Genomic DNA, 576716 nt, shown 5'->3' with positions numbered 1-576716 from the left:
TTGCTCCTCTGGCCATTTAGCCGCCAGACCCCTACTGAGGCCAGACGTTGCACGTACTTCGCCCTGTGGAGGCAGACCAGGTACACGAGTAATTAACATAGTCACTCTGGTAGGTCCTGCCACTTACTTTCCTGGGATTTCAGTGGCTAGAACCTAAAAAAAAAAAAAAGTGCTGCTCGCGGTTAGTTATTAGCGTTTGTTAGAATAATTTAGAAGCTTGGTAGGGGCTATACGCTGAAATAATATTTTCTATATGCCTAAATGGGTCGGGCAAGAAATTTTTATGTAATTTGGACGCGTAGGGTTGAAAACACTGTGAAAGTCAACAGTAAAGGGGGTGTGAAGACAGAAGACTGGAGGGAAGAAAAGGAAATAAGGGGCCGATAGAGAGGATGGCCCCGTGATTGCAGTGGAGGAGGCCCGTGCTCCAACAGAGGGAAGAGATTTAGGGAAGGGGAGGAGTGGAGGGCAAAGCCCCATCTCCCCACGGGAGGGGAAAAGAAAGCACCGTTCAAGAGAGAAACAGTGTATGTTGAGTCATATGACCACCTTGGGTGTCTTTTAGTCCAGGTGCCCAACAGGGCAAGATGAGGTTCTTCTGGTCTTCTGTGGTGTCTTTGACCGAGTTGAGTCAGAGTCTTAGTTGTGCTTCCATTACTCTGGGCCATTGAGGGATGACTGTTGTCTCGTGACTGATATTGTCTTGTTTATGGATTTGTGAAATTTTGGGATACCTCCACTCAAGGGGAGGGGAGGGTCCGTTGTCTTGTGAACAGATTTTGCGCAAAAAGTGTGAATGCTTTGTAGGTCTCTTCCTCTTGCAGGACGATGTCCTCCTGGTTTCGAAGAAGCGAGTGAATCTTGGTGTATAGTTGACATCTGAGGTCCTCGTAGAGGTCACACTCGTAGACCAGGTGCTCCCAGGACTCCTCCTGTCCACAGGAGCACCGCGGAGTAGCTGAGATTCCAAAGTCATATAGCCTCTTTCTAAATGAGCCAGGTCCGGTCAATAGGTAGGTGTTTCGGAGTCTGGGCGAAAACCAGGCTGGGGAGAGTGGATAAACTTGTCCGACATCCGGTATAAACTTCTTAGTAATGGAGTCTTTCTTAGTGAGGTTCCAGCGATTTTGCCATAATGATTTCACGTGTTGTAAAATCCGTCTGTTCTCCACGGTTTTGGAATTTGCTGGATCTATGGCGAATCCTATATGGGAGACTATTTTTCCTTTGGAATGTTGGTACAGCAACCCCCAGCACACAATCTCCAAGTCCAGTAGAAGGCATCCCGCCGGGACCTGGAGCGCGTGGGTGCTCACAGTGCAGCAAGCTCTTGTCGTTATGAGTAATATCGATCGGTGTGTCATCTCCAGTTTTTCTTGTTGACAGTTGTGCTAGTCTTTGTTTACCAGGCCCCAGCTGCATGGGCTAGTGCTGGGATAAAGAGTGCCTTATAGAGGACGCCAAGGGCTCTCTTCTTCAGGCCCCAGTCTTTCCTAGTGACTCTGGCCAGTAGGCTTGCATATCTTCTTATTTTTGTTCTCAGGTAGCAGAGATGTGGCGTGAAGCTAAGGTTTCTGTCAAGTATCACTCCGAGGTATTTTATTTCTGTTAGCAACTTAATGTTTTCCCGTTTATCTTAATCTGCGGAGGTCTTCTAGAGTCAAGGAATTGTTTGAACTTGTTTTGTCTGAGGAGATAGTAAGGAGATTTGCGATGTGGTAGACATCAGAGTGCCCGGCACATGGATGACTTGACCCAGGGTATCCCAGCAGAACATCGCCCAAAGCATTACACCGCCGCCACCGGTTTGTTTTTGTCCCACTGTGCATCCAGGCACCATCACTTCCCCAGGTAAACGATGCACACGTGATGCAACAGGAAACGTGATTCATCGGACCAGACGACCTTCTTCCAATCACTCAAGGTCCAGTTTCGATGCTCGCGTGCCCACTGCATGCGCTGTCGTCGGTGAACCGTGGTTAGCATGGGCACTCGGAGCGGCCTGCGGCTACGCAGCCCCATTTTCAGCTGGGTTCGATGTACTGTCTGTTGTGACACATTACTCCCGTCACCAGCATTCCAATTACCGGCGAGTTGCGCCAGAGTCGCCCTTCTGTTGCCACGTACCATCCGGCAGAGCCTTCGCTAACCTGGAGCATCGATAAGCCGTGGTCGTCCAACACCTCGTTAGTGGTTCGTGGATTTCCCCTCCTCGGACCACTTTCGGTAGGTACTAACCACGGCTGACTGTGAGCATCCCACCAGCTGTGCCGTTTGGGATATGCTCTAACTCAGTCGTTCAGCCATTACAATTTGGTCTTTGTCAAACTCGCTTAAGTCTGCTGTCTTTCCAATATGAAGAACAAGAGTAACACTGATTAATGGAGCTCAGTACCTGGTGTTTTCTATACGTGTCCCGAAACGCGCAGACACCGTAGTTCACCTGCAGTTGCTTCGATTTGCATAACGTCTCGCTGGACATAATGTTTTGGCTCATCGGTGTATAAACATCAATAAGGTTTTGATAGAGTGCACATCAACACTTTTGGGAATAATGCACCATTTTGTGAGAAGGTGCTACAATGAGTGATGCCCACAGGATCATTTATTGTTTCAAATATCAATTTTCAACCGTTAAAAGGCATATCAAGTTTGGTGGCATATTTAGTTGATGATACATAGGTTGGAAGGATGCTAAATGGCAGGGACCAAGGTAAGCTGCCTCAACATATATGTGAGATTCTGTATTTGGGTAATAGTAGCTACAGATTATCTTATTACGGTGGAAGCAATAAACTTAAAGTTAGTTAATAATGAAAAGGAAACGTTGCAGGAAATACTCTCAACAGTGCACAGACCAGCAAGAAAGCACGGAGTAATTTGAAGTACTCGGTGCATCAAAACACTGATGATGAATTGGTTGGCCACTCCTTGAATACTGTGCGGCACGGCCATTTTTTCCCCTTAGGCACGGTCTCGTAGGCCTATAAGTATTTAGAAGCCACAAAAAGCTGGAATAAGTACTGCGTACCTTCAATATAAAATTTTACAGCAACGTTTTCGAATATCATTAAAAGCGAAAAACAGATTTAACGCAGGGGCATTTCCTTGATAATCTAAAGTCTCAGAATGAGGAGTACATGGAGGAGGAGGACGACGAGCCTAGGAACACCAAAACACCACCCTGCTGTCCATAAAATCCATTTTAGGAAGGCTGCGGATCTGCCCGAAAAGTTTAGAGAAGGGAAGTCTCACGCAGAGAGAGAGATTTCAATTTTATGAGCTGAAAAGTCTGCGTAATCGAGGTATTTAAATCTTTGAATGGTTTAAAGAAATGAAATAATGAGCATATACTTTTCTTCTTTCCCAAGCAGCGTGCACTATATTTAAATCAAAAAACGATAGTTGCAGCCTTCACATAATAAAATATTCTTTGATCCAAAGTGCTTGGAACAATTGGATATCTAATCTTGTCAAAATCGTGGGTTCATCAATACTTAAGGAAAGATTGAACAGACACTCGGATTAAAGTAGGTGAATTATGACTGTTTCTAAAGCTGATGTTAAAAATTTTGCGTTTACTGCACCAATCTGCCTTTATATTTATAGTAATAACTCAAAATTACCTAAACTGTTGCTGGGCTTTTAAATGTAAATATAAATGGTGGACGCATGATACTATTCCCCCACCCCCTGACAAAACATGTAAAATAAACGCAGTATACCCTGCGTTTATTTTACATGTTTTGTACTTTGTTATATACTTCTCAAGTTATTTTGTGAAACGGCAACAAACTCATCATAATGACATGTCATGCCATGTTCTTTACCCATCTTATAGCATATCATCTTTCATGTTGTAATGCTATTTTCAAAAATCAATCAGCTAACATCTTAGGGATAATAGCTGCAGAAGAAATACGAACGTTCGGAGGTGATGATATTGTATATATTACGGTAATCCCAGCGTGATCACTCCCAGTTCAAATCAGCCGTAGAGCCGAGAGGCAGAGATGAAATATGAGCACCAAGGGTCTCCCAAACTGCCTGCAATGATGTTGAAATTATTGTTATGCACCCGGTCTGATGTGTCCAGCACTAAGAGCGCAGTAACTCACTGCTGACACGCCAGAATCGACGAAGCTATGGTAACAACGGAAATGGTCAATGAATTCTCGCTGCCTCCGAGCATGGTTTCATAGCTCCAGAGAGAACCTATTGATTGGCTAAGGCTTAATGGCGTGCAAACAGTATGCACGCGGTCATGCAACTAGATTTCACGATGATTATAACGTTGCTATCGCCGTGCGACCATTTTGCGACAATTGGACTTAGCAATCCCCCTCTGATTGATAATATCTTATAATGAGCACAGACTCGACTAGAAACGGATTTTAATAGTTTCTTATGCAGCGAAACATAAGGAAAATGTAATGTTTTCATTTTATTTAGCTTTTGGGCACGACTGAAAGAGAAAAGAAGAAAATATATATAAAAAATAAACTCCTTTGCTTGGCATCAGCGAACATTATATTTACCAACTTGTCTTGTTCACAGTTTTTTTCTGAATAATGTAAATTTAATTTTTTTAATTATTTTTATTTTTTATTTTAATTTCTGTAATTTTGTTTTCTGTAATTTTATCAATTGAATTCTTACACTTTTTTTATACTAATTCTTCTAGTTTGTTTTCTTTGTGGTAAAGTTTGGATTATGTTTCCGTAGTAGAGTAATTTTGACATGCTTCATTTCTGTAACATTCTGTAAAGTAAACTTTACCTTAATAATGGCTGCTACAAGATCCACTTCGTATGCTTCTTCAGAAGATACCACAAGTCAAGAGGAATGGTCGAAGTCGAATTCCTCTCTTGGTCATTTACGGTTATTCCTCCTGAACCTGACCTGAACTGATCCTTGAATACGTCACATTCTGCACAATGTTTTCAAAGGCCAATCTTGCGGATAATCCTAATTAAACTGATGAGTGTCTTCTGTGTTACCATCCACCTACCAGTTTAAAACTTGCCGAACGGTTCGTTTTAAGTGAATTACTAAAGAGAGGAGTGAATCCCATAGAGGTTGTTGGCTAAGAAACCTTAGAGACAAATAAATTTGGGACTCGTTAAGGTTTGAAGTATATAGGGAACTTCCAGGTGAAGCACTACCGATGAAATGCAAACTACTCTGATTCAAAAGTTCGGTGACAAGTCCCCCCCCCCCCAATATTGGGGTGTATTGTCATAGAACGAAAAACATTTGGGTAATAAAGATAGGCGGACTAGGATAAAAGAATGTTTGTTGGAGCTAAAATTGATGTACAACAGCTGATAATTTTTCAGAGGGGTCAAGAGAGGATTTTGATTCATGTGGGAAATAATTTCAAAGGAATGATTTGTTGGTGACATATCACAAGATGCCGAAAAAAATGCCTCTAGTTAGGTGAGAATATAAGGGTATCTGCAATGCTGTCGAGGCATGATAGGATCAACTATATGACGACAGTATTATGGGTTAACTGAAGCATTGTGGAACCCTGCACAAGGATTCTGATGGAAGTTTTTATCAGCGTGGCCTGCACTTGTATGTAAAAGAAATCTGTTTTGTAGAGACAGAATGTGCTTATACACAGGTGCAAGGGTATTTGCCCATATCATTCAGGAGCCCTTAAGGATTCAGGGAATTACTAGATAACGGATGGAGTTAGGGTAACAAAGTAACGTTTGCACGCACACCCAAAGAATCGTGTACGAGGCTTCAAAAGCCAAACAGCCTTCCGATATTCGAAAGATGGGCCGAAAGCAAAGATTTTATTATGAACGAGAAGATAAAAAAGTCAAAAAACGTATATGACTTCAAAAGCTGTTTTAGAGTATTAAACAACACAAGAGCATTTAGGCTAAGTTGTGTTTACAGTAATTCAAGAGTGTTATCAATAAAATGAGTGAAGTTTCACTCCTGGTTGGGACACAACTAACACTGACATAATAAGGCTCTCAGAAACTTGGTGGCACCCCAAAACAGAGCACAATGAATTTCGCCATGGCATGTATAATTTACTCAATGAAGAAAAGACGTGAAAGGAAGGAGCGTGGAAGATGTTTCTTATCAAGCGTAGTCTTCGAGTGACAAAAGAATTCCCAGATTCGGATTTGACGCATACAATCTAATGTGAAGTGAGACTGTTAGAAGTAAAGGTAAACTGAAAGTGAGGATGTCCTACAGATCAGTCCAGAAAACTACGAAGGTTATGGCGAGAGCCTCTGTATGCAGATAGGTAATTCTCGTTAGTGATTTCCATTGGCCATTCAATTATTGGAGCAACTGGGAGGGCAATTTCCAATGGTTAGAAAATGTTTTAAATCGAGTGGATCAGGATAGGCAAACTTAAAGTACGTTTAGGTCAAATGACCTAAACGTACTTTAAGTTTACGTTTGCGTACTTACGTTTGCCTATCCTGATCCACTCGATTGTTAAGTTCCTCCATGACGTAGAAAAAACAAAAAAAAAAAAAAAAAAGCATGGATGGACAAAACAGTTTTGTCCATCCATGCTTTTACAAAACAGAGTTTTGTAATGGCTGCATCACGTATATATGAGCAAGCAAGGATTTTTTTTTTTCTTTTTTTCATAAAGGTAGTATTCATGAATGAAAGTCTGTAAATCTATTTGTTAATTTAGGGGTGATACAAAAAAAGTACATGAAAAAAATTTACCTGTCTGATGTGGTATTCAGACTGTTTCAGCAGTGACTTCTAATTTACTTAATGAATCCAGAGCAACTTTATTGAAAATGATGTTTGCATGCACGAAGGATGGAAGAAATAAAATCTAATAGGATGAATTGTGGCAGAAAATTGAAGCCAACAGAAGGAGACCGCCGGACACTGAAAACGATTATAGTCCGAAAACAAAACTACTACCTCAAAAATAACTGCAAAACTTAATGCGAGTCTCAGCAATTCAGTTTCTAGCTAAACAGTTCGGCGAGAACGTCATAAAACTCATATTTATCGTTCAACCGCTATAGCCAAATTACTCGTTACTGATGGCAATGCAAGAAAGACGGTGTAATTGTGTAAAGAGCACAAAAATTGGACATTTGTTTACTGCAAACATCATAATTTAGGTGAGTCATCATTCACACTTTTAACAAAATTCACATCATTCACACTTTTAACAAAATCAAGAAGGGCGCAATGTCCTGTCAATGTGCCAACCGTGAAAAACGGTGAAGGATCAACGATGGTTTGGTCGGCAAAATCTGGGCATTCTTTATGTCTTATCATCAACCTGAAAAAGCAAATTACTGCCACTGATTACCTTCATATTTTGAGTCTCTAAGTTCGTCCCATAATGTGAACATTGCTAACCCCGTACGATGTCATCTTTCTAGATGATAATGCGTAAATACACATAGCTTGATGTGTTCACTTTTGGTTTGAGGAGTATGAAACTGAAACTGTGCCTCTTCCATGGGCTGCATATTGAGCAGATAAACGTTATTGAGCCACTTTGGACATATTTGAAGCATTCGTTTGTTTTGAACTCCAAACTGGTTGAAGGCAATTTCCATCCATCACTCAAACAACTTGAAACGTTCCTGTATGAAGAAGGCCCAATAATGTCATTTCAAAATTTATCTGAATCTATTCCAGATGGAATAAAAGCCATTTTAAAAGTAAATAACAGTCTAACACCGTATTAGTGCATACCTACATCTCTTTAGCAAGTCGTTCCATTATTTTGTCCATAGTCTGTATATATATAATTTTCTGAAGGGCACCAGTACTAGAAACCTCATTAATTAATAGTCTAATTTAGTTTAGGTTTAATTCAAATTTTATATACCTAACTCATTAATTTTTATAAGAAAAAAATTAAGTAATTATACAATTAGCATACTTTATTTAGGATACAGGTAGACGTGTAAAACGTTTTGATTGGTCGAACTCAACACGTTGTTCATTTTTAAAGTACAGATATTGTACGGTCCTTCTGAGACATAACGCTTGATACAGCAGAGGATTTAAAAAAGGAGAAGGCAAATACGGAGCTATAACCCACACCTGCTTCCCAAAAAAGTATGAATTCAGCAAACTCTCAGACTAAATGGTTTGTTCCTATCCTCCAGGTTATATTCTTTCTTATAATGCATGGTTCCTTCAATGCAAAACTCAATGAACTTGGAGCAACTGATGAGTGCTTGTCATTGTGGCGAAATTTAAAACTGGGAACATACTCCGTATCATTACAAATGCTTCCAGGACCATAGGGATGATCTCATATTGAGGGCTCCGTCTTTGACTAATAAGGAAGTGGGAGGTGAACCTCGACTACTGTATTTGGATCAAACGAAGATTTCATTGCATCCAGGGAAATTTCTGATGCAGTTTTGGTAGAATACAAATATTAATAAATATCGATTTCTTAAATTAATAAGTTTCTCTGAGGATGCCCTGCTGTGGACTGTTTTGCAGTGATATGTAGTCCAGTTTTCTCGAGGGAAATTTAGGTGCCATAGTAGTGTTGTAGAATGAAGCAGAAAACTGAACTGCTGTGACCCGTCGTAAGTCTTTGGGGAGGGTGGTGGAGTGGAGTGTTTTCGCGAATGGATGGAAATGGCCTTCGACCAGTTGAGCGAGTGGCAATATAATTTTGAAGGACAGAGTTTCTACAATTTCTGACTGCATAGGGGATTAAATGGGACAGTTCGTTTTTCTGCTCGAATAAATCATGGTTCCATATGCTTACGTTGCCTCTGATATCTCTGCAAAGACTCTGGTTCATTGTGCTGAGTCATGTGATCTGTATGAATATTTCGTTCGCTGTGCTGAGTCATGTGATCTATAGGAAGACTTGGTTCAAGGTGTCACGCCATCTGGTATTGGTATTGGTATTAGCGTTTTTGGGCACAAGGGCAACTGTGGCCAAAATGTGCCTATTCCTATGACATGTTTTTATATAAAAATTCTGTCCAATTCGGTCCATCATAGAAAATCATATATTCGTATCTGCTTAAGAAAGGTAAATAGTTCATTTAAATTCGCATTGTTTCCAATAATATGGGCGAGTGACAGAGACTCTTTCAGTTGTGACAGCGAAAGGAAAATATTTTTTAGGAAATATGAATAGTGCTTACAATCTAAGAGTATATGCTTGACGGTAAGTGGTAATGTACCATGCGTGCATCGAGGTGGGACATCCTCCTTGATTAGATATATATGGGTTGGATGTGTATGCCCTATGTGTAATCTTGCTAGAACAACCTCGTACTCCTCCTGTCTGTTTTGCCTGAAGCTAGATTTCCATAGTGCTGGTTCCTCTTTGATTTCGAGAGTTTGTTGTTTTGTGACCTCCAGATTTCAGACCACTGAAATGTATAGATTTTTTTAATGCGCTTTCAAATAATCTATATATGGTACTTGTTAATGTGATGGTATTGTACTGATTGGTTGTTTGGCCTACTCTCTCATGACCTACGATACCAGAATGCCCTGGGGTCCAACAAAATATCACTGCATGATTCTTACTTCGTAGGTTTTACTACAAAGTAAGAATCATGCAGTGTTATTTTGAAAAGAAAAAAAAAAGAAGGAAAAAATTGTTTTATGATGGGATGCGATATTGAAAATTTATTGTCTAATGCAGACACTGCACTCATGGAATCTATTCCACAATACTAGCAGTATGTATATCATACTGCTAGTATTGTGGAAAGTGTTTATTTTCTCTAGGGCTAATTTTATTGCGTATAATTCTGCAGTGTAACTGCTACATTCAATTGGTAGTGATATAGAAAGTGAAAAAGAGAGCCGCCGCCCCAACAGCAGAGTCTGTTTTCGAACCATTTGTATATATTATACAGCGTTGAACTCTGTTGAGGGCATGGCCTTTGTGTAGTGGTTTAATACTTTCATCTGCCAGGGATTTTTTTCCGCATTGCTGAAAATAGGTATCACAGTGAGGGAGAGTTACAGACCAGGGTGGATCAGCTACATCATTCACTTGAAGCATATTGTCAAAATTTATGTTCCGGGCGTGTATCAATTCTTTTAATCGAATACCAGTGGGTCTATGTTCAGTAACTTTGCTGTTGTAGAACGTGATCCAATCAGGGTTGAGAAGCAATGGTCCAACAGGATGGGCTGGAAGGCTTTGAATTTTGGCAGCATAATTAAGGAGTAGCATTTTCCTTCTAAGGTGAATTGGAAGTTAATATGCCTCTACATACAGACCCTGCACAGGGGATGTTCTAAAAGCTCCTAGCGCAGTACGAAGGGCACTGTGTTGGATGGTGTTCAATGCGGTTAGTAGACAACAGTTTCATAGCCGAGTCGTAGACAACAGTTTCATATTCTAAGCGAGACCTGATAAAAGAACCATACAGATGTAGAAGAGAGTATCCATCGGCACCCCATTTCATGGCAGAAATGGACCGAAGAATATTTAGTTTCTTTAAACAAACAGTTCGGAGATATGTTATGTGAGAAACAAAGTTAAGTTTGGTGTCCAACATTAAATCTAGGAAATGGAAATTACTGGTGAGAGGTATCAATTGATTCTTTAGCCGAAGTTCCGGTTCTGGATGCAACTTGGGTTTTTTGCAGGAGTGAATTGCAACTGTTTTTTTTTCTGACATACGATATCCATTCTGCTGTGTCCATATTTCTAGCTTATTTATGGAGAGTTGTAGCTGTCTTTCAATAGTATGAATATTTTTTGAACTGCAAGATAGAGTGAGATCATCGGCGTACATGTATAATTCGACAGTATTGGGAACGTTGTTGGGTTATAGTGTTCATCCTAAGTGGGAAAAAAAAGGAAAAAGAAAAAAAAAAAGATTAGCCCCTTCTGGGACACCCTCTTCTTGGGTATAGATACGAGAAAGTACTGTTTGATAACGGACCTGAAAAGTTCTGTTAAAGTTTTGAATAAATTTCAGTAAATGTCCTCGCAATCTTAGAGAATAAAGTTCTCGCAATATGCCATACCTCCAGGTTGTGTCAAAAGCCTTTTCAATATCCAAACTTACCATTACAAGATGTTCATTTTTTCACATAAGCATTATAAATGCTAGTCTCTGCTTTCACCATGAGATCCAAAGTGGCTCTATTTTGTTGGAATCCAAACTGATTGTTGTTTAGAAGCTTTTGAGTTTTAAGAACCCAGGTGAGTCGTCTGTGTATCATCCTTTCTAGAGTTTTACCTAGACAACTGGGGAGGGAAATTGGTCGGTAATTTTGTGGGAGTTATTGATCCTTTCCTGGTTTGGGAAAGGCTAAAATAACGGAGTGATGCCAGGTAGAGAGATATGGACCTTCAAGAAAGATCCGATTAAAGAATGTTATTAAAAAATTGAAAGCTTTATTGTTTAGATGTTTCAGCATTACATAAAAGATTCCATCAGCTCCAGCAGCGCTATTAGGTGATCTGTTTAATGCTGTTTAGAGTTCAAAAAGACGAAAAGGTTGATTGTAGGCTAGAGACTGGGTATTTTGGAAGTTTATCTTATATTTTACTGCTATGGCTTTGATTTGTAGAACGGAAGCATCATAAGCTGTAGTGGCGGACGATTCAGAGAAAGTTTCTGCAAGCGCGTTAGCTATTTCTTGTGGTGAAGATATTTCTTGTCCGTTCTTTGTTAAAATTGGAGCAGAAACCGGTGAACATTTGCCATTTAGTTATCTAATTTTTTTCCAAATAATTTTACTGCTAATGTCTTTTGTGATAGAAGGAGGTAAAATGTATCCATGATTCTTTTTTGGCTTGTCTTCTCATTTGTCGTGCTTTTGCCTTAAGCCTTTTAAACTGAATTAGGTTGTCGGTGGGTGGAAACTTACGGAACAGATTCCAGGCTTTATTTTTTTTCTTTTTCGCTATGGTACAAGCGTCATTCCACCAGTGCTTAAGGTTTCTGTGTTTGAAAGCAGAAGATTGTTGTATTGCTTCGGAAGCTGCTGCTTTTATTTGTATAGTAATGTGCTCAGTGATATCATCAATGAACTCTAGTCGTATCAATAGGCTATCAAAGGAGATGGAGGCAAAATACTTTTCCTAATCTGCTTTGGAGAATTTCCATAATACCTGATGATCAGGGCAAGGTGTCTGCATTGTTTGAATTCTGCATATAATTGGGAAATGATCACTGTTGTGCAGATCATTTAAAATTGTCCAATCTATAATAGGAAGTAACTAAGGGGAGCAAATAGATAAGTCAATTGCTGACATAGATCCCGTGGAGAGATGAGTGTAAGTGTTATGACCAGTGCTCAGCAATGTTAGGTTCAGTTGGTCTATGAGCTTTTCTATAAATTACCCTCTATTATCCATGTGAGCAAATCTCGTAGTGGATGATGTGCATTTAAGTCACCAAGAAGACAAATAGGAGATGGTATTTGGTTTACCAGATCTTCTAATTCTTTTAACGTGTAAATATTGTTAGATAGAAGGTATAATGAGACTAGAGTTATTCTTTGTCCCATTGCTACACGAACTGCAACAGCTTCAAAGTGGGTCTGAAGCAAAATGTTTCTTGCTGGAAATTTACAAACCACTAGAATTGCAACGCCTCCGTGTGCATGGCTTGAAGAAATTCTATCTTTTCTATAGGCTGTATAATGTTTAATGAATAAGTTACCTGTGGATTTAAGTAAGTCTCTTGCAAGCAAATAGCTACATCATTATATCGTGAGATAAAATCGTAGATATCATCAGTATCACTGCGTAAACCTCTGCAATTCCATTGCACAATGTGCTTCATTATTTGATTTTAGAGAGAGAAGATGATTCTGTCTGTTTCTTGTAAGACGGAGCAGTTTGCTTTTGACGATCATGTTTAGTCTTATTTTTCTGAGAAAAAAAGAGCGTCCATATTCTGTACTCCCTTCTACATCATCGGGTCCAGTAAGTGAACATTCAATCTCCATGTCATCTTCTGGGAAGGTCAAGGACTGTTTCTTCTTGTGCATTTCCAGCTTTGCTGTCCATGCTGCTTGAATTTGGTTGTTGCAATTCAGTGGCAGTGGCATGTTGCCTTTGTGGTTTCCTTTGTACTTTATCGATTGACGTAATTTTAGATGGAACTGAGAACGGGGTATTGTTTATTTCGTCGATTGAAACAGGTTTGTTAGCTGGCTTATTTGTCAATAGTACGATCGTGCTCATTCTGAAATGGATGTGTTAGGTGGGATTGACACTACTGTTTGGGTCGCAACAGCTTGACAGTTTTGGGTAGCAGTAGCATAGCTGCGTTTTGGCATAGTTACCTTGACTTGTCTTCTTGATACTTTGTTTTCGATCTTAAACTTCTGTACCTTTTTTTTTCCATTTTCCACAGATCACATGATTTTGAATAAAGTGGGTTGATTTGGGCCTCTTACAATTTGGGCACTCTGGAGATTTTGCAGTACAATCTGTTTGAGAATTATTTTTCGAACCACAATTAGGACACCTAATTTCACCTCTGCATGTTTTTTGAGAATGACCGAATTTTTGGCATTTGAAACATCTTAAGGGATTTGGAAGGCATGCACGGACTCGGCAGTGCAAATTACCTGCTTTCACTGAGTTTGGTAAATTTGGTGTACTGAAAGTCAATATGATATTTCGTGTTAGAACTAGTTTATCGTCCTTCCGGATCATAATTCGCCTTGCTTGTATTACTTTTTGTTCTTGTAATTCCGTAACTATCTCCTCTTTGGTGACGTTCAATAAATCCCACTCATTTATCACTCCTTTTGTGGAACTCAGTTTATTATGCGGCGTGACTTTGATTGGGATTCCGCTTATAGTTGATAGTTTCAATAACAATTCCGAGTGTCTTGCCTGCGTGGTATCAATTAATAGATCTCCTGACTGGAGTCAATTTACCATTTTTGGTGTTCCTACCGAATTTTCAAGACATCTTTGAGTGACAAAGGGAGACAATTTGCTTACTGGTTGAGTCGAAAAGAAAAGACTGAAAAGCTGGTGGTTCTGATTTGCTAGAATCTATTCTCATTCTTTTCGGGACACTGAGATCATGTTCCCTTCTACGGGTGTCAGTATGTTGACAGCCTGTTGGCTCTAGTAGTGGATATTCGTCGCAATCCATTGTTGCTCCTTTTTAGCCATGGGAGTGGGGCTAACTTCTCCGGGTTACCGGCCCCGCCACGTGGAGGCAGGAGCGGTGCCAACCAGTGACCAAGCGATCAGAAAATAAGAAAGCAGTCACGTTGCTGGCGAGGGAGGCAGTAACGTTGCGAGTGGAGGAGGGTTTATGAAAAAAGCTAGTATTCGCCCTAGAGAAACACTAGAAAATCGCACTATAAATCGCTTGGCATTCGGGGCCCGCCACCTGGTGTCCTTGCTTGGCGTTTCTTTGGTTCGGCAGCATGAGCCAAGTCAGCAAGACTTGGCTCATGCTGCCAAGTCATCAGGGAGTCTCTTCATTAACTTAGTTCATGGTGCCAGATCATCTGATATACCATAATGGCATTTCTGTAACGACTTGGTTCGAAGTGCCGGGTCAAATTGAATGCTTCACCTAAGTCTTTAAATAGATAAATAAATAAATCTTTAATGATGAAGATATTACCTATAACAGTGAAGTATAAGGCGTGAGTAGCCTGGTGGTCGTGCCGGAGTATAAACAAGAACATTTACATATATGAAGGCAAAGTACCCTCCACGGCCAGTAAAATAGCAAGGAGATGGGAAGTTGTAAAGAATATCTAATAATTCTGAGACAATGGATTGTGGGCTAGATAGTGCGATTCTTTGTGCTCCCTGTGTGTAATCTGGTGCGTATCCCTGTATTATGCTCCTGCACATAGGGCACCTGCGTGTAGCAATTGCGCCACTAGTTCTATCTCTGTACGGATTTCCTGATTCAAGAAGGTTCTACTTAGAATGGTCTTCATGAAGGTTCAGCTCAGATTGCTCTTCAAGAAGGAACTGCCCAGATGTATTATAGTTGCTCAGTTTATTCATCTGATTTCAAGAATCTATGACTTGACATTAGATTTGGATTTGAGACCTGATTGTGTCAATTTTTTGCCCCTTATAAATATGCATGTCCATAATACTTTCTGCATGTTTTTGTAAATATACGGCTGGGTTGTCAACGTTTGACCAGGACTGTCTGATACAATAAACAATTAAATAAAAAGTCACCAAAAACACATACTTGAGAAGTGTACACAAAAGATTGGTTTTATGATAGTTTTATTTTTATTTTATTTTGACAGTAAATGAATTTTCTACTGTACTTAGCTTTAAGATTATAGCAGCCACACAGCGAACAAGGATTACGTTTTTAGTACACGCACACAAACAAATACTTAACATCATCTTTCGGTAATTAAGTCGTAAACTTAACCACTAAGTCTTTCATAAAAGACATTGCCGAGTGAATACATATTACATTTATATAGCTGAAAGTCATGTTAAATTAGATGTTTTAACGGAACCATGCGAAATGACTTCAACCTTCACTTGCACTCACTGGAAAATGTCGCTGCACATTTCGGCATTCTATCATCCGAACATGAAGGGAAAAGAAAATGAGGGTGGCACATGATCAAAGGGAGGGGAAAGAAAAGGATACAAGTGGATTGAATTATTATTCTAATATCTATTATCGTGTCAAAGACCAATTTACTGCAACATTTGAAACAAATTTATGTTAGAAGAATCTAAGAAGACAGGATTATTTGGTGAACCTGATGTAACTAGGGTCAGAATGTGTTAGTGTACTGAGTACACTGCCATCATAATCAGCTACCTGTTTTACTGCTGTAATCTAGCACAATGGGTCGCGGCAATTCAACACCACTTCCGAAGGCCTTCGTTTAAATCCTCTCGACGGGAGGAATTTTTATGAGATCTTTTGACAACGAAGGCAAATTATCTGGACAGCCTGTTTGGCTAGTCCATCTCCGGCGAAGGTTGCACAGATTTCCTTTCAGAAAATACGAGTTTTCCATGCAGCAAACAGGCAGGCACATTTGGCACAGAATATAAGAAATTTACAGAGATAATACATTGATACCACATGGCCTCAGTCCGATTGTGTGTTTTTTCTAGAACGTTCGAAGCATTTCCAACAAGCTTCCCGCGCTACAAACCTGCATGATGATGGCTGACTTTGATTACATTTGCCTTGTTGAAACGTGGTTACGCAATAACAGACAACTAAACATTCTTGCTGATCCGCTTTGGTATAAATGTGTTGGCACTGGAAGAACTGAAAAACGGGTTGGAGGAACCATGATCCTGTATAAAGATGAATATTGCTACAAAGGAACACCTCTCCAAATCAGATAATTTTGAAGCCACCTGTGCTACCTTTTTCAATGGGAAATGAAATTACAAATCTGTCTTATATATCTGCCTACTGAGCATACCAGGGATTCGAGAAATGAGCTCTTTGCATGGCTTACCATTAATATCAATCCAGCCGTATATACAATTCTGTTAGGAGACTTCAACATGCCAATTCCAAAACATACTGACTCAAAAAGAAATCATTACTCTCTTCTTTCACAACTTAATCTGAAACAGCTGGTTGCTACTGGAACTAGAGGGATCGACGGCTGGATGTTGTCTATTGCAATACACTTAGGATTACATTAGCAGACCACATAGCTGTAGAAACCACACTCAATGTTGCTAGAGCCAATAAGAGGGATGGCGACAATTTAAACGGCATACACAGAACGACCTTTTCTTTAAAATATATCAAACCAAACATCATCCTCAAAGAACTTTGAGAATACAAATTACAAGAATTAAACACGAATCCCGCAGAGGAAGCTTTCCAGCTACTGGCCCTAAAGCTCACAAAAATTGCCTATGAAGGGACATCGAGGGTCATAAAGGATAACTAGGAAATCCAAAAACTAGTTTAAACCATAGCTAAAAAATGTTTTCGTAAAAAGCAAAGACCCTGCAGGAAGTGATTGAAGACAGGTCATCCTAATGACCACATTCAGTACAAAAAAATAGAGTGCTCATTTCATAAAGCGGAAAAGATTACACCGCTGTATTTTCAAAGCTCGAATGGGGGAAAAGGATCGTTGGTGATAAGAGAAAAGAGGGTTTTCATAACTGCCAAGGTCTTTAGTGAATGGTCCAAGAAGACATTTGGATAACCTCCCGCGCCCAACCAATTAGCACCGAAGAAAACAGGAAGAGATTAACTGACCTCCTTTACCGAATCGCAGAAAAAGAAGAACCCATCTCAAACTTACTAAGAAAGACACCTCTAACAATCATCACAATTACCAAAGAAAACTTCATGAAAGCCATAAATGAACTAAGTAATAAAGCAACTGTTGGTCCTGATAACCTCCCACTTTTCATGGCAAATATCAGCAGCCCTTACAGGGCTGCTGATTTTTGAGGTGTTGCATCACACCTTCAATGGAATCCTTCAAAAAGGTACTTTCTCCTGTATATGGAACAGCTACATAGTCAGTCCCGTTCCCAAAATAAAGAAAAAAAAAAAAAAAAAAAAAAACACCAAAGACTACAGACCGAAGCCTTAACAAATCTTGAAAGGTTTCTTTCAAGATCTTGTTAAAAAAGTATATCTTGAAATGCCTACTTTCCATCCCCACTGTATGCTTCACAGATTTGGCCCTCTACTCCACCGATCAACCTGAAAGCTTTTCTCAGTATTGAATGCTCGCTCTTGAGATGGCTAAACAGGATCTGGAATCACCCATTTACTATCTCTACAGCTGTCCTACTTCCAATCTCAGTATTCCTCCCTGGAAACACACAATTAACACAAGAAACATTTTCACATTAGCCCAACTGCTAACAGGCAGATTAGACGCACCCAGCATTGGCAGTTTATTTTGTTCGCATTGAGAAGCCCTCAGGAACGCTGAAACAAGACACCCTTTGAAAGCAACTTAAAAAAATTTGGACTGCCTCAGTCGCTTTTTCCAGCAAAAGCGATAGAACTTTTCAATCAACTAAGAATTGAACCGGAAAAGCTCTGTAATGACAACGCCTACAGGTTGAAGGTCTTTGCAGATTCCTATCGTCTTGTGGAACTTTAGCGCGAGCCACTCGGCTGAAAACTGAATTTAATTTTGATCCTTCCCTACTATATCTTCTCATTATTCTAAATGTCAAAATTTTAAATATTCTAATATAAAATCATAATTACACGTGAATTTCAAAATTTGTATTCAACCTTTCGGGGTGAACGTCCCATGGACTTTGTAACCATCTGCTTCACACCTTAGAATGTAACCCTTCTAGCCAATGGCTGCCCCAGTGGTGTCTCCTCAACAGAGAAATAAATTGATAATAATAATAATTACTAAATCGCAGTAGCCTGTTTTCTGGATGAAAATACATCCTAAATTTTGGAGAAGGAAAAACCATGCAAGCCTCGTGTATAAAAACCCACGAAGTCAACAGTTCCGAGATTTAGAACAAGCAACCATTATGCTTCTTTGGTATAAACCCCACATAACTGGGCCGATTTGTTCACAATCTCTTTTCAGGATCGACTGCCCTCAGTATGTCACAAAGCCTATCAAGGAGAAATCGTCCATATGCTTGAAAATATTGTAGTAGTAACGCCCACAGAACCAAATAATACCCGAAACGAAAAGGAAATGATCACTGGATCCCAAAAGCCGACAGCAATTTCTTGAGACTCCTCAAGTCATGTCATCCATAAGATTGATTATAACTTATGAAAGCAGAATTAAATTATTATTATTATTATTATTATTATCATATTTTTAATTTAAATATTGTTTCGTACAAGGCTATGTAGAAAAACGTGTTTTCGGAAGAAGATGAAGATTGTATTTCTTGACATTTTGTTAAGCGTACCTATTTTATAAGGTGTACACCAGACCTCTGAGAAGATTTGCGTAGTAAGAGCTACTTCCGTTTTTGTTAGACAGACCGGTGATTATTTATTCTCAATTCATTTAATATGTGTAGGCCAGGTCGCATGCTTTCGAATATGCGCTTATTTTTTAATGTGGTGTTTAAGTGAATCTTTTTCAAAGTTTCTGTGGGGTGAAAAATGGTATGTACCCTGCATCGCATCCAGGTATATGACGACAAGTTTTGGAGTGGTGTTTTTTTTTTTTTTTTTTAAGACCTAGGAACACTTATACGCTTGGTTAAGGTAGGCATATCCCCCTCTTCTCCTCCCCCGAATACGCCCCTGTACCAGTTAACTAATCGAAATGGGCGACTCATTCACACTGACCAACGTTGATCTTTGGTACGACAAAATAGAGTTTTTATTCTTTTTTTTTAAATATCAAATCAAAATAAAAATCTAATATTTGTATATTAGATTTTCAGTAGTTTCGTTTTCGATCCGGCACTTAACACAAACTTAAAACAAAAAAAGCCTTTTACAGTCGAATAAAATACAACGGCCTTATTAAAAATTAAATGTCTGAAAGTCATTGTTTTCTTAGCGAATTTGCAATTAAAAAAAAGTCAATTGTCTTGTAGTCATTGAAAAATACATCGGATTTTCTTTATTATTTCAACAGTTCAAACGTCAAATTACATTTCTTATCCCGCCATAAAAAGAATATTTTTGCTCGGATCTGTTCCGTTATTTCTGGAAAAACCTAAAATGTATTTATGCTAATGCATTTCACCTGTCTGTTATTACTAATTCCCTCCGTGCTTATCTCGCACACACAAACACACATACATTCGAAAAAAGAAAAGAAAAAAAAGAGACACGGGAAAGTAGCGAACGCAATTTAATTATAATTCTCTTCGCCAACTTTGTTAAAATTATTAAAACTTCATATTCCCGGTTGTCATTCCAATATTCGATACTTCTGTTGTCTCCGCCTTAAAAGCTTGCTTAAAAGGTTCTTATTCGTAATTTTATTACCGAAACAAGATCTTTAATCACCTTTCGTTTTTGTTGGTGCTTCTCCCACAATATTTTCTCTCTCTCTCTCTCTCTCTCTCTCTCTCGTTGCCTAATTATGTATGCAAGTTTCCCTTATGGTTGGATAAGAACTGCGTAGTTGTGAAATTAAATTTTTACAGATATTGTTAAAATATGCAGCGAGTCCTTTGAAAACGAGCACGGTTTAATAACCATTATGACCATTACTGCAAGGACAGCAATCTAATTTATGGGGTAGAAAAAACTAATTTTTTACGACTTCTTGAAACGGTAACGCTAGAGATGAAAGGAAACCGTTTACCTTATCGTATACTCCGTATTTACGTGGACAGAAATATCGCTAAATCCTAAAGAACTTCAATGCCATGTGTGTGTGTATATATATAATCCAATTAAATCAACAATTAAATAGAGAGATAAATATAAATATATATATATAAATACATAGTAACCGTTTACCTTATCGTATACTCCATATTTACGTGGTAATCCGTTGAGATGGGACAAAATGGTCAGTCTATTTTATTTTATTAATTATTATTGAGATTTCACATAATTCGGAAACGGGTGCCTACTAGGGGGCGCCGCTAAATTTCTTTTAATTTTAATTTTAATTGAATTTCTTTTAATTCAACTTTCCTAAAATAATTTTCTAAATTATTTTAGGAAAGTTGCTTCAACACTACCCTCTTCTTTATCCCCACCCCCTATTTTTCTGTTATTTTATTTGGTTAAGTTCATTATCACTCTACTGGTTTGCCATCCTGCTGGCAAATATCCTATTTTAGCTTATATATATAAAGCAAGGGTAAGCATTATTCACTTTGTTTTATTTCTTAAAAATTATATAAGAAATATATGTATATAAAAATGTTCTTGTTTATATTCCGGCACGACCACCAGGTCAGTGGAGTTTACAATAAATAAATCAATGCAAATGTTAATCGTATTTAGCAGTCACGGGCTTGAACCCCGGTCCACTCAAAGAGCGTGTGCTACTGCACTCGCGCCCCTGACCACTCGGCTATATTCACATACCGTGGCGGACAAAAAAACTGCATCACGTGTGAATTTTGCGACTAATGTGCTTTGCGCTGCATTGTCGGTTGCAGAAATGTTCAAAATGCATTTGTTAGATGGGATATATATCTCTGTGAATGAAATACAATAAAAAGACCACCTGATAATTGCCATAAATATCTTCCCAAAGGCAAAATGCGTAATTAATGGAAATATGAAAAATCATGCAAATAGCAATCATGACAACGAAACATACATTTTATTGCATTTACGTGTAATAGTATTATGTACTGTAAATCAGCAAAATAAATTCTAACTATTTTGTTGTTCCTCCTCGAATTGCAATTGCAGCCTTGCAACGATCTGGCATAGAGTTAATCAACTTCTGGATATACGGTTGCCCAATTTTGTGGTACCACACCCTTACAATGCTCTCCTGCAGCTGAATCTAACTTGTTGGCTTCTTCTGAGCAATTTTAGACGACATTATGTACCAGCAATTTTCAATAGGATTCAAATGTGCACTGACTGTTTCCGAGCCAGTCCAACAGTGTAATGCCAGCATTTCTGAGGTATGACTGCACCTTAAGGGGGAAAAACGAGGGAAAACATTTGCGTATGTTTTAAGCCTCGTGAGACAAGAAGACAAACTCATCATCAAATCTAAATAGCATAAAACTTACCAATTTTGCTGTGTGGCAAAGTGCTGAGTCCTGTTCAAAAATGCAGTTTTGGACGTCTATGTGCTGATCCCTAATAACTGGTTTCAAACACTCCTTCAAGCCAGCAGTGTAGGTTTCTGCATTCACCGTTCCGTTAATAAACTTAATTCACCCCAACCCTCTGCTTGTTTTGCATCCCCAGACCATCTGGCCGGCAGGGAACTTTACAGTCGGTGTTATGCAGTCAGGATGGTATGACTCCGATTTTCGTCTTCTGACATATCGTTTCCTTCCCATCCGAGCCACGCACGTTGAATTTCGATTCGTCAGGAAAGATGACGGTGTCCCATTGCTCTTTTGTCCATGAAACATGCGTTTTAGCCCAAGCAAGTCGCTTCTTCCTCATTTGTTGGGTCAACAAAGGCTTCTTCTTGGGCCGATAGGCGTGCAGACCACATTCCGAAAGCCGTCTTTGGATAGTTCGTGCACTTGTTTCAACATCATCTCAAAGTCCAGTTTTAGATCAGGAGCACTAGCATGACGATTACAAAGGCATAGCCGTTTGAAATATCGATCTTGGGAAGGCGTAGTCACTCTCTTACGGTCTGATCCAGGTCTTCTCTTCACATCACATCACATCACCGGTTTCACGCTTTAATTTCAGCACCCGGGATACTGTTGACTGGTGGCAGCCTATTTTATCAGCGATATCACGCATAGAAAGCCCTTCCTGGGACAGACCAACAGCTACACTATTTTTTCTTGGCCGCAAAACAGGATACTAATGAGTGTGTATACCCTTCCAACGCCGTATTTATAGAAACGGCTAATGCAATACCTTGCAATTCTGTCTGATGCAATACCTTTGCTTTGCGATAAACCAAATGACTGATTTCCTATAAACCAAACAAAACAATATCTTATACGTTTCACTACAAATGTTACTTTTTTTTTAAAGTGACGCAGTTTTTTTGCCCACCACCATATATATGACGACTTTCCCTTCATGAATATTTCTGAACCGATTTTGTTGAACACAAAAATCGTATCTAGGATGTATGGGGAGGATCATAAACCTCCCAAAATCAACCGTGACTAAATGAAACCTTATCACTCAAATGGTGTTACAGAACTCACTGTAACACGCCTTCCTCCTCCAGAAACATTTATCGTAGTAGCAGTATTCACCGCATTGGCTACGCTGCGCGCGTGAATATTTGCCATAATCCTTTAATCGTCCAGGCATTGTCCTCCGTGACAGTATTTTGGAGAAGTTTGGGTTCGATTCCCGTCTACACCTGGAGGAATTTATAAAGTCCTCTTCAGCCGAGGTTGTAGCTAGCCGATCTCAGGCGGAGAAAGTAAGTCTTATCCCCAACGTGAGATATTCCGGTTCTTTCAGCACGCAGACATGCACATCGGTCGTTGAACAGACCAACAGTTGAATTTGGTCTAACGCGCCTAAAATCGAACAACAAAAACAACAATCCGGAATTTCCCTGCCAGGTAAAACGTCATACCACTTGTTATCGGAATATCGTTGGCCACAACAAGTTCTGAAGTCCTCCAGAGAATAATTTATTTGTAAATAGTAACAGACCTTTAGCTGTTAGATACCTTTTAGCTGTTTGTACTTTAATAAATACCGATTTCTTCTGATCTAGCATCTCGCCTACATAAAATATTTACTGTTAAACACCGAAATAACTGCTTGCTCTCAAGGGGGGGGAGGGTCAACGGGTCGTCACTTATTTTATTTATTTTTATTTGGTAAATAAAACTGGCTCAGAAAAGTGATATCAATAATAACCATATTTTTTTGATCCGTGTAATAATAAAGTTTAAATTCAATAGAAAGAAAGGTGGTTTAAGTTCAAAGTTATCAGACAACGCGGTTCTCTGAAAACCTTGAATTCATGAAATCATCACTAGATATTTCTGTATTAACTAAAAACTTAACATTCAACTGCTCATATCTATTACTCAGCGAGCCCAAATGAATACATAACTAATAGACTTTTTTATAACATTAAATATGCTTTTGAAAACTATAGGAAAGGGAATAGCACATAAACAACCCAGAATTTCTGTCGCTGGATAGGAACAAAAGTCGTGTGCTTATTTTATGCCAATAATAACAAGGAACAATCTGTCTGGATAAGAATCTAAAAATCATAACAGAGGAAATCCGATCCGCAGATAGCATCAATTATTTCTTATCAGTTAATGTACATTAACCCCTGGCTTGTAGCCGTGAAGGGTATTGTGTATGGTGTGTGCTTCTGTATGCAATAAAGAGTTCTTCTTCTTCTTATAATGGTATGAATGACACACGTTATATATGTAAAAATATAACGTATAGTGATCCACCCCCTCTCATATTTAAAGTGTTATAATGCAATCTCTTCTCCATTTTACATATCGTCCTAACTTAGGTCATGAGTTCGTCATTTGTATAGCCTGTGGCATGTAGGTTAAGATTGGTCTAGTGGATAAACCTAACTCAACTCACGATTCTCGTCGTTGCACCCGATACAAGGAGTGTACCGATCTCAAATTAGAACTTATTGCGTTACGAGAAAAATTTGAATCACTGAAGAAACTAGTGCGTACCCTAAAAAAAAATGTAACAGGGAGTGCGTCAGGAAATCAAGTATCTCGTGACCTGTCAAGTGGTGGACCCTAAATAAGAACAGTAAAGTGCATACCGCTCTGGTTGAAGGTGATCTAGTTTTATTGGGAGGCTCTCCTGTCAGGGAAACTGGTAATTTTTTTTGTAATAAAGATGGGTGTTTGCCGGGAGCAACAACTGATGATGTTACCAACGAATGTCGGATTTTAAGTGGGGGGGGGGGACTAACGAGAGTAAACGAACACGAATTGACCATATATTGGATAAATAGAGGACCACCTGAAAAAATGCCGAGTTGGTCAGAATATGTATGTGTCTCCAATTCTGCCCACACGCAATAGGAGGGATTATATGCTGAAAGCCTTGTAAACTAAATCGAGACTTGAGGGAATCTGCAAGGCTCTGTGGGGGAAGGATTTTTATCAGCGTGGCCCGCATTTGTAGGTAGAAGGAATCTATTTTATACAGATGGTATTCATTTGAACAAAGGTGGTGCAAGGATTTTTGTCAGTATCCTCAAGGATGGCCGCAGCCCACAACCCACTACTATTATAACCAAAGAACATCTATTCTTCAGCTCGCTTGGACTGCTGGGTCTATGTGAACAAGACACACTCCTGAGAACCGGAAGGCTTAGGAAATAAACCACACTAAGGTAAAGGACTAACAAGGACGGGACCTAGGTCACAAGGATGACAACTCGGACATGGCACCAGATTGGACACCACCAAAAGGGTCATTGTATAGTTTTTCTGTAGGCGCTTGTTGGCGATCGCACCGGGCTCCCTTGCCTGGTGCCTTTACACCCCCTCCGGTGGGACAGTCCCGCCCGGCGCCCCCCTACTTTCTCCTGGTGAGGCATGGGCCTGCCTAACTGACTTTTGGGGTTGCCTACTCTATCATCCCCATATTTCTGCCTTAACCCCTCCCCCAGCCTTCAGTCTCCCACCCACTCTATCTTTATGCTAGCGAATGTCCCACACACAAACTTAATTATGTCAAAATTCCCATTCGCCCATTTTTTTCGGCCTTTATTATACAAGCATTAATCCCCCTCACCTAACGATCATCAAACCGACGATGATGGATATATGTATCGCATGTATATAGATCTGTCTGTACGTACGTGTATATAAAAGAGCGCGCGCGTTTTTTTATATTTTTTTTATAGGTCCTAGCCACTGAAATCTCAGGAAATTAGGTGGCAGGACCTGCCAGAGTGAAACTAAAACTACTGGGTTCCTGGTCTGCCTCCACAGGGCGAAGGTGGGGCAACGTTGGGCCTCAGCAGGGGTCCAGCGGCTAAACGACCAGATGAACAACGGTACATGACACTACACATATACAATATCTATACACTTTTAAACCTCTGGCATTTCCAGCAAACTGGTACACCCACAATGAAAGCAACGCGGAGATGGGGGAAACCTCTGGTGCCATCTGACATTAAATACACCTTATCCTCAAGGATGCCGTACATGGATACCCACTGAACTACAAAATCGTCCAGGTGGAAGATGAAATGCCCTTGACGGCCGTGGTCGTTCGCAATCCCAACCTGACCGTTACGAAGACAGAACTTGGGGGCATATATTAAAATTACAGGGAAAGAGGTTGAGACTTAATTGTAGGAAGTTTTCTTTTAGCCAGCGAGTCGTTGATTGTTGCACAGGTTGCCTTTGCAGGTCCTTCAGATTGATAGTTTGAATAAATTAAGAGGTCATCTGGATAGTTACCTATATGAGGAGGGAAGCAAATAATCTGTATTTTCTTATGTACTCGGGGTTACCCCCCCCCCTCGGCCAGTGCAGCAAAACCTGAGGCTTCCTTCCACTGCGTGACTATTACTTATACACCCTTCTATACAAGCGGCTGAACTGGGTGAAGGGAGTCATCCTAAAAGCACTGATTACAAAAAAAAAAATAATAATAAAATAATAATAATAAATAAATTAACACTTGGAAGTCATAGTAAGTCTTAAAGTACTGTTTTATTGGACTAAATTCAAAAAATAGCAAGGGCTTAATTTTTCAGTACTCACCTTGATCGATCTGCAATTGTTATGGTTTGAATGGCAAGAGGTGACTAGCTTTAAGGTGATTGGTTAAATTAAGGGGTGGGTAAATAGTAATAATTTATTAAATAAATAAATTATTTATTAAATAAATAATATGTATATATACACAGTATATACAAGCACAAAATAAATCGATTCCTCTGTTTAATGAAATAATAATACCTCGATAACTTCAAGGAGCCTTGGAAGTACAAGATTAAGAAAGACTGTATTAGAGAGACATAAACACAAATCCCAACACCATGTACTATTGCAACTACATCATAATCATATCATAATGATATCAGAAAAGAATTCATCTAAACGGCTATTGAGGCTGAAAAAATGTAAAGCTCCAGTGTGCATTCAGTTAAACTGAAAAAGGCAGTAAATAAGTGCACCCAATCATTTGGAATTAATGAGTCCAACATTAAATTCAGGGATTTTTCTTGGAGTGAAGAAGTACGGACGTCACCATGTTCCATAGGAAAGGAACTAAAGAAGTGATGGGTAATTATAGACAAATCAGTTTAACGAAAGATAATAGGATCTATAGTTAAAGACGCAATGCACAACCAACTCGACAACAATGATATCTTAAATGGGCATAGTTTCGTGAATAGCGCTTTTGTATATTACATTAACACCATGATAATTAACCACATCTGGTTAATTATCACGACGACATTAAACAGCAACCGGATGCAAGAAAACACTGATATTATTTACCAAGATTTTAGTAAGATCAAGCTACCCCTGTATGAGTTTCCGATAATCACCAACTTCGGTCACCCCTATGCTACGGTTCACGTTACGAAGAACTTGGTCCTAAATGCCACACGACTTCGATGGACATTTGTTTATTTATTTATTATTATTAGCTATGTGGTGCAAGGAAGCCTGAGGCTTAGGGGTCTTACCCCCTTTCTTACCCTCTTGAGTTTGCTGGACCAACCGAAAAAAAAAAAAAAAATGAGTTACCCTGAGAGAGAGAGAGAGAGAGAGAGAGAGAGAGAGAGAGAGAGAGAACAAGAGTCAGAAGTGGAAGGGATTCACCCTTCACCAAGAAAGAGAAGAATGATGATATCTATCCAGCTCAGGACCCTGGGTGTGCCAAACCCATACTCACCAGATGCGAGCCCCTGGGATATAATATACATCTACGAAAAAATCGAGAACAGTCACGTATATCGTGTCCGTAGTCTAACCATAATCCTGTACGCAAGCTGAAATCTGAGCATCAGCTGTCCCTACCACAATAAAACTCATCTTCGCACCAGAATTGACTCTAAAAAAGACGCATCCCCCCCCTTCCTCTTCAAATCAGAACAACTGCCATGGCTCACTTCTGTTTATACAAAGGCTGCCTTGCTATCATAGTCAAACTCCTGACTGGCATTATTTCTGTACAGGTAGGACTTCGCCCATTGCTCTCAAAGCAGCTCATAAACCGTGTCATAGCGGAATTCATATCCAGACTTCAAAGAAGAGGTTTCATTCTTGTGTTGAGAACAGTATCACTGAACATGATTGTATGCTTGTCTTAAAATATTTCAGTACATGCTTGTCTTACGACATCTCAGTAAATGCTTGCCTTTGAATTTTGAATCGGCCAAACGGACTTTGGAAATGTTTTGCGTACTTTTGAATGGATGTATCAATATTGCAAATCTGTATCTGTGATGCTGTATATATTATATTCTAAATATACGGCAGGGTTTCTAGGGGCCGCATATTACAATAAATAAAAAAGATGACAGGTTTTCTACAACAACGATTGCTCCAAAGTATGCAAGCAATCAATATTGACCTAATAAAATCTGCCAGTGACCAGGATTACAGAGGAGAATTCTGCGACAACTTTTCCTGAATTAACGCCTCCCTTCGCACGCACTGTCTGTAATCCACAATACACTCTAATCTGGACTGAGCTTGCGATGTATCTGTTCCGAGAACTCCACGGGAAATATGCATAAGACTTATAATCAGTTGATTCCGCGGTACATAAATTAATAATGATTAAGCAAAATTCTGTCTCAAGTGATGTGAGTGGAACCAGTATTATCTGCTCGCCAGTTTTATCAATTACATGGTTTTGATATACTGTATATGCCTCATTATGTATAGAACAATGCATGCTGAGGCAAGGGATTTAAAAGAAAGGTTTCAAGAGATAATCTTGAAACCTTCTGTTTAACCCCCCTTGCCCTAAAGCCAAGAAGAGGGGCAACGTAAGAGTAAAATTCCTATATGTATACTAGCAACAAAGATTCTCTCTCGCTTTTGATGAGGTTTCCCATGAAAGTAATCTGTAATTTAGAGCTGGTCAAGATAACAGGTAAGATCCATCAGTAGATTAGGGAGTGAATGAAGGACAGGAGACAGAGGATGGTCATAAATGGGTGTTCTTCAGAGTGGACTGGAGTAGCAGGTGGCGTCTTACAGTGATCAGTGCTGGGACCTTGTTTCTTACCCCCTTAAGTTTGCTGAACATTTGGACTGATTGTATATGAAGTCAAATAACCACCCATGGGTGGTTTATAGACTGTACATGCGACATCTCTTACTTAGTAATTACAGGATATACCAGATGAGAAAAACTTGTGGATTTTATACAGAAAGCCAAAGTTCAATGTGTAGTTTAAACATGCGGCAAGAGAAGCCCACGGTGTTCTATCTGGGAATTACCAGAATTTCGAAACAGAAAGGAGTCTCTCTTTACAACACGATGGCGAGACTGCACTCAGAATATTGTATTTATGTCGGAAGGTAGTGTCTGAAGAAAGATATAGAGCTCCTAGAAGAAGGTTAAAAAAAGGCAACTATATTGGCAGAGCGCTGAGCATTATCGCTATGAGGAAAGGCTTAGAAGATAAAACTGCGAAGGTCAGCAACCAGACACCGTGGGGATGGGGAAGCGTACGATGTCAGTAAGTTTGCTAACCAAATCAACACCACATTCTATTGATCTTATTTCTAATTATTAATCGCTTTTTAGACTTAGCAATGTTTAATCTGCGAATGTGCAATTCTTAACTAATAATTTGGGGATTCATCCCTGAAAGGTAATGAGCAATAAATGAAAACGGCAAAGATTACAAATGTTACTAATTTATTTAGTATGATTTTTAGTACGATATTTAGTTTTCACATTTTATCACCGTATGCGTATTTCGATAGTGATTTCCGTACGCGTGATTCTGGTTTATTTCCGCTTATGAAAACGTTGGATTAAAAACGGACTGAAGGTGTTTACCAAAGATCGAAAGCAAAAAGAGAAAAGGTCTGCAGCAGCAGCAAGCACTTGAGTCTCAACAAGAAATTTTTGTTCGTCATTTGGCGCAATAGGATCATTAAGTAGTTCGGAAGACAAACTCATCCTTTAAGTCCAGACCTGAGAAGAAAGCTAACAACGTTTTCGACAGTTGGCATAGCGATACCATTAGTCCTAATAACTTCGTTACAGAGAAGAAATGTTATCGTTCTTCGCAGGCAAATTAAATTGCTTTTTCAAGGAATTCATTAATTTCGCTGGCATTTTTATATAATAAAACGAATAGGCTCTTCTTTTTCTGCAAGTGCTAATTGCATTAAAAGGATGCCATCGTTATCGAAAGGTATCTAATTTATTTCAGTTAGAAAACATATGTTAAGGGACGAGCTAAGTGAAGGAAACGACTCGGGTTTATTTATAACACCTTCTACTTACAACCTCTGCGGGCGATCCTCAGAATACGATACAAAGAGTTCTTCTGTACTCAAATTTGGGCTATCAGACAGTTTTCGAATTAGTATTGTTGTTATAATCGTCTCTAGATTTCCTAAAGATTTTTCGGTTTCTTTGTTTGGCTATCTGCTTAGTTACATTCCCGTTCACGTATGTAAAGCAGACATTGCTCTCTGTCCAATGAACCGTCTAATTCGGTATTAGAGAGAAACAAGATTTTAAATGAATCGACTGAAATTTTTGGATGGTTTCTCATACTCACCTTCAACATAACTTTGCTACTGAATGAATGAGAGGGACCTGGTTAATCTTGATACAAACTTTTTTCTTAAAATTCTCTTCTCGTTGTTTGTCCCTTCTTGGCATCATTATAACTTATCCTTCTGTGATAACCTAACTGACTGATTTCAGAAATATTAGTAGAATCAAACAGAAGCTGCAAAGGACAATCAGTCCTTGGCTACGCTTAGATGCTTCTTCTAATAAATAAAATTTAGTGCCCTCGAAGTTAGCGAAGTGGTTACAACGCTACCATTTCACCCTAAATTTAAATCCTTTCTCAACTGGAGGAAATTTGTAGGATCCGCCCCCCCCCCCCCTACTTGGCATAAAAGCCACCACACTCCCATGTAAAACTCCGGCACTCGATTTCGCTGTACGCTTTCATCTGAAAAATTAAGGAACGACATTAAAAAAAACAAAAAAAACTAAAGTACCATTAATCTTTCTTGCTGTCGACAGATTATTATACTGCTCGAGCTAATTTTGGAAAATTTTGAAGAAAGTCTCGATGATTATATGCTTACACTACAGAAAAGTCGATATACTGAATGCTGATCTGAGGGTTCAACGACGATCCCTTTAAGGCAATCCCTCAGTTCTGGAAAAAGATAAATACTTCTACCTTCCTTTCGCAAATGATGTATCTAGTAGCTGATTTTTGGTGTCCACTCTTTCTATTATGTGGAGAATGGATGCCCTCTATGTGTCAACTTATAATCTCACCTCAATGTGAAGGGATCGAAGTCTTTTTCTCATTCCCATTCTCTTCTAGCTACATATCATTGACTACGACTACTTTTCACATGTCCTGCCACCTACATCTCGATGGCCTATAGAATTAACTATTACTTCCCAAGGTAGAGTTGTCTCAATATATGTTGGAAGATAGCGTATAACCAACAATGTTTATATCCAATACGGTTATACACTGGTGTGCAAAACTTAAGGACCAACACTATTTCTAAAGGTTACAACCACAAAATCAAACTAAACAGCCTGTGGCGATTTACAAAACTGTGGTCGTTCAGTAGAAAGCTGATGCACATGCAAAAATTTGAATCGTGATGAGAGGGCTCACATAAACAGATAAAAGCAGCAGTTCAGCAGTTCCCCCAGCTCTCAGATCAACGCAGTTAGCAGAAGCTCTTCAACTACGCAGGCTCCGGTCCTACATCGGAGAAAGAAGGCTGCTGTTCACCATCAAGATGGCCACCAGTAAAATTACAGAGTCGAACTTCTGGGATCACTGCTCTTGGCGCATTCCTCCCCCTTATCTCCGGTCTTCAGCACAGCTGCTAGCAAACCGTAACCGGCTAGTACTAACCGACAGATTTCTGCCAAAGCAAATGCTGCCCTCACTGCAAGACATCGACGGGGACCTCCAAGAAGTGGTCAATAATAAAAAAATACAGGAAGGGTATCCTCGTCGAATTGAAAATGTAAAACTGTGCTTTGTTAATAATCTGATGTAACTTATGTTTTTCTCATGTATCTTTTGTAAATATGTTTTGTAAACCCCTGGCACCACCATGCCGTGACTGGACTAATTGTATGTCTATCATTGCTTCAATTAAAGATTCTATTCTATTCTATTCTATTATGTGCAAATTACCGAATGGTGGGTGAGCACGATTGTTACAGATGTTCGATTGGTTTCATACATTGCTACAGACAATGAAATTGCCAGTAGACAACATCTGGATGACTTTACCCGGGGTGGGTCGAATAATTGGGAAGCTCGAGGAAGGTCGAACTGCGAGGAGTGTGGCTGCAGAGTTCGGTATCGCCCATAGCATCGTCTCACGTGCGTGGTCGGCCTTCAGAACGACAGGTATAGCTATTCGAAGGACCATTGGTGGTCGTCCACGAAAAACAACGCCCAGTGATGACCGCTATATACTCCAACAGGCCAAGAGAGACCGACACTAGACAGCGGGATCCATTGCAAACCAGCTGCACAGGACGCATGATATCGCGGTTTACTGTGGCCAGGCAACTCCACAAAGGTGGACTGTTTGCCAGACGGCCAGTAAGCCGTGTCCCTTTAACACCTGCCATCGGAGACACCGTTTACATTGGTGCATCGAACAGAAGGACTGGACAGCAACGCAATGGGGTAAGGTACTCTTTACTGATGAGTGTAGATTCAGTCTCAGCAGCGATTCTGGACGTCAGCTAATCTGGCGATTAGTTGACGGTTGGCACACGGTATCATCCGCAAGCATCACTGAAAGGAACCGATATGGCGGACGAGGTGTTCTCGTCTGGAGAGGCGCTATCTTGGATGGACGTACACAACTCCAGATACTGGAAGGCGATATTGTAACCGGTGCACGCTACTGTACTGAGGTAATCCTTCCCCATGTGCGTCTGTTCCGAGGTGTCATTGGCCCCGAGTTCATGTTTATGGATGATAACGCCACACCCCATCGCACTGCAGCTGTTGATATGCTTTTGGAAAGTGAGGACATTGTTCGCATGGATTGGCCTGCCCGTTCTAGCGATCTAAATCCCATCGAACACATATAGGAGGCTCTGGGGAGACGCCTAGCTGCACGTCCACAGCCACCAGAAAATGTTCACCAGCTAAAGATGGCGCTGACAGAGGAAAGGACGATGTTACCGCAAGAACTTATCAACAACATTGTTCTAAGTATAGACAGGCGGTGCAAACCCTGCATCGACATTAGGGGTGGCATGAAGACCCCCCTCTTCCCTTTGTTCCATCTTTGGCAGTGATGCATCTGTATCATGGCAGCCAGTGCTATGTTGCCATTTTTTAATAAAGTCCCTCTGTACCTTTTGTTTCCTTCATTTTGTACCTCACAAGGTTCCTTTGGTATGCTTTTCCCATATCCAGTACACTCCGATACAGGTGAAAACCTGATTGGTCCTTAAGTTTTGTACACCAGTGTATATCGGTAATTCAGTCTTGGAACTTAAGACACATCTCGACAAAACTGTCAATCTTGAGAACTGATTTCCAAGGAGGTGGATACCTACGCTTCCATCGTATTTACTGCGTGTTGACGATAGTTTATTACAAGTAGTATGGACGCAAATGATCTCCCGTTAACATCAGTCGTTCACCTAAATTAAATTTATTTTATAACTTAGTTATTTTCCTTTTATTAGTTTTATTTATATTGGGGGGGATTTCAAACGCTTAGGATAAAATTCATTTACGAACATAGCAAAAAGACGCGTATCAGTGTGGAGGAGGGGATTGTTGATTCTTTTAAGACCAGACCCCAAAGTTTTATGGAATTTTTTAAAACTTTTTTTTATAGAAAAGTGGCATTGGAATTATAAAAATGTAGTCTGCTGAAGGTCTCGCGCTCTCTCTCTTCTTCCAAATTCGATTTGCCTTGGGTAGCTTCTGGATCCACCCCTACGTAAGTAACATGTTCAGGAAATTATTTCCGCCACTTGTACATAAACTTGGAAATCGTCTCCTGGACACAACAAACTGTCGCCAAGAACATTCTCACCTAAGATCGCATTTTAACTGGACGTCTGGATGACCTCCAAGTTTCGCTGGGAAGGAGTACTATAACAATCCGTAGAAACCACAGATTCTTACCTTTCTCGTAAACGAGTTCCAGAGAACCCAAAACTCTTCAACTGCGTGTTTCCAATATTACAAATGGTTTTATCAACAACGTTGGAATCGAATTAGGAAACATATTTCGCTACTTCTCTAGCCACGGCGCAGCACAACGAACCACAGCAGAAAAGAAGTTGTTTGCGATGTCCCTATGAAGATTCTGAGTTGTAATTGAAACACTAGCGTTCTGCCGAACGATACTACTAGACAAGACACAAGACATTTTTTATTTTTAAATTACGGATATCCGTCGACTGGCTAACTATGATATCTTTTCAAGTTGATAAACCCCCTGTGCGTTAAAAACAAAGAAACATATCTGTTTCTAATATTTTCTACACAACTCTTCTGTTAATAACAATCCCTCATTTACTGCACTCGGACTGGAGAAAGAATATAACTTTTATTGAGTTCACATCATTCTAGACGGTTGGGGTTTCCAAAGTTAACTGAACGATTTTTATTCCAATAACGGCAATAATAATAATTGCATATTTTAAAATAAAGTAAATAATAAACGGCGAATTAATTTTCTTCATTTTAAAAATTGCGATTTAAAAAACAATCCCTTTATCGAAAAAATAGAAAGTTTTTTGTTTAATGGGGAGGTAATTTATGTTTTGAACAAATAGCAATAATTTTGTTTTATATTTTTTGAAAGCTGCTCACTGATAGTACGAACATCGCAATGTTAAGTCTTACACTGTGCTATTGAGGATATTTAGAGTTCTGTGCACAGAACTAATGCCGATCATGCATTTTTTTTCTCAGAGAACCTAATCTACATTTCGAAAATAGTTTTCCCTTTAAATTTCGTTGTGAAGCATATTAAAACACAAAGTTGTTTTTACTGTAGATGGAAATGTAACTGATACAAGCCCCGTTCCCTTATCTCGCAACCAGATATGTAGTAGTGCACATTAAGTTTCTTATCATTTGAAATAATTAACGTGTGTGATGTTCGTGACATTACCACATCAATACCGAGATAGGGGACATAAATCAATTAAAGTTTCCAGCAAACTTGATTGGGTTTTCTGCTCATCACACACGTATTGGCAGTTATCCCGTTAATACTAAAGCGATCGCGATGTGACAGTACTTATAGAATGCTGAAATTTGATTAGCAACGCGATTCAAAACTTTCATTCGAAATACCTTTTGATTTAACTTCAAAACGTTGCTTAAATTGTGTACAGCGTCTTGAAGAAGTAGTTCAACAGAACTACTTCGTTTCCTCGGTATTTTGTGCGTGTAAGAAAAGATTCAATTAAATTTGAAAGGCGTTTTATAAAAGCTTGGCAGTATTTAAATCATTTATGATGTGCTTATATAGGAACTACTTCTAAGTTTAATGTGTTCCTGTTGTGGCATTATTCGCAGATTAAAAATTACAGCTAAACTCAAATTTAAATGGGGGGTTTGCTCCTACGAAAGCAACTTAAACCCCACATTTGGAGGGAAACAACATGATCTATTGTGCAACATGCCTCCCCTTTCTATGCCTGGGTTATCTTTATCAAGAAAGACCATTCCCTTCTAGATAAAAACCTAAAAGCTTCAGACGTCCTTTTGTTAAGATGATTCAGTTGTACGCTGATCTCTGCCTCGTTTTTTCAATTCGAACAAATCCTGGTTGGTCATTTTAGCACCTTACAATTCCAGTGTGTCCGGTTCATCCAAGCCACTATCATTTAACAATTACACACACACTTAAATGGGATTTAGGTGACACAGGTAAGATCCTCAAACACCATAATTTTTTTTTTTTTTTTTTATGAAAACCCCAAACACGAAAGGTATCGAAACCTATAGTACTTAGTGCCGTGCATGGGTTGAAGGATAAGTATGGGGGGAGAGGGATGCCGGAAACTTTGCTCTAGAGACTAAACATGGGTTTCACCACTTCAAGCCTCCAATAAGCAAAGTGGTGGTATTTCACCGGTTGATGAAAGTCATCTACCACCTACATGCACCCATATATTCACAAGCCCAACTGAAAGTTTGGAATTTCTTAATTTTCAAATGTTTATTAAAACAGAACGAACCTGTTTACCACTTTTTATTAAATTTTTTTTATTATATATAAAAATCAAAAAACTTTGACCAAAAAACAAATAAAAACTCGATAAAAACAAATAAAAACAAAGAGTGGCAGACATTTTCAATACCCTCCCCTCTCCCACTAATAACACCAAAACGACCGTACCACTAGAAACACGACAAGATGGTAAAGCTTAATCACCGAAAGCTCTTTGTAACAGGTTAAGTGACTTTGTGGCACTTCCGCTACGTTTGAAATAAAATTTAAAGTTCACTCGTTGCTCGTCCATCTCCGAAGAACCCCCGGCCTAATACTAAACAAACAAGCTGGAGAGAAGATGTCAACGGGTAAGCGTGCTGCTCGTGCAGTAGCAGGAATAAAAGAAATTATACGAATAGGTACCGATTAAATGTGGAACATTCATAATGTACATCGTCTGATTTACCAGACAAAGTAATATAGTACATGAACAGACCATTCAAAAGAAGAGTATCTCTGAAGTTTATTTTGGAGGAAGAATCACCTGGTTGATCAGCCCCCCCCCCCCCCTCTCTCTCTCTCTCTCTCTCTCTCTCTCTCTCTCTCTCTCTCTCTCTCGTTAACTTGACATTTTGCTGATCTCCTTCAGGCCCAGGTATGTCTTAACCAGATTCCCTTCCCCCGATCGAGGTTATCACATTGGTAAGCTTGCAGCCAATTCGCAGCCATTATTCATATGGACATAGGTTAGTGTGTTCAAAAAAGGTCGTCTTTCTTTTAAACTTCCGGAGAAGCTCCGTCCTTTTTTTCTTAGACACCACATAACGTTTTAGCTGCTTCTTTACACTGCATGGTAATTTAATATTTGACTGTGTCATATAGGTAAAAAGAAATCCAAAGAAGCAAAAATTAGTCAAGAAACACTTATCATGATGAACCAAAACGACAAATGAAGAGCAAGGTAAACACTGACGAGGATAAAATTGAGTATACTGAGTTATGCAAAGCCATTAGAAAGAGACTCAGAGAAGACATAAGAAAATTTAACATAAGAAAAGTAGAACAAGCATTAAGGAAAAACGAAGGACTTAAATCAGCAGTCATGAGCAGTAATACAGAAAGACAAATGACACTGCATCTCAAGAATAGTGATGGTGTACTAATAAATAGCAGAGAAGGCGTAATTCAAATAGCTGAAGACTACGAAAAATATTAAATAAGGAGCGAGGGATGATACCAGCAGTGGAGAAGATGGATCACAAATGAGCAACACATACGACATACCCGATATCCTTCCTGATGAGGTGGAACGTCCATTGAAGAAAATGAAGAATCAAAAAGCACCAGATGAAGTTACTGTAGAGTTGTTAACATTAGGAGGTTGAGATATGACACAGGAACTGGCAAGACTCGTCACAAAATACATTAGGAAAAGTGTGTCGCCTAAGGAGTGGAATGATGCAATCACAATTTTGCTGCATAACAAAGGAGATAAATTAGAATTTGGAAATTATAGACCAATTACCTTGTTCCACATCGACAAATTATTCACAAGGGTCATTACTAAGAGATTAGAAAGAATACTTGACGTGAATCTACCGAAAGAACAAGCTGGCTTTAGGAGAGGATTCTCAACTATGGATCACGTAATATCACAGGTAATGGAGAATGCAAATAATATAAAACGCCTACATGCCTGGCATTTGTGGATTATGAAAGGGCATTTGACTCCATAAGTCAATGTTTCAGGCACTGGAAAGACAATCATAGACATTCCATACATTACGATTTTCAAAAAAATATATGGGAACGCTACCTCCTTTATTAGACTAGACAAAGACAGTAGCAAATTTAAAATTAAAAATGGAGTTCGACAAGGAGACACAATATCTCTGAAGTTGTTTACTGCTGCCCTTGAAGAAGTTTTCAGAAGATTAGATTGGTCGCAGACAGGCGTCAGTGTGAATAGAGAGTACCTAAATTATTTACGATTTGCAGTTGGCATTGTAATCATAAGCCATGATCCTGAAGAATTAGAGGAAAATCTTAATCAGTTATGCAGAGTTAGTAAGGATTTTGGACTAAAGATGAATATGGCTAAAAAAAAGTAATGATGAACAAGTATGCCACAGGAAGGGATATAATCATTGAAGGAGCAGAAATTGAAAAGGTCGATTCGTATACTTATCTTGGACAAGTCATTAGCCGTAATAATGATAAATGGCTGGAAATATAGAAAATTCAGGAAATATAGTCACTTACTGAGAAGCAATACCCCAATTTGTCTGAAAAGTAAAATAATGAACCAATGTATACTCCCACCATGACTTATGGAAATGAAACTTGTGCACTCACCGAAAGAATGTAAGAGAAGCCGAGAACGCCACAGCGAAGAATGGAACGAATTATATTGGGAATCAGACTGTTAGATAAGAAGAGAAACACATGGATTAGGCAGCAAACTCAAGTAAAGGACATCGTTATCAAAACTAAAGAACTGAAATGGACTTGGACAGGACATATAGCTCGAAGATATGATGACAGATGGACTAAGAAAATAGCAGAATGGTATTGAAGAGGAGCTAAAAGAAAACCTGGAAGACAACAAACGTACATGTAATTCAAGAGATCATGACCATTGCACAAAACAGAAAGAACTGGAAAGTTGCTGGAGAGGACTTCGTCCTGTAGTGGATTGAAAATTAATAAAGAATTTTATTATTATTATTATTATTATAAAATGGCGTTTTGATTATGATGTGTCATAATCCCGAAGTCCTTGTCATCCTGAAGCACTTTCAGCTTCTTTTCTCATAGGTCTACAAGCAATTCCGGGATTTCTGTTCAAGTCTAAAAACTTACATTTATTGCATCAAATGGGGTAGAAAGATGGAAGTGCATATGGATCAGTGCAGACAGAGCATGTGCAGTCTCAGGAAAAATATACAAAGCTTACTGAACACATTCGGACTATTGTACCTTCCGCTACTTGGAACAATCAGTAATGTAATAGTATCCAAAGGGTCAGCTGCATGGTTAGTTTTAGGTACTCGTACGTTTTCTTATAACAAACAGTGTAAGGAAACCTTTAAGTGAAATTTAACAAACGGTTTCGGGGAACCTTCTTCATCATAGATGCTTCATCACTATCACTACGTACATGGCAAATCATTGCATAACAAAAACCAAATGAACTCAAAGCAATATTAGATGAAATAGTAAAAGTGGTAATCTGCATTAAAGCACAACCACTTAACTCATGAATATCCGAAGTCTTTCTCTCGAGTGAAAAAAAAAAAAAAAAAAAAAACCTGTTAGATCTGCTCACGCATACCCGAAGTAGTAAGAGCGCACATGAAACACTTTTATCCATTACAGTATTAGTTAGTGATGCGAAAAATGAAGCTTAAACGGCAAGACCCCTCCTTGAAAAAAAATTCACTTTCCACATCACCTACTCAACCACTTTAATAGTTTGGCTACTTCTTCCTTAAACTTATTCCAGCTACCGACTTCCACCACGCCTTATAGAAGGTGATGGTAAGAAAAATTCTTCCTGGCTCTCTTGTTATTGTAAAAATATTTTAACTGATGATAAAAATAGCACCAGACTGTGGTGGTTACGTCTCCCTGGTCCCGTGCGCACATTCGTCATTATTTAGGAAGTCTGCTGAATTGAGGGTTTACTGAATTTAATTTTATTTTCATTTGAACCACACTTTAATCGAGTTTGTACCGTTGATTACATTCTTGTTAATTTTTTGAAATTTAAAGTGTAACCGATAAGCAATGCATCCTGAAAAGTAAGTTATTTGTAAAATATATATTGGCCTAACAAAATATTAGAAATCGCATTCACGAATGAACGGTTTTAGATACTGAACCATGGGATTTTAGAAACGAGACAATATTGAGCTATCCAGCCAATAACAACATGGGAAGGGGGGCAGGTGGACATACTTTTCTTTCTTAGTTTAATGTAAGCCACGGAAGGACCATTTATAATATCCTATAAATCATTTAAAAGCTATCGAAACTTTTCGGATGTGATGAACAACACAGGATTATGTACCGCGAGATGAAATAATACCTTCGGGAAATCACATGACCTTTCGATAATTATTAAACACAAAGAAAAACGTAAAGTAGGAATAGAAAACATTTGTAATAATACTCCAGAAGTTTGGACGGCACCCAACTTTTTATACTTGCATCGGTATGCTCATCAAATTCAGAGGTTCAACGAATTCTTTCTTTTTTTCTTTTTTTTTTAATGATCGACGCCTTTTTTCTAAATCGGAATTAACATGAATATACAGTATAATTACAGTAAAGTGTGTTCATCTTCCTCTGTACGGTTGAAAATGTGAACAACGAATTTCTCTTCTCTTTCTTTGGTATTTTTCCGGATACCCTTTCGATATCTCCTAAGTTCTAATTGGCAGATCTCAATTTACCAAAACCTGGTAGTTTTTTGGTAAATTGTGTACTGTTCCCACTTTATTAAATTTTTCACAACTTTCTTTATACTCTTTATTGTGAGTGGTTTATGTCCAAATACCCTCTTGAAATGCCGTATAAATTCTGCATCATTTTCAAATTTCAATCCGCTCTTTCTTTGTAAGGCTCGTGGCATTTTCCTATGTTCAAGTTATTCTGAAACAATAACAAAATATTATAACCTATTTTTCTACATAGTTAACGTACACGTAATTAAACAGCTATTATGTACATAATATACAAAATATTATATCTGCAATCTTGAAGCAGTATAAGCAGCATATCAATAAATCACACTCATTTGAAGTGTATCGATGAAATCGCTCAACAAAACTGAACCCTTAATTATAATAATAATTGTGCTGTTTTAGTACATTATCAGCGATGTGCAACAACGTGAGTGTTAATCGCTTTATAGATTTTAAAATGCAACCAGTAAATGACAACAACAGCAAAAAAAAAAAAAAAAAAAAATCAGGTAGCTGTTATTACACATCACAAATGAGTAGTTTCCGTCCAGCATTTTCAAATTGCCAAAGGGTCGTTCAAATGAGACTTTTTGAATAAACAGTTCAGAGAAGAACTAATTTAGAACATGTGTGTGCGACAATAAAGAGGGCATTCCTTAACATCAGCATTTCAGAGCACACACCCTCAGCATGAATCCACGTGGATGCTGGCGAAATCAGTGCGATCCTTCTTCATCTCGTCGTGTGAATGAAAAACCTGTAAGGACCTTCTTCAGAGAGCCGAAGGTAGCTGCAACCCGACGGGTCAGGGATAAAGGTAAGTGCTGCAGCACCTCCCACTCGTGCCATTGAAGCTAAGTCGAGATTTCTGGACTGTTAAGATTCACACCGTCTTCGATCAATACTATGATACTAATTAAGTTGCCGGACTGCACTGTCTTATTACGTCTGAACCGCCATAGCCGCACCATAGCTTTTCCCTCGCAACGAGCAATGGCTGTGAATCATAGGGAAACCTGGATAAGCAGTAATGGTCCCAGTTGATCAATATGGATTTTTTTTTTTTTTCTTTTTCCAAGGATATTGTCCTGGGATATGGGGACACACATTTCGATATAAAGCCAAAACACTGCCAAAACGTGCATAAGCATGTGTAAATGGTTATGTTATTATTATTATTATTTTTTTTTTTTTATTAACAACAAGATACACAACAGGTAACCATTAACAGCGTATCTGAGAGCAGAACAAAGAACACAATTGATAACAATTATAAGAAATCCAATAGACAGATAAGCCATTGATACAGATTCAAACATAAAAATTATATGTACAAAAGAGGCATGCATTAAGTTAGGTTATTAGCTGTAATAATGAATTAAAGAAGAAAAAAATAATTTAAGAAAGTAATAAACTACATAAATAAATGAGAGTAGTCACGCTGCAGTTCAAGAGAAGAGGCATATTTGTGGATGGAGTTCATCCGTGATTGGGAAAAGTCAATGAGAGAGTCATTTGTGGATTGAAGTGCTAAGTGGACTGAACTTCATAAGGTCCGTGGTGGCAGACTCAAGGCGAAATATAGTATTAGATTCCTGACTTGTCTACGAGGATATCAGATGCTTCATAAGTTCCAATGATTACTTCGGCTAGAAGGGTGATGTGAGCAATAAATAAATGTAGTTCTAGTGCACAGAGGCCTCAGATGAAAGTAGTCACACAGCGATTCATAGTAGACTGAGTGATAAAATAGTTTTAGAGAACGTAAGGTTTCGGACAAACTTTTTTTGGAATTAATGACTCATCTAACAGAGTCTCTCCATTCTGTCTCATAGACGTTCTGTTTCTGTTGCATACTTTTCTATAGATGCTTCCACGGGCACTATGTGAGACCAGGGAAGTAGCAATAGAAAATTCTTCTGAATTGGCTTCTATAATTCCCGCTCTCTCTTTCAAACCAATCAGAGCACGTTCCGCAACCAGTCAACAACCTTTTACTGTCCAAATTCAAACTCACAGAGCCAACATTCTTCTTCCTCATTTATTTGTTCAACTTACGTTTCCTGGAACAGCCTCTCTTACATATTTCCTGAAAATTCGAGTTAAATGTCAACAAGCATCTTCTTTCATCTTCTCAACCTTGAACCCATACACGGTACTAAGTACTATACGTTCTACTATCTACCTCTCGTGCTTGAAGTTCTCACTTAAAAAAAAAAGAAAAAACGTTGCTCCGATATATCAGCATAAAATTCCTCCGAGTGCGGTGTACATACTAAGTATACATGGAAAATTGTTGTATCCCCTATTTCTTTTGTTGATTTTTTGTGCGAATTTTTTGTTGGGGGAGAGAGAGCCCTAGATTGTGTCCACGGCTGAATAATATGTTTGTTACTCGGTCAGAGTGGTGTAATCATGATCCATCACCTGTGAAGATTCGATCCAGGAAATGCGCTACTCCTCGCGAGAGTGCGGTAAGACGCCCCCGGTGCATAAACACGTGCATGGCGTGCACTGCTCCCCACTCTAACGTTTTGCTCTACGCACTACTGTTCTCAGCATGCAAATATCAACACCGTATCCGCCTCCCGTTAATTTAATAGAAGTTCTGATTACGAGAGAGACAGAAGAAAAATACCAATCTTCACATTTCCACCTTTTGTTCATTTATGGATGTGTTTCTTCCCACCCCCTCTCCCGTTGCCAACATTTTAAATGAGATATTAATCCAGTTCAATGAAATCAAGACTGTACGCCACAGTCTAATACGATTAATGAGAATAAAATGCAGAGGAAAAAGGCGCGATCAACAAATAACAGAATTTATTATTTCTTCGCGAGTGTACAAATAGAGAAACGACTGCTGATCGGAGGTTTGTAATTACAATCTCCTCTTCACTCACCCCACCTTACGATTCCGTTCGTACTTGGTGAACGCAAATTAACTATTTCAAACGTTCCTAGGGCTAGTTTAGCGGTTGTACGTTGTAGCTGACACCTGCGTACTGCACTAACGATGTTCTCTGTCACACGTACCACATCGCCTGATGAGTTCGTACGGTGTGTTAGCTGCACAGACGATAAACCGACGTGGAGCGACCACTCACTTCAATGGCCCCAATGCATAATTCAGCCCCAGCCAAAGCTGACTCATATGACTCGCCGTTTGGTGGCTAACACGCTTCCTGCTCCCTCTCGTCCCCACACTGTTCTACACGATGCCTGGCAGACTTGCGGCCGAGCGAAGATGAATTATGCACGAATTTACCGTAAGCTCTCACCGCGCGCGAAGTAAACGCAGGCATGCAAGTAGCGTATCCAGGAAACCGGCCTTAATTCACGAGGAAGGCCTCAGTCATCAGCAGGGGTCGTTTATGATCCCTGAATTCTACCGTTCCAGTTATGCCAATGAAGGTCCGGAAAGAATATAGACATGATAAATGCTATTTACTGCTGGTCTCTGTAAGGGATTTTTCTGTTCTGGGGGATTAGAGCTTTCACGCGATAAACATCCCTAAACCAGCCAATAGCAAATCCAAAATACGTTGACGCCCAGCCAGCGATACACTTTCAAAGACGTGATACATGTCTCGTGTGTGATAAGTATGCGAGGGGGTTATGAGGAGAGTCATTTAATACGGATTATTATTATTATTATTTATTTATTTTCCATACAATTTGTGCGCAAAAAAGAAATTCGCAGATTAAATGAAGTTCTAATGCAATAGTCTCAGACAGTCCGTGCACGCTTCGCTGGGGTTTTGTTATGTAAGGGGCACGGGTGTGGCGTCCATTGCGAAAAGATACACGCATACAGAGAGAAAAAGGACTTAAAAGTACATGGGAAAGAGCAACAAATATTATACAGTTGTAATTAAAGCGAACGGCTAAGTGTCGAAAAAAAAAAAATAAAAAAACTTTTGAAAGTGTTCTATAAAGTAATAATCTTACTAATTAGTTGACAAGGAGATATCGATTTACTAATTTATATTTACTTTATCAATTTAATATTTACTTTTTATTTCTATTAATCACAGAAAATGAACAAAAAATAATAAATTAATTAATTTAATATAAAAAAACCCAACTCGACTGAAATGTAACGCACTGCGTATGTTACTTGTTTTCGTTGCTGTGGGCGGCAAGAAATCTAAATTTGAAATATTTGTTTTTACACTCTTTAAAAGCAACTTCTAAGCCAGCTTGGTCGAAAGGTTAATACATTAGGGGCTTTTATTGTTGACACCTGTGTCTTGAGGAAGAATACCGGAAGAGATCTTTTGTTTACTTCATTTTAAATGAAAGTTGAAAAGAGCAGCCAGAGCTTGATGTACGCTCAAATATGCCGCTGTAATGGCCGCGGGCACGTCCTTCCTGGTTGCGTGAGGTTGAAATTAAGCATTTTGCATATTAAAAATAAACAAAATAAGAAACAAAAACAGCAGAGCGGAAGCAGTAACTCAAAGCATGGATGGTCTTACGTATCGAAGACTTGCGCATTCAACAGTAGTCTTGAATTATTCTTCGTTAGTCTTGAATGTTATATATAAATAAGTAAAATACAGTACAGTATATAATTTAAATGTGATGTCTCGATGATTTTAAATATATTGCTGAAGTAAGCTAAGAATAATTTCTACAACGTTAACATAACATATATTGCCATATATAGTTCAAAAAAGCCGACATCATTTCGGGATGATGTTGGCTTGTACGATCCTTTGCGTCACCATCCGTGCATTTTTTCGTTGCCACTTAAGGCTACATACTTATTTTTTAAAATTTTATGAATAGCGCCACATTTTTATTATTATTCATTTATTTATTAGGATAGACAGAGCGAAATTGCATACTCTATAAGTAAGCATCTAACACAGTAGCCAACTCTGATTGATTCCTTTAAACATTTTTCTCCCAAGCATTCATTATCTTCGATGGGTTACGCAACGAGACTGAATTTAGTCTATTATTCAATGCGCTAGTCAATACTATCAACTTCATAAGATATGCTATAAAATAAATTATATCCGCTTATGATGGTGAGTCATTTGAATCGAACAAGCCAAGAAACACCAGCCACCGACACAAAATCAGAACACTAGAGCGGTGCTAGCGAAGAGTAACCACTAGACTTTTCCGGACCCATCTTGCCAAGCTCTTCCTATCATATCAATATATTCCTGTTTTCTCTGACCAAACATTCACAAGATAGGGTGAATACAAGAAACAGCACCGCATTTAGCAGTCACGGGCTTGAATCCCGGTCACTGAAGGCATGTTCACTTATACATCCTCTCCTGACTACTCGGCTACGGCTCCCAACTTAGGATCAAGAAGAGCCATCATTTTTTTCTTCCATCAAAATCGGTTGCGCCGTCTACTAATCACATAGCATTTTTTGTGGCATAAGTACAACAGGGCCACACTTTTTTTTTTTTTAATAACTGGTCACTTATACCTTCAAGGCTTTACAGCACCTCTTTCTATATATTTCTTTCTTTCTATTGAGCATTACAGCTCTGATTCATACTATATATATTGAATTCTACTGATTTATTTTTTTAACGTTTAAAAAATTAATAACCGTATTAATTTTTTAAACGTTTTTAAACTTTATGGAATTCGATTAGCCATATTGCACATCTGTCCCGTTATACATTTTTATTTATATATTATTATTATTTTTTTTTAAATCGCTAAACCTTAAAAACTATATACTTAAAAAATTATATACTTCTCCATATTTTCTAATATCACAACCTGATGTAATGTTTGATCATTGGTTTCGATGGTATTAAATCAATTTTGTTCTAATTACTTTAGAAAATATTATTCTACATTTCCATACCTTTGCTTCACTCGTATGTGGGAACTTTATTTATACGTTCGATTATTAAGTTACCATATAATCCATTATATGCAAATTAAATTATAATAATTAAGGTAACCTAATACTGTAATCGATTATCTCGATTATAGCCATCACTTATTCACAACACGTTTAACCTATAAATAGGTTGGATGTATCTAGCGAATTACCCAGCTGTGTGTGTCCTGAATATCCTCTAACTGAGCTTCCAAAATACTTAAAATTACCTGGTTTATTTCGTGTATAAATCGTGCTTTTCAAAGATGAATTTTAAAGCATATTTTTCTAGACAAAAAGAAATGAATATTTACATAGAACTTTACACTGTGTTATTTATCTGGCTGTTCCCCCCCCCCCTCACTACGTGACAGATTTTTCAATTCATGAACGATAATTTGAAGCCATTTATACAATAAAAAAAAATAATAATAATAAAAAGGAAAGAAAAACGCTTTAAGCACTTTCATGGCCAAAACTCGAAAAGAAAGTTGTCTTTAAATAACAATAGCTCATACATGAGACCATTTTTAGAATTAAAGGGGAGACAAATGCCTTGTCATTTCCATTCACTCCGGCTGTGTGTAAGGCAGGTTTGCTCCCTTTTATAACATAGGTGATTAATATTTCAGGAGCTGAAGCAGAAAATTCGTAGTTCAGTGAATACAGTAATGTAGACCGTTACACACTACGCATCTTTACTTTTGTTAGCTGCGGTCGTCGTGGTGGCATTTCGGGTATTTTTGTCTCTTCTATTTTTATTAGTTCTTCCACGTTAAGTACGCGCTGAAGCATCCATTGCGGTTAAATCTAGTTTCTGTTCTCACATGAACTACTCGAACGTTCTGAACCTTGGTTTCCGGAGTTCCCTGCGAGTTAAAAAGGTGCTGCCGCTTTTGTTTTTGCTTTCTGTTCAATCGCTGTGATAAAATTCGGTTCCTCGATCGCATATGAAACACGCGTAAAACCAAAATTCCCCCATCAGAACAAACGAAAATGCAAACCGTGTGCATTTAATCACTGTGACAAAGTCTTGAGTGATGAAGACCACCGTTTATCATTCGCAGTGGGTTTAAATTTGCTTATTTATTCCTAAAGCGAATCATTACTGCATTCGCGATTTATGATATACGAAAAAGGAATTAGGTCGAATTAAATGAAATGCGAATACATTGAATGTGCCGATGTAGAAAGATATAGACTTTTCTAGAAAACATTTTATTCCGTACAGAAACTGTAAAATGGTCTATAACTTTGTTCCGCAGTGCCTACCTCACCACTTTCTGTGTTAACCGATTTCTCTGTTACCCATTTTGCTCATGATTAAGAGACGAGAAGAAACCCTTCTTAAAACGTACAGCGGTCCCTACAACTAAACGTAGAATAAAGTGTTCTCGTATATCATCCTTCTGGAAGGGAATTCTAATAATTCCCAGACTAACCAAAACAATTAATCAAAAATTAAATACTAACAGGTCAGATTAATATAACTTCACCAAAAACAGGGTTTCGTAAAGTTAGAGAACTTAAAGGGTTTCATCATTAGTTTTCTAGACTGTTAATAATACAACCCAAATTCTATAAATAATAAAGAACCCTAATAAACCACGTTTGCAAACATAAACGCATATTATTATTATTTTCCTTCGACCGCGAGTGCACGGATCAACATCAAATTTTGTGTTTGGCCATTTTAAAAATATTTGTCGAGCCACCATTCCAAATTTCATTAAACTCGGAAAAATAGAAATCAGGCAATTTCTGCCTTTATTATTGCCTTTTTTCCTTACAATTTGTATAAATTGTGGGAAAAAGAACGGCCCGTGCACGCTTCAGGAGTATTGTTTTGTAAGACTCTTGAACATGATGTCACTTGTGGACAGATGCAGCGAGAAAAGAGATTTAAAAGTATATGGTACAGAGTAGTAAGATACGGAGTGGTCACTTGCTCAATTACTCCCATCGCCACCAGTTCAAGAACATGAAACTAATGCGGCCATCAAAACCCGCAGAGTAGTGACGACATGCACAATGCTAATAAAGTTGTTACTATATTTGGAGTAAGTTAGTGTTCGTTTTACATTGCATATTTTGTAATCTCTCTAAACATTAAAAAAGGTTTCCTCCTAGTGATAAAATTAATTCAGCCAATGAAAGAAGAGGGCGAGGCAATTACGTCATTACAAATGCAATTAGTTATTGGTAACTGCCTCCATCAACCTCGTGCACGTGCTTCACTGTCTGATATTTCATATTCCATTGTAACGTTTTTGTATATTAATGAATATTGCATTATCATTAGTTGAGGCATATGATCCACGAAAGCAAGCTTATAGAGCATCAGCCAAAAAAATAAAAATAATAAAATAAAATAAAAAGCCTTCCCATTTCACCCATCCGGTCAGTCCAAATGTTTGTCTGGTTCAGCCTTAAATTTATTTAAGCTATCAACTTCCACAACGACAGATGGAAGTGTGTTCCAGCAATCAACTACCCAGTGGCTAAAGGCAAATTTCAGCACATCTATTCTACAACTGACTTTTCTCAATTTGAATCACTGCCACCTCACGTCCGTAATCTGAGCAAGCGGAAGTATCCCATCAGCATTGACTTTGCTCAAACCATTCAAGGCCTTATACACCTCAATCAGATCACCTAGCAGGTGCCTAGTCTCAAGATGCTGTAACTTACAGAATTTAATCCTCTCCTGGTATGAGAACCTCTCACCAATCTTATGCCCGTCTCTGTACTCGTTCCAACTCTACATCCTTCCTAAAATGAGGCCTCCAGACTAGTAAGCAGTACTCAAGGTGTAGTCTGACCATTGCTTTATACAAAGGTATAATCACCTCCTTGTCTCTGCTAGCAAAATTCCTATATAACATTGACAAAACTCCATGACCTGCTCTGGCAGCCCGACTACACTGCTCAGAGAACTTCATATCCGTCTGCACAATTACTCCCCCCCAGGTCTTTTTCATTCTCCACCTCCTTCAGTGTAGTACTACACAGTTGGTACTTTTCTCTTGGGTTACTGCTACCCATGTGCAGTACTTTGCATTTGTCAATATTAAACTTCAGTTGCCACTTCACAGCCCATCTGCCTAACTTTTCTAGATCCTGTTGCAGTAGAATACTGTAATCAACAACCCTGTCAACTTTTGTTTCATCTGCAAACTTCGATATTAAGCCTGATATATATTATCGATATCATTGACAAATACGCAAAACAACAATGAGCCCAGCACCAAACCCTGCGGACCCCACTAAAATCATTAGTCCACATAGAACAATGTCCATTTATTACCACTCTCTGCCGTTTCCCACTCAACCATCCCTTTATCCATAGCAGCAACTTGCCCTTAATGCCATAACGCTCCAATTTGAGCAGTAGTCTTCCATGTGCAACAGTATCAAAAGCTTTCCTGAAATCCAAGTATATGATGTTATTTTTTGCATCCAGTTCCTTTGTAACTACATCATAGTATCCAATCAAATTTGTCAGACCAGACTTGCCCTTAACAAATCCATGCTGTGGGTGAACTATTACTGCAGACTTGTTGTTGTTGTTGTTGTTGTTATTTGGTTTTTAGGAGCATTAGCAACTAAGGCCATATTGCTCCGGGATATGCGGTGGTCATTCCCTGACCTTTCCGCATCCTCCGTATTTGGTGGTGACGAGCTCTAACCCCGGTCTAATCAAGAAGCGTGCGCTACGCACTGCTGCTTCTTCCCACCTGGTTACGGAGTCGCCCTGCAGACTTGTCTAGGTGATCCTGTATCACCTCTTTAACTAGTGACTCCATTATTTTCCCCGGAACAGAAATTAAAACTAACAGGTCTATAATTATTTGCGTCACCCTTTGTTACCACCTTTGTGAATTGGGGATACGGTTGCACATCTTCAGTCCATGGAGACCTCCACTGAATCTAAGGATGCTGCTCTCATAATTAAGGAAATCCTTAATTATGAGAATCGTGTCTGTTAAATTGGCATTTCAGATACTTTTCATTTCAGAAAGACCGGCAGCCATTCTGTGGCTGCCGGTCTTTGTGTTTATTCCTGCAACGGTGGCTTAACTGCAGATGCTGCATTTACAGCAGACTGTGGAAGACATTAGCATTAGTAGAAGCATATGATGCAAGAAAACAAGCTTATGCAGCATCAGCAAAAAAAAAAAAACGCTCCCATTTCACCCCTCCGTTCGTATCAAATACCTCTCCAGCTCAGCCTTAAATTTATTTAGGCTATCAACTTCCACAACAAAGGATGGAAGTCTGTTCCACCAACCAACTACCCACTGGTTAAGGCAAACTTCCGCACATCTATCCTACATCTGTCTTTCCTCAATTTGAATTTATGCCCTCTCAGGTGATTATTCTGAGCAAGAGGAAGAATTCCATCAGTATTGAGCATGCTCAAACCATTCAAGGCTTTATGCACCTCAATCAGATCATCTCGCAGGTGGCTAGTCTCCAGACACTGTAATTTGCAAAACTTAAGCCTTTCTTCGTAAGAGCAACCCTTTGTTCCATTCACTAATCTTGTTGCCCTTCTCTGTACTCGTTCCCACAGCTCTACATCCTTCTTAAAATGACGCCTCCAGACCTGTATACAGTATTCAAGTTGTGGCCTGATAATCATCTTCTTGTGCCTGCTAGAAAAATTCCTCTATATAATTGACAAGACTCCATGAGCTACTCTTGCAGACCGTCTGCACTGCTCGGAAAACTTCATATCTGCCTGCACAATTACCCCAGGTCCTTTTCGTTATCTACCACTGTCAGTGTAGTACCACTGAGTTGATACGTTACTCTGGAGTTACTGCTTCCCATATGTAGTACTTTACATTTGTCAATGTTAAAATTCATTTGCCACATCTCAGCCCATCTGCTCAACTTTTCTAGATCCTGTTGCAGCAGTGTACTGTCATTAGTGTCCTTAACCATCCTGCCAAGCTTCGTATCGTCTGCAAATTTGGACATTAAGCTTTATATACCATCATCAATATCATTTATAAATACAGAAAACAACAATGGACCCAACACTGAACTCGGAGGGCCTCCACTAATAACATTAGTCCACGATGAGTAGTGTCCATTGATTACGACTCTCTGTCTTCTCCCACTGAACCATCCCTTTATCCAGATTAGAAATTTGCCTCAAATGCCACACAGCTCCAATTTGTTCAACCGTCTTCCGTGTGCAACAATATCAAAAGCCTTTCTAAGATCCAAATATATGATATCAAAGTTATTCCCTGCATTCAGTTCCTTTGTGACCACATCATAGTATTCAATCCAAGGTCAGGCAAGACTTTCCCTTAACAAAACTATGTTGTGTCCGAGCTATAACTGAAGTCTTATCTAGATGATCCTGCAGTGCTTCTTTAAGCAGTGCCTCTATTAATTTTCCTGGAACAGAAGTGAAACTAACAGGTCTATAATTACTTGTGTCGCCCTTTGATCCGCCTTTATGAATTGGGGTCACATTTGTACATCTCCAGTCCATGGGTACCTCCCCTGAGTCCAAAGAAGCTCTCATATGGCTAACGGTTTTCTTACTTCCTTTGCTGCCTCCTTTAATATAACTGGATAGATCCCGTCCACTCCGGGCAGCTTTTTTATGTTTATCTTCAAAAATTTCTCCTCTACTTTCCTCTCAGTTAGTACAAAATTATCTAGCTCACTGCCAGAGTTTAATTCACCTCTGGAATTCCCCTCCCTGAATAACTCCTCATGTGTGAATCTAGATGCAAAATACTCATTTAGTTTGTTACCCACCTGAGCAGAATCATCAACAGTTGAACCATCAATATCCAGTGGACCAATATGATTTATCCCTTTCCTTCTAGAGTTTACATAGTAAAGAACTCTTTGCTCCTTTGCCAAAGATTACTCATAATCTGCCTTTCTCTGCCTAATTTCCTTTGTAACTTGGTTACAGACCAGCTTATATCTATCATAGGCCTCCATGTCACCCATTAATTTTTTTTATCCCATGAATTTTTTTTCTCTGCCATATATCTCATTAGTTCATCCGACATCCATTTAGGCCTAAACCTTGAACAATATTTCTTAGTTGGTATGTAAAGCCTAGTAGCTTTCAAGATAAATTCTTTGAATGCTTTCCATTTTGAATTTGCTGTTGGTAACATCATCAGTTGGTCCCACCCACCGTATAGAATTTAAATACTATCTCAGCCCATCATAGTCACCTTTACGAGAGCAAAACCCTTCTCTTTACCCTTGATGATAGTTACCTCTTTGAGTAAATCCCACTTCAGCACACTGTGATCACTGCCACCTAGTGGTTCCTTTATTTGCAGATTCTTAATGCATGAAGAATCACTACTGATAATCAAATCAAGAGTATTACTCCCTCTAGTTGCCTCCCGAACCTGATGATGTAGAAAACAATCATCCAATAAATCCAGAAATACCTTGCTAGTGTGTGAGTGACCAACCCACAAATTCCAGTCAATATCCGGGAAATTAAAATCCCCCATTATAAGACTCTCTGATTTACTTTCCCACTCTGTTTCCCTGTACAGTTTCATATTATACTCATCAGAGTCAATAGGCCTATAGCACACTCCTACTCTCAATTTTGATCTCCTAATGCTTATGTCGCACCCAACTGACTCGACACTGCACTGTCCACCGATATCGACTCGCTTTAGTTCCTTGGATTTTGTGTATTTCTTAACTAACAGCATAACCCCTCCTCCCTTCCTATCCTTCCTGTACATATTGTACTCCCCAAATTCCATTTCTGCCTTCCTTATATCTGTGTGACACCACATCTCTGAAATCCCAACAATATCTGCCTTTGATGTTTTGAGCAATACCTCAAATTCATCAAATTTATTTACCAAACTCCTAGCATTGGTGTACACGCAAGTATACATGCACCTGTTCCTATTCTTAGTTACCCTAACATAACCCATGTGTTTACTTGTACCGCAATGACTCCAGCAATCTCTGAAATATCCTGCATCTTGTTTTATAGGCTTCTGCTCATTCCAATAGAAGCAGTGCAAGAATCACTTTCACCTCTGCCAGTGGCTACTGTTAATCTATTCGTCTTTGTATCCCCCCAAGCTAGCAGTTTTCCGACCCACCTAACACTGCCTCGATAGCATCAGCAAATATTCTTGCACCCTTTCTATTTAAGTGTATCCCATCCCTGTAGAAGCAATCTCTCCTGTTAACAAGTACAGACCAGGCTGAAAAAAATTCTACCCCTTGAGCCTTGCACAATCTTTCCAGGGCCGAATTGATCGACAAGGCTCTCATCATATACTCCCTCCTATCGTGTCTGGGCAGAATTGCAGACACTTTCAAATTTTGTTCAGTGAATAAATTTTGAAAACTTTCAAAATTGTTTCATTGAACAATAGGACTTTATATAGCAGTAAAGAATATGGTGGAGCTCTAACTTCACAATCCACATAGTTAAACATGTGGAAAGAAAAGATTGAGTTTATTAAATAATGGCACATTGTCAATGAAAAACATGGGAAGGTGTAAATACCTCTATGCCAGAAGGGATAGAGCTGAACAATTAACAGTAGCATGCAAATATGGGATAACATTTCAACTGTTCCCTTTTTATTAATAAACAGATTCAACCAGGACTGTTTAGAAAATAAATTCTCCACCCTTCGAAGAAGAGGTGGATTTCGGGATAATCCAAACTCATACCATTTCCGGAATGCATAAGGTTCACAGATAGTGCATACGATGAATAAACGAAGTGCATGATCTAATTGTGGGGATGATGATGCTGTTCGTCTTTATCTCTCAATCTGATACTCCTGATACTTTTTCTTCAATTGGTTCATGAGCATGCTAGTGATCATAAAGTCTCACTGACAAAGTGAAAGGGTCAGAATCGACTAGTTAGAGTGAGGATATGGATATTTATGATGAAAGTGTATAGGCATATGGCTCAGCCAGTAATATTTTAAAGAGCAACAATTGTGAAACATGTAAATATTTACTATTAGGCCCAAAATATCTTGACATTGTTGTTGTGTTTTAAATATTTTAATGTGAGTGAGTATGGATTGAAATAGCCATAAAAGGAATTGTTGAATACAATGATATGTGTATCAAATATCTTATTTTCTGAAGTTGATTTGATATTTCATAAGGAAAATGTTCTAAAAAATTATAAAACATGTTTTATTGGTTTGAGAACCACAAGTACAAAGATGATAGGCAAAAAGTGTTTATTCAGTCTTAAAAATTATGTTAAAACAAAAAGTGTAAAACATGAATTTGGCCTACCTGATGCCTGACTAGATATCTAGTCAGGCATCAAAATCCCTTCAAACAAAATTGAAAAACATGTTAAACCATGTAACTAGGAAATGTTAAGCATGTACTGTGAAAGCCAGTACATGCTTATTGTGTCATGATTTTGTGTCACAGAAAATTGTGTCATGATTTTGTGTCACAGAAAATTGTGTCATGATTTTTTTTTATTAGAGATCACTTGTCATCAAATCAGTATTAACTGATTAACAGAGTAACTGACCATTCTGAACTACATGAAACATAATGACAAATCCACGAATAAGATACAACTGCATGATCATGATTCGGATGGAACTGTATTGTCCGATGAACTCCAAATCGCTTAAATGTCTTCTTCTGGCTTTCAGAGGCATTCTGAAGATTACTGTAAATATGAAAAATACAGTACTGTTTCCTTTATATATATATATATATATATATATGGTTCAGAATTGGCATCATAGTTTAAAAACAGGTTCTTGTAGAAGATGACAGCTCCTACTTGTTTTAGTCCACTGAACTGTCCACAAGAAAGTCATAAGTATGTTTCAGAGTCTTATCTGCATCAGTATCTTTTCAACTCCATCATCAAAATTGAGATACCTTTGGTGCTGGAGTTGTAAGAACGATACTGATTAGTATTAGCAAAGCTTATCTCTTAGTAACAGCTGGAAATATATGTCATAGCATCTTTACAGTTTATGAAATCAATGATGGTATTAAAGACTGTGACAGTGCTTTATTATTATTATTATTATTAAGTTTTGTGTATCGTACTGAGCATACAAGTCTAGCTTTTAATTTTATGACATTGTTTTTTTTTATGTGTATTACAGGAGATTGATACTATTTCAATTTACAATTTACTTTTTCATGTAATTCAAATATCTTTCAAATGTAATGAGAAACTTCGTAAATTAAAAGAATTTGAATTATAAAGTGTGAAGTTTGTCCCTTTTTTGTTGTAATGCTAACTCAAATAAATAGTAAACACAGCAATAAAAGAGTCAAAATTTAGTCACGGATTTTCAGTACAGTGAGACCGTTGCATTGGTCTCACTGTACTGAAATCTGCACTGAAACAATAAAATTATTTATTAATGTTTATTGCAGCTGGCAACACAGGACTGTCATCTTAATCTCCTTCTAGGCTGCATTTTAGCCAATATCTGGCCATTGTATTTAATTAATCCTATTACGTATTAAAAACAAAAAATGTGTGTCTGTGTGTGAAAACATAATTAAATTACCATAACTACTTGAGAAATAAATCATATACTGTACATCAAACTAGTTAACTTTATTAAGTTCATTAAACAGAAGAAATAGATTTATTTATCTTGAGAGTTATCTCATTGAGTCAGCCGGACACCGATGAGCTTCCTTGTAATTGTAGCTGGTTGGTGTGAGTTTTGTTTATTACTGGGAAGGTCAGAGGTATTTTTTTCCCTTCTAGGGGGGGAATTGTTTCTCGGGTGTGGTCCAATTTTCAATAGTGACACTTCATTGGGTGGTTAGAAGCGAAAATGAGCACGAAATCAATTTCCGGTTTTCAATAATAAGGTGGCGGTTCAAGTACCACCTCTTGTTATAAATGAACACCACAGCCTTCAGTCTGTCTCTAATAAAAGGATGTCAGCACGTAAGATAGCTTCCTCCTACCTTCCTTATACATAACCATAGATTTTCTTGTTTCCTTTATACGGACGTATCGACAGCTTCTTTAGTAATAAAAGGTATGGGAATGATAGCTCGTGACACCAGTTAACATGTTCTTTGAAACACTGAGCTTTTTTTGAAGTGATAATCCAACGTTATCTGGCAATTTCTCTTAAGTCTCTGCTTAGAGAACTTTTAGTGTCGTTCAGATACGAACAGAACATTAATCCACCGCATCGGTGGAAAAAACAACAGAAGACCCAAACGTCAGATTTGAATAAATGAAAAAAATGAGTGTATTTTACAGCCATGCGTTGTACATTGCTTTTTTTTACAAATAATTTATGCAGTTTATTAAAAAAAAATTAAATGTATTCAGAATCCATGGACCACATCCTTTTAGTTTCAAAAACTTATTTATTTTTATTAAAATTCTTCCACAAAATCGTCCAAAATGATTTGAATTAAATAAAAGAAATACTGACTGATTCAAAATATACTCTCATCCGTAATGTCCTTACACGATAATTCATAACTCAGGATTAATTAATTTAGCAAGTTAATTAGAAAGCGAAGTAGAAATAAAATCTCGTTAATCCCATATCAGCTAATTTGAACTTTCCCTAATTCAGAGTAATTACTGCTTTCCACAAGAACCGAAATTCCTGTGGTACTGAGGTTGGGTAATCCAAACATTTCATAATCGAAGAGTTAATTGATTTTGAATAACTTGAAGGGATCGCTCGAATCCCTTACTCCTTTTTAGCAGAAGTCTAACACGTACCATATGTCATACACTGCATTTCGGTTTTTTTTTTTTTTTTTTCTAAATTTATGTGATCATGGAGTAAACGAGATATTACCCGAAATGACATAGTATTTTAAAGGAAACTGAATTGTTTCGAGAGGACTTGTTCATTTTTATTTATTCGTTTTATTCAAAGGTAGAAATCTTTTCTTATATTTATAGATACAAAGGTGGATGTCCGATAAACAGCTAAATCCACTGTGAAAAGACATCAAAAAACCAGTAGGCTTAGACATCGATAAGGTTTAGGCACATGAACGACTTAGATCATACAGGACGTATATATGATGTCTATAAACTGCGGGTATTTAGTGGTCTGTCTTTGCCGGAGGAAAAACCCAGGAGGCGGGTTGCGAGAGGGAACACGTGAAAGCTTCGCTTGAGAGAGACCAACTCAACAATTTTAAAAGAGGCCAATAAAAATTCCTTCCGTAAGTGACGGAATTCGAACCCGGGCTTTGTCCATCCGGTAGGGGAGAGAGTATGTTGCTTATATTCACTACGGTATTCGCGATGGATGGAATGCCATGATATGTATATATCTCGCTTACATTTCATATCATGGAATGCCATGATATGAAATGTAAGCGAGATATATACATTTAAACCACACTTCAAGGGAAGCTCTAAGCACGGGAAGGCTTTCACCATTTGATACCTGCCTGGCCTCTGCAAATTATCTTTCATACTGGAACGAGGCAGAATTGAACTTTATTAAGAGCGTGGTAACACAAGAACTGCTAAACAATTTAAAATAATAACATAGCTTCCACCCCCAACACAAAATAAAGTAGCACTGGGCAGGACGTAGAATTCATTTGTGCTGAGAGAATGCGGAAGCATACATGGCCTTCCGGATACCTACTGGTGTCAGTGATTTTAAGGCACATCGAATTCTTAGGCCATATCTCGAAGTCAATTTCATATTATACAGGATTAAAAAAAAAAAAAAAAACTGAAAGAACATCCAGGGACATCCACACTACCCCTGAGATTAGCTAACTGCAGCTTAAATTGAAGAAATCTTTAAAAGTTGCTACAATCTTCGAAGGAATCTCTCGGTCACGGACAACTTTGAATAATTAATTGAATCAATGCTTGCCGTTTCAGTACACTTGCATTTGTGTCCACCTATTTAGAGAGGAAAGTAAGAGTTGCTCTAATTACAACTGGTTCGGTAAGAGGATCAAACTGTTAAGTAGTTTCACTCGTATGGATATATCCATGACAGATTATAGGCCTGACGTAGCCAGGCCAGGAGCGAGAGTGCATAGCACGCGTTCCTTGAGTAAATCGGGGTTCAAGCCCGTGACTACTAAATACGATAAATATTTGTATTGAGGATTTATTGTAAACTCTACTGACTTGGCTGTTCTGCCGGAGTATAAACAGAATTTATTTTTTATTATTATAGTTGTCGTTCGCTATTCATTCGAAAAGGTCTCTTCTCACATTAAGCATATTGGACTGTGGCATGGTGTTTGGGTTGGGGGGCTACCAGTGGTTTCCCACATCTGCGCCATTGTTTCTCTTGTGCGGTAAGACAGAACCCCGTGAAAGCCAGAAGTGTGAGTTGTGTGTGTTTTTTGTGTAAGTGTAGTCAAGGTCAAAGAGTGTTTGTTTTAATTGCGGTATCCAAGGTTTCTTCTATATGCCGCTATAGTAGCATCTTAAAAGGCAAAGACCATGTATGTAGGGTCAAGTACGTGTGTTGTTATGTTGAGTGCCGGCACCTGGCGAGTTCACAGCCATGGGGCAGGGGACATCTGTTCCCCTGCTCCCCAACCGTGGCCACGAGAAGGCGCGGCAGGGACTACCCTTTAGCTGAAACTCATACTGGGCTATCAGGCAAGCCTGGAAGCTCCAAGGTATTTAGGGAAAGGAAGCGGAGATAAGAATGAATAGTATGGGGATTGGAAGGGAAAGTTGGATAGAAGATAAGGGGAAGAAGAAATAGTCATCCCTTGAAATAGAAGAGAAAAGTTTACAAAAGTTTATAGAAAAAAGTCTATATTCTATTTACGTTTGTTGAAATCTAATCTTATGATTTTTAGGCAAATTTGATAATAAAACGTAATGAAACACGGTTTTGAAAAGAAAATGTTAACAAGTTTTTGCTATCAATCTATCAATAGCTACTAACTATTCAAATACCAAAACCCCAACAATCTAACCATTCAAATACCAAAACCTCAACAATCTAACCATTCAATTCTTCCGATCAAACCGATAATGGATTTCAGCCATCTTTTCATAATGTACAGATTATAATCACAAAAGGCAGCCACACCAAAAGGTCTGTTCATCTATGAGAACTAAACAATCATGTAAAACACATAGTAATAACTAAGTCAACCAGTAAAAATTTCCTTTCCTATAGCGTGAGTGTGGCTCAAGTACATGACAAGTACATTTACACCCAATGAGCAACGCAATCGTAAACCGCAATCGTACTTGGTATTAGGAGCTTGAACCTGAGATCCTTTAAGAACATATCCTGAGGAATGTCCAATTAAAGTTTATGGTGATGCATTGTGACTTACATATATCAAATTGGCACCCAATGAAGAGCAGAAAGCCAGACGCATTCAGTTCATTTATATTCAATGTCCATCAACACCAATCGGTGTCAGTGTACAGTACTGTATATCTTAGTATGATATCTTAGTATTTATCTCTTCACCAAAACTTATGGTAGCCACATCAATCTAATACTTCTTAACATACTGCGTCCACAACATTGCCTGTTAAAAGGCAACTCTTTTCAAAAGAGGTAAACGAATCATGTTAACTTTAAAACAAATCCAAAGTTAGCATTCCGCCTTTCATTAATACACCTTTAAACAAACTATTAACATCAAATCTCAGCACCGATTCAACCATTTTCGTTTAATGCATAACTATAAATACGTTTCCTTCATATGAATAATTTATCTGCAAAAGTTAGAAAAAAAATTAAAATTTTCCCTAGAGACTAAAACTTGAGGTATTTCATCCTCGTTATATACATTTGTAAGTAACTGGTAGTTGAACCTAAGGTCTGGATACAAATAACAATGAAAGGTAAGATGTTCAGCTGTCTCCTGGGGCCCACATTTACATAATTGGGTAGACAGCCCAAGAATATATAACTTATAGTTAAGGCTACCATGTCCAGAAATGACGCATTTAACCCAGGATTCAGCCATGTTATCTGTTTAGCAATTCCCGAGACATTTGGAATGAATTTTTAAGTTGTTCTACCTAGTTCTGCCTGTGACCGGACAGTTTGCCAGTCGTTGATTAGTTAAGCTCTAATTTCTTGCAATATTCTCCTTTAACGACAAATTCAGATCCATTGCGAAGTTTTCAACTCTTCCTGGTAAAGCAATCCTTCTGGAATATTGAAGGTAGTGAAACATTACTTCGTAATTAACAGATAATTTTCCGTTTAACACCTGCAGTGCTAGAGTAGAGACTGTTCTACAATTTCTATATATGTCTAAAAGTAAAAATTTTTGAGCCCGTATAACATATTTTTAACTAGGCAATTTGAAACATGTAAACCCCAGGCTCCTGCCGCATAGCACACTATCGGGATAAAGATACATCTGTAATGTAATTTTATTGTTGTTGGTTTGACATCCCAAACGTTTTTCTAGAAATCCTGATTAATTTTCCTGTAAGAGTTTTCATTTTCTGAAGCACATACACGTATTTAGTGTGCTATAAAATTAAGATGGCCATCCATCATGATTCCTAAATATATATGCGTTCTTAAAATTTGGATTGCATTATCATTCAATCTAACAGTGGGTGGTCTATTCAGGCTTAAATACCATTTAATTAATATTTGTTTAGTCTTTGGTGTAGAAATTTCTAATTTGTCGGCCAGACACCAACAGTTTAGGTTATTTAATATTTCATTAGCTCTCTCCTGTAACTGTAATCTGGATTCTCTTATACTAATACCACTAGCTCATCTGCATAAGCAATTTTAGCACTTTCTCATGTCTAACAGCAAGCCACCCATCAAGGACCATAGTCCAACAAATTGGACCAAGTACATATCCTTGAGGATAGCCCTTGGTAACTGGCCTAGAGAGTGAACAAAAGCCTGAAGACACTGTTATATTTCAAACATTGAAGTAATCAGTAATAAGACTATATAAAGGGGCGGAAACCCCGACCTCCCAGAACTTCGCTCTCTGGACACACTCTGTCACCATAAGGTGTCAAAGGCCTGTCTGTGGACTTCAAAGTCCATGAACAGGCCCAGGACATATTTTGAGTTGGTAGATAGCACAGAATTCATAACATGTCTGATGGCATCAACAGTGCATTTTCCCTATTGAGTTTCCATCTGTAGGTTTTTTTGCATGATAATACAATAAGAACCTGCTAACTATTAATTTCTTAACACTTTACCTTGAAGAGGGAAAAGGGTAAGTTACCGGTGAGACGCTGGTTCATTAGTTGGCATCTCTGGAAGTTTTAGTAAAATCTTGAAACTGGCTCGTTTCCAAAGACTATTCAAAGAGCCATCCATAAGACATCAATTTAGTACATTTGAAATAAGCCGTGGGGACGCGAGCCAGATTCTTTTTAATACAATGACTTCAAGCAGAGCTAATCCTGGACATTTTCCGTCATTCATCGAGTCAATTGTCTGAGCTATTTCTTCATGTGTAAATGTCTCTTCATAGACATTTACACATGAAACATGTGTAAATGTCTATGAAGACATTTCTATGTCTAAGAATGGCAAATATGCCATTCTTAAATCAATCCGTTTGCTCTGTACTTTCTTGTATGGTATTATCCTGGTTGATGATGCCATCCAAGATTGAATTAATCGAATCAGCCTAGGAAAGAGTTTCTTGTTTATCAACTGTCAAAGTTGAAGAACATATCTCGCTAGGGTGAATATTTTCAGCCACAAGTTTGTATGCCAAGCCCGAGAGTTCTTTATTTAATGGCTGATTAACAATACGCTACCAAGCCAGTGTTTTTTCCTTATAAACTGTGTTGAAATAAAGGCGCCTGGAAGATTTATACAGTTCTACCAGCTGGTTAACTTCATCCCTTGATCTATTGGCACACTTAGCCCTCTGGAAGTTTCTCCTAGCAGTCTTAAGATCCCGTTTCAAATTCATGATCACCTCTCATGGTGATTTTGGACCACCATGGCACATAGTTTTTGTTCCTTTTCTTCTTCTTCTTCGAAGAAGCACTGCATACAGTTTTAATAAGGTGTTGAACTTTTTCCGCCTGGGCCTGTGCTGATAATTGTGCCAATCTATCCAACGTCTCAGGTGTTATAGCCTCCATCAATTTTCCATCAAAAACTTCCCAGTTTGCTCCCAGGGTTTTGTACCTTAGGAAATCAAATGATGTAATATAAGAATGAACAGGATCATTGGTCACTTCGAATGTGATAACGTTATGGTCGCTAGACGACCATGCTGTATGAACCTTCCAATTATTAATATATCTGCCAAAGGTGCTAATTGAGAGTGTAAGATCGATGAACTACTGTCCGTTAGCAGTCATAAAGGCAGGAGGGGTCCTACAGAGTTCCATAACGTTAAGTTTTAATTCTCAATAAATTCTAGCAAATCCCCTTTAATGTGAGTCACAGGGTTGTTCCACAATGTGAAAGTGTAGTGTTAGGTTGTGTTGTGTTGTTCATCTGGCTTTCTGTCACGGAGCCCCTAGTGGGATCCCCGCATTGCCCGCCGCTACCTCTGTGGGATAAGCCAGGCAGTAACATGTTCTCTGGCTGGTCTCTGTCAAGGTCGCCTGAGCTTCTGGATAATACTATTAAAAAAAAGTATAGTTAGTCGGGTAATGTATCAGAAGGGGAGGGTACAGAGAGAAGTATGGGGCGAAGAGGAAGGCACCCCTCCCCAGTGCAATGGAGATTACTCCATCAGGCGAAAGAAGGGGATGGGAGTGGGATTAAAAGTGGCTGCACACGAGTGTGCAGCGAAGATCGCCATTTGGCGCCATAATCTTCATCGTTTCTTTTTGTGATACGGTGTTATCCATGGTGTCGTCAGGTTCCACGGCAGAGTCAAGTCCAGTCAGATGAGGGTTTGAAATCAGGTGTTGGTTTCTAAAAGCCGTTTACTTTGATGATTAATGCTAAGTTGGAGTGGGATTTCTATGTTGCAGAAAAAGTTCTTGAGCATAATTGGTAAAAGCTTTATAGTCGTCTTCTGATTCAAGGAAGAATCGTTCCTGGTTTCTTAGGAGATATAGGATTTTTGTCATGAGGTTACATCTGAGGTCTTCAATACTTTTGACATTGATGCATAAGGTGGTATAAGGTTTCTGGTAATGACATAATGGGTCTTTTATTATTCCAAAGTCGGCGAACTATGGAGCCGTGGCCAGTCAGTAGAAACATGGTAGCATGGAGGCCTGAGGAAAACCATGATGATGACTTCGGGTAAACTTTGTTTATGTTCGGTATGAACTTACGAGTGATGTTGAATTTGTCCATTGGTTGCAAAACCTGCTGCAGTTAGGTGGGTGGTAAGACGTCATTTTTCCGCATTTATGTGATTTGCTAGGTCAGTGGAGTAGCCTAGTGCGGAAATGGATCTCCCTCTGGAAAGGTTGTAAAGGATCTCGTATCTAACGACCTCGAGGTCCAGTGGTAGCACGCCAGCACGGACCTACAAGGTGTGTGTGCTAACAGTGCAGCAGGCTTGTGTTATGGCGAGGAAGATGGCTCGTTGAATGGTTTCACACTTTCTTCGATTAACCGCCGCTGATTCCTTGTGAAGCCAGATTCCAGAAGAATATGTGATTATAGGGAGAAATATAGCCTTATAAAATAGGGCTAGGCTTCATCTTCAGGTCTCTAGACACTCTTTATAGGATTTTCATCCTCTAACCAGGTATCTGAGATCACTCATTCTGCATGCATACACGTGGTCGTCATCATCATTAGCCATTTTCAATCCACTGCAGCATGAAGGCCTCTACAGCAACTACCCAGTTCCTTCTGTTTGTGCAATTGCCATCCACGAACACTTCTTGAATTTCATCTGTTCATCTCCGTTGTTGCCTTCCAGGTTTTCTTTTAGCTCGTCTTGGGTATTATTCTGTTATTTTCTTAATCCATCTGTCATCATGTCTTCGAACTATGTGTCCAGCCAAAGTCCATTTCAGTTCTTTAGTTTTGTTAATAATGTCCTTTACTTGAGTGTGTTGCCTAATCCATGTTTCTCTTCTTATCCAACAGTTTGATCCCTTATATAATTCGTTCTGTTCTTCGCTGTGCAGTTTTCAGCTTCTCGTCCATTCTTTTGGTAAGTGCCTTAGTTTCACTTCCATAAATCACTGTGGGGCATACATTGGTTGATTATTTTTCGTTTTAGATAAATTAAGATACTGCTCCTCAGTATGCGACTATATTTCCTGAATGTGATCCATCCGAAATTTATTCTTCTCTTGATTTCCAGCAATTTATCATTATTACAGCTTCCAGCTATTTATCATTGTTACTTGTCCAAGATAAGTATAGGAATCCTTATCTATACAACTTAAGATATGATTACTCCAGTACATACTGCTTTTTCTCCTCTTCTGTTATCAATGACTGTCGTATTATTTACTTGAGTAAGTTTTTTTCCTTTCTTTTCTTACATCTGAATCAAGTGTGCATCTTATCATTCTGTATTCACTTCCAACGTTTACCTTGTTAAGGACAGTAACATCATTCACAATATATCTTCTGTTAGTGAGGATGAAGTCAATTTCATTAGTTATGAATCCATTTGGGCTCTTCCATGTTCACTTTCTGTTCACCCTTTTCTTGAAAAAAGTGTTCATTACTGACATTCCTCAAGTCTTTCACCTCTTCCAAAGTTTCCTGTTTATATGCTATTTTGTCTCTTTCTAATCTTAGCAATCAAGTCCCCATAATGATTATGTAGTGAGTTTTCTGTTCATCTAGAAGTCTCTCAATTTCGGAGTACATTTCTTCAACCTCTTCAGCATCATGGCTCGATGTTGGTGCATATATCATTATAACGTACCTCTTAGAAATCTTGAGTAGTCGTGCTGACATCCTTACTGATGTACTTTTGAATTCCAAAATGTTATTTTTAATAACTTCATGGAACAGAAAGCCAATTCCACCTTCACTCTTTTCACCGTTTCCATTGGTGTACAGCAGATTTCCACTTGATAAACTTGTAAGTGATTCATTTCTTCTTCTCGTTTCAGCCAAGCCGATGAAATTCCAATTCGCATTTTCTAATTCCTTCTCCAGCTCTAATATCCCATCTTTACCGATGAGCAATCGATGAGAAATAGAACAATTTTCTGAAATGCACAAGCGATGAGGAACATAACCATAACTTTCTGAAAGTGAATACACGTGGTAGGCAACTTTGTATTATTATTAGAGGAGAGTTTATCAGGAATCTGCGTCTTCCCAACGACACAGCAAAGGCAATGTGATACATTTCAGACAATGGCGGTAATACATAATCTCCAAGCAAGTCACAGACCGACATGGTATAGTTGTTAACTTAAAACCATGCCGGAACCTTTGGAAATCTCCAAGGAAGAGGGCGGTAGGGAAGAATTCAGTGTTTTCCCTCTACTGTGAGACCATAATAATATGACATTATTATGTACAAGCAATGTGTGCATCGTATGCCTCTACTAATGATAATGCTTACAGTTTGCTGTGAAATCAGAACATTCATACTTTCTCTTTCGGTAGAGCGTCATGTTAGAGTTATATGTCTGTTGAGCATCGAAGCAATTAAGCCATGAGATTTGGTTTAAGTATCGCGGCGGTTTCAAACTTATATTTGTAATGTAATTGCAATTAAAATATTCTAGTCAATTTGACGTGATTATATTCATGTCACCTAACTATTAATTTCGTTCTCAGTGAAACACGTTATGATCCCCTCTCTTGGCACAATTTGATATCGATTATTGGCGGACACTGTACCACACTCAAAGAACGAAAATTTACAATAATCTAAGATTATGGTGTTACACCAGGCTATTGGTAAAAAATCTCTTAAGAAGTATAAATGCTCATTTTATTATCTACAAATGACATCAAAGTTACATCATAGTCTTCAGGGTTCGTCGGATCTTGAAGAGTATCTCCAGTAGGATTAGGATAATTTACCTTCACGGGATGATTGATTTATTGTGCAGAGTATCAGATAATTCAGGCATCACACAGCGAAACGTAATATGTCTTTCTTTTTCATTGCTTACATTGGTGGAACAGGCCATAAATAAATTTAAGGCTGAGCTGAACAGGCATTTGGAACGAATGGAGGGGTGAAATAGGAGGGTTTTTTTTTTTTGGCTGATGTTGCTTAAGGTTGCTTTCTTGCATCGGATGCCTCTACTAATGATAATTCTTACAGTTTGCTGTGAAATCAGAACATTCATACTTTCTCTTTCGGTAGAGCGTCATGTTAGAGTTATATGTCTGTTGAGCATCGAAGCATTTAAGCCATGAGGCGCGTAAAGTATACTGTCTGTAACAGCGTGTACTCTCGTCATTTTGCCTGTTTGCTGGAGGAAATCTTCAGTTTCCGGGAGAAAAAACCAGGCCACCCGAGACTAACAAACTGAACCATGTTGTGGGGGAAAAAAATCGATGACAGTTACTCCTGTCAATACGAGATTCTGATCTAAACCTTTTCCACGGGATTGAGTGCAAGGGGCATTGAACGTAACCATTGTGTTAACGGCGAACGCCCGAAACCAGGTTAGTCCAAGCAAAATTCAGCAGATAATTGCATCGCGAACGTGTACCCATTACTGAAAGTTGCATCAAGAGATTTCTACCTAAGCGCTAGGAAAAAATATTTTTTACTAAAAATAAAACATCTGTCAATGCCATCACGAGACTTATCGCCAGTCCTAGGAGGTCTTCCTTGGACTGACGATAAGAGACTGGCGTGGCGAAAAGCAGCGCTTCGAAAAGCAATGTGTACATAAATCGGGCTGCAGGTCATGACATGTAGATGATAATAATGAGTTAATGGGAAAGAATGACTGGCTGTAAAGCTATGCAACTCCAATATTACTTGGATATATTCAGATGAGAACGGTCAATTGGGGAAAACGAGAATACGTCGAGTCGGAAAGGCAAACGCACTCCGCTGAACTCAATACTCATTTATGTTGCTCTCAATTTCAAACTAAATACTGAAATTCGGAAGAGCCCATGAAAGTATCTACAGAAAACTCATGCAGCAGAAACGGAACGTCTATGAGACAGGGAATGGAGAAACTTTGTTGTTATAGATAGGTCATCAATTAACTTAACTGCCCTCCTTTCAATGGAATATGGAAGCCTGAAAGAGGCTTCGGTGGGAACAATATTCCATAGCAGGACGGATTCGCGATTTGTATCGACTGAGCATCTGTTTGGAAGAAAAGTATCACCAAGAGCAAAACAGAAAACACAGATATTTAGATGAAGAGGAAGAAAAATCTGAGATCTTTATTAAAACTGTATCCATTTGTATAAAAACGAGATCTCCAAAAATGTCTTTGAACAGGTTGTTTAGTAACGAAAGAAATTAAAGTGCGCTGCGGAATGGAATAAATTTACAATCGAGTCAGAATGAAATCCAGGAATAATTGCACGAGTTGTAGAATGAATGTTTATGCGTCATTCAGTTAACCACCGTAGGTCTCTTGCTGCTACTGTTCACTTGGAATTCTCTTCTGTGAGATCGACTAATGTTTACTCTTTCGGTGTTAAGTTCACTTAACACAATCATCCGTTGTTAATAATTTACGGTTTGGCGTCCGAGACTAATGTAATCACGTTAAATATTGAATGTAAGTGATTAAATATTTACTTACTGATAGACGCTCGTCATGTCACGAGCCACAGAAACAGCCGATTGAAATTACACCTATTTATGCACGCATATGCAAATCGGAGACTCTTATGGAGAGGTCTGTCAGTTATCTCGTTTATCAGTATCTCAGTATAATTATTTTTGGGAGCGCATTATCTTTCTCTGCACGGACCCTCGTTCACTGTTATGGGCAAATATATCTGCAGCCAATACTCACGTGAGTTTTCAACATTGCCTTCGTGATTTTGGTGTTTTCTGTCAGCGGACTCCGAAGATGCGAATTTATTAAAAAATAAACGGTGTCGAGACTACGGAATTCAAAGTTATCGAAATCTTTTCTGCTAACCATTCATTATTATAATTATTAACTTATATTTTTATCCTTGAATTTCTTGTAACTGTGTGCAATTCTTCTAACACGAAATTGAAGTTTTACTAATATAATGAAAATTTAAAAATACGCATTCATGATTCATTAAGTTATGCCAGAAAATCACCCATAAATATTACCGAGGATAATTTTATGGCAACTTCACTACAGAACCGCGTGCAATTTATAGACATATTATATAGGGCTCAATAAGTCGCTGATGCAGCTGAAACCCAACAACATGACATCGCTTTTATGCTACTGTAATGCAATAATTTTGTTTTGTTTAGAAATTCTTTGCTTTGTAGAAGTTAAAATATAATTTTGATAATGTGCTATATGTTGGTAAGGAAATGTCTACAAAGAGGAGTGCGTATTCATGCAGAAGTATTAATTTTGGCAGCCAACGATTCGAAATATAACCAGAAGGAAGACAGTTGACATAATTTTTATTTGATTTGATTTTTTGTTTAATGGCACATTGGCAGCGCAGGCCATAATGCGCGAAGTCAAAATAAAAACAGAATTAAATATGCGTTGTAGCCTATAAAGAGGATACCAGTCAAGATGTTAAATATGAGGTCAAAGGTATATAAAGTAATATGGTAAAAGTAACAGAATATAAAAGTAATATGGTAAAAGTAACAGAATATAAAAGTAATATGGTAAAAGTAACAGAATATAAAAGTAATATGGTAAAAGTAACAGAATATAAAAGTAATATGGTAAAAGTAACAGAATATAAAAGTAATATATAATAAAATTTAAATCTGTGTACATAAATTATATCAAATGTAAAAAGTAGAAAACGTCAGACATATCTCTGTCATCTAAAATCTGAGTAGTATCGGGATACCGTTTGAACGAAATACGCGGGGACGGATCCCCAGGGGGATGCGGCTCCAGACATATGAACCGAATTTGCGGGAACGGAGGTGGGTCCCGATTTGGCGGAAAATAAAAAGGTTTGTTTTTCTCTCGATTTCTGCCTGTCCGTTCCGAGAACGGACCGCCTTGATTATACCGCTGTCAAATCAGTTAGATTTGGCAGCGGTATTAGCTAATTAATTTTTCCTGATCCCAATTTAGCTTGGGATCCAGCAGAAGCCGATATCAGATTCTGACTCAACGAGGTAAAAAGCATGTGCCGAATCCGGGACAGGACTCGGTGAGGGTTATATCTCACCATTAATAAACCATGTAACACGCTTGTCGAACCCGTATATAGCATATATATCATATACCTTTAGTAATCGTGATCTTTAAAGTGATCAAGGGCTATTTCTCTTGCATACAACTACGAAGTATATATGCGTTTCTTGTGGAACCTTGTTTGATTTGGTAAGACAAAAAGGTGATCCCACATACAATTCTGACTTCGAGCCATCTTTTTCTGTCCTAGGAAGAACGAAACCCACACCCACGGGAGGTAGTGCTATACCAATGGGTGTTATCTAATCCTGTATCCACAGCTGCCCAAACTGGGGTACCAGCTTAAAAAACAAAAAACAAAAAGTAGATGGCAGGCGATATCAGTTTTAAGAGATATCGATAGACATTGCAGGTGTTGGGTTGGTTCCTTGTTGTTGATATGTTGATAAACTTGAGAAGCATTGCTTTCTTTTGGTGAAAACAGCAGAGCAGAATTGTTGTAGAGATGAGAACGATTCAGAATTTTCAGTTAGCGCCACTTCATTTCCTTCAGAGAAGTTGCTGACAGCAGCTTGTAGTGTAGATCTGTCATCGTGATACAGGATGCAGCGATACAGAATGTGTGTCCAGGTTTCCTCAACACCACACAAGCAGAGATTGACTTCGAGCAATCTGTGTATACTGGCAGGAAGTCAAAATACTGTGCACGAGGTGATGCAAAGAGTTGCTGGTTGACAGCTAGTGATGTGGCAGCCTTCGCCAGGATCTTGAGCGAGAACTCATAAGTTGGAACTCGGGCACGCCAGGGAGGAATAAATTGCCTTTGTGACTCAGCAACGTTATCTACCGTCATGTTTAGTTCAGTTAGTAGTCCTTAGAATTGAATACCAAAAGGTCAGTAACGACTGATATATACATAGATTTATCCAGCGTGGCTCAAAAGCTGACGCCCACGTGGGGTTCTCGGGCAGGAATTTCAATTTAAAAGCATACTGTAAAGACAAATGTTTACGTCTAAGAGACAGAGATGGTTCATTTGCTTCGATGTAAAAGCTTTGGACAGGAGATGTTCGAAATGCTCTAGTAGCAATCCTGATGGCATTGTGACGGACTGGATCTACCCACCGAAGTACACTTATCTCCAGCAGAAAGCATAGACAAGATAACAAAAAATGGCAACATAAACAAGTTTGTAACAGACAAGAGCTCGGTAGAGACGAAGAAGAGTAGAGCAATCTGCACCTCACGAAGTTGACGAAAGGGCACAAAGGATGTTAAGCTCTTTCATACACCTAGTCGTTAGCTGACGAATCTATTCTAAAAATTCTTATCGAAATAAGTCAGCTTCTTATCGAAAATTACTCCTAGGAATTTCACTTCTGCTACAACTGGGATGCTGTTTTGTCCAAGCCTTAATTGTGAGTCAGGATGAAGGGTACGTTTTCGAAAAAAGTGTACAAAAACTGTTTTCTGTGACGAAAATCTGAACTCATTAGCCAAAGACCAAGAGATAAGGTGATCACCTGTTTTTTTGCAGTTGCCTTTTCAACGACACTCATATTCCAAGAATTAAAAAAGGTGTGTCGCCAGTCACCTGCAGCGTGTATGGCAGGAGTCCTGGAATGCAATAAATAAAGGAGAAGTAACTAAGAAGTTCTTCCCCACAATCGAATCGCCCTTACCTATCCCAAAGCCTCCTCCCAGGTATTCACCTGGATTGCAGGCAATCTTTCTGCTCACTGGGCACGGCCCATTCCAGCAAAAGCTAACAGCGCTTGGTATCGAAAACAATCCTTACTGCCACTGTGGAGATGAGGAGTCCTGGGCCCACGTCATGTAAGAATGCCCCTCATATGATGATTACCGCCTACGACTCTTCACCGAGATGCAATCCAACCCCTGCCAACAGGAGCGCATCCTCATAAACGATGAAACATCTTATGCAGCCTTCACACGATTTGCACAGGCAGTTGTTAACGCCAGACGGGTTTATTACACCCATAACAGGCCTAACCGGAACAATCCACCACCACCCACATTTTACTCTAATTCCTAGTGTGCAGGAAATTACAGCAACCAAGCTATCATGCAAACCCCACTCTGGGGTAGGATTATGCTGGTACCCTCTTGTGGGCGCGGAACCTATGCCGCTGGCACTCTGCTGAGTGCGGAATATCCCTTCAGAGCGCAAGGCCAATCGCGCTCATACGGGGGCACCTGCCCCTGTGACTTTAATTCCCTATACCCTCTCCCCACTTCGCCTTAAATCACCGGGTGGGTCCTTCACCTTGGTCCACCTCTGTTCCTTACCATACATTCTGGCCCATTCTACTCTTAGTGTGCTCTCTTCAACAAAAAAGTATTTTTTATTTTTTTACTTGGTCTCTGTCAGAAAGCTCAGGCGACCCTGGCAGAGACCAGCCAGAGTATAAAGGGTAGCCTGGCTCACCTCCCAGTGGTGGTGGCGGGCAACGTAGGATCAGGCTAGGCGTCCTGCTGCTAAGCAGCCAGAGACACAGCAACAGAACAAAACACAGTACTTCATAAACCAGACATTGCACTTTTTTCTGGCCTTTGCAGTTGTTCTGCATTCCATCACAGAGGACATACAGCGCAGATGTGAGAAACCACCGGTGACGCCTGACCCGAAATACTATTCCATGAATTACGGAATTTAGTAAAATTATCTACGTAGAGGGTATTGTTTAACATTGGTGGAAGTTGCTCTGGTTGTTGTAGTAGGGTTTTAGAAGCATCAGCAACTAATGGCATATTGCTCCGCGTATACTGTCTGTAACTTGCGTGCGTCCTGTGTTCGATTTTCTGTTTGCTGGACGAAAAACGCGAGTTTCCGGAAGAAAAACCATGCTACCCTCGCCAGAGACAGACTAATTCAGCCACGGGACTCGAACTCAGGTCTTTTCCACTCAGTGTTGGGAGGACGGCGATCCTACAAACTATGCTACCAACGAGAGCTACTAAATATTAAAAAATGGATCTGTTGACCTTATTCTATTTACAAAATCGTTTAATCTGCCAACATATTTGGACTCCATTTTTTCTGGTATCTTTTTTTCCATTTGAGAAATATCTTTGTGAAACCTTTCACCGTGTACATCGGAGACCGCTCCCAGGTTTTCAGGAAAAAACTCTAAATAAATTAAATAAATTTTCTTTTATACTCCGGGTCAGAGACGTTCACAAGATAGAAAAATAAAAGGAACAGCACCGTATTTAGCAGTGACGGGCTTCACCCTCGTCATTCAAGGTACGTATACTTATGCACCCTCGTGCCTGACCACTCGGCTACACAAATGAAGCTTTCACGACATGTTGCACCCCAACTCTCTGTGCGCTAAAATTAGCTCATCCACGATTTCATTGTAGATGAGCACTTTTTTTTTTTTTTATGTAAACTCCAAACAGGAGAGGTATTAGAACCTATAGTACTTAGTACCGTGCTTGAGTTGGAGATTGAGAAGACGAAAGAAGATGGGAGAGTGGAGAGACTCTGTTAGAGAAGAATCGTTAATTATTTGTTAGATATCGTTAGATATTTGTTGACATTGGACTTGAACTTCTGTAGACTGTAATTTTCAGGAAATACGTAAGAAGGAATGTTGTTCCAGAAAACAGCAGCTGAATGAATAAACGAGGAAGATGAAAAGTTGGTTCTGTGGGTTTGAAGTTGGACAGTAAATGGATGTTGGCTGGTGCCGGCACGCATTCGGACTGTTTTGAAAGAGAGAGAGAGAGCGGGAATAATAGAAGGCAATTCAGAAGAACAGTGCCCATGGAAATATCTGTAAAAGAGGCAAGCAGCAGATACAGTACGTCTATGAGACAGAGAGTGGAGAGACTGTTAGAGAAGAATCGTTAATTAACCTAACTGCCCTCTTCTGAACGGAATCAAGAAGCCTGAGAGAGGGGTTTTGGGGGCACCACCCCAGATGTTGGAAAAATATTCCATGGTAGGGCGATTTGTATAGAGTGAACAGCTGTTTGGAAGAAAAGTACCGCCGAGAGCGAAAGAGAAAACCAAGTTTCTTAGATGCAGAGAAAGCGATGTAATGTGCTTGTGCCAAGAGAGATTAGAAGTCAGGGTAATCCCCTAAAAGAGATATATCATTTTGTCTAGAAATCGGAGTGTCACTAAAGATAAGCACAGGATCAGAAGAATCCTTTTTGCGAGATATAAGACAAGACTGAGTTTTAGAAGGGTTGAAATCAACTAAGTTGTCTTTGCCCCACTGGAGAATTACTTGGAGATCGGCATTTAAGGAATTGGTAGCAGATTTTCGAGAAGTTGAAGCTGATTGAGCAGGACAAGGTTTCTCAAAATGGAAAGTGGAATACATCGGCAAAATTATGGATAGGATTTCCTGTTAATGGAAGAAGGTCATTAATATACAAGAGGAAAAAAGTGGGGAAAAAACTGAACCTTGTGGGACACCGGCATTAGTGGAGAAGTTAGAAGACAGAGAGCCATCAACCATCACCCTCTGTGAGGGATCAGAGAGAAAACTGGATAACCAAATTACAAAAAAACAGTTGTCAAACCATAATATGGAAGCTTGTTTAGAAGACCGTTATGCGAAACACGGTCGAAAGCCTTTGAGGTGTCAAGAACAACTGCTTTTGTTTCACCGAACTTTTCCATTGAATCAGTACCTAAATGGGTAACATACGCCAGAATATCACCAGTGGATCGACACTGACGGAATATATACTGGCGATCGTTGATCAGACGGAAGGTTTCTAGGTAGTTTAAGATTTGGCGGTTAACTGATTTCTCCATTACTTTAGAAAGAGTAGACGTAATTGCAATGGGACGATCATTGCATGGGAGGGATTTCTCACCCCTTTTAGGAACTGGCTGGATATGAGCAAAGTTTCAAGCAGAAGGAAAAACACCTTTGGAATACGAAAGTGAAAAGAGGTAGCAAAGAACAGGAGTAAGTTCAGGAGCACAGGTTTTGAGAACAAGTGGAGAAATACCATCGGGACCTGGAGCTTTAAGATCCATCAAAATCCTTCTGACATCCTTTTGACGGAAGACCACAGGAGGCATTGAATTGAACATGTTTGGAATGGTGGGAGGTGTATTACCAAGATCATTAATAAATGAGTTGGAAGAAAAATGGGATGTTAGCAGGTCAGCTTTATCCTTGGCAGAAGTGACAACAGAACCATCTGATTTGGACAGAGGTGGGAGCAGAGTTGGGCAAAAGTTGCTGCCACTAGCTTTGGCAAGAGACCAGAATGCTCGGCTAGCATTAGGGTAAGAAGCAAGTTTTCTATTCTTAGCCTGTTCAAACTCTAGTTTGGACTGATTAATACCTGCTTTACCTGCTTAATTGTTGAAAATGAAGAATTAGAAACAAGCCGATTACAATATGCATCATTCTTCTCTTGAACAGCCTTAGCACATTTATTGGAATACCAAGGTTTAGATAAAGGACGAGATTTTAAAGTGGAGTGTGGGATAAAGGATTCCATTCTGCAAGAATAATTTCACTGACACGATCTGAGGAAATGGTGACATCAGAACTTTTGAAACAGTAATCCAACCAAGGAAAAGAAGAAAAGTAATCTCGCAGGTCATTCCATTTTGCATTCTTGTAATGCCAAACAACACGAGGTTGGGAATAGCCATGAGATAAAGGCTCCATTGGAGAAGAGACATTCACTAAGTTGTGATCTGAGGTGCCTAATGGACCTCTCACTTCGACCGTGTACTTAGAAGGGTTGTTTGTGCAATAAAGATCAAGCGTGTTACATGTATAGTTAGGATTGTCCGGTATTCTTGTAGGTAAATGAACAAACTGTGCAAGGTCATTAGTGATTGCAAAAGCCTCAGCATCTCGACCAGCTGGGTCGGTGTGACTAGAACTCGGAAGCCAGCTAGAGTTGTGAACATTAAAATCACCAAGGAAAATTACCTCACTGTTAGGAAAGTTGGACTGGAGAAAGTCAAGTTGCAAAGAGAGGAAGTCAAAGAGTTCCAAGTGATTAGTGGAGGTGGGAGAACGGTAGAGACAACAGATGAATTTGACACAATGAGGTAGAGAGATTTTAAGCCAGAGAAGATTGAAAAGAGGAGATTCCAAATTACCAAGTCTCTGACAGGGAATATCGGAACGGACATATGTACAAGTACCACCTTTGAGGCGAAAGAAATCATAGACCGAATAATTTGGGCAACTAAGATGAGCAGTAGTTGAATGATAATTTGATAATGATAATTTATTTATCCCTATTTTGTGTTACAATTGTTGGGAGATAACAGCAAGAAGGGAGGGAGAACACATAAGCCAGACGCTTTTTAGGGGGTGTTCCCTTTGAAAAAGATAACAATAAAACCAGATACACCATGAATCGTACATATTTCTACATTCCATTACAGAGACTTCGTAAACCAACCACACATGTCGCATAGTTAACAACAGTACTTATAATTACATTGTGAGTACTTTTACAATAACAAGTATGAAAGAAAAAAATTATGAAACAATTGCGTAGAGTGTTACAAGCTTTTTGACAGCTATTCCTTCAACTTGTTTACATAATTTCCAAACTGGTATGCATTTTGGAAAGTTCAGGAGTTGAGTGGAAGGTGATTTAGATCAGACATCCCTGGTGATGTGTTCAGTCAGGAGCTTCTTGAACTTGTTTAGTGAAATGGCATTTTTGATATTTTCAGGAAGATTATTTCAGGTTTTTGCACCTCTGTATTTTATATTTTTCTGACCTATGGCTTTTCTAAAAAGCGGAACCTTCAGTTTCGCTTCATTTCTTAAATTATATGTTATTCCTTCTTCTTCTATTGTTATAAAAAAGGATCTGAAGAGAGGGGGAAAGTTTGGTGTTTTCAAAGCACTGTAGACAAAGACCGCCTCAGCTTTTTGTATCAGTTGGTAGATGCTTAAGAGTCTCGCTTCCTTATATCTCGAAGTCAGGGATGCATTCCAGGGAAGGCCCAAAATTGAACGAACACATCGATTGACAATTGAATTGATTCTCGTAAGGTTATCTTGAGTGGTCGTACCCTATGAGATGATTCCATATGTGAAGTGAGGCTGTATTAAGGAAAGGAATACTAGTCTGAGAAGGAAAGGAGGCACCCAGACAGAGGCTCGGGCGAGTATTCCTGCTAGTGACGAAGTCTTCTTTCGTAAAGTGATCATTTGTTTATCCCAACTCAGCTTGTCATCTAGCCAGATTCCTAGAAACTTGGTATCATTCACCCTTTCGAGTTGTTTTCCTTTGTATGTTATTTCGAAATCAATATTTAATGGTTTATTTTTCGTCCTAAACACCATATATTTGGATTTTTCTGGGTTTAGTATTAGCTGATTCTTTTGAAGCCAACTATGCATTTCAGAGAGCAGGGCATAGATCTTGCATTGAAGTTGGTTAGGGTCTTTATCAGTGATTAAAATGGAAATGTCATCGGCATACGCTACTAGGTGGGAAGATGGAAGATGAGAAAGAAATTCATTAATGTAAAGAACAAATAGGATAGGTCCGAGAAGTGAGCCTTGGGGTACTCCCCTGGAGAAATAAGAAATGTCTGAAAAAGACTGGTTTGTTTTAACGACAACTGGCCTATCAGTAAGGTAGTCTTCAAGGAGAAGGTTAATTTTTTCTCTCAAGCCAAGATTGTTGAGCTTGTTGAATATGATATTATGATTTATGCAGTCAAAAGCTTTTGATAGGTCTAGAAACAGTGCTATAGCATAGTGACCCTTTTCAAGACAGTCCGTGATCCTAGAGCAGGAGTCAACAGTTGCCAGGTCAGTGGATCTTTTTGAACGATAAGCGTACTGTTGTTAATGGATAAGCTGATTGACTTCCAGGAAGCCCATGAGTCTGCCGTGAAGAATTTTTTCGAATAATTTTGCAAAAACTGAGAGTAGAGCTATTGGACGAAAATCGTTGATAGAGTTAAAATTTTTCCCCTTAGGAACAGGAACGATGACTGCTTTTTTGAATTGAGACGGGAATTTACCAGATTGAAAGGAAAGATTGTAAATATACTTCAGTGGTGTTAAAATTGAGTTAAGGAGAGCAGGAGATATTTCATCAAAGCCAGTGGCTCCCTTTTCTTTTAATTGATGTCCTGCTTCTAAAATCTCTTGATCTGAAAGCGGAGCGAGATAAAAAGAGCTCCTCACTGAGTGCTTGACAGATTCTCTCGTTGCATTATCTCTAGAGATAACTTCGTCTTTAAAAAGGTTATTCACACTTGAGATAAAGTGATTACGGAAGACTGCGGCTTTTTCCTGGTCATCCGAAATGAGTATCTCGTTCTCAACTACATCTCCAACGTAGCTCTGTGATTTCGTTTTTCTTCCAGGTAGTAGCTTGTCCAAGACTGTCCGCTTTTCCTTGCTTGTAATGACGCCTTTAAGTTGGGAACTATAATATTTCCTTTTCTCCGACCTAATACTGTCGGTGACTTTGTTTCTGTGTGCTGTGTATTTGTTTTTATCCGCCTCCTTTCCTATTTCTCTACCAGTTATTGCAAGTTTGTCCCTTTTCTTTAGCATGTTACAAATTTTGTTTGACATAAATGAGCATAATTTCCGTCTTGGCCTAGTGGTCTTTTTATTCCCTGGGATCCTGATGTATGACGCGCTTTTTTCGTAGCTATTTAGGATGTGCTCAAAGAAGAAGTTCGTCTTTCAGGATCATCTGTAGCAATCACCCCATCTCACGAAGACTGCTGGAGATCATAACAGAACTGATTGAAAGAGCCTGGAGTCACAGATCTGTAAGTGTGCATGATCTCTTCCACAATTTCTTCATTTTCAATTACCATTAAGATGGGACGATGATCAGAAATGATTGCATCCAGTACTGCATAGGTTAGTGAGCATTCCCCAATTGCGAAGTCAAGAAGGGAATTGTGCGACTCTCCCATTCTAGTCGGGATAATTGCGACAGTCAGAAGAGAAAAACAATTGGAAGAAATGACATCTAGGAGGTCTTGCACTTGAGAGGAAGAGCTTTGAAGTATGTTAATATTAAAGTCTCCCATCAGCAGAAGACTAAGGGATTTGCTTGTGAAGTGAGGCAGAATATTGTCAAGAGTTACAAAGAAACTGTTGACTGAAGCAGGAAAGTCGGTATAGACACCCAATCACCAGAGAAGCAATGCGGATAAAAGTGATTTCACAAGCTTGATCAGGCAGATTTGTGATAGGAAAGGCAGAGCATCGCAGATGATTGTGAACGTAAATAGCAACTCCATCCCCTTTAGAATCACATCTGCAACTGTGAAATAGAGCATAGTCTTGAAATCGGATTGAAACTTCAGGAGAGAACCAGGTCTCAGTAAAAACCATCAGGTCTGGATGGAGGTTCCATGATGTCAGTTGAGCGAGGATTTCATCATTATGTTTTACAAGACTGCGTGCGTTCATATAGAATACAGTAATTGCATCTTTATTGCATAGAATACAGTAATTGAAGCAAACGATAACTGAGATTCGGTCAGAAAAAGTACATGGGGTTTGACAGATTGCAAGTAGACATGGACATCGTTGAGATTAGAATTGAGCCTACATATATTTGTGAAATGAATTAGGAAATGTTTGGACGGTTTCGATCTTTTCAGAGATAAGCTTACTCTATTAGTTTGACAATTCATGGTGCATTCAATAGTAAGAAAAAGTGAGTGGGACATGCTATATAAAGTAATGAAATTTTTGTATATGGGGTACACATGGTAATAATATACTCAGATCCTTGACATAACGTGGCCTCGACCATGCCCCCCCCCCGCATACACACTACTCGGACTCCCTCCAGTCACTATCTGGTAGAGTAGAGGTAGCAAGATTATACACTAGCTGATCGGGAAGCCTCCTAGAGAGGTACCAATAGGTTCGGTCTGGTGTACTAACTAGCGGCCGGCCTGCGAACACCGTTTTAGAGCTGTACCCTCGAAATGTAATGATGTTCATCATAACCTCAAAAGTCATCAATCATACTGAATAATGGAAGAGATAGGGAAGGGTTGACCGGAACTTAGCTCTGGAGACCAAATGTGGGTTCCACCACTTCAAGCCTCAAATAAGCAAAGTGGTGGTATTGCACCACTTGATGAGTGACATCTACCACCTAGTACTGCCTGGTAACACAGAGGGGGGGGCATTCCTCCATGTGGTATGGGTGCCACACCTCGACTCCTGCTTATGTTGGTTCACACCTGGGTGGTCACCCACCGTGTGCTTGTGCATGGAGGTTAGGGCGCTTTCGACACCCTCTGGTGGGAGAGTGCAATCAGGTCTGGCTAAATGTGATAATTATGTGTACAGGGTACTGAGATCATACTTTAATAAGAGATACATCATGGTCAAGGCAAAGCATCTGTCTTATAATGCCCAGGTTTGGAGAGGATGCCCCCAGGGGTCGGTGTTGGGACCTCTCCTCTGGAATGCCATATTAGATCAGTGGCTCACAACACGAGGATTCTCTAAAGGTGGCCTACGCCGATGACCTCGTGATTGCTATAGAAAGAAGGTCACGTAAGGTATTAGTGGACAAAATTCAGCCCATCTTAGATGATTTGGTGGCATGGGCTGAAATCAACAAGCTCAAGATATCTCTGAGTAAAACAAATTTCATGACATTTAAAAACCACTTTAATTATGGAAGACCACCAAGAATTCAACTGAATGGTTCACAGATACCTTATGTTCCTCAAACAAATATCTTGGCGTAATCCTCGATAATAAATTAACCTTTCTCGCTCATATCACCAAACTTAAGGAAAAAATTAGAAATTTTACTGCTTCGGTCATAAGGATCTCCAAAAGAGACTGGGGTTTGAATAAAAAGACCATGAAACTATATTACATTGTCCATAAAGCAATATTTCTGCCTATAGTTTCGTACGGAGCAGGTATTTGGCACCAGAACATCGTTAAGGTGAAAATCAAAAATAAGCTACTATCAATTCAAAGAACAGTGCTTCTGGCACTAAATAATGCCCCTCGTACAGTATCAAACAATTCCCTCCAAATCCTTGGAGGAGAGCTGCCTTTAGATTTATTTATCTTATACCGTGGCATGATTTATAAACATAAGAAAGGACTGCAGGCATCTATTATGGGAATTACAACAGACCCAGTTAGTAACTTGAAGACAGAACGGAAAAGATTATGGAGTGAAGTGGTTAGTATTTGGCAAAGTAGATGGAATGAGTCCGTGCATGGTGAAGTCACAAAGAAGTATATTAAAAATGTTGAGTTTGCTTCTACTCAACCTTCTGTTTCATGGTTTGCACCAAGCATGTTTACGAGGTATTTATTAACAGGCCATGGATCTTTGAGGGCCAAACTTTTCGACAGAGGTTTGGAGCCGGATCCTTTTTGCACCTGTGGTCAAATGGAGGATGGGATCCATGTTTTACTATTTTGGCCGCAATATACAGACCATCGAGTATTGCTGCTTAATCAGGTTCCAAGTCTAGCTGAGGACAATGTAAAAATACTAGTTGAGAACAAAAACTTTGAGACTTTCCAGACGTTTGCAGAATCGGTCTTTAAGAAAAGACCGATTCTGCAAAGTTAAAGTTAAAAACTTTAACTAAGAACTCAAATCCAAAATCGAATAGAAATCTGGCAGCTGAGAAGTTAATATACATGTTTGTATCCCATTAAATATAAATAGAATGACTCGTTGTAAGATATGTAAATTTAATTGTATTGCTAGGATTTAGAGTTAAAAGTCTATCATCTTGTACAAATGCAAATATTTACTTCGCTAAGTTTATTGGAGTTTTCGAAATTGGCTTGTTTCTGCTGAGGCTTGGATATTTTTTTTTTTTTTTTTTTTGCTGGTTTACAGGTTTGGGCAACCTGGGGACGGGATTGCTGCCACCCACCGGTATTGCACTATCTCCGGTGGGTGCGGGATTTGTGTACAGGGCACTAAAGGTGATAGTAGATCCAGGCTCGGCTGCTTGTGCCTGGGGGCTGGCAGCGGCTGTCTAGGTATTGGCTGCTTCCTGGTGGCAAGGTGGACGTACACAAGCGATAAAAAGCTTTGCAGAGTTTCTGCACCAACACAGACGTGCAAGGTGGAGATGGGCTAAGGCCTAGGAGCCACCCTCGATACAGTTAACACACACACACACACACACACACACACACACACACACACACACACACACACACACACACACACACACACACACACACGTGTTCATATATAATATAGTATTTTATATATGTATAATGAGAATGCTAATGTATATAAAATTGTATATATATCTAATTTGTAAGTTTTGTTTATAATTTGTAAATAATTGTGTGTACAAATAAATGGAAATGGAAAATGCATGGAGGTTATACCCAGGATTACTAACAGTCCCACCATCCTGAAGGCGCAGGCAGAGAATTTGGCTGTCCCTGACCGTCCGGACTTCGCCGAAATTGACTTGAATGACACCCGAATATCAGTTCCATCAGCGCTTTAGACTCCCAGGTAGCAAATATAGCTTGTCTGGCATATCTGAGAGAATGTCTGTGACAACCTCAAGGACCATCTTTTTTGTAGTATTTGTAGTTTCTGTAGAATTTAAGTTTTTAGTGAATTCCTCATCGTAGAATACCAGTTTGACTTGAGGACCCACTAAAATTTCATCTTTTCTCTTGGCCTCACTGATTCCAGGAAACATTTACCTCAAACAGGAAAATCATTCTCCTTTTTTGTCCATCGCTTTCACAAATATTTTTATCACTTTATGTAAAATGGAGGTAAATAGATTTTTTTTACTTATCCACGAAAGGACGATGTGCTACATTTTTCTGGCTTCGTGTAGTTTTTTTTTTTTTTTTTTTATCCTGTAGTGGCAATCTTTCGCTCGGCTGTCCCACTCACATAAAAAGCAACAACATTTAGTGTATCTACCTTGCAACCCAGTCAGCAAAGCTATCACTTATAATTCAGAACAGATATTCAATTTGTTTTCTTATTAGCATATTTTTTGCAAGAGAACCTGTAGGTTCTCGTGCGTTCCTTCATGTGAACTTCATGGGCCAATGGATAAATGGATACTTCTTTCCATTATGGAGTAAAACTGCTTTTCAAACTGACCTTGAATGAATTAATGAAAAGTCTCCACTGCTCGGGGACGTGCTCCAGATGCAACTCTTTCATCATTAATTCCTGGACCATTGTCACAATCAGCATCCATGGAATATAGGTCGTTATGTTAGATAGCTTCTTCTAATAAAAAAAAAAAAAAAAAAAATCCCTTGACACCCGTTTCAAGATTCCACTGCGGAAGCCGTGATCCTAGTAATTGAGCCTTGGTTTTGGAGAAGTCCAAATCTCTGACCAAATCGTTCAATTCCGACCTTACATCCAAAATAAAGTTCATAGGTTTTTCTCACAAATCGTGACAGAGGCTTCCGCTGCGATTTTAATACCACTTCTCTGAAAAGGTAGCGAAAGCTATCAGGCTTATTTCGGCAAGAACGGGTTAAGGTACGCGCACAACAATTTTTACAGACACTAATTTACTTTTTTCACTATTAGCCCTCAGAAACGCGAAAATGCATCCTTGGTATGGGACCCACTCGTATATATACCGCTAGAGAAGTTTATAGAAAGCTCACAATGTTTCTAAAGATTTTCGAATGTTGTAGAAAGCTCCCGAATGTTCTAGAAAAAAACAAAAAAATAAATAATAAATAAAATAAAAAAAGTAATAGATGGTAAAGATGATTACACCAACTACTGATTCTTGGTTGTTTTCACTCATTAGCCTACGATATTTGAAAACTAAGGTTGATGAGAACTTTCTAAGCACATATCTGAGTTTTTGAACATATTTCCTCCGTGAATCTGTCGAAATTATTTCGGGGAGGAAATTGAAGATCGTTTCTATTAGAGAATGGTGTTCATACAATACTAAAACGTTCATTATTCCGCAGTTCTGCCAGGTGGGAGTTTGTTCAGCGGCGTCTACTTGTGAGGCGTGACACACGGCACTATCTACCGAGCTTTTCTAAATAAATAAATAATCATTTACTGTTAAACTGGTAATTAGGAAACACCTGTAACAGCGGTTTTGGGTACACGATTAATGTTTGTGAATAAGTGGGTTTTACGCCTTCGACGTTATTTAATTCGGGCATGAGAGTAGCTTAAAATATGAATGACGATTTTTATTAGGCTTATTATGAAAATGGCATAATGATGTAAGCAGCGAATTTATTCATTTTGTTTGGCAGAAAAAAATCACCCTCGCTCGTTAATCCATAATAAAGAAGTGCTTATCCAATGCTTTAATTTTGTCAAATTCTCCGCCTCGGCCATATTTGCAGGCGACTTCTTTCGATATTCCATAAGATATATCGAAGAATTTACTTCATTAGGTATTAAGAAACATTTAAGAAAATTAAAACGGAACCCGTACCTGTTCTTCACATTGCAGAAGAAGAGCATAACCATATTTGCTAGCAGGGAGGTCAATTTTATCAGTACTCATCATCGTGCCTGGAAAGGAATTATCAAGATCTCTCACGCGATCTTGATAATTTTTTAATATATATATTAAAAAAATAAATAAATTAAACCGGGAAATTTTTACAACACGCAGAACTGAATAATGAAATAAATGTTTAGGCTCAAATGTGAAAGTGGTGTGAAGCCTTCGGTTCAATTCAAGGCTTTGTACAATCTGTCTGACAAACAAGTCTTGAAATTAGAACAAATGAACCCCTTTGCTCGAAAACCGAGAACGTCTATCGATTATGGAATGAAAAATGTGCATCTTCATTCATGTTCTTGCTGTTAATTGGAATATTATTAACGCGGATTACTACTTCAAGTGAGTGCAAGTGTACTGAAACAGTTTTGCACTTTATGAGTACACTTGCCCAAATAAAAAAAAATAAATCAGAGTAAAAACGGCAGATTCCATATGGAAATTGGTCCGCTGATTCCGAAAAAAATACCAAAACTATCTCTATTCACGTCTCTATTGAAAGGTATACTGAAACTTTAGTAACTTAATGACCAATTCCAAATATCATTTAGTAATATATACGCTAACTTAAAATTAAGACGGATATTTAAAATATTTTAAAGAAACATAAAATGTACTACATACATTCAATTTCCTTAGAAACGTTAGCTACTCAGTGTTTTCCTTAAGATCCATTCTGCTTTCCCTTTTAAAAACCAACAGTAATCTCCCATTATGTGAGTATCCTAGAGACCTAGGTATCGCTATTCTACGGTAAATATGTCCCGATATGTCGGGGTAAATGTTGTCATTGCTCACCACGTACATCTCCCAAATTTTGAGGGAAAAAACTAATATGGGAATGAAAAATAAAATTTCAAAAATATCGGAAGTTCATATCTTTATAACACAGCACTAAAGTTGATACCCAAGATTCATAGTTGTCTTCTTTCCTTCTTCCAAAAAAAGAAAAGAAAAAAATCGCCAAACTACTAATCAACAGAATATATATAGATATTCTTTATTCTAAAAAAAATATGTATATATATATATATATATTTTTTTTTTATAGAAAATATTTAATCAACAGCTTTTACAACTTATAACTGAATAAAGAATTTAGTCTGATTTAAATTTTTATTTAGAACCGATAAGTAAACGGGTGAGTTAAAATTAGGCCAATTAAATTCATAGTCTTTTCAGATAGGGGAAAAAAAAAACAAAACGCCTACTCTCCTAAAACTAAATTTTTAATTCGGACATCTTGTAATTAAATAGAAACGTGACGGTGAGATTGCTATTTGGGGAGGGGGGGGGGGAGTTTGAAAATTACTATTTTCAGTTTTGCGTCAGCGAATTATCAAAACAATCTTTATACAGTGAAACAGAAATGGCCTATTCAAGAAACTATCATTTATACAAAACAGTTCAGTAAAAGAAATGTGAAATGAAACTCCGTTTCTCAAAATCAGAAATGTATTTTGAACCAATCGGAAATAATAAAAAAATAATAATAATACAAATAGTAACCGTCGTTTTCACTCTTTATCAGGTTGTCCGAATCAAATTGAAACTTGTGACAACCTGACACCATTTAGCAGTATAAACCCTAATTATATATGGGTTTATACTCGTACTTATTACATAAGCTCTTTAAACTGCTGCAGCTATGAAAACAGCATAGTGGTAACCAGTTTCAGAGATAACCAGCTTACTCGAAAATACTCTTAACAACGAAATAAAGAAGGACTTCTGCTTTAATGAGTAATCAACTTCGTCTCAAAATATAAGCTACTTTGAAACCAAACAAATATAATAGCTTCAGTGGGGAAGGATATTATTTTCAGCAACCGAAACTCGATATTAGAAAATGCCAGGCAATGAGCACAAAATCAAGAGAGAACTCAATGAATACAGGTGTAATCGCAGCAGCCCAAATTAGCCAGTTTTCCTGTTTATCCGAAGATGGAGACGGGCAGCATTCCGCTTTAGAAATTTATATCTGAAAGCTTTGGTTCGATTATCCCCATAAGTCACTCCGCGAAATCTGATCCATCGCGAGACCGAGAGATCAAAAAAAAAAAAAAAAAAAAAAAAAAAAAAAAAAAGGGTGTTTTCAGATGAGGTGTAAACACAACTCTACATTAAAATGCCCAACTTCAGTCACTCTCCTTCCCTCCCTCCCTCCCTCCTACTCGTCTCCCCCCCTTCTCTCGACAATTCTTTATCTAGTCTTCCTTACTCTAAAAATCCTTTTGCATCATAATCTAGCGAGAACAAGAGAAGCACGCTCCTCTCCCAACGAACCGTACATTTAAAACAAAAGGGAAAGCTTCCGAGCTAAGCCCACTACAACCATATATTATGACAACGCTTTAATTACTATGCTAAGGCGTTTGCCTCGGATCGTAGCAGTGAACCCAGAGAGTACCGTACCTCAATTTAGCGCCCGTTCGTTGCGTTAATTAATCTCCTCTTCTATGCTAATAACGAGGCCTTTGAAACGTTAGAGGCAGGCACAGAGTTCGCCGTAACAAACTTCGCCAGCGGCGGATTCACCATTCTGCGCTCACGTCAAAACCAGTGTCGACAAGCAAGTGTCGGGGAAAGCGACGACCGACATCCTCCCCGGCTGGCACTAGTCCCAGGACTCAGAGGGTATGTCGTAGTCATCTCCAAGGTTTGCGCCTGTGATGTTTCCTCGCAATCAGAACAAATAAAAGCACGGCGTAGAAAATGGCGACAAAAATCGTTCTGTCGGAATGAGCCGATGCGGGAACGCAAAGGGCCGTCATGTGGAAAACTACAGTGCTGATTTAATTACTGGAAGCTCGAGCCTGGGCCGCGACACGTCACTTCACGCACAGAGTGATTCCCACAACGCCACCTTGATGCTGCTCTCCCCGTTTAAGCTACAAGCTAATTATTAGCCTCTGAAAAGTTTATGAGCTCTCTCTGGAAGCGTATCCACAAAAAGATGAACTGGCGCTAATAAGCGAAGCTCTTGTAGCCATCTCGCTCTTTCTCAACCACCCTCTCTCGCTGTCCCCCCTCCCTAGCAGCACCTAGATCCCGACACGATCATTGGGTCTGAAAGAAAGCGGGATACAAGTTTCAAGATTAAGTTGCTTAATGGTTTAATGACACCTTCTCTCTGCTGTCTGTCTTGGCGATTTTTCGGGCTGTTAGCTGCCTATTATCTGTCATTAGTTTTGGTTGGTATTCCAGACTTTCTTTCAAGCATGTCATAGCACGCCAGTAGCTAAAAGTGATCGCTCCTACTTCGACATTAGCGCGGAAAAAGAAAAGCATCTCTCGCATCATTCCTGTTTCATCAACGAACCATTTAACTTGCTGGCATATTAAATGAAATTGATATGTCAATTTCGATTTACTCCTGAGGTGTCCCTTCGCTGCGCGAAGACGGGTGTTTTTAATCTCCTCTAAAGTCAGCTAGATGACTTCTTGGATTCCATATGTTTGATGTTTTCAATAATGAACAAGCTTAAAATTACCGTTTGCTATTCTTAGTTCTAATTTAAGCCGTCGGTGTTTTGGACGAACTTTCAGCTATTCATCTTTTCAATTTGTACTGATTAAGGAAAAATTAGGGGCCGTCTAAATATTTAAATTGGAAATTCACTTCATTCACTTGTAAAGCACGCGTCATTAACTCCCTCGTTCTTAAAAGCGGCGTCATATCTCCAGGATGCATTCAGAACTTCCTTTAATTCCTTTTTTTTAATCATTGGACAACAGTAAACAGAAATGATTTTAAAGCAAGAAATCAAGAATGGACGCAAATGAATCTAGTTCCAATGAGATATATTGCTAATCTGCTTATTATAAAAGGCACAAAATTTTCCTACCCATTATATGAAAGCGTTTTCGCCAGTTAAGATAAAAGAAAAAAAAAAAAAATATATATATATATATATAAATTTCAGTGATATCATATACAACATCACCAAAACCCTAAGTACCCGTCATCAAATCGATGTTAATCGAAAACATCAGTGTAAAATGTGTTGGCTGTCCGTGCTTTATAAGATGACACAATGAGTGAGAGATTCTTGAGGTCAGTTCACAGGGCGTCAAAGTGTTGCAGTTTTCGAATGACAACTTCATAGCGAGGATTCTTGTTCGGATACACCTGGTTCCGTAATTTAAATTACAATCTTGTTTTTATTTATTTATATATATATTTTTTTTTTTTTTTTGTAGCGTAACTCTACTTTTTACAAGAAATTTGATGTCCTGATGAAAATAAACATTAAAAATCAGAATCGAAGGCCCATTACGATTAAAAAGCTATTCACAAATCTAACATGGTACAAGCGTTACTGGTTATTACAAATTTACTCTACACATTGTGGTAAAGCGAGCTGTCCAAAATTCTCATTATGGATATTACAACTTATTAAATACGGATGTGAAAATTTTCGAAGAAGATTCATAAAATGCTTATATTATAACAGTGGATACAGAAATGCCTCGAATGACATCACGCAGGACACTTTGGATTTCTCAAAACTGTTTGGTTGATTTCTGTTTTCCTGGGACAAAAGCGACTAAGACTAGGTATGTGACACGACCATGACATTAAAAGCGTAGAAGAAAAATGATTTTGAGTAACCTTTTAGAAAAGTTATGCGTCAAAAATATATATACAAATATAAAATACAGAAAAATACAGTAACGTACTAAAAATAAATGCTCGATATTTGTAAAATTTAATAATAAATTTAAAAACAAACATCTGACACGTGTTCATTGTCTGATAATATCTGACTGACTTTATAAGGCCCAGTCAGGTGGGGAAAAGCAGTAAAACATATATTTCATGCAAAATTATCATAGTCAATTAAAATATGTTTTATAGTTAGAATGGTATCACAAGTTTCAATTACATATCGGACGGACATCAGCCATCAGCAGGAAAGAGTGCGTAAGATGACTGTGTTCTATGTGGAGTCGATCAAGAACAACTTCCAATTTATAATTTTTGCACAGACTTGAAGGCATGTTTCAATTACATGCTTTCTTTGATAAAATTTATGAGTTGCCAGTCAGTTCTGTGAATCTTTCCTTTGCCTGTATTAAGGGAACGGATTGGCCAAGATTGGAATTGCCAATTTGGCTATGATGACAGCCAAATCACTTCTCATAATCCCAATATATGGCTAGTGATTCAGCAGAAGAGGACGTCAAATTCGCATATACAGAGAGAAAATTCATCATCTGTTGAACTTGAAGACAGGACTGGATCTCAGCATTAACAAAGCCTGTAATACGTTCAAAGAATCGTTATATAATAGTGTCCCGAAATGCATCAGCACATCTTATGTATGATTTCTACTTCGAGCCATGTAAACTGGATCGAAGTTGAAATCAAGCGAGAAGTTACAACATTCAGCTCGGTGTGCTGAATAGAGCTGCAGGTAGACAAAAGATGAAGATCAGACTTCCCCCAGTTCAAGGAGAAGTGTCGCTTGCTGGAACATGAGCACCAAGGTGGAAGGATTTGCTTTGGAGTTTCAGCAACCTCGTATACCGTGATATAAAAAAGTTTACCACAACGAGTCGGCAGAAATGAGAAAAATGAAAAACATGTCACAGAAAAAAAAAATCACATGTTACATCCAAGTACTTTTAATATGAACATGTGATTTTTTTTTTTTTTCACATGCACCTGATATTGTTCAATGATCCAATGTTAAATAATTAAAGAGGATACATGTTGTGAAGGGGGAGGGTATTCTGTACTGCAAGACGACTTTCCAGGATGACTACCAAATTAATACCTAAAATAATATTGTAAGCTTTTAATCACTCGTTTTCTTTTATGGCTCAGTTCGGAAACTGTTCAATCTATTCATATATAATCTGCATAACTTTTTATCAGAATTTGGTAGTTAGAATTCCGATAACTCATACACACCAGTTTCGTTACAACATTGATTAAAAAAAAAAAAAAAACTATTTAGATTTTTTCAGATCCGTCATCTGTGAAGATATACGCATGCGTGTAAATTCAAACATTTTAATATCGAATATGACATCACTCTTCGGGAAACGTTCTACACGTTTGTAGCATCTGGAGACTGAAGTCTTTCTCCACTCCTGCCATGAGGCTACAACTAGTTCTACGCTTCAACTAGGATCTTGCAATGGCTTTCAACTGTTGTTCCAAACCATCGGAGAAGTACTGGATGATTCAGATCTAAGCTGGAATTGATCTTAAAAATTAACTGCAATCAAACAGACATTTATTTTCTGCTGAATATGTATTTCCATGGACAGCTTTCTTCTGAATTAGTAACCGTACGCCAATCCATTTATGGTTCAACTCCAAACTGTTGTACTGAACTCACCCCTCCCCTTTTCCACACGACCATTACCATATCAACACAAATACAGCTTCTCTACAAAGAACTGCCACAATGCAGGTTGCCATTTGTCGACATTTACAGATGCACTTGTGAGTTTATCCATGACAATTTCCAAACATAATGCACATGGGTAATGAGGTAATCCTCGGATTAAGAGGGTTGAGATATTGCACAATCATACAATCCTGTAGATTCATAAGACTAACCTCAGATTAATTTCTCCTGTGAGATTGCACTGACAGCTGTTTCAATATTAAGGGAAAGAAAGCACCACACAAACGTTCGTCAGCAGTCATCAAAATTTTAATGAGGCTTCATTTAAGAAATTATTTAAGTCAGTATCGTATTGTGTTTAAGGCGCTGTATTTCTCTACGTGAAAATGGACTACCAAGAATCGCATTTTCTTCCACTGCTACTATTGCAGCCACATTTAGATATTTTTACTCATCACCAGAACTCTACATTCTGAGTGGTTTAAAGTCGCGTGGAACGATTAGAGTGACCTCGCAGGATTTTATGTGGATCCTAATTTGTTTCCTACAGCTAGTAATTAGGCTTGCCGCTTTTATTTCAGTACGACATTTCAGACTGCGAGATTATTTGACGAAGTGCCCGGCGGCAACAAACACAACTTGGAGTAATCTGAACAAGGCGAAAGTAGACAAATAGCACTAATTAAAGCAACGGAGAATAATAACAGAAACATCTTGGAGCAGTAATAATTTATTTCTGTCTCCTTTTGATAACCAGCACTAATAGGATAAGGACCGTCTTCGGGTCTAGAAAATAACTTAAACCTACCATGCAGATTAAGTTATTGCTCAACGCTCAGAATCCCCCGGTTCATTAATACCGATTAACATTCACAGAAAGCCATGTTGCGAAGGAAGTATATGAGTGTGCAAAATCCAGTCGCAGTGCAGCACGAGAATATTGGTCGTCCCAAGCCATCGGCAAGGTAGAAGGTCCCAAGCCATCGGCAAGGTAGAAGGTCCCAAGCCATCGGCAAGGTAGAAAGATTCACGCAGTTTAAGTTAGTAATCCAAAAAATTTGAGAGTCTACTGCCGTCCAAACAGGATAATCTGGAGGTAATCGTCTCTTACACGTGTTTCTTCATTGCACACAAACAAAAACACAAACGAAACACAAGCACAAACGAAAAGTTCACATCTTGAAAATTATGGGTTCACTTCTGGACGAACAGGCTTTTTTCATGTAGTTTCCTGCGTAAACTTCACATGAGGTGAAGTTTATAGAGTGTGGTGGAGGTAAGATTCTAATCTGTCAAAGGGATGCACATCTGCCATGATGGCTGCTTCTATTGGAAGTTGTAAATGACGTCCTTGACAACAATGAATGAAGTTAACTAGGTACAGTAATTATCGTGGATAGGCATATTTTTACAGGTGAGCTTTGCGGGAATCCAAAACACATCTGATCATTTTACTCTTCACAGGGCAGACCACGTAAGTGTGTTATACGGTCCGGGATTGGCAAAAAAAAAGAGATCTGAGACGAACGTTGCATCCTTGTACTGCCTAAGATTTGAATGGATTGTTCAGTAAAAGTTATCGCCTTGGTGTAGAGAAGAGCGTATGAAAATCTTTATGGGTGATTGAGAGGAGCATTATGAAGCAAATGACATGTCGTAGGTTGCTGTATATATATTTCTTTTTCTTATAGTGCGTAGGCAGCGGAAGTCCTGTGGTTTCTGGCGATGTGATTCAAAAGGTCGGCATGTTTTTAACTACTAGACATGACTGCAGAAACTTCTTTCTGTTAGTGGCTCATTCGGCAGTATACATATGATTCTCAATTTTTGACCATATTCTGGTTACAGATTAATCGTATTTTACAAGGAATGGAATTCTCAGCTCTTGCATACACGTAATGTTTATTGGAACTTTTTATTTCTTATTTTTAGCTTTAGAATAAATTACTATATTTGTTCTGTGCAATTTTGGAACACCTTTATTTCTGTGTATTTGGAACACCTTTATATCTGTGTATTTGTAACAACCTATATTATTGAATTCCGCAGTAACATCACATCTTGCGAAACCAGGCCATTCTACAGTCGAAGATCTAGACCTGGGCCAAACTCAGAAGTTAGACACCAGTTTTAAGATCGTCGCATACAGAAATAAACTCCATCAGTCAGAGAAATCTCTGCATTTAAGCGAAAGCGAGTACATGGAGAAAAATCGCAGATGAAAAACTAAACGGATTACGTTAAGAAGAGCAGATTATGAAAATAATTCATTTTATCTTCTTACTATAATTTCCATCAAAGAAAATAACCAAGATTACATAACTCATACGTTATAAGTGTGACTGGAATATCTTCGAAATGTATATTTTTGTGTTAAATGAAAATAGGCTTGACAAAAAACAAAAAAAAAGTTTAAAATCCTGCAAGTTGGATGAAAATTATGCGAAATTTTGAAGATATGTAACGCCCTCCTAGGCTGCCCGAGGGGCGACACCAGTAATGGTGGATAAACGGATTTTCACTCAGGCATTCTATTCCTCTGTCAGTCATGTTATGCTTACTTTTCATAGTTGAAACCTAATTTCCTTTAAATGAAGATTAAATTAAAAAATATATCAAAACAGAGCACCGATAAAAGAAAAAATCTTCATTGCAACAGAATGAAAATACACAGTGATGTTGCACGACAGACCTAAGACCAGAGTTTGTTGCGTTCAAAAATGTCCCATTTCGAATTTAAGCATAAATTACTAAAAGAATACAACATACTGAAGAAAACTAAAATTAGTTTTACTGAGGTCTGTTGAACTAGTTCTATAAACTGTAAACACAATATCACTACTTACATAATCAGTATTAGAATGGCTAAAGGATTTAAGGAATCATGCCCTCTGATCTTGCATTCTCAGCCCGAGTGTGCTGTAACGACATCTACAACATGTCCTTATTTCTATCCTGTTCCAGTAAAACCGGATGGACCCTAGTCTTGCAAGGGCAAGTAATGATCTTATTATAAAACAATTACTCCAAGGCAGTATGTGATATTCAATCAAGTGGGATGGAGTTCCACCCTCTTCCATCGCTGCAAACCCTTTAAACAGAAGGAGCAACACCGTGTCCATTTTTAGTATTGTGCTGCTGGCTGGTTGTTAAAGTATCCATGTAGCTCATTCATGGTAACAGAATATGCCTTTTTCATCTGTGGTGTATTTATAAGGAAAATAATGCAGCCCAATGTAACTTTTGTCTATCTTCAAGGAGACTAGTCGCTGTGCACCCTTACAGTCCCCATCTATCTTTCTTCCTTTCAAGTCTACTCCCACCAACATTTCTATATCGCCCAGTAGCAACCACTCCAAGAACGGTACTGGTGTTTCGCGTATCATATATCGTAATTTTTATATCTGCAGGCATCTAAACAAAAATTAGGTTAAGGAGATGCTCATTTCAGCCGAAATAACAGATCCTCTAGAAGGAGGGTGTGAATAAACTGGAGGACCGAGGCAAAAATCGGTTTTACAAACAGGACTATTATTATCCACTTGACAAGAATATTAGGAAATGGTATTTTGTGATCAGATTCGAACTGCGGTCAACTTGAAACGCCTCTGCTGAATTACTTCCTGATGGACCACTTTTTTACCAAGGACATACCGGTGTTGAGCCTTTATAATTTTTTAATAAAATGAAAATGTATCCTTTTAACTGACTAATGCTTAGCTATTCAACGATTAACTACTAGCATTAAATAGTAGCATTTCCATGAAATAAAAATATGGAAAGATCCAGACATTGGCTTGGAAGATTCCATCCAAAATCGCCTGTCCATTCTAAAATGAAATACAGTTGTTCACCAAAATGAGTAATTTTAATTGTTTCAATTTGTATACCTTACCCGATTTTCTTATCTGGTTGTTTCAAAACCTGCAGCGAGTAATGTTCTGCAGAAGAGTAAAATAATGCTTGCAGTGCCTACAATTTAATCTTCGGAGTTGCTGTTTGACACGCTTGCGCCATATTCAAAGTTATCACGTGATGATTAGCAACGTGTAGTCCTTCCCTCTTCCTTCAACTCAGCCTAGTGCAAAGAAAGCCTTACTTCGTATTTTTCGCGTCCTTTCTTCCTTGAAGCAAGCACTTGTAACGCAACATATGGTGAGCTTCAATAAAGAAATGGTATTTAAAATCATCCCTAATTAAATAACAAATCCGATTTTCTCCCTCTCTCTCTCTCTGTGTAATTTAGAAAAGAGTTCCCAAACATCGATGTGGTTTTTCAATAACGGGCTTAAAGACTGAAGATCTGTTCCGTTTGCTATTCATTTTTTACTTCTTTCTTCAGAGACTACTGGGAATGGCAGTGCGGAGATTACTGACTCACTCAACGACTCCTGAGCAAATGCTTAGATAAAGGGCGAGCATGTAGGGGTTGTTTAGAAGTCTCTCTCTCTCTTTCTCTCTCTCACACACACACACACACACACACACACACACACACACACACACACACACACACACACACACACACACACACACACACACACAGTGTAATTTTTAAAGACTGGAATTAAAAAACTATTCAGATCAACTTATGCACGCCACAAGAGCTATTGTCTCCATTTCAAGGATGTCAGCAACGCTGCTCGTGAAGTGCAGAATTAATTACTGGCTGTTCTGCGATATTAAATTAGTCAGACGTGTGGAGAGAAGGAGTTTTTGTCTTTTTCCATTGTTACTTCAAGAGAAACCTTCTTTTACTTAGGGCTAATCTGTACCCACCTCATTAAGATGCTCCGTCTCATTATTAAGTCTTTACACAACGCTGAAGAGGTTATCCGTTGAAAAAGATTTACCTGATGTGGACGACGAATATTTAAAGAAAATAGAAACCGATCCCAACTATTGAAATGGCTGCTGCTAATTAATAAAATGGATGACAGAAGAAAATAGACAGGGGCATCTTCATCATGCGTGTATAATTTGGAATTTTCGTATATTTACAGAATTAAGATTTGTAAAGCAATCTGTTCTTAAGCCATTTAGTTTCCTCACCCTTAATTTTAGTTTAGGATGATTTTCGTTTTCTGCCTGACATAAATGTCTGGATATTTTTGTTTATCTTAATGGTTTTTTTTTTTTATCTTCTTTCATAGAAGATTATTATGCCACAAAACAAAAATATGCTTTTAAAATAACATATTCTGTTACTATATGCGTTGTTGCATTTGAGAGAGAAAGAGGGCGCTCTAATATCACGATCTCTCTCTAATCTCTAACATCAAACCTTGTTTGTTTTTTTTTTTTGTTTTTTTATTGAGCATTTTAATAGACAAAGATCACACCAATCTTGAATGAAACGTACCACGTTTGACTTACAAGTAGGACGATAATCTCCCAATGGGCCTGCCACTGCTATCAACAACGTTGGGCAGGTGAATTTGGTATCAAATTAACTGTGTTCACATCTATATTTTAAATTGAGACTATCTCGCACGATGTTTTTTAGTTCTTGTATTTCTGAGGCCTTTGCCCTAAAATTACAAATTCTAAAATTCTCATGGTATCAAGTTATCCTCAACTACAGACTTACTACAGTCATTCAGGCCACTGCTTGACTATTCGTCCCTACTCTGGAATTTCCATCTAGTAGCTCAACAGGACGAACAGAGAATGTTAATAAAAGATTCGCGAAGGAATCTATGCTATCGGAATAAATTGACTCAAAATGGGTGACGCAAATTTCATAATCTTTGTACTGTGATCAGCTGAGATCCAATTCTATAGGGCATTCACTAACTTGCATAATCTCCACGTGGACTTTGAAAGACCCTCACGCTATTAGACAATCATCTTTCAAGCATGCGTTCAACGTTATGTTTTGGTAGGTATTTTCCCCAGGAAAACTATTTCATTTCTTCTAAAATTACTGCTTTCTTAATAACATTCTAATATACAGTTTAAACACTGAATATTTATCTCGCGTGTAACGAAATTTTTACTTAGTCCCCCCCCCATCCAATGGCCTCACTCCAGTGTTTAAAACTACAAAGATAATGTGAAGCCAAAAACAAAAACTTAAGTTTTTTACATTTCAATTGTGCTACGTATCACACAGACTTCTTCGGCGTGCCTCTAAGGGTACGCGTACCACATAGGAGGAACCATCGTTCTAGTACATGGCTGAATATAGACTAACTCCAACGATAGATTAGCCAAGGAGGTCCAATTATCTTGCCATCACGATCTCCAGAGATCAGACCTATCGATTTCTATGCGTGGGCCCACACGAAAGTTTATGCTGAAGAAATCCCAGTTAACTCTTGTGAACCTCTGCATCTATTTGCGATGTTTTCGCCACACTCAAAAAAAGCGGTCTCTGCAAGCATGTGTTATGAAACTTTCGAGAGTACGAGAGCTACTTTTTCAATTTTGTCGTTGCATCGTACATTACGAATTTTTCCATTTTTTAATACCTCTGTTTCTAAAGTATTAAAGTAATGAATAAAAAATAAATAATTTTGCATATGTTTATTCATTTTCTTGACTTGATAGCCTTCAATGTGAAATTAGTTACCAGAATTTGCAGAGATACTTAAAAAAAAAGTAAAACGATCATCTCCGACCAAAGAGGAAGCAATGCCTCAAATTCACATTTGGCGACGGACATGCACGCATTATCGTAGTTGATATGATAAGCGCTAATTTATTTATTGGTGTGAAGGATGAGCTGTTTCACAGGTTATGAAATAAGTAATACGCGAGTGAGAAAACATAACAGATCAATTTTATGCTTCAATTCTTGAAATTTCTGAAGTAATAGAGAAATCCGTTATAAAGCTGCCAATTCTTGTATTATCTCGAAACCCTCCTACTGCATGGTGAGTACCATACCAAGTAATGACAGTCACCATGCAGGAGGATGGTTTCGAGGATGGAGGAGGAAGAGGAATACCACAGATATTGATATCTATTACAGAGGATAGGATCATTTCCTTTTCATTTCTCCACTGTTTATTAGTGGAGAAGCGGATATTTTAAGGAATATAAACACTGTATAAATATTTGAAGAAACTCGAACCGTTACTCTTCATGTGCACGAGGTATCTGTTTGAATTCGGTATAAACGGTTTTCCAAGGAATTTCCCCGATCTAGCGATCAGTTTCTATGATGTGTTCGATGGAGGAAGTTCTATGCGGCTCATCCCAGTGAATGCCTACCTTAGTTAGCATATAAGACAACCTCAGAATCTGTGCTGTTATGACATCTCTCATTTTCCACTGACCGTAAATCATATCCGTTATTCTGATGATAACACACTGCATTCTCTGTAACAGTATGACAAACCTTGCGCTACAAAAAAAAAATAAAAATAAAAAAATATATATATAAAGTCAATCTCGGAATCACACGACAATATTTAATTAACTTCGGTCTTTTAAATTCATACCTAAACTTTCTCCCACAAAAAAAAGCATTCTTCAGCTACATTTACTTCCAACAATAACCAGATTTCACACTGGAGCCATTAACCTTAAATAAGCCTTTCTGACAGAGCAAATTTAATAAAGCAATTACCAGTCTTTATCCCTTTTCAGACGGCTAAAATACTGTAATCCATTACATAAGTGGAATGAAACTATTTTTTTTTAAATAAAAATTGTATCTGCATTATCATTTATTGTTTATAGATTTCAAAGAATAAATTTCTGATTATAAAATAAAAGTCTAAAATAAATATCAATTTATGAGTAACTTACCAAAGTATATTTTTCTGGCTTCATTACTGCGCGAAATATAGCGATGATGCGCATTTTTATTAATAAGAATTAAAATCTAATATTTCAAACAATTATGCTTGTAAATGGCCAGCGTCAGGCAACAGAATGACTTGGGATAGGCTTCAGTGATGGTCAGATAAGTGGCATCTTTACTTACTTCAAAATGTAATTTTGCTCTTCAAATACAACGACCCAAAACAGCGTATATAATAAAAACAGTAGAAGAAGAAAAGACAGATTCGGGTTACAATCCACTTAGAGAGGAAGTGCTCCATGTAGCGCAGCGAGGCGGAAAGAAGGACCAATGGTGATTTGTAGAACATTTCCTTGTAGTATAGGTCATAATCTCACTGTATAAGATAACTAAGAGACTGCGCTTGAAATACTGTCTGTGGAGGCTACACCTAAAGTAAAGATAGAGTTTCTTTAAAAGACAAACACATTGGCTGTGTTATTTTTTTTTTTTGTTTTTGGTGGAGCAGAAACCCGTGGCTTTTTTCCCACTGTATGGCTAATATTAAAATCCTTCTCCATATATTTTCTTGAAAAGAGGCTTTTAGAAAGTCAAGTCCAAAATTGACAAATTTCTTCTAGTTCCCGACTCTCAAACCCAATCCATGGTGTACTACGGTAAGGTAGCTTCCAATATCATAGTGGTCGGAAGAGCAATAAAAAAAAATTCCTAAAATAAGGACACGTCACTTTGCACTTCATTTGTATAAACTCGCGCTGGGTTCAGAAAATTCACATACACAGCTGTTTTCATCATTTCAGAGTTGTACATGTTCGTCTTCAAAATAACTAAGAAGAGATCCTTCCTTGTGGTTATGACGGCTGCACTGTTGAAACACGTCTGTCAACAAATTACCCCAACAGGGTGGTATATTCCCCCATTCTGTCCTGTTTGTTTTCTTTAGTGTTGTACAAGACTGAAGAGCATTTTTTTGAGTGGGAGCAAAGCCCACTGAGCTCCCCTCAAGGTTGTTTTCATCTGTTCTATTTTATTTCAAATGCTCTCTCTCTCTCTCTCTCTCTCTCTCTCTCTCTCTCTCTCTCTCTCTCTCTCTCTCTCTCAGCACCTAATCAATCAGCCATTTTCTACTGAAGAACTTAAACATTCCACGTGTAACGTTAGTGGTTACAATAAGTAAATGTAGTTGCTCTTTCTTTGTCTTATTTGTGTACAGAAAATTCACCTCTTTCTCCTTTCCTCCTTATAGAGTAGGGGGGAAAGAAAAAAAGGGAGAAAAAAGCCCACGGTGATCCGTTAATATAAATTCACTTTGGCTTAACATAAAAGTACTTTCGTTGTGTCTTTTGTTCTCCGTAGCAAGTCTAATTAATTACAACCCACGCTTATCGAAAATACCTAAGCAGTGTTTGTCTGCACTTTCTTAATCCCTCGGCATGGAACGACAAGCAGTGATCTGTTAGCAGGGAGGATGGAGCAGACCTGAGGAAGAATTGCATCTTTCACTGCGTTCACAGATCTACTTGCCTCATGTATATCTCCCGTTATTTCTACAAAGTATTTGAGATATTCTTAACAAAAGAAAAAGTGTAACTAGGCATTGATTTCTTCCTTTTCTCTGAATACCTTTAATACAGTTTACACAGCTTCTTTGGAACTTCGTTTTCTATTTTCCTACTAAACAGCCTGCCCAAAAATACTCACAGGATTTTTTTTTACTGAAATTAATGTCCAAAAAACTTGTGATTATTTATTGAATTGTTCTGATGACAGAATCACACAGAATTGCTGCGATTATTTGTTCTGACGACAGAATCACACAGTTACTAGAAACGTTTTCAACGCCTGCAGTTTCGTAAATGTTTCGAATCGGCTTTCGCAAATTAATATAAAGTACAAACACGAATTTCCTTTTTTTTACGTAAATCGTATTACTTCAATATCCACTGTAAAAAACCATCGAGGAGCGCACTAGAACTGATATTCTCGAACTGTACCTTAAAGACATTTTCATATTATAAAAAATGATAAAACTTCATATTACTTAATTCATAAATCGAATTTTAAAAATTAACCATTTTACACATAAATAGCGGTTCTCCTTCCCATCTATTTTTTGCTGAATTTAGTTAATAATTTAAGACCAAAGAAACGAACATCTCAGAGTTTTCTTTTTCTCACGAAGTGCATCTGCTACGGGCTTCACAGTTTCACTAAGAGGTGGCGGGTGTGACTCCCGAGTAAGTTATTTATTAGCGATATAAACAGGGTCCTGTCCAAAGTCAAGAAGTGTTTTCAGATTTTTTTAGCCTAACACAAAATCACATCTTCTGCAGATGTGCCGTTTTCTGCGACCGTGTTTTAGAAACGGCAGCGTGAATGGCAGGCGAAGTAAATATTTAGTAACGAACTCGTAAGCCCTGAGCACGGGCCATTGCAGACGGTTTGGAAAACTTGTCATCATGGACTGCACCGATGGTTGAAACTACCATCAACAAAAACGAGTACTTGGAAAACCATTTAGCTCCGGTGATTTCCCGTTTATGACATTAGATGAGGTCGTTTAGAGAAATCGACCGGCACTAATTTGCTTTTCGAAGCATTCAAAACCAATCGAAACAGGCCGAAATAAAAGTTCGAGTAATCTACAACTGCCTGTTAAACGACTTTCTCACATTCATGCTCGCCGAATTAGGTCGTCACGTGTCCTATTACTGTTTTCTTCATTTCCTCATAGAATGACTTTGCCCTCACTTTCACCTCAACCGTACGTTGATAGTATTGGGAGGAGGAGAAAAAAGGAAAAAATGGAGAAAACGAAAAGATGTATTTTGTTCTTCGACTATAAAAGTGCGCGGGTATGCAAATTAAAACGTTCATGGTTCGTGCAAGAGTGTCATTAGTTATGAATAACTTCAGGAAGAATGATGTGCTCGTTTTAAAGTTGAAATAGTTAGATATTTAGCACCAAATACTTTTTCCATGTATATAACATAAAGAGCGCGTAAATATATGTAAGAAAACGGTGGATAATGAGAAAATGATTATCATTTTGTAACAGTTACAGGAGGTAGCTGTAAACTACCAAATGTAGTACAGGTATAGTAAAATACAATCTCTTTTCTCGTTAATTGAAATTTTAAGAGGTTCTCCACTTTCGACAAATTCCTTGAGTTAAAATTCTGTCAGTAACGAGACAATTTTTCAGTGGTCTAGTGATGACTCAGTTACAGAGATCGTACAGTTTTGACACCAAAAGTGGGGTCTCATTGAAACCATCTTACATGAAACTAAAAGTTGAGAGGAAGGCACAAATACGATGTCGGAAAAAAGTTGAATTATTATTAATCGCGAAACTATTTTTCTGGCAGCCAATTAGCATTCTATGAGCAAGTGAGCTTTAAAATCTGAAGATAGCGTGGAAACAACACTCAAAATATAATCATTATTTGCGCCATAGCATTAAAAATAAATAAATAAAATGCAATGAAGCAAATTCCCCATCATGACCAATGGCATGCACGAGTCAGAACACCAAGTGATTACTGAGCTCACACAAAGAAAGCTGGATCCTGTTTGTTTATTTTATTATTAATATTTTTATTATAACGATGACCTTAGCTAAATACGGAGAAGTACTGAAACTTACAGTACTGTGCGGAGGTTTCTCAAACCTTAAGACTTCGATACGAAGTAAATAACTACTTACAGAAAATACATAGCTTATTTTACTGAACGCGTGGAGACAAATTCTCCCGGGAAACTCTGTAATTCCTTGAAAGCACGCCCTAAGGTAACGGACAGCGGAGGGTCCATCAAATATTGTGAATAACCAATAAACATCAATAGATCAACAAGGCACGCGTTTGCGAATTCAATGCTAGTTCACCCAAAATCTTCTAAGTTTAAATATAGTGAATCCAGCCAGGGCCGGATTTAAACGTGTCGTAGCCTTAAGCTATACGTGAGGCCTTTCTCTCTTACTGTTCACCTATAATAATATTAAAAAAGGGGTATTTTAAGATGGAGCGAGGCCCTCTGTAGTGCGAGGCCCTAAGCTGTAGCTTGTTTAGCTTATATGTAAATCTGGCCCAGCTGCCAGCACCTACCCCAGGTTAGCTGTCAGCAACCGACGACCAAAACGTGCAACCTACACCAAGCATTCGTTATCCCCCCCCGCCCCACCCACCCACACACACACACACACTAAACCCCAGGGAATGTGTTTTGGCGCCCTAACCAACGACCTGTTTCGCTTATATGTAGCAGCTACCTATGAATCTGATCCATTTTCCAGAGGACAGGAAGGACCAATATCTCAATGTAAGGTACCTTTAACAGAACAGGTAATTCGCCTACCACACCATTTAGGGATAAAACTAAAAAAACACAGTCCTTTGCAAAACGCTGGTAACGTGCCCAAATTAATACTGAATATTCTCCAGGTTGATACGACACCCAAGCTTTTTTTTTTTTTTTTTTTTCAAATGAAGAAAACAGTGCTTGTCTGTCATAGTTGAACAGAATCCTTTTACCAGTGACTCCAATCATGACCCCATCACAGTTGCCGTTATACACTACCTTTCGTGAATTAAATTTTTTTATAGAAGGCAGGGTATCCACGAAAGCCCTATTGACATGAAATTTTGCGTACAGTATGCCTCCTCACAACTGCTGCTACACATTCCTCAATCTCTTGAGTCAATTTTTGGCAAATTTGGAAGCGCTATACAGAGCAGGATCGACGAGACTGCTTCTCTTGTGAAGAATGCAGAGCTCGTTTCCTCTGTACTTTATATCTGTACCCTCTAGAATATTTTTGTAACCCGCAATTTTCGTAAAATGTGTTATTTTTTAGTCCCAATGCTTTTGGTAATTTAGCACACCTGTCACAACAAACGAAGAAATTATTTGAATAATTACGCGTAATATCTAATTTCGTATGTCAAAAGCGCAACTTAAAAGTTCGACTAGTGCGATTAATAATGTATTATTTTTGCAAAACACAAGTGTATAAAATTATACCTGAAATCCTGAGACTAATAAACATCACGAAAACATTTTCTTCTTTACCTCGTGCGCCCGCATTTTTGTATTTCACGGTATTGCATTGTGTGCTATGTGCCAGCCAGTGCTAAATAGACCCTCCCGCATTTAGGCCAATTAAATTAACATCAAGAATTTAAATGCTAACTCTTGGTTTGTCTTTGTCATTATCGCCAAGCCTGAACATCCTTCCAGCTAATTTCATGAAAAATCAAACGACTGAAAAAGACTATCACAGGTTGTCTGCGAACAGGTTTTTTCGCGTTATCTAACTGAAGCCATGGAGTACCGGCGGGACTGCCTTGTAAATGTCTCACAACATTAAGTTAGAGTCGTGTCGTGTTCTTAATTATCGGGAACCAAAATAACAACCAGAGCTTCACAGTTCCCAGGACCCGAACGTCTATCACGTGAAATAGATGCTGAAAGAAAGACTGTTTAATTCACCCGCAACTCAAACACGTATTATATCGCTCACCAAAAAAAAGGGACAACCCTCCTCAATTCTACCGCTTATTAGTGTATCGCTTGAAAGCATGAACAACTTCACGCAGACAAACGTTCATTATTTCCTTAATATATTTTTCGATTATAATATTTGTGACAGGATCTAACAGATCTCATACGAGAATTAATTTTCAAATGGGTTTTTACCTTTTGTTTGTTTGCTTTTAAAATCGTGCATCGGCTCATCCCACTACGTACCGTACCATATTCAATTTTGCTGCATGTTTCTTCTATAGAACATTTTCGCGAACACACCTGGATACAATTCATTTATTGTGAATTGGTATTTAATTCTGTCAAGTTCCCTTAGCCACTTGTTTAACACTTGCTGAACTAAGCAGTATTCCAAGTGTTCTTATTCAACTCTATACTCAGTGAATTAACTTCTTCATACTTTCCTTCTATCTCTCTTCTTCCCTCCTCGGTGTCTTTTCTTGCTTACAATCCTCGACCCAATCGCGCTACAAGAACATGCCTAAGGTTTCAATAATGTCTGGTTATAGCTCACCATTAAAAAAAAAAAAAAAAAAAAGACAGACGAATTACTTATTTCCATATAAACCATAGTCAAAAGCTATGTAAAGCGTACATTAATTTTGCTGGTTTTGGTTTTTGTTTATGCATATCTCTGTGACGAACAGTAGCACTGTAAAATAGCCAGATATGTGAATAGTGTAGGTTTGTATGAGCAATATGTATTGCTCATACATATGTATTGCTCATGCAATATGTATTGTTCTGTTGTGTTTTGGCCACTTGGCTAACCAGAAGGATCAGTCACCTGGAGAAATGATTCTGGGTACTCGTCTACACCATGGTTGGATATTCATTCATTTATTAATTACACACAATATACAGTCTCAAGATTATATTCATCGAAGTATATACACGATTTATATACAAGCTATAATTACATATAATTATATGCTGTTTACATATCATTAAACACTCGTACCTGGGTCTGATTTTACTGTAGCGCAAATCGCGCACGAAATCCCGCACCCACTAGAGGTAATGCAATACCACTTAGTGCATTCCCACTCTCCAGGTTGCCCATACCAGGGAGCCAGCAGAGAAAAAAAAAAAAAAAAAAAAAAATATATATATATATATATATATATATATATATATATATATATAATAAAACAACAATAATATTCAATAGTCTGGATGGCGCAACTATAAACTTCAAAATCACAGTTCAACTGAATATTTCTTCATTTGCTGTTCTACATGCACTGGAACCTCCAAACCCAATAAAGGTACTATCCAGCAAATCTCCAACTATACGCCATAGATAAAAGAACCATAAGAGCACCAGATCCGACGCAATGAATCAGGTCCAGCACCCCAGAATCCAGAAGGGAGTATTCATGATTGCAGCACAAAAGACAACCAGAGCACCAGCCAACACCATGAATCGGGTGCAGCACTCCGCTGCTAGCCAGATGTAGAAACCAATAGTGAAACTCCATGAAGACAATGGGTACTCGTCCACACTGTGGTTGGATATTGACCGGATATTTTCAATTGAGTCCATTTATGGAGCACTCAGTGGCAAAATGGACTCTCCCACCTGGAAGGATATGGATTCGGTCGCCGAACCAGAAAAATCTATTTCTTTTGATTGTGGCAGAGCCAGGCTGTCGCACGCTGAGATGTAAATTTTTGCTTCCTAGTAAATCGGTTATTGTTATTGTAGTAGGGTTTTCAGAGCATCAGCGACTAAGGCCATGATGCTTTGTTTATACAGTGTAAATTGCGTGTGTTCTGAGGTCGATTTTCTGTTTTCTGGGCGAAAAACTCGAGTTTACGGGAGAAAAAATCATGCTACCCTAGCTTGAGATCGACTAACTCATCCAGGTTGGAAAAAGGGACATAAAATTTCCTCACATCATCGACAGAATCGAACTCAAATCTTTTCCACCGGTGTGGGGGACGACAGCGATTCTACCAACTGTGCTGCACACGAGGGCAGTAACTCGGATTTTCAACCCTCAAACCGAGTAAACTTAGCACAAAATGCTTACAGTTTCCAGACAGGATGTGCTAACACCTCATATTACATATACCAACCTTTCCTTTATCAAGAGTCTGTGCCAATTATAACCGAAATCCCTGACGATCGAGAGCGGCTTCGATCGTATTTTAGCAAATAGAAAGACCCTTTATTTTGATAGATGCCCTAGATTCTCAAGTTAACTTTGTCTCCAGAAATGGATAAATTTTATCACACGATTCGAACAATTATGGTGAGATTTGCAAAATTACCTCGTACCCAGTCATAACTGAAAGGAATCACTGACGTCAATTTTGATATTTAAACAACCAGTAACGGCTCTGAACTCAACCCCACCATCCACCTGTATATTACACCTATGTATTCCACCTGTATTTTACAGCTTATTCAGGTGGAATATACCAAATTATGCTGATATGCTTTGGATCGTACATCGTTCTTCCCCTATTAAACATTTTTAATGCTGTCTTCTCTCAGCACATTTTTTTCTCACCAGCGGAAGACTTATCTGGTGAAGCGGTATCCAAAAGTCCGAAAACACCAAAAAGTCAAGCACTTTTGACTGAAATCTAACTGGTCCTGCCTCCTAAAATTACTCGAGAGCACCTGCATTCGTATGGTCACAAAGCAGACACTTCCAAAAGCACCGTCCCCAAATTTACATCACTACCAAACAGGTCAAGTATCACCAATCTTCTCGCCGCTTTCCACAGCATCTTCTCAACATCTAAGCATAAAGAACTCGCGATTACTTACATCAACATTTAATCTGAATTTGATGCAGTTCGAGTTCCTTCTCTCCTATGCTTGCTCGAAAATGATATTTATTCTTCGGCTGAACTTCGGTGTACTTCCTCTCATTTTTCGTCCATGACTGACAAATTTCACTCCATACCAATGGTAAAGTATGTGCGAGTGGATACTTACAGGAATCCCAAAAGGAGGGTTTTCTCCGGCTTACTCTTTACAGTTATATCTGTCCCAATTGTAACAAAAAGGAGACATACTAGTATTTGCTGATACTTAAAAAAAAAAAAAAAAAAACCTGTCTAAAACAATGCAGACCCCACTAAAATCACAAAAGAAATCAAATATTTTCATTTGCCATTTACCTCGAACAGTTTGTAGTCTTGACATCAATCGACCAAAAATCAGAGGTCTATTCCCTCAAGAAAGATCCATCAACCATTTCGCCCAAGCTTGGAGAAGCCTCAGTTCTTACTGTACTCAGATTTAGTGGTTGTCTTCGATCCATGCTTAGATTCAGCGATCATCGATAAAATTCTCAAAAGCCCGGCATGCCTGAAGTAGAAAACAAAACCTTCTTTATGTGTTAGACAAGGCTGCGAAATATGTGATAACAGCTGTTTATCCTGAGATACTTTCCGCTTCTGAGGTCTGGCATCGGAAGGACTGAAGACTATCAGAAGGATTTTTGTCACCACAGCGGTGACCAGGCCCTAAGTTTTCCTTTCTCATAGAAGAAAGATGATTCTACATTACAGTTAACACATGTTGATTTGTTTTGTTTATTTCAGGTAAAAAAGTCAAATGGACCAGTCAGCTGATATTTTTTGGAAGCCACTCAATAATGGTCTCAAAGTTAGAGAGTTAAAATTTCATTGTACAGTATTTCACTAAAACCATTCAAATTATTCAAATTTAAGCGAATTTGAATAATTTGAATTTACACGCAGATGAAACTGTTGGAACGCCTAGCTTAAAAATAAATCTAACACTGCTTATACAGTATTGCACAAATACATTATCGAAAGCCTTTCTGATTGATTTCGCCCTCAAATTTCGAATCTGCAAAGAAAATCGTATACCATTCGAAATGTCCTGATGAGAAATAGTTTGATATTATTTTTCAATTTAAAATATTAAAATGGAAATGTTAATTTGTCACCAAGCTACGCTATTATTATTATGCAATTATGATTATTATAAGCTTGGATTCTTATAAGCATGAAAGGAAAGTGGTTATGTAACGAGCGCAAATAACATTCTTCTGTTAATTGTACAAAATTTTTAATAAATTCTTCTGTTAATTTATATCTAAACTGCCTTGTTCCCTGTTTTGTTTCTAAGTTTAGATATTATTTATACCATAAGGAAGGAACTATAGCCTTTATTTGGAACAGCCCTGTTCGTGTCCTCTTTTTGTCAAGCCAAATCGCCATTAATGTGAAGATCTGAATCTAGATCAGAAAGCTGAATATTCAAGTTCTATATTATTTATCTCTCCAGAATAAATACCTTCTGTTAACAAATTAACTGAACACGCAATATAGTCTGATGTAGTGTGCATTATTAAGAGCTCAGTATATGTATGTAAATATAAGAAATTCAAAAGGAATTTGTTGCATATTGAATACTTATTGAAACATATCAGAACACGCTCTTGCGGACATCAAGCTTACTACATAGTGAATTACATTCAAAAACGTTTTTAAGTTTGTTAATCACAAACAAACAAACAAAAAAAAAAAAAACATCAATTATAAGAAAAGCCTAAAATGGAAGGCACTGCGTACATTAAACTAACTAGTAGTAGTTTTCAGTATTGGAGTTGTATTTGAAAATGTCAGATAGGTGACAAAAATTCAAGAAAATTTGGTTTTATTCAAAAACAATGCGTTTTGTTAGCGCCCGTGTTCGTAAATTTATTTTAATAAACCAATTTCTTCTTAGATGCAGAGTTGATAAACTTCGCAGTACACATTTTCTAGGGTGTTCTTTATACATCATCTGGTCACTCTTCTCACCGTCTCCAGAAATTCTGTCTTTTTTTAGGATGGTCTTCAGACTTGAATACAATATTCCAAATACAATTCATACATCGCCTTATAAAGGGAGATAATGAACATTTTCTCCCTAATTAGCAAAGGTCCTATAATCAGGACAGAGCACTCTGTGTTTTCCTAATCGCTATTTAATCTCCATGAGAAATTTCATATTACATTAAATTGCAACAAGTAATGAACCACTTTTAGCACCCCCCCCCCGGCTTATTCTTAACTCCAGATTTATTTTTCCAAAATGCATAACCTTACAATTAGAAACATTAAACTTTAGTTGCCAATTGTCGGACTATATATGCAAGCGATCCAAGTTTTTTTGAAGCAACATGGCCTTTCGTGAATTCATAATCACCCTTCCACTCTTTAAATCATGAAAATTTGATAGATTCCTTTGCATATTTCGGTCTCCTATTTAAAATTTAGGAAAATTTTAAATAGGAGACCGAACGCTGAGGAACCCAACTTGTTATACTAGTCCACCCTGAAGACTGACCATTTATCACAATCCTCTGTCTCCTGTCTTTTACACAGCCTGCGGTCGAAGGCAAGTTCTTAGCAGTAACCCCAGCTTTTAATTTATATAGGAGTCTTCCATGAGGATCAGTATCAAAAGCTTTACCAAAGTACTGATATATAATGCAAAAATTGTTACATGCATCGGAAGGTTTAATGACTGCATACCTGTAAAAAAATAACATCATACACCATAGTAAATTATTAATTAATCAGGTATGGCTACCCCTTAACGAACCTATGCTAGGATCTATTCAAGATGTCATTCTTGTTGAGATGGTCCTGAATCCTTAACTATAGACTCGATGATCTTTCCCAGATAGAAGTTAAATTCACTGGCCTATAGTTATCTAACTCCTCGTAAGCACCACCTTTGTGGACTGCCGAAATATAGTGCTTCTCTAGTCCAACAGAATCTTCATGGAGTGTTTGGGGCGTTAATGATGCTCTCATTAACATCTAAAACTATGTAATACATTCACTTGAATCATTCTTCTGGAGGCTCAGTAGCTTTTCTAACAAACGCTTATCTGAGATCGTTATATCAGTTATTTTATAGCAATCTGACTGCTTAACACCCCCTCTCCCCAAAGATTCTAACTTCCTTTCGACTGTAAATACCGTTGAAAAGTGTCTATTCAATTCGTCTGACATTTCCTCATGCCTTCTATGGATCGTCCACTGCAACCAATCAATGTACCTATTTGATTTACATTCTTCTTTCTCGTATATGAAAACTCCATATGTAGCAATCAAGGGGAACCCTAAAATAAGGTCTCAAACTTTTCGGTAAACCTAGAAACCCTGCAGAAAACTGAACTTGCTGCTTGCCCAAGTACTGCTAGTTACATTCTCTAAATAACAATGAATAAAAATAATAAAATAAAAATAAAAAACGCAATGTTATTAGACCGAGGGAAATGGAATAACTTTCAAATTCATTACTTTCTCTTTAAAAGTTTTAAAAGTAGGCCTGTACCAGCAGCATTTTCATGCAGCGATAACGAAGTTGAACTCTAAGAACTTGAAAAAGGAGTGCTTTTCCTTGTCCATATTCAATCCATAACGAAGAACATAAACAACCCAAATATAATATAGCTTTACTAAACTCGAGTCCTTCCGTGCTCTTTTCAAGTCTGCCGCGAAGTCAGAAGAATATCAAAAAGGTATTTGCCCCAGAAGAAAATGGACGTGTGGAAGTTACACATCTACTACTATTATCCACCTAAAATATAAAGCTCCTTTCTGCAGTTCAAGATATTATAACAGTTTTCGCAGCCAGAGAGAAGGAAGATCTTATAACGTTCGCTGTATGGGATGTATCGAAGAAGCAGATTAAGCTATAAACAGACAGTGAAGAAAATAAAATACGAAGCAGCTCTTAAAAGCTTTCTATGGAGGAGGACGTGCTTAGAAAACGTTCCTAAGCAGTTCGCTTGGCCTCTAACTCTATTTCTTCCAAGTTTTCGCGGCACAGATTTGATGTGGCCTTCCTTGATTTTGTTCACTGCGTGAGGACTGAGCAAAGTAGAAAACTTCTCCAAATGGGGAAGGACACCGAGCACGTTGGCTCCTCTTTTCACGCCTTCTCGTCTAACTCTTAGAGAAAGTAATTAGCTCCGTGCACTTCCAGCAGTCCGACTGGCGACCGTCGACCGGCGAGGCGGGCGGATGTGCTCGACCCGTGGATCGTGTTGCTCGAGGCCGACGCTCATGAGCTACCATGTTATCCGATAATGACTCTGTCGGCCTGTCTCCTTGACGAAACAGGCCAGACGAGCAGGGGTGGGAGAGTGGCAGGGGATGCTGGAGGGGTCGAAGCAACGTTGGACGTTGCAGAAAGGGGACAGTGTGCAGAAAATCTGCTGAAGTAATCTGGTTAAGTGAGCGAAGGCTACCGTGTCGTTGGCGGATCACTAAGGTTATCTGAATTACCGTTAAATAGCCCGTTATGTCCCATCTTTGGCGGAATGAAGGAAATGTTCTCGTGCTTCTGTAGTCCTAATTCGAGGAAACGTGAGAAACAGCAACATGGCAAAGTCGACATCAAAATAGGAACCCAGTTATGCAGAAATTTTGGTCGTCTCTTTCCAGCACGTGCATTTAACGCTTAACCCTTTTCAAAAACAAAACAACAATAATTAAGAAGATCTTCATCGTTCTTATTTGATCTCTACCGGAATAAAGAAGCGCATCCTCATCGTACTAGGAACAAAAGGAACTTTCTTTTCACCCATCACTCCATCTCCCCCTCCACCGTGAAACCAAAGAGGACAACTGTCATCACTGCAGCCTCTGCTGCACGGGAATGCCCGAAGGGAAGGGGAACTCGGGCTCGTGTTTCAGTTTTGCGTTTCAGATACTGCTGCGAAATGGTAGGTATTCGTCCCTACAGGTGGCAACACTGTTCACTGCGCCTTTAATAATGTTAAGCTGCTGAAAGACGTGGAGATGCCGGGAGTGATATTAAAACGTGGAGACCTTCCCCGCTTGAAACTGAGCGTTGGATAGATTAGTGTACAGTCAAAATGAGTCTGGCATATCAGCAAGGCGCGTATCGTTGCAAAAGTGGCCTAAACTTTAAGAAAACGCCAATTTATTATTTTGTAAGCTGTGCTCTCTGAAGAACAACTTTGCAAGAGGCTGCTCTGTAACAATTCAATGCAAATTATTATTATTATTATTTAATCTCCGTTTATTGCCGATGCTTATACCGATACCACACCGGTGTTAACAAGAACAAATAAAATTTTAAAATATCTGTACACATTCCAACTATAAACGAATTTTTATATGGACGGTACGTTTATTGGAATAAGAATTGGTACTGTACGTTTATTGGAATAAACGTACCATCCATATAAAATGGCATCGACAGACCTACCAATTTATGTCGTAGCATGGGAATATTATATTATAACATGGGAATATTATATAAATCGTCATGAGATGGCTCAGTATTTTAGATAAAAAGCACTTTAAACTGTGCTTCGAATAAAAAGCACTGTTCCATGGACCTGATAACTTTTAGTCTTATTCTTTTTATGTGACAAAACATAAGTATAAGAGTTCTTTAGGCAATGGTTGTTTTAGAACTGTAGATTAACTACAGAAAAGCCATCTTGCAGTAAATTTATCTTCTCATATCCCCGAAGATCACCGTCCAGGATATTGACAAATCTGACTGTGTTAGCTGGGGATATCCAAACTGGGGTTCTCCAAACAGCTGAGCTCATCAAGAGAGAGAGAGAAGTATTTGTGCTCTCTGTTGGTCGTAGGTTGCTCCATGAGTTTATGAATTTCCGGAGCATCACGTCTTCCTGGTTATAAGTTTAGCGAGGGTTACGATGTTCCTGGTGGTAATTATAAGGACGCATGGAGTTGTTTCCAAGAGTAAGACTGCTTCAAGATGGTGAGGGAGTTTCAAGCTATAAAGCCATCTTAATACTTCAGCTGCATGTACTGTTTCAGATACGTTGGTAGGTCGATTCCCATACGAAAGTATAGTAAATCTTAAGATTCTGTTACGTCACTAGTAATAAAAGATTTTTAATATGCAAATTCTGATAAAAATTCTAAAAATTATTTAAAACGCTATTGTAACGGTTGTATGTATAACTGGATGTCACGATTTTTAGGATAATTAAATTAAGTTATTTAAGTCATTTTACCAGAATAAATAAAGGGAGATTTGATGACTCTAGAATATTGTATTGATATTTGTATTATTTTTTTATCGGTAACAATAGCATGCTATATGGTGACCAAGCCTAACCAATTCTATTCTGTGAGCATCACGGCGATGATGGAAACCTAAAAAAAAAAAAAAGAAAAAGAAAAAAGAAAAAAAAAGGGGGGGTGGCATTTTAAACTCGTTTCTAGAAATAAATTATATACACTAAAGGAGATGTTTAGCATCAGGGGAAATGCAGTCTTTCCGAGTTTGAGTATGAGACTTACTCTGGCCTGATAGCCAAAGGTGACAGAGGTTAATTTTAATTTTTGAAATCGGATGCCTGGAATGGAAGAATCTGTTAATTTGAAAAAAAAAATATGGATGCACATGAGATCAGTGCGTGTTTTAAATGCATGAAGTGCTCCATTCCGGAATTAAAACTGGGACACAGACTTTTTGGATTTCGGTACCCTAGCAATTCCATACTGGAATGATTAAAAAAAATACCGTGACAAATATCCTACAATAAAAACCAAGGATCGCCAAAAGGCTACCTTCGATTTAGAGCAGGGGTGTCAAATACGCCGCTAAAAATCGACATTTGTGCAGCCTTCGTTCTACAAATTCATAGCACTACGAAAGATGAAAATAGTATTGAATGGCAACAGTTACAGAGAATAAACTATAGATTTCAATACAAGATTCATTTAGTGAGGAGATCAAGTTTCTTGTGCACAAGATCAGCATACTCCCAATTATTTAGTAAATTCCTTTTAGTAAAGCTAGAATGATTGTGTGCACTTCAGAGTCCAACAGTTGAATATAATCCATGAAATCAGTTCAAGTACGGATAACTTAATCGATTTATGGCAATTCGGTAAATTTTAAATAGTCAAACGGCCGCTCTTAAGAAGACGATGGTTAAGAGGAATTCTCCTGGGCGTGATTCACCATAGCAACGATAAGTCCGAAACAAACATGGCTAACTACAAGTGAATATGGGTGAATTATTGAAACGAAGAAGATTTTAATGATTAAATATAATTACCAATAAATAACGTAACTTCATCAGTTAGGTGGGGAAGAGTCTGAATAATTATTAGGCCTGTTAGCAATTTTGCTATCTGCCAATCGGCCCTTAGATAACGTTATCTGCGTGACATCCCTAATAATGAAGATGCAATCACTAGATAATGATATTTTATATCAATTATAAGAGAAGGATATGTGAAGGAAAGTAGTGAGCGCGCTATATTAAACAATCATTATATATGTGTGTGCAGTAAACCTTCGATTTTAGGGATGTAAAAACATTTTGACTGTCAGCAGAATGTATTTTGTGTGTGCTGAAGAAATAGGGGGGAAACGGAACTCATGAGCCAGGACAGTCGACAGCAAGCACTGCAGTCTGTTCATGGATATGCTCGCTATCCTCTCACTAACTGCTCGTCTGTGCCCTGTTTTTTGATTATAACTTAGAATGTATCACGGCCCCAAGAAAGGTAGTGAAAAGAAAAAGGTTGCGCATCTAAGCTTGGAAATTAAAGCTGTTGGACTTGTTGGTGTTTTAGCATCTGTGAGGAATATGGCGCGGGAGAAGAGGGAGAGAGAGAGCATCAGATATTGTAAAAAGCAAGTCGTCTGATTCTGAAGAGTCATCGGCTGTCAACTTCGACTCCTTTAACTAATATGTAAATGTATAAATGCATTAATTTTCAATTGTGTGGCGTATAAATGGTCACTAAAAATACTTCCAACTTAAAGGAACCCAATTGCCCTATTAGTCAATAAAATCTAAGGTTTAGTGTATTCTAGTATACATATACACACAAACGTACAGACTTAGATGAAACGATCAGTCGTAAATCAAACCAGATAAAGGAGATGAGTACAGCTGACGCCATTAAACTAGCAAAGTGCTATGGTGAAACAAAAAGTATATCCCATGAAATCACTAGTCATAAGGTGCGCCAAGAACAGTTAATAATATAAAATCATCTACATTTAAAGTAAGGTTTTAAGTAATTGTTAATTAATCTTGCAAAACTTATAAAATATTACTTACATATTACAAAACATACCTTCAGGAAGGATTTCAAAAACTGCCTTGATGATGCGGAAACATTGAAAAATTAAGTGTAGATCAAAACAGTCTAAAATGCAAAAATATTTCTGCAACTGCAATGCAGCAGACCACCTTTGAATTGTAGTTGCCTCACCTCTACCACCTGTCTAAAACACTCTATTACATATCCAATGACATCTTGTGTTCTAATTTTGTTAGTTACCTCGGTACACATTGTGGACCCATGGACCGCGTCATAAATGGACAACTCAATACTTTACAAATATTTGTAATAATTAGAACTATCCATTTAATTCAAACATAAAAGTGTAAGGGTCTTTCACACTTTACGTAATGTCCATAGTTTGTACGTACTCTCTCCAAAAGGGATGACTTTTATCGAACTGTGTACCTTATTTCTGCCTCCTACAATCCCTGTTTGCTGTGGCCATCTTACTTAAAATGGACCTCATTTAATATTTCGCCCTTCGATTAGTAACAGTTTTAATATAATAAAATAAATAAATGAGTCAATCGTATATTACAGTATGTGGGAACCTCTTTACATCTATGGAATTCATCAAGAAGATATAATTGTTTTGAAACTAGACTAGTAGCCCACTAATAAGTAGAACTCCCGACAGTGTTTACTCTATACGACGTCTCCCTCCTCTGCAGAATTCATAAACGGTAGCGCAGATACCGCTTAGGTATTATATGATTGGATAACTTGGTCGCTGTTCTCTGATCTCGCTGCCTGAATAACGCTTTCGGCTCTCCACTGACGAGGCATCGAACTGAAACAGCTGTGAAAGAAATTCACTCGTGCAGTTCTCATACTGAACGGTTCTCCCATCAACATATCCAAGGGATGTAAATGAGGAAACGAAGAAAACAAAGAAACAGAACGTGCTTTTTCGTGGAGGTGTACAGAAAGCGGTACTCTGTTCCTTTTTCTTGGGTGGGTGTTTGCCTCCACATCTTTTAAGACCACACTAATTAGCTCTGTGTTGAATGATTTCTAGGTCGTAGCACTTTCTTCAGTTCATGCTAAGATTTACGTGTGGATTGATTCCCTGGTGCAAAACTTGTAAACAACAGTGCTGTCCCCTCTACTGCGACGGATAATGCGAATTGTTCCTTACGGCATAATGGGACGTACTGACTCAAGTTCTCCGGAATTGGTGCAGACTTCAATTGGATTTACACTTTATCATGACACACGGTCAACCATACCATGAATCTGAGTGTTGTGCCAAAGATTGGTTGGAACCGGCTAACACAATGAATAAATATGCTGTATTTATTAATAATAATAATATATATATATATATATATATATATATATATATATATATATATATATATATAATAATATATATAATAATATATATATATATATATATATATATATATAATAATATATATATAAAATGTGTAAAGAATAAATATATACGACTGGCATATTTTTCATTCCTATATATGTCGCAATTTATGAATTCATATTTAGCAGGAAATATTAAATCATTAGGAGTGGATGTAACAAATAATAAGTGATAAATATTAAATTACGTGGTCCCAGGCAACCCCTGATAACAAAAAAATGTGATATTAATAATCAGTTCTAAAACATTCTGATGAATGTTACTGATTACAGATATTCGAATTTTCGTGCGGATTCGGCCGCATGTTTCTTTTTCAGTTTATGTCGTCATTCGGTTGTACACGGCCAATAGGTTTATTACAGTTCCTAAAAGTCTCAATATTTGTGATACTACCATGTTCCGCGCGCCCGTGACACAGTTTTCCTTTATAAATCACGTGCAGATAGTCAATGTGCGTGCTTCACATTCCCCATAACCCAACAACAGCCCGCTGCGACGATTAAAAATGTATTAAGTTGGGATCTCTTAGTTCCAGAACTCGACTATCACAGAAACTCTTATGCCGTCTCGTTGCAGTACCCTCCCGTTCCCTCCCTCCCCACAGCGGGTACCCCAGGTGTTTACGACATCGCACAACCTGGACTGCACTCGACATATCGAATGCAGGAAAATTACTCAGGCACGAACAGAAACGCACCGGTGTCCGTCCACGCGAAGCCACAACGACCTTGGCTTTAACACGAGAGAAATAAAAGCACGGTGCATGTTCTCTGTGAGCTGCGGGACCATCATTTTACCGATTGTGTTTATTCTGGTGATAATAAGGGATGCGGGCCCCTCCAATCGATCACGCACCTGATAATAAATCCAATCTGGCAACAACTCCACGGGCTCGATGTTGCCCAAGCACCTCAACGGGCAGTCCAGCGAATGTCTTTCGCGAAGTGAGGGTTTCATTCCCTGCGCGTGACTGATCGGTTGCTTTTCACATTTCACCCAGTACACAGGCTAGCGAGTGGCTATATATTTTGCCAGACAGAATGTGCACGCAAAAACACGAACTGGATCGTTGTACCCCTCGTTACCAAATCAGCCATTACAGCGAAGACAACTCCACCAGCGGCTTTCTCTTTCTTATCGAATACATTTACTTAAACATAAGACTCCATAATCGTTCAAATTCTGTAATGGTGTGTTAACAGAAAATTACCCAGTGGTGAAACAATTAATGTTAAGCATCCAAACAAAGTAGCAGTATTGTTTACGGTGCTTTGAACAGGAAATACACATTGACAATTTACTGAGCACCTGTGAAACGTATCGCTTTTAAATGCAAACTTAACTGCTTTCTTTAATTCGGTTAAAAGAAGTGACATATTCCGACAGAGGAGATTTCCTTTCCGATTAAGACAACTGCATGAATAATCAATTTAAACGAACGAAGTAGGAACAGGAAATTGGGTTATACACCTACAAGTTTGTGCATCCTAGAATCGTGGTTGCGTTTTATTAACATTAAGTAAGGTACAGTCAACATCCGGAGGGTAACGTCTCACCTGAACAAGTTTCTTACACATTACCTCAACAATTCGCTGAGGCGTCGCAAATCACTCTCCTAACCCAAATTAGGTGCATCGCTTGCCCCATTGCGCACAGATATTGAAATAGATACTGATTGGGCTAGCATAATATGAAACTAATAATAATAGCAATTAAGCATGGTGGAGAAACTGGTGGGGACACGTTGCAATCACCATAGAAAGCATTCTAATATTCTACTAAGCTCAATACCTACCACTGATATCTCGGGTCAATCAATGTGAAATTTCGAGGCCATCTGCAGCAGTTAGTCAAAGATATCTTCAAAATTGAAATCTGCCTTTACAGATTTTTTTTTTTTTTTTTTTTTTTTTATGAAAACCCCAAACAAGAGAGGTGTTAGAACCTATAGTACTTGGTACCGTGCTTGGGTTGGAGGTTGAGAAGACGAAAGAAGATATTTGTTGACATTACACTTGAACTTCTGTAGACTGTAATTTTCAGGAAATGCGTAAAAAGGAAGGTTGTTCCAGAAAACGGCAGTTGAATGAATAAATGAGGAAGATGAAAAGTTGGTTCTGTGAGTTTGAAGTCGGACAGTAAATGGATGTTGGCTGGTGGCAACACGCGTTCGGACTGTTTTGAAAGAGAGAGTGCTGGAATAATAGAAGCCAATTCAGAACAACAGTGCCCATGGAAGTATCTGTAGAAGAGGCATGCAGCAGAAACAGTAAGTCTATGAGACAGAGAGTGGAGAGACTCTGTTAGAGAGGAGTCATAAATTAACCTAACTGCACTCTTCTGAATGGAATCTAGAAGCCTGAGAGTGGTTTTGGGGGGCACCGCCCCAGATGTGGGAACAATATTCCATGGTAGGGCGGATTTGCGATTTGTACAGAGTGAACAGCTGTTTGAAAAAAAAGTAACGCACAGATAGAAAGAGAAAACCAAGTTTTTTAGATGCAGAGCAAGCAATATTTGTAATGTGCTTGTGCCAAGAAAGATTAGAGGTAAGGATAATCCCCAAAAGAGATATATCAACTTGCCTAGAAATTGGAGTGTCACCAAAGGTAAGCATAGGAGCAGAAGAATCCTTTTTGCGAGATATAAGACAAGACTGAGTTTTAGAAGGACTGAAATCCACTAAGTTGTCTTTGCCCCACTGGAGAATTACCTAGAGATCGGCATTTAAGGAATTGGTGGCAGATATTCGAGAAATCGAAGCTAATTGAGCAGGGCAAGGTTTCTCAAAATGGAAAGTGGAATGCAATGTGCTATCATCGGCAAAACTATGGATAGGATTTCCAGTCAATGCAAGAAGTTCATTAATATACAAGAGGAAAAGAGTGGGGGAAAGAACCTTGGGGGACACCAGCATTAGTTGAGAAGTTAGAGAGCCATCTACCATTGCCCTCAATGAGCGATCAGAGAGAAAACTGGATAACCAGTTACAAAAAACAGTTGGCAAACCATGATATGAAAGCTTGTTTAGAAGACCTTTATGCCAAACACCATCGAAAGCCTTTGAGATGTCAAGAACAACTGTGTTTCACCGAACTTTTCCATTGAATTTGTCCATAAGTCAGAATATCACCGGTGGATCGACACTGACAGAATCCATACTGGTGATCATTGATCAGACGGAAGGTTTCTAGGTAGTTTAAGAGTTGGCGGTTAATTGATTTCTTCATTTAGAAAGAGTAGAAGTAATTGAAATGGGACGATAACTGGATGGAAGGGATTTTTTCAGGAACTGGCTGGATATGAGCAAATTTCCAAGCAGAAGGAAAAACACCTTTGGAATAAGAAAGTGAAAAAAGGCGGTAAATTCAGGAGCACAGGTTTTGAGAGCAAGTGGAAAAATACCATCAGGACCTGCAGCTTTCGTAGCATCAGGATTCGTCAAAATCCTTCTGATATCCTTTTGACGGAAAACTAAACACGGAAATTAGACAAGAACTCTTAAGTGAATAGTGTCCATCTTAAATTCTGATGTTCCTACATTCGTGCCATGAGATTTGAACTTGCCACAGCCGGGATATAGGGGAAACAGAAAAGGAACTTTTTACCTTAGCGTTAATACAACTCCAGATACCATCAACTGGGGAAGACGCCATTTTAGACTCGCGATATAAAAGACAATTTTCTGCAATTCTTGCAAAATTTAGTTCCTCCCCCATCCCATTGCCAGTGTGCTGACTCCAACAGTCTCCCAGTAAGGAAATAACAGGCTCGTAAAAAATAAGGGAAAAATATATATATTTTTTTCCAAACTTTATCAAACTGGAAATAATCTTGAGAACGTTGTGCCTATGACTTGTAACTCGCTATTCAACAAATCTGTTAACCGTGCTGTAGATTTTCTCTAATTAAGCGAGAATGTACAGCAGCAAAGACTGGTTTAATGAAGTGACCAAAAATGTTTTTATACAAAAGGCATACATAAGACACACAGGAATAAACGGAACTTTATATGCAACTTAGATAATAATTAATACAAAGGACAAATAAGTTGCTTTTGTATTGATTATAAAAAAAATAATAATAATTAACGCTATACCCAGGGTTGACAGGAGAGACTGCTTCTACAGGGATTGGGTACACTTAAATAGAAGACGTGCACGAATATTTGCTGATGATATCGAGGCAGATTTAGGGGTCGGAAAACTGCTAGCTTGTGGGGAATACACAGACTAAAAGGTTAACAGTGGCCGCAGGCAGAGACAAAAGGCTTCATTTCTTGCATCGTATGCCTCTACTAATGCTAATAAACATTTTATCCGACAAAAAAAAAATTCTGAAAATAAGTAATTATTTTTAGCACTGCTTCTATTAGAATGAGCAGCAGCATGGAAAGCAAGGTAATGGAGATTTCCAGGACTGTTGGGAGTCAGTGGAACAAATAAATACATGGGTTGTGTTAGGGTAGCTAAGAATAGAAACATGTGTATGTATACTTGCATGTACACCAATGCTAGGAGTATAGTTAATAAATTTGATGAGCTTGAAGTGCTAGTCAAGACATCAAAGGCAGATATTGTTGGGATATCAGAGATATGGTGTCACACAGACATAAGCAGTGCAGAACTCGAATTTGGGGAGTAAAATGTGTACAGAAAAGATAGACAGGACAGCAAGGGAGGAGAGGTTATGCTGTAAGTCAAGAAACACATAAAATCTAAGGAAGTTCATCCAATTGATTGATGTTAGTGAACAACGCAATGTTGAGTCTGTTTGGTATGACATAAGCACTGGGAAAAGAAAAATGTGAGTAGGTGTGTGTTATAGGCCTAATGAATGAGTAATAATGAGCAATTGTGCAGAGAAATAGCAGGCCAGTAAATCAGAATGTCTTATAACGGCGGATTTTAACTTTCCAGATATTGACTGGAACTTGTGGGTTGGTCACTCGCACACTAGCAAGACTTTTGTGGATTTATTGGATGACTGTTTTCTACAGCAACATGTTCGAGAGGCAACCAGAGGTCGTAATACTCCTGATCTGATAATCAGCAGTGATTATTCATGCATTAAGAATTTGCAGATAGAGAAACCACTGGGTGACAGTGATCACAATGTACTGATATGGGAATTACTTAAAGATGTAACTACCATCAAGGCTAAAAGGAATTCCTTTTTCTTTCAGAAAGGTGACTACAGGGGGATCTCAGACAGTTTTTAAATTCTGTACGGTGGGATCAACTGATGATGATACCAACGTTCAATTCTAAATGGGACTTAAGGGACTTAATGTTGGAGGCTAGGAGGCTTTTCATTCCAACTAAGAAATACTGTTCAAGGTTTAGGCCTAAATGGATGTCAGATAAATTAATGAGGCTCGTGGCAGAAAAGAAAAATATATGGGATGCATATAAATTATCAGGTGACACTGAAGCCTATGGCAGATATAAACTAGTCCGCAATCAAGTAACAAAGAAGGTTAGGCAGGCGAAGGCAGATTACGAGAAATCTTTGGCAAAGGATGCAAAGAAAAACAGCAAAGAGTTCTTTACTTATATAAACACTAGAAGGAAAGGGATGAATCAGATTGGACCACTTAACATAGATGGGTTGACTATTGATGATCATGCTCAAGTAGCTGATAAATTGAATGAGTATTTTGCATCTGCATTCACACATGAGGAGTTATTCAATGAGGGAAATGCCAGAAGTTTATCAAACTCTAACAGGGAGCTAAGTGATTTTGTAATAACAGGGAGCAACGTGGAGAAGAAATTGTTGAAGTTAAACATAAGGAAGGCACCTGGGGTGGACAGAATCACTTATATTAAAGGATGCAGCAAAGGAAGTAAGCAAACCCTTAGCCATAATTACGAGAGCTTCCTTGGACTCACGGGAGGTCCCCATGGACTGGATGTGTGCAAATGTGTCACCAATTCACAAAGGGGTTCAAAAGGTGACACAAGTAACTATAGACCTGTTAGTTAACTTGTGTCCCGTGGAAAATAATGGAGTCACTGGTTAAAGAAGCATTGCAGGATCATCTAGACAAGACTGCAGTAAGAGTTAAGACACAGCATGGGTTTGTTAAAGGGAGGTCTTCTCTAACCAATTTGATTGGATACTATGATGTAGTCACAAAGGAACTGAATTCCAAAAATAATTTTGATATCATATACTTGGATTTCAGGAAAGCTTTTGATACTGTTGCACATGGAAAACTGCTGTAAAAATTGGACAGTATGGTATTAAGGGCAATTTGCTACAATGGATAAAGGGATGGTTCAGTGGGAGACAACAGAGAGTGGTAATCAATGGACACTGCTCTTCGTGGACAAATGTTATCAGTGGAGGTCCCCGGGGTTCGGGGACCAATTGTTGTTTTGTGTATTCATCAATGATATTGATGAAGGTATATCAGGATTAATATCCAAGTTTGCAGATGATACAAAGGAAGGTTTGCAGGGTTCTTAACGACAATAAAGACAGTATGCTACTCCAACTAGATCTAGACAAGTTGAACAAATGGGCTGAGAAGTGGCAACTGAAATTTAACGATTGTCAAATGCAAAGTACTGCATATGGGAACAATAACTCAAGAGAAACATAGCAACTGTGTGGTACTACACTCAGGGAAGTTGAAAGCGAAAAAGACCTGGGGGTAATTGTGCAGTCAAATATGAAGTTCGCTAAGCAATGCAGACGAGCTTCCAGGGCAGGTCATGGAGTCCTGTCAATGATATATAGGAATTTTGCTAGCAGGTACAGAGAGGCGATTATCCCATTGTACAAGGCAATGGTCAGGCCATACCTAGAGTACTGTGTACAGGTCTGGAGGCCTCATTTTAGGGAGGATGTAGAGTTGCTAGAACGAGTACAAAGAAGGGTAACAAGATTGGTGAGGAGAACAAAGGGGTGCTCTTACCAAGAAATACTTAAGTTCTGAAGATTCCAGCGCCTGGAGAGTAGGCACCTGCGAGGTGATCTGATTGAGGTGTGTAAGGCCTTGAATGGATTGAGCAATCTGAATGCTGATGGGATTCTTCCTCTTGCACAGATTAAGAACCTGAGGGGGGCATAGATTCAAATTGAGGAAAAAGTTGTAGAATAGATGCGCGGAAATTTGCCTTCAGCCAGCGGTTTGTTGATTGGTGGAACAGACTTCCATCTTTTGTTGAGGAAGTTGACAGCCTAAATAAATTTAAGGCTGAGCTGGACAGGCATTTGGAACGAATGGAGGGGTGAAATGGGAGGGTTTTTTGGCTGATGCTGCATAGGCTTGATTTCTTGCATCGTATGCCTCTACTAATGCTAATAAACATTTTATCCGACAAAAAAAATTCTGAAAATAATAAATTATTTTTAGAATTTTCAGAAAATATTATTCGGAAAATAAGTAGCTCCTACATAAACGTGTTGTTGCATTTTCTGTTATAAAGATGAGATTCTAAAAAAAAAAAAAAAAAAAAAAAAAAAATAGGACCAGTCCAGATATCTAGAACTGGTATTACGTGATACCTGTCCCTAAAGTAGGATAACTAACAGGTTCCAATTTTAATTAGGAACACATTACTAAATTTGCTTGAAAACAAATGATCACCACTGGAGAGCACTGATCTGACAGACCTCACATTCACGCCACCAATCTATTCCACATCAATTGAATTACTCAATGAAAGAGCGCAGATTGATAATCTTTCTAGATGATTAAACACCACATTAAAAACAGGAACTGACTGATACACACCATATGAAGGTAGACATTGCCAGGTGTGTACACCAAGGTTGTGTGTTTTCGGCCTTGTTCTTTGCTGTAGTCTTGGAGTCCTACAACAACGCTGAAATTACGCGTCTTAAGCTGACGATATTAAAATGCTCATCATTCCCAAATTGCGGAGATTTTTCGGCTTCATTTTGAAGCTGTGGGGCCTACAGCTAAATCCGACAAAGACACTGCAGATGGCTTTCACTTCGACACCAGGCCCTAATGAGAAGAATAAAAACGAAACAGAGATACAACTCAGGAAACGACTGTTCAGAAGACGGATTTCAACCCAGATGTAAGCCTACTGTAGGACGACGTGTTATGTTCACGTTGTCCCCACGTTCTGAAGTTCAAGTTCTACTCCGCAATATGGGCTGTGAGACTGGAGCTTCCCCCCTAATACCAATGTGTTCCTCTATGATATGATCTTCAGCGTCGCATGCTCTCATCAAAAAATTAGGCTATAAAGCTAAATTTATTTGGCTATTAAGCTAGTTAAACAAGATTGAAGGAATGCCATTTACTGTATCTAGACGCAACCTAATTGACAACCCCTTCATCGGTTCCAGCTCATCTTAGCTGGAAACATATCCTGGTTTTGTTTGGACTTATCTCTGGACGTATTAACTCTCCTGACATGATAATTGGTTTCGGTTTCCCAGACCGACAGTAGGCAGATCCACGTTTACCTTTTCTTAGTAACCTAAACAAAGCTGATGGAGTGAAAAGATCCTACTGGGCCAAACTAAGTTTTTAAAGCAGGTTGGAAATTTCACCCGAATAAATTTTGTGAGAACACCGATTAGGTGGGACAGACCTTGGAAACTCTTCAGCTAAATGCGCTCTTTCGGTGGCGGTCAGCATTCATGATTTTAGCCATTACCACTGTAGACACAGATAAAGTGTCATACTGTTTATGATGGACATGAAGAGAACTGAAAAGTTGTACATGAAAACCTTTAAAACGAAATTTATACGAAATTTTAAATTTCGTATATAGATATTTAGATGGCTTAAAGTGTTTCTATTCCCGTTTCTTATCATGAAATGCATAAGAAAATGCGTGTTATAGTCACTGTAGCAACTGTATAATTTGCTTATTACTCTATAAACTCTATAAACTCTATCATCATATCAATAATGCGATCTCAATTCAGTTATTACCAAGTCGCTAATCATTTGAAATAAAAGTTACAGCTTTTATTTCAAAAGCTGTGACTTTTATTAATACCGTTGGAAAATTATTTCATTGTTCTTTTATTTATGACTGTTATTTTTTATTTTTTTATTTCGGAAAAGGTAGGTAGATGCCCGACAAACCCACCACGCTGCAGATAATAAATAAATAAGTTTTCTGTTAATATTGCGGGACAGCTACACAGGGCCCAAGCAGTTTACGAGGTTAGATAGATATAAGAGCAGCACGGACCACGATCAATTAAACGCGTGTACTACTGTACCCTCGGTTTGGCCACTCGGCTACGGCGGCCAGTGTAAGTTTGTTTTGAAAATTCCTTGCCGAAAAACACTGACGGCAGAAAACTTTGATCATCTTCCGCTGCGAAACTACTCTTATCAAATATTCCAATTTAAAAACTGTAAATAAACACGCACATTGGTTTTGATTGCGAATATTTATGCGCAGAAGGCACAGCATTCCAAAGAAATCGGGGTTTTTTGAATATTTTAAATTCAAACCTTGTCAATTTTATTCAAATCATTTTAATTTCAGCTCGCAGACTAATTAAGTGGTTTCACGGATCGCACCTTTGAAGGTACCATTTAAGACGGTTAGTGTAAGAAGTCTCCCCCTTTCTTTTTTCAATTCCAGAAATATCGAAAAGTGAACCAGATTCACTGTAAGGTCGTTAATGAAACCATTCACGGCCTTTAAACTTTTCGTGTTCATTTCAGGAAAGAACTGTTTGCAGTCGCGAAAGCTCTTGCCATTTTAAACACCTCTTTGTTTGGCAGCAGTACAGTGTAAAATTCTCCAACCTCAGCAAAATTCCACAATTAGACCCTTCTCCGAGCAAGCTGGACATCTTCCTTTCAGAAAACCCCTGAGGAGAAGACACGGAGGATGATTCTTAGACCGCTGCCTTTTGGGAATATACAGCTCGTGCTAATCACACTTCTGTTTCTGTTTGATTGACTCAAACTATTCAGTCCAGTTATGCGGATATGTAAAACGGTTTACTGAGTGCTACAAATCAGAGACGACCTAGCTGGCCACGGTTTGACAAAGGAATACGCACATTCAGAGATTTTTTTCCCTAATCTTTAAATTTATTTCGTTGTCGCAAGCCTTTACTTATACTGAATTTCCCTTACCCTTCTCGTCTTCAAAATGACAAGGGAACAGAATATAACTCCAATCAAACAAGCACATGTGAAAATCAGTAGATTTTTCTCTACTAAATTACAGAAAGATATAAGCTGATCATTTATGCCAATCATCGTGTAAACCGCGAGAAGGTGGACCTCCGCCGAACTTCACGAATGAGTTACAGAGCTCACAATAATCCGAGGTATGTTGTTGTTAAGACTTTTTCCTCCTCTAGTGCGCCTGTAGGTTGAAATATAAGCGATTATGTTAGAAATGTGCTACCACAATTTGTTAACAAGGAGCTAGCTCGAGAAGAATTTCGGCTAAGGTAATCCCGAAAAATTGAACAACGGCCTCGTACGAACCTCTACAGCACAGCCCCAATGAAACCAGTGGACTGCGTACAGACATATGGGGGAGGGGGAACAGACGTTATAATTTTGTTTTAAAATATCTTTACTTTGAATCGTGTAGGGCTAAATTTAAATTTTGAAGACAGGTTGCGAATTATTTGAAAAACTAAAAATATCTTATTGCGGAGATTAATAAAAAAGGAATATACTTTCGGGGTTGCAAAGCTAGGAATCAAAAAGAGGAGTCCGCTGTCGAAAACCATGTGCGACACTTATCCCAGTATCGCTGACCTTTTCGGGCATAATTCTGAACAGCTTCGGCGATAGTAGTAATCGCGGTTCTCAATCTAAGTACATTCAAAGTAGATTTAAATATCTAACTTTAGTGCATCTGATGCTGTCCAGGAACTTTTCAACCCTGTCAATCCATTTAGTCTGATTTTAAAAGGCTAGGCATGAATAAAAATATAAAACCAAATTTCTCGCCAATACCTTCACGTGGATACCCTTAAAAAAAAAAAAAAATTCTCCAAAACCCCTTGTGATGATGATGTGCAGTGTAGTTCTGCCTCCTGAGAACTGAATCCTGCTCCGCCCTCTTAGTACGACAATCCCCCAAAATCATTACGATACCTCGGAAACCTTAGACTAACCATTTTCCTTTATGTTTCCCTTGACTGTTACTAATGAAAGTAATGTTGCCGTAAATGGGTACTTATATGGCCATTGAATTTAACATGCGATTTCACGCTGAAGTGCTCGTTTAACTGAACTTGAATGACGTTTTTGTTTTGATTCATTTTATGTTTTGTGCGCTCACTAAAGATTGGTTTCCCACGTTAAAATAAACAACCCTGGACAGCCAAATGGGCGTTCCAGGGGACACTGGGAATAGACAGATATTAAAAATACTCCAGAATATTTTTATTGTCGCCAATACATAATTGGCGACAATATTCGATCGGCTTTTTCATTCTGTCTTTTGTCATGTCATTTTACTTCTTCGAACTTATACTGCTAGGTGTATATACTGAACAAAAGCAGCTCCTGGTGGTCTGCTGTTTCTCCTCCCCTGATTTAGCCTTCCCCACTAAAAGTAATCACCACAAAACGAATATCATGCATATATGAGGGTTAGTTTCTCATATGTGCATGATATTCGTTTGTTTGCTCACTAGAATTTATCAACTTTATAAAATATATTCACCTTCTCTGTTTGCCCTGTGTATCTGACTATACGACTGTACAAAAACAAGATTAACAGACAGGGAAAAGATGTTTATTATCCGCATTTCATAAACAAATTTCATAACGCGGATAATGAAACCAAAGTCAACTTGAGATCTATTTTCACAGATAACGAAAGTTTCCTTTTGAATTTATTCTTAGCTCGCGAATATACTCGTATATCTGTTAAAGCGACAATGTTGTACACACTGCTGCTAGTGATTCTGCAGACGCTGAATATCACTTACCATCTTCGTTAGGAAATGCGAGTGCATTACAGACATGTTTCCAGTGGGGAGCTTCCATAACTATCAGGGCGATTCCCGCCGCATTTCGCCTAAAATAAATTGTAACGGTTTTCTCAAAATCGTTTTATATTCATCTTCTCTGCACTTCCAAGGCTCCAGTTACCGTAAGTTCCCTTTTTCTGCGAAATCGTTCAATAGCCGTAGAAAACCGAAGCGTTGCTAAACAACTGGAGTCAGCTATTGGTTTCATAGACGCCACCAAATGACCTGAAAAGCACAGCACCTATCTCATGGGCTGAGGCGGCTCCAGCAAGCAATTTTTGTCGGCTATTGTCGTTCATCGGAAAGCACACCTCTCATTGAAGTCGGCTGCACGCGCCCCATCTGGAGCCCTTACTAGTTGTAAGAGCGGCGCGAGAACCAAGGGATCGATTTTTTTATTTCGCCTCCCCCTTCTTGCTTCCTCTCTCTCTCTCTCTCTCTCTCTCTCTCTCTCTCTCTCTCTCTCTCTCTCTCTCCACCGCCCTAATAGAGAATGAGAATTTACGAAAAGAGATCGAAGTCCGAAATCTTTTAAGGATGCCTGTTTATGAGTAGAAAATTGACTTGGCAAGGCGTGTGATACAATTTTCGAGTTAGGTAAAGAAGGGCTTCGATCGGCAAGAGCGCACGCTGTAATGCTAATATGGAAGAGAGTGCGTCAGATACCCGCTAAGTGGGGGGCACGAGCGTGATCTCTTCATTTGGTCCGATAACAATGGCCTCCTCTATCTCTATTTCGTCTGACTTCAGCACTCTTCTTGGAGCGGATGCTGAAAGAAACCGTGAAGTGGTCCGAAGCATTTTCGAAATACTGTTAGCGTCATCGTTTAATGTAAATTTATTGCCGATCTTTTAAACGTGTCACTCACGACGAATTTAAAGGAGTTAGGACACACGGCTTTGTGGTGTAGTGCTCTTCTTAGTAAAGTACGTTCCGTGATCAGGATCTCTTCCCCTAGAGCGCCCTGTCTTAAAGAATTCACTGTGCCAATGGCCTCTCACATTATGTCTAACAGAAACATCTATTGTTAACATCCCGAAGGGAGGACATTTACCTGCGAGCCTTTTTCAGATTTATTTTAAAAAAAAAAAAGAAGGTTCAGAGGGAAATACAGTTAAAAGAAAAATTTCTTTTCTTTCCCAAGAGGCTTATATATTCACACATATATACAAACATTATGCGTATAGACATAAAAATACGCATCAAATTTGGCTTTCTGAAAGGGAAACGTGTTGCTTATTGAGGAGAAACCCCGCACAGCCATAAAGGCTAGATCTAATCGTTAATGCTTACAGTTTCTTGCTCGTAAAATTTTCCTACGTTAGAATAATTGCTATTAGGTTTGTAATATTTTTTTCTTTCAATCCTTGTTACAAAAGACAAACTTTATTCCTTTCCTTCTACGTCAACGTTGTTTATACTTTAGTCCTAGTATTGCTCCTGTTTACTTCTGCATTTTTTTTACGTTTTCCCGTATTTCCTTTACTTTTAAATTAATCAATTTGCTTTTTCTCGGGCTTAAACCTTTAAAGAACAAAACTTAACACGAAACCATTATATATAATGGTTTTGTGTTAAGTTTAAATCAGAATTAAAACATAATTTGCGTGATTAAGTTTAGCATATTTATTTACAGAGTTATTTTCCTAGCCAAGATAATAATAATGTTTTAGTTATAATTTTATACCTTTGAAAGTCTTTTGAATTTTAACCTTTTCGAAACCTCGCAGATGAGACTTGACGAAGATCGGGTCTACCTCAGAAATTTCATAATCTCTTTCTTCAGGTCACATTTTCCTGATGGTCATTCAGATATTTAAGTCTCGTAAATTTCATTACATAACTTTGTATGTTTTTTTGAAGTACATCCCTTCTATACCACCTGCCCCATTCATAGGAACCGGATAAAAACGCCTCCATGTGTGGAATTGTTAACTGGAGCTTCATCAGCCCTTTCACGTCTTGTGAAACCCGTCAGGCTTTATAAGTTTCCCTTTGTTCCTCATTATGTTTGCTCAAATAAAGATCTAGGCCTTCTTTGGTGTCCCAAATAAGTCCTAGATCCATATTCACTAAGCTCGCTAGGGTCCGCACCCCATACCACACCAAAATCCCATCATGTACAGATCTTAGAAAATCTTTAAGAAATTTAAAAGTATAGCGCTAAATACAATACATAAAAAAACGACTTTCCCCCTGTTTAATCAGTGCTATTAATAATAAAAAAATGCGGTTACATTCAGAACACAGAAGAAAGGAATGCGCAACCTTCCTCATTGAGTTTTGTTGCGATCTTATCGATTTTAACCTGAATTTATTCGCACACAAACTTCATTTAATATTTACTTTATTTCTACTTTCATTTTTAGTAGACTTAATACGCAGTCTCTCGTTTTTCAACAACGCTTGCCAGGTTAAACTAGGAAAGAGACAATGCGGTTAATAATTTATAAGTCCTTGCCTTACATCCACTGCAGACAAACAGCTGCTCAGTGAGTGCGTTGGTACGTACGCCACTTTACACATTGGAATTTAAGTTTCAACTACGATCATCAAAACAGTCTTTGCGTTGTGCAATTCCTTTTGTAGCCGAAATAATTTGTGTAGAAAAGGAATATAACAAAGGAAGTTCTCTTCTGTCCTTCGCATTAATAACAGATTCAAAATCGAAACCTTCAAATAACAAACTCCTACGCTGCTGTAGCTCCCTTTGTAATGGCTCCTAAGCTATCTCAAAAGAAGCCTACGCTCATTCTTTTCAAGCTGACATCCACGCCTCGCTCTCGCGTGCATGCTCAATCGGAGATAATGGATACTTCTAAGGTACTTAGCAGACGCAGCAGTCATTTCTAAAAGACCAAACATCATGACTGCTCAGTCGGTAAGCAATATGTACACAGATACTTATGAAGTATCCGTACACACTGATAACTGCGACTGAGAACGAATACAGAATAAAACAAGTACACAATATAATGGAAGTGTATACGCGCAGTCACCCTGCTTGGTTGTTTAACGCAACTCTGCGAAAAATATATTCATAAATGGCGAGATTTTTGTTTTTTTTTTCAAAAGTCTTTTCTGGATAAACCCAATCTACACACCACACTCATAAATATCTCAAATACTTTTTAAATACGATTGCTGACACGATGAAACTGCAGACTGTCTATAAAATCTCACTCCATATTCAATGTCGTCTTGTGCTCTGTTTCCATAGTTACCTGGGTTGACTCTATTGACCAATTCCCTGCGCTTTAAATCGTCGTCACCCCATAGTCAGTATCCTTCAGCGGTCTACCAACTCGGATGCACTAAGTAACTGGCAAATAAAGGAAATTAACCTTTATTCCACAAGTTCGTAGTGCTTGAAGGTACTGATATATATACCTTTGAAGGTATTAATACCCTTCAAGGTATTAATGTTTTCAAATTCTTACCATCGTTTATCGTGAATTTCTTCGCTGATGACAAATATATCGCTCATTTTCAGATATAATAATTATGCACAGGCGCTTTTTGTTGTATTTCCCAATATTTTCGATTGTAACGCAGATCTTTGTTTAAATAAACTGCGAACTAATTCTGAGCACAATTACTTTTTCACCCTTTCTGCTCACAATGTAATTATGTGGTCACTGGAAGTAATAGGGATGCCTGCGGCTGCAGTAGTCTCACCAGTTGACTTCCCTGGTATTCAGTGCAATGTTAATATTAGCCAGCACACTTCAGTCTCATATTATAGAACCGGTGTTGGCAAATTATCGGCTCAAGATCGTGCATCTAGAGATGGAGGTATCCATCTCTTCGTGGTCACCATATGACCCTCGTAATCCATCACGCGAAATGTAAAATAGCAGCTGTGCCACAGAAGTAGGCAGCAACTGTAGGTGTTATAAAAGTAGAATACCCTCCTATGCCGAGGTCATTGTCACCCAGACTAAGCAATGTGGCTTATCCGTAGCGTTTTTTCGACCTCCTCCTCCTGGCCGAACAACAGATGATTGTAATGAAGAAATCATGAGGACCAAATAAATTATTGGCAGCGCGTGTTTGCTGCTAACGCTGAAGAAATCGCAATAAAGGTTCAGAGAAACTGGCAAAGAGTATTTTGGCACTGTCCAGATTAATGGAAATGTACGGCCAGTGTGTGGTCTCATGCAAGGTCACAACGGGGGAAATCCACTATTTGCCAAATCTTCTACAATAGGAAATCTGCCATTTGCCAAATTTTCTTAAAAAATAAAGAATAATAGGAAAAAAAAATCCTTCTAATTTCTATTCTCCCCTGCAGCGAAGTGTTCTAAAGATATCACGTGGTAGATTGGGCAATTTATTATCGAAACGATACAATTTTAAATGCCTCGATCGAAACAATTTGGGTATTTGCGGCTACGTGCAGGGAACTCGCCTTTTCCTGTCTTCAGGCCTCTTAACGTGACGTCCGAAATATTTCTCTTCAAGTAATGTTTTCCAAATTTCTGCAATATTCCCCCGAATCAAATTTTTCCCACGCGCCTCTGGAGTGAGAGCTACTTGGACTGGATGTGTCAACGAGACGGCGAAGTTAGAAGAGCGCGCTCTGCAAAGTAACTTTCATTTTAAATGGCACTTTTTGCGCCCGTGTAAGCATCTCCAATAATCAACACTTGTTACAAGTGCGAGCGCCAATCTTAAACTTAAGAAGAAATCGGAGCATTATCCGCTACGGTAACGAAGCGGGGGTTAATTCGACGTCGGCAAAACGATAATTAATCCGATATTAAGGGAAATAAGCATCCCTTACTCGAAACTAAAACTTCTAAGGAATCTATTCACGTGCTACTGAGAAACAGTTATGGATTTTTCTACGAAGCGCCATCCAAACACTGGCGCCCTCTACACCGATTCGCAGAGAAGTGACGCTCGTTATGGATGTCTTTGCACCGAAAGAAGTAACTAAAAACGAAGCAGTCGTGGGAGCGTTTAACGACTTGGCAGGTTTCTTTTCCTTTCCTTTTTGCCCCCTTCTTTTTCAACCTAATTGCTCGCTTATTTTAAGCGTGACAGTGAACAGTCACGTGGTTGAAAAAGCGGAGAATCGCGGCGTGTTAAACATACGCGTATTGTGGCGAGCGCCCATAGATCTGCACACTAAACCTGTCTTAGCAATATGATTCTAATAGCCTCTTACCGGCAATTATAGAATGACTACTATGGACTGCAGAGCACTTAGGCGGCCGGCCAAATGAACAGCGAGGGGCATTAACTACCAGGAACTGCAGCTGTGCGGTTTCCAGCCTACGTGCACGCATGCGCAGTTTTACCCGTGGCTCCGCGAGCTAGCAGCGTGCATGTGCAGCGTGCTTGGCATTCGTCGTGCCCCTTCGGGGACGATTTCACCTCGGCTGACACATCGTGACAGCGGCCGTGACTGCTGTGAGTTTCCCAAGTGCTGATAAGCCGCAGTCGCAGGGAGTTCGCCTGATAGCGCTCAAGTGCTTGGCGCGCGACGTCGGTGAGTGCTAGCTAGCTAGACCCATTTCCCTCCTCCTCCTCCTCCCAGAGACAACTGTTCGAGCAATCTTCCTCAGCAACGAGGCTCAGTGGCATTTCCGTGCCGCTGCCTCTTTTTTCTCCATTTCTGCCCTCTTTTCAGCGTCTGACGCACCTCGTTTCCTGAGACTGCACGGTTTTCCCCCGAATGGAGAGCTTCTTCAAAGAGTTCAGTTTATGCGAGTTCTGCGGAGGACAAGGAACACTTTAGCGGCGTGAAATGTCAAGTTGACAAAGGAGAAAAACGGTGGAGTTAATGGTTAGCCTCTGAAACTCGAGTCGAAAGCCTGGTATTCGTCGCTGCTAGCTCCTAATCTACTTAACCCCAGGCCAGGACTGACGCGTAAAAGCGTTCCAAACCAGCTACCAATCACAGCAGATTATTTATTTTCTTGTGTCGCGCCGACTGAGCTTACACTTCTCGTCAAATGGTGCTCGCTTTCTGAACAGACAGCTTTTATGGCAGATCCCGAAATCCACGCAGAGGAGACTTTAATCGTTTTCACGCTGACACCGACCCGGTCACCTGCCGCCAAAGTTAGTTGCTGTTTCTCCTCAAGTCGGCACCGGAAATCCAGAAAGTGAGCGATTCGTGGGAGGAGGACGTGGGCCACTTCCTCGGAGTTCGGCAACCTGACCTTCCCGCCTAATACGTATCAAGTTGTGAGCGCCCGTCGAGACAAAGCAGCTGCTGCGCAGCCAGTATGCAGCACGAGGGAGGCTGCTTACCAACTTCCCCTACTTCTCAACCGTTCCCCATGCCTGCTGTGACGGCCGTACGGACCTGGCACCCTCACGTGTACGGTAAACCTCCTAAACAGCCAACGCCTCACTTCATCGTGGACATTCTCGGACTGAGGGAAATGTCGCCCAAAGAAAGCGTGTCTCCCGTTCCAACTCCACCATCCTCTTCTTCCTCCGCGGCAGTGGTGAACGGCGATCACGGCGGCGGGTTCCACAGCTCCGCGGTGACGACATCCGAAGAGCCCGAACAACACAAATTCGCCGAACAACCGCTGAACTTGTCATGCTCGGACGGCAGGCGAGCGGATTCTCCGGCACCTTCGAAACCATCTGTTTTCAGGGGATTCAACAGGAATCTTGAAAAGCCGATGTTAACACCTGGGGACGCATCCCCAAAATCCGTTTCTACCACCGTAACAACACACAGTACCCAACCGCCGACGGAGGTTTCAGTCAAGACACCGCCACTGACGCACATGCCTTTGTCGAGCCACACCACGTCTCCAACTCCGAGCGTCCGACTTCCTGGTTATGGCGTAAAGACCTGTGATCCCCAAGGAAAGTCGGTAGCCTTGACACCTTGTGAGAGTGCCAATAAAACGGTGACATCCACAACTCCTGGTGAAACAGAAAAACCTCCCGGAACAGCCAAAGGTAAGATTTGCCCTTTTGAAACTCTTTTCCTTTAAATTAAGGAACAATTCTTCTGTTATAAGCCAATCTTCAGCCGCGCGTGAGGTCCACCCGCTAATTCACTTTAGCAATCTTCCGGCGTTGTATCATTTCAGAGAACACAGTGCGGAACAAATGCCGCTAACCTCGCGTCCGATGGAACGAAGCGATGTCTAAGTGTAGAAGATATTTAGAAGTACAGCGTTCAGGGGTTGGTTATTAAGTGTAATGTTTACATTTGGAGTTGCTTCCTCCGAGGGGAGTGGGTTCTATAATGAGAGGCATTTAATTAAATTACCCACATTCAAAATCAGCCTACTGTTACATGAAGTGTAGAACTTCAAATTTTACGCATTGGTACTCCAGATCTTCCTTGCAAAAAATAAGAATTGCATTTAAGACCCGATACATATACAAGTTTTTCCATTATTTTAAATCCACGATACTCTATACAAGACAGTTTTCATCTCCATCGTTCAGTTTCTGCTTTGGCCAATATGACTGTGTTCATGAGAAAGAGTACATTGGCCATTAGTAAGATTCGAATCCATAGAAAGAACAGCAGGGTCCATTGGTAACTGAGCTACTACATTGACGTTGTCAGCTCTTCTTTTCTAGTCTTGGTGCACAAAAAAAAAAAAAAAAAGTTCTTAAATTGGCAGAAAATAATTATAAATCGCCTCTTTGGGGTGGGAGATGAAATTCTTGATTCGCGCTGGAATTAAATGAACTGGAATGGCTTGTTTACTTCCTTTTTTACTATTTTCAGTATAAACTTACTTCTAGATCGAAGGCTCCAGACTTTGATTATTACATACCCTTCGATAAAACACCTTTAGCAGGAAGTTTGCATCTATGAAATAACTCTTAGAACTCTATTAGTCGAGGTTAATAGATAAAACAAGCCAAATAAAAAAAAAAAAAAAAAAAAGGAGGACGATGAAGAAGGAGAGAGGACTTTGGAATGGTCATCTTCTTCTGTTGGACCAGTTGCGATTCCCTCTTGCGGTGTGCAGTTTTTGACTCCTAATGAAATGGGTTCTAATTTTGTTCATATGCAGTCGTCTTACCAAGCACTAAGAGTCTAAGTGAAGAAATTATGCAAATTTTATTACGTTTTATATCGAGAAATTCCCCCTTCACACTGTTCTCTGCGATAAGTACAGCCGAATAATTCTGTAATGTCCCCAAAACAGTTTACTCCACTGCGCTCCAAAATATTTCGAGTTCGCATTTGCAAACCGAAATTTTTTTTTCTGTATTTAATGAAGGAAGGTGTTTATAAAGCACTAATCGTTAGAACTGAATTTACAATTTCTTCGCAGCAACATCTCGAAGGGCAAGAAATGTTGTCTTTTATTAAATGACAATATTTACGGTCAACGAACTAGTGGCCATAAAGTTGTCCGAACTTCAACACCAAATTCAGAAACATTTTGCGGACATTTTCTGAAAGTGGGAGTGTAGCTGTGGTGACGTTACAAGGTTGCGAATAGTAGTTTCTCTTTCTTAATATGTCTGCTAAGGAAACCTTGCTAATCGACAAACAAACTACAGTCGTGACAGAGGGTCTGATGTCGCTATGACGTCATCCGTATCACCGCCTTTTATGACCGGCAGTGTCTGCACTATAAAACCAAATTCACAGAACGCTTTATATTTTCTCTGATACGGAAAGAAATAACTATTTCTTAACCGCATCTTTGCTGTAAATATACAGCAGAATTATCCAGAAGGAACTGAGATCGATCAGGTTACAAGAAATTACAACTTCATTTATTTGTGTTCGAATATGATATTTAATCGCAACTTAATTCGTTGCGATATTCGCATTAAGTGATAAGAAAGGTTAAAGGGAAAAGTTAAGAAAACCGTTATCTCCCGAAAACCTCAGTATTTGTGCGCAAGAGATGGTCACCTTTCTACCAAAAAGGCAGCTTCAGAAAGTGATAGCACCTACAAACTGTTTATTCCCTCCACACTGCTTTTCAGTTGGATAGCAACCTATTCGTATAATTTTGTCATTCAAATGATTTTACACTATTATTAAGCAACCTTAAACATATCATATTCAAAGGCACCTGAAGCTTGAGCTGTTAAAATTTGACAAGCATCGTGCATTCAGTTTAAGGTTATTTACAAACTTTTCTGAGAATTATTCAAGACTTACACAGCGATTGTTTACAGAAGGATTGGCGTGAGCGGATGTGAAAAAGGATCTCAAATATTTCGCCCCAAGGATTCTTCTTCTCGTAGGCTCAATCAGTCCCGAGTAAACCCTGACCGCAGCACTTCACCATCAGATCTCGACCCTGCCCGTCCCGCAGGATGCTAATAATTTACCGCACACCAATCATTACTCTTGTTAAGTCACTGAAATAAATTTGTTTCCCCTTAAATATTATTAAAGTACGTTTAAGTTGTCTCACCATTGAGATTTACATCGTGTTTTGATTAATAGTTGTGATTAATAGTTCAGTTCACAGGCGGTTAATGTCTGAATATCCTTCTTCTGAAAACTGTTGTTTTTTATGCGATTTTTAGTCTCGAATGAGGGCGAACATTGTAAAAACATTATGAGATTAAGAAATTAGTTGAACGTTGTAAAAACATTACCAGAAAGCGCCACAATTAAGAAATCAGTTGCATCTACCCCTCCACCAATATATTTGGTTATCACCGAATAATTTTCGGCGTGTTCTGTCTTTTAAAATGCATTTACGAATTATTTGAAAAAAGAATTCAAGTAGAATCGTTTTGTTTCATGTGCACTTCACGAGCAAAACAGACCACAATTTCGCAGTGTGTTTTATTTCTGAACTGTGGGTTCTTAAGATGGATTGCCTGTTTGGATTTCTTTTCTTCAGTAGTAAGGGGTACTCAGAGGTGATTTTGAGACTGGCTTCAGTTCGGCGTTATTTGCGAACGAGAAAGTACCTCCTCTTTGGTGACTCAAGCTGATTCTGGAGTCACCAAAGACGACAATCACAGTCGTTTTGCTTTTGTAGTCCTTCAAAGATTGAACAGGCAAAACAAAAATGCAACGGACTTCAGACCTTTAAAATGGCTGGAAAAATGAAATGAAGTGTGAAATTTTAATATAAGGCAGTACCTCCGACAAATAAATTTCCTCAGTCATTAAGCAATGACTGAGGAAAAAAAATAAATAAAATAATATGTTCTTGAAGTTCTGACTCGAACGACCGCTACATAATTCTATGTAATGTGATTTCTTTCATGACAAATCACAGTTTCTATCTTTCTTTCTTTCTTTTAGTGATTCGCTATTTTGTTTCTCCGTATCCGTTCCTCTTTGTCTCTGCTTGGCAGGCACGCGAAATGACAGTTTAGTAGACACGGAACGTTGGATCATCCTCATTGTGTCAAGCATTTTGGTTGGAGTGAAATCAATTATGTTAAGCGGTTTCTAATTTGTACTGGCAGGACAAGTTTAAGAGGGAGGAAAGTCCTCGGAGTACGCAACGTACTAGGAATTATGGTAGACCAACTCTTCAGATAATGAGTGAAAAAAAAAAAATAGTGTGCGAAGTCGCCTTCCTTGCCACCATCTGGCAATCTATGGCTGCGCATCAGGCTATCAAGTACTGTACGTACAATTCCACAAATTTTCGAGACATTACTGGCAGGGCTGTAGTGGGGGTATACGCCGTATATCCTCTGAATTTTTTTTTAAGTAGAATATACCTTCTGGTTTTTGAAGGCCTTGAAAAAATAAATATTATTAAAATATATACTGTAAAAATTAAAATATAAATTTATTATAATTTGATTCTTAGGCAATACTTATAGTTTTATTTAGTTTTAATATACATACCGTATACATATATAAGTAAGTAAATATCCCTCTGGAATTCGATTAATACACTATATGGTTCTATGTCAGATATGCAGCAGCAATTTTTGCAGCCACTGAAGCAAAGGTAGGACTCAGTTGCATGGTCAGAGGTTTTCACTGAACCTTTTTACAATATCGAAGTCTTTCATTTCACATAAGTTCACGAAGAAATCTTGGAAAATCTGAGAACATTTCTTAACTGCAAACTCACAAATAGTCGTCACAACTATACTTAACTTATTTATGACCATACTTAAATGTATTTTGATTATTCAAAATTTGTCTTCTTGTCTCAATTTCTGTATATTTAATTCTGTTTGATTGAAATTTCCAGCGGTATTCGCTTTTCTACTTAAACGGGAGTGTTCTGAAGTCTCATTCTGTACAGCAGTTCTACGTCCGGAATTTCCATCTACTTCTCTGCATTTAGTTTGCTCAACAGCTTCATTTGCTCTAAGTTTGAGCAAATGAACTTCTAAGTTTGAACTTCTTCTTCGTCTTCAATTTTGCAGACTTTGACTGTTTATATCGCAAAAAAAAAAGTCCCATTCACATTTTTCTCTCAATAAAATGTATACTGGATCTGCTGCATCCAGTAATCGGAATATCAAAAGAAAGCACCTCACGCACTGCTGGGCTATCAAAACGATTCGATGTATACTCATTTGGCCTATGTAGTTGTGCCTCGTGGTTTAGGGGTTTACAGGGAGAAGGGCAAACAAGACAACAGGCCTGACGTAGCCGAGTGGTCAGGATCGTGAGTGCAGTAGCACGAGCTCTTTGAGTGGACCGGGGTTCAAGCCCGTGACTGCTAAATACGATTAACGTTTGTACTGATGATTTATTGTAAACTCCACTGAACTGGTGATCGTGCTGAAGTATAAACAAGAACTGTCTCTGTGCCAAATACCTTGAAGGGAGACCGGATCTGAAGAGGGAATTAGATTGATAGGCTGGTTTGGTGAGGAATTCGAGTGAAGAGAAGCCCAGTTCCTATTAACCCCCGAGCACAAAACTTTTAGAACAGTTTTGGGCTCTTAAGTATCTTCTTTCGACACGTAGAAGTTATTCGAAAAAAGGTTTTGTAATATTCAGGGGGCGAATTACATCTTTGGCATGGTAGCGAACCTGCCAACACTTGTATCTTCCAGCCACTCAAACTGACTGTTAGCACGGGGTCGAAATCGGGATTTTTACAACCCTTAAAACTACTACATTACGTATGAACTGGTCTGGCACTCTCTTTGCAAGCATGGTCTCCCTCCAATCACACACATATAGTGATCTACTGAAACTTTAGTGGAGAATAATTACCTTTCACGACAGACAACATCTACAGTTCTACATTTTTATATTGAACAGTTAAGGGCCCTCCTCAACCTACAGCTCATTGCCGCCATGATCTTCAATGGTTACAAATCAGTCCTTAGCTATGATACTGAATTCTTGGATAAAGGCTGTTTAGAATTTTCGCAGAGACAACTAAGGAGAGGGGAAGATACAGTATTTCGAGTTGCCTTCTTAAACAAAAAGAACACCGCCATTATTGTTCTCACCTTTCGTATATTGGCAATTGGGTAGTGCAAGATGGAGAGGATTTTTTTTATTGAAGTGGTTCACAAATTTCTGTCACTCTTGGGATAAAACGACGCGCTATGTTAGACACACACAAAAAGTGATTGCCATTGAATTCAAAGGAGTATTTCTTAATCTTGGGGCATACGTGGAAACCATGTTTTCACCAGCACCTATCGCAATCTATCTCTCAACTGATGTGGGAAGGAGCAGCAGTGCGTAGCACAGGCTTCTTGATTAGATCGGAGTTCGAGCCCGTCACCACCAAATACGGAGGATGCGGAAAGGTCAGGGAATGACCACCGCATATCCCGGAGTAATATGGCCTTAGTTGCTAATGCTCCTAAAAACCAAATAACAAACAAGCAGTCTACGATTTTTTCAGGGACGCATTACTTGTTTCCCATATTCGGTTACTAAATGGGAAATTTGAGTTTTGCCAATGAATTTCAGAAGACAATGTGAGATTCGGAATAAGTCACATTAATAAAGAGAAATTGCGAAACTTTATTATTTTTTTTTTTACATTATGTTAATACATTGCACCATTTCGTAACTTAGTATAAAGGTTTCATAAATCGTAAACGCCGAATAAAATCTTAGGGCGACAAGCCATCCATTGGGGGCGTCTTGCGGTACCCCCAATGGATGGCTCCACGAACGATTTTGACAGACCTCCATAGCATCACTTCAAGTTATAAGAACGGAGAGCAGTAATTATCAGTTATGTAATAACAACCTCTCAGAACAGTAAGTTCAAAAGAAAAAAAAAAAAGTCAGATAAATGCTGAGATCTAAACCACGAAATGAAGTGAAAATAAATATGAGCTCAAAGTTCTTACAAAATATACACAAATAATACAGGAAGCATCTGTTACTGGATAACTGTTCCTCATACCCAATAATACAGCATATACAATAATCCACTTCGTCATAACTGGATTATTGTATATGCTGTTAATAAACATGGCAAGGTACGATGGCATGCCAACTGTATGATGGGAGCAAGCAGCAGAAACTTGCACGAATTGTTGTGGAACGCTTTGATGTCTCCCATTTCTCTAATCTCATCTGAAAATTCTACAGATTTTATAAATATTCTGAAAGCGAAATGGATTGTGCCAATAACTAGAAAACATAACGCTATCAAGGTGGCGGTTAACTTCTGTTCAAGGAACGGCAGACTCCATCTTATTATCGAAAAGTATTTGAACACAGGGGCCCTTGGTTTATGTCGGGGGTTGAGTTCCTGGGGGATACTGGAGATTTCATGATTTGGAAATGCCAGCGTGTATTGAATCAGCGTAAATGAAACCCGAATGATAATGTATATCAATGGAATGCGTTCCATACGTACAAAATTGAGACTCTCTTATAAAACAATACAAAAATTAATGTTTAATTTGACATAAAGACTATATACATGCATTAAAATCACATTTATTCCATATTCAAATACAAATAAGTAGGCATTACTGACAAGAGGAAGGCTCTGGTTATGGATCGTCGCCTTTGGATCAGGTGGAGGCTGTTCCGATTTCTTTTTAAAATATGAAAGAACAGTTGTTTGCACTGCTTGACGCCTCCTCTTTCTTTCTTATAATAGAATAGGTTTGTTCCCAGTCAGGATTAATGTCGCCCTAACCTCTACAGGTAACTATTAGTCCCAGACAGAATTTCCTACAAGCCATGGCTGTTTACACTTTTGCAGCTGCTATTCCTGAATCAATTGTGCAGCCAAATTTTCCAGTTGTCCATTTGTAAGAGATTGAGAATGGCTCTCCAACAACTTAGCCACGTCATCAAGCTCAACGTCGTCAAGCCCTACCTCCCCAGCAAGTGCGGTGATTTAATTTTCAATCTGTAACACTTCATGAAATCCCCTGAAATCGTGTAGTACACGCTCAGCCACACTTTCCAACATACACCATTCATATAAATTGATGTGACCCTCCCCTTTCCAAGCAGCATCGATGCTTTTGATGCCCTTCAGGATATTATAGGACCTCCATTATACTTTGACAGACATGTTGCAGTTGTCAATTTCAGGTAACATCTCCCTAAATGTCTGCCGAAGATAGTAGGCTTTAAAATTTACTATGATGTTCTGGTCTGTGGTTGAAAAAGGGAGATGGTATTTGGCGGCAGATATTCAATCTTTACATCCACAATCGTCCTTATCTCTTCAATGTTGGGTGGATGTCCTAGGACATTGTGCAACAACAGCAGCGCTCTCCTTGGATAATTATTTTCGTCACAGTGACGATGTACCTTTGGTCAAAAATTATCAGTATACCAGTTTGTGAAGATTTCTTGTGTCATTCAAGCTCCTCTATTCAAATGATTGGTAAATTTCCATGAATGAGCCCCTTCATCACCCTCAGTGTTTCCGAACGATAGACGAGCAATGGCTTCAGTTCTGAAGCATTGACACCGAGAAAAGTTAAACGTTCCTTGGCAGGTTTAAATCCAGAAGCATGTTTCTCTTCACGGGAGATGAAGTTCTTGAAGCATCTTCTTCCAATAAAAGCCGGTTTCATCCACACTGAAAACGAGACCACCTTCCTCTGAGTTGCTTGAAATTCTCGGAATACGCCCTTGCTGCTTCTTCATCAGCACATTGTCAGCCTCACGTGATAATTTTATATTGTAAATTTGAGTTCGTTGCTTGAAATTAGCGAACCAGCCTTTGTTAGCAATGACAGTTTCATCGCCTCCCTTTATTTCATCAAACAAACCCTTCGCTTTATCACAAATAACACTTTGTGTGAGAGGAATGTTTCATTTAACTCGTCAAACTACAATGAGAGTGAGTAACTGTTCCATTTTTACAATCACAGGACTACGTGAGCTTTTAGGAGTTGCAGCAGTTTTCCTTCTTGCAATTCCCATAGTCGTTTTAATTTTATTAGAGTTTTTCAACGACTGTTGTTACAGTGGAGGGGCGATAAGCAGCTCCCTGCAAATAGTAAGACGTGATTGCCCATCCTCCGTTCTAATAACTTCAATCTTTTCTTTTAAGCCACAATTTCACTGGCAGTTTCGTTTCCGCTCTTACTAACAGATATGGTTTCACTTTTATTTTAAACAAATTTATAAATAAAATTATAAGGCACGATATTAATTTGTGTTACTTTAAGTGCCTCACTTAAACCCGTGGCATTCCGAAACTATGATGGGATATCTATGGCATTCTCCATACTAAAGATTATATTTATTTATTTATTTAAAAAGTGCACAATAAATCCGGATAATCGAGCACAAATAACTATAAACACAGTATTCAACTTCCAAACCGATTTTTAAAATAAATTCATCATTAAGTAAAGAGCCATTAGCTCACGCTGCATTGCATACGAATGAGCCTTACCAATGTATCCCGAATGTGGCATTGCCATTATCCAGTAGAGCTGCGTAGTGATGTGTTTTTTTTTTTTTTTTTTTTTGGGAGGGGACTGCAACGCGGAATAGAATTTACTACAATTTTCGGGGAAAACTAAGGAAATTAACAGAAATTTTTCAGACCGGCAGAAAGTCAAATTGGCCTAACTCAAGGGCCAACTGTACTCTTTGATAATTTCAATACTTCAAAGCAGTCCTATGCATCCAGGAATACAGTGGACTAAACAATACGAATACCCTGGAGGAGGAGGACGGATCATCGACAAAAAACAAGATAAGGATGGGATGTCAGCTGAACTGTTTTAATCTTCAGAGATTTAAGTACTACATGCACAAGTACTTACTGCGTGTAAAACAGGTCACTCTGCGAGGAGCCCCTTTCCAGGAAAATATTAGAGTAGCGGCGCGGTACTAAACTCAAATCGAAGTCAATTAGCTGCAGATTTAGTTTTGTAAGTACAACCTCGAAGAGATTTCTTTCCCCGGTGCACATGTCAATTAACTTGCTGGAAATGTCAATTATATTTAATCCTAAAAGAATTAACTTATGCTTCCGGTTTTTGACTATTGTGACATCAAACTGTTTCCGGGTGCAGCTTTTCCTTTCTCCGAGACTGACTACACAGTGGCGTAGTGTTTTGTGGAAGGCGGCGGTTTCCCCCATCTGCGCCATAGTATTTTGTGTATTAGTACAGAATCTCTGTAGAAGCCAGAAAAGTGCAATCTGCCACAAACCAGAAAAGTCTGGTTTGTGTCAGCGTAGTGTTATGTTCTGTATACTCATTTGGCCTATGTAGTTGTGCCTCGTGGTTTAGGGGTTTCCAGGGAGAAGGGCAAACAAGACAACAGGCCTGACGTAGCCGAGTGGTCAGGAGCGTGAGTGCAGTAGCACGAACTCTTTGAGTGGACTGGGGTTCAAGCCCGTGACTGCTAAATACGATTAACGTTTGTACTTATGATTTATTGTAAACTCTACTGAACTGGTGATCGTGCTGGAGTATAAACAAGAACTGTATCGGTGCCGAATACCTTGAAGGGAGCCCGGATCTGAAGAGGGAATTAGATTGATAGGCTGGCATGGTGAGGAATTCGGGTAAAGAGAAGCCCAGTTCCTATTAACCCCCGAGCACAAAACTTTTAGAATAGTTTTGGGCTCTTAAGTATCTTCTTTCGACACGTAGAAGTTATTCGAAAAAAGGCTTTGTAATAGTCAGGTGGCGAATTACATCTTTGGCATGGTAGCGAACCTGCCAACACTTGTACCTTCCAGCCTACTCAAACTGACTGTTAGCACGGGGTTCGAAATCAGGATTTTTACAACCCCTAAAACTACTACATTACGTATGAACTGGTCTGACACTCTCTTTGCAAGCATGGTCTCCCTCCAATCACACATATAGTAATATACTGAAACTTTAAAAATACAGTATCTGAAAGAAAAATGTACGCCATACACTTAAAAATACAACAACAAATGTCTCAGTTTAGTGGAGAATAAAATTCCCACTAGGGGCCCTGGCTGCTTGGCCGCAGGGCCCCTAGTGGGACCCCGCCACCACCACTGGGAGGTGAGCCAGGCTGCTCATCATACTCTGGCTGAGTATGATGGGCAATACGCCTGAGCTTCCTGCCGGAGACCAAGTTTAAAAAAAAACTACAGCGAATGAAAAGAAGATGAAAAGATTTTTTTTTCTTTTTTTAAACGGAATTACTGGCTTTCGCCGGAGAAACTACGAACCACCGTTTCAGGATCTTCCCTCTTGCTGTAGATGTTAACTCCTCCGTTACTTTTCATATACAATATGATAATCTATTACTGAGTTTCCAGCTCCTACTGAACAAATCACTTAGCAAACAACTGCAGAACTCTTGTCATCAAACTTCTCTTTCACCTTTTACCTTTTCTTCCCCTATTCCAGGAAATAAACAAACGTCCGATTGATTAAACTCAATCTATATTCAAAAAATCGCTATTTTTTTTCATACAAGCCGTTAAATTTATTGTCTAAATATTCTCACGTGAGTTTTAGGAACACTGCACCCAGCACAAATGCACATATGCTGTGGCTGAGATATTTGGCTTTGTTTAAATAAATATTTTGTGCATTAGTATACTGTACTACGCAATGGGAAATATTCTGCAGCAAAAAAGAGGCGTAAAGGCTTACATTCATCGTGATCCATAGCATCCAATGCTATGGAGTAGCAACTGAATTTTGAATTCAAACCAGGACTGATGTCCATCAACCACATTAATTATACTCTACTTTTAAGTTCCATTCATTGCATTTAGGCAGTCCTAGCCAACCAGTATATGTTCAGTTCCGCTTATATTGTATCCAAAATATTTGTTTAAAGAGAAGTTTCTTTTTCACTGATAATCGAGGATCCCATAAATATTTATTCGTAAAATGTTTGGGGAGATATTGAGATGGCAGGAGGCCATCTCAATAAATAAATGTTGCTTACATTTGCAGTGCGTCTCTCACATCGTTTAGAGCAGATATACACGGTTGAAGAACTAGCTTTTCACTCTGTTTCTGCCATTTGAACCAGAGCAACGTACTCAAGATATGTCGATGTCCAAATTCGGGACTTTCATCCAGCAAGTATACAACAATATGGTTTCGTTTGATTAACCTTATTTGAACTCTTAATTTATCAAATGGACATATATATATACCACGTATGAACAGATGGCTTACAAGAGATTTCTCTCAAGATTTCGCTCGGAAAATTTCTTCCTTTATCAATCATAATCGTGGAATACTCCACGATCAAAAGACTCATATAAAAAAGACGTTAAAAGTAGAAGTAATAATTCGGGACTTTCATCCATCAAGTATACAACAATATGGTTTCGTTTGATTAAGCTTATTTGAACTCTTAATTTACCAAATGGACATATATATATACCACGTATGAACAGATGGCTTACAAGAGATTTCTCTCAAGATTTCGCTCGGAAAATCTCTTCCTTTATCAATCATAATCGTGGACTACTCCACGATCAAAAGACTCAAATAAAAAAGACGTTAAAAGTAGAAGTAATGGAACCAGCTTTCTTACTTTTTCACCACTTCATTCAACAAGTTATTCTGTAAAAAATAATGAAACCTATTTCAGTGTTGCTTCGAGACAGAGTGTAGAGATAAAAGTACATCCCCCTCTTTAGAGGCGGATCCTAATATCCCTCATATGCAATTAAATTTTGGTATTAATCGAATGTAATGGCGAGCTCATAAGCAATCTTTCTTCCTTTATTTTATTATTTATGAGGGGACTTTTTAAAAGTTCGTAGCCTGAATATGAAGGGTTTATTTGAGGAATCTGGTAACATGTTACTTTTTAACATAGTTCTCTTTGGAATCAATACACTTTTGCCAACGATGCTGCAATGAGTTGATTCCATCTGCGAAGATAGTTTTCTCTTGGACTTCTAAGAATGCATCTACTGCCACAATGACGGTGGGGAAAAATGGATGTCAGCCAAATACTTTTTTAAAATAAGAGACAGGTGAAAGTCCGATCGTCCAACATCTGGTGAGTGTGATGGATGGTCCAAGATTTAAAAACCATACTCATGCAGTGCAGTCATGGCAATGACAGACTGGTGATCAAACGTGATGTCCTAGTGGAACAAGACTCCTTTTCTGAGTTTCTTCAGCGAAAAAGATTTCAAGGAAACGACTTAAAATGTTTGCGTAATATATCGATGCCATCACCTTGCCAGCAGAAGGTCTTGGCATTCTTTGGTGGGGGAAGAGCTGTATTTCCACTGTCTGTACTGCTGCTTTCTTTCTGGCTGAAAGTGATAGACCCACGTCTCATTCATGGTCATAACCCTTCCAGCAATTTACTGGATCCGCTTGAAAACTATGAAAATGTTCAAATGACATGATAACTTTTGGGCGTTTTTGATCTTATGTTAACAACTTTGATAAACATCATGCTGAAACATTTTTCATAACGAAAACTTCTGTTATTATGTGGTACCCACGTTCTGATGAGATGCTCTAGACGTTGGCAGTGTACCCAACTGTCACTCATCACCAGATCGTGCACACTATCAACAACTTCTGGAGTGACGTACGTTGCAGGTGTTCCAAAGCGTGGGTCGTCTTACTGGCTCTCCCTCGACCATTTAATTTGTTCTCCACTTCTAAATCATAGAATAGGAAGGGGATTCCTCGCCCAATGTTGTAACCATAGCCTCTTGAATTGCCTTTGGCGTTAGTTCTCCCCCCCCCCCCAAAATCTGGATTGACTGCATGGTGGGAGATTTTGTGGATCTTTCCTCATTCACACAACTTTAACGACTTCAGTTCCTGTAATTAAATAAAAAAAAAAATCATATTGAAACTACATGAAACTTGGTGGGTTTGATTGTTTGAAATTTGAAGTGTTATTCATTAAGTACAGAAATCTTTAATAAAAAAAATAAATAAAAAATTTTTTTCTGTTTATACTCGGGCACGACAACCAAGTCAGTAAAGTTTGCAATAAATCGTCAATACAAATATTTATCGTATTAACAGTGTACCACTACTCTTTCATATTCAGGCCATGAATTTTTCAAACGTCCCTCGTATTTACTTTGGAAAATAAGCAACAAGGGCAGTATGAAAGGTTCTTAAGTCTTAATTTGTGTAAAATATATACGGCAGAAGTAAGTGTACAAATTAAAACTTTCAAGGGTAGAGGAAACAAAAGCAGTAATTGCGACTTAGCGAAGAAGAATAAAACCGAGTAGGTTTTTAACGTGACTCTTCTATCGGAAGAAGTGGTCGCAAAATACTGGATAAAGTATACATCACTCGCCCCATTTCCAGTGTTCATTTTTCATTATCAGAAATAATTTAACTTGCATCAGTTATATGCAAAACAATCAAACGGACATTTCACGCTATGTGAAAAAAAAAGATTCCTCAATACTCGAGAATCAGAGATTAAATTTGAGGAATAAAGCAATTAGTACTAGCGAAAAACCACTTTTTTACCTTTTGTCGGAATTTTTCATTTAGGTTTGCTGCTGCCTATACGGAAAACAGAGTGGTCACAATCACCTTCTCCCCAATGGATGGAAAAGGTTCGAATCCTGTCAACGATGCGATAACTTTTATATGCTGTTTCACGCCGTGGCTGAATTAATCAATCTCAAGGGTAGATAGGCAAGCGTAACAACCCCTTCCCCAGAAACTGGTTCGTCCAACAAAACGGACAAACCGACCAGAAAAATCACCCAATTTATGAACATAACACACACACCGGTTGATGAGGCAATTCTCAGGTGGCCCTAAATGGCATGATTTCCCCCCACCCTTTGTCTACACACGATTAAAAGTAACCAATATAGCCAAGAAGCACAACACAAACCAACCGAAAGATGAGACACTGGATGCCCAAGGAAAAGATGGAAGGATTAAATTCATCTTGAGAGATAGGAACAGGCGGAACGTGCGTCTAACACAAAACATTTCGGATACAAAACTTGATATGGTTCCCAAAAATTTAGCAGGACGACTTTATATTTATCCATCGGACCATCATAAATTTTTTAGGGTTGTGAAACAAGAAGTCTAAATTACTAAATAATCATTCGAAATTAATGCTCTGAAAATCTGCATTCATTTTTTTTACAAAAATAAAAAGCTAAATATATTCTTCTCTAATATTAAGGGCAAGTGCTTTCCGCTAGTATCGCATTACGATTTGTTCTATGTTCCCATGCTTAAGAGACCTGGTACATTTGATAAAAAAAAAAAAGTTTAATACGATCTCCCTTATTAAAAATCAAGTGTCGTGCTTGGACCTTTGATTCTGTCGGAAATTAAAGCATACTTTATATAGTTTTTTGATGTTGCTGATTCATTTTCTAGGAACACTTCTGTCTGCAGGAAATAAAATCATGGGCTGAGACATTAAGGAAAGAAAGAGAACAGAAAACGAATGAAACCCACCCTTATGGATCACGCTATTTAACTTTATGGATCCAAATTCTTTTATAAATTGTAAATTTTATTTAAGACGTAATTTGTACTGCGGTAGTACAACAACAAGTAAAGGTAAAGTAAAAATTTGAGTCTCGTGTACGAAAGCTTTGGTATACCACAACTTTCGAAAACGAATCATGGTCGATGTTGGCAGTGAACTCGCGCGCATTCAAATTTAAGCACGTATTCGAAACCAAAAGACCAACAAAAATACATGGAGTATTATAAACTGATCACCAATGTGTACCTGCTGTAAGTTATTAGCTCTTCTGTTTTTTTTTTTTTTTGTTTTTGTGATAAATCGTAAAACAAGACCGATTGCTCAGAAATTTCGCTTGCTATAACCGACAAATTGAATCTTTTCCTCTAACATATTCAGAATATTCATAGTTGGTATAAATAATATAATAAATCTTATGTTTATACTCTGGAACAGCCACTTAGGATCGGGAGGGTTTACAAGCCAGAGAACACGAAAACCTTACCATACGTATCATAACGTGGTGTATTACTATACCTCCATGGACCACGTCAGGCTCCTCAAACGTTTTTGCTTGTGTACTAGCGATATCATCAGATCAAGACTGTCGATACTTTTATCCTCACAAAACTCAGATTCAATTTTACGATACGTTTTCGAACTAAAAGAGGAACGTTAAAAATTCATTCACAAAAATGACACGTGGATAAACACAAGTGTGAAGATTTTTAAATCTTGAGGGCAACGAAAGAAAAGGATAAAGGTTTTTCTATGTGAGATGCCAAGGGAAAGAAATGGCGGTGACAAAAAAATTATTTAGTAGAAGAAATGTAAAAATGTAACAAATGTAAGACGTACATTTGTTAAATTAAAACCATTGTGGAAATTAAATTATTACTGTAGACTAAACCATTGGTATTAATAATAATGAAGACTGACGTTTTTCATCATTAATTGGCTATATAATTATTGACTATTCTTACTGCACAGAAGTGATCCCTCACTGTTACAAAGGTTGAAGACTTGAAGATGAAATCAGGCTTCAGCTTCGGACCTATTACGGATTAAATTTGGAAAAATTCTCCAAATAGTTTTAGAGAAAAGCTAGGCATAAAACAATGGAGGACAACGGTAACAGAAATACAGACAGAGATATAGTGAGGAAAGAATAAATGGATAAAACCCCGAAAGCAGCGGATTAGAAATCAGAGAAGAGGAGGGCAGATACCCTTCAGAACAACGTTACTTTATGCATTCTCACTAGGATGTTGAACGGATAAATATTGGATTTCGTAACGTAGGATCTATGCATTCCACTAAAAAAATTATTGGCAATACCCACGAATAGAACACGAAGAGTGAACAAAGGAAGACAGCACATGGAAGAAGACGACGATGGAAAGAGCTGTATCGTTAATGTGGAAGACAGGTGAAAGGAGTTACAGCGATACTGAAATCAGTTAGCTGGTGTAGATTCACGAAGGCCTTCTGCTCTACTTTTGAGAAACACGACTTCAGTCATTTTATGAAAAATTCTCATTTTATAATATCAAACAATTTTCCTCAAACGATATAAATCATCTTTCTAGGAAGCGTTCAGAGTTGGAGTAATTTGGCTGAGAAAATCAGGAGGCGTCAGTGATTTTGTCTGTAAATTGCGTGTATTTTAAGGTCAATTTGAGGGAAGAAAAGCTTAGCAGTCCATAAGATAACGGAAAAAACAGCAGACTCACGAGAAAAAGACACAGTCGAGCGAACCTTGTCCAACAGATTTCGCACGTTGACCATTCTAGACAGGTAAAAATGGCACGCAATATATTTCTTCCCATTTCCGATGATCAAATACTGCATTTAGATTTGAGTTCTGCGTTCCCGCGCATTACACGAAAGGAGTAATTATATCACGATATATGGTTACGGTTGGTGTTTCTTAGCAAAATACATGTCCCGCGCTATAAACACCAGCACATTCACTATAAGGAGAAGCAGAAAAATTCTTCATTTGAAAGTGGTTAAGTGACAGAAGATCCGCTACCCTCTTTCCTTCTTTCTAGTCAGTAGTTCAAACTAAACTAGGCCAGTTTTGCCTCAACCTTTATGATCCTGAACCCTCAGACGCAGTCTGTGTATCTGTTAAGGTGCGGGTCAGGTAAACAAACAGAAACCCAGGTAAGGCTGACAGCGTAGAATCAACAACTTTGTAGTTCAGACTGCACAGAACACTTCAGTAGAAAGACGGTCCATTAGCGCACTTATGATGAAATAAATCTGAATTTCTTATCAATATCTTACAAGAAGTTAAATACTAAATACGGGGTTTTGGATATTGTAAAGTGCGCACTGTAATCATAGAATTCAGGTTAATCGTGAAATGACTGTGATTAAGAGACAATAAACGGTGTAATCAGCGCGATCATCGTGTTCATCTACCAACCGGGTAAACTCTGTGGTCGCACTTTTTATAACGAATAAAAGTTTCTTATCACGCCAGTGTAATAACCGCATAAACATCGTGATTATTCGGCTTACAGCTATTCGGTCATTACTCTTATGATTGAAATCACGATCGTGACATATCAATTGGAAGGCTCGCGGTAAACAGGATCTAATGGCGAAACACTTACTTCGGGTTACTGGAAGGAGAACTTAGCACCAATAAATGCTCGTGAAGTAGGTTTGGAAAAACGAGAAAGAAAATCTTGTATTAAATAGTAATAGGTATTCTATAGCATGTATTTTCTTCGGAGAAAAAAAAAATTCTACACAGATATAGTTTGCAAAGTACAACGTATCAAATACCAAGCTCAGGAATGGATAAGCGCAGAAACAGTTTTATTAATACGTTCATACAAACCATGTACTGTATAAGTAAAACACCACAGCAAAAAGAAATAGCATTATTAATGCCAAAGGCATAATTTAGATAAAATTTTTAAATTTAGATAAACTCCTCTTCAAGAGCTGCACGTTCAAAAATATTTAACAGATAGGAGACCTTTGCAGGCAAGTTCTCCCTACTAATAAGTAAAGGTTAACTAAAGTTAAGAATTTTGTCTCTCTGTGAAGACAACGAATCAAGAGGTATAAACATGCTCATAACCATCATAAACACATTCACAGCTCGAACTCGTTCGATTGCAACCAGCAGCTGCCTGCAGACATCCTAAAGAAAAATAATGCGACCTCAGAACAAAAGCCTGGTGCAATTTATTTTAATTTCTGTATTTGTTTTTACCGAAGACTTTATGCCACGCAGAAGAATTAACGAGAATGATGGAAGAGGGGCATACCGAGAAGTTTGAGGCATTTTAATTGAAACCACCGAAGGGGTTTCATGAAAATCGAAGCTTACCCGAAAACAGCAGGTCCTAATTTGATAACTTCGATTTCCCTATTTGTAGCCGGTGCCTATTCTCGGCCAATTACCACGTGGTATCACTGCAATGGAAACGAACCCTCAGATCTGATCTCGTGACTATCAGCTTGAAAAAGTGCTTCAACACCTGCACTACACAACCGCCAGTTACGCTGCTCAGAAAAAAAAGTAAAAATACTTGTCAGTTACTTTCTAATAAATTTCTGTGAACACTTGCAACAGTTATTCCCACTAATAAACTGGTACTTAATGGTTTTCTTGTATCACTCCAAGGATAAATGGTTGAAGTTCCGGGTGTTATTAGCAAGTAATATCGGGATTTTGACCCCCAACCCCCCACTATTAATTTGATTCCCATTAATTTGAATAATTTAGAAACACCAGTTTTTTTTTTTTCATTTGTGTTGGATTTCCAATAATAAATCCTTGGCTTCTGAAAACTATAAATTCACACTTCAAATGAACAATTCAAACGCTTAATAAATCACATTTTTTAAAGTCGGTTCGATACAGAGTTCGAACTCTTCATTCGATTACTTAAACTGCAGATAACGTTGCTGTTGTCACGCATGTATTCAATCATACAGACGTGATGTAAACAGCACTAGACATTTCTCATACATTTGTAAGCGCATTTCGACTGTACAAAACATCGCAGTCTCTAAGAGGAGGAGGAAGTTAATTTCATTATCAGCACTTGTCGTCAGTCTGCTGTATCGGTCCTCCAGGGCTCAGGCGTTAAAGAGTTATGCATGCTGAGGGACAATGTCTGGGGTTACCAAAGAATCTCTAGTTGACTAGAGGAACTGTTGTAAGGTCTTCCTCCCCCTCCTTCTATACATCTCCTTATAGCAATCGTAGTCATGGATGAAAAAACCATGTAGCTTACAAGCAATGACTAATATGAGAGTGTAATCGGCTAACAGAAAAGGAACTGGTCTTAACCTCGTAAAGTTTCTTCTACTCAAAGCGTCACTGAAGACAAAGGATATGCTTATATTGGTGGTCAACTAAAACATCTTTGGAGAGTACTTATAGTTTCTCTACGTGTCTTTTTTATTGCATTATACAGTCGTGAGAAAGATGTCTGTATTTCAAATCTCACTCAAAACTGGAGGAATACTCAGTAAATTCTCGGGTAAAAATGAGACCTAAAAACTTACCAAAATAATTTAGCAAACATGACAAATTTACCTATTTATTTCTGGCGCTACACGTAGTAAATATTTCGGCATCAAACAAAATATTCTGAGTGTATACTTTCACTAAAATAGCGAGCGCAAATCAAAACATTCAAAAATTGGAACTGCAAAAAACAAAAGAAAGAAATCGCCTTGCAATCGGTGATCTGCTTTCATTCTCGTTATGCTTGAAAAGTATCCCTATTTTCAATCGCATTCCTCTTAATATTGAGGAGAATCCTTATGAACGTTTAACTCGCAAGCTAAGCGCGGTTTAATGTATTATAAATAGGTTTTAAAAAAAGTGCCGAAACATAACAATTGGTGGCGAAACACACAATTTTATGAAATGCATAAAACTGTAAAGTGGTGTTAATAAATGCTCCGTCTTGTTTATTTAGAGAATAAAAATATATATATTTATTTTCTTATCACTGCGTATATGTAACACGTCTTAAGATATTTATAGTCTGTTTCCTGTACCTACATTAAAGCAATTTTCCTCGTTGCCCGCCCTTAATTGGTACCTTGGGCTATTTACTTATCTTGCCATATATCTTGAAGTGGCGAGGTGAAGAGAGTCACTTCAGAAGACGCAGAGAACGCACCTAGCTTCAAATGAGCTTCTTTTTCCTTTCGTCTCGCTTTGCTGAGAAGCCTCTGACTCGTCCCATTAAACTGCTAGCGCGAGGCCAGCCATACTGTATAGCGAAGCAAGAGTGACTGTCTATGACCCCATTAAACCTTTTTTTTTTTTCTTCCTTCAATTGCGCCATCACTTAAAGACATCTGTTTCTTACTCCTTAACACCAGCGCTGGTTTGAATCTCCCTGTGTGCACCCATTGCGCCTCGCAGGCACGCGGATTGTACCTCCGTCGCCGCCGCTGATAGAAGTTTCGCTCCAATTCTTCATTGCCTGTCTTTGCTCGTGAGCAAACAAGCACTTCCCGCAGCTCTGTCGCTGTAAATCAAGCTCCATATCAGCGCGGCATCGTATTTCTCGATGTGAAGCCTTCGCGAAGAACCCTGGCGCAGGTGTGCGCATTGGCAAAGGTCCGCACCCCACGCAAAGACTGAACTGTGCTCCAGAGACGATGTTTGGCAGCAGCGAGAAAGAAATGAGCTAACCTACCGTCTAAACAAAGCCGGGGCTGCCGTGTTTATGGCTTGACATCCATATCGGAACACTGCTACCATTGTGCCAGCCACGCTATAATGAGAACGAATCTGTCGAAGCCTGTTGGCTCACAGATTGATGCACCGTCTACTAAAGACAACCACATAACACCCGACACCCGGCGCTATGAGGAAATGTGCCAGCTTAAACTACTTCGTTATCCGCTAATGAGAAAAGTGATGGAAAGACATCTCGCGATGAAGACTTTCGGCGATACAACAATGATCCGGGAGGTTAAAACTGGGAAAATCAAAACAGAAGCCCGGATGGATGTCTCGTTTTGCTTCTCTTACAACAAACACAACTTCCACTTGTTTACCGCTACATTTTGCAATATAAAAATCCTGGAAGCTAAATAAACTAAGCTACGAGATATTTTTAAAGTAACAGAAATAACTGAATCAGCGTTTTCCGATCTGAGTAAGCGATATTATTGGGGGGAAAATCAATAAATCAGATGAAGTCTGAAGGTCACCGAATAAAAACAGGCACGCAGGGAATCCCAATTTCCAACACGCATTTCATCAAGTTCAACGATTATTTTCAGAGAAAATCGTAATAATAAAGCATAACGTTTTTTTCTTAATCTAAACTGATAAATTATTTGACAGGAAGAATTTTTTTTACAGTTAATATTGCATCAGTGTTGTTTTGGAAAAACATTGAACAAAATTTGAATATATGCGACAATTCAATTCATTATTGAACCGCTCGCAATCCCAAAGTCATTCTCATTGGCTGCTGTGAATGCGGGAGCAAGAAAATTTGTAATAATGCATTTTTTTTTTAAACATCTTATTCGCAATATCTTTATTTTAGTACTTCAGGATTAATTACAAGCGAAGTGCAAGATTCATAAGCGACAACTTACTAGCTGTGGCTTTACATAACGATAGAAAATAATAATCTAGTACTGTGGTTTCCAACCTTACCCCGTACAGGGTCCATATTCAAAGTCAGATTTGTTTCGCGCGCCGCACTGAGTGATTCGAGAAAACTTTGTGTGTGACATTTTCTATATCTTGTGACACGTAAAAGTAAATTTCTATTTTCATGTTGCCGTTTTTTATTTTCAGGCTATATATATATAAAAACGAAATTCCCAACAGTTTTATTTGCAACAAAACCCTGAGTTTCCACAAAAATACCTCAGATGTTTCTAAATCATTTGATTTTTTTATAGCAGTTTATAAATGTGTTCTGCGAGGAAATTGGACACGGAGGAAGGTTTCGAGATCCCTAAATGAAAGCGCTACTCCACAATACCCAACCTGAATGGAAAATGCATAAACATGACTTTCTTAGTCCACCGTACCTCGCTGCATAATGCTAATCGCTACAAAATCTACGAGACATATGCAGCAATACATCATCTAACATTCAAAAGTCTTTACGCAATGCTCTATTGAGTCTGTCTTGCTGAAGTGAATCCATCATATAGAGTTAAACAGACCTCTGTAATACTATAGTGTAAAATGCATGTTTAAATTCTTAGGATATTCATGATGGATGAAATAATGAATGGTTAGAGGCGTTATCTTAGATATTAGTGGAGTGCAGAGGTAGGGCTGGTACTGTAAACATAAAGTGTACGTTGACCTTTGTTTCCAGCTGTTTCTAACTAATCAAGTCAAACGCTGTAAGAAAAAACTGTCCGTTTGGCATTCTCCCAATAGAAGCAGCTATAAATCTAGGACACTAAAAATAAATCCTAAATCTCGTCGTGTTTGTAGAGTTTAACAAGAAATATTTGCTTTCAGCTTTCCACATTTATTTTAAAAGACATCTAAAAGAATCTAGTTGCTTTTATATTCCACCTAGTGACCCCGGCAGCTAAAGTTAAAAGACGTATATGGGGTTGAGATCATCTTGTTAAAATTTCGCTATAAAATAGCGGAACACTGGATGAAGTGACTTCTGGTTTATGAATCGTTCATCCAGCTTATTTGGAAGATTGTTTCAAATAGGCTTCGTTCCCAAACGACAGATATCGTTTCATTCGGGAAAAATGCAGGTAAATGTCATTCTGTAACTTAATACAGGTCCCTGATTACTGAAAAAATAAAACATTTTACCAAAGCTTTTTCTCTAACGCAGTATAAGGGAGAGAAAGCCGACCTTTATGGGGCTTTAATGAATTTTAATAATTTGCAAAAAAACACTGCATTAAAACTGAATGAAGAGTTAATTCTAAAGTGAAACGCAGTTTGAATAATATCCCTCCCTTGAAAAGCGAGTCCTCCTACCTCCTTAATCAAAATAAAATAGTAAACTAATTTCATTTATTAATAATGGCAAAGAATTATGTGACGTTGTGTTAATTATAAATGCTGATATGAAATTACATTATATAGAGTACATTAGATTCGGTCTGCTCAGTCGAATTTGATATATCTAATAAGATATATATTTGATATATCAAATCTTATCGGGTCTCACTTCTTCCCTATTTCAAAACATACAAATGTGTCTTCTACCTTCTTTCACATAATACGCTAAAAAAAATAATTAAACTGACAACACATGTACAGTAACTGTTCGGGAGTTGGCAAAAGCCTAATCTCTGTACATAATTTATGCTTATTCTTGAAAAATTTTGGCGCATCGGCGACTCAGGCCCGTGTGCCACTTCTTGTGGTATTCTAATCTGATCCTCTGAAAATCAGAAGTGTTTTGCAATGTGCACAATATTAGATATTATAAGAATAATAGCGAATTTAACGATTACGTGGTTCGAACCAGTTACCACCCAATAAAAATTTGTTCACGAGCATATTTGTATGTTTCCCTACTCTCTTTTCCCGAGATCGAATAAACGCAGCCTGAATAAAGAGGCTATTAAACAACTTCCCCTCTTAATCAGTATTGGCATTTACACTCACAGATTGTCTTAAGTTCGAGAGACACGAAGCACGGAATTCAAAGTCTTACCAAAACGGTAGACATCTTCTTAGAAAGAGAAATTCGGGGATCATGTAAGCTGATGCAGCAATCAATGGAACAACGTCATTTTCTCGGATGAGTCGTAGTTTGGCTTCCACATGAATGGTGCGTTAGGTGAATTCTGGGCAATTTCATCTTGAATACCTTCGAGAAAAAGTGAAGTTTCCGGCACATATGATTTTATCAAAAGATGTGTGGAGGGGAGGAATGCCCACTTTGTAATAGGTACGATGAATGCATATTAACATTCTCCTTGTGGGTATGTTGTCTGATCCGCCATTTGACTGTGCAGTAAGTCATTTCCACATTGCTCCGCTATGATATATGTATTAAATATGTATTTTTACTTACACCCCCACCTCTCTCTCTCTCTCTCTCTCTCTCTCTCTCTCTCTCTCTCTCACTAAATCGGCTATATATTCTTTCAGCCAATCATGTTAATCATTATATAAAGAATGGATAAATTTTCAAAACCTACAGTTTTCTCACTTTTAGTTCGTTGATTCTCTCTATCTTTTTCATACTTTCAAACCATCAAACTTAGACCGAGGTAGGTCCAAACGGCTGTGAAAAATTCACGAGCAAGACGCGACTCGCGAGGGTATGAGAGTCCGCTCGCTTCGAATTTCAAGGAACTCGCTTTTGATCTTCTATTTAAAACAGGAACTGTGCCCAACATCCTCAAACTGCCCAAACGATAAGTAGGTCTGCTCACGGATTATGCATTTGGTCATGAATGAGCGATCGGAAACATGTCGTAAGCGAACCTTTATCGCGCACGCAACACAGGTCGACGTTTGTTGTTATCAATCTCATTGAACAGCAGCTGGATATTTATTCAGCAGTTAAGAAAAGGAAATGTAGTTTAGTATTTTTTTTCTCCATCTTTAAAACGGAATACTGTATAAATTCTGTCACTGGTGATCAGTGTTAGCTAATTTACATGCGATTCATAAAAGGGATTTTATTTTTTGTCACGAGAGAACTTATGTCACGAACGTTTAGGATTATATAGACTGCTAAAAGTTACCTATGGCGTAATTCAACTATCGTTAACCTAATATATATATATATATATTATGGTCCATTCCTTCAACATGACTTGTTGAGTAGGCCCCCATCCTGTAGTGGATTGACAATAGTTGAAGATTATTTTTTTTTTATTTACAGATACACACACTATTATCAGTCCATCTGCATGTAATAACACGACTCTTACTGGATGAAGTTTTATAAAATTTTATATTTGACTCCTTTACGAAGATTTGTTGAGTCCTCGCAAATTTAATTAAAATTGGCTAAATAGAAATCTGGCAATAATTATTTGTTTGTCCGTCTGCATGTAATAACTGGATTCCTAGTGGATGAATTTTCATAAAATTCGATATTTGGCTCTTCTAGCAAACTTTGTAAAACCATTCCAAATATCATTTAGTGTCATGGATTTTCATAAAATTTTACATCTAGCTCTTTCAGAACCATTTATCTGGCTTTCCCAAAATTTCATTAAAGTAGGACCAATCTGGAAATTATTTCATTTTTCATGCGTATCAGAGTGCTCCAGCTACCGTATAGTGTAGTTTAAGCACTGGATATTATGTTTGTTGATTGGGGAAATGAATGGAAAATTATGGCGGGATGGCCGGAAACGAAATTTTCTCGATTCGTGCATAAAAGTCGCCGCTTTTTGGAGTTTAATTTTTAATTTTTTGACTGTGGCTAATAGTTATGTATTACATATTTTTATCCAACGAAAATTTAAAAAAACATTTTGTTTAGTTGCTGAAACAAAAAACAGTTTTGGTTTTCGAAAAAAAAAAAAAAAAAAGGTGGGACTGTTTCAAAAAACCGCAATCATGTTCTGTACAGAGTTAAGTTAGGTACATACCTAACTTAACTCTGTATAGTGTAAGATATTTCTACGAAATACCTTTTGAACAGTATCGTTTGCGAAATTTCTCTGAAAACATAAAACATTTTAATTCATGCAGGAATCGTAGTTCCACTGGACGTGTACATACATTGTCATGTGTAGAGTGGCACCCAAAGCTTAGTCCAAGGCGGAATTGTCTTGGTACTCTCTGATTATATAGAACTCTGTAAAATGGCCTGAAATGAGTATAGTGCTATTTTTATGCAACGTGTGCGCGTGTTTAAATGTTCACTTTGCAATAAGGAAGCAATTATCACCAGGAGCGCTGCTTCCCAGTACCCGTCCACGACATGACGAGCTCGGTCATCCTTAGTGGACTAAACGGAGGTATCACTGGAGGCAAATGTCCTCTATTGACTCCCAGTAAACTGAATGAAAATTCTGATTGTTTATCTGCAAGGTTCGAGTGGCAGGTTTTGGCTCCGACAACTATCAACAATTTTGACCCAATCTGAGTCATTTATCATGCCATATTTATTATTAGTCGATGACTCAAATTTACCGTTGACCCCGGAGGCGATCGTCACCCGACCGCAAGAGCTACTCCGCCCCAAGTGATCTGTCATAATTTACAATACAAAAGTGGTAAAGGTAGATCGATAATCTCCTCAAAAAGAGTTCTTTGTGCATTAGTTTATGCTAAAAAGTGAGAACTGTTCGTATAAAAGTATCGGGTTGGAATCCTCTTTGAACACCATGATGATGCTTTAAAGAAGAATGTAGAAAGGGCGCATCATTCCCGCATAGTAAAGCATTGAAGTTTACCTTCGCAAGCAGCGCAGAACAATATACAAATTTTATCAAGTAGTAATATCTGCTGGCTCGAAGGGTTGAGGAGGGTTTGGATAATCCGTTCCATAAAAAAAAATGTTTAATAAAAGGTATTAAGTTGGCTCAATTAAGTTTTGAGTCTGTAAAAGTTGTAAAGCTGTACAACATTCTTTATCAACTGGCTTTGGAGGGGAAGTGGAAACAATTGCTAATCATAGAGGACGACATGGTCAATAGTGAAATCATTGATAGAACGTTAACTGCAGGTTAAAAGTGGATATGCTTCCATTTCTGATTGTAATACATGACTTAGAGCGATTATTAATGAGGTTATTAAGACACTCAGGTAGTAAAAACGTCCCACTGGTCCACAAAACCCACTGAAAAGGATGGAGGACAACAACTCTTCTTCCACAGGGTTGATATTTCATAAGATAATGCCTCCGGAGAGCTGCCAACTAGTTTGGCCGTGTTGAGATTCGAAATAAACATCCCTTAAGGCGAAAATGAAATCAGTACTGCGTCAGGCGTAACACCAACCCTACACAATTTAATTCCATATTTTTGAAATTTAGTATTCCCAGCACAGGTAGTTGTGAATCCTGTAATACATAACTCAATAGACAACAATCAATAAGAGATTCAAAGAAAATTAGCAGAAAAGTCGATATCAGACCGCTACCTCTATAAAACATTTCAACCAGAAGGTTACTGTCGCTAAATTTCTAATGCCGATTAAGTCTGCATAACTACTTCATCGTGACAAGTTTTATCCTCAAAACATTTCTGCACTGAATATGTTCAGAGAATTGTAGGAGAACATCCCCTCCAAGCTCCTCAAATTGTTTCTCAACAGATCACTTCCGCTATTTTTTGATCTAATGGCGGTGTTATACGCACAATTATGCGTAGATTTTTAGTCATTCCACTGTTTCCATGGAATTGTACCGAAGCTGATATGAGAAAACCTCCTGCTGTCTCGCAAAGGGATGCAAGATGTCATTTTGATACATCTGGAGTCACAGAGTGTTCCTCCTTCCAAATATATATAAGTACAGGCAGCCCAGTCATTAACGTTATTATCAATGTTCTTAAAAGTCCACGCATACATTCAACTACTTCTCCATATGCCCCAACCTCAGCCCTCAAGATTTTCTACCCTGCATCTACCATATCGACAATTCCCTCTCATTTCACCAATCATACGCTTTCCGTCAATCTCCCTCAGTGCCTCTTTCCATCATCTCCTCCCTCCATCAAATTACGCACAGTATTCTTCTTCGCTTCTGAAAAAGAATATTATGTTGGTTGACCTGTTCGTATTCCTCACAGGTATACTCTTTCACCTGTTATTCTTCTCAATATTTTTTCTCCTCGCAAACCTATCAACTTTCCTTTAATATATTAAACAATTTCTCAAATCCTTCCTGAGAATATGCCACCAGTGCCATATACAAGCCAATATACCTACTTAAAAAGAATCTTGCAGTTGCTTCAAATCCTTCCTGAGAATATGAATCCTTCCTGAGAATAGAATTCAAAATGGCACCAAGGAATAAGTTCCTTGGTGCCACTTTCAACGTCGTCATCTTGAGAAATGCTGCGTCACCCTCGTGGTAGCACTGTTGGTTTAATTACCGTCTTTCCCACACCGGATGGAAAATACCTGACTTCGAATCATGCCAATGACGCGAGGAATTTTTATGGATCTTTATCACAACCTGGTTCAGTTGGTTGTTCAAGAAATGGGTAGCATGGTTTTTCTCCCTGAAAATTCTGGTTTTTCGTTCAGCAAACAGCAAATCTATCACAGACATATTATACAAAAAAATATACGGCAGTTGTAACATAACTCAGTGCAATAAGCGACCTACATATATAATGAGGAGTGGTGACCTAGAGTACTATGGCCAATGTTCCTGATGCGCCTAAAGCCATACAACAACCAACCAAATAAATGGCATGTTCGTTGAACCCTCTCTCAAGATGATTGTGTACCCAAAAGCACTATACAGTAAATTGTCACCGATCGGTAAACAACACACACACCGAAATTTAACATCGGTCCATGTGACATTCTGTGCCCATGAAAAATAACTACATCAAATCAGTGGGGTGAGAGCAACGTATGCCATCGGTCGACTTCCATGGGCCATCCGCATGCAACCTTCTTCAGTGAGGTGAACAAAAGTTCCTGTGCAGCCATGAATGAAGCTCAAATGCACTCAAGCGTGTGTTGCTTAAATGTACCTTACTGCAAGAGGCCCACAGACCACAGCACGGTAAAGATTGAACCAAGTGGTTACATCTGCTGGAGATTGACCGGTGACAAGCTTTCCAATGCATATATTCCGGCAATGAACTTTACAGAAATTGGCAAATCTCATTTTTTGCTATGCTAAACGAGGAATTAACTCGTTCGGCGGTTTTGAAATGGGCTAACATACAATGGAAACCAGTGCATAATACAAATAAGAAATTGAGATGTGTATTTTCTTTGGGTGATGCGCTGTTTTCCTTTCTCTGATCACCCTTGTAACATTCCCCAGAGTAAAAATCTATTCAATTTAAGTAATAATACTGGTATCGAGAAAATTAAACTAAGAAATGTTTAATACCAAAACATTTGTATTAAACGAATGAGATGATTATTTATTACAGATATGAAACTAAAAATGATAAATCAAGAACAAAGCCCTGGTTTGCTAACACTTAAGTAGTAGCAGTTTATTACTACTTTTTCTCATACCATAGATGCCATCGACACCGATCCTCCATCTACTAAATCTCAGTAAATCGGGGATCCGTGTGGGTGGCATCTGCAAATTAGGCAAATCTACAGACAGGTAATGGCAACCTAGTTGCTGAGGCAGAGGAGACATCTGACTCAGAAGCCGATCCTCCCGCACACCACCTCAATGGAAAACGTGGCACACGACGTGGTGGAAAACTGTCAGAAATCTTCAATGCATTCTTATAATATTCTGCACCAGGTTTCAAGTAGGCAACTGTTGAAGAATCGCAAACAGACTTATGCGAGGTATACAGAGTCAACCTATATTATTGATATTTATTGACATTTCTCGGACTTTATTGACTCCCAGACATGTTCCATGGCAAAAGGTCGGGAGAACATGCAGCCACTAGAATGAATCTATGCTTTTCTCTTGAAGATTCTGTTCGCTAAATGCAGAAGTATATAGAGTATGGGTTCCAAGCTGTTGTAGCATATCGCAGTGCAGTTAGCGACCCACATATATAATGAGGAGCCGTGAACTAAAGATGTGGCTAGTTGCATCCCATATAATAACCCGGGGATGTCGCAGTGAGGCAGACATTGCTTTGCTTCACGTTTCTGTAGAAGATACCCATATCGATCACTATGATTGGTCCTTTTGGATTCACTAGTAAATGCGATATCTTGGAACTATTAAAGGTTCGTTTATCCCAAGAATGGCACCAATTTCTGTATATGAATTTTACAGACGCAGAGGTTGGAAGAAACTGTTAAACAAGGCTGTCAAGGTAAACGTTGCGCACAGATCGTGTAGCCCCGAGTCCAGGGGCGTATTCAGGGGTGGGCAAGGGGGACATATTCCCTCTTAACCAAAAATTTAAAATTAAAGAAAAAGAACGCAGGAGACGTTCTAAAAAAAAAAACACTGAAAAGCCTGGTCGTCATGCCCCCTTTACAATGATACCTGGATCTGGTCGCCATGTTCCCCCTTACGATGTGCATTCATGACACCTGGATACGCCACTACCAGAGTCTGCCCTTCCTTGCAGATTTTGCCTGCTGCCAGCTGTAATCTTCTTGGTATTCTTTCTTGAGATATCTGTTGCCATATGCGTTGCATCGTACATTGATCGCGCAGTAAACGATACGCGCATTTCTGCAGGACGTCCTTCGTGGCAGTCTAGTCGGCACGATACATCGACTTTACCACCGGTTTGGAGACCTGGGTTCGATTCCCATCGAAGAATAGAGGATTTCTAAAGTGTTCTATTAAATCGAGGATGTAGTTAGCTAATCTGAGACGGAGGGAGTAGGTTTTCCCAGAGAGTAATTCTGGATATTCAGCCTGGACAACATAACCGGCCAGTGAAGACAAATACACATACGGATATAAGTTTTACGCTTAGGTGTCGTCAGAAAATAATAATTTGAATAATCTTTGCAGGATACTGTAGCTTCGTAAACTCAAAAGCCGCACCACTTTCTAACAGTTGGACTCTATCTAACAGCTGGGAACTGCGCTGGTGTTTTCTCCGAAACATTATGAGCAGTAGCGCCGTTCCGCAACTTTTTCACCACCCACGAAGACTAAATGATAAATGAGAGCTGGGTAACCTATTCTACATGCGATTTAAATGCTCCAGGCCACCTTTATAATTTAAGGTTAGGGTTCTCCGGTGCGTCTGATTTCTGTGAAACGGATCTCATTTGCATACCTTCACCCATGGATATTTTCATATCTGACAGAATCTCAAGTTTTTTTTTGTCTTGAAACACTTTTAGTTTCTGGCCGCCCTAGCTTATACCCTACTCCAGGATTTGATTTTTGTTTCTCCAAAAGCATTTAATAGGGAAGAGGAGGGAATTCCTCTTGGTCAGACATGACTGACAGCCAACTTCAATATTTTTCCAACTGGTATACGAAAGTGGAGCTAGAATGCTAGTGTTGTTTGGCTTTGCACTTCTATTCAAACAGGGAGCAGTGTTGCTGTTCCTGTAGCAAGGTAAGTGGGTCTTGTGTCTTTCATCTTACAACCTCCCACATATTTTCTTCTTCAAATTCAGGTTTAGGGATTAAAAAAAAAATAAATAAATAAAATAACTCCATACTTTCAATGCAAGAGAGAAAGAATATGCATATTTTCAATATGTGACGTCGCAGACTGTGAACTTCGCTGGAAACAATTAAGTAACAGCCCCATCAATGCATTAAGATCACTTCAATATCAGAGTTTCTCTTATCACAAGGAATTTAGAAAACTACTTTTTGGCTAGAAATATAAATTCGTGCCTGAGTTTCTGATAAATTTAAATCACGAAACAGATTATGAAAGTAAGGTTCACTCGTTGGTGTTATTTTAAGCTTAATGGGGTATTTCAAATATGAAGCTGACATATTTGCTGTTTTAATCAATTCACTTCCATCTCTTTTCGCCCTTTAATCAGACGGGGAGGTCCCTTACTAGCTTGGGTTGTATGATGCCTTATATGCAGGGCTTCAACTGAACTGAATTTCCCGATACAACTTACGGATGTGAGAGAAGGGTAAAAGTCATTCATGCACATCTCACATGAGTAGTGATCTCTCTTTTTTTTCTTTTCTTTTCTGTAACAAAGGGATCAATTGTCGATTGAGTGCATATGTGTGTGCCGAAAGAGAAAATTACATTTCCATCTTAACATCTCCCTTGGAAAGGAGAAGAAATTTAATGTTACTTAAAAACGGTGGATTTTAGAAAAATTAAGGCAATTTCTAAAACCCAAAAAATGCATTTAACAGATCGTTGTTTTTTTCAGAACAAATACGTTGATGTGCAAATGTATTTTTACAATCCGCACTTTGAGCTCAGACCGGGAGTTGACAAATATCCAGACTTTGGATGAAGAATAAAAATGTTAAACCAGAATCGGCTCATTTAATTCAGAAACCAATCGTAGGATTGATGTTTTTCAAGAATCTGATGATTTTCAAGAATCAAGAATTTCAAGGATTGATGTTCTTCAAGAATCTGAAGACACTGCTGGATGACTGAGGAAGTGATTCATTTAACTCCAGTCAAATAAGATGTGTTTATTTATCGTATTCGATAAAATTTTACGGTGAAAGGGACTGAAAATTGCATTTTATTTGGCTTTCTGCAGACATACGTACAGATGTGAGCAGCATCGATGCATTCTCCTGCGATAATTCACGTCCTAAACGATTAACCACATTTCCCCTTCCGACACGTGTTCATTTCCATGTGTTGTATCTTAGAAACCCTTCTCCTCGTTCTCTCTAAGTAGGGGCAGTTTATTTTTAGTAAGACTACTTACGAGGTATCCTCGCAGTAAAATATACGGCTCTGGTGGCGCTCCACGGAACTTTTTAACGAACACTGTATCCTATTTCATATGAACCAATTACAAGATAATACCGTGTTTGCCCTTGATCGATCGCTGCACGGAGCGCGCGCCCTTTGAAGATGATATTGATTTCAAATTTCTGAGACACTTAAATTGGACAGCAGATCTTACAAGTTAAAGGAGAGGCGTTCAGAGTTGATCAATAGCTGCGTTGTTGCTTTGTCTTGGGGTATCTACGAAAGTGGACTCCTTTCATCGTCCGCAAACAACATTTTGACCATTACGGATACTTGCGCCTTCCACCGCAACTAGCAGGGTGCTGCATGTACCCAATTAGGCCTATTACCGTGTCGCTAATTGGCTAAGTGCTTCGGTTAAAGACAACCCGAGAGTAGTAGGTACTAGTGGATGATAAATCATGCCTATCTCTCTCTCTCTCTCTCTCTCTCTCTCTCTCTCCATCCCCCCCCCTCCCATCCTACCCAACTGCTTGCCGGGACAGTGAAGACTTCTTGCTGGTTATTGAATTTTGAAGTGAAGCTAAATTGGGCTTCCGCAATTGTGTATGTGTGTGGGGGGGGGGGGATTAAGACTATTAAGCAACTTGCATAGTTCTCTATAAATAAAGTGGAGTTGATTGTGTGCGGGCGAATATCGAATGAAGAGAATCTAGAAGGAAAAGTTAAGTTCAATAGTCCTTTAAACTTCACAAATAATAAATAACCGAAATGATAACATTTAAAAAGTGAGAAACTAAAACACTGTACAAGTTTTAGCTGTTCTTTTGCAGCAGCTGCCACATTGAATCTTAAAAGACTAGAAATTTGCAAATTTCTATTTTATTTATTTTATGGAGGAAAGAAGGAAACTGGGACCATCCAGAAGGAACAAGCATATCATAATTAAATGAATATCAACTGCATAATTATCACTCTTCTATTGGTATGAAATGAATGCTTCATATTTTAAACTAATGTTTGACTTCCTATAATTGGAAGACAACTTCGATACGTAACAGATCTCATTTGTTAAATGGCGTATTACGTTCCAATACAGTATATAAGAGAAAGAAAAAAAAACAGTACCTGTTTCAGCCTAAAGCTAAAGATTTTTGAAATTCGCAAAATAGGTCTAAGGTAGTTCAACATCAGGTTACCCATGTCTTCCTTCTCTCTCTCTCTCTCTCTCTCTCTCTCTCTCTCTCTCTCAATATATTCTAATAATGCACGCATAAATTTCATACAGTGGTCACGCCAACGATGGATTTCTTATTTTGCCCCTTGAATTTAACTGAGAGAAAGATAACTTTTATACAGCTGAGCTCTCATAAATTTTTCCGAAATAACGAAATGCTCCAAAGTAACTATTTAATTATTAGAGTCCCAGATTGAAGTTGAAGGGAAGCTTAGACTCCTAATTTCACGGCCTGTGTTTTGAGAAGCACCCTCTATGACACTTCACTTCCTGATGGCAACTGCCTAGCCACTGGAACACTGACCCAGATATCCCATATTTATTCGAATGCCAATAACTCTCGATTTAAATCTGAAATCAAACACTGTTTTGGTCTCGATTCGTTTGGTGAAAGGTGAAATTCAATAGCTTTCCACAGAGTAACAGCAAGATCTGTAGAATTCCCCCTTCCTGCATTCTTCTAGCGTGTACCAAGATCAAGTACCGAGATCTAACATATAGAGTGTAAATTGACTAGAGGCCCCCACCAAACGGGTTGTGTCATATGCATGTACATCTTTGAGTGGAGAATTTTCTTAAAGGTTTTTCATTAGGTGTTATGGCAATGAGTTTTGCTATGCGTGGCAATTTTTTTTTTTTTTTTTTGGCAGAAAATATTGGCAAGTTTACCTTTCCCAAACTTTTCAAAAATGTACCTTCCTGTATAGTTGTTTGTGTATGTGAAGGAACGCTTACATCTCCACTTAGCATATTTTCATTATAGGATGTGGATGTTGTCGATGTCTGAATATGCTATCTCAGTTTATATCATTCATGGAAAAACGGAATGGGTGAGCATTCAGTGATGTCTCCACTGCTACATCCGCTGTTTCCATTCGTATCACTTTTGCTGCTTGTGTGTTAAGTGCCAAAACAGCTAAAGCCAAGGGGTGTCACTATATTATAACTGCATTTGCGTTTAATTCTTCGGTCGGTTTGCTTGTTTGCTAAAAGTAACATTCCAGTTTACGACAGAGAAAACTAGCTCGAAGCAGACTAGTTCGGCGTTAAAAAAAGCCCATTAAAGTTCCTCTCATCTTGACAGGACTGAAACCATGACCTTTTCCGCAGTGTGTGGAAGAACACAGTGTGGACACAGCGTAACCATGTGCCAGCTCTGAAGGCATCTAAATTTCCGAAAACTATATTCGCTTGAATGGACTCAAACGCTTTTGCAAACATATGTGATTGGTGTTGGAGTTCTTTAGTTTTTTTATATATACCACAAGCAACATTAAAGACGAGTTTCTGATAGTGGCGACAAACATAAATGATCAAGCAGTTCTTTTTCTTTTTATATAGATATATAAACGTTGGGTAGTAACATATTTATAACATTCATTACATGAAGAAAATTTTACATAAAAGGATAAAATATACGCATATCTTGCAACATAGCTCAGATGGAAAAATAATTCAGAATTGCAATCACATGATTTTTAAATGACAATTTTTTTTTTTTTTTTCATCTCTCAATTTCTTCACCTGTCATAATTGTTGATACGTCGTGCGATATGAATGATGGAACTTTGCACCAGTAAGCTTGATTATTGTGGATGATGTAACTCCATAGTTAGTTCCTCCAGCACACATAGAATGCTAAAACATATCGTACAACTGTTGTTGAGCAGATCAGCAGCAATGTTGCACGCTTATCTCTATGGACAGAGCTCTTTCTAGATGCCAATGCAACCACTCACTGTCAGACGATCGACGGTGTGGTCTGAGGAACGCAAGGAAGACCAAGCATCTGGTTTAGCTAACTTTTCCAAGAATTTGGTTTCATTATGCATCTTTGGAGTGAACTGGAAAGCGTTTTCGTCAGCACAGTCCTCTACGCACATCAATCCAGGAATCAGGGATAGTTTCGTTACACGAATGGCGGCATATTCCTCGTGGACCTTTTCAAACCCTTGTTGACTAAATGCCGCATCGTGTGGGAGCATTGATTTGGGCCAACGTCGGTCCAGAAAGTTATTTGCTAGTGGTTCTAATAAGTAGGCCAGAGTCCAGTGGCATGTCCAGGTGTCATCGTAAGTGGCGTGTCCAGGTGTCATCGTAAGTGGGGTGTCCAGATATCATTGTAGGAGGGGGCTTTTCAGTTTTTTTTTTTTAGAACGCCTCCTGCTTCTTTTTCTTTAATTTAAAATTTTTGGTTAAGGAGGGGCATATGCCCCCTCTGCCCACCCCTGAATACGCCCCTGGGCCAGACAGGGGCGTATTCAGGGGTGGGCAGTGACTAACTTTACAATGCTATTGATTATTTGGGGATTTTATTGTGTGTCTTAATCACATTTAGATGTGAATATTTTGGTTTAAAAACATGTGGACATGTGTATATGTAAAGGGCGGCTCCTAGAACGTTTGTTCAATTCCGCCTCGTATCTCTGTGAAGAACAGTATCACTACAAATGGGCCAGATATGTGTGTGACGTCGGTTTGTGTGTATTATACGTGTGTTCTGTTCTGGCCGCTTGTCTACCCAGAAGCATCAGTCACCTGGGCAGATGATTCTGGGTACTCGTCCACACCACGGGGAGGTGGGCCAGTCCATGTAAAGCACGTACTGTCTCAAGAGAGACTCTGACCCACCTAATGTTGTCAGAAGGTAGGCCAGGATCCTCTGGGGGGCCCATTCCAGAGGAAAAAAAAAAAAAAAACACGATCACCCATGGTGCTGGATTTTTAAACAAAATAAACAAAAAAAAAAAATTGATATAAGTGCATAAATAAAGAAAGTGATGCTACTAATAAAAAAAAAAAAAACAAGAAATTATAATAATAAATAAATATATAAAAGAAGGAAAGTGGTGCTGCTAAAAAAATAAAAAAAATAAAAATAAATTAATAAAAAAAAAATGATAATATATAATGCATAAAAGAAAGAAAGAAAGCACTTAATTTTGTCTGCAGGCCGAGGAAGAATTTCACTTCTTGGGATTTGAGTTTATATATTATTAAAGGAGATCTAACCAGCTATGCATCAACAGGACCATTGTGCTGCAGATCTGTCGACACTGAACGCCTTCGAAGAAATACGCCTTGAGCGAAAGCCTGAAGAATGAGATATGACTCCGAACTTTGAAGCAGAGACGACTCCTGTCCTTGTTGAAAATTGGTAAGTGCTTGAAGAGGAAGTCTGAGATCGTCATACAGGGAGCAATGAAAAAGATGTGATCCCAACTCTCTGGTGATCCACACGAACAGAGGTCTGTTTGTGATAAATTGAACCTAAGAAGACTCTGGTTCATCGATCCATGTCCTGTCAACAGGTACGACGTGAATATGTCCATGCAGAACCACAATCGAACACGATTATCAAGGAGAAATGAAACTTGTGGTATAAATTTTCTCGTTGTTGCACCAACGGGAGCTGTATCCCATCGAGACTGCCAGATGTTAACTAACTCGTTCCACAGTCTCCTTCTTTCTCTTTTAGCATCATCTTGAAGGTTGATGGTTATTCCAAGAAATTCTGTCTCAATCTGCTTTTTCAGTCTGTATAAAAATCCTCTATAAGTAACCTGCAAGTCTAAAGGTAATGTTGCGGCTAGTACTTGCAGAGCTTGCGTCGAGACTGTCCTGCATGCCTTAACTAAACACCGCAAAATGGTTCTCTGCAATGAGGCGAGTTTAGCTTTGAAGTGTTTGAGGCGTGCCCTGTGAAACCATGCACCGGCAGCATACGTGATTAGAGGGAGGAAAACTGCATTGTAATAGATCCTTAAAGTTTTTCTGGAGAGCCCCCATTCAACATTTTGGTTTGAAAAGGATGTAAATTTTTTCATTTGTCAGTTTCTTTAAATTATAAACAGGAATAGGCACTTTACCTGACCGGACTAGCCAGGTGGGTAAAGTGCCTGCCTGGCAACCCAAAGGTCGCGGGTTCGAATCCCGCGTCGGGCTTGGATCAAAGTACTGCAAAAACCTTGGGAGGTGCACTATGGCCACAGAAGCCGATGCGCCTTGTTCTACAAAAAAAAAAATCCGAGCCGACCACATGGTCAGAGGAGTTCAGAATACAAGAAAGAGCACTATATTTTAAAGTCACACGAGCTTGAATCACGGTCACTGAAAGCGAGTACTTAGCACGCTCGCTTGACCACTCTGCACCCTTTGACACGCCGTTTCTTCTTCTCTTGAAGGGGTATATGCTAATTATTATTATTATTATTTGTTTTATTATTATTATTATTTTTTTTTTTTCAGAACTGCAGAATGGTCATAAGATTGGTATTTTTATCCACTTATTTCTTTAAATCAGTTTCGTAGTAAAGTGAAATCTGTCCTCCGGAAACTACATGTAGACTGAAAATAAAATCAAAACTGTTATTTTTGATTAATTTCTGTATGCGAATATGTAAATTCTGTTATGCAGAAGTTTTGTAATCTGTGATCCGAACTTTCAGGAACTGAACAATGAAAGAGGTTCAGGCAAACAGCTGTTGGAATTTAAAAAAAAAAAAAAAAAAATCATTTACACGAATTATGTAAACCATTGAGAAAACCATCGTGTAAATGATGGTTATCTCAATGGTTAAAACAATACACGTACCTAACTAAACATTTACTAGGTATCTCTGTGTGCTTGTTATTATTATTTTTTTTAAACTAACTTTTCAGAATCGGACACACGTTTATATAAATTTTATATTTTATTTTTTTATGTTCCTCATCAATCCTGAAATCATGGCCCGCGTTTTACACATAATAAATTTCACGACCATATCCTAAATATACATTACAAAACTATATATTGCTTCTCCTCCCCTCTCCGCTCTAGTTACATTTCAGAATCGGTCGTTTTGGTTTAGCAATATTTTAAAATAAGATTTAAAAGCAATTTGTTTTTAATTTTAACAGTTTTTTTTATTTTACTTGTTTTTAAAATTTAAAAACAAGTAAAATAAAAAATAAAAAAATGATCCAATATTTGAAATTGTACGTTCTGATAAAATCTTCCCCGAAATGGCCATTATACACGATTTGTATTTTTTGTTTCATTCTACCCTAATAACGCAGGTTATTAAAAAAGTATTTTAATAAAATCACGCTGTGGTTCTTATTTATTTATTTTGTATTTTTCGTGCATAACTGCTCAGAGGATGGGAAACAGAACCGGAGGATACTCGAGAATTATACACGGGGGTTGGGGGGGGTCCAGCCTTCTAGCCCTTAGGGTTAGAATGCTCATTTATGTGAATCGTTCGTATTTATTACGCCCCCTTTCATTTTTCCATTATTTTTTTCTTATTATTAACTGAAAATATTGAAAGTATTTAGTCATAAAACTCACCGGTACCCATTATTATTTTAAAAATAAATATGGTAGGATATTAAAGACATCAGCGTAATTAACCGTGAACTGTCCAATTCATTAAGATTATATTATTATATTCAGGTTTTTGAGGTACAAAATTTTCTATATGCATTTCTCGTGTTTAAATTCTGAACCATATTATAACCTTGATAGCCTGATTTATTAATTACATTATTATAATTTATTTTTATTTATTTATTTTTAACCATTTTTCGGCGTGTGCATCGTGCTAATGCTTCGAAGATGCACTAGATTGAATTTGGAGCCAAGGAGCAGGCAGCAGCTCTAAGTGGAAGGGTTAAATATAGCATCTTAAAGAGACCTTTGCTGGAAAATGCAAAATAGAGGCATCCGTGTACGGGAATTGCATTAGCATTGCGTGGGGTAGGTCTTGTTGATTGTGGAAGTCGGCGAATTGTCGAGCTAATGAATCAACTTTCGTTTCATGCTAGTACAGTCCGACAATATTTTTATTAGTATTTCTCCTACTACTATTAAAACCACTGCGAAAATACAATTAATATTACTGTTGGCACTCTTTTTAATACTACTTATTAGACCATGCGATTTCCAGATTTTAAACGCTAACCATAACAAGAAAGAAAAAGAGAAATGAAAGAAGAGATGAAAAAAAAATAGCAAACAAAAAGTGAGACATATTTAAACATGTTTCTTATTTAATAAAAGCTTTCATATCTTGTTGTGCGGTAATACACTACTGTTGAGGGAAATTTTATTTGTGCTTGATGCCCAATGAGCCCTCATTGTTTACTATTGATCAATTATTGATATGGCAAGGCAATGCAATCTCATTCAGATTGCCACCACCACCACAAGTCGGCATAACTCATGAGATTTAATCTCCTTATCAAGGAGTTTAAATTTATGTAACCAAAATAAACCCCTACCTTATAAAGGAACACACTTGGGAATGATGTTACAGTTAATAACGTTTAGTGATTCCTATCAACATAACGTGACACCAAAAAAAAAAAAAAAAGTCATCGTTATGATTCATTATAAATTAATTGCCATGCTTTTAAATTTAAAGGAGTTATTCAATAGTTAAGAAAACAAATTGTTTCATATTCTCAATTCACAAAGCAATTTTACTGTATTTTTAAAAGAAAATATTCGACAGATTATTAATAATCAAGGTTACTTTGGGAAAAGTATTTTATGAATACCAAATATTTAAAAACGAAACGTGTCTATTTTTTGCTCAGATCTTTACTCTTTCGAATACAGCTTTCAGATTCCCTGCAATAAGATATTTGCATTCTTAATATTCACCAATTAAGAGCAGAATTAACGAGTGGAGCACGATGCTGGTTTGAGTGGCAGACTAAGTTGATAACTAATCAATGCAGAATTTCGTATACAATGAGGGTACAGCTAGAAAATAAGGTCTACTTAAAAATACAAAAATAAAAGATTGTCTATTTGAATTGCAGCGCACTTTTATAAAGTACAGCTATCATTCGCTGATAACGCAAAAGCACGCACACTTGTTTTATATATCTAGAAGATAAACTCAAAATCTCTGAAGAGTTTCCACCATAACTTTGCTTTCACATTAATATCTACATTTGAAAGTCACACTCCATTCGGCGAAATCGAGTAACTTTTCTCACAAACTGAGTACTGAAAATCAAATTCTCTGCATTTTTGTTTTATTTGAAAGTTCTTTAAGGGAAAGCTGTAGCTAGTGAAATAGAATTGTTTAAGGGAATGAGAAAATACGCATCTTAATCATCATAATGTTGACCACCAGGGCTACCTCAGAGGAAGTGGCTAAAAGGGCTTAAAGAGGCCTATATGCCTTAGCTCGTGGCTAATAAGGGCTCAAGTATCAACACGTAGAAGGAGACAGAAATAGGCACAGCTTGTTCAGCATCATTATTAATGACAGGAGGATGTCGGTTTGCTTACGCTATACTTGTAGACTGGCCGGGGTGTCATTTAATGAAGGGAAGTGACAGGATTCGTGAAATGTTGGTGGATAATTTGTACTACACAGTAGTGCGAAAAGATATTCGTGGAACATCTGAAGGCTTTATTCAAGTGCGACTGATAACCGCGGTGCGTCGAATGAACGGAGAAGAATTCATCCGTGGTGTCAGTGAAGGAGAAGTTGTTCGAGATTTGATCCAGGAGTCTAGAGGAGAATCGTCCTTTAAAATAGTCATAGTTTTCGGTTACAGTTAATCCTTTTTCAAACAACCATCTACATGGGATGGATTACGTAATAAAAATAAACTTCGCAGCACTGTCGTAGTACAACTAAAACTCCTAGTGGATGGATTTTCATAAAATTTTATATTTGGCTTTTTTAGTAAGATTTGTCGAAGCATCCCAAACTTGGTTAAAATCGAACTATCCATATGCCATATTTATAGTGAAGCACTGGATATTACATTTGTTGCCATGCGCTGATTGGAAAAATTAATGAGTAATATGGCGGATGCGCAGAAATTAAATGTTCTCGGTTAGCGCATAAAAGTCGTCGCTTTGTTCGCATTTTTTAAAAATAAGTCATGAATTATTACTAACACGTAACGCATAAACTTTTAAGTCCCCCCCACCCCGATCTATTTAGAAATAGTCTCGGATAGCATACTTAACTAACACAATAAAAGTATTTAGACTGAGGAAAAAATACGCTAGAAAGTGGGCCATTTATATGCGATCAATATGAGGATTCTCTTGTGAGAGGCTAATTCGCGGACGGTGACACGATACTAGAATACTCACGCATAGAACACCATCTATCAATCCGAAAGGGTTATGACCGTGCATTAAAAGAAGCAAGCATTGAAAACCAGTTGTAATTCAATAAACTCTTCAATTTCTGAGAAGTTGGTATAAATTTAATATAACAGCATTTAGGTATTTACAATGTTTCTTTGTCTTTCTAGAAAAATACGTTTCTCTGGAAATGTCGAATTTTTACACATGAACACTGGCCTATTTTTACCAAGGATTTTTCCATTTTTGCTTGAAGCAAAAATGGAAAAATCTAATATCTAATACGTAAAATCTAATAAAAATCTAATGTAATACAAAATTTCGCTCAAACAAAAAAAGTAAATTTTTATAACTAAATAACTTATAAATAAAATAAATTTATTTATAAGTAATTATTAACTGGAGAGAATCGAAAAGCTAAATTTCTACAATCAAATCTCGAAAATGCCCAGAACAGGCAGCAGTTCAATTCAAATAATCTGTTAGCTGTCAAGTGACTCGCATTTCTCGCCAGCTATAACACAAAAAGACTATTTTGCATCTTCGTAAATGCTATTCATCTTGAGGGATGGTCTCATTTGAAGCGAGTTTCATTTCAGCAAAGTCAGTGCTTCGACTCGCACTTTAAAGACACCATTTTAAATTTAAAGTTCTAATTAATTCAAGAAATATTTTCTACACTTAAAAACTCATGTCTTTTTTTTTTTTTTTTTTCGTTTTGTTTTAGCTTCTTGAGTTCGTTTTATTTATTATTTATGTAGTAAAATGTCGGACTCAAGGAACCGCCAAGCAAAAGTTGTCGTGCATTGAATACTTCTGCCACTTATAAATTTCAGAGAGGATGGTATGACTTTATTTGCACGCATCCTCTTTGGTGGCAGTGCATGCACTTCAAACTTCTATTTAACAAAGAATATTAACGGATGATTTTGTACTCGACTGTTAACGTGGAAAAAAAAAAAAAAATGGATAACGTGAGAGCCCACCCTATTCGTAAGGAGGCGATCTTCGCAGAGATGTAATGAGAGGTTTGGGGAGGCCTTTCTCTGGGAAGCGGCACTTGTTCCCACCAGCAGTAATGAGCTGGCAGTAAACCATCATTGCGTTGCAATTGGTTCAGCGCGTAGAAAGCGTCTTTAGAGCGTCCGACTGTGGATTATTTACACAGCTGACGTCAAAGGACTGCAGGCTACAAGCGGATCGCCGTCGTGTCGAGGATGGGGGTAGGGAAGGGAGGAAACACACACAGTAGAGGCCAGCTGCATCAGTGCTAAGTAGATTTCCTAAGTCTTCACTTCTCCCTGCTTCCCCCACCCCACTTACGCTGCCCTGTTTACAGCGAGGACACTAACGCTTACTCACCTACGAGTAGCTAGTCTGGAACTTTACGGAAATGTGCAGTTCAAAACGAAAATTGTTTTCATAAAAAGGTGACTAAAAAACTTGACGAAGGAGCAGAAATATCAACTTCCACAATTTGCAATAATCACACATGAGCCTCTCCCTCCATTCCTTATTCATTGGCTACACGGAATTGTGCATCACTGTTATTATCCAGGCTTTGATAAATTCGATTAGAACTCAGCCCTAATTTTTAAAGTTACAGTTCCTTCAAATTTAAATGAACAAATGAGTACCCACCTCATATCACAACGTTTCAGTCAGACTCAGAATACAGAATTTACTTCGTCTCAACTCTAAAGTAAAGTAGCGAATGTTCCCATAATTATTAAGACGCTTTATGAATTATGGTTAGTAAATTGGTGGACATTTTCATAATTTAGAAAATAATATTTGAAAACGGGCTAACTGATGTCCCTATTTTTAATTTTGTGTGTTTGAAATCGCTTGCAAGATCTACTAATGCACTCACCCCCCCCCCCCCCGATTTCTTCTTTTAGGATAAATCCAGCCACCGGGTTAGCCGGGTAGGTAAAAAATGCTTGCCTGGCAACCCAAAGGTTGCGGGCTCGAATCCCGCCTCGGTCTTGGATCAAAGTACCGCAAAAACCTTGGGAGGTGCGTTACGGCCACAGAAGCCGATGCGTCAACAACTACCAAAAAAAAAAAAAAAAAAGCATAAATACGTGGCAGAAGAAAGGGGGGGGCGCATTATTTGCCGAGAATTACATTACAAAATCCTGGAATGAATTTTGAGTTCTGCTTTGCTAACTCCAGAGCTTAGGATTTCAATCGTTATTAAACCCCGTGCGAACTGCACACGAGAAGTGGAACAGCGTTCTATTTTACTTGCGAAAAACTGAACGAAAGTCTTTCTCCTCCATGTCAAATTCCCCTAGCAGTCATCAGTTTTATTTCAGCGCTGAACAAATGCTAAGAGAATTTTATCCAAACAATCTCGATATCAAGCAGGAACCGGCTTTACGAACTCAATGGAGTTTCGTGTTACCAAAAATACAGAAGGAAAGAATCCCTCTGCAGATTTACATTTCGTGGCGACATTCTGCCTTCGCTTTACGTATATTTGGGGCAAGAAGGCCAAAGGTATTTTTTGTGCGCGTGTTTATTTTGGAACGCAGGGCGAGCTACTAGCTCGCTCTTCGTGCATGGTTAGTTTGCACGAAGTTCTGTTGCCTCCATACTGTTTCGCAGGAGGAACGAGTTAATCGGCACTTCCACACACGTTAAACATGTATGACACTGAAATAAATTCAAATTCGGTTCTCTCCGCAGTTTTCGACCACCCGTTCTTCCTGTTATCCTAGAGTGGCCTGCGTGACCAACCAGTTTGTCTGTAAATGGCTCTTTGTTTGGGTATGCTTGCCAATTCGCCGCCTAGATGACGGGGCATCTATGTAGCGGTCTGCTTGCAATTGTTCTCTGCACTGCCTACGCGGAGCGTCCTTAATTAACCCCACAGACCTTTCGCGAGCAAATGAACATTACCGGCAAGCGGAGAGGCTGATAGCTTCATAGATCCTGGCAGCTAAAACAGAGCCAGGTCCTTTTAAAGTTTCTGGGAGGGGGGGAGCTGGGGGTTCATCGATCGCCTAACTTTCTACGCTGTTTTGTATAGATAGGAGGGCGCCGTCATTTTATCTCCGGATACGCTGTGACGGCGCGTTTTAATCTCTGTCTTTACTCGTGCTCTTTACGCCGCCAGGTCTCTGTAGCCTCATTATCAGCAAGTAGGGTTTCTGAAACAACGCACGTGCTATTTAGCTAGCGGGCTCTCACCCGGCGGAGAATCGTTCCACACCCAAGTGTACAGTTAGTGTAACCAATGATGTACTGACATGCGGTAGTCGGTTCCCATCGTACAACCGTATCTGAAAAGTGGACTGTTGTAATGTCAGGGTAAGAATTAATTGTTACAGTGGGAACGTAACCTCCTTCCCCCCGTACGCATTTGTTAGTTGTATTTCATCGGCAGGAAAGGCAAAAATATCAGCTCTTGTAATAGCTCCTGTTTACAAGGGTAAACACAGTTCAGTACAAGGCACCCATATTGTACTCGTCTTAATACGATTGCACACAAGGTCCACAACAAAACAAGAAGGGAACGACCTTATTGTGTGACATTACACACCTTAAGCGCAGTGTTTCAGTGTTCTTTAAGTATCGTGGCCATATGAACTCAACGAGATGACATCAGAACCACAGGCAAATGTTACTGATAGTATACGAACCATATTTATAAGCATACTGACATTAATTTTCTCTGGAACAAGAGTAATTGAATATTTAGGCATCGAGGCACTCCATAATTTCAAATATAGCCATTTGTCATTAGCACAGACCTACATAAGAAGAGAACACAAAGTTCACATTAAAATTGTTTCAGTGACACCCGAGCTTCTACTTGTATCTTGTGGTTAACCGCACAACGCACAATTTTCAGCTTATGCAGGTGCAAAACCTGAAAGAGTTTAAAGGGAAACCTACTAGGCCGCCGTAGCCAGGCGTGGTCAGGCGCGCGGGCGCATAAGTACACGTGCCTTGAGTGACCGGGGTTCAAGCCCGTGACTGCTGAATACGGTGTTGTTTCTTGTATTCTGTCTATCTTGTGAACTCCTCTGACCGTTTGGTCGTCCCGGAGTATAAACAGAACCCTTCTCCTAAAATCGGCTAAATACAGCCTCGACTGAAGAGGACTTTAGAAATTCGTCCAGTTTTCGTTGGATTGGTTGGTTGGTTGGATATTGTGGAGTTTAGGGGTAACTTAGGCCATACTGCTCTGTATATAATACGTCTGTTAAACGCTGGTGATCTCTGTTCGATTTACTGTTTACTGGAAGAAAAATCTGAGTTTTCGAGGGGGAACCAATCTATCCTCGCCTGGGACCGACTAACTCATCAATGTTATGAAAAAGACCCATAAAAATTCCTTGCTTCATTGACGGGAATCGAAATCGGGTCTTTTCCACCCTGTGTGGGGAAGATGGTTATTATACCACGAAGGATACCATGCTACCCACGAAGAATCTTCGATGGGAATGGAATCCATATTTATTCAAAAACAGTCTTCAGATGGTCTTAAAAAATGGAGACTGTCGTGCCGAACTGAACTGTGATGAAGGTCAAGCGAATGTTCAAGTAAATAATAACAATATGATCTTAAATTAAATATATTCTTGCGCTAGAAAAATGGTCTCTAGTTTATACTTAAAGCAGAATTCAGCCAGATGACCACAGCGAGATAAATGCACCACCTGATGCCATTATCCACCAGTAGCTGTAATAAAATCATGAATATAATCCTGTTTATATTTCTAAACGCCCACCAAGGTCAAAGGAGTTTACAGCTTGTTGGAATGTTGCTGCTTTTTTTTTTTTTTTTAAGTGTTCTTTGTTCAAACAGAGTTCAATAACAATTGAATACATCAGCAGTCCAGTTTACGCTGTCATCAATTTTGACAAACACATCTACGCTAGATTTTTACATTTCCAAGAACTTCCGACAAGTCGCAAATGGCTATCTAGTTGGATAGCTCCGTAAAATAACACTAATAATAAATAAGGTCGAACCTCGAATCCACATTTTGTATTGAAAATGCTTTTGATAAACAAAGGATGGATAATTTTTAGCTTGAGCAAAAGGGTTTTACACTGGTAGCCTTCAAACGTCTGCTGTGTAGCCCAAATTCCATTAACTTTTACAGTCCTAATTGTATGAAAATAATGGTAATACAGAAATTGCCGAAACACGAATACTATAAGTTCCTCAGTAAATCGGGAAGAATGCATCATCGCATTACACTGTATGCACTTTTCCATGCATGCGATATAATAGGATGAAGTATCCTTCTCGTTTTTTGTTTATTATTATTTTTTCAATGACACTATAAAAAAAAAGAAGAAAAACTGGCATTCCATATTAATTCATGTACCGTACACTATATGTAGCAAAATAAAATAAATAGATTTGGATTAACAAGAAATAAAGAAATCACCGGGGATATGATCAACCAATAATCTCATCCTCTCCCCAAAAAATCTTGTGGCAATTAGATCGGTAGTTGGCGGCAGACAATTTTTGAACATAAGCTATACTAAGGAGCAGATAGGCTAGTGAGAATTTAAAAACCAAAATGCATTATAAAGAATTCCCCAAAAAGAGAAATCATTATCCTTGTTTCCCAATGTAGACTTGGACTATGTCCACAAGCACACAAAACAGCAACTCGATTAATATTGTGGAACAGCGGATTTGTTGTTCCTCGAGCTTCCAGAAACAAACAGTCGACCCTCATCAAGTTGAGTCAGCTCTAGAAAAAGGCTGTTTTACATTTTAAAACTGGTTCTATTTACGAAACACCGAGTTAAATATGGGTAACCCCCTTTCGCTACCCGCACAAGATATCTTCATGAAGGCGCCTGAGAAGGAGGCATTAAATGCCTCGCTCTTGAAACTCTCCCAAGTATTTCTAGCGTGGGAATAATGGGGAAGAAGAACGCGCAACTTTTATTTTTTTTAATTTCTTTTTTCTGATTATGTTAACAACAGACGTGGAAAATATTTTTAAAATTAGGCACTGAATGAAATCAGATCCCCGCCCCCCTTTTTTTCTTTATAAATAGGAATGAGATTGAATAAATAAACTACAAGATAACCATATATGTTATCATGAACAAAAAATGGAAAAAACCAGATGAGAAAAATATGATCTACGAGCAGGACTAACAAGGACGATGTAATCCCCCTCAACCGACATAGCGTCCTTAGACGGTCAACGAATTACAGTGCAGAATCTTTGGAAATTGGTAACGAAATGAAAATACAATTTTCCACAAATGGCAGCACCCTAATCAACACGTGCGTAGCGTTTAATAAATCTAAGTTTAGGGGTTTAACAAATTAAGTGAAATATTATAGTGGAAATTAAATAAATGCAATAATTCCATTAATACATTTGGAAGTTTTCTTTAGTGTATACTAGCAATTCGCTCGAGATTTCTGGTGTTTCTCGTTCTACAGGGAATCACATCAGTACGCCTGTACTTAATGGATACCAAGAGAATCGTCTACAACAGCTGAGACAGAAAAACGATGCTTCGTGAACGCTGGCATGAATTAATCTGTAGCACCTGACATAGAATAATTACCACTGAGTTGAGAGGTCACGTTGTGGGGGAAAACAGAAATATTCTTGATTTCACATGGCCCATAGAGCCATGCGAGTATATAATGAAAGTGAACCATGAACAAGGCGTATTATAAGTGTAAAATAGGAGGGTGGCCATTTTGAATATTCTCTCTTGCAACCGATTGGATGAATGACATCATCTTAAGCGCCACACCTATAGCATCAATCTGTGTATCACAAAGTGCTTTGATCACAGAAACAACAAAGGTTAGTTACAAACTGTGCTTGAAGCCAATCTTTACAAAATTAAGCCTGCAAATACATAATAATTGATATTCAAAACAAGCTACAAGGTTCCAGAACTGATTTGAAACGGTTTGAATACTGTCGGAAACTGTAAGAATTACGAAATGTTCAATTCGAATTGTACAAACACATCCGAATTGCATGTAGTACGAATCGGACTGTGAAAACACGCATGCATGCCTGTGACGTAAAATGCTCATATTTTGCAAATCTTGATTCCTCGCCTTATTGATGATTTCTTTCTTTCCCTAATATACACGGCCATCTGTGTGGAATACCGGATTACGATACCGGTTACGCTACATCCGATATTCTACACGATGTGACGTCACGAATATTGGTGGCTGTTTTTTCTCGCACAGTCTTCAACCACGCATCGTTCCATGTGATTTAAGCGAGCTCGTTGACCTCCATTCAGGGTCAACAAACCCGCTTAAATATTTAAATAGTTAAAAAATACTTAATACTTAAATAAAATACAAGTTCATAAATTGTCACTGGATTGTAAAAACTTTCTTAAAGGTTCTTAAAGATCAGGTATCTGTTTCCGGCAAAGATACTGTTAATATTATGCTTAATATCGTAAAATATTACAAATATATATATATTTTTATTTTTTTATAATCGTCTTCAATGTGCTTGTAATTAATTATACTAACTGAATATTACGCCGGAAACGACCATACGTAAGACTTGCATTTGAAGGCCAGCACAAGATTCAAACTTATTTAAACTGTAATTTAAACGACGATTTAACAAAGAGTTCAAAATTATATAATGATCACTCAGTTATTCCCGTAATGAGTTGGATCTAAAGGCATGACGTCAATACGTGTCCATTGCGTGGTTGTTTCTGTCTGTTTTTTGGATGATTACAAATCCCAATTTCTAATGAGTGAGACGCAACTCTCGCGAATAGCAAATTGGTTATGATCAGAATTCTCCAGCCTCCCATACCTTTTGATGTTCCTCCCACCCATGGCTTCAGTAGTGCTCCGGTGCACCATAGGGTGATACGGCACTGTCCATATTCATTCAGCTTCTGATATTAAATTAATTGAAGAAGAGTTTGAATATGCTTTATGCATTAAAGAAGATATTCTTCTGTTCTTGCAAAGTGACTCTTCACCCTCCTCTTCATTTTTCACTAACTTGGAGCCTTTCCGTAAGAAATATTACGGAAGATGTCGCCGGTAGTATATGGATCGACGAAGGAAGGACGTGAAATGTGGTGGAGGTGTAAGTAGTTAGGTGATGATGTGGTGGAAGCTAAGAAGGTAATTATTCCTTCTCTACTAATTGATTGCTGCAGAAAGATCAGGTTGCACACATAGGAATAATGACTGCACCAGTCACCCAAGGTGAAAAACGATAATTCTGCAAGACTCACAGGTTTCAGGCTGTGATGGGCTTTCTAAAAGTATACTAAAATCAAATTTAAAAATTTCTGGTCATACTCAAGGACGAGTAACCGCACAGGGTCAGAGGAGTTTTCAAGATAGACATGAAGAGAATATCAATGTGTTTCTGCCATCAGGCGGATTCGAACACACGACGTGAGTAAATTTTTAGTTGCATTTTGGAAAAGCACCCAGATACTCTACCTCTCACAGAGTTAATTCATTCTTAACTAAAAGAGCTGAAAAATAAACTAACCCACAAAGGCTCGATTACAGACGCAACTGTTACTTGGCGGGCAGTATACAGACCGACTATAGTCTTTGATTAGTATTAAAGATGATAGAAACTTATCTCATGGAAATTAAGTAAAAAGAGCAGGGTCGGCGTATTCGGGACTCTTGGCGATGTGTTCTCCTGATCAGTTTTCATAAGCTCAAATAGAACAAAAATGTTGTTTTAATAAAACACTTTTCAAAAAAGATTATTTATTAACATAACTGGCATCAGTCCTAACATTCCTCCCTTCATTAAGTTAAGTTTTCGTATTTTTACTTAGGTTTGGCAATTTTATCCAACGCTTGTTCAAAATTTGTGGTTCTCGCTGGATATTGGCACCCTAGCCCTAATGTGCTTAGTAGGCAACGCCAGCCCTGATCAAGGGGCACTACTGGTGGATGATAAGGAGAGGCAGGGCCGTGTATTTATATATCAGTCAAGATTCTGCTTGGAGATAGCAGAAGGATCTTGATTGAAGAAGTGTTCCTGCCTAACGAACACCAAGAATCATTACTTGAGCATCTCTTATGACAACCATTCACCTTTCCCCATCCCACTTCTCCAGTGGAATTTCACAGGCCGACGTCAAAATGAAACTGTCCATGAAAATTTAAGGGCAGTTTGAACAAGAAATTGTCCTTAAGTTTAAACTGCAAATGGGGAAAAAATCAGCTCCACACCGCTAATATTCTCATATAATTTCTCTGTAATGTCTGCATGCTGTCCTGCCCAGTTAGCTACCCTTATTTGCTATTCACCGCGTCTGGATAATGATGGGACGGCACCTTAGAGACAGCTCAACCAGCTTAAGCCATAACAGTTTTAAGGGTTGAGAACAGTTAATCCACACACAGAGCGATATTCCTCAAAGAAGGTATCGACAACTTTACGATCCGATGCCAAAGATCAACTACGGCTTGCTTCGCTGTGTATACATATAGAAATACAGAAAAAGACAAATATTTTGGAATGCTTTTTTCAGTTAGTATAAAAATTAAACGGCTTATGATTTTCTTTCCTGGTCTATTTAGTTCATTTCATATTCGTCTTCTATAAAGTCTTCATTTAATATTAGGCTTCTATAAAGTCCCCAACTGCAATTTTCTAAATAATTTAGGGATATGAACAGACCTTTCGTTTATTACATTTCTATATTAAATTTGCATTTGTTCCACAGACATTTCAAAAGCATTATTCGATATGTCTACCAACAGCTCGAATGCATGCAACATAACGAAAATAGTGATTGTGCCTGGCAACTCCTATGGAAGCTGAAGTGTCTCTTCACAGTATACTGAATTTATCTAAGCACTGTAACTCTTGGCAGCTTACTCCTATAAGCGCAGTTGTTTTAGATGTCCACACAAGTAAATATTTACTGGATAAGGGTGAGCACCCAAACTGTTCACAAAATTTGACGCATGCTCACAATATTTGCAACTGCTATCCACATAATTCTGACTCACTTTTACATCTAGCAGAACTAGAAATAATTGAATATTAAACTAAGAAACAGCTGAATATCTATTGTTTTGGCAGTAGGTTCCCATATTTAGAATCATTGTACAGGGGCCAGCCGTTACTGAACAATCCCCATAGCCTAGACTCCATTAAAAATTCTAGAAAAAGCTTACGACCAATCTTACCTGAACAAATCAGCTCGCACATCTCACCAATTGCAATATGCTGTTCCAAATATATCTACTGTTACTAATATGCTATCGATTCAGTATCGAATTCTAAATGAGTTTGAAATCGCAGTTGTCTACGCTTACGTCGAATCGGACTGTGACAGCCTAAATGCTAATGCTTTCATTATTGTGCTTGAAAATGCCTTCAATATCAGTGGAAATATAATTCATTTCCTGTTATCTTTCTAATGTGCAGGTTAGTAATTTCCCGCATTACAAGTAGATCACCGATTAGAAAAATAATTGAAGAGTTTCCACACGACGGAGTCCCGTCTTGTTTACTCTTTACGTCTCTCTCAATTCAATTTCAAAATCACCGAGGTGATTATTCACGTATATGCGGATGCATTAAGCGCCAAACATGTTCACACCAATCATTAATTCCTGGAAATGCAGTGACCAAATTCAACCAGAAGTTTATGATTTAGCTCAATATTTGAGAAGATTTAACTTGGGGTAAAACTACGATGATAATATTTTCTATTAAGTTAGGAGCTGAAATAATTCCTACAATTATGAGTCAAAGACTCGTGTTTGATATCAGATTGAACGTCTTCCAACTTGAACTGCTTCTTAATAAAATCAGTAGTCTGTTCCGGCCACGCAAACAGCACCTCGCATATCTTAAAGAGCCACAACCACAATCTTGAGACAGTTGTCTATACTATATGCGCAGAGGTATGGGCTTTGGCTACTCCAATCCAAATGAAGCCAATCTCTGTTGCCGAATATCCGATGTCAAAATAGGCACCATCTTACCAAACATAACTAATTCTAATGATCCTTACCACCCAAAAGAAAATCGATAAATTGGCCAACCTGATGAGATGGAGACTACTTTACAATTCTTCTTCACTGAAAATTGCAAACCGGTTGAAAATCTGCTCTAGGTTTATACCTGCGAATATTGATATCCAGATGGCAACTGGTACTCACTACAGAATATCTATTGCAGGATGGTTCACACATTTGTGAAGCATGCTGCCGTATTAGTGACCCATCTATAATTCTGAGGGATGTTTAATATTGCTGTTGCCCGTCTTTTGAAATATCCATTGAAAATCCAACAATTTCGTACATTCTGATCTGAAGATGCTACCTCTATTTAGTCGGACTGCTAATCTGGACTCGCGATGGTTTTTTATGTTGATGTACAACTGTGTATCTTTGAGATCGTTATGAACAATAATCTAGACCAATTATAATGTTACATTAATCACTGGTTAATGTAACACTATTCCTAATATATGTAAATATATATATAAGCCAATACATTTGTTTTAGTTTTCATTTTAGTTGAAAATTAAAGAAAGAAGTTAAAAATTAGCAAATAAAAAAAAAATCTATCCCCCATAAATGGGTTGAAATGCTCAGAACAGTTGTGATATACGAGGTGTATTTCTAATTCGATTAACCGTAAGTGTGCACATTTTTATTTAGACGCCAAATTGGGTCAGAAGACAAAATCGATCTTTTTTTTTTTTTTTTTGTTTTTTTTTGAGCTTTCACATGAAGTCGCTCAACCTTTTAAGGAAACCTTTGTGAAAGTGCCCATTTAAACTCAACTCTCATAGCAATAGGGTTCTCTTTTCACTCTCCACTAAACCAACAAAACCTACAGATAATTATATAAATACATTTTTATTATGCAGCAAATAATTCCTACCAGCATCATTCCTGCAGATATCATTCCGCTAAAAGCTTCCGATGTATGCTCTCACATGCAATATTTATTCAAGTGTGTCTTCGAAATGGAAACACTTTGTAGCCCATTATTTTTATGTCTCCTCTTTAGACAAGCTCAAATACTCAGACAAAGGGATATCGTTAAGTTCAAAAGACACGGCGTACAGTTTGCTCCACTTCCCATTGAACTGAGAAATGTTTTTGACCGCCTGTGTACGTTGCTATTTCGTTCATCAAGATTGCCTTTGGATTGTATATCGCGGTATTTGCTTAAGGACACGGTTCTGGAAAAGGGGTTGGCAACGTCACTGAAAGTCTGGTTACAGAAATTTAGGCGTAATAACCTCGGATAAATGCAAAAATAGCAGGCAATGAAATTTAAGAATCGTTACAAGGATATGATTTCTGTTATAGCAACAGAAAGTAATGGAATTAATAATTGACAGATGGTAATGAAAGAAATGTTTGGATATTTCAGATACAGAATTGAAAGAGAAAGAAAAATAAAGGAAATTCTCCGACCAATACCGATCCACATTATCGCGGCTCTGGCAATGAACATTTTATTTTCCTCTGTAATGATATAGATACAGGCAAATAATTGAGAAGGCGACTTCCCAACTCGATAGATCTTAGTTTGCCCGTATCTACGTAGGCCCTGATTCTGACGTGTTTTCTTATTTATTTTCTGATCGGTATATAAAAAAAATAATAAATTTTCTGTTTATACTTCGGGACGACCAAACGGTCAGAGGAGTTCACGAGATAAACACAATACAAGAAACAGCACCGTATTCAGCAGTCAAGGGCTTGAACCTCGGTCACTCAGGGCACGTGTACTTATGCACTCGCGCGCCTGACCACTAGGCTACTATAAAATAGGTTTTCGTAATTACACGCTTTCAACCCACTTATGCACATTGCTTCTCTTTTGTACATCATCCTAATTGAAACTCGAGTTTCCAGGAGAAAAATCCTTAAACCCAAACTAAGACCGGTTTTGCTGCCTGCCGAAAACGATGTTTGCAGTACAGTTCAGCATCTACTGTGGTTATGAGGCAGTGACTGTTCTTAGTGACGCTGGACACACCGCGTGCTTTTACTGGTGACAAAAAATGCTCGGATATTTCCATTTCAAATTCATCTTTGTTTCTGGTTCATAATAGTGGCATCAAGATGTAACCTCCAGAGTTCCTGCCTTCTGGTGGGTCCATAAGACTTTCAAATGGGGATAAATTTGCGTACGTCGTCCAGTAATGCAAGTGGCCATTATGTTGCCAGTGTAAGTGTGGGTGTTGTGTCTTATGTTGCCAGTGTAATCGCAATAATGTCTATTTCGTTCAATTTTGTGGAAAATGTAGCTGCATAACCCATAATTTCTTACCTTCAAAAATGTGTAGACGCCTTCTAGAGATACATATTTTTCTCATCTGTGGATAAGCTCTTTCAGGACTCTTGAATAGAGCTCCTCACTTTGAGCAGAACAAAAATTCCACTTCATTAAATATCTGTTCATCAGTCTGAAATCAGCGGCTCCGTAATGGTTTCTTCATTTTAGGGCAGAGGAATAAGTCACAATGTGAGAGGTCGGGAGAACAAGGTGGGTGCTGCAGAATTTCAAAGCCACGCCTTATGGCAAAGCCCACTGCGAGAATAGCCTTGTAAGCAGCAGCACTATCTGCCAAAAGGTGGACAGCTTTGGACAGCTTCCAGCGATTCTTAAATTTGGTATCATGTCTTAACTTTCCTAGGAGATTTCAGTAGTACTCCTCAGAGACGTTGTTGCCTTTTGGGAAGTAATCTGTAAGGATGATATCTTCTGAGGAACAATGAATTCTTTTGGAGGTTGGTGAAGGTAATATTTCCATCATTTACTCATTAGTTTCGTTTCTGGATCATTGTGATGTACCCAGAAACCCTAAATTAATTTTCGTAATGAATCGACCTTCTCCAGCATTTAGTCTCTCGCAATATTCATAATTCTTTTTCAGTAACCGACTTCGGTAACTTATGAGACAGTAGTATATATACACGTAATATCAAATCCCAAACTCAAATATTTCAAGGTGAAGGTAAAAAGACCTGTTGAAGGACTGTGTGTGAAACTTCGATTCTCTAGTTATTCGCCGAAACAGCATCGTATTACGGAATAAATGCTGACCGACATTACACAGCTTCTGAAAAATAGACAACGACAGTATTTATTCCCACTCTTTAGAATGGCATTCCCTGTATGCGAAGTTAAAAAAAAATTAAGTTCAGAAAGGGAGGTGAAAAAATTTATTAACACGGGGGTAAAAAAGTTAAATAAGTCAAATGAATTGTTTTTCCGCGCGCTGGGCGAACAGTGAAGCGAAAGCTGCCGACGACTACCGCAGACAGATTTCCATAACAAAGGGGGTGTACAGTAAACAAGAAAATTCTGAAAACCAACTACAAACAACACGCACAATGGAAAATTAATTAAGAAGAGAACGGAATCGAGAAGAAACTGAAGAGATTAAATTATATCCAATGTCAACAAAAGATCCATTTTAAACCATCAATGAAAGGCAGAGGGAAAAAATAGACAATAAAAAATAATAAATATAAAACGACTAAAGAATTATAGATTACATTTGTAGACTCATCGGACGAAAGAATGCTTTCTTGGTTAATTGTAAAGTTAAGTTCGTTTTTTTTTTGTTTTTTTTAAAACTAACTCCCCCGCGCTCCTCTTGTTTTACTGGACGAGTACATTCATTCATTCATTGCTTTTCAACTGTCGCATTGCAAATACTCCAATTCCAATTATTTTTAATAGAATTAGCAATTCGTGTGTAAATCATTATTTTTGGAGATATAAAACGAGCTGAGTCCTGGAGAAGATACGGAAATGGGCAGTGTTTTTTGGTGCAAGACTGCGTATTAATGAAACCTCAGTTTCGAAGATTCATTGGGGGGGGTGTAGTGAAAGCTGAAAACAGTGAGTTTTATCAATTGAACTTGCGTTGTTTTCAATGAGTTTGTATTGATGGGAGCGAATCTGTTGCCATACGTTGCAGCTTTAAGTGTGAAACAAAACTGGAGTTTGTAAGCAAGATTCTCCTTTCAGCATTTATACCTCCTGAAGCTTTCTTGTTAAGGCTCTACTGCACTGAATGTTGCAGTCATTTAAGTACTGCAATAGGAGCGTGATGACAGAGGTGTTGGCGGGGTCGCCAAGCTTTATACGTTTGAGATACTTAGCTGTTAAAGGAATAAGTAGATAAAAAGTAAACAGGCATTTTTAGGTCCTCCATTTCCTTGGAAAACCACTACATCCGGGTGATAGCTCAGAGGGATGGAAAATGAAAGTATTACCGGGTCCTCTCTCAAAGTGGGGGGGGGGGGGACGACGCTTTCTTGTTTGCATCAAGCGGCTTACAAAAACCCTACAAACTACAAGTTAAAAACGATGTCTCTAGGAGCAAAAAGGCAATGAAATATTGAGTCTTAGACATATAAGCGCATATTAGGTTAGAACATGCTGCGCCATTGTATATTATGTTTGTACATAGTGTGTGTTCAAAGGATGATCTGCATGTCTAAATAGTGGTGTAGATGAGAACATTCTTTAAAATTCTCTCATTCCTTGTAAAATTACATATTATGCTCTCTATCTGCCTGTCATGTAAAAATAAGGCAATGCTATGCTGTGGATAATATAATTAATTAGACAAAGTATTATAATTTATATATTTTATTTAAGACAATGATATGTATAAATTATAAGTGGATAATTATGTATATAACTTATATTTGTATATATGAATGTGCATCCCCTGGTTAATAGCCGTAAGCGAGAGTCTCTTAGGGCAAAATAAAGATAATAATAATAATAATATTTTGTTGACTGAAAAATCCGGAATAGCTCACGGAGATACAACCTACTCTTGAAATCCGCTAACTGTAGCACCTATTGCAGAATCCTTTAGAATCCATTCTATGAAGGGACTCGAACTCAGGGATCTCAGTTCGAGTCCCTTCATAGAATCCCTTCATCTCTAAACGAGAAGGAATAGTACATATATCTTTGATTTGCGAAACGTCAAAAATAATAAGTAAATATGCATAGAGTTAAAAAAAAAAAAAAAGAGCACACTATTTACAGTTCGAACGCAGCTCCTGAATAAGTTTAAAAAAAAATAAGTAAATAAGAATCTAGCGAACGTCAAACCTGCCCTTCATGATATTTTTATACAGACTGTAGAAATCAATCGGTACCAAAGCATCATGATCTAGGCGTCATCTTCGGCTACAAACACTTTCAACCATCACCTTGGCATGCTGCTTAACTCGAACTCGTACATGGAAAGCCAGACAGTACGTACAATGCATCTATGATAAATGATCCACTGTAGAATACATTAACACCGTAATTTTACCATTTTTACCGCTGGGTACTGGCATCTGAAATGGGCAAATAGAAAGAAAATCCTTAACCCCCCCCCCCAAGCTTCGCACTACAAAGATGGCCCAAGAATTGCACGTCAAAAAGGCTTCTAATTCCATTAGAGAAAAGGCGTCTCATCGCTTCTCTATTAGCATTGGACCAGTATCATCTCTAAGCCATTATTCTTGGACGCTGAGCTAAAGAATCCCCTACGTTTCGCTCAGGGTTACCCCTGGACTGTTCATCACAAAATCGCCTTCTTCTGGCAGATAGACTCCTTCCACACTAAATGCTGTACAGCAAGTGAACAACCCTTAAGACTAAACAGTGATCGACTTTATCACAAATTAATACTCGGGCAAGCCTTTCCTCTTCAAAGACTTTCTGTGACTAGGAATCAAAGATGGCCATCCGTAAGAATGTTGGACCTAATGGTAACATTCATCTTCTGAGATTCGTCATAGCCCCGTTTTTCACCATGGTAACTTAAGTATACATGCGACAAAGGATCCCTTACATGCGACAAAGGATCCTGAAGAGGAAAGAGTCAACGCCGCACGGATGCACATGTAGGGGTGGTCCGAATTTGGCATGTCTAACGGCCTATGAAAATCAGTATCCCCACTAAACCATTCTTTGACTGTTAACTTTATTGTGTAACCGTTTATATATTATAATTAATTTCGTTATAAGTATTTGAAAAAATCGTTAATTCTACGGAAGTTTGGCCTTTATGAAGGCTAAAAGCTTACTATTCCTGAAGGGTAAGCTTTTAATAACCCCGGCTTCCATAGCCCGAAATTTCCATAGCATGAACTACTCGTAGCAGTATTTAAACTATTCCCACGCCGATCTGCGAGAACCAAAGATGTATACCTGGTTAAGGAAGAAAAAGTTATAATTTTTTTCGAAGTGCTCTAAACGTGCCCTTAAATTCTTACTCAGCTTCTACCATTAATTATTGTATCACTCATCACTGATCAATATGTTGTAAATAAGAAATTTTATATTTATTTCAACTTGAATTACATACCCTTTTATAACCCTAGACAGCTTCGCCTATTTCTCTCTTGCCCGCGTAGGTAGCACAGTTGGTATAACCATCGTTCTTCCTACATCCTGGGATTTCAATCCACACGCTGGGATTCGAACGCGGATAGAAAAGACCTGAGTTCGAATTCCGTCAATGACTCCAGCAATTCTTATCGGTTTCACAATATCCCATTATATAATCCCTTATATAATCCCATTATACAAAGGGTACTAGGAAAGTTTTGCAATACAGCTTTGTTTATTTAATTTTTTCAAAGTAATTTCCTCTACATTCAATACACCTCTCCATCCTCCGAAACCAATCTTTAAACCAGTTCTGCCAAGTTTCACTAGGGAGTAAAGTACACTCGTTGTCCCAAGCCCGTAGAAGGTCCTCATCACTGGAAAACCGCCTCCCTTTTAGCTTCATTTTCACATGCGGGAACAGTGCAAAGTCGCAGGGAGCAAGGTCTGGACTGTAGGGAGGGTGCTCCAGAAGTTTCAGTCCTGTCGTGGTCAAATATTCGGTGCAGGCTTTGGCGCGGTGAGCTGCAGCATTATCGTGATGGAGGTACCAGGTGTCCATTCTTGACTTTGGCCGCAGGTTCTTCATAGATCCAATGACTTTAGGCAGGCATTGTTCAGTATACCACTTAGCTGTGACTGTCTTCTGCATGTCCAAAACGACACGTTCCACAATTCCACTCGATTTGAAAAATACAGCTATCATTTTCTTCTTTACAGATCGGGATTTTCTGACAATTACGGGTGTGTCGTCATCATCAAAGACCCAAACTTTGTTTTGAGCCTTGGTCGGCAGATCGTAATAGTACAGCCAAGTCTCGTCACCTGTCACGATGTTGTTCACATACCGAGATTGTCCCTTATCAAACTTTTTTAACATCTCCCGGCATAAAATCACACGTCGTGTCATCTGCTCTTCAGTCAGTTGATGCGGCACCCAGAGAGAACAAAGTTTCTTCACGTGCAAATGATCTTGCAGAATCGAACGAATTGCTGGTGCATTTAGGCCCAAAGTATCCTCTATCTGTTGGTAGGTCACTCGCCTGTTTTCGTCAAGCATTTTCCTCACAGCAGTAACGTTTTCCTCCGTAACTGACGTTCGTGGCCTTCCCGACCTCTCAGAATCCTCCAGAGTGAAATTTCCCCTTTGGAATTCTCTATACCACCTGAATATCGTTGTACGATGTGGACAATCATCATCTAGTGCAAGAGTCATTTCTTCTAAGCAGCGGTCTATGGTTAAACCACGCACGAAATCATACCGCAAAACTGTCCTTATCTCATTTCGTGACCACGATGCCATCGCAAGCACTTTACACTCTCGCTACTAATGAATAACTGAGCCCATCGACTTGGCGCGGCGGCTACTATGCACGTATGAACATGTCTCAACATGCAGCAACAAGCAGCTTCCTGTGATTCATTGTTGCGTCATATTGCAAAACTTTCCTAGTACCCTTTGTATAAGGCTTATGTTAGACCACACTTGGAATACTGTGTTCAAGTATGGAGACCGCACCTGAAGAAAGACATCGAGCTTCTTGAAAGGGTGCAAAGAAGGGTAACTCGCCTGGTGAGATCGGCAAAAGGGCGTCCTTATGAAGAAAGACTTCGAATATGTGGGTTGCAGAGTTTGGAAACTAGACACCTTAGAGGAGATTTGATTGAGGTGTTTAAGGCTCTGAGAGGCATCAGTAAAATGAATGAGGACAAAATTTTCAAGATTATAAATGATGCTAGAACTAGGGGACATAAATTCAAGTTACGGGGGGAAATGTTTAGATTGGATTGCAGGAAGTTCTATTTTAGCCAGCGAGTTATAAATTACTGGAATAAGTTGCCTTCATGGGTGGTAGAGGCCGACAGTTTGGGGAAATTCAAAGGTCATCTGGATAGTACTTTCGGGTAAGGGAAGCACATAGGATGATAGGTTTAATTTCCTTTTTATTTTATTTTTTTTATTTATTAATTATTATTATTTAGTTATTTATTTATTATTATTATTTTTTTTTTTTGTTTTTATCATTGTTTTGTTCGGATTTTTTTTTTTTTTTTTTGGCTGGTGCAGCATAAGCCATAGGCTTTCTTGCACCATGCGGCCGTTACTAATACTAATACTAATACTAATATGGCTGAGTTAGTCTGCGTCAGACAAAAGTAGGATTTTTTTTTTTTTTCTTTTTCTTCCTCTTCTTCGGAATTCAGGTTTTTCGTCCACCAAAAGAACCAGAAGCATACAGACATTATATACAGCGCAATATGGCTTAAGTTGCTGATGTTCAAACTCTACAAAAACCAACCCATCTCTCTCTCTCTCTCATCACACACACAAATATTAATTTTTTCAAGAAAGAAAAATAAAGAAATAAAAATTTAAAACTGTTTTCCTACAGAGAATACAATGACTCCTAACTTTCGAAAAGAGAAATATATAGTTTTCCGTTCTAGCTATCACTCTACTGTTAACATGTGGAAGGTTTTATTCGATATTTTTGCTTTGTTTTAAACTACAGTTCAGTCGCGTGATCAAATGTGAGGCCGCACTAGAACAGCCGTTTGAGATGACCATCCACTATCCGTTGTTCTTGTATTCTTTCCCTTTTAAACTCCTCTCACCTAATTTGGCTGTCTCTGAGGGTATAAACTGAAAATTTAAATCAAAGGATCAAAGTTTACGTGTCGCTAAAATGGTGACGTTCTTATATTATTATATCTATTTCGCGAACTTCTTTGGACACATATTGGGTCATCATTAAATTATTTAATTAAATAATTTAATACGCAGAAAATTATTTAATTAACAAGAGTTGGCCACCTACAGTGACACCCATCCTTAGCCGATAAGTTTGTGGAATCTTTGAAGAACAACTGATAGAGGTTTAAATAATTCCCTCAAGAACAAAGGTACTGACAGATTAAAGCAAATAAAAAAAAATGCACACTTTCTTTTGGAGAATTTTTTTCAGTTCATCTGCGTGTCTTTTCAGACTGGGCTCTCTTTCGGATCAATACCACCCTAGATTTTATCGTTTTTCATTGCTCAACGATGGTTTTGGAAGCGTGAGCACAATTTGTTCCAATTACAAAAATCTACCAAATAGTTAAACACCACAGAACATATACTCAACTCTTTAAAATAGGGCCACTATCGGTTCCTGCATAGCACTTTTCTGAAGAGGCGAGTTACAACTTCGAATTGACTGGCGGTTTTCAGGAGCATCAGCGACTTAGACTATACTGTTCCGTTCTATTATGTCGCTAGAAGTGTGTGTTCAGGGACGATTTGCATGTTATGCTGGTTGAAAAACATTGAATAACTTCTTGAAAACCTGAATCTCCTCTCTCTCCCCCACCTAGGGAGGATAACCTACAGCCTCGACAGAAGAGGACTTTAGATATCCCTCTGCTCATTGACATGATGGGAACTGACACCTCCAAAAGATGTGACAAAATCACTCTGCTGTGACTGACGTGCTATTCACCAAGACTTGTCCAAGACTGATCAGGGATGTCCAGGAATTTTCCAATGCCTCTAATTTATCTTGCTGATAAATTTGGTAGACACACAGCTTTCCAAATATGAAAGGTTGCGAGTTTTTGACTGACGAAGGAAGTGCACGTGCGCTTGGAACTTGGTACCAATATTGTAACAAGCTCAATACTTATTCACCCCTTCCCCAAAGTTCTCCATCGTGGGGGGGGGGGGGTCAGGCCAATCTTCTCCCAGACGGACAAGGACAATTCGATGATCATCAACGTCTGAAACTGCATCGTGCACTACTGGCCACCAGATATCAAAACTCGAAATGAAAGGCGGGATTAAATATGATTTCTTTAATCGAATAAAGATTTAACGAAGCAAGAAAATAACTGAGTTGTGTAGAGTGATAAAATGAGATCATTTCTGAGAAAGCAAAAGCTTTTTTAGTTGTCCGACTAATGCACGTTTTCGGGAAAGATGCGAGTGCGCATATGTGCGTGTGGGTTATGCGTGTGTGCGCGCGCTGCTACAAACGAAAGTAGTATCACCGGCTACTAAACACTTTTCCGTGTTATTTTTTTCCCCGCATTTTCACGCTCTGCTTAGCTTAATTGCAATAATAAAGCCATCAGCATATCGCCAACTTTCGGGGATTCTTTTGCGCTGGCAGTGGGGTAGTCATTCTCGGCGGTACACAGCTAGAAAACAACGGCATCGATTTTTAGATAGCTTATCACACGCTACTCATCTTTCGTTAGGGTTATCTGTGTATGGAAAAAACACTCTACCATCGTTAGGGAGCCTAATTGTTTTCAACTGCCTGGCAATTGACTCCGTAATCTAGAGTGCTGTTTTTATATAACGGAGAACTTTGTATCAATGACGGTAGCGTTTTTCTCATTTCCATATTCACGCAATTACCAACTTATCCGAGAGTCTGTCTTTGGCTGATGAGAACAATTGCCTTAATGAGGCTTTTTTTTTTTTTTTCTTTTTTTTTTTCTCTTTCTCTCTCTCTTTTTTATACCCCTCGGCGTTTCGGTGCAAGGCCGGCGTTTAACGTCGAAGCTTAATGTCGTTGAATAACGTTTGCACCTAGCACACAGCGGCATCGATGGAGAACTTTCTTTAACGTTTTAAGAAAAAGGCAAAGCTAAAGGTGAAACCGGGTATAAAAAAAGAAAGAAACACCCCATAAATGCACCGATAGGAAACATATTTTTCTTCAAATGCAGTCCGCACATTTTTTTTTTTTGATAGGTTTTGCAAATTTTAAGGCTTTTTTTTTTTTTTTTTTTTTTGGAGCAGCGCCTTCCCCTCCACCCTCTACCTACTTCCCCCTCTCCCCGAATCCTTCTGAATGCACGTGTCTGTATTGGAAGACATAACTTAACCTCTGGCACTTTGTCAATACTCAGTTGGCAGTGCCCAGTATAATCGGCAAGCGTGCCGGAATTCAAATGTAGGCTCACCCCATCAGTACACGCGCTTCTATTTGTAACGTATGTACACGAATATTCCATTGCATCCCCCACCCTTTTTTTATGTTTGAAAGTTCTCTTTCTCAATTAAAAAAAATATTTATAAATACAGAACCGTTTTCTTATACACACAAAGTTATCCAATTAAAACGCAACCCAATTTCCAACACAACAAAACTTTATGAAAAACGAATAATTTAATATAATTAAAACTGTTACAGAGCTCACCTTGCTCTTGTCGACGTGCGCTAGCCCTTGTCAATATGGTGCTACTCTACGAAGACTACGTCCATCAATGGGGCGAATGCAGTTTTCAGTAATTTGCTTCGGGCCTGTCGAACGTCTCTTATTTTAACAAAATCATGGTTCTCTTCCTGAACGCACTAATATTGGCTGTACTATTCTGCAAATGACGCTGATGTCACAATGAAACTGCCTTCTGCCACCTGTTTAAAACTATTGTACTCCACGTTCAAAATGTGTTACGTTACCTCGGTCCACAGGGTTGTTTAAATGACACGAGCGATAACTCTAAATGTAACTGTGAGACTAACACATTGCCCTCTTCCTTCCTCCCCCCCCCACCTCGCTCAATTGGTATTTGTGCGTTACAATGTTAGTATTTATTAAAGGCAGCAAATTTAATGCAATCGCCGCTGTATAAACATCAATACGGCCACTCCACCTCATTTTATTGCAAGAAAAATTCTTTCGGGGGGTTTAAAAGGGGAGGAAGAGCAGAGAAAAATAAGAAGGGAATATGGTGAAATCAAAAACTCTCCTCCGTGCACACGATGTCTTACAGAGTACAATCGCCGTCGGGTCGCTTTTGATTTTTGCCTGGCAGAAGAACAAAGGGAGCAGATTGAAAGATGTGTAGTGTTCGCAGCGGAATTCACGGTGAGCGGATTCGGAGATATCCTAGATACGTAAGCCAAATATAGTCTTCAAAGCAGTCCGGTTACCGACGAGAAGTTTCCTACGCGTCTCACCCGAAGTTCACTGGGGCTTTACGAACAGATTCTTGTTTCAATATGAAACGTACGGAAATGGGATTCTTGTAGATTGTTACCTAGATAAGATTTTTCCCGAAGGAGTTTAAAGGTCTGTTCATCAAAGCGCACACTGGATTTAGATGCTTAATATTTCTAGGACGATTTACCATAGAAAGCAATGAAATGTCGGCTGATGCTTTTCTACTCATAACAAACATTTTCCTTCGAAAATGTTTCTCTCTATCGGAAATATACCAAAATATAATGCGTTTGCGTCTTTCAAATAAATACTCTCTCTCTCTCTCTCTCTCTCTCTCTATATATATATATATATATATATATATATATATATATATATATAGTAAAAAGAAAGTACAGCATTTTAACTTTTAATAGTTGAGGTAGAACTCCAAGACCCCTTGAAATTTTCGTGACTGTTGCTGTAAACCAGGTTTTGCAGAAGTCTCTCAAAACTATCACTACCAGCATATAGTGTGGGATCATATCGCGAATGATTGCCTCAAATGATATCATGCAACAAATCAATTGCCTGCCCGAAAGAAGAACGCCAGAAAAACGCGAGGCATGTCCCAATTCCCCTAAATACATCTTAACCACTACACACCCCACAAACACTCATTTTTACAAAATACAGCAATTAATCTCCTTATTCCTCCCCTGATTTCAAAATTCGCCACTGACACCCGAAACAGCCACCTGAGAAATCAGACAAGAGTCCTCTTGTCTGATTTCTAGAAAAAGAACTCTTAACTTGCGGACTGCAACCGAGCTGTCTTCAAACTTTGCCTCCTTTTTTCCAGTTATCCTCCTTTATGTTTAACCTTTGTCTGCATCAAGGGGTGGGAGTAGCTAGGGATATTACAGTCCTGGAGCAAATAAATGTAATTTTGAATATTAATTTGTTTATTAAATTCCTTGATTTGAATGAAACTTCGGCGAAGGCGAAAGTAAAATTCTTAAAAAAAAGAAACTTCAGTTAACCTGCCCTACAGTTTTTTTTTTTTTTTTTTTTTTCCTGTTATTATTGATAGCAAACTTATCTAACTGGAAATGTTCTTGCAGTACATCGCACTGTTTTCTATTTTTGTCAGAGTATTAATAACTGCCGAGGTTTCTCTTTTTATATTCCGGAAAACAGTCTAAAGGAGTTGGCAATTTTGTTGCTGTAATAGCAAAATTTTCGGGAATACATGCGATCTCGAAGGTACAAAGAACTCCCTGCTAATGTACACCATGGTCCAGGATCATGGCAAGACCCATATAAACATTTTACTAATAATAATTGATTCTGAACGGATTTTTTGTTACTGAAACCATTCGTTCTCAGCTAGCATTTGCCATTGTAAAAAGGTAGGAAGAACCTTCGAAGAAAAGTACACTAATAATATAAATTGCCCGTAAAACATTGAGGAACTAATATTTTTAATGACCAAGCCTTTCGATCAGTGTACAGTGTCTAACGGCACCAGTTTTTCCATCTCCGCGTTGCTTTCATTGTAGGTGCATCAGTTCGCTGGGAAGGCCAGAGATTTAAAAGTGTGGATATTGTTAATGTGTAGTGTTATGTACCGTTGTTCTTCTGGTCATTTAGCCCCCAGACCCCTACTGAGGCCCGAAGTTTCCCCACTTTCGTCCCGTGGAGGAGGTAGACCAGGTACCACAAGTATATAGTTCACTCTGGCAGGTCCTACCACCTAATTTCCTGAGATTTCAGTGGCTAGGACCTGAAAAAAAAAAAAAAAAAAAAATTACGTACGCGTCTCGGAAGCGCTAGGAGAAGTTCAAAATGTTCGGCGAAATTAATTTAGATTGTGTGGGGCGTGTTCACGTTGCTGTCAGATAGAGTGGGGAGAAGGCTAGGGAGAGACAGATAGAAATATGAAGTCAAAAGGGAAGGCAACTCCAGTTTACAGTGGGGCATGCCCATGCCCCAACAGAGGGAAAAGAGGGACGGCAGAAGGGAGGGAGACAGCGAAACCGTTCCTTCCCCCACCGGGAGAGGGGAAAATAGCAGGCCAGACAAGGGGACTGGCCCAGATCGCCAATAGGGCGTGGATGCAAAGAGGCTGCAGGCAGGGTGCCAAGGCAACAAGGTTGTGCCATCCAGAAACCGAGGAGGTCCAGCGAGAGTGTTTCCATTCAAGGTTTTGGTCTAGGTTTATGCAGGTCTGGTTAGGTATTCACTCATGGGACACAAGTCCCGTCCGTTGGTCGTTGTTCAATGGATGTGTCCTCGTCGGTGGTGACTCCGTCCTTAGATCGGCAAGTAGGAAATCCGGACGATCAGCCAGGATTTGGGTGTAGGTCCGACTGCAGTCCATGCAGGCGATGTCATTCGTTGTTTTAGTCCTCTCATGAGATCAACGTCCCGTCCACGGAACAATATTTAGAAGTGAGGTTTAGTCACAGTTGATTGGTGTAACTTTCTCTTGGTGCATCAGGTTGTTGTAGTGAAATTAGAGGTGGTCTCCGATGTTCATTCTTGGGTCATATGTTCTTTTGGGTTATGTTAGGGTTTATGTTTTGGGTTCCAAAGCTCCAAAAGGAGTGAATCTTAAGTCGGTTTTCAATTTCCTTAATATCTTTAACCCAAGCGATGTGTGTTTCCTGGATGAACATAATTTTTAAAAATAGACTAGTCATTAAATTAAAAACTACGTTTCTCTTACAGTTAGAACTTACGCTTTGAATGTCGGGGGGGAGGAACTGTCTCCCCCGTCGGGGGAGTGGGAGGAGAAAGGTACCAGGCAAGGGAGGCTGGTATAATCGCCAACTGGCGTCTGCGGAAATGCGCATTGACCCAGCTGGTGGGGAGTCCAAAATTGGTAGTCATGTCCAAGATATCATCCATGGGACAGGGTCCCGTTCATGTTTGTTGCTTGTCCTTATTCAGTTTGTTTCCTTGGTTCTCCATTTCTTGGAGGGGTAGGGAGGGTACCAGGCAAGGGAGCCTGCTACTGTGCACTGTCTGTCTACTGTAGAATTTCTGCTATTGGTCCAGCTTTCTATGGTATCAAGTTAGGTAGTCAAATTCGGGATGTCATCCATGGGACAGGTGAGGTGGAACTTGCGTCGCACTTCCTATCCCAAGCTGGTGGTGGTGGTGGTGCCAGGTTTGCATCAATTCGCTGATTTATGGTGGTTGTAGGTTATGGGTTGCGGCTATTTGGGTTCTATACCATGCGAACAAAGCCTGCGCGTAGTTTGAGACGGTCTGATGTTTCTCCGTGTCTAGGAGATGACGTTCTTGTCCCTGTGGTAAGTATTGGATTCTAGTGATGAGGACACTGCGTAGGTCATCATTGAGCTGGCAGACATGCATGAGGTGCTGCCAGCTCTCCAATGTTCCACAGGTGCAAGTTGAGTCATCTTGGATTGCGAGTTGTGATAGTTTGGCATTTCTTTCCCCATGCCCAGTCAGGAGGTAAGTTACTTGGAGACCTGGGGAGAACCAGGTTGATGAGATTGGATAGTTTCGATCGACGTCTGGTAGAAACTTCCTTGTAATGTCTCCTTTGTGAGAAGTGGTTCATCTTTCTTGCCACGCCCGCTGCAGGTGAGCGTGTAGCCTTTTCTTTTCTACATTCCTGTTGTTGGTTAGATCAGGGGTAAATCCCAAGCAACTCTGGGGAGTACGTTTTCCTAGGTGATACAGAAGACCGTCCGACGATTTCTAAATCCAACGGGAGAACGCCAGCGAAGACTTGCAGCCCGTGGGTGCTCACTGTGCGGCAGGCGCGGGTGATGGTTAGCAAAATAGATCTATGGATAGAGTCTGTTGGTTACTGTTGTGGTTTTTTTTTTTTTTTTTTTTTGGTACTATGCGCCTGATGCATAGGTAGTAATCGGGGTGAAGATGGTTTTGAACACAAGTGCAAGACACGCTTGTTCAGGCCCCATTCTTCGCGCGTGACCCTTGCGACCATTGCTGCATAACGTCTAATTTTTTCACGTAGGTATTTCAGGTGATCCCGGAATGATAAGTTTGAGTCCAGTACCACACCCAAGTATTTCAGTTGTCTGGAGAATTTGATAGTTTTCTGGTCGATCTTTATTTGCGGGAGTCACCTGAGACCGAGGCGTCCCTTCAGTAGGATAGAGTTTGTCTTTGCGGGGGATTGGGGAGGGGATATTCTTAACTGGTTTCGGTTTGCCCATTCTTGAAGAGTGGTCAAGGCCCGATTTTTGAGGACCTCCAGTTTTGCTCTTGGGTTTGCTGGTACTGTTAGAATAAGATCGTCGGCGAATGCCTGTGATTGGGCTTCATATAGGTGTACGTTGAGATAAAAGTGTCCAAGACGATATTCCACAGAAGTGGGCAGAGGACCGAACCTTGTGGGCAGCCTCGACATACACGCTTGGAGAGGGTACCGTAAGGGGCAGTTACCCTGATGGTTCTGTTGGTGAGGTCTTTTGATAGTATTATGCAAGTTATCCGGCATGCTGGTTTCACGTAGCCTCACCTGGACGCTCGGCCACCAAAGTGAGTTGAACGCCCCAGCGAAGCCCACGGCTATCACCAGGAAATATTTCTGATTGCATCTTTCGACTTTGGTTAGGAGGTGTGTTCAGGCATCGATCAGTCAATCATAGAGTATATACTATTAAATAATGGGTGTGTGTTATGTGGGTTTAACGGCGCATAAGCTGCTGTGGTTATAATGCGCCTATTAAATAATGGTGATGATTCTTTATTAACATAAAGGACAATGTTATGTTTGTTTGTTATTTGGTTTTTAGGAGCATTAGCAACTAAGGCCATATTGCTCCTGTAATATGCGGTGGTCATTCCCTTGACCTTTCCGCATCCTCCGTATTTGGTGGTGACGGGCTCGAACCCCGGTCTAATCAAGAAGCGTGTGCTGCGCACTGCTGCTCCTTTCCCACCTGGCTACGGAGGCGCCCGAAAGAACAATGAAATAATAATTCTGCACACAGACAACCGAAATAACCTTGCATATCGTATGTTTTCTTGAATACTCTCACATTACAAGTGGCCCGATTCCAGACGTGGGTGACGCAGTTAGAATAACGAAACCTGAAACCGGTGCAAAACAATAAATGCACTGTGCAACTTAAAAGGACTCGCCTTAAGTAAAGAGACAACCGTCCTACGCTCAGCAGTGAGAGAGTTATACGTTACATTTCCGCAGAGTCCATGACATATTTTTGCTTTAATTTTCGTCATATGACCAAAGAGCCAGGTCAAATTCTAGAGCGGTTGATGACTCGGATTAAGCTTCTTTGTGATTTTAAACCATGAGTTGTAAAGGCCTTTGAAAGATTGGAGTCTTTGGCGGTTGAATCACAAAGTGGTGGTACAACGCAGTTGTATCACCACGTTCTGTATGTTCTTGTGATTACATTTAACTGGACACCATTAGAAAAGGGAGTTTTTTTTTTTTTTTTTCAGTATGATTACTGAAATCAAAAGAATAATATTAGATTTACTCATGGAGTTAGCATCAATTCTGGATGATTCATAATTAATCGGTTTCATAATTAATCGGATTATGAAACCGATTAATTAGTTTGATAAGACTGCTGACAAAGAAAGGTTATTTTATCACCTGCAACAAGAAGTCGTTAGGGTTAAAAGAATAGAAACAAGGCTATTTGTGCTAATGGTTTAATATGTTATGTGTCGTTGCAGAGTTTTAGGCACATCACCTACTTGGATCATATTGCGCCATTGCGTTTTTTTTTTTTTTTTTTTTTTCAAGGGTGTTGTGGGGATTAAAAACTCTGAAAAGCTCTCATGGAGTAAATCACTACTCCCTCTGCCTAAGATCGGGTAACTTAGAGGGCCTCGACTGAGGAGAACGTTGGAAATTTCTCGGTCTAGACAGAATTCCAATCCATACGTGTCCACACGAGTGATGATGAAACAACTGTATGGTCACGAAGAGTAATATGTGATATCAAGTATTGTCCACTTTCACATGATTAAAAAGTGTACTTAAAAAAAGGATGATTCTTGATGGCAACACCTCTGATGCTGACAAATTCCAAAATTTGAAGAGATCAATTTTTTTTTTTTAAACAAAAAACGTAACACTTATGGTTTAAGCGTGCATGCATAATCGATCATCAGGATGATCGCTTATGATATAAAGCTTTAACACCTATATCCTAGTAAGGTTACATTATGTCTGCGCTTAGACCTAAAAACAGTCCCCCCCTTCTACCCACACAACATTACTATTAAGATCACACCTAACTGTTGCTATTGTTATTTTACTGTAGATCAAGTATTATACTGCTTCAGAAAATGCATTCTTTGCCAAAGTAATAATGGCACGTTGCCATTAATACTTTGGCCAAACTAATAATTGTGGTTACGATTATATCGTAGTATTTTAAGCAGTCTTCCACTCAGTTTTAAACTTGCTCCTCTTATTTCACGCATATTCTCTGCTATTTTCGGAATAAATGCAATTTATCTGCGTAAAATCAGGCTATAGATAGCACGCGGGCCTCAGTTTCCTTACTCCCTTGGCACCAATTCTGTGTTCGCCTACACGATCACACAAAAGTATACTACACTGCTAAGGTAAAAAAAAATGGCCAATAGAATTAGTTTCTTGAACATGTTCTGTTGGAGTCTTCTCTTCTGCTCAGCACTCAAATAAACACAGAGAGAGAACATTATGTCTGCGCTTAGACCTAAAAACAGTCCCCCCTCTCTACCCACACAACATTACTATTAAGATCACACCTAACTGTCAGGAATTAATGTAGTGATTAATTACAGGCTCGATTTTCAGAGGTGAAAATGGGATTTTCCAACCAGAAGAGAAAAAAACACTGCATTGAAATTTACAATTTGGCAACAGACTACAATCTCCAGAGAGTACAAAAGTAGGGTGTCAAAGCACAATTTTATCCTTTACGCATAAGAATAAAATGAAAAACACTATGCAACGTAAATAGGACTAGCCTTAAGTAAAGAGACAACCGCCCAGCAGTTCCCAAACAGCACACAATAAATCGTTGTGACCAAAACAATTTATTATATTACCTCAGAAGAAGAAGAAACTACATCTACATTTGGATTACCTTGGAGATTACCATAAGCCCTCATTCATTCATTCCTCTTCTCTCTCGTGAAACCAAGTCGTTGGGCCGGATTTTCATCCTGGAGCTGTAACAGATCAGAGTTAAAAAAACATCAAGGTTCCTAAAGGTCGCCGCTACCTGCTGAGAAAATCTCTCTTGCGCAGATTAACCTTCACGATGCCCTTTCATAACACATGTAAGGGTTGTATGAACTGTTATTACCTTGTGGCCTTCATTCTTCATGTAAATGTTCTACATCGCAAGTCAGTGTTCTGCAGCTTGGTACAATTTTCTCCATTGTAGAAAGAATCAAAAGTACAGCAGAACTTCAAAATCTGTAACTTTTTGGCTATATATCATTGTTACATATTTTTCATTGTATAAAATCATCATTTTGGGTACTCACAACACCCATACCGGAACCAGCATCCGAACCCACGATCTTTATTTCCGAACTCAAGATCTTTATTTGTTATTCACTAGACCAATTTGGCAGTGCCAGTTAATAATTTGGCTTACTATTGTAAATTACGTTCTGAGGAGATTATAGGGATCAGAGCGACTGTATTATCGACTGTAGTATGTGTTACCCCTGAATAGTCATTATATATACTGTACACAATCTTCAAAAATCTTGATTCCACGAGGATAGCAGATTTATGACTTTCTACTCCATGTACTTTGCTATCACAGAAAACAAATAAATTAAAAGAAGCTACCGCCGTAGAGTGTGGTCTTCTGAAGCTTTTTATCCTTTCATTTGAATTAATTCTGAGTGACTATTCGAATTTGCTTATCGGTTCCCTTTGTCCCTCTGCCTGAGATCTCCTACTCCAAAATCTGAGGACTCTGCACAGGTTGGCAGCTTTACAGCACGCCACAGACATAAAATCCGATTTGAGCATTTCTTTATCGGATATTCGCAGTTAATACTAGAAGGTAAAATTTTTGGTAGAATTATTGCTTGATATGACCTACAGATCTGCAGTTTTTCAGATGAAATGTTAAAGTGACAATGTTGACAGCTCCCATTGTGCACAGGTACTGTTACTGGCAATTCGCCGAAGTTCAAGGTCATTTGGTAGAGACTGCTAATAGTCCGGTTTCTTTCATGATTAATGGCACAACATAGTTGGAAATGCTATTCATTTCATTGAATATTATACCAGGATTATATGGAGAAAACCCGGTTAGATTTTTCAGGTTCTTCAGTGTTAGTATAATGGCTTGGTCCATTGGGTTCTTGACTTTTAATTGGGAAAGAAAAATCTACCCAAATAGTATGCATCAAATAATATGTCGAGTCATAAGTTTCCGGTTTCTAATTCTGACAAGTTCCTGTTCTGCTGTCCACATAGTGGTAACGACCATGGTTCTGGTGGTCTTGCACTGCACTTAGAAATGAAGTCCATCCCAAGCAAGAGCCAGTTCTCTGTGTGAAGAAATTTGTTTATTTGTATACCACTCGGGAAAAAAAAAATCGTGAACGTCATTTGGATAGATTTTTCAGAGTCAAAAATGAGCCCTAGAATCATGTGGATATTCCTTAAACTGTTAAACTGTTGCTTCTACTAGACTGGTACTTCCAAATTATGCTATCCTTTAATTAGTCTGAAAAAATAATGATATCATCGGCTTCCCCTTGTGGATTTCTTCTTTTAATACTCAACGGTATATTTCTTCCAGGAGTCAATCTGAATGATGAGGTTCCTCGGAGCAAGCAAACTAGTGAGCACTTTTAGTAATGTTCCTTTAATATTATCTCTCGCGTGTGGCACAGCCAACACCGGGTTCGAATCCGTCAGTGGCTCTAGGGAATGTTTATGGGTTTTTTCACAGCGTGGCTGAGTCGCGTTCTCAAACGAAGGGAACGTGCTTTTTTTTTTTGTCTCCACTCCAGGAGACACCCCAGTAAACAGGCAAATAAACCACAGAACACACGCAATTTATAGTCATAACATCTAATTCGCTGATGCGCCGAAAACCCTAAAACCTTTAATATTAAAAAACTGTAACCTAAAGTGTCATAGCTAGAGAAAGGCGATACGGGGTTCTATATAAATACTATCATAGGATATACTTTTATAACCTAAAGTAGATGTCCTGATTCTTATTAAGTAGATGTCTTATTAAGTACTTCTTGAACCTTAAACGTTTGGAGAATGTGACCTGCTTAGCATGTAGATCGTATGAAAGGAATCAGTCAATCAAAATACTAATTAAGCGTTTAGAGAATTATTTTAAGAAGTGAACAGTTGATAGATATCTATTTATAATTCTTAGAGGATTCGGAATTTTTAGTTTCAGATTGGCTACGGGCTTCATAATCTCAGAATTAAGTTGGAGGAAGGAGTATCTCAACAGAGTATGGGCTTTTTAACTTTCAAAGAGGTCCAATGTGGTGTAGACATAAATTTATTTTTGGAAAGGTGGGAAGCTTAATATGATTTTACCTCAGAGAGATAAATGGAGAAACCAAAGAGGAAGAGATTGTACTAGGTGTTTTTTTTTTTTTTTTGCATTCCGGGAAAGAACCTAACTTCCCCGTAAATACTAGGAGCGAAATGTGCATAAATAATAGTAGGTAGACGACTGAAGAGGGCGTACGCGAATATCTCACTCACAGCCCACAACTTTAACTGAATTTCAACAATTCCAAAGTTTATACAATTCGGGATGAATCAAAAATAGGCACTTTCATATTCGAATTTCAATTACTTGAAAACATTGGCACGAAACGTACTGGGAAGTCGGAGAAGAGGGGTAAAGGGAGACAAAAAAAAAACGCGAAAAAAAATCTCGCTTCGCTCAAAAATCATACACGTTTTGAAGAAACCATGAAATCCACTTTGAGCCCGTGCTCTTTACACGTCTGAAGACAGAAACAAATAGAAGTGGACTCAGAAGTCGCTAGGCAGTGCCATTATTCACCAACTGCTGTATTTGTAAGCTCGAATTTCAAAGCAATGTAATACCATCGCTAGAAGTTGGAGCGGGCCAGAGTATAAAGCCGGAGTCAGCCCACAAATGTAAATCCCTGGTCGATTACGGCAGCGAAGAATGCCGTGACTCTATTTACATGGAAAGGGGGGCGTGTATGGCATAAAATGGCTTCTCGTCGTCACTCTGGGCGCTGTTAGGTATTTAAGAATTAAACGAGCGCTCTCGCTCTCTATCTGAACTTGAGTAAAAGAACTCCACGAATAAATTTAGAGTACATATTTGATTATAAATGAAATGTTTGTTATTTTGAATACGAAACCTTGTTTATTATGTCCATGTTTATAGTCGCTCTTGACTTACGACTGCCTTTTTATCATCCCCAAAACTCCGATGGCTTCGATAAAACTGCATTAAAGTCGTCACAAAAATTATGCGCTTCTTCACCTTCCGTTCCAGATTATTAGCATCGTGTTTGCATGTGTAAAGTATGAATCTATTGCATTCTCTCTCTTTCCCCTTCCCTTTAGAGTTGCAGAAACCCAACAAGTGAAAGAGATTTGTAAACATGGTGTTTTACGTAACACTTCACGAGCTATTTGAATAGCTGGTTGCTGGAAAAAATAAAAATAAAGAATGGAAAAAAAAAAAAAAAAAAAGGAATGTCCCCTTAGCTTCCATTTAAAATTATGATTTTATTCAATATAAGGTACGAATACCGAGAATCCCTTCAGTCATTTTTATTTCAGCATATCTGAATAAATCGTACGAACCTAAAACCTAGATGCTCATAAACATTCACTCAAGCTTTCTCTGCACTGAAAAAAAGAAAGAAGATAACCCGGTTACAGTTATTTCTCTTTTTATTTTGAACCAGTTTAAATGCAACAAGCAACAACATTTTTTTCCCTAATAACATTTTTAATAAACGTTTCCCTAATGATACTAAATTTTCAGCGTTAATAAAATACGCGTATTTTATTACATACATCGATACTTGAATCTAATTACTCTTTTGAACGTCAATCTATAATTGAAAATATGTGAAGTATTCCACACTCCAAAATAATAATAAAACAAGTCACAAAAACATGTTTCCGAATCAGAACTGTTACGGAGCTGTAGCTGTTCGAATTATAAAACCTGGCTATGGAGTTTGGAATGGTAAAATAAATAATTAGATTTACCTCGTATTAGAAACACTTTACTGAAGTAGGGAAGGAAAATAGCAGGCGGCTCAAGGTCACTCAGTTGGCTCTCCACTCGTCCGTACTGACGATACAGAAATGTGGTATTTAGTGACTTGAAGTCACTGAACACTTTTCCTTTTATTAACTGAACAATGAATTTTTTAAAAGACATACTAAGAAATTATTAAACAAAATGTAATTTATTTTAATACTGTTTTTGTACAGAATTTAATCTATTTTTATGTTCAGTTTTCCTGGTCCCTACAAAAACGTAAAAAAAATGAAATTAATTCCCTAGTTTCTTATTGCTGCGTACATTTCTTTATTCCGACCAAATATCCCGTTTCGTTTTGGAAATAAAAAACTTCAGATGCACTTTCACAAAGTTTCTTATGATTAGGGATTTGCTCCCTTCATCGTATAAGGAAAGCAACAGATTCTGCAAGTTTCTGAATCTCCTGTGAACGCCGTAACATTTATTTTTAAGAGGTATTGGCTGCTGTTTCGTTATGATATCATTAATCGTAAGGTAAAACTTCTTAAAGGCAAATGATGCAAATGAATGATTTTAATTTCTTATAAGAAGAATAAAAAAAGTGCTATATATGTGTGTGTGTGTTTGCTTGAGCGCGCATACAGTAAAACATACAGTAAAGTGAGGGTTTTACCTCAAAAAACATCCGGCATTTTGCGAATATTTCTCTGAAATTAGTCGATTATACGAGAGACGGAGAGAGAGCAAGGGGAAATGGGCAGGCTGCAATTTAAGAAAAAACTTGGCTAGTGCCACATTTATGCATTAGGTTCCATTTTTGATTTCCAAACATCAATTTCTTTCTCTTTTACATATCTACTGGACTGTATGTTACTTTAACCATACTGTCTTTAAGGCGATTCCATTGCTGAAATCATATCTCACCCTTCATACCTTATATCAAAAAATATTGCACAATAGCAACACCAATATCGGAGTCAGATTCGACCCAGAACCTTTATTTTTTAGTTAAGTGCGTTATCCAATCGACTAATTCTGCAATAGAGTTAACATTTTGGCCGAATGCTGGCGACCATCCTTCTGTGCAGCGTATAGCGATCAACAACCTTTGTATTCTGATGTTATTCATAATTTGAACGTTCAAATATCATTTATGGAATTTTATTTAGAATTTCTAGTGTATCAGTCTGACCTTTTAGGTCAGACTGATACACTAGGTTGTATTCTCAATGAGAACACCTCTCTCCTTGAGACGTATAGTGAAATAAAAACAATTTTTATTGCTATAGCGTTTAAGTTACATCGAGTTTCATTAATATTTGCTAAAATGGTTAAATCAACCATTCCAATTTTTGCGATATTTCCTTCCAAAAGCACAGCGCATATTAAGGGACTGTCTCTTGTAAATTATGTTTTCCCTCGATTAGGCCGCTTCCTCAGTTAAAATGAAGACTTTCCAATTTATTATTATTTTCTTCGCGGTTAATGTTTATCCATCGTCATGTCTGCTTTCCTGTGATTTTCCCCCTTGGACTAGGGGGAAATGCGCAGTGCGAAGAAGAAAAATCCTTCATTATCAAAAATATCATTTTTGAAATCACGCGTAAGTTTCGAACTGTACAAGATGGCCGAGGCGCTGACTCAGCTGTACGAGGCTCGTATTTTTGCTTTGAGTGGGAAGAAAGTTAAAATGAATTTAAACGTAACTTTCAGCGTTTACAAGTTTTGTATTCATTCGACATGTACCACTCGCAGATGCACGTGCTGTTAACGCCGGAAGTTTTAGATTAATTTTAACTTTATTCCCGCAACACAGCAATCTTAAGAACACGGTCGAGTCAGCATTGTTTTATTTAACAGCTCAGCTGGCCACGGAAATATTAACATAAAACGTCTATTTTTAAAGAAGTTCGAAATTTAATCGGTAACCGATCTTGCGCCGTGTCCTTCAATCTTTGTAAACGAAGTAATATTCCCCCACCCTCTCATTAATAATCATTAACGCCGGTCTTTAATTTTGAAAGGCAAGTTTCTTTAAATAAAGATATTGTTTAAAAAAAATTGAAGATTGAAAAGTTTTAGGATGTTATAATCTTAGTAGAGGGATATTAATACGCCGTAACCCTGAGAGGCGCAGGATATTGCGTACAGTTATGAGAAAGGTCCCTTTCCTTTACTTACTTACACAAAAGCACACCTTAGATTTTTCACGATTTTATCTGCTGTTCTTCTCTATCTCTTTGTTACTTTCCCTAAGGCATATCGGGGAAGGGGGAGGCACTTGTACGTGCCTCTAAACCGCTACCTATGCATTGTGCAGACAAGTAGGCTGACTTGGTGCATGCACTGCGGGTTATGTGCGCTCAAGTGTGTATTCATGTCTCTGCCTGTTTGAGGGACAAAAATGCAGTGCCCAAGCAAAAAAAGAACAGTGAGAGGATGAAAAACTTACAAGTGAGGCAGAAAGAAGGAGATTTATTGTACCATTCGACGGCGCAATTACTTCTCTGAGAAGAAAAGCAGCTATTTACATCACTTTTCACTAACGGAAAAATAAATCGAAGCAAAGAATTAAAATGCGATTACATGGGTATTGGGTGTGATGCAGTGGATCTGCTTCCATTCTTTCTTCACATCTTTTCGGCGAATGTTAGTATCCAAAAGTGACGTTCTTGTATTGCATACTTTGCGGAATGTGAAAACTGCGGCTTCCTTTGGACTCTCCGCCCCACTGAAGCTAAGACTTCCACATCCACTTAGCTATGGCATCATTACATAAGATCCTAAACTTTACACGAAACCTCAAACGACAAGTTAATACTAGGTAATTTTGTATAAAATTCTCTTCTTCAGCAGAGCTGCACATGAATTCTGACGCCAGTTAACCATGTTAAAGAAGCCCAAAATTGAAATTAAACGCCTAAAATTAGCCAAGATTGATTTGCAAATCCACAACTTCATTAGGAAAACCTCAACTGAATAAACGCTCCACATTTTCCAAAGGAAGAAAACCCAAACAAACCCAAAAAGCCATCAACACAATAGATCTTATACACCCCGCGTACAGCGGGGTGGTTACAATCAGTCCTTTCAGACAGTGTGGAAATTGCTCGGTCTTGAATCCCATCAGGAGGAATTTTGATGGGGCTTTTTCTCGGGAGAAGGTTGCACGGTCCCTCCACTCGAAAATTCGGATCTTTCATCCAGTTGAAAACCGATCGTACAATATTTAGGTTACAAATAAAATAACGGACGCCTTACTGCCTTTGGCGTAAACACGAAACACAATAACATCTTATAACCAGTTCAAACCACGTGACCATGAAGGTTTCCGTCAAGAGGGAGTGGAAAGCTGGCCTTCATAAAGACATACAACACTACAAAGTAAAACAGGAACGTATTGCTGCAAACCCTCTTTATTATACTTTATTCCCCCCTCCCCCAGGTATTAAAATGTAGGCTGTACTGCATTTATTATAAATGGAACCACGTAAACATTCAAATACGCGCAGATCTACGCAAATTTCCCTTGTTCGGTTTTTGAGGATTGTTTTTAATTTATTATTCTTTAATGTATCGAATAGAAGCAAATGATACTGGAATCTTTATAGGCTTCTTCATATAGCCAGCCAATACTTCTTTAATGTTTCGCAGAAGTTCCCCGAGGTGGGGAGAGTGCGCTGGCAAGAAAGTGCGCTATTAGTGGTAAGCTGGTGCCTACTTTCAAGCCCATTTCATCTCGCTGTGGAAAAATCGGCCGTATTTATTCTTCCTACTCGGTTGCGCTAGAATCTTTTATTCGTTTTCTCGCACGCGCAGCCGCCTTGCTCCCCCTCCCATCGAAGCGGTGTCTATAAAGTACTCAGTAAGACTGGTGACAATGTGAGTAATGCGAGCGCTGCTCTGTAATCCAGTTAGAGAGCGAGCCGATGACTCAGCCTTGATATGAGATGATCCGAAATAGTCGTCGCCGTTCATTGAAGGCTGGTTGGTCACTTATACGTCGTCGGAAACAAGCAAATCGATGCGTTTATTCCCTTCATTTTCTCATCTCGGCTGCAATGTGAACTCGCATACAACGACTCTATATAAAAAAAGGTTAAAAATAACGCGGCTTCGGTGAAAATTTAATAGGAAATTGATCATATCCCCGTAAGACAATCAATCGACATTATTCGAGCTGCTGTTGGCTTTTGAGGACATGGAGTAACGTAGAAGCGATGCGATTCTGCGAAAGAAATAAAACTTCCCGTCTTCTCAATACTGTAATCATTAAATGCTAAGAATTTGAATCGTTCTGTTTAAATGCAATTTGGCTTTTGCTTGTTTTTGGGCAGAAAACCTCCTTGGCATCAATTGCTGTAGGAAGGGTATTCAATTCAACTTAATAATCTCCCATCGATGAACCCCAGAACCATTCTACACAGCAAAACAGAAAAATGACAAGCGCATTTTGTAGTGTCGCGGTCATGACTCTACGTTTGGGCATTAATTATATTAAATACGCAATGTGAATCGTATTTAAATCTAATCAACTGATTAAAAATAAACAGAGGATCAACTGTATTTCATATGTATAAACGCGTTCATCAAACTATCAGATGGAGTCATATACTACAAATGTCGTCAACATTTCTTGTATGTTGATTTACTCCACTCAATAAAATAAATTACAAAAAATTAATCAGTTTATACCCCGCGATGGCCACACGATCAGAGGAGTTCACAAGACTGGAAGCATAGGAAAACAGCACCGTATTTAACGGTCCCGTGAGATCGAACTACGATCGCTCAAAGCATGTGCATTTATTCACCCTCGGTACAGCGGCTTTTGCTGTGAGACTCGCCAGGATCCACTTTTTCCGCAAATTTCAAAGCAACGAGTGATAACTGCAAGGGACAGAAACGTAATGTTGTCAAAAACATTTCCTAGACTCGTGGAACTTTTTTTATTTTAATATCACTGTGTTTTACATCTCTCTACTTAACGAAGTAAAAGGTAGTATCCAAAGGGCATCAAGGACAAGCAAAAAAGGAAATACTGTACAGTGAGACTGCAATTACCTGAATCAACGGAGGAATGATCAGTTCAGATTATCTGTTTGTTCGGAAACCTCGACTAAGATTACCTTCCGAAGTAATCACATTGCGTTCTGTACAGAACAGGATAAGCAAACGCTTCCCATCACATAAAAACTCGAATATTACGTTATAACCGAGAAAACTATTTTTAAACACAGTATTTCCAACAAATAAATATTTGAATAGTTATTTTTGTATAATTTGTATAATTTGTCAAATATTTCATATAAATATTTGAACAAATATTTATATGAAATTATTCAATGTTCTTAATCAATATTTCATTATATTTGGAAAACAGAGTGTCTTCGAATTTTGGGATTTGGATTTTGCCACTTGATATTATTAACAGAAAACGAATTTATCTCGAAGTTGAGCAGGTACTTGAGTATAGCGCGATTTCAACTTGTTATGTCAGATTCGTTGAAACACCTTAGTACCTTATATCGGGTCTATTTACAGAGCATTAAAATGAAGAGATTTCTGGATGAAAAAATTGCCACTCGCAAATATCCTCCCTTCCCCCCCCCCCCCCAGCCATCAGTTTTGAGTGTATTCTACGATACTACTGATGTAGTATCGTAGAATACACTCAAAATTGGTCGCTTTACGGAATGAAAAACCCGGGTTTGCGATAGAAGAAGAAGAACCGAACAACCCGATTTCCGTGCAACGTCTATGATGGATATTCCTTGTGGTGGGAGATTTCTTCGTTCTGACTAGGTAAATTACGGTGGGATTATTACTGCTTGGAGGTTCTAATTGCATTCTGGAAGCATTAGTAAGAAGTGCTTATAGGGTGGCATTATTTTTCTTAATAAATATTTCATTATAGTGCCATCGAAATTGCTCTTCACAGCTACACTACAAAATAAAAGCTTCATATGAAAATACAGGATGTTATCGACTATACACAAAATTAATTCTTTGCGAAAGATTAGTGAAAGTTATTTATTAATTTTTTTAGCAAGAGCTTATTATTGAAATACTATTGAATACATTATTGAATGTGTTAACAGAGTTAACTGTTGAAATTATTCCATCTTACGGTAAATATCACCCACGTTTGATCATTACTTAATTATTAAAACTAGATTATGATCTAGGCAAGCTTTGAATCTGATGTGGTATATATTTAGGTTTGCTTTCTTTCTTTCTTTCTTTTTTTTTTTTTTTTTTTTTGCTTCTGTGCCAATTTAATTGTTGTTTCTTAACATGGAAAAGTATAGTATTATACAGAGAGCAATGAGATGGATTAAAACAATATTTTGAACGGGAGAAGGCGGTTATGAACTAGAATAAAATTTTTTATTATAGATATAGGAGTGACTCCCGGGACTGATTTAGTATATTCTTTAATGCCTCACTCACAACGCAGTAGAAAATGTTTTAAATGGTATCTATGCTGCTGACATATCTGACTAAGGTGCTGAATAAAAGTAGATCGCATCACAAATTAAGTTGGCCACTCCTGATCTAGAACAACGAATTCTTGTTATATGCGCTTTCATCAGAGCGAGGAAGTTGGCCACCCTGGAAACACTTGGTACGCGTTGTATTCGAAGTGTATTCACTCATCATCTGTTTATTCTCCATAGGTTCACTCCCTGTAAGGTCAGTGTATTAGGAGGGTGTACAAATACTTGATTATAGAGAGTATAATTTATACGAATTATAAAATATTGATAAGAAATTTATTAAAAGAGAAATGTATGGGGAATGACGTACACTTCAGTTCTCCATACTTTACTGTTACACAGGCAGAAATTTAGAGATTCTTTTCACAGATAGGAATTGTTCACCTTTATATTATATTATGAAATCTGTCATATTATTAGACGGCGACAGTCTGCTATTCGTCATATGGATTTACGCCGGTGTTCCCCACCACCCACTCCTTTCTTGCCTTCGTGGATTTAACTTTAATTATAACGTTTGACCTGCCAGAGCAAACTATAAGGGAACACCTGGCTGGCCTCCACGTGGCAGAGTACGTAAACGACAGGTCCCATCTGGGGCCTGGCGGCTAACAAGCCAGAGGAACAAGGGGCACAACATATTACACAATACATGATCCACACACTTTTAAACCTCTGGCCTTGACAGCGTACTGTCCTCGATACAAAGAACATACGCGGAGATGGGGTAAATCCCTGGTGCCGTTAGACCCAAAAATACTCTGTACTCTGTACTCTGTATAACTTTTGCACGGGACAACAGTCCCATGAATGACTCCCAACTGTGACATTTTGCACAACCTATTCAGCCAAACCAACATTGGATCGCCTCTGCTGGGCCTCAAGTTTTTCTGGATGGTGTGGACCTGACCCTACGGTCTGGTTTGCTCCCACTCATGCACACAGGCCACATTGGCAACCTGAGCCAGCTCCCTTGTTTGGCTCACTGTCTTACCTGTTCTTGGCAGAGCAGGGAGGGGACAGTTTGCTGTCCCCTTCCCCCCTGCCACCCTATTTCTTCCCTCTCGTGGGGCATGGGCATGCCTTCCTTTCGGCTCCATATTTCTGTCTATCTGCCCCCCAGTCTTCAGCCTTCACCCCACTCTATCTGACAGCAACGTGAACATGCCCCAGACAATCTAAAATCACCAATCTAAATTAATTTTGCCCAACATTTTGGACTTCTAGCGATCCCCGCGACGCGTACGCGATATTTTTTTTTTTTTTTAGGTTCTAGCCACTGAAATCTCTGTAAATTAGGTGGCAGGACCTGCCAGAGTGAACTATATACTAGTGAGTACCTGGTCTGCCTCCACGGGGCGAAAGTGGGACAACATCGGGCCTCAGTAGGGGTCTGGCGGCTAACAGATGAACAACGGTACAAGGCATCACACATATACAAATTCCATACACTTTTGAATCTCTGGCTTTTCCAGTCAACTGGTTCACCCACAATGTAAACTACTCGGAGATAGGGGAAACCCCTGGTGCCGTTGGACCCTAAACACACTTTACACTTTATAACTTTTGCAGGAGGTGCGAAAAACGGCTGTGCATCTTCGATACCACAGCCGTTTTCGAACAATCATTTAATTTTTATGATACACACGCGTACTTTATTATTTTTTTTAAACAGGGTAACTCTCCCCCGTCACTTTACTACAAACCTCAGTCAGTCAGACTTCTTCATTTGGGTAAAAAATAACCAATGGTCTCGTTTCCCCAGAGCGCCAATCTGAGTCTAATAAAACAATCGTTGAAAAAATTGGAAAGACGTGAGAGGTCGTCCGTGGACGGCAATATCATTTGCCCACTTGGAAGCTGTTCTGGAAAAATGAAGAAATATTCCTTCGAAATGTACCATAAATTGCCGGAAGAGCTGACCTTTAAACCACTTTCCTTTCTCAGTTTTCCAATATTTTGGGTAAAGTAGTTGAGATCCGCAAAGACTGAATTGCGGGAGAACTCGAAGAACCCAACTGCTCTTTTGACTAAAACTTTCAATTTCGGAACATCGGGTAGATATCACGTGAAAAAGGGAGAAACATTGTTAAACTTAACGTTTCATTTAATCGACATAGGAAAAAGGCTAATAATAAAACCATGATTACTGTTGTCTAGGAATGAAAACATTCATAACACAGTATATCCCCTAAAGTTGAACTTAAAATAACCTAACACCTATTGGTAACTGCTGCCATTTTCTTGTGTATTATGAAAGAACTATGCTCCCCCCCCCCCACTTACACAGAGAGAGAGATCACAATTAGAACTGTTTGTTGCCATGGAAACAAGATTATGTACTCTATAACAGGCCAGTCGGTTACTACTACGTATTATCTGCGCACTCACTACAAGCAGAGCAACGCATGCACGAAATAAAACGAATTATTTTTATATGACGATCGTTTAAGCCTCGCAGCGAAAGAACAGATAAAGATCAATTTAATAAGGCGAAACAGTTGCGGCGGATTCACACAGAGAAACAGCAAATGACGCTATTTAATTGAAAAGTAAGTACTCGTGATTTGTGAAGGAAGTTTATCTATTCAACGGACTCGAGAGCGCATTTATTAATTAATGTCATCCTAACCTCGTCGCTGCATAGCGGATTGAGCTCTCCTTGCAGTGTGATTACTGCAATTTACTGCGATGTTTATCCGGCTAAGCAGAGGCTCTCGTCCACACATCTTTAAAGAAACAAGAAACGAACACGGACAATTTGAAATGCAGCATTGCTGGACAGTCTCACCATGAATAATTGCGACAGTCTCAGTGGATCGCTACGGCTGTGCTCGGAACTGATTGTTCCACGAGACAGTCTCGTAGATCCAGTTTTTCTTGTGTGCATATTTAAGCATCGAGTACGGAGCAAATAAAAATTAATAAATTAAATATACTGAAATTTTGTCGGAAGGACTCGGGCATTCTAAATTGTTAGATTTACAAACATCAACACGTGGCAATACAATTATACGATACAAACAAATGGCTTTAGGAGGACTAAGTTCTCTCAATTCCCCATGAGTGCACCGATGGTTTCAGTTTTCAATAAGCATTCAACTGTAGACGAATGGACATTGAACTCTTTCCGATCTTCTTCGTGTTTGAATTCAGAGTAAACCGTTGTGAACTTTTCCTTGCAAATTCCTGGTTCGGCTATCACTTGATAATGAAACTTGTTTGCAGATTAAAAACATGAACTGATTCCTTAGCTAATGGTTCAGGAGGGAAGTTGAGAAGAAACGAATATCAGTCTCTAAAAACTTGAAAGGTTTCTTTAACTACAGTTTCTTACACCGCCTGGGGAAAATCTCTAAAAACTCGCAAAACTAACTTCATCAAAGAAGAGTTTAATGCTTGCTAGACAAGTAAAGCGTCATCTCATAGTCGATTTTTTATATACAAAAACTTAAAGAAGAGGAAATAAAAGAAAAAAATATCCCAATTATGGCCGGTGCCCCTTTATCTCGAGTGATAAGGTGTATTATTCCCAGGATGTGTCATAGTCCGTCAGGATATGATGGATTGACTGATCGATTATCTACTCCTGTCCACATGTAGACAAGTAGATGACATATGTGTCGGCAGAGACCAGCCATTGAACTTTCCCTAACAGGCGACTTGGCAAGTGAGTCTCTCAGCTGCTGCACTTAATGTCCAAACTGCAATCCACCACTAAACGAAAGGTGGAAGTATTTTTAGCCGAATAGATAAAATAAGCCGAAAACAATGGCACGTCATCCGAAGCAATTAAGAGAAGGAAACAAGAGGAATTTGGAAATAAATGTTCTAACATACTGATGAATCTTCACTACGATTTAAAAAAAAAATAATATCAATCAATTAATGAATATCAAGCAATCATTAAGGTTCTCTATTAATGGAGAGGATTGTTTGTTTGTTATTTTGTTTTTAGGAACATTAGCAACTAAGGCCATATTGCTCCGGGATTATGCGGTCGTCATTCCCTGACCTTTCCGCATCCTCCGTATTTGGTGGTGACGGGCTCGAACCCCGGTCTAATCAAGAAGCGTGTACTACGCACTGCTGCTCCTTCCCACCTGGCTACTGAGGCGCCTAATGGAGAGGAGAAACCATACAGCGCTCCCGATTAATGTGTAGTTTTTAGGGAGAAATATAAATATTTACATTCTTCACGCATAATTTGTGGAAATGGGAGCTTAAAACAATTGAAATTTTTTGTTGCCCAATGATCCCGCCCCCCCCCCCCCCATCCCCACATTCCGCTTTTTCATAGGATATTATGGACTGTTTTGCTCGCTGTTAAAAAAAAAAAAAAAAAAAAAAACTAACTAATTAAGTAAAGACGGTGAATGAATCGACTAAGCTTGCTTACAGAATTCTTCCTCAAGCTCAGACTACACGAGGGAACATAAGTGGTCACCGGATAGATGAAGTTTGCTTTCAACCAGCGTGTAGTTGATTGCTGAAACAAACTTCCATCTGGTGTTCTAAAAGTAGTTCGAACAAACTGAATGATGTACTAGCAGTCTGGTAGAGGGGATAGACAGATAATATCGGATTTTCTTATACATACGATTAAAAATACAAAAACGCGATGAACAGTTTCCCATCGTGTTATTGTTATTATTATATTTGAAGGGTTTGTTCCTTTAATTTTTGAGAAACGATATAATTACGCTGTCTGTTTCTATTCGCTTCCATTTCTCAATAAAAAATAAGACTTCTTGGTTTTTTTACTTTCCTAAAGAATAATGAGATAGGTTCAACGAAATAAAATTAGCAGAAAGTTAAAAAAAATATAAATAATAGTGAAGAAGACATAACATAATATCGAAGCAATTCAGGGAAGAGATGTTGGCAACGATCATTATCAGTCTTTTGCCGTAATACAAAAAAAAAAAAAAAAAAATATATATATATATATATATATATATATATGGAACAGTGGCGTCAGCTATTAATTTAAATCTCTGTCCGGTAGTGTCCCAATTTAATTTGAAAAACGTATGTTTTTTTTTCGCCAAATTATCATCGAAATTACTGAAGTAAATGAAAACTACTTCTTTCTGCCCCCCCGTAGCCGAGTGATCAGGAGCGGGAGTGAGTAGACCTCTTTGTAAGTACACGCTCTTTGAGTAGACCGGGGTCTACTCAAAGAGCGTAAGTCCATGAAGTCCATGACTGCTAAATACGATCGATCTGCCAACCGGCACTGGACCAGCGTGGCAGATTATGGTCAATTCCCTCACCGTGAATAGTTGAGGAGGCTGCCATCCTGCAGTGGATTGAAAATGGCTGCAGTTTGCATTTACATTTTACGTCTTTAAATTATAACGAAAATGGTATCGTTATAAGCAAATCCCGAAGATTTCAGCTAAAATTAACTGTAGAACTAACACAGTTAGTGGTCAGTTTTACTTGCAGGATTTAATACTTTAATCATGCCAAATGGGTCAACTGTTTATCAAAAATTTCGTTTATCTTTATATTCAATAAGGTGCTCTCACAGTATCGCACAATCTGCTTTTAAATTTTAGTTGCTTTTGTCACGGGCTCGTTTTCAGGATAATTAGTTTGTGTAATGAGCGGGATCACATTCCCCAAGCTAATAGTTAATTTTACCGGTATGCTGAGTAGCGAATCCATTCTTCACTGACTGACGATACACTCTTGGCATATCGTTATTAATTAAAGGTATCTTTCCGTATACCGATTTATAAAATAAGAAAACTGTTTTCCTTGTTTTCGGGCTGGAAAGTTGATTTTCTTAAGAAAGACATTTTTCTTTTCTGTTGAAAGCATCAAATCTCTCAATGTGGGACAATCACTGCTTGATGTCCCTGACTGCTATACGAATGGAAGTTATCTGTAAGTGCACTATATTGTCTTATTTATAAGATGCCACCACTCATAAAGGACGTCAACATCTCATTATAATGATGGTATATCAATGATAGAATTGTAATTTTGTAAGCTTAACAGCTAATCATATTAATATTGCACTACACTCAGGGTAGTGGAGAATGAAAGAGACCTGGGGGTAATTGTGCAGGCAGATATGAAGTTTTCTGATCAGTGCAGACAGGCTTCAAGGGTAGCTCATGGGGGTCTTGTCAATGATATATAGGAATTCTGATAGCAGGGATAAGTGGATGACTGTCCCCTTGTATAAGGCAATGGTCAACCCAATGGAATACTGCATACAGGTCTGGAGGCCTCATTTTAGGAAGGATGCAGAGCTGCTGAAACGAGTACAGAGAAGGGCAACGAGATTTGTGAAGGGAACAAAGGGTTGCTGTTGCCAAAAAAGGCTTAAGTTCTGCAAATTGCAGCGTCTGGAGACTAGGCACCTGCGAGGTGATCTGATTAAGGTGTATAAAGCCTTGAATGGTTTGAGCATGCTCAACGCTGATGGGATTCTTCCTCTTGCTCATAATAATCACCTGAGAGGAAATAAATTTAAACTGAGGAAAGACAGTTGTAGAATAGATGTGCGGAAGTTTGCCTTTAACGAACGAGTAGTTGATTGCTGGAACAAACTTCCATCTGTCGTAGTGGAGGTCAACAACTTAAATAAGATCAAGGCAGAACTAGACAAACAATTGGAGTGAATGGATGGGTGAAATGGGAATTTTCTTTTTTTTTTTTTGGCTGAAGCTACTATACAGTATAAGCTTGCTTTCTTGCATCATATGCCTCTGCTAATGCAAATGAATGAATTTTTATGTTATAAATTTTTTATGATTTTTTTAAACGGATTGTAAAGAACACAAAATTTCTTATAGAAATTGCCAAATATATGGTGTTCGCAGATAGAAAACGTTTATCTCGTTCGCCAAATGAAAATGCCCTTCCATTAAGCCTTTATAACCATTTATTTCCATCGTTTTTTCGTTTACCAGACGAAAGGCCCTTTTCGTCTAGTAAACGAAAAGAAGTCTCGTTGGCATTCCTGATTGTTGAGTGGTCATGCACTCATCAGGCTTGCTGGATTGCCTGACTGGACGAGACGTTGCATTTCATATAGGATCTGCGAATGGTGAGTACTGCAAAGCTTCGAGCGAGCCTAATCACAGAAACCTTCCAGGACGACAATGAACTTACAGTCTTAACTCAAGACGTATTTGAGAGTAATTCAATGACCTTACTATTCGCTAAATCTGAATACGTAACAAGTGAAATGTTGTGGAAGGTTTTGCTTGACGCTACACATTGCAAACACTGGTTCAAATTGTCAGGAATGAGAAAGAACTTAGTACGCAGATTCCAAAAGGGTCGAACTTGATGTCTGGCAGGTATTGCAGACATGCTAATAATTTATCTGGAGAGGCATTAAATCTGAATAGGTGGAAAGACTACGGTCATAAAACGGGCTTTAAGAAAAAAGCCAAAACGGAAACCTCAGCAAAAGCGCAAGGATGACAACTACATTAGGAACCTGGTGCAAATGACTGAGACATCTCGTGAACCAGTTACTTACACCACATAGACATACATACAGGACTGGGAGGTGTGGGTCTGGTATTGCATCGGAAGACAGCCCCCTATCTACACATGATAATGTACAGGAGGACGGACTAGTGTTAACAATGAATGATGAAAACAGAGCGAACATGAAATTGTTACTGGGACCCTGATTCACTGGCGGTCAAAATCATCTAGGGATATGCGAAACACGAGAAGCTTGACAGGAAAGAAACTGTAAATCGCAGGAGGAGCAAGCAGCTCTCAGTGTTATCAAAAATACTGAAACAGATCTTGGAGGATGGTCAACATGAAAAAATGACTGATATGGATGGTTTAAGTAGAGTTAAATGCACTGATTCTATGTGGGAGATTAAGAAGTGAATCTGAAGATAGAGTCGGACATCGAACGGGATTAGATTGTTCGAGACTCTGGGAGGACCATAGTATTACCAATGATGATGATGATAGTCGTGGTGGGCCATGATAACTGAGATGACATGTTACGGTCAAGTAGATAGGACTTTCTTTTAGATAAAGAGAATGGTATCAGCAGAGTGGCAATAAGCGAAATCTGTCGCGGTAGGGAACTCTGTAAAGTGCTGCAATTAACTTAGTCCAAAATGAAAACTTTAAGGGGAAAATGTCGTGTGATTAAAACTTACCAGACGAAAATAAGAGATTTAGAGAAAATGACCTTCAATACACATTCAGATAAGAATGACAAACTGGGAAGGGAGATGACGTCCAATAATGTTGTTAGGAACTCAGTTTCTGCAAGAGTAGTGATTGATAAGAAAACGACAGGACATGCAGACTAACATTAATGCTCCTGATGAAAATCATTTCGTTATTATCAAAGCTAAGGATAATTCGACTTTGAAAACCAGTAAAGATGTTCGAGATGCAGTGGGGAAAGGGACGAAAGGAACCTTAAAAACGTTAACAGTAAGAAAAGTAAGATAGATAGCGGAAAGTGGAATTGTATTGGAAATGGACAGCGAAAATGGTGTGGAACATTTAAAAAGTAAGGAGAGAAACAGGCGCTTGCGCTGGACTTTCTGGAAATGAACCGCCCTGGACCCAAAGTGGATATGAGTTAGAAAAGGAGAAATTCTTTAGAGAACTGTATGATAGGAACCTGAGTCATACGGGCATGAGCAGACTGAAGATGGACAGTAATGTGCTATTACAGTTTGAAAACACGAACAAGGCGAAGACGAGCAGAAACTGCATATTAGAAATTTTTGGGCGCATCTACAAATACTTATTGAATCAGGGTGTGGAAGTTTAAGTCTTGATGGGCTGAATACGTTTCATTTAGACACAATTTGTTATCATTGTCAATCTGTTAGCCACATTGCAAGAAACTGCCTACGCAGTGAACCGATATGTAGCCATTGTGGGCATACTTACTGCAATTGTAATAGTACGCATAGGCAGCCATGTTGCGCTAACTGTAAGTCTCGAGGATGCAAGTCAAGCCACCACGAGATAAACGGTGTCCACAGTACAAAGGGTAGCCTTAAATATATCAAGAGTATCAAATACCTAGGTAGTAAAATACAGTGGCAATTATGATTTGGGTCGAATGTTAGACACTGCAGAAAAGGTTCGGCATTTTGTACACATGATTGCTAGTCCTGAGAAAGGCATGAGGAAACAGAAGAAGTTCGCAGGATATCCCGTATGACTGCGCCTTCCTAACAATTGTCACCTATGGAGCGCCTGTTTGGTCAGACCGTGCCTTGCAAAAAATAGGAAAATGTACTCTGTACAGTGAACGATGTTATTGAAGCCACTCATGTCCCGCCGAACTGTATCAAATGATGCACTGCAGATTATAACTGAACGCGCCTGTAGATTTGGTATTCCTTTTTAGAGGTTTGTGTATGTACTTGCGGCGACGAATCCCCTATGATAGAATGGGCGTAGAAATAGACTGTGAAGCGGGTTATAAGCAGGAGAAAAACCATATCTGGACCTTACTGGCAGGACCAATGAAATGATAGTACAAAATGAAGTGTCACTATAAATTCTTTCCTACCATGAACAAGGGAACACGTCAGTTCAGTCCAACTCTACAGACAACGTTCTTCTCAGGCCATGGGTCATTCTATGCTAAGTTACATGAATGTGAGCGTATGTTCGCCTTTGTGGAATTAGGGAGTATTGGGAACATGTTTTTTTATGTGTGTCAGGAATATGAAGACCTCAGAAAAGACTTTGTTGAACAAGCCTCACACTTGTAATCCTTGGAACCTCCATGGAGGAAATAATTTGTTGCTTAAAATAAAACTTTGTTAATTTCCATGTATTTGCAATCTAGATTTTTTGAATGATTTCTTGTTTTTGGAGATAGAGCAGCATTAATATGGAGAAAGGGTCTCGACAATAGTATACAATAATTATGTAGATCAGCTGCCTTACATCAAGTCTTTCTAATTGAACTTTAGTGTAGTCTTTCTTGGATCTGTTTTCATGTAGTGGACTGGAGTTCTTTTTCTGATTGCATCAGGCTGACAACATGGAGCGAGCGTTGGACGATACATACGAATTGATTTTGTACGGTTAAGCACACACGTCTCCTTGTGGCGCTGTGCAAAGTTTTTCCTAATGATACGCCATGCTTCAGTGTTTCCTGCATCTCTTTGTGATGCTGTGATCATTGGACCCTTTACAATGCATCTATTGTACTTTATAAGATTTCGTTGCGCTGCGCAAAGCTCTTTGTTCCTTGCCTATTTCGGTACATTTTGATGTCCCTCGGGTGGAGTAATTAAGGTGTGTTGTGCTCCCATAGTTACATATGATAAGCATCACAGCTCAAATTGATGTTGGATCAATTCTACTGGCTGGATAGCAGACTTCCAAATTGAAATTACTTGACACAGCGCACTGGATTTGTGGTAAACGTGTCGAATAATGGTGGGCGCTTACATTTTCTGATTGTGCATTGATTACTGTACAACATATATAGATAGCACCGCATTCGAACAAGTGAGTTGATGCTGTCTTGTGGCAATTTATATAGAAGATCGGAAGCTGCCTGTGACTGGGAATATCTCGTACAGTGGTATGCGACCTACAGTCAGTGGCGGATTCACGGTAGGGGTACGTCCCCCCTGTCGTTTTAGGGTGAATATACACAAATCGTTTAAATTGCCTTTAGCTACAAAAAAATTTTTTTTTTTTTCATTGTTGACATAGGATTTTATCCAATTTTGGCTCAGCTATTTTCAACTGACTACCGTTGGCAGCACTGGTTCTGATGTGATCGCCATTCCAGTTCGAGGCCTCACGCAGTTTGGTCGTGAGTAATGTTAACGTCAAAGTAATTCAGACTTTAGCTGTGTGCCTGTGTCCGCCAGTCACATTATGTTTGAGTGTCATGTTTGTTTTGTTCTGTGTATTATTTTGTGCACAAACAAGGCACAAAATGGTGCCCCTCCTGTCAGTTTTTTTTCTTCTGGATCCGCCACTGCCTATAGTATATGAAATTGATGAGCCAACTATGACATGGACAGCAATTAGGAACCAGAATTGAGTTTGAATTTGTGATCCATTACCACTGAAGCAGGCCCGTCGTCATGGATGGCTGGTATCGTGTCGGAGAAACTGGGAGCGTCTGTTGAAGATTAGACCATCCTAGCGAGTCTGCCTCTTGTGATGGCGACGGTTGAATAGCGTATCGTTTCTTTGCTTCTGGAAGATCTTCGGACTGGGTCTGCTACTGAGCTCCGTATTCCTTAGTACTTAATGAAAGGATGCTACATCCTTTCATTAAGTACTAATTTAATTCCAAAACTGCTGGGCCTTGTATGTGGATTGCGCTCAATTTCTTGAGCGGTGCTAATCTTTATTACGGCTTAAAAATTGCTATGTGATGGGTACATCACCTGCATATTTTGTTGTGGGTAAAAAGTCCTTGACTTTTCCTGATTGTACTTTTATGTGTGAATGCAAATTTCGCTTTCTATGGTGAGGTGAGGTGAAACAGTTAAATATTTCTTCGTGAGAAAGACATCCTCTAATCGAGACCAGCAGACTCCTGATCAGCTTTAGAAAGAAAGAGCTGTTCCTTTGTTATATGAACTAATAAACTGTCATATCCTCAGAATTGGGGGTATTATATTGATCCTGTGCATTATGTCATCAGTACCCTGGCTCACGACTGATAATGAAATTTGTATCTGATATCATTCGTACGCTGGCAAGCGATCCGTGGCCGTCAGGAATGATAACCAACTACTGGCAATATATGTTATGGTAAAAATTACCTGTAGAGTATTGCAATAGATGGTGGGGTTGCAAGAAAAGCAGACTGGACCGCCTTCTTTAATAATGTTCGTGCAACTAATTAGTTGGATAAGCGTACTGGCAACGCACAGCATCATTACACACTGAATTCAGAATGTAAACTAGGAAAAGATAGTATTTGGTAGGGATGTCAAAATCAAATAGAGACAGGAAACTAATATACTCTTATATCAAGGGATGATTTGCGTTTACTAACCATCAAAAACAAAAAACATGCATTATACGCTTTTGCTCGGTATCTGCGCATACAAAGAAAAAAAAACAAAAAAAAAACTACAATTTACATCATAATTTTTATTATATTTCAAATCCACTTACTGAACTACTCGATTAGAACAGGGTAGCTCAATTAACCCAGAGAATGGGTCGAGAGACGAGAAATGTTTGAAATTAGCGTTTCCATGCAAGATGATTTTCTTTCCATCTCAATTATGAGAAATGGATTAAATTGGCGTTGAAAAGAAGTATCAAAGGTCTATAATTATTCTATAATAAAGATCTCATACGCGGGTGAAAAAACACGGCAAAAAAACAGAAGTCGGTGTTTTTGAGTTGAATATTTAATAATACCGTTTCTGTGGTGTGAATAGACGGGGTCGTGATCGCACAAAGCGTAATAAAGCAGACTCAATTTAAAATTTAATGCCTCAACGCTTATTAGATACGAAGGGTAGATACGATATGGGCTTCATGAATTTTAAATCTATAAGCACGTCTTATGTAGCAGCGCTTCAATAATGTATTTTCTTAGTTAATCAAATCCCAAGAATATTCGCTTTCTTAAAAATTAAAAGCAGTGGGTTTAATCAAGTAATGTAGAGGCCATATAATGTGTCATTGTGGAAGTAAATGAGAAGTTTTATTCCTGTTTTGAATATCAAGTCGAATTCCTGTGGGGAAACTTTACGTCGGAAACAGCGAAGTGCGTTTAATGCCAAGATCGGAACTTCGCCTTTCAACTAGCCCACGAAACACGCTGATTATTTGCCTGATGTTTAAGAAATTCACAAGCCTAAATGTACCTTGTTTGCATTCCATTAGGCCGAAAGTTATATTTCGAATTTCAATAGCTGCGCACTGTTCAAACTACACGATACAAATTAAATTGGTAAAGTTCGTTTGTTGTTTTTTCAAGTATCAACTACTTTAGTCACAGTGAGTCCATCCTTGAGTATGGTATTTCATATAACCTTTATGGATGTGTGTTGCGTGTAGCAGACTTCCTTGCATCTTTTGGATTTTACTAATACAATGATGTGCATTGAAAGCAGCTGGGTTAATTAATTTTTCAACGTCGGTATTGCAATTATTTGTTTAAATAACGGAGATGATCGATTATTCGTCAAAATTCATCATCTAAAAATTTTAGCTTTAATGAACAGCTAATGTTTTTTACTTCATCTAAACATCAGTCAGAGAAATTTAAGTTTATCAATGAAGATATTTAATTATAAATCGTTAGAACTATATCTACGCTATCTTGTGGTCCAAGAGTGCATCCAAAGTATCTCCCCTCTCTCTCTCTCTCTCTCTCTCTCACCAACTGTTGTGAAATCATTCCCGCCCAAGTAAACCCAAGCAGTGTGTTTGTGTCGCTCCATAAAATTATCACTATAATTGGTAAAAACAGCCAGCATAACGGTTCAGAAAAACATGATGTAAAGGTGGTGGCAAAGTTATTCAATATGACACAGAAGAACCAGTTATGATTAGAGTTCAGTACCCCAGGAAATGCTAAAATGTTAACACACCTTTCAGAGTGGAACTCCCAAGTAACAACATAAAAAAGTACCATAATCCAAACCAATTTTTTTCTAATAATACTCTGTCTTGATTCCCTTAACTCTGTCAACTTCACAGCACACGCGAACATAAAAACAAGATCAGAAAGAAAACATGATAAGAAATATAGTACCAACACTGTAAAAAAACAGTCCAAACACAGACAGTGAAGTGTATCCATAGGACTGTCTATGATACACTTCACAGCAATTTAGCATTCAATTAAAATTTTTTTTAAAGATGTAAGGAGCATTAAAAAAAGCTGCCTACTCCTCTGGTAATGCCAATCAACTCTAGTCACTGCTTTCGTTTTTATAACCTTCTCCTCTTTCAGATTAATCCCCTGCAATCTTAAGAAACGACTAGAACGTCTTGAATCCATTGAAATACAATTCTGTAAATTTTTGAATGATCACAGTCAAAATGCAGCTCAATAGCTCAACTGTTGATTTTTTTTAATCTTTGTAATCCGCCGAACCCTAAAGAATATACAATTTATCAGATTGTCACTGAAGGCCCAACTGTTAACTTAACATTAGCATTAGTAGAGGCATATGATGCAACAAAGCCAGCTTATGCAGCATCAGCCAAAAAAAAAAAAAAAAAACGCTCCCATTTCACCCCTCCGTTCGTTCAAAATACCTCTCCAGCTCAGCCTTAAATTTATTTAGGCTATCAACTTCCACAACAAAGGATGGAAGTCTGTTCCACCAACCAACTATCCGCTGGCTAAAGGCAAACTTCGGCACATCAATCCTACATCTGTCTTTCCTCAATTTGAAGTTATGCCCTCTCATGTGATTATTCTGAGCAAGAGGAAAAATCGCATCAATATTGAGCATGCTCAAACCATTCAAGGCTTTATACACCTCGATCAGATCACCTCGCAGGTGCCTAGTCTCCAGACACTGCAATTTGCAAAACTTAAGCCTTTCTTCGTAACAGCAACCCTTTGTTCCATTCACTAATCTTGTTGCCCTTCTCTACTCGTTCCAACAGCTCTACATCCTTCTTAAAATGAGGCCTCCAGACCTATATACAGTACTCAAGGTGTGGCCTGACAATTCCTTTATACAAAGAGATAATCATCTCATTATCCCTCCTAGAAAACGTCTGTGTATATCATTGACAAGGCACCATGAGCTACTCTTGCAGACCGTCTGAACTGCTCAGAAACTCCATATCTGCCTGCACAATTACCCCCAGGTCCATTTCGGCTGTTCTCTACCACTGTCAGTGTAGTACCACAGAGATGATACGTTACTCTGGGTTTACTGCTTCCTATATGTAGTACTTTACATTCGTCAATGTTAAATTTCATTAGCCACCTCTCAGCCCATCTGCTCAATTTTTTTAGATCCTGTTGCAGCAGCGTACTGTCATTAGTGTCCTTAACAACCCTGCCAACCTTCATATCGTCTGCAAACTTGTACATTAAGCTTGATATACCATCATCAATATCATTTATAAATACAGAAAACAACAACAGACCCAACAGTGAACCCTGAGGGACTCCACTAATAATATTAGTCCACGATTAGCAGTGTCCATTGATTACCACTCTCTGTCTTCTCCCACTCAACCATCGCTTTATCCATAGCAGCAATTTGCCTCCAATGCCACACTGCTCCAATTTTTTCAGCAGTCTTCCATGTGCAACAGTATCTAAAGCCTTTCTAAGACCCAAATATAAGATATCAAAGTTATTCCCTGCATCCAGTTCCTTTGTGACCACATCATAGTACCCAGTCAAATTGGGCAGGCAAGACTTTCCCTTAACAAAACCATGCTGTGTCCGAGCTATAACTGAAGTCTTGTCTAGATGATCCTGCAGTGCTCATTTAACCAGTGCCTCCATTAATTTTCCTGGAACAGAAGTTAAACTAACAGGTCTATAATTACTTGTGTCGCCCTTTGATCCCCCTTTGTGAATTGGAGTCACATTTGCACCTCTCCAGTCCATGGGTACCTCCCTGAGTCCAAAGAAGCTCTCATAATTATGGTTAAGGGTTTGCTTACTTCCTTTGCTGCCTCCTTTAATATAACTGAATAGATCCCATCCACCTCGGGTGCCTTTTTTATGTTTATCTTCAACAATTTCTCCTCCACTTTCCTCTCAGTTATTACAAAATCATCTAGCTCACTGCCAGAGTTTAATTCACCTCTGGAATTCCCTCCCTGAATAACTCCTCATGTGTGAATGTAGATGCAAAATACTCATTTAGTTTGTTAGCCACCAGAGTAGGATCATCAACAGTTGAACCATCAATATCCAGTGGACAATCTGATCAATTCCTTTCCTTCTAGAGTTTACTTAGGTAAAGAACTCTTTGCTGTTTTTCTTTGCCAAAGATTTCTCATAATCTGCCTTTGCCTGCGTTGTTCACCCATTACTTTATGCGTATCCCATGCATTTTTCTTCTCTGCATATGGTCTCAATAATTCATCTGGCATCCATTTAGGCCTAAACCTTGAGCAATATTTCTTAGTTGGTTGGTATGTAAAGCCTAGTATATTCCAAGGTAAATTCTTTGAATCTCCCCATTTTGAGTTTGCTGTTGGTAACATCATCAGTTGGTCCCATCGTATAGAATTTAAATACTGTCTCGGACCACCGTAGTCGCCTTTATGAAAGCAAAAAACTCTTTCCCTTTACCCTTGATGGTAGTTACCTCTTTGAGTAAATCCCACTTCAGGCACACTGTGATCATTGCCACCTAGTGGGTTCCTTTATCTGCAGATTCTTAATGCATGAAGAATCACTACTGATAATTACATATCTTTTGGTGTGGGTCACTTTCAATCTCGGGAAAGGAAGGCATGATAATTAAAACTGACCTCTTTTACGAGAGGTAATCAAATTTTTTTAAAAATTTATTTATTATTATATTTTTGTAAATATGCAGATAACGGTAAAAGATGGTTCTAATAGTCGAACTGGGACATATGCATATTTAACTCAAAATCGGCACTTCCATTGTCTCTTCAGCCACAATTCCTCCAATAAGCTCGAACTGGCCGCTCTACCAAAATTTATTCAGCTTTAAAAGTCTCTCCATTGGAGTTTCTCAGGAACATTTCCATACAGGAACCAGTCGTTACTTGTAAATTGCTGATTTGTCTAACGAAAGAGACAGCATTCATGACAGCAGAAGACTCTTCTGCTTCATCTCATACAAAACCATGATTCGATCCTCACTACAATTAGTTTTAAAAAGGAAACTAGAGAATCTAGAGCCAGAGAAAACAAGAACTTATGTAGCCCTTGGTCGGCTGCAGAAAAAAAAAAAAAGCATTTTTTATGATACAGAAATTACAAGCGTAGACAGAACAGAACAGAAATTACAAGCGTAGACAGAACAGAATTGAAGTGCTCTCTTATTGGGCTATACATGTATAGCCAATAAGAGAGCACGTCAATTCCATACAAAAATCCTGGTAAATTCCAATGAAATTATAATAATATACTTCGTTCATGACTTGTAAGGATTCTCATGGACGCCACATGACAATTCTCATCAGAAGAAAAATTACTAGTGAGTAGATAATAAATACACAATACCACGATAAGCTTTCTGGTTCTGATATAGTGACCTTTTTTTAAGAAGGTTCTCTATGTTTAAATAGGCCGGGTCAACATCCGGTCACCATTATCATGAAATATATCACTAAATAAAAAATAAATTTTCTTTTTATACTCCGGATGATCACAGGGTCAGAGGAGTTCCCAAGATAGTGTTTTATCGTATTTAGCAATAACTCCCTCAGAAATGAAGAATCCAGATTCTTTTCACAAGGATCAGATGTTGTCCAATCGTACCAGCGTCAACTATTTTTAACATTCGAAGTCCCATCTCTCAAGCCTGAAAATATTAATTCATAGAATCAACCTTCTCAGTCCAGGAAAGGTCTATTTACCACTCAGACACACTCAGAAGAATCAATCAGCATTGAATTCTTAGCAGCGTGTCTGAGTGAATAAATTTAAAGGGCTCAAAGTGATATTCATAGAGGATCAAACCGTCATTTGACAATCTGGACCGAAATAAATGCTAATAAATACTGAAAGATTACTTCAATATTTAAGCAACAACAGCAGCTCATCTGTAATGCAGTCCAACTGGAAGGATTCAACCATCAAACGAATTCTGAAGTTTTCTATTGACAGTACTCCCCCTCTTCACCCCACCAGCACTCCAACCACTACTGCAAACCACTTCTCATATCTCAATATAAATAAAAAATAAATTTTCTATTTATACTCCGGACGACCATAGGGTCAGAGGAAGTTCCCAAGGTAGTGTTTTATCACATTTAGCAGTCACGGGCTTAAACTCCGGTCCACTCAAAGAGCGTGTGCTACTGCAGTGTTTCTCAATCTTTTTACTCTCGTGGCACATTTTCCAAAGAAGAAAAATTTCGCGGCACACCTACGTAGTCATAGAAGAAGAAATTTCTAAATTTCGCGGCACACTTGGAAAATTTTGCGGCACACCCTTTGAGAAACACTGTGCTACTGCACTCGCGCCCCTGACCACTGGGCTACGTCAGGCTTTGATATATATGAAGTAAAGTATTTTCGGGTCTAACGGTACTAGAGACTTCTCCCATCTCCGTGTATGTTCATTGTATCGAGGACAGTACGCTGTCAAATCCAGAGATTTAAAAGTGTGTGGATCATGTGTTGTGTAATATGCTGTGCCCATTGTTCGTCTGGCTTATTAGCCGTTGGGCCCCTAGTGGGACCCAACGTTTCCATACTTCGCCGCGGGGAGGCTACCTAAGTGTACTAGTTGCCAATATATTACTCTGGCAGATCCTGCCACCTATTTTCCTGAGATTTCAGCTAGGACCTAAATAAAATGAAATAAAGATAAACATGTTCACGGTTTTTTTTTTTAGTAAATAGTTAAAATGATAAATTCTAAGAGCCTGCCCACCCATTCGGGCAGGAATTTTGATGTTATTTTAATTTGGACTCGTGGGGCAATACATTATATAAGGAAAAAGTGTTGGGGGGGGGAGGCGGATGACTGTGGGGCATGCCCATGCCTCACCAGGAGGAAAAGTAGGTGATGGCAGGAGGGGAAGGAGCAGCAATATGTCACCACTCCCCATGCCAGGGGAAAGGAGTGAAAGCAGGCTGAGCCAGATGTCTAGCCTTGGGTCGCTGCAGTCATGATCATGTATTGGTCCAGTTCGGTCCTAGCTTGTCACGTTTCGCTTTTCATGCTCTAGGATGGTGTTTTGTCTAGCTCCTGGTGATGGCACAATAGCGTCAATGCGTGGGGCTCCTGTGTACGGCAATCCTCTCATAGGCTGCATTTATATTACAGGTGATAGTCATTGTTTGTCATGTTCCAGTTTTCTTGCGTCGAGATGGTCCCAATGGTATGCAGGGACGTGTCCGAAAGTGCATTTCACAGTTTTGCATTCCTTGATGTTAGGATTAGGTGATTTGTCCCATTTGAGTTTTCTTGCTCCCAGCAGAACAGATCAGAAGGCTGGACAGATCCAGTTGATGTTTCCACATTTGTGTTTCTTTGTGGAAGGTTTCAGTCTTTTGGTCACTGCTGCAGTTGCGGGAATGTCCTTCTCCTTTCAAAGAAATCCTTGGCAAACTGAGCAAATGCCCGGTATGTGCCCTCCTCTGAAATTACAAGGTGTTCCTGTTCTCAAGATAGAGAGAATACAAGAAACAGCACCATATTTGAACCTCGGTCATTCAAAGCACGGTACTTATATACCCTCGCGCCAAGCTGATGAAATAAAGGAATGTTAACCACCAAACTAATTCCTTCTCAAAATCAATTGTGAAGTAAATAATTTGGTGGCAACTATGGTCTGCATTCACTTATTATTTGCAAAATAACGTCACTCAGTTTTCCACAAACGACACTGTGCTGGATTTAGGTAGTTTGGAATCCTGAAGCAAATATTTTGCATTCTACTGCAGGAAGATTATACTTCGGTCTCATTCTGATATCATATTCGAATTTCAGACGTTAATTACATGCTGACAATATTTGAACATTACTTTCAAGTAAAAATAATTTACACAATTACGTTTTTCAAAAACGTAATTATGTATGGCTGTAACTTTTTGGTACTAGTGTACTTAAAGCCACTGTATCAAAACAGTGTATTCAAGTACGTATATTCGAAAAGGTGGAGTCACACACTTATCTGGGACAAGTTATTAGCTGTAATAATGATAAATGGCTGGAAGTCAAGAGAAGAATAAATTTTGTTTCAGGAAATATAGTCACATACTGAAGAGCAATATCTCAATTGTCTGAAACGTAAAATAATGAATCAATGTATATTCCCCACCATGATTTATGGAAGTGAAACTTGGGCACTCACCAAAAGAATGGAAGAGAAGCTGAGAACTACGCAGCGAAGAATGGAACAAATTATATTGGGAATCAGACTGCTAGATAAGAAGAGAAACACATGGATTAGGCAGCAAACTCAAGTAAAGGACATTCTTAACAAAACTAAAGACCTAAAATGGTCTTGGGCAGGACACATAGCTCGAAGACATGACGACAGATGGACTAAAAAATAACAGAATGGTACCCAAGAGGAGCTAGAAGAAATCCTGGAAGACAAAGGCGGAAATGGATAGATGAAATTCATGAGTTTGTGGGTAGTAAATGGATGGCCACTGCACAATAGAGAAGGAGCTGGAAAGTTGCTGGAGAGGCCTTCATCCTGCAGTGGATTTAAAATGGCTAATGATGATGATATTTACACTAGTATATATATATTACAATAAGATGCTGCAATTCAATTTTTTTTTTCGTGTTACACGTAATAAGCTGGATTACTTAAAAGGAGAATTATTTCGTATTTTTTGATAGTTTAAAAAATAAGACGCAACCATTTCTTCTAGTTTCCTTCCAATATAACATTCCCATTCAGCTTTTGATGTATGAAGCATCTCTAATTCCTTTTAAGCCAAAAGGTAAAGCGATACGTTGGGGCAGATAATCACGATTGTTCTTCCGTAATAAAAGCCGTGAATGGGGGGGGGATTAGTAAAGGAAATTATGCGAAACCCATTTCAATACTTCGAAACTGAAGAGGCGAGCATATATATCCGTTAAGTGGGCTGGTTTCTTCAAATGCAAAGGCTCTTGTTCCTCACACAGAGAGTATTATAAACGTCATCACAAGCTAAGCAACCTCCTGAATAAAATATTAAGGAGGGGGAGAGAGAGAGAGAGAGAGAGAGAGAGAGAGAGAGAGAGAGAGAGAGAGAGAGAGAGAGAGAGAGGGGTCCGCTCGCTCTAACACGCAAGCCTCTGAGCTAAATCTCTAAAACGTTAAGAGCCGATTACCTTCACACTCGTATAACCTTCGGTTACATTAAGTGCTGTTGTAACTCTACCCAGTTTCGCTTGTTGTTGTCTGCAGAAGATGTTAAAAGTGCTATCCCGCTCACTAAAGATACCATCCAGCTGAGAAGAGTAGGAAGAGAAAAGAGAAATTCTTTAGAAATACGGGGCCATGAGCTGAATGGGTAATTCTTCAATCAACACCGGGCTTATAACAATCCCTTGTCAACTTTTATCCGCAGAGGGGTGTAGTATTAGCACTATGGTGAAAGGAAGCCCCAGAATTTTGCAATACTATCGAAAAAAAAAAATTAAATAAAAAGATAAAATAATATAATAAAGACTACCTGTATGTTTTGTTCCTCACATTGTTCACTGCCTAGTTACCGTTTGAACTTCTCCTAGCTCTTGTCTCAGCTATAGATGGAAATAACTTAATCCCATAATTAATTTCAATGAATTCGCTGACTAAAATAAAATTTTCTACAGTCACTGACCAAAAAATTATAACCTTTATTCAGTATGTATACGAATTACACGTATATTTTGTTGCAGGGATTCTACTATTTCTTACGGAGTCTAGTTCCAGATTTTACTATTCTTCCATCAAAGTATTTACTATTCTTCCAACAGCTGTTGTATTGTAGTCGGTAGAGGAAGGTAAAGCCGAACTACCCTTTCCAAAATATCTCAAAAATTCTCAATTAGGGATCCAGTGTAAATGTTGGAAATCGTCTTGAAAGAATTCATTTCAAGCCGAATAAAAATGAAGCATTGCAAGGTTCATCCAGTATGCAGTAAAGTAGGTAATAAAACGACCCCTCTAACGGTATAAGCAGGCCAGTCCTCTCATACCCCAGTCGCTTGAATGGTGAACACAGGACAGTACGGAAGCATGGCTTCTTGAGGTTCACGTAAACTCCCAAATCATTTTGCAGATGGAAAATGACTTCGGAGTTTGCGGAAAAAATACAGTCGAATCTTCCGATCCTTTTCAGAAAGAAGTTGCTTTCATACAGTTATACTTCTATCAAATCCCAGATTCTTCAACCCCAACTGCGTAGTTTGGTTGTATGTATGTCTTCTTTGCCTAAATTGGGTTTTAGTCATTTTCTGGAAACTGCAGGTTTTGATTCTGACGCATAATTTGATTTAAATTTCTGCGTTCTCGTTACTTAGAGTACTGACTTTCTGCCACATTCTCCATTCATCTTGCACGCATGGTATTGTTTTGGGATGATTGCTTTCAGCACACTAGTGATTTCCTTTGTTTTCTCAATCGCACGACTGCTTAACGTGTTCAAACAATGGCACTTTTCTAAAAATTGGAGAGATTACCTGTCTTCAATGACTGGATCGACTGAGAAGATCCCAGGAAAATGTACAATATTTATCTGATACTAAGGAACTTTGACCATACCATGTGACAACTTACATTTGCATACCGTACCGTACATTTAATTATCTGTTGACAACAATTTTTTGGCCACAGAGTGTACAGTCCAGTTGAATCTTATTTCTTGGCACCATTTTGCCGATCTCACCAAGCGACTTGTCTTTCTTTAGATTCCTCCAGGAACATGATATTCAAAGTGCGGTCTTACAACTACCTTATACAGTGAGATTACGACCTTTCTATCTCTACAAGGAGATGTTCGATAAATAATCGATAGGACCTCACGGGCTTGTTCTTGCCACCTCTACACCACACTGCCTTTGTTGCTTTTAATTCAACCCCATCAAGTGTGTAAGTTATTTAAGGTTGAAAATAACAAAGTGTAATACCTAGAATTTAACAGCATTTCAACGCAACTGCCAATTTTCTAACCATCCTTGAAGCCTACTTCAAAATTCCCAGGATTTTAAAGTAACAAATACTGTAAAATTTTGTTGCGAATTCTTAGATGGATTTAGAGTTATTTAACTCCTCTGCTTTATCACCCTCGCCCATGAAAAACTGCTTGTGTCCTCCTGGTAGGCATTCATAGAAAGCAACACATTTTTAATGCCAACACTAAAATAAATAAATAAACACACAGCTTAAAAAATATTACTGAAAATTGGAGTAGAATGTTCAGGAACATGAGTATTTTTACAATTAAGAAAGTCTTCCCCTGGAGATATTATATTCATTATCTACAACGGAAAGGAAGGCACAGAACATTTAAATAAAACGATATGCAAATAGTGCTTCTCAATGTTACTCCGAATCCACTTTAATAAGAGTGCTTTCAATCACATATTATTAAAATCTTTTAGAAAAAGACGAAAACATCGGTATAAAGTTCACGTCAGTAATATTGCGATGCAAGTTTGAAAACAGAATGAGTTGCTTAGCTGGATCGAAAACAGACTCAGAGGAAAATCAGAAGAGACATAGTGTGCATAGTTTTGGGGGAAAGGCGCCTCCGGTGGTTTCGCACATCTGTGCCATATATACTCTGTGGAGACAAACAGTATCACTGTGAAAGCCAGAAAAAAATTTTTTGTGTTGTAAATGAAGTATTGTGCTGGGTTCTGTTGGGTGTCCTGGCTTTTGGCCGCAGGGCCCCTGATGGGACCCCACCTTGCCCGCACACACCACTAGGAGGTAGCCAGGCTGCCCATAATTCTCTGGCTAGTCTCCTCCAGGTCACCTGAGCTTCCTGGAAAGAGACCAAGTAAAAAAAAAAAAAAAAAAAAAAAGATATATATAAAATAATATAATAGGGTACAGGGAGTACAGGATGTACTGGAGGGGGTAAAGGAAGGAAGTATAGACAGAGCGACGGAGGATGTAAGGGAAGGCATCCTCCACAGGTTGGGTGGGAATTCTCTCACCTAAGCGGAAGTGGAAGAAGAGGCCCCTCGAGAGGGTGGGAAGGCAATCACGTATCAAGAGAGACACGGATGAAACAATTCAAGCGACCTGAGTGTCAAGTCCAGTAGCTAGAAGTGGTCACAATCTAGGTGAAGATGTTCAGTATATGAGAAAGAGTGTTCATCAATGTGCATCAGTTCCAGGACGTTGTACCAGTGATCTTCTTCTGGTGAAGAGATCATGGGCGAAGGCAGAAAAAGCGTGGTACTGGTCTTCCTCATTGATCAGAAAATGTTCATTTCCTCGAGGCAAGGCATGTATTTTTGATATGAGCAACGTTCGCAGGTCCTCGTAGAGCGGGCAAACATAGAATAGGTGATCCCAGTCTTCGTTTTCACCACAAAGACAGCGAGGATCATCCACGATGTTCATAGAGGCAAGTTTGTGATTTATAGATCCATGGCCTGTAATTAGGAAAGTGGTATATAACCCTGGGCTGTACCATGCTGGAGCTTTAGGGTAGATCTGGGCTATTTCAGGTAAGAAGTTTTTAGTGATGGAACCTTTGGGGGTAGTATTCCACCTGTTTTGCCAGGCGTTAAGAAGGTAGACTGCAAGGCGCTTTTTTTCTTCTTTGATGGTGTTTGCTGGGTTTGTAGTGAAATCCAGGATGGTGGTAGGGAGTCCCTTTGCGAGCCGGTAGTGCACACCTTTGCGAATTATCTGCAGGTCCAGAGGGAGAACTCCTGCCAAGACTTGGAGCGCTGGGTTGCTTACTGTGCAGCAGGCACGGGTGATAGTGAGAAGGATATTACGCTGGATGGAGGTGAGCTTCCTTTGGTTACGAACAATGAGTGCACGATGAAACCAGACACCTGCACAGTAGGTTATAGTGGGAATGAATACAGCTTTGTATAGCATGTGCAGCGAGCGGCGATTTAGGCCCCAGTCAGACCTGCTGATCCTCACTACCATTGCCGTGTAGTTCCTGACTTTGCGATGAAGGTAGTCTATATGCGGGTAAAATGTGAGCTTGGGGTCGAGAATTACCCCAAGGTACTTCATCTCAGTTGTCAGTTTGATAGTTCTACCAGCAATTTTAATCTGCGGCGGCCTGCTTATTTGAAGGGTTCCTCTGAGTAGAATTGAAGTAGTTTTCTCAGTGGATATATGGAGTTTATGGAGGCTGGCCCATTCTTCTAGCTTTGTAAGGGCTCCGTTGGCTGTTGTTTCCAGGGAAGCTCTGGAGTTTCCAGTGACTGTCAGTATCAAGTCGTCTGCGAAGGCTTGATATGAGTGGAAACATCCCCCAGGTCTAGGTTCAGGAACTCGTCCATGACCACATTCCATAGGAAAGGACCAAGGACAGAGCCCTGGGGGCATCCTCTGTAGACATTTCTGGAGACTTGTCGATAGGCATTTCTGACTGTAACACTTCTGTTGTGAAGATAGTCCTGTATGCAGCTGTAAAGATTTGTTGGAACGCTAGCTTCTCTGAGTCTTCGTAGTATACTTGGCCACCAGAGCAAGTCAAAGGCCCCGGCGAAGTCCACTGATATTACTAAGAAGTATTTGGTGGCTGAATGTTTGACTGAATCCGTGAGCTGTCGAAGAGCATCTTCTGCTGAACGGCCTGCCCGAAAACCAAACTGGTTTGGGGACTGGAGATTTGCATTTTTATAGTGTTTTTCCAATCTGGATAAGAGAAGACGTTCAAATATTTTGCTTAAAACGGGAAGGAGTGCTATGGGTCTGTATGACCTTGGCTGCTCTGGTGGTTTACTTGGGTTCTTCAAAATGAGGCGTAGATTGGCCTCTTTCCAGTCATCTGGGAAAAGTCCAACTTCCAGACAATGGTTGTACAGGCTGAGAAGGAGATTTGATTGCGTCTCTGCAAGCTTCTTAATTACTTCTGCTTCAATGAAGTCTAACCCTGGGCTTTTTTTGTTTTTTGTTTTGCCAATGGAAAGTTTTAATTCATCTAAGTTGAAAGGCGGTTCTATAGAAGTGGTGCTGTAGGATGCGTTTTCAGTACAGATTTCTTGTTGCTGGCTGGATTGGGATCTGTGTTTAGCGGGAACAGGGTGTCCAAGATGTTGTTTACTGACTCTTCCCATGTGAGGGTTGTGGTGCCCTGCGGGGTGACTGTAGAGGAGATGACCTCACCCCTGGGGAGCTTGTTCGTAACAATGCGATACACAACTCCCCAGGGGGTGCTGTTTCCAGTCGTGGAGACCAGGTGCTCCCAAGACTGTTTCTTCTTGGCTCTAATTAAACTAGTGTAATCATTTCTTAGCCTACGATAGTTATTGCGTAGGGCATCAACTTCATGAGGGGGCCAGGTACGGCGAGCACGTTGAAATGATTTCCGTGCTGTATGAACCTGATGGCGGAGATGATCCAGTTGGTTGCACCACCATGGGACAGCACTCGGGAAAGGCTGTTTCTTCTTGATTGTTTGTCACAGACATTGGTTATGATTGATGTTATTTTCCTCTGATGCTGGTTGTGGTTGAGGTCGGTGAGATTGGTGTTTCCAGGAATTTGAAGGGAAGCTTGGACCGTTAAATTAAAGAGGTTCCAGTCTGCTTTGTTAATTGCATAACGGATGATATTGTTTCTAGGCGGAGGTGCTGATTCTATTGAGCGTTGAAGGGTAAAAGTAATCGCCCTATGGTCGGAAGTTGTCCAAGCCTCGCGGACTTTCCAGTCAGTGATCTTAGTGGCAATAGATCCTGTGGCTGCTGAGATGTCTATTGTGGACTCCCATAGGGTATTACTGAAGGTAGGCATGTTGTTAGGCTTGTTAAGGATTACAAGAGAGGAAGTAGCGAGAAAGTTCTCGTGTTGCCGGCCCAATGTGGCACAGCATCTTCCGAGTTGCTGTGCCACATTGCAGAACGGCAATTAACGTCGGCACAGAGAATAATCTTCCCATCTGGGAGGAGGGCTTGGACTGCTTGCAGATACCTGATGGCAGGGGCTATATCTTCGCCTGGACGACAATACAATGAGATGACGTGGAACGATCCCATAGGTCCTATAAGCTGGGCGCACACCGCCCATGGGGTTCAGAGGGTATGGATTTTGGTGGCAGTTATGTGCGGGTTCCGAACAAGGATAACCGCCCACGGAGTGTCTTCTTCTGATTGTATAATTTTGTACGTAAGCGGATATCCCCTGACTTTTCTTGCATTTGTATAGGGCTCTTGGATGAACAGGACGTCTGTATTGTCTTCGTCAGCCTTTATTCTTATTTGGTCCACGACTGCACGCGCTCGCTGAGCATTTAGCTGCATAAATTTCATGATGTTACAGTTATATGTCTTATATGGGGCCATAGTTGATTCTTTGTTGTTGTGTGCTTCTTGCTTTCAGATAAACCGGGCACTTGTTATCCCTTATCGAATGCTTGTAATCCATTTTTGCTAGTTTACAGTTGGCGCAAACCGGTTCTTCAGGTTTGTTAGGGCAGGTGTTAAAGTTATGCCCTTTCTGGGCACAGTGCCCACACGTGGAATCGACCTGTGTACATGTGTGTGTTAGTATGGCCGAACCTGCAACAGCGAAAGCACTTTGGGACGACTATGTGTTCTTTGAACCTATGGCAGGTCCACTCGAGGTACACCCTGTCCTGCTGCTTAATTACTTGCCAAGCTTGTGCCGAGAGGTCAATGACCCAGTTTACATTTTGGGAGGATTTTCCTTTGGTCTGATACTTTGGTTGTATTGCATCTTCTATGCTGGTAAATTCGCTTTCACCTTGAAGGTTTCTACAATAGATTTCGTCAGCCACTTGTTCCGGTTTGAGGTTTTTATTGATGCCGAAAACAATAATTGCTGGGCCTTTCTTTTTGGGTGTCTCAGCTGTGAGTCCCATGGTGGAAATTTTTGGGTTGTCCAGTATTGTCTGGGCTTCGTGTCGCGTTGCAGTCTCAATTATTACTCCGATGTTCCTGGTTTTTCTTATTGATTTGATACGGGTGTTCTTTAAGTCGCTTGCTAATTTTTGTACAACGGCCCTCTTGACGGCTTCGCTCGATTCCATGGGGCTGTCTTCTGTTGGTTTTAATACAACCAGATGTTGCTCCTTTAGAATCGTTTTCTTTATCTGGGTTGGCTTGTGTGCTTCAGTAATCTTTTTTGAAGGATTCCTCAGCGCATCTGCATAAGAGCGGGTGCGCTGTAGCATTTCATTTCCACGCTCTTCCTGATAGGTTTCCACTTTGGCTTTGAGCCGCTCGTTGTTGACGTGAAGGTCAAAAAGGATGCGTTCCATCTGGCTCCATATCTTTATTATATCTCCGCGAGTCGCAGACGTAATCCGGTTGGTTGGCTTGGCCATGAGAGCTTCCAAGCTGGATCTAAGGGAAAAGACTTGAGCAAGGTTCAAAACACTCAGCCCAATGAAGCCCAATGAAGCGAACTGAATATTTTGATCAGCACCGGAGAAAAATGAAGACCGCTTCATCCTCTATGCCTCCTTTTATAATTAAACCAATGGACAGCAATCAATTTTATTTTCTGAGGAATTTCTCGACCGAAGCAGTTTATCAATTAACATGAACTGCAAAAGTCAATTGTAATATTCGTTGATACCAATCCTAAGATCGGCGAAATTAATATCTGAATTTTACTGTCCAAATAACTACTCTTATACCAAGTGTTCTTGTTTATACCCTGGCACGACCACGAGTTTGCATTAAATCAATCAATACAAATGTTAATCGTATTTAGTAGTCACGGGCTTCAACCCCGGTCCACTCAAAGAGCGTGTGCTTCTGCACTCACGCACTTGACCACTCGGCTACATCATGTTAGTTTATTTAGCCGACTAATTAACGTACTATACAATTTGGAAACGTGTCGGGAACCTTGCCGGAAACCATCATCAGACCATATTTTGCTGTACTGTTAACAGCTTCCTGCTTGCTGAATGCCTACGTGGCCCTCAGGCATTCAGCAAACAGGAGACTGTTAACAGTAGATACCTTGAAATTATAATAATTATTATTATTAATAATTATTGAATATGATAAATAAACTAACTTTTCAAAACCCTCCTCGTATAAGAGTGGTTATTTAGAGAGAAAAATTCCAAGGAAATTCATCACTCCTTTCCGAGTTATGTTATCTGAATTCCACGGTGACTGACAATACGCAGGGAAAAATTAATATAGCAAGTGCATGCTTAGCTATTTCTGATTATAAACTTACTTCATAAATCTCTGCGTCTCCTTTTCTCCGTTAGAAATCCCATGACCCCCACCTTATTTTTCTAAACTCCGAAATAAGAAATATTTCTAGAGGATAAAATCAGCTTGACATAAATCAGCTTGAGGAGCATGTACGAATTACCTTTGAAATTCTTTCTACACATTCGGAGTGACATTTAAACTGCGTTAATGTTCATAATTTGGCTCCTTCAGATATATTGAAGAGAACAGCTTCGAATGTTTAAGAGAGCTAATTTACGGACACCCCAATAACCCTACTTTCCTTGATTAATGATTTTGCTAACTTATACGATAATAATCTTCGTTACATAAGTAACTTACGAAAGGCACTCTTTAGAAGCCAGTTGAATAAATTTAAAGGAATTTTCTAAAATCACGTTTCAGAATTCTTTAAGGTTTGTCCCATATTAATTTTGTACGATAGGATTTTAATTTTTTTTATTCATTTGACTGTATTTTTAAACATAAAACACCAAAACTCTCTAGCACCTTGCTTTCCAGGGGAGAGGCGATTATCTTAAATTATTACATATACATAGAGAACCATTTCAATGCACTTTTAATAGTTTATTTAACTTATCCAGCTTTATTAAGGAAAATGCCTTGAACTTTATTATTTGTTCTATGTACTGAAAAGAAAATAATTATTTAGTCCTTATAAGCGTCCTTTCCTGGGATGACATAATGGAGAGTCATCGTGACAAAACATTGTTTCGGGACTGTTTATTTGGTGAATGCCGGTATTTTGGATCGAATTTTTTGGAAACTTGCTAAGAAATGTTCAGGCTGTTACTCTCCGTCACCGTCACGAGAAGGCAGAACAACTCAAAGGTCCCTCTAGGGCCTTGTCATGGCCGATGTTTTCCCCTTTCCCAATTCGTTAGTATCAAAATGCTTGTCACCCCCAAAAATATCTCTCCCCCTTGCGCACCGTATTGGCATGACTATCATATTTCAATTTATTGTTTGGTGGTCTCGACTCCAACAGTTTTTCTTTTTTTTGAGGCGTACTAAACTGTTCGAAGTAGTATGGAGTCGTGTGTTGTTTTTTGAACTTCAAGTTTGGTTGAACCCCTGGTGAATCTAAAATCTATGCCAAGAGTTTTGTTAGGTTAAAGATGTTTTCAGCTGTCATTTGTATTTTCTTTATCCCAAATATGAGTGTAGACTCGATATTCAGATTATACACGGCTATCATGTTACCTTATGGATCTACTATTCGAGTTCATAGTATTATTATCAGCTAAACTGTGCTATAGTAGAAGAGAAAGCAAAATCCCTGGATCACTGTATTACTAAATTCCCTTTATTGCCAATTTATAATCAGTACATAGCATACAAATACAATAGCACTGATATTCCAAGCGGCACAACAAAACGCCTAAGTGGGGTTAAGAAAACAAGTAACACATTTGTTCGCTACTGTTACAGACAGTATTTAATTTTATTTACAAGTTTCGCTTTATCTTACGGCGAAAGATTAAACCTATACAAACATATATACAGAACTATGTAAAACAACATACTAGCGTATCATCAGTAAAGACTGATGATAACCTAGTATCATCAGGCCTTTTTACCCGTAGGCCATGGGCTGTACAGCACCTTTGTTCAATATGGGCGAGCGATTCAACCGCATTGTATCCAGCCGGACACTGTCGATCCAAACTCATTCCTCTAGACGTTCTGGAGTGTGTAGGAAGGTAAAGATTGCTAAGTCATTCGCTGATGAGCTCTCCAGCAGCTCAACGTACCCTGTAGTGCTCTTAATGCAGTTATTTTTAAGTCCGGTGTACTTAGTCTCATAAGCAGGAGCATGGTAGCAGAAGAACCACACCATACCCCCCCCCCCTGTATGAGATCGTTGCCGAAGATACAACTAGAATCCTATTAAATTCGTTTCCTATTTGCTGTTTTAAGTCTGATTTTGAATCATAGTATGTACCAAGTTTGTTTCTATGAACACCTTCTAGGTCTGATCCCGTACCCATTATCTGCGCATCTAAGAGGTAGACAGAGTCATGTCTCGCACAAAGGTGCGGTTTTCGTACTCATTCTCGAGTAGTAAAACGAGGCTCCTTTCGAACCTCCCACCCCCTTTGAGATAGTCGATCTTCCACCAGGTTTACTATAGCATCATGCCTTTTTACCCGTAGGCCATGGGCTGTACAGCACCTTTGTTCAATATGGGCGAGCGATTCAACCGCATTGTATCCAGCCGGACACTGTCGATCCAAACTCATTCCTCTAGACGTTCTGGAGTGTGTAGGAAGGGCATTGATTCTCGTTCTAACTAGGTCAATAAAGGCGTGGCCAGATAGCAACTTGGTTCCATCGCCCACCCATCGATGCTGGGATTCACTTGGGCAGAATGTTTAAAGCAGCTACCATCGAAGGAAGAGTGCAGGAGATGGCTCCTTCGATTCCTCATAGATGCCTTACTATTAATCATCATTCTTCTATCTTGTAGCAATTTCTTTTTCGAATACAATTCTTTTTGTGCAGCCTGATGGACAGACAAATATCTGGTTAACTCATTGGGGGAATGCCGCAGCTTCTCTAGGCGCTCTTTCTTAAGAAGGGAGATAGTCCATCGCAAAGACGGTATTCCTAACCCCCCCCTCGATGATATCGTCATGAAAGTAAGGTATAACAACATCCTTGGGAACCAGAAGCCATTGCTTGACTGCAGCTCGAACCTGAGTGTCCAAGGCCTAGTAGCCATTATCCTCGCAAATATCAAGCGATGGTAAAATCTTGGTGAAATATAAGTCCGGAGGACAAAAAGCCTCTGCTGGGACTGGAGTGGTGCCTTTCGAAGCCGCACCAAGCAGGTCACCCAGGGAAACATCAGCTAACAACTAAGTATGGTATTTCCATGTCCATTACCAGAGACCAAGTCTAGAGCCACCAACTAGAAAGCTGTAGCATTCCACCTTCATCTTTTTCTCTTTGCCAGATGCTACCAATTTCCAGCTTTTTTCCGGATTTATCACTAGGTCCCATTCATTAAAGAACTTATGAGCGCAATCAAGTAGGCACTGCAGTCCTGATGCTGTTGTAGCTGCCAAGAGAACGTCATCAACGAATGCAATAGAGATAATTTTAAAAATATCAATTTTAAAACCCATAAGATGTTAGGTTTTTAAACAAAAAGTCTAAAACCAAGTTAAAAGTGACAGAGGACAATGGGTCCCCTTGTCGAACCTCATTTAATGGGAAAATCCTCCTTTGTTTACCTCTGTACCTTAACTCTGAAATGCAAGTGCTGGTGCATCCTAGATACGTACTTCACAATTGATACAGGAGCATGTCTTCTACGCAGGGCCTCTATTATTGCTGGAAAAGAAACACTGCCAAAGGCTTTTTATAAATCAACTGATGCTATATGTAACGTTCTTAAGTTATTCCAAGCACTTGATATTAGGGATTGCAATAGCAGTATATTTTCCGCTACACCGTCTAATGGCAAGAAGGCATTCTGTCTTGAAACAAGATGTATTTTGGAAGCAAGTCTACTTCCCAAAACTTTATGAAACGTTCTCAGCAAAACTGATGATAAGGTCTAAAATCACCCGGCTGTTTAGAATCCTCTTTCTTTGGCAGAAAAATAGTGTACGCTGAGTATAATGCATCCGGAAGAGTGTCTAACCATAAAAATAAATCTATCAAGTCATTTAACACTTTAACAGATATATTCCTCAACTGACATGGAGTAATGCCATCTGGCCCCGGACTGGTGGTAATTGCCGGAAATGCTTCCCTAAATTCATTGGCACAAATACGTTTATAAAGAGCAGCGCCAATCTCAAAGTCCTCTTCGTATCTCTCGGGGATATATAGCTCTTTACCTTCTTTTTCAGCGCAAAGCATGCCTTCCCAAAAAGACAAAAATTCATCTGGTCCTACAACATTTTCTGAAATTTTAACGGGATCCAAAATTGCATGTGCACAGCGTTTACGATTCCAATAGTAGAGTTGTGCCTTTGCATAATCTCTTTTTCTCTGACGCCTTCTATTTACAGGCCTACTAACCATGTCAGGAGAATTAGATGTAAATTCTGCTCTCTTTGAATGAGTATAATGCATCCGAAAGAGAGTCTAACCATATCTAGAGCATGTACTGGAAGTCATTCCGGTGAAGTTTTCTACAATATAAGAATTAAATTCCTCCATATCTATATGTTGGTCCAATGCTCCTGGTAAAAAATCTTTTGAATATTAAATGGCTATAATTCGGTTCCGATAATTCAGCAAGAGATGATAACATGGCATCATGGAGAGGTTCCTTGGAAATCCACACAAGAACACTCTTCCACACATCCTCAGAACCTTTTGAATCATTTAATGACCTAGCATCCAGTCCACTGGAAACCCCATCAGAAGCCGAGACCGGATATGGCGGCACACGAGAGGGTTACCCCCACTCCCGGTGGAACCGACCATCTCCTTTGGAGTCATCCTCATTGCTAAGGCCCCCGCAGAGGTACGCTCATTAAGTAGGGATGGGGTCCCCATATGCAAAGGTTCCTCTAGGGATTCAGAAATTGAATCTAAGAGACTGGAATAAGAAGTAATCTTTCTCCTACCTTTAATAGATTCCACTGAGCGATGAGGAAACTCCAACTGTAGTCGCTGATTAATGTTCTTCTCTTTCAGCATCCTCAATCTTAGCTGGGCATGGCTAGTATAAGCACCTGCTCATTCCTCCATCTGGATTTGACTCGAAGTGTTAATTTGAGCATTTGCTTCTGTTGGGTGGGCTTTGTGGATATTCACTCCTTCCAGAGTTTGTTGAAAAGCTTCTATGACAAAACTAGCATTCAAAGAAACTACTAGAGATTGACGAAACTTGGGGGTCATCAGCCCTAGCAGAGGTTGCCTCCACTCTCTGCGGTGGCAATGTGTGTTCTGGAGCAAGCGATTTCCAAGCCTCTTCTATTTTGTTTTTCAGCCAGAGAACAAAGTTACCCCGACGGGGTTGGGATCCCCGTCGGGGAGAAATAGCGTAAACCACTTTAAGCAAGGACTCACCTGCCCAGCCCACACCATGAGGTGATAAGGTGCTCCGCACTTGTGGCTGATGTTCATCGCCACTTCGTGGACAAAGAAGAGAAAGGAAACACCTTGCATCACTGTGTTATTAAGTTCCCTTTATTGTCAATTTATAATCAGTACAGGACATACAAACATACAATTAAAATAGCACTGATATTCCAAGCCACAAAACAAAGCGCCTAAGCGGGGTTAAGAAAACAAGTGACAAATTCGTTCGCTACTGTTACGGACAATAGGTCCAATTTGGGTCGCTTACCCCTACTAATAACCGAGTAGCATCACAGCTACGAAGTTTTTTCTTTCATTATTTTGAAATGTCAAACAGTTAGGGTTTCATCGTGTGAAACGAGATTACCTCGACTAAAATTCCGTCCATTCCGATATTGTTTTTTTTTTTTTTTTTCACTGCTATCTGGATTGATCTGATCACAGCAAATAAGACAAATGGACGCTTCTACTTTATGAGAAATTTCTACCCGATATTTATAATATGAGTGGCGGCCATTTTGTTTCAAGATGAAATAAAATATAGAAGCAGAACAACTGCAGAGGTTGTTTAGTTCTAGAGAAATCCTCCATGGCAGTGGCTAACGTTGAAGTGGCTAATATTGAAGCTAACGTTGTTGGGTTGCTCGACTGGAGATAAAATATAATTCGCGCCAGCCGTTTATAAAAATGAGAGTATTCTAAAGTATGGTTGATGAAAAATAAGTGACGAAGGATCAGACCTCAATGAATACATCTCGTTTTCAGCCGAAATTGTGAGGCATTTATTTGTGTCAATCGCAATATTTGACTCAACATCAAAGATTGCGACTGTATTCCCTAAAACAGTGGTATCCGGAGAGAAGAACGGCAGGTCAAGTAATATGCTTATTTGACTTTGATATTCTGCTACCTTAGCCTAATATTACCTTTCTCTTAAATATTTTGATTTGCATTATATATAATTTAAATAAAATTAAAAGAAAATGAAACAGATGTCAATGGCATGGCAAATATGGTAAATAAAATAAAAATAAACCAATAAAGTAAAGGGGTGGGGGAGTCAAACTAGAGAGTATTACAGAAGGAATACTCCTAGAATAATTTAGAAAAAGCCAATTAATGAAATACTAAATAGTATAAATTTATAAAATGCCAATTAATTCAAATTTAACGGCACCGAGAAAAAAAATTACGCGAAATATGAGTATCACTAAAATTGCAGGGCATGCTTTGTTTCTTCGAACAGGCCTCTGAGGTTGGGTATGTTCATATTGTAGTTTTAAATGTTTTTCACCAACCTTATGTAGAAATAAAACACAAAGAAAACAAAAACTGGAATCTTGATAACTGTATTTATAATAAGTTATATTTGTCTGTATTTACAATACATTATATTTAATTTTACAACTAAAATATATACATATAAAATATACATTAAAATATACTGGGTTAAGAACAATAAAATACATTAAAATATACTAAATTAAAATCGATAAAACCAAAGCTTTCGAAGGCTCCTGCCTTCTTCTTCATCGGTATTTTCTTTGTTCTGCGGTTTTTGTTTTCTTTGTGTTTTATTTCTACATAAGGTTGGTGAAAAACATTTAAAACTACAATATGCTTTGTTTGTTTGTATGTTGGCTTTACGGCGCAGCAGCAAAGACCATAGTGATGGCCTTTACTAAGTATAGTGATGGCAGGGCATGCCTTCTATTTCATGGCCCAGGGTTGTCATACCTAGTCGCATCGTCATCTGGCAGACGCAACTGCAAGAAGGCAATCATTTAAAATGGGCGCATCAGCCACATCGAATCTCCAGGCGATGTGTCCGTCGCCTCACGAAGCCTATTTCTATTTGTAACCAGACTAGCCCCATATACAACTCCAAATGATAATGAATTAATCTCAAGCAAGAGCTTCATCTTAACATTTCTGTGTCACTACTTAGAAAGATTTTCTCTCATTTCTGCTTCCTTCAAAGTTCACGTTTTAAGTTTATATTGGAGACACCTCTCTTTGGCCTCCTGGATATACGCAATAAATACGAATCAACGTCCAAGCTCAAGCCATGTAGATTTGCGGCAATTCAACTAATTAACCTGCACAATTTGCATCTTCAGGTGACCAAACCCCAGGAACCACCGCTGCCCAGTGATAAGCCATACATACACATACCTTCATAACTTGAATTGAAGATGAAACCGTAATAGATTCAACGATATTCACCTCCATAACTGATGCAATAATTAACAACTAACCGAATCAAAAAGCCTGTGAGCAGAAATAATCCAGGCTACAAATCAGTTTCTGAAGATCGGTTTTCTACATAACACTCAAGATTTTCTACCAAAATGTTCGCAGTATGCGAAATAAGCTAGAGCCGCTTAAGTAGATACTCTTGTCCCAAATGGCTAATGTCATCTGAAAAAAATGACTATAAACTAAATATAATTAATTTGACTCTTTCAATGTCGCCAGTTAAAAATCATTCTTCACTTGTTAGTCTCATTATTTTAGGTGAAGAACTGCTGTATTCATAAATACCAATAAACGTGAATTCCTACGTGCAGCCTCCAGCAGACCCACTCTGTTTACAGCATATATCGGAACGGTCAAGATAAACTCTCATTTGCCCTTGGGGCAGTTTACATACCAGTTGGCCAGACAATCAACGACATTGGTATCCCAACGCTTTACTTACATGCTATATACTTTGTTTGCAGAGATTTTAGCCTACATGAGTTATTTGTAGCCAATATTCACTGGCCTCAGATTCATAAATTATGGCCCTCCTGGGTAGCACAGTTGGTATAATAACAGACCTCCATGCACTGGGTGAAAAGACCTAAGTTCGAATCCTGTCAAGATGCAAGGAATTTTAATGGGTCTTTTTCACAAGGTGGCTGCGACTGGTTAGTCGCAGTCGACGGTGAGGGCAACATCGTTTTTCCCTCCCGGAAACTCTGGATTTTCGTCTAGCAAGTAGCAAACAACCACAGAAAGCACGTAATTTACAAACCTATTATATACGCGGAATACGGCCTAAGATCGTGATGTGCCTAAAACCCTACCACAACAACATAAATTAGGCCCAAAAAAAGATCTTAATCGCTCATACTGTCGTCTGCTTCCTGCAACGTTGATATCAAATCTGAAACAAATTTTGAACGACAGCAATGTCCTCCATTGCAACTTCCTTGGCCCAACTTTTAAGTCTCTGCAATGTTGTGAAAAGGAGTCGTCTCTCAAGCCAAAACAAATACACTGAATCAGCAAGGTATAAGAACTACCAAGGTTCACCCTTGGCAGTTCTTGAATGAGATGATACAGAACTAGCCGTCGACATATTAACTAGATCGCTGCTGCTTAAAAACAGGTCTCTACTTCTGCTAGTCTTCTCACTTAAATTACAGCTTCACTTCAAACAATCCATTGTTTGAATAAATTGGCAAAGCACAACAGAATCTAGTCCTCTAATCTTCCAGAATTTAATCTCATCCAAAGAATCTAATCCTCCAGACCTCCGTTTTAGCAGACAAAAGTCTCAAGCCATTAAAAACATACGCACTAGTCGACCTTAAGCAAAGGCAATCTGCTATGCTCTAACCGTAAATTTCTGAACAGATTCCAAATTCAGTCGAGCTAAATGAAACAACTACGTCAGCTTATTTCAGGGTGACCTTCCTCAGCGATGTGATCATCAACTAGATGCTACCAGTGGTTCAAATGATGATCTGTTTTCCCATCCATACTGAGCAACAGCAACTGCTTCATGCCATTAAGTCTTTGTATCAATCATCCACCATTGGAAACGATAAAGTCCCACAGTTCATCATAATGAGCCTCAGTCCAAATTTTATGATGCACTGCGCTAACTGCACAACTTCATACTCTTTCAAAGAACGTACTCTGCTAGCTGGAGAAATCTGCTTTTATCACGCTTCTTAAAACCCAAAACTAAGTCAGCTGACGCACTAAGACCGGCATGCACACTACTAAAGTTGCAGAAAAAAGTTCTCCAACCGCAAATAACACGCAGTCTTCTTCTACAACCGCCAAAATATCTCCATTATTTACTTTCTAATTAACGTTTACCAATCGTCTGGCAGTCCAACCTTCAATTCTAAATGCATTCAAGTGCAGAGCGGAAATGGCGGATTTCAATGTTGACAATGACGCTTGACAGCTTGAATACTGCAGCTCTCCTGAATCTGCTAAAAACAATTCTGGATTCATGTAGAAAAGTGACAGCCACACCCCACAATTGCCCCAACTTATCTGCATGAGAATTTCAACCGCTGTTAAAATGCTTATTAGCACAATACATTCCTCCTACCTTTTGGAATACATATCTGTGGCACAGACCGTGATCCACTTTCAGAGCCACTTAGCTAAAGAGTAGACGAGTTCCAATAACTTCCCATAACACAAATCCTACAATCATCGGGAAAAAAACTTACAGGATTTCGCGTCAAATCGTAATTGCAAACGTTTGCTAGCTGAGCTGGTTACATTCTTGCGTCCTCACCCTCTCAAGTCTGCTTTCAATATGATGTTCTCATTCTGAGGCTGAGAACGGCACCTCACCCCGTCACTGATGAACCCTCTTGAACTCGAACCAATGCAGAGCAATTCAAGGTGGGTTCGCCAATTGGGATCAGGGAAATATGCTTGTGAACAAAGAAAAATGTTTGTGAATATTTTACTCTAAATTATATCCTAGCGCCCGTGTCTTCTTCATCCAGGAATCTGTATCATCTCAGAATCTGAATTTACTCCCAACTTTATTTATGTTTATGAACTTTTATTTTATTAGCACATATTTTATAGTCACATATTATTCTCATTTATATTTTATACTTTTTTTTAATATTGTCCCTTAACTATTTTTTACGCTCCTGTCCATGGTAGATAGTAGTTTTTATTTTACCTATATTGAATATAGATCATATATGTAATACAGTACAATCACATCGTCTCGAAGAGGCACTTCAAGTCTTCACGATGCACTTCATTTCGAAGTGTATCGCGAAGCATATTATAAGCCAATCCACCATGAGATCCTTGAGTATTGCCCGAGTAAATGTAATATACTTCTCTATTTCGGATGTAGTGGATAGATGTCAACGGGTCTGTCACTTAACGCTGAATAATACTTTCTCCGGTTGGAGGAGAAACCTCGTCAGTATAAGGCGACAGTTAACGCCGAAATAGTCACATGGGAACGCATTTCAAATACACTACAACGAACTTTTCCCATGGAGTAGTTTTTTATAATTATTACTTCAAGTCCTAGTGCAATACTGAGAAAACTTGTGGTTACTTAATTCACAACACGAATCGAGTTTAATCACCGTATTGTTTTATATCACACAAAAATGATTCTTCTGTTCCCATGATTATTTTAAGATTTCTAGACACGATGCATACCTCTATTAGGGATTACCCTGCCTTCAAATCTCTCCTGTCATAAGCACATCACAAATACTGCTTCCGAAACATATAAAATATTCATTTTTTCCCCCTCTACTCTCTGCGTTACTTTACTTCTAAACAATTACTTACTATGCAAATCTCAAAATTCGCTCTTCCATGGAATACTGTTCCCATACGGGGTGGGGGGGGGGTTCCTTTACTGTCTATCTCGTAGACGTTCAGTTTCTGATGCATGGATTTTCTATGGGTGAATTCACGGGCACTGTTCTTCTGAATTGAGATCTGCAGTTCCTCCATTCTCTTCCAAACCAGTTAGACACGTGCCCCAACCAGCCAGCAAGCAATCACAGTCTAACTCCAAACTCACTGAACCCAGTTTTCTTCTTCCTCATTTATCCTGTCAGCTACTTGTGCTTTAGAAGGAAGAACCCTCCTTCCCAAATATTTCCAGAGAATTACGGTCTTTCTAATACGAGTAAACAAGGAATGGTGACAGCTGAAATCGATACCAGGAACATTTTATGGAAGCGTCTTTATCGGAGAAGAAAACTCGATAAATCAGCTTGTTAATAAATAATCTAACTGGTAAAATGAGTATCGTACTAATATCGAAATTAGTACGATACTTATATTTAAGAAATTTGAAGAGAATATAAATATTCATTTTTAAGCACCTTAGATAAGAAATTATGTTTTAAATTACTGTAAACAAAAGTGTCTTTAAGAAGCTTTCGTTTAAGTTTACTTTAAGTTAAAAGTAACACACCAAACTGATGATTCCTAGGTCGAGAAAAATGTTTACTTATTAAATTAAATAAATATCTATGAAAGAAAAAATGCGCAGTTATATGTAGGGATATAAATGTCATTATACCCCTGTTAGAGGGAGAATCTAAAACACGAAATGACACACCCATCAAATTAAATTTCTGAACACTTTGATTTCATCGTTGAAACTGCTCTTTTGTATAGAACTGGTTGTTCGGGGTTAGTGGTTTAGTTTACATCTATCTTTCGAGTCGCTACCAACTGCGCAATACCTATTTGTTTTATGGTTACGCGGATTCCTGTAATAAACATGCAGAAGTGCGCTTTTTTCTTTTTCTTTTTTCCTTTTAAAGCTAATCTTATATATGTGAATAATAATAAGCCGTAGTACCTCACCGGCGCGAGTTAACGATGCCGAGATCAACTCATGAGCGTTTTATTCCTGTTAACCAGACAGCAAGAAAACATTTTTTTAACGACCACTATCTAAGATGCATGAAGAATTGATCCGCGTTGTATCAGAAATAATAAAAGATTTGCGTAGCTTGTTTGATGCGGTTGAAACAACTTAAATCGCCCTTTTACTGATGGGTTTTCAGCATTTCCGGACAGCGGTTGCTTGAACTTCGAGATAAAAATTGAATGTGCCACCAGTCGATGCGTGAGAAGAACAGAAGGCAGGAGAAGCACTCACAGTTGGCCATAATTTACGTTGGAACTAGCACAGATGGTACATTGTTTATGGAAATTACACTCACAAGAAATGGAGAAGTAAAACATAAATTAGTATAATACACGTTTGCCTCGGTGCTTACAATCACGAACACAAATACTGTGCGTGGTGGGATTATTACAATTTCAATCTTCCAAACGTGCACTTGCCGTCATTACCTAGTTAATAGAGCTGCGGAACAATTTAAATAAAGACACATGCAACCACTTATTTGTTTCGATATTTATAGTAACTTGTGAGGAGAGGATTGTTGTTAGAATTTAATGGGAATTCCCCTGGATATCTATTCAAATGCGAATATGGAGCTACAAGTTTTACGAAGCAAATGTCTTTTTTCTTTTTTTTTTAATCGTCTTCGAATAGAGTCCACGAGTTCATCATCTCGTTCTAACGTATGCGCAGGTACGCACACGTTCGGGGAGACATTTTTTGCTGGGCCATTTCAGCTATTATCGAGCAACTGGAAGATGGAATCTGCAAAGAGAACCGCAGCCGTTTTACACGGCTGCTTGCAAATAATGAAAGAGTACGTAATACGCTCCTCCGAAGAACCAGTTATTTTGGCAATTTCACGGTATTGAAGCTTGAAGAATTAGCTTCTTTGGCGTTGTAATTTCGTTATTATAACTTCGCATCCGCACTACTTACACAAATACGCACACTTTATTCGTGTTCATTAATTTAGCGTGTCGATGCCATCGCTTTTGTAATAAAAAAGGCAAGTAACTGAACGGGACCCGTCGACACGGGGATATGGTGTCACGCAAATGGCTTTCTGTCGAAAGCGATGAAATAAAGGATGTGATTAAGCTGTATGCCAGAGTTACCGGAAACTTTGCTTGCAGCCTATCGACTGATTTTCCTATTCCACAATAACGAGTGCTAAAAGTTATACACCAACAAGCGGCAAACACATCTCACCGAGAGGATTAAAACCAGCGATACGAAAGACGAATTCAGAATCACATCAGTCATTGTTTCGCGCTTCGAACTTTCAATTTTCTTTTTGGAATCAGAAGCAGCAAATCAAAATATGAGAAATTGAAAATATCTTATCTTTAAATTTTTGATGAAAATCAGCAGAATAGGTTTTTTTATTACAGAAATGAGAGTTTAAACATCAGCTGTCGGAGTAATGAACGACATTTATCACTTTCAGTTCATATTGCATGGTCAAGAATGCAAGAAACTGGCTTTTAGTTTCTTTTAGACTTCTAATTTCTTAACTTATCAAATGAGAATGCTACGATAAATGTGATTGAAGCTTTTGTAAAGAGACTAAACAGGCGTTTCCAATTAATCAAAACGGCCACTAAGTGCTTCCTTCAATAATCAAAACACAAAAGTCTCGTTGAAAGTTTGGATGGAAAAAAAGTACTGGTGTGGAGTAAAATCGGAGACATGACGTGTGGATTCGGTATCAGCAACGGTGACCATTCATATACTGAGAGGGAATAAAATACCAACCAAACCCGAGCACACGATAAGAGTGCAGACACTGATTCTCCTCTGCTATTTCGTTTCTCAATTAACCTTCAAAGACGGGGTAGAATAAATTTATTTTTATATTCATTTCAGTCGTCACCGAGCCATAAAACTTTGCACCTTCAGTCAGATTATGAGAGCTGACACACCATCCAAGAACAAGATTAACAAATAGGCGTGCAATTTTTGTGACGACGCATCTCGCAGCAGACTTAGTGTGGTCACGTCGCTACGTCAGAGCCACAGTCCGCTCAAAATTAAGATGTGAAAAACCTTTTGAATGTCTTTTAATTAAGCAAAAATAATCGAGCATGTACAGTAGCTGGAGTGATTATTTTATTGTGAAGAACCAACTGATTAAGAGTGCGTTGAGTTATTTAAGGCGTGGTTTAAAACAGGTTTATTCCCTGAAGTTTGCGGGATAAAAACTCTGTCATAGCAAGGGGAAAGGCGCATAACTGCCATCTCTCAATTTAAAACTGAATTCCCTCAACTCCCCTGTTACGATATCTTAATATAATTGAAAAAAAAAATGTATGATTTTACTTGAAATTAAATGAATAAAAATATGATTTAGCCTCTTTTAATAGTTTTGAAAGGCACACATTTTATTAATCGGTTAATGGCTTTGATATGCTTTAAACTGTTTTTCCATGCGCCTGGACTAATATTTATTTATTAAATTTGAGAGGTTTGTCTTTTTCTGGGACAGCACAATGTTGCCGGGATCAACATCACTTATGGCATTTCAGTTACTCCCTTTTACTGCATAATAAACATCCCTTTTACTGCATAATAATTTTACTGCATAATAAACATCATTTGTTAATTACGAAATTATAAGACTAAAATGATAAACACTCAGTGGGCAACAATAATCAATGGTATTAAAAAAATATTTTTCGAAAAAGGAAATAAATAAAAATTAACTGAGAATTAAGGTAATTAGTATGAAAATAAACAGCACGTAGGCAATTCATTTGGAAGTGATAATGGAGAAAGCAGTTTATATGAATAAGCCTAGTCCGCTGATGACAGGGGATTCTGTCGTCGCTATGAGCCTACTGCAGTTCAGTTTCCGGTGCGAATTGCTCTGTTGCAATTGAATTGTGAAGGTGGGACAAATCTACATGGAACAAATCTGCCAAGATTTGTCCCATGTAGTTTTTATCTCAAAAAAATTCTGCTTAAATCTATAAGACATATTTTGAAATATAAACAGTTCATTTCGTATTGCTCATGGTGACGTCCTCATCGTCGGGAATGAAAATGTGCGTAAATAGCAATGATGTTCGGTCAGGTGTCACCAAGGTTTGATCTTCAGATTCGAGAAGAATACCGCCTTGGAGATCGTAAAGCGTGACCCAGTTCAACCAACGCAGGTATCAGTATCCTAATCCAAGGTGGCATTTAAGTTCGTCAAGAAATGCATTATTAGATTGCTTGGGACAGGTCATCTTGACTCGTGAAAGATGACCGAGAACCATAAGAGAATGGCCTTCTATTTTGAATCGGGCGAAACGAGCTTTCGCTTTCTTAAGCCGATGTGGCGTAGTCTTGATTTAGATTTCCTCTATTTACTGAAAAACTTTTGCTTCCTAATGAAGGCTATTTCCAGGTCCCCGCAGAACCAAGTACCTCAGGGAGATATGCACAAATCTGGAGACATTAGGAAGTACACTTCAACCTCTGCAGACTAATGGTATGTCCTTCTTTGGTAGATTTGCAAATAAATTCATTTAATTAATAAAAATGTTGCTCTGCCAAATTAGAACAGTCCTGGCGCTTCCAACATAGTGTAGAGACAATACGTTCAGCCACTTTGATCTGATATTGGCAAAAATGGCCCAATATTACATAAGCACTCGGATGCATAGGGGTTGCACTTATGAAACTGTTTATCAAGACATAACACGAACAATGTTATGTCTTGATAACATTAACATCAAGATGTAACAGTGAACAATAGTCCCAGTGCTTTTTCTTGCCGAACTTAGGGGTTTGATCTCGCAGTGCACGTACCTGTGCCACAGGTACGTACGTTACGATATCAAGCCATTAATGGATACAGATACCTACATTCCGAAATCAAGGGAAGAATTAATTAAACGACTGTTTTAACACTATGAAAAAGTTTCCGCTTCCACGAAAAGTTTTCAACAGTTTTCCACAGTTAATAATCTATCGATATTGCCGGTCAGTTGACGATCCAAGTGTATGACTTTCGTATCTTATTAGCTCTCATTACTTTCTAATAATCATTTGCACCTCACTTCGATCCTCCGTGACAGTATACTGATTTCGTTATATATCACCACTACGCCATTTGGAGAGGTCTAGGTCCGAGTCTCGTCGATGGTTGGAGGTCTTTCTAAAGACCTCTTCAACCGAAGTTGTAGTTAGCCGATTTCAGGCGGCAGGAGTTACCCTCGTAAGTTATGACTCGGGCAGTGAACATAAATTCTACGGGAAAGTTTTGGTAGGTGTTAAAGTCGTTAACTCTAACAATATTTCGTATAGCAGTCAAATAACTACAGAAGGGTCAAAGATGAAAGAAATATAAATTGCTAAACTTATGTATTTATTAGTAGCGAAACAGAGACATGGGGATTTGCAACATTTAGAGAAAAAATACGCGTCGAGTATGTGGAACTCTGTGTTCGTTCACTTCATGACTTGAGTGAGAAGATAGAACTGAAACCTTCTCAGAGACTTACACAATTTATGCTGGAAATCGGTCTCGATCCTTATTTTGCTATCTCGACTAATGGCCAAACATACTTCAATTTTTAAGAGATAAAATCTCGATTTATGGAGGAAGAAAATATCCCAAATTTCAATTGGTTCTATTTTATATATTAAATTTTTATATTTTTCCTTTCCAACGAGACGGAAATATAAAATAAATATGTCTGTAAGAGTACAGTTGTTAATTGTGACGGATATGTTTAATATAAACGTTTTATGCAATTTTGAACAAGTCACAAAATGTACCACTTTTAAAAAGTGGTACATTTTTAAAATTCAGGACAGGCTAATCCTACGGACGTCATGAATTCGGGACATGACTTGAAAACAGTGGCGAAACTACCACACCGCCAGGTCAGTCACTGTGGTGGCATGGTGGCTGATTTGTAGTGGTTGTTTAAGGTCACGTGGTAGGAGTAGTTAGACAACCTAACGAGGAGGGGGGGTTAGCAGAATTTACAGTTTCCCTTCTTCTTGAAAACCATGATTGCGTTTTATTATAGCATCGATTCCTTTTATCTTATTTTGCCGAAACAGCGGTTTTTCCTACAATAAAACGGGGAATCGACAGAGAACGTACGGAACTTACGCACAGAATACACAAGGGTAGACGAATTAGTCTTCGGATGGCTCTAATATAACATTTTTCCCCCTTTTTTAAAGTTCATCTAACGTCGGACACCATTATACCCACAGAAAAATAAATGGACCATGTAGCCGAGGGGTGAAATAGGAGGGTACATTTGTATGTGCATTTGAGTTAACGAGGTTCAAGCCATGCAACTGGCGCCTCCGTAGCCAGGTGGGCAAGAGCAGCAGTGCGTAGCACACGCTTCTTGATTAGACCGGGTTCGAGCCCATACGGAGGATGCGGAAAGGTCATGGAATGACCACCGCCATATCCCCGGAGCAATATGGCCTTAGTTGCTGATGCTCCTAAAAACCAAATAACAAACTAACAAGCCATGCAACTGCTAAAAAGTGATGTTCTTGCATTTTGTCACGCCAACTGCTTTCAACTTATACTACAAGGTGGTTTGACCTTTTAAGTATAAGCAGAAAATTTATTTATTTTTATTTATTAAAATAAATACTTAATTATTTAAGTAGTTATGCTCGCTATATATTTTATATACCTAAGGGACAAGCAATTCGGTTTCTCTTGTGGCTATTTCAGCCTAAAGTTGCCGAGTACAAATCAAAAGAAAGTCAACTTGCCGATTTTTGAATATATTATACAACATTTTAAATTCAGGATTCATCTTAATTCAGCCTTGTAACGAGCTGACGTAAATTCATTCCGAAATTAAAAAAAAAATATATATATATATATACAGTATATATATATATATATTTTTTTTTTTTTTTCTTGCGCACGCACTGAACTAACCAAGCCAGTGGGCATTTACTTCAATATTTGCGATGCTAACAGATTTTAAATGACTTTTAATATAAAGTGTACTATAAACTGTGAAGCTGATGACAGTTCAATAGGCACACAGTTTATGCTAAAGATTTAAATAAAAGCATCTAAAATTCCACCTTATAAAATTGATCACAAAGTAAATAAAATGTAACTGTTCTGTGCTCAAAATTTTCTTCGGAAGACACCACTTTGGGAGCAAGTGACGAGCAAAATTTCTGACTGATCAGATAACACGGATATAATGCATCTCTAATCTTCCACCCCCTTCCTTTTCTTATCCGCCATCAGAAAAGTCTCTCTCCAACTTACACATTTCCAAAGACCTATTTTTTTTTTTTTTTTGTAGAGACAGAGAATTCCTAAATTTCTTTCATAATAAATTTCCCTTCACTGCGATGTCACTCTTCGCCTATTAATTTCACAAAAGCATTGCATATAAAAGATTGGGGGAGTCTCCAAAACAGTATTACTGATTATCGACATTTGTTGGTTACGATAACTGCAAAGAGGATTTCAGTTAATTAAGAAAAACTTAGAAATTTAATTAGGAGACTTTAGAAATTCCTCAGGTCGTCGACTCGATTCGAACCCAGACTTCTATAAAACAACATTTTATTTTTTTTAACTTCACGGTCCGGGCCAGCCAGCTTTTCTGACAACCCCGCCACCTATTTAGAATACTCTATAGATCATGTCAAATATATACTGCCACTAGTTGGTTACCGTCCTTGGCAAGTGGGGGTCGGCCAGGGAACCCTATCTACTTACTGATAATATCAAATAAAGAAATAGAAAAGAATAGCAAGGTCAGGAAGGAGAAAAGACAGTAGAAGAACAAAGGAAACAAACTCCGTACAGAGCTTGAATACCAGCAATCAGTAAGTCCATGCACGTAGAAACAATATTTAAAACGTCTCTGTCCTGCTCCTTGGCCAACTGCAGTGCGTTTTAGAACGATACACACAACGTGTTTCGAACGGAATGCCACGAGGGACGATTCATAACTGAGCAATTCGCACAAGTAGGTTTCATGTTCTTATATGAACATTCCTAATAAGAGTCCTCTGCTCTTTGCACAATGAGAACAAACTATTTTCTTTACATAACAACGTCTCGTCGTACATCCTTAGTGAACACACCTGTAACACACTGTAGTTAAATAGTACCTGTTGAACTTGCGAGTTTCTTAAACATCTTGAACTTGTGAGCCTTCAGTTAAGAACACTATACAAGAGGTCTCCAACTGGATCATTAAGCAATGCCACCACAAGGCATTGCTTAATGCTTGTGTGGGGTTGAGACTTCAATATTAGATCAGGTCAACATAGCCTTCGCAGATTGTTATCCTCCAATCTGGCAGCAATAAGTCTGACCCTCCAGAATTTTGCCCCTACCAGAGGTACTAACCCTAATTTACGCAATAGAGACCCTCACCTTTGACAACCAGCCACAAACAGTCTTCATATCAAAGCACTTACCAGTAGGCCTTTTTCTCCCAATCACATCCAGGACATCATGGCAACATCAGGTTTCAGTTAATAAAACCGTAATAAACCCTTCACTCCTCAATCCACAGAAATCCTGCTTTGCAGCTTCCATCTTTCCATGGGAAGCTCTGAATCAACGTCATCCATAGCCGGGGCTGCACTTTTTTATCTGCTGACTGAATTCTGTTGCCCGAACTGCAGCGTCAAAAATTGTTTCAATCTCTATCCGGAGCAAAGCTTAGGGGAACCAATAGCTCAGCCTTGAATATTTCAGTTTAGTAAAGGCTACATACGAAATGGAAAGCCACATGAGACCCACTTTACAGGATTGCATACCCAAGAACCCGTGCTCAGTTTAAAAGAAGCAAATCTAAAGCCTTGAAAATCTACGTCGATAAAATAATCAAGATAGGGAAGATACCGTTTAAGACAAGGCACGATAATTTCCCGCAACAACTTAATTCCATCGAATGGCTTCACTAATTCACAAGGTTTAAGCCAAAGTTTGCTGTTGTTTTTGTTATTTGGTTTTTAGGAGTATTAGCAACTAAGGCCATATTGCTCCGGGGATATGCGGTGGTCAAGTGTTTTCAACAAAAGCGCTCCGCTCCTGGGAATCCTCACTACTCAAAGTTTCCCAACAGCCTGGAACCTATATACAGTACGGCCAATTCCCAAACACGAGGCGTCACTTCAGTTTCACAGTTCAGGCCAATAAAGAAAGCCTCATGTATCCTCAAAGTCATGGAACAGTGCCTTCTTCCCATCTTAACCAACCATGTTCTGCCATATGATGAGTCAGATTCCACTCCAGAGAAAGGAAAAAATCCCGCGGTGTAAAAAAAAAAAAATTATAACAATAAAAAAACAATCCTGTGGTGGAAAGAGAAGAAAAAAGTTTTTTCAGCTACACGAGAGTGCAGAACACGTGAGTGAAAGTACAAAAAAAAAATATATATATATATTGCAAGTTTCACAAGTGTGTAAGAACGCGTGAGAGAAAAGATGAAAAAAAAAAAAATCATCCCGCACGCAGGCCAGAGTAACAAGTACCACCGCCCATGTGCAGAAGAGAGAAAAGAAGAAATTTATTTTTTCCCTTTTTTTTTTTTTTTTTTTTTCCTGCGGCCAGGTTGCTGTCAGCTGGTGGTGAACCTCTATATGTTATTCTACGTGAGAACACTCCGGCTTCGAAGTTCTGTAGTGGTGGAAGATTGTCAGAATTTTGGAGGAATAGGTCCACGTGATTCTCAGAGATTTGCGGAGCGTTGATCAAGTACTGTCGAAGGTCGTCATAGAGGGGGCATTGAAAGAGCAGGTGCCACCAGTCCTCTCTACTGCCACAGGGGCAGAGATCTGTGGAGTAGAGTCCCAATTGGTACAATTTGCCATTTATCGAACCGTGGCCGTTTAGTAGGTATGTGGTCTCAAGTGACGGCGAAAACCATTTCTGCATGGTGTTTGAAGCAGGGTAGGTGACTTCAGGTAAAAATCTTCTGGTAACGATCCCGAGGGTTATGATGTCCCAGGGAGTCTGCCAGATGTAAACAAGTTGGTTGTAGCACCGTTTCATTTCTGTTTTACGGTCTTCGTCGAGGTTCAGTCATCACTTACGGGTCTGAAATCTGGGCGTCGGCAATGAAAACCATCTCATCTGATGAATACTGGCTTCTTCGCTGGGTCTTCTTCAAGCATAAACTCCCACCTTTCAGTAACGAATGGGCCTAGTGTACTGGGGTCCATGGTTGAAATAACATACACGTATAAGTTATAAATTCAGTTTAATGTAAAAAACATTAAACTCATTGCACTTATCAGTTGTATTTTGTATTTGAATTTCAGTTGATGAAGAGACACGCCAGTCTCGAAAGCTACTGCCTGTTAGTATATATTTGTATTTTTACATTAAACTGGATTTATAACTTATACGTGTATGTTATTCCCACCTTTCACACACACACTTCAGATATTACGAAACTACAGAAAAGTCTCAGAACGGATCTTCACCCTCTGCTTACTCGCGTCAATAAAAATGAATAGCGGATGAAATAAATACGTAGATGTGTAATGGGAGAATCCCCACGAAACCCTTAAGAGCACTTCCCTCTCTTCTGTCTGTGGCGTGGAGGCTCAAGAAAGGCGACGACAGGTTCCTGCCATGGAGATGCTCCAAAACGTCCAGGAGATGGATGTTGACTACAAGAAGTTCATAGAGGACAAATCCTACAGAAGACGTACATCAGGGAGTAGCTGTTGTCTTCCACTGAGTGACTGCATTGCACTTCTTTGTGTTATGTATTGATCATTGTAAAAAAAGAAAAAAAAGTGTAATTTCCTAATCCTGATTTGTGTTTTTTCCTGTTTTGGTACCGTATTATGTTAAACCCCAGCATTGTTGCTGTTATCGGTATTGCATCAGTCATCTATGTAAAATTATTTTCTGATTGCAATAAAAATACTTAAAAAACAGACGAAACACTGCCAAAGAGGACTATTTCAAAAGAAACGGAATAACGATGGTAGAGACCATAAGAGGATAATTTTTCACGCTGCTCCAATGACAGCATTCTGAGCAGAATTTCTGGCAAGTTAATATGAATTGATACAACTGCAGTGGCTCTCAACCGTTTCTCCCTAGAGTCACGCTAGGAGTTAGAAGACACAAGCACATTCGCAATGAACCTAAAATGTTAAAAATCTGAATCAAGCTGAATTTCTGTTTCTAGGTTTTGCAACTAGGAAACAGAAATCCAGTAGTTACTTAGAAGATAGGGTTACTTAGCAGAAGAGTTAAATGTTTTACGAAAAAGACTTTGGGGTCACGATTCAGTCAGAATCGTAAAAATCATAAACCCCAAAATCAGAATAGGAATACAAGAACATTGTATTTAGCAGTCACGAAGTGTGGAACTACGAACATTCAAACTCCTGTACTTCTGTACTCTCGCACTTCACGACTCTCATACGATGTTTCGAAATACTTGTAATTTATTCTTTCCTGTTTAGCAGACACAATGAGTGACAGCGCTCATCACTTTTGTTCACTTATGTCTCCTACTACTCACCTCAGCCTTTTGAATTCAATTGCAACTGTATGGGAAATTTTTAGGAGACAGGATCTACGTTCATAAGGAGAAAATTAATTCCAAACATGAGAGTTTTATTATAGAGTTTTCGATCCCATACCAACCGATGATACGTGACAGGATTACCAAGATGTTACGTCACCACAACAAGGTAAGCTTGTTAGACTCGGCAAAGATCTTTATACTTTGTGTAAATATTCTACGTTTTCAGAGAACTGTACACGTAGCGCATTAAGCTTTCTTTGACAGGTAAGCAGGTTCGCAAACATATCGTAAGGGAAGAGAGTGGTGGCTGGTTTCTTATAATTAAACTGCTCTTCTCGTTTGATCTATTAGCTTTGGAAACAAATATAACTCGAGGAGTACCTTGTTTCTACGCGATTAGGAACAATTAATTTTACGAACAGCCGATGGAAAATGATCTAATGGATTGGCAAAAGATGTTATATTTATATTTACAACCTGAGGCATTCTTCTGCATTAGGATTAAGATAGTTTTCCTACTTATACTCGTCCCCATCCTCGATGCAGTGAGCAAGAACATGCTAAGGGCATGAACTATTGCGTTTCATTTCTCATCTCCCCTCCCAGAGCTATTATTAGCAGAAGCGTTCATTACTCGATGTGTCATTTGTTCGATGAAGAGCCATTCCGAACAACTCTATCGAGCCATTTAAATAGCACTGGCTTCTACTTTTATTTAATCACTGATGAACAAGGGATGTAAAACCAAGAGGCCAAAACTAAAGAAAAACAGTTCTCAAAAGAACTGATTTCTTCGCACAGTCGCAGTCAACGTTTTTATGTAATACTAGAAGAAAAGGTCAATGAATACTTCAAATCTTATAAGATAACTTCAGTTATATTATAAGATAAGAAACCAAACAAAAATAAAGGTCACCGCGAGAAATGAATCTAGTTCAATTTCATATGGCCTTTATTAATCTAGCGTTCATTGCATATTTCCGCTTCTCCCTCTTACTCTTATTTACAAGTTTTTGGACAGAAACAAAAGAAGATGTACACCGTTACATATCTGTACAATCAAATTAATTCGACACCCCGCAATCTGTTACGGGGTGTCAAATTAATATTTCTGTATAAATATACAGCTTTCTCAGAACCTGAGGGGGCATAAATTCAAATTGAGTAACAAGATGCGTCGAGGAGTTAAATCGAGATGCGTCGAGGAGTTAAACTTCAAGGTTTCAGCAGGTAGTCATCATAGGATACGATAGAAGCAATTATTGTATTTGTGCAATCGCAGAAAAACTACAACACCTTGCGTCAGATGGAAACATAACTACATCCTGGAACCGTAAGAGTAGACCGCAGCAACTGATGGAAAGAGACTGCACTGCGCACAGAAAAGTAGTGCACGTAGATTCCGTCAGTCCTCTTGAATACTGGCAAACATTACATTTATTGTGTTTAGGAGGTCCCAGCCAACCTTTGGCATCCCTGCCACCTATCTTACCAAGGCAGCAATAAAAAGCCACTATCCAGGATCAGTCGCTAAGGCAGCACAACGAGCCATCATCTAGATTCAACCACCTGTGCTCAATCACCAAATTATCACAATGAAACCACCATCTGGAATGTGTGACAGTAGGTTTCGCATCGAGTCACAATTTGGAATGTATTAAACTACATACATTGAGCCACCGATCAGTCGATAAAACAGCATAAGGAGGTTACAGATTTTGATATTAATATAAGTGGCGCTAAGCAAGGATCGCAGATATCCTTGCGTATCGCAAAGCATCGTCTTTGACCAAAAAATTGCAACACACACACACACACACACACACACACACACACACACACACACACACACACACACACACACACACACACACCAAAATCAAACATCACAATATACACCGTTGGCTAGAATGGTGAACACCCCAGTAATTGGTCCATAGATCGTTGGAAACCTGCATCATGGAATGACGAGTCGTGGTACACAGTATTCTAATCTGATGGACGTGTTTGGGTCTGCTGGATGCATGGAAAAATTTATTAGAGGATTCGTCCTAAATGAAGTTAGGTAGACGTGCTATTACGGTTTGAGGAGGTTTCGATCCTGCGGTGAATAATGGCTATAGTTTACCTTCTTCCTATTAATCATCCTTCAGATCCTTATAATCTTCAATCAAATATCTCCCCTTAGATATTGCACTCTACAGTCCACACATTCTAAGCCGTTCCTCATATGTGCTTCGGTTTGCGCTAATCACCTGTCTGGTTGCCCTTTTCTGAAACCTCTTCCCAAGAGCTGCCTTTTTCAGATGCGGTCCCTACACCTGAAAACGTGTTCCAAAAACGTGGTCTAGCCACTGCCTTGTAAGAACGAATCATGACGTCCGTCTTCCTACTAGCAAAGACTCTAAAAATCATAGACAGGACTCCTTCGTAGCCACTTATGTGCAGTTCATTGAAAAAAAAAATTCATATCACAATGCATCATGAATCATTCATTACTCTTATTTATCTTGATCCACATTTTATTTCTCTCCTCACTGCTTAAACATGACTGGAGATTTCCTGAATCCAAATGCATAACCTCTTATATAGAAGTTAAAGTTTAATCGACATTTTTCTGACCACATCCGTAACCGATTCAAGTCTTTTTGAAAAAAAACCTGAACTGGCTCGGATTAATCGCTCTTCCCACTATGAAATCATCACCAAACTTTCGCAGCCTACCTTGAATACCTTCGACAATAACAATACCTGTTACCCTGAGGACTAACCATTTATGATAACCCCTGTCTTTTTAAGTTTATTGAGTAGACTTCCATAAGGAACATTAAAAGCTTTAGTCTAGATATATGATGTGAAAATTGTTACCAATAATCGTTTACAAGATTGGTCGGAAATGAACTCCCTTAATGAACCCTATTCTATTCAAGATCTAATTCTTGTAGAGATGGTTATGAATGGCAGACTCCATGATCTTCCCTACTGCAGAAGTCCTGCAGTTACCTCATCTTATGCACATTTGTGGATTGGGGGGACATTAGCACTTCTCTAGTGCAAGAGAATCTTCCAAGATATCAGCGACGCTCTAATTAATTCTCATTCCGAACGGTTTCATATACTCATATGCAGACTTTTTAATTACGCCTGAATAAATACGATCCACCTTGTCTTCCTTGAACCTCGGCACCTTTTCTAACAAACACTCATCTCAGACCATTATGTTGTAAGATCTATTCTTACACTTATTTTTAGGAATTTTTTTAATTATCAAATTTTAATAAATAACTAAGTTAAAAAACAGTCAAGCACTCAGCAGAATTGCTGGTCTGTTTACACTTCGAACGTGAGAGATTAGCTTAACAGCAGGGGGGACGCTGACCGAACTGTGATACAATGGGTAGGCCAGTTTGACACAGTTCTTGTGTACAGAAAAGCCGCTGTCGCCTACTGACGGTAACGGGAGACAAAGAACGCCCACACCCCAAAAGTGGTTTCGGTACCCCCATCCAAAGGGAAGACCCAGATCAGAGAGTTCACCGTGTCCGTGCTGTAAACAAAGTAGAAACAGGCCGACACGAGAGGCACTCTCACAAATTTCACAGGCGGTGTCTTGTAAGGAAGCGTGACGGAAGAGGTAAAGTGAAATGGTCATCCCAAAGATAGTTTTTGAGATTGGTTAGAGCCCGGATGTTGTCAACACAAAGAAGGGAGATGGACCTACCAGACGCGGTCCAGGCGACGAGAAAAAAAAAATAAGCGAATGAAATTAAAGATGAAGAGAGAGAGAAAAATATGATTGGACGAAAAATAAGGGAGAGTTGGAAACAAAACTGGAATGCAGGAAGAAGACGGGAGAGAGCCCGAGAGTCAGAGTCCCGAAGCCTGGAAGGGAAAGATCCGGAGGAGAATCCCGGAGGTGCGAAAGAGTGGCGGAAAGATATTTTTGGAGTGCGGGGAAACGCGTACGGAAAGTTAGATCATGATAGTTTAGTGGGTGCAGATAATAGCGAAAGGCAGAATGACCTGGAGGAAGTCCTGAGTGTGGGAAAGTCAACGTGGAGACAGAAAAGAGCCGTAAGCCCAGCTGATCAGGGAAGAAATCGCAGGAAGGCCTGAAGGATCAGAAACTTACCCAGGAGGTAGAGAAAATGATACCAAGTAAGTCAGCTTAGTGAATGTTACTAACGAGAACGGGGTTGTAAAGAAATCCATGGGAGAAAATTGGACAGGACAGTTTTAGAAGTATTGTAACGTGTAGAATACTAATTTGTAAAGATAGGAATAAGATATAATAGAAATAGAGAGAGAGTGAGTGAATGTTACTCATCTGTGACTAGAGGTATTGATGAGAAATTTTAAAGAAATGTGTTAAAAGTAAAACAGTGGGTTTCTGGAATTGTCTAATTGCTATTAATGGAGTTAATTGTATTCGATAGAAATTTCCTCCTTAAAGTATGTAAGAAAGAATGAAACAAATTATTGGTGTTATTCAGAAATGTTGAAAGGGGATATATATATATTTGATCATATAAAAGAGTATAGGATAGAAATTTTAGATTTTTATTGAAACATAGTGGAAGTTTATAGATGGCTTAAGGAGAGTGATTAAGGGAGGACACCATTTCATGTGTGATGATAATTACTGTGTTGTAAAATTTTGATATTATGAATAATTATAAAGGTGTAAATAATTCTTGTACAAATAGATAAGTAAATAAATCTAGTTTGTTTTTATCATGAGCTTTATGTGTGATATTGACACCAAGCATTAACTGTAAGTCACGGGAACTATTAACAATTAGTGGTACGAATTATCCAAGCTAGGGAAGCTAGAGTAAAGAGAAAAATAATAAAATAAAGTCCTTAGAACTTGGATCTTCTGATAAAATTAATGGATAATATATATTATGCAGCAGGTAGCATGTGGGCCTTGGAAGGAAATTGAGGACCCCCCTTGCTTCAAGAAAAGAAAATCAAATAAATTTCTTAAGCATCGGCCTAATGAAGGTTCCAAGGAGGGATATGAAAATATATATTGTGTGTAAATAATTACATATACAAATAGGAAAATAATTAAAATATTCTCATCCCCCCCCCACAATGTCATTACTTATTTTATAGCATTCCGATATCTTAACACGCCACCATAACATAAGAAATTGGAATTTCTTCTTATTATGTTCGTTTCGTCGATCTTTTATCTAAGATCGTTATATAAGGATACAAGACGGATGCAGTTAAGTGTAAAATAACCTTTTTGCAATAATAGTTTTTGTTGATGAATAGATTTTTGGTCGCTGCAAAAATGACCAATTCTTCCGTTTTTATGATTTCAGATTTTCCCGGAGAGAAAGCATACCATCTGCTTATCAAAATTAAAACAATAATAACCAACAAAAGCTTGATTTTGAACAGTCCCAACCGGCGTATTCCATTCGTAAATTATTCAAATAGCGCATAAATTTAAGGGGGGAAATATCACGGGCGTCTGTTTGTCGAACAAAATTATACCGAAAAACAAAATTTAACAGTGTAATTTTGTTTACATAGATAAATTTAAATTACACTCATAGGAATACTTTTTTTCTGTCAAACATTATCAAAGTAAATGAAAATACTTTTTGAGCTGAGTTGTTTGGTTTTTAGGAGCAATTAGCAACTAAGGCTATATTGCTCCGGGGATATGCGGTGGTCATTCGCAGACCTTTTCGTCCGCATCCTCCGTATTTCGTGGTCACGGGCTCGAGCCCCGATCTAATCAAGAAGCGGGTGCTACGCACTGCTGCTCCTGCCCACCTGGCTACGGAGGCGCCTTTGAGCTGAGTTCAGATACTGTATCAAATCAGTTTTTGCGCACCAACAAAACTTTTAACGTGATTTAATTTTTATACAAACATTAAAATAGGTGACTAGAAAACTATTTTTTTTTTAAAGATTAACTTACTTGTTATTTTTAAGTGAACTATAATGTAGCTCTTGATAGTATCCTGTCGTATTTACAATACAAAAAAAAAAACCGTGGAACATCCCCCACCCCCACCGAAAGAAAAAAAAAAATCAGGTAGTATGCTTGGGCTCCACTAGCCCTGGTACCTCGTTTCCATTGTTGAAAGAGTTTGATGGAGATGCTCCCCATGCTCAACACGGAGAGCTCGTAGAGTTTTTTGGTTTTGATTGTCAGCCTTGAAAATCTCCCCAAAAAATTCAAATTAACCTGTTTGAATTCCATGTAGTCCATTCAACTTCCTTTAACTGTTCTCCAAAATGTGCAATTTTCATCAGTTTTCTTATTTGGGGTCCATATATATGTCCTATTTCATTTTTTTCTCAATGAATCCAGTAAATTTCTCTTTCGGGTAAATAAAACGCTCCACTTCAATCCGTTCCTTAACAAAATTTTTAATTTAATAACGTTTAATATCCAAAAAATTGTGATAAAACTATATTAGGATTAACAAATGCTTTCTTAACAACATTTTTTTTTCTTGGAATTAGTTCTTTTCTTTGAGGCCATTCTTTTTTAATGTGACAGTTTTTCTGATCTCTACTGTCCCATTCACAAATAAGACAGCAAAATTTGGTATAGCCAAGTTGTAGGCGTAGTAAAAGAGCAATCAATTTGAAGTCACCCCAGATATGCCAAGTAAACTGCTCATACTTGATGCGTCCAAGGAGAACTTTCATATTCTCATAGGTTTTCCTGCCAGCCTCATCTAGAGGACGCCATCTTTCTTTCTTTATTATTATTGGTTAATAAATTATATTGATGAATTGTAATATTATGATTATCAGTTTATTAACCACCATCCCGGGTCATCCCGGAACGGCAATGTGCCAAGAGGGTGCAAAATTTACATACTGAAGTATGAGGAACCACATGTACAATGTATAAGAGTACATGGGGACTTCATCCGGGATATTTACAGAATTCAACTTATATAGGATATAAATTAAATACAAAGTTTAAATAATAATACACGTAAGCAAAAGTTACTGAAGTAAATTGTAGAAGGCAGAAATGCCCAGGTGCAGGAGACCATCAGGTATTCATTAGTTGGTAACAGTTCTAAAGGATTTTCTTTCTGTAGCGCCTGTCCTCACAGAATTTATCTGGATGAATGTCTAATTTATTAAATATCTGAAGCCAATTGACCGGAAACATATCCCTCAGAAGGTTAATATTAGTCAGCGTTAGCTTCAGAGCAAGGCAGGAGTCAGGGAGATTTCTTCTTGCCTTCTTAGGACCAGAGATTAATGGGGATACGGTTGGGGCTTCAATTCTCCCTGTTAATAGCTGTGCTAGTGAGGTCATTTCTTCTTGCCGTGATGAGATGTCTCCAGGGAATGGTGCCCCGATTTGTTTGAAATATGGCTCTGGAGAAAATAAGGGAACTCATGTTCGCATTGAGTCCACATTGAGTGGACCCACAGAAGCTGCATTGTGTCCAATCCTGGACAAGCTTTTGATCGAAGACAATGTTGTGTATCAAGAGAAAGAAACCTTCTACACCCCTTCAACCTATCCAGAATAAACTGGTTTAGGACTTGCATTTTGTTTCTTTTGCAAAGGTCTGAAGGAAGTTGAGATTTCTTGGACCTTCCACCTTCTTCTCTGCTTTGTCTCCCACCTCTTCGGCTATTGCCGTTACACACACTTTTTTTCTTTTATGAACCCAGTCCAGAAGCTCAAACGAACCTGGCGGAGACCAGCCAGAGCATGGTGGACAGTTTGGCTCAGCTCCCAGTGGTTGGTGGTGGGTAACGTAGGGTACCACTTGGGGTCATACCACCAAGTAGCCAGAAAAACAACAGAACCCAACACAATGCTATACACATACAACATGCCACACACACATGTCTGGCAATTACAGAGTTTTATATATTTCACAAGAGTACTGATGGCCCAGTAGTGGAAGACCACCGATGGCGCCTTGGGTACAAACACTATGCTACTATTATCATAGGTTTCTTTCATTTGTGCAGCATATGCTAAGAGAATATATTTCTTTTAGGGAGCAACACTGCTTTCCAACTCGCTTTTGAGGTATCCATGAATAACCTCCATTCGGCTGGATTGTGTCAAGTGTCCTTGGGTCTCCATTAGAGAATATACATCAATAAGTATAGTTTCTCGGAGAGTTTAAACATGATTGTACATGTCTCAGCTTGTCAGACCACACAGAACAACACTTTCCACGTGTTCATTTTGTTCAAACACACTATTACTATTTTGTTATTGTATTATTTATAACAAAATTTGAGTGTCATAAAAATTGTGCATGATAAAGAAACCTGTGTTTTTTTTTAAATAAGCAAAAAAAAGCGCACTTATTTCAACTTTATTTTCATTAACAATCTGTAAGATGCAGCCTACAGAAGTATTATCTCGCCACCATTACAACCTGTATATTGTCACTAACAGCTCGTAACAGCTGGTAATTGAATATGAATTCGTGTTTCCTCATTTCCTGAAACTTAAGATGAGCTTTATCCGATATCCTGGTTTCACCACTTTGAAACAGCCCCCTTCAACGTTCGCTAGGTGGCAGAAACAACTTTGCCCCATATAATTAATATTTCCTCGATTTTCCAAGTATGAGGGTTGTTTATTAATGGGTTTCTGTTCGATGTGAGTTACGGGATATATTCGAAGGTGGCTATACGTGATTGTATAAAAACAGCCAACCAAAACTTGTATGCAACATTCATGATTTTTTGCCAAAAAGGTTTGTATTCCCACAGTCGGATTCTTTTTTAAACAAAAATGGTTTTAAGCTGCCGAACGTCGATGAAACTGTTGAAAGGTTTAAATTTTAAGGTTGTTGTTACATCGCACACTCTTCATGCTGAGTAACAACCATTTATAGCCCCGTGTGTGTCGATAATACTGTGACAATACAGCGAAAACGAGTCGGGAGCGGAATTCATGGAAATCGCGAACCCCTGCGTGGCGTAACAAATGAATATTTTATCTGACACCAAAATGATCGAGGAGGTTTAACGCAGATATATTTAGAATTTAGTGAAACGCTGAGAGATAATTCTATCATTGTCCGATTTATCGATAACCGTCTCTGGATTCCGGCGAGAGCAGTTGCTAAACCCTGATACACGGAACAGGGCCGTACACCGCTCTTTCGTGCTACGACAGGTGATCTTTGTCTCTCCTTGAAATGTCACGCAGTCTTCTTAAGACTTCTCTGTCATCTTCGCATCATTCTATTTAGAGACGCTTACGTGCAGGTTGACATCCCCCCCGTTCCCGCCAACTCTCCGTCTACCTTCGAGTGCCGGATTAAACCGAACTACATCAAAGCGTTTTTCTTCGCAGCAAAACTGCTGAACGCTGATAAATGATTTTTCTTTTGTCAATACTAGTAGTGATTGTAAGAGAAGAGCCGAGAGTGGTATCTCTGACACTTTCTTTAAACACGTATTAAAACTGGCTTTCTTTTATTTTGGTAACGGTTTGTGTCATGGCGAAAGGGCAAGATGCTATCCAGTTTCTTTCTGACACGGCGCCTGTTGATTGAAGCGTTGTTTGAAAGAGGGCTTTGTAAGATGGCATTTCGGCAGTTCTACTTTAATTGCCCGAATAAATAAACAAGGGGTCGCTTTGTGCGCGTCTAGAATTTAGGCATGTTATTGGCGACCTTACGGAATACATAATTACCAATTGTGCAATTTCTCGAAAAAGAAAAGAAAAAAAAATTACTTGTCTCGTAAAATGTACTGAAAAATAATGTCGTGGGTGTGCAGCGGAATACGTTTCGCAGTTGTTTTCATTCCATCGCCCCCTCCTTTTGGGTTCCTTTCAGTGTTACCTCTACTTAAAGGATGACAAAAGGGCGAAAATAAACAAGGCCACTCGACGTACCAAATCCTGATGTCCAACAAGAGTTCCATCAGTCATCCATTATTTCGTCACTCGTAACAAATCATTCAAGGCAAAGAACACCCAAGAAAATATTTTTCTACTGAAATGCGCTCAAACGTACATCCAGAACTACAGTTTGATTTCACTTTCCTCCAGAATATTCTTTAATAGGCGGTGTACAAATTTTAAATCATTAAATATAATTTTGGAAATGACGCTACGTAGTCATTATCTATGCTATGGATTAATTTTGAATTGAACCATTGTTTTATCACGCAGATGATAAAAAGTGCTTTTGAGCTATGTCCTGAACGTATTCAAAGGTAACGTTTCAGGATCGCGGAAGAATCCTGTCATCAGACCATATTATTATTATTATTATTATCATTTTATTTGCACATCAGTGGGCACCCCTGAAACAGCCTGGTTCGGCTAGAAGGGTGTACATTATGCAAATTCCAGTTGATTACATTGATTGGACTTGCAAGAGATCAAAACAGATTGAAAATACACAACGAAATAAAAATCAATAAATAAAATAATAAAAGCTAAAATAAATAAATAACAAACAATAAAAAACACAACGGTGAATCCAGGGAAGCTTTTCTGAAACGTCACAGGTGTAGCCAGCCAAAAAGAAGTCAACAGTTAAGCCAGAATTAGGCCAAATTCAATTATTAGTAAGCTATCTTTGTATTATCGATGCGGTAAAAGAGTCGATAACTCAAAATTACTCCATTTAAATTGTTTATTTTGTGATTCCCTTCAAGCAGCGGGTTCTGAGAAATGTAGATCTTCAGGGTAAAAGCTACAGTCAAACTGATCCATACTTACACTTAACCGTTTTCAAATATAATCATCCCACAGTTTCCTGGGATGCCGTGGCTTCCTAGGGAACTGTCGTATACTCTACCCACGGCAATAAGAATTGTTATTAATCGCACAACCTTTGGAATACGGAAATACGTTTCGAATTTCTAAGCCTAACCTTGATTAACTTAACTACGAGCAGTCTAACAAGTAGGCAAATGCGAAAGCTGATCATCCTCCCCAGGACGAAAAGCTGTCTCAATGTCTGCACACAGTTCAAGAAGTCAGATGATGCAAACTTCCCTTTCATTAAAACGGAAGTTCTGCACTATCTGCTTCTAGGGTGACGAGGTCACCATACAGTTTTTCTATAGAAAATGCTGTCCCTATTTTGAAATGGAAATGCGTTCGTTTCCCTACCTTTGGATTGTACGGCATACGAATTCGAATCGAAAGTCGCTTTTAATTATTAATCCCTCCCCGAATTCTGATTTCAATATGTCACTTAATATTGGGATTTTATTGATTTGTTTTTAGGAAAGTTACAGGAAAGAATGCCAACAAAATGCACCAAAGTTGAACAAAAAAAAAGCAACAAGATAATAATTTAACTTATAAAAAATTAAACATTAACTGTATTAAAAAAATAAACATATATTTAACTGTATACGATATGCACACCGAACAAAAAAAATAAAATAATAAAAAAGAAGTGAAGAAATAATAAAAAAGAAGATGATCCCAACGCGATTTTATTTCACAACAGCCTTCCTCAAAACTATGAAACCAATTTGTCAAATACGAAACATTCAAATTCCCCGGCCAAAGCTGGACTTAAAGGCTGGTTGAAGTTGGTAGGGTGGTTAATGACAGGAATGACGATATGTAACAGCAACAGGACAAATGCAAAACATTGACATATGCAAAGTAGTGCATATGGGTAGAAGTAACCCCAGAGGAACGTACAAACTGTGTGGTACTGCACTCAGGGTAGTGGAGAACGAAAAGGACCTGGGGATAATTGTGCAGTCAGATATGAAGTTCTCTGATCAGTGCAGACAGGCTGCTAGGATAGCTCATGGAATTTTGCGAGTAGGGATAAGGAGGTGATTATCCATTTGTATAAGGCAATGGTCAGGCCTCACCTTGAGTACTGCATACACATCTGGAGGCCTCATTTTAGGAAGGATGCACAGCTGCTGAAACGAGTACAGATGAGGACAAGGAGATAGGTGAGGGGAACAAAGGAGTGCTTTACCAAGAAAGTTTTGCAAACTGCAGCATCAGGAGACTAAGCACCTGCGAGGTGATCTGATTGAGATGTTTAAGGCTTCGAATGGATTGAACAAGCTCAATGGTGATGGGATTCTTCGTCAGACCACACATACGAGTGAACACAAATTCAAATTGAAGAAGGAACGTTGAAGAATAGACGCGAGGAAGTTTGTGTTTAAAGAGCGGGGTGGTTGATTGCCGGAAGAAACTTACATCTGTTGTTGTGGAAGTCGATAGTTAAAATAAATTCAAGGAAGAACTAAGCAGACTATTTTGGAAGGAATGAATGTATTGGAGGGAATGAATAGCTGAAATGGGAGGTGTCTTTTTTTTTTTTCTTTTTGTTGATGCTATATGTATAAAGCAATAGTCGTACTTTCTTGCATCATTTCCCATTGCTAATGATAATACATTTTATTAGTGGTGTACTATCCTACGGATCAATGCAAGGGGAACCATGCATAAATTTTCATTTTCATTCTTATCTTTTGCTGTTTGGGACTCTCTGAACTCAGTTCAGAGAGTCCCAAAGAGCAAAAGATAAAAATTAAAATTACCATTGGAGACTAATAATCTTTGCACCAAAATCCAAATGCACATGATGATGATGATGATGATGGCACTGCATTTTATAATGCTTTTAATATTAAAATAAAATTTAAAAAAACGTAACTTTCGATAATCTGCACTACATAATTTAGAAGAGTACATTAAGAGGTTGTTCAACTGAAAACCAGTTATGTGGTCAGTAATGTCTATCTACTTACATTTGATCTACAATAAGGATTATTCAGCATTAAAATATCAACTGACTATATCAGTAGCCGAGTGGTCAGACAGGAGGGCATAAGTACACGTGCTTTGAGTAACTGTGGTTCATAGCCTTGTGAACTTCACTCACCATGTATTTGTCCCGAACTATAAACAGAAAAATTATTTATTAAATGCACAATATATTACGTGTGTGTATTTGTGTAATAAAGCACATGATGCATTAATAAGGAGAAACGAAGGACCCAGAGCTAATGTGAAATACTCAGAATTTGAAACATTTTCGATTTTTGAATTCTTGAGGCAGAAACACAAAGTGATGTCGAAGAAGATCTATGCGGTAATTACACAATCTTCTAGATATGTCAAGTGCATAGCTATAATATTAATATTAAGTACCTAATATTAAAAGTAGTTATAATGTTCTTTAGAAATTATATACGAGCGTGGCGTTGTGGTTTTTTCCGGTGGAATCAGTTACGAAATTTAAATTTCTTTGCCTGATGTTTCTCTGATCGTTCATTTAATAGTTTTAATTCGGATATTTTCACATCAAGTGATATCTCGCTTACATTTTGTGACTTTTCGGTTTTCGCCTGGTCCGAATTGGTCTCTTTTTGACAATCGCCGGACTTCAAGCGAATGTTCCCAATGGTCTTATGACTTCCGAGGCATCGAAAGTGATCTAAGATTTCTGTAGCTTGGCTACCTTTCCGGAAATGGCAAATTTCAGGCATCTTTTAATCCTGCCTTGGCACTTTTAGTGGAATTGCGAAGGGCTTCTGACTGTAAACTTTAAACGCTTAAATATAAGTTATTGTCAACAACACCGGGGAATCTGGGTATATCCACTGTTCGTGGAGGAGCAAAACCCTGGGCGAATTAAACCAAAATAATTTCGCTCTAATGTGGCGCGACAGTTCCGTTGTCACCAGTGAGGGAAGAAGCACTTAGCGGCAATCTTTCACAATTCACCACGCGCAACAGAATTACCAAGCAGGTATTTCTCGCATGCAAATATTTATCGCACGTATCGTGGGCGCTGCGAACAGTTTAAGAAAAAGTATTTTTTCATAGGCGGCGCTATGGTTATTTACATAAACAAATATACGATATCCATATTGACTGGCTGGTGGATCCCGGCAAAGCGCCGCGCCTTTTCTTCAAATGTCCCAACAGGAAAGCGGATATCACGCTTCTTCCAAGGAAATCTCTCGCTCTCCCTCCTATAAAATACGTTTATTTAAAGCTTTTATTTAGTCTGGGTTTACACGTTGCTGCCAACGCTATAATAGCACGTCAAAAACTTAATTTAGCGGGGATGCAACTGATCACAGTTGCGTGCTGACATGTCTGCATGAGGATAAAGCGCGTTCAGAGCAAACAACTAACAACTGTGTAGCGAGCAGGTTAACCCTTGCCTCGGGAGACGGCAAGTCACTTACGTGCAAGAGCTCTCGTTTGTGCTACCGCGGCTGTATCCTAATCGTGAGGATACCGCGAGCGGCAGAACGGTGTAGATCGATCACGGGGATAATTTCAAATGCCCAGCAACGTTCTAGAAGCACGCACGAGCTGCGGGAGGCAATCACGCTCTGGGACATACGCCTGCAATGCGGAGAGAGAGAGACGTGCTTATATCATCAAAGTCCCACGTTTTCGTAATTCGACCAACGCAAAGGATACACGCCACTGTTAGGACTGTTTCTCGCGCTCGCCCTCGCTCCCGCAGTGTTTTTATCCGTCGAGAAGCTCCCCTTAGGCTGACGCCGGAGACAGAAAAGATCAGTTGTATAACGAACGGGCTCGTGCCAGCTTCCAGTTACGACGGCAAAGTTGGTCGGGACCCCGATAATATTTAATATTTAAAACGTTGCACGCTTTCCGGCCCTTTTTTTAATTGATTGTTTCGCCACGGATCGTGCAAATAGAAAGAAAGAAAAATTGAAAGATGCGCGTGCAAGTAACGATATATTTATTGCTTTACTCGGGGGGGAGGGGGGTTGAGAGAGAGAGAAAGAAAGAGAGCGCGGAAAGAAATATTGCTTCGCGAGATGACAGCTTTAATCGTTCAGAATAAAAAGAAACATAATTATTAGAGGAGGACAATGGTAAAGTAAAGAAGCGGAAACATCTCTGCGCTGCCCTCAGGCAGAGTGATTATGAAAATGACAGAAGTCTCGCGAATACCAGACCCGAAAAGTTTACACAAATGGAAAATTATTCGCTTAGAGAATATCAAGCACTGTAAGAAAGCACGTAATCGAAAGCAAAAAGATTTTTCTATTCTGGAGATACGTAAAATCACGGGGTTGCTGAAGAAGAGAAGGAAAAAAGAAAGAAAGAAAGAAAAGTAACTTCGCTAAGCTCAACTTTTGCATAAATTGAGCTTTTCTCTTTCTTTCTTTCTTTCTTTCTTTCTCTACTACATTTTTGTTGTAGAAAAACAAAAAACCGTTCGGTTAAAAGTCTGTTTGCTGCAAACACTTATTCAGCCACTGCAACGAGCTTCATTACCAACATTATAACAGAACACGACCAACAGTTCAAAGAATGAATCTTTGTTCAGTTCAAAGGCAACCACAAAACTGTATAACTTACATCGGTAGTAGCATATTATTACTATATTTTATAAGTCCATATGTTATATCTCAACAACAGACAGACAGCCTCAATAGTTCGGTTATTCCTCACCAACCAACAGTAATCATTTGGCTATGACGACCTCAAAATTTCCGTTGCATTATAATGATACTGAAATTTAAAATTGGGACAATTTTCAAGGTGTTTCTAGCAGGAAGAATTTTGATTATATTTTCTAGCAGGAAGAATTTTGATTATATTTTCTAGCAATCAAATTGTCATGTTATTCTCTTGTTCTTCACGTTACCTTGTGGAAGCTCGGGCCTATGTGTCAGGCTTGGAAAATCCTGAAATAGGCCTGGGGAAGCTGAGTGGTCAATTTAAAGTGCAGCAGCATATGCGTTTCAACCGACTCTAGTTAGAAGGAAAGTTATTGATAAAGGTATAATAAGAATAAGAGAAACCGCTTCTGTAATAATAATAAATATTATTGTAAAACTCAATAAGCGTAAACTACTGACCAATTTGGTCGTGCGCCGGAGTATAAACAGAACACTTTTTTTTTTTTTTTTTACTATTTAGTTATTTATTAAATGTTTTGGACAAAAGGCCATTGCAAAATCCATTAAAAATGAATAAATAAACCCATGGTTTTTAATCTACTTGGATCCATATTAAGCAAGACTCATTTCCCAATTAAATGACATGCAGTTATTTGAGATTCAGAAATAATCGGCAATTCATTAGTGGAGTGATGTCGAAAAATGTTAAACCATTTCTTTTTTGTCAACTGTTTCTCCGTGTAATTACCGCCCTTTCTTCTAGCAACTGACACTCTTCAATTCCATCTGAAGAACAAATGTCCAGCAAAAGACGTGAGGAACTGAGCACTTCATTTTGAACTTGAACAGCTACTTCACGTTTCCGAGATGCACGTTTCGAATTTCAGCTTCCTGGTGAATTTCAATGTTGGTGTGGCGCATTTTAAAGGGATAAAATTCCACGATGTTTGCGCAGAATTTCTACCGATGTTGTTATGTTTTTAAGCGCATCAGCGATTAAGACCATATTGCACCATACGTTATGCCTGTACAAGAGCGTGAGTGTATGTGCCGATTGCGTGTTATGCGAAATAAAAAACCCTGAATAATTCGGGGGTAACCCCCACCACGACTGAAGAAGCCTTAACAAATTCATCTAGTATCCCGCAACTGAAACTTCTCCAAACAATTAACGAACCCACTATACTGTCACAGAGAATTCAGAATTTCCAGCGTCACTGTGCTGCGAAAATATTTCCGCAGCACAGTGACTTTGTGGAACCACAAAAAGTACCATCTTCCTAGCAGATAGCTAAGTTGAACTGTTTTTCGGGTAGAGTTTAAGAGCTTTAAATACTTTGGTTGTTTTTCATTGACAAAATATTTTCTTGTTTCGTCTGTAGCGAAAATGTGATTCTGAAAAACGTGTCTTCCACCATTAGCAACAACTCTTGACCAAATGCACAATCGTTGATCTTGACAGTTCTCCATAGCTTCTTATGGACTCATCCAATACAAACGCCAGCGCAAAGAACTGGCATATACACCACAACAGTAGCATTCAATTTATCACACATCTCATTCAAACTGATACGTAGGTCCTCCCTCCTAGGCCTAAAATAACATCTGATCTTTACCATCCCTTGGTTTTCTTTGGCTTTAAACATGACCAACTCAGTTCCAAGAACAATTTCTTCAAGGCTTCGCCACCAAACTGTCGCTTCTCGCCTCCACACAACCAGTTTCTATTCCAATACATTGAGGACTCTGCAGACACTGTCCAGTTCAGGCGTGGGATTTCTTCTCTCTTCCTTTGTACAATTAATTTCTATCTTCTCTTCTACTCCCTCTTCTGGTCAATCATCCTCTAGTCTGCATTTGCGATTCCTGGAACTCGCTGGTTTAAGCGGGGAATTTTTGTTGGTATTTTTGGGTTTTCTGACACACAAAGGTTTAGCTTCTACCTTCCTGTTATTGCGAGATTTTATTAGCCCAATCTGCAAGATAGGGCAGTACGTGAACAGTTGTGATCCGCTTCCTCGTGGTGTTGATGGGTATTGGGGGGCTGCCTTCCTGGTGATTGCTTCCGCTCTGGTACAAACAGTCAGAAACAAATAATCAACACAACTAACTATATAAACAACGAACTCTACTCATTCGTGGCCATTCGTGGTAAAATGGCCATTTTACAGTGTTACGTATCATCGCAAAGCATCATTGCGGAGTTGAACTAACGTCCAGAAGCCTCCCTACATAACACACAAAAGATATCAGTCTTTGTCAATTCTCCTGCATAGCTTTCATCAGCAAGGTGACCCATATAGAGGCGCCTCCGTAGCCAGGTGGGAAGGAGCAGCCGTGCGTAGCACACGCTTCTTGATTAGACCAGGGTTCGAGCCCGTCACCACAAAATACGGAGGATGGGGAGAGGTCAGGGAATCCCGGAGCAATATGGCCTTAGTTGCTAATGCTCCTAAAAATCAAATAACTAACTAACTGACCCATATAGGATATTTATTACTGCTTTGCTCCGTGGAATCCTAATCTAATAAAACATCGCTGTCTGCAACAGTTTTAGAGGGGCTTTTGACTGCGATTAGAGGAATTTTTAAAGTCCTCAAAATCAAAACTGTATTTGGCGATCTGAGGCGGAAGAAGTAGAGTTCATCGTGAATTTTTCCCTATTTTTCAGACATTCAGATCAGCCCGCAAACATCTACAAACAGAAGATATGGAAGGACGGGCTCCAGTGTAATTAAAATGAGAGTTTGAATAAGACTTGCAGTTTTAACTCTCAGGTTGAAGTTCGTCCGACACATCTTGTTTTCAACATATCATGCGACTTTTACCGAATATTCGATGACTGTCCATACTGTAGGCGGATTCTATGAAAAACAGCTCGTGTCCTTCCTCCTTGCAACAAAAAAAAAAAAAAAATTAACAATTTGAAAACAGGTTAGGCATTTTTAAAACTGACAATCATCGCCAACATTCTGAATATTATATTGCGGCGGCAACCACGAAAAAGTATAATTTGAGACGTGCAGTAATAATAATGGCCTATAAAAGAACAAAACCTACTTTATAAAATATTGTATATAAAACTCTGCTGCCCCTACCGCCAGTTGGATGATATATATGCAAAGAAGGCATTCCCCCACTGTATCCGAGGAGCAAAACGCTATTTGTCGAGTGACATTCCAAGTCAGTCCTTTACTAGCAACGTAAATAACACCATTAAACTTAACCATCCAAACTCTTTAAACAAAACCGGTCTAACAATTTTGGAAGTGTTGATGTATACTTTGAATTCTTTATAAGTTTCCATTCACCAACCTGCGAAGCTAGGCAAAAATGTTGGATCCAATAATCTAGTCTCTCCTGCTCCTCCTCTTGCATTCAGAATCCCCAATATGTATGAATTCCTTCTCTAATTAATGCATTCACTAGTTTCCCGAGATGGACTAACTTTGATCATTTCGCCAGCTGATATGTTATATTTTGTTTCTGCCGCAATCAGAAGAAGCCCTAATTATTCGTCGGTTAAATCGGAGGAAGACGTGTTTATCCTGGCTGAATATTATTGATTAGATAAGGCTGTCGACTCAAAACACATTTTGCTGGCAATTCCAACTCGCTCACGGAGTAAATTTATATCCTAAAGACTCGCAAAGGATTAATCAAAAGTCTTTTGAGAAACAAGCCGCTTAACCGCCAGAAACTTGCTCGGAAATCTCTACAGGATGATTACCGAAGCAATCATGTTGCAGAGATTTCTCTTGCTCCGTCTCCTTGTATGCTGAACCCGTGGACGAAATGATAACGGACAATTTGCAGAACGATACAAATATTACCAGCATTTAGATCCTCCTGCAAAGCAAAGGAGAGACGATGCGAAGAAACATAAGTATGAAGTCACAGTACACTATTCGATCTTAATGATCAGTATTATAATAAATGATCATTTCGCCAGCTGATATGTTATATTTTGATGTTTTCGAATAGAATAAAATCTCTAATTGCAGCATGATATACAAACAATTAGTATCGTCACGGTATGGTGGTGCCAGAGGTTTACAATACATATTTACAAAAGAACTACACATGAGAAAAGCATATATGTTACATAAATCCAGATTAATGGAAGGCAACAAAGCACAGTTCTACATTTCCAGTTCGACGAGGATTCCCTTCCTGTATTTTTTTATTGTTGACCACTTCTTGGAGGTCCCCGTCGATCGCTTGCAGTGAGGGCAGCTTTTTCTTTGGCAGGAATCTGCCGGTTAGTACTAGCCGGTTAGGGTTTGCTAGCAGCTGTGCTGAAGACCGAAGATAAGGAGGAGAAATAGGCGAAGAGCAGCGATCCCTGAAGTGTGGCTCTGCATTTTTACCGGTGGCCATCTTAATGGTGAACAGCAGCCTTCTTTCTCCGATATAGGATCGGAGCCTGCGCAGTTGAAGGGTACCTGCTAACTGCGTTGAACTGAAGGTGGAGTTTGGTGTTAGCCCATTTTAGAAGCCAGAATTCGGCAGAGAATATTCTTTTAATGTTGGATTCGGCAGCCGAGGCCCATATCTCTGAAGCATACAGTATTGTCGGGTATAGGGTTGATACGATGTATCTTTTTACCAGATTTGGGTCGGTGGTGCGGAGCAGCTGTTGTTTGGCGACCCAGCGTAGTAAAGTCAGCCTCGACTGTATGAGGTTTATGTGATCGTTGAAGGATAACTTGGAGTCGAAAACGACTCCCAGATCTTTGTGCGTTTGAACACTTGAAACCTTTAGTGAAAAAATTAGTTGTGCCGATTTTAGGGGGTTAATTTGGAGGTTGTAAGCATTAAGGTGTTGTTATTTTATTTTTAGGAGCATTAGCAACTAAGGCCATATTGCACCGGCGATATGCGGTGGTCATTCCCTGACCTTTCTGCATCCTCCGTATTTGGTGGTCACGGGCTCGAACCCCGGTCTAATCAAGAAGCGTGTGCTACGCACTGCTGCTCCTGCCCCCTGGATACGGAGGCGCCATTGATTTGCTGAGTGGTTTCGGCTGCCGAGTTGGACAGCGATATCCTAGTAAGGAGTTTGACATCGTCAGCATATATGTGATCCAATTGCATTTGTTGGCCACAAACGGCACCATGATTGCCGTGAATAGAACGCCAGACAGGACTCTCCCCTTGAGGCACACCGGCAGTTATGTGACGCTGGAAGGTCTTTGTTCCAATCTTTAGCACAAGGGTTCTCTTGGATAGGAGAGATTCTAGGAACCAGAGAAAATCGCCGCGAAAATTTAAGTAGTTTTTTAAGAGATGTAGGAGATTGGGTATATAGATGGCATCAAATGCAAAATGGATGTCAAGATATATAACTGTCAATTCCTGTCTTTGTTATATGGTTTCTAAGATGTGCAGTGTGGTTGTTGCAAGGTTAGTTATAGTTGACCTTCCTGATATCCCGTAGTGTATTTGCTGAGGACTGTCACAAAGAAATTGATGGGCGATGGACCGTAATAGTACTTTTTCCAGAATTTTTAGCAATACAGAGCCGCAAGCGACGGCCCTATGTTGGCTGGGAGAGTTGATTGTTAGTGCTTAGGAAGGGGCCAGGCAGAATACCTGTTCCACTGTGGTGGAAAGTAATGAACTTCGAGGCATCTGTTATACAGATTGAGGAGTGGATCGATGATGAAGGCGCTTAAGCATTTGATGATGAACTGGGGTCTGCCATCGTCACCGGTGGTTACTGTGACAGGAAGAGTGTTAATGGCCTGCATCAGTTGTTTCTTGGAAATTCGAATCGTAGCGAGACTATCAGTGGGATGAGAGTGGCAGGTTGGGTAGAGCTGGAGGCTGCTTAGAAAATCTGGCAACGTAGTCGAGTCAATCAACTGGGTCGATGTTGCTGCAAGAACTAGCCTTTGTTCTGTAGAATGGTTCTCCCTTTTTAGGGTTCTTTCGAGGTGCTTCTTAATTGCAGCTGATTTGTTTCTGTTGAATTTGGCCCTGTCTTTGGAGAATGCAATGCTGTCTTGGACATTGCCAGAAGCTTTCCATTTGGCGTGTAGTGATTGTTTATAGTGGAAATTTTGGTTGAGCTGGAGAATCCACCACGCTCTGGACCGCGGAGTGACGGTGATTGTCATGGTAGCAGCGTGAAGGGCGATGGTATTGAGCCATTTGGTCAATAGATCGATTGCGAGGCTCAGTTCACATCCATCTAAGATGATCCAAGGGACTGTGGATGCAGCTTCAATCCAAGATCCCCTACAGTCTACCAATATACTGTACAACACAGTTTTGGAAAAAGTGCACCACTTGGAACTAAGAACATCACTCAAAATATCCATATACATTTTCAGCGAGAATAAAATGATCGCTTCGAAACTTCAAAAAAAAGAAAGTCACTGCAAATGCAAAACACCAGCGTGTGAGTGTGCCTGCATACGTGCACACATTATATTTACACATTCGGAATAAAAGTGATTCTCTTTATACAACAATTATATTTGATATTTGATAATATCAAATTATCAAATTATCATTATCACAACGTGAAATCCAGCTGACAAGAAATCGTTCCAGCCGATAAGGACATCTCATAGGGGCATATCCAAGACACCACAGAGTCAGAGGAGTTGAAAAGGCAGAATCCAAGAACAGCGCCGTATTTAGTAGTTACATAATTTAGGCGGTGGTCTACTCAAATGCGAGTGCTATTGCACCTTTGGTGTTAGCACTCCGCTACAGGAACTTCATTTTAATAGAGTTTATTTGAAAATAAATTAAATTGAAACAATTCTCTATCAATATGGAACTACTCGTTTCAATTTACTATTATTATTCACTTAAATCATTAATTTTATGATTCGAATGAAAAAATAAATCATTCATCTTGTTGACTGAATATATCGCGAAATGGATGATATACAGCCAAAATGGCATTCTCCCACTGCACGAGGTGTAAAATGCGTTATACAGTAATAACATATTAGATAGCACAGTTAGCTATAGACAAAAAGTCTCAAGCTATAAACGCTATGTTAAAAGTGGATATTCCCACATGTAGATGATTATACATGTGGGCATATCCACTTTCTGCCCTCGTAACTGTGAGCAAACTGAGTTTGCTAGTTGGTGATTGGATACCAAGAATTATAAGCGGAGGTTTGAAAAGTTTCTGGCCTGAGTATGAAATGATAGTGTTACAATTTTCTCTCCTTAAAGTATAACACTTCAAGTAGCCCACCAAGTTTGATGCAGTTTCAATTGCGGTTTTTATTATTATTATTATTATTATTATATTTTTTTTTTTTAAGTACAGCTGCCGAAGTCAACAAAGTTGCGTTGATGAGGAAAGATAAGCCTCAGTGCAGTCGCCCAATATTTAGGGAAAGAGGAACTAATGCCAAAAGCAACTCATGGGGATGTGGTCAAAACACTGGGAAGGATGCCCCTTCCTATTCCACGGTTAAGAAGTCGGACGGGCAGCAGAAATGAAACGAGGCAGGGAGACACTGGAAGATAATCCACGCTATGAAAGATCTGCAATATAGCTCCAGAAGTTGTTGACTATGTGCATGAACTAGTGATGAGTGATCGAAGAGTAACAGTTCGATACATTACCAACGTCTTAAGACATGTCTCATCTGAACATATATACCATATTGTACAATAACAGAGGTTCTCGCTATGACGACGCTAAACCTTGAAAGCAAATTTGGTGGATCTGCTTGAAAACGACGCAGATGACTTGATACAAGATCTGCTTAATACGGTGCTGATGGAGTGTTACTAATGGTTAGTCCAAAGAATATAAACAATCACAGAGCCGTATTAAGCAGACCTTGTGAGACGTTTCCGTGAAAACATCAAAGACAAATGGCGAGGAAAACGCAGCAAAGCAGTCTTGTTCCATCAGAACAACGTGCCTGCTTACAAGTCTGTCATTACCACTGGGGCACTGCATGAGTGCGGCTTTGAAATCTTAGACCATATCCCAATATTCAACAGATCCAGAACCATCAGACTCTTACCAATTTCCTAATTTGAAAAATACCTAGCTGGCATCCATTTTCCCCACTGAGAATAGCGGTAGGGAAAATGGATTCCTGAATGCATTCCTGAAGAATAAAGAAGAAACTTTTTATTTTCAGCTGGAATAAACACAATGCAGCATAATAAAACTGACTATACTGAAAAAACTTAGGCTGGTCGGCAGACAATATGGGTTTACTCCAGGTCGTGGAACAGAAGATGCGCTTCGGGCAATCCAAATATATATAATTGGTTCGAACAGTAAGTATGTCCTTGGAATCTTTATTGATTTTGAGGGAGCTTTTAACTCTATTCAATGGAGCAGCGTTCTTATAATGTTGAGACTTGCAGGCTGTTCAACTAAGATCTTTAGGGTGGTAAAGGACTAAAGGACTACTTCAGTAGTCCTTTCCGTACAGTGACTGTTAAGTCGTCGGTTGATTCTATTGTACGAGAGGTGACCAGGGGATGCCCACAAGGTTTGGTTTTGGACCACTAATATGGAACCTAGTTTTGGAGGACTGGTTGCGTAGGGACTTCAAGCATACAGAGATGGTGGCATATGCCGATGATCTCGTGTTGCTTATTGAAGCAAATTCACGGATGCAACTAGAAACCAGTCACAATAGGTTTTGTTTGAACTTAATAACTGGCGTAGGTTACAAAAACTGACTGTATCAGAAACCAAAAATTGGATAATGGTCTTCAAGGGTCAATTTTCGAGTAGAAGACCCCCAGTTGCGAGAATGAATGGGTCGAGCCTATGAATGGGTCGGCGGCAAGGCAATTAAAATGTCTAGGCATTATGTTTGACGTACCGTTGACTTTCAACTCACATGTTACTTATCTATCAGAAAAGGTGAGGAAATTTATTGTGATGGTTACTCGAATCACTAGAGTTGGCTGGGGGAATAAAAGGTAAGGCGCTGAACTTGCTATTGGAATGTGTATTTATCCCCATGGTAATGTATGATTCACCAATTTGGTTTGAGCGTGTAAATGGAAAAGTATTTACTAGAAAGCTCAGTTCCATTCAAAGAGTAATGCTCCTTAGGATGTGCATGGCATGCAGAACTGTGTCGACCCCAGCTTTGCAGACTGTGACTGGAAAATTGCCTATTGATCTGCATTTGTTGTATTGTGCATTGGCTTACTTCATCACCCCGTGGGATTTCCTGTTCTTTTCTGAATATACAGCTGGACATCTTGGCAGATCCCAGGAAGGAAAGGACAAAAATCTGAGATGATTTGGTAAAAGTCTGGCAAGAGCGTTGGAATGTTTGTGATAAAGGGCAGATTACACAAATTTTTTTCCCAGATTTAAGAAATGCAGCCTCGATAAAATTCGCTTGGTTTGCCTCAAACTTACAAGCTCTTAGTTATTGACTGGTCATGGTTCGATTAATGCAAAGTTGCATGATTTAGGAATTACTGAAAGATCTAGTTGCCATTGTGGCGAAAGAGAATCATGGGAACATATTATGTACAACCGTGAGGAGTACAACGATCTACGAATTGAATTGGTATCTCGTGTGAGTAATCTGAATCTTATGGTAGAAGGCTGCGAGACAATTCTAGTTGATAAACACGAGAACTTCTTGGCTTTCCAAGCCTTTGCAATTGCAATATTTCTTCGGCGGAAGACTCTCTGCAACTGGAAGCCTTGGATTTATAATGCGGTATGGTGTATGCCGAATTACCTAAAGTTCTGTGAAATCGTGGAGGCTTGAGTCTGCTATATCCACTGAAACTCCAGCTCCTTGTGCTGGCATTTCTGTTCTCGGCAGCTCCTGGCGCTGCTGGCTTTCCAACAGACTGTCAACAGATGTAGCTCTTTCCAACGAAGTTTGGACTTTGTCTGAAATTCAATTATAAGTATATTTATTTTTTATGTAATTTGTTTATTTTAAGTTTGTTCATATCAAACCTTTTTGGTCATGGCAGGTTTTTTCTCTCCCTGTACTTTGGCAAATAGGAGAGATAGTATATAAGAGTACTGCTAAATTATGTGCAACTGACAGCGGGGTTGCCATTGGTTGGCTGGGACGCTTGAACTAAGAAATATCAATAATAAAACTGCATTAACTCCAAAAGGAACTCTGTTGAAAAGTAAAGTTTACTGTTACCAGACACCTCAAATATTCAGACGTGACAATTTCCATTGGAGCAGTACTTTTTATAAATAAACCAAATATTTAGAGAGAGAGAGAGAGAGAGAGAAAGAGAGAGAGAGAGAGAGAGAGAGAGAGAGAGAGAGAGAGAGAGAGAGAGAGAGAATACAATAACAGCACGATATTTACTAGTTACACGTATTCCCACTGCCTTCTGAGACAATACATACCTATTAACACACCATCGGGGTTACAATAAGAATCTTCACAATTACAAAATTGGTAATTTCTTATAGCAGCTGCCATGTCCCCAGACTTATACCAATAAGATCTTTATTATCGAAACGCTATTTACGCAAAATAAATCATCATGCCTTGTGAACCCCTGAAGATGAAAAATGCGAATGAAGAATATTTCCTTGGAATTTTTTCATTAATTTGCTTATACACATGCAATACACAAACGCATTTTTATTATTGATATCTTTGGTATTTCTATCTTAACTCTTGAATATCAAAAATAATGCATTAGCGCCTATAGCACTGCAGGAGGTCCAGAGAAAATCCATTTACTGAACTGACTAAAACTAAATTACATGAATAAGAAAAATTACGGGCAGATAAAAGTCTGAAATAAATTTTCCTGACCCCGTTTTTATCAATAACCAAATAATGACTAAAAGGGTTGAAACAGTACCCAGGCTGCCAGAGAACCACATAAGGAAGTTTTGGAACATACAGAAAAACAAATGTCCTGTGCAATACACAGACAGTAGGTCTGGTCCCCTCAAAGGTCCCAGTCGAATTAAATTGGATAAAAAAGAGCTTTCATCTCGCCAAAATCATTTGCGAAATTAAAAGAGACAGGACGCTAATATTTTTTGTAATTGTGCTGCAAAAAGTATTGCCAATAAACCTCCTATCTTGGGGAAATCACTCTAATTTTATAAAAAAAAAATCTCAGGAGAGACAATAATACACTTAAATAAAATAACTAATTAATTTGAATCTAATCCATATATTCTTCGCATTGCAGGGTTTTTGTTTTATCGAAGCATTTATGCAAGCTGGTGGCATAACCGACACTATCTGCCACTGCTCTGGGAATACAGTCATTTGTTTATTGCAATGTTTTTCTAGAAAGTTTCACTTCTGCACAGACCCTATCTTTTAAGTAAAGGACATGCTAACTTTGTTTAAAGAAGGTCGCAGTAGGCTAGTGGTCAGGCGCGCGGGTGCATAAGTACACGTGCCTTGAGTGACCGGGGTTCAAGCCCGTGACTGCTGAATACGGTGCTGTTTCTTATATTCTGTCTATCTTGTGAACTCCTCTGACCGTTTGGTCGTCCCGGAGTATAAACAGAAAAAATAAATTTTTTTTTTTTTTTATTAAGAAAAAAGGCCCAGTTTTTGATGGGAGGAAAACCCCGGCCCCTTGCCACGATAAGAAAAAAATTCCCATAAAAATTCCTTCCAAGTTGAACCTTTTGGACATTGTGTTGAAGACAGTGGTCAAGTGGCAATACTGAAAAAAGAATCAGAAATTTTGTATACTTACAAAATTTGTTAAGAAATTATGTTATTTGATATATATATATCAAAAAGGCTATCAGCATACCTTGTATATTTATATTTGTTGCCCTACGCAAATTGGAGGAATGAAACGAAATTTTCTAGGTTCGGTCGTAAAAGTCATTTCTATACGCTATGCGCCTGAAATGTAAGGCACTGCGTGCATTTCAGGCGTAATAAACTGACTTGTTTATTTTTAAATAGTATCCCTCATCAATCGGCGAGGGGGTTAGGGAAGAGGGAAACCCAAGCGATCAACAAAATCGCGAATGGAAAATACTAAAAATAACAGAAAGGGGGGGGGTTAGATTTCAGGTGAGTTGGAAGTAACAAAACACAATGTTTAAAAACAAAAATGTATAAAAATATGTAGGTGGTTGCCTACATATTTTTATACATTTATATACAACAGCTTGCCATTAATCAAAAAAAAAAAAAGAAAAAAAAAAAGAAAAGAAACACTACTTGATACTCTTGCAATAAGCGAGATGAATTGATAGAGGAATTAGATGCAATGGATCGTGATGCAACAGAAGTGTTAATCGGCTTCAAGAATGGTGTGAATGAAAGGAGCTTATCTTTCTTTGGTCATTCCAGAACTTCTTTATAAGGAAAGCAGAAGTAATCAGCCGATTCGGGAATTTCAGTCCTCACATCATACAAATATATAGGTATAGGTATTTGGGAATCTAATGTTTGAAAAAGAAAGAAGTAGAAGAAAAAGAACAGAAAAGGGGGAAATGGAAAGCAAGAGCGAAGGAGAATATGCGAGATTAGGAATTGGTTTAAGGAAAAGGTTGGTACGATGTCTGCTATGTTGTGTAGCAGTTTGTGGTGTACAGACATAGATTGAGAATGGAAGAAATTAGAACACTGGAAAGTTTTGAGATGTGGGCATGGGCAAGGATGGAAAAGATAAGGTTGGTTGATAGGGTTTGAGAGAGATAGGCGAGAAACAACTTTGACAGAAATAATAAGAAGGCGGAAGAGAAATTCAATTAGACATGTATTGCGAAGTCAGGAATTGATGCACGATGTGATGAAGGAAAAGTTTGGGGGGAGGGACTATGACTGATAAATGAGAGGGAATGGTGGATGTGGAGAGATGGAAAAGTGACTGATGAGTTGTTCTTGGATGTGCCCTTGGCATAATACTCATGATGGCTATAAAAAATCAGCTTATATACACGCATACGCATATTATATGAATCGGCGTATTATGGCGAAAACTGTGGATATGCCAAAAATTCCCAACACGAGATTTCTATGTGTCCCGCAGACCCATTCCGCCCTTGATTACATGAATGAATCGGTGTAAAAAACTCTCTCCAGCATGCGCGTGTGTGTCCACCTCTGATTATAGAGACATCGCTCACATTCTACTAAAATTTAAATGCGTTGAGAAGGATGCATTTCTCTCACTTATTATGCTGGAGAAATGTAAACTGCAATAAAAATGACAATATAATTCATCTGGACAAGAACCAAAGAAAGAAAAATTAAAACACAATACAAATCCAGAAATGGTATACTAATTGGGCCTTCTAAAAATAACAAATTAAAATTATTTCCAAATTTCAATGGAATCCACGTTTACACATTAATACCTGAAACTGATCTGAGCAAGTGGTATCAAAATATTTGTGATATTAATGTCAAATTGATAAAATTGAACTCGAATTCCCAGAAGAATACTTTTCATTAAAAGAGTCCCTTTAAGAGAATCAAGAACGTAATATCACACACCCTACATATTTTAAATGTATGGATATATAGCCTATATATTCGCTGAAACATAACGTACCGCGGAATGTGACAAACTGTGAATTTACCCCAACAGAATAATCTGTAATCAGAAAGCGCTCCCACACCTGCTCATGAAAAAAGGCAAGGATACAACAAATTTATAAAGTAGTATTCTACTTTATAATTTTATAAGTACCAAAAATACTTTGCATTGATAATATTGAGCCAAGGTTCATCGAAGAAGGCTGAATCCATACTATAATGGTCTTTATTCCACCTCCTACAGTAACATCCATTGGGTGATTTTTGACCAAACTGCTTATCCATACTCTTAACCAATCCCAGAGAGATAAACACTTCGAAATCTATTGCTCTCCTTAATCGGAAGCAGAGGTGTAGCTTTTCTATAAGATGACAGTTATCTTGATCTGATTTTTTCTATTTCTGAAATGTAAGTTTTCTTCATAACCAAAACTTGACCAGAGGCGTAATTCAAAACAGAATTTTTAACTTAGTTGTTTTTGGTTTAGACAGCGGGACCAAGTTGGAATAATTTCGTTCTTTTCCTTCCAATAAACTAATTAAACGTAATGAATTCACGTAATAAAGCGATTTCTTAAAACTTTCCAATGGTCTTTGTCATTAACGTTGGTTGTAAGAGCAAGAGTTGCATATTCACATAAATATATTTATAATTTGATTAGCACTAACTGATCATTACCAAATGTATCCAATGACCACGAATAGAAATATACTCTAAAATATGATGATAAAACTTGACCATTTTAATTCGTTTTCTGTGATGGTGGTTTTCTGTGATGGTGATGGTTGATTATCATTTTCTTAAGTTTAAACAGTCGAAGAAAGATCCTCATATTTGCTTTACTGGTGTTCTCTGTGTATTATTGAAAATGAAAAGAAATTAGGATCTCTCCAATCTGGAAACAAGACATATACTTGGTAACCGATTCAAGTATTTAAGGCTCCAACAAGGTTCATTAACTAAACACTGGCGGATCATTCTTCTCAAATTGTACAATCCAGAGGGAAAATAATTATAGTTAGGGGAAAAAAAGTTAATTACAAGAGAGGTGTAAGACTTCGCTTGTAGTGAAAAAGTGATTACTATATAGTTACTGAAGCAAAGTGTCAAGAAATCTTCTGGAATGGAATGCTTACGGAGAGAAAGGCTTGGATGAAATAAGAATAGTGTAGAATACATTGTATTTCGTTTCTGTGAGCTAATCTGGCACGGAAAAAATTTCACAATTCCGAGATGGCAAGAAAAGAATGCCATGGCATTATTTTACCCATCTGAGACGATATACCACTACTATTCTGCAGGCAAGACATTCCTCATTGTCACTGACTATAAATTGAATATGAAGAGCCTAACTAGATTGAAGTGGCCTTTAAAATTTTCTCAAACTTCAACAGGATTCAACCCAGATTAATCCAAACACAAATTACAAATGGCGAAACCACTATACCGTACAGGAGGATAAGAGGCACTGTTACCTCGCTCTAGATTATGTGAGGCATTGAAAACAACGACAACGGAAATGCATTTATGATTTATACAAAATCAAGTTTAAACACTAAAATCAGAATTATTCCCACTGTCAGCTGTATAACATATACCCACTGTTAGAAGCACTGTTATCTTGATTTTCATCTAGATAAATTAAAAGGTTAATTTATCTAGATGAAATATATCTTGACTCCCTTCAAAGGCAACTTAACACGTTGGCTTCAGGCAATGTCCCAGTGTTAATATAATAATAGGAGGTTTTTTGGCATTGTAATTTCAATCTTTATTCTGAGACTCAGATCGTCAGTGATTGCAATTAATTGTAGTTCCAGACCCTAATTCGGCCATTTGGTTATTCAGGAAAATAATTAAAATATACCCTGGCACGTACTCTCTTAAGTCTCACAAAGACCTTCGACTTCTTAAAGACTTAGAAACTTCATATGAGGAAGGAAGTTGCGATTCTAGCCTAAAAGCTTAAATCCCAGGCTAAATATCTAATGTTTGCCTTCCCTATAAACATAAATATAAGTATGTACTTCTAAAACGAGTACGCTTATATAATAAAATAATAACAAAGTTGTACAGAATATAAATTTAAATTTTTCTCATTTAGATTGTACACTAGTATCGGAATTAAATATGAGACGCGTTGAGCCACTCATCAGTAATTTTGCCTTCGCAGCCTTCTGATGCTGCGTAGATGGCGCACCTGTAAAGAAATATATTCTGAACAGCCTCATATGCGCATCAAGCGGTAGTCCCTCGTTCATCCATCAGTAGCTAGGGGCTGTCTGCTGACTGTCGATGGCCGCACATGAAAGTCAAATTAGACTCGGAGCTATAGCCACGCGATCTGCATGTAACCTAAAGTCCTTGAATTGCCTTTTAAAAATTCACGACTATGACAAGTACATTACATGTAGTCTCGATGTTGAGTCCCATTCTGGACATGTGTACACTACAGGGGGATATGTGTTCCACGAGCACAACATTCGCTCTCTGTCTTCGTGTTAAGGGTATTTATGTAAACGAAGATCTTGTATATTATGTTTCTTTTTTATTTGTACAAACAAGAAGGGGTATGTATCTCTTTAATGTTTTAAATCCGTTTAGAGATGGCATTTGGAGATTTCTTTTGTTGACTCTCTGCAGTTAAAGCGCTTTAACGGGAGAGGTTTCCCATTTAAAAAACGTCTCCTTTCAGGCCACTATTAGATAGCATTGTTTTAAGCCACATTTCATAGAAGAAATGCTCAACCTTTAAGAATCTAACGACCCCTATTTTTAATGTAAATCTTTCTTGCAGACCGCTGAACTTAAAAACTGTTTTATGTTGTGTTATCATGTTTTATTTTCCTACTTATATGTATATTATATGGATGGACAAAATAATGGAAACAACTCTGCTAAGAGTTACAGGCATTCACTAATATGGTGTTGTGCGGCCCTACGCTTTTAAAACAGCTTGTATTCTACGTTTAATAAATTCAAACAAATCTTTAACTGTCTTAAGAGGAATATTGAACCATTTTTTTATGGAGAAACGTTTAGAGCTCCTTGAATGATGAAGCTGGAGGAAATCTGCTTCTCACTCTTCTGTTCAAATAAGAGCACAGTGGCTTAATACTTTTTAAGTCTGGTGTTTGTGCAAACCATGGGAGGTGCTTAGCTAAATTTTATTGCTCCTGAAACCAAGACTGGACACGCTCTCATATAACAACTCTGCCCTATATCGGAAAATATTTTCAACTGGAATTTTCCGATCAAGATACACAGTTAGCATAAGTATGCTAGATTGTAGTGAGCTGAAGAAAGAACAGGGATATTCTCAGATTTTCTTACAATAATATTCTTTATCACTGAAAACGAATTGAATATTTGGCTTATCTGATGATGCACCAAACAACACCAGGAACACCCACAACAAGCAATAATAACTGGCAGTCACATGCAGCAGCCAAAATTTAGTATTAGTGTTCGTTTTTATAAAGAAATATAAGGAACTACCCTTGGTCATCCAGGGGTGTAATATTGGATGACTGATCTCAAATTAATATTGAAAGATGTAAAACAAAAACTGAAATTGCACAAAACTGGGATAATCATTTAATATTCAAATATCTTTCTCTAAATTAGGAGTAAATATTACTGTGATATGTTGCGTATCTATTTTTCATTTGAATAATTTTATGCCGATATAATCTCTAGGTTTTCATCATCATTTCCAATCCACTGCAGGATGAAGGCCTATCCAGTAACTTTCCAGTTCCTTCTGTTTTGTACAATGGCCATCCATTTACTACCCACGAACTCTTGAATTTCATCTGCCCATCTACGATGTTGTCTTCCAGGCTTTCTTTCAGCTCCTATCCAGTACCATTCTGTTATTTTCTTAGTCCATCTGTCATAATATCTTCGAGCTAGCTGTGTGTCCTGCCCAAGTCCATTTCAGTTCTTCAGTTTTGATAAGAATGTCCTTTACTTTAGTTTGCTACCTAATCCATGTGTATCTCTTCTTATCTAACAGTCTGATTCCTAATATAATTCATTCCGTTCTTCGCTGTGCAGTTTTCAGCTTCGCTTCCATAAGTCATGGTTGGGAGTATACATTGGTTCATTATTTTACATTTCAGACAAATTGGGGTATTGTTTCTCAGTATGTGATTATATTTCCTGAATGCTATCCATCCGAAATTTGTTCTTCTCTTGACTTCCAGCCATTTATCATTATTACGGCTAATGACTTGTCCAAGATAAGTATATGAATCGACCTTTTCAATTTCTGCTCCTTCAATGATTATATCCCTTTCTGTGGCACGCTTGATCATCATTACTTTTGTTTTAATCATATTCATCTTTAGTCCGAAATCTGTATTAACTCTGCATAACTGACTAAAATTTTCCTCTAATTCTTCGGGATCGTGGCTTTTGATCACAATATCATCAGCAAATCATAAATGGTTTAAGTACTCTCCATTCACTTTGACCCCTTTCTACGACCACTCCAATTTTCTGAAAGCTTCTTCAAGGGCAGCAGTAAACAACTTCGGGGATATTGTGTCTCCATGTCAAACTCTTTTCTCAATTTTAAATTTGGCACTGTCTTTGTCTAGTATAATAAAGGTACCTTTCTCATATATTTTTCTTCAAAATCATAATGTATAGGGCGTCTGTGCCTTGTCATTCCAGTGCCGGAAATATTGCCTTATGCTGTATGAAGTCAAATGCCTTTTCATAATCCACAAATGCCAGGCATAATGGTGTTTTACATTCATTTGCTTTCTCCATTAGCTGTGATATTACGTGAAGGAGATCTTTAGTTGTCCTAAAGCCAGCTTGCTCTTTCGGTTGATTCTCATCAAGTATTCTCTCTAATCTGTTTAGTGATGATCTTTGTAAACAACTTATTGATGTGGAACAACAATCTATAATTTCAATTTCTGATTTGTCTCCTTTCTTATGTAGCAAAATTATAATTGCATTATTCCACTCCTTAGGGATCACGCCTTTCTTAATGTATTTTGTGAAGAGTTGCCAGTTTATCCGTCATGTCTCTTCCTCCCAATTTTAACAACGCTACAGTAACTTCATTTTTACCTGGGGCTTTCTGATTCTTCATTTTCTCCAACGCATGTTCTACCTCATCAGGAAGGATATCGGTGATCCCTCTTCCCCACTGCTGACAATCATTCTCTTGCTCCTTATATAATATTTTATAGTAGATGCGTATATCAATAATATCCTTCAGATTGAGTATCATTTGGGTTTCTATTTTACTGCTTATGACTGCTGATTTAAGTCCTTTGCGTGTTCCTTAATGCCCGTTCTACTTTTCTTTTGTTAAATCTTCTTATGTCCTCCCAGAATCTCATTCTAATGGCTTTGCATAACTCGGCATACTCTGTAGGTATAATCATTTGATAATTGCGCAGTATCGTGTGGTTATAATGCTTTAATTGAGTTAGTTCCCATTTGAAACATGAAAAAAATCTGCTTAAAGCCTCTGTATCAGATATCTTTATTTTAAGATGCATCTAAAACAACAACGACTGATGCAATTGTAACGTATAAAACCATAGAGGTAATACAGTACAAAATGAAAATTATTTGTTCGATGTAATCTTGTTTCTCCAAACACTCCCTACATCACTGCACTATCTTCTTCATGCAGTCCGTGTAGAAGGTATTCGGTTCCGCCTGCGGACAGTATGCACCAAATCTCCTTTACCTCTTTAGAATAGAAAATCGGTGTCTACTAACGCTTCTTTGAGCGATACGAAAAGTAGACAGTCAGATGATGAGGGAAAAGTTCGAATTTAAATTTTAGAACCAATTCAGCTGTCGCTGTCGTATAAGGTCCGCGTTGTCATGGTGAAAACAACCCCTTATGAGGCAATTCTCAGCATTTTGTGAGAATAAGCAGGCTTCAGTTCCTCAAGAAGTAGTATGCCGTTCTCTGTTGATAGCATTCCATAATTTAGGTCAGTGGTTTTCAACGGGGGTGCCGCAACAACATTCCAGGGGTGCCACTTAATTTGGGTTTAAGTTACTTAAACTTATTATTTTTTTTTTGATTTATATATTTATTTCATTATAAAAATGTGTACGGTATCTTTTTAATTCTGTGGGGATCTACAATTGATGTTTATTTAGTACCTCTATATAAAGAATAAAATTATTATTACTGTATATATATATATAATTTGCATTATGAATTGTAATTTTGTACATAGTTATATTACTATAATAACTATCATATAACATATTTTTTGATATTATATATATGTATGTGTATATATATATATATGTATGTGTATATATATATATGTATGTGTATATATATATGTGTGTATATATATGTATGTGTATTATGTGAGGTAAAAATTGATAAAAATAAATAAATATGGCTATGTAGCTATCATTAGAGGCAGCAAATGCACATCCTCCACATGATGCCTAATTATATCTGATAATTAAAATAAATATGATATTTAAAATAAAAACATCAGCCAGTAGTACGGCAATAATGCAGAGCGAAACGAAACGTAAAATAATATAAAATAAACAAACAGGGAAGGGAAAGTAGCGGTAGTAGGACAAAAAGGTAGTCGATAATCCCCTGTATAATTTAGTCAATTAAGTCATTAAACCCAATTATTAAAACATGATTAAATTTAAAATAATGCCAATTATACATAATTTAGCGGAACCCCCTCGAAGGTACCATTTCCAAAAGACGTGAAATATCACCAAAAAAGGGTTAAAGAAACTACCAAAAAACTAAAATATCAAAATAATAGACTGACCATCATGCCCCATATCGACAGATGTTTTTATTTTAAATATCATATTTATTTTATTTATCAGATATGTATGTGTATATATATATATATGTATGTGTATATATATGTATGTATATATATATATATATATATATATATATATATATATACATATATATATATATATATATATATATATATATGTATGTGTATATATATGTATGTGTATATATATATATATATATATATATATATATATACACATATATATATATATATATACACATACATATATATACACATACATATATATATAACTATTACAAACTAAAAATAGTACTGAAAATAAATTTTAAATAAAAACTCATGCCAGTAGCATGGCAACTATTGTTCATTATTCAAATATATATATATATATATATATAAGTTATAAGTTATTTTGGCCTTATGGCCTACTGTAAACCATAAGTTAAGGCCTACTGAACATATACATGTTCAGCATCTGTATAGTACTTATTGTGCTTTTACTATGATAACTAGATTACAGACTGATGTAATGTGCAATCTGCTATTGATGGCATTAATCTGATCTGCCTAATAACTTTTATATTCATCCTATTGTTTATATATATATATATAACCGATAATTCATATAAAAACAATATATATATATATATATATATATGCACACACACACACACACACAGATAATCGGATCTAAGAGGCAGAAAATTGAGTAAGGGTGCCACAAAATAAAATAAATTACTTAGGGGTGCTGTTATTAAAAAAGGTCGAAAACCACTGATCTAGGTAGTATTCGAGGATGGGCAATGTCACCGTTACTTTTCCGGCAGAAGGTTCGACTTCGATTAACTTATTTTGAATTTCTTGGTAATTGGTGATGGATTGTGTTTCCACTTCATACTTCTATGCTTTCCTTAACCATTTTTCTTTAAACAAGGCATTAAATGCAGCAAAGTTGTTCAGTTTTCGAGGTCGCTGGACAGCCCAAAACGTGTTAATCGATCCCACTTGTTCTGCCACTTTCCGTCCATCTCAAACCTTTCCTTGCGTAATAGTTTTTGCTCTACTGAGCCAACATTCATCTGTCCCTCGGAGGGTTTCCTCCCTCAGAACACAAAAATTTAACTACTGCATGTTGATTCTGATGAACTTCGAAATAGGGGCCGACAACAAGATGCACACTACATATACAATCTATACTACAATCCAAAATGTCGTTTAAATTTGTATGAGTGTAAATAATGCTTAATGTTCAACAAGAATTTCTCGTATTTTATTCGGTAACAGTCAGTTAAAGTATGCAGTTTGTAAATCAGGTGCGTTAGCAAATAATAAATATTCATTATTTATATATATATAAAAAAAAACGAACAAAATCAACTATTTTTAAGCCCGAACCTAGAACACTTCGTTTCTGTGCATCCGCCATATTGCCTATTCATTCAACCAACAGCACATGGCAATATACAACAACAACAACAATATGAAAATAAATGAATTTATTCCTTATTGTTTATTATGCACGTATTATCACAATTTAAAAGATTTGAGGGAAATGAAACTTTGCATTGATTCTTTTAGAAAATAATGTTGCACACGTCGTTAATAAAAAATACTCCATTTCGAAGCAGTCCAGGTGCTCTGTTGTAAAAGTTGCAGCAGGTGGTTGCAATATCGAAAAATTTTTAGAATTTTGCTACAGCAGAAATGTTTGATATTCTCGTGAAAATTTCCCTTGCTCACTATCAAAATGCTAAAACAACTAAGAGTACAGTTACATTGGACAATCAGTTGAACATGTAGGCAAGCTACTAGTTCAACAATCAGATGCAAGATGATAAACACTGGCACTAATAGGTCATCGGGTAAAAAGAGCTAAAAGCTTTTGGCTTCTAGTTATTTAGAAGCAATCACTAAACTTGCTTAAATTCATAGTGAAACGTTATTAGATATTAGTGACGGTGAACCTTGTTCGACTCCAGTAAAATTCTAGATGCTTAGTACTACCGCGATGGAGAGTTCAGTTTACATCTAATCCACTAATCAAACAACTTCTTCCTGATACAACCACATTCTGCTGAATTAACGAAGCGTTTGAAGAGGTCGGAGTGGGGATTGAGTAAACCACTCAGAGACGAGATGATTATTGCAGGAAAAGCAATTTTTTTTATTGTTCAACTGTATACTGGAGTCGTGCAGTGCTCTTAAACTGCAAAACCGATTTCTCGCTGGATCCAACGTAACTTTACATTAAAGGAAGCAGGGAAACCCAACATATCTGTTATACTCAATATCAAGACGACAGTCCAGTTCACATTATGGTTGAGTTAAAACCTTTAGATCGTCCTCAAAATTCAATTTCATCGGCATTAAAGCAAATTTTGTCCAACAAAAAAAAAAAAAAAAAAAGAAGAAGAAGAGCACCTTGAATTAAGCAGGCAAAAGGAAATAACACTTTTAATAGGTTACAGAAAAAAAACACTTGGAAAGATTAACAATTATTTACTAAAACTAATAATAATAATAATAATAATAATAATAATAATAATAATAATAATAAACGTGATGTTAGGCTGTTTGATGCTTTATTTACCACAGTTTTAAAATGGACGATTTCGAGACGCTAGGTCAGACAAGTCAACACACGAAGAATATATGTCAAAATTGACGTATTACTTGACTTAAATTCAAATCAGTTGGTGCACTGACAATTCAATAAAGCGAAGCTTCCAACGTCTTCTGGAAGGCTGTTGAAAGATTTTCGATGAACTCAACATCTGAAAGACCGTAACCACAACTGACAACAAAAAGGATGATCTGTTACCGAATACTGACATAAAAAGATTTCTACTATAAAAATCTACCACACTCTGCATACATTCTGGACCTTATTCCTTCAGACTCCTAAAACAGAAAGAGACCCCCTCCTGAGAGACATCTGCAATCCGGTGTACGAATTTTCAGAAGTCGTGACACGAAGAAATGATATTTTCATGGTAAAATTAACTCATTCGTTATCAAATTATGCCATGACACTGATTCGGTCAATCTGTGTCGCAAATGGAAGTCAAAAATGAAGACAGAATTTCATCTCGCTATGCACATAAAGATAAGCAATTTGAGTTGACCAATAAGGTAAGGATAAATTCCATTGGGTTCTCTCCTTTAACTCTAATGAATACATCTGGAAACAGATCAGCTAACCCTGCGGGCTGAAAGGAAAATAAAGATACACGAAGAAATGCGGTTATTTTTGCAATATTATGGGCAGACAATATCTAGGTCAAAGCATCACTTAATTGACAGAAGTACGGCTGTAAGGGTGCTGAACATCCAAAATGCTTACAGTAATGACCAAACACTCACGGCTATTGTAGGTGGCAACCTCCCATAACCATGGTTTCAATTATTAGCGCAATATGGCACTATGACACCGCTCACATTCAGGGCCGACAAGGACTACATCTTTCCCAAAAATGTTGATTGATTGATTGATTTGGATTTTATTGGCGCATTAGCATCTAAGGCTATAATGCGCCAAGACCATCCCAAAAATGTGTAGACCTGAATGTTTCCGTCTACAACTCGCAAACAGAATTTACACTTGTCGCTAAATACGTCACACAATTACGCCACTCTTCTCTTTCTTGACATTACTGCGATGAGGAAACTCTATGAGGTATGAACCATACAGTGTTGGCAAGAAGGGATATTTTAAACATCAAGGCAATGAAGCATTAGTTATAAAGTGTCTGTAGCTGCGTGCATTTTTCAGTCGGTTTGCTAGACGCTTTATGGATTGTGGAGACTGAAAGTCAGGTTTCCCAGCGGATATAAAACGATCCAACCGTCGCCAGAAAAATTCAGTGAAAAATCCATAAAACTTCCTCTCGTCTCCCAGAGTATCGAACCCAAGCGAGAAAACTCGGTCTATCTCGGCAAACTGTTAATGGTGCTTGTTGGTTCAGGCTATGATGTGTCTCGCACCACTTTGTTAGAAATCTGGCAGTTAGTTACGGCAGTTAAGTCACCCTCTACAGCAGAGAGAAATTCTATATGTGTTTGAGTGCGTTCTCGTTAGCTTCCCTCTTCTTTCATTCGGTACACCTTTCACTCACGTAATTCGTGGTATGGACTGCGTCAGCAGTGCTAAAGCTTCACCTCTTCTCACAAACAAAGTGTTGATGAGAAGTAGAACTGTAGCATTAATGCGTCGGGGAAGGACTAGTGAACGACCTTGATCCGTCTGTAGAAATTCTCTCCAACACAATCAGTTGACAGATCCATCGATCCTTCCATGTTCGTCTCGCAGTTTCAGAATTCGAATTATGACTACAGATGTATTCAGATAAACGCTGAATCCATGTTTTACCAACTCACTGACACAACACACTGACAGCGATTTTTGAAGTTGACTACCCGCTTCAGACAACTCCACAATCTTTACCCCTCCGAAATTCGCTCCGCAATAAATAATATCTCCGAACACAGTGGGTAGAGAGGTTCGCCATGCCGGTGAGGCAAGGGTAAATTTCTGCAACTCTCTCCCTTATTTAACAGTAGAAATGTCCATAACAAAAGATCATTTTTAGCCTTCGAAACAGCTAAACCAAGAAGCGGTTGTCCCCAAAACGCGACAATCTTAAGGATCCTTCGTATGGAAAAATACCTCAGGAATATTCACGCAAAATTCTTAGACATTTTTGTCTTTTACTTTCTGCCAGTTTCAGCAGTGTACGAGAGAGTGTAGTAAATTTGTAATTACTAAGGGTAGTACACATTTGCAGCGTATTGACCTATTTGATTTCATTACTATAGAAGAGACCGATACTAAAACTTTAATTATGAAAACAACAGGGATTACCTTTATTTTAGATATAGGAAGCTTCTTTTCCAGCCAACTCTCTTAGTCCAACGCTCTGATAATCCTTTGGGAAGGCGATCCCAAAGAATTATTAGCGCGTTGGACTAGGAGAGTTGGCTGGAAAAGAAGCTTCCTATATCTAAAATAAAGGTAATCCCTGTTGTTTTAATAATATAATAGAATATAGGAATTATCGAACACTTAATAGCTCTCTATTATCAAATCTAAAACTTTAATAAAAAACAATTCAGACAAACGATCTAACTACTGAAACTAAGTCGGCAAAGATTTAAACCCTTCCAATAAGAGAATCGGCATTATTCAGCCCAGATACCACTTACAATTATCTCTGATAGATAGAGAGGCTATGAGTAATTTTGGTTTTATATGGCGCATGGCTTAGAGAGTGTAGACTGCATAGACAAACAGAACAGTTCTGAAGTAATACATGGTAACGGATGTAATGCGTTAAAGTAGTGATAACTGACGTATGCGTAGTATTGACCCGCTTGTTAGTTGGTCCATCTGTCAAGTCCTTGAAGGGTTATCGACCAGAAAGGGTATGCGCAGAACACAAGTATGCTAATTACATAATAATTATCTCAATTTTTCTCAAATGGACAAGTGATTAATTTTCTGTTTGCCATTTCCTGCACTTCTTTCATTGTATGAACGGTTTCTCAAATATTCTTAATGAAATGAAGATTTGTTGTGAGAATAATATAAACGACAGGGCGAGTGCACATTTCGAATATGCACTCGTCCTTTCACTTCTTCTTCTCATTATTATTATTACTACTACGACTCAATAAGGTACTATGCAGTTATTTTAATCAATACGAATATATCATAGTTAATATACGCAGTGTATTACATTTCAGGAGTTAGCAAATTGAACAAACATAATAACACATTGCATTGTGTCACTTTTAACACTTAGCATTCGATACCGTGAATGGATTTGTATGATTTCTCTCTCCACAATAAAGATTATATTTATTCACTAACATCTAGTGCTACAATATAAGGTACATGGGCAGCCTATGTGATATATGTGAAAAAATAAAAAAAAATAATAAATAAATAATAATAGCAGAATTTGTATCGGCCAGATTTTAATGAAATTTGGGATGGATCTACAGATCTTTATAAAATTTTGGTCAAAAATATGAAGTTTCAAATAAGATATTTCATCCACTGGAAGTCGGCTTCACATGACAACGGAGAAAAAAGAAATAATGACTGGCAGATTTCCATTGGTATAAAATTTCGTGCAAATCCGTCCCTTGGGAGTTGAATTATTACGTGCAGACGAATAGAAATGGTGAAGACAACAGGCACATTTTGAATATGCGCTAACGCACCAAAAAAAGGTAAAAGCATTCCTGTAAATGTTTTTACACCTACGTATGAACAAACAAACACACGTGTAGCATTTATGTGCGGTAGCAGCTCTGAGTTTCGAAATGAAGTTAAAACGAAGACCACGTAATCCTAGTTACCAATGGGATACCAACGAGTTTTGCGAAAATCTCTCCGTAAAAAGAAATCTGCTTTCGTCTTCTTATCTCGTTAAACAGCAACAAATAAAATGCATAGGGCTTTAGCTTTAATCCAAATCAGAATTAAACTATTAATTCTTACAAAAATGATAGAGGAATTGCTAAAGGTGTAGAAGAGAACAAGATGGTATAGCAAGCGTTTGGCTAATTATAAAGTTTTCATCCATAAAAGGTGGAATGCTTCTTAGACGAAGAAAGACCGGTAACAGTACCACCCTGTATAGCGCAACAGAAAAAAAAGACATTGTATTTGATATTTCCACCTACTTTGGACGCAACTCTGAAAGATGCGATCATTAAATCAAGTGTACAACATCGCTTGACATAAAAACACCCGTTCAAGCTCTTTCCCCAAGTGTCGTCCTACGTTAACTCCGGCCAGCAGCTGTGACTGGCACTAAGAATCGCCTGGTTCGAGGATGCGGTTGCGTCTTTCTTCATCTTTCGCCATAGATTGTGTGTCCCATTTCCAGGCTCTCCTCTGCCACGAAAGTAAACAGTCAGTGCAGTGCAGGAGATTGAACTGCTTGAGCTGTGCTATGACAACAGTAGTTTAGTAGCGCCAACCCAGTGAGCGAGATCTCCTGTGCCAGGTTAATCATCTTCGTTATAGATGTCAACAGAAAGAAAGAAGGAAGGAAAAAGGTAGTGGGATGTTGCCAATATTTTTTTCTACTACAAAGATATTTTTCTCTTGGAAAAGCGTGTTAATTAGTTCAGAATACAAACAGCAGATAACCGTCGGTGTAGTGATTACAGTATTTGAAACAACAAGACGGTTCTTTTAGATTTTTCAAACTGCTCAAAAGAGGCTTAAAAGGGATGGATAAAAAAAAGCAGTTCAAACCATAAAAATATTAAAATGAAGCATCATGATTTTGGTTCTTGAAAAATTTATTCCTTTGTTATTTCATAGCTGCACCTCAATCGTTCCTCCATTAGACCATCTTGGAAGCAGTATCTGCCTTAAGAAATACGCATAGGCAGCCAACAGAATGATACTTTCAGAATGATAAATGAAACATGCTGGAGCAAGTACAGATTGTGTAAGTTTTGTACGCGATATGGCTGTATTTAGACTGATATTTGAAGTGCTATAACCATAATAATTCCTAATGTGGTTAACTCATTGTATACTCCATATCCAGGGTGGTTAGAGAGGAGGGAAATATCCGTTAAATTTTTATCAGAATATGCAGAAGGGATGTGCAGAAATGAAGTAATTATTTCATGACCATAAATTAACCATCGTACTATAGGGTCAACGACAACAAGCACCTCAAGTGACCCCGGGTGGTTATATGGCTTTAAAAGAAAAGGATAATTCTAGATTCCATTTCCAATGAATAATATCCACAGATATGCATTGCAGCATAAAATTCAAATTTACAATCTGCTTGTTATTTTAGCGAAGTTTTCATAGATCTGATTTGATAATACCCGAGATCGCCCAAAAAATAAAAAATAAATTCCCCATATAAAATAATAATAAATTTCCTAAGAAAGGAAACTTTTAAAGCTTTAACTTTCATGCTTCTAGCTGCCAGTCCGAAAAAGACAAAATAAGATCGTTTTGTTGTCGAAATAGTTACCAGAAAGAGATAAGCATCATTTCAGTGGACATCATCCCGAAAGGACAAACTCAGAGGTTCCTGCTGCAACCTTTCGGCGTTCAGGGTAGCAAACGCTATCCTTGTGACATGAGTTTTATAGCAACTGGTTAACGGATCGTATGTTTCGCTGCATACAAAATGTGCATTGAAATCTCTTTAATTTAACATCATTGATGGCGAGAGTTTACCTTATTTCATATTTCACATGGATAATTAATTTTAACTTAATTTTGTCTACACCCTTAACTAGAGAAGATAATTATACTAACCCTGGCCTCCTGCTTGTGAAGGGTTTAAAATAAAGAGTATTTAATCTCTCTCTCTCGCTCGCTCTTTCACACACACACACACACACACACACACACACACACACACACACACACACACACACAATTCATTCATTTAATATTTGAGTGTCGAGCAACCCCTTCGGCTCGTATAGTACATGAAAAGATGGCCAGTGAAGTTTCTTTAAGAAAAAGGAGGAATAATAATGTTAAATCGCAATAAATGAAAAATACTGTCATTCCCCATAATGAAGTTTATTGAGGACAAAAAATGGGCCTGTTGTACTGGTGTCCATGGTGAGAGAAAAATTTAAGTGTTAATCAGTAAAACAATTTAATTGTAAATAGATACAGAATATCTTAGATACTGTAGCTTTCGAGACAAATCGTGTCTCTTTTAAAAACAGACACAAAAGAGAGACTTTCTAAAAGAGACACGATTTGTCTCGAAAGCTACAGTATCTAAGATATTCTTTATCCATTTACAATTAAATTGTTTCACTGGTTAACACTTAAATTTTTCTCTCACGAAGTTTATTATTTATATTGGAATAAATTTTGATATTCAATCTCTAGAGCTTCCTTTTTTAAGCAGAATTTTGTAAAAGTTATTTTGCACAGAGTTAAAGTCCTGTTAAGGATAACAAAAACCTCACAGTCGTGAACTGTTCATACACTGTACTGTAAAAAGGAATTGAAGGTTATAAGAGTGTGCTCCTCCAAATAGTAGTTTTGAATTCTGTGTCATTTATTACACTTTGGCTTGATTTGCTTAAAACATCCTTAACTTTTCCGAAAACTCAAGTGTGCTGCGATAGTGTTGGTTATCCTTGTCACTTGCAATTATTTGCTATCCAGAAATAGAATTTCATCGCGGTTAAGTAGATACCAACAAACAGAAAGTTAACTCGTGTCATTTAAATTCGATGATCGCCTAAAAGACGTAAAAGATCAATTACGGTTTTTTTTTTTTTTTTAATATATCTAATCATGTGATCAGAAAGTAAGTTTGCCACTCAACCTCGCAGAACTTCAGTCTCGCAGGGCTTTTCACTTTAGCAATGTTTCATGCTTAACTAACCACAGCACTCACTCGGCAGTGATTCTACTCAGCCACATCGATTTTATAATGTTATTTGATCACCCGGTCTTCAAATATTCATCGAAGTAATTAAGCAGTCCGGGCTCAAACAGCATATCACAGATTCGTTCGTTCTTTTTTTTTTTATGCAAATGAATCCGTGCTACTTGGGGATCAAAAATGATCGTTCGACGGGTAACCGCACATAATATTTGGAGTTGGCATTCTTGATTGGAACGTCGTTGCAATAAACACGGCTTTAAATTCATTTTGATGAAAATCAGGAGATAACAGATGATCATTTAATGAGATTTTTAGCAGTCAGAACAATTTAATAGTATAATGAGAACAAAAATAAAAATGCAATACTTCTGTGGGTTCATCTATCCTGCATTGCGATCATTTATAGGACTCCAGAAAATGGTGATATTTCGAAACTGAAAAGAGTTGTTATAAAGTTGCAGGAATGCCACAGAAATAAAAATTACAGCATTGTCATTTTTTATATACTCTATCTTTAGCTATGTACCAATATACGAAAATTTCCCAATTAAAAGTATTTCCAGACTTGCTGGTAACATTTGTGTAGAGACTGACAGACCATTGACTGTTATGATTATTAAATATGAATTCCGAATATTTCGCCACCTTTTTTTTTTTTTTTTTTTTTATGAGAACCCCAAACACGAGAGGTATTAGAACCTATAGTACTTAGTACATACCGTGCTTGGGTTGGAGGTTGAGAAGACGAAAGAAGATATTTGTTGATATTGGACTTGAACTTCTGTAGATTGTAATTTTCAGGAAATACGTATGAAGGAAGGTTGTTCCAGAAAACGGCAGTTGAATGAATAAATGAGGAAGATGAAAAGTTGGTTCTGTGGGTTTGTAGTTGGACAGTAAATGGATGTTGGCTGGTGGCGGCACGTGTTCGGACTGTTTTGAAAGAGAGAGCGGGAATTATAGAAGCCAATTCAGAAGAACAGTGCCCATGGAAGTATCTGTAGAAGAGGCATGCAGCAGAAACAGTGCGTCTATGAGAAAGCGAGTGGAGAGACTCTGTTAGAGATGAATCATTAATTAACCTAACTGCCCTCTTCTGAATGGAATCAAGAAGCCTGAGAGAGGTTTTGGGGACACACCACAGATGTGGGAACAATATTCCATGGCAGGGCGGATTTGCGATTTATACAGAGTGAGTAGCTGTTTGGAAGAAAAGTAACGCCGAGAGCGCAAGAGAAAACCAAGTTTTTAGATGCAGAGGAAGCAATATTTGTAATGTGCTTGTGCCAAGAGAGATTAGAAGTCAGGGTAATCCCCAAAAGAGATATTTGCCTAGAAATCGGAGTGTCACCAAAGATAAGCATAGGAGCGGAAGATTCCTTTTTGCGAGATATAAGACAAGACTGAGTTTTAGAAGGGTTGAAATCAACTAAGTTGTCTTTGCCCCACTGGAGAATTACCTGAAGATCGGCATTTAAGGAATTGGCAACAGATTTTCGAGAACTTGAAGCTGATTGAGCTGGACAAGGTTTCTCAAAATCGAAAGTTGAATGCAATGTGCTATCATCGGCAAAACTATGGATAGGATTTCCAGTCAATGGAAGAAGGTCATTGATATTCAAGAGGAAAAAAGTGGGGGAGAGAACTGAACCTTGGGGGACACCGGCATTAGTGGAGAAGTTAGAAGACACTTAACCTTCCATAGCTCTTACAGCAAAACGTTTCTTATTTTTACAGCCAAACCTGTATTTTCCGAAAGAAATACTGAATTGATGTTAATTCTGTCAAGTCGTTATACTGTTCTGGTACTGATTTTAGACAGTTGGTTGTGATGCTATACATAAGCAGTATTTTCCTGGAAATGACCTTTCAACGTTTGTTTTGAAAGGGCCAAATTACCGATTCGTCGTGTTGGCTGAATATAGAAAGGAAAAGCAAGTGATAAAATGGGAAAATTAAAGTGCGAAAAAATGCTATTATATTTAATGGAAAAAAAGGGTTAACACAGTTTCACTATTAAGGTGATTGTAGTCTGCCCACTTCAACGTCGAAATTTCCACAAACGGTTGCAGTTATACTGAAATTTTGTGCTCGAATCATGCGCTCCGGGATGCGAAATGTCCAAGGCGCCATTAAGACCTAATTGCCAGTTTTCATGTACACAAAAGCATATGAAATTCATAATAAAATATCCAACTGGTTACTTCCAAACAGCAGAATCATATAGCTATCAGCAAGCGAATTACTGAGATCCAAAATATACTTTATATCGAAAGCCACGCATGGCTTTCAGATATAAATTCAGAGAACCTCTGAAATCTAAGTGCAGAGGTTCTCTGCACTTAGGCCATTACCAACCATAGTCAATACAATTTGTTCAAATACCTCCTGAGAGCCTCAAGACGTAGACTGCAGCTGGGACAGGTAACGGATTGGGAGACTGAAGTACCGCAGGACTACAGTCGCTCAGTAAGCAAAGTCACTGCAGAAGCAGCAAGAGGAGGAGGAGGAGTCATCTCCCGAGACAATTAGATTTAGCTTGTTATATTTAGCAACCTGAACAGCGTGGGAAGTGCTAATTACTGTCCCGAAAATGTTCTCGTGATGGTTGCAGTGTGCACTGGCTATGGAGCGTAAGATCCAGAGGAACGTTTTCACGTTGCTTTACGGATCCTAAAACGACTAGTAGGATAACATCCTGCGGCGAAACGAAGCTCAATTTGAGTGATTTTATTCCGTCTTAATTAACCATCTCTTTGAATAGAGCAGATCGGTGGGCCGAAGAATGAATGAACACAACAATCGGCACAACCACAGGGAAACATTATACATATCACTCAAAAATCAACACGTTTCGCGTGGTGATATGCGAGTGATATGTATAATGTATAATTATCAGGATAAAGTGATATCTTGGTAATCCTCGCCCTCTTATATCCTGATTTCGCACCTAGATGATTTCAAGTTTAGGGGTTACCTGGAAGGTGTTCTTATGTATCCGGGTAATCTCCTCATAATTACGAAGTTTGAAAATGACTTTGTCAGAGTCAAAACATGTTGGAAGAAACGCATGATGCAGATGCTGCAATATCCGTCGCATACCAAAAGCAAATCTTCTAAAGTGGCAAAACGAAACACTGAGAACATACCGGAAGTGACTTGAAACACACTCAATATTTCGAATGCGACCGTGATAATAAAACCAATAATAGTAATCCCGGTAGCAAAATAGAAACAGCATTCTGGAGCGCATAGTTTCTTTAAATATTCATTTAAAGCGAATAAAAGGAACCATACCCTTTAAAGCAGAGCTATACTGACGTCGTCACTGTGCTTTTGCATAGCACAGCATATTTCTCCGCCCCCAATTTCTTTACATGCGGTTTTCTTTACATCCGTTGTATGTGTGTCAAAAACTCAAGAATAACTGGGGGGTCGAATTATTTTTGGCACGTACATATTATATTAATGTTTAAAAAAAACGTTGAGAGGGCATTCCGTTAAAAGCAAAAAAATCTTAATCTGTTACTTCTTACATTAAATAAGACAACATATAGAAGGCCGCCGCAGCCTAGTGGTGAGGCGCGCGGGTGCATAAGTACACGTGCCTTGAGTGAAAGGGGTTCAAACTCGTGACTGCTGAATACGGTGCTGTTTCTTGTATTCTGTCTATCTGGTGAACTCCTCTGACCGTTTGGTCGTTCCGGAGTATTTCAGCTTTTGTTCAAACTTCAGCAGGGCCTATTCTAATGGCGCGCAAAAGGTGAATTCCACGATGTCCGGCGCTCGTTTAAATTTGTTTCTATGTGTGAATAGCTTATTATTCGAGAGCGGCAACTCTAAAGAGATATTTCAGTGCACAGTAAACCCTTTAAAACCAAGTATACCCTCTGGGACTGACAGGTGTCTACCAAGTTCCAAAATTTTCCGGATTTTAAGTATTTTACTTTTAAGGATATGAAAGTAAAAGTCAACCTTTACTTTTACAGGAGCACTTTTCAACGAATAATAAGAAACCAGAACTTATTTAAATCTGTAAACATTTACGATGACTATCTTGGCGCCCTCCTTCCCACGGAAACAGGATCAATAATATAAAGGTCTTAATTCCCACATCGGGAAGTAAGATCTTTGTATTATCCATACAGGATTTGTCCTTCATGGATATGTAATATCGACACAGCAGAACACACTTACGAAGGCTCTTTCCGCGTTGGGGATAATAGTTCCGAGTTGTCCTGGTACTGCACTTCGTTCAACTGATACCTTTAGCTAAATTACAACTTTAAAATTAATTTCGTATACACGAGAAACATGGATCAATTCTTTACATCTGTTTGTCTAAGTGTTGTCACTAGAAGCCATGTGATGAGGGACCAGTAGCCCTGATACAGGCTGTCATAGCAGTCTTATCGTTGACACAAATGGCCAGTTTGGGAGTGCCTATGATTTTGAAAGTAATGCGATGCCACAGCAATCGTTGCAAAGATAAGTTGTTTCTGCTGTGAGAATTAAGACCATTGTATTATCTGTGCAGTTTAGATGAAATGACAAGTTAGTCCTACAAGCTCATTTTATAAAGAAAGAAATGTCACTCTTTTTTGCATGGATTCTTAAAGACGATAGATGATACGGGTCTCCGATTTTCGTCTTAAAATTTTCGGATTATGAATCAACATTCATAATCCGGAATTCTGTTGAAAAATGTTCTTTTTTAGAGAAATGCGGGTTTTTTAGAGTACCGGATTTTACAGAGATCTGTATTTTCTGTTATTTTCGGTGGGTTAGCTGCAGAGTTAAAGTGTGAGAAGACAGTGTACGTCTGCAAGCGACAGTTTCATACAGCTCGTATGTTCAATTCTTCAATAACAATTTCGATGCTCCCCATTTGGTCAAAAGTCGTGCTGAGATGCCATAAAAACAAATAACTAAACGACATATTTTATCAGAAAATAAATAAGAAACTGCATTTTTTAAGCCATTTTAATGCACATAAAGAGTAACCTAACCATCAGGGCAAGGTGTTTTCTCGTGAATAACTCTACTTGTAATAATTGGTTTTGTACATTTTGTTCCACCATATCAAGTGTTTTTTTTTTTATCAAGACCTTCTGCGAGGTTATTTATAATTGGATGTCGCCAATTAAAAACGATAAATGCAATACCTAAGAGACAAGAATATGTGTCTGGGCATAAAATCATCCTATGAGAAGGAATACCTACATTTTTTGATCTGTCAAAGGAGAACAAGCAGTACAGGCACTAAAGAATTAGCATTACTAGAGAATAGATTGCGTGCTTTTCCCAAATATGGCTAGTAATGGCATTTAAGAAATCGAACAGAATGTGTGAATGAAACTAATCGGAAAAGGTCTAGCATTGTGCAGAACAAATTGGCTGGATTTAATGGCCACATATTGTTTACGTTCAACCCAAATCGTGCGTCGGCGTCCTTTCGAAGTCTGATTTCCACAAATAAAACGACCAAGACAGGGTTAAGCCAGAATAGGAATTAGCAGCGTAATTCCCCTTTCCTAAAGATATTATTCCTCAGATCGAAGGAAACACTGTTTTGATTTGAATTATAAATGTAACTGCATATTGACAAAAGCTTTCATTTGTCAATATTACAAAATACAAAAGTCAGTTTGAGCCAATTAACAATAGTTATAACGGCATGAGTGCACCGACGTGTTCTACATTAAAAATACGAAAGGAAATGAACGTATGCTCAAGCAGCTAGGATCAAACAATATGCTATTCTCGATCATTAGCAATTGTGACCATTCTTGATCACTATCAGGTCTAGAAAGTGGTTTCCTCAAGGATGGTTACTAAAAAAATAAATAAATGCTGTTTATACAGGTATCATAACATGTGGAACCCAACATAACATAACTTTCAGGAATGCTTATAGTTACATAAAGAAGATCCAGTAGTATTCTTTGAGTGATTTCATTTAGATCTACTGACAAGGACACTACATTTGGAGCTTGTTATTAATATTTCTATACTGTGCATTCGCTGTGATAATGGAGGCTTTTTCAAATCGAGAGATGACAGACATGCACCTCACGTGTGGACTTGCTAGATGCAATGCAGCCGAAGCAAGACATTTTCAGAGAATGACACGTGGAAATTTTGAGCGAGTGAGGAACTATATGATGAGGCGTTTGCAGATATTCAGGCGCAGAATGGTCATTTGGGCATTTCCTGTAAACATAAGCAAATACATGCCACTGTAGTCGTTAGTGCATATAAATGCACATAAACAAATATTACAAGCACTACCGGTACTGTATATTCCTTCAACATGAGATCATTATTTCAAATGTTGATCTCGGAACTGCCTAACAAGTCACTGTAAGCAATTAAATTAGCGTGGAATGTCCATCTGATGACCTTCAAGCACAGGAGGAAGTAGTAGGCAGTATAAGAAAATAATGAAAACGAGAAGAACGAGACCGAGAAATTCCAAATCATAATGTCGATGCGAAAATCCCTACTTCACTATTAGAGAGTGGAAATCTGGAAGATGGAGACGTCTCCATAGTGGCATAGTGTTTGGATAAGACGCCACCTGTGGTTTCCCACATCTGCGCCGTCTGTACTCTGTGATGTATACAGAACTCTGTAAAAGCCAGAAAAAGTGTAGTGTGTTGTATATTAAGAGTTTTGTGTTGGGTTCTGTTGTAATGTTCTGGCTTCTTAGCCGCGGGGCCCCTAGTGGGATTCCACGTTGCCCGCCACCACCACTCGGAGGTGAGCCAGACTTCCACAGTACTCTGGCTGCTCTCCGTCAGAGGCAGCCTGAGCTTCCTGACGTAGAATAAACAAACAAAAAAAAAGATAAAAAAATAAATAAATAAAAAATATAAATAAATTTAAAAAACGATGAGATTTAGTGGGGAAGATAGTATGAGAAGTGGAATCAAAGTGGGAACAAGGAGGAGGATGACGAAGGAAGCTATCCTCCAGCGGAGCAAAGAGGTGAGAAAGAGAAGTTGGAATCACCCCTGGCATTGGGAGCCCACCCATTGCAGGGTAAAGGAGACAGTTTGCAGAACAAGGAAGGTCTACAAAAGAGAGCGCCATGTTGTCGTACCACATCTGGCAAGCCAAATTTCAGCTGCACCCGACCAACCCAAAGGTATTCTGGTGAAGAAAAAAAAAAAAAAAAGTGCGAAGAGTTAGTGTCATCAGTTGGGTTGTCCTGGAATTGGTAATGTTTGCCTCAAGTGGGTAGAACGCCTTCTTTGGAATACATCTTGAGCGAACTCAGTGAGAGCTATATAGAAGTTTTCTTCAGTGAGAAAAAGATGCTCAGAATTTCGGGGATTTTCCTGTATCTTCGTGAATAATCTCGTCCGGTAGTCGTCATACTGCGGACAGAGGTACATGACATGTTCCCAGTTTTCTTCATGGCCACAGAGACAGAATGGGTTTTCTTCAATTCCAAGCGCGGTTAATTTATGTCTAGATGGGCCATGATCTGTAAGCAGAAAGGAGACCTGGGGCAAACCAAGGAGGAGGCTTTGGGTATGTCAGTGATACAGTTGGTATAAATTTTTTGGTAACAACACCTTTTGTTGTCGAATCCCAGTGATTTTACTATATTTCACACAGTTTGTCTGTTATCTTTCTGTTTTCGTGGTTTGGGTCATTTGCCATATCAAGCTGAATTGCCAGCGACTGTGCAAGGAATCCCTTTTCTGAGTTTACAAAGCAGTCCGCTCTTGATGACTTCAAGGAGGAGGGGCAAACAGCCAGCCAGGACCCTGAGAGCGGGAATGCTTACGGTGCAACAAGCTCTTGTGATGGTTAAACGCATAAAGCTTTGGATAGAATTCAGTTTTCTGCGATTTCTGTCAAGGATAACTTTAACACCACACAGCTGCACCGTAACACACTATGGGAAGCAAGATAACGCTGTAGATGATAGAGGGGTCCTCCGTCTGCCCTGCTGATGCGTGTAATCATGGCTGTGTGCTTCCTTATCTTAGAGGCAGGTGGGCAGGAGCAGCAGTGCATAGCATAGGCTTCTTGATTAGACCGGGGTTCGAGCCCGTGACCACCAAATACGGAGGATGCGGAAAGGTCAGGGAATGACCACCGCATATCCCCGGAGCAATATAGCCTTAGTTATCTTAGAGGCTAGGTACTGCAAGTGGGGAAAAAATGTTAGCTTTGCGGCTATCAAGATTCCGAGGTTTATCAAGATCCCTGCAAGTGAGGGATCTTTGTTCTGGACATGCGAGTGGTCACGCATCGAAAATGGTGGGTAAAAGAAACCGCTATCGAGTGTTTTCCATCAGGTGGCGAAGATAGAAAACAGCAGGTAATTTAGTGAGGAAAGAGAGGGTAATATACGAATTGAGAAAATATTGCCAGCAAGTGAACGGAAAAGGAAAGGAAAAAAATAAATAAAATTAACCTCTAAATACTCCTCTGTTTTAATGATATTTTGCTATTCCTTTTCATGCTATCGACTACATCAGATAAAACCTTTTCAGTAAACATGCCAAATTTTAAATCTGTCGTAAAACATCGTATAAATCATGGATTGCCAGTCACGGAAAAGATTTTAACTACGGATGGCAATATTGTGTTCTGTGTTATTTAGCGAAAAGAACGTTCCATGCAAAAAAAAAAAAAATCGAGATTGACAAACATGCAAAAATAGCATCGTACATATATTGTTCCAAGCAAAATAAGGAAAATTTCCAGAGCAGTCACTTGAAAGAGGACAAAAGTGATTTTCAAAAGATTTGTGTCTCGTCCTGGTGAGCAGCAATATCCCTTTCAATAAGTTAAACAATGGAGTCTTCAAGCTTTGGGGGGGGGATGCATAAATCAAAATATTCTAGACGAATCTACCTTGAGAAGAATTACCTTAATGCTATTTAATCAAAATGAATCAAAATGCTAAACATTTTTGATTCAATGTTGATTTTGATTCATTTTGATCAAAATGATAAACATTTTGATTCAATTCAATACACATTCAGTGGCTATTGGTCGTGCTACGACCAATAGCCACTGAATGCGTACTGTTCAAGAAATCGATTTTTTGGCTAGAAAACATTTATTGTTCATTCGGATCCATTTCAGATGGTTATCTAGTTGTATAACTGAACTTGAAACGTGGGGACTTTCTTTGAGCAGGACGATTGGAGAAATAGTAACAGTTGAATTGCGAATTTCAACCGTGCCTGGATGCATAGGAGAAGGAATTAGATGAAACTACAATACTGTTTTAGAAAAGAACTCAGGATTTCACTTTCAGGAAAAGAGATGATTTACAAATGGGAAAAGAAATTAACTTCCATTTTAGGAAGAGATTTCAAAAGCTCACGTTTTTAAATTTGAGCCCAGTCACTTCCGTGGAAGTTGAAAGGTCCTCTGCCATCATATGATCCAACAAATGATGTTGGATTAAATTTACAGCGAACTACTTTGAGAAATATATTATAGTGGATTGTAAAAAAGTTGTTTCAGGTGTGAGTTTGAGAGAAAAAAGTACTTTTTAAAAAGATATCAAAACTTTTCATAAATGGTTTTATTACTTTGTAGAATATAAAGAAATTGAGGATTAATTAATTATACTACACGAGTAATAAATGTAAAAATTGTAGTACATATATTAGCGTTTTGGTGCATATTTCAGTATATTTTAGCGCATATAATCGAAGTCTAGAATTATACACCCTGTATAATCCGAGACGATGGCATCGTGGGCATGATATTAACTAATGAATATTAAAGTCCTCAGAGAAAGACCGGAGAGTGAATTTCTGGAGACCAAATCCACAATTGGCATTACCCGATTATTCGACACTACAGCTGTTGCACGGTTGGAATCCAGCAAGGTGGAGGAAGATAAACGAAACTGAATAATACAGTTTACAAGCAAACTCATAAATTTATAAGGAAAATAAATACCTTACGAAATATTTAATAAGCCATATTTCCCGAAATTTATTAAATGAGAAGAGCTATTATCATTAAGTATAATTATCGCAAAGAATTTCTCCGCCGTTTATGATGGAATCATTTAACCACTTCTCAACTAACAACCAAATAGCCTACTCTTCGGCACACTTACTCGACCTTACAATGTGGTTAGACGTCGATTTGGTGCTTAGAAAAGTGATGATTTAATGTTGCGAACTGCCTTTTCGTAACAGCTTCGTTATGCCGATTAACAGAAACAACATTGCATTTCCCAGGCCACCATGACTACCCTTCTCCTCTTTCTGATGCCAAGAATAAACGGAAACCAAAATGTAATACTTTCGCGTGACAGATAAGTAGTCATTATTTAAATAAAAGTAGTCATTATTTTATTAAGGGTGAAGTAGGTTAATATCTTAACAGAGAAAATAACAACTCTGTTCATGTATAATTCTGCACACGATTACACTTATGGTTTTGGCCGCCTGATGCCGTTGAAAGAGAAAAAAAAATATATTTTTTTTAAATAAGAGATTCGGTTTAATTAAATTTTTGGTTGTACTCCTCAATAGCCACATAGGGTCAGAGGAGTTTAAAAGACAGAGCATACAAGAGAAGCGCTGTGTTTAGCAGGCATAAGCACTTCAATCATGGTGTAACGCTTGTAAAGTTGTACCACGGAACTTTTTTTTAATAGTAATAAAATATAAACTACTAAACGATGTCCCCGTGAAACTGAAGCTACTAGTATATGGGTTAATGTTCAAATTAGAAATTTAATGAAATTTTTATTAAGGTGAAAATTGTTAATCTCTGGAACATGTTCAGTCGTACATAAAAAATTTCGGCGATTGTGAATTTCATCCCGCTGTGGAAGTATTTCCCACAGACGGGAAAACGTTTCCATTTCCCTCGCTGTTATCTCATTGGACGTTCAGTTATCTATCAAAGGCGATAACGTACGATTATATCTTTCACTGATTTCTAATCATCCCGAAGGACAGCTATTCTCAATTAACTTCCACAATTAGTACACAACTCATCAATATGTTATCGTATGGCATCCCACGCTCACGTGTAAATGCGTATTTCGGGTTTAACATCATAAAATGAGCAACTTCAAGCTTTCAAGGTCAGATTAGTTATGTTCAAGATCAGTTAATGTAAGAGCTTTAATTTCATAACTTAAAACTATATAAGAAAATTTCATACGAGTTTCATGAAGGGAGGAATTGTTATTAGGCCTTTTTCACAACATGGAAGAGTTAGTTGGTCTCAGGCGAGGATAGCAAGGTTTTTCCTCCGGAAACTCGGGTTTTTCGTACGGTAAACAGAAATTCGACCTCAGAACACACACAATATATACACGGTGCTATATATCCTTAGTCACTGATGCTACTAAAACCCCACTACAACTAGTTTCGGTGAAAACCCGTTTACAAAATCAAACATGTGTAGGGAGGGAGAGGTTCGTGGATTTTGATTGATAATAGCTTTTAGTCAGGATTATTTGAAACCAATGGGAGACTTAGATTAATGGTTAAAAATAATAAAGACGGATGTCTATGATTAGTTTCTACTACGGTAGTCTTTTGGTTTCGGCCTTTGAATTCAGTGCGATTCCACTCATTTTAATTCTGAGTGACAACCACAGATCTTATTAGTTAAAATGTGCTATAGTTTATTAGTGTAAGGACTGAAATCAAAAATAAGTTATGCAGTTGTATTGAAGTTAATTCATCAGAATTCGGCTAAAGACAGAAATCCTCAGCTTTATTTTGTACACGTAAGATTAGATAAGATGTTGAGATTTGATATTGGGGCTAATATGAGGGTATCTCCCCCCCTCCCCACCGAGTGAGAGTATGGGATTTTTCTTAATTATTACATACTATTAGTGCGGGTTGCCATTGAAATTTTGGAGGTTTCCAATTTACAAGAAAGGATATTACGTTCATTAAGTGTCCGTATATGATGTCTGTAAATTACGTGCGATCACTCTCTTGCTTTATAGGGTTAAAAACAAGAGTTTTCGGAACAAAAGACATTCATCTCATCAGGGATGACAGAAGTTATTTTCCATGATTCCATGAAGCGATTCTAAACTTCGGCCAACGACCGGAAATTTTTTGCATGATGGTGCATACACTAACAGCGGTATCCACACACACACACACACACACACACACACACACACACACACACACACACACACACACACACACACCACGAAGGCTTGAAATCAAGGTTAATTGCACTACTGAATGAAATATTAGTCCCGGTACTATCTATTCTCCGTGACCGTTTAGCCGGTACGATAATCGCTGTTTGCAAATCGTTTGGTACGATCTCTTGCTCCGAATCGTGTCGAACACAAGAGGAATTTCTTAAATTCCTCTCCAGTTGAAACAGTAATTAGCCGTTCTGAGGCTGAGGGAGTAAAGATTTCCTTGTCTATGTGTTATTCCTGGTTTTTCAGCCTGACCTATATATATAAAAAAACATATATATATATATATATATATTTAAATATATATATATTTTTATGTATATATATTTAAAAATCCGAATGCTCAATCAGAATTGTATTAATCGATTATAAAGTTTAATTCTGCTCTGTTATAAATTGCTCCACCATGTCTGCATAATCTTCTAAATGTTTTTTGCAATATAATATGCAAATCGGAGGAATACTGCTGTGATAGATAACTTTGTAATTTTAAAATCTCAGATTCTGCTACGAAATATAACTTCAGAATGGCTTCGGGAAAGTGTGGCTGAAGTGCAGACACACGTGTAGAAATTAGTAGGGAGAACTGTCACAATAGAAATACGGGTCCATAAACTGTTTGCTACAGACTTACAAGGGAGGGGGGTCATTGTTCGTACGGATGTATCGATGAAACTGGAAGAAAGGTTTGAAATTATAACAAGCTACTCTATATTACTGCCCCGATTGGTGCTGAATATCTGTTTGCAAAGTCCAATCGTGACAAACAGCCATTTAAGTAACCTTACAGACCGAAACGAAAGTTTTTTGTTTTTTTTTCCAATTTAATTTTGAATTTTTATGGTCGTAAAAAGATGATTCTAAACAAACAAACATTACACACAACATAAATTAGGCAAAATGAACATGTCGGAAATGGCCATTGGTCTTATTCATGTTCCTCCCTCACATGGCGATGCCACCTTGCAGCGCATCGTCTCAAACTGTTTAGTAAAGGAAACCCTGGCCATAACTGAGAACTTCCTCCCGTCCGATCACGTTCCGATTGCTGCTATGATATCTCTGCAGGCACTTAAGGATGAATGTACACAAGTACAAACTACACTGTCAGGAGAGTATACAATCCAAAATACATCAACATTGGAAAAGTTACTACCTTTTTCCAACATAACCCATGGAACATACTGGCTGAACTAAACATAAATGAGACTGCCTACTGGCTTTCGAGATGGATGGAATTCATTGGAAGGTCTGCAATGTCCAAAACTTGAATCCTTAGTCCCCACTCAAAGCCATGGTGGAATGACCTCCTGACCAAGGCCTTTAGGGAAAAACAGGCAGCCCATGCCTCCTACAAGAAGTCGCCTTCATGAGAGTCATACCCCAAATTTTCCAAAGCAAGGATGGATTTCCAGAAGAGTAAACAATTTGCTATTGACAATTTCATGAACGGCCGGCTATCCAGGGGAAAACGTGTGTGGTCCACAAGTCATACTTGCACCCCTCTATCTTTAGATGTCCAGGAATGGTGTGAGCATGTGCTGCGTTTTAAGCGAGATCACCGAGATCACCTTGGAACGAAGCATTTAACGTGTCTTCACCGTCTAGTAATACAGAAATTTCCGAAGAACAGCTAATAAAAATAATAAATTCACTACCTAGACAAATGCATCATAGGAATTGGCGCAATACCTCTTTTTAGTCTAAAAATTGCTTCTTATTTTATCAGCAAAGAGCTCACTCAACTCTACAACAAAGTACTCAAATTTGCACAGGTGCCTTCAAGCTGGTTATCATACAGAGTCGTGGCAGTTCCGAAGAAGTCTCGTGCGAAAAGACCAGCTGACTTCAGGCCAATATCAATTGCCTCTCCCTTCCTGAAATGCCTCGAGAAGTGCATCTATAATGACGTAGCACTCGCAATCTTTGCGCATAGGCCAGAACATATCCATTATGCCATGCCTAATAGATCTACTGTAACCTTCCTACAATCCTTATCACTGAAAATACCTCACTCCTGGAATGACAACGAAGATCTTCACACGATTTTTCTGGACATGAAATCTGCTTTCGGCTCAGTCCAAATAACACCCCTTCTTACTTTACTTGAGAGATTCTACAGGATATCCGGAAATATGCTCGAGATCCTCAATAATTTGCTATCTAGGAGAATGCTTCACTTCAAAGGCATTACAGTCACTAAAAGCGTCGAAGTAGGGATCCCACAAGGTGGTTCTCTCTCAGCCTTGCTATTTGCAGAAATATTTTCCACTAATGGATCAAATTCCAGCTTTCCTATCGTATGCTGATGATATTGTATGCTAACTGCCATGCAAACGCCATGTTGGTGATTCACAAGAAAGACAAATCTCCTCTGAATCTGTAAACAGCTACCTAAATACATTCTGTAAGTATGCCAAATTTTTTGGCCTGTCAGTCAATCCAGAGAAGTCAAACTATCTCATCTTTACGCCAAGTCGGATGACTTCTGCTAATACTGCAACTTCTCTATTTCCGGAATTGGCAGGAAATGTTCTGACTCCCACAGACAGTGTCAAATTCCTTGGAGTAATCCTTGATGCCAATCTCACCTATAAAAAACAAATCCAAGCTCAGTATTCCAAAACCCTGAGTGCGTTCTGGGGAATGAAAATTGATCTGTGCAAAACGCACAATAAGCAAATAATCAAGAAATACCTCGTAATTTACTTCTGCAGTGTACTCTCCTATGCCGTGGAAATTTGGTCGGCGGCACCACCCACAAGCCTCAGGAAACTATGGGACCTCGAATTCTGGGTACTGAAGTGGACCAACTTGTGATCACACCAGATCTACACAACATCTAAATCTACTCTCTGCTGCAACCTGCAATATACGCCCATAGTCCACAGAGCCCATGTGCTAAAAATAAAGTCATTTCTTCATCTGTGCTCAGCTAAGCAGGATCACATCAACATCTGGAACACGGTTGGTTGGCATTTGCCAGGTAGACATCTCCGTAGTACCCCCTCCTTGTGCTCAAGGCTCCAGCGGTTACAGAATTTCAAGAGACACTTCCCAAATGCGACTCTGGACACTCTCAACTCGTTCAGCATCGACCTGTGGACTATAGACATCTTGTCTATAGTCCACAGGTCGATGATTTAGATGACAGAGAGTAGATTTAGATGTCGCGATGGCATCTTGTCCTATCTTGCTGTTTGTAAAGGACATTTATGTAAGTGCCGATCTTAGTTAGCCGATGTCATTTCATGTTCTGCTCAACTTGTAGTCCTTTTTCGCTGTAATTACTACAGTACTTCATTTTTACATTTTGATTATCATCTTTGCTTTTATCTATTAATTATTATTATTTTATTATAATTTTTTTTTCTATTATAAAACAAAATCACTTGTATAAACAACGAATTGTAAGATTCCTCTGGCTCTCTGTGTGAGCAATCACTATTGTATAAAATTTATGTTAATAAAGAATCTTATTATTAAAATGAGCATTCTAATAAGAAAATTTAAAAAAAAGCACTTCCGAACAAGAAAGAAAGATCGAATTCATTTTTTCATCATGCAAGATAATTCGAAATTGTAATGCCAAATTGTACAGTAGCAAGAAGAACACCACATAAAACTGCATAAAGACCATCACGTAAAGAGTACAAACCTGTGAATAAAATAAATGCAATAAAATGTAATAGAGCATTTTAAGGCAAGAGACACTACGTGGTAGAATGACTAGCGTATAAGGTTAGTGCATTTGCATCAGTTTAATTCGTAGCTATCTACCAAAGCAGTATTCACAATATAATATGAGATATAATTAAAACGATTGAGATATAATTAAAAAGACTTTGGTAGATAGCTACGTATTAAACTGATGCAAATGCACTAACCTATATGCTAGTCATTCTATCACGTAGCAAGAGGCTCTTGTCCTAAAACAGTGTTTCCCAAACTGGGTCTGTAGATCCCTGGGGGTCCGTGAAACGGTGATCGACCATATATATGTTAGGGGTACGAAAACGTTTTTTGATTTTTGAAAGGATCAGTAGATCTCAGTAGTGTTTGGGAACCACCGCCCTAAAATAATCTACGGTGTATACTACTGCACATCATCGGGCATTTCTCATATTGTGAAGTTACACTTCATAACTGGGTTGTCACTATTGCAACAATCAGGGTACCTGTCCACCCACCCACCGATGAGGAGCCAATAAACTTTGAATGGTGCTGTCTGGGTGGTGGTATCCGCCGAGAATAAGTAACAGTAGTCTTCTCCACTGGTGAAATGTTACTTATTCGAGGTAGTACAATACCATGGCAACTCGTTGTGAAGGTATTCACAATATGAGATATAATTAAAACGATGCCAACTTAACTATTTTGTTAGATGGTTATGAATTAAACTGATCCAATTGCACTAACCTATACGCTAATAAAATCTAATATGTTAATATGATTGTGTAAATACACCATAGTTAGCCCATAAAAATAAATTCTAATCGTAGTGTAAAGGCATCGATTTAATTGTATCTTATATTGTACACCTTCACAACAAGTTACCATGTATTGCACTACCTCGAATAAGTAATGCTTCACCAATCGACAAGACTACTGTTACTTATATTAACATGAGAGAAGCCATATTGTGGAAATAACTTCAAAACCGAGTTGCCATGATTGCAACACCGGGGTGCCTGCCCACCGAGGATAGGCCAATAAACCTTGAAACGGTGCAGTATGGGTGGTGGTGCCCACCGAGAATAAGTAACAATAAGTAACTCGTTCTGAAGGATGATCGCAACATGAGATACAATTGAAACGATGTCTTTACAGTACGATTGTAGTTTACTTTTATGGGCTAACTATAGTGTATTTGCACCGATATTTTATAGTAAAGGGTTTTCCAATAGTAACGCTCGATGTTTGGCAACAGCGCATGACGAAGTCGACAGTCACACAGGTGGTATCTTTGGTAGCCGTATTCAGTTAGTCTCCTCATTTTATTATGGAGCGTTACACGACTGAGCAACGAGTCGAAATTGTAAAAAATCAAAACCAATGTTCTATTCGTCAAACGTTTCGTGCACTCCGTGCAGTTTATGGTGTCGACGAACGTCCTTCAGAATCCACAATTCGCCGTTTAATAAACAAATTCGAAGCAACTGGGTCTGTGGCAAATCTGAAAGTGCCTGTACGTCAGCGAAACGCAAGATCCGTTGAAAATATTGCTGCAGTCCGGGAAAGTGTGCGTGAGAATCCGCAACAGTCCATTCCGCGTCGGGCTCAAGAACTTGGCCTGTCTTCGACGACAACTTGGCGAATCCTGCATAAGGACTTAGGGCTTCACCCTTATAAAGTGCAATTAACCCAACAACTAAAGCCCAACGATCATGCGCAGCGGCGTTCATTCGCTGATTGGGCGCTAGAGCAGTTGGAGGTCAATCCTGATTTTGGGCGAAAAATAATGTTTTAGTGACGAGGCTCATTTCTGGTTAAGTGGCTTTGTTAACAAGCAAAATTGCCGAATTTGGAGCGACGAAAACCCACGGGAGATTCATGAGGTCCCACTACATTCCGAAAAAGTTACATTAGGCGCGTTATTGCTGAAATTGAGCCACTTTTATGCGATAACGTCATCACCAATTGGGTATCCAGGATTAACCAAACCAGACAAAGCCGCGGCGGACATTTATCTGATATAATTTTTAAAACATAATGTTAACACATATACTTCATAATAAAAATAAAAATAGATCACTATCACTCTCACAATTTGTTTTATTGCGTTACAAAAATCGAGCGTTACTATTGGAAAGCCCTGTATATTTAAGCTCATATCATATTATGCCTTGCGCATTTATATTTTGCTAATAAAATCTAAGGTACCACTACTGATACTACATAAAGCATACAGAACAAACGAATCACAAGGAGGGCAACCGATTCCCAAAATACCTCAACCAACTCTTCACAAAACGCATATTCAAGAATTAGACATAAAACCTAAAAAAAAAAAAAACTTCGGCCAGGTCAGGAGTTTAAAAAAAATCGGCAAATTGTTTAGTAGTTATGCGGGTTCAAATGACAGACCAGTCACAGAGCTTATACAACAGCACCGCATTAACACTTGGCCACTGGCATTGCTTTTATTCAGTTCTTCATCAGTTTTACTTAGCACTTGTTTATTATTACACAACCCTTACAGTTACGGGGTTATCCCACTAATGCTTTCGAAAGAATAAAAACTTGCCAGACATTTCCGTTTTAAAAATCCCATCTAGTGATTCAATGAATTTTCCCTGCTGGGAACATTTAACTAAATTTTCCTCTTGAAACTTGTTGCAGGTTGCGTAATCTACTTCGTTGTTTATGCTTTGCGTACACGGGCTATTTTATACGAGCTCTTCTTACGAGAACCGTTTTCTGCAGCAGAATTTAAATCGCGATATTCAAAAGAATGCGATCAACAAACAAACTCGTTTTAAAATTCGATCCATTGAAATAATCACTCATCAATTGCTCACTTTCTGCGTTTTGGGGCGTGTTGCGTCTAAAGCAGCAGTACAAAGTCTGTAAACTGCGTATACTCCGAAGTCGGTTTGCATGTTTGATGTACAAAACAAAAAGAGTTTTCGGAAGATAAAACCATGTAATTCTTGCCAGAGCGCAACCAATTCCGCCACGGTTTAAAAAAAAAAAAAAAAACTTGTAAAAATTCCACGCTCCATTCGGAGTGATTCAAACTTAGCCTTTGCCATCTGGTTTGGCAGGACGTCGTTGTTGACCACCTGTTTCACAGCATTGAAAGAGTCTGTGAAACGACTGCGACATAATAATAATTCATGATGAAAAAGGTGCACTACGAGAAATCTAAAACTGTTCTCACAATTTCATACAGAATTTGGCAGAGGAAATATTCCTTTTGCTTTTTAGCCATTTTGTGCATTCACATAACACAACTCTTGCATGTTTCTATGCTACAGGATATCGGACTTTGTTCTCTTCACAAAATCTAATAAATCGTATATTTTTTCTTTCACTACTTGATTGTGCACTATTCCAATAGCAGCATTCAGACACCGTCAAATTTACCAAAAAAATAAAAAAAAGTCCTTGATCAAAACGAATTTTGATGTAAAAATTCGTTTTGATTAGGAACCTTTAGATGCTTTTGAAAAGTTCCTTTTGTAAGCAGCTAAAATTTTGTGGCCCTTCCTCTTTCAGTGAAGTTCATTGAAAAAGGCTCATTTTGGCCGCCTCCTCATCCGACGTTCATCTCAAAAGGTTTCAATAGAATTCAGGTCTGGGCTGGTCTGTCGCGCTGTCGGACTTCGTTTTCCTCACAGGTTTACACTCTCTCTGTAGGGGATGGAATATTATCGTGCTAGAACGTTGAGGTGGGCGCCAGGGAATTTTCCAAGATCAGTGTGTAACTTCGCATCGATAGTTTCTGACACTACAATCAATGGTTGGAGTCCGAATCAGGACCTCCTTCGAAATTCATGATGGACAAAATTGACTTCACTGTATAATGTTCAACAGGCATTTCCCTCACCTTCATCCGATCATTTTAATAAATAAATATTTATTTTACAAAAGGTTAGGTACAATATCTATTCACAGTGAGACGCCAGAGTTGAAGTTTTCGTAACGCGAAGTTGGGGACTCAGGTCAAAGAAAAATGGATCGGGTATGGCCCAATGATGTGGTCGCTACATCGTATTCGATTTAATTTAAGGAATTGAAACACGTGAGTGTAGCAGGCATATTTCTGGAATCCATCCAACAAGTAAGCCTGTTTGAACCTACTTAAGTACCTTGTCGCAACTCGTTCTTTATACACTTTTAAACTTGTTTCTGCCTTTCATCTCGTTCAATCAAGATGGTTACAGTTATCTTGTTAACCTAATACCCATCAAACAGTTTTAGTAGGGAGTATGTATGGTTATCTCTAACTAACAAGGACCTGATAGGATTATGACTCTCTGAATAGACTGCTGCAAAAATAAACTGAATATTCTTCTTAATTACGATAATAAACTTTTCATGAGCACATTGCAGACGTTTTCTGAAACTGAGATTATGACTCAGCTGATAAAGTGATTTGGGACCGTTGATCGATTTGTCGCATTACTCTAAAATTCAAATGCTCGAGGTTTCTGAGAACTTCTAATTTATATAATAACTAATCACGTTCCGAAGATTGTGCCAGGAAAAGGGATTAATATAATTTAAACTGCCTATAAAATGTAAAGAACTTAATTTTTACAACTCTTATTTGATTTTAATGTTCACAAATCGTATCTAATTTGCTTAAAAGTAATTCTGCAATAATTCTAACAAATGGCATCACAAAAGTATAATTTGCCGTTTGTCAAATGGTGAGGAATGCTATGACAACTCTTCAAGGACTTGCTGCTCCCTCACACCTCCCTTGGGTAGCACAGTTAGTGTAATCACCGTCCTCCTCACCGGAGAGGAATTTTTATAGGCCTTTTTCGCAATGTGGCTCAGTTAGTCGGTCTCAGGCCAGGGCAGCATGAATTTTTGTCACTTTTGTTTTACTGGAAGAAAAACTCATTTTTCGTTCGCAAACAGCAAATCAAACAGAACACGCAATTTACAGACATATTATGTACGACGCAATATAGCCAATGTTGCCTAAAACCCTACAACAACCAACCAGATCGCTCATAAAATAGACTGCAGCATCATCAACAATAACAGGGAAAGCCCACTTGCAGTGTGATGATGGGGCAGTAAACCACGATAAAACAAGGCCATCATAGTACTGTCCCACTTAAAAATAACTGAAGAGCAACCTTTTTTTTAATCCTTTCCCCATTGTACGTGACTCCTTAGCGGGTATGATACCTCACCATTTGCCACTCTTTCAGAGAGGTCTGGGTTCGATTCCCGTTTACGAATGGAAGAATTTCTGAAGTACACTTCACAGGCTGTATTAGTCGATCTCAATCCATGGGACTAGGTTTTTTTTTATCCCGCACAACATTCAACGTTGTGCGGGCATATATACATGTACATATATATATATATGTACATGTATATCCTTTCTCCTGACACCAATTGAGGGTAAAAACCCTTAGTTTTCAAATGAGTGGCAAATGAGAAGTGCCCTCAGCAATAGAGATTAATTTTAAAGTATACCGAGATCACACTGATCAAATTGATTTGTGAATACCAAATTGACTGACAGACGGTTGGAGAATTTTTCAAGTAGTGCAATGAATAAATTTATATGACTGTCTTCAGAGTTATCATTTAAAAATACCTTTGAAATCCGAGTAGGCAGAATACACAATGGCTCGAGTTAACAGTTCTGCCCAATTTTGACAAAATGTGCTTTTTTGTAGTTGAAAGTTACTGCAAATTATCCCTGAGTTGTCTGATCTTACACTAATGAGCTTTTACTTGTTCACCAATTAAAGGAATTACAATCCCTTCCATGGCCATTACAAATAAATAGCGGTATACGTCTGATCGCTGGAATATGCTTTCTACATGAAAGGTAGAGGCGGAAGCAACTCGTAATGAGTGCTTCACATGGAACTGCATGCCCTGTATACCTCCAGAAAACTCAATTTTGCTAATGCTGATGTATACAAAGAAGGTATTACAGACATTAAATCTACTTCCTTCTCGTGCACCGTAAGAAATGACAGGATTCCAATGGGAAACTAATGTAACGCTCTCAGCTTATAAGTAATCCCTAAACTCGAGTCACCTACAATGATACTGAAGCCGCCTTCGATTCTTTTGCCAGCTGTTCTCAAGTTGTTGGCAAGTCACTACCACATATTGGAGATGTGTCCTCACTTTCAAAGCACCGGATCACGCTTCATGTCGACAGCTGCAATCACGCCAGACTTTGCTGGAGCTCCACACCGAAGAGGATCCCGGAATGGTGTTCTTTCCGGGCTCCTCTTCACCAATCTGATCTCTGATCATCTGTTCCAATTATTTAAAATCCTAATCCTGATCTCAGAAAATGATAACCCTGAGGTAATAACTGAAATGATTATCAATATCTTTGATCGATATCAAACAATTCGGGTTCAAATCAGACGCAGGAACTCCGAATGTTTGGTATTCTTGTTTAAACAGAATCCTACAGTTGTCAAATCAAACCTGTTTGAGGTCACGTTTTTCATGGTCAGTCCGTTTTTTAAGCATACCGACTTAGAGTAATTTTCCGGTCCTAAGCCACAGTTCAGTCATCACCGTAACTACTGCTCGTTCGTTCCAAACGACGAATTTCTAAACTACGTCTGCACGACAATTCCCCAGCCCGGATAAAGGGTGAGGGTTGGCGTCAGGAAGGGCATCCGGCGTAAAAATTGCATGCCAAAACAATAAAAACGCTGACCCCATATATAATGGGAAAAAGCGAGGACAAAAAAAAAAAAAAACCGTCTGCACAAAAATACATCATGTCTGGAGTCTATTTATCAATCCAGTATGCAGATGAAATGTGGGTCCCATAAAAATCATCTTAGCAGAAGAATTCTGGCTCTTTAGATGGACCATCTACAAACAACAATTCTCATATGAACTCAGAACAACTAAATTTCCAAAGTACAGTACCAGCATAGAGAATTCCACGGGTCATATCTACAACCAGTTAGACTATAGTTATGAAAGATTATTTAAAAACGTCTCAAATGATGTTGCTCGAGCCAGCATTACCTTTGAACCAGCATACCAATTATTTGGCTTTTATATACTCGTATACCATTTATTTTATCATATTAATATTAGATGTTAAACTACTGTATTCTTCTAAACTACTGTTCTGGCTTCCTTCCTTTAGAAGTAAGAGATAAATTCGTCCTTTGTATTTTGTTCTCACTCTTTCATCCGTTAAACATATTTACAAGTACTATCCCCAAATAGTGCGCGCGCGTGTATGTGTGTGTGTGAGAGAGAGAGACTTCCTTCTTCGCCATGTCAGCAAGAGGTAGTTCGATAAAAATTCCGCTTTCAGCCATAGACAGAATGTGTTCCTTAGAATTCCAGGGACGAGCGTGAAACTGATGAAGTGAGATTTGAGCTCATCTTTCCTCTCGTCCGGCTAGAGTAAGGTGTCTCCAAGGAGAAGCAGACTGTACGAGAATCCCAAGAAGTGAAAGGCGATCTTTAGTGCTTTCAAGAGAAACCAGACAGAACGTGTCTTAAGTGAGCCTTAAAGAAACTGTAGCGAGCCAGTGTTAGGTCCCTGAAGAAAGATATCGCGCGGGCGCTCTCTCTCTCTCTCTCTCTCTCACCCCCACCCACCCCCCACTAGCTGCTGTTATTTTTGTTGCTGAAGCTAATAGCGACCACAGACGACCTCTACAGAATCTGCTCCTGTTTGTACAGTGCAATCATTATATACGTAATAATAATAATAATACCACAGCCGTTGAAGGCCGTTTGATTTATGAATCCAGATTGCTGTTTCCCCCGCCCCCCTCCATATGAAATGGGTCCTAATTGGGATCTAGTACAATTTGTGATAACATTTGGTTTGCATTTTAGATGAAAAATTTCGGTTATGTTAGCCTAATTTCGAAACTGTAATAACTTAATTTTTATTAAAGCCTCGTTAATTTTAGTGGAACTATTAAAAATACACTTTTATTATTTGGAGTTTTAATAATATTATTTTAATATTATTTAAAGATGCCGACAGCTCCGCCTGTCGGCATCTTTAATACCAAGATGACGCCGGTCTGCGAATTCAAACGGTTTTTGTAGAGTAAAATAGCGCCACTTCACATCAAAACCATTCAGAATATCACGTGCATTAGCAACTCCTGTCTCAAAATATTTCAACTTTTTAATTACTACCCTCGGATTTCCTCTCCTCATTAAGTGTTCCTGCGGTTGAATTTATTTTCGTTCTTTATGAAAGTGATCTCCCAACATCATCCCCAATTATCATTCTCAAACATGATTGGGCCTTTCATGTCTTCTCAATCTTAAACGACGGCTTCGATCTCTTTTAATTTACAGTAAATTATCCATAAATTCGCTTTAAATATGTTTAATATAATAGTACCGATGAATGTACGTTTTCTTTTATTTCTTTAACTGGGTTATCCGTATCCATGAGACATCGCGGTTGTGTACCACATTCCTCATAACTTTTAATTTTGTTCCTTATTTAATTAATAACTAAAGTTTTCCTCACAGCATTATATTATAACCAAAAACCGAATCCATCTTTTAAGCTTCATTTGTAGCTGTAGGGTTTTAGGCACATCAGCGACTTAGACCACATCACATCGTATACATTGTCTGTAAATAGTGGTCGATTTGCATGTTTGCTAGACGAAAAACCCTCTAATCGACTCAGAAACGTTGTGAAAACAGCCCATTACAATTCGTCGCCCCACTGACAAGATCTCAAATCGGGTCTCCCACCAGGTATGATGAGAAGGGTAATTATATGCAATGTGGTACCCACAAGGGCGTTAAGCCGCTGTCGCACTAGACACTATATGGTAGATGAGTCTCATTACTCGTACATACCTAGCTTAAGGAAATCTTCAAAGAGCATTAACCATATAACAAAGAGAAAAGTTCTGGATTTCTTATGCTGGGCAGGTCTTTTCGAGGTTATGAAGGTGGAAGCACCGTTAAAACGTTTTTTAAACTTCATGGGAATAGCTTTCAGTGGTTTGTTAGGCCGGCAACAATAACAACAGACAACCAAGTTGATAATGCTTTAAGTTTCTGGGTTGTTTGGAATTTGCAGGTGGAGTCACTATAGTTAGTGCCCATGTATTATGGGTATTCAACAGTCGGTTTGTTTGTTTTAAAAGCAAAGTTAATTACGAAAAATGTGCTTTTGGAGGAGGAATCCGGATAAACCAATGTATAAATTCATTGTCTCCCGTCTCCATTCGAGGAGTTCCAATTTCGGAAATTTGGGTAACAGAACCCATAAGCTTTAGTTGCCTTGGAATATGAGGTTGTGATTGTGTCTGTGAAAAATTGTGTATATGGACGGTTTGTTTTATTTTTGGGATGAAAAACTGTTTCCGGGATTAAGGAACCATGCAACCACCGTCCACGATAAACTCAGCCTCTTTGTGAAAAATGTCCATAAAAATTCGTCCGGTCATTAACAAGATTCGAACTCGGGTTCCTACCAGCCGGTTGTGGGAAGGAGAGTGCTTATACGCATGGCGTAATTTGCGAAGGCTGAAGTGCCAGACCAGTAGGAAAAGCATGTTTGTAGAAACACGAAAGATTTCCAAACTTCCATATCATGTTTAGAAAGATACTACAATCCAAAAATTATTGGGATATCCTTGTTTTAAGCGTTCATTGGACCTGCCCAATAAGCAAAGTGACTCAAAACCATTATATAAGGAAGGCGTATCATCCATATAAGTTAGTCGTTCTCGTCACAGCACATAGAGCCGAGATGGCATTTCGATAGGGTTCTACTGTCTGATGCCACATTGCTGGCTTGTCGATTAGTGCACTTTCTGAAAGCCTACACCATTCGACCGTCGGTGACGTTTTCATGAAATGAAATCCTCACGGTGCACCACCGTCCAACGTAAGAAAACCATGAAAGCGCACTCCACGGAGCTATTCGAAACTATTCTCCAGAGACTACTCTGAAGGGTAGTATGAAAATCTGGCCAGACATCGATGCAAAAGATCAAACAAGAAATAAGGCTTAAACAGGGATTGCAATGTGTATATGTACACTACTACAGTGTTCCAGAGAGTTGGTTTTCATGGAAGGGCACCGAGGACGTGGCAGCGCGTAAGCCAAATATCACCAACCACAATCAGCGGTCCCGCCTTGCATGCTGCAACAAATGCCAACATTGGGCCCAGAGAGCAGTGGAAATCGGTTCAGCGGAGTAAAGAATTCCTATTTCCATCCATTAGAAGGATGGGTGTGTATGTTGCGAACGTGTGCTGCCGGAGTGCACAGTGCCAGCAGTGAAGTTCAGAGGAAGTAGGACTCCGATATGGATCATCGTGTTGTTTCTTATGCAGGCCTCAGACTATTGGTGTTTGTGCTTACGCACAAACACCTACAGGCCTTTTCCGTACTACGTACGATGTGGCAGTTTCCTTTTAACGCATGATATCCCGCATGATTTCCATTCCAACTTTTCTAGCAGAAAAGTTGGAATGGAAAGCAGAGAGTTCCAAATTTAAACCCTATGGAACCCATGAACGGAAACGTCCGATGAGGACCCAGACCAGCAACAGCGGCGAGAAACTGGTCACTATTCTGCAGGAGGAATAAAGTACCATAAATATATAAATTATTATATATTCCTATTGTGCATTACTATTGTACAAAAACATTTTTTTTAAGAAAACCTGTACGCATCAGGCTTTATATATGTTAAGGGTTAAACTTAACTTACAAACTTTCTTAGCATAAACTTGAGTAAAAGATTGCTTGCTATCAATCTCAGATAAACCTTACCATGTATTCTGATATACGAGATGTTTCCCCAAAACCGTTTCTACATCTCTTCGGAATAGAAGAATCCGGTCAATGAATGATCTTTCTCTCATTTAATTCAGCCCTACATCAGACAGACGTTCAGTTCCTGCTGCATGGCTTTTCTATAGATATTTCAGAAGTAGCATCTACACTCAGTGATCACTGAAGTATGGCGATGCCATCTATAATGGACTACACCGCGTAGCTCGCAGTATAAAAAGCCGAACAGCTTCGCACGCTAGAGCAGAAGTAATTTGCATCTCGTCGTGCAAGTCAAAGTGATGAAGTATAAGTTATGGGACGCATAAAGATATGAGGGAGTTTCAGTGGGGAAGATTGTGGGAGCTTGTGCGTCGGATGCTTCCTTGTCGAGAACGGCACGTAATATCGGTTGCTCACGGCCCACTGTGGTTAAGGTGAAAAATAATTCTGTCGAACCACCTGCCCCATTCAGAACTGCAAAGGATTATGCAAGGTGGATTATCGTGGTGAGATAAGGGTGCAGCGTGTTGGATGGGTTCAAAGAAGGTCACTGTACTACAGCTTGCATCGTAATATAATATGGGGAGAATGCAAGAATAATGTCGAAATTCACAGTACATTCAAACGTATGTATTTGTGTAGGGCGGCATTTGGAACGTTAGTTCATCTCCGCCTCGTTTCACTTTTAAGATATATGCGATTCTGTAGAAATGGTCAGATGTGAACTGGCTGTTCGGCTACCTGGAATCAGCATCAGCAGCTCGGAAACGCGCCACCATCACCACCACGGAAAGATAGACCAGGAGCTATCAGCCAGCAGCAGCAGAAGAGAGGGACGCCAAGAGCCCAACAAAGTTCGAGCCAAAGACTAGCCAAAAATTATTTAAAAAAAAAAAGTACCTTAACAACTATACAAAAGATTAACCTCAAGCATTTGAGGTTTTAAAAGTAAACAAAGCAAGTAATCTCGTTAAATTTTAAAAAATTAACTTAAATATCAAAAATTAGAAGAAACCCATACACTCAAACGTATGAGTTTTCCCATCAGACGAGCGAAGAGCACCCTCAATTCACTCGCTAATCATCGTCGACGGCCAATGCTGTGGTGTCAACAACACTCTGGTTGGACACAAGAGGACTGGAACGAGTGTGCTGGTCGGATGGGTCCAAATAACTGGTGCAACACGCTGACAAATGTGTGTGTGTGTGTGTGTGTGTGTGTGTGTGTGTGTGTGTGTGTGTGTGTGTGTGTGTGTGTGTGTGGATAAAGCAACACGAGTCCATGAACCCATCGTGCATCATAACCATTATCCAGGCAGGTGTCGGTGGTTGCTTAATATGGGGGGCATATTTTTCTGTCAAAAACATATGCCCCCATATTAAGCAACCACCAATGTTTCATTGGTGAGGCTACCTGCAAGAACCAATGTTTCACTGGTGAGCCTATCTGCAGCTCTTAGGAGACCACGTGCACCCTGTGATGTTGCATTTTTTTCCTGACAGAAACAGAATATTCCAAGGCGATAATGAGCCGTGTCATCGGGCCCGCAGTGTGCACGAGTGGTTCGAGGAATACAGTGAAGACTATCGCCCATCTTGATTGGCCTACAAATTTGCTTGACCTCAATGCAATTGAAAACCTGTGGGGTGCTTTCGAACGGGAAGTGAGGCGTACGGAGATGCGACCGTCATCTGTTCTGACACTGTGAAAAGCCTTGCAGTCAGCATGGCTGCAGATCCCTGCGAATGTATGAGGAGACATCTGTTGGAGTCAATGTCCAGGCGAATAGCGTCTGTTATCAGTGTGAAAGGTAGGTAGTCATAATTCAATGATCACCCAGTGTATATTTCTACTGCTTCTTCCACAACAACACACATAAATGTTCAAATATTAATAAGCCGTTTAATCCGACGTGGTCACTGCACAACACGGCAGCAAATTCGCGTTGAATTTCTGTGGATGTGCTGTCATTGAAATATAAAATTGCAAAATCAGTGTATTATTCTTATTAAAATTTTTATTCAAAAATAAGATGCTACAAACAGAGTGCCCCAAAAACTGACAATTATGTATAATAGAGATATTGGAATAGGCACCGTTATTCGGTTATGTTATCTTAATCAAATTACTGCTAATCTAAACTTCTTTTCTTTTCAATTATGTATCTTGATTTTCTATAACCATCAAGATGTGCTTCGCTGTTTGTTATCCTAGTCTTATCTTGACAATCGGATGAAGAACTGGATGGATACTGACATCCCTTTCTGTCATCACCCCCCCAAGTAAAATAACAATAAACACATCACTTTACTGTATACATTAAAATGCTATTTAATGTTTCAAAACACCACCGCCTGAATGCACACACGTTCATCGATTAGCAGAAGACTTCATTTGATTATTTCAGTTGTGACCAGTCACGCAATAATTTGACCCACATGAAAAGGAAAGAACGTTTCGATGTGCGCCAACTTGACAATGTACACATATTGAGATGGAATTTCTTGCAAGGGAGAGAAGAAGGTAGAAAGAAGTAACTGTTTGTGCCCAAAATTCTCTAACAGTCCAGAAAGTTCTTTAGAGAATTCTTTAGAAAGATCTTTTATAAAGTTGATGTCTTTCTGAAACAGCTCTCGTATCAACACGAAAAAAGTGAAAACTTCTTCAACATCAAAAGTTTTGGTGGAGGACCTGAAGAAAGCATAAAGGAACATTAACGTTAAGGAGTGAATAAAGGTGTACTAGTGATTGATTGGCAGAGGACTTTAATTACATAATAAGAACTGCTGTTAATAATTCCATGATGTCCCACTGCATTACCGCCATCTGTTGTGAGGTCATAGGAATGGCAAGGTATTATTAATAGTCGTTAATATGGTTTAATTACAAATAAGGCAATGCTTCAGCTGCAATATACGGTTAGCCTATGAAATATGTATCAAAAAGTAATTTTTTTCTGGATTATTCTGATTTTAATGAGGTTTGGCTAGGATGGGCAAATCATTCTAACTGAGGTGAAATATAAAATTTCATGAAAATCATGAAAATCCACTCACTGGGAGTAGAGTCATTAGATGAAAACAGACGAACAGAAAAAGTAATAATAATTATCGAATTGCTATTGTTCTGATTTAAATGTAATTTGAGCGGATCTAAAAATCTTTCTAAATGGCCAAAACATAAAATTTCATGAAAATCCATCCAGTGGGCTGGATTTTAAAAAATAAAATAAATAATAGTAATTACCGGATTTCTATTGGTTTGTTTTCAATAAATCATTTTCGAAAGCCTAAATATTAAATTTCATGAATATCCGTGCATAGCGAGTCGAATTGTCACATGCGGACGGACAGACCGGATGAAGAAAACAGACGTTGGTTGTTCCCCCAATAAATTTCATATAAGCAAAAACCCAGTCTCCATCTGGTGACGAGAGTACATTGCATTTGATCGCGAGTTCCCCTTGTTAATTTCGTTTCAGACGAAGCATATTAGCAAACTATTCGATACATATTAGCAAACATTTATGATGCTCACTAAAAATTGTTGCCTTCACGTTTTAAGTAGCTCCAAATATACAGTTTCCACATGTTATTTTTTTTTTTTTTATGTACTGTATTTGTTTTATACATTTCCTTTGACAAAATCCACGCGAGCGAGAGAGAAAGAGAGCAAAAATGCTTAAGCACATTTAATGAAAAGGAAAAAAAAATAAACAATTTGTTTTCTGTAAAACGTAAAACTAGTAGAAATCTTTATTGCAATAATAATAATAATGGTAATACAATGGATACATTGCAATAAGCCCTTCACGGCCACAAGGCCAGGGGTTAACAGTGATATTACAATATGTAAGAAAGGAAATTAATAAATTAAATATAAAATACATATATGAACGAATCAAATGTAAATAGAGCTCAACACTCAAAGTATAACACAATTATAAACATCACAATGAACAAAGAATATACAGGTGGAAAATTACAAGGCTCATTGGTAAGCCATCTTCATGTCGCATTTCTGGATTGCGGCGTTAAGGCGAGCTTCAAGGAGTAGAATAAGGGACGGGGAAGTACAATTTAAGGATGCGGCGTCTATACTCCTTATCACTAGAAAACTTATTAAGGTCAGCATCCAAAGACTGGGCACATGGAAGTAGCTGATATGGCAGAAACCTATCGGATAGGTGGAGACGGCTGAGATGTGGGCATAGAGCTGGAGTCGCTCTGAGGGAAGGCTGAGGGACTCTCCAAGAGCACAGGTCCCAGAATGATGGTGCCGAGATCTTTCCAGTAATCATTTTTACAGTTGTGGTAAGGCATTTCACCTTAATCAGCGTGGGAAGCCTGTGAATTTTTATCAAACTGGCCATTTCAGTTGTCCTTAACTGTTATATAAAAAATTTTATTTCATATTTCACTTACTCGTTTATTATTATTATTTGGAAAAATAAATTTCATGTACTCTGCATAACAAACAGCATATATTTAAATTACTGTAGTAGTTTTTTTTTCAACCGTTTTTTAGCAGATTTTACCACGCCAGTGGAGCGGATTCCTTTCTTTTGTTTTTTAATCGTTCTCTGTTTAAGAACGAGGTTGGGTGAAAGTTCATTAGGTTCAACAATAAAGTGCGTAGTCTACTAAGGACGGCACGTTTGCAGAGCCTTGCGAGCTTTTCATGATAGCTTTACTGCGCGAAATAACCAGTTTTTCGTCATAAATATTTTGGCTCGCATAAAATTATTTGATGAACACTTGAACCCGGTATGTGATTTCCCAATACATTGCATTGGCAATCACGGTGCTTTAAAGCTACGTTGAAGATAATTGGTTGTCTGACAGAAGGACATTATTCACTGTATAAGCTCTCAATGTTTACATTCTCAGCCCGAATGCCATCACTACCTGTCACGGGGAAGGAGCTAAAGTTACCCAGCCCGTCACTTCGAATTTCTCCACCATTGCAGAGACCGGATTAACACAAAACTGACGCCAAAGCTAAAATTGTCGATAATTCTACCACGAGGTTTCTACCAACCCCCCACCCCCTTTTTTTATTATTATTATTTTTTTTTTTTTTCTTTTCGGCTCGTTCATCGCTTTTAAGGAAAGGGAAGGAAGACGAGTTGGCTGCAATTTATCATTGTCAGAGGTGGTGTTTTTCTCAGCTTGTGGGCCCTTCGACTACTCTCAACGTCAGCATCTCCATCAAAGGCAGGCCGGCGACGTCATCCAGTATAATGGAAGGTGAGGGGGCGTGGAGAGCAAATATCAGCTTTGTATGAGACAGATAGGCCACACACATACACGAGGATTAAATTTCCTGGGCATGCAAACTACTCGGTAATAACCGATCTGGTTTTACAGAAGTATATCTCAACTTTCCTGGCCTTCACATTTCGCGATCGCTAGAGGGCGCGTAAGGGTAAACGCGTTACATTAGTCCACAGCAGTTTGCTAAAAGCAGAATAGCGATTTGTCGAGATGATTTATTGCATCTTTGAAGGATGCCCTCCTTGTGGTGTTTTAACTCCGCGGCACGAGGGGCATTTTAATTGGAAAAGGAAACGGTTTTCGACGAGAAGAAGCAAATATAGAATAAGATAAAATAAAATAATCGCCAGAGAACGGTGGATTCTCCTCCGTGTCACTCATTCAGACAGGTTGGCTCAAATAGGCCGGAGACAGGTCAAATTCTTAAAGACCACTTCGGTAATTAATCGATTCCCAGTGACATTCTGGGCATTTTTCAGCCTGAAACTTACAAAGTGGCCAGAAAAAACGCACTTTTACCCGCATGAACTGTATATACTGTACAAAAGGACACACTGCGACTACCAAAAACTCTAGAAGATCAGTAACGTAAAACTGCTGAAAAGTTCATATACACGTTGGGAGATTGTCCCTTTGCTTCTAACTATTGGCATATCATCCTATGGCACAGGTGGTGCAATTGCAGTAGGGGAACTGAGCTTGAAAGGGGTGGGGGCAAAAATAAAATAACAAAAAATAATAAAGTTGTGCCACAGCCAAAGGTCATGATAATACTCCGCTGCCCTTTGGTCGATTTTCTGTTTGCCTGATGAAAAATCGCAGTTTCGGGAGGAAAAACCAAGCTGCTGTCGCCTGAGACTGACTAACTCAGCCATGTTGTGAAAACACACTCAGTTCTTCCCCCCCCCCCCCGGACGGGAATTCTACTAATTGTCCTACCCACGAGGGCCGAAAGAGCTAAATGGCAAGGTCAGATAACCGAAAATTTAAAGTGAACCGTCCTATATTTGGCATCACTGACCAGAAAGCAGGTTAGTGACAACTTCCTTGACCTAAATGTCTGGCGTCGCATTTTAGTCAGCATGATATATCGTTGTTCTCAATCGTTCATAGCGGTCTGTAGGTTCCCGTCAATGATTGGAATTTACAGAATACTCTTCAATCGCTGTAATTAGCCAATCTCTGGAGCAGAAAGCAGGGTTCCCCCCCCACGTGAGTTATTTCAAATTTCTCAGCTAGCACATCAGATCACAGACCGTTAAAACACAATTCTAAAAACAAAATATACGGATACTTGTAGGGACGATTAAAATAATAATTTATTTATTCTCTCGCCTAAATGTAATATTCTAGTCCTAATATTTATATATTTCTAGTACGAATAGGGAAATTGATTGGTGTAACTCACAGGGTGAAACGTGAAAATGAATCGTATATTTACAAATATGACGAATGAAATACAAGCGTATCATTTCACGCTGACTGAATTCTTTGCATTTCAGCTGTAAGTTTTTTATTTGGATTTTAGTTGGCATGCAAATTACTATTGTTTGCAACCATCATGCCGATTCGCTTCTTCTTTGAGACAGACCATTTGAGAATAATTATTCTCACAAAAACTTAATACAGAATAAACGAAAGATCTATTACTCTGCAAACAGACTCAAGTTTCCCCACGGATAATATAGGCACCCGCCCAGAAGACTAAATAAGTTCCATCCGAGTTATCAGCAGCGATTTTATGCCTAATATGCGTTAGAAATGCTCTGATTTTTCCTTTGCAATTTTGTAACGAATTTTCAGTTAATTAAAATCCAGAAGTAAATGGATTCTAATTATGGTGCTTATTGCCACTTCGGAGACAAAGAATCCCGAACATCCCATCATTAACAATTTAACCAAGCGAGTTAAAAAACACGAAGAAATTGACAACAGTAATTCCTTACTGGATTCAAAACAGACATAAAAATTAAATGAAAATTTACAAACATAAAATCAGATTTAAAGTCAGATTTCATATCAGAAACGGAGCAATTTTTCCAGTTATTTTCCTTACTTTATTATATAAACAAATGGTGTATTAAATTGGTCCACTGGATATCGATGGTTCAACTATTGATGATCTTGCTCAGGTGGCTAGCAAACTAAATGAGTATTTTGCATCTACATTCACACATGAGGAGTTATTCAGGGAGGGGAATGCCAGAGGTGAACTAAACTCTGGCAGTGAGCTAGATGATTTTGTAATAACTAAGAGCAAAGTGGAGGAGAAATTGTTGACGATAAACATAAGAAAGGCACCTGGGGTGGATGGGATCTATCCAGTTATATTTAAGGAGGCAGCAAAGGAAGTAAGCAAACCCTTAGCCATAATTATGAGAGCTTCCCTGGACTCAGGGGAGGTACCCATGGACTGGAGATGTGCAAATGTGACCCCAATTCACAAAGGAGGATCACAGGGCGACACAAGTAATTATAGACCTGTTAGTTTGACTTCTGTTCCAGGGATATTAATGGAGGCACTGGTTAAAGAAACATTGCAGGATCATCTAGACAAGACTTCAGCTATAGCTCGGACACAGCATGGGTTTGTTAAGGGGAAGTCTTGTTTAACCAATTACATTGGCTACTTTGATGTAGTCACAAAGCAACTGGATGCAGGGAATAGCTTTGGTATCATATATTTAGATCTTAGAAAGGCTTTTGATACTGTTGCACATGGAAGACTGCTGCACAAATTGGAGCATTGTGGCCTTGGAGGCAAATTGTTGCTATGGATAAAGGGGTGGTTGAGGGGGAGAAGACAGAGAGTGGTAATCAATGGACACTGCTCATCGTGGACTAATGTTAATTAGTGGAGTCCCTCAGTGTTGGGTCAATTGTTGTTGTTTTCTGTATTTATAAATGATATTGATGATGGTATATCAGGCTTAATGTCCAAGTTTGCAGACGATACGAAAGTTGGCAGAGTTGTTAATGACACTAATGACAGTATGCTGCTGCAAGAGGAGCTAAAAAAGTTGAGTAGATGGGCTGAGAGGTAACAAATGAAGTTTAATATTGACAAATGTAAAGTACTACACATGGGAAGCAGTAACCCCAGAATAACGTATCAACTCTGTGGTACTACACTGGCAGTGGTAGAGAATGAAAAGGACCTGGGGGTAATTGTGTAGGCAGATATGTAGTTTTGTAAGCAGTGCAGGCGGTCTGCAAGAGTAGCTCATGGTGTCTTGTCAATGATATACAGGAATTTTTCTAGCAGGGATAAGGAGGTGATTATCCACTTGTATAAGGCTATGGTCAGGCCACACCTTGAGTACTGCATACAGGTCTGGAGGCCTCATTTCAAGAAGGATGTGGAGCTGTTGGAACGAGTACCAAGAAGGGCAACAAGATTAGTGAATGGAACAAATGGTTGCTCTTACGAAGAAAGGCTTAAGTTTTGCAGATTACAGTCTGGAGACTAGGCACCTGCGAGGTGATCTGATTGAGGTGTATAAAGTGTATAAAGCCTTGAATGGTTTGAGCGTGCCCAATGCTGATGGGATTCTTCCTCTTGCTGGTAATAATCACCTGAGAGGGTATAAATTCAAATTGAGGAAAGACAGTTGTAGCATTGATGTGCGGAATTTTGCCTTTAGCCAGCGGGTAGTTGATTGGTGGAACAGACTTCCATCTTTTATTGTGGAAGTTGATAGCCTAAATAAATTTAAGGCTGAGCTGGACAGGTATTTGGAACGAATGGAGGGGTGAAATCGGAGTTCTTTTTTTTTTTTTTTTTTTTGGCTGATGTTGCATAAGCTTGCTTTTTTGCATCGTGTGCCTCTACTAATTCTAATGCTAAATTCACGTTTCTTTCTTCCTCATAGTCTTGCTTTAAGGCATGTCACATCACCACAAAGTAGCGTCTACAGAGATTAGCGATATTGAAAATGATGTGTAATCATTTTTGGTGAAAGAGGTCTTAAAATTGGCTCGTATTCACATCAGTAATCAGCACAGATCAAGAATGAAGCACTGGCGATAATAAAAGTGTATGATTAGATAATACATTTCAGGATAGACACACTGACTTTGATTCCAAAAGATAATGCTTTGGATGCTCTAGGCAAAGACAGTTGCCAGTCACACGTTGTTGTTGGGTTTAACGACACATAGGCTGCTAGAGCCATATTGTGTCTTTCTAATGGCGAATATGAAAAAAAAACTGTATTTTATGATATATATTCCTATCCGATTTAGGAAAGTAATTATTAGGATCCTCTCCCAAAATCTGCAATAAATTTATTGATGATTGTGTATTAGCTATTGGTTTAAAGGTGTTTAGGCGGATGTGTTGAAAGTGAGGACAGTCCAGTAACAAATGGCGAATGGTCAGTTGTACGTTGCCAGTCTTAGGCTTCTCCCAGAGAGTGCACTGTGTTTGCGTCGGACCTCGTGCAGAATTGGAAACTGATATCTCCAGCACAAATATCAATTGGGTAACATAACTGCACCACCAGCTACTGTGCACTCTTTGATGGAAAAAATGCTGTCAGTGCGCATAATTCACGTGGCTTCTCTGACTAGTTTGGAGAGGTCTGAGTTCTAATCCCGTTGCAGATTGAAGCAACTGTTAAAGGCTTCTTCAATCAGAGATGTATAGATGATAGTTATTCCGAGTTTCCTAGCCAGCATTAAAAAAAAATGGCCGAAGAACACGCTCTCACTCATTGCGTATTACGAGATTATAATAAACCGTATTACGAGAGTAATACGGTTTATTAAATTTATTATTATATTTTCCTAGTTATGAGTTCGTCAGAGATACGCTTACAGATGTGTTAAATCCTCTACTCCAGTTTGCTGATAATGTTTAGCGTTTCTTGAGGGGTGGGGGGGGAGGAAAAGGTGGAATGTTCAAACGATACAAATTAGCTGAGTATTCACAATATAAATGTTTAAACTTCCGGATTGAGCATGATCGAGGACTCCTTAATGTAATAGCAAAGCGGAGTGGCCTATTTTTTATCTCCACATTCCTGATATCACGATTACATGATATCTGAATACGAAGTAAAGCTGAAAATTTTAACTCATATTTTATACAAAATAGGCCACTCTGCTTTGCTAGGACATTAAGGAGTCCTCGATCATGCCCAATCCTCAAGTTTAAACATTTATATTGTGAATACTAAGCTAAACAAACAGTTGATTTCTTTTGTATCGCTTGATCATTCCACTTTTCCTCACCCCCGAGAAATGCTAAACATTATCAGCAATTAATATTAATAATTTTTCACATTATTATGACGCACTGAAGATATCTAGTGTAATTACCGCATTATCATTGATATTTATCCACCTGATGATCAACCAGCCTCACCAGCCAGCATTTGTCTTTTAGTGGTATTTTGATTAATGCACTTCAATTGAAAACAAACTTCGAAAGCAAGTGCAAAACAAATCCTGAAAAGCGTACGAATGAATGAGAAGCAATCATTCAGTCTCCTACGATCATGCACGTCCATTACAGGCTACAGTCTACCAACTTAGCCCTTCGCAATGTCCCTTATTTCATGCCTGAGATCGACTAACGACATCCTCGAGTGGTCAGCCAGTTCTTCAACTTTTCACCAGTAACCGATCAATTTGAATCCAGACCTGCCCAAACAAGTTACAAGCGGCGAAATCACTAGCAGTCAAGAGCGAACCTTTTTGAGATAGGGAGAATAAGGGGACCTATGGGTCACTTAGGAAGATGAGCTTTAAAAACCTGATTGAAATACTACCTGTTTTAAAAATAATTTCGACAGTAAAAGGGCAACAAAATAATACTTTCTCGGAATAACGGTATCTCGTGTGTGGATTCTTGGATTTCATCCTTCCCATTTTTCATGTGTTTTCTTCTTTGGAAATTATATGGCTAAATCCGAATTAACCGAAATTTCTCTTTACCTTCAACTTTTCTTTTTTTTTTTTTTTTTTTTGCAAAAAAAAAAAGTTTAAAAACAAGTAATAAAATAAACGGCATTTAGTGGAACCGCACGATTTCTCTAAATTTACGTTTCCGTGTATTAGTTCGGTGTTTTGGCAAGATGTCTGTGTACTTGCCTTTCTGCGGAACGTTTCGGATGTCACTTATGAAAAATTTTAAAGCAAAAATCCCCCCTTAAACCGCAGGCCTGACTTCTGGGTGAACGAGGGTAGGAAGAAACAAAAAAAAAAACAGGGTCGTTGAAAAATGAACGACTTAAGCACTTTTCAGTGAGCCGTTCCAAGGAAAGTCAGAAGCAATGAATAAATATTTATAACAGGATTTTTTTTTTTTAGTTGGATCACTGCCAGGAATAGTCCTCGTGGTTGCGTGCATGGTTCCCGTTCTGTTTATAGATTCCAAGCCGCAAAGGTTACCCTTCCATCAAGTAACGCATGTGGTCAAGAATAAATATCCTTATAACCTGAAGTATATTTATAACAGAACAGACTAATGCTGTCTTGTGTGCATGCGTGTGCTTATTAGCATGATATGTGGTCTACGGTGCGACGTAGATCGTGACCGTGGAGTGGATTGTTTCACGTGTAGATTTACGGGGGAAGCGGAGAAGCTAAAACGTGATGGAACAGATTAAAACGCTTAAGGACTAATTTGGAATTTGACGGTAGGCTCCAATTCTTTGACCTACTGGTCGAAGAACGGGAGCCGACTGTGGCAAACGATGTCAAACTACAGGTTTAACAAGCAAGATTTCCTCCAGGTTCGTTTTAATATCCTTGAGTCGCTATACAGGTAAACGTAGAGAGGGTAAAACGAGCTGTTGCTTCATCAGTAGCATTAAGAACAGCGTCAGTATTCATATTGGGTTAAAGTATCCGCTATAACGAAGGGCACAAGTTCACTGATTTATTTTATAAAAATACAAGTGTAGCGGTCATGACTCAGTGTAGCTTGAGGTCACAACAAACTCCAACCCCCTGTAAAAAAGGACTGGTACAGCGATAAGTAAAGAGGCTTATGGTATTCCTCCAAGTCACTGCGCTTAATGGCACCCATTGTTTTGAAGACGTGTTTTGCACACGTTCATTTCAGTGAGTGTTTTGCAAACACTCACTGAAATATGTCAGGAATGACATCACGAAGGTTCAGAGGAAATTTTCGACAACGTAAAAGAAAATGATTAAAATATTTAAATTATTATTTAAAATTAACCAATTAAAATTCTGAGGAAATATCATAAAACTCGATTCCTCACTGATGTTTTTTGAAATTCTTCACTGATGATTTAGCTTCGTATATGCAAAAGGCCGAGGTCCATATCACAGTGAAACCTATATTCAAAAACGGTTTTGATTACGTATAATAGACCGATTTCGAAATGCAGCAATTTCGAAATGTAAACCTACTCAGAATCGTTTCCATAGCATTTCGGCTGTTAAAATGTAGGCAGGAAGGAAAGCACTTTCCCATTTATTTCTGTTTTTATTTCTTTCGTTTTCTCTTTTGAAGCATTGGCCCTTAGGAGTGTATTTCTAAACTACTTCTTCTGGAGTCTAGACATCATCTTCTTGGTGTCCTATCGCGAGTTTCCTAAAACGTACTACGACAGCATTTTTCTTAATATACTTTACGTCTGAACCTCCAAGTGTAATCATTCCACTTGAGTTTTAGAATATTTAAATTGGTCTTATACCTATCTATATATTTATTTTTTTCAATTCCTCTAGAAGCTAATGTATTTTCATGGAATTATACTTTTTCTATAATAAATTTCTATAATAAAATAAATAACATGTCATAAACATTGCTATCTCTGCATCGGAAAGAACTGACGTTTCTTTTTCGCTCTTGGAGTTACTGTTTTCATAAACAGCTGCTAGCTCCGTGCAATTCACAAATTCTGCCTATCATGGAGCACTGGTGGGGTAGGCTTCCAAAATTTCTCTTCTGCTCCTAGACTCTATCCAAAAGGGGGCAGTCAGGTTAATTAATGATCCTTCTCTTACAAACTCCATCATACAAACGTTCAATTTCTGTTGCTGAATACAGATAGTTCCATGGGCACTGTTCTTCTGAATTGGAATCTGCGATTCCACCACCCTCTTTCAAACCGGTTTCCGAGAGCGTTCAACTAGTTAACATCCTGTTCAACTCTAAACTCACTAAACCTTTGTTATTGATCCATTGTATTGCAATGGATCAATAACAAAGAGCAAATACATGCAAAGAAAAACTCTTCTTTCGCAAGTTTCACTTTCCGAAATTTCTGTTTACAGCAATTAAAGTCCGACTTCAACAAGTCTGCTGTCTCCTCAACCTTCAACCCATACACCGGAATGTAGGTTCTAGTATCGTTGGGTTAATCATAAAAATAAATGGCATATTTTCTTATATGACATATTTTGCTGAAATAAAAATTTGTTTTTAATGTGATTAATCGAAACTTAAAATAAGAGCAGACTCAGTTTCTTGTAGTGGTTCTTCATTTGTTTAAAACCTTGCTTACAATCATCATCTTGTTATACAAACCATACACACTGATCGAAATATCAACATAACCGAATTAAAAATAATAAATTTGTCAATAATATACAGAAATTTTGCTAGCAGAGATAAGGATGTGATTATCCATTTGTGACTGAGGTGTTTAAAGCCTTGAATGGATTGAGTAAGCTGAATGTTAATGATATTCTTCCACTTACTGAGACCACACAGACATGAGGGGCATAAATTCAAGTTGAGGAAGGACGTTTGCAGGATAGATGTGCAGAAGTTTGCCTTCAGCCATCGGGTGGTTGATTGTTGGAACAGGCTTCCATCTGTTGTTGTGGAAGTGGATGGTTTGGATAAATTCAAGGGAGAACTAGACAAATTCTTGGAGGGTATGGATGTGTAAGCTGTTTTTTTTTTTTTTTTTTTTTTTTGGCTGATGCTATATAGCCTGCTTTATTGCATCATTTTCCATTACTACCACTAATATTAATCCCATTGCCCTTTTCTCGTCAAGGACATGTTCATCGTGCTTCTGGCAATCGATGGGATCGTGCAAACAAGAATTGATTCCTCTGAGACAAATTGTCAATATTTGAAAAAATTAAGTGAGCCAGGCACTGCACACGCAAGTCTGAAGGTGTGGTATATTCAGTCGAAACGTAGAGAGAGAGAATCTTTTATTGCAACAACATTTGATCGTAGCTGGTTACAAGGTTAAATAATGTTGCACTTTCCCTTCATGGCCAAAAAGCCAGGGGTTTACAGATTTTTGAATGCTTCAAACAATTTCAGAATATCGCTGGATCAAGCCTAAAATGAGTACACCTTCCTGGATGGAAGTCAGTGGCCCAGTAAGCGACTCTGACTCCCTCTCTGTGCGAGTGAGAAAGAGATAGAGTTAGTTTGAGGCCCACGATGAGTGCCTAAGGTACATGTGCCTGTTGTGGTACGATGTTGGATAGTCCTTGTTTTAAAGTAGAATTCGTTTTAACACATCTGAATGATTACACTTCACAGAAACTAAACTACGTACAAAAAAATAAATAAATGAAATCCTTAAAATGAAATGAAATGGATTTTATATGGGCATGCCTCCTCCTTTTGGCGCCTCCGTAGCCAGGTGGGCAGGAGCAGCAGTGAGTAGAATACACTTCTTGATTAAACCGGGGTTCGAGCCCGTGACCACCAAATACGGAGGATGCGGAAAGATCAGGTAATGACCACGGCATATCCCCGGAGCAATATGGCCTTAGTTGCTAATGCTCCTAAAAACCAAATAACAACAACAACCTCCTCCTTTTTGTTTTCGTAACCTCAATATCAGTAATTGTTACATGAGGAATTGCAGTGAATGGACAAAGCCAAGGGACGATAAACAGAAGTTACTTGCCCCCCCCCCCATCCCCAATGCCGCACTCTATTTCGCGAACCGACATGGAAGTATCATCATCGTTTTCCGAAAGCCCAGCTGGAATCAGAGATTAAAATGCTGCTAACTTCAATGTTAAGTTCCATATTTGTAGAGAAACATTCTCGTGGCAAAAAGGAAAAAAAAAATTAAGTTGTTTATTTTGGTGATTAACGAGACACAGGGGGTTGCTCGTGTTTTCCCACACAAGAAGGAATGTCGCGTCTTATATTCCGCCGGTTCAGTCACATTGCTGATTACGTGGTCTGTTCACCATCAAGACGTTGGCTCCTCCTGAATAATTCCGCCAACGACGCAGCCAAAGACTCTCTCTTTCTCTCAACCCCGTTACTAATCTCTTCACGCTGTTTAGCCACTCTCCTCAAGCATGCTCGCCGCTCGTGGAGCTTGTAACGTTAGACGCAACAGGGCGTTTTATAAGGTTATGTGTCTGTTTTTTGCCTCAGCTCTTTTTTATGTGAATCTCTGATTAGGTAGCGTGGCTTAATGGCCGTTCATGGTTCAATACCACAGCAATAGAGCATAAACATTAAAGCTTTGAAAACCTTGCATCTTTGCTCCGATAATGTTTTTTTTTTTTTTTTTTCCTTCCCCTCCTTTTTTTTTGTTCTTTCTCGTTTTAATAGCTTGAATTGGTAAAAGAAACGTTTACCTTCTCTTACTCTCGACAAAAGCACGCCAATAAAATAGAACGGAACTAATTAGAATGGCAGAAAATTTTTCAAATTTAGCTAAAAATTAATTTTCGTGCGAATGAAATATAATAATGATTTTATTTTTCTTGGCTTGGAATAAAAAGTCACCGCAAAAGAAATATCCCCGATAATATCAGTCTTAAATGTGTTTCTTTGATGTTACACATTTAGCACGTACGCTTCGTATGAACACGTTGTACATAATATGCCGTTACACGAGTGCGTTGGCAAATAAGGCTTCTTCTTTTTTGGCATTCGCTGGATTGACAAAAAAAAAAAAAAAATCTTAAGGAATATCATTTCGAAGAATTAGACCAATAGAAAACGCAGAGAAATACTTTTTAGCGCTATGTTTCTCAACATGAAATTAAGTAAAAAATATTGCCAAAACTGCAGCTGTTATCAAACTGGACCAAGGACTCTGCAGGAATGCAAGCTAAACATCACGTTCAGGTATTTCCATTACAATGCCAAGAATTTTTCAAAATAAATTTACTGTTGTGAAGAGAACAAATGTTTTAAAACTTGTGATATTTGCGTTTCGATCGTATTTGAGTCAAGGTTCCCAGAAAGAGTTAACCTACATCGACGGGAAATCCTGAAATAGCCTCTTCCCTGATGCTTTCGCCATTCTGCGAATTCAACTTATTTCTGCAATTTCTGCCATAAAGTCTCCATGTTTACGTGGATAACACAGAGATAATATGGTTTTTGAACGTCTCTTCCATTCTACCTCAAAGCCGTTCGTATATTTTTTGTTAGAGAGAACCTTCTGAGACGGATTCTTACGAATTTCTCTCGTTATAAAAATTTGTACAACAATTTGTTTGTACTCACACAGCCGTTTGAGATCTCCGTGGTCTGTGCTTAATCGACACAATTCTACAACTGCCAAATCAGGATGCTCATTTTTTGACATTATAGCCAATGTATTCGGATACAAATTAGTTTCACAACCAGGGAGCCTTACTTATAATAGTTTAATTTGGGAATGACCTTCAACGGAACTGAACGGCTAAAGGACAGGAAATAATCCTTTTGCTTGGAACATCAGAGAAAGGGAATAAATTTAAAACAAATCTTACTGGTATGGTATTTCTTACTATAAGTATACCTGTATACGTTGTGAACACCCAACGAGATGCCCACTGCATATATTATTTTTGTAACGGGCATAGCAGCAGGAAACGGATGTGCATAAGAGGGCAACGGTGAGGGAAAATCGCAATTTATTCAGTAATAGCGTTCCACACCTATATGACATCGACATAAACTTCAGCACAAATGTGGGTAAACACCGAAACGTCAGCCATGTTTTGCATGCCAAACACAGAACACCTACAAAATTTCACGGTGAGGTGAACTTGTTTCCGTGTATAAAGAGACTCGTCGTGAGCAGAAAACAAGTATTGCAGTGACTCAGCGTGCTCAAAGCAGGTAGTAGAAATCCGAAGGTGAACTACGTACAAGATCTCGTTCGTGAAGAATGCTGGACGGAAGCGAGGACTACTATGAAAATGCCTTGTCTTAATCGATAACATGACCATGTCATCAATTAGCAGTTAAAATGACCGAATGTACCCCGATCTAATATAGTTAGGGAAGGACATTACGTGGTTGTTTTCCATTAAGGTTACTAAATATAATACCACGTGAAATTAACAATATAGTTTATTAAGCTATTTGTCTAAACTACTGCACATAAAGTTAACCGAATAGCTTAATAAACTATATTATTAATTTCACGTGGTATAAGAATTTTATTATATTTAGTAATAATCTTACTTCATTCAGTCATATAGCCCCATGTGCCAAAGCCAACTCCCCTGCATTTGCCATTCACATTTAATAATTAACATCCGACCTATAAATAAAAAAATCCGTTGCATTCAAATTATAACAACGTTCACTCATTTTGCTCCGTCCAAAGTTTGCCGATGCAAAACTAATGCCCTTGTAATATATTTAGGTAATGCTTTCGAGATAGGTCGTATCAAACCCGTGTTACTGAAGTCAATCACCCATGAGGATTCAGCCATGTCTTCTTGATCGCTTGGTTTTAACAGACTAAGCGTGACAATTTCCCAAATAAAGTACTGTCAACTGGACTTTCGTGATTCGAAACTACCCCTCTGCAAGCTCTTAATAAACTGAACAATTTGAAAGGCTGTATTTTTAATTTGTATTTTCTGCGTTTGCTTTATATATTTTTTATTGCATGAGGCGGTCCCAGCCAAAGTTTGGCAACACCGTTGTCCCATACACAGATAATTCATATAACTGTAATATACTCCCTCCCCCGTTTCTCCCCAGTTATAGGACGGAAAAGAACTTCTAGTAAGACACAAAAATATATACCTTAGGGCAACACAAAAATAGATACATGTAAAAAGCAGTACAACTTGCGGGTGTATGGGGAATTTTTTTTCTTTCTTTCTTTTTTTTTTTTTTTTTTATAAAGATTACAATTATTTTGTTTCTTCTCCTTAAGGGGTTTTTCCATCCTCGCTCCGGTCCTGTAGCAGGTGCCTTATGGGGTGGATATGTCCAGGTATTATTCAGAATTCACTGCTCCAGGGATAACGACCAATGGACAAAGCCGAAAACACGAGAAACACTGGCTAACAGCACCTTATCCAGACTTCATATTTGAGATGACGTACACCCTGGTATATAACGTTGTCCGAGCATCCGCCAGACCTAAATAGGGTCATCAGATCAGAAAACCGTATATCGTGATTCATTACTCCATACTAATACAGATTACGATATGCGATTACGGTTGTCTTATACCAGGCAAGTCAACGTTTGGTCCTGCAGTTCTTCTCACTAGTTTCCTTAATATGGTTCTGACATGTGGAAGTAGTTATGATTCATTTTCCTCCATCACGGAGGAGTCCGGATACTGTGTAAATATAGTGTATTCGGTAAATGTACTAATATCAGTTTCTTTGATTGAGTGTATGATATGAGGATTGGCGAATCTACGTACCACTCTTTTGAGGGCTTTCGGCCCATCGCTGGGGTTTACCCGAAAGTTTACCAGCCGTAGTAGAACACGTGGTTTCCTTTGGTCTGCCACCATTTATATTGTGTGCGTGTGTTGCTGTCCAAGGGTTCTTCCCACTAAACAGCTTGATTTACCATTTGCAGCAATGCCATGAACAGATTGATATTGTATGCTATGACGACTCTCCCTTGGAAATCAAATCACTAAACTAACCGCGTCGACCCATCTACTATATTTCGTTAATCTGAGTAGTTCGCGTGAATTCCGAATTGCTTTTATTACTTAACCACGACACGTAGGGGGCAGCTTTATTTGGAAATGTGTGTATGTATATATACACATATATATACATACACACACACAAAGTATAGAAAGGGTGTTTTTGTTTTTTTTATGAAACTACCAAACAGAAAAGTTAATGATCAATGTTAGTGTTAGAAAGCATTAGTATATTATATTACTATAATATTATTAGTGTTGTATTAGTACTAGTTAATACAACAAATTTCGGTTCATCTCTTTCATACCAGTAATTAGAAGTGTCTATTCTATGATTGCCTGCTCAAAAAGATTGTCTTCGCTAGAGTTGTGTGTTCATTCAAAGGTAAATCAGGATTGCCTTTTTCTTATTATTTTTTTTTATATTTGTAAAAGAGTTTGTTCACAGACGATCTGTAGGAAGAATATCAGGGAGTATCGCAGGGGATGGGGAAAAATAATCCAGTACACACGCCTGAAACCAAATAACTAGCGAAAAGCACTTTAAATATTTAAGCACCTCCTCCGGTCGTGGACAGATTATGAACTAAGATCTCCTCTTGTAATTCTGTCACAAAGCTGAGAATTCATTTACCATGAATTCTCTGCACAAATTGCAGAATATCTCAAAGCAAAAATAACTTTGATTACAAAAACTACTTTAGTAGTACACTGGAAAATCAAAGCTTATCACAAGATCACCTTATACTGGCAATATATGAACTCAATCGGAACGCCTCATATTTAAGAAGGACAGTTCTCGGGAAAAGAAGTAAGCCAGTGCATGTAACAGATGGAAAAACGACTTTTTCCTGTTTACAAATATTAAATCCAGCTTCCAGATTTCTGTCACGAGCGAAGATATTCAAAATAATGAGGAACAAGCAGTGACTCAGTAAGAACTGTTCTGAAGTCAGTTACGAGAAGAACGGACTCTAGAGGAGTTTCAAAAATGAGTAACTCAACGGTTTGCAATACCATATTTCTATTTCTTTCTCTATCTCTCTCTCTCTCTCTCTCTCGAATAGGCGTAACCTCAATCTCAGTATGGGCGGAGGAATTCGGAATTTTGACCTCGCAAAAGTCTGGTACATTTTACAACGAACATTAAATATTTAAACATCCTTTGAATACATACTTGTTTCAAAGGATTTTATTTTTACAAGATGGCTCACATTTTCTAAACTATTTTTAAAAAGCTTAGAAAATATGTAAGAAAATGTAAACACCCCACTTCCCCCTTAAGTTATACCAGTGGGCAACATTAAGCGAATAAGCGTGCGACTTCCAATGATAACTTGGATAACACACCAGAAGGTGGACACGAACTTATACACATCCAAATTAACATATGTTTATTAAAAATCCATAAAAAAATGACAAAATACGCTTTTAAACAAGTTTGAAATCGTAGCTTATATTTTGTCTTTAAATTAAAATTTACTGAGCCATAAAAAAGAAAATGTTCGTGACATAAACTTGACTCAAAGTGAGATTTTTTGAAGGTAATAAATACTCTACTGCTTTAGTAAAGATTGCCTGATTATAACGCTTAATACAGTTTATAAAGTCAAATTAAAGTTAAAATAATTCATACCGAGAATGTTTGTCTTTACAAGACTAAAGTTTAAATAGTAAAATAAAGAACGTTCTAAAAAAAAAGAAACTAATAAGCAGTTTACACCTGGTAATTTACACAATTTCAAAATGGATTGCTGAATCGCTCAAGTAGAAATTAGCCATCCTATTTCCTAATAGAAGGCAAACCCAATTTGTTAAATGTTATTGCCTTTTTGTGGATGTTTCAGTTTCCACTTTGTCTTGGTAACGGATATCCAAAGACTAAATACCAATAGTGGGGCAACGGTCCCCCGCTCGCACTAAAAACAACAATATTCTGTCTAGCCAACTGCACACTTAAATTGTCCATAATCTGATTAAAAGTGATCGATGAAATAAGACAGAAAAATCCAGAGTCCAAATTTCTCTTTCAGCAATCCAACTAACATGAATAGGTGGGCGAAAATTTAAGTGCGTAAACTAAAATATGAAATGTTTTTCGAATTGTGGAAAATATACAATAAGGGGCGGCACATTCAAAATCGTCTAATGTGTGTTGTCTTCGATTTTTAATTGCTACACATTCAAGGGTTTAAACAGTTAATGTGGATTAAATGAAATAAACAGAGCCTTTCAAAGTAAAAATAAACATCAATTAATGAAGTTCAATGGGTGTTAGGCGGCATATCAGGCCACGAGGGGGCAGTATATCGTGCACATAATTGAGTATATTTTTGGTTTTGTGTTTACTGTACGAAAAACCCAACTTTCCCTGGGATGGAGTGGTGCAGTTCTCACCAGGATTCAGCCCAGCTGTGCTACTCACGAGTTGGAAAACTCCGGTCCTTTCCAGGTGTAAAAGACCACGAGGTTCAATCTTCGGTCTTTTCCGGGGTTTCGAACCCCGAGATTGACGCCAGGTATTTTTATCGTTCTTTTTCACAACGTATCTGAGGTTAGCCGGTTTCAGGAGAGGACAGCATAGTTTTTTTCCCGGAAACTCGGTTGTTTTTTTCTCAGCAAACCGAAGAACGCACGTAATTTACAGACAACATATACGTCGCAAAGTGGCCTAAAACCGGTAAATGTGACGTGCAGGCTCATGGCATGTGGTCCATACAAAGTACTTGATCGACATGGGTAATGAATAAGATCTGGCCGACTTCGAAAAACGGATGATTATCGGGTACGGGTTGAAGGGTGGCAAGAGTATTATGGAAACTTTCAATCTTGTGGAGTGTTTGTGGAGTGTGCCCATTGGACTGATATTGGGCAGAGCAGCAGTCACTGGCCCAATGACGGGTGCAAAGGCCCAATCGGTGGTGGCGATGAACATAGGCTTTCCCACCTTGAGTGAGCTGCTAGACGAAAGGAAGTGGAACGGACGACCACTGGGGAAAATCTGGATCCCTGAATTCTCCATCCCCCAAAACATGACCTTTTTCGAGTAGGAAACCAGCGAGTTTTTCCGTATGAGCTTGCAGAGTATGTGCCCAGTCAAGGTACCCATGGCGCCTAAAGCTTGCATCAGAACAACGCCGTAATACCATTGACGACTGAAAAAAAAAATGAAAGAAAAAAAGTTGCCTTTCCCGATAAATGCTATGTGGATGGTAAATGAGGGGTCCAAACAAACAAATTGCGGAGTGGGATCACTCCGATGTCCTAATCCAACATACCAAAACACTGGAGGCAGTGCTTTGGTATGGAAGATGTCCCGGAAATCTCTCCAGCCCTCATACTCTTAGACCCAGGGCTCGTGCAAAGGTATTTGGGAGCCCGGATGTAAAAGGGATTAAGGGGCCTCGTTTATTTATGTTGATACTTTCATGGCCTCCTCGATCGGAGGTCCTGGTGCCAGGCATCCAGTACACCCCCCTTCCATTTGCACGGCTCTGTCTGGACAGCACTGCACTCTGAATGCTATAAACTTCCTATCCATTGCGGCTGATCATGTACTTCTTTTCATAGTGATGGCACACGTGTTGGAACTGAAAAATGCACCCTACCACCTTGTTCGTATTTTTCGACAGTGGTTTGTGAACAGTAAAACAACTTCCAGCCTAATATGAATTCCATTTAACATCTCTGGGATTACGCGAATCGAAAGATTCCGCATTTGGAACCTCCACTGCAAACTAATAGAAGATTTAAGACAATCCTGGAGAATGTTGCAAAGACGACAACAACCTTAAAGAGCCGCTAGTACCGCCGCCGCAAGGTGAGGCGGCAAGAGTTTAGGGGACAGTGTTATGAATAATACCGATTGCTTTTCTGAATGTAAATTTCTTACCATTTTAACACATATGTAGTTGTAGTTATAGCTGTTTGTTTGTTTGTTATTTGATTTTTAGGAGCATTAGTAGCTAAGGCCATATTGCTCCAGGATATGCGGTGGTCATTTCGTGACTTTTCCGCATCCTCCGTATTTGGTGGTGACGGGCTTGAACCCCGGTCTAATCAAGAAGCGTGTGCTACACTGCTGCTCCTTCTCACCTGGCTACGGAGGCGCTGTAGTTATAGCAACTATACATATAAGTATGTGTAGTTTCTATAATTCAAGTTAAGGAGAGCCTAATCAGAGAAATTTTTCATTAAAAATAATAAGATTACATAATACAATTACTTGTATGCTCTCAGGCATATCTCATATTGCAAAGTCGTACTTCGCAACTGGGTTGTCATCATTGCAACACTAGGGTACCTGCCCACCGACCGATGAGGAGCCAACAAGCTCAGAAACGGTGCTGTGTGGGTGGTGGTAACTGCTGAGAATAAGTAACAACAGTCTTCTCCACTGGTGAAGCGTTACTTATTCGAGGTAGTGCGAAATCATGGCAACTCGTTGTGAAGGTATTCACAATATGAGATGTACTTGAATGATGCCATTTCTCAACTATTTAGTAGTTGGCTACGTATGGACATGATGCCATTGCACAAACTTATACGTTAAAAATAATAAATAAACAAATGATAACCACAAAATGACAATCGACAAATACTTGTTGTTGGCTTTAGTCCGAAAAAACCTTTTGGGTGTGTGATTTACGTGATTTCTGTCAACCTTCCAATGACACCACCAACATGTTTCCTTCAACTGCATCCACGATAAAGTCTTTTAAGAAACCCAAGTGTAGATATAATAATCCTGAAATCGTTTCGTCGCCACCGTAAATGTGCCTTTTTTATAAACGCGAGGAGGGAGGTCTAGCGTGTGATTAAGATGATTTTTCTTTCTTACAATGAATGGCCGCTTTCTCACGTTTCGCAGGGTTGCCGATTGTCCGCTGCATCTCGGAGGCGAATTAAAGCCACATAAAATCGTAAGACAGGAACAATACACCAGTCGTAAAACGGCAGCGCGTGCAGCTGTAAACTATACGTTGTTGACTGTAATGCGCCGCAGTCGGCCGAGGGGGCAGAGCGAAGGAATAATAACGAGAACTTATTAGCCTGTTGCTAAGAGTCTTGACAAGCGCATACGCGGCTAAGCCTCGCACTTGTCAAGACTTAGCACCCTTTGTATCTGTGGTCTTAAAAGGCACAACATAAATAAACGCCACCAAACGGATCGGCATGAATTATTCAGCCGACTTTAGCCAACAGCTGGAAAGTGGAAAGATTTAGCAGGTACGAAGAGCACTAAAAACTGTACGAATGACAGACGCTAAACATGTTGGCGGGTAATGAATACTATGGACGCCCCGCATTTCGCGACAGATGCGCACATCGTACGCATACCCTCGTAGTTGCGTTGTACACGATACAGACTGATTGCAAACCGAACGGGAGGGATTAGTTAATCCCCGCCTTACTTCACATTTTAAATTTTACGCTAAATTAGATTTGACTACGACAAGTTACGCTTTTTATTTCTACAATCATTGGTAAAACATTTAGAAGCATCTATTCAATATCTATTAAGGCCACCTTTTGCGCGAATTACCTGATCACATGTGGCATGCTTGTTGTTGTTGGGGTTTAGGAGCATTGGCGATATTGTATATATTGTCAGTAAATTGCGTGGGTTCTGAGGTCGATATTCTGTTTGCTGGACAAAAAACCCGAGTTTCCGCGGTGAAAAACGTGCTAACCGCTCCTGAGACCGACTAACTCAGCCACGTTGTGAAAAAGGCCCATAAAAATTCCTCCAACCCACGTCTTTTTTCACCCAGTATCGGGTGAACGGCGATCCTACCAAATGTGCTGTCCAAGAGGGCATCTGGCATGGATTCTATGAGATGTCTGAAGGAGCTTACCTCTAGATTGGACCATTATTCCATCAGGACCATTCAACCATTCTTCCACACCTGTAAGCAGCTGCATTATTGTCGATAGAGCAATTCGAAGGCGAACTGCCAATTCCAGGAAATCCCAAACATTCTCAATTGGATTCAGATCTGGGGTATCAGGTGGCCAGACTAGACATCTGGCCATTAGAGAAATTTTTGCAAGGTGGATAGTGGAATTGTCATAGTGAAAGAATTCATCGTAATCCAGGTAAATATGAAGCACTAGAGGGTGAAGTTGGTCCGATACGACAGAATGGCATTTCACTGGAGGTATTATGACTTTCAAACGATATGAGCGGACCCAGTAAGCACCAACAGAACACACCATAATACCACTTCCAGCCGCTTGAGTGGTGGACAAAACACTGTTGTTGTTGTGTTAGTCTGTGGAATCCCACTGCTGGGAAAGATGGGAAAAGGCTTCCCCCGACTTCCTCCATCCAATGCCAACCTTGTCCAAGCGGGACCCATAAGTGATGTTAACTCATCTTTTCACCTGGTTTTCTCGTCTTTATTTCTTTTTCCTTCTCTTGATAATCAAACAGTTGTGAGATTGTCCCACGAATCCTCTTGTTTTCTGGTGAGATGTCCTAACCATTTAAATTTTAATGACTTCTATGTCTTGATGGCATCATTGATTTTAGTTTTTTTGTCTGTTGTTGTTGTTTGGTTTTTAGGAGCATTAGCAACTAATATTCCATATTGCTCCGGGGATATGCGGTGGTCATTCCCTGACCTTCCCGCATCCTCCGTATTTGGTGATCACGGGCTCGAACCCCGGTCTAATCAAGAAGCGTGTGCTATGCGCTGCTGCTTCTACCCACCTGGCTAAGGAGGCGCCTTTTTTTTTTCTTTTCTTTTTTGTCTGATGGAATTAGATTTTATTCTGTCGTTTTTGGTAATACCCAGCATACTTCTTTCCATTGCTCTTGGCATGTTCTAAGTTTATTTACTTGTTTTGCTGTCAAAGACCATATGTTTGAGTGGGTAGTACTCTGGATGCATGGGTTTAATGAGGTCCAACACACTTTCCCTCTATCATTGATACAAAAATGTGTAATTTTTTTTTTTTTTTTGGTGCTCCACATTCTACTGGTGGCATCACTGAAGTCGAATCTTTGTATATTTTTCATCGAGCAGTGGCTTTCGTATTGGCACAGGACAACCACATCCTAGGTTCTTCAACTGTAAGGATTATAGTTCAGTTTAGAAGCAGTCTTTTTCTGCGTAAATGAAATTTTTTAAACGTTTACTGCACACTGCACCTTCAATTCTGATGCACAATTCGCTTTCAATTCCTACTCGTTCTTGGAATATCAACTTTCTTACATATTTATTCCTTTTTTTTACCGCATACTTCTCTCGTCTTCCACTCACTGCATACTTTTTTGAGATGGTACTTTTGACCTGTACCAGTGATATCCTTTATTTTTTTCTCAGTTGTGGCTCCTGCTAAAAGTTCCTCAACTATAACAACTTTCCAAAAATCGGAAGAACCACCCATCTTCCCCATGAAGACAGATAATTGAGTAGGAAACTAACAAAGCGTACAGTGTTTTTACACTGGCGGTTATTGTCCAGTATTCAAATTTGTTAAAATCAAAAACTACCTTCGCTGCCTTTTGGTTAATTCTCAATTAATATATGCACTTGTTTATTTATCCAAAAAACAATTAGCCTAATCCACATCATACATTTCAATAGTGTCTTTTCGCCTTAACGTTCAATATGAGGTCTGATCCGAAAACTGGAGGAATGTATACGTATCATAAGCACGTGGCATTCTGAGAATATCATGTATATATGATAGACACGCCTCCAGTATTGTTCCAGAGGATGAACGGATGTTTTCACCAACTCAATATCAGATACAAGACTTCAACCGAAAGTCCTCCTGTAAATATGCTCGGTCCAACAGGATCACAAAAATATTTGGAACACCGAGCGATGGAAGTCACCAGGAAGATCTCTGCACAGCAACTCTTCCATTTCTCCATACGTTGCAAAAGTTTTAAAAGACATTTTCCAAATGCTGCTCGAGTCACATCAACTCGCTGAAGAACTGGAATTTAAGGCGGATTGGTAAGTGCTTTCGTAATCCCATTCTGGACTCTGCGAAGACAACGGATCGCTTTGCCAGTGTCCGGCCTAGGATGATATCGGGATATTTATCTAATTTTATTTAGTGATACATTATTAAATCTTATTGGACGTCAATAAGATTTAATTAAAAAAAAAAAAAGTGACTATTCTCTCTTTATAAGATTCATGTGCAGGATTATCTGTCCTTTAAACTGTTTTTCTAACCTGCAAGATTTAAATCTGCACAGATATTGCAATCCTCTTAGTTCTCACAGCAGTACGTCCTTGCTTTTACAAAGAGCTGTCCTGGCCTTTCACTACTTTCAAGCAGATGGCTCGTCAATGGGTTAATTGGCCATTTGTTTAAAAGATGACATTTAGCCCTGTTTCAGAGCTGAATGGTCCACATCCGATAGCAGGTGCTCTTCTAGTGCCAACTCGAGGCAAAAACAGATAATGAAGATGTTGCCAGATAATATGCATTATAAGAAATCAGGTTTCAAAGTGGCAATACAGCTAACGGCATCTGTTGAAATTATTGCAATAGCTGGATAACTCGTTATAAGCGCAAGTTTGTTTTTCTGTGAAAATTAAAACCATTGCATTATTTGTTTGTGGTTCAATGAAATGTGCTCCTCTCAAACTGCTCAACCTACTAAATGTTCCTCAGTAAAATCTGACACCTATGAATACCCCAGGGTGCCATATTTTAAAGAGTTTATTGTGATAATAATTATAATAATATCTCTTGGTTATAATAATATTACGTATCCTCCGACTATATCTCTGAACGTAGATATAGTCGGAGGATACGTCCAGCGGTGCCTACAACCTATCGCATTGTATGCATCACCAATCTGGTCTTCTGCCCCGACGTCGTACATAAATAGATTCCTCGCAGTCGAGTACTGGGTAATGCGATGGATGAACAGGGTCACGGGCAATGCTTTCACCATCTCCAGGGCTGTTTTATACACCAACTTAAATATCACTCCCTGGAGAGTTCACATTGCATCCAGGCATATTCTTCTTCTTTCTCAGATGCTTACCGGTGTGATTGACGCCCCCAGTCTTCGAGGACTTATCTCTACTCCACGTGCTGGACGCAGTAATGACAGTCCCTACTTACCTTTGCATTCTAAACTATCCAACCTGTGCTGTCTGAAGAACTTCTTCCCAAACAACGCAGTGAACCTTTTCAACTCATTGACAATAGACCCTGTGAAATACTCCGAAAGCAAGCAGTACAGAGTGAAGAGCATCTCAGAAGCGCACTGCTTACTTCAACTATAATCTTGACAATGAGTGAATTTGTAAACAATATTGTAAATATACGCACTTGTGTAAATATTGTAAATAATTGTATTCGTGCATTTTTGTACACTCTTCTTATATTGTAAATACTGTATATAATTGTAATTTTTGCTTTTTGTACACCCTTCTTATATTGTATATAATTGCAATTCTTGCATTTTGTACACCCTTCTAGCCGGTCGGCTGTGTATAAGGGGTGAAAGCAAACACTTGCTATTTTTTAATAAACGGATTTTAATAATAATAATAATAATAATAATAATAATAATTATTATTCATAATTAATTAATAAGACATGAAAGCAAAAAGTTTCCAGACAAAAAAAAAAAAAAAAAGAAAACAGTAGGGGGGGTCACTTACTGTTAATTCCATGGCGCTTTCTTTGAAGTAGTCCTCCGCCTATCCCGTCTGGGTAATACACCCGGCAGAGCTATTTTGCCATTGCTAGAAGTACTTCTGGGATGCCAGCTTCATTGTCTTTTCGATGCTTCTCAATTTTTTTTTTTTTTTTTTTCCGGCCTCCGAAATGCCAATGACCTTAGCCAAAAATCATCGTCAGTCAGCACACGACACAAATTTCGCCAAGATTCGTAGCAGATTTATTTTTGAAGGAGATTTTATTCATTAAATGAGATGACTTCGATTTATTATAATTTAGCCCAATTTTTAGTGCACATTTTCATGTGATCTTTTGTTCGTTGCTCCCATGACCGAGGACAGACACCTTGAATTTTCTACATCTTTCAGTATAGATAGGTCCATTTTCAATTTGACGAAACATTCAAACGTATCTTTTTCCAGATTCTCCATCCTAGTAAATTACAGAGATCACAAAGATCAGTCACCCATTTTTATTCAAAACAGTTTAAAATAATACAGCAGCAATCCAGGCCTGCGACATTAAGCGCCAAATTTGTCGAAAAAGGAACTCCACATCACCTGTTGCCACGACAAGAGCGTTCCGGAAGCTCTCAAACAGCACCTGGCAAAGTAAGGCCTTCATAGCCGAGTGGTGAAATACTAAAATATAAAAGTGCATACGCTTTCAGTGACCGTGACTCAAACCCGCGTGACTACTAAACACGGTATAAGGTTTTCAAATTTTCTGTATTTTGTGAACTCTTATATGGTTTCCGGGATCATAAGCTGGAAATTTTATTTATTTAAATTAAATTTTGTTAATTGAATACAATTTTAAATTATTTTCTGCTATTGAGATCACTACTCTAACAATATAAAGCTGTTAAATTCATTTTTACTAATTCGAACTAATTCACGGATTAGATTTAAAGTTACAATTTTATGAAATTTGTGATTAAGTAAGACAACGTAAACCCTGACAGATCAATGAAGAAATGTGGTTGAAAACAAATGTGAAATGAATCAACTGAATGAAATGAACAAAATGCATGAAATGAACAAACGAAATTTTCGAAAATGAAGACTATTTTCCCTAATGGATTATCCAGCTCCCCCTTTAAACGTACTTAATTTCATTGATGCGTTCCCCCTCTAAACGTACTTAACTTGATTCATTGAAAAGGGAGAAATTAAGGATGAGAAGTCAAAATGGAGAAGATTGTAAGCGATCTATATTTTCTTATGTTTCACTGGCGTGTTACAGTTCGAGAAAGTTAGGGCAGGGCGAGCTGGAACTCTGCCTGCACAGATCTGAAAATTATTTTAGCAGTCCATGTTTTATTCTCTATGAAGGCAATTTAAACGCTCGAGACCAAAAGCCATCCCGTTTGTTCTCAGCAAACCTTGTTCGCATCTGTTGTTTGCCTTTTTCTCGTAAATATTGCCGGCACTGTGCATGCCCTTCAAGACGCATATCGACGAGAATTGTCTAACTCCGCGGACACGTGCGACGACTGTGTTTCATCTGTAACAAAGCGGAAGGTTATTTGACTGCACGAGCTCCAATCCTCGGCAGATCTGCGACACAACTGACACGATCAGAATTGCAAATCGACTCCTTAACAAGCCGGAAATGTTTTCCGAGTGGCAGAGTTCCCAGCCGACGAGGAGAAAGAGAGGGGCGACAGCACTCGTATCTGACAGAGTGTCGTTGAAACAACAGCTACGCCAAACGAGTGGTAAATGTCATAACTGACGGAACGCGGCTGCGAGACTACCTGTTATCTGTGCTGGTGTTGAACGAAAGCCCCATTATGAAGGGAAGGAGAGTGATTGATTTAAGATGTCGCGAAACTACTTTAGAGTATTTATAAAAAGAACGTGGAAATAAAACATTCCTTTCGTGCACAGGACTGTTCGACAGAAAGAGAATTCATTTGTACCAAATCATATTCACCATTTATGGTTTCCCAACTTTCACTTCCATTTCATGTTGCATTTCCATTTGCTGGCTTTCTGGAGGAATGCAAAAGTGATGAAAGAATGGACGACTAATCTACTGCACTCTGGTCTGCTTCGCTTCCGAAAAAGAACATGGGCTCCAGGATTCCGTGGTCTATGCTTCCCTATCTTTGATCTTAGCAGAGGTGCTCCGACAATTCGACCTCTTTCAACATTCACACAGGATCCATTACTTTCATAATAGCTTATGAGTTCTTAAAAACTTCCGTATCCTTTATTATTATACGGCATGTGATACGTTTTCGTTATTTTCCTTGCTTTGAATAGGTAAGTTTTCGTTAATAGGTCTTCTCCGTTTTAATTTTTGGACACAAAATCTCATACATTTTTGAGTCCTTTCTTCATTTTTTCAATTTGAACAGTGGGTTCAATTTCAGTCAAGTTATATTTATGCGAACCGCTATATCAACAACGGTTCATAAGTGCAACTAATAATTTCCGAAGGAATGGTCATCATCCGATAACCGGGATATGAAGAAAAATCTAAATTTAAATACAGAGAGAGATTTCTTGATGACGCAGTTGTTTCTTCTGGTTCCCATCTCCCCCAAAAAGTTTAATACAGCTGGGTCAAACTGAGAAGTGAGACAGAATCGCGGGGAACACTAGTGGGGACACAGCACACCAATGGAATTACTGAGAGAAATGTACCCGAGGTTATGAATTTTATGTAAATTTTATTTTGGCGAATCTTTAAGTATCACCATTAGACATAAGTGTTTAATAATGTCAGCAAAAGTGTTTAATAATGTTAGATTCTGCTTGTTCGGCGCCCGTGTTATATTCAACAAATACACCCAAGATTGGCTCATACTGAAGGGTACCAATGTCGGCATCATTGCTTCGTGGGTGTTTGCTGTGGAGATGAGTATGGATCGATCTCAACCAGGAATTGGTAAGGGATAGGGGTACGGCGATAGCCGTGGGTGTTGCTATACACGAACATTTCCGGTTGTTACACTATAAATGAGTTTGACACGTTCAGCATTATTTGTGCTTCCTGATAGGCAACCCTTTGTTCGATCTTGCATTTTAAAATCTTTTTTTCCCTACGTGAATTCGCAGGTACCTTCGACATACTGTTTGAGAGTTGTGTACAAAGTTTCCACACGTGTAGCTTCTGATTGGAATGGGTATATAGAGATGTAACTAACAATGAGATATCCAGCCTTGACACATGAAGGTTGGCGTACATATCTTGTTCTATACTAAATGTAAGAATGATGTTTCTAGTAGCAACAAGTTTTTCATCTTTTTTGATCATTATGATCTTTTTGGTCTTTTAATTCCTGAATTAGCTTGTCTTCAGTCACATTCATCAGATCCAACTCTGAAATTATCCCTTTGGAATTATTCAATGTAACATAAAGAGTTACAGATATTCTGCTATTTCAATGAATAAAACTCCAGATCGGAGTCTTTTCACCATTTTTGTTGACGCAAGCCACATTTTCTAAAGGTTTCTGAATTAGAGACAGTGAAAGATGGTCATAGATTTGGATAAAAGGGTGTCATGTAAGGTATATAAAAAAAAAAAAAAAATAGTGTTAACAGGAATATCCAATTCGTGTTAACACTATTTTTTTTTTTTTTTTTTTTTTTTTTCCCGTTTTATATGGGTCACGCTAACATAAGCGTCTAGGCTCAAGTTCAGGGCAGTTGGCATAATTCATGATTGCTTCTTTTAGCCCTGGAGGATAACTTTTCCTCGAGTTACCTGCACCGCCATGTGGAGGCAGGAACAGTGCCAACCAGTAACAAAGTGATCAGAAGAAGAAATAAGCGTTACAGTCATGCTAACAACAGAAAGGACAAATTACAGACCTGTAAGTTAACTTTCAGTAATCTTTCCAATCTGCCGATGGAGTACTCCCAGCCCAGGAATCCACGCAAATCGACAGAAGCAACTAACTGGTGCAATAACCCTACTGACTCGGTGTCACATTTTGTCATCAGGGCCCTCAGTCCCTATCTAATAAATCGACTGCTGAGCACATGCAATGCAATCCTGTCTAACAGGGTCTTTCCTCAGCAATGGAACAAATATCTGGTGAGGATATTAAAAAAGGAGGAGGTACCATCTCAAATAAATGATTTCAGTCCGATTACAAAGTCATCCACTCTCTTTAAAATTTTGGAAAACATTCTACTACCAATCCTAACTAAGCATTTTATCCCACTACCCTAGAATTTCACCTTGTACTGCCCGATATATCCATAGTAACCAACCTTCTTGTAGCTCAAACAGCCATATTTGGATGCCTTCGAAATGATTGCCATTTCGGAAACCAAATTTAAAATGGCAATCATGTATGCAAACATCGAAGCCGCCTTCGACAGCCTAAATACCTCGGCCCTATTACTATTACTGCAGTCTTTCTTCAAAATAAATTGGAAACTACTGTCTTTCCTTACTAAAACGCAGGGGATTTTCTAAACATACAAAACACCTTCACCCGGAAGATAACTACGGTTGTCACACAAGGAGGGGTCCTGTCCCGTTCATTACGATTCTTATTCCTTTTATATGCCCTCCAAATGATTATTAAAATATCAGATGATATCAAGCTACTTCCTAAAAACTCCTCGTCTGCGGATTCATCCCTTTTAACGTCAGGAATTAACAAGAAATTTTTAGCACTTTCCAGTTTTCTGCACATCGTTGGCCTGCACCTCAACCTTCAACCGTTGTGGTATTCTCCCTGAAAACCCAATCTACCGTCATTCAACCTATATTTAGAGAGTCGCCGATATCTGTAGTTATAAGTCATAAAGCCCTCGGGTATATATGTTCTCGGAAGCTCAGATTTGCAGTCCAAATCGAGCACCTCCTCGAACGTTTCAACTACCTTCGATGGAGAGCGAAACAACACCTACTCTACATTCACCATAGGAAAACAACCAGCAGGTACATAGAGATCTCAATATATTTTGCAATCCTTATGCCATAGAAATTTGGACCTCGAAATGGTCAACTGCCAAGGGTCGCCCCGCCCCCTCAGACTAGATTCACAGATGTGCCACAACAATTGAACGTCACGGGTTGCCAAACCTCACCACTCTCAGGCGTACGGCGATGGTGATAACCTGCTCAAGCACACCAATAAGTACAAGCGGTCCAAAAAATGGAAATAGATCTGCATAAATTATCCATCCCCTGTTCGGATACCATGTATAATCAGAACTGTTGGTAATACGGACGTGAAGATAAACCAATCTAGTGAAATCATGAGAACTGGTTTCTACGTTTGCTCTAACTTTGGCGCCTCCGTAGCCAGGTGGGAAGGAGCAGCAGTGCGTGGCACAGGCTTCTTGATTAGACCGGGGTTCGAACCCGTCACCACCAAATACGGAGGATGCGGAAAGGTCAAGGGAATGACCACCGCATATTACGGAGCAATATGGCCTTAGTTGCTAATGCTCCTAAAAACCAAATAACAAACAAACAAACAAGCTCTAACTTTATAATTATACACGTGCAAGTTTATCTAAGTACTATCCGTCCATCATCATTATAATCCTGCCATGAGAAAGGATAAAACAGTGTATATTAAATTATATAAATATCAATTCATATTAAAAATTTCTCAATAAAAATGTTAATCTCGTGGCTCGCTGCCGTCATGAGCATATACTAGTACTAATATGAATCTCTAGTAATAAAGAAAGATTATTATGATTATTATTAGAAGAGCAGTACCTTGCTTGCGGTCAGCAGTAACACTGCTGGCGGCGAAAACGTTTTGAAAAACTAGTACTGTACTCGCACTAGAAAGACAGTCTCAATAGGAAATTCGCTTGGCACCAGGGCCGGTAAGGAAGAGCGGTGACGCGATCCCACTGTGCTTCTTCTAGGACGTTTCATTAGTGTACTTTAAGTAGCGAAGGGCATAATCGATTAGGGAGTTTTCATTATTGATTATATGCAAATTAGTTTATCATGAAATGGAAAAAAGAAGATCCGAGGAACCCGATAACATCAAATCGAATTCCTCTACTCTACTGTCTTCTTCAACCTTCTTCTTCTTATCTTCTTTCGTTTTCTTAGCGTCAGTTTCATGATCGCTTAACTTGCATGTAATCTGTTAAAATCTCAGTAAGCATGGGCAATATTCATTACGTTCAGTTTCTCAATTACATTACTCATTCAACTTGATAACAGCCCGTGATCGAGGTCAAGGTTGTTTAGTGCAGTGCTTGTTTAGATGACACACAAAAATCGCTCTCATATCAGCACCTCATCTGTCCGGGTGTACGGAGTACGAGGAGTGATTGCGATCACAGTGCTAACCACAAACACCTTGTCTGGCGTATGGGGAAAATGTGGATTACTGCGATGGATCGCAATCCACCAGACTCACCTGTCAGAAACAGGAAGGTTGGTCGAATCCCTCGTAGCACACAGCTCGTAACGGAAATGTATGTTACTGCTGGTTTTATTGTGGGTTGTTATATCCATTGCATTTTACTTGATGATGACATCCTCTGAAAATAATTTTGCCAAGTTCTGGTATTAGCGCAGATACGGATTAGTTTAAAAATGTCAACCGAAGCGCACTAGTTGGCGAGCACGAACGACGCTAGAAAACGTGAGGGTAATTAGTTATTTTATAAATAAACGTATTACACGAATATGTCCAACCATCTGGAAATCACCATGTATCATTGGGACAATGGAGCTTCACAAAGCTCACTTCTGCGAACCAGTCACGTCTACGAATTAACATAATTAAGGTTGTCTGTAGCCGGCTCGACTGGAGGGTAGTGTTCCTGGATTTGGCAAGCCTCTGCTCTCAATTTCGGGTTTGTAGGCCACGCACGCGCACACAACTGTCAAATATGTTTCTCTTAACAGCAGCGAGACAAGCTGCAAAGAGTCGGTGTTGCTACGTGTGAATACATACGGCTTTAAATGAACCAGATAAAAATATCGCCCATCCGTTTCTTCGAACTAATCGTGAACCAGATAGGTCGATGACTCGACATTTCATACGCAAGAGGAGAGAGAGAGAGAGAGAGACTACGAGAGATTCACCTGTTGTATGATCAAATATCTCGGAGGAAGCTCTACTTACATACTGAATGCGCTTCTAGTCACCAGAAAAAAAAGTAACCTTGGCTGGAAAATAATGAAATAAGATTGTTCCGGAACAAATCCACTTATAGTGTGAACTTTTTTTTCAGATTTCAAATAAATTATAATTGCTCGTGATATATTAGAAGCTATTATGGATTTAAATTGATCAGCGCAACTAAATGTAACCTGACATATCCCCAGACAGAAGTGTAATAGTGCCTTGCTTCTTCTTGTATGGATTTCGATAAAATGCAGCTGATATTCAAGCAGAAGGTTACGTATTCAATAATGTCAATGCACACTGAATATCACAATATCTAGAAGCGCTTGTGTAGCCCACAATAACCCTCAGTAGAACGCTTCTGAGTTAGGAGATTTAAATTACATTGTACATACAACGAATTTTGCTTCAGCAGGTGGTTATTTTATTAGAAAGAAATTGACAGCGATTTTTTCAAGTTAGAAAAATGAAAGCGAGTGGCCAGTAGATAATTTTCCCAATCAAAAGCCACTTCATCATTTTTAGCAATTCCTCGAAAATATCGTGACCACCACTTCAAGATTTTCAAAACACAGTCTGGGCAGAGTGAAAACAATTAATTATTAATGATTTACCGAACGTATCAAATGAGTACAGATCAGCTGTATCCGTTGTGACTACACTTCCAACATTAACAATCTTCGGCGTACTGATGAAATGTCACAGTACATTAGGAATTACAAGTAGTACACTTAGTTGGTAGGAAATTTGTCTTGGCATTATTTATTAAAACTGTGTAACGGTCTGGCAATAAAAATATATGCATATTAATAATATTAATGAAAAAGCAAAGGAGCTTTTTTGATATTTTGCGCAGGCCCAAAAAATCCAACTTAGTTTCAGTTGAATACCGCCACTTTGCAGATTATTGAAGAATATTTTCATAGTTGAAACTTTTGCAGTAAAGCTGAAATTATATTAAAATATAAATTACACGCTGTAACCATCCTTACGGCATGGAATGCGCTAGTTAAAAACTAGGTTTAATGATGCACAGTACGGGTGCTGCCGCATCACCAACTAATTTACTACAGTTCATTTCAGACTGTTCACAATGAACATTGCTGTATCCAAACCAAAGATCTCCTTCATCTCCGAAAGCGCCATTATCCCTTTTTATAAGGCGATAGTTAAACATTTGGTGTCTAATGGCCAATAATGCGCCAATCAAAAATTGGATGTATTTAGTATTAGCAAGGAACCATGTGTAGCACATTTGGTAGGATTGCCGTTCTTCCCATACCGGGTGGAGAACACCCGAGTTCGAGAACCGTCAAAATGACGTGAGGAATTTTTATGGGCCTTTTTCACAACGTGGCTGAGTTAGAAGGTCTCAGGCGAGGTAGCATGGCTTTTCCTTCCGAAAACTCCGGTTTTTCGTTCAGTAAACAGAAAATCGACCTCAGAACACACGCAATTCACAGACAATATACACGGAGCAATATGGCCTTAATCGCCGATGCCCCTAAATCCCTACAAAAACAATAAGGAAACCACAAGCTTTGGCTGGTGCAGCCAAAGCTTTTTTTTTTCCCCCTTTTGGCCGGTGCGGCCAAAAGGGGGAAAAAAAGTAAGAAAATGCATAAAATAATAACTTATGAGCTTTAATCGTCACGTATGTAATTATCCAGTAGACATCCGAATTTCTTCAAACTGTCAGCTCGTCAGGTAATTGTCAGTAGCGGAGGAGGAAACTTGTTCCAGTGATAAACAACTGTCTGTCTAAAAGAAAACTTTCTATAATCTTTGAATTTATGGCCGCTTACTTCTGGAATTGTTTATAACGTGAAAATTCTGAATTCGTTCATTCATTTAACTAATTCCTCTCAGAGCCTTATGAACCTCAATCAAGTCATCGCTAAGGTGCCTGGTTGCCAAGCTATGGAGCCACATAATCAAAGTGTTTCCTCATACGGTTGCCCTTTGCCGATATCAACCACGCCCCCTTTGCACCCCCTTTTAAGAAACTTAATGCCTTCAAGAAATTCAATTTCATGAAACTCAATGTGAAGAAACTTCATATCCGCCTGGATCCCTTTCTGCTTCAATGAAAGGTAGAATTGTATGAAAGGTGTAAACAAAACACTACGTTTTCAAAGCGTATGGGTTGTTTCTTACTAATACTGAAAACATACGTGTAGCAAGATTTACGTGAACGTGAGACCATCAAGTTAAACACCGCACGCGCTGCTATAAAATGCCCAAACAAAATTAAACCCCCAAATGAAATACATTTAGTGTATTCTTTGCATGACTCCTAATTAGACAGTAATGGACTTTATTTCCCCTCTTCTTAGTCCCCTTCCAAACACAAACATTGAACATCAAATCCGCACGGTTACAGTTTAATTGCAATAGACAGTGCCAGTACCGCAGCAGCGGATGACAAAATGGCAGAACTAGATGTGGGATTATGACAACGAACAGAGAAGTTTTTGCTGCAGAAGCTGGCAGGTCGATTAATATACACTAATGATTCTTAACTAATGGTGTTGACTAAATTTAAACTAAAATTTTAAACTGTAACGAACCACAATCCATCGAGCGATTGCAAAATCTGGGTGGCCTATGTTGCGTCGTAAAATATGGTAACTAGTGCGGCGCAGTTTCAACATCTCTACCCTGTAAGTGGCAAGACATAAAATTAGAAATCAGCCCTCTCTGCCTGATTCTCACAATTACTTGTAATTATATCTTTTTCTGTGTGCAGATTAATAAGGCGTTTACACAGTCAACTTGACAATCACTATATGAAGCAAACTACACAGACTCTTTCCAACATTTTTCAAATTTCTCCAATCATTAGGAATTGGCGAACAACTTGTTTACGATGCCATTAAGAGATGCAGAGAACAGATCGCCGCTCTAAATCTGATCGCTTAAGCACGGAAAATAATCCAGATATGATTTCGACCGAATTTTGTTGAAATCCTCTCGGCAAACAAAAGGCGATGGAAAATTAGACCATCACCGAGAACCATGCCAAGGTTAATTAAATCTGATCTGTGGATGCGTGGGCTTTTCGTACGAAGAAAGGACAGCTTTAATTTCTACTCTAAACAAAACGTCTTATCCGAATCATCTAGTTGTTGTATATTTGAACTCGCAGTACTTTTTCCCCCTTTTAAATAAACACGTATCTGTAAAATGAACTATAAACCATAAATATAGAAAGAAAATGGCATCAAATACATCTGTTTATTCGGCCCGTTTACAAATGGTTATTTTTCAGGAGGACCGGTGTAACAAGTGGGGATTCCTCGTGGTTTGGTTCCTTGCTATTTCTAATTATCATATATGATATTGAAGCAGGTATCCTTGGTTGTTGTTGTTGTTGCTTGGGTTTTATTGGCACATTAGGCAGGTATCCCAGAAGCGCTGTTCGTGTTTGCTGTTGATTTTAAGGTGGTAAGGTGGTTAAGAATTCTAGTCAGGTTTAAAAAGGATTTCAAAAGACTTGCATCTGTTACATGAACGGTGGCCGAAAAACGGCAACCAAATTTTAATGTTTCTAAATGTAAGATTTCGCATTTGGATTCCTGGAGTCACGTGTTAACTGGCAGGAGAACTAAAAGTAGTTCAAGACGATAAACACGAGTGTTGTGATTCAATTTAACAAGAAATTTTCCAAGCAATATAAACAGGCAACTAGGAAGACACACGATATTCTATCCATGATATGTAGGACACTTGCTAGTAGGAAAAAGAGCGCATCTTATCTCGCTTTATAAAGTGATAGTTCAATTTTTGGAACATTTTATTCGAGTCTGGAGACTGCGCCTAAAACGGACATATCAAGAGCGGCGTAGAAGTAGTAGAATATGAAGTTTGACAACTACACATCTAAAGGAGATCTGACTGAGTTGTATAGAACGCTGAAAGGGTTGAGTAAAATGAATAAAAAAGGCACTGCGGTTTTTTCCCACATTTGGCCATTGAGAAATCACTTATGGTGACGAAGAAACCCTACCACTGGACGAGTAATGTGAGGTAGTGTTTCATCCAGAAAAAAAAAAAAAAAAAAAAAAATGGCTGCGCTCAACCCACCTCTTACTTGAATATCGTGAACAGCAGCACAGCACGTTACTTTATGCTTACACTGTAATGTGTACATTTTTCACCTTAATAACCATGGGACCACAGTGTGGAACCATCTCTGGTTCAAAGAAGCAGGAGACTTGCTCCTTTGGTCATACAGAATTCTCCCGGTTGAATTTCAACCACCTTCCATGGAAGCCAAGAACTGGTGAGCTCTTTTTCTTGTTGTGTTGTTGTGGTAGGGTTTTAGGGGCATTAGCAACTTTGGCCAGATTGCACCAAATAATATCTGTGTTCTGTGGTCGATCTGTTGTTACGAAAAACCCGTGAGAAAATTCTGGGAGAAAGAAACCATGCTACCCTCCTCTGAGACCGACTAACTCAGCCACATTGTGAAAAAGACCCATAAAAATTCATAATCATTGACGGGATTCGAACTTCGTCTTTTCCACCCGGTGAAGGATGGACAGCGATCATACTAACTGTGCAACCAACTGGTGAGCAAGCCTGTATGTTTATGTCGGTAGATGGCGTTAGATTCTGGTCAGGTATGATCTATCTCGACCGTAGAGGGTGCATTAGTCATGACCGGTCTGACACCGGCTGTTGAATGCCTGCTCGGTCGAACATAGTGACCGCATTTGACCACTCAAAGAGAAGGTTGTTCATTATTTTATTTATTTTATTATAATTTTTTTATGTAAGTATTTCTAGTTTGTGATGTTTCTAGTTTTTTTTTTTTTTTATATATATATATATATATACTGTAGACTTGTAACGTATTTTCTGTGCTTAGAACATTGAGATTGAGACGAGCACAGTTAAAATACAGCGAACACGCTGTAGCCGAGTGGTCTGCGACAGGATACATAAGTGCATGTGCGTTGAGTGACGGAGATTCAAGCGAGTGACTGCTAAATATTGTGCTGTTTCTTGTATTCTCTCAATCTTGTGAACAACTCTCGTCGTGTGGTTGCTCCGGATTATAAACAGAAAATTTCTTTTTTATTTAAATTTTAATACGCAGTACTCGAATTACTAATTATGTGTATATTGTTATACTATAAATAACGTATAATATTATATATCAATATATTATGTATTTAAATTAATTATTTTTAAGTTAATTTTAAAAAGATACCCACAATTGGCATGACAGCGTTTCACACAAAAATGCGACATTAAACTACATCAAAAGGTGTCACCATACTGTCTGGTAATAATAAAAGCTGGACGAAAAACTAAAATACTAGGGAGAAAAATTTCTGTCCTCCCTCAGACCACGTAACTCAGCCATGTTTTAAAAAAAAGCAATATAAAAATTCCCCACGTCATCGAGGGAATTCAAACTCAGGTATTTTCAACCCGCAGTAGGGTGGACGGCAGTACGATAAGAAGTATACGTAACAAGAAGTTAAATTGAACAGTTAACATTAACTTCCTGATAATACGTTATGCTCATGGATTAATTGGAGGACAATATGTCACTGCTTTGTGTACTGCGTCTAAATGAAACTGGAAAAAAGCTCAATGCCACGTTAAGGTATTAGGTTTGCCAAATTTTGGGTAACGGAAAACAGAATTGGACATTAATAACCATTTCCACGTGTCGGTGGTCCAGTGTTGGTGCTGACGCGCCAAAGTTTATGCGAGCAGTCTATGCGGATATTGGTCTTGATATTCCTCCGTTATACCTGGTAGTTATCTGGGTCCCTGTCCTGCGTCGCGACAGTGTTACGTAACGAGACAAACGGCGCTCACCACGGGCGTCGACCAGACGTGGCTGCCCCACTTGTGACCTCTGGCTGGTTATTCAACCGCTGTTTAACAGTCACGATAAATCGTGACAACTGAGAACGAGAGCACTTAACCATGATGGCTGTTGTCCAGATACTGGCTCCCACAATCATTCCACTTTCGAAGTCGGAAAGAGCTCTAAGCCGACCATTTCTTCCTCGCAGACATTCATATCAATCGCCAAGTGTGGGGTGTTGCTAATGCAAAGCCAACTCAGTGTAGATAAATAGCAATAAATGTTAATTACCTATTTATCGGCCTGTGTAATTTTATGGGAAGTATATACAAATATTTAGACCTTTAATTAACCTGCCCTTATATTACTGTATTATTTTCATTTTTTATCTGAAGTAAAGAAACTGATTTGATATTTAAAAAAATAATAATAAAATTATCCTCGAAGTTAAATAAACAGTGCCTGTATGTTTCAATTGACCAAAAAAACGCATTTCTAAGTCTAGAGAATTAATAATTTTTAATCTTTAATAATTAATACAGTTTACAAGGCGGGTTTTTATTTTCCTTTTCTCCCACCGACCACGCCGGGATCTATTAAATGTGATCGGTATACATTGACATATAATTAAACTTTTTCCTTAAATTAGTAGAGCATAGTTAAGGGATATAATTATGTAAGATATCGGGCGCACAGTCCGCGTCGAAGTGGGCCATACTACTTTTATTGTACCGCGTGGTTAACTGCTTCTCTTTGGCAACCCTCTTCCGCTGTATACACTCAAGTGTATTCTCGCACCCTTTAATCCGATCTCAACGTCATTCTTTCTTGCCCCTTCCCACCGTTGGAACTTTACTAGGTAACGTCTCTGCCCCAATCTTTGCTCGGAACACCGATCAATTGAATGCTGTAGTGCCAAGCTCTGCCCTTATATAGAGGAAATGCGCTACGTGGTGGCGGAAAACGCCAAGCATGAAATCGCGGTCGGGGGTGTTTCAAATGCAAAGCTATCTCAATGTAAATTACAGTATATAGAGTCCGCTTAAAGGAAAAAAATAAATATCTCTTCCCCAGAAACCTCCGGTCAGTTTGGTGTCCTGATCGATTTTGAAAGGAAATGGGAGCTCCCGCTGATTTTCCGCTACACTACTACTCCCACTTACCGAGTTAGGTCAATTACAAAAGTGAATGTTAAGAATATCACTTTTCTGATATTACAACCATTTTTTGCAGTTGTTGAAATACAATTAATTTCCCTAAATTTTTCCGAAATGTATTTTTTCACTCAATAATATTAAATGCACCCGAGTGCCAGTTAATAGCTCCAAATCAAAATATTTAGAATTTTCTCATTTTATGTATATTTTTGAGCCAAAGCCAAGGAATGTTTATACATCGCTGAATAATACCAACCCAATGTTATTCATGACCATTGTAAAAGCTTAACTATAGATATTCTTATTAGAGTTAGTTGTAAACTACTCTAATGAAAATTGTTATTGTAAATAAAACATTTTTTATCGTTTCTAGATGCATTAGCATATATGCGTAATACGCTATATTATCTTCTCCTTGACACCATCAATCCGTCTGTCCGTCAGCAAGTAATAACTCGACTCCCAATGGATGGCTTTGGATAAAATTTTATATTTGGGTCCTTTAGAAAGTTCTGATTGGAGGAAATGTCGCGGATGCGCAGCAGAAACAAAATTTTCTCGGTTAGTGGGTAAAAGTCATTCCCTTATTTTTTTATTTATTACTATTATTTTTTAAAATTAATTATGCCTATCTCAAAAAAAAAAAAAAAATAGTGACGACTACTAGCTGTTACTAGAAATCTCACAGTAAAGTGAAACACCTGTATTGTTGATATCAAAACAAGTCCATATTGTCCAGTTTATGCCAACTGGACAAAATCACAATCAGATTAATATATTTAGTTAAACGATGTATCACATAATTTCTTATATGCATAAATATACTGGAGTTATTAATACTTTACCTAACAACATGTATTTAAGCTGAAAAACAAATATAAAGTTCTTGTAATCTCTCTGGTTCAAATACGTAAAATTATCATCAAGAGTGTCAATCTTTATAATCGTAATCCTAATGGATGTACTTCTGAATTCTGTGTGTATGTGAATAATTTTGTGGCTGTTTCTGGAAGAAATTTTGGTGAATCAAATCGACTACTCTGGTCATATTGCAGCAGTTTTTATGTTATGGCTCTTATTGCATAGTTTTTGGAGGTGTGGTGGCATCAGGGCCGGCTAATAATGAATGCGTGAGGAGAATCGTACTCGGCTCTGCGCTCTTCAGAGAGAGAGATAGAGAGAGAGTCCCAAGAAACATTTTGGTGGTTATAAATGTACCTGATATTCCTGTTTGTTCATTTCTCACATTCCTACATAAAATGAAAGAATTATTGTTCATTTTGTTTCAAAACTCTAATGCTAATAATTCTACCCACTATTTTCGTTTCTCTGATGATCTAAAATATTTTAAGATTTCAAATTCATTTATTCATTTTAAAAAAATCTCGGAAAAATAATCACCGGCCAACTGCTGTGCTGATAAATCTTTTTTTCTCTTTTAAGTGTCCCAGCTATTTTATAATCATTTTTAACAGAGTTTTAAGTCGGATATTTCAAAAGTATCTTGAATTCCCTGACGTCAGGTAAGGTGGGGGGAAGACACTGTTTTGTCCTAGCACCATATTCAAACAGTTCCTGGGGAGAAATGCCGAACATAAACGGTCCTGGCGAGAGTAATCCCTATATGGGGGCCATGGCCCTCTGGAATATCGGCACTTAGGAAATGCGTGTTTCGTTTACTCCATATAAATATGAATATCAATAATGAATTAAAAGATCACCCGACTCTCAAATTAATCGATCAAATGATTGCAACATCCAGAGATTTAAATTTTATTTGCCCTACCGTAAATATTTTCCATGTCCTTGTACGCATAAAAATTTCTTCCAACTTATTCGATAAATTACCGTTAATTTTAGAAATACTGCAACGCTTTACCTCTCCAAATCTATTTTGGATTTCACAACTTATGTTTCGTGTTTATTGGCTTCTTAAGATGGTATTGGAGTAGGCGCCATTTTTTTTTTTTTTTTTTTTTGTTATTGAATTCAAGAGAGCAATTTCAAGTGTCAATGGGAGGAATAAATTACCAATTCAAACATTTTTATTATAATCGCTACAAATTTCGAATGGGAAATGACAAAAATATGAGATTTTCCTTATTTTAGTACGGGATACACAAAAGAAAAAGAGTAAAGTGAAAAAGGAAAGAAAAGAAAAACGCGTTCGTTCAAAACTAAATAGCGTGCCAATTTCCTTTCACTTCAATAGAGGAGAGAGGTTGTCACCGTTTGGTTTATTGGGTTTTGACTTATGTTATTACAACTAATGCTTTGTGTTCTCGCGCAGAGCACAACGCATTAGGGAAGGAGGAGGAGTGAGAGAGAGAGAAAATATTATTGACGACTAGACTCCAGATTCGTCGCTTTTTTTTTTTTTTTTTATGTAAACACTATTTGGGTTGTCAATTTCGCAGAGTCGAGCTGTTTTAGGGACGGGGCCGACGTTCTTCAAATAGCGATTTCCTGCGCTTTTGATGAAAGGTCTCTGGTTCCTATCCGACACTGAAGACGATCTTCTCTCTTTACAGGCAAAGGCGGGAGCGGCAAGGGCAGCAAGCGGAAGAAAGAGAAGAGTATCGAAGAGAACGGAGGGACCGCTGCCAATGACAACAGCAACTCGAGTGGCGACCAAGCGGGCGATAAAGGAAAGAAGAAGAAAGCTCGGACCACGTTCACTGGCAGGCAGATCTTCGAGTTGGAGAAGCAGTTTGAAATAAAGAAGTACCTTTCATCTAGTGAACGAGCAGACATGGCAAAGCTTCTTAATGTCACGGAAACTCAGGTAAGACAAATAAGATCGCTTTAGGAAATTAAAAGGCGTACAGAGAAAAAAATGGGGGGGAAAGACAGCGATTGAGGAATTAGTTTGATGCACTGTAATACTGACATTTTTATATCAATTTCGATATAACTTTTCAACGTTTCCAATGCTGCGGATAATTGTAATTAACCATCATATATTGTTTAGCAATTTAATAATGGGAAATTTTACGATAGCATTTTAATTTGAGAATGAAGTCTAACAAAAACAAGCAACTGAACAGCACCTATCGAATAACACTTATTAAGAATGCTCATCAAGTTGAGTAGATCAAGTTGAAATTTGATTCCATTCTTATATTTATTATCAGCCTTACCTGACAATACAGCTAATATAGCTGTTCAATAATTTTCTCTTTCTCTTATTTTTCCAAATGTCGGTTGCATCATCGACCGTTGTCTGGTTTTGCTAAATTCAATGGTTTTTGAAGAGCGAGAAAGGTTTTCGTTGGGTAAGAACTAAAGACCATTTCCCCTCTGCTTAGCTCTGCAGGACCACAATAAAAGAAGACCCAATTCCCTGAATAAAAGGAATCACCGTAAAAATCTCGGGTGGGATGGGGGGCTTCACTAATATCGTTAGTGTTATTTTAGGAGTTTACTGCCACAAGGGCTACCTGTGCCAAGTTATGCCTTATTCTTGACACCCTAAGAAAATTTCTATTTTAAATTAATGTTTAAGATGATTAAGTATTTGGTTATTTCGAATGATGATTTATCAATCATTTCCAGTTAATGAGTAAAAGAGTTCAAACGGATATTTGACTGATAGTCAGGCATCCAACTTAAAAAATCCAATTTAAACACACCAATGAGGATGTGTTTAAGTTGCGATTTTATAGAAGACGCACCCGTAACTAGTCATAGGCATAATTGAATGGATTAATCGAGACATTTCAAAAATCGAAATGTTAAAAATTATCGCTAAAATCATTCGAAAGATAGAAAAACTTCTGCTAGCCTTGCTTCAACTTGGCAAATCTTCTTTGAAAACGGTTAGATAAGTTTCAAGTGAATAAAACTGAAGGTACAAATTTTTTTTTTTTTAGGAAAATTAAAATAGCGTTGAAGTCTGCATAAAATTGCATGCACAAAAAATTTGCGCACCTCTGTTCTAGCAACATCAGTCCCTTCCAAATCCACGAAAACAATAAGCGAAAGAAGAAATTATCATCTTCCAACCATTTAATGCAATTCTATGTTTCCTTTTCTTTATGAAACGGTAAACTAGAAATCTCACAAAAACTGTGGGTGCTGGAAAATTTTATCCTGTAATTGAAATATGCAAATCAGGTAATTATGCATTACACATAACACATTATCAAATAACGGAAGTTACTGTATTTCAAACCTTCTATAATTTACTCAAGAATTATTTACCATCACGTGATCTCACTTAACGGATAGAGAAAAATTCTGGCTAAGTCCTGGAGTCCTCAAAAAGATTAGAGCAACCGTTCCGTATTTATCGAAATATTTCTCTGGGGCGTAAGAAGAATTGGCATTAATATCTCTGCAAGGAATAAAAACACATGAGATGAAAATTCTGTGTCTATTCGACTTTAGTACGGGTTGGGGGAGGGGGGAAATACACTGAAAATTCAGTGCTATCTTCCTTTTCATTCTCGATTAACGCTCAGAAATTACTACAGGTTTCTGTAAGGCGAACTGGAAGCAGCCGAATCGGAATTCATCCTGAAACCAATAGAACATTCCCACTGACCAGATCATATAGAACATACAGAATAGAACATATCATGAAAATTTGGTGCCAGCGTAACGTTTTCATTCTTCCGATTTCAATGAAATTTAAGGTAGCGCAACAAATCTTCAACGGTTGAATACAAAATTTCATCGAATTCCATCTACTGGGAACTGAATTATGCGGAACAATAGACAGATGGATAGACATGGTTAAGATAACCAGGCGATTTACACATTTGCGAACGTCCTTGAGAGAAGAAAAAAAACGCAAACGATAAATGAAAAATTTACAGGATTAAAAGCCAGTTTGAATTTGATTGAACAAAATAAAAAAGTAAAGAGTAAAAATCATTCTGAAAAACAAAGACCACAGACTAACAACCATCCTGAATAACACTCATTCAAAGCAAGAGAATATTCGAGATGACGAAGAAGAATATGGCTAATCATAACCGAACAAATCGATTTCATCCTCCTGATCATAGGAATACGATTTCATATTATTATTATAATTATTAGTTTATTTATCTAACACCCCTGTACGGATAATATCTAGAAGGATGGCTCATAAATAAATACATAAAGCGGAAAAGTCACAAAGCAACAGTCATAGCATCATGTATGAATCTCTTAGAATTTCTGCAAACGGATTTCGTCAGTCCTTACAGAGTCTTTTGAAGACACAAAAATCGTTCTTTACAGATGATCAAAGCACAAATTCCAAAGACATGAAAACTCTTCACTTCATTAAATTTTTATGTACAAGTTTTATGTACAATTATTAAATATGTACAAGCCCGCTGCAATGAGCTTCCTCAAGTTTTTGTCATTGCAGTGCCTATTCGGGTCAATTTTGAAGTCTCTAAAGAGCTGCAGAGTGTTCGCCGGAAACAGCCGCCTTAATCCCTCCCTGTTATGGAGACCGCTTCGGAAACTATGAGAGTAGTGGAGCCGAGCCCTAGGGCGTGGGCTGACCACAAGATTTTCAATGTCACCATGTTACGCATGGTGACATTGAAAATCTTGCCGTTGAATCCACGGAGCAACAACATTCAAGTTTGCATATAGAATGGATTTTAAAGTTGTAAAGGGGGTTCCCGGCAATCCTATTCAACCACCGGAGCACCTAGTATTCCAGGCTGATAAACTTCCTAGGTATTTGAAGGAGAGGATCAAATAATTGAGGCACAGAGGGAAACAGGAATAATACATCTTTGGATGTATTGGGTCACAAGTTGCTGGTTTCGAATCCCAGTTATCTCTCGTCTTACAGCCCAAATGGCAGCGAGAGTTTTTGTTCTGGTGTTTTGAAAGTAATTTTTAAAGGTAAGGCCCTCATCCCACGTCACTGCAAGGTCAATGTTGGTGCAGACTTTCCTAACCTGTGCTCCATTAATAAATAACTGGATTACATTCTTTATCTTCTTATTAGTTACTGTCAGTTGTGCTGATTCATTCATTCGAATGCTATGAAAGCTATCAAATGAATAGATTATGTCCATCTCTGGTTAACAACTGCCAATCAATTATAATCTCTCCATTACGCTCATCACTAATTGTAACTATAAAAAGGTGTGTTAGATGGGGATAACCGATAACAAGAACTACAAATCACCTGTTTTGTCTAAACCTAATGTGCATAGCTGTAGCTCATATTTCCTCTGCAGAAGTGTATTACTCACTTGAGTTTTTCCTACTCTGTTAGCCGAGTAACCAGTTTTAAAGTATACAGAGTTACTCATTCCGCGTGTTCGAAACCATATGATACTAATACCGTTGCATTCCATCTTAACAGTACTCCGACCCTAAGAGGCCATGCCAACATATAACAGAAATTTTATTCATTGTATTTTAATTTGGCCAAAGCCGCAAATGCACTTGAGAAGTTCGTGCCACCACTAATGCGAAAAATTCACTCTACTGTAGTAACGGAAATTGTTTTCAGACCTTTCTAAAAGAAAGGCAAGCAGCGCAACCAACCGGGCTCAGAAATCCTACAAAAGATACATTAGAAGATTGGCTTGCTCAAGAAATACGAAATACTTTGAAATGTCCTTTAATGTTTGTCCATACTTTAATAAACCAGTCAGATTATGAATGAAGTTCAGTAACGGGAGAAAAAAATGAATTTATGAAAGAAGTCTCACACTTAACGGGAGAATAATTAATTTTAGTCGAAATGGATTTTTCTGCCTTTAGCTACTTTACTACGTATGGATAAAAAAATCTCGTTTATCCTGCAATCTTTTGTGTTCAAGTAGTACTTATAAAAGCCACTTAAGCTGAGACATTGTGAGAAGATTGTGCTGATATAACTGCATTCTAAGAAAACTCATACGATGGTTCCCCTGCTGAGTTTCTCAATTGAGGAGCCAGTTTCCTCACAAACTGCTCAATGCATGTAATAGTTACTAGTTCTATAACTTCTTCGCCCTGAAGGAACTTGCGTTTTACTTTTTCTCCTAACCTTTATTTCTCGCTCAACAGTGACCCGCTTCCATTGAAGAAATATTGAATTGCAAACTGTAAATAACTGGAGCAATTCTTAGCGATAATCGCGCAACATGAGAGAGAAGTTGTAAACAGCCTTAAGTTTTAAAACTTAAAAAAAAAAGCGTTCAGTTTGTAGTTTTTTGGGATGTGATTTAGCTAATTCGAAGCTGATTGGTATTTACGATGTTTAATTACTTTCATACATAACAAATTCGATCTGATTTTTTAGCTCAGACAATTCATTGAAGCGTACAGCAAAGCTGTGTTCATGATCTAAGTACCTGCTGATAAACTATTTTCTTACAAGAATTTTTTCTCTCAAAGAACCAAAAACAATTTCCGAAGGAAGATAATTGTCTGTTTACAGAGTGCAAATGTTACTTCTAATGACGAATGATTGAACCCCCCTCTTCTAATGATGATGTTCAAGCATCGTAAGCATACACACGATATATGCTGACTTATTTATTGAACTTAACTATCCGTATATCAAGACGCCTGGTCAGCGTGAAGAGGAAAAGACAACATATGACAGCACGACAAAACAAATGGCCCTCAGTCCCCAACAGCTTTCACTCTCCCTCATACGGCAGCGAGAGGATCAGAGTGGAAGCAGAGGGTGCTAAGAATTCTGGGTGCGACCAGGCTGCCATGCACGGAAACTGAACTTGACCTGTTATAACTTAAAATCACTCATCGGTGAAGACAGGATATTAGAGCTGGAAAAGGAATTAGAAAATGTGAATTGAAATATCATCGGTTTGGCTGAAACAACAAGAAGAAATGAATCACTTATAAGTTTATCAAGTGGAAATCTGCTGTACACCAATGGAAACAGTGAAAGGAGTGAAGGTGGAGTTGGGTTTCTGGTCCATAAAGATTTTAAAAACAACATTTTGGAATTCAAAAGTACATCACCAAGGGTGTCAAGACTAATACTCAAGATTTCTAAGAGGTACAAGCTAAAGGTTATAATGATTTATGCACCAACATCGAGCCATGATGATGAAGAGGTTGAAGAAATGTACACCGAAATTGAGTCTTCTAGATGAGCAGAAAACCCACTACACTATTATTATGGGGAACTTCAATGCTAAGGTTGGAAAAAGGCAAAACAGCGCAGAAAGAGGAACTATAGGAAATTTTGGAATTGGTGAAAGAAATAAAAGAGGTGAAAGACTTGTGGAATTTGCAGAATCTCAAGGACTGTCAGTAATGAACACTTTTTTCAAGAAAAGGGTGAACAGAAAGTGGACATGGAAGAGTCCAAATGGATTAACAACTAATGAAATCGACTTCATCCTCACTAACAGAAGATATATTGTGAATGATGTTACCGTCCTGAATAAGGTAAATGTTGGAAGTGATCACAGAATGGTAAGATGTACACTTGATATAGATGTAGGAAAGGAAAGGAAAAAACTGACTCGAGTAAATAATACAAAGGTCTTTGAGATAACAAAACAGGAGAAAATGCAGTATGTACTGGAACTTAAGAACAAGTTTGAGCTTCTGCAAACTGCTGAGGACCAATATATCGACGAGGAATATTACAACTTTCTGAAAGTGATCAAGCCCAAGAAACCTATAGGGAGAAAGAAATCCAAAGAAGAAAAAATTAGTCAAGAAACACTTGTCATGATGAACCGAAGACGACAAATGAAGAGCAAGAAAAACACTGACAGGGAGAAAATTGAGTATGCTCAGTTATGCAAAGCCATTAGTAAGAGACTCAGAGAGGACATAAGAAGATTTAACACAAGAAAAGTAGAACAAGCATTAAGGGAAAACAAAGGATTTAAATCAGCAGCCATGAGTAATACAGAAAGACAAATGATACTGAAACTGAAGAATAGCGATGGTGTACTTATAAATAGCAGAGAAGGCATGATTCAAATAGCAGAAGACTACTATAAAGAGTTATACAAGGAGCGAGGGAATGATGCCAGCAGTGGGGAAGATGGATTGCAAAGTAGCAACACATACGACATACCCGGTATTCTTCCTGATGAGGAAGAATACCGGGTACATGCATTGAAGAAAATGAAGAATCAGAAAGCCCCGGGGAAGATGAAGTTACAGTAGAGTTGATTAAAATTGGGAGGAAGAGACATAACACAAAAACTGGCAAGGCTCTTCACAAAGTGCATTAGAAAAGGTGTGACGCTTAAGCAGTGGAATAATGCAATCATAGTTTTGCGGCATAAGAAAGGAGATAAATCAGAAATTGGAAATTTCTGATTTATCCAATTAGCTTATCCCACATCTACAAGTTGTTCACAAGGGTCATTACTAACAGATTAGAAAGAATACTTGATGAGAATCAACCGAAAGAGCAAGCTGGCTTTAGGACAGGATTCTCAACTATGGATCACCTTCACGTAATATCACAGCTAATGGAGAAAGCAAATGAATATAAAACACCATTATGCCTGGCATTTGTGGATTATGAAAAGGCATTTGACTCCATACAGCATAAGGCAGTGTTTCGGGGACTGGAAAGACAAGGCATAGATACCCCATATATTATGATTTGGAAGAAAATATATGAGAGTGCTACCTCCTTTATTAGACTAGACAAAGACAGTAGGAAATTTAAACTCGAGAAAGGAGTTCACAAGGAGACACAATATCTCCGAAGCTGTTTACTGCTGCCCTTGAGGAAGCTTTCAGAAGATTAGACTGGTCGCAGAAAGGAGTCAATGTGAGCGGAGAGTACCTAAACCATTTACGATTTGCAGATGACATTGTGGTCATAAGCCACGATCCCAAAGAATTAGAGGAAAATCTTAATCAGTTATGCACAGTTAGTAAGGATTTTGGACTAAAGATGAATATGGCTAAAACAAAAGTAATGATGAACAAGTATGCCACTGAAAGGGAAATAATGATTGAAGGAGCAGTAATTGAAAAGGTGGAGTCATATACTTCTCTGGGACAAGTTATTAGCTGTAATAATGATAAATGGCTGGAAGTCAAGAGAAGAATAAATTTTGGATGGATAGCATTCAGGAAATATAGTCACATACTGAAGAGCAATATCCCAGTTTGTCTGAAACGTAAAATAATGAACCAATGTATACACCCCACCATGACTTATGGAAGTGAAACTTGGGCACTCACCAAAAGAATGGAAGAGAAGTTGAGAACTATACAGTGAAGAATGGAACGAATTATATTGGGAATCAGATTGTTAGATAAGAAGAGAAACACATGGATTAGGCAGCAAACTCAAGTAAAGGACATTCTTATCAAAACTAAAGAACTAAAATGGTCTTGGGCAGGACACATAGCTCGAAGACATGATGACAGATGGACAAAGAAAATAACAGAATGGTACCCAAGAGGAGCTAGAAGAAAACCTGGAAGACAAAGGCGGAGATGGATAGATGAAATTCATGAGTTTGTTGGGTAGTAAATGGATGGCCAGTGCTCAAAACAGAAGGAACTGGAAAGTTGCTGGAGAGGCCTTCATCCTGCAGTGGATTGAAAATGGCTGATGATGATGATCCGTATACTTAAGGAAATATTTTTAAAGTTCTATTGCCTTCTCTGTACTGACTGCCTTTTATTTCAGCCTCAACTGGGCCAGAATCTTCATTATTGACTCTGCCAGACAATAGGCAGTGCAAAACTTTTGGCAGCAGCCAAAGACAGAAGACAAAGTCGTATGCTTCTTCCAGATATTTAACATTTCAAAAATAAGACAAATTAAAACAGCTCGTCGGAATGCTGTTCAGAAGCTGACACCTGAAACTAATAGACGTTCTTTTGTTTTTGGCGTAAATAAACTTAATAGCCTACCTTTGTTACTACAGTATTTGTAATGGCGCTTTCTAAAGAGAAGAAAGTTTTTTTTTCCCCAATTTCAATTTCAATTCCTTTCTTTCATTTGGTGGAATTAGCAGCCGCTGTCCAAAGTCACGAAACCCCTTTATTTACCTATAAATAAGCCGAAGATTTATTTAGTGTGTACGCGCGTTTATTTATTAAAATGTATTTATTTTGCCTTTTTCAGTTTATTTACTCGCAGCAGGAGCGCATATTTTTTGCTAACGCGTCTTGACATCCCGGTATGTCAGCAACTACACTTGGACGAGTGTCATGACTCACCATGGAATCTCGTTTGTCGCTCTAACTACACACGCTTGTTCGCAGACTTCCCGCTCTCTCATCAATTCCTTTTGGTTAATTATGCAAGCGCGCGAGGAATTTTCTTGGAGATGTGGGATTACTGAAATAGACCATTTTACACGTCGATGACGGCGCAAACAGATCCTTTTGGTGGAAATGGCAAGCTATCAACATTCCTTTCTTGATTCTCGTTACCATGGAGCTATCTAAGTAACAGGAAGGAAAAAAGAGGAAGGAATCTTCCTCGTTTCCTGTTTATGATATTTAAATATTCTCAGCAGGAGATTTTTCAGCAAAACATCGCGACTGCAAGAGCTGCTGGAAATTTTCATATTATATTAGGACGGAATATCTATATGCCGTATTTAATTATAAATGCGCCTCACCCTGAACGCATTGGTTACATTTTTGCTTAAATATTCTACGACGTAAATGCAAACACAGCTAAAAATGGGTGCGCGCGCGTTTCTTACTAAACACGTTCTCAAGTCTTACCACTGCAAAACCGAGATGTTCAGCAAATGAGGGCTGTCAAAACATGGAAATTGCTTGTTTCAAGAACATGCACTGAATGAAATCTCTCTCTCTCTCTCTATGATGTTTCATTAAGAGACCCCTTTTGCTAAGACGTCAACTTATTTTTCCGAAATGTAACTAACGAAGCAATTGAATTAAACTTTAAAAATTAACTAGTTTTTATTTAAAAAGTGAGATTTTAGTGCTTTCTTCTACAAAAGATCAATTATTAAACCGGGCCGTTTTCAGTGGCACTTCAGTCTGAATGTATGCTCACTTATGAACAGCATTACGAACGACAACACTTTTTTGATTATCGCTACTGTTATTGCGTAGTAGAAGCGAAAATTGGCGAACACGATTGGCATTTCCAAGGATACCTCTTTCTGGATCGACTAACCGCATCGTTTGAAAAGATTCAGAAAAGGTATTCCCTTCAAGAATGCATTCAAACTCCTTTCCAGGAAGTTGCGTACCTAAGCAGCTGTGCCTCAGAACAGAATTCGTAGCCAGAATTTGTGGGACCACTGGACAAGGAACACCATAGGGTCTCTCCCGCTTCTATTAATATGAAACGCCAATGCGTCACTCGTAAAAACATTAGTTACAATGGAATTTAAAGTAATGTTCAACAAATCTAAACTATAGATAACTATTAAACAAAACTGGTACATAAAAATAAGCAATTTAATAATCTATAATGTTATAAATAGTTTAATTTTAAAATGCGCTTTTTATTAAAAAAAAACACGTTCCTTGCCTTTATATTTTCAAAATCACTTAATTAAACTATTTCTTTTTCTGTCCATTTATTGCAACGTGCTCTCACCTGGTTTGCAGCATAAATTCTTTCGAAGCCTAATTATTTTTAGTTTACGACATGACCTTTCAATACTCTTTAGGCCCAATTTTGAAATTTGGACTGATTCTTATTTGCCTAGCAATAAGTACTGTATTATTTAAAATAATTGTTAATTCACAATCATTTTAAAAGGCACTTTTTTAATACACTTTACTTTGGGCCAACGGATATCAAGCTTTCTTTTAAATTTTATTTGCAATAAATATCAAATATATCGCACGCAGTTCTCATTTGTATGGCTGCGTCAGTAAGTTTATGGTCGCTGGTTTTTGCTAATTCTAGTTGTTCACTTTGTTTACGGTGCTCCTTTATTATATAATAATATTATTATTCTTATTTGATAATAGTATTCTTTCTATAATATTTACAATTATTTTATCGACACAGACCAGTGGGCCCTTACGTTTTGCTAATTCTTGCACTGTTTCCCTTCATGGGGTCATCGGCGTCGAGAGGGTGGGGCAAGAGTGAAGGGTTCTGAACACCACACAGGGATTGCGTTTCAACTACTACCAGGATTAAAAAAAGGTGGAGCTCAATGTGGTTGCTGGGCATCGCCTGGGAGAGGAGTCCTTACCGGATCCCAATCAGCACAGGTCTCCTGTCTGAGCTCCCGCTCCTTATTACTGAATTACTAATTTAATAAATTAACATAAATTCAGTAATAAGAATCATCACCTAGCAAACACAGAATTAGAAATAATCTTATTATTAATTGAATAGAAACAAAAGAATTTTTTTAAAATTTACCAATTTTTGACTTGTGACGCTTTTCTAGGTAAAAAGAATAAAACTTTCTGTTGCCTTTAAGCTACTAATCTGAAAAACTCAAAATTTTGACTTGCCATTTTTCTTGAGAGGGTACGATACATGTTAAGTAACAAAGTAACATATTAAGTCTACATTAAGTAACAAATTAGTTACTTAATGTAGACCATTAGATTTCAGATGCATTAGTAATCAGCATATAATTCATTATTAATAACAAAAAAGGAGCAAAAAGCAATGCCTATTAATTCATTCCTCCAACTCATCACATGGCAGCAAATATATCCAGTCCTATCAGCTGCAATATACGGTATAAAGATAACCTGTGATATGTATGGAGGAGAAAATAAATAAATTATAATCCCAAATTTCTATTAAAGACCTTGGACATTTTTTTTCTAGGAGATTCTGAAGAACTGAAGGATGATAATCATAGAGAAAGCATGAATAAAGAACGATGAGTATATCGCATATAAAACGGATTAGACTTTACGCGTGATAAATGCAAGGCTATGAAAGTTAATAAAGCCTCGGGAATCGACATGACTGATGTGGATATAGGGAAAAGGTTTAATACCATAAAGACCGCAAGCTTTGAGGTCTGTTTCTAACGAATGTCTGATATATATTACACCAATAGCACTATTATCAGTTGTTGGAAAACTATATGAACCGCTAGTTATAGTAGTAGTAGTAGTAGTAGTGGCATGTGATGCAAGAAAGCAAGTGTATGAGCTTATGCAGCATCAGCCAAAAAAAAAAAAAAAAAATCGCACCATTCCCTCCAAATGCCTGTCCAGTTCCTCCTTAAATTTATTCAACCTATCAACTTCCACAACGACAGATGGAAGTTTGTTCCGGCAATTAACCACCCGCTGGCTAAAGGCAAATTTCCGCGCATCTATTCTACATCTGTCCTTTCTTAATTTAAATTTATGCCCCCTTAGGTTCGTAATCTGAACAAGTGGAAGGATCCCATCAGAATTCAGCGTGCTCAACCCATTCAAGGCCTTATACACCTCAATCAGATCACTGCGCAGGTGCCTAATCTCCAGCCACTGCAATTTGCAGAACTTAAGCCTCTCTTGGTAAGAGGATCCCCTCATTCCCCTCACCAATCTTGTTGCCCTTCTCTGTACACGCTCAAGTAAATCTACATCCTTCCTAAAATGAGACCTCCAGACCTGTACGCAGTACTCAAGGCGTGGCCTGACCATTGCCTTATACAGAGAGACAATAACCTCCTTCTCCCTGCTAGCAAAATTCCTGTATATCATTGACAAAACCCCATGACCTGCTCTGGCAGCCTGTCTGCATTGCTCAGAAAACTTCATATCTGACTGCACAATTACTCCGGTCTTTTTCATTTTCTACCACCTTAAGTGTAGTACCACACAGTTGGTACGTTTCTCTGGGGTTACTTCTACCCATATGCAGTACTTTGCATTTGTCACTTCCAAGCAACACTTCCAACACCACTTATTCATCCCCTTTAATAACTCTTTTTTTTTTAATTGCTTCTTAAATTTATTCAAACTACCTTTCACAAACACACATGAAGTTTGTTCGAACCATCAACTAGTCATTCTCTGAAGGCAAATTCCCGCACATCTATCCTACAACCATCCTTCCTCTATCTCAATTTATAACCCTTCGTGTGTAGTCTGAACAAGACAAAGAATGCAATCGGCTGTTGTTGTTATGTTGTTATTTGTTTTTTAGGAGCATTAGCAACTAAGGCCATATTGCTCCGGTGCGGTGGTCATTCCCTGACCTTTCCGCATACTCCGTATTTGGTGGTGACGGGCTCGAACCCCGGTCTAATCAAGAAGCGTGTGCTACGCACTGCTGTCCCTCCTTCCCACCTGGCTACGGAGGCGCAATGCAATCGGCGTTCAGCTTAATCCACCCAATCCTTTTTTTTTTTTTTAACTCCGGAACATCCGCATAGAACCAGAGTACATCTTAACGATGAACAAATATTTTCACCATTATAGTATACCGATAACCAAATAATTGATACTTTTGGATTACAAACTTAAATAACACAGTCTCTTTTCACTGTTTCGATCGTAGACTTGCACTCCATTATCCCCGAAAAGTCGACCACAAATAACCCTCTCGCATACCCACTTTCCGGATATAACATGTGTTCAGCAGTAAAACGCATCTTGATATAGATTTCTTTACATGCAATCAGCTTCAGACATGATAAAGCATTCCGTCCTTTGGCATATGGGCAACTTTCTACACCGTAGCATGGCTAAAGGATGAGTAAATAACGCCGGAACCCTGTTCCGGTTCGTCATAAGCATCAATAATACCACGCATATGAGTTACATTCAGTTTTCTTGACATTCCGTTTCGTAAAGTTTTCTATTTCGAGCTCTGCACCGAAAACAGTTTCCTGTTCGTGAGTTGGGAGCAACTTATAAGGAAGGGAGCAAAAAACACCCTATTCCGGAAACTTTTTTGCCAAGACCTCCTTTACACTGCGAACAGCGAGTCTCGGAGCGTGATATTAGTTTTCTGATCCGAGTCTAATTATGTTAACCTTCGTGTCCTTATGCTTTAATGGCGCAAGTTCGTGGTCATCCCGATTTTATTTTCGAGAATATATACGAGTGGGGCTTCAAGAAAGATTTGTATTCACCCAGAAGTAGTTGTGATAGAAGGGTAAAACAACCTTTTTCAACATAATCACCAGACAAATTTACAGGACAGTTTTTTAGAAGTGCTCTAACTGTCCTTCACAACACGACTTGGCAGAAGAAATCACCTGATCGTCAGCAGCAAAGTGTTTTCCACCAGGAAGGACTCCAGGGCAGGAAAGAGGAAGAAAGTCGAGGGTTGGAGGAATAAGCGGGATGCGGAAATATTTAAAACCCATATTAGTGAGCACACCACACCGCAGAATTCGAGGAATGCTCAGGGGCAATATCGTGGAGCATGCGCGCACCTCTTGACAGTTTTCTCCGTCTTTTTTTTTTTTTTTTTTATAGCAGAATGTAGTTTTCTCAGGTGATTGGAATAATACTTCAACATCCTAGTACAGCCCCTTCTGAAGGTAATCTATTATTGCTGATCACGCCATACTGATTCGGAAAAAAGGTGACAGCATCGTTTTGCCAGCACTTGGTCCCTCCCCATATTTTTGGGGGGTTTAGAATACGTCCACTGTTTTGACATTTGTTTAGTTTTAAGATCACAGTGATGGATCCAAGTTTAATCCATAGTACTAACCGTGAAAAAACTTTTCCTAACACATCGACAACTTATCATGTGCACATTGTGCCCTTTCCTTCTTCTGATAAGAAGTCATGAGTCTGGGAACCCATCTAGCAGACACTTTACTCATATGCAACTGTTGATGGATGGTGTTCTCTACAGACGCTTCACTAATTTGGAGCTCTTCAGCTAGTTCTTTTTGGCCGTAACACGGCGGTCTTTCAGGATTAATGCCTCAATTTTTGCAACACTCTCTTCTCTTACAGCAGTTATCGGGAGTCCCGGGTCGTTGCTGGATTTTTTCATCATGCATTGAGGTCCTTCCACATGCGAATAGTTTATACCAATGTGCAACAACGCTGTAACCGAAACAAAAATTTGTGAGATTGCTAGAGAGATTTCAAGGTAAATAAAAAATAAATATAAATAAATTAATCTTTCTATCTACTTCTGGGTAAACAAATTTTTTTTTTTTTGAATTGCCTTCGTGGATTTGTCACAGGTGTAACCAATTGGTAAAATTCCCTTTAGCAAGTTCCCTTATCAAGACCAACTGAAATACAGTCTGAATGTGGGGATATGCAAATTCAAACATAGTAATGTCCACAACTGCGTTTCTGTCAATATCGACTAGTAATTGCACGGACATTGTGGGATGACTCAGAATGCCCATGCAAAACTCCTGATCTGTACAACCAGCAAAGATTTATCAGCAATGATTTGAACCTTGAAAGAAACTGCAAAATTATAGTGAGTATTTAATATGTTATCTGCATCAGTGCACGTGTAAAAAAATTCTGAAGAAGCTGATATAAAAAAGCAGTGGCTATATTCAATTCTAAGAAATATGCGCTGGACATATGGCTTTCTCTGGAGCAAATAAGCAACCCCCCAACCACTCGATTAGCATTTTTACTTACACGCGCCACCGAGCAGATTCAGCAGTGTTTATTCCCCCAAGCAACCGCACATGATGAACCCCACATTACGCAAAAATATTACTTGTCTAGAAAATAGAATTTTTTTATTATATACATGTCAAAGAGAAGTGTTACTGAAGTGTTGATAGAATATTTTAAGGATTAGATCAATTTATTATCCTAGAAAAATTCAGACACATTAAATCACATTTTTAAGCTGTCTGAATTCCCACCCCAAACCCCCCGGTAACGCAGCTTTCAACCCAAGTCCATAATTATAACGTAATGAAAGATGTCAATTCTAGTTACGTGCCTGACGTAGCTCAGAGGTCAGTGCGACAGGGGAGGTACATTTAAAGTTGGCTGTGGTTCGAGCCATGTGACTGACAAATAGGTAATGTTCTTGTATTCTGTGAACTCTTCCCCTAGGTGGTCTTCCCGAAATATAAACAGAAATTGCATTTATTTCATTTTTTTTCCTTATGGGATGGGGACTTTTTTGTAAATGTCACCTTAGAAGTTCGAGATAAAGACCTGTTAATTCGAAGATATAAAAGTGGTGTGGAAGGCAGTATAACATAACATAATTAGTATAAAATTTTATGCTTCAACTCTTTTTTTTTTTTTTTTTTTTTTGACATGGGATCACAGAAAAATGTCTAGCAATTATGCTGAATAAGGATTTAGGATAGAAAAGACAAGTCTCGTCCTGTAGCACTTCAATAGCCCAAGGTGTCGAAATGAACAGCCACAGCAAGTTAATGTCCTAGAAATTGCAATTATGTTGCATAAAAGCGATATCCTCTTGATAACCTTTAGGTTACTTGTTGAACAAAAAAATAACTGGTAATGCAAACTGACGCTAAGTAGGAAAAGCATAACCATTCCGGCGACAGAATCCCACTAAAGGAATGTTAAACAGGTGGTAGAAAGCAAAGAGCACTAGACACAAGTAGTTTAGATTATTTTCTACGTTGCGTACTTGGCTGTCCATGTCGTAAAATGTCCCATAAATTGTCGATAGATAGCAAGTGGTGGGGGGGGGGAAAGAAACACACCCCTTATTATTAGTAGTAGTGGAATGGGCAAATGATGCAAACAACTACAACTAGGTTTTCTCACAGGCACCTAGTTTTCAAGCAGTGCAATTTGCAAAACAAAAGTCTTTGTAGTAAGAGGACCTCTTCGTGTTCGTAACCGATCTGTGCTTTATTCTGCGCTCGTTCCGAGACATCCACATCTTTCTTAAAATGACGATTTCATCTGCAGTACTTAAGATGTAGCTTAACCATTGCCTTATACAATGGGATAATCTCCATTTTGTTCCTGCTAGCAAAATTTATGTATGCCATTGAGAGGATCCTATGAGCTGGTCTGGCACTACGTCTGCACTGCTCAAAGAACTTCATGTCACACTATACAATTATCCCTAGGTCTCTTTTGTTCTCCACCACCCATAGTATGGCGTGCTTCTGGAATTACTGCTACCCATATGCAGTACCTTGAGTTTACCAATATTAAACCTGATTTGCCACTTTTCAGCCCTCTGCCTCATTTTTATACGAGGACTTACTACATGAAGCAAGCCTTGATTCCTGTCATTAACCATCCTGCCAATCTGTGAACTTGGATAATAAATTTGATAGTCCTTCTTCAATAACGCAAATCAATATTGCAAGCAGTAAAGGGCCCAGAACCGAACCCTGTGGGAACTCCCTAATAACATCATTCCAAGAAGAGCGGTATTCGTTTATAACCACCCTGTCTTTATCCACAGAGACCAGTAACTTGGCCCTACGACACTGTTGTAATACAGCAGTCTTCCATGCGGAACACTGTCAAGCTTCACTGAATTCTGAAAATTTTATATAAATAAAATAAATAAATAAATTTTCTGTTTATTCTCCGGGACGACCAAACAGTCAGAGGAGTTCACAAGATAGACAGAATACAAGAAACAGCACCGTATTCAGTAGTCACGGGCTCGAACCCCGGTCACTCAAGGCACGTGTACTTATGCACCCGCGCGCCTGACCACTAGGCTATATCATAATTATTCTTTTGCATCCAGTTCTTTTGTTACTACGGCACAGTAGTAATCAGATTGCTCAGAGAGGATTCCCTCCCCATCAAAAAAAAAAAAAAAATTACAAACCCATTTTGGATGTTTGTTTTGTCTAGAGGCAGTCGATGTAGCGTAAATCATTTTAATAATGGCGACTTGAAAAATGCACATTTTTAATTGGTATTTTTGAAAGCAACTATGGCATCTACGTTAGGTTTCCAAGACATTCTCTAAGATAACATTACACGTTATAATTTAAGTTAGACAATCTAACGCAATCAATTTGCATTTACAGCTCGCTCGCGAACTTCAATCTCGGGATTAGCGACTATTTCATTTCGAATAGGACATATAATTTTAATTTAAGTTTCTGTTTGAACTTCATTCCTGGCTATTTCAAGCCTAGTCCAATTGATACCGACATCCAATAATACCAGTTTCCTGCCAAAGGGCCTAACGTCATTATGAATATCCATCTCAACAACAACTGTACATTGAGACTTTAAAACTTGAGGATGTATAATTATTGATTAAAATATCAACTACTTTCATAAAGTACATCCTTTTAATCTGACAACATACAAAGCGCTAATGGCATATAATGCCTTCTAGCAGAACGATCAATGTCAATATTTGAACAAATTATTTTGCACAAATAACTGGAAATTTTCCCTAAATAAATTTTGGGTGCTTTATGTAAAATTTCATATTAGTTTCACACGCAAATGCGACGATATTATTCATTGCGTACACAAAATTTTTAAAATGTGCGGTGTCTAAAATTAATGACGTAAACCCTCAATTGTTTCTTTCAGTAAAATTGGTAAAACGGGCTACGCATTACAACCTGAGAAAGACGGAGTAATCAATAATTGCACAAAAGGCAAAGTGATATTTTCGCAATGTCCGCTTGAAAATGGAGAAATCTTTTCACTCCATTCTCACCTGACTGAAAAATTGTAAAATTGTGTAGTGCGCATCTTATTTTTTAATACAATTACGACTGGCTGTTTGTAACTGGTGGATATTCCAGATAGCGAAATAAGGACTCTCCACTGGCATTTAAACACCAGCGAATTATTCCTGATACAGTTGACTTCTGAAGTAAATATAGATATTTCGGACCTCCCCAATCTTCGGTCTCCCTCCCCTCTCTACCTTCATCATAGCGAAAGCCCCACACATCAAAAACTTAATATGATAAAATTACCTCACGCCCAAAAACACGGCCTAGCAAACCAAAGCGATATTACCCCTACGATAGCGCAGATTTTTTATTTTTTTTCTTTCTTTGTTTATTTATTTTTTTTTTATTTATTTATCTATTTTTATTTTTTTATCTATTTTTCTTTTTTATTTATTTATTTTATTTTAGGTCCTAGCCGCCGAAATCCCAGGAAATTAAGCGGCAGGACCTGCCAGAGTGAATCTACAGCTACTGAGTTCCTGGTCTTCCTCCACGGGTCGTAAGTGGCACAACGTTGAGCCTCAATAGGGGTCCAACGGCTAAATTACCAGATGAACAACGGTACAGAACAATACACATGAACAATTTCCACACACTTTTAAATCTCTGGCATTTCCCAGTGAACCGTTCCATCGCAATGAATGCAACGCGGAGATGGGGGAAACCCCTGGTGCCGGAAGACAACAACACACACTTACACCTCCCTTTATCTAAAATAACTGTAACATCAAAAGAAAGTTTCATTGGTGTTATTATTAGCTTTGTTATGGTGGTAGACGGATGGCTAAACCTGATGCTTCCACCATCCTAAGAAACCAGAATGTTCCTTTTGTTTTGTTTCTTGGTATATACATATTTCGTTTAATCTGTAAATTTTCTTTACAGTGTACCATTTTCTACTTTTATTTAGCCACCATTCCACTTTGGCTTCGCGTGGTTCTAAGGACAGAGGCAATAAAATCTGAGAGAGAAACATGTTGGAAGTATTTGGTTGGCAAATGCTTTGTTCAAACACAAAATGTACGCGAGGCGTGTAGTAATAATGATATTAGTTTAATGACCCAAAATCAACCTTATTCTTAACGGTACGCAAGATTAGTATAAAATTTGCAAACTAGATTGTATTTTATTGTATTTCTGATAAACGTAAGTGTAAAACCAAAAGAGATATTCGTACCTATTTTCTAGACTGATATTTTTGTTATGTGTGAACGTATAAGTTGCAAAACTAAGGGGAAAATCGAAAATCTCCTTGGAAACTGGAATATAAAAGCTTTGTTATAAAATTACTAAAAGCGTGTTCTGAATACACTGAAAACCAAATTTTCTTTTGCAAGTTATTATAAAAAAAACACGTTGCGAGTATTATAAGAAATCCTAAAGAAAAATTACTTCTTTAGGCACACGGAAACGTATTGAAAAGTGGCAAAGTTGATCGGTAAATAAAACCGAAAGAAAACATTACACGCAGATGCATCATCCACAGTATAACAGGTTGACGTCATAACAGCTAAACATAAATTCTGCCAGGTAATGCTTTCCGTTTTAAGTGGAGTATATGCGGCGCTTCTTGACTCACTACAACGATCACTCGCCAGCTATCACCACAGCCAGCTGACATCAGAAGACTCGGGCCCATTTTAGCTGTCTGGTAATGTTTTTACGGAAGGCTAACCTATTCCACATCTCCAACTGCTCATCCTTCTCCCGTTTCGTCGTAGCTCTAATGAACCCGCTCGCCGGGGTTGATAACTGAGCCCCCCACATAGTCTCCCGTTGTTCACCACCACGACGGCTTTTCTCGTTACTCAGAAGCTATCAAACTGCCAGGCGCCAGCAAGCGCACGTCCACGTTGGGGGTAGCTTGGTGCCACGAGACGACGGGTTTAATTACACTTCTCCCGGCTCTGCCGACGGTCTTGTCCAGCGAACACACCTATTGATCGCCCGGCACCCGAGCGGTGACAGGCTCGTCGTTGGGGAAGATTACTAGGAGTTTGAGTAGCGCCTGCCATCAGCTTTGTACAGTGGGTGAACGGGCGACGTGTCGCTCGAAGGATTAATGGTTTAATTTGCAGACCCAAATAATAGCTCTTGATTTCTAAGAGGAGTGTCCAGGCTATTGTTCTCTGTTTAGTTTTTGCTCTTACACTTAATACTTCTTTTGCTTCTTCAAAATTCAACGACGGAAATTAATACATTCGGTTTCATCCACTTTCCATCTATACAACTCGCACCACGCCATTAAATGACAACGCATCGCCCGATGCATTTCTTACCGGCCACTGATTTTTACTGAGATTATCGGGATGGAAACAGAAGTTTCAACAATTTCTGTTGACAACACGCACAAAGGAATGTTCAGAAAGACAGTCAAATAATCGGTACAATCCTGAGAATTATATAACAATAATACGTTTACAAAAATCTCCTTGGAAACAGATTTATTATTAATGTACGTCAATATTTATATGAATAATAAAATAAGCGTCATTTCAATTTTACGATATAATATAATATACGATTGATAATTTAATTCCTTACAATAACAATACATCTATATAACAGACAGAAGAGAATGGGAACGGCAGAGAAGTACTTTCACTGTTATGGAGTTTTATTTGATATGACGTCACTGTTGGATTTTAGCAAAAGGCAAAAAAAAAAAAAAAAAAAAAAAACCATTTCATATCAGAAAATTCCTCTTGTTAATATAGATCTGTACTCGGCAGTAGGGAACTCGCATTGCAGCAATAGTAATAGTACCGTTTTTGAAAGTATGCTTCGTTGGCAATTTGATAGCGCTCTGTTGCTATGTGCATTATTTACTTGCCCTGCTACTAACAGCTATCGACTCAGCAATTGAGTTGGTTCAGTTCATCATCGAAGCCCAGAGAGAGAGAGAGAGAGAGCCGGGAAAGACAATAGGAACATAAAGACAATAAAGAGCTCGCGATCGTTAACCGTAGAGTTGATGAAGGACAAAGACAATTGTGGAAATGGACAGGAGTATTGAGTGGAGAGTTGTTCCTAAGAGCTCGTTTCATCAGCCTTTCCAATAACGAGATGAATTTCTGCGCGCACTAACAATTGGATTCACAATAATCAAACTGTTCAGATCTGCAGATAAATTCTTGATGGATATTATATTTTTCTTCTCCCATCGCGATGATTTCGTTTGAACAGCATTAGAGAGCAGACCCGAGCAATCAATGTTATACGTAAGCCGACTGTTCGTACATCGAATCTGCGATTTTTGTGAAAAAGGATTTCTCGAAGTCAAATCTACCGAGAGAGAGAACTGCTGATGGCAGAAATCTCATATATTAATAAATGGCATTTACTTGCCAGACTGGATTACGGAGATTAAATACGATGGCTATGATAACTTATTTGGAGATCCTGCTCTCCAATTTCTGGCTTGCATTTTGTCACAGAAATCAGCGAAAGCAAATATGATCAGTCGTTCGTAAGCAAAAGCGTGATGCTTTCGCTTTTATGACTGGTTTATTAATTTTACCTTTGTAAGCTGACTGAATTGCTTCGGTCCCGATTTTCTTTGAAATAAAGATGCTGTAACAGATTGCATTTGGGGCAAATCTGAAATTCATTAAGCAGCGTACACGTAATGCACGAGGCACAGGATCAGATACATATTCTGCATCAATTTTATGCGCACGAATAGTGAGTGTAATAACAGACTACGCAAAACATCTTGCTCTTTGACTTAGCGGGGCATTCTTTGAGGCTGAATCCAGAGAATCATTACGAGTTATTATGTAGCAGAAAAAAATATCCCGCTATTTTTACCATGTGGGTGGCGGGGAGAGCTATAGCTCTATCAGCCCCTACCTGGAACCGTCCCTGCTGAGCACCTCAATTTGAAACTCTAAATTCTTTCAATAACGCAAAACAGACGAAATTACTTTGAGCTTATTCCTCACTTCTGCCACACGACCGGTTCCAGCAGACGACGTAAAAATTAGCATTTGCTTACTATAGCAGCGTAATGGAGGAGAAGGGGGGGAGGAATATTTTCGCAGGAGTAGGTTCAACGTTTTCTCCAAATCAGAGCCTACGAAAGGCCCCAGCGGACATTTTTTGTGGCCGCTCTATTCCATTCTGGTCATTTCTGTTCCGCAATTACTCATCCCCCTCCCCTCTCAGCCGCAGCGATAATTGTTTTGAAGAAACGGCGGTTCCAAATGGCTGCGTTCTCCCTTTTCTGCGCGCAAAACAAAATTCATTACCCTTTAGAGGATTATTTAAACCTCGTTTATGTTTTGCTAGCATAGTTCATGATTTTAAAATTATATATTGTATCCCAGCTATGCTCGTGGCGCGCTCCACATCTATCTATGAAGGAGAGGATAATAAACAGCGCGCGCTGCCCCACACACGAGAGAAGAGCGGAAACGTTATTGCGCGTTAACTGAACAGCCGTTATCGATTTCAGAGTCCTAATTTGAGGCGTCAACGATACGGTCGCTCCACTATAAAAACCTAATTTTACCGCTAGTTGCAGAGATGTATTTTATGTTAAGGGACATAATTCTGCTGACAAGGATTTACCGAGGTTCCTGTTTTCTTCAATTAAAATGCTTTTTTGAATCGCTATGCCAAAGCTTTAAATGCCTTCTAGCACGGAAATACTCCATTTAAAGAAAGCGAAGTTTTTCGCTAAGTACTTCACTGGTGAGAGAGAGAGAGAGCTCCCAACGAAAGAAAGAAAGAAAAAATGTAAGTAAAAAAAGCTGTTTGTTTATTGAGGTAATTTACAGAGAAGCAATTGCAATATAGTTTGAGCGTGATGAAGGAAAATGTTTTTTTTACGATCTTTTAAATTATCTATCGTCGAATAAATTACTGTCTTCATCACAGGCACGAGGATTGAAAGAGGTAAGTTAGGCGTAATGGACTTTGTATTAATTCTTGTTCAAACAGCGTAATATTTTTTTCTTTTTTCAGTTTGTGCGTGTGTGTGTGTGTTGTAAACGATTAGTCCGTTTTTATTCGTGGGATTTCTGTTAGCAATCCGAAAGCAATCGGTTCTGCTCAATAGCAAAACATGAGTTTAACTTTCCGAAGGGCAGTTGGTATTAAATAATTAGGTGAATTGTAAACCGACTGAAAGAAAGAGATACACTTTCTTTCAGTTTATGAAAAAGAGACTTTTTCATAAAGTGGGATGATCTTGACCAATGACCTGATTATATGATAATCTCCCACTTATGTGGAAAAATATCAGATAATCCTGATGAACGTTATTAGAGGTTTTCTCCCCTTAATTAGATGCCCTTAATTAGTTCCCACTTAGGCACCTCAAATAACAATTCCAGGAATTCTTCTCCCATAGAACTTTGCACTCGTGGTTCTTTTCAACTCCTCCTAAATTTGGTGTCCTGTTCTTGGCGCATTATAGCCTTAGTAGCTAATGCGCCAATAAAATCAAAACAAACAAAAAAACAAACATCCTAAATTTGGTATTACACTAGTGCCAAATGAAATAATCTATAAATTCTGTCTCTCCTTGACTGGACTACTGCTTTAAATCACCCGACCCCGCCCCTTCCCCTCCGAATCAGCGCACAGATTGTATCGCTGAAATTATTCGCGCTAAGATAAAGTCCTTTATTCCCCATTTGACTCTAGTTTTTCGAAACCAAACTGAGGGAAACGTGAATGAGGGAACACGTTGATGATGTACCAAGAAGACACTTCATTAACGTGAACATAAATAAATTTTCTGTGTTATATTACTCCGGGACGACCACACGGTCAGAGGAGTTCACAAGATAGAGAGAATACAAGAAACAGCACCGTGTTTAGTAGTCACAGGCTTGAACCCTGTTTGCTCAAGGCACGTGCACCCTCGCGCCTGATCATCCGCTGAAGCTACCAACGACCATCCTCTGTTCCAAAAATGGTAGTGAATCTCTTTCCTGAAGGAGTAAGTTAAAACACGAAGAATCTTTAAGGAGCTTGATATCGACAAGTCTCCAATTGCAAAGATAATTTCTCCAGTTGTTCTTAAACTTGTTGCAACAGTGTTTCGCACTCTCTCTCTCTCTCTCTCCCTCTCTCTCTCTCTCTCTCTCTCCTACCCCTGTCCCCATAACTTGTAGACTTCTGAGAATAGAAACAAATCGGTAAATATATAGTTCAGTTGTCTCTCATCCATTCACGATTCATCAGGATAATTTTTCTTCATCTTTATACAGTTCCTCTATTTCTGTTCTCCTGGCCCAGCCATCCTCGGTGTCTTTAAAAAAAAATAAAATAAAATAAGTCTGTACAAGTTAAAGACCAATTTCAGCAAATTTAAAGAAGGTCGCCTTTCTCTTTTCTTATTTAGATTCGACATCATCGAGAAGTGCTGATCTTCTTTTCAGAGAAATTCTCTCTCTCTCTCTCTCTCTCTCTCTCTCTCTCTCTCTCTCTCTCTCTCTCTCTCTCTCTGGGCGAAAACGATCTGTTTGATTGTTTATAACTTCTGTCGTGGCAACTTAACGACCATGAGACATTAGTATATTATAGCTGTAAATTTCGTGTATCCTGTAGTCAATTGGACGTTTCGTCTAACAAAATTGCCCAACGCAACCCCAAAGGTTACCGAAAGGAAACGTCATACGATCACGGCCCAAGTACGCCTGCCATGATGTGAAAAATATTCTTTAAAATTATCTCTCATTCACAATAGAAAATATTTCTCAACTTCGGCCGAGAACGGGCATCAAATCTAAGACTTTTTCAAGGTGCTAAAAAGCAGAAATGCAAGCCTATTAACAAGAGACCAGTTAATGAGAAGACTTTCTAGAGTTTCCAGTTACTCATACATTTTGTTTTTTTTTTTTTCTTTTTGCCATCCATCATAATTTAGAATAATATTACGTATAATCAGGTTTGTGATGATTGGAAGTCGGCTAATAATTTCGACTGGGAAAATCAACACAAATTGGTTTTCTTTTTTATTTTTTGGCTGGAATATATTTTAATATATGAATGAATTAATATACCTGTACACACACTACTATTAAAACAGTCAACTTTACAACCATTTTTCTTTGAACGTTTTTACCAGCAGTATTCAATGGAATATTCAGCAAAACTAATAAACAGTCAAAGGCAATGTATTTTCATTATAAACGAGATTAATGTCAATTTTCCATCGAGTGTAGCACAGTGGTTTTTATCCTAGTCTTCCTACACAAGGTGGAAAAGGCCTGCTTTTTTATGGGCCTTTCGAAACGTTGCTGAGTTTGTCGAGCAATGGCTGCAACGATTTTTCTCCCGAAAAAACTCGGGGTTTTGTCCGGGAAGCAAGCAAAGCGATAGAAGAATTCACAATATACTACACCAACATTCTGGCTTTTGTGCTTTTATACATATCACAACAACAACCCTAGGTGGCAGCACTCGTGCACGGGCATTTTCACGTATTTATTGTCAGAAGAAGAACGGCAATTGAGAAATAACATTGTTCCTTCATGCCATCCTTTTTTTGTGGAGTTTCATGAGGGATGGTGAAAATCGTAGCATGGTGCAAAAATTTGGCCAGCTGTGACTACGGCTTCAATACAGCCATCACTGTTACCGAGTGATCAATTTTAAAATCCGGTTGTTGGATTTTACTGCGCATCAATACCGTGGACCATACTGCGCCAGTGTATTATGTCTGCAATTTGGCTCCCGTTATGCTCAGAGTACGAACTGCCGCATTTTGTGCGAGATAGAGTTATGCACTTTGGAATTAACAGGATACCACAAAATACTTTTGTTGTCTCCATTTCGTAAACTCCCCTGACCTCCTGTGACCATCCCGAAATACAAACAGAAGAATTTATTCACGATTATAAAAGGAGTTATGTAAAAGCGGTACTACGAGACAAACTTCTGGGTTAAGGTAACTTCTAGCTCCTTTCCGTGTGAGGATTCACAACATTTTGAACACGACACCAGTTTATTTCTGATTATGAAGTTATCTGCATTCCTCAGCGACATTTCCGCATCTGAACTAAGTCCTGCGTCCTCAGGTGGAAAACGTCAGCTGAGATCTAGGCAGATACTGTGTTTGTGCGCATGTGTGTTTCATGTTAAGTTACAGACCTAGGGAAACTCATATTCATGCTATGCGATAGCTGACATTGATCATTTCAAAAGTAATACCAACAACTGATACAAATGCGATTCAATAAAATAAATGTGATTTTACTATTAAAACAACGCATTAAATACGAAAAGCATGAAGGTAAGCGTAACTGGATGGTGATAATGGTAGTTGTCACCCTTTTTAAGAAATTAGCTGGATTTGAGCAAATTTCTAGGCATCACGAAAAACACCAGTGGAAGAAGAATGCGACACAGAAGAGAGCAACAGGAAGTCTCCATTAGGATCTGGACACTTCTTAGCATGAAGATTGTTCACGGCTCTTTTATGTCCTTCTGTCGGAATACCACAGGGAAGCTTTGAGGGGAATGTGTTTTGTTTGATAGTTATGTGATTTAACGTGATTAACGACGTGCAAAAGTTAGAGGAAGAGTAAGATGTTAACAAATTAGCTTTATCTTTAGATGAGTACCAACATAACCATCAGGATGTATCAGATATGGAAGTGCAGACTGGCAAAAATTGCGGCCAGAAAATGGCAGAAGGTTCTAATACCACATCAACAAGAAGTTACTTTCCTACTGTTATTCAAAATTGAGTTTGGGTTAAGTATTCGTTACTTTAAAACTGTTGCGAGATTTAACGTAGGCAGAAAATAAAAATGAAGCTGCACATGTGGATAACAGCTAATTGAAATATGCCACACCTGGTTTAGAACAGCCTTAGGCAATTTATTGGTAATCCAGTAATGTAAAGGACAAAAGCTTGGGAGAAATGACTGTTACCCTACAAATAAAAATCTTAATTCTGAATTGAAGCTTCATCACATCAGGAGTTAAAAGAATTTTATCAGACGCAGATAAAATTCGCCCTCCCCTGTTTGTCATTTCTCAGAAAAGAAACAAACAATTTACATACTGACACTATTTTATTTTCTAGCTCTTTGAAAATTTTAGATATCAGACGTGTGTGTGTGGGTGTGTAGCCTGCCATTTTGCAAATCTGAAATTTGTCTTGTAGTTATACATTCAGATTATAGCTGCGTTTTAAAATTCTGCTTTAAAATATCGAAAAGCATGATAAACTTCTTCAATATATTTGCTATAACTATAGTAATCAATTGCAGGAGATCCTATCAGAATTTATACATCATGTGTACATTCTAGCAGGGTCTTCTTGCATCCATGTTCCTACAGATGATTATGCCTACGCAATTAACAGTTATGTCAGCTGAATGAATAACCGTTTCACGATTTCTTTAATACGTTCACATAAGATACCGTATCTGTACATTGGGAAGCGGTTCATTTCTTCTAATAAGTTTATAAAAACCTCTCATCCGTAAGATTTATAAATCCTTCTGGCTGAGGAAGGCAAGAATTCGCAGCGGTTTCTACCCATCAATTTCCTTCTCCCTAGAGAATTTTCATATGCGATCAGAGTGCTTTTACACCTATTCGCCAAAGGGTCCTTCTGCTCGCTAAAACACTGTGAGCCTACTAAATCCCTTCCTGGGAGAGATTCTGCTGTTACCATTATCTTTGTCAGGGGGGCCACTGCACTGCCAACGTGGAGGTCTGGTCTTCAGGCAAGTGAAGTTCTCACCTGTCGTTAACGTTACACGCAGTTTATGATTGTCCACAGGGAGTGTCTGAGGGAACCTCTGATGATCTTTATCATAAATAGAGTACTGCCAGAAAGCCTCAGCTGAAGCGTTTTACACGGAGACTTTTCTCTCTATTATAACTACCACAGTTGGTTATGCAGCCCTCATTCTCTGTCCAGAGCTATACAGCTTCCGTTGCCAACTCGAAATTTTGCTGTAAATGTAAACTACACGGCCCGCTCTGTTGATTGAAATAATGATTCTCTTATCAAGCAATGCTGGTTTTTTTTCTAAAAATTTAGCAAAAGAAGTAGAAAATAATTTTATTGTTATTTATTCCATAAACATAAAAAAACAGTGACCAAGCACAGAAATAGCAGTATTGAAAATGATATTGGCAATGGTTTAAATAAGTGCTCTATAGGACAAAAGAGCTGAACGCAGGTACTGTATATTCACACTTTGTTCCACCTGTTTAACACCTTAATGGCTAAAAAATAAAAACAAAGCACATGGAATCATGAAGAATACTACCTTGTACTGTAGGTAATGTTCTCTGATTCTCTCTCTTCAATACTACACTTTGAAATGTCTATTTATCACTGGTATCGAAGACTTGATGTCTTCTACATGGAAGACATTAAGTCTTCAATACCAGTGACGAAATGCTTAATTTTTCATTGTAAGCTATTTCGGGATTTAGTACATTTTATGTGAAGAAAACTGTACTACTCTACTTTCAAATAAGAGATAAAGACCAAAAACTACACTGTTGCACAGAGATTATTATCTTTGCACTCTTTCCTTTTACACTCTGACTCAGGTCTTTCTAGCCAAGGGTGTACAAGCTTGAAGGCAAGGCCGAATTTCCGGAAGTGCAGTGGCGGTTGCTTCAGGTCTCAAAGGTCGTGAGGGGGGGGGGGGAGACCTGGAACAACTGTTGCAATTACTGTTGGTACAGATCCCCTCCCCGTCTTATGAAGCCCTCTAAAAACATATGCTCAAAAGAACCTTTTGAGCATATGATTTGAACCTTAAATCAAGCTCTGGCAAACCTATCGTTAATGAGAAGATTCCATAATAATAATTAAAATCATTATCCGTCTATTTTCTAGTGCGAAAAGAGAGACAACGGATCAGTGGCTGATTCAACCATAAAAGGAAATAAATTCTTAAGCGTAAGGCACGTTTCCTTCTATACCTAACGAACGGTGTCACGAGCTAAAAAAAGTTTGATATTGAGTTCATTCTCTTGAAATTTGAAACTTAATTAATTCATCAAGAAAAGTAGGTAAATGCACAATTTTATACTATAAGCCTAAAAAATTATTCCCTATTATAATTGGCCGAATGGTAATATTTATGCATTAGAACATAAGATCGTTTAGGAAATTTAATTACACTTTCTGTAAAGGTTTAATATAAATCTGGTAGGACGGGCGATCTTTCTAAGGGCAAGTGTTAACAAGTGGAAACTCATATCAATGAAGTCTCTGAGATTTGGATATATAAATCCAAGTCTTGAAACAAAATGATAACACATCCATCTTATCCAAAGGATACTGGGCAACGTTCATTATTCTTTTAGTAGGGCGGGAGAGGGAGCGATGAGTACCTAAAATCGTTGATAGCAAAAAGATCGTTTCAATTTAAGCCAAGAATACCGGCATCGATGCACGTTTTGTAACAGCTGCCCCCTTCTTCCCATTATTAAGAGGCTACATTGCGTTGTTATGTTAATTAGGCACTCAGCCGCAAAGTGTAAGTCAGCCAATTTGAGCTCGTGGCACTGCTGCAACGGCAATACCTGTTTACATCAGTCATCCGACTGACGGTAGTTTTGAGTTCTGTCAAGAAATCAAATCCTGAGCTTCCTGTGTTACTAAAGAGTTTTGGCAGCAGCCCGGCCTGGAAAAAATTTCTTTGTATTCGTGTCAACCGCTGGCTGTAACTACAAGTATTTTCTGGAGACAACAACTGTTCTTTCAAAGAGGAAAACGAAAGAAGCACACTCGCTATAACTACTTCGTCCCTATAAAAACACACTTCTTAATAAACGCGGTTAAAATTAGCCAAAGTAACTACGTCTGTTTCTCTCCCCGCATTTTGCTCCAACCCTACACCTTCACATTCCAACTTCGGCAGTGATTATTTTTACGCAAAAACCTCCTGGTTATCTCTCAACACTATCGCATCATCCTGTGCTGAAGCATGCGCCACTCTGTAACGGTACCCAGAAATAACTGATGTTATCTTGATCATCGGAACGGTGCTTTGGGGCTGCTTGGAATAGTTGAACAAACTTCTGCTTCGAGATCATAAAAAGGGGTTTTGAAGACCTAATTTTAAGATTGGATGAAGCTACTGCTTGACAAGAATTGTACATCCATTTCAACATTTGCGATATTTTCGGCCGAACTTGGACCTGCGCTACAAAGGGCGAATTAAAAATAAATAAATAACAACGTCAGATATCATCTCCAAAGTTTAAATTTATTTTTGAACTGATGACAGTCTGGTTGACTGCCTCTATGGAACACATTGTCAAAAGGAAAATGCCTCTGCGTGTCACTGGACTATACCGTAATTTAGTGAAATAATAATAATAATTTAGCAAAAGTTTAAAAATAATTTTAATTATTTTAAAAATTTACTGGAAGATAATATGTTATTAATTATAGACACTGATAGAGTTTGTCATAATATAGACCAGAGTGGTTTCAAACTTTTACACCTTAAGCCCTTTTAAAATATTTCATAAATTTCACGCTTCCCACGCCCCCAAGTTCCAGAACAAGTGCAAATAAATAGGTTTGACCTATTTATTTAGCAATAAATATTACAAATTAAAATAACCCCACTTCAATAAAAAAAAAAAAAAAATGTCGCGAGGGTACACTTTGGGAGTCTCTGTGTATATACACAGTATATAGACTTGCATTGATATTTCTTTGAAAGTAAGCCGCGTGATTGGCTATTCGAACTAGAACCCATAGCATGGCGGCTCCTGTGAAAGAATAAGCTATTATTAATAATATTACTGTTATTCTATAATACTTTTTTTATTTATTTTCTATTTATTTTAATTATTTTCGCTGATTGCAATAAAGATAATACACGTTCCTAATATTGCAATCTGCTGGGACAACAAGGTTTCCTCGTCCCTTGAAACGGGGGTTTTCCCTAAAGAAAAATAGGCGAACAGACCATTGAACGCACGCAATTTATGAACATAATATACGTGGGTAGATAAGAAAACTTCCAGAAAAACAATGCCCGTTTACCATGACATAAGGAAAACAGACAAGCGATACACCGCGCTCAACCTCAACTGGATGACCCTACCCACCCAGGCGGAAGAACAGAAGACAGAAAGATGGGCGAAGAAGGCACTCCATGGCACTCACTACAATAACCTCCATCAAGATTAGACAGATAAGAAGGCTTTCAACGCATGGCTAACCGACGTAACGCTCTTCCCCGAGACCGAACGATTCTTTCTCGCAATCCAAGACCAGGTAATCAACATCATCAAATGCAGAAAATCGACCACGACCCCGAAGTGACAGGCGACCATGTCGACGATGCCACGTTGCCTTAGAAACAATTCAGCACATCACCACCGGATGCAGAGTGTTCGCCAAGGAGCAATACACTCACAGACACAACCAGGTCGCCAGGATCAGAAGCCAGCGTAAAAATTCCAATTGATCAAGGAAAGCATACCGTATTACGAGTACGAATCTCAGGCCGTACTAGAGAGTCTTACTCACAAACCAAAAACTACGCGCCATAAGAACGGATATGGTGATCCTGCACAACAAACCGGCGCCTCCGTAGCCAGGAGGGCAGGAGCAGCAGAGCGTAGCACACGCTTCTTGATTAGACCGAGGTTCGACCCCGTCACCACCAAATACGGAGGATGCGGAAAGGTCAGGGAATGACCACCGCATATCCCGGAGCAATATGGCCTTAGTTGCTAATGCTCCCAAACAAACACAACAAACCGGACATACCCCTCACTGACAAGAATAAAAATGGTATACTTGCCTGATCGGCATAGCCCAACGTAAAGAGCAGGAAATACAGAGACCTTACGCAGGAATTCAAAGAAATCCCCATCACCGTGTCTACCACAAGTATGATGCTGAAGAGTTTACATAACAACTTAGAAGAAATTGTCTTTTCAGAGTACATCTGCACGGAGCTCCGGAAAGCCGCCGTACTGAAACACCTGTAGGATAGTTCTCGACCAGTAATAAAAATATCCGGACATAACCACCACCACACGCAACTGCTAAGTACTCGCCATGGGTATAGAAAAAAATAATCCACGAGGAGAACATCGAAATGATATTGTAACCTATGCTTTACACGCTGAACGATGAAAATTAGGCATTACGCCAGAATTTGGCTTAAGAATTAAAGTTGTTTGGGGGAGAGTTTATATGTGGACTGTCCGAAACAGAACTATGGCTACATCGCACATCTTTCCTGACAGGGTTCCTTAAATTAAAAAATCAATAATTAGATAAAATAAAAACAAAGCCGAATTTAATACGCAGTGTGGTAGATTCTTATTATTGCGGCTTGTATAATACGTGGCAACAGACCGCAACATCCTTGCCCACTGTAATGAACCCAGTTAAAATGAGGTTGTAGCTCCGTTCCTGTGGCCTCTTGAGGACTGTATCAGTGCAACAGTCAGTATTACCACTTTCTGTTACATTTATTTGCATTATTCGAGTAATACGCCTGTTTCTCCTGTGGTAATTCGCCCCAGTGACGTTATTCTCTCTGATTTTACTTCCCAAACCATTCTTTTTTTTTTTTTTTATTTATTTCAGTAAATTTAAAGCTGCAAACCCTCAGTTATTTTAATCGGTTTTTATCCCATCAGACTCGTTTCTTTACCCTGTTTCCACTGTCCTGTCCATGGCTGGTTGTTGTTGTTGTTTGGTGTTTAGGAGCATTAGCAACTAAGGCCATATTGCTCCGCGGGGGGAATATGCGGTGGTCATTCCCTGACCTTTCTTCATCCTCCGTATTTGGTGGTCACGGACTCGAACCCCGGTCTAATCAAGAAGCGTGTGCTACGCACTGCTGCTCCTGCCCACCTGGCTACGGAGGCGCCTCATGGATGATGGAAAATATCCAATTTAGAATCCCGACAATGACACTAAGAATTTTTATGCACCTTTTTTTTCACAATTTTTAATTCAATATCAATATTTTTTTAGCACAGCTACATAATGTTATTTCTCCTGCCGACAACTTAAAATATTTCTTATATTACTAATGAAATAAATTGCCGTGCAAGACGTCAATATATATGCCGTTGTCCAATATTGTAATCTGCAATCATTTAGATAAAATAGGTTTACAGCTGAATTCTCTCTGACAAGTCAACACAGCTGCTCACCATAACTAACAGGAACAAAAGGAATCAAACAATTTACTCATTAAAATGAAAGTCAGCTCGTACATTGACCTGGGAGTGACGTGGGGCCAGGGCCTCACGTCGGCCGCGAAACAGGAGATAAGAGGCATTCGTAACCAACAGCTACTGGCCCGATATATCCAAAAATGCAACGTCCTGTTTTCCTTTTTTGCCTCAACAATTTGGTCCTCTACGCAAATTATCTATTTAAGAAAGCTTCTCGGCCTGGAATACTCGATGGATGAACAGGATTGTCGGGAACCCTTTTACAATATCAAAAGTAATATTATATGCAAACTGGAACGTAGCTCCGTGTGCTCATCACTATCTGCTTACCTCAACATCATACATAACATCTGCTGCTTTGCGCAATTTCTGGCAGTTTGGATGCTCTCAAAAACGAGAACTTTGTGGTTAGCTTAGGTACCGTTTTACAGAACACAAAGAGATTAAGACAAACTGTTCCCTATTAACACCCTGTAAGTTTTCAGAGAGACTAATAAATCGGCCCAAACGGGGGCTGTTAAGTTTTAAACTACTAAACACCATTTGGCACTTCTCATATTGTGGGATTATTTTCAACTGGGTTGTCAGTTATGGTACCCTGATGGTATAACAGTAGACAGTAACCGATGAAGGAGCAAAAAGCCCTGAAAAGACCATCTCCGGGTTTTACCAGCGATGAGTCAGCAGCCAGACTTTGTACAAACCAATTAGAATGAGTATGAGTAAGGAATGTGTCATTTTCTTTTCTTTTAGGAGTAAACTTTTATCTCCTACTATCCTTCTTCTTTCCGCTATCTCTTCAGCTTATCTCCAACTTTTAGAAGTCTATAGGCTAAAGAGCATTGCATCCCTAAATATACATCCTGAAATAGCCGTCTCGATGGTGGTATCCACTGATTATAAGTAACAACAGTCTTTTCTATGGGGGAAGCGCTACTTACTCGAAGTACAACCGGATAGGCAACCCGTTGCGAATGCAATCAGCGTAGTGAATGTAATTAATTTACTCCGTATAGACATGACGCAGTTGCACTAATTATACGTCATCTAATAGCTGTATGTATAAAATTATGCATTTATTTTTATTAAGTATTAGCGGATGTAACTTACACTCTTCTAGATAAATTTCAGTATGGCGATGTTCAATCAATAAGCATATAATAATGATCTTTAGTTTCGCTTCTATGGCCAGTTTTCTTCTTCTTCGTCATCTTTCTTTCTGTATTTTCCAAATGAAAATTTTTAAAAGTTAAACGCGAATTGAGTCTATCTTCTTTGCTCTGTTATTTGTGGTTATAACCACTCGGAATCGCTGCACAACGCCTGATCCGCTTATTGTGACCATAGGTCACATTATTCGGTGTTTGATAATAGCACTGTTGACTTAATATCCGTTATTGCCGGTCATTTATCACATCCATTTTGTATTCCCATTTGTGTGTTAATTTAATCTGCGCTGCGCAATGGCTTCTTGATTTTGTTTGTTAACTAAGTTTACATTCATCCACGTTTCTCGTCATATTACATGCTTGAAATGCCGTCTTTATTGCCACTCCTTATATGGCCATTTGCATTCTACTTGCCTTGCTTCATTCCAGCCCGAACTTGGCTTTATTTGGTCATTACTCGGCGTTGCATATTCGCACTGTTGCGGCAGACAACAGGTATTTATCAAGACCCCAATGAAAACTTGGTTTAAGTCGTTATTTGGCGCACACTTCTAACAAGAATGGATAATCCGTGTCTGCAAACTGAACTCTAATCGCGCAGTGTAAACAGGAGAAAGACGGCAACTGCCACGCCTATATGGCTGCGTTCCATCCGCCGACAAGGCGGAGTGGTGTGAAATTTTGCACGAAGTTAAGAGTAGCTAAATAATAAACATGCAACTTGTCTTTTTTCTCTTTCTCTTTAAACCCACTAAAGCAATTTATTTTCATTTCGTCCGCAGATACAGTTCACGGCAAATGTGCGAAGAGAGGGGAAGTTTCACCCATAACAACAGCACCTCATCACTCATAGTCAAAGTGAAAGGCGCTGCACGGCTTTTATAAGTGACGAGAAGCGAGTAGGGGGTGAGGTTGCCATCTCGTGTGTTAGCAGAAGAGGTTGTACTTTCGGTGCCCTCATTTTGGGCTGTTTCCCCACTTCCCCAGACTTTTGCCAGTCCTGGTAACCGTATTAATAATAAATTAACGAGCGCATCTTCACATTTCTGCAAGGGTTTCTAGGTCCTGCTGAATATCATTAGTGTCTTAAGGTAAAATGACTTAAACCAGCCTTATATTTGCGAGGTTTGCTCGTGCTTTGGTCAATGCGAAACGTGTTTCGTAATTACACGTTTTAAATTCAACGTAACCTCGTGATTATAATTAGACTCCAAACAGGACGATTCTACTCAAAAATATTCGTCAAACACGTCTCATTAGATACCATTATTGTGTGGTGGTAGCAGCTTGTCAGCCAAAATATGTCCTGCAAGACATTGCAGTGATTTCGCCACTTGTCAAGCGTCTGGATATGTTCGAGTTCGATTCCTGTCTATCTATGAGAAGAGCTTCTGATGTATTCTTCAATCGAGGTTGCAGTTAGCCGATGTCAAGAGGAGGGACTAAGCTTTTCTCGCGAGTAATACCGGGTTTTTCAGCCCGGACAGGAGCCAGGTGCCCCATTAATATACACTTGTACAAACATAATGTACAACGGCCCAATAAGGTCTAAGTCGCTAATGCGTCTAAAACCCAACAACAGTTTAAAACCACCACAGCCCCATCTGAGCTCATCCAAGCCCATTATTTCGTTGTCTGTCTACTCGCCTTCACATTTCATCAAATGTAAATTGATTGAAATCATCCAGAAGATTACAGGAATAAGCGCTCACGCGCAGTAGAGAAATCATCCGTATAGAAGTGAGCTGTGCATGATTTACAGCGGATGAGTTGTCTTCAAGAAGTCGTTCGCAAGGCTATCGAGCCATCTTATGCAATCGAACAGAACCGAACAAACTAACAATATTTCAAACAATTCTATGCCATTCTAAGTGGTTTTGTTTTCTATAACATTCATGAATACTATTCAATATTTATAACATTTATGAAACCGGTGCAGAGACCTCCAGCGGCTATAAGTTTCCCATAATGCGAGATCTTTGCTATGCCACCGATTTTCGTACTGACAAAAAAAAAAAAAAAAAAAAAAAAAATCCCAAATATGTCTACTTGTGACATTTATTCTGTATGTAGAAGTGTTTAATAAAATTAAATTTATGAAGTACCGAATGAAACCAGTTTCCCGAATATTTTTTTTCGGTCACTGTTGGGAAGGGGAGTTAGACGAAAAGATTTTGAAGAAGCGGAGAGACCACAGATCATCGTCTGAGAAAATTTCTGCAACATCTTTGAATTATTACCCCGATCTGAAAATAAACGAACTCAGCCTTTTTTATATAAATACCTGGAAAGGTACCCACTTTAAAAGTATGGTCATTAAAACTACTGTATTAATTATAACAGTGTTGTAATTTGTGTGTAGGTGTACAGAGCGATATAGCCCAGTTGTAACTGCTGGGTTTTAGGCGCATCAGCGACTAAGACTATATTGCACCGTATACATATCATGTCTGGGTTCTGTGGCCGATTTGCCTGTTCACTGGACGAAAAACCCGAGTCCTGGTAGGAAAAAACCTTGCAACCACGCGTGAGCCTACTAACTCAGCCACGTTGTGAAAAAATGATCCTGAAAAATTCCTCGCGTCATTGATAAATTCAAAATCAGGTGGTTTCTCTCCCCACCCACACACAGACACATACCGTTTGGATGGAACGACGGTTCTACCAACTATGGTACACGCGAAGTGATATAGCCCGCCCAGAAACTCTGATCTGTTGGTCAAGCAAGTAATGAAAGTGAGAACACTTTAGTATTGATTAGCATTAATAATAATCTTTTCTTCATTTACTTTTGAGGATGTCAAGTAATAAATATTTACATTTGTCAATTAATAACCATCCCCCTTTGTCACAACATTGACACTGATGAATATTGCAAATGGATTAACCTTCTTCCCATTTAAGGCAATAATTACAAATATCGAGATAATGATTTATTGAAAGAAAGACTTATTTCAGAGGAGTCGCAATATTCATTCGACAATGAAGCCCTCTTAAGGAAAATAATTTGTAATTTTTCTAACACAAGAAAGAATTAATGCTTTCTCCTCTTAGTATGCCTGTAAAATTTCTAGTCTCAAGTTTCATGGTCATAAGCTACGCACACTGGCTCTTTTATTATTGAAGACAACGCGTTGTTATCCACGTTATTTTTTAAAACATAAATGGTTAAACTTTCAGATTAAATTTGACGTCTAAGGGTATCTGATTATTATGAATACGATTTAAAGTATGCACATCAGGCAAGCTCTAAGGTACATATTGGAACAGCATCACTTTTCTATTGTAACGCAGTAGAGAACGATTCCATTAGGTTATCTTCCTGCATAATGCAATATTATTGTCATAAGATAAGGAGTGACAGTTGAGCAGCTCGTAGCAGCCACAGAAACAATTTCAAGGCAAAACGAAAGCCCTCTGAGTTTATACAAAAAAGCATCGGGAAGTGCATTCCCATCAGCTTTTCCTCCTTCTACAGAAGGATCCATGTGAGTTGGTGAAAACACTGTCCCTGTAGCCAAGATCAATCGGTCAATGTTCTTGGGTCAACATTCGCTGTTGAAACCAGTTCGAGATCTGCTCTCATTAGAGGACAACGTGGAATCCGGTCCGGTAAAGTGACCATTATCTGTGGCCAGATGGTCTGAGGAGGCATCATGAACGGCAGCGCCGATATCTACATCTTTGTCGGTAAAAAAAAAAAAAAAAAAACGAACTGCAGCCATTATCAACTCACTGCAGGATGGAAGCCTCCTCAACGATTCATGTTGAGGGAAACGGACCATAATCTACCACGCTGGTCCAGTGCGGGTTGGCAGATCGACCGTATTTAGTAGTCAGGGGCTTGAACCCCGGTCTACTAAATCCTTGAGTCCTATGTGACGTTTCGTTTCATAAGTGTCGGCACTGAATTTAATTTTCCTAGACAATAGGGTTTCACACGGGGCTCAGCCGGGCAAGAAATTCGTTTAAAGATAGGACATCTCTTCGGATGGGGTAGCCAGCCAGATCTACGAATTGAAACAGGTTGAGCTTGTCAAGAATGCTTTGAGGAGATGATAGTCAGGAAGAATTCGGTTCATGTCAACTTACTCCTCTTCGCAGAGCTCTCCACGCAATAAAATCCGCTGCTGTAGTAAAGAAAAAGGATTTATTACTACAACGCCATACTGTGAACTTTGTAAACATCGATGCGATTCTCGGCGGCAATCATACTCCTTATTAAGCCACAACGTGTGAACAGTCCTGCATATTTCAGGAATTTCACAAATAAAAAAAAAATAATAATAAGTCCCACCAGTGAAGTTTCGCCGTTCAGTTTGAGTTCCGTTTGATTAGAGCAACGATGGAGACATAATGGCACACGTGTCAATGGAAGCACGCATAAAAAATATACTGGCACGCAATTCACCTATAAGTTTATACTAAAAAGTGCATTTTTTAGATGAAGACAAATTTATCATCTGGAGATGAAAACCTTAATTGTGCGTAAAATTTTGAAAAGTAGTCCTCGATAAAAACGTGCAAGTATTTTTACCTTTCTTATAACATCAATGAAGACTAATTACTAATTTAACCTCATTTTCCCCCTACAGCACGCTAAATCCCCCCCCCTCTTCAACTGTGGGCACGCAATGCGAGAAAACGTTAGTTACTAATGGTTTGCGGTATGTTCCGCATCTGTTCTATCCGTCGGTGTATTTTTAAAGTCAGATCTAACAGTAATACCAGAATAAGAACTCCAGCTGCCATATGGGCTACAAACAAGACATAACAAGAATTCGCAACCAACAATTAAGGATCCAATATATCCAAAAGTATACCGGTCACGTTTTGCCGTTGGCCTCAACAATTTGGTCCTCTTCCTCAAATACCGATTTGCTGAAGTTTCTCGACCTGGAATACTGGTTGCTTTGAATAAATAGGATTGCCAGGAAAACCGCCTCTACAATATCAAAATCCATTGTTATATGCAACTCCGTTGATTCAGCTGATCAGTAACATCTCTATCCTTGCTCAACTTGTGACAGGCAAATTATTAGTTGTACATTATCTGCCCCACAAATTGAGAACCTTGGTGAGACAACTTTGTGAAGATAGGCCTAACTATGCCTAGAAACCCTGTTGTGCTTAAACTCACAGGAATTTTGTTACATACTGAATTCTGCATTCACTTTTCTCAACATACTCTTACAACTTCTGCTTGCGCGATAACACAGCTGTTTCGCGACTCGTTACTGCCACGAAGACGTCTCGGGTTGAAATGCTATCGGAGTGCTGGAAATTTATAAAGGTCTTTTAAATCGTAGTGTATAATTAGCATGTCTGAGAAAGAAGGAACTGGGTTTTTGAGCGATTCTCATTTTCCTGACCATATCGGTCCAGAAAGACATTTATACAAATGTCAGAGAGAGAGAGAGACAGATTGGCAACTTAATGACAACTTAGTCGGTATTCCAAAAAAACCTCCACAAAACTTGCTTCTTTTATCTTCGCATGGTGGCATATTGTCTGTTACTGCAATATTCAGCATCGCCGTTCCAATTTCTTGGAAAGAGAGGGGCCCAATATGTCGAAATTGTTCCCTGTATACACCGCATGAGTAACCGTGTCAAAATAGCTCACGAGGGAACTTAGACACGATTTTACTTTAACAAAATCGTTTTCTGTGTACTTCAGAATGCCATTTCTAACCAATTAGGATGGCACTTTTAATCACTACCTCCAAGATTTTTCCCTACCACAGAAGTCGATCTAACTGGTCTGTAGTTACCCGGCTTCACTCTTAGAACCGTCTTTATGTATTGACGATACGCTGGCACTTCTCAAATCCAAAGGAATATCCCCAAGTCTCTTGATGCCCTCGTAATTATTCTGAATGATTGAATACACTCTCTGGCCGTACCTTTCAATATCAGTAGGTATATGGCCTCAATGCAGGAGCTTTACTTGTCTTTAGGCTAGAAAGTTTTTCTAATAAAGTCATATATAATGACTTTATATATGAGTGTGGCTTTATATATGAGTGTGCGAGTGTGGCTGAGCCATATGAAATTAGTGATTTCGAAATCACTAATTTCATGGCTCAGCCACACTCGCACAGCATGAATGGTCTTTCTTCAGTAAATCTACCTACCCGTATTTTCTCTAGCATGCTGGTACAAATAATAATCATCTAGTTAATTTAAAAAGTTCGTTCCCAATGGCAAGTTTCCTTTCCAGTTATTCCAATCAATTAGGAGAAGACTGAAGTCGCCCATAATGAGAAATTAGCGCTTGCTTGGCCATTCCATCTGCATGTAGAGACTCTTGTTATACTCTACGCAGTCTTCAGGTCTATAAATTACTCCTTCTCTCATTACACCTTTGCTCCCAGAAAACTGACACCACACAGATACTATTCCGGTAGCCATAGCACGTGTGTGTAATATTTCGACTGAAAGCTAAAGCTATTTTCGCACTCAAGCCGGTTTTGAAAAGAATCACGAGCTCATCACACCTATTGTCTGTATCTTTCCTAAATACATTATACAAATGCGTTTGATACATACAACGTAGTGGAAATAATCATCCCCATATTACCATAGTGGAAATCGTCATCATCCCCAATTTCGTGATAGCATCACTTTGCTCCTATTTCTATTATGTCAGCAGTAGTTGTCCTGACCAGGAGTTCGAATTCACCTGTTTCATTGACAACATTCTTGGTTGTACCTAGGACCCAACATTATTGGTTGTACCTAGGACCCAACATTACTGTACACAACTAAGACAATGTTATTCTACAGTTTACTATACTGACAAACGCTCCTTTAAGTTATTTAGGCTTGCTTCCCTACCTTTATATTCCTACTCATTTCAAAAATTGCCTCCTCAGAACACTTTGCCAAAACCGGCTGATCCAGCAACAAACAAGAATTCTTAAGGTGTGTATAAATTCTTCCACTACAAGTGCGGGCCACGCTCGCTGATAATCCTCCCCCAAGCCTCTGCATGGTCCCTCAACACTTGAGTTAACCACAAAGCACTCAGCATATAATCCCTCCTATCGTGTCTGGGCAGAATTGCAGACATATACACATTACGATCCAACTCGCGGTACTTTCGTTTCAGCATGGTCCTATATTTTTCCAACAAAACCCTGGCATTACAATATCATGAAGGGATTTGTATGGTTTCTCTTTCCATAATAAATTGTCGGATATGTTCTTTTAATGTCATTATTCTCCACATATGCTTTCTTTACCCTTCCCCACATAAAATCTGACAATTTGTTGGTAACATCATCAATTTTTGCTCCCAGTAAACACACTTTGGTTCTACTTCACTCAACTTCATTGAAAAACTGTTACCAATTTCCGTGACAATAAAGGCTCTCAATAAATCCTCTTGAAACAATCCAGTATGAACTTAATTAGTCAATAAGCAAAAGTAGTAACCCCCTCTCCCCCTATCCTATAAATTATAGTATATTCCGACGTATAAGTCAACCTTGAAAGCCCTAAAAGATCGTCTTAAGATTTTATACTCTGAGTATAAGTCGACCCCAGAATTCTTTGAATTTAAAGACGTGAATCAATACCAGTATATTTACGATTTATATTTGTTAATCTTCTTTGAATTTTATTATTTTTTAGAGACTGCCAATTTCTTATTGCCACCGCACTTCCATATTGAGGCGTTCTGTAAGAAATTAAGATGCAGTAGAATACGAAACAGGCAATAACAATTCTTACAAAATCAGATTTCTCCCCGTTCAAGGAGCAATAAGAGTGATGTCACTTAGTTACCGCTGCCTGTAGCATTATGCACCCTTACTGCTTTCTTTACACTGTACACTGTAATAAAAAACGTTACAACGCAGATTTTTAAATGAAAGCAGAAATACGGCGCATATATGACTGAGAAAGAATTTAAGACAAAAAAAAAAAAAAACAAAAAACACTTCTATGGAAAAATCTACGATATAGGGATATGAGAGCAAAAGCTTCAGTGTCCTTAAAATTATAATTGAAATTGTCTTCATAAATTAAGTAGGAAAAAACTAAAATTAATTACACCCGGACAATTTGCTTTCAGCACAGATATGATGAGCATATTTTTTTAATATTTTATTTTGATTTTCGTGTTTGGTGAAATACCGTTTTGACAACCACTGCTTATATTACACAAAAATACAATTTGATGTAAATTTCGTTTTATTTTTTCCAAGACCACCTGAAAATATTTTGGACAATGCCAAAACACCTGTTTTTATATTTTGAAACTAAGGTGATTAAAAAAAAAAAGGGAATCATGCAGAAGTTACATTACTTGTTTGTTGTGTTGAAATTTAATTCATAATAATTCTTAAAAATATGGAAAACGATCATTTGAAGATGGGTCCTCGGTACAGCGTTGTTGTTGTTTTGGATTTTAGGAGCATTAGCAACTAAGGCCATATTGCTCCGGGATATGTGGTGATCATTCTTTGACCTTTCCACATCCTCCGTATTTGGTGGTGACGGGCTCGAACCCCGGTCTAATCAAGAAGCGTGTGCTGCGCACTGCTGCTCCTTCCCACCTGGCTACGGAGGCGCCTCCTCAGTACAGCACTACAAAACATGTTTCCTTACTTGTTATTGATCACCCTGTATAGTTTAATATTTTTTGTCCTCTTCATTCCTCACTTAAATATAAACAGCGATCCGTATCTGAAAGTTTGGGAAAACGCTGTCGTAAATGGATAAGGATGTTGCGTTGCCATCGGAATCGTTCCTTGCAAAAGCCGGATTCTGGACCAATCTTCTTCAGACGTATTGATATGAGAGAGGAGGAGCTCAGGCTATCCTCTCAAAGACATTTTCCATTCACCATCTGAAAAAAGATGGCGGTATTCCAAATAATACGTATTCTCCCAGTAGAATTGAAGTATTCATAGTAAATGGGCGAGATTCAACAAAACCATCGCGCTGAACATAAACTGGGAAATTTCCAGCAACTACCATAATAAAACAAAACTGAAATAAGTTCCATTATTTGGAGCCAGAAGAACAACTGTAAACCCCTTATTGCTTTTCAGCGACTTACGCAATGTTGCTTCGCTGTATTATGTCTACAATTGTGTTCATGGCGGGATGTGCATGCTGTACGTGCTGAAAACCTGGAATAACTCAGGGAAAACACTATTCTCTCACTGAAAGAAAGGTGGACTACAGGTTCAACGATCAAAGAGAAGTACGAGAGAAAAATTGGGTGCTGATAAGGATGGGTTCTGTATAGAGCAAATAAATGGACAACGTGGGTGGTGGCTGATGAATTGAGTGTAGTCTCTAATGTTAATCGGGTCGATGTCGCTTGTATACTGGAGCCATATAAGTTGGAGAGACGAGTGATGGGATTATCGTTGGCAACCAGAAAAATATCACGCAACCAGCATTGTCCCAGGCCTACGTTAGTTACATTTAATAATGACTTAACTTTGATAGCAATGGATGCTTTCTGCATTGTTTAAGGTCTGTGCTTGTGTGGAGTTTGAAAATCAAAAATTCTATTTGGTGTCTGTGTATTATAGACAAAAAGTACATTTATTGTTGATCCCATTCTGTCGTTATTTAACAAAATCCTTCATCAAAAATTCTTCCCACCTTTATGGCATGTCTATCTACTAAGACCGCTGCCAAAAATACGCTCTGCTTCTCAGCCCTGTCACTTCCGTACGATTTCTTCGGCATCAAGCCTATTAAGGCTCTTTGAGAAATTTCTTCTGAAAACGTTAAACGAAACCGTTAAATGCCGCATCAGCCACCGCAGATCCACTATGCCACCCTGTCAAGCTCCACCGCTACAAATCTACTCACCACCACTACCAAGATCCTCGAAGCATTTGAGCACAGTTCGGAAATCACCGTTACGTATATCGACGTCCAGGCGGCATTTGATTCCGTATCAGTTCATGCGTTGGCAAGGCTACTACGTGAGTATTACCTCACTGCCGGAGACTTGCTCTGGTTTATTCAGACAATGCCTGAGAACAGGACTATTATTGTTCGCGATGCCAATCGGCGCTACACCAGAACTATTACAGCCGTAGTCCCACAAGGTGGGGTCCTCTCTGGTAACATGTTCTCAGCTGTTCTTCTGCCTTTCGTGACGGGCCGAACTGAAATTATCACCTTCGCTGATGATATAAAGCTGTTCACCGCTATCAACCCTGGAGACACTGCTTACTACACAAATGCCTTAGTCGTAAAGAAAATCCAGAATCTCGAAGCCTTCCTCGCAGGTTTCGGTCTTCACATCAATCCTGAGAAGTCGAAACAGTTGACTTTCTCTTTCTACCACACAGAGCACCTGCAAATAAAGTTCTGTCGACTCCGGTGGATGCAACAACTTATGCACGTCCATAATCAAGCTGTTGGGTGCAGATATATTAAGACATGTGTCTATCCGGTCATACTTTATGGCGCAGAGGTCTGGACCTCAACTGCAACAACGCATCTGAGACGGATTTTCGCGGGCGAACTTTTTTGGCTATTGAAGTGGGCCATATGGAAATTTTGGCTTCTCCCTGCACCAAGGACCCTCCAGATAGCACTAAACATCAGACGTCTTCCTGCCATTATCCATGAGAGAAGACTCGTCTTTGCTGTAAAAATGATGGTTGGCATTATTTCGGAACCAGACTTCTGGGATAACTGCGGGTGGAGAATCCCTGTACCAAGCCTTCAGGCCACCCCAACCCGGTCAAAGTTATCCGATCGGTTCTTACCCGTGCGAATGCTGCAGTTCATACACTCCTTGGACGGCGACCTCTATTACTCTATTACTTACTCCATTGACTTCCTTCTCAGGACCACGTCACAGGACATTAAAAAAAATAAATTTTCTGTTTATACTCCAGGACGACCAAACGGTCAGAGGAGTTCACAAGATAGACAGAATACAAGAAACAGCACCGTATTCAGTAGTCACGGGCTTGAACCCCGGTCACTCAAGGCACGTGTACTTATGCACCCGCGCGCCTGACCACTAGGCTAGAACCTGCTCCCGATGTTGTTATTATTTTGGTTTTTAGGAGCATTAGCAACAAAGGCCATATTGCTCCGGGGATATGCGGTGATCATTCGCCGACCTTTCCGCATCCCCCGTATTTGGTGATCACGGGCTCGAACCCCGGTCTAAGTGTGTGCTACGCACTGCTGCTCCTGCCCACCTGGCTACGGAGGCACAACCTGCTCCCGAGGACCTGTCCATCACCGCCATGGATCCATCACTACATAGTTCCAACTTTCTGTAAAAGTACTGCTCCCTGGAGAATAATTTAACTTGAATATTTTTTTAATCCTACAGTTGTATAATTAGTAATAATATTATGTTTTGTTCCCTCCTATCTCATCCTTGTTTATTAGCCTTTACAATACTGTGAACCCCTGGCTTGTAGCCGTGAAGGGTATTGTATACGGCGTGTGCCTTTTGTATGCAATAAAGAGTTCTTCTCCTTCACATTGCTCCGCATCTTGATTACGTTGAGAATTTATTGGGATCTGAGAGAACGGGCCATTCTATTTATGAATCGCAACTCTAAAAGCAAGCTCTAGTAGAGCCGATTTCCTGACGACAGAGGTCGTGCAATGAATGGGGTCATAATTCACTGGGAACTTGTGCTTCGCAATAGGTCGTCAGAACATACCACATTCTGGACAGTCAACGGAGAGTCAAACATTCACGTCAGCCTCAATAAATTGCATGGTCAAATTGGCTTCTGAACTGGTGTGTGTGTAGAACCTTACTCTTTGTCTCGTGACTACCAACTGTTCAACGAAGAATTTCAGCGGCTCTGAAACGAATTTATGCACGAACTATTTCGTTCATGGAAAGAGCTGGCTCAAACGAGTGGAAACAGTGATCCATGGGGATTGGTCTTTGCTCAACTAAAATGAAAAGTCCCGCCAGATATATTGTATGTTCGATCAGGAGAAATGGGCATGATACGAAAACATGGGCTAAACGTGTAGGTGTGATCCTGGTGCTTTTAGTTGAAGAGAAACAGAGACTTTTCAGAAACTGATGAGCACATCTCAGATATTTTTAAGGAAATGAAAGTGCTGAATGAGACCTATCACGATGAAGGTCAAGAAGGATGATTCTGGATGGAGTTATTAGCGCTCGCTGTAGGGAGAATACGGAGTAATAAATACCAGGAGCGGATTTTATAAGATGATGTTGTATGCAGAGGATTAGTATGGAGAGCATCAGGCAATAAAACAGAGCTCCAAGATCATCCCATCACACTAGCTAAGTATGTTCAATGCCTAGAAGTTTCAGAGATGGTATCTTCTCGTTACGCTGTAAGGACTCATTTCTGAAGCTTATTTTGAAGTCGCCGACAATACCTACAGATAGTGCGGCGCCCTACCACCCCACAGCATTGCTTAAGGGGCTGGGGAAAGGTTTTCAAAGGATGATAGGTGCGAGAATCTGATTATAAATGCTTGTCAGATGATCAGTAACACAAGCAGTACAAATTTAAAACAATTAAATTTTCTCCAACTTAACTGTCAACGTGCGATTGCAGTTATGCATGACCTCACCACAACCGTTCTTGATCACTCTATTCATATCATGGCCCTACAGGAACCTTACTCCTATAAGGGATTAGTAAAAGGTTTACCTATGCGATTTAGAGTCTTACAATCTGACCCAGACATTACTGGTACTGGCGGAAATGCAAGAAGGAGAATTTGGGCAGCTATTGTCATTGCTGACCCTAATTTAACTGTTACTCGGATTTCAAGTCTTTGCTCTGCACACGCAGTCTGTGCCTGCATTGAAGGCTGGTTCGGGAAATTTTATATTATCTCGATTTATTGTCAATGTGCCCAACATAATGATTCTATTCAACCATTTGTGAACTATATTGATTCCGCCGTGAGAGCTTTACAGAATGAACAAATATTCCTGTTAATGGATGCTAATGCCCATTCGACACTGTGGAATGCTCAACAAACAAATGAAAAAGGGGAACTTTTAGAGGAAGTAATTATGACACATCGTCTAAAAATTCTTAACACACCTGGACATCCACCGACTTTTGTTTCCACACGTGGACAATCATTTATAGATGTCTCCTTGGCAACACTGTCTTTGGCCCAAAGGATCTCGGATTGGCAGGTTAAAACTGATTGGGTAACAAGTGACCATAATGTTATCAAGTTTACTATGACAGATATTGTTTCTCGTTCTAGATCGGATCCTTTTGATGTGCCTCGTTTTCACACTAGGTCTGCAAAGTGGCAGGTCTTTGACAAGGTAATAAAAGAAATGTTTACTCCTGAGCAGATGGGTATTATGGAATCTCTTCCTTTGGATAATCAAGTTGAATTTATACAGAACACTATTATACAGGCTTGTGAAGCCTCAATGAAATTTAGAAAGCGCAAACCATATCACGTTCCTTGGTGGTCTTCTACATTAACTGATTTAAAACAGCTTACTAGAAGGACTAGACGTGAATTCCAGAGGGCGAAGAGAAATCCATCGCGTACGGTACTTGAATTGACGGTTTTACAAAGTAGATACAAACAAGCAAGACGAAATTATCATAATGAGATTCGCAAACAAAAAAGGACTTCTTGGGAGAGTTTAATTAGCACCCAGGGAAATAGTGATCCCTGGGGACTTATTTACAAGCTTGTGACCAAAAAGATTCCACCAGGGGAGATTTTCACTTCTGTCACAACAGCAGAAGGTCAAAGTACCCTATCTTGGTCTTCTACTATAGATAGAATATTAGACGTAATTATACATCAAGATTCTGATACTAATATGTCACCGGAACAAATTGACATCGTACATTTAAATTCTAACTACACAGGATTGACTGAAGAACCTCCATTCTCTCTGGAAGAGGTCGAATGCGCAATAAAATCCATGCGCTCAGGTAAATCCCCTGGGTATGATAAAATTGAAGTTGATGTTGTTAAAAGAGTCTGGAAAATTGTACCAGCTTCAATATTAATTTTGTTTAATTCATGCCTACGAAGTGGTGAATTCCCTAGAGTGTGGAAAAGAGCTTTGCTCAAAATCTTGCTAAAAAACTGGCTGAGGATCCATCATCATATAGGCCTATAGCCCTTCTCCCAGTTCTGGGAAAGGCGCTAGAGAAGGTTGTTGCCAGCAGATTAATTGCAGCATATGCCGACAAAAGACTTGCTTCTGGAGACCAGTATGGGTTCACCAAAGGACGAGGGACAGAACATGCATTAGTTAGACTTCTAGATATTCAGGCTGATACAGATTCCAAATATTTGCTCGGCCTCTTTGTGGACTTCAAAGGGGTCTTTGACACCCTTTGGTGGCAAAGTGCCCTGGCGAGGTTCCGGGAGGCCGAAGTGTCCATAAATATATATAAGCTTTTAAAGAGCTATTTTTCTGATCGTACCATTTCTGTCAAATCTGGACTGGAGGAGGTCTCTCGCAGAGTTACAAGAGGATGTCCACAGGGGTCAATACTTGGTCCCTTGTGTTGGAATCTGGTTTTTGATTCCTGGTTGGTTAAGAGTTTTCCAGCTATTCATATGATCGCATACGCTGACGATCTTACAATATTAATCCAGGGTAATTCTAGGAAAAGCCTTGAAGAATCAGCAAATGCTGTGCTGTTAGAACTCTCCAACTGGTCTTCAACACATAAATTGCAGGTTTCAATTGCAAAAACGTCTCAGATGTTGCTTAAGGGAAAGCTTGACCATGGAAGACCTCCAGTTATTAAATATAGGGAACAAACCATTAAGTACCTATCGAAGACCAAATACCTAGGCATTTATATTGATGATGCTCTCAGTTTCCTACCACATGTTCAGTATGTGAAAGAAAAGGCTAAATTGTTCCTGAGCCGAATTAAACAGATAACAAGACAAGACTGGGGTCTTAGAGGTCAAACCTTACGACTTCACTATAATTGTGTGTTTTTGTCGATAATTTCTTATGGAGCTGGTGCATGGGGCTTTAGAGCTAATAAAGTTGCTGTAGTAAAGCAACTGTTACAAGCACAGAGGGCTGCCCTCCTAACCATGTCAAGAGCTTGTCGAACTACCTCCACGATGGCTCTTCAGGTTTTGCTTGGGAAACTACCTGTCCATTTTGAAGTTCAGTACCGCTACCTTAAGTATCACCTTTTGAAGAAAATACCATTGACCTATGATAACATCCAATTAGATCTAAGTGCTCCCATTAAGACTGAGAAGACAAGATTAAGGCAAATTTTTATTGCAAAATGGCAGCAGGAGTGGTCTTCATCTGATATTGGTGCAGTCACAAGGGACTTTCTGCCTGTAGCAAGGGAAATTAAAAAGGAGGAGTTAAAGTGGTTTTCGCCGGGCTTATATGGTATGTTTATATTAACTGGCCACGGAAGTATAAATACTAAACTTCACAAACTGGGACTTTCACCAACAACATCTTGTTTGTGTGGCCAGGAAGAAACTGTTAACCATATTCTTCATCAATGTCATTATTATAACGATCTTCGACGTGACCTACTTAGTGTAGTTCCTAACTTGGACTCCAGCAACAATAAAATTCTGGTTGAGTCCCTGACAGCTTTTAATGCTATGAATGTGTTTGCTTCTCGTGCATTTAAAAGAAGAACCGAAATTAGGTCCTAGTTTTACTGTTCCTGCGATTTCTTGGATCCTTTATTGGATTAGGAAAGAAATATCTCTCATTTTTGATTGGATTCTATATCTGCAACTGATTAGTATCATTAAGTGCTACACTATACTTTCCTGGATTTTATAATAGACTTGTTCTTGATGTGGAACTGTTTTCAGCAGAATAGGTATTTATTGTATAAGGAATTTTGCTCTACTCATCGAGATATTATTTGGCCTTTAGCGTTTCATAGTTTTTGGAATTAATATTTCTTTGTGAGTGACATGTGACCACTGTGACTTTTCATATTACAGACTTTTCCTAGTAACTCTGTTATCAACTATCTTGGATGATTATCTTAGACTTTTTGGGCTCTCTTAGAGCTTGTATTTAGGCAAGAACTTTTTAAAACATAATTTTGAACCCTGCCTAATGTGATCTCATCTAGGATTTGGACATGTATATTACTTTTGCGTTAACCCTGAAACATTTTATTTATTGGGCCAGGTTACGGCATTACCCTGGCATTACATTGGACGAATCTGTACATAGTTCTGCTGTGTTCCTGAAGAAGAGGATATTGTACATATTGCACATAGTGTCTTTCTGTGGAGCTTTTCAGAATTCGTGGATTTGCTTTCACTGTGTTTTTTGTTAGAAGATCAATTATTTCTTCAACAACTGAAGACGTTCTGCCTACAAGGGGTTAGGCAAACTGTAAATTAAGATGTTTTGCTGATCCTAGTTCCTAGGATGGGATTTTCCATGAGATAGGTCTCCATGGTTAGAGAAGTTAGTCCACTTCTCCCTACTTTATTCTTGCTTAACTTCTTCTCACTTCTAACTATTGGAGAGTCCCTCTGTTGATTCTCCTCTATTCTATCCATTTACCTCCCCAGATCCCAAACTTCTCCCTCTGTATTCCTCTTTTTCCACTTCATTCTCTTTTTCGGGCACTCTCAGGTGTTATGCCCTGGGCTTGCCCAGCAGGAGATAATTGATCCTGGCCGCCTCCACGTGTCGGGGATGGGGGGTGAGACGTAGTGACCAGGTGTTACTGCTTCTTACCTGCTAAGAGCCAGGTACCGGCCGATAACATAACAACAGAACACATCATAACACTTACACGTCCACAACACACTACATACAATTGGCCGGTCTTGGCATAAGCTTCAACACAAGAAGTACAATAGCGGCTTATGGGGGAAACCCTGGGATCCGCCACAACAACACATGAATATCCCTGAATATCCCCCTGTCAGATGATCAGTATAGATTCACACCCGGAAAGGGAATAGATTGCGAGTGGAGAAATTCGTGTCAACTGTCTAAAACTGTAATAAAAAATTCTGTCTAGATATATTTGTAGACTTCGCTGGTTTATTTGATACTATTCAATGGGACAGCGTCTTAATGGTTTGCGCACGGAAAAATGCAGCCCACAAATATATTCTCTGATAAAATATTATTTCCGTAATTGTTCTGTCACTCTAAAGCAATCTTGTGGAAGCAATTCGCAAAGAGTGGATACAAGTTGTCCACAGGAATCCGTTTGCGGCCCGTAATTGTAGAATCCCGTATTGAATGGGTGGTTGCAGCGAACATATCCTGACGTGTCCATGGTAGCTTTTTTTTTTTTTTTTTTTTAATGAAAACTCCGAACACGGGAGGTATTAGAACCTATAGTACTTAGTACCGTGCTGGGTTGGAGGTTGAGAAGACGAAAGAAGATGTTTGTTGACATTGGACTTGAACTTCTGTAGACTGTAATTTTCAGGAAATACGTATGAAGGAACAACTCCAGAAAACGGAAGTTGAATGAATAAACGAGGAAGATGAAAAGTTGTTCCTGTGAGTTTGAAGTTGGACAGTAAATGGATGTTGGCTGGTGGCTGCACGTGTTCGGACTGTTTTGAAGGAGAGAGCGGGAATTATAGAAGCCAATTCAGAAGAACAGTGCTCATGGAAGTATCTGTAGAAGAGGCATGCAGCAGAAACAGTGCGTCTATGAGACAGCGAGTGAAGAATTTCTGTTAGAGATGAATCATTAATTAACCTAACTGCCCTCTTCTGAATGGAATCAAGAAGCCTGAGAGAGGTTTTGGGGGCACCACCCCAGATGTGGGAACAATATTCCATGGTAGGGCGATTTGCATAGAGCGAACAGCTGTTTGGAAGAAAAGTAATGCCGAGAGCGAAAGAGAAAACCAAGTTTTTTAGATGCAAGAGAAGCGATATTTGTAATGTGCTTGTGCCAGGAGAGATTAGAAGTCAGGGTAATCCCCAAAAGAGATATATCATTTTGCCTAGAAATCGGAGTATCACCAAAGATAAGCACAGGAGAAGTTTTGCGAGATATAAGACAAGACTGAGTTTTAGAAGGACTGCAATCAACTAAGTTGTCTTTGCCCTATTGGAGAATTACCTGAAAATCGGCATTTAAGGAATTGGTAGCAGATTTTCGAGAAGTTGAAGCTGATTGAGCAGGACAAGGTTTCTCAAAATGGAAAGTTGAATGCAATGTGCTATCATCGGCAAAACTATGGATAGGATTTCATTTCCAGTCAATGGAATAAGGTCATTAATATACAAGAGGAAAAGAGTGGGGGGAAAGAACTGAACCTTGGGGATACAAGCATTAGTGGAGAAATTAGAAGAGAGAGGCATCTACCATCAACTTCATAGATCGGTCAGAGAGAAAACTGGATAACCAATTACAAAAAACAGGTGTCAAACCATAAGATGGAAGCTTGTTTAGAAGACCTTTATGCCGAACTACATCGAAAACCTTAGACATGTCGAGAGCAACTGTTTCTGTTTCACCGAACTTTTCCATTGAATTAGTCCATAAATGGGTAATATAAGCCAGAATATCACCAGTGGATCGACACTAACGGAATCCATACTGGCGATCGTTGATTAGACGGAAGGTTACTAGGTAGTTTAAGATTTGGCGGTTAATTGATTTCTCCATTACTTTAGAAAGAGTAGACGTAATTGCAATGGGACGATAATTGGATGGGAGGGATTTGTCACCCCTTTTAGGAACTGGTTGGATATGAGCAAATTTCCAAGCAGAAGGAAAAACACCTTTGGAATAAGAAAGTGAAAAGAGGTAGCAAAGAACAGGAGTAAGTTCAGGAGCACAGGTTTTGAGAACAAGTGGAGAAGTTGCCATTGGGATCTGGAGCTTTCTCAGCATCAAAATTCGTCAAAATCCTTCTGACATCCTTTTGACGGAAGACTACAGGTGGCATTGAAAGGCGCGTGTTATGAATGGTGGGAGGTGTTTTATCAAGATCATTAATACATGAGTTGGAATAAAAATGGGATGCTATTAGGTCAGCTTTATCCTTGGCTGAAGTGACAACAGAACCATCTGGTTTTGACAGAAGTGGGAGCAGAGATGGACAAAATTTGCGGCCAATAGTTTTGGCAAGAGACCAAAATGCTCTGCTACCATTAGGGAAAGAAGCAAGTTTTCTACTCTTAACCTGTTTAAAATCTAGTTTGGAATGGTTAATAATTGCTTTACAATTGTTGTTAGCTTTGGTATAGGCAGAAAATGTAACTGAAGATCTGGAAACAAGCCAATTACGATATGCAACATTCTTCTCTTAAAGAATCTTAGCACATTATTGGAAAACCAAGGTTTAGATAAATGAAGATTTTAAAGTAGATTGTGGGATAAAGGATTTCATTCCTATAAGAATAATTTCATTGACACGATCTGAGTAAACGTTAACATAAGAAGTTTTGAAACAGTAATCCGACCAAGAAAAAAAAAAGAAAAGAAATCTCGCAGGTCATCCCATTTTGCATTCTTCTAATACCAAAAACAACATGAGGTTGGGAAAAGCCATGAGTTAAAGGCTGCACTGGAGAAGAGACAATCACCAAGTTGTGATCTGAGGTGCTTAAATGACCACTCACTTCGACCGTGTACTTAGAAAAGTTGTTTTGAGAAAAAGATCAAGCTTGTTGGCTGTATGTTTAGGATTGTCCGGTATTATTGTAGGTAAATGAACCATTTGTGCGAGGTCATTAGTAATAACAAATACTTCAGCATCTCGACCAGCTGGGTCGATGTGACTATAACACAGAAGCCAGCTGGAGTTGTGAACATTAAAATCACCAAGGAAAATTAAATCACTGTTATAAAAATTGGACTGGAGAAAGTCAAGTTGCAAAGAGAGGAAATCAAAGAGCTCCAAGTGATTAGTGGAGTTGGGAGAACGGTAGAGACAACATGTGAATTTAACATAATGAGGTAGAGAAATTTTAAGCCAGAGAAGATCGAAAAGAGGAGATTCCAAATTGCCAAGTCTCTGACAGGGAATATCGGAACGGACATATACACAAGTACCAACTTTGAGGCGAAAGGAATCATACAGCGAATAATTTGGGATGAGCAGTAGTTGAATCAACCGATAACTGAGATTCTGTCAGAAAAAGTACATGGGGTTCGGCAGACTGCAAGTGGAAATGGACATCGTTGAGATTAGAATTGAGACCACGTATATTTGGGACATATGACTAGGAAGTGTTTGGGAAGTTTAGATCTTTTCGCAGATAAACTTACTCTATTAGTTTGACAATTGATGGCATATTCAATAGTAAGAAAAAGTTGGGGGGGGGGGATGCTCTATGAAGTAATGAAATTGTTGGATAAGGCATACACGTGGTAAGAATATACCCAGATCCTTGACATAACGTGGCCTCGACAGTACCCCCCGCATAAACACAACTTGGACTCCCTCCAGGCATACATTGAAGGTTTGATTTTGCTGGCACAAGGCAACTCAAGGCAAATGGAGAAAAATTCCAATTCTGTGTTGATGGAGCTACATCGTTTTAGTTGATTGCATAAGTTGACGGTTTCACACAGCAAAACACAACAATACTCTTGAAATGACATTTTTCTATAAATACGATTTTCATAAATACTCGTAGGGGATCCGGTAACCAGCATCGGGGTGCTAGCCTGAAATGCCTCAAGACTATCAAATACCTAGGAATTAAAATAGATTGGCAATTACGATTTGTATCGCATATTACACCCATTGGATAAAAGGTGTGGCATTTTGTGCATATGATTGTCACGAGAAAGGAGTGGAAAATCAGAAGAAGGTCTTTAGAAATTTCTGCATGACTGCGCCTTCCTAACAATTGTCATTTAAGGAGCACATGTTTGGTTAGACTGTGCCATGCAAAAAAATTAATGTCAGGAAAATGTACTCTGTACAGTGAATGTTATTGAAGCTGCCCATGACCTGCCGAACTGTGTCAAATGATGCGTTGCAGATTGTAACTGGACGCATACCTGTTGATTTGGTACTGCTTTTTAGAGGCATGTGTTATTACACTTGTTTCGACGAATCAGCTATGAAAGAATGGTCATCCAGATAGAGCGCGAGGCGAGTTATAATTAGATGAAAAAGCGAATCTGGACCGTATTGGTATCTATTTCGCAGAACCGTTATAATAATAGTACAAAAGGAATTATCACTAAAAATTCTTTCTTTCTCACAGGCCATGGGTCACTAAGTTATATGAATTAGGGATAAGCGAGCTTACGCACTGCGTTTGTAGATTTAGGAAGGTTGGGAATATGTCATATAATGTCGGGAATATGAAGACTCCAGGAAGAACTTTCAGCAGGCCTCACACCTGGAATCCTTGGAGCCTGGATACAAGAAATAGCTTGTGCTAGAAAACAGAATTTTGCTGCTTTCCAGTTATTTCAAATTAAGATTTAGAAGGAGGCTCTTCTTGTTGTTCGAGCATAAATATGAAGAAATGGTCTGGGCAACAATACATAGCGGTCATGTGGATCAGCTGCTTACGTCGTCTTTCTCATTGAGTATTACTCACTGTAGCCGTTCTTGTTTTTTTTTTTTTTTTTTTTCCTCTGGTGGACTGGAGTTTCTTTTCTGACTGCACCAAGCTGACAACGTGGCACGTTGAACAGCACCTAAGAATTGCTCTTGTATTATTATGCATACGCGTCCCCTTGTGGCGCTGTGCAGTGTTTGCCCAAATGATATGCCATGCATCAGTGTTTCCTGCAATTTCTTGTGATGCACTGGAAACTGGTTTTGTGCCCACACCTACGTTGCACAGAACTCTTTGTTCCATGCCTCTGTCGATGCATTAGGATGCAGTAACTAAGGTGTGTTATGAGCTCGTAGATGGATATGATAAGCATCGCAACTCCATTGACGTGGGATCGTTTCTATTGGTTGGTTAGTAGCCTTTGAAACGGGAGTTACTTGAGAAAGGGTAAGCACAGGATGTGGGGTAACTATTTCGAATAATGGTGGGCGCTTGCCCTGTTGAAATCACGGTGGAGGGGGGGGGGGGGGAGTATGAGATAAATGACATTCTTTTGTGCGAATGTTTCTGGGCTGACCTGACGAAAAGCAATGCTCTTTAGAAACTGGTATGGGAGTTTCAACGGTTAGTCTGATGGTGAAAAGCTCTGGCTCCTGATCAGGTTATCCACATCTGTGGATTCGTCTGGTTATCCACATCTGTGGATAACCAGACGAATGAAAGGCTTGTGATCTTGCTTTGGTTAGCTGTACAAGAGAGTGGACGCTTCCACAAGTTAGATGATCAAGTGAGTGGAGTCTGTCTCGTGGCACTTTAGATAGAAGATCGGAAGTTGTCTGTGACTGGAACTGAAGCGTCAACTATGAAATTGATCTCGATGTTGAGGGAGGAGCTGCATTTAGGGGCAAGACGTGAGTTTGAATTTGTGATCCATCACCCTTAAAGCACACCTGTCGTCTCCGGGTGGCTGGGTTCGTGTCGGAGAACTAGAGGGCTCCTGCGAGGTGAAGACAATGCCGGCGATCCTGCCGCTTGTAATGGCGACGGTTGAATAGCAAATCTTTGCTTTGCTTCTTGAAGATGTTGGTTCGGACTGCTCCGCTACTGAGCCGCGCATTCCTTAGTAGTTAATGAAAGGATGTTACATCCCCTGTGCCTTCTATTAATGCATGGACCTGTATACGGATTGCATTCCATTTCCTGAGCAACCCTATTCTTGATTATGGCTTCACCACTGCTGTGTGCATCAGCTGCATTTGTTGTGGTTACGAAGTCCTTGACTTATCGTGATTGTCATTTTATGTATGGAATGCAAAGGTCAATACTCTGTGTTGCGGTGAAGCAGTTAAATATTTCTTCGCGAGAAAGACTTGTCCTCTAATCAAGACCAGCAGACTCACGATCAGCTTTAATGCGACATAGCTGTTTCATTGAAATATGAACTGACATACCCTCTGAATTGGGGATATTATATCGATGCTGTGAATTATGTTATCTGTACGCTGGCAGACGATCCCTAGCAGTCTCCACGTGCCAGGAATGATAACCAGGAATGAGTGGTAGTATATGTTATGCTTGAAATTACCTGTAGAGCATTGCGATATATGGGGGGGGGGAATGCGAGTAAAGCTGACTGTGACCGCCTTCTTTAATAAATAAATAATATTCTGCCCGCCTGAGATATGCTATTGCAGCCCAGATTAAAGAGGACTTTAGAAATGCCTGCAGTTATCGAGGGGATTCGTACCCAGGCCAACTCCTTAACAGACAGAGTGTTTCGGCCATTTAGGCTCATAATTTAGAATGATTTGCGTTTATTTCTGATAATACTGCTTAATACCTCGTGATTATTTGCACATAATCTGAGTTAAGCTCACTCTTGTATACAAGAAACAACAATTTTACGTAACGCTCCTCAAATTGGCAAAATGCGATCTCAATAACGCATAACTGTAGTCTTAAGAAACGCTTTACTGGAGAGGAAAAAATCTTTCATCAGTGATGTTTTCTTAGCATAATTACGACTAAAAACCTACTCGAAAAAGCAATTCATACGCGTTTTGCGCACAAATATAAATTGCGCGTGTCGTAAATTAAATCCAGCATCGCGAACAGCGCAACCTGCTGATTAAATAAGTGGAGTTTATCTGCATTCTCGGAATAATAAAACTTATCAAAAGCCGTACTCGGATGAAAACGTGGAGACGATTTTTTCGGGGGAAATAAAAAGTGCAGAAACGCAATTAGAAATCCAATGAGACAAGCGAAACAAGAAGAAGAATTAAAAAAGACTTTAGTTCGTGATAAATATAAATAATTTCCTGTTTTGGATATCAAGCCTTCGCGCATCCTTTATTAAAATTCCCGAGACATGTTGTTGCAATGGAGTCTCGTTCAAACACCGATGACACGCTGAAAGGCTGACTTCCTGCTTTGTACGCTTAATTGTTACGTCATCCATTGCCTGTAGTCCCCTTTCTCCCGTCATTAAACCCTAATAAAGGATGACACACGTTATGAAGCATTTTGTTCATACGTGAGTCTCTCGTAATGAGAAATTTAAAGAGGGGGAAAGAAAGAAAGACGGAAAAAAAAGAAAAAACTCACGGCCGTACACCTTTGTAGTAATTGCCGCAGCCGTGTCATTAATTACTCTGCCACAAGCGGTTTTTGTCGGCAGATGACGGGGAACAATTATTCCGAGTGAGACGCCGTGTTAATGTCCGTCTGCTAAATGGGAGAGAAGAAATATTACAAGTGTTCTCGGGAGCGATTTGTCGAAGGAAAATCGCTATATATTACCCACAACACGGAGGTTACTGGTTTCTCTCGTAGATGAACTGCTGCAGCCTAATGACGTCATAATAGCGCCGAAATGAGAAATATTATCGGGACTCGAAGGCAATTTGCGACTTTGTGAGGGGCGACAAGATTTCGGAGGCTTATTAGGAAGCGGAAGGGCCCTGGTAATTTGTGTTTATTAGTAAGAACCCTCCCGAATAACCGACGCACAAGTTAGCGCGTTCAAACTGCTCAGCCTGAACGAATTTCAGACGCAGAAGACTTTTCTTTGTGCGCGTTTCGGCTGCAACAATGCGCGTGGATAATTCGCGTAATGAAAACAAAGGTGGTCATCGCAGCAGAAGCGTCATTATGTGATCGATTAATGGGGGGGGGGGGGAGATGTTCTGCTTCTTCCCTTTTATATGCGTTAATTATGCAGAATTTCCAAGTAGAGGGGAATATCTTTCGTATTATCCCTAAGATCCTGTTCAAATCTGAAAACAGATTGTTCGGTATTCACGTGAGCCACTCTCGTGCACACAGCTAAGGGGAACGGGTCCGTCTCGTACCAAATCGAAAAAATATTAGTATTAGTATTAGTATTAGTAACGGCCGTATGGTGCAAGAAAGCCTATGGCTTATGCTGCACCAGCCAAAAAAAAAAAAAAAATCCGAACAAAACAATGATAAAAACAAAAATTAAATAAATAAATAAATAATAATAATTAATAAATAAATAAAAATAATAAAATGAAATTAAAAATTAAATAAAAGTGAAATTAAAAATTAAATAAAAAGGAAATTAATCCTATCATCCTATGCGCTTCCCTTACCCGAAAGTACTATCCAGATGACCTTTGAATTTCCCCAAACTGTCGGCCTCTACCACCCATGAAGGCAACTTATTCCAGTAATTTATAACTCGCTGGCTAAAATAAAACTTCCTGCAGTCCAATCTAAACATTTCCCCGCGTAACTTGAATTTATGTCCCCTAGTTCTAGCATCATTTATAATCTTGAAAATTTTGTCCTCATTCATTTTACTGATGCCTCTCAGAGCCTTAAACACCTCAATCAAATCTCCCCTAAGGTGTCTAGTTTCCAAACTCTGCAACCCACATATTCGAAGTCTTTCTTCATACGGACGCCCTTTTGCCGATCTCACCAGGCGAGTTACCCTTCTTTGCACCCTTTCAAGAAGCTCGATGTCTTTCTTTAGGTGCGGTCTCCATACTTGAACACAGTATTCCAAGTGTGGTCTAACATAGGCCTTATATAATGGGATTATCACGTCCCTATCTCTACTTGCAAAAGTTCGATAGATCATCGATAGGACACCATGGGCCTTCCTTGCAACCTGTTTACAATGCTCAGAGAATTTCATGTCTGACCGTATCGTAACACCCAAGTCCCTTTCCTCCAGTACTGGGTTTAGTTGAACTCCACCAAGTGAATAAGTTATTTTGGGATTACTGTTTCCCAGGTGTAATACCTTACACTTTGTTGGATTAAAGCACAGCTGCCATTTTTCTGACCATTCTTGAAGTCTATCTAGGTCTCTCTGAAGAAGCTCAGCTTGACAGTGATCATTAACTACTCTACCAATTTTAACATCATCTGCAAATTTAGACATCACGCCCTCTATCCCTTCATCAATGTCGTTTATGAAAATTAAAAACAACAGTGGTCCTAATACTGATCCTTGGGGAACCCCACTTCTTACATCAACCCAATCTGAGGAATAGCCATTTATCACAACCCTCTGCCTCCTGCCCTGAAGCCATCCTTCTATCCATCTAAGGATTTTTCCAGTGATTCCAACCTGTTCCAGCTTATAAAGCAACCGCTCATGTGGGACTGAGTCAAAAGCTTTGCTGAAATCTAAATAAACAATGTCGAAATTATTCCCTAAATCCACCTCGTGAGTGACCCTTTCGAAATAGCGAACCAGATTTGTTAAACATGATTTTCCCTTTACAAAACCATGCTGAGTATCCTTGAGAATTTCAATTCGATCCAAATGATCCTGAATTCCACCCTTGATCAATGCCTCCATGATTTTCCCTACTACTGAAGTCAGACTGACAGGTCGATAATTTCCCACTTCACTTTTAGAGCCACCCTTATGTATGGGAGATACATTTGCACTTTTCCAATCCAAGGGAATCTCCCCAGAGTCTAGTGATGCTCGCATAACCAGCCTCAGTGGTTCAATGCACTCGCTTGCCGCCTCTCTTAAGATTATAGGGTATATTCCATCAACTCCAGGAGCCTTACTAGTCTGTAGGCTTGAAAGATTTTTCATTAAATAATCTTGCGAAATTTCAATATCATTAATTACATATTTTTTAACTTCGCTCCCACAATTTCCCATTGCCACAAAAGGCTTTTCATTTGTAAATATCGATGCAAAATAACTGTTGAGTTCATCTGCAACGGCAGCTGGAGTATTTATTACTATCCCCTTTCCCTTACGTAAAGGTCCGATCTGGTTTGTCCTGCTCTTCTTGGCATTTATATATGTGAAGAATTCTTTATCCCCCCTCTTTGCTCTGTTTGCTAGTGATTTCTCATAAACTGCCTTTGCCTGTCGAACGTTTTCTGTGGCTCTATTACACATCACCTTGTAGCTGTTATAGGCTGTTATAGGCTTGTAGCTGTTATATGAAAATCACCTCGCCACATCAAGCCGATTTAAGTTGTTCCGAAATACATTGTATAATTATTTTTTTTTTATTGAAAGACTGAAACATAGGTATCGGAACCTATGTTATTCAGAATCGTGTATAAAAAGTTTTCATTTGAATTTCGGAAGATTGTAATTTGGAAGAGATGCATGTGTTGAATAAAACAGAGAGGAAAAGTTAGTTCTGTCAGTTTGGATTTGGACAGGGAATAGATGCTGTCTGGGGTGGAAGAGAAAGCGGGAATTAGAGATGTCAATTCAGAAGCAGAGTGCCCATGCATATATATATCATACAGTTAACTGGACAAAACAACTTGCATCGGACTGTGAATCGTTTGGCCACTGCATCCAGTCTAACCATGATGCCCAAATAGAAGAGATGCACTCGCTTCGATAGCAGAATCAACGGGTCCTGACTGAAATCTGCCAGTTAAAATCTCAGTTAAAAAACATTCAAACCAACTTAGTTTTGGAATCTCAGTACCTTAGGAACTTTTCTAAATATACAGAACGCCCCAGGATTCGATATAACGAAAACAAGTCTCAAGATGATTTTGATATTACAAAACTAAACCAGGATCTTAAGGAGTACACTTTTCAACCAACAGGAGGATGCTACTCACTTGATGCCATGAAGTCATAAATGCCAGTCCATTCATGCCATTTTTTCTGAGGATGTCCAACCTACTCAACTCCCTGATATACTTTTCGGCCCTGCTTGCAAAACTCCACTAACACTCCTAACCATTACCCGAAGCCATTTGGTGTAGATCGTCAAAAAACTACCAGTGAGAGCTGTAGTGGGCCCAGGCCGGTTTCCTCTGTTTCTAATAACAATCTGTCGTGCATATATTTGAGACCAATATTCTTTGAATTGGACCATTCATAGCCAGGCGCGAATGAACAGAAATATGGACACTAGATCTAAAGGCTAGTATGTTCAAAGGGCAAATCAATGTGATCTGTAAATTTAAACCCTGTCACTTTATATGATGCTATTTATCAGACAACTTCAAGGTGTGTACCCCCCCGTCCGAAAAATCGATTTCTCCATGTCAGATGCTTTTCACTTACTAGCAGACATTTCGTCACCAACATCTTCCCATCAATTCCGCGCGGCTCAGTAGTTTGGGCTTCTGCTGCCCCTACCAGAGTGAAACCAGTCTATACCGCTGCCTATTGATTCTTATAAGAAAGTGAGCGGTATGAAAATTTAATCTCCCTCGGCAAATAACTACAATCAAGGTAGTCTGTACGTCGGAGTTACTTGACTTACGAAGCTCATAATCGAGAAAAGATCAGTTTTCTCAGTTAAGAGAAGTGCTGGAACCCCCACCAGCACCATCACCACTCGTTTGAGATCACATCCTTCTTTGGTAAGAAACACTAATGGAACCACCATCCCTGGGTGATTCCTGGTAACAAAACATGTTGCTTGACATCACACGAAACCTTGATTTTTACCTCAGAAAGTTTTCCACATAAAAAAAAAAAAAAAAAAAAACTGTAGGTTAATAATTCTGAGCGCTCTTATTCTGCTTCGTATGGATGATCTCTCTCTCTCTCTCTCTCTCTCTCTCTCTCTCTCTCTCTCTCTCTCTCTCTCTCTCGCAACGAAGCTATTATCTAGGAGTGCCTCAATTCGCTACTGGTTACAACGCAGGCACACTGTCTTGGAACCAACAGTTCACAGGGATCACGTCCGGTAATCTAGGTAAACATGTCTCGGGTGATCTGGGTAACCAGACGGTCCGATATACATTTTTTTAACTCATGGCATTTCATCCCATATAATGATAGGAAATCGAAAAAACATTTTTAAAGAAACCGCAACTGAGCTTGTCGGTGACATTCATATGGTGTATTTGTCTATAAGCGTGTTTGCCCACGGGCTAGTTTGCATTATTTGCGGGAATGAGTCACTAGGAAAAATTGGAACTCCTCCCCTTAATGCAGCCTCAATTGAAGAGAACTTGAGAAACTCCTCCATCCATCGACGAGAATCGCACACAGACCAGGTGAGTGCCAGTGTACGCTGTCTCGTTCCAGCTAAGATACCGCGAAGACAACCGAGTTGAAACGCATTTACTTTTTATTACTGTTTTTTAAACTAAAGAGGGCCTTGAAATTTCTTTGTGTAGACGACCGGAATCAATACTAGACCTCTCCAAACGAGACGCCGATGAATCGCGTCAACTAAACTCTGCTGCGCAGACAGTTGAATGGCATGTTGTTCACTGAATGAATATGGACACTGCTGTCCAAATCCACTCGCGTCGCTCATTGCAGGCGTAATGTAATTTCAACCAAACCACTAGGGCTGTCGAACTTTGCTGCAAATAAATGTTTTTGGGCTATCACAGTTACATTGCACAGGACTACAAAAACTCAAACTATTACTTTAGGGCGGCCCGTAATTTCTTACATGTACCCTCTTTATGTATTGTGTAAATTGCGTGTGTTCTCGGGTCGATGTTCCTGTTTTGCTGGATGAAAAACCCAGTTTCTGTGGGAAAAACCTTGCTCTCTATGCCTGAGACCGACTAACTCAGCCACGGAGTGAAAAAAGCCCATTAAAGTTCCTCGCGACATTGACGGGTTTCAAACCCAGGCCTTTTCCACCCGATGTGTGTGGAGGACGGTGACGATACTACTGTGCTACCCACGCAGATTGTACAGGACTACAATGCTTGGTTGTCACGCCATACCACCGGAGAATTGAAGTCCGGCTTATTGAACAGCTCGCTAGTCTTGTAAAAAGTATATATACCCGTCACACCTACATCTACAGGTGTTGCCGAGATATTCCTGGGAACTTCGCCCTCTATAAGGAAACTGGCTATATAGCCTGAAGTGTTTCCGAGCCTAAGGCTAAAAGCATATTATTTTTGGATTTTAGAAGGAACCCCTGAATAACAAATATTTGTTCAATATATGTATATATTATTTATTAATTTAATTTTTAAAAATAATTTTATCTACATCCTATGGGTCTGAAATGCAAAATGCATCTCTCTATGGTAATAATCCCGCATGTTGCTCCTCGTAATATGAAAGAAATGTATCAATCTTTTAGAATTCAACAGAAGCGTATTCCAATAGAGATGAGTTCCTTTATTCAAGCTTTGCAGAGGAGCACGGGACAGCTTGATGTCTTTAAGTTGTTCTAAAGGAAATATTATTAGGACTCCTAGCTCTTCGTTATAAAAAAACCGTTCCACTTTGCTGAACTATCATTTTTATACCTTTGAATTTGGCATTGACAAAAAGGAAGACCGCCCAATGGAAAAGATGTCTTAATGATCATCTTTCTGCACCGATGACCTTTCCTAGCCAAAATAGTGCCATTCAACATTCAGATGGACCATTTCTGCAAGACCATTCAAACATTCGACGTGCATTAACTTCTTATTAATATAAATTGAGAATTTTTTTCCTACGAGCCACTTTCGGCTATTAACTAATAAGGTAAGACATCGTTGTATGCATAAAAATCCTCAAAATATGTGAACAGAACAATAATGGTGCGCTTCCCCACCGCTTTATTCGATGCTAGTGTCCATCTACCGGGAGAACCAGTTATTCTTCTTTGAATCTTTCACACACAGGCCCGTTGCAAAGTCATGCACTTTGACCGGGTATATACATATACACACTGCGAATATATCTAGATAGATACGCGACGTCATAGTAAGCATGCTTATACTGTCAAGGAAGGTAACCGGCTGTACTTAATTGAACACTGCTTTTATTCTCTTTCTCTCTCTCTCTTTGGGTAACTCAGAAATTTTTTTTTGGCTGGTGCAGCATAAGCCTCAGGCTTCCTTGCACCATATGGCTAATAATAATAATAATAATAATTCGAAAAGCCACGAAGCACCACGTGTTGCTGAAATATGTTGGTGAGACTCAAGAATTATTTCATCTACACACGTGTATTATTTCTGTAAATTGCGTGTGTTCTGTTGGTGGGTATATCTGTTTTTCTCAACGAAAAACGAGAGTTTTTTGGAGAAAAAAAACTTGCTATGCTCACTTGAGACCAACTAACTCAGCCACAGAATGGGAAAAAAACTAATAAAAGATCTTCTCGTTATTTGTGGGATTTGAACCTGATCCTTCTCCATCCGGTGTAGGGAGGACGTTGATTATAATCACTGTGTACGCGCGAAGAGTGAAGAAGATACAAAAAAAAAGAAAGAAAGCCCTTCTCTTTTGTAAAAGAGCAGTCCAACACTCATCTTGAAATTTAAGACATCGCCACCAGCTGAAGACCTTTTCTTTATATTTTGATATAACGCAAGAATTCAGTAAATGAGGTACGCAACTCCGATGAGATTCTCTTGAATGTTCATCTCAAACGTTTATGAGATAAAAAGGTTAAATATTCAGCAGAATTAAAACGATCTCAGGAAGTTTTTGATCGTGATTAGCTCATTTGTGATTAGATGATCATAAACGATAAAAATTCCTTCATTCTTCTACTTCCGTTTTATGATACATCGGGTGATGAATATTATTTCAGCTAAATTCGGTCCTTAAATCCGATAAAGCCTCGACTAACAGCGGTTAGTGAACGAAAGAGTTCTGTTCTGAGCGATGTGTCCAAAGTTCGAAAGAAAAGACATCTGCGCAACTAGGAATGCTGAACGCGAAATATCCTCGTTAATTTTCCACATGTTAATTCGCGCGACTGATGCAGCTAACAATTCCCAGGGGTTCTCAACAAGATAATGTAGATCTTTTTTCACCGTTTACCACTGTTAATGGCACGTGAGGGTTTTCCGCTTCTCTCGTGAATCATTTAAAGAGGCTAAATAATTTCTCCTTGTTCACTGCCAACCACGACAGTCATTTCTTTTCGCTTCAGTGATGTTAAAATGAACTAGAGATTTAGGAAATCATAACAACATTTAGTCTTATATTTCAATCTTTCAACAACATTGATGGCTGTAAAAACTTTGCAACGAATGGACATCCTTTTTGATAAATATCCCGTTTAGATGCGGAGATTTAACCTCTCACTGCTGAAGAAGGCAGAAAAGAAAACAGAAAGAAATACAGAATATTTGAACAACATCTAGTGCAGTAGTAACCGTGCTATTTCAGCTTCCTGTACAACGAAATATTTCAGTGCCCCCGTCCCCATCAGATTTTTTCTAGTGACAGTTTTATGATCATTCGACAAAGTGCAAACCAGATATCTTCAATCACTACCAGAAACAGTTTTCAAATAGACTTATGCAGTGCAGTTATAAATGTTATACAATAAACTCTGTAAAATCTTCACTTTACAACCAGAAATTCTTTAAAATTCGGGGCCCGCGCAACCCTCACCCCGCATTTTATAATCCGGAAATATTAAAAAAGCAATCCGGCACTCGTATTATCAACTTCATAAGAATCCAAGCAAAAAGAAGGACATTTCTCTTTCTTCATAAGATTCTTACAGGACTATGGTGTCCTATAATCTGTTTTAGCGTCTAAATAATGCAATACTGCACAGATAATACGTCTTCATTTCACGGAGTTGTCCCGATATTACAATACTTTCAAACTGACGGCCTCTCCAAAAGGTTAACTGGACATTTGTTTAAAAGATGAGATTGCCATGGCAGTCTATTTCGAGGCTCGCTGGTCCCTCATTAGATAGCAGGTGGTCTTTAGTAAAACACGCAAGCAAGTTGTAATATAGCTAAAGAAAAGGCTGAAATTTTGGTCATTGAGTTGTAGTAACACTACAGTTTCTATCAACTGCGAGTTTGATCCGCTGTAAGAATTAAAGCCACTACGTTCCTGTGCGGTTAAAATCCTGCTGGCAGCAGAAACAAATGGAAATACACGATAATTATGATAAATGTTTATAGAATAAGTTGGGTTGTTTGTGGTTAAGATTTATTAAAATATGCTCCTCTTAAACTGCTCAATCCACTAATTGTACCGCTCTAAAATGAGCACATCTTAATTCCCGATGGTGCCATAAAAAATAAAATTAATGAAAGATGTTTTATCGCAAAACGAAGCTTTATTCAGCAAAGCGACTAATCTGTATTGATTTATTAAACACAGAGAAAGTCAGAAATGCATCCATAACTTTTTCGATCGTGATGGCGCTCCGCTATTACCGGCTGGCTCTCAAATTAAGAATAACTAAAATAGTTGAAGGGCAATTAGACAAACTTTTGAAGTCTTAAAATTTTAAAGTATTCAGCGACTTTATAAATAAATACAGCGCCTGCATAAAAAAATCGTGTTTTTTAACAAGCCAATGAACGCAACAAAGGCGCCTTGTACTACCGAGTTACCAGAAAACCTTTTTAAGTTTATTTATTTTTAAATCGGTACACCTTTCAGAACCGAAGTGTACGAAGGTCACTGTGTGTCCGTCATCATTGTCTTACATCCGCTGGCGTGTGAAACAGACCACTGAATCTTAAAATCTGGTGAGGGCCGATGATATCCTTTTTAACAACCAGAAGCAAGAGCCGCATCGAAAATAGATTAGAAGCTGGTAAAGAACCCGAAAAAACTGAGGTCCGACAGGACAAATCCGTGCCATCAACTTACTATTGTGATTTCTGCTCGGCATCACATGTCCGCTGAAAGTCTTCGTACCTGTATTCTCCCGCTGCACTTGTGAACCCTCTCCACTTCCGCTCTGCGTGACAGTTAAGCCGCTGAAATGTTGTTACCCACTGCTTCGTCTTAATACCGCTTTAGGAATAGAAAATGCAGCACTTCAGAGTCTCACTAAATCCGGATTGGTTGGTAAGAACTCTCTTGGAAAGAGAAGAAGAAGAAAGAAGGAGGGGGGCAGAGGAGAAGAGATAAAAACAGTCTGACGTTACACGACGAGCGAGGAAGTGACACAACATTAGCGACACATATTTCAATCCCACGCCAACGGAGTCGTGCGCGCTGCAGAAAGAAACATCCACTGCTGTCTCTCCACCGACTCGCATTTTAGGAAGCTTTGAACGACCTAACACTATAAGCTTCTCTTTCCGTTTTTCCCAAGCCACAAGCCTTCCGTGTAACTGCTTATTCAGCGTTTAACCTCACCGTGGTGCTTGAGTGCAACACTGAATAACTGATAACGGTGAAATACCTTAAAAAGAGAGAGAGGAAAAAAAGAAGATGAAGGGAAGAAGAAAAAGAAAAAAAATTGCCCGAAGTGAGTCTGGTTGTCAGATTCTCTTTCCTCTTGGAAAAGGCAGGCCGAACCCAACTCTTGTAACAGAAGACGCTTAACGCTGGCCGTCAATCGATAGTTCGTACTGTAACATATCGGCTGAAGCGATTTGATGCGTTTCCTCCTCGGGAAACATCGCTGCTCCTACACTTAAACCCTGCAAGAGATCATCGGTCTCTATTTGCTCACACGCTACTTCTTTTCCTCGGTTGCCTTCCATCTGGCCAACGAGGGCGAACTATCATTAATAAAAAGCGTTTTCTGATACGAAAAGCTGTTTGCTCTTGTATGTTTGATGTGGCAGCCGGGTGGGGAGATATATGAATGTGGTTTTATTCAAAGAAGAAATCACAGTAAATAACGTTTTTCCCTTTCAAATAGTTGCATTATTTAGGGATGCTATGCATTATGGAAACAGCTTACCAAGTCTCTCTCTCTTTCTGTTTATGTATATATATATAGTACACTCAAACCATATAGCTTCTTATCTATCTGTGTGTGTGTGTGCGCGTAGAAACTATTTTGTACGCAAAAAATAGCTCCTTGGCTAGCTTACGAATTCCTTTGTGATCCGCAGACCATAAATATTATGGACTTTATTGATGTTCGCTTATAATTTCAGATGAACCCGAATATTAAGTTAAAAAAATGCTCCACTCTTCAAATCGACAAGGACGATTTCTCAGCTGTAATTCTAAGTAGCTGGCTTAGTAATAAATTCATCCGCCTGTCTATGATCCCGCAGAATTTTTCCTCTTAGGAATTTAAATGGAAATTTGGGGATTTTTCAACGATCTTCGGACTTCTTTCTAACCTGCAATGCCAGAATAAAAACAAAGCAAATCTGAACTACGATAAAAACGATTGGCGAAAGAAGGCGGTTTTGCAGAAGCTTTATAAACAGTAGATTGTTAAATATGGCACGTATCATACAGAATGGTGGTATACATTACTGTATTATTATTATTTTTTTTAAATTTCAGCTGTGGCACTGCTATTATTATTTTTTTTAAATTTCAGCTGTGGCACTGCTAGCAAATGCCAACATACATCTGTCTTCTCTTCAATTTAATAAACAACCCAATAACGTAGATGCACTTGAGATTTTTTTAGATGTTTTTAATTAGTTTAATTTCATTTCAGGTTGTTCTAACCCCACTTCGAATCATGCAATACCAGATAATTATTGATGTTGTTCACAGTCGTCCACGACTGTGGACGACTGTTTTTGAAGAATGAAGATTCAGTTTTTGAAGAATGAGTCAACGTAGAGCTCTTTCCGACTGTGAACGTGGAATGATCTGCGGGTACCATTATCTCTATAGCAGCCAACATGCTTAAGTGCTCCCTTTCTGTGGTTTCACAAGTCTATCGTGACTGGCTGAAAAACTGTCGAACAACAATCCAAGGGTCACACATAGAACAGCTGCTTGCAATAGACGCAAGTTTTGGCAGTCATCACGGGTACCCATGTTCACAGCGATAAACAACAATTTAAACCTTGCATGAGCACGTTAGCACCAACACTGGACCACCGACATCAGGAAATCTGTCGCCTGGTCTGATGAATCTCTTTTCCGATTCTGTTATGCTGACGGAGGTATTCGAATTTGAAGAAAGCTACATGAGACCATGTCATCCGGATGCACCTTTGGTGTTCGGCAGGCTCGAGACAGTGGTGTAATCGTATGCCCTGGATCCTCTGATCATCGTTATTCAACGGCTGGATGGAAACGCCTACCAATTCTACGGTCGCCGACCAAGTACTCTTCTTCATCATGAAGACAGTGTATCCAAATAATTCCGGCGTCTATCAACAAGATAGTGCCATAAAGCCCTATAGGCTGCTATCCGATGGCAGTAATGAGACAATGAATTCTTCGTCCTCCAGTGGCCGCCCAACTCATTCGAACTCAACCAAGTTGCATATGTTTGGGACATATTGGGAAAATGACATTATGCCACGACCATCTACTTGACAATGTTCGTGCATTGCTGGACACATTGTGCATATCATGAGTAGCACCACCACATGACATTCAGCAACATCTTGTGGATGTCCATGGCAAGATATATGAACATTGCATGTAAAACGTGGCCCACGTGGTATTAGGTAGGTGACGCTAATGAAAATCCAAATCAGTATATATTATAGTAATTTAAGAAACGTTGTGGGTTCCACTCATCATAGTACAGGTGTTGCATCCGGCGCACCCGTTTGGTCAGCTTTGAGGGATCACTTTCGAAAAATAATTTGGGAGACTAGTCTGATAAAAAAAATTTCTGTAGACAACGCTGATAATACTCAGATATAAAGTTTTCTGTGCAATGCAGACAGGCTGCCAGAACAGGTCATCGGGTATTGTCAATGATATACAGGAATTTTGCTAGTAGGGAAAAGGAGGTGTTATACCTTTGTATAAGGCAATGATCAGGCCATGCCTTGAGTACTGCGTACAGGTCTGGAGATCTCATTTTAGGAAGGATGTAGAGTTGCTTGAGCGCGTAAAGAGAAAGGCAACAAAGTTGGTGAGTGGAACGAAGAGATCCTCTTATGAAGAAAGGCTTAAGTTCTGCAAATTGCAGCGGGTGGAGATTAGGCACCTGCGAGCTGCTCTGGTTGAAGTGTATATGGCCTCGAATGGGTTGAGCACGCTGAATTCTGATGGGATTCTTCCACTTGTTCAGATTACAAACCCGAGGGGGCATAAATTCAAATTGATGAAAGACAGTTGCAGAATAGATCTGCGGAAATTTGCCTTTAGCCAGTGGGTAGTTGATTGCTGTAACAAACTTCCATCTGTCGTTGTAGAAGTTGATGGCTGAAATAAATTCAAGGAGGAACTGGACAAACTTTTAGAGGGAATGGTTGTGTGAATTTTTTTTTTTTTTTTGGCTGATGCTGCATAAGCTTGCTTTCTTGCACCACATGCCTCCATTATTACTACTACTTTTAGTAGTGGTAATAACGGAGCCACTAAATTTGGAACCACTAAAATTTTTAGTGGTTCCAAATTATGGGTTTCTGATATTTCAAAGCGACTGGTGCTATTCTCTTCACTGTGAGAGAGAAAGTAGGAAGCGGGCGAATCCGCCCCCTGTAAAAGATGACACGGCCCTATAATAGCTGTTGGAACCGCCTTACGAAAAAGCAAAAACAACTTTATATTAATCCTTTCGGGACTACGTTCGTACATCTTGTTCTGCGTATGAGAGGGGAGTACGAGCTTATTCAAATGAAGCGTGCACTAACGTTTTAAAATATTTAAAATATTTTGTTTCGAAAAAAATTCTCACATTTCGAAACTTCAAATTATCACGAGGGAAATCTTTGCATAAAGCTGTCGAAAATTCACTTTGGTGGGGTGGACGCATGTTTGAAAGAGGTAATGAAGTTCAATGTAACCTTCGTAGTACTTTCCGAATGAATCTCGTGGAAGTTGTGTTGGCAGAAACAGTGTGTGAAAGTCACTGGAGAAAACGTGAGCATTTGTCTGTTAAAAATTAAGACCTTCTAATTGCTATAAATCTTCGATTTATCCAACTTCAAGCGGACTTCGACTACGGTCATTCAGAGCACGTGTATTCCTGTACCCTCGCATTTGACCACTTGAATACGGTGACGGAATAGGTGAGAGCGCAGTTTCTGCTTGTAATGCCTATACCATTTAAAGGTATTAATCAAAGAGCAAGCTACAAAAGGAATTTTCTCAGACAGAAATTTTAAAGAAGGTGAATACTCTGGAAATACACGAGTGCTCTCGTGTCCAGAACAAGCAGACCTTCCTCAACCTTTTTCATTTCACAAAATTTTACAATCAGGCGAGATATATGAAGAAACTGCTCACAGCTTCAGTTCAAAAATCGTTTTGTTTTGTTTTTATCCTAGAATATATTACTACAATTACTAAATTAGAATTAGTTGCTTGTTTCTAATGGATGGAAAATTCTTGTGGAAGAAGTAATTCAGAAACAAGGGGGTTTGGAGTATAATAAACTGATCCTCGCATAAATTTTATTTTTATAAAACCCAGGTAACAGAGCCCTTCAAAGTTCCTTCTTAGTCAGTACTGGTCAGAACGTTTTGATCCAAAATCTCAAAATGTGACTTATTTTTTTGTAAATTGATCATATTTTTATGAAATAATATACAACAGCATGAACTTCCTTTCTTTAAGCCCTTTTATCAACTTTTTTACCTTTATCCGTCTTTTCAGAGAGAGAGACTGAATAATTAATGAGTTTTCTTTCTCTTGCAGGTGAAAATATGGTTCCAGAACAGAAGAACCAAATGGAAAAAACAGGACGGTATTACCAATGCAGAGGCAGCTGGGCACAAACACACCAATGAGAAATCGCCATCTTCAGGAAAGAACAAGAGTAGTAAAAACATCAAAGGCAGCACCAACAGCAACGGGGTCGCAGGTTCCGCTGCTACTGTGACGGCGGCCAAGCCACTTCAGAATGGCAAATCGAACATTAGCAGCGGCAACGAGGAAGCGACCCAAGGAGACGAGAGTTCGAGCAGTACAGCCTTGCAGGCATCCATGGAGCAGGTGAGCGTATCTTCTCAACTCTCCCCTGCCGATCTCGGCATGGCATCTCAGGACAGCCACGGGGCTAATTCGGTGCCTTCGGTAAGATCGTCAACACCATCGTCAGCGGTGCATAGTCCATGCCTTGACTCCCCCAAAGAACCACGACCAGACCTCTCGATCCACTTGGACCGCATCAGTCAGCAGGAAAACGGACCAAGCAGTCTATCGGCTTTCGAGCATCAAGCCTTCAATCCAACACTGGACAGTAGCAGCCGGTCTCAGCGAGGACTTTCGGAGGGTGAAGAAATGGACAGTACATCTAGTGATCAGTGATGTGGGAACTGTCGTTGTTATCGTTGTTATTGTACAGAGGAGGACTATAGAATTCTTCGTCTTGTTGAATTCGTCGTTTCTTTTACCTTTCTTTGTTTTTTTTTTTTTTTTTTTTTTTTTCCTTTCGTGTTTAGTGTGGTGGGTAAATACCTCATTCCGTGCAGGTACAGGAACGCGTAGACTGTTAACAGAGGAGAAAGTGAACCTCAAAAGTCCTTGGCTGTTAACCAGGATAAACACACAGGGTAATTACTACTCACCAATCTCGGAGAGTAAGAGCTATTTGTGGCTCATGAACTCGTAAAATATGCCCGGATGTCATCCAGTCTATATATAAATCACACAGAATCATAGAAATATATGTATGTATGTATTTCTGTATGTATATATATATTTCTATGGGCATACAGCACCTGCACCCAGCAGAACTGATTCGGTGGACTCTTAAGGAACAGTTTTCGAAGCAGGACTGCAGCTACAAGCTAATCTGGACTTGGTGAACATGGTAGCTTTATGGTTCTTCACATTCTAGGCCTGTATACTTTGTGTTTAGTGTTAGGCCTTAAGATGTGGATCAACTGGAAGTGTATCTGTTATTAGCCTCTGTAAGATTACTGTAGAGATAACCAGATAACCCTCCTGTAACAATACATAGCCTATATTTCTACCTTTCCGCCTGGCCAGTGTTTGCGATATCTGTGCCACTATGTCTGGGAGTAGTCCTGTCAGAGAATTTTGCCTTATGACGACACAGTCTGTGCACTGATCTCTGGGTGATCGCCTCGTTTCTATGTTAAATGTCTCTGGCTTAAAATCACAACCGATACGCATATGAACAGTAATAAAATTTGCTGTAGAATAAAGAACGTGTCTTGTTTATTTTGCACCTTTGCCATTCCTTCTTTTACATTTGTTCTTCGTTCATTAATAAAAAAGTTATATCAAACCACCTATAATTAGGGTAAAACGCGTCTGAAAGGATGCCCCATCTTCTGCATCTCTTTTATATTGATATAATGGAGGTAGTCGTTCTTTCTTTTAATTGGCGAGAAGATAGATAATCGCATGTCACTGAGGTTTCTCGTCCCCCCCCCCCGACGTGGATAGCGAGTAGATTCATTTCATAACTTTAAAGTTACAACGCATACTTCATAAAACCTCCATGAGCCCCCTTGCACCACCTGTAAAAAACCGCAGTAACTTCAGGGACTCGAGTTTATTTGAGTAAAGAATCAAGCATACACACAAATTCAAATTTATTTCTGTACAATGGTTAAAAACACTTTATTTCACCTAAACCATCTGGAAGTTTTCTTTTAATTTTTGAAGAATATACAAGAGCAGATCCGCACAAAATGTATTTTGCAGCCGAAAATTATATTTTTTTTACTACCCTCTAACCCTACAAAATACTTACAGCTTGTATTAGGATTAAGGCCTCTGATGGGAATTTTTTTGATGGGGCTAGTAATAGGTCATTTGTGGCTGAAAAGGAAAACAACACTATACTATAATATGTAAGATTACTGGGTGAAGCTTAAGGCAGAGTTTCTAAAGTAGGTAATGCTACATCTGCTTTCAGAAAAGAATATGTTCATACTGAGTTCATTCACATTGCATTTACAAGTTGCATCTTTTAGTAATGCCTCGATACGAAGATAGGCGTTGGCGAAATCAACTCCATTGAACAAAATCTTACTGCATTCTTGAATTAGTTCATTCCTGCTGAATTTCCAGAAGAAACAATAGTTGGAACTATCAACATCACGAGTATAATCGCAATGAATTCTAAGCCACAATACCATAATCACATACGACACAAAGAAACGATAAATTTAACTGTACCTAAAATCACGCAGAACAAGAAACATTAGGGGTAAAAAGTTCTACAGAACGTATGTGGACATTGGCAAACTAAACACAGTTATAAATGTAAAAGAAAACACTGATCTCCACTCGCATGGGTTTGGACAAAAAAAAATAAATAAATAAAAGATGCACATAATGATACCAAATGTGCAAAGAATGAAATAAAAACTATTTTGAATTAATTTAAAACGACTGAGTAATTTTTGAAGTGCTTTCGTGCTGGTGACACAAGCTTTACGGAATACTGTACTGAACGTAGAAGAGAGAAAAAAATAAATAAATAAAATAAAAACAAAGTAAGAAACATATGTATTCTGGAAGATTTTATAATTGCTTTTCAAACATAATAATACTCCTATAAAATCTTTTTTTTTTTAATAAATTTTGTTTAACATTGTCATTATCATTTTTCATTTAAGCACCTTTAAGTATTATGAAAATTTAGAAGGGTGTCATTAACTATAGTATATGAGAAAAGATGCCCTTTACTGACCACTGTGTGTAGAAATTCGGCAGAACTCATTTTACAGATGTGGGACATCTTTACCCATTTCATTTCACATGTTGTGCAACATGCAACGAAACATGCCATGCATATGTATTTATATACATGCAACCAGTCGTATAGTATACGATTAGATAATCGAAACATAATGGAGATTTCACTAAGATACAATTAAGTACACTTCGCCCAATCGCGTCTTGAAGTTGTGCTTAACTGTATCAGAACTAAACGCCATTTTTACCAGATCACGAAGCTGATCCAGAAACAGAGGCTACATTAGTTTAATTCGTAATACGAAATGGGGATAATGTACAGGAAATCGTTTAGGCACCCTTGGCGGGGCAGACTGGAGAGTTAATAGGCAGAACTGGGATAAGTACAGGACCAACAACTATCACGAAACCATGTACGTACACCTAATTTTCACATTCGTTTCATGTTTGTCGAACTCGATAATCTGCAGATCTTCATAGTAATGTTGTATCTTTCCTGGAAACGAGCACTTTGTACTCGATTGATGTTTTCAAAATTGAGTTGTTGACAATGGAATGCCTGTTAGCTCTTGTTGTTCAAAACACGTTAAAATGCAATCGCCAACACCCTCGTTGTTAGCAATACACGTTCTCTTCCGAGTCCACTGCACTTTTCTGAAACCTTATTTTAATTTTTTACAGTCGATGACAGTGTACTGGCTGGCATTCCAAACCCCTTGGTGATGTCACATCTTTTATTAACACTTTTCTTCACCTTGCTTTGTATGAAGTGTCTAATTTTATTATTTCACACTGAATGGTATTAAACATTCGGTCTGATATTCTTTATCGTGACATGGAATACTCCACTAAATCACGAGTGCACGTATAGAGAGTCAATGCTGAGAATGCAGCAGGCGTAGTGCTTCATAAGGTGGACTGGGAAATAGAAACAGGCGAGGCTATGGAGTGACGAAAAGAATTTCTTCCTACATGGACCAGACCTTCTGATTGCTACTTTTATGATATTCGCGATGACAGTCTGAAAGAGACAAGCAACTGATGCGATAATTTGAGATGGATTCTCGATAGTGGATAAATAAGTTTGGTGTTTATATCCGCACTCAAGAATGCAACAGCTTAACGACAGCTTCTCAATCATCTTCTCATGTCACTTATTCAATATTTAGAACTCCTACTAGTTTTGGTAACACAATTCTTCCACTTGGGAATGGTTCCTAGCTAATTTTATTCCTGTGATGGACTTGCCCACCGTACTCACCGAACTTAACCTAACTGTGCACCTGACTGGTTAGTGAAATACTGGGACAAGTGCCTGAATATGATGGCAACTGTTTCGGAAAGCAGTGCGTTATGTGCCTCCACTTATGCATTTCTGTTTTCTGTGTTTAAATAGCTTTTCACAAAACATCTGTTAACGTACTTTTCTGGCAGCCCCCATGTATAAGTTATGCGCTGTGTTATGTTCTGCTATTGAGACAATGAAAGAAATAATGCTAAGCAACGGTGTTACAATTACGTTACCGAGCTCAGATCAATGTTATAAACAGGTCAGATCACCATCCACATTATTTTATTTATTTATTTCCAGGACCGAAGAAACAAAAACCATCGCTTCAAAGCATTGCCACAAAAAAAGCAGGTGAAACCAACAATTTCCTTTTCAAAATGTTGTCTGCGTTGGCGCCACATTTGGCCATGGATGAAAAAAGTCCATAAAAGCACTTCCTGTCTAGTATAGAAGGACAGTGATTGCAACCAGCGTGCTACGCGAGAGGCCATTACTACCCTGATAAATTTTGTGGGAAGCTGCCTCGTCTCTGAAAGCGAAGAGGTTGATGCAACGCTCTACCTAATAAGCGTAATGAAAACTATTCGTAAATTGTACCGTACGTTCCATACTTTGATTGGCTGGCAATATTTTTACATCTCCTGTTGCTGAATATCTTTCTGTTGATTATATTGTATACTGTGCAAACAAGAACTGGAATACTTTATATGCGCCTAAAGGAACTTAGCTCCATTCTGCTTTTAGTTAGAATGAAATTGAGTTGAAAAGATTGGATTAGTATTAGCAATGGCCACATGTTGCAAGGAAGCTTGTGGCTTATGCTGCACCGGCCAAAATAATTTTAAAAAATAATAATAAGAAGAAGAAGAAAATTTTTAAAATAAATAATTAATAAAAGAAAAGGAAATAGACAACCTATGCATTTCCCTCCTCCTGTATGTATCCAGATGACCTTTGAATTTTCCCAATCTGTCAGCCTCCCTCTACCACCCATGTACGTAACTTATTCCAGTAATTTATAACTCGCTGGCTAAAATAAAACTTCCTGCAATCCAGTCTAAACATCCCCTCGTAACTTGAATTTATGGCCCCTAGTTCTAGACTCATTTATAACCGTGAAAATTTCGTCCCCATTCATTTTACTTTTGCCTTTCAGAGCCTTAAACACCTCAACCAAGTCTCTTCTAAGGTGCCTAGTTTCCAAGCTCTGCAACCCACATATTTGAAGTCTTTTCTCATATGGACGCCCTTTGGCAGATCTCAACAGGCGAGTTACCCGTCTTTGGAACCTTTCAAGAAGCGAAATGTCTTTCTTTAGGTGCGGTCCCCATATTTGAACAAAATATTCCAAGTGTGGTCTAAGAATAGCCTTATACAATGGGATTATGAGGTCCTTATCTCTACTAGCAAATGTTCGATAAATCATCGATAGGACATCATGGACCTTCCTTGCAACCAGTCTGCAAAACTCAGAGAACTTCATGTCTGATCGTATCGTAACACCCAAGCCCCTTTCTTCCACTACTGGCTTTAGATCAACTTCGCTAAATGTATAAGTTATTTTCGGGTTACTGTTCTCCAGGTGCAATTACCTTACACTTTGCTTGTGAGTGTTTAAATGTTATTAAAATGAAATTCCATAGAGGAGAGGAAAGTGCACTTTTCGCTAAGGTTCATCATAAAGATTTGCTCGGTATTAAAACCATAAGAACTTTCGAGTATCTTCAGTCGTTCTAAGTGATAAGAGAAAAAGGAATGTTATAAATATACAAGGCTTAATTCCCGTGGTGCAACTACGGGAATTAAGGACATGCGCGTTGGAACTTTTATATTGCTCAAGTTCACTATTAGTGAAAAAGTAGTAAGTAGTTTAGCATTAAAGACCGAAACCCGTTTCAACCATTCTATTGCTAGAGATTCCCAACTAGAAGATAATTTGTTATAACGGAATCAATCTGAAATTGACAAGAAGTTGATTGGGTGTGTTGGCTAAGTTCAGTTGTATGATACGACCTACGTAAATTGGCTTGGCGGCAATCTGCTGTTGGATATATTAACTGTGATACTACTTATACAAACTATGGCCTTCGTGGATAGCACAGTTGGTCGGATCGCCGTCCTCCCCACTCCGGGTGGAATAGACCTGAGTTCGACTCCTGTCGATGACTGGATGAATTTTTATGGACCTTTTACTCAACGTGGCTGAGTTAGTCGATCTCAAGCGAGGATAGCATGGTTTTTACTCCCAGAAATTCCTCGGGTTTTTCGTCCAACAAAACAGAAAATCGAACACAGAACACATGCCATTTACAGACAATATACACGGACCCTTAGTCGTTGATGGTCCTAAAACCCTACAACAACAACAACAATATAGGTATAGTGCGACGTCAATTGGCCTGCTTTAGTTTTTCTGGAAGTGGGCAGTACGAATAAATTGAAGAAAGAACTCGACTTTTTTTATTTATTTATTTATTTTAGCTGATACTGTATGAGCTCGCTTTCTTGCATCATTTGCTACTACTAATACTAACCAATGTCACTATATGAGATGCAACCAAATGTAGGCAGTGTGTTGAAAAAGATTATTTTAAGGTCAAAGAATCACCTGTGATTTTCAAATTTCCGATGGTTGAACTCTGATATATATATATATATATATACAGGGTGATTCACTACCAGTGCGACAAACTTGCAGGAGGTGTAGGGGGCACAAAGACGAATCGGAATCACATAACATTGCAGTGTCCGAAATGCCTTCGTCATGCTGTAGAAGACGTTGAACGGGAGGTCGCGTGAACAGCGATCCCGCTGGAAGTCAGCATTTGCGAACCGTTTCTGTTGAAGAAACCAAGTAGCAAAAGTCCTCAGGAGTGGATAATCCGCAGGCTCCAATGATTGGACGCGTTGCAGATGGCATGAACTCATTTGGTTTGTTGACAATATCCTCCATACAGTGGATTGGGAAATACCCACTCGTTGGCCTATCGCTCGAGTACTCGTACTGCCTTCTGCAAGACGTAGGACATTCTCCTCATTGTCTGGCGTCCTCGTCGTTCGCTCTCGATTCATGGTACCTCTCGTGAAACAACCAGTCTCGCGTAACCTTCTGTGCACACGTGCGAAAATCGTATGATGAGGAGCACGCCTGTGAAGGAAACGTTCCTGGTACAAGCGCAGAGCGGCGCGCCCGTTACAGTCCGCAGCCCATACGCGAGGTGCATGTCGGCCAGTTCAACGTTTGAATACTCATCCAGCCTACTGCCTCGGGAACCGGTTCGCAAATGCTGACTTCCAGCGGGATCGCTGTTCACGCGACCTCCCGTTCAACGTCCTCTACCGCATGACGAAGGCATTTCGGACCCTGCAATGCTATGTGATTCCGATTCGTCTTTGTGCCCCCTACACCTCCTGTAAGTTTGTCGCACTGGTAGTGAATCACCCTGTATATCCAGTTCACCTATTTCAATCAACTAATTGAAAAACCAATTGTGAAGAACTGCAACATTTACTGAAAGCAGATTTCAACTGGCATTCGTTGTCGTTATTTCAGAATTAGCACCTTGGCCAAGAACAGTTATTATATGTTTTTATGGAGCATCGGCAGCTTAGACCATAGCAAGGTTGTGAGGTATGCAATGCGTGAAAATCGTGCGTCTGCTGTGGTTGGTCTAGCTGCTTAGCCTGGATGAAAACCACCGACTTTTGTAGAAAGTAAAAACATGTAACTCAATCAGAACCCCACTAATTCGGCCATGGTATGAAAATTGCCCATAGAAAAGCTTTCAGTCTTTTTAATGGGGTTCGAACCCAAACATTTTACTAAAGGTGTGGATGGAGAGCGATCTAATATGCTAGAGGTACTGTGCGTGAGGACTTCAACACGGAAAGTTATCCGTGTTGAAGTCCTCACGCACTTGTATTACCGCAAAGTCTTTACGGTCATATTTAAGTTCCACCTTAACTGAAAATAGCGATACGCACAATGAACTTCTATGTGTTGTCTCAGGGCAACGGAAGCTAATGCGCCACTTTCGTAATGAATTGAGACTGCAAACGGAGTCATGTATGCGAACATACGTCGAGCAAGGCATTGGTTAGATCTAAAGAACATGGCCTTACCGATCCTGAATGAGACTTGTATTATAGTGTGCATAGTTTTAGGGTCAGGCGCCACCTGTTGTTTCCCACATCTGTGCCATATGTACAATGTGAAGAAACACAGAACTCTGTAAATGCCAGAAAAAGTGTAGTGTGTTGAATGTGTAGTATTATGTTGGGTTCTGTTGTGTGTCCTGGCATTTGGCCGCAGAGCCACTGATGGGACCCCTTGCCTGCACACACCACTAGGCGGTAGCCAGGCTGCCCATTATTCTATGGCAGGTCTCCGTCAGGGTTGCCTGAGCTTCCTGAACGGAGCCAATTTAAAAAATAAATATATAATGAAATAAATTAAAATAGAAAATTAAAATAAAAATAAAAATAAATAACAAAAAAATATTAACAAATAGATATTTATTGTATACCCAGTATAAAATGAAATATAAGTACAATTTATTATTGAAGTATAAGTAAAATTGTACTTATATTTCATTTTATACTGGGTATACAATAAATATCTATTTGTTAAACTATGGACCCCAGTACTCCAGGCCCATTTGTCACTAAAAAAATATTAAAAAGATAATAATAAAAAAATAAGGTAGAGTGCGGCAGTACAGGGTGTACGGATGAAGATGGGGGATGAAAGTAAGAGTAATGGGATGTAAGTGAAGGCATCCCTCCACGTTTAAACAGTGGAGCGTATGTCCCACCAAGAGAAAAGGGGGGAGGGAATAACTCTAGAAGGGCAGAAAAGCCACTCAGCGAGGGTGCTGAGTGTGACTTATATTTTGCGGTGGAGTGGTCAAGACCACTAGAGCCTACCCAGCCATGTGGGTGAGTTAGCAGGTAATCCTACCCTGGATGTTCCAGGGTTATCAAGTCGATGCTGGTAAAACGGTCAAGTACAGATTTTTTATTTACGATTTGAGCAAGTCCCTCACAGATTTGTATCCCTAGCTTGAGTTGGTTGTAGAGTCCTGCGCCTAGCAAAGAAGTTCTGTGCGTACTCCGTTAGTAATTTGTAGTGTTATTCGTCAGAAATGAACAGGTGCTCCTGTCCTTGAGGTATGTGTTGGAGCCTGGTGTACAGTGTTCCTCGAAGATCGTCATAAATTGGGCAGTTATAAAGAAGATGGTCCCGATCTTCAATTTCTCCACATGTACTTGTATTCGCAAAAGATAATACTTTGCATATAGGATGAGTGTCAAAACTTATTTTAAACTGCTGATAACAAATTAAACTGCTTGTCACTCACCGCCAACTGATTCCCTTACTTGTCATCCGTCGAAAAAAAGCTTTAATTGCAAAACGACTATTATGAGGTTCGCTAAATTCCCCTATTGATTGAGGAAAATATTGTACCCTGCAATGGCGAGTTCTGCCTCAATCACAGTACTCTCAAGACTTTGCTCCATCAATAATTAGATTCAACAGTTCTTAGTGCTGGAAAAAGTAAAAACACAGTGCCCGTCCAGTCAAAATGAATAAATAGTAATCGTAACAGTTTATTCGATCGAAAAGGAGTAAATGAAAAGAAGCGAGTAATTTTTAGATTAAATTTATTTTACACTTATGAGCATTTAAAGATTGGCACTCCCCTGCATTGGATTAACTTCACTTGGAGTTAACTTATAAGTAATAGATCCTAAAGACGCAAACCTGTTGCCAAACAGAATACACTCTCGCATCATTAGTTTACGCACCAGGACTACTCAATGCATCTATGATTATTATTTGTTCAAATGTCTTCAGACGTTTTTAAACGGAAAGAAGCATGACCATTCCACTACAGTCAAAACTGACTGCTATTTATTTATTTATTAATTATTTTTTTACCCTTTTCGCTTAATTTTACTATGTCCTCCCATGCAGAATGTAAAAAGAAAAACCGGGTTCGAATCCCATTAATGACGCAACCGGAGAGAACTGTTATTGTTTTTTTAATTCTGGGGAGGGTTCCCCCATCTTTGAAACTCGGCTTTTGCGTCCAGAAAAACAGGCAGATCGACCATAGGACGCACGAAATTTACGGACATAATACACTGGGGTAATGAAATCGTTCTCAGGTGACCCTATATGACATTTTTAATTTTGCTATCACAGTATCGAAATTTGGTGAAAAGATGGAATTTTAAATGACCTAATGAATTCAAATTACATATAACTTAAATTCTATATTATGTAAATAATTCAGATTTAATTTAAATAAATAAATATATGATGATTAATTTAAATAATTTAAATTCGTTATTATAATAATTGAAATGTAATTATAATTTAAATTATATTTAAATTAATAAAAATGTCCAGTCACAAAAAATTTCTAAATCGGGTTCCAATTTATCTGTCATATAGAAAAATAAAAATAAAATTTTATATCCCCGAGATCAGCAACAAAAGATATGAAAAGTAATATTTGGAATATCTCTTGGAATTGTGGTAGAATCAGTATTTAAAACTCTATATTCATCATTTACATGTGAGGATCCCTCCCTCATATTTGTTTTGAAGGCAATACAGTATTACGTTTAAATTCAGAAGCCAACCAACCGTTGACAATTTTTTGGTACACTTATTGAGCAGAAGCCAACAAAAAGCAAAAATTCCCTCGATAATATTAGTTTAAAAAAAAGGAATTAATGTCTATAGAGTTCCTATATTCCTCTATCTTCACGCAATAATTGATAAATTTAAGCATTATTTTACGATTTAACCTCATCATTTATTGATTTTAGTTCTCTTGATATTTTGTTTTGCATTAAGGGTAGTAAATAATTAAAACGAATTCTGTCCGAACTTTCTTTGTTTAGTCCTAGAGCTAAAATTCATTATTTCTGACTTGATCTATGTTTTTAGTAGAACGCTAAGAAATTGCTCCTGTGCGTGGTAGGATAGAAGCTTTCAGTTGATTGCTTTATGTTCATTACATGAATTTGTTCCTTCGTTCTGTGGCAGAGGGTTTAGTTATCTTTCCGGAGTGCTGTTCTTCCAGTTGTACAGCCAGATGTACTTTCCACTATTTAGACTCCATATTAGATTTCCATTATTAATGGTTGAAGGATTCAATTTATTGCTTGGTGCATTTTAAGTGGAAATGTAAGTCAGTTGCTAACAGAATGCGATGTGTATCTGAAAGCTCTTATAGGTTTCTTATCGTGTGTACACATTTCACAATTTGTTAAGCGGAAGACAACAGACCTTCGAGTTAATTATATTTGACTGAGAATCATTTAGTTGAAGTATTTATAAACACCTTCATTCAATACTATCTCAGATTACACGTGGTTCTTTCTACTATACTGTACTTCGCGTACGATAATTCATATTTATGGTCGGTAGGACTCCTTTTACTAGTGGACACTAGATACGTTTCATGGACTGTGGTTTAATTGTCATTCCTACTAATAGAACAAAGGTAACTTGATCTACCGGAGAATCATCTAAAGTGATAAACGGTTTATTAGTCGTAGTTCTGTAATATATTGTTCAATAATATTTATCATGTGTATGTGCGTATATTGTCTGTGGTTGATTTGCCTGTTTGGATGGAGGAGGGGAGAGAAACACTTCGTTTCCGGGATAAAAACCGTGAAACTCTCCTCAGACTTACCAACTCAGCTACGTTGTCAAAAAGGTTCATAAAAATTCCTTGCGTCATGACAGGATTACAACTCAGGTCTTTTCCACCCGGTGTGGAGGGATGGTGATTATATTCACTGTGCCTATCCACGAGAGGAGCATTTATCGTAGTGTAAGAAATTTGAATTTCATGATGGATAAGAACATGACTGGTTCAAAGTCACGATTAAAGATGACCAAACGATTTCCAGCGATCCTTGGATGGAACTCAGTTTACCTAACAAAGTGGCAAACTTTGTGAACGCAGTTAAGAAGCTTTATTAAAAGTTTCAGAAATGATATCGTAAATTCGAATTTCAGTTAAAATACATCAAATAAACAGGGGTTCCTCAACCATTAATGGAAATTTTATAGACTCAAAATATTGATCCCATGATATCAGTCTGTACTGATAGCGCCTTGGGAATCGTAATTCGCTCGTATGCTTGACTGAAACGATCAATCGGTAGCTGTTCCACTTTGATAATCTTTTTAGGAATTCAATAAGTCTCCCCCTCTCATTCATCAATTTAATTAAGGATTACGTAAGAATTCAAAAATCTGAATTTCTGGGTTGGACCTGAATAATCGACGATTCGCACGCTACCTGTGAGAGTAACCAAAACTTTGAACACGTGATCACCTACTACACGTGAACTTTCTCCCTTTATTAAGAGGTGCTAAGATTTTCCCATTCAAAAGAAACGAATAGCAGCGATTTCAGACTAAGAGTGCCAAGTAATTTTACGGCATTTAAAGTTGGATAAAAAGATTGTATTCACTTTTGTTAGCGAAACCAAAGAATAAATGTTATTTCAAACTATTACAGCACGTCAGCTACAAAACGACTTAAGTCTAAGTTAATGGCAGACTGCAACTTATTTATTTCAAGCTTTAATGCTTATAAGCCAACGGGACGTCACTATCTGACAGCCACATTATACACGGCATTAATCTGCGCATGTTTATGGAAAAGGCAAAAAGAAAGCGCAAAAGAAGACAAGTGAGGCGACAGTCGCCTATTGAACTGTCACGAGAGCAAAGGCGTTTCCGAGTGAGAATTGCTGACTGATCAGTTTACTGCGCAAGTCACAATGCTTACTGATAGAGTGGAATGTTGTTAACATTTTTAACTCAGATAACCCGGTTTTAATGAGCTCATCTCGCTCTTCTTTACAAGTGTTCGGCGATCATATCATTACAGCTGTAAATGCAAAAAGACATCAACGACAATGGGCTGACATCCCTGTCCCTTCGCTTTCACCATTTATCCACAGGGGACTTTGTAAACGACCGCGCAAAGGATAAGAAAGACGTTTGAACTGCATTGGAGTTGGAGCAAAAGACAGAAACTGAAGAAGGGGTCATTTACCAAATTATATAAGTTCTCTCCCAAGGAGAACAAATAGGGGGGAGAAATATCTTTAAACTCGCTTTAAAACTTCTACCGTCCTGTACTGCCTTCTAAGACCAGACGCGAAAGAGAGAGAGAGATAAAAAAAAATAAAAAAAACCATTATACACAGAGTGCATGTGCGTATGGTCTATTTCGGAATCTGAATCTCAGATCTTTTCCAAACAGGTGACAAGTGGTGACACAATACCGTCAGAAAAGTATGAAAGCTGGATCTATAATAACAGCAGATTTCAAAATAGGAGTTCAAACAAATGTTGGCTGCAGTCTCAATATTGTTGGTAAATGCTGGATGGTCAAAGCTTTCAGCTAAAGTAAGAAATGAAATCGCATTAAGTACGATGGCTACCAAAAATAGAACAGTGTCGAATATTGCGGATTAGGCAGGAATTTTAATCAATAAATTGGGAAAAATATATATGAGGTAAAATTAGGAATTCTGCTAATTTTACCCCACGTATATAAACTTTTCTTTCCTTTGCTGCTGCTTTGCGCACTCGTGCAAATAAACAAGATCCTTATTGTAAGGTTCACCGATACACGCAGGTACCACGACTCTACAATACCCTTCACGGCATTATTAAAAAAGTTTTCCTCCTAATGATATTTATTTCAGCCAATGGGAAAAGAGGGCGGGGCAATTACGTTACCACAAATGCGCAGGTAAATAATTACATTGCTGTCTTCCATTGAAAGACAACTGCCTCCATAACGTTCACCAACCTCGTGCACGTGCTTCATTATCTAATACATGACTACGCCCGGCATAATTTGATGTTCTATTGTAATGTCAGTTGATAAAGGGACCCAATATAGTTTGTATATTTGTAAATGGTTTAGTTGTTGTAAATATTTTAAATATTTGTATAGTTTGTAAATATTTTAAATATTTGTATAGTGTGTAAATATTTTAGTCCTGCTCTTTCCTCGTGTATTATGGAACCCAAAGCAAAAGGCCTTTTCCTAAGTGACCTATATAAATGCAGTAAATAATTACATAGTGATATCTATTTAACCTTGAGAATGCCGCATGGTGGGGGTGGGGTAGCCAATGGGAGAAGAGGAATGCGGGTCACGTGGTACAAGTGGGCGGGGCAATTACATCACTACAAATGCACAGGTACATACGTAGGTCGTTTCCTGATTAGATATCGATCAGTGCATTTCAACAGATGTGTCTTTTACATAGAAACGATTTCATTTACTCCGTCATACCTCAACATTTTACATAGAAGAGCGTGCGCGGGTGTTGGAAAGTAAAGCGAGCAGGAACCAACCTCCCTAGTCTTTATTGTTGTTTTTATCTCTCCGTTACCACTTAACTTTTCGCCCCATTATTATTATTATATATATATATATATATATATATATATATAAGTTTGTATTAATATATTGAATAAAGTATGCATAAATGGATGTGAAAACCACACAAAATGCCAATAACTAGACGGGTGAGGATAGTAGAAAAGAAAGTGTAGTAGATACGTGAGAGGTGAAAGAATGTTAACATCCTAAAAGTTATGGTGGATTAAGAAAATTATGGGCTGAATTACAAAACCAATAGAAGCTGGGTGAACTGTAAAGTAAAATTAGTAGTAAAATACAAATAAAACAAAAATAAAAATAAAATAAAATAAAATAAAAAATGGTACAGCCGTCATCAGATATGAGTGGAAACATATTTAGATAATGGTTGAATACAGGTACGATAATGTGCAGGATCTGATGTCAGCTGAAGCAAATATTGATACCTGGTCAGGTATTTCATCAGGGGACTACACCTGACCATATATCAGGAACTGCGTTTCTGTACTTACCCACTGTAGTAGGAGAAAGGTGAAAGGCCAAAAAGCAACAAAACTCTAATTAGCACTTTTTAATACAGTATGGACAAGGTAGTCACAACGGAGTGTCATTTATTAGGATAAAAATAAGGATAGAGTTAGAATAAAAAATATGGTTAATATAAATATGTAGAGTTTTGTGTAGGATTTAAAAGTTGTAATTTTGCGGAGATTTGAAGTCAGTAATTTGATAATTCAATAATTTGGAACAAGCACATGGTATAGGGTGAGGTATTAAATTGAGGATAGGGAAGGGAAGAAGGAGTAGTTAAATAAATAAAGACGAAAAATTGCGATTGAAGTAGGAACGTTCATATCACCCTCTTTTACACCAATATAACAGGGTAAATAAAATTTTCCCTGTTGTATTAGAAAATAAAAAATAAAATTTAGTATAACAGGGAATTTAGTATAATCCTCACTACAATACTAATTTGCCGCATTATTTTCGTAGAATAGTAATTAGCAAATGATGCGGAAGCTACAGCACTAGGGAGAAAAAAAAAAAAAAAGAAAACCTTACCCCTCTAGTTCATCCTTGAATTTAAACAAACTACCCACATTCATAAAAAGATAGAAGCCAGATAGAAGTTCATTCGAACATTCAACTACACGCTGGCTGAACTCAAATTTCCGCATAACTATCCAGCAAACCATCCTTCCTCAATTTGAATTTATGCCCTTCATATGAGTGTGTAGTTTAGGAAGGATTCCTCGGATCTATTGAAATATTTAATCTTTAACTGGATTCATTAAAATCTTCAAACACCTCCCTCAATCAGGTCACTTCGCAAGGTGTCTAAGTCTCTATACAATTTGCAGAACTGAAGCCTTTCTTGGCAAAAACACCCTTTTGTTTCTCTAATAATGATACTGCTGAATGTATATCAAGCTTAATGTCTAATTTGCAGATGATACTAAGTTGGAAAGGTGGTTAATGATTGTAATTAAGGGAGCTACAGCAATAATATCTAGAAAAATAGAAAAATTCGGGCAGAGAAATACAACTGAAGTTTCACATTGACAAATGCAAGCTACTACATATGGGTAGCAGTAATCTCAGAGTGTAGTACTACACTCAGTACAGCTCTACACTCTCAGTACTACACTGAGTGTAGTACTACAGTCAGTTCAGCGGAAAACGAAAACGACCAATCTCGCCTTTCTCTGCACCCATTTCAACATATCCACATCCTTCCTAAAATGAAACATTCATATATATGCAGTAACTCAAATGTTGGCTAAATATTGCCAACATTTGACATTGCTAACCATTTCCTTATTCCTGCTGCCAATTTTATTGTATATCATTACAAAATACCACGAGTTGTCCTAACAACTTGTCTGAATTACTGAGAGAACTTCTTATCTCACTTGACAATTAACCCAGGTCATATTTCATTCTACCCTGAGTGTTGTACCACACATGGGTACATTAATCTGAGATTACTGCTACCCAAATGCAGTACCTTGCATTTGTCAATATTAAACTTCAATTGCATTTCTCAGCCCATTTGCCGAATTTTTCTAGATATTGTTGCAGTAGCATACCTTCATTACTGTCATTAACCACCCTACCAGCCTTTGTATCACTGAAAACTTGGACATTAAGCCTGATATACATTCGGCAGCATCATTATTAAACATAGAAAACTATATTTGGCTCAGCACTCAACCCTGGTGGACTCTACTAATAGCATTAGTTGCACGAACGAAAAACAGTGTCCATTTATAATCCAGTCTGTCTTCGTCCCCTCAACCATCCTTTTATCAAGCAGCAGAAGCTTTTCCTTAATGCCATACTGCTCCAATTTGTACAGCAGTCTTTTACGTTCAACAGTGTCAAAAGCTTTCCTGAAATCCAAGAACAAGATATGAAAATTACTTTTTGTATCCAATTCCTTTGTGACTCCATCGTAGTATCCAATCAAATCGGTCAAACAAGATATCCCCTTAACAAACCCATGCTGCGTCTGAAGCATAATTGCAGCCTTGTCTTTATTCAGGGCCGTGGTATGGTATCGTGGTGAACCCTGGTGCATGGTTAGTTTAGGGAGCCATTTATTTTGTTATTCATATATTATAACCATTTAAGAAATGTTTTGAGACCCATTCTCTTTCGAGGCCTGCGTTCCTCACCCATCCCCCATTTACACTGCCCTGCTTTTATTCTATGTATATATAACATAAAGTACAGTACTTGAGTTTAAGAAATGCATTAGGTGTCAGGCGTGCGGAAAGGGGGGGAGTTAAAATATAACTGAGATAGACCACATCTGTGAGCATGAAAGATAATGCAATCGGTTTCATTTGTCTATTCTTTCCAAACTTTGTCAAAATCTTCTTTAAATATATCAAAACTACCGACTACGTTGTAGGCATATAAGTTATATTTCATGTTTTTAATAAAACGCTGTTATTTCGATGGATTAGATTGTAGTTTTGTCGTTCTCTTATAACTATTCAATTATTCTGGTGTTTGATTCTGGTACGGGGTGGATGAAATATTTTTATTGGCATACCCAAGTATGTTGCTTTAGGCAATCAGTAATACAATATCCGAAGATCGCTCAGGGGCTCTTTCTTTTACGCAGGCCTTCGAACAATTAGGAATCAAAGGCAGTTAATACTACATCCGTGGGGAAATTGGCTGCCTTTCCTCGTATATCCACACAATTTCCACTCTGCAAGTCATGATGGTTCCAGGAAAGTTGTTTTGGAGCCATTGCAGATTGGCTTACCTTGTGGGAGGGGGTAAATCCTGCCAGGATAGTCAAGTCAAGATATTCCTTGATACCGTTTCGTTAGATTTATTTTAGAGCTGTTACTGAAGTAGCATCCACAGAATAAAATCTTTTGATACTATTTTTGAGCGACTTCTCTAAACACTACCGTTGTCCGCATACTGGTTATAAAAGAGTTTTGCTCAAAAATGTGGTCGAGAACAGTTAAAATTCAACTTTCTTTTTTTTTTTTTTTTTTTCTTTTTTTTCGCGTACCTAACGCAATTCTGAAGAATACAATCGGTTAAAGCACATTGGGCAACCGCGTCTTATGGACCCATTTCGTAATTTTTCGAAGTCCTCACAGCCGGTTTCCAAGAAAATTTAATTCCGCATCGGAATCTCGAATTAAAGTCTCATTTTTCTTTTATTGAACAAACAGACATCCATAACACTACAAGAAGCTGTTGTTTGTAATGGGTAGACTGGTATACGAGACTCAGTTGACTGGAAACCCTCTCCCGAGGCACTTAGTCTGTATATTCCGTTAATTAATGATTACAAAGTGATTTCTTTTATTTCATTTTTTCCTCCTTCGGCTGCAACCAAGTGCCGCATATCTTTACCGATTAAAAAAAAATTCCCTAACCGAAAAGAGATTAAATCTTATGTTTAGAAAAATACCTCTACAAACCCGCGTAAGATTAGAGCGGATTAAATCTCACGAATGGATTAAAAGATCGTATCCAAAACAACTTTTTCCCATCCTTCTGATATCACTTTCGACTTCTAACTGATACAAGCAGTGAAGTCAGTGCTTGGTGGAGAAACGTGGAGAAATATGAAAAATTCTCTAATTCCATATGAAGTGCGGAATTAAAGCATTTTTCATAAATCCTCTAATTCCATCGGCTTGTAATCGCCATGCCTTCAACACTGAAAATACTAAAGGACTTTTATTTCTATACGAAAGCTGTTGAATTAATTTTTTTGTTCTCGTCGGAGACAAAGCAATTTTTATAACCTTTACGATTTGTTGCTATCTTCGTACCTATAATCACTCCTCAAAGCAGCGAGAATACAGTTCCCCCTTCAAGAATAAGTGGCTTTCAAGACGACCACATCATTTATCGAAGGATCGCTTCATTTTGTTGTCTGAATCCCAGCCTCTAATAACTTTATACTGTTTAACATACCTGTCTAAACACTCTTGTGGCTGACGGAAACTTGCGCTGGAATGACTCCCGTGCCAGTGGCTTCGTAATTGAGCTAACAAAGTGATCTGGTATTTATAAAGCGCAAGGTAGAATAACAGCGACTATCTGTAAAATTATTGTTTTACAGAATACTGTAATCAAGAGCAGACTGACTCTTTATACGCTGCCCTACCATTAATAGGTCCCATGAATGGTCACGTCTTACCCAAGCACCACGTGTAAAACAACTATAAAGATAAGGGTGCTCAAAAATATTGCATCGCTTGTAGAATTCATCGAATTCTGCAAGCGATAATAACATATATATTTTATAATAGCATTACCCCACTGCACAATCCACCTCTAGCAAGCTGTCTTAGATAGTAATAGTGGCATGTGATGCAAGAAAGCAAGCGTATGAGCTTATGTAGCATCAGCCAAAATAAAAAAATAAAAAAAAAACTCACACAACCATTCCCTCTAAATGTTTGTCCAGTTCCACCTTGAATTTATTTAAGTTATGAATTTCCACAACGACAGATGGAAGTCTATTCCAGCAATTAACCACCCGCTGGCTAAAGGCAAATTTTCGCACATCTAATCTACATCTGTCTTTTCTTAATTTGAATTTATGCCCCCTTAGGTTCGTAATCTGAACAAGTGGAAGGATCCCATCAGATTTCAGCGTGCTCAACCGATTCAAGGCTTTATACACCTCAATCAGATCACCGCGCAGGTGCCTAGTCTCCAGCCACTGCAATTTGCAGTACTTAAGCCTCTCTTGGTAAGAGGATCCCTTCATTCCCCTCACCAATCTTGCTGCCCTTCTCTGTACACGCTGAAACAAATCTACATCCTTCCTAAAATGAAGCCTCCAACACTTGTACGCAGTACTCAAGGTGTGGCCTTATACAAAGTGACAATCACGTCGTTTTCCCTGATAGCCAAATTCCTGTATATTATTGACAAAACCCCATGACCTGCACTAGGAATCGGTCTGTGTTGCTCAGAAAACTTCATATCTGCCTGCAAAATTACTCCCAGGTCTTTTTCATTTTCTACCACCCTAAGTGTAGCACCACATAGTTGGTACGTTATTCTGGAGTTACTTCTACCCATATGCAGTAATTTGCATTTGTCAAAGTTAATCTTCAGTTGCCACTTCTTAGCCCATCTGCCTAAATATTCTAGATCCTGCTGCAGCGGCACACTGCCATTAGGCGCCTCCGTAGCCAGGTGGGAAGGAGCAGCAGTGCGTAGCGCACGCTTCTTGATTAGACCGGGGTTCGAGCCTGTCACCACCAAATACGAAGGATGCAGAAAGGTCAGGGAATGACCACCGCATATTCACGGAGCAATATGGCCTTAGTTGCTAATGCTCCTAAAAACCAAATAACAAACAACAAACACTGCCATTACTGTGTTTAACAACCCTGCCAACCTTTGTATCATCTGCAAACTTCAACACTAAGCCTGATATACCTTCAAGATGATATCAATTGCCATACATGATTTTCACCATCTTAGGGGTCAGTATAAATACAGCGCGTATGCCATGAGCGCAGTGTTCTTGTGCTGTTGCATTGTCTTAAGTTTTCACAATTAGCACGACGTAGGAAAAGTGTTGCTGCTGCGTTGAATGGAAAGGGACATTCTGCAAATGAAATAGCTAAACTATTCACTATAATCAGTCAACAGTGGCATGTTTATTATGAAAATTATCAGATACCGTCAATCTGAACGGAAAGAAAGGAAATGAATATCTTTTGCAGCGCGGGGCAAACTTTCGTGTCACCGAAACAGAAGGTCCACGCTATTTTGAGATCATCGACAGATGCAAAAGAAACCAAAAACCCTTAGAGAGCTGCAGGAGACATTAATCCCGGATTGGTACCACGAGATTTCCCAGGGATACTTTGAGGACCTTATCCAGTCGATGTCACGGCGATGTGCAGGCAAAAGGAAGCAAGATCAATGAAAGGGGTGGGCCAACGAAATATTAGTTTGCATTTTGTTGTGTTTTTTTTTTTTTTTTTTTTTTTGTTATATATCTGCCTGTCGCCCTATTATAAGAAAAATAATGAAAGGATAAATCACTGCTTTCGTAGAATTTTTGTTATTATAAGACCCACAAGTAACACATTGTATAATTACCTATAAGGCATAAAATTAAAATTTTCTGCGATTAATAGTTTTATGTGTGTATTGTTATTACTTGTTCATGTTCTTTCAGCTATTTCTAAAAGATTAGCTGCCAGTATAAGAACAAACAACCTATAAAATGAAGTGATGAAATTTTTGAGCACCATAAGAGACAGTAATATCGTTATGAAAGCAGGAAGCCGCGATGGACAGAATTAAAAGACTTCCAGTGTGGAATGACAATAGGCTGTCACATAAACAAAGTAGCAGCAACCTGTTATCATTGCAGAGGTGTACTGACATTTCACCAATATTGAAGAGCCACAGGTCGACGACTCGTAATGCGATCTGCATATGTGGAATTTGATGTTACGTGATTGGTTGATGCTAGAATATGATGCGTGTCCATGATTGCCAATGTTGATGATCTAGCCTTGCTCGTAAAAAGGCAATTCTCGATTGCAACTAGAGGAGACATCGAATCAAGTGCTACCGGAGCTAAAGCAAGTATATATAGACTAATCATGTCTAGCTAAATAAAGCAAAACTAAGCATTTCAAGGGATATTTCTCGGTTAATAAAAATCCAGTGACGACGATTGATGGTGTATACTTAGGGTATTTAAAAATAATCAAGCTTTTAGGTGTTCAAATTCACAGACACTTGAGTTTCGTCCCCATATTAAATACATCAGAGATAAAATACGACACTTTGTTCAACAACATGCTAGGGTGACGACAAAAGCCTGGAATTTGAAAGGTAAGGTGTCAGACCTATTTTATGATTGTCTTTTTTCCTAAAGTGGGTTACGAGAGATTGTTGTTTGTTTGGTTTTTAGGAGCATTAGCAACTAAGGCCATATTGCTCTGGGGATATGCAGTGGATGCGGGGAAAGGTCATTCCCTGACCTTTCCGCATCCTCCGTATTTCTTGGTCACGGGCTCGAACCCCGGTCTAATCAAGAAGCGTGTGCTACGCACTGCTGCTCCTGTCCACCTGGAGTGGGTTAGGAGATCATCTGCGGATGGAGTATGCGTTACAAAGAGGAACTCTGAAAAGATTATTGGCAATGCAATGTCACTAAGAAAAACAATGCTATAGAACGGTGTCTAATGATGCTCTCTGCAAGTGATAGCGGGTACCGCTAGATTTATTCTTGGTTTCCAAAGTGAGGCATTACCGAGGAGAATGCAGTATAGATGAATATAATGAACTATTTATTATACGAAGATGACTATAACAAAATACGATGAATATAATAAACACAGTAGGTGCAGGTTATAAGGAAGGGAAAACGAATCCGGGATCAGTTCGTGAGTTGATGGCAGGAAAGATGGAACTGCAACACTAACGGAAGGACATCGAAAAAACTTCTTTCCACCAGTAGATCATAAGGGCTAGGAAATCCTAATTGGTTCAATCCAAACTTGCAAACAGCGTTTCTCATTACAGGTCATAGAACTTTTTTCTTTCTTTTTTTTTTTTTTTTTTTGCAAAATTGAACGAACTTGGAATTAGTGAGGGATCTACGTGCACATTCAAAGCATTAGAAGACTGTAATCATGTTTTTATACATATATTGAGTACGACACCTTGAGAAGCGGGCTCGTGCATCAGTTGCCATTTTTGAGCAGATTGAATGATGGTTTTAAGGAAATCTTATAAAACAAAAAAAAAACACTTTGCGTGCATTTCAATTGTTTGCTATAGAACTTTCAGAGAAGACAGTATTATTACACCTCGAGGAGCATTACATGTGACTGATTGGAGGGATTGGAGAGTTTTTAGCATTAGTTGAGGCATATGATGCAAGAAAGCAAGCTTATACAGCATCAGCCTTAAAAAAAAAAAAAAAAAAAAAAAAAAAAAATCCCTCTTTCGGCCAACCGGTCACTCCAAATGTTTGTCTAGTTATTCAGATTTAATTCTACAGATTTCTGGAATTTATATAAGCTATCAAACTTCCACAACAACATATGGAAATTTGTTCCAGCAATCAACTACCCACTGGCTAAACGAAAATTTCCGAACATCTATTCGATATCTGTCTTTCCTGAATTTGAATCTATGCCCCCTTAAGTTCTTAGTCTGAGCAAGCGGAAGTATCCCGTCAGCATTGAGCCTGCTCAAACCATTCAAGGCTTTATACACCTCAATCAAATCCTCACAGGTACTTAGTCTCCAGATGTTGCAACTTGCAGAACTTAAGCCTGACCATTGCCTTATACAAAGGGATAATGACCTCCTTGTCTCTGCTAGAAAAATTCCTGTATATCATTGAAAAAACTCCATGACCTGCCCTGGCAGCCAGTCTGCACTGCTCAGCGAACTTCATATTTGACTGCACAATTACCCCCAGGTCTTTTAAATTCTCCACCTCCCTGAGTGTAGCACCACACAGTTGTACGTTTCTCTTGGGTTAATGACCTCCTTGTTACTGTTACCCATATGCAATACTTTGCATTTGACAATGTTAAACTTCAGTTGCCACTTCTCAAGATCCTGTTGCCGTAGCATACCGTCTTTAGTGTCATTAACAACCCTGCCAACCTTTGTATTATATGCAAAGGACATTAAGCCTGATATACCTTAATCGATATCATTGATAAATACACAAAATAACAATGGGCCCAGCACCGAACCCTGGGGGACTTCACTAATAACATTAGTCCACGTAGAGTAGTGTCCACTTATTACCACTCTCTGCTGTCTCCCACTCAGCCATCACTTTATCCAATGCAGCAACTTGTCCTTAATGCCATTCGCTCCAATTTGTACAGCAGTCTTCCATATGCAACAGCAGTATCAAAAGCTTTCCTGAAATCCAAGTATATGATATCAAAATTATTTTTTTACATCCAGTTCCTTTGTGACCACCATCGCAGTATCCAATCAAATTGGTCAGACAAGACTTCCCCATAACACACCCACGCTGTGTCTGAACTATTACTGCAGTCTTGTCTGGGTGATCTTTAACCAGTGACTCCATTTCCCCAGAACAGAAGTTAAACTAACAGTACTATAATTATGTGTGCTACCCTTTGAATCCCCTTTGTGAATTGGGGATACATTTGTGCATCTCCAGTCCACGAGGATCTTCTCTGAATCTAACGATGCTCTCATAATTATGGCTAAAGGTTTGCTAAATTCCCTCGCTGCCTCCTTTAATATAACTGGATATATCCCATCCACCCCAGGTGCCTTTTTTATGTTTAACTCCAACAATTTCTCCTCCACTTTGCTCTCAGTTATTACCAAATCACTTAGTTCCCTGTTAGAGTTTGATAAATTTCTGGCATTCCCTCCTTGAATAACTCCTCATGTGTGAATGTAGATACAAAATACCCCTTCAGTTTATCAGCCACTTGAGCAGGATCATCATCAATAGTCGAACCATCTATGGTAAGTGGACCAATCTGATTCATCCGCTTCCTTCTATAATTTACATAAGTAAAGAACTCTTTGCTGTTTTTCTTTGCATCCTTTGCCAAAGGTTTCTCGTAATCTACCTTTGCCTACCTAACCTCCTTTTGTTCGGTGGTAAATTATGGAGGAGGCGTGCAGGTCAAGTTCTCTGGTGTGCAGGTCAGGTTCACAAGCACAGCTAAGGTTCAACAATTGTGCAAACATTGTCCAGTATACTTGCAGCTCACTGTGATGATTCTCAGATTTGTGGTAGAAGATTTAGCATTCGTGTAGCGGTTCGTAATGCTGCTGTGGACGCATAATTTATTAGTGGTGGCAATTCCTTGTGCTTCCTTCAGCATATAAAACTCATAGAGCTGATATTAGCCGATTCAGTTCATAGTCTGCTACAACCTGTACATGGATAAAGCAGAACACTGAAGTTCTTCTGAACGCAATCTAGCAACAATACTGTTTCTTCAGAAGCTTATAATGCTGTTTCATTTGTACCAGCAAACGTCGTTTCAACTGAAGAACTTGAATGGTCGCTACTTGTAAAATTGTCGGCAAATTCTTGTATAACTATTGCAGGGATTTAAGATTCCAACCTGGTGATATTTGGAAGACCAAAAGAATGATTGTAACAGCGGCGTGCCACAACTATTCCTAATAATTGCAACCGACACATGGTTTTTTTTTGTTTTTTTTTCATTTCTTTTTGCCAAAACCATAAATGCTGAGCTCTATCTTGACGTCCTGGATAACAATGGGTTTACTGATAGTGAACTGCGTTCTGACAACAAGTCGGGGAACCTGTGTAAACATGATAGTGTATAACGCTCTATATCTACTCGCGTTGTGACAGAATGGTTTGAGAATATGAACGTCGAAAATTTGGGCTGACCACCCCATAGCCATCACCTGAATTCTATAGAACACCTCCAGGATGAATTGGATCTTCTGGTACGGGGAGAGACTGCTCAAAAACAAGAGCTGAACTGACAGTCCCCTTTGAAGGCCAAATGACAGAAAATATCGGAGGATAGTTATAAAGAAAATGGTGGAGAGTGTTCCACGGGGACTAGAGGCTGATAAATACTTAACGTTTCGGCACACATTATTAGTAATCCTGTACATAAAGGTTATTAGGAGATATCCAGACATCCGGATATTATTGGTAGGGCAATGCACATTCAGTGTCTCAACCTAAAAGGGATAATAGAACTTTTCAATGAAAAATTTTCGTACTACTTTCATTTGTATACATCACCATGATGAAGATGATACAAATAATCAAACAAGCTATAAATAAGCAGTTGCGAAAATAAGTACAGAGCCACTGGATTATCAGTGAGACACGTGTTATTATGAGTAGCCAAGGATGACGACTAAATACTGGATTTTAAGATGCTCACATCCCATGGGCGAAGAGGATGAGCAGCGTATAGGCAACCGAATAAGTATGGAGGAGAGAGCATACACGCCCATCTTTGTGATTTTAACTGGCATTTGCTAGAATGAAGCCGTCCGCGTTATTAGGTACAATTCACAAAAAACTTTCGTCCTTCTGATAACAGTAAAATCTTCTGATAAAAAGGACACGCTTGAAAACTATTCAGTTACCAGAAGCAACGAGTCAAGGCATTGTTTTAGAACTACTTTGATCAATTTTAATTAAATTTGAAGAATGGTGGGATGGAGTGGATATTTTCTATACTATTCAGTTAGGCATGGGTACTGCAGTTCCATCATTTCTACATCACAGATAGTATGAATGATATCGCATATGGCGATCTTTTCACTATCCCATATCTGTTCACTTATTTGATTATCAGTGAAGCACATTCCTCATTTATGTTGCACAGAATAAAGTAATATATAAAATTTCAGAATGTATCCTGAAATTTGCCCCTTTTTTGTATATAATTCATATAAATCTGTTAAATTTACTTACAACAGCATACACTCCTCGCCAGTTGAATGTTAACAATGACACGCCGGTTCAATGTTAACAGTTATATTCTTCGCTATTAACATTGAACTGGTTTCGTGGATCAGTAATTACTAAATGTAATTAGTCTTACTTAACATTTGTTGTTTGTGGATAACCTGATACGTTAATATACGAGTATATAAATAAATACTGAACATTTTGACAATTAAATTTTGTGCAATTTCAGTTATATTATTCGAATTACTCCTCGATTGAGGCATTGCTGAAATAAGAAGCGCCACAACAAACGAGGCTTCTCCACTGGACCACCCTTTTTATTTAAAGTGCGCAGTGCAATACCAATGCGACTCCTGAGAAGTGCCTCCTCATTATGTACATTTCTACGTACATAATGTTTTTTAGCTCTCAACAGCATGAGGATTTCGCCCTAAATGTAAGTTCCTGATGCAAACCCAAAATTCTCAACTTATCAGTGAGTACGACTGAGGGGAACCATTTATCTCCAGTGCCGTTCCCATTTGCGCGAAATGACGGAGCTCCTATCGAAAGAATGTTGCTGGTGGTTCTGACAACTTCTTTGGGGTGTTGGCTCCCTGCTAAACTTGCCGCGCTACACTTTTTAAGGTGCTGATGAATAACTCGACACTTACTGCACGATGAAAGGGATGTAATTTATTCTGGACAGAACTACCGCAATCGAATATTCCGGACAGATTGCGCCCGGATTATTCGGAAAGATTGCGCTTTCCTCAGTGTCAGTTTAACAAATTTTGGAAGCTGAAGGGGGAACCAGCAAAGGCCTCTCGCTACTTAATGAGCCACAGACTTCTTCCTTCTTTTTATTTATTTAAAGTAATCCTTTACTTAAAGCCCTCTCTGAAGTGATCAAACCCTCTTTATGAATATTTTAGGTGTCATTTATGCACAAAACACTGGACCAATCGAAAAGTTTAAAGGAGTAAAGAGTAATGCAATATGTTATTATATTTTATCAAAATTCGTTAAAAATTTGTCTTTTCAAACGGAAGAAATTTGTTCACCGCTCTATACTCATTTCTGTTCCACAGACCTGTCTCTCCTGCGTGCCTTTTCTATAGATACTTCCGTGGGCATTGCTGTTTTGAATTGGAACCTGTAATCCCCTCTCTCTCTCTCTCTCTCTCTCTCTCTCTCTCTCTCTCTCTCTCTCTCTCTCTCTCTCGATTCCAAACCAGTCCGAAGGCGTGCCACAACCAACCAATAATCATCCTTTTACTGTACAACATCAAACTCAGAGAAGAACCTTTTCTCCCTCATTTCAAATCCTGTTTTCTGAAAAGTCAAGTTCTGTTTTCTTCCTTCACATGTGTTTCCTGAAAAGTACAATCTCCAGAAATTCAAGTCCAAAATCTACTTTCTTCACACCTTGAACCCCCATACTAATACTATAAGTTCCAATACCTTTCGTGTTTGTGGTTTCACTTTAAAAAAAAGCTGACTGTCTAGAAATTAGCGGGATTTTCAATTTTTTTCTATTTTCTACTCGTAAATGTGAAACAAGAATTCCTATTTGTGGTTTTTCAAACTTATCAACTGCTTCTGCTGAAATGTTCGGAACACAGACAAAACCGAAATTTAAATATAGCATCCATCACCCTATAACCACGAAGCTTTCAGGAAATTTGTGCATCCTTTCTTCAACAGAAAAGAGGAGCAGCATAAATAATGTTTATCAGCTCCATGAATACGCAATTGCTTCACAGAACGTATTAAATCTGCAGTTCAGCTGCTTGTTCAACTGTACCAAAATTATTATTATTATTATTAATATCAATTTATTTCCGAAGAAATGTCCTTTTACAGCTGTGCAGCTAGAGGACATGAGTTATATACAGAGAAAAAACATAAAATACAGACATATGCATTGTATACAGAGCCAGATACAATATACGGCCTTAAACAGCCACTGGTGAAGATACAAAAACATAAAGTTACAACAAATACAAAAACATAAAGTTACAACAAATAAAAGTGCATCCGGATACATCGAAGCGTGGATATTGCGGTATCACAGAGAGTCCACCTAGAGCATGACTAAGGCATACATGTCTGCAAGAATGGAAGATCTGTAGGTTCTGTCCTTGCAAAGTTTCTCAGCGTCTATGGCTAATCTGTTAAATATTTGGAAGGAGTTGTGTGGAAACATGTTGTCCAAGGAGGACATGCTACGCAGCTTCGATCTGTATGGGGAGGTGTTGGACTGGCATCTTCTCCTGTCGGACGGTCTGGCGATGATATCCCAAATATCGGGTGACCTCAGTTTTCCGGATAGAAGCTGAGAGAGGGTAAGAAGGTTCCTAGAGATGATGTGATACCTCCAAGGAAGCGTATTAAGATTGGTGACCAGAACAGATTTTGAGATTGTAGGTGTTAGTCCGGCAACCCTATTTAGCCATTTCAAGATCCAGAATTCCAGGGAGAGGAACCTGGCTTGGTATGATGAGGGTGCTGAGGACCATATAGTCGATGCATATAATGGAATTGGGAAAATACAACGAAGAATGTATTTGATGATAAGGTCCGGGTTATGGAAGTTGGAGATCTCTTGTTTTACTGCCCATAAAGCCGAATATGTTTTCGTTCGAGTGGCATTAAAGTGAGGCAAGAAGGTGAGGTCTTTGTCCCAGATGATACCCAAATCTTTATGCTGGGTGACTTTTTTAACTGGAGAATTCGCAATAATGATGTCCACATCGTTGGTATTTTTCTTCTTGGTGATAGAGAGTTGTGCAGTTTTCTCTTTATTAATGGAGAGCCCAATCGCATGAAGGTAGTTTTCCAGTTCATGTAGCTGTCGGTTGGAGCTCACAGTAATAGACTGGAGGGACTGGGGGCATTTTGTGATGACGAAGAACTTAATATCATCTGCGTAGGTGGTAAAATTAGTACGGTTTGATAGGAAGGGTTCTAGAGATGCGGCGAAGAGGGCGGCAGAGAGAACGCCCCCTTGGGGGAGCCCTCTGGAGCAGAGAATGTGGTGATTATGGTTTTGATTTTTGATCCATAGGATCCTGGACTGAAGGAGTTTCCTAAGGAGAACTAAGATGTTGCCAGAGATTTTGAAATAGTTGCACAGTATGGTACATAATGCATGGGTGGACAGATTGTCAAAGGCCGCCTTAATGTCGAGAAACACAATATCCAGTTGCTCTTTGTTGCTTAAGGTACTTTCAATTCTGAACAGTGTGTCCAAGAGGTTGGTGATCGTGGAACGTCCAGGAAGTACACTATGGAGGTATGGAGGTTTGTGGCCGAACATGTGATGGATGAGACCAGGAAGTATGGCTTTTTCCAAGATTTTGAGAAAAGTGCATCCTACAGAAATTGGTCTGTAGTCATTAGGCAATTTTGGGTTGGACTTTTTTGGAACTGGAGAAACATAATATGTGTTCCAGATAGCAGGGTAAACTCCTGTTACGAGGACGGAATTGAATGCATCAAGCAAGAGATCAATGATATATACACTGCACAGTTTAACCATGAAAATAGGGAATCCATCCGGGCCAGTGGTAGACTTGTTGGGAAGACTGTTGATGACCTCAGTAAGGCGTTCCTTTGTGATGGCTAATTTATCCAGTGATGTCTGGTTAGCTGGTGGATTAACCCGAATAAATGGGTTTGGGGCAGATAGGGGCTTAGTTGCGAGCGAGTTAGCCCATGCAAGGAAGGTGTCAGTGGACATGGGGGACTGTTGATTCTTGTTGGTTGATTCTTTTCCCAAGTTTCATTCTGTGTGCAATCCAGTCATTCTGCGCCTTCCTCCGAATGCGTAGGAAGCGTGCCCGATGTTTTTTATAGAGTTGGTAGTCGGCTAGATCCCGTGTTTTTTGCCATTTCCTGTATAGTTTCTGTTTGATGGTGAAGGCGAGTTTTGCGTCGCTGGTAAACCAGTTCTTGGTCCTGGGAGACAGGCGTACAGATTTGGAGGCCCCTTCACAGGCGATGTTTTTTAACAAGTTTGCTAAATTGGTAAGCGTTTGATCAGGATGGCTAGCAGCAATTTTTTTCCAGTCTGTAGCTTTTAAAATAAAGAGGGAGAAAAACGGTTCAAAATAGGTTACATAAAAATCGATGAAAGAAATTTTTGGTGCACTCCAGGGATAGAGGGAGGAAGATTTAATCCCTAGTAAGAAACCTTTGCGTGAATCAATGATAATTATATCAAGTTTAGGTTTATAATACGGAACAACTGATTAAGTAAAAGAACAGTGCAGGGAATTTGCTATTTCATATAAAGAAATTTAATTTGCTTAAAGCTGCTATTTGGCCCAATCATAACACAAAAACAAAAGAATAAAATACTTTTAACATCTTGCCAATGTAGGGCTTACATGTAAAAATATACGCGTTGTTATTAATGGCGACTCCAAACGAATACACTTGTACTGCAGGACGCAAAAGAAAGGAAGGGTGCTAACCACAAGGAAATCAATCAGTCTGGGTTTTAAAATCGCAATACGTTTAAATGATTCTACACCGGGAATGCGAAACTGCCGAAAATGCAAATCCCTGCAGCCAAACACGCCGTATTTGAGATTCGTGCTCTGCGAGGAAAAACAGAAGGTGCATATATTTGTCATTAACCCTTCAATCAGTGTGTACTGCAGTTATTTACGCAAAGATCTCTCTCTCTCTCTCTCTCTCTCTCTCTCTCTCTCTCTCTCTCTCTCTCTCTCTCTCTCATCTGATATATCGCCCCGTCACTTCGTTAATAAGCAAGAGATCTCCTGCTGTCGACTTTCGGAATTAGCTCAGCATACTTCATTGGTGATATCGATCTGGCTGATAATCAGATGCAAATTTATCCTCATCTGTCTCCTTGACCCGCCAAGTGATGACAGCTGTCATCCTTCACTGGCTTATTCAGCATGTTCGTAGTGCGTATAGAGATGTAATCGTTTCCACGTGGGGCGAATGGTCACGTTCTTAGAGTCGATATCATCTGGTCAATTAGTCACGATCATCTTGGTAATATGGATTGTGGTACAGATAGTGTAATTGCACATTGCGCACACACATTCACAATTACATATATGTTTTTCACATGAATTACAATCAGGATATCCTGGCATTTAAACATGAGTTGTTAAGTCATACCTGTTTAAACACGAAACCTATGATTGGCTAGAGGGTAAATGAGAATTATGCTACAGACTTCTCGTCTATGTAGGGTATGATTGCCTGTCTTGTATTGGGAGATTTCAATCAGACCTCATTTCCGAGCCTGCAAGGTAAACTCACCATGGATAAATTTTTAAATCAACTGATAACTGTTATCTATTATCAGTATGTCAGTAAAAATACTAGTGGCAATTATGTTCTGGACCTGATCATCATCTTCATCACGATCATTATCTGCAATCCTTGCAGTACAGGAACCTTTAGAGGCGGAATGATCATGGAGTTCTAAGGTGGTTGATGTGTGAGAAGTCTCAGTTGTTAAAAGTAAGAGCAGGCTTTAATTTTAGTTGTCTCTACTAAAAAGACAGCATGGGTAAGAACAACAATATCTAAATCCTGATATCTGGCCAAATGGTCTACTCGTCATGACATTTTATGGAGCTATTGGAGGATCGGTCAACATATCTAGTGAAAAGTTACCAACTAATTCTCAATCTGCTGAACTCTCTGCATAGGTAGAGAATAATATTCCTGATTCTCATCCTAATCCATCATTTAACCTGCCACCTAATACATCTGTTTGCAAACATCCTTCCAACATATATGTCCATCTCAGCATTTTTCTTCAAAATATAAGAAGCATAAATAATAAACTGTCTACGCTTATTTCATTAATAGTTGAAGAATCTCATGACATCATACGCTTAGTTGAAACGTGGATGCAAGAATCTCTACAGGATGTTTTCCTACTGCGGAAGAATCTCAGCTACACGCCAAACATGACATCAGGAATTAATCATAGACAGCAATAATTTTAAAATCCAATATTAAAGTTTTGAACACATACAACTCTAATACCTTCAACTTTTGAGGGAATTTCCCTACTAATCCAAGTTAAAGATTCTCTGCTTCAAATTTAAATTTTTATATTCCGCCTGGACCTACTGATGACATCATTAATGAAGTAATAACCTGGACCACTACTGTTCTTAAGCCTCAAACTAACGTCATTTATTTATTTCGTATGATGTGATCAATACACGAAGGAACCAGTTTTTTCTTGCTTCCTTCGTGTATCGTGGCCGGGATATCCAACCAACCGGTTGGTTCGGCACCATCGTGATATCCAGCCCGAGGCGGGAATCGAACCCGCGACCTTTGGGTTGCTGGGCAAGCACTTTACCTACCCGGCTAGCCCGGTCGGCAACTAACGTCATTATAATGGGTGACTTTAACATTCCCCTGCCCAAATATAATTTACAAATGAAGTTGCTGTCCGACTCATTTTTAGTTCTAGGAGAAAAAACAATCAACGTCCCTGTTATAAGAGGTAATCAAGCGCTTGATCTTGTATACTCTAATTTTCTACTGGAAGAAAAACTTAGCAGCAACATTACATTTAAATCTGACCACAAAAGTATAGAACTATAAGCAACAATTTGTTACGGGAATCCTCGCCCCCCTCTGGAAAATCACTAAAAGAATATCATTAATTAAATTCCTTCAGAAAGAAAAGTTACTGCAGCTCTTAAAATACTACCCATGGGATTCTCACAAAAATATTCCTATATAGGACTCCACCTCTCTTCTCATAGAATGGCTGAATCAACTGAAAACAGAGTCGGCTTCCAAACTTGTTAGAATATCTTCTCACTCCAAACCTCGGTTCAAATCCCACCTGAAACCATACTTTAAAAGTAGGCAAAAATACCACAGACGGTGGAAGAAATACGGCACTTCATCAGCGCACATAAAATATAAAAAGAGCAGAGCACTGTTTCAACTAAAAAAAATTCAGTCATACGAAAATTATGTTATGTCCACGCTAAAGCACAATAAAAGAGCACTTTCTACAAAAACAACAGCCACCTTACAGCATGATCTAGTTTTTGAATGGATAAGATGCAATATGGAAACAAGCAATTCGGACATTTGCACTGAAGATATACAAAACAGATTTATAGCATTTAATTCTTATGAACAAGCAGACACCGTGCAACATGATATGTCTCCGGGTCAAGCACTGCTAATTAACCAACTTGTGAACAAGATTACAGTTCACCATGAAGTTAACCAATTACCTCCTGATAGTAGTGAAGGTCATGACGACAACCCTGGTTTTATTATTAGATTGTCCAGCGTATACATCATTGATTCGTTAGTGCATATCATTTCCAGGTGCATTTCCCAGTCAAGACAATGGAAAACTTTCAGGATTACTCTGATTCCTAAAAAAAGCTTGCAGTAATAACCATCCCGGCCATCGACCAATTGCTGTTTCGTCAATAATTACTAAAATTATTGAAAAAATCATGCTCCCATATCTTCAACATTCAATCTTCGCTAATGCACCTGTCAATATGCATTTTGGTCCTAGAGGGTGCTCCACAACGACAAGCCTAGCTGACACCATTGTGAGCATCCAAACTGCGTTTCAAGATAAGGCACAATGCGATGTATTTTACTTTGACATCAAAGGTGCTTTCGACAACACAGATCTCAAAACAGCTTTTGAAATACTAAAACATCATTTTCTCGTTGGCACAATGATTATTTTCTATCTTAAATACAGCCTAAATCGCAGATTTCTCCTCTTCCCCAATAGTACTGATAATATTCTCGTCACAACCTCAACAGGCATTCCTCAAGGAGGCATTCTCTCCATTACTATATTTTCAGCATCTCTTCAACACTTCTACAAGAAAATCAAAATCTACTATCATATGCCGATGATTTAAAGTTATTTATAATCTCCAAAGCCAGTGATGATATTCACAAAGTTATCAATGATGCGAATTGAGATCGTTCAGGTACTTGATGATTGTACCTGAACTGTATCATCAAGTACCTGAAAGATCTCAATCTGACTATAAATGCAAGCAAATCTGCTCAAATTACTTATTCCCTTCAGAAACAGCCCAACCACATAGAAATAAAAATTGCAGATGTCCGAATCCAAAATGTTTACGCTCACAAAGACCTTGGAGTTGTTTTTGAAAAAAATCTCTCCTTTAATGCCCACTATTTGTATGTTGCTCAAAAAATTCAAAAAGCAAAATTGTCAATCAAACAAGAAATAGCAGCGATTCAAGACAGAAAAACAGTCATTAAGCATGTTCAAAGATGCATCTTTCCCATTCTGTCCTATGCCTCCGAAATATGGTCTGGTGCTCCTCAAGTAACCGTCAAGAATTTCGTTGCCCTAGAATATTGGGTTCTTGGATGACTCAATAGTAAGCTTCGTTTTCCCCATACAATATTCAGGCAACAGCTGTATGAAAACTTAAAAACAAAGCCTCTGCAACAGATGATCAACGAGTCTGTAGTCATGCTTCTTGCAAAGTTAATCACTTCTGCATGCGATTCACCAAACTTAGCCAATGTAATAGCTGCTCCCAACGGGGAAAATTCAAGAAACCAGCAATTCAAATCCAACCCCTCCAGGCTCTAACAAATGGACAGAATGTTCCACAATGCATATCTTCACCTCATAAATCATCACAACATTGATTTCAACAGGTTAATCAACTCTGAAGCCTACATGAGTCAGATATCCGATAAAATGAAGAAAAATAAAAAGAGCACCCTGTCTCCAACCCAGTAACTGCAACTGAAAGCCAAATGTCCTGTTCTGCAAATTCTCTTTTAATTCATAAGTATAATTCCTATTCATTGTTAATGTTTATATGTAATCTGCTATGTATATATATATTCGATTATTTTATGTTATTTCCTTTTTTTTTTTTTTTTAATAATTAAATGCACATGGCATTATACTTTAAGAGTTTAGTATCTATATAATATCGGTGTTTTGATACACCACAGACACTCTTAAATAACTACAAAGTAGTTGTTGTGGGCATCATTTGCTCTTTCTCATATTGTGCTCTGCCTTCACGACGAGTTGCCATGATACTGCACTACCTCAAATAAGTAACGCTTCACTAATAGAGAAGGCTATAGTTACTTATTCTTAGTGAGTACGACCACCCAGACATGTTTCAAGGCTATTTGTATATGTGTGGGATAACAGCTCTACTATCCACTTGTCCCTATTAGACTTAGAAAGCAAAAAAGGTAGAGGGAAAGTAATGGTAGGAGTGGAAGAGGAAAAAAAAAACATGTAGAAGAATGAAAGGGACTAACTCCTTCAACTCACACCACTCAAAAACTCATCGAATAGGTAACGCTTCCCCAGTAGAGAAGACTGTTGTTACCCATTCTCGGAAACTCCGTGAACACCAGGCTCCCCAGACATGTTTCAAGGCTATTGGCCTATCATCAGTGGGTGGGCAGGTACCCTAGTATTGCAGACATGACGACCCAGTTGTGAAGTTAATCACACAATATGAGAGATGACAAAAGGTGTATAAGATAATATTTAAAATAATTAAATGCACATGGCATAATACTTTAAGAGTTTAGTATCTATATAATATCGGTGTTTTGATACACCATAGACACTCTTAAAAAAACTACAAAGTAGTTGTTGTGGGCATCATTTGCTCTTTCTCATATTGTGCTCTGCCTTCACGACGAGTTGCCACGAGATGCCCACCCACTGATGATAGGCCAATAGCCTTGAAACATGTCTGGGTGGTGGTACTCACTGAGAATAAGTAACTATAGCCTTCTCTATTAGTGAAGCGTTACTTATTTGAGGTAGTGCAGCATCATGGCAACTCGTCGTGAAGGCAGAACACAATATGAGAAAGAGCAAATGATGCCCACAACAACTACTTTGTAGTTATTTCCTTTGTATTATTATCTGCACCTAGCAATGTGCTGTGATGAGCTTGCTGTATTTGTAATAAATGAATATTTATTATTTATTTTATAAACCAGTCAGTTTCACTGCAGTGTTAGGAGCCATCCTGGAGGCGATGATAGGAATGCAATGCAGGATAATCTAGATAGAAATGATTTTCTCAAAGGGTACACAGAACAGTTTTTACATAATTAAATTTTGTTTACCGCTTATGGGAACTGCCAAGGGTGTTTAAAAGGTGCTAACTGCGATCTGCACTCAGCACCTCTGCAAAATACAAGAAAAATTTTATTTTATTATTTATTTATTTTTTTTGCTTCTATGCAGGAAAGAGTAAAAATACCTCCATCGTTCATTTTACCGATTTCCTTCAGGGCCTTATATATCTCTATCAGGTCCCACCCTTCACCTAAGATGTCTTGTTTCCAAGCTTTGAAGTCTGCAGTCTGCACTTTCTAAATCATTCTTCTTATGAAATCAGTTAGCACCCCTCACCAATCTGATCTTCTTTGAACCTGTTCCAGGAGTTCCGTGTCTTTCTCCAAGAGTGGCCTCCAGAACTGAAGGCAATATTTTATATGCGGTCCGGACATCATTTTATATGAAGGAACAAGGACTTTATTTTTCTACTTGTACAATTATAAATATTATAATTGTAATCCTCTAAGTCCTTTTCTTCTTGAACTACTTTTAACTCCACTTTCCCTAGCTTGTTAATGGGATTCCTGTTACTTGGGAGCAAAACCTGGGTGATCATCTAGATCAGTGGTGTTCAACCTTTTTTTTTAATAACGGCACCCCTAAATAATTTATTTTATTTTGTGGCACCACTATTCAATTTTCTCAATATATATATATATATATATTAAAATATATGTTATATGACATTTATTTCAATAATATAATTATAAAAATTACATTTCATAATACAAATTATATATATATATATATATATATATATACAGTTATGTAATTTTATTCTTTATATAGAGATACTAAGTAAACATCAATTATAGATCACCACAAAACTAAAAAGATACCGTACACCTTTTTATAATGAAATAAACATATAAATTAAAAAATAATAAGTTGAAGTAACTTAAAACCAAATTACGTGGCACCCCTGGAATGTTGTTTCGGCACCCCAGGTGGAAAACCACTGATCTAGATAGAAATAAACATGGCCCTGTCCTGGTCACCAACCACTCCTCTATCTTTAATCATCAGCAAACATTGACAACTTTCCCTGCAGTTAGTTCCTCATCAATGTAATTAAGATAAGAAACAGAATATTTGTTATCATGGACATTCTGTTATTCAAATATGTCTGCAAATAAGTAACATTTACTGTAAATATTGAATTTTTTTTTTTTTTAGCATTTTTTTGGACAGTTTCTAGAATATATCTCCTAGCGGCTAGCCTGTGGTTATCCAGTGGTGAATCGTATTGGATTAATAAATTGTTAGTAATAATAAAAATCGACTTGCCCCTGCCTTCTAATATCTATGTTGAATATTTATTTTTAGACACTTAACTTCCCCTCTTGTTTTATAGGATTATTGACTTTCTTGCGTGGATAATAAAATTGGCTATTCCTAACTGTTTAATATATTCATTGAATATCAAATATTCAATGAATATATTCTGTTTAGATTCTGTTTGATCAGCAAACAAATTTTCTTAAAATTCATGGAATGCAGAGACACACGAAAGTTATTTTGCCTTCGTTAAATTTATGATAAAACAATGCGTCTAAATTCATCGGGGTCAGCGGGCCATAAACATAATTTTCCTCTGATTGCATCCTTGATAAATGGGTATCTCACATGAGTTTCTCTCTTTTCCTCGTGCATTTATTTGTGTACGCTTCTTCTGTCTACGTTGCTTAAATATTTTATTTAACCGCACAGTGGTACCGATAACTATTCTGGTCTGTAATCTTGTGGTCTCAACGACTGTGGCCTGTAATGTTTAAATCACAGGCTGCAATGACAAAACAACTATCAACTTTGAGATCGATTTACTAACTGATGGAAGATAGCGCTGAGAGAGAGGAGGGGAATATGTTATATAGTAAACTTTGTAAGATTACTACTTTATAATCGGCAGGGTTCTTTTTTTTTTTTAATCCAGCACATTAAAAATAAAATCAACATTTTACAATCGAGAAATATTACGAACGAATCCATGGAGAATAGGTTGACTTTCCTTTCTTTATAAGATTTCTTTCTTTCTTTAAAAGATGCTTGCAGGACTGTCTTGTACTTCGATCTGTTTTTGCGGCCAGCGTTTTAAATAGCACAGATAATGAAGTGGTGTTATTCTCTCAGCAAAAAAAAAAAAAAAAAAACCTTTTGCAACGAGTTGTCCTTTTATTGCACTATTTTCAAACAAATGATCTATCCAAAAGTTTAATTGGCTATCTGTTTAAAAGATGAAAACAACAAGCAGAAAACGCAGCTGTCAAGATGTTAGACTTGAGTTTTCATACGGTATACAAAATCAATTTTCCAAACGAAATATAGTTGAGGTAAACTGTTCAAAATAGTGAAAACCCACGCAACTCGTGGGAAAACAAGTTCCACTGTGAAAATTAAGATTATTGCGTTGTCCACACAGTTATAAATCACGCTGGCCACAAAAACAGATGAAAAGTCAAGATCGTTACTATAAATATTGTTCAAGTGTTGAGATTAATTGATATGTTTCCCTCTCCCTCAAGGTGTATCTCTCTAAAAGGTGCTGTAACCTTTCTAGAAGGTTACAATATCTTCTATTCATTTGTATATTTTTGGCGTGGTTGTGGCGTACCATAGCCTTAGTCGCTTTTGCGCCAATAAAATCCAAATCCAAATCCAAACCAATCTAAAAGGTACATTAGTGGTTGAGTTTTTAAAATCAGGAACCTCTCATCAATCCCAACGGTGCTGGACATTAAACAGTTTACTGTATATATATTACTAGAGTTCAAATCTCAATTTTAATGGTAATACTTTATTTATTATTCAATTTTTAACAATGCGCATAAATTATTAACAAAATCTGGCTGCGGGAAGCAAGTCTCTCACCCGTTTTAAATGATTATAAATGAACAGCATATTAGAACTAGCACGAATCTGGCAAATAAACAACTGATTTGCATTCATCTGCAAGTTTCGGACCTCAATCGGAAAAAGAAGGCCCTAGATGGAGCATGCTCTGGGTTTTCATCCTAGAACATATTCGTTTCACCATATGTAAGCAAGGATTACGCAATGCTACAAATAAATGGGTTTGTTATTCGCATTCAGTCAGAATGTACACACTTTTTCTAACCTTTGTAAAGCTATGTAATAAGTTGCTGTTAAATAATGATTCTCGAAACACCGAAATAATCTGAGGAAAGTAAAACAATCCCATTTTCCGAGCAGCAGGGATGTGCGACTCCATTTCATTTCGAGTTCGCTTTCGTAGCTCTAAAATTTTTCCGTCCTCTGATATAATCGTTTCTGCTCGTGAGTTACTTCTTTTCTTGATTTGTTCTGCCTCATTAGCTCTCTCTATCTGTCCTGATGGTGCTGCTGTCGTCATTTTTTTTTTTTTTTTTTTACCCCAAATCTCCTTTATTTTTTTCTGTTTTTGCGACATTTCGGATACTTTGGCTCATCAACAGCTCCATCCGTATTTCTCTGTTTTTTTTTCTTCTTTATATCGAGTTGTCTTTGTCCGGCTTATGAACTGTTCCAAAGTGTTTCTCGTACTTTTATCATTTTTCCCCATAATGCCACTCTTATCGTTCTTAAACTTAAAAAAAAAAAAAGAATCCCTCGTAGAGAAACCAAAACACAAATAAGTCAATCGAACACTTTCTATTTAAACAACGATTCGCTCTGAAAACGATTCGGCTTTACGGAGACAGCCAAAGGAAACACTGTTAGACGCTGATTTCTTCCACTACACATCCCAATTTTCTTTGAAACCGTCAAGAAAATACCTAATTGGCAAACTGTATAAACTTTTAAAGACTACTTGGAATCAATACGAACTTCAATAAGCCAAAAAAGAGATCACAGTTTGTGCTGATGAGAACATTTCGAGGCTGGTTTCAATGCCAGCCAATGAAATGTAACAGTTGAAATTATCTGACAGCAGTTTTGGGTGGAAACAGCACTCCACGGTTAGTAGAAGGTATCACGAGCGATCTTATATAAGCATTCAAGAAAGCATCACAGACAGAGTGCGACCTGCAGTAAGCATTAAACAGGGGTTGCCTACGCACCGTCGGGAAGCATCATTGGCCTTCTTTCTACTTAGGTGAAGTTGTCTTCACCCGAATGCAATGAAATTATCAACGGAGTTTGGTAACGAGCTTTTCCTTACAGGAGTAAGGAAAAGCTCGGAGTTTTCCTGGAGTTTTCCTTACAAAATCGGCACTTTCTTCACAAATAAGAAAAAAAAATAAATAAATACTGTACTTCCCTAATTTCTAAAAAACGTATCTGGTTCACAGCAATTAAGGGATATATAACTGACGTAAATACAGTAGAACCCAGATAAGAGGTTTTCCAAGGGAGTGGAGGTTTAGAACTTCTTAGAAGGGCAAATTACCTTTAACGGTATGAAATATTAGCTACGCATAAAATTGAAAAGATACACATTCATCAGTTAAAGATAATTTTAAGTACTATTTCAGAATTTATAAATATTTCACTGTGCCTATGGGAAACATTTTTAAACCGAGGATTTCTAATTGCTTAACATTCTGTTCATTAAACTCATTACCAAGTTGGAAGAATGAGCTCCTTTGGAGTTTAAACATTCTTAAAAGGTCACAATTATAATAAGATAGAGCAACAATCCACTAAGCAATTCTGAACTGTTCACAACCATCAGAGCTTAACGTGGTCTACGTATCGAATTATGGATATCGATGAAAACAATTGCAATATGTCACTTCCATTACATCAAAATGTTTACCCTAAAAAGGTTTCAGCACTGAAAGCCTCAGACTACGGAAAATTCACTAATCGGACAAGCGAGTGCCAAGCATCATTTGAGTTCGTAGTAAATCACCTCGTTTCTGTTATATCTCAAATTGTGAATGCCTTCACAACGAATTGCCTCGATATTGAACTACCTTCTACAGTGGAGTCTCGAATAGGAATAATAAGTAACATTAGTCTTCTCCAGTGGCGAAGCGTTGTTTATTGGAGGAAGTGCAATATCAGGGCAACTCGTTGTGAAGGCATTCGCAATACGAGATGTAAAAAACGATGCCATTTCACCTACTTCAGTGGTTTACTACGAACTAAAACGATGCTACGCACTACCTTGTTCGATTACCAAAATGTTTATATTGATTTATTTAATTTTTTATATAAAAGTAAAGAATTTCTATATTTAAAAAACGTATTAAGTGGGAAAACGTCATTAGACACCATGCTTTATCACGGACTTCTTATGCGGGAAAGCTTTTTACCCGGGAAAATAATACATTACAATATACAGAGTTACAATTGGGAATTAAGAAACCAAACCTAGTACAGGGGAAAACTTCTTGTGCGGGAATTTCATATCAGGGTTCACAACATACAATATTTTATAACATACAATTGTTATAAAATACAATGTTGTGTTTTATAACAACTGTATGTTATAAAATACAAGATTCACGTCAAAATATTCTTTTGCTTTTTTTTTTTTTTTCAAAAGCTAATTTTACATTTTTCGATTCTTTACTCGAAATTTATTGTAATTTTACTGAAAATTTCGGAATTATAATTGAAATTTAGAAGTTAACATTTAGTGAAATGTAATGGTCTAAGTTCTTGTCAAATAATGAATGTCATAAAATTTTATAAAAATAATAAACGGTCGAATAATAGTGTGCACTAATGTTACAATATAATAAATCTATCAAGATGGGAAAAAAGCAAATTGGTATACCTATATATTCATTGCCATTGTCAAACATTATCTATTGTCCTTTTAATGTACGTATTTTTAAACTTATAATTCTATGCAAACCCTTTAATTCACCACATGTACAGGGGTAAATCGAGCTTAATAAACTGAATAATTTTATATCTGTGAAACAGTATTGCATTATCCTGATACATAGAAAAATAATGTACAAAGGTTAAAACTTCCTGTACTAACGAAATCCCTTAAAAATCACGATTACAATTATCAATATCGGCTATAATATAGGATTGCAACTATTGTGCTAAGAAGCCTGCTGGTTCTAAAGAAATGGAGTGTGCTTTACAGTTAGACACCACAACTTACATTATTATTAAAATAAATTTAGTGGACCAGTAAGTAAATCTGCACCCCTTATACGTTCAACCAGCCAGATGGGCTATCCGTCATGCAATTAATTATTTAAATTATATACAATCTACTGAAACATACAAAATCAGTTTTTTACAAAAGTTTTTTACCTAACAGGGTCGAATCTCATGCTAACTGAAATAGGCAAAACTAGTATTGACAAATTTGGGTAGCCTCGGCTTTAACAAGTCATGCAGCATGAGTCAGAAGCGAACCTTGACACTCTTCAACAGCTAGATCTCTCGGGGGTCTTTCCACTTGGCAATACATCCCACAGCTCCATCGACAAGAATGTTTTCTGCAATTTTCCAATGTCTACGATTTTGATTCGCGCAACTTGTCCAGGTCAATTCGTTAGTCTCTTGAAAAGCAGGATTGTTATTCCCAGAAACATACTACTTAAACCACCTAGATTATCTAGTTCCGCTTGAAGAGCTAACCGCGGATCAGCCTGATTGCATCCTGATATTCTGGGTGTCCTGACGAAATCATGACAATAATTAGTACTAGTAGATCTGCTTTTGATTATCGCTATGTGGAGGTGGTGGGGAGACCTGTGGTTGAAGCAAAGTTCTGTTAGCGCAGGTTGAATGGGCTTGTCAAAGAGTTTCAGGAATTCACAGCTGAAGGCGATGGGCCTTCGGTCCCTTAGGATACTTGCATTTTGGTATTTGGCATACAAAGTATGTGTTCCAAATTTCTGGGAATACGCGCTGGCGACGATTGATTAAAAATATGCACCAGAATATTCACGGTGTAGATGTTGCATAGTTTCAAAATGAAGAACGAAAATCCGTCCGGACCTATTATTGATTTTAACGGTTGCTTATTTTAAAATTTCAATTAGTTGGTCTGTAGATATGGTGAAATCAGTGAATACTGGCTACTGGAAAGAAGGATTGCTTAAGCAGCTCAATGGGCCGCTCGAAGGCTTTCTCTTCCATTGTATAATGTCTTCGAGTGAATGCGTGTATTCTTGTTGGTCGCATCCTCTCAAGACTCAGTTTCCTGTGAGCCGTTCGTTCTTGCCTTAAAAAAAGCACTTTCCCTTTTATAGGTGATAAGAGCCTCTTGATTATCAGTCCTGTTGCATGTCTGTAAGCCTTCTGTTTGCGATGAAAAGTAAGTTTGACGTTAGCATTGTACTATGTGGACATTTTCGATGCCCCAGCCAGCGCTGTTTATCTAAGTTCCTCAACTAAGCAGGATAACGCTTCCTCCGGAAGGGAAGGTGTATAGATCCTGCCAGGTAAACTCTGTATGGCGTTTATTAGTATCCTTCAAGGAGCCATTTTTTCCTTGATGCAAATAAGATCGAATTTATCTAGAAGAAGAAGTATTTGAGAACCTTTATATTAATGTATATATTGTTAATCTCTGAAACGTCATAGAGTATGTTGCAAAAAACATAGAAAGGTCAAAGTTTCTGTCGAAATTTAATTGAAAATGAATTACATTGGGGTTTTTTTCACTTTCTGTAACGGGTGTGGCGTGTGCTAATATGAATAACTTCTCGATTAAAGATGGAAATGCGAGATAAACTCAAAGAAAAGAAATTCCGTTTAAAACCTGTCATTTTGTATTGCTTATATTTATGTTTCATCGAACGTTTTAGTTTTAATTTGTCAATTTATTTTATGCTCGCGTTCAATTATAACTTTTATAAAGTCCCCCCCCCCGCTTGTCGAAAATGAAAGTGGCTTTAATATATCGATTGCAGACTCGAGATGATAATCCTATCCACGCCCAAAGATCCTTATTATAGAGCGAATAAGAAACTCATCGCAGAACAAATGGAGTTCCAAGAGATTGCGACATGAAACTCAAGTGTAACATGAGGGGCAATTGAAGAATAGGACGTTTCTGATGACGAGACACGGGATATATTTCACTGATATTTCCCCCGAGAAAAGTTCCGAAACAGCAGAAAAACTTCTTTTCACTTCTTTCTCTTCCGTTGAGATCGACTAATTCCGACAATGAAGTCGAGACTTCTTTCTCCGGTTTCCGCCTGAGGGTGCTTCGGTTCGTCATATGAAGAAAGAAAGAAACAGCGCCGGCTTCTTATTTGAATTTCAAATCCGAGTCTTTTCTCACTCCGCTACTTAGTTAACCACCATGGCTTCTCCATCTTTATCACTATCAACTACTCGGGCCTGGTGCCGTGGTTCACGGAAAATCAGTCAAAAGATTTAAGTCCTACCGCCAGTCTTGATGCCTATTGAGACAGCTTCGTGAGGCGTCCATGCATGCTACCACTTCACATACGTGCATCTATCATTCTCACATCGCTGCAAACAGGAAGGAACGGGATGTCAGTGTAGAATGTGGTCGCGTGCAAGTCTTCCATCAGCCGGACTTTACCTTATAAAGCGGTGTAAGGCATACGTCATGGCGCCACGGCCGGGATTCGTCATTAGGATACAAGCGAGTGAACAGAGGAATTAATATGGCCGCCTGGCAAAAGTTGTGAAGTTGGAGGTTTATTGACTATCGGCAGCAGATATTTCACGAAGGCAGGAAAGTGGTGGGACATAATAAATTACTGTGATTCTCTGTTGGCAGATTTAAGCACCGCGAACACTAAATGTCATTATGATAAGGAACTGCAGAGAGTGTGGAATATCAATGGATTTTATGAGCCTTGAATTTTTCTTATAGTCTTAGTGACAACGTTAATCAAAAGAGGAAATGGTTTCTGTGAATTTTCTTCTCGGCATGTACACGGTTTGGTGAGTAGGGATTGCTGTTCACGTTCATTATGACAGCTTCGAAATAAATCCTGGAACTATTTTTCATCCGACTAAATCAGATTCAGGCTTAGCAAAAAAATAAAAATATTCGTGCTGAAGAAAAAGCTAATACAAAAATAATTCCGCTATTAGGATGTTCTTTGATGCACGCACTACAGCTCTATCTATAAAGCGGAATATAGGTTTCATAAGATTGGCAGAACATTCTTAATTTATAAAGAAAATGTGTGAACGAAAGAAAGTGAGTGGGGGGTTGGTTCAAATTTTTCCCGAATTTTCAGTGCTTTTGGAAACAACAACGTATGTAGATCGCTGTACTTTGTTCGTATGCATTTCACATTTCTCTCCTCGAAACAATGTTTTAAGGAGAGAATTTTCTTTGGGACATTATGCGATACTCACCTTGAAACAATGTGTAACGCTTATTAGCGTCAATTCTTAAAGCACTAAAATCCTGAAGACACATAATAAATGGGTTTTCATCAGAAACTTTTCAAATTGCCTGCCATTTTATACTGTAAAAATCAATCGCAGATCCCACTTCAATCGTTATCATTAATTAATTCATGGTCCATATTGAAATGTGATCAGCTATTGAGTTTTAAAATAGCACGATTTAAAGAGGTTTCTCTCCCCTATATGGGGGAGAGAAACCTCTTTAAATCACCTATATGGGGCGCTTGCCACTTTCAAGTGCTGTTCCATGCAGTTTTAAGTAACTCAGCAACGTCAACATTTTATAGGTCTTCCATCGCATTGATCAACGCAACCCTAAATTTGATCCCACTCTCTTAAACAATGTGATCACTATGCACCCCTGCTTAGCCTTAATTGAGGCGCTAAGCGAATCCGCTTTAAGTGAAGGTGTTTTAAAATAATTTTAACTGTTTGGCGTGACCAATGTTGGTTGATTTCAAGGCACCGTTTCCCTATATAACAATATTAAATGTATCAGAAATATTTGAAACTTTAAAAATATTTAAATACATAAATTATGCAGTATATTTTCAATAAAATGCAAGGAAGCTGACCTTAAAATTATGCACATTTCTATTATACTGTATTTACAATAACAGCTTGTGATACTGTTGATTCTCAAATCTCTCAAAACCACTAACTGCAGTGTGAATATAACGCTATCTCGAATCCGATCTTTTAAAATGTCCAGTTTAATTTCCAACTACGTTTTTTCCGATAGCTCTTCTTCACCCTTTTTCACGTTCTTACACTAGCTGAAAATGCAAACTTAAGGTAAGATGCACGGTCGAAATAAGTCAATCACTCGGACGTAAAATGCACATAGACAAGCAAAACTAAACTGAAACAGCCTCAAAGAAACTCCCTGTGAGGAAGCGATGATTCCTTAAGGGAATTTTTATAAACTTCACCTGATCGGGGCGAGATGATCAGCAAGAAATGGTTGGAGGACCACTTCCATATACATTCCACCTACAGCAGCAATGGCGTTTTACAGCTGCACATGAAATTAGCACACGTGGAAATTACTCAGACACAAAGAAATAACTTCTTAGACGGCTTTGAAAATTTGTCCTTGTCATAAACTGAAGTTGGTTTGCAGGTTTCCAGTTTTGCCAGCAATTCAGCCGTTTTCTAGTTAATTAACAGTATTGGTTATAAGTCGATTTAAATCAAAGAACACGTCCTTGAATGCAAGTGCTGTGCATTGCATTTCATTGGAAAATTGAATTTATGAGATTATATATATAATATATATATAATCTCTAAACATATATATATAGGTTTTATGTAACATATATAAAACAATAATATATATATATATTATTTTATTTTATTATTATTTTTTTTTTGACGGCGCCTCTTAGACATCCAACCACCTCTCAACACGTGAGGTGGTTGGATGTCTGAATCGTTTGGAGTAACGCGCTTTTCGGCGGGAAGAGTGCAGTTATTATTATTATTATTCAGTTTGATTTAACCCCTTGTACAGCTGGTTGGCCAGAAGGGTGTACATAGAATTATAAAAATATTTTTAGATTTACAAAAACACACTTAGAAAAACATATAGATTAAAAGGACGATTGACAGTGTTTGACAATGCACTTGACTGGAGTTGGCACAGTATTAGTATATATTAACATGAGGGAGGTAACCTCCGTGCGAACATGTACACACAGGAAATTAAGTTTGCAATACGAATTCAGTTACACTCTGTATATTTTGATTCCCTTCCCAAATTTTTCGGAAGGGAATCAAAATATACAGAGCGCTGTAGCGAAGAAGTGCTGAGTGAATCGCGTTATAGCAGGAGACAACTGAATCTGCAACCGCAGTTCAGTTGTCGCAGTTCATTAAAATAATTAGCAGTAATGAACTGCTAATTATTTTACTTACATTGCCGATTACGAGAAAAGTAAAAGATGACTTGTAAATAACTTAAATTTCAAGCAAAAATAGACTGAATTTTAAAATAAAAAAGGGGGATAAGGTGAAAACTTGTGGTGGTTTCCGGTGCCCTACTGAATATTTAGAGAGCAATAAACACATTTTTTTTTTATTAGGTATAAATTAATTTTTGAATTACAAAATTTTAAATAATTCTGTTTTTATCAATTAGTTCTGCTAATTAAAAAACATTGAAAATAAATCTCGTTTTAGCCAGTTGCCGAATTCCTTCAGACGTCACAAATCTATCTTTAAATCACATTTCTCATTTTCAAAATACGAAAATGTGGTGGCCCTCCATGCATCCTCAGAACTGACGTGCAAATTCTTTGTATATAACGAATGATAGCAGTCAGTGCATCAAATGAAACTGTAGAGAATTGCTGTCACGGTGTTATCAATTTATCTGAATCTATCGACATTGAATTTATTGTGAAGATGAGAGGGACAATAAAATTCGAAGGGCCCTATAACCACAAAAAATAATCATGCTTTCATCCAAAAATCGGCGAATTCGTTACAATTTATATTACGACACCCTCCGAAAATAACGACAATATGGTTCAATCCCAAGATCTACATTTCAGATTAGTAAAAAAAATCAATAGAAAAGCGGATATCGTCGGCGAATGCATGATTTTTCCTCCCGAAAACAGGCAAACCAATCGCAGAATACTGAGACAATACAGTATGGCCTCGGTTGCCTCAGAAAACCGGATCAGTGTGCGTTCGAATTCTTAAAGACTTCTTCAAAATGGACTATAGTTATTCGATTTCAAGCAAAAATGAGCAGGAGTTTTTGCCATCCTTGAAATGTCCCGAAATTTTATTCTTCAAAATCATACGGATCAGCCCTTAAAGTCACTTCTACACAGCGCAGTGTAATGGAGTGTAATTCGCCTGTTGTTTATGTAAGAAATAATTTTCTTGAACCTTCTGTTATCATCGTCGTTAAGCCTTTTTTACTGTCGGAGTTTTCAGAGAACGGTTCCATCATTTCATCGTGTCACAGAAACGCACTCATAGACCTCTTACTCCTGGTGACCATAAACTCTAACTATTATTAGAAGCAAAGGACGCATGGCTGAAGCAAAACGAACAAGTTGACCCAATTCAGGGTACAAATAGAAAACAAACAAATAATCTGAAAGAATTCTTTCCAATAAGTATCGCGATGGACTTAATCTCGCCGTCATTTGACACGTAAAGGGACTCGCCGGATAATATTTGATTAAAACCAGCATCTGCCTGCAACGAATGATGGGATCTGCTCTCTCTTTATTACTTTATTTGTCACTTTATTAGGTTTAAACAGCGTCTTTTAGACCGACTTGCGCCGTACTTTCATGTCTGTTCAGGGAATGCCGAGAATGCACGCGTGTATCGCAGTTGTAACACTTGTTACGTTGGCGTTGTTCTACAATCCATTTGGAGCCCATAAAACAGCATATCGGAGCCCACAAGTGAGAAATTACCGGCAAGACTCAAGTAAGTGGAAACCTTTAGGATGCAGCGAAGATACCATCGCGAAATATCAACCCCCACTGCCGCTCCCCACTTTTTTTATTTTTTCTTTCCTTTTGAGTCTATTAAACGCTCTGTTTTTCCGATAACCTTTAGTTCCCTCGCTGGCTACGCTTGAAAACATGCACGGAACAATCCCGGAAGTACTTCTGTTCGTCAGATTGCATGAATATGTTCTCAAACGACTTCAAGTACTTAGCCCCTGTACTGATAACAGGGCGACGAGCCAGCGCTCCTTACTGGAATCAGCGCTATCGATTCATCAATAGCGACGACTGTTCAGCGACGGGATACACACACCGGGCTATCGATCGGGCGCGGAAGAGGAATGTAGCGCACGAGCCTAAATGTAATTGACTGATAATGATCCGCCGTCTTGGGACGAATCTTCGAAAGTTTTATTTGCTTTCGCTACTTGAGGCGGCTTTCTCCAAAAGACGAGAAAGATTTATTAGCGCGTTTTCATTCCGACTGATAGCGCTCAAGTAGAAGAGAGAGAAAGACAACAAAAATCACCTGGAAGGCTCGGGGAAGATTTCGCAGGAAGAAACGCAGTCTTCAACAAGGAGCGGCTTTTGTTTCTTCGTTACAAACAGAAAACAATGACGCTGGCTCGTCCATAATAATTCCTTTCGCCTTCCTTAAATTGTTAGTTATGTTTTTAGTTTTTCTTTCGTTCAGTGTCCTGCCCAAACCCCCAATTGTTTCACATTCTCACTTGTTTTTAAGCGCTGTTACTAATATTGGTGATTATAACTGACCGAGCTTTTTTTTGTTTTTTTTTCACATGACAACATATGTGATTTGAATAAAGACCGAAATAAAATGGATTCCTCTTTCCAGAAAGTAAATTTGATTAACAGCGAGGTTTCACAAGTTAAATCGTTTTGTATTACTCGAATAATGTTATATAATTTTGGGTACGCATCTGTACTTCTTGGGTTTGCTACTATTTCGCTCTTAACCCGATTAAAATCGCTGCAGGAAAGTTGATAACCCCTCTTTAATCTTGGGCGAGTTCCCTACCAAAATAAAACCACGTTTAAAAGAACACAAGGCGATAGGAAAGAATAGCGTGAGGTTCAAATAACGAGAACCAACCACTAGGAGGAGGTAGACACATGGGAACTGTGAAATTTAAATGAAGTACCAAATCATGGAAGTGCGAAAGGCCAATAAATATTCGACGTGGAAGAAAATTAGTCATCCCGATGAATAATTCTGGCTTTGCTGTCACTGATATTTATTTTATTTAAATCTTAAAGAAGATTTTACATCTTTGCTAAGATCAGATGGAGAAACTCGATATTTTATAGATCGCTATGACGAATATTAAAAAGTTGCAAATTATATTTTTTTAAAATATTATGATTTGCAACATTTATATAAACGACGTATCCTCGTCGCATTTACAAAATTTTCAATAATACTCTTGTTTCTGGATTTTCTAACGTACATTCATTTCTACGCACACAACCTTTTTCACAATAATAATAAAATGATTATTATACCGCGCTCTAAAGTCACCTATATGGATAGACCCTCCCCGCCTTTGTGCGGCAATTGCCACAAACATCAAAAGGGTGCATCACCAGTAATTCAATGAGTGATATTTTCTATTTTAGATAAATAAGGAGATGAAGCTGCCTTTGTTATGGATTCTGTTAGGAAATTCTGTGTTAAAGATGACTGTATGAAGTTGCCCCAGGGATCATTCGAGGTTTCAGGTTTCACCAAGTGCCACCTTCAGCACCAGCACAAATAACCTGCTGACCTGAAAAGCAGAAAACTGAACTTTTCTGAAATTGAACTGAACATGTAGGACCCTTTCCCATACCTATAGAAGGGAGAATTCTTCTAAGATTGTCGCTTAAAGTTTCCAATGTCGATTTATGTGCTCATTGCGTTTCTCAGGTTAGTAGAAACACCTAACTAACCTTAAGGTAATCTAAAATGGACCTCATTGTGATGTATGTTTTGATGTTGTAGTATATTTTTCATTTTCAAAATTATGGGATCGAATGAATAATACCCAGGAATGTCGGATACATCGGCTAATCAAAGCTAACGAGGCCCAACTTAAACATAGAACTATGCCCATTTGCTCTAAAATGTAATTAACAACAAAAATTTGTCAAAGGGGAAAAAATTCTGCGCTGGTGGTTTGATTCTCTCGAGTGCCCACGAGTAGCCCTAATTTTTCATTTGCCGAATAATGGAAAGACTGTATGCATAACTACCTTCGAACAAAGTAGGTTTGCATACAGGTAACGTAGAATCAAAGCAATCTGTGGTGATGTCGTTATGGCCTGAGAGACCAACGTCCATCAAAGAACAGTCGTTCTTCTTGAGCAAACTTTGGTAGTGAGCGACTTAACCCCCGAGAAAAATGGGAGTAAAACCATTAAGTAATTATATTGTATAATTTCAGGAATAGGGCTGTTTCAGCTCTTCAGCTAAAGAAAATAAACTGAGATTTTAAAACGAAGAGGTGAGATAGGATTAATCTGAAACCTCCAGAAATAGAAGTACCTTTTATATACATGTCGTCAATCTATTATTTACAGAAATAACCATTTCTAAAAATCCTTTGCTATAAGATACATGAAAAGCACGCTGTTTTCACAAATTCTGACGTAATTAACAGTTCTTTTGTGTGCCTGGGCGTAAAGATTGCCCAGTCAACATTACTAGCTAATCAGAGCGAGACTCTCTCTCTCTAACTTCTTTCCCCCCCGTATCAGTAACTACAAAAACGACCAAATTCCACGAGTGAGCGTTTGCCGTACTAAACCTGGATCCATGTCACGCCTTCTTTAATACAATTAACCAGAATAGGAACCATGTCAAAAATTTAATCATTCCTTTATTTCATATTCGTCACAAGACTTCAAAGAAAGTTTTTGCGTCTCTCCAAAGAGCTTCTACTTCTGATTTTTAAATAACTAAATAAGGAAAATTATGGTAATTGCGGTTTTAATTAAATTACTTATTTAACTTTGGCTCGAGGTAATGCAATTTCTGGATAGGTTTTGACTATGCAGAAGAAACAGAATGCTTTCCTTTCATAATTATCATAAAATTAATCTTTCTCCCAAACGTTGGCAAAGAAAATTACATAAGAATATTTAGAGAAAGTTCTTTTATTCTTCAACCACGTTACGTATCTCTGATAGTACCGTAAAGTTCTTGAACAAGTTTCAGTTTTAGATACTTCCTCTGGATTACAAATTGAGTGTTATTTTAAAAACAGCAGTCATTCCACCCTAACAATCTGTTTGAACAACATTAATCGTGACCAGCAGGCGTGCAAATATAATAAAATCAGATTTATTGTGAGTGAATGCAGGGTCACTTAACACCATTTTTTTTTATTAGCTAACAGCTCCGAATAGTCGAGGTTAAAATGCATTTGATGTCCCGTACATTTTCTGGGTTCTGAATATTCAATAGTGACCTGCTGCATAGCATGGAGACGAACATGGACTATTTCCCATTTCGAAACAAAGAGAGGGTGCGATACAACATAACAACTTTAAAAGAGTAAGAATTCTTCTTATTGCAGGACTACTGTCTAGGGAATACCTACTAATTATTTATCACATAATCCCAACTTTTAAGAAAACACAGATGCAAAATAGCGTGTGTAGAGAAAAAGCCACTAAGTTGGGCCCGTAGTTTTCGGTATTTTCTTTTTAGAATAATCTCCTTGTTCCAGTGTTTTTAACCGAGTTGGATTATTTCAAAAAGATGCTTGGTTTTTCCACCCCCTCCCTCTCCCCTTCAGATTAGTTTCCACGAAAAGCTAGGTTTCTTTTCGGGCTTGTATTCCAGCATTTTTTTAAAACCCTGGAGTACCAAGTTTCAATGCTTCTAGTGACGCTATTTAAACATTAAACATTAGCTAAATAATACAGGAAATAAATTCAGTTGTCATAAGAATATTCGAAATTGGTTTCAGACCTGAGAACATTCAAAAACATTCACTGAAGTGCGTTAAAATATTAAACGTATAATTGCGATCTTATATATGCCTATCATAACCACTAACACGATAAGCAATTCATGACTTGCAATGTTAACATTCTAACTTCTTAATATATCATATAATTTAAGATTTATTGGCGTATCATGTCGTGGTCCCTGTTTATCGTAGACATTCTTCAGGGATAACAGCTAAGGCTGCCATTTCTGAGTCTAATGGACTCAAGGCCATGAGACAAGAATGTGTGAGTCAAGAATGCCGAATTCCGTCAAAGTCCGGCCGTTGGGCGAAAATCAAAATCCTCTGCATATTCAAGCTGGTGGGACTGTTAGTAGTTTGAAGGATTTTAAAATGCTATGGACGTATAGTACGAAATAATGTAACAGATGTCGAAGTGTGGCGGTTACGTTATATGACGTGACAATTTCACAAATATGCATAGTCTCAGGCATGACCATTTCCAGCTACAATTGGCAATCCCCAATGACATTTTTCTTGCTGAATCTCAACTATCAGATGAGGCTTGACCACCACTCATCCAATTATCCGTTCTGTAATCACTTCAGTTTTAATATGATACATGGGTTCCTTTCCGTTATAAAGGGTTACATATGGAATATCAAACATGAAAACATTTGATATTCCACTTCCTCCCCAACCACAAACCAGTGTCTTCCCAATCAGGGATCTCTCTCTCTCTCTCTCTCTCTCTCTCTCTCTCTCTCTTTCTCTCTCACACACACATTCACACACAAGGATTTATGTCCAGACTTGAAATATACATTTCCTTGTAAATTAGATAGTATGAATCAGAGCTGAAATACTCAATATGTTCTACGTTGATAATAATATTAGTAAATTAATAAGAGGAGTTTACCTCAATATAGTACGTGGAACACTTCCGTATGATACCCTCCAGAAATTAAAACGGAAAAAACGAAAAAAATCGACAACTTACCGGTACATTAAAGTAAAATATAAATAATTAAATAATCAATTTAACACAATTCAAAATCAATTCAAAACAATTAAAATTCAAATTAACGCAATAAAAGAATCTAAACGAAAATATTCAAAACGATTTTCCTTCCTGAAGCTGACAAAGCTGGAAAATCGTTTTGAATATTTTCGTTTAGATTCTTTTATTGCGTTAATTTGAATTTTAATTGTTTTGAATTGATTTTGAATTGTGTTAAATTGATTATTTAATTATTTAATTATTTATATTTTACTTTAATGTACCGGTAAGTTGTCGATTTTTTCGTTTTTTCCGTTTTAATTTCTGGAGGGTATCATACGGAAGTGTTCCACGTACTATATTGAGGTAAACTCCTCTTATTAATTTACTAATTTCCTTGTAAATGAAGATAACCTGGCTGAAAAAAAAAAAAAAGAAATAATTGCTCCAGCTTTTCTATGGTATCTTTGACGTACCTTTCCCGACTTCTGAATATACAACAAAAATTTAAATATTACTATTAGAATCGACTCGATCCACCCTTTCGATCAATTCCAGTTTGAATTAAAAAAGCTTTTATTGGTTCTTACAGCTCTACGTCGGTATTCCTTTTTGAATTTGTTTTCCTTTATCAAATCATTCGATATTCTACTTTTCTAATTCTGATTAAGTTGTGTTATAATTAACATTCGTATATGTTATTTTTCACGCTGCATATCTAATTTTATTATACTTCACTTTCGATGCATACATCTGAACTGCAGCTATTTAAATTAGTTACGACAGGTTTTTACACCGTTCATTATTATTCATTCTGCACTCGTTTGTATTTATTTTTCAATATGGTACCTTTTCAATGGCTGAACAATTGATGTTTTCACTTTGATTTAAGATATAATTCTAGATGCATATACAAGTTACTTTAAGAACAGCTTAAAATTATCGAGAATTATTAGTTAAACGAATAATTTCACTAATAATTACGAAGGAAGGAATACAACAGACATCAGAAACAGTAATTAGAAATTAGGACTGAGTTGATCAGAAATTTTAAGAATTTCGTCACGCGCGGAGCATTTATTAAAACACTTAACGATCGCATTATGTTTACAAAATGGTACGCCCAAGACAAATCTTGATGGGCCGCAGCGGCCATTTAAATTTGTACGGTATGCGTAATATCTTGTCAGACGTTACGAGCAAATGCGACTCCGGATTTCTTGGATAGCTCGTCTCAAGTTGGAAAAGACGAGAATTAAAGCGGCGCATGTGCAGAAACAACAATGTTTATATGAGCTTTTTTGCCCGTTTTCTTTTTTGTCGCAGCCATTAATGTAATAGGCACAACCGTAGTATTTGGCCGGGCTATAACTTAGGTGCCAAAAGTGCTCATTATGCACAGTGTTCTGTAAATAGAGCTTAAGTCACAGTAAGAGAGAAGCAACCGTTAAAAAAAAATCCAGGAAAAAATCATCACACAAGTACCGCTATAGCACAGTTTTTCTTTCACCACTAATTAAAATACCATGCATTAGTCCAGCAGTAGAGATTACCTGAATTACTATTTATAATGGGAAATCATGAGTCAAAACTAAGGGGGTTTTTTGGTTATCTTATTTTATTCTTTTCTCTTTTTTTATTTCTTTTCGGCCATGCTTACATTAACAGAAAGGTCGCATACCGGGGGATAATTTCCAGGCGGAACATTCCAGCTTACTTTAATAGCCTGTCTGTTCTTACTCGCACACAAAAACTGGCGAAGGCGCCACTCGACTAGAAATTGTCACTCGGTATTTACCCACGGCCGGGGAGATTTGGCTGGATTAGATGATATTTGATAAAAAGGAGAGAAAATTCGCGTTTTTGTTCATCATTACAAGCTTAAACAAGGACGATAATGAATTACGCATTGCGCACAGATTAACTGATCTACCCGTCTGAGTTATTACCTTCTATTTCTGAAACTAAAACGTGTGTGGCATGGTGATCAACAGAAGGGCGGAAAAAGGAAGATCATCTAAGATAACACCTGACTTTTCCTAGATATGCCAATCATTTTTTAGGAGAAAAGTCAGTTTTTTGTGTCACCATTAGGAGTCTGAGATTATAACCACTATTTGAGATACCACGAGTCAACTGTTGGGGAAAAAAATTCGGATTTTTAAGAAAATTAATGGTCCTAATAATCAGGTGGTGTGAAAATACTCTTATACGGTTTTTCTCAGCGTTATGGGCTCATTTATCAAATAACAAAATAAATGGACTGCTATCATCTACTCAATGTAAATTCCACTGATCGTAAACAATGATTTTTTTTCTTGTGGGGGGGGGGCTTAAAAACACCCCTTATTATTAGAAAAGCCCCTAACTTTTGATCTATATGGCATAATAAATGTGGTTTTTACCATTTAAAGGAATAACTCAAAAACTTTGTTTTCAGTATATTTCATAAGATGGTACTAAGGGGCCGTCACAACTGGCAATCAAACAAAATGGCTGCTGCTCAAGAGAATGCCTAATGTGTTTCCTGGCTTGCTGCTACAAGTTTGCCGATTCGGATTCAAAGTAATTATAAGATGTCTTAGGAAAGATCCACCAAGTATTCCTCCTTTTATGCTAGGGTGGGAAAAGTTCAGGAAAACTAGAGGTTTTCTGCGTGATAAAAGAAGCGGTTAGCCTCGAACGTCTGTCGAAGATCACGAGAGCATTCGTAATGCATTCAATCGAATGCCCAAGAGAGTGATTTAGGCAAACTTTAGGCAAGATTAACGAGAACTTCAAATTTCGAAATCAACACGATGTCATTCAGAAAATACTTTGATTATAAAGTTCAAGTGGGGCAGCGGCTTTTACCCACACACAGACAGACCAGCATGTGGAACTGTTTGCCATCGTTATTAAAAAAAAAATTAAAAAATTAATTTTAATTTTTTGCTATTAAAAAAAAAGACAGTTTCCTATCTGATATGAAATAATAAATGCTTTTTCTGATGAAGTAACTTTTCATATTTCAAGACATGTAACTCGGACATGCAACTTAATGTTTGCATATGGTGATCTGAAAACCTCCATGCAGTGCATGAAAAAATGCTTGATAGTCCGAAAAATCGAAGTGTGGTTTTAGGAACATTAGCAATTGGGCCATTTTGCCCCATATTTATTATGCCTGTAAATTGCGTGTTTTCTGCGGTAGATTTGCTGTTTTCTAAAATCCGGAGTTACCGGGAGGGGAAAAAATATCCTACCTCGCTTAAGACGACTAACTCAGCCACGATGTGAAAAATACCCATAAAAATTCTCGCGTCATTGACGGGATTAAAATTTGGGTGACGGGATTAAAACCCGGTGTGGGGAGGACGGTGATTATTATTATTATTAACATCTTTTTATTTCCACATCAGTGGATACCCCCTGAACAGCCTGGTTCAGCTAGAGGAGTGTACATTATAAATATTCAAGGCTATTTGATTGAATTAAAAGAAAGAAAAACACACATTGTGTTTACAACATAGACACTGAAATTTAAACGCTGTGAAGGTGGTACACAGTCAATAGTTCCAGTTTATAAGTGGTACAATCAATAATAATAGTTGATACGCTTCGAGGCGCTACTGTCTGTAGCGCTTCGAGTTGCAGAAAGCTGAGGCATCATTCCGAGGGAAACTGATCAGGGTTTCCGGCGAATACGGTCCGGATGCATTCTCCGGAAACACTGATCCTAGGTATTGCAGGTTTTGTAGTGAAGATCTAAGATGGCCCGAGGGATTGTCTTCACTTCCCAGATGTCAGGTGAATCCATTCGGCCACAAAGGAGTTGTGCCAATGTGTGCAGATTCCTCTCATTGATGGTGGTTTTCCATTGTTTCATGCCTGGGTGTGTGTAGAGCACGCTATGGGAGATGGTAAAAGGGTCACCCATCGCCAACGTTTAACCATCTCAGGAGCCAATACCTCTGTCCCAAGAAATCTCTTCAGTTGAGCAGAGGAGGCCCCTGACCAAAGCACAGATGCATAGAGCGGTACTGGGATCAAATTTCTTTGGACGTCATCCAAGAGGAACTCACGAGGCCTAAGACAGACCAGTTCCTGTCGAACTGCAAAATACAAACCGTGCCTCTCCACGAGGGCGATGGAGATTTTTTGTCATACTTCTGACAGTCGTTTGATCTGTAATATCGCCTTCAGCGGAAAGAATCTTCATCAACTAGAGAAAGTTCTGCGCATAAGCGACAAGCGAGTGTTTAAAAAAAAAAAAGCCATAACTCACAGGTGAATTGTCAGTGTCATGTAGCACAACACGTCACATCCTGTGACATTTTGTGTATATCCTTCCTGGTGAAACCATAATATAAGTAAAGTAAAAATCTCAAAATAAGCAGTAGTGAATTACTTCAAAAATTTCCCCATTAAAATTTAAACTAAAATTATCGCAATATACTGAATAATGCTTAAATTTAGTTCAGGTAACCTGAACTAATCATCCCCACACTGAGATGCTTAAAGCATAACGATCAGTGAATATCAATTGTATGTACAGACATCCAATCTTCATATTTTTGTTTCAGTGGGCTTTATACCACTCACACTGACCATGAGCCATAGAAAGTAGCCAATTACTTAAAAGTCGGAAAACAGCTTAATTTTGCAAGATATCTGTTACATATCTTGCACGATGATACTTGTGATATGCTTTCGCAAGATATATTAGTGATTTATCTTGTGGAGGCACTTCGCTACGAGTTGCCTCTACGTTGTAAGCCATTAACCATACAGTGGATACAAACCTGTTTGTGGTCTCAGAGATGGGTAAGAAGACATCGTGAGATCTAAATAACAAAGTGATCCACAGTATATGACACGAGATGGCGAAATAACTCAATTTTTAGGGGAAAACTGTACAAACCCCCTTTTTTTCCTTAAATAAAAATATCGAGGCAACTTATGTGAAGAGCCTCGACAATGTGAAGTCGACGTAAAGCGGCACATCCAGTTAGTTTTTTGCTCGTTGCTATGAACAAAATGAGCCTCTGCCCTACCTGTACAATAAAATACATATTTTCACGTTTCTATTTCTATGCTGTTGTCAATTGTACGGATGCTTCCAAAAATGTACTTTCTAAGATTTTTATGCATCTTTATAAAATTCTGATATTTAAAGCGCAAAATTGTCCATAATACTGGTTGTAAATCTCATTTGGTAATGTACATATAATTTTTAAGTCCAGTTTTTTTATATAAAATTTAATTTTATAAATGAAATTTTAAGGTTTTTTTTTTTTTTTTTAGAATTTCATTTATGTTTTAAATCCTCTAACAACATTTCTATACTCAGTGAATGCAAAATACCATTTTTTTTATTCTATTAATGTTGATAAATAAAAAAAACATAATTATGATCACGTGCCTAATACATGTGGGATCACCATTCGCATGGATAACAGCCTCTTTTTGCGTAGGAATTAACTCCACTAGATGACTGAAGACGTACATAGGCCCTCGTGGGCAGCACAGTTAGTAGAATCGCCGTCATCCCCACACCGGATGGAAAAGACCCGAGTTCGATTCCAGTCGAAGACGGGGCGAATTTTTTATGGGCGTTTTCACAACGTGGCTGAGTTAGTCGGTATTAGACTAGGGAAGCATGGTTTTTTCTCCCGGAAACTCTGGTTTTTCGTTCAGTAAACAGAAAATCGACCTCAGAACACACGGAATTTGCAGACAATATGCAAGTAGCAAGATGGCTTTAGTCGCCGATGCTCCTAAAAACCCAACAAGAACCAAAAACCAACCGACGTACATAGGTATCTGTGCGGCGTCATGTTGTCTGCAATAGATGCACTGTTACGCGTCCATACGCTTTACTTTCCGTTCCAAAACAACCCATGGGTGTTCAGTTGAATTGAGGTCAGGCGAATTTTCAGGTCAATCTGGATGGGTAATACTTTCATTGTGTTCCTCAAACTACTCATTCACAGTGGGGCTCGATGACACGGCGCATTAATCTTGGAAGATCCCGTTTCTGTCCGGAAAAAATATGTAACATGACAGGTTGGACATGGTCTCCTAAGAGCTACTGGTAGACCTCACCAGTGAAATGTTCATTCATACGTACCAGGCTGTCCTGAAATATGCCCCATATTGAGCAACCACCGCTACCAGTTTGGTTAGTGGCACCACGCACGACGTGTCCAAGGACCCGTGTTTCTTGCGTCACACACGAAGCCGTCTGTCGACTTTCTGCACAAGATATTGGACTCAACCGACGAGTACACTGATTTACAGTCATCCAGCGTCCAACCAGCTTATTGTTGACACCACAGCATTCGTCGTCAATGATGATCAGCAGTGAGGTGAAAGTGCCCCTTGGGTGGTCTGCTCTTTGGAACTGCATAGTTTTGAGTGTGCAGTGCATTGTCATTTAGGATATTGCTCTTGCATTCTCCATATTATTGTATCGCGATGTGGCACGGTCACTGCTGTTGAGCCCTTACAACGCACTGCGCCCATCACGAACATCCACGTTGCGTGATCCTTTACAGTTCTCTCGGCGGGAGGGAGTTTGATCCTTTCGACACCATCATTTATACACCTTAACCACAGTAGGCCGTGAGCAACCGACAAGGTGTGTTGTTTCCGATATGAAAGGGGCAGACGCACGATCTCCCACAATCATGCCCTTTTGAAACTCCGTGATATCTTGACTACGTCCCTTAAATTTATCACTTTGCAACTTTGACTCGCACAACCAGATGAAAATTACCACTGCTCTAGCGAATAAAGCTGTTTTGGGTTTTTATGCTGCGAGCTATGCGGCACGGTCCATTACAAATGGGGTGGTTATAATTCTAAGATTTCTGCATACTTTTAATTGAAAAAATAAAAATAAAATAAGCTTTGATGCAACTATATTGACATTTCTAAATCCTGGTAGCTTTAATTATAAGCGACGATGCCCCACGGAGCTGCAACTACCGGATGGGTTTGCTCGTACGTAACTTTAAGCACTGTCAGATAAATGTAAAGCATAAAAGGAAATGAGGATTTAGGAACTAATCCGATAACAGGCTACTTTCCTCTGCTACAGAATTAACTCGCCGAAGATTTCCAACAGAAAATTCCTCCCTCAAACAGATCATCCGATTTTAGAAATTTGGCCGATAATAAGCGACTTTTTAATTCGCCAATTTCGGGCGATAATTAACGTTTAAGCAATCGTGTAAACTGTTTAAATTGTATAAATGCGAAGCGCCTTTAAAATAATCCGGTCTTAAATAAAAGAAGGGAGGTCTAAGTAACCAAAGAAAGCGGCACTATTAAAGATCTCTTTAATAATCCTAATTTGAAATGCCGACGTGTTTTCAACGGACCATAAAGCGGGTTAAAGAGCAAATATTACGTTTAGTTATCTTCCCTAACTTCGGCAAATCTGCTGCTTCTTTGATCCAGCAGCTACGATGTTTAACCAGGGAATCCGAGAGAGACAGAAGCGAGAGGTTAATCTGATTATAAAGTGCAACTCTTGAGCCATAATTTGTTTTTATATAAAAAAAAAGTGGAAATAACTTTCCATACACCACTGATTGGCACTCACTGAGCACTTTTTCAGTTAATCTATTCGGTCGCAAAGGGTACGCCAAATAGTTATTCCAAAAGATACGTCTGATTAAGGACAATCCGATTAGTGAATTTAAAGCGCCGTTCCATCCAGCGGCAATTGCGTCAGCGTGGAGATGCTTCGGGTTTAATTTGTTGCCGTAACATTCCGCTAGGAGACGTTTTTCGCAGGATGCAGATAAAGGCGTCCATCTGCTGAGCGGTTCGCAATAAAAAGAACTTTTGGTCCACGCGCAGTGTGTGTGCAGCAGTTAACAATGCTCTGCATGTGGTTGGGGGGAAACAACACGACATTGGTTTAATGTAAGAATCTGATAGCGCAGTGGGGAAAAAATTCCGTGTCTTGCAGCTAGTTTCCATTCTTCCTCTTCCACTAGCGCGAACGATGGAGAAGAACTTCCATTATCTGTTTCCCCGGCAACGCACCCAGAGAGCGTATCACAGTCAAGCTCGAGCAAAGTTCGGCGTCTCTACTTACGTGTGACAGTTATAGGATGGCATGTCACCGGCAGAAATCAGTTTATTGGGCTAGTCGCTGCTCCGCTAGTGTTCTATCGCGGGGACAGAGGGACTACGACAACGTGAACGACCGCGCGCGATATTCCGAAAGAAGAGGCACACATCGGGCAATCACTCTGACTCACCCTGGTATTGACAGCACGGCCTATTTGGTCGAGGCTCGTCGCCACTTCTCTGCGATGCCTCCAATCTAAGGGCGGCACGCCCTTTCCTTGTCTGCGGCAAAAAGCCCCATCCGCGGAGATTCCCATTAATGGACTGGAGTCTGTGCCTGCCGCGAGATGTTCCGCCTTCCAATTTTATATTCGTCGCGCTTTCCGTTATCAAATAATTTGCGCACCCTTCCTACGGCTACTAGCTAGTCCACCCACCGACGTTCACGTCTGACGTGGGGCCTATAACGCCGGGCAACGCATCTCGATGTAATAAAGTCTCCCGGAATGCCCAAATACTTTGATTCATGCCGTTATGACGGGCTCCGAGCGTTCAGGGAATGACACATTTGTCGCGGCACCATGTCACAGACCTGTCAAAATGTTTGCTGTGCTACAATGACCGCCAACAACTCTCGCGAGATTTCTCCCTATTTGTCGCTATTTTCACCTGACTCATGCAAAATCTGAAGCTCCATGGGATTACTCCGAATTTAGCAACAATTCTTTTTTATATATTTCTACTTTCGGCTCTCTAAAATGCATCGAGAAAACTTATTCTTTTTGGACAAGAATTAGCTAAAAGATCATTTGTCTCACAGGAAAGCATCGGAGCACCACCAGAAAAACCCGTATGGTTTCAGAACTAACGTTCCAGAGCTGAATGCGAGCTCTCTTTGATATAAAATGAAGTATATCTAAGCAGAAAGCGCTAGAACGACTGAAACAAAAAAAAAAAAAAAAACAGTCTGCAAAGATTGCAAAAAGGAACTTCATAAAGATGGAATTTCTATTGACGAGCGTAAGAAACTTCCTATAGCCAGCATTTGAACGGTTGGAGGAAGATTCAAAATACATGTGGTAGAGAAGCAGCAATACTTCACGGGTATAGTTAAAAAGTTAATTACGATGGGAAGAATTACGTTTTATAAATTCCTATTCATGTTGGACGAGATCTTAGATGATGTTGGCACCAATGAATAACGTAACACATCCTTCACCCAGGTTAGCGGAAGGAGCAGCAGTGCGTAGCACACGCTTCTTGATTAGACCGGGGTTCGAGCCCGTCACCACCAAATACGGAGGATGCGGAAAGGTCATTCAGGGAATGACCACCGCATATCCCGGAGCAATATGGCCTTAGTTGCTAATGCTCCTAAAAAAAAAAAAAAAAAAAAAAAAAAAAAAACCAAATAACAGGTTAGAGGGTTAAGTTTAAGCCTAACTTCAGCTCTGATAAACATCAGAGCGTGAGAATCGAATAATTTGCCAACAGGATGTAGCAGATAGATTACAGATGGAGTTGATTCACCTTTGGGCCATCCTATATAAAGAAGCATCCTAAGTAAGTAACTGGAAGAGGTGGGACTGCATTTACGTTTTGTTTAATTTCGCATCGACTCTTTCCTACCATCCCCTCGACTACATCTTGCCGCCTAAAAATTGAATTCGGAGGTTTACAGTTAGAAATGACTGGAATGAAGGATGGCAATGCATTAAGTGATGTATCATGAAGATTCTGTTTTGTGGAGCCGCTGTAGAAGGATCCATGTACAGCGACGCCCAAAACAGGTGCTCTTTCCTGTAATAAACAAAATTGAACAGCAGAAATCACGATCCTGGATGTCATCTCTTGTGGTTCCAAACTTCAGAGGTGCACGTTGAATTGAATCTGTACTTAGATGTACCATTTCCTCAACAGTTAAATGAATAAAGATTCATGCGGGACATTAGTAGCCTCCAAACCGATAAAACCACCAAACGTTTTCTCTGCAATATATGACATGTTTCTCTAGTTTGCTAGGTTCCTTGCTTTATCTCCTATTGAGCATATTTGGGGCATTATGGGGTTGACAACTCATAGGCATGCAATGTTCATCATTTTAATTAACAAAATATCACGGCATCAACATGAAAACATTTCAAATTTAATTCTAATAGCTGACAAACTATATTTGCATTTTAAGATGTCTTTTCGTGACAGCCATAACTTCTGACGTTTTGAATTGCAGTACGACGTAGTAGTAGTAGTGGCATGTGATGCAAGAAAGCAAGTGTATGAGCTTATGCAGCATCAGCCAAAAAAAAAAAAATCACACCATTCCCTCCAAATGCCTGTCCAGTTCCTCCTTAAATTTATTCAACCTATCAACTTCCACAACGACAGATGGAAGTTTGTTCCAGCAATTAACCACCCGATGGCTAAAGGCAAATTTCCGCACATCTATTCTACATCTGTCCTTTCTTAATTTGAATTTATGCCCCCTTAGGTTCGTAATCTGAACAAGTGGAAGGATCCCATCAGAATTCAGACGTTAAACACCCATTTTATTTTGAACATGTACCGAAATAAATCGCCTTCTTCCCATATCAGGAGATGCGTACCATTCGTCGAGACACACTATTCTAGAATAATTATATTAATTAGTTATACAGTTGTTAAACTACCAATATCGGATTGTTACGTGACGAATATCTTCAGAACCCACTTAAATGCATTGAATACCTTGAAATTGAAATTCACTGAATATCTTCAGAACAGACCAAATAATGAGGACCGAATTGATTAAGTACATTTATATTGTATGAAATTTGTGCTTGCCCTTAAGATTTGTGTATTTATTTCATAAAATTTTAATGCGTGTTTTTTAATTTGTTAGTACCAACTAAACAGGTTGTTGTTGTTGTAGAGTTTTAAGAGCAACAGCGACTACGACCATATACTGTCTCCCTGTATACTCCCTGTATATTGCGTGTGTTCTGTGGTCGATTTTCTGTTTGTGAATGAAAAACTGGAGTTCCGGGAGAAAAAAACATGCTACCCTCGTCTGAGATCGACTAACCCAGCCACGTTTTGAAAAAAGCCCATAAAATTCCTCGGGTCATCGACGGGACTCGAACTCAAGTCTTTTCCATCCGGTGTGGGGAAGTTGGAGATTCTACCAACTGTGCTACCCCACGAGAGCAATTGAACAGATGCTTCAGTTTGTAAATTTCATATAGGATACTGTAATATATATATATATATAGTGGCACAAATTAAAAATTTTGAAAATGGCTGCTCGAGAGACCAACCCCGATAACGAAGTAGCCTGTACTTCTATTTCCTCCCTTGTGGGAGAGAAGAGAAAGGATGTGTGTGTGTGCGGGGGAGGTTAATATTATCAGTATTTTGAAATTTATTACGAGCTAAATAACGGCTCAAGAATTATAAACGAAAAAAGTTTAAATGGCAAAACAATAAACGAATGTAGTTTGAGATTTAATTTTTACTGGTTAAAGTCACGAGGCATTTAATGAAGTCTGAAATATGGAATTACTCTTAACTTACATTTGGAATTACTCTTAGTCAGTGACATAATGGGAAACCTCTAGCATGGATTAATAATAAAATCAAAAATAAAATGTAAATTTTATTCGCAACTTTAAGAATTATATCAACATTACTAATTTCTCATTTCCAATAATAAAAGCCAACGGTTCCAATAAGTTTAATGAGACCTTTTCGGATCTGAATATTTATTTATAAATATTTTATATTGAATAAAAAAAAGAAGAAACCTCTTCGAAATACTCCTCAGATTCCATAATATATACACTGAAAGGACAGAATTCGTGGTTCCTGGTTCCTGGGCAACGCGACCCCTCTCGCTAGTGGACGAACCCACCGCTTGTTGGGTATATAGGTACACTGCATTCACGCAGACGGTAATTCGATGTCAGTATGGATAAATGTCCTGAGTTAACCGGCTTTGAAAGAGGGATGATAGTGGATGTCCGACTCATCAACCACCCCTATCGCGGAGGTGGTACAGAAATTGCGCTATTTCCGTTGGACAGTCTCAACAGTGTGTCGGGAATGCGCCATTTCCGGAATAACATCTCATCGTGGACAGCGCTGTGGACGGAGAAAGGTGGTGGATGAACGTGGCCGTCGACATCTGTCTCGCATTGTTTCAGCCAACCGGAGAGCGACAGTGGCACAAATCACCGCCGACTTCAACGAGAGAGGTGCCAGAAACGTCTTCACCAAGGCCACCAGATGTTCAATAGGTTATGGGAGCCACCGACCCATCAGAGTCCCATTACTAACAACAACACTACACAGGACTCCACGCCTCAACTGGGCGAAAGAACGTCGGCACTGGAACTTAGATGATTGGAGACGAGTCTCCTGGTCCCATCAATCCCGTTACCAGTTATTTCGAGGGGACGGGAGGGTACGTATCTGGCAGAAATCCCACCAAACCATGCACCCGTCATGTCAACAATGAACTGTTTAAGCAGGTGGACGGTCGGTAATGGTCTGGGACGTGTTCAACTGGCACACGTTGAGACCTCGTGGTACGTCTAAACGCATCTCTGAACGGTCCAGGTTACGTGTCCATCTGCACCCCTTTATGATCGTTATGCAACCACAGCGCAATGGAGTCTTCCAGCAAGACAATGTGCTTCCCTAAAGAGCCGTGGAGACTAGAACATGGTTCGAAGAGCATTCCGCAGATTTTACCACCATGGAATGGCCTGCCCGTTCACCGAACATGAATCCTGTGGGAAATCTTTGGGATGCTGTGGAAAGGTTCGTTCAAGCTTTGGATCCTCCTCCCACGAATGTGACGGAATTATGGACAGCGGTGCAGCAAGCATGGATGAAAGTACTTATGGAAAGTTTTCGTGAACTAGTGGACTCAATGCCTCGCCGTGTGACTGCCCTTATCAGGGATAAAAGTGGGCAACACGTAGGTATCCCATGATTTCTGTCCACTCAGTTTATTGTACCGCGTTCCTGAATATTAAAAAGAATAATAAAAATAAAGAAAGAATACAAATCCAAAGAAGCACAACACCTTACATAAACGGATATATAAGAGATTGAAGCAGTATTTAAATCAATAAACAAATTTTCTGAGGAGGGCGATTTCCCCGACAAGATGTAACCACATGATACACAAAAAACACGAAAATTTACACCAGCGAGACTGGAATTATTTAAAACTAGGGTTGGGGAAAACTGTAAACATGTAGAAATTCTATGTAAAAGCATGACACTTCAGGCTTAACACAAAATAAGGCCTTAACAGTTCATTTTTAGTTTTCAGCATTCAGTTTTCTTCTGGGGACTTCACTTACCCGAATGATCAGCCGCATTTAAAGGTGAATTTGGATGTACAGATTCTGAAAGACTTCCGATGCCTTCTGATAATACTGACGCCTAGTGGCTTTAATTGTCTCGACGTTTATTATACAAAGCCACAATAGCTGGAGTTTAGATAAAGTGGTTATAATATTCAATGCAAACAACTACAGCAGTCAACGTAATCACAAGCATCTTGGACCACACACCATTATTATTAACTTAGTGTGGAAAACAAAATAATAAATTTCAAGTTACATTACCGTAGCTTGTCGTAGCAATACTCTTTTACCTACCTAATTTGCTACAGGTTTACACGGCGAACTAAATCTACTATACAATAAATCAGGCTTGGATGGTCATCTACAAAACGAGGTCGTAAGGTTGTAGGAGCAGCAGAAGCCCAAACTTCTGAAATACACAACAGTGCTGAGAGAATAATCCTGTACATACATCATAATCAAGTGACGTCTCTCGATCTCTGACATGAAGCAGAGTTGCTTTGCAGCCTATCCCAGCTGGCCGAATTTTCGATTAATGGACTACAATTTGGCATCATTTATTCCAGGAGCTTTATTAGTGAGTCACCTGAGTAAATTACAACGCTATTGACAGATGGCTGTATACACGTTTCCCACACAATTACGGGACTATACGATCTTCATTCGAATGGATTCGGTTTGTTGGGACCGCCAGTGGAAAGTAAAAATGATGCCACGAAACGTTTCTTGTCAGATCAAGATACTCGCTTCGCAGAAATTAATCAAAACAATCTCCCACTAAAGGTTTTACTACCTGTTTGATTTACAGGGACGAAAAAGAGCTGCAAATGGAAACGTGTTCCAAATAAATAAACATTAACGGACAGAATACAAACTGCGCGCAAGTTTCTTCCCGTTCCGGAATGCGTTATTTTCTGCGATCAGGAGACGCTGAGTTTGGTTCCTATTGATCTCGTGGCGAAATGGGCTGCGAAAGAACACGAGAGAGAGACGAACAATATATCCGAACCGTTTGTAGCAATAACAGCCGCCAGAGACAACTCATATTTTGTCAACCGTACGCTAAACTTGGAACACGCAACTTCAGATGGCAGTAATAATATAAATCAGCTTCGGCAGATGTGGCCATGAGTGAGAACAGAGAAAGCGGCGAGAGCCAGTTAAAGGAATTGAATTACGGCTAAATGTATCGTTTTCTTGTGTACAGAGAACTATAAAATGCCCATAGTTGTTGGTAAGAGTGCGGGAGCTCGCCAGTGCGACCTATTTCCAGGCATCGTTCCGATGGGAGTGACGAGGCATTTGAAAGGGCTGCTTTCGCGAACATCGGAGATCGAAGCGGAAGTGATATCTGGAGAAAATCTTTAGTAAGAACGACATAAGACGAGTACAGATAAATCTGCATCGTATTATTTATCTGTACTTGTCTCTGTATGACGAGCACTGATAAACAAAATCCCCTGACGTGAGTTATGTCAGCAGACTGAAGTCTTGAAGACAGCAAACTTTACCTACACGAGAAGCATTGCGCAAAGTATTTGAAATATTAAAATTCCTTTCAAATTCCGGTGGTTTGTATTAATAATTTTCCTTAAGCAGCTTGACCTGCCAGATAAAACTTACAAAAATATGCACGTGTTGCAGAACTCACTATAGATCAAACTTTCCGATGAAAAATTAAAAGATCTAGTGGTAATTGTACAATCAGATATGAAATTCCCTCTGGGCAGTGCAAAACAGACTGCCAGGGTAGCTCAAGGGGTTTGCCATAGAGTAATTTTGCCATCAGGGAGAATGAAGTGATTGTCCCATTGTATGGTCAGGCTATATCTTGTTGCACCAGGTCTGTAGTTCTCCTTTTAGAAAGGAATTAGAGCTGCTGGAACGGGTGCAAAGAAGGGCAACGAGATTGGTGAGGGGAACAAAGGGGTGCTCTTAAGCGGGCTGTTAAGTTAAGGATTTGAATGGATTGAGAGAGCTCAACGTTGATGGCATTCTTCCTATTGCTCAGACTTATACACACACGAGGGGTCACAGATTCAAACTGAGGAAGGATGTTTGCAGGATAGATATGCGGAAGTTAGCCTTCGTCCAGCGGATGGTCGATTTTTGGAACGAGCTTCCATCTGCCGCTACTAACGTTATTCTAAATGGATGATAGATTTCCGATTTTTATTTTATTCGCCATCTGTTGAGTTCAGAATTTAAATTTTCATTTGGAATTACTGATTTTTTCGAAGCTGCAGTCAATGACGACAGGCAGTAATCAGATCATTAAAAAACGAACAGTTGCTTCGGAAAACGTTCCTCCCAGTGCTGTCCTACTTACCCACACGCAGGGAGTTCAAATCGCGTACCGTATTCGCACTGCCTTCGAAAATATTAAACATATGACGCAATATTTCAGTTTAAACTTTTTTTAAAATTGCTTTTTAAAATATTTTTTCATAAATTCCAAGCATTATCTGTTCACTACAGAAAAAAAAAAAAAATTCTGTTCTTTTATGCTAGTTCTTTTAGCATTTTTCACCATCTTTCACCAAAGTGCTGGTGAAAGGTACTTCCATTAAATTACATTTTTGTTATGTGAAGAATTACAGTCCAATATGTAATTCCTTCGTTTCGTTTTAAAAGCAAGAAAAAGGACAGTCTAATTTTGAGATCGGTGTAAATTCGGGTTTCCGGGCATTGCGTTTTCTGTTAAATTACCTTTCCTCCCTCGCGCCCACCCTTTTCTACTGGAACTTAGTTGAAAAGTAGCAGAAATTATTTGTGCTTCTTCACCCCAACACATTGAAGTGTAAGCTGTCGTGTAGTCGGTTATGGGTGGAAAACAATTTCTTGTCTGTAGCCAATATGGTCCTTTCCTCTCGCGATCCATCAAGCTGTCTGCATTACGGTGCTGACCTCGTGCGAGTTGAAATCTGCCAACCAGTTAAAGCCAGCCAGAAAGCCACCTCCGACTCGTGTTTTCCATCTGTAGACAGACAAAGTGACATCCTGACATCCAGTGTCTGCTGACGAGAGTTGTCCCGTCTCCTGGCAAATTGACGTCGCCTCCTTACCAAGCAACCCCCCCCCCCTCTCTCTCCAGTTCAGCTTTCCAATCCTCTTCCCCCCTCAATATGTCTGTTACATGAAGCTCGGTTTTCCAGCCCCAACTTTGCCGAGAGATCATTAACGGCGGCACGAATGCACGTAGACCTGGGAAGTCGCGTAAATGACCTTTCCGCGGTCGACTAAGGGGCAACAACTGACGCCCTGAATGTGAATGGCCATTTATCATTCCTGACTGCCGCCGTGCTGCTAGCTTCAGTCATGGACTGCAGCTGCCGTGTGCTGACATCGCTCGCGCTGCGAAGCACTTATGGAATAATAATGCAAACATTCTGGGCTTGTTATTTCCTATTAAGTCGCAAAAACATACGAGAATCCGAAAGACCTTTATGAACGTGCTGTTGAATTGGGCACATGTGTTAGTTGACCCCCGCTCTCCGATGAGGATGTTGCCGCTGCAAAGCAGGCGTAACCTAATTTCTTAATTCGTAAAGTCGTTAGGCGTGCAGCATAACACGGTTGCTGACATGGTTAGGTCTTTGTTATTCGTTGTGTTCGCATTTGCCGTCAGCCTAAACACTGCGAAACTTGTAAAGGAAGGAATTAAATAGCGACTTTTATAGCAAACTTGGCTAACAAAGCACTTTAAGAAAGTGTTGGAAACTTTAAGTACCGTTACATAATGCATATCGCCCGGAAAAGATATTTCGGAGAACAGAAATTATTGGCGGCGGAGAGAATAATCGCAACGAATGCAAAGATGAGAGTTGTTTGCATCTGCTGCACACGAAGAAAACGACTTTGTGTTTTATTTACATTCGGCCATACATAAGAATGGGGCCCTCCCCAAATAGGGATCTTTATTTACAGTTCTCGGGAGGCTTGGTTTTCAAAATCCCTTGAATAGGTGAAGCCTCGAAACAAATGGATTCAACAAAAGAAATCTTGTAAGAAAGGAACTGCAAAAATGAATGAGTACTTCTGTTGCCAACAAAATGACAGAAAAAATGCAACCCCATCTCAGCGCCACCAAGATGACCCCCCCCCCCTTCCTCACTTCAACAACTACATTTGTCATGGCAAGTTTCCTAATCCACTCATGATCAGTTTGGAGAACTGGGTTTGGCTAATCATGAGTTCATTAGAGCTTGTTGGGTTCCATGACATTTTTAACTGGAGGGAAAGATGATTTTCGATCTTTGTTATATTTATTTTTGTTTTTTTTTTAACGAAAAAAGGACAAGAAACGTAGAAAAGAATCTGGAAACCCAATGTGCGGGCAATATTTTAATATGGTTAAGAAACATTCAGGATTCGAAACTGCTTGGAGTAGCGATTTTCAATTTTTGTTCCACGAAACCCTTGAATTCTGTAAACGTTTCATTAATATTTTATCAAAGTTCTACACATTCATTATTTTTCATTTACCATTAAATATTACTTAACAGTAAATTAAAATAGTTTTTAAAATATTAGGGCTATGCGGTAGGTCGAGATCTACAAACTGATCTACAATACATTTGATTAGCAAAATACATTTGATTAGCAGGAGACCTGCATATCTTGATAAATATGTCAAGTTTATCTGAGCAGATAATTTTTGCTATCCTGAATGATGACTGAACCAAATTGACAAGTTTTTCAATATTTTACAAAACCAATCATCGATTGGCTGGAACCATTGAAGAAGCGCACTGTTTAATATTATAATTTCTTTAACAGAAGCTTCATTAACGTGGTCAACTACTTTCTTGACCGCCCAGTTCGTTCTTCCCTGTTCAAAGAACTTCTCTTGAATTATTTTCATTGAAGAGAAGATCATTGCATGATTTTGTGTTTGAGGGATAAAGGGCGATGATTCACTCTTAGGCAAAAACCAAAAAAAATAAAAATAAAAACTTTAATTATACGTGTTTTTTTTTTTTTTGGTAGTTGTTGGCACTTTTTCGCTTTAACACATGTGTTAGTTATGTGGCCATAATGCACCTCCCAAGGTTTTTGCAGTACTTTGATCCAAACCCGAGGCGGGATTCGAACCTGCGACCTTTGGGTTGCCAGGCAGGCACTTTACCCAGCTGGCTACCCGGTCGGCAATTATACGTGTTAAAACTATACTATGTTAGTGTACCCATCTCAGTTTGCGATGAGTACACTAACCATCATCAGGAATATAAAATGGCTACCTCCGAGTGGGATAACCTATACGCTACATTACAGACTACCTTTTGATCACTGATGAATATTGTTGGCGGGTTCTGTTGATGGTTTTAACATCTAATATACATTCTCTTTCGGAATTAATTGTAAAAATGCCATATCGTCGATAATGCGACGGTTTCAGCAGTATACCTTGCCCTTAACTTTCCAAAAGAAAAAGTCCATGGGCGTAAGGTCTAGTCACCATTTTATTGACCCTCATCGGCCTATCCGCCTTTGAAGAAATTCTTGCTGCAAACCCACTGCAGGATGGAAGCCTTCTCAACAATTATTATTATTATTATTATTATTATTATCAGTTTATTTAACAAACACCCCTGTACAGAGAATTCATGCTGAGAGAAATGGACCATAATCTGCCACGCTGGTCTAGTGGGGGTTGGCAGATCGACCGTATTTAGCAGTCAGGGGCTTGAACCCCAGTCTACTCAAAGAGCGTGTGCTATTTCACTCCCACTCCTAAACACTCGGCTACGGAGGCCCTCTTCAGCATAACAAAGCCTAACACCATCCTACTGAAAAAAACAATTCCGTCTGTCTGATTGCTGACGCCGTTGTGGTATGACGTTGTCCTTCCAACAGGTCCATATACGTGCCGACTTTGACTGTGTTATTCAAATTCCTGTGATTGCGAAACATTAAACTGCACCCCACACTGTAACACCTGGTTGGTTGCTGGTCTTCTATTGTGACTTCTATTGGTCTTCTAAGGTGTGCAAAACTTAAGGACCAGTCAGGTTTTCACCTGTAGCTTGTCATAGGAGTGACCTGGATATGGGAAAAGCATACCAAAGAAACCTCGTGAGGTACAGAAATGATGAAGGAAACAACGCCGACACAACAATGGAAACAAAACGGTACAGAGGGACTTTATTAAAAAATGGCAACGTAACACTGGCTGCCATGATACAGATGCATCACTGCCAAAGATGGAACAAAGGGAAGAGGTGGTCCTCAGTAGGAGATATGGCCACCCCTAATGACGATGCAGGCTTTGCACCGCCTGTCCATACTTAGAACAATGTTATTGATAAGTTCTTGCGGTAACATCGTGCATTCCTCTATCAGTGCCATCTTCAGCTAGTGAACATTTTCTGGTAGGTGTGGACGGGCAGCTAAGCGTCTCCCCAGAGCGTCCCATATGTGTTCGATGGGATTTAGATCGTAAGAAACGGGCAGGCCAATCCATACCAACAGTGTCCTCACTTTCCAAAAGCATATAAACAGCTGCAGCGCGATGGGATGTGGCGTTATCATCCATAAACACGAACTCGGGGTCTTTTCCGCCCGGTGTGAAGAGGACAGCGTTCCCATCAGCTGTGCTACCTACGAGGGCCTCAAGAGGAGCACACTGCACTTCTTAACTCATTCAGTATGATCCCACAGAACTGCAAGTGTCGATGTCTTCTTTGAACAAATTAGAAGACCCAGCTTCAAATCAACATTGCATGTACCCCATGCAAATTTCTGCATAACTTTTCTAGACTTCGCAAGAATGCTTTGCCACTAGCATTCTGTTTTTAGAAGGCACTAACTGCTGCTAGTCGACCACTCTTTGATATATGAAAGATGGACCTCGTCCAGGTCGAATCTGTCAAGAAATCTGGAGGACAGCCTGTCTGGGGAGTGGTGCAGAAGGATTCCCTCCACTTCACCAGATCAAATTCCGTATTCTCGGTCTTCCAGTATTGAGTAATCACTTGCGTTCACTAGCTGGTAGGTTACTAGCCATCAATGTCTATGTATTATCTACCTGAAAATCAAAGAGGGAGGAAAAGGCAAGTACTAAATATACTTATATAACCACCCCTATTAGAATTGAATCTGGACTGCATTCCTCCTCGATTCGGAACGAATTAAGAGAACTGAAATCCTCTTTAAAGAACCATGAAAGTTACAATGATATGGCACACTTTTTTTTTTTCTTTTTAAACCAAGGTATTCAATTTCTTAAAGTTACAAGATTTATTCAGGATAATGAAGAAGTTGTACAAATATTGGACTCCGGCAGTGGAAAAATAAATTCCCCGAATCTATCTACAGTCAATTCTGCTTTGCATAAACTTTGCACGAACTTAAAAGAGAACTTAAAAATGAAGTTATTACAGTTATATAAAAATTAACTTGTTGGTAATTTATTCCTTCACTATTAACTAGTTGTAGAACAGTGACAAAAATAATTTGTTCTCAAATCCCTTATTAATGGAAGAATTACATGAGCTATGTTATATTTAATCCATAACGTTTATTAAATTATTTGCTTGGAATTCGAAAAGAAGGTTCCGGATTACGAGCAACAGGTTTAACTTCAGAGTCCTTTTCACAGTTTACCAGTTAAAGGGAGATTGCAAAGAATAGCGGAGAATTCATTAAAAATTAACACGGTGTACAGTATCACTGATAATGGTCACATTCTTCAAATCTATTGATTAATTTCGCTATACAGCATTCATTTTTTGTTATTTAAGTAACTGACTGTCGCACTTAATGCTGTGGAGATAATTTCGTGGACACTGCACTAGTTCAGTCTGATGGAGTGTTTAAGGCCCTGAATGCCGGTAGAATTTTTTCTCTTGCTCAAACTATGCATGTAAGGAGCATAAATAAATTCAAAGTGAAAAAGGATGATTGCTTTTAGATGTGTGGGAATGTCTTCAGGCAGTTGGTCGTTGGAACAAACAGCCATATAGAATGGAATTCTGTTCCTAATGGATGATACTCTACAAATTGGAGCAGTATGCCATTAAGGGCAAGTTTCTACAATGGATGGTTGAGTGGGAAAAGACAGAGAGTGGCAATCAATGAGCATTGCTCTTCGTGGACTAATGTTATTAGTGGTGTCCTCCCCAGGGTTCGGTGTTGGGTCCATTGTTTTTTTCTGTATTTATCAATGATATAGATGAAGGTATATCAGGTTTAATGTCCAAGTTTCCAGGGTGTGACAGTATGCTACTGTCATTGCTAATGACAGTATGCCACTGCAACAGGATTTAGAAAAGTTAGGCAGATGGGCTGAGGAGTGGCAACTGAAGTTTAACATTGCATTTGTCAAAGTACTGCATATGGGTAGAAGTAACCCCAGAGAAATGTACCAACTGTGTGGTACTACACTCAGGGAGGTGGAGAATGAAAAAGACCTGGGGTTATAATTGTGCAGTCAGATATGAAGTTTTATGAGTAGTGCAGACAGGCTGCCAGAGCAGGTCATGGGGTCTTGTCAATAATATACAGGAATTTTGCTAGCAAAGATAAGGAAGCCTCATTTTAGGAAGAATGTAAGTTGCCAAAACTAGTACAGAGAAGGGCAATAAGATTAGTGAGGGGGAACGATGGGTCCTCTTACCAAGAAAGGTTTAAGTTCTGCAAATTGCAGTTCTGGAGACTAGGCACCTGCGAGGTGATGTGATTGAGGTGCATAAGGCCTTAAATAGCTTGGGGAGGCTCAATGTTGATGGGATTCTTCCTCTTGCTCAGATTGCGCACTGAGGGGTCATAAATTCAAATTGAGGAAAGACAGTTATAGAATAGATGTGCGGAAATTTGTCTTTAGCCAGGGGTGGAACAGACTTCCATCTGTCGTTGTGGAAGTTGACAGCTAATAAATCCAAAGAAGAAGTGGACAAACTTTTGGAGCGAATGAATGGGTGAAATGGTAAGAGTTTTTTTTTTTTTTTAATCTGTTGGGGAGGTACGTAGTTTGAATGAAGTCATTTAATTGCTGGTCGGTGTCGACAAGAATACTGTTTCTACTTAAGAACTGTTAACACAGATGAAAAGAAATCCAAAATATCCTGAGAAGTACAGTTTGTTACAACAAAAAAGCTTTTTTCTCTCACGCTGCAGCGAAAAACTTTCAAAATCAGTGTGGACTCCACTGAAAGTCGACCTCTTTCTTCTTCGGTTGCTCACTCGGGCATTACAAGCAGTATTCGCGATTCCTCCTTAAAGCTGCGGGAATCTCCAACCACGCAGTTTCTCACGGCAACAGTGTCAGGTTTAACATTACACGCAAGCCACCAACACCACCAACCGATGGGTGTTTAATTAAGTTTTGTGGGAACGAGTATACCTGCCCTTAGTCTGAGTACTCCCACATTCCTATAGATGGCACTGTTAGCAGTGGTGTCAAAAAGAATTTCTTTTTGCGCACATTTTTCTGGACATTCCTCATATCCAGCATGACACCCACGAGCTTCATTGACTTAAATAATCCTCTGGCAGACAATTTACGTGCATTTTTGGTATACGGAAACTGGAACACAACCTTGTCACCTTAAACTTGCGACAGTTCTCTGCTTAAACATCTTATTCTGGCTCTCATTTGTTATTAATAACATTCCTAAAAGTGTTCATTTACCGCACCAAAACCCAGATCGGGTTTTGGCGGAAATGGCAGGTTAACTAAATTATTCACCTAAAAAAGCAATAAAGAGCGTTTCGCCCATCGTGATACCAATCCCCGTGATCATGAAAAATATATTGTTGTAAAATTTGTTGATTAGTAGTGAACTTCTATGGTGTGTGTGTTGCTGGCATATAAAGAATCTTCATTTTAAATACGATTCCTGTGTAAAGAACTGCTGCACTGCGAGTAAGGCAGAATTCTTCAAAATATCACAATGAACAGCTACAGTCATGGTTTCATCGATTACAACCAGCGGACCAAATCAAAACCATGTACAACAGGCCCACGGGATCATTACCACCACCAACACTACTACCACAGCAGCAGCAGTAAAACATTATTGCAATACAATCCGATGAAACCGTTCTTTCGGTATAAGCCATACTGAGATTCGTCCCTCTGATGCCTGAACTGTGCAGATGGTGTCATCAAATGCTTTCATCAAATGTCCAATGCTTTCGTCCTTTACACCTGATGACATACATTGCTGCGAGTGAACTTTGGATTACGGGCAGGTGATCAAACAGCAACTCATTCTATGAAGTGTTTTCCTGGTGGTTGTTGGTCTTATACTTATCCTGGTTGTGTCACCTATTTCTGAGTCAGTTCATTAAAGGTGATGTTGAGATTTTCTGACTTTCTTTGTCTGTCTCTCTGTACTTTCCGACATGCTGTGGAGGGTAATTGCGGACTACCCGGCTAATCGTAAAATATGTTTCCATAATTTGATTTCGGTTTTTTTCTGCTATTTTCCGTATTTCTGCTATCTGGTCAATGGATGTGCCTGCTATTTGGTGACCATCTTGCGAAGCAACCAAAATCCTTTTTCTTACTCCATTCTATTCCATCTATCGATCGCTGAATATGCATGTACCGTTGAAATCCTATTCTTAACTGGTACATGTGAACATTTATCACTTGAACAAATGTTCACATGAACGGCTCAACACAGCCATATGGCTGGGAAAATAGAAAAATTGGTAAAATAAATATTCATCTGCTGTTAACATGAATTTCTTTAATTGATTGAATGATTTTAATACTTAGTCTATTATTTTCTAGTCGTCACAGTGACAAGAGCTATATGATAAGTTCGTCTTGGTAAGCCTTCTTAATCAACGATTATGGCATGACTTATCAGTGATAAGTCATGCCATAATCATTGATCAATTGAACCACACACACACTGTTAATAAATAATCTGTCCATTTGGTTCTGTAGCTTTGTTAAAACTGGATGTATATAGACGTGCCGAGCTAACTTAATTGATGCCTACCCAGCGTTCCATTGATGACTTTTGTGCGATCAGGAGACTTATTTCTGTAACGAGTTAAGAAGAAAAGGTAATATTTTCCTCCTTTATGCGGAAGGTAGCATTTTAGACGATATTGGAAAATTTAGTTATAGTTCAGTTAATGAAGTAAAGTAAAATTCGAATGGATGATCTCTTCCATTCGAATGAATAATTACAAGATTCTTATTCTACATTGTTTTATATTCAAGTATAAATTGAGGGTCGATCCAGTTCGATATATGCATCTCTGATTCATTAATGATATAGGAAGTTTCCTGCTCGATTACCACGTAACTCTTTGTGGAAGTTCACGTTTAAGCTAGAGTCCTAGATGCTCACGACAATTTGATTAGGATTATTGTAGTGACTACAAGAGTAGATGAGTATGGTTACCATTAAATCAGTTGCCCCATAATTGATCCTCAATGTCTTGTCCATGTTTGTAAGTGAAGATTTTTAAATTATTAATATATGCTGACATATTAGTAATAATGCCCTCCGTAGCCGAATGGTCAGGAGTGAGAACGCAATAGCACACGCTCTTTGAGTATATCAAGGGTTCGAGCCACTAACTACTAGACACAGTCGATCTGCCAACCCGCACTGGACCAGCGTGGCAAATTATGATCCATTTCTCTCAACATTCAGCATGTCTTGTTGAGTAGGCCTCCATCCTACAGTGGATTGACAATGTCTGCAGATTTATTTATTTTATTTATTAGTATGCAGTAGTGGAAAATGATGCAAGAAAGCAAGTTTATAAAGCATCAGCCAAAAAAAAAAAAAAAAAAAAAAAAAAAAAAAGAAAGAAAAACTTCCCACATCACTTAGCCTATTTTTCCAATAGATTGTGTAATTCTTCCTTGAATTTATTCAAACTACCCACTTCCACATCAGAAGGGAATTACAGGAGTTTTGGAGAGCCTCCCTGAGGAATTCCTGTGGTGGTAGTGGTCTTTACTGTTCAATGGGAAAAACAAGGAAGTTAGAGATCCACTATAGACTGGAGATAAGTGGCTAATGGCTCAGTTTATCTTGAAGTTATCGTTCAGTATTTTTGGCTTTTCTTTTTTGGTACAGATTGTCAAATGCTGTCTCCATGTTAGGTTAAAAAAGGTACAATGAGCCTTTACCCTAAATGGTAGACTCAAAAGTGCGTCTGCGAGATTAGTGATAGTAGGGCTTCCTCTTTACCATTGGCCAAGATGGTGTTTCAGCTGGACCACTGTTAAGAAATAAGTTCGCTAGGTACAGAAGTTCTAAATTATTTTAGAAATCGTAGAAGCAAGAGTGATTGCAGATATTCGATCTCTGATTGTGTATTTCCCGATTTTGAGAGGACGCTGAATTTTTTATTCTCCATTGCTGAGGATATCTCCCTCAGCATCACGTAATGATACCGATCAGAAGCGAGTACAGTATATGTGAGCACTGGTGGCTTCAATATGAAAGGTGCTTTGTCATCAGAATCGGCAGGCTGAACTGACGTAGTGTATTTATCTGCCGGAGAGTAGATTTGTTAACAAAGTGATTCAGAGAAAAGTGATCTACAGTTAAATGTTGCTTGTTATTCAGTGCGAAAATTCTTGAAGTGGGGTCAAGTGGAGGGTAGCTTTGCAGCCTATTTTCACGAAGACGTTCGTGTGACTTTTTTATTATTTTTTTTTATTACGATTTCATTAAGATTTAAGGGGTTCTAATAGGGAGAAGTGCCCTCTTGTTTGCATTTTGCCTATCGAGTTCATGCATGCCTTGTATGTCTGCATTTTCGCCTCTCTCCTGCACCTGAGAAGGGCTACACAACTTCTTTTCTTCTCAATTTAAAACTTGTTTTAGATGAGGCCTGAATTAATGTAAAATGAAACAGGCAGATTTGGATGCCGCCTCTTTTGTCATCTCAATAACTATTTGCCTGTGTTGCGTCTTGTGTCAGAGTGTTTCCGAGAAATTCCTAAGAATAGAATTTTGACCACCTAACGATTTTTTATTAATGAATTTAGGGGGGGGGGGGAGGTGTCAGTTCTAATTCTTTCGGAGAGAATTTCTTTGAAGTGATACCGGATATGTTGATGTGTAGTTCAATGTGGTTATGATCCCATTTGAAGATTATATCAACATCATGCTTAATAGTTATCAGCTTATTTTCAAAAGCGAGCTGGAGATGTTGATTGTCTGGTATTTAAAAAAAAAAAAGTTAATTTTGTCAAGTTTGTGAATTCCTAATGCATGAAGGCAGTTTGAAGCTGCAGAGATGCGATTTATACTTGAATATAAAACAATTTAGAATAAGAATCTTGTAATCATTCATTCGAATGGAAGAAACCTTCCATTCGAATTTTACTTTACTTCGTTAACTGAACTACAACTAAATTTTCCTTGATTTGCGGAGCACTAACCAGCGTACAGTAGTTTCAATATATCATGTGTGCGTGCGCTTTGGGTTTACCAAGGGGGACTACCTGTCTCTCATGCCACAGTCAGCACAATACAGCTATTTGTTTTAAAATAGCTGTATTAAAATTATTATAATGCTATTTGTTTTGTTTCAGATTTTTTTTTGTACTTGGCAATTACAATTAACAAGATTGGATCGGTTCAAAAGGGTAGATCACAGGAATGATCTCATAATCTTTACGCCCTTGAATTGTTCTTATGCAGGTTCTGAAGAAAAAACAATGTAAAGGGGGAAAAAAATAATCAGGATATTTCGAAGAAAGAAATGAAGACAGTTTTTCTTAAGCGCTTAGCAATGCTTCATTTAATTGGTGGCAAACCAATCAAATGAATTCATGATATGTATGGTGTGTTTCGTAAGTAACTAAATTTGCCTTGCTTTACGAAGCCTACCCTGAAGACATCTTTCGTTTAGTCACCCGGCAAGTAATTGCGCCAATTTGTGTCAATAAGAATAATTTCGGTTTATATAGAATTAAAATAGTTTAATTACATGCCATATTCGGCAAAAATATTCGTAAGTACGAGGGGCGTTTGAAAAGTTCATGGCCCGAGTACAAAAAGGCCAGTGGTAGCGTTAAAATTTCTGTATTTAATGTTTAACACTTCAAATAGTAACACACTAAGTTCCATGCAATTCCAGTAAGGTCTTTTTTTAATTACATGCCCTGAAATTAAGCGAGTTGTGTGAATAAGGAGAGATGGACAAAACGCGGCTTATCCTAAAGGCAGCTGCGTCTTGCTCTGACACTAAGGAAGAACACTTTTCGCCACAGCATATTCCAAGCAGAGCTCCGGAACATATAAACTAATAGAAACGTCGACAACCAGATGAAGAGGCTACTGTAGAGACTCAACCTCAACAACGTATGGTTTGTGTATATTGTGACGAACAATACAAAGATCCTCCACAGAGCCTTCAATTCAGCATTTCATGTGCTTATAATGGTGCCATTTGCAGATATTCTCCCACTGAAATAATTATAACGAACGATATGACAAACGAATGAATGGTCTTTCTCTTTATTCCTATAATATATAAAAAATTGCAGTTTTAAATGATATCGGCCTCTGTTTCTTCAAATAATTATGATATTACGTGATGATGACATTCGCCCAATTTTCCTGTACGGAAAATATATTAAAACTAGTGCATGTGCGGTTTTCTAATAAATATAATAGAACATATTAAACTGTTTTTCTAGGTCACCTTCTCCCACCCATATCATCCCCCACATTGGAATTTTTCTTGACACGCTACTTGCCTTATACGAAACCAGAACTTTCAATGTTATTCATTAAAACGTGAACTGTACTGGCATTCTGTTGCTCTTATTTCAATACATTTTGGGTTATACTCGTGTGTCGGAGTTCACTTTCCGATGGGTGTGTCGGCTTATGTAGTATCAGGTCCGTAGAATTATCGAAATTGTACTTGTATCGTACAGCAGCCTTTGAAGAAGCAACCGGCAAAACAATGCCAAAAAATAAAAGAAGACTTCAACGGGAGCTCCATTAGATTCAGTAACAAAGAAAAGCGTTTCTGGCTGCGAGCTATTTCCACCGCATCTTGCTGAGACAATAAGAGAGGCAAGAAAATAAGCCCTCCCCGTGGAATGCTCCGGAATCATTTATACTACAAGGAACCATAACCAGGAAACCCGTTTTGTCGGCCACCGAAATGTGTTCGGTGACAGACGAAAGCAGACAGGCAAAGCAAACGTAAGGAGGGTCTCGTACGTTCCCTCTTGACGACTTAGATATGAAACATGGCTACACCTCGTCTGTAGCAAGGTGGAAGTAAAAGTGCATGAGGGACATGTTTTCAATCATCATCAACAGACACGACAAATGAAGACAAAAGACCGCTAACGGTGAAGTATTGATTTCCGGCGGCCGTTATGTGGCCTCACGTACACAGACTGATCGAAGGGGATTTTGAAGCGAGGTGGTCGGACCCCTCACTGTGATGGAAATTACGTTTCCGAGGTGGTCGCTTCAACAGTCCACTCAAAGTCAGGGGTGACAAAGAGAGAAAGGAAAATGCAGAGATAGAAGTAAAGTACACGTATAAAAGAAACTCCCGGTGTTCTTTCAAATAGACGATCTCAAGGCCTTCCTCCTTCTAAGTCTTAAATGATTTTGATGTATGCGTTCTGCTTCTGTTGTTCAATTTATTCTGCTGCGTGTTATGCCCGTGTGAGTGGATGAGAATTTCTTCTCTTGAAACTTTTAATACTGAAATGGACAACCTCATTTCCCGTTTAGCCTTAGCGGAACTTGGAACGTTGGAAACTCGGAGAGCAGCGGCTGCCAATTTTATTCCACATACAATATGAATGCATTTCGAAGGGCTCTGAGTTTTTCCCTGGTATTTTCTTCCCAGGGGAAAACTAAATGTCACATTTCTGTATATAATTCATGCGCGGGAGCAGCCCCATGGAAGAACAATTTTGTTAAAATGTCAGAAAAGTTAAACCGAACTGCCATCTGCGTCCTCAGAAAAACTCGCAGAAATTTTCATAAATCCGGAAAAGAAAACCTGCTCAATTCACCTATTCCTGTCTAAAATGGGAATATGTGGTCTGAGCACTGAGCTGGTGAACAGAAGTGACCTGTGCAGTGAGTGGAGATCGGTTTTGTTAAAGCGACATTTATCAGACACATACATGAGATTAAATAAAGCTTTCATAATATGTTAAAATCTGATTTGACTTCGTTTTAACGGACATCCTTTAAAAGGCATTTGGTTCCCCAATAGTCGGGAGTATCAACGAAGCTCCCGACTATCCACTGACCCTAGACATGAAAATGGTTCTGGGAATCATAACTCGCTTAACACCAGGTCAACTGAAGCGGCCGTTAGATGTAATGTTTATTTACCACTCAGTGCAACACTACAGAACCAATATAAGAATTCTTAATGATATGCCAATTTAATTTCTAAATTGATGAATTTTAATTTGAATGAAATAAGGCTTATTTGGTTTTTAATGAAAGTAAAGAGTAGCCGTGGTCCAGGGACAGTGGCGAAACTACCATATCGTCAGGTATGCCAGTGCCGAAAACCGTGGGGATCAGAGTTCCCAACGGCTAGTTTGGCCTTGTTAAATGATCGAGTGAAGCCATTCGGAAAATCGGGTAGGGCCTAGAATTTAGAGTTTTGCCTCTGAAGCACGGAAATTTATTTCTGTGCTTATTGTCTAAACTTTAAAAAGATGCAAAGCCCTCAAACGCTTATCACGCCAAATTACTAAAAATTGCATGCGAATGGCGAATTTTCTAGGTTCCCCATGGAATTCTATCACCAGATTTTATTTTGATCTCATTTTACGAGTAGTTTCTTGTTTGGTTGGTGTTCGCCCCAAGAGAACTAAGACCCGTGAGGTGTTCTTACGGTATCCTCTGGTTTCGTTCTTATAATCAGTTCGTCAAAATTTTGAACATTCCGGTAACAGCAGCATAACTGTCTCCATCAGACACTGCCATGTCACCGCTAACGTTGACAAACTCGCTTAAAGACATCCGTGAAACGATTTTAGATAAGCCAATTGCAATATCATTGAGTACAATAATATCATCGGTCTCACTGGAGTAGTGCTTTCCCCTCTTCGTCGGTCGATAATAAAGAAACACCTGCTGATTCCAACTCTGCAAAGATTGGAAACGTCAAAGTTCGATGATATTAGGAGTTAATAAAGTGTAGAAGAAGAATGATAGGTGGTGAATCACTATGAAAGAGTAATTAAAGAAATAAAAAGCTATCGGTCCACGTGAATTTTGAATTAAAATAGATAGATATAGGAATAAAGTGAGAACGGCCTATCGTACTGATTACTTCTTCAGACGTTGGGGAAAACACCTTTGGCTCTCCTTCAATCTTTTAACAGTGGAAGCCGAAATACCTATTTCAACTGTATCAGGGTAATGACGATGTTTACACACAATATTGATCATTAATGTACGGAACAGCATAAAGTAAATCAGCTCGGTGACGAAGTAATAAAGCCCTCGTCACTGCTGCCACCTACAGGTTACGGGAAAGGTAACCCACGTAATTGTCCCCGAGTGCCAAGCGATATTAGCGACCACAACGCCTTTTCATAGTGATTATCTGGTACCCATAATTGTAAATACGTTTCTCCTGAGTTTTGCAAGTCCCTTAACTCTCGAATATTAGAATTAAATACACCTACTCAAATACTATAAACCTAGAAAGGAAAGCCACCTTTCTTTAACCCTCTTTTCATTTTTTTAGTTTATTCCAGTGGAGTCCCTGGAGGACTTAAGCCTGATATTCTTTCATCAACATCAATGATGTTGATGAAGGAATATCAGGCTTAATGTCGATGTTTCTAGATGATACAAAAGTTGGCAGGGTTGTTAATGACAGTGTTGGCAGTGTGCAACTGCAACAGGATCTAGAAAGAATAGATGGGCTGAGAAGAGGCAACTGAAGTTTAACATTGACAAATGCAAAGTTTTGCATATGGGTAGAAGTAACCCCAGAGAAACGTACCAACTGCGTGGTACTAGACTTAGGGTGGTAAGAAAATGAAGATGGCCTGGAAGTAATTGTGCAGTCAGATATGAAGTTTTCTGAGCAATGCAGACAGGCTGCCAGAGCAGGTCATCTGGTATTGCCAATGATATACAGGAATTTTGCTAGTAGGGAAAATGAGGTGATTATCCCTTTGTATAAGGCAATGGTCAGACCCACGCCTTGAGTACTGCGTACAGGTGTGGAAGCCTCATCCTTTAGGAAGGATGTAGAGTTACTCGAGGAGTACAGAGAACGGCAACAAGATAGGTGAGGACAACAAAGGGGTGGTCTTGCCAAGAAAGGCTTGAGTTCTGCAAATTGCACTGTCTGGAGAATAGGCACCAGCAAAGTGATCTGATTGAGGTGTATAGGGCCTTCAATGGGTTGAGCAGGCTCAATTCTGCTGGGATTCTTCCTCTTGCTCAGATTACGAACCGACGGGACATAAATTGAAGAGAGACAGTTATAGAACAGATGTGCGGAAATTTGCCTTTAGCCAGCGGGTTGTTGATTGCTGGAACAGAAATTGATAACTTAAATTCAAGGAGGAACTGGACAAACGTTTAGAGGGAATGGATGTGTGAAATATTATTCTTGTTTTGTTTTTGTTTTTTTTTTGGCTGATGCTACATAAGTTTGCTTTCTTGCATCACATGCCTCTACTACTACTAAATCCAATAGGCAAACTCTCACCATGTAGAGTTCAAAAGTAATTAGAGAGTAGAGCTGGATTTGGTAAGTCTGAAAAATACTCAGGTCAGGAAACATTCTCTCATTGAAACCTCTAATGCTAAACATTCTGAGCGACTTTTGAGCATTAATCTCTTTGCGGGACTACCGTTAACGCTGACACCCCCACAAATCACTAAACTCCTCTAAATGAGTGATCTCAAACTGGAATCTATTGGATGTGCGTGAAGCGGAGATGCTAGAACAACTTAAAGAGCAAGCAATTATTCACGGCAAGAGAATCTCCATCAGAAAAGATGGCATTCTGACCTCACCCTACACGTAGTTTTATCTTGACCTTTAACGACCGCATCGTCCAACACCCAATTAAGGCCGGATATCTGGTATGTAACGTCCGACCATATATTCCAAACCCGCTAAGCTGTTTCCGATGTAAGAAGTACGGCTGTCCCAATACAAACTGCCGGGAAAGCATACTTGTGCAAAGGGCGGGATCAGTAGAACACAACAGCTACGCCTGTACTGCTACTCAACCAATATGGACAAATTGCAAAAAAAAAAAAAAAAAAAAAATGCATGGACATGTGATCGCTGGAAAAGTGAGAAACTTATTCAGAAATATAAAACAAACCATAATTCTTCCTAGACAGAAGCGAAGGGAATCATCTCACCACCAACTCATCCACACAGACTATGCGAAGATTACCAGAAAGTACCAATCAACCGCATCGCAAACTGGACTAACAACACCCCAAAAGAGTCTTTCTCGAATTATATCAAAACTCTTTATAGTGCAACTCAAACTCAAGCAGTCAATATGCCAATTTCCAGCAAAAAAAAAAAAAAAAAAAAAAATCATAACTTCCTGTCGCCAATAGGAAATGGATACTAATTAAAAATCTGAAGAGCACCCTGTCCTACAACATTTTGTCGAAGAAGACACGGACACAAAAAATGTCCTTTCTGTCAGAAAGGAAAAATCTTTCTTTCAGAAAGACTTTTCACCCCCACCTCCACCTCGCAGCGAGGCGCCTGCGTAGCCAGGTGGGAAGGAGCAGCAGTGCGTAACACACGCTTCTTGATTAGACCGGGGTTCGAGCCCGTCACCACCAAATACGGAGGATGCGGAAAGGTCAGGGAATGACCACCGCATATTCCCGGAGCAATATGGCCTTAGTTGCTAATGCTCCTAAAATCCAAATAACAGACAAACAAACAAAACCACCTCGCAGCACAGCAGGTTGTACCAAAAGCCGCCCTACTGTTAACCAACCTTTAGGTATGACAATAAAGCACATTTTAGAAGAACTTAATCTGACTTTTGATAACGTTACAAATACCCTTCCACTTTTCCTTGCTCCTTGGAGCATTATTTTACCTTCATGGGATTTATACCTCCATAAATGGAATTAATCTGTATTACAAAGTAAATTTCTTGTAACTGTACCATACAACATGGGTCAGTTTCCTAAATTAGTACAGTAGTAGTACAGTGTGCTGTTCTTGTTGCTGTTATTGGGTTTTAGGAGCATCAGCAACTTAGGCCCTATTGCTCCGTGTGTACTGTCAGTAAATTGCACGTGTCGTCGATTTTCAGTTGCTGAACGAAAAACCTGAGTTTCTGCGGGAAAAAAACATACTACCCACTCCTGAGTTTGTGATGTGCAGTCGGTGTTTATTGTGACGGGGTAGATTAAGGCCACAGATGAGGATCCTCCAGTGGCAGAAGTTCCATACTTGGAGAATGTTAATCGTACAAAACGTTTTGCAGTAACTGTTAGCACGATGTCTTTTCTTCTTGTTGGTAGTCTGCAAATACTGATTGCAGTTGGTTGATCGGTTATACTATCACTAGCTCGGACCAGGTGGCTGAATGTAGTCCATGAATTCTTGCGCAAACAGGCGCTTCACAGTAGTGGTGACGGCAGATCTCCACAGCGCCACCACATAAAAAAAAAATAGAGGACCGAATAATGGTGTTGACATAAAAATTCATTTCTCTGTTATGGAAGAGGCATGAAGAGGTAACAGATGTTGTTTTGCATTCGAGGTAATTGCCGAATGTAAGTTTTCTTTCAAAAATAGCTCCTAAATCCGTTCTCTTCAGACAGGGAGATGTCATTCAGCGATAGATCTCACTTTAGCATCTTTTCAGGTAGAAGACTGGTTAATCGATTTAGATTGGTTTATTTTGAATTCAAAAGTGGCAATGTATTTTGATAGTTGGCTGAGCTCGTGATTGATTAGCTGGGTTATAATTTGGGATCATCGTCTGCCTGAATGGTTGCCAACAGCACAGCTTATGAAATTTGCCTTTCCTTGGAAGGATGGCTATTACGATTACAATAAACATTAATCCTGAAAACGCCGCTTCGAGGGACCTAATTTATTGTTGAATGTAACATGCCATTCTTTAAAAACTCTCCGATTTTCACGGATTTCTATCAGATTTCCGAAATGGAAACTACGCTGCAAGCAGAGAGGTAGGAATGATCGGTCGTTTGTTGAAAATGCCTTTTGTTGGAAATATTTATGCTTGAAGGAACCAGTATTTCTGCAAACAGACGTAACTTATTTGCGTGTCTTATTTGTAGTCAACTTGGTAAAGATGTTTCACAGAAGTTATACGCTGTGCTGCCACTTTATTAGGTACACCTACCTAGTAGCGTGTTCCTAGGTAGGTGTACCTTTAGCCTTAAAAACAGCCTGAATTCGTATAGGCATGGATTGAACAAGATTCTGAAAACGTTGTGCAGGAATGGAGTACCATGCAGACATGAGTGTATCACGTAGTTCCTTGATATTCGACGGAGGTGTAGGCCTGCAATGAACAGACCTTTCCAGCTCATCCCAAAGATGTTCAATAGGATTGAGATCCAGGGACCGAGGGAGCCACTGCAGCAAAGAAAAGTCATTATCATGTTTCTGGAACTGTTCCATAGTGATTCAGGCTTTGTGCACCGGCGCATTATCCTGCTGGAAGTAACCATCTGACTGAGAATAAACTATCAACATGAACGCATGCACTTGGTCAGCAACGATGTGGCATTCAGACGTGAATCTCTGGGTATCATTGGATCGAACGTGTGCCAAGAAAACATTCCCCACACCATAACAATGCCCCCACCAACTTTCACAGTAGTCGTCAGACATGACGGGTTCATGGATTCATGTTGTTTTCGACAAATTCTGAGTCTTCCATCAACATGATGCACCAGGAACTTCGACTCGTCAGACCAAGCAACTGATTTCCAATCCTCGATAGTCCAATGTTGGTGTTGCTGTGCCCACAGGAGGTGTGCTCTCTTCATTGATAACAATGACGCGATGTGGCTATCGGCTGTTGTAGCTCATTCGCGACAAAGTGCGACTAGTGGTCCGTTGCGATATTTTGTTCTGCGCACCAAAGTGATGTGATGTGCGACATTGGGGCCGGTCTGTTTGCTTGCACAATTCTAGCCATCCTCCTCTGCCCTCTCTCATCAACAAGCGATTTTCTTCCACAGGAGTGCCGATGAGAGGATGTTTTCTGTTCGTTGCATCATTCTCGATACACCCTTGAAACTGTGGTGCGTGAAAAGTTCAGTTGAACTGCCGTTTCAGAGATGCTTTGTCCAGTACGTCTTGCACGTACTGTTGTTGTTTGGTTTTTAGGAGCATTAGCAACTAAGGCCATATTGCTCCGGAATATGCGGTGGTCATTCCCTGACCTTTCCGCATCCTCCGTATTTGGTGGTGACGGGCTCGAACCCCGGTATAATCAAGAAGCGTATGATACGCACTGCTGCTCCTTCCCACCTGGCTACGGAGGCGCCTTTGCACGTACTACCATGGCACGTTCGAAGTCCGTTAGATCACTCTTTTCCCCCATTCTTGCTACGGTTTGTACGCTTAACTGATACTAGAAAGGTTGTTCTGCTGCATTTATATCCACAACTGTGGTCATGTGAATTGCTACGTTGTTGAACAAACCATTTGTGTGCACAGCAGGGGTGTACCTAATAAAGTTGTAGCATAGTGTAGATGCCACACGCACTGTACCTTGAAAGAAGATGTGACTCTTATACGCCACATCGGTGTTAGATGGTGCGAAATGTGATTGGGCATAGTCTTTATATTTAAAAGTGACTCCTTGATAGTACACCGTGAGCACTGTATGTTATTTATTTCCTGATAGCACATCACTTACTGCAGGGAGCATTGCAAACGCAGTGGCATTTTGTATTTGATAGTAAAATGGTTTAAAATAAAAGCCTCAAATAACTGCTCGTTAAAACAAAGTGTACTGAGCGCATCCTCGTATTTTTATTTTTCTAAAAGAATATCACGAATAAAATAAAATGCCTTCGAAACCACCGTAGAATTCCAATATTGGAGGAGAGCCTTAATATTTAAGAAATTGCGAGGATGAGCTTTAACTGGGGAAAACCGGCGACACGAGTCGACATGTGGAAACACGATTTGTAACAAAATTTCCCAGACTGCGATAAAAATGCGTGGACATTCAACAGTTGGACACGGCGCACAGACATCTTCCACTCCAACTGTCACTTCGCAACTAACCATTCCTTGCACGAGCATAAGAATTTTCGGTCACGTGACGTTCCCTCCTTTCTAGACCTTTTTGTGGGATACCGCAACAACGGTAGTTTCTAGTCCTTCAATAAGCGAGTATATTCTTTTTTATTCGGTCCGTTTATCATCTTTTCTAACTTAACATGGCAAAGTCACTCGCTCCCTTCAGTCCTCATCTGTCAAAACCGCTATAATACTCCGCCGCTCTATTTGTCATCTCCCACTCGAGCAGTGACAGATTTTTATTCTGCAGAAATGCGGATTTCCCCCGCTCAAGTCGGCATTCTTTAGACTGCTACACTACACTTTCTCGGTTTGTACTTAAGAACTGCAGAAGGAGCTTCAGTCGGGCGTTGCCCCTTGGAACATGCCTTTGTATGAAGGAAAACCCCGATAACTTTAAAGAAATATTCATACTGTGTGCCAGAGAAGAAATACTACATCTTCAAAGTTAATTTTACTTCTCCACAAACTTAGTTTACATTTATTCCACGAAATCTATCAGTGGGTCATTTCTCATCGACGCCCACTTCTGTTTGGTTAAATGTTCCAAACAAAGAGGAAATCAGTCACTTCACAGTTAAACCCTCAAATAGCGGGATTATTTATTCGTTGATACTGAGTTTTTCATGTTCGCTGTTACAACTGACTACTATTCCAGTAATGAATTTTAACACTCTTTTTTTTCTTCTCCCTTTTAACTATAAACTGTTGCCTTCCACCACTTCACTTCAGGTGGTATGCTTGAGGTTAGTATGCCTTGGGAATTCCTGGCGTATTTGCGACTCAGGTCTCGCAGTGCAGTACGACTCTTCTATTATGGTCCTCAGTGGCTTTCGGAAAAATACACGTATCTCTGCATATGTGTGTATGTTCCCCGGCCAATACTGCGCGTTATTAGAAGTGATACACATAATCAAGAGGTTATAATCGATTATGACTCATTCGAAAATTGAATGGCATAATCATTCGATTCAATTACATTATTCGATTATTGATTAGATTAGCCAAACTTTGCATACAATAAAATATACATTTTATTGTATATATGGTGGGACTCAGATTTTGATAAAAATCTGAGTCCCACCATATATACAATAACATTATACAGATACATATTTACTTCTATACAAAAAAAAAGGGTCCCAATCAAGTATAGAAGTCCAAATCAAGTATCGAGTCACAGTCTCTCCAAAGCACAGGAAGAGTGAGCAATTCCAATATATATATATATATATATATATATCGAGCAGTTCCAGTTTCTTTTTGAAGATCAATCTGAGCAGATCTCTCTTGAAGCAACAAATCCGTACAGAGACACAGCTAGTGGCAACAAGGAACCACACGCAGGAGCACAATATACGGAGACGCGCGACATTACACCGAAGGAGCACAAACAAAGGACAGCGATCTCTAGCTCAAATTCTATTCTTTCAGAATTCTTGGATTTTTTTTTTTTTTTTAATAATCTAAAGAAAAATATTCAGCTAAAGCAGTCAAACTAACCTGATGATATGAACCAAAACACAGAGACACCACAGACAACCGGTATAACGAACCTAGTCGACAGAGAAACGCCACGCGGAGATATCAGATGGCCTCGCACCACGAACCAAGTCGAAGAAAAACCACGAAAGGACATGAGATGACTCAACATCATGAACTAAGCCTTCGCAGACAAAAAGGCAAAGTAAGAATGGAATAAGGAGCCATGATGTTTTCGACCAACACAATGAACTTCCCCGTTTATTCGTCCATGTGATCAGTTTCCCTGTTGTTTATATTCATCCATCACTAGTTGTAAGGGGTTCAAAATCCTGAATAACGAAGAAGGAATACCCTAACGTCTATAGAATTTGGCATTAGCATATGATGTAAGAAAGCAACATTATAAAATATAAACAAAGAAAAGAAAGAGAGAAAAGAAAACAAAACAAAAATCACTTAACATTTCACCTATCCATTCCCTCCAAATGTCTGTTTAGTTCTTCCTTGAATTTATATAAACTATCAAAGTTCTTCCATAACAACAGATGGAAGTTTGTTCCAACAAACAATCACTTGCTGACTAAAGGCAAATTTTCGCACATCTCTTCTGCAACTGTCATTCCTCAATTAGAATTTACGTCCCCCTCAAGTTCGTAATCTGAGCAGGAGGAAGAATCCCATCAGCACTGAGCTTGTTTAAACCATTCAAAAGCCTTGTACACCTCAATAAGATCACCTCACAGTTTCCAGATGCTGCAATTTCCAGATCTGAAGCCTTTCTTGGTAAGAGAACCCCTTTGTTCCCCTCGACAATCTCGTTGCCCTTCTCTGTACTCGTTCCAGCAGCTCTGCATCCTTCTTAAAATCGATTCTACATACTCCAGATCTGTATGCAGTACTCAAGGTCTAGCCTGACCATTGCCTTATACAAAGGAATGATTATCACTTCCTTATCCCTGCTAGCAAAAGTCCTGTATATCATTGACAAAACTCCATTAGCTGTACTGGCAGCCTATCTGCATTTCTCAGAGAACTTTATATCTGAAACCCAATTACCTTCTGGTCTTTTTCATTCTCTACCACCTGAGTGTAGTACCACCCAGTTGGTACTTTTCTCTAGGGTTACTGCTACCCGTATGCAGTACTTTGCATTCGTCAATGTTAAACTTCAGTTGCCACTTCTCAGCCCATCTGCCTAATTTTTCTAGATCATGTTGCAGTAGCAGACTGTTACTACTATCATTAACCACCCTGCCAAACTTCGTATCATCGGAAAACTTCGACACTAAGCCTGATATACCTGCACCAATATCATTTATAAATATAGAAAACAACAATGGGCCACCACCGAACCCTTTGGGCACTCTAATAATAACATTATTCCACAGCAGTGTCCATTAGTTACCACTCTGTTTTCTTCCACTCAACCATCCCTTTATCCATAGCAGTAACTTGCCCTAAATGCCACACTGTTCCGATTTGTACAACAGTCTTTGAAGTGCAACAGTAGAAGTGATATGAATGCGTAAAATTATTAGAACGAGCAGCCTTTCTAACCTTATTCTTTAGTATTCATTAAATTTGTTTGTAAAATGCTACGATAAATAGCATGAGGCTCTATGCTTTTAGGAGAATCTGAATCACGTATAAGAATTACATAGAATAGTATTATCCACCTATGTAAAACCTCTGGCAATAGTAGCTGCATGTCACATAATTTTCTACTGCAGTAAAGTTTATTATTATGTTAGTCACGTATTAAAAGAAGTTATATCCAGTGCAACTTCTGAGGGAAGTAACAGCAAAACAATGGTGAAAATAACATGCAATTATAATTGTGTCATTTATTTATATGAAAATAAATAGCAAGGACGAATTTTTTGGTAGAGAGAGCAGGACTGAGACTCTCACGTCTTTCTTGTTTCATTTTAATGGAATGAAATCTTGAATGCTAACCAAGCCTCCACTTCTTTGTGAAATAAGAAGTTGTGAACTTGTCTTTCAACGGCTTTCTGATTTGTGGTCCATCAAAAATACCAGAGGGGAGTTAATCACTCTCGGCAAATTTTGAAAAAAAAAATGTATCAAAAGCAGCCTTCCCTTTATCCGTGGCCTTAACAAATTGTGTCATTGGTCTCAGTTTATGTGTAGCGGTAGCAGAAGAGCTTGAAGAGAAACAAGTGACTCATTGATGGTATTTTTGCTTCCAAGGGCAATATTTATCCTTTTTTGACTATGGTCAAAGAGGATAAATATCCTTCAAAGCACCACAGACCCCTTTTTCAATAACAATTTTAATGCTGCAAATTTTCTCCAATTTCATGGAATGCGACACCGGAATCGAGGATATTATGATCCCATTGTGTAGTAGTCCAATTCCAATGGAACAAAGTAACACCCGTCACTGATTAAATCATTTTCAACAGAACACAAGGGTTCCACCTTTGGACTAGAAAGGAATGAATTCTCTGCACAAGTACCAACAGGTAATTTTCACTTGGGCTGTAACCTAAGAGATAACCCGAATTCTCTCGTACCAGACAGTTCAGTTCATTTGTTAAGCTGTTGTGTTAACGTGGCTTCAACTTCGCCGTAGTTACTTAGGAAACACTCAGAATCACAATTAATGTTGGAAGTACCAAAGTTCTGAGATTCAACTGAAATTGGTGTACCTTCACTCTGAGGAGGCAGTGGGGGGGGGAGGGAACAGGACAAATGATAACAGATTTGTATATATTGTTGGAGAGCAATATTTCAACACAATAGTATGTTTTGTATTCCATTCTTTTTGGTACTTAGTGGCAAAGTGTTGGGGATAAACGCCACTACGCCATCAGTATTCTTGTGAGGAACTGAACTCTGTAAATGCCAGAAGTGCGTGTGTAGTTCTATTTGGTACAGTATCTTATTTCGTATCAGTGTATTACATAACTTGATTTTCTTCTTTATGCGTTCTGATTATTATTATTTTATTATTATTATTATTAACCCATTTTATTATTTTTATTATTTCAACCCATTTATGGGGGATAGATTATTTTTTAATTGCTGATTTTCAATTTCTTTAATTTTTAACTAAAATGAAACTAAAACATATATATTGGCTTATATATTTACATGTACACTTATATATTTACATGGTATGTTACATTAATGACTAACATCACAAATATAAATATAAACAAAAGATATTTATTAATAGTTAAGGCAAAGCTAAGTAATATTTGACAAGTCCTCTCAATGTATTCCAAAATGAGAATTTTCAACCTTTATACGGCAGTTTTGGTAAACACGACAATTATGGCTGAAATGTCATCAGAAGCCCTCAGTTTGCTTCAGTTTATCATTTTAAATGGAAAACAAAATGAAAAGTTCACCAGGTGCAAACTAATATTTAGTTGAACCGCCCACCTCTGGCCCTTATGACAGCAGCACACCGTCGACAAGTTGACAAGATCAATTTCTGAAGATAACCAACTGATAGTTCGTGGTTCCAAACACCAATTATGGCTTCCACGAAGGGTCTTTGGTTTCTTTCTGGCAACTGCACATTCCACACGATGCCAAAAGTTCTCTATAGGATTCAGGTCCAGGCTATTTCCTGGCCAGCTAACAGTTGTAATGGACCGTTCTTCCAACCATTTTTTTACCTGTAACAAATGTAAACACATTACTCTCTAAACTCTAATGCAGAAAGTAACTACAGAAGTGCCTACTTACACTTTTTACCCGATGACAAGGAGCAGAGTCGTTTTTAAAGATACTTGGCAGGTTGAAATGGTCTCTAATGGTTGACAGCAATTTGCCTTCCAATATATCCATTGGCATTTACGAACCTTTTGATAAACTGCAGGTGACCTATTCCGCGTTACGAAATGCACCTCCATATCATTTCGTTGGTAGGGAATTTTACTGTAGACACCATAGAGTTTGGATGGTATTCTTCACCACGTCTACGACGAATCGTTTGTCTCCCATAAGAGCCATGCAGGTTGAATTTCTTCTCATCCGAGAAAATAACCAACTTCCACTGCTCGGGGGTCCATGCGGGCTCGTCGCTACTATCAGGCACCAGGACTGGCCGCCCCCAGAAGTTGAGTGACTCTACAATGGCTACATCCAAAAGAAAAACGACTATACTAAAGCCATAGCAGCCAGGAAGAAAGCAATCTGGATGAACTTTGTTAAGGAAACTGGAGCTTAGTATTTTATATACTAAGACCCCTTTTGGCTTAGTATATAAAATCACGAGAGATAAAACCTTCACTCCTGAAATTTTCAACACTGCGCAGGCTAACTCCCAGGAAACGTCCAATGGCATGAGTCAACCAACCTAATCCTTGATAGGTTGTTTCCTTCAGACAATGTTGCTGAGGATCTCCCAGAGCATACAGCAATCAGAAGAGCAAATCGCAGTTACACCACGAAAAGTACAACGGATCCTTTCACCCTGGAAGAGCTGACCACAGTACTACAGAAAATAAATCCCAACAAAAATGCCCTGGCCTAGACCTGATAGCGTACACCTTCATCTTCCGTCTGTTTAAAGTAAGGCCGCTATACCTCCTCCTGTTTTAAAATAAATGCCTCCAGGAAGGTTTATTTCCCAAGGCCTAGAAACTGCTCTTCTGCGCCTGATAAAGAAACCACATAAGCCACTTCAGATCCTCGCTTCTTCCGTCCCATTGCACTCGCGACAAATCGGTCCTAATAGTCTCGGCGCTTTTCCAGGAAAAAAAAAAAAATCTCTCTCCGCATCAATATGACTTCACACCAGGACGCTCCTGCGAAGAGGCCCTTTTCGACCAGTGTTACATATAGAAAACTCCGAGGCCAAGTATGAATTGGCAATTTTTGTCGATTTTTAGGGAGCGTTAGACACTGTCTGATGGGACAGCGCCTTGGATTGCCTCCGGTCTGCCTCCTGTTCCCACCAACTATATTAACTTTTCTTTAGCTACTTCTCTGAAAGAACTGTTATCCTAAAATCTAAATGTCAACATATCCTCAGGCCTGTATCTCGGGGATGCCCACAGGGTTCGGTTTTTGGGGCCTCTGTGTGGAATATGGTACTACTGGATTGGTTCTCCCGCTCCTTTGAGAACATAAAAGTTGTAGCCTTTGCCGATGACCTTACCATCATTGTGTCTGGAAAATCTAGGAGTGCCATTGAACACAACGCCAATCTGATCCTGTCCGATCTCTCCTCCTGGGCAATCTTGAACAAACTCCGCATTAACTCAAGTAAAACCAAAATGATGATCTTTAACCACAAGCTAGACCTTAGGCGCCCACCACAGATTAAAATCTCTGGAATCCGGCTACCCATAGTTACTTAGCCTACCATTCTCACAGTGGTTATAAATCACAAACTGAGTTTCCTGCCACACCTCACCCATCTCAGATCAAAAGTCAAGAAGCTCTCTGTCTCATTTATTCCTATCTCCAGGAAGGAATGTGGCCTTTCCAAGAGGACGCTTCGTCTCTACTATAAAGCAGTCTTCCTGCCGACATCAAATATGCGGCAGGCGCCTGGTTTCACCAAGTTGGCTTGGTCAAGATGAGAGACAGATTGAGTTCCATCCAACGTACAAATGCTACTGGCAACCTTTAGAGTTTGCAGAACAGTGTCTACAGCAGCCATCCAGGTCATAGCTGGAACTCTTCCTCTGTATCTGTATGCCGCCTACAGAGGACTAATATTTAGATTTAAAAACAAAATCCTCACTTAGTGGGGATTTTGTTTTTAAATTAAATAACCTTTTTAAAAAGGTTATTGAACATTCTTTATAAAATTTTTATATAAAAATAAAACTAGGCTCATTTATTTACAATAAAATACAACTTTAAGGACAAATCTTTTAAAAACTTAAAAAGATTATTCTTAAAAAGATTCCTTAACATCGAGCTTGACCTTGACGCCGACCCAAAAGCTGAGAAAGCCAGATGCTACAATGAGTTAATGAACATCTGGCAGACCCGCTGGAATACGTCCCAGGTTGGAATGGTTACCAGAGGATTCCTTCCTGATACGTCCCAGGTTGGAATGGTTACCAGAGGATTCCTTCCTGATGTCACCTTTACATCCTCTAATTCTGTCCAATCCTGGCTTTCCCTCACCATGGAGACTTCCTTCCTGGTTACTGGACATGGTTCTCTTAATGAAAATCTGCACCAACTAGGCCTCTGCACAACTGACCAGTGCTGCTGCGGAGCCAAGGAAAACTGGAGGCACCTCCTGTTTGACTGTATTCTGTACGAAGATTTGAGGCACGATTTAGTGAACACCATCCCAATATCTGAAAATCAATTAGACCAGTTGCTCCTAACCCCTGAACGTTTTCTGCTCTTCACAACTTTGCTACGGAAGTCTTTGCTCGAAGGAGATCATATAGAGTGGTCAATCCCGCCCCCGGCCTTGGGCCTGAAGTGGATTAGGTTTTTTTTTTTCTTCTTCCTTTTTTTTCCCCCCTCAAGTGTAGCGATGTTATTTTTTTTATTTATTTACTTTTCTTTTTTTTATTTATTTTATTTCTCTCTCTCTCTCTCTCTCTCTCTCTCTAGTGTACCTATGCCAATATTCTCTCTCTTGTGTACATTTTTTTTATTATATATATATTTTTTTATTTTTCCCCCTCGCATTCTGTTTGGAGTCAGCCACATCAGCGTAGCTTTTTCTCTCTTCTTTCCCCCCCCCCCTTGTATTCTGCCTGGAGTGAGCCATCTAGAACAGAATTTTTTAAATTATTATTTTATTTTATTTTTTGTATTATTTATTGATTATTATAATTTTATTTTTCGTATTTATTATCATATTTTATTTTCTCTCTCTCTCTCTCTTCTCTGTTTTGTTTGTCCCTCTGGAATGGGTCCCCCAGAGGATCTTGGCTCACCTGCTGGCAACACCCACCAGGAGGTCAGAGTCTCTTTTGAGACAGTACGTGTTTTACTGGGACTGGCCCACCTTCCCGTGGTGTAGACGAGTACCCAGAATCATCTGTCCAGGTGACTGATGCTTCTGGGTAGCCAAGAGGCAAGAACAGAACACACACACATAATACACACAAACCTACGTCACACACATATCTGGCCCATTTGTAGCGATACTGTTCTTCACAGAGATACGAGGTGTCTTCTAACTGTTAAGAGGTGTCTTCTAACTGTTACTGCACTTGCTACCACTCCTGTATGTTCTTCCCATTCTCTTTTCAGCTCAGACGAAAAAGCTTTGGTTTTTAAGGCTTGAACTACCTGTTTTGGCGTAGAGACTTGTTTGCGTCCGGTTCCTTTTTTCCTATCCGCATAATCAGTGTTCTTGAGTTTGGAAAGAAATCTATAAGCAATATGACGGAGAGAATATCCTCCCTCACGTAAAGCAACTCTTTTTTCGTGGCGTCAACTGCATGTAACTCGCCATCTTGAAACAAGAAGAAATGACTGCAACTCTTGCAGAGCGTGCTTATATAGCTGAAAGCAACAGCTGATGCAATATTACGTCATCACCTACGCGTGTCAATCATCTGATGCCATGTGTAAGAAATATTGAACATATACTTACGTTATTCGGACGACAATTACAATTTTAAGGGGTGATGCACTTTCTTTGAACACCATTGTATATATATATATATTTTTTTTTTTTTTTTTTCCACTGTGCGCCAGGCTGAACTCATTTCTTTCTGGCAGACGATTTTCTTCTCATGTAGTGCCGATCTACTGCCCTGTTGTCTCAGATTCAAAGAAAACAAGGGAACTTAATAAAACCACCTTGCAAGCTCAGACGACATTCCAGCATATTGAAGTTCCCACATTATACTGACCACCCTTGATCTTTTCCAACACATGCTAAACACATGTTAAATTAGACTACATTTCGTAGTCTAATTTAACATAAACAGAGCTCACTACAGAAATAATAGTGATATCCCCATGAAGAAGCTTAACTTCAAACAAGGGTTCAACTGTCTGTTTTGCCTGTTTGAATTTGAGCTATCTGTGAAAAGAATTCACTCTTCTGGAATTACTAGTACCAATTCTTCATAAAAGCCAATCAAATCATAACAACAGCACATATTTTGCCACAGTAAAAGCATGCATACGTGACATGACTTTTTTTTTTTATTCATTTAAAGGAGATGTCAGGAGCTCTGCAAACACAAAGTACGAAGATAACTTACATATTGGTAGGCATAGCAAACCGTTAAAAAAAAAAAAAAAGTTATTATCCGAATATTGGGGGCTCTTAAACGGAGTGGAGGGGGGCGGTCTCATAAAGGTCTTGTGCACTTCAAAACTGAATTGGAAAGGTAATTTATTCTTATTTTAGGATATATTTAATATAACTTCCATCATTAGGCACAAAGTGTAGTACAATTTTACAATTCCATAAACACGTTCTCCAGTCATATTTCAGTTACCGCATTAATTACATTGTGACCCGGTTGTTTAAACAACAAGATTTTGAGGAGTAAACCGCACTTTTTGGGACAAATGGGATGAGTGAGCGGGCCAAGAAATTAGCCAGCTCGCACATCCGATTCATCTCTTTGGGGGAGACTTCATTTAAAGGTCGCAACGTGAACAACTTGATGAAAAACGGTATTGACTTCAAGGCTTGTCTTAATTAAGTAATAAAGCAAATCGTGTAGCATTGCAAGATAACTATCACCATTAATTTCTGTTTCTTCAAAAAAGAAATGAAAATCGCTTTCATATTCCAGACTTCTTGTGGTTTCAATTCCGCACAAAAAGGACAGTTATGGCGTAGAATTTGTCACTAATGCGGAACGTTTCTTCATCTCTAAACAGAATATCAAAAGGTAAGAAGCCGTTTTCAACGTTTTCATTAAACTAGTGAGAGAAAGCTAGGTAGTCCACTTCCAACAACATTTGATGCATTCGAATCTTATAAGGTCGCTTGCGCAGTTCCACTGAGAATTTTGTTCACAATTCACCGAGTTGGAGAGATGTCCGCCTTGGTGATTTTCGTGGGTTTCATTGAAAAGCTTCCTGAACAGATGACGCAGTCTCCTCAGTGTATATCACAGTATTCAGTATTGGTATGTATTTATATAATGCATTATATTTATTGTTTTAGGCTGTTCCTGCCACCACGGTCTACTGTACTGATGAGCCACTAATATCAACCAAAATTTTCAACAACAAAGAAAAACACCTTTGGATTCAGTACACAAAATACAAATAAGAAATGGTTAAATATAAACTTTTTTTGTTTAAAAATGTAATGGATTACACTGTATCCTAAAATATAAATGTTTGTAGTCTTTATTTTATATACAGTGATTTCTCAAAATAATAAAGATCATTATTTTTGTTCCTAAACGTCAAGGAAAAAATGTCCGAAAGCTTGCAGTACAAATAATGTACAAATAATTCTTTTCGAACATTTCTGTTGATGCTTTTTAAGACAGGAAGTCACCATTTAGGAGGAGTCAACTGCAAACAAGAACGGATCATTGGGTTGTAATAAATAAGAAACAAACAGGAAAATGCTTCTAAGGAGTCATTTTCTGATTGACGGCGACAGTTTCTTACTGAAGGCAACATGAAAGGTTGAAGTAGAAACATTTAGAAAGGATCGAGAAGAAATCAAGATGTCGGGACTCGAATTACAGAATGTAATTCACAGAGGAAGACACGTTTATCTGATCAAGTAACATATAGTGTTATATTGCACCTTGTTCGGTTTTGACTTGGAAAAACAAATAATAAATTAAACCGATTATTCTGCTTTTGTCTGAGTACGACTTCGACTGATTCTTTAAAAAACTGCTCGCCTTTTCGCTGAAATTACGTTGACAAATCAATTCGTAGAACAACACAACCATTAACATTATGATGTACACTTTAAACCTTTCAACCTGTAGTTTCCTTTAAGGTTCCCCTGCGGGAGATTAAAAACTCCACGCGAGCGTCAGGTCTCTCCCATAAAACGCAAACGCTGATCACTTCATTGTGCCGGCCATCAAGTCCAGCAGCTCCCAGTAGGAAAGCCCGAGACACTTATCGAGGCAAAGTGTGGGATTCTCTGAGAGATCGACATTTTCGTCGGTGTTGTGTATCCGTCGGGTTTTATTGACTTTCAGCTATCCCGGAATTACTCTTTAGCTGTTAACTAGTTGACATACCGCGGCTTCGTGAGACACCCAGGAGACAAAACCAACACAATGGCTCCATTACGACAAGGGCAGTTGGAAATTTCTTTGCGTTGATACGCCATAAAAGTTAGAAGTCATCCAGTAATTTGCAAACGAAGGGGGCTTCAACACTCTTTGCCGCTCCGTCAACTCGCCGTTTACGACGACTATTTAAAGGCTCAGAGTGAAAATTTACCGCTCTGCTTTGCTCACATTTATAAGCTTATGACAGCCATATGGGCAATAGTCTATCCATTTATACCCAAAGTGCCAAGGCTTCCCTAAAATAGCTTGTCTCCGACGCTTAAAATTGCCCCAGCGGCGATAGACAAAGGTTATTATAGCTTTCTTGCTGTCGGGAAATGGTCGGTTCGTAAGTGATCTAAAATTGGCTTAAAAAAAAAAAAAAGAAAACCTGCGCAGCAGCTTTATTTCCACACAGAGATTTTTTATGAATGCTTCCGAGTTTACGATTATTAACATCATATGTACAAAACATGTTTATATTCTTTCTGAGAGAGAAGTCCTGATGAAAACTCGCTTGTTAAGAATTCTGAAATGCATTTAAACTGAAAAATAATAATAAACAGAGCAATCTGAATAATTTTTAACAATTGCTATAAAATTAGTTTCGTTAACAGTGACCAAATTTTTATGTTTAGAATTTGTGCAGAGGCAACTATGGCCACGAGGCGACAGCCATATTTATTCTGTAAATTGTGAACTTACTGTGGACACTTTTCCTGTTTCGCAGGCTCCCAAAACCCGAGTTTTTCAGAGAGCAGCTCATTCGGTTAGTGTGAAACCTACAAAACTTTCCCCTTCCCCAATTACTAACTTTGGCCGGAGAGTAGATACGAATCCACGTTTTTCCTTCCTGGTGTTAAAAGCAAAGACCCTATCGATTGGGCTACTACAGTGACCTCCCCTCCTCCTCAAGCCATCAGGAAGAGGGTGAGATACTTATTCCCTCTTTCTAAGCCTTGCTGAAGACGGCTTGTCTTCAACAAGGGAAGAAAAATATTTCGTGTTTTCTACTTGAAAATTGCTGTTCTCAGGAGACTTCGGCTAAAATTCCTGGTGGCTTTTTAGTTTTGTTTTCAAGTATATTTTCACTAGCATAAAACAAGAATGCGCATATTTTATTCATCTTGTAATTTATTTTAATGCACCCCCGTTACATTACGCAATAACAGTACCGATTGCGAGTTCTGTTATAGAAAGGAGGTTATATTACCCATGATGGTACATTAAATAAGTTAAAACGAGGAGCTAAAAATTGAAAATTTGTTAGCCAAATGAAGTTTCATATCAAGAGGACTTGATATGACATTCGATATCTAGAGGTGTCGTATCAAAGGGCGACATTAAAACAACATAACAAGTACAGATGCAAATGTGGAACACGGAAATGACGGACCTGTCTACGTGCTATGGCGAGAACAAGTAGCTTGTGCCGCTCATACACCCTCCTTGTTTGAGGATCTTAGTCATATGTTTATTCGGGAATGTTCATTGGACTATCCCGAAAAGAGAGGCATCCAGAAATTTTTTGGAGAGCAGTGCACTTCATAACACAGAATAGACTAACTAATTGATAGATTATGTTTATATACGATGGAATCACAAAACTGCCACCTGCTAATCATGAAATTTATTTTCACGCTATCCGTCATCAGCAGCCTGGAAAGCAAATTGCTCGGGATTTCAGGAACTGCCGGGAGTCAGGAAATATGGGCTGTGTTAGGGTAAGTAAGAGTAGAAAGAGGTGCATGTATATCAATGCTAGGAGTATAGTTAATAAATTTGATGAGCTTGAAGTGCTAGTCAAGACATCAAAGGCAGATATTGATGGGATATCAGAGACGCGGTGTTACACAGACATAAGCAGAGCAGAATTGGAATTTGGGGAGTACAATGTGTACAGAAAGTAAAGAAAGGACAGGAAGGGAGGAGGGGTTATGCTGTTTGTTAAGAAACATAAAATCTAAGGAAGTGCATCCAATTGATGTTGGTGGACAATGCAGTGTTGAGTCTGTTTGGTGTGAAATAAGCACTGGGAAAGGAAAAATGACAGTAGGTGTGTGTTATAGGCCTAATGAATCTGATGAGTACATAATGAGCAATTGTGTAGAGAAATAGAGTGGGCCAGTAAATCAGAGTGTCTTATAATGGGGGATCTTAACTTTCCAGATATTGATTGAACTTGTGGGTTGGTCACTTGCACACTAGCAAGACTTTTGTGGATTTATTGGATGACTATTTTCTACAGCAACATGTTCGAGAGGCAACCAGGGGGAGTAATACTCTTGATCTGCTTATCAGCAGTGATTATACATGCATTAAAAATCTGCAGATAAAGGACGCCGATGATGTTGCCAAAAGCAAATTCTAAATGGGAAAAAGCCTAGTAGCTTCCAAGGTTAATTCTAAAGAATTAACCTTGGAAGCTACTAGGCTTTTTCTTCCAACTAAGAAATATTTTTCTAGGTTTTTAGGCCCAAATGGATGTCAGATGAAATATTGAGACTCGTGGCAGAAAATAAAAATGCATGGGATGCGTGTAAATTATCAGGCGACACAGAAGCCGATGGTATATACAAGCTACAGTAGTCTGTAATCAAGTCACAAAGGAAGTTAGGCAAGCGAAGGCAGATAACGAGAAATCTTTGGCAGAGGATGCTAAGAAACACAGCAAAGACTTTACTTATATAAACTCTAAAAGGAAGGCGACGTATCAGATTGGTCCACTTGATATCAATGGCTTGACTGTAGTGTAGATGATCATTCTCAGATAGCTGCCAAACTAAAACATTTTGCACCTACATTCACACATGAGGAGTTATTTAAGGAGGAGAGGGCCAGTTTATCAAACTCTAACAGGGTGTTAAATGATTTTCTAATAACCGAGAGCAAAGTGGAGGAGAAATTGTTGAAGTTAAACATAAGAAAGGCAGCTGGGGTGGATGGGATCTATCCAGTTATATCAAAGGAGGTGGAAGTAAGCAAAAAAGAAAGGAAGTAAGCAAACCCTTAGCCATAATTATGAGAGTATCCTTGGATTCAGGGGAAGTCCCTACGGACTGGAGATGTGCAAATGTATCCCCAACTCACAAAGTGTTACAAGAGTAAATACAGATCACTTAGTTTAACTTCTGTTCCGGGAATATTGATGGAGTTACTCGTTAAAGATGCACTGCAGAATCATTTAGGCAAGACTGCAGTAATAGTTCAGACACAGCATGGGTTTGTCAAGGAGAAGTCCTGTCTGACCAATTTGATTGGATACTATGATGTGATCACAAAGCAACTGGATGCAAAAAAATAATTTTGATATCATATACTTGGATTTCAGGAAAGATTTTGACACTGTTGCACAGGAAAGACTACTGTACAAATTGGAGCAGTATGGCATTAAGGGTAAGTTGCTGCAATGGATAAAGGGATGGTTGAGTGGGAGAAGACAGAGAGTGGTTATCAATGGAAACTATTGTGGACTAATGTTATCAGTGGTGTTCCCCAGGGTTCGGTGTTGGGCCCATTTATTTTTTGTATCAATGATATTGATGAAGGTATATCAAGCTTAATGTCAAAGATTGGAGATGATACAAAAGGTTGGCAGGGTTGTTAATAACAGTAATGACAGTATGCTGCTGCAACAGGATTTGGAAAAGTTTGTAAAATGGGCTGAGAAGTGGCAAATGAAGTTTAACATTGACAAATGCAAAGTATTGCATATGGGTAGCAGTAACTCCAGAGAGATGTACCAACTGGGTTGTGTTACACTCAATGTAGTGGAGAATGAAAGAGACCTGGGAATAATTGTGCAGTCAAATATGAAGTTTCCTCAGCAGTGCAGACAAGCTGCCAGAGTAGGTCATGGGGTCTTGTTAATGATATAAAGGGATTTTGCGAGCAAGGATAAGGAGGTGATTATCCCCCTTGTATAAGGCAATGGTCAAGCCACACCTTGAGTACAGCGTACAGGTCTGGACGTCTCATTTTTGGAAGGATGTTGCGTTGCTAGAGCGAGTACAAAGAATGGCAACAAGACTGGTGACGGGAACAAAGGGGCGTTCTTACGAAGAAAGGTTTAAGGTCTGAAAATTGAAACGTCTGGAGACTAGCACCTGCGAGGCGACCTGATTCAGTTGTATAAGGCCTTGAAAGAATTGAGCAGGCTCAATGCTGATGGGATTCTTCCTCTTGCTCAGATTACAAACCTGAGGGAACATAAATTAAAATTGAAGAAAGACAGTTGTCGAATAGATGTACGGAAATTTTCCTTTAGCCAGCGAGTAGTTGACTGCCTGAACAAAATTCCATTTGTCGTTATGGAAGTTGATAGCTTAAATAAATTCAAGGCAGAACTAGACAAATATTTGGAACGAATTGATGGGTGGGTGAAATGGGAAGGTTTTTTTTTTTTTTTTTTTTTTTTTTGTTGACGCTGCATAAGCTTGCTTTCTTGTAAAGAAAGCAAGCTAATGCTAACCTTGGTCATTCTCTGTGGTGATTGAAGGTCTGTTTCTTTAAGACCTTAATGCCGACATAAGCAATTTGGCCTTTAGCATGTTTCCAGGTTCTGGAAAATCTGCTCCATAGCCGAGTCGGCTATGGAGCAGATTTCCCAGAACCTTTTGATCTCCGAGTCGGAGATCGAAATCTCCTTTTTTTAAACCTCCGAGACTTCGACGCTGCCTATTTTCCGCTATGTTTTGGAAAATGGATGATTCCATCAAGTCACCCTAGAATCGAAAATTTAATTTTGGACTGATCATTCATCAAAGCAGTATGAGAGCGTGACTGCTCTGGATCGAAATTTCACCTTAATTTTTTAACACGATCCAACGACATCAAGAAAAATTGTAGTTATGTAGTTATCTAACTGGCAGTGCGTTATAGTAATTGATTGATAACATTACTCTGCATTAAAAAAATCGCTGACGTTTTCTCAGAAAAGGGTGTTTCTGAATTATTTTCTAATGCTGATTTCAGAACTATTTCTGTTTGTTTTCTTCAAATCAGGTTTCGTCAAAAATCACGAAAGAAAATTTGATTTTTCACAAAATTTTTTATTAATTTTGGTAGAATTTTGTACGTAATTAACGAAATTCTACTTTAAAGTAGAAGAATTTACAGTCTCTTGAAGAGAGAGAGAGACTGTATTGCAATAGTCAGCCATCATGTTGACATTCCTCCTCCCCTGGTACCTCATGTCCATGTCATTAATGTTGTGGTGAGAGTCTGGATCCTTGTTGTCTCCTAAGAAGTTCCGAACAACAGATCTGAAGATAATAAATGCCTGTTTATCTCTTTTATTCATCTCTTGGATGATCGATGCAAATTTAGTAGAAAAACAGCTGTTTCATCAAACCCAGTTTGATATGCAAGGAGTTTTGGGGTCTCGTTTGGGGTTTTAAAGTTTATGAACTATGTTCTTTCATCCAGCACAAACTACCCCACTTTGGACAGACCTTGACATTCCCTACTCCTTTGATTGTCCCACTTACATCGAAAGCAAGGCATCCCTGTATAGCCACACTGCTGTCCAAGTAACATGCCTATCACTTTAAAGTCAGCACAGATCAATCAACCATGTTCTTCATACCAGTATTTAATATTTGTCAGCAACTTCTTCAAGTTTTAATGTTTCTTTCAAATGCAATTTCAATTCAAATGCAAACAGAGTGAGTTACAGGAATTGACCCATATTTATTTACGTTGTGGAGCAACACACCTTCTAGACTCATGTTTGATGAGTCAATAAAAAGTCTTCACTGAATAAGACTTTTAATTAAGTCATTTATATTACTGCAAAAAACCATAGAAACGTCCATAAAAAAGTAAACTAGTTCTCATTCTCTGTGTCTATATCATGAGAAAACATCCCATGTGCTAGAAGATTTTTTGATCTAAGTCTAAAAGCAAGGGGTTCTGCAGATTCATTTGGTAATTTAAATCTCTTACCAGATTAGTATTAGTATTAGTAACGGCCGCATGGTGCAAGAAAGCCTATGGCTTATGCTGCACCAGCCAAAAAAAAAAAAAAAAAAAAAAAAAAAAAAATCCGAACAAAACAATGATAAAAACAAAAAATAAATAAATAACTAAATAATAATAATTAATAAATAAAAAAAATAAAATAAAAAATAAATAAAAAGGAAATTAAACCTATCATCCTATGCGCTTCCCTTACCCGAAAGTACTATCCAGATGACCTTTGAATTTCCCCAAACTGTCGGCCTCTACCACCCATGAAGGCAACTTATTCCAGTAATTTATAACTCGCTGGCTAAAATAAAACTTCCTGCAGTCCAATCTAAACATTTCCCCCCGTAACTTGAATTTATGTCCCCTAGTTCTAGCATCATTTATAATCTTGAAAATTTTGTCCTCATTCATTTTACTGATTCCTCTCAGAGCCTTAAACACCTCAATCAAATCTCCTCTAAGGTGTCTAGTTTCCAAACTCTGCAACCCACATATTCGAAGTCTTTCTTCATAAGGACGCCCTTTTGCCGATCTCACCAGGCGAGTTACCCTTCTTTGCACCCTTTCAAGAAGCTCCATGTCTTTCTTCAGGTGCGGTCTCCATACTTGTACACAGTATTCCAAGATCATCAAGTTCATGCTGTGAAAACAATTGAGGGCTGGACTCAATGTCTCCATGTGTGTAGACTTCGGTTTCGTCTTCAGACGTTTCATTTTCAGCAGTCTCTGCTGCTACATTCTCCAATGTAAGTGGAGGAATTGGCTGGTTACCTCCATGTAGGATTGGTCTAATTGGCAGATGAAACATTAGGATACAAAGTGTACATAGTGTTCAGGTGGGCCACGCGCCACCAGTGATTTCCTACATCTGCGCCATAAGTAGCTCCTGTGAAGAAATACAATGACACTGTAAAAGCCAGTAAGGTGTGATATCGACACTTCATCTTAATTCATCTGAAATAAAATTATGTAGCTCAGAGAACTCTGAGCTACTCAGTTATGTACAGGGAGCCTTATGTATTGCGGTAAAAAGTTATATTATCGAAGGTGCTCGACAATGGGACTTCAGTAAAGAATTTTATTATTATTATTATCTGTTTATTGCTCTGCTCTAGAGCCACCCTATAGACAGCAGTAAGTTAGGGGGTGATTATTACATTCAAAGGTTAAGGCAGGGACATGTGTCCGGGGTTACAAGGAGCCACATGTGTGCTTAACCTGAAAGGAACAGTATTTACAGAATTCTTTAATTACATAACTTGAAAATAACTTGAAAAAATGCAATACCGTAGTATCCGAAACTAAACAAAATAATATTTGATCAAAAGAGCTGGACAAAACGTGAAAAATATATACACAAAAAGGTGTTTCCTTAGTTGAGGCAGTCCATATTTTCCTTCTGGTGGTGTTCCTGTGAGCCATAACGGTAGGTTTGTGTTCATTGGCTTCGGCGTCTGTAGGTGTGCTTTTGGCTGGCAGAATTTATCCAGGTCGATGGTTAGACTGTTTATCAAATCAATCGTGTTTCCTGGGAACATGCGTCTCAGACTTTTGAGGTTGCTGAAATTGATACTCAGCGAGAGCTTTCTGGCCACTCGACTTCTTCTGGCAATGCGAGAAGATTTTATTAGCTCACTGATATCAGAGGCGTCAAGTCGTCCTGTGATTAGTCTGGCCAGTGTAAGAAGGTTAGCAGCCACAATTCGTTGTTTCCATGGTGTGACCTTGAGATTGATGTAGAGTTGGACCTTAGAAATAGTGTACCTGTTGGCAGTCCGCCAGTTTAGCCATTTCAGGAGCCAGTATTCCAGGCTGAGGAACTTGTTGAAATGTGTTGTAGGGGCCGATGACCAAATAGTTGCTGCATAAAAAAGAAGAATGGGATAGAGACATCGAAGGACGTATTTCTTGACCAATTCAGCGTGGTGTATCCCTGTCAGTTCCTGGCGGATTGCCCACATAGCAGAATTAATTTTTCTTTTCGTGTTCAAGAGGTGTGCCTGGCAAGTCAGACCCTCATCCCATACTAACCACAGATCCTTTGTGCGTTTTAACTTTTTTAATGGGTAATCTATTGATGGTAACGTTGATATCATTATGTGAATCTTTCCAGATGAATGATATTTGGGCTGTCTTTGCTTGTTTAATCTGTAAACCAATCGAAACCAGAAATTGTTCAAGTTGATGGATTTTTTTTATTTGATATATTCTGGAAGGGAAAAAGTTTCTTTTGCCCTTCCAAAATATACCATAATATTATGGTACGTTTTGGATCAGGATATCAATCTACGTTTATTGTCCCGCACGATATTTATTCACTGTACGTTAACTTTCTCTTGAAATACACGGCTAAGAACTATATAAGTTGTATAATAAGTTGAAAGCAGAAATGCAATATTTCACGCTGCCTTTTCATGACTGTAATATGGCAGCCAGGAATCAGAAATGACCAACACGAGGATTAAACTCGAGGATTTTTCGAATTCGCTTCCTTTCGTTAAACATAGTGAGAAAAGATGGCGAGAAACTGTAATTTCCACGTGACGGATTTTGTTCACTTGGCTTCAGAGGTTTGCACATAAATTTATCAACACCAAAATTTCTTTCAACTGAAAGACATTTTTATGAGTTATAAAAATTTCCTTTATTTTAAAGAAATATATCTAAGACTATATTTGTTGTTTCACATTCGGAAAAAGTGTGATGACTGATAAACATGAATGCCAGGGTGAGTCAGTTCATTTCGGAAACAACGCCTGTTTATTAAGCTTGTTATAGAACATATTATTATTATTATTATTATTATTATTATTATCTTTATTTTCTCCTAAGAGACACCCGCTTACAGCTATTAACCAGGGGGTGCACATTCATATATACAAATATAATTTATATACATAATTATCTATTTATAATTTATACAAATCAGTCTTTATAAATTATACAAATTATACAATGTCTAAATTATACATTTTCTAAATCATACATTGTCTGATTAATTATATTATACACACCATTGCCTTATTTTACATGACAGGCATTTTTTTTTTTTTTTTTTTTATTATTTATTAACACACAACTGTATATACATTCTCAAGTTATCTTAATCAATTTACATACAATATTAATCAATTTATATACAATATTTATATACAGATTTATATACATGCTCTTATATATACTGTAGTCTTTCTGTACATTGATTGTGTGTGTCCTGATATGAAGGGTGGCTCCTAGACACAAGCCCATCTCCACCTTTTACTCCTGAGAAAGCTCAGAACGTCTGCAAGACAGGCCTGAAAAAAAGAGCATTATGTCAGGCCATTTCGCCACCAGGGATTAACTAACACCTGGATCCACCATTCTCTATGTGTGCTGTAATGCACAAATCCTGCACCTACCAGAAGTAGTGCTATACTGGTAGGTGCCAGCAATCCCGCCCCCAAGGCTGCCCAAACTTGGAGGCCAGCGAAAAAAAAAAAAATAAAAAAAAATAAAAATAAAAATAAAATAAAAAATAAAAATAAAAATTTTCCAACTAAGAACAATGTACACTTGTTGGAAAAAAAGCAACATTATACGATTATTTACATGCAAATAGCAAATACATACACTTACATTAACTTAACACTTAGAAACATTAACATTAACATTATCTCCACTTTAGAGTCCATCCACAAATGCAAGCCTGAATTGGGTGTCCAGAAGCAGAAGATCATCTCGCTGTAGACAAGAAACATCCTATAAAGATGACATTACACGAAGTGTTCTGTCGTCAAATGTGCAGCACTTCCCTTAATTGGTATCCTGCAATAGATTTCTTAGCTCCTGTCTTCTTTTAAAAACTTTGGCCGAGAATTCCTGAAGCAAAGCAAAGATGTCCCACCTCTGAACCAAGAGAGGTAAATTATTCTCCGTGAGGTTTGGCAACCTATTTAGTAATTCCTGCCTGTCTGAAGTATACAGTCCGCATTCAAGGATGACATGTCTCCAAGATTCCACCTCACCGCACGAACAGTAGGGGTCAGGTTCTAATCCTCTTTCAAATAGTTTGGCCCTTAAGCCATGTCCAGTGATTAAGTAACTCGTTGTCATGGTGGGAGCAAACCAAGACGACACCCTCCTGTCCATTGCAAAGCTTACGGCTGGAATGAAGCCTCTTGTAATGGTTCCATACTCACTCAAATCCCAACGTTGCTGCCAGCAATTCACAAGCTCGCCCCAAATTCTACGTTTTTCCTCCTTTATGTTGTTATTTGGATTAGAGGTGATATTCAATATTTGTAACGCCCTTCCCTTCTTTAAGTTATATACAATACCTCGGAAAATAATGTGTAAATCCAAGGGGATGGTACCTGCAATAACCTGTAAGGCATTTGTCGACACTGTCCTTGGAGCGCGTATAACTGTAAGCAACATTGTACGTTGCAGGGACAGAAGCTTGGCTTTAGTTGTAACCTTGGTAGCAGCCGCAAACCAAATACCAGCACCATAATCTACAATGGGAAGAAATATCGTCTTGTAGTACAATACCAGAGTTTTTTTGGATAAACCCCATTCCTTGCGGGAAATTCTAACAACTGCAGCTACGAACTTTTTGATTTTTTCATTGATTTTAGTGACATGTACATGAAACCTGAGACGATCATCTAAAGTTAAACCCAGATATTTGGTGTTCTGTACATATGGAATTTGAGTACCATATAGGGTTACCTTTGGCGGCCTTCCATAATCGAAGTGGTGTTTAAACACCATGAAATTGGTCTTGGTGACAGAAATCTTTAGTTTATTCAAACCCGCCCATGCCACTAAATTATTCAAAACTGACTGAATTTTTTGTTCGAGAATTTGTCTTGATCCTCCCTGCACCGCCACCACCAAGTCATCTGCATATGCAACTTTGATGAACTCATCGCTATCCTTCGTGAGCCACTGGTCTAGCACTGCATTCCAAAAGAGAGGTCCCAAGACTGAACCCTGAGGGCATCCTCTTGAAACGGTAGTCGTGTATGATAAATGCTTTGCACATACTCTAATTTGTCGATCCTTAAAGTAAGATCTGAGGACTCTGAACAGGTAGTCATCACACTTTGCCAGTTGCAGTGACCTGAGAGCACTCTCCCACCAAAGGGAATCGAAAGCGCCCTCAAAGTCAATAAAAACAGCAAGAACATATTTGCTGTTTGCCTCCTGAATGTAAGTCAGCAGGGTTGAGATTGCGTCCTCAGTGGAACGTCCTTTTTTGAATCCAAACTGGCAATCAGAGGAGAGATTATGTTCTGTAAATAATTTAAAAATCCTTGGGGCAATCATCCTTTCAAATAATTTGCCAAGATTTGCCAATAAAGAGATTGGCCTGTATGCTCTGGGGTTTGTTTTTGGCTTTCCCGGTTTATGCAAGATTTTTAAGAGCGCAAGCTTCCATTCGAGAGGGAAAAGCCCTTCTAGCAGGCATTTATTAAATAAGTTTAATAAAATCTCAGGGAAGAATTCATAAAATTTTCCAATTACTTGATTCTCAATGAGGTCAATGCCAGGACATTTTTTATGGTTCAATTTAGCTACTGCAGCACCTAGCTCAAGCATATTAAAAATGGCAGTTTCGGTTGTCCCCTTATATTCACGATTAATGCGTCTAATTTCCGCTTGATCAGGGCTGTCCATAAACGGCAAATCTTCCGGAAATAGGCTACTCACTATCCCTTCGACTGTAGATTCCCAGTCCGAAGTTTCTTGATTCTCTCTAATTATCGTGTTGTAAATTTCACCACACAAAAGTTTATTTCTTGAAAGCTTATAGATTATACCCCAAGGGTCAGCATTTCCTGTTTCCTTCACCAGACGTTGCCAACAATTTTGCCTGCTATCAGCAATTGCTTTATGGTACCTCTTCCTCAAGTCTCTGTAATCATTTTTCAAAGCCTGAGTGTCTGCGTCCGATAGATGCCTATTCCTTTGGTATGCTTTTCGTGCTTGTTGAGTTTGTTGTCTCAATTCAGCTAGTGTCGAAGACCACCATGGGACAGAAGTTCTTCCTGTCTGTTTTCTTTTCGTCGAGTAGGCCATCGCTTGATATAAATGATATTGAACCAGAAAAACATATTCTTTTGCTGTTAAGGTGTTAATGATTACTTTGTTATCTCCATTAAAAATTGTATTCAGATATTCACGAAACTTGGTCCAGTTCACCCTGTCCATCCGAAAACGCCTTAAATCCCTTATTGTTATATTCACTTGCCTATCCTCCGGTAAAATCGAGAAGGTGATTGCTCGATGGTCACTATTAATTAGATACGGATTGACGTCCCAATTTTGTACCCTATCCACCAGATTAATGGAGGTTAAAGTAGCATCTATATTAGATTCACCATTTGTCGTCGAGAATGTATATGGTTTATTTGGCAAGTTCTTTACACAGAGATTATGATCCAAGATCAGATCAACCAACTGCTCGCCTCGAGCATCAGAAAAGCCGCTGTTCCAAAGTGTAGACTTAGCGTTGAAATCTGCTGTAATTAGTAAGTTTTTAGCTGAAAATCTGCTACATACCCTGTCAAGTCTGTGTAAGGCTGGCTGAATATCTTCTGAGGGAGGAAAATACTGGGAAACCAGATAAAACGACTGGTCCCTGGAGGAAACCAGGATACAAACTGTGGTAGCAGAACATTCACTTGAGATAGTTGTTATTACTAGTTCACTGTTAAAGATAATTATGGCGGCCTTGGGTCGATCGTCACTTGAGGCAATAATCCTTGCCGAAATTGGATATCCTATAACTTTATACGCTGAACCCCCTACCTGAGAAGAGTAATACGGTTCTTGCAAGCATACAATATCAAACCCCAGATCATCAGCAGCTTTCCTAATCTCGTCCGCCGCTGCACGAGATCTTTGCCCATTAATCTGAAGAATTTTTATTTCGCCGTATTGCAGGTTAACACTTGTTGAATCAATTACCGTTGTATTATTCATGTCTGGTTCTTCGGTCTGTCAATTCAACAGCTTTAAGATACTCAGGGCATTTATTATCCCTGACCGAGTGATTACAATCCCTACCTCTACGTTTACAATTAACACACTGTGGTGGTTCCTCCTTGTGAATACAGTCAGAAAAAACATGGCCTCCACCCCCGCAGTGGCCACAAGATACAGCTTTATGGGAACAGAACTGCGCACTGTGACCATATCCTAGACATCTGAAGCATTTGCTTACAAGTGTAAACTTACGAAATCTATGTGACGTGAAACCTAGATAAATTTTGTCACTCTGAATCACGTGTCCCATAAGGCGTGGGCTGAAACCAATAACCCAATTGGTCACTCTGGTTCCGGTGCCAGAGTTAAATCTGAATGTAATCTCATTCTTAACTTCCTCCTGGCTAAAACCAAAGTCTTTTAAATTTTTATTAATTAAATCCTCCAAAATATCCTCCTTAGAATATTCCTTCGGGACACCGTAGATCAAAATTGTAGGATCGGACAATCTGGGTTTTTCTATTGATAATCCTGCTTTTTTTAATGCAGAAGCACTTGAGATCTTCTTGGCATCATCAGGATTTGTTGTCTCTAACAACACACCTTTATTTCTCAAAAGACGTACACCCTTGATTTTCATGTCCTTGTGATCTTTTTTAATCACTTCAGTAACTGCCTTCCTGATATCCTGGCTAGACGCCAGGGAAGATTCTGCTGAGGGCCTAAGTATTAGTATGTTTTCGGAATCAGAGATCCCACTTCCGGAATCCATCCTATCTTCACCAGCAATTGGTCTGCCCGAAGAAGCTGCCACCTCCACTGAAGACGTTAGCAGAGGAATCTCTGTTATTTCAGGAGTCTGTCTATTTCGCTTTGTCCCACCACGAACAACTTCCGTAAAAGTCTTATGAGGATGTAGATCACGTTGGATCTGTATCATCTTGTCCAAAAGACCTGCTCTGATTTCCAATTCAGATGCTTTGGTCTTAAGTCGTTCATTGTCAATTAAGATTGCGGTGGTAACTGCCTCTAGATCCGCCCATAGACTATGAATGCGGTTAGAGGCAGACTTAGTTATCTTGCTAGAATCCTTTGATAGAAACTCTCCCAGAGCTTTCCTGATTTTGGCAACCGTCGCATATACAATTGAAGCATTCAAAGACCCACCCAGGTCCAATCCCTCTGTTAGAGAAAGATCTTCAGAAGATTCTGTTGGAATCGAGTTACTATCGACAATGACCATCGGCGGCTCAGAAGCCAACGAAACAGAGGGACTCTCCACCACAATGTTTTTATCTCCTCGAGCTTGAGTAATTCTAGGAGTTTTGGGAGTTTTCTTCCCCCTGCATCCCTTTTTTTTCTTAGATGAATCCGTAGACTCTGATCCAGAAGAATTCTCAATGTCAATATCTTGTGTCAGTATCCTAACTTGGTCATGGTCCAAGTCAGTATCCATGTCAGATAAGTGTAGGCAAAAAACAAAAAAAAAAAAAAAAAAAAAAAAAAACCACACGACTATTGTCTATCCTCTTGTTCTAAACTTGTCTTCTCAATCCTAATAGGATACTCATTAGTACCCTAAAGACAGAGTTATATCAATATGTCTATGTTCAATATGTATTTCACTTATCCAGCTGGATGGAAAGTGGAAGGAAAGTTCTGAAATCTTCGAAAAGCAGTGTCTAGATCTCAGTCCCTAATAGCCTGACATGACACATGACAGGCAGATAGAAAGAGAGCACAAGCATAATTTACAATTTTACAAGGAATTAGAGAAGGAATATGCGTAAAAGACAATACCATGTCCGTCCGCCAGCCCGCATGTAATAACGTGACTCTCTCTCTAGACGGATTTTCATTAAATTTTAAATTTGGCTCTTTTAGAAAGATTTATAGAGCCATCACTAATTTCATTAAAATCGCACCAAATAGAACACAGATCTATATGACATGTTGTTGCCATTTTTGTAGCATCAATGACTGAACTATATTGCGCCGTCGCGCACTGAAAACCCCAGGACAACTGACGTGAGCACTCTACTCCATCCGCCTGAGACCGGATGACTATAGTCCGGATTGAAAAATCCTGTATAAATTCCTCCAATTGTTGCCATGCGCTGACTGGAGTATTCTTTCTTCGTAGAATATAATCAGCCAATGATGGGTCGAAATTATGAACGATGTCCTCTTCGGCATCCCCAAAGCGAAAATTCGATGATTATTTGCACGGTTTGTTTCCTCCATATCCTCGCAGTGATTCCGTTCTGATATATTTCTCACCGCATCACTCTTAGAAGATTTTCTTATCGAAGCGTGGTGTTCTTTTATTCGGCGTATGTATTCATTTATTTGACCCCATCCGAGTCCCCGCAACTTCAATTTCAAATAATCTCAACGAAAGATAAA

The 576716-nt window shown here is 38.8% G+C and overlaps 1 protein-coding gene across 1 annotated transcript; it reads left to right on the top strand.

Moving 5' to 3' along the window:
• Positions 1-133364: 133364 nt before the first annotated feature.
• On the top strand, positions 133365-459135 carry LOC150081171 (uncharacterized). The gene is made up of 3 exons (XM_090381459.1): positions 133365-134927; positions 385819-386072; positions 458485-459135. The coding sequence occupies exons 1-3, from the start codon at positions 134234-134236 to the stop codon at positions 459094-459096; spliced, it is 1560 nt and encodes a 519-aa protein (XP_090237585.1). The 5' UTR covers positions 133365-134233; the 3' UTR covers positions 459097-459135.
• Positions 459136-576716: the final 117581 nt, after the last annotated feature.

This window comes from Mastigoproctus giganteus, chromosome 9 (assembly GCF_048544385.1).
Source record: "Mastigoproctus giganteus isolate SK-2022 chromosome 9, ASM4854438v1, whole genome shotgun sequence".
NCBI classification, from domain to species: Eukaryota; Metazoa; Arthropoda; class Arachnida; order Uropygi; family Thelyphonidae; genus Mastigoproctus; species Mastigoproctus giganteus.
The sequence above is the reverse complement of the archived record's forward strand: the minus strand, read 5'-3'. Positions and strand labels throughout refer to the sequence as shown.

Coding starts and splice junctions, on each gene's coding strand:
- LOC150081171 (XM_090381459.1), top strand. CDS start 134,234: ATGCAGCACGAGGGAGGCTGCTTACCAACTTCCCCTACTTCTCAACCG. Junction 134,928..385,818: donor ACCTCCCGGAACAGCCAAAG/GTAAGATTTGCC, acceptor CTCTCTTTACAG/GCAAAGGCGGGAGCGGCAAG. Junction 386,073..458,484: donor TTAATGTCACGGAAACTCAG/GTAAGACAAATA, acceptor TTTCTCTTGCAG/GTGAAAATATGGTTCCAGAA.